Raw genomic sequence first — 503,386 nt, forward strand, 5'->3', positions numbered from 1 at the left:
GACGAAGACAGTGGTGTGGTAATTTTTGCCCTACCCCATCCCACAGCTGAGATAGAGGGACATGTTGTGCTGCGAAAAATGTATAACTGTGAATTTCATGATGGGATTCCTACTTCCAGTGAAGATAGGTAAAAACATGAGTAGAAGGGTGCGATCAGAAAAGTCTAGTCAGTCCAATATATCCTACACTGAATTTGTATTTTGCTTTATTGGACGTATAACAAGCTCATAAATTTAATTCCAATATATTCAACACCAATAAACCTACTGAGAGAAAATCTCAGTTACGTTAGTCCTCATATCTCAGCTTTGTGATAAGATAAGCTAAAAAATAACCACACCCCTGTGTAAGCCAGGACCTGCTTAATCAACATCGTGAGTTTGGAAGAAATCTGAGTCGGTCAAAAATTTTGTCTAAAAAAACACAAAAGGGGTACCCCTTTAGTGTTTTTTTGGGTGAAAAATGTGACAACCTCAGATCTTCTTCAAACCCATACCGTGTGTCAGGGAGGTCCTGACGAAGACAGTGCTGTGGTAATTTTTGCCCTACCTCATCCCATAGCTGAGATATAGGGACATGTTGTGCTGCATAAAATGTATAACTGTGAATTTCATGATGGGATTCCTACTTCCAGTGAAGCTAGGTAAACACATGAGTAGAAGGGTGCGATCAGAAAAGCCTAGTCAGTCCAATATATCCTACATTGCATCTGTACTTTGCTTTATTAGACGTATAACAAGCTCATAAATTTAATTCCAATATATTCAACACCAATAAACATACTGAGAGAAAATCCCAGTTACGTTAGTCCTCATATCTCAGCTTTGGGATGAGATAAGCTAAAAATAACCACACCCCTGTGTAAGTCAGGACCTGCTTAATCAACATCGTGAGTTTGGAAGAAATCTGAGACAGTCAAAAATTTAGTCTAAAAAAACCCAAAAGGGGTACCCCTTAGTGTTTTTTTGGGTGAAAAATGTGACCTCCTCAGATCTTCTTCAAACCCACACCGTGTGTCAGGGAGGTCCTAACGAAGACAGTGGTGTGGTAATTTTTGCCCTACCCCATCCCACAGCTGAGATAGAGGGACATGTTGTGCTGCGAAAAATGTATAACTGTGAATTTCATGATGGGATTCCTACTTCCAGTGAAGATAGGTAAAAACATGAGTAGAAGGGTGCCAACAGAAAAGCCTAGTCAGTCCAATATATCCTACATTGCATCTGTACTTTGCTTTATTGGACGTATAACAAGCTCATAAATTTAATTCCAATATATTCAACACCAATAAACCTATTGAGAAAAAATCCTAGTTACGTTAGTCCTCATAGCTCAGCTTTGGGATAAGATAAGCTAAAAATAACCACACCCCTGTGTAAGTCAGGACGTGGTTAATCAACATCGTGAGTTTGGAAGAAATCTGAGACGGTCAAAAATTTAGTCTAAAAAAACACAAAGGGGTTTTTTTGGGTGAAAAATGTGACCTCCTCAGATCTTCTTCAAACCCACACCGTGTGTCAGGGAGGTCCTGACGAAGACAGTGGTGTGGTAATTTTTGCCCTACCCCATCCCACAGCTGAGATATAGGGACATGTTGTGCTGCATAAAATGTATAACTGTGAATTTCATGATGGGATTCCTACTTCCAGTGAAGCTAGGTAAACACATGAGTAGAAGGGTGCGATCAGAAAAGCCTAGTCAGTCCAATATATCCTACACTGAATTTGTATTTTGCTTTATTGGACGTATAACAAGCTCATAAATTTAATTCCAATATATTCAACACCAATAAACCTACTGAGAGAAAATCTCAGTTACGTTAGTCCTCATATCTCAGCTTTGTGATAAGATAAGCTAAAAAATAACCACACCCCTGTGTAAGTCAGAACCTGCTTAATCAACATCGTGAGTTTGGAAGAAATCTGAGTCGGTCAAAAATTTTGTCTAAAAAAACACAAAAGGGGTACCCCTTTAGTGTTTTTTTGGGTGAAAAATGTGACAACCTCAGATCTTCTTCAAACCCATACCGTGTGTCAGGGAGGTCCTGACGAAGACAGTGCTGTGGTAATTTTTGCCCTACCTCATCCCATAGCTGAGATATAGGGACATGTTTTGCTGCATAAAATGTATAACTGTGAATTTCATGATGGGATTCCTACTTCCAGTGAAGCTAGGTAAACACATGAGTAGAAGGGTGCGATCAGAAAAGCCTAGTCAGTCCAATATATCCTACATTGCATCTGTACTTTGCTTTATTAGACGTATAACAAGCTCATAAATTTAATTCCAATATATTCAACACCGATAAACATACTGAGAGAAAATCCCAGTTACGTTAGTCCTCATATCTCAGCTTTGGGATGAGATAAGCTAAAAATAACCACACCCCTGTGTAAGTCAGGACCTGCTTAATCAACATCGTGAGTTTGGAAGAAATCTGAGACAGTCAAAAATTTAGTCTAAAAAAACCCAAAAGGGGTACCCCTTAGTGTTTTTTTGGGTGAAAAATGTGACCTCCTCAGATCTTCTTCAAACCCACACCGTGTGTCAGGGAGGTCCTGACGAAGACAGTGGTGTGGTCATTTTTGCCCTACCCCATCCCACAGCTGAGATATAGGGACATGTTGTGCTGCATAAAATGTATAACTGTGAATTTCATGATGGGATTCCTACTTCCAGTGAAGCTAGGTAAACACATGAGTAGAAGGGTGCGATCAGAAAAGTCTAGTCAGTCCAATATATCCTACACTGAATTTGTATTTTGCTTTATTAGACGTATAACAAGCTCATAAATTTAATTCCAATATATTCAACACCGATAAACATACTGAGAGAAAATCCCAGTTACGTTAGTCCTCATATCTCAGCTTTGTGATAAGATAAGCTAAAAAATAACCACACCCCTGTGTAAGTCAGGACCTGCTTAATCAACATCGTGAGTTTGGAAGAAATCTGAGTCGGTCAAAAATTTTGTCTAAAAAAACACAAAAGGGGTACCCCTTTAGTGTTTTTTTGGGTGAAAAATGTGACAACCTCAGATCTTCTTCAAACCCATACCGTGTGTCAGGGAGGTCCTGACGAAGACAGTGCTGTGGTAATTTTTGCCCTACCTCATCCCATAGCTGAGATATAGGGACATGTTGTGCTGCATAAAATGTATAACTGTGAATTTCATGATGGGATTCCTACTTCCAGTGAAGCTAGGTAAACACATGAGTAGAAGGGTGCGATCAGAAAAGCCTAGTCAGTCCAATATATCCTACATTGCATCTGTACTTTGCTTTATTAGACGTATAACAAGCTCATGAATTTAATTCCAATATATTCAACACCAATAAACATACTGAGAGAAAATCCCAGTTACGTTAGTCCTCATATCTCAGCTTTGGGATGAGATAAGCTAAAAATAACCACACCCCTGTGTAAGTCAGGACCTGCTTAATCAACATCGTGAGTTTGGAAGAAATCTGAGACAGTCAAAAATTTAGTCTAAAAAAACCCAAAAGGGGTACCCCTTAGTGTTTTTTTGGGTGAAAAATGTGACCTCCTCAGATCTTCTTCAAACCCACACCGTGTGTCAGGGAGGTCCTGACGAAGACAGTGGTGTGGTAATTTTTGCCCTACCCCATCCCACAGCTGAGATAGAGGGACATGTTGTGCTGCGAAAAATGTATAACTGTGAATTTCATGATGGGATTCCTACTTCCAGTGAAGATAGGTAAAAACATGAGTAGAAGGGTGCGATCAGAAAAGTCTAGTCAGTCCAATATATCCTACACTGAATTTGTATTTTGCTTTATTGGACGTATAACAAGCTCATAAATTTAATTCCAATATATTCAACACCAATAAACCTACTGAGAGAAAATCTCAGTTACGTTAGTCCTCATATCTCAGCTTTGTGATAAGATAAGCTAAAAAATAACCACACCCCTGTGTAAGCCAGGACCTGCTTAATCAACATCGTGAGTTTGGAAGAAATCTGAGTCGGTCAAAAATTTTGTCTAAAAAAACACAAAAGGGGTACCCCTTTAGTGTTTTTTTGGGTGAAAAATGTGACAACCTCAGATCTTCTTCAAACCCATACCGTGTGTCAGGGAGGTCCTGACGAAGACAGTGCTGTGGTAATTTTTGCCCTACCTCATCCCATAGCTGAGATATAGGGACATGTTGTGCTGCATAAAATGTATAACTGTGAATTTCATGATGGGATTCCTACTTCCAGTGAAGCTAGGTAAACACATGAGTAGAAGGGTGCGATCAGAAAAGCCTAGTCAGTCCAATATATCCTACATTGCATCTGTACTTTGCTTTATTAGACGTATAACAAGCTCATAAATTTAATTCCAATATATTCAACACCAATAAACATACTGAGAGAAAATCCCAGTTACGTTAGTCCTCATATCTCAGCTTTGGGATGAGATAAGCTAAAAATAACCACACCCCTGTGTAAGTCAGGACCTGCTTAATCAACATCGTGAGTTTGGAAGAAATCTGAGACAGTCAAAAATTTAGTCTAAAAAAACCCAAAAGGGGTACCCCTTAGTGTTTTTTTGGGTGAAAAATGTGACCTCCTCAGATCTTCTTCAAACCCACACCGTGTGTCAGGGAGGTCCTAACGAAGACAGTGGTGTGGTAATTTTTGCCCTACCCCATCCCACAGCTGAGATAGAGGGACATGTTGTGCTGCGAAAAATGTATAACTGTGAATTTCATGATGGGATTCCTACTTCCAGTGAAGATAGGTAAAAACATGAGTAGAAGGGTGCCAACAGAAAAGCCTAGTCAGTCCAATATATCCTACATTGCATCTGTACTTTGCTTTATTGGACGTATAACAAGCTCATAAATTTAATTCCAATATATTCAACACCAATAAACCTATTGAGAAAAAATCCTAGTTACGTTAGTCCTCATAGCTCAGCTTTGGGATAAGATAAGCTAAAAATAACCACACCCCTGTGTAAGTCAGGACGTGGTTAATCAACATCGTGAGTTTGGAAGAAATCTGAGACGGTCAAAAATTTAGTCTAAAAAAACACAAAGGGGTTTTTTTGGGTGAAAAATGTGACCTCCTCAGATCTTCTTCAAACCCACACCGTGTGTCAGGGAGGTCCTGACGAAGACAGTGGTGTGGTAATTTTTGCCCTACCCCATCCCACAGCTGAGATATAGGGACATGTTGTGCTGCATAAAATGTATAACTGTGAATTTCATGATGGGATTCCTACTTCCAGTGAAGCTAGGTAAACACATGAGTAGAAGGGTGCGATCAGAAAAGCCTAGTCAGTCCAATATATCCTACACTGAATTTGTATTTTGCTTTATTGGACGTATAACAAGCTCATAAATTTAATTCCAATATATTCAACACCAATAAACCTACTGAGAGAAAATCTCAGTTACGTTAGTCCTCATATCTCAGCTTTGTGATAAGATAAGCTAAAAAATAACCACACCCCTGTGTAAGTCAGAACCTGCTTAATCAACATCGTGAGTTTGGAAGAAATCTGAGTCGGTCAAAAATTTTGTCTAAAAAAACACAAAAGGGGTACCCCTTTAGTGTTTTTTTGGGTGAAAAATGTGACAACCTCAGATCTTCTTCAAACCCATACCGTGTGTCAGGGAGGTCCTGACGAAGACAGTGCTGTGGTAATTTTTGCCCTACCTCATCCCATAGCTGAGATATAGGGACATGTTGTGCTGCATAAAATGTATAACTGTGAATTTCATGATGGGATTCCTACTTCCAGTGAAGCTAGGTAAACACATGAGTAGAAGGGTGCGATCAGAAAAGCCTAGTCAGTCCAATATATCCTACATTGCATCTGTACTTTGCTTTATTAGACGTATAACAAGCTCATAAATTTAATTCCAATATATTCAACACCGATAAACATACTGAGAGAAAATCCCAGTTACGTTAGTCCTCATATCTCAGCTTTGGGATGAGATAAGCTAAAAATAACCACACCCCTGTGTAAGTCAGGACCTGCTTAATCAACATCGTGAGTTTGGAAGAAATCTGAGACAGTCAAAAATTTAGTCTAAAAAAACCCAAAAGGGGTACCCCTTAGTGTTTTTTTGGGTGAAAAATGTGACCTCCTCAGATCTTCTTCAAACCCACACCGTGTGTCAGGGAGGTCCTGACGAAGACAGTGGTGTGGTCATTTTTGCCCTACCCCATCCCACAGCTGAGATATAGGGACATGTTGTGCTGCATAAAATGTATAACTGTGAATTTCATGATGGGATTCCTACTTCCAGTGAAGCTAGGTAAACACATGAGTAGAAGGGTGCGATCAGAAAAGTCTAGTCAGTCCAATATATCCTACACTGAATTTGTATTTTGCTTTATTAGACGTATAACAAGCTCATAAATTTAATTCCAATATATTCAACACCGATAAACATACTGAGAGAAAATCCCAGTTACGTTAGTCCTCATATCTCAGCTTTGTGATAAGATAAGCTAAAAAATAACCACACCCCTGTGTAAGCCAGGACCTGCTTAATCAGCATCGTGAGTTTGGAAGAAATCTGAGACGGTCAAAAATTTAGTCTAAAAAAACCCAATAGGGGTACCCCTTAGTGTTTTTTTGGGTGAAAAATGTGACCTCCTCAGATCTTCTTCAAACCCACACCGTGTGTCAGGGAGGTCCTGACAAAGACAGTGGTGTGGTAATTTTTGCCCTACCCCATCCCACAGCTGAGATATAGGGACATGTTGTGCTGCATAAAATGTATAACTGTGAATTTCATGATGGGATTCCTACTTCCAGTGAAGCTAGGTAAACACATGAGTAGAAGGGTGCGATCAGAAAAGTCTAGTCAGTCCAATATATCCTACACTGAATTTGTATTTTGCTTTATTGGACGTATAACAAGCTCATAAATTTAATTCCAATAAATTCAACACCGACAAACCTACTGAGAGAAAATCCCAGTTACGTTAGTCCTCATAGCTCAGCTTTGGGATGAGATAAGCTAAAAATAACCACACCCCTGTGTAAGCCAGGACCTGCTTAATCAGCATCGTGAGTTTGGAAGAAATCTGAGACGGTCAAAAATTTCGTCTAAAAAAACACAAAGGGGTACCCCTTAGTGTTTTTTAGGGTGAAAAATTTGACCTCCTCAGATCTTCTTCAAACCCACACCGTGTGTCAGGGAGGTCCTGACGAAGACAGTGGTGTGGTCATTTTTGCCCTACCCCATCCCACAGCTGAGATATACGGACATGTTGTGCTGCATAAAATGTATAACTGTGAATTTCATGATGGGATTCCTACTTCCAGTGAAGCTAGGTAAACACATGAGTAGAAGGGTGCGATCAGAAAAGCCTAGTCAGTCCAATATATCCTACATTGCATCTCTACTTTGCTTTATTGGACGTATAACAAGCTCATAAATTTAATTCCAATATATTCAACACCAATAAACCTACTGAGAGAAAATCTCATTTACGTTAGTCTTCATATCTCAGCTTTGGGATGAGATAAGCTAAAAAATAACCACACCCCTGTGTAAGTCAGGACCTGCTTAATCAACATCGTGAGTTTGGAAGAAATCTGAGATGGTCAAAAATTTTGTCTAAAAAAACACAAAGGGTTTTTTTGGGTGAAAAATGTGACCTCCTCAGATCTTCTTCAAACCCACACCGTGTGTCAGGGAGGTCCTGACGAAGACAGTGGTGTGGTAATTTTTGCCCTACCCCATCCCACAGCTGAGATATAGGGACATGTTGTGCTGCGAAAAATGTATAACTGTGAATTTCATGATGGGATTCCTACTTCCAGTGAAGATAGGTAAAAACATGAGTAGAAGGGTGCCAACAGAAAAGCCTAGTCAGTCCAATATATCCTACATTGCATCTGTACTTTGCTTTATTGGACGTATAACAAGCTCATAAATTTAATTCCAATATATTCAACACCAATAAACCTATTGAGAAAAAATCCTAGTTACGTTAGTCCTCATAGCTCAGCTTTGGGATAAGATAAGCTAAAAATAACCACACCCCTGTGTAAGTCAGGACGTGGTTAATCAACATCGTGAGTTTGGAAGAAATCTGAGACGGTCAAAAATTTAGTCTAAAAAAACACAAAGGGGTTTTTTTGGGTGAAAAATGTGACCTCCTCAGATCTTCTTCAAACCCACACCGTGTGTCAGGGAGGTCCTGACGAAGACAGTGGTGTGGTAATTTTTGCCCTACCCCATCCCACAGCTGAGATATAGGGACATGTTGTGCTGCATAAAATGTATAACTGTGAATTTCATGATGGGATTCCTACTTCCAGTGAAGCTAGGTAAACACATGAGTAGAAGGGTGCGATCAGAAAAGCCTAGTCAGTCCAATATATCCTACACTGAATTTGTATTTTGCTTTATTGGACGTATAACAAGCTCATAAATTTAATTCCAATATATTCAACACCAATAAACCTACTGAGAGAAAATCTCAGTTACGTTAGTCCTCATATCTCAGCTTTGTGATAAGATAAGCTAAAAAATAACCACACCCCTGTGTAAGTGAGAACCTGCTTAATCAACATCGTGAGTTTGGAAGAAATCTGAGTCGGTCAAAAATTTTGTCTAAAAAAACACAAAAGGGGTACCCCTTTAGTGTTTTTTTGGGTGAAAAATGTGACAACCTCAGATCTTCTTCAAACCCATACCGTGTGTCAGGGAGGTCCTGACGAAGACAGTGCTGTGGTAATTTTTGCCCTACCTCATCCCATAGCTGAGATATAGGGACATGTTGTGCTGCATAAAATGTATAACTGTGAATTTCATGATGGGATTCCTACTTCCAGTGAAGCTAGGTAAACACATGAGTAGAAGGGTGCGATCAGAAAAGCCTAGTCAGTCCAATATATCCTACATTGCATCTGTACTTTGCTTTATTAGACGTATAACAAGCTCATAAATTTAATTCCAATATATTCAACACCGATAAACATACTGAGAGAAAATCCCAGTTACGTTAGTCCTCATATCTCAGCTTTGGGATGAGATAAGCTAAAAATAACCACACCCCTATGTAAGTCAGGACCTGCTTAATCAACATCGTGAGTTTGGAAGAAATCTGAGACAGTCAAAAATTTAGTCTAAAAAAACCCAAAAGGGGTACCCCTTAGTGTTTTTTTGGGTGAAAAATGTGACCTCCTCAGATCTTCTTCAAACCCACACCGTGTGTCAGGGAGGTCCTGACGAAGACAGTGGTGTGGTCATTTTTGCCCTACCCCATCCCACAGCTGAGATATAGGGACATGTTGTGCTGCATAAAATGTATAACTGTGAATTTCATGATGGGATTCCTACTTCCAGTGAAGCTAGGTAAACACATGAGTAGAAGGGTGCGATCAGAAAAGTCTAGTCAGTCCAATATATCCTACACTGAATTTGTATTTTGCTTTATTAGACGTATAACAAGCTCATAAATTTAATTCCAATATATTCAACACCGATAAACATACTGAGAGAAAATCCCAGTTACGTTAGTCCTCATATCTCAGCTTTGTGATAAGATAAGCTAAAAAATAACCACACCCCTGTGTAAGTCAGGACCTGCTTAATCAACATCGTGAGTTTGGAAGAAATCTGAGTCGGTCAAAAATTTTGTCTAAAAAAACACAAAAGGGGTACCCCTTTAGTGTTTTTTTGGGTGAAAAATGTGACAACCTCAGATCTTCTTCAAACCCATACCGTGTATCAGGGAGGTCCTGACGAAGACAGTGCTGTGGTAATTTTTGCCCTACCTCATCCCATAGCTGAGATATAGGGACATGTTGTGCTGCATAAAATGTATAACTGTGAATTTCATGATGGGATTCCTACTTCCAGTGAAGCTAGGTAAACACATGAGTAGAAGGGTGCGATCAGAAAAGCCTAGTCAGTCCAATATATCCTACATTGCATCTGTACTTTGCTTTATTAGACGTATAACAAGCTCATAAATTTAATTCCAATATATTCAACACCAATAAACATACTGAGAGAAAATCCCAGTTACGTTAGTCCTCATATCTCAGCTTTGGGATGAGATAAGCTAAAAATAACCACACCCCTGTGTAAGTCAGGACCTGCTTAATCAACATCGTGAGTTTGGAAGAAATCTGAGACAGTCAAAAATTTAGTCTAAAAAAACCCAAAAGGGGTACCCCTTAGTGTTTTTTTGGGTGAAAAATGTGACCTCCTCAGATCTTCTTCAAACCCACACCGTGTGTCAGGGAGGTCCTGACGAAGACAGTGGTGTGGTAATTTTTGCCCTACCCCATCCCACAGCTGAGATAGAGGGACATGTTGTGCTGCGAAAAATGTATAACTGTGAATTTCATGATGGGATTCCTACTTCCAGTGAAGATAGGTAAAAACATGAGTAGAAGGGTGCCAACAGAAAAGCCTAGTCAGTCCAATATATCCTACATTGCATCTGTACTTTGCTTTATTGGACGTATAACAAGCTCATAAATTTAATTCCAATATATTCAACACCAATAAACCTATTGAGAAAAAATCCTAGTTACGTTAGTCCTCATAGCTCAGCTTTGGGATAAGATAAGCTAAAAATAACCACACCCCTGTGTAAGTCAGGACGTGGTTAATCAACATCGTGAGTTTGGAAGAAATCTGAGACGGTCAAAAATTTAGTCTAAAAAAACACAAAGGGGTTTTTTTGGGTGAAAAATGTGACCTCCTCAGATCTTCTTCAAACCCACACCGTGTGTCAGGGAGGTCCTGACGAAGACAGTGGTGTGGTAATTTTTGCCCTACCCCATCCCACAGCTGAGATATAGGGACATGTTGTGCTGCATAAAATGTATAACTGTGAATTTCATGATGGGATTCCTACTTCCAGTGAAGCTAGGTAAACACATGAGTAGAAGGGTGCGATCAGAAAAGCCTAGTCAGTCCAATATATCCTACACTGAATTTGTATTTTGCTTTATTGGACGTATAACAAGCTCATAAATTTAATTCCAATATATTCAACACCAATAAACCTACTGAGAGAAAATCTCAGTTACATTAGTCCTCATATCTCAGCTTTGTGATAAGATAAGCTAAAAAATAACCACACCCCTGTGTAAGTGAGAACCTGCTTAATCAACATCGTGAGTTTGGAAGAAATCTGAGTCGGTCAAAAATTTAGTCTAAAAAAACCCAAAAGGGGTACCCCTTAGTGTTTTTTTGGGTGAAAAATGTGACCTCCTCAGATCTTCTTCAAACCCACACCGTGTGTCAGGGAGGTCCTGACGAAGACAGTGGTGTGGTCATTTTTGCCCTACCCCATCCCACAGCTGAGATATAGGGACATGTTGTGCTGCATAAAATGTATAACTGTGAATTTCATGATGGGATTCCTACTTCCAGTGAAGCTAGGTAAACACATGAGTAGAAGGGTGCGATCAGAAAAGTCTAGTCAGTCCAATATATCCTACACTGAATTTGTATTTTGCTTTATTAGACGTATAACAAGCTCATAAATTTAATTCCAATATATTCAACACCGATAAACATACTGAGAGAAAATCCCAGTTACGTTAGTCCTCATATCTCAGCTTTGTGATAAGATAAGCTAAAAAATAACCACACCCCTGTGTAAGTCAGGACCTGCTTAATCAACATCGTGAGTTTGGAAGAAATCTGAGTCGGTCAAAAATTTTGTCTAAAAAAACACAAAAGGGGTACCCCTTTAGTGTTTTTTTGGGTGAAAAATGTGACAACCTCAGATCTTCTTCAAACCCATACCGTGTATCAGGGAGGTCCTGACGAAGACAGTGCTGTGGTAATTTTTGCCCTACCTCATCCCATAGCTGAGATATAGGGACATGTTGTGCTGCATAAAATGTATAACTGTGAATTTCATGATGGGATTCCTACTTCCAGTGAAGCTAGGTAAACACATGAGTAGAAGGGTGCGATCAGAAAAGCCTAGTCAGTCCAATATATCCTACATTGCATCTGTACTTTGCTTTATTAGACGTATAACAAGCTCATAAATTTAATTCCAATATATTCAACACCAATAAACATACTGAGAGAAAATCCCAGTTACGTTAGTCCTCATATCTCAGCTTTGGGATGAGATAAGCTAAAAATAACCACACCCCTGTGTAAGTCAGGACCTGCTTAATCAACATCGTGAGTTTGGAAGAAATCTGAGACAGTCAAAAATTTAGTCTAAAAAAACCCAAAAGGGGTACCCCTTAGTGTTTTTTTGGGTGAAAAATGTGACCTCCTCAGATCTTCTTCAAACCCACACCGTGTGTCAGGGAGGTCCTGACGAAGACAGTGGTGTGGTAATTTTTGCCCTACCCCATCCCACAGCTGAGATAGAGGGACATGTTGTGCTGCGAAAAATGTATAACTGTGAATTTCATGATGGGATTCCTACTTCCAGTGAAGATAGGTAAAAACATGAGTAGAAGGGTGCCAACAGAAAAGCCTAGTCAGTCCAATATATCCTACATTGCATCTGTACTTTGCTTTATTGGACGTATAACAAGCTCATAAATTTAATTCCAATATATTCAACACCAATAAACCTATTGAGAAAAAATCCTAGTTACGTTAGTCCTCATAGCTCAGCTTTGGGATAAGATAAGCTAAAAATAACCACACCCCTGTGTAAGTCAGGACGTGGTTAATCAACATCGTGAGTTTGGAAGAAATCTGAGTCGGTCAAAAATTTTGTCTAAAAAAACACAAAAGGGGTACCCCTTTAGTGTTTTTTTGGGTGAAAAATGTGACAACCTCAGATCTTCTTCAAACCCATACCGTGTATCAGGGAGGTCCTGACGAAGACAGTGCTGTGGTAATTTTTGCCCTACCTCATCCCATAGCTGAGATATAGGGACATGTTGTGCTGCATAAAATGTATAACTGTGAATTTCATGATGGGATTCCTACTTCCAGTGAAGCTAGGTAAACACATGAGTAGAAGGGTGCGATCAGAAAAGCCTAGTCAGTCCAATATATCCTACATTGCATCTGTACTTTGCTTTATTAGACGTATAACAAGCTCATAAATTTAATTCCAATATATTCAACACCAATAAACATACTGAGAGAAAATCCCAGTTACGTTAGTCCTCATATCTCAGCTTTGGGATGAGATAAGCTAAAAATAACCACACCCCTGTGTAAGTCAGGACCTGCTTAATCAACATCGTGAGTTTGGAAGAAATCTGAGACAGTCAAAAATTTAGTCTAAAAAAACCCAAAAGGGGTACCCCTTAGTGTTTTTTTGGGTGAAAAATGTGACCTCCTCAGATCTTCTTCAAACCCACACCGTGTGTCAGGGAGGTCCTGACGAAGACAGTGGTGTGGTAATTTTTGCCCTACCCCATCCCACAGCTGAGATAGAGGGACATGTTGTGCTGCGAAAAATGTATAACTGTGAATTTCATGATGGGATTCCTACTTCCAGTGAAGATAGGTAAAAACATGAGTAGAAGGGTGCCAACAGAAAAGCCTAGTCAGTCCAATATATCCTACATTGCATCTGTACTTTGCTTTATTGGACGTATAACAAGCTCATAAATTTAATTCCAATATATTCAACACCAATAAACCTATTGAGAAAAAATCCTAGTTACGTTAGTCCTCATAGCTCAGCTTTGGGATAAGATAAGCTAAAAATAACCACACCCCTGTGTAAGTCAGGACGTGGTTAATCAACATCGTGAGTTTGGAAGAAATCTGAGACGGTCAAAAATTTAGTCTAAAAAAACACAAAGGGGTTTTTTTGGGTGAAAAATGTGACCTCCTCAGATCTTCTTCAAACCCACACCGTGTGTCAGGGAGGTCCTGACGAAGACAGTGGTGTGGTAATTTTTGCCCTACCCCATCCCACAGCTGAGATATAGGGACATGTTGTGCTGCATAAAATGTATAACTGTGAATTTCATGATGGGATTCCTACTTCCAGTGAAGCTAGGTAAACACATGAGTAGAAGGGTGCGATCAGAAAAGCCTAGTCAGTCCAATATATCCTACACTGAATTTGTATTTTGCTTTATTGGACGTATAACAAGCTCATAAATTTAATTCCAATATATTCAACACCAATAAACCTACTGAGAGAAAATCTCAGTTACGTTAGTCCTCATATCTCAGCTTTGTGATAAGATAAGCTAAAAAATAACCACACCCCTGTGTAAGTCAGAACCTGCTTAATCAACATCGTGAGTTTGGAAGAAATCTGAGTCGGTCAAAAATTTTGTCTAAAAAAACACAAAAGGGGTACCCCTTTAGTGTTTTTTTGGGTGAAAAATGTGACAACCTCAGATCTTCTTCAAACCCATACCGTGTGTCAGGGAGGTCCTGACGAAGACAGTGCTGTGGTAATTTTTGCCCTACCTCATCCCATAGCTGAGATATAGGGACATGTTGTGCTGCATAAAATGTATAACTGTGAATTTCATGATGGGATTCCTACTTCCAGTGAAGCTAGGTAAACACATGAGTAGAAGGGTGCGATCAGAAAAGCCTAGTCAGTCCAATATATCCTACATTGCATCTGTACTTTGCTTTATTAGACGTATAACAAGCTCATAAATTTAATTCCAATATATTCAACACCGATAAACATACTGAGAGAAAATCCCAGTTACGTTAGTCCTCATATCTCAGCTTTGGGATGAGATAAGCTAAAAATAACCACACCCCTGTGTAAGTCAGGACCTGCTTAATCAACATCGTGAGTTTGGAAGAAATCTGAGACAGTCAAAAATTTAGTCTAAAAAAACCCAAAAGGGGTACCCCTTAGTGTTTTTTTGGGTGAAAAATGTGACCTCCTCAGATCTTCTTCAAACCCACACCGTGTGTCAGGGAGGTCCTGACGAAGACAGTGGTGTGGTAATTTTTGCCCTACCCCATCCCACAGCTGAGATATAGGGACATGTTGTGCTGCATAAAATGTATAACTGTGAATTTCATGATGGGATTCCTACTTCCAGTGAAGCTAGGTAAACACATGAGTAGAAGGGTGCGATCAGAAAAGTCTAGTCAGTCCAATATATCCTACACTGAATTTGTATTTTGCTTTATTAGACGTATAACAAGCTCATAAATTTAATTCCAATATATTCAACACCGATAAACATACTGAGAGAAAATCCCAGTTACGTTAGTCCTCATATCTCAGCTTTGTGATAAGATAAGCTAAAAAATAACCACACCCCTGTGTAAGTCAGGACCTGCTTAATCAGCATCGTGAGTTTGGAAGAAATCTGAGTCGGTCAAAAATTTTGTCTAAAAAAACACAAAAGGGGTACCCCTTTAGTGTTTTTTTGGGTGAAAAATGTGACAACCTCAGATCTTCTTCAAACCCATACCGTGTATCAGGGAGGTCCTGACGAAGACAGTGCTGTGGTAATTTTTGCCCTACCTCATCCCATAGCTGAGATATAGGGACATGTTGTGCTGCATAAAATGTATAACTGTGAATTTCATGATGGGATTCCTACTTCCAGTGAAGCTAGGTAAACACATGAGTAGAAGGGTGCGATCAGAAAAGCCTAGTCAGTCCAATATATCCTACACTGAATTTGTATTTTGCTTTATTGGACGTATAACAAGCTCATAAATTTAATTCCAATATATTCAACACCAATAAACCTACTGAGAGAAAATCTCAGTTACGTTAGTCCTCATATCTCAGCTTTGTGATAAGATAAGCTAAAAAATAACCACACCCCTGTGTAAGTCAGAACCTGCTTAATCAACATCGTGAGTTTGGAAGAAATCTGAGTCGGTCAAAAATTTTGTCTAAAAAAACACAAAAGGGGTACCCCTTTAGTGTTTTTTTGGGTGAAAAATGTGACAACCTCAGATCTTCTTCAAACCCATACCGTGTGTCAGGGAGGTCCTGACGAAGACAGTGCTGTGGTAATTTTTGCCCTACCTCATCCCATAGCTGAGATATAGGGACATGTTGTGCTGCATAAAATGTATAACTGTGAATTTCATGATGGGATTCCTACTTCCAGTGAAGCTAGGTAAACACATGAGTAGAAGGGTGCGATCAGAAAAGCCTAGTCAGTCCAATATATCCTACATTGCATCTGTACTTTGCTTTATTAGACGTATAACAAGCTCATAAATTTAATTCCAATATATTCAACACCGATAAACATACTGAGAGAAAATCCCAGTTACGTTAGTCCTCATATCTCAGCTTTGGGATGAGATAAGCTAAAAATAACCACACCCCTGTGTAAGTCAGGACCTGCTTAATCAACATCGTGAGTTTGGAAGAAATCTGAGACAGTCAAAAATTTAGTCTAAAAAAACCCAAAAGGGGTACCCCTTAGTGTTTTTTTGGGTGAAAAATGTGACCTCCTCAGATCTTCTTCAAACCCACACCGTGTGTCAGGGAGGTCCTGACGAAGACAGTGGTGTGGTCATTTTTGCCCTACCCCATCCCACAGCTGAGATATAGGGACATGTTGTGCTGCATAAAATGTATAACTGTGAATTTCATGATGGGATTCCTACTTCCAGTGAAGCTAGGTAAACACATGAGTAGAAGGGTGCGATCAGAAAAGTCTAGTCAGTCCAATATATCCTACACTGAATTTGTATTTTGCTTTATTAGACGTATAACAAGCTCATAAATTTAATTCCAATATATTCAACACCGATAAACATACTGAGAGAAAATCCCAGTTACGTTAGTCCTCATATCTCAGCTTTGTGATAAGATAAGCTAAAAAATAACCACACCCCTGTGTAAGTCAGGACCTGCTTAATCAACATCGTGAGTTTGGAAGAAATCTGAGTCGGTCAAAAATTTTGTCTAAAAAAACACAAAAGGGGTACCCCTTTAGTGTTTTTTTGGGTGAAAAATGTGACAACCTCAGATCTTCTTCAAACCCATACCGTGTATCAGGGAGGTCCTGACGAAGACAGTGCTGTGGTAATTTTTGCCCTACCTCATCCCATAGCTGAGATATAGGGACATGTTGTGCTGCATAAAATGTATAACTGTGAATTTCATGATGGGATTCCTACTTCCAGTGAAACTAGGTAAACACATGAGTAGAAGGGTGCGATCAGAAAAGCCTAGTCAGTCCAATATATCCTACATTGCATCTGTACTTTGCTTTATTAGACGTATAACAAGCTCATAAATTTAATTCCAATATATTCAACACCAATAAACATACTGAGAGAAAATCCCAGTTACGTTAGTCCTCATATCTCAGCTTTGGGATGAGATAAGCTAAAAATAACCACACCCCTGTGTAAGTCAGGACCTGCTTAATCAACATCGTGAGTTTGGAAGAAATCTGAGACAGTCAAAAATTTAGTCTAAAAAAACCCAAAAGGGGTACCCCTTAGTGTTTTTTTGGGTGAAAAATGTGACCTCCTCAGATCTTCTTCAAACCCACACCGTGTGTCAGGGAGGTCCTGACGAAGACAGTGGTGTGGTAATTTTTGCCCTACCCCATCCCACAGCTGAGATAGAGGGACATGTTGTGCTGCGAAAAATGTATAACTGTGAATTTCATGATGGGATTCCTACTTCCAGTGAAGATAGGTAAAAACATGAGTAGAAGGGTGCCAACAGAAAAGCCTAGTCAGTCCAATATATCCTACATTGCATCTGTACTTTGCTTTATTGGACGTATAACAAGCTCATAAATTTAATTCCAATATATTCAACACCAATAAACCTATTGAGAAAAAATCCTAGTTACGTTAGTCCTCATAGCTCAGCTTTGGGATAAGATAAGCTAAAAATAACCACACCCCTGTGTAAGTCAGGACGTGGTTAATCAACATCGTGAGTTTGGAAGAAATCTGAAACGGTCAAAAATTTAGTCTAAAAAAACACAAAGGGGTTTTTTTGGGTGAAAAATGTGACCTCCTCAGATCTTCTTCAAACCCACACCGTGTGTCAGGGAGGTCCTGACGAAGACAGTGGTGTGGTAATTTTTGCCCTACCCCATCCCACAGCTGAGATATAGGGACATGTTGTGCTGCATAAAATGTATAACTGTGAATTTCATGATGGGATTCCTACTTCCAGTGAAGCTAGGTAAACACATGAGTAGAAGGGTGCGATCAGAAAATCCTAGTCAGTCCAATATATCCTACACTGAATTTGTATTTTGCTTTATTGGACGTATAACAAGCTCATAAATTTAATTCCAATATATTCAACACCAATAAACCTACTGAGAGAAAATCTCAGTTACGTTAGTCCTCATATCTCAGCTTTGTGATAAGATAAGCTAAAAAATAACCACACCCCTGTGTAAGTCAGGACCTGCTTAATCAACATCGTGAGTTTGGAAGAAATCTGAGTCGGTCAAAAATTTTGTCTAAAAAAACACAAAAGGGGTACCCCTTTAGTGTTTTTTTGGGTGAAAAATGTGACAACCTCAGATCTTCTTCAAACCCATACCGTGTGTCAGGGAGGTCCTGACGAAGACAGTGCTGTGGTAATTTTTGCCCTACCTCATCCCATAGCTGAGATATAGGGACATGTTGTGCTGCATAAAATGTATAACTGTGAATTTCATGATGGGATTCCTACTTCCAGTGAAGCTAGGTAAACACATGAGTAGAAGGGTGCAATCAGAAAAGCCTAGTCAGTCCAATATATCCTACATTGCATCTGTACTTTGCTTTATTAGACGTATAACAAGCTCATAAATTTAATTCCAATATATTCAACACCGATAAACATACTGAGAGAAAATCCCAGTTACGTTAGTCCTCATATCTCAGCTTTGGGATGAGATAAGCTAAAAATAACCACACCCCTGTGTAAGTCAGGACCTGCTTAATCAACATCGTGAGTTTGGAAGAAATCTGAGACAGTCAAAAATTTAGTCTAAAAAAACCCAATAGGGGTACCCCTTAGTGTTTTTTTGGGTGAAAAATGTGACCTCCTCAGATCTTCTTCAAACCCACACCGTGTGTCAGGGAGGTCCTGACGAAGACAGTGGTGTGGTCATTTTTGCCCTACCCCATCCCACAGCTGAGATATAGGGACATGTTGTGCTGCATAAAATGTATAACTGTGAATTTCATGATGGGATTCCTACTTCCAGTGAAGCTAGGTAAACACATGAGTAGAAGGGTGCGATCAGAAAAGTCTAGTCAGTCCAATATATCCTACACTGAATTTGTATTTTGCTTTATTGGACGTATAACAAGCTCATAAATTTAATTCCAATAAATTCAACACCGACAAACCTACTGAGAGAAAATCCCAGTTACGTTAGTCCTCATAGCTCAGCTTTGGGATAAGATAAGCTAAAAATAACCACACCCCTGTGTAAGTCAGGACGTGGTTAATCAACATCGTGAGTTTGGAAGAAATCTGAAACGGTCAAAAATTTAGTCTAAAAAAACACAAAGGGGTTTTTTTGGGTGAAAAATGTGACCTCCTCAGATCTTCTTCAAACCCACACCGTGTGTCAGGGAGGTCCTGACGAAGACAGTGGTGTGGTAATTTTTGCCCTACCCCATCCCACAGCTGAGATATAGGGACATGTTGTGCTGCATAAAATGTATAACTGTGAATTTCATGATGGGATTCCTACTTCCAGTGAAGCTAGGTAAACACATGAGTAGAAGGGTGCGATCAGAAAAGCCTAGTCAGTCCAATATATCCTACACTGAATTTGTATTTTGCTTTATTGGACGTATAACAAGCTCATAAATTTAATTCCAATATATTCAACACCAATAAACCTACTGAGAGAAAATCTCAGTTACGTTAGTCCTCATATCTCAGCTTTGTGATAAGATAAGCTAAAAAATAACCACACCCCTGTGTAAGTCAGAACCTGCTTAATCAACATCGTGAGTTTGGAAGAAATCTGAGTCGGTCAAAAATTTTGTCTAAAAAAACACAAAAGGGGTACCCCTTTAGTGTTTTTTTGGGTGAAAAATGTGACAACCTCAGATCTTCTTCAAACCCATACCGTGTGTCAGGGAGGTCCTGACGAAGACAGTGCTGTGGTAATTTTTGCCCTACCTCATCCCATAGCTGAGATATAGGGACATGTTGTGCTGCATAAAATGTATAACTGTGAATTTCATGATGGGATTCCTACTTCCAGTGAAGCTAGGTAAACACATGAGTAGAAGGGTGCGATCAGAAAAGTCTAGTCAGTCCAATATATCCTACACTGAATTTGTATTTTGCTTTATTGGACGTATAACAAGCTCATAAATTTAATTCCAATAAATTCAACACCGACAAACCTACTGAGAGAAAATCCCAGTTACGTTAGTCCTCATAGCTCAGCTTTGGGATAAGATAAGCTAAAAATAACCACACCCCTGTGTAAGTCAGGACGTGGTTAATCAACATCGTGAGTTTGGAAGAAATCTGAAACGGTCAAAAATTTAGTCTAAAAAAACACAAAGGGGTTTTTTTGGGTGAAAAATGTGACCTCCTCAGATCTTCTTCAAACCCACACCGTGTGTCAGGGAGGTCCTGACGAAGACAGTGGTGTGGTAATTTTTGCCCTACCCCATCCCACAGCTGAGATATAGGGACATGTTGTGCTGCATAAAATGTATAACTGTGAATTTCATGATGGGATTCCTACTTCCAGTGAAGCTAGGTAAACACATGAGTAGAAGGGTGCGATCAGAAAAGCCTAGTCAGTCCAATATATCCTACACTGAATTTGTATTTTGCTTTATTGGACGTATAACAAGCTCATAAATTTAATTCCAATATATTCAACACCAATAAACCTACTGAGAGAAAATCTCAGTTACGTTAGTCCTCATATCTCAGCTTTGTGATAAGATAAGCTAAAAAATAACCACACCCCTGTGTAAGTCAGGACCTGCTTAATCAACATCGTGAGTTTGAAAGAATTCTGAGTCGGTCAAAAATTTTGTCTAAAAAAACACAAAAGGGGTACCCCTTTAGTGTTTTTTTGGGTGAAAAATGTGACAACCTCAGATCTTCTTCAAACCCATACCGTGTGTCAGGGAGGTCCTGACGAAGACAGTGCTGTGGTAATGTTTGCCCTACCTCATCCCATAGCTGACATATAGGGACATGTTGTGCTGCATAAAATGTATAACTGTGAATTTCATGATGGGATTCCTACGTCCAGTGAAGCTAGGTAAACACATGAGTAGAAGGGTGCGATCAGAAAAGCCTAGTCAGTCCAATATATCCTACATTGCATCTGTACTTTGCTTTATTAGACGTATAACAAGCTCATAAATTTAATTCCAATATATTCAACACCGATAAACATACTGAGAGAAAATCCCAGTTACGTTAGTCCTCATATCTCAGCTTTGGGATGAGATAAGCTAAAAATAACCACACCCCTGTGTAAGTCAGGACCTGCTTAATCAACATCGTGAGTTTGGAAGAAATCTGAGACAGTCAAAAATTTAGTCTAAAAAAACCCAATAGGGGTACCCCTTAGTGTTTTTTTGGGTGAAAAATGTGACCTCCTCAGATCTTCTTCAAACCCACACCGTGTGTCAGGGAGGTCCTGACGAAGACAGTGGTGTGGTCATTTTTGCCCTACCCCATCCCACAGCTGAGATATAGGGACATGTTGTGCTGCATAAAATGTATAACTGTGAATTTCATGATGGGATTCCTACTTCCAGTGAAGCTAGGTAAACACATGAGTAGAAGGGTGCGATCAGAAAAGCCTAGTCAGTCCAATATATCCTACACTGAATTTGTATTTTGCTTTATTGGACGTATAACAAGCTCATAAATTTAATTCCAATATATTCAACACCAATAAACCTACTGAGAGAAAATCTCAGTTACGTTAGTCCTCATATCTCAGCTTTGTGATAAGATAAGCTAAAAAATAACCACACCCCTGTGTAAGTCAGAACCTGCTTAATCAACATCGTGAGTTTGGAAGAAATCTGAGTCGGTCAAAAATTTTGTCTAAAAAAACACAAAAGGGGTACCCCTTTAGTGTTTTTTTGGGTGAAAAATGTGACAACCTCAGATCTTCTTCAAACCCATACCGTGTGTCAGGGAGGTCCTGACGAAGACAGTGCTGTGGTAATTTTTGCCCTACCTCATCCCATAGCTGAGATATAGGGACATGTTGTGCTGCATAAAATGTATAACTGTGAATTTCATGATGGGATTCCTACTTCCAGTGAAGCTAGGTAAACACATGAGTAGAAGGGTGCGATCAGAAAAGTCTAGTCAGTCCAATATATCCTACACTGAATTTGTATTTTGCTTTATTGGACGTATAACAAGCTCATAAATTTAATTCCAATAAATTCAACACCGACAAACCTACTGAGAGAAAATCCCAGTTACGTTAGTCCTCATAGCTCAGCTTTGGGATAAGATAAGCTAAAAATAACCACACCCCTGTGTAAGTCAGGACGTGGTTAATCAACATCGTGAGTTTGGAAGAAATCTGAAACGGTCAAAAATTTAGTCTAAAAAAACACAAAGGGGTTTTTTTGGGTGAAAAATGTGACCTCCTCAGATCTTCTTCAAACCCACACCGTGTGTCAGGGAGGTCCTGACGAAGACAGTGGTGTGGTAATTTTTGCCCTACCCCATCCCACAGCTGAGATATAGGGACATGTTGTGCTGCATAAAATGTATAACTGTGAATTTCATGATGGGATTCCTACTTCCAGTGAAGCTAGGTAAACACATGAGTAGAAGGGTGCGATCAGAAAAGCCTAGTCAGTCCAATATATCCTACACTGAATTTGTATTTTGCTTTATTGGACGTATAACAAGCTCATAAATTTAATTCCAATATATTCAACACCAATAAACCTACTGAGAGAAAATCTCAGTTACGTTAGTCCTCATATCTCAGCTTTGTGATAAGATAAGCTAAAAAATAACCACACCCCTGTGTAAGTCAGGACCTGCTTAATCAACATCGTGAGTTTGAAAGAATTCTGAGTCGGTCAAAAATTTTGTCTAAAAAAACACAAAAGGGGTACCCCTTTAGTGTTTTTTTGGGTGAAAAATGTGACAACCTCAGATCTTCTTCAAACCCATACCGTGTGTCAGGGAGGTCCTGACGAAGACAGTGCTGTGGTAATGTTTGCCCTACCTCATCCCATAGCTGACATATAGGGACATGTTGTGCTGCATAAAATGTATAACTGTGAATTTCATGATGGGATTCCTACGTCCAGTGAAGCTAGGTAAACACATGAGTAGAAGGGTGCGATCAGAAAAGCCTAGTCAGTCCAATATATCCTACATTGCATCTGTACTTTGCTTTATTAGACGTATAACAAGCTCATAAATTTAATTCCAATATATTCAACACCGATAAACATACTGAGAGAAAATCCCAGTTACGTTAGTCCTCATATCTCAGCTTTGGGATGAGATAAGCTAAAAATAACCACACCCCTGTGTAAGTCAGGACCTGCTTAATCAACATCGTGAGTTTGGAAGAAATCTGAGACAGTCAAAAATTTAGTCTAAAAAAACCCAATAGGGGTACCCCTTAGTGTTTTTTTGGGTGAAAAATGTGACCTCCTCAGATCTTCTTCAAACCCACACCGTGTGTCAGGGAGGTCCTGACGAAGACAGTGGTGTGGTCATTTTTGCCCTACCCCATCCCACAGCTGAGATATAGGGACATGTTGTGCTGCATAAAATGTATAACTGTGAATTTCATGATGGGATTCCTACTTCCAGTGAAGCTAGGTAAACACATGAGTAGAAGGGTGCGATCAGAAAAGTCTAGTCAGTCCAATATATCCTACACTGAATTTGTATTTTGCTTTATTGGACGTATAACAAGCTCATAAATTTAATTCCAATAAATTCAACACCGACAAACCTACTGAGAGAAAATCCCAGTTACGTTAGTCCTCATAGCTCAGCTTTGGGATGAGATAAGCTAAAAATAACCACACCCCTGTGTAAGCCAGGACCTGCTTAATCAGCATCGTGAGTTTGGAAGAAATCTGAGACGGTCAAAAATTTCGTCTAAAAAAACACAAAGGGGTACCCCTTAGTGTTTTTTAGGGTGAAAAATTTGACCTCCTCAGATCTTCTTCAAACCCACACCGTGTGTCAGGGAGGTCCTGACGAAGACAGTGGTGTGGTCATTTTTGCCCTACCCCATCCCACAGCTGAGATATACGGACATGTTGTGCTGCATAAAATGTATAACTGTGAATTTCATGATGGGATTCCTACTTCCAGTGAAGCTAGGTAAACACATGAGTAGAAGGGTGCGATCAGAAAAGCCTAGTCAGTCCAATATATCCTACATTGCATCTCTACTTTGCTTTATTGGACGTATAACAAGCTCATAAATTTAATTCCAATATATTCAACACCAATAAACCTACTGAGAGAAAATCTCATTTACGTTAGTCTTCATATCTCAGCTTTGGGATGAGATAAGCTAAAAAATAACCACACCCCTGTGTAAGTCAGGACCTGCTTAATCAACATCGTGAGTTTGGAAGAAATCTGAGATGGTCAAAAATTTTGTCTAAAAAAACACAAAGGGTTTTTTTGGGTGAAAAATGTGACCTCCTCAGATCTTCTTCAAACCCACACCGTGTGTCAGGGAGGTCCTGACGAAGACAGTGGTGTGGTCATTTTTGCCCTACCCCATCCCACAGCTGAGATATAGGGACATGTTGTGCTGCATAAAATGTATAACTGTGAATTTCATGATGGGATTCCTACTTCCAGTGAAGCTAGGTAAACACATGAGTAGAAGGGTGCGATCAGAAAAGTCTAGTCAGTCCAATATATCCTACACTGAATTTGTATTTTGCTTTATTAGACGTATAACAAGCTCATAAATTTAATTCCAATATATTCAACACTGATAAACATACTGAGAGAAAATCCCAGTTACGTTAGTCCTCATATCTCAGCTTTGTGATAAGATAAGCTAAAAAATAACCACACCCCTGTGTAAGTCAGGACCTGCTTAATCAACATCGTGAGTTTGGAAGAAATCTGAGTCGGTCAAAAATTTTGTCTAAAAAAACACAAAAGGGCTACCCCTTTAGTGTTTTTTTGGGTGAAAAATGTGACAACCTCAGATCTTCTTCAAACCCATACCGTGTATCAGGGAGGTCCTGACGAAGACAGTGCTGTGGTAATTTTTGCCCTACCTCATCCCATAGCTGAGATATAGGGACATGTTGTGCTGCATAAAATGTATAACTGTGAATTTCATGATGGGATTCCTACTTCCAGTGAAGCTAGGTAAACACATGAGTAGAAGGGTGCGATCAGAAAAGCCTAGTCAGTCCAATATATCCTACACTGAATTTGTATTTTGCTTTATTGGACGTATAACAAGCTCATAAATTTAATTCCAATATATTCAACACCAATAAACCTACTGAGAGAAAATCTCAGTTACGTTAGTCCTCATATCTCAGCTTTGTGATAAGATAAGCTAAAAAATAACCACACCCCTGTGTAAGTCAGAACCTGCTTAATCAACATCGTGAGTTTGGAAGAAATCTGAGTCGGTCAAAAATTTTGTCTAAAAAAACACAAAAGGGGTACCCCTTTAGTGTTTTTTTGGGTGAAAAATGTGACAACCTCAGATCTTCTTCAAACCCATACCGTGTGTCAGGGAGGTCCTGACAAAGACAGTGCTGTGGTAATTTTTGCCCTACCTCATCCCATAGCTGAGATATAGGGACATGTTGTGCTGCATAAAATGTATAACTGTGAATTTCATGATGGGATTTCTACTTCCAGTGAAGCTAGGTAAACACATGAGTAGAAGGGTGCGATCAGAAAAGCCTAGTCAGTCCAATATATCCTACATTGCATCTGTACTTTGCTTTATTAGACGTATAACAAGCTCATAAATTTAATTCCAATATATTCAACACCGATAAACATACTGAGAGAAAATCCCAGTTACGTTAGTCCTCATATCTCAGCTTTGGGATGAGATAAGCTAAAAATAACCACACCCCTGTGTAAGTCAGGACCTGCTTAATCAACATCGTGAGTTTGGAAGAAATCTGAGACAGTCAAAAATTTAGTCTAAAAAAACCCAAAAGGGGTACCCCTTAGTGTTTTTTTGGGTGAAAAATGTGACCTCCTCAGATCTTCTTCAAACCCACACCGTGTGTCAGGGAGGTCCTGACGAAGACAGTGGTGTGGTCATTTTTGCCCTACCCCATCCCACAGCTGAGATATAGGGACATGTTGTGCTGCATAAAATGTATAACTGTGAATTTCATGATGGGATTCCTACTTCCAGTGAAGCTAGGTAAACACATGAGTAGAAGGGTGCGATCAGAAAAGTCTAGTCAGTCCAATATATCCTACACTGAATTTGTATTTTGCTTTATTAGACGTATAACAAGCTCATAAATTTAATTCCAATATATTCAACACCGATAAACATACTGAGAGAAAATCCCAGTTACGTTAGTCCTCATATCTCAGCTTTGTGATAAGATAAGCTAAAAAATAACCACACCCCTGTGTAAGTCAGGACCTGCTTAATCAACATCGTGAGTTTGGAAGAAATCTGAGTCGGTCAAAAATTTTGTCTAAAAAAACACAAAAGGGGTACCCCTTTAGTGTTTTTTTGGGTGAAAAATGTGACAACCTCAGATCTTCTTCAAACCCATACCGTGTATCAGGGAGGTCCTGACGAAGACAGTGCTGTGGTAATTTTTGCCCTACCTCATCCCATAGCTGAGATATAGGGACATGTTGTGCTGCATAAAATGTATAACTGTGAATTTCATGATGGGATTCCTACTTCCAGTGAAGCTAGGTAAACACATGAGTAGAAGGGTGCGATCAGAAAAGCCTAGTCAGTCCAATATATCCTACATTGCATCTGTACTTTGCTTTATTAGACGTATAACAAGCTCATAAATTTAATTCCAATATATTCAACACCAATAAACATACTGAGAGAAAATCCCAGTTACGTTAGTCCTCATATCTCAGCTTTGGGATGAGATAAGCTAAAAATAACCACACCCCTGTGTAAGTCAGGACCTGCTTAATCAACATCGTGAGTTTGGAAGAAATCTGAGACAGTCAAAAATTTAGTCTAAAAAAACCCAAAAGGGGTACCCCTTAGTGTTTTTTTGGGTGAAAAATGTGACCTCCTCAGATCTTCTTCAAACCCACACCGTGTGTCAGGGAGGTCCTGACGAAGACAGTGGTGTGGTAATTTTTGCCCTACCCCATCCCACAGCTGAGATAGAGGGACATGTTGTGCTGCGAAAAATGTATAACTGTGAATTTCATGATGGGATTCCTACTTCCAGTGAAGATAGGTAAAAACATGAGTAGAAGGGTGCCAACAGAAAAGCCTAGTCAGTCCAATATATCCTACATTGCATCTGTACTTTGCTTTATTGGACGTATAACAAGCTCATAAATTTAATTCCAATATATTCAACACCAATAAACCTATTGAGAAAAAATCCTAGTTACGTTAGTCCTCATAGCTCAGCTTTGGGATAAGATAAGCTAAAAATAACCACACCCCTGTGTAAGTCAGGACGTGGTTAATCAACATCGTGAGTTTGGAAGAAATCTGAAACGGTCAAAAATTTAGTCTAAAAAAACACAAAGGGGTTTTTTTGGGTGAAAAATGTGACCTCCTCAGATCTTCTTCAAACCCACACCGTGTGTCAGGGAGGTCCTGACGAAGACAGTGGTGTGGTAATTTTTGCCCTACCCCATCCCACAGCTGAGATATAGGGACATGTTGTGCTGCATAAAATGTATAACTGTGAATTTCATGATGGGATTCCTACTTCCAGTGAAGCTAGGTAAACACATGAGTAGAAGGGTGCGATCAGAAAATCCTAGTCAGTCCAATATATCCTACACTGAATTTGTATTTTGCTTTATTGGACGTATAACAAGCTCATAAATTTAATTCCAATATATTCAACACCAATAAACCTACTGAGAGAAAATCTCAGTTACGTTAGTCCTCATATCTCAGCTTTGTGATAAGATAAGCTAAAAAATAACCACACCCCTGTGTAAGTCAGGACCTGCTTAATCAACATCGTGAGTTTGGAAGAAATCTGAGTCGGTCAAAAATTTTGTCTAAAAAAACACAAAAGGGGTACCCCTTTAGTGTTTTTTTGGGTGAAAAATGTGACAACCTCAGATCTTCTTCAAACCCATACCGTGTGTCAGGGAGGTCCTGACGAAGACAGTGCTGTGGTAATTTTTGCCCTACCTCATCCCATAGCTGAGATATAGGGACATGTTGTGCTGCATAAAATGTATAACTGTGAATTTCATGATGGGATTCCTACTTCCAGTGAAGCTAGGTAAACACATGAGTAGAAGGGTGCAATCAGAAAAGTCTAGTCAGTCCAATATATCCTACACTGAATTTGTATTTTGCTTTATTGGACGTATAACAAGCTCATAAATTTAATTCCAATAAATTCAACACCGACAAACCTACTGAGAGAAAATCCCAGTTACGTTAGTCCTCATAGCTCAGCTTTGGGATAAGATAAGCTAAAAATAACCACACCCCTGTGTAAGTCAGGACGTGGTTAATCAACATCGTGAGTTTGGAAGAAATCTGAAACGGTCAAAAATTTAGTCTAAAAAAACACAAAGGGTTTTTTTTGGGTGAAAAATGTGACCTCCTCAGATCTTCTTCAAACCCACACCGTGTGTCAGGGAGGTCCTGACGAAGACAGTGGTGTGGTAATTTTTGCCCTACCCCATCCCACAGCTGAGATATAGGGACATGTTGTGCTGCATAAAATGTATAACTGTGAATTTCATGATGGGATTCCTACTTCCAGTGAAGCTAGGTAAACACATGAGTAGAAGGGTGCGATCAGAAAAGCCTAGTCAGTCCAATATATCCTACACTGAATTTGTATTTTGCTTTATTGGACGTATAACAAGCTCATAAATTTAATTCCAATATATTCAACACCAATAAACCTACTGAGAGAAAATCTCAGTTACGTTAGTCCTCATATCTCAGCTTTGTGATAAGATAAGCTAAAAAATAACCACACCCCTGTGTAAGTCAGGACCTGCTTAATCAACATCGTGAGTTTGGAAGAAATCTGAGTCGGTCAAAAATTTTGTCTAAAAAAACACAAAAGGGGTACCCCTTTAGTGTTTTTTTGGGTGAAAAATGTGACAACCTCAGATCTTCTTCAAACCCATACCGTGTGTCAGGGAGGTCCTGACGAAGACAGTGCTGTGGTAATTTTTGCCCTACCTCATCCCATAGCTGAGATATAGGGACATGTTGTGCTGCATAAAATGTATAACTGTGAATTTCATGATGGGATTCCTACTTCCAGTGAAGCTAGGTAAACACATGAGTAGAAGGGTGCAATCAGAAAAGTCTAGTCAGTCCAATATATCCTACACTGAATTTGTATTTTGCTTTATTGGACGTATAACAAGCTCATAAATTTAATTCCAATAAATTCAACACCGACAAACCTACTGAGAGAAAATCCCAGTTACGTTAGTCCTCATAGCTCAGCTTTGGGATAAGATAAGCTAAAAATAACCACACCCCTGTGTAAGTCAGGACGTGGTTAATCAACATCGTGAGTTTGGAAGAAATCTGAAACGGTCAAAAATTTAGTCTAAAAAAACACAAAGGGTTTTTTTTGGGTGAAAAATGTGACCTCCTCAGATCTTCTTCAAACCCACACCGTGTGTCAGGGAGGTCCTGACGAAGACAGTGGTGTGGTAATTTTTGCCCTACCCCATCCCACAGCTGAGATATAGGGACATGTTGTGCTGCATAAAATGTATAACTGTGAATTTCATGATGGGATTCCTACTTCCAGTGAAGCTAGGTAAACACATGAGTAGAAGGGTGCGATCAGAAAAGCCTAGTCAGTCCAATATATCCTACACTGAATTTGTATTTTGCTTTATTGGACGTATAACAAGCTCATAAATTTAATTCCAATATATTCAACACCAATAAACCTACTGAGAGAAAATCTCAGTTACGTTAGTCCTCATATCTCAGCTTTGTGATAAGATAAGCTAAAAAATAACCACACCCCTGTGTAAGTCAGGACCTGCTTAATCAACATCGTGAGTTTGAAAGAAATCTGAGTCGATAAAAAATTTTGTCTAAAAAAACACAAAAGGGGTACCCCTTTAGTGTTTTTTTGGGTGAAAAATGTGACAACCTCAGATCTTCTTCAAACCCATACCGTGTGTCAGGGAGGTCCTGACGAAGACAGTGCTGTGGTAATGTTTGCCCTACCTCATCCCATAGCTGACATATAGGGACATGTTGTGCTGCATAAAATGTATAACTGTGAATTTCATGATGGGATTCCTACGTCCAGTGAAGCTAGGTAAACACATGAGTAGAAGGGTGCGATCAGAAAAGCCTAGTCAGTCCAATATATCCTACATTGCATCTGTACTTTGCTTTATTAGACGTATAACAAGCTCATAAATTTAATTCCAATATATTCAACACCGATAAACATACTGAGAGAAAATCCCAGTTACGTTAGTCCTCATAGCTCAGCTTTGGGATGAGATAAGCTAAAAATAACCACACCCCTGTGTAAGCCAGGACCTGCTTAATCAGCATCGTGAGTTTGGAAGAAATCTGAGACGGTCAAAAATTTCGTCTAAAAAAACACAAAGGGGTACCCCTTAGTGTTTTTTAGGGTGAAAAATTTGACCTCCTCAGATCTTCTTCAAACCCACACCGTGTGTCAGGGAGGTCCTGACGAAGACAGTGGTGTGGTCATTTTTGCCCTACCCCATCCCACAGCTGAGATATACGGACATGTTGTGCTGCATAAAATGTATAACTGTGAATTTAATGATGGGATTCCTACTTCCAGTGAAGCTAGGTAAACACATGAGTAGAAGGGTGCGATCAGAAAAGCCTAGTCAGTCCAATATATCCTACATTGCATCTCTACTTTGCTTTATTGGACGTATAACAAGCTCATAAATTTAATTCCAATATATTCAACACCAATAAACCTACTGAGAGAAAATCTCATTTACGTTAGTCTTCATATCTCAGCTTTGGGATGAGATAAGCTAAAAAATAACCACACCCCTGTGTAAGTCAGGACCTGCTTAATCAACATCGTGAGTTTGGAAGAAATCTGAGATGGTCAAAAATTTTGTCTAAAAAAACACAAAGGGTTTTTTTGGGTGAAAAATGTGACCTCCTCAGATCTTCTTCAAACCCACACCGTGTGTCAGGGAGGTCCTGACGAAGACAGTGGTGTGGTAATTTTTGCCCTACCCCATCCCACAGCTGAGATATAGGGACATGTTGTGCTGCGAAAAATGTATAACTGTGAATTTCATGATGGGATTCCTACTTCCAGTGAAGATAGGTAAAAACATGAGTAGAAGGGTGCCAACAGAAAAGCCTAGTCAGTCCAATATATCCTACATTGCATCTGTACTTTGCTTTATTGGACGTATAACAAGCTCATAAATTTAATTCCAATATATTCAACACCAATAAACCTATTGAGAAAAAATCCTAGTTACGTTAGTCCTCATAGCTCAGCTTTGGGATAAGATAAGCTAAAAATAACCACACCCCTGTGTAAGTCAGGACGTGGTTAATCAACATCGTGAGTTTGGAAGAAATCTGAGACGGTCAAAAATTTAGTCTAAAAAAACACAAAGGGGTTTTTTTGGGTGAAAAATGTGACCTCCTCAGATCTTCTTCAAACCCACACCGTGTGTCAGGGAGGTCCTGACGAAGACAGTGGTGTGGTAATTTTTGCCCTACCCCATCCCACAGCTGAGATATAGGGACATGTTGTGCTGCATAAAATGTATAACTGTGAATTTCATGATGGGATTCCTACTTCCAGTGAAGCTAGGTAAACACATGAGTAGAAGGGTGCGATCAGAAAAGCCTAGTCAGTCCAATATATCCTACACTGAATTTGTATTTTGCTTTATTGGACGTATAACAAGCTCATAAATTTAATTCCAATATATTCAACACCAATAAACCTACTGAGAGAAAATCTCAGTTACGTTAGTCCTCATATCTCAGCTTTGTGATAAGATAAGCTAAAAAATAACCACACCCCTGTGTAAGTGAGAACCTGCTTAATCAACATCGTGAGTTTGGAAGAAATCTGAGTCGGTCAAAAATTTTGTCTAAAAAAACACAAAAGGGGTACCCCTTTAGTGTTTTTTTGGGTGAAAAATGTGACAACCTCAGATCTTCTTCAAACCCATACCGTGTGTCAGGGAGGTCCTGACGAAGACAGTGCTGTGGTAATTTTTGCCCTACCTCATCCCATAGCTGAGATATAGGGACATGTTGTGCTGCATAAAATGTATAACTGTGAATTTCATGATGGGATTCCTACTTCCAGTGAAGCTAGGTAAACACATGAGTAGAAGGGTGCAATCAGAAAAGCCTAGTCAGTCCAATATATCCTACATTGCATCTGTACTTTGCTTTATTAGACGTATAACAAGCTCATAAATTTAATTCCAATATATTCAACACCGATAAACATACTGAGAGAAAATCCCAGTTACGTTAGTCCTCATATCTCAGCTTTGGGATGAGATAAGCTAAAAATAACCACACCCCTGTGTAAGTCAGGACCTGCTTAATCAACATCGTGAGTTTGGAAGAAATCTGAGACAGTCAAAAATTTAGTCTAAAAAAACCCAATAGGGGTACCCCTTAGTGTTTTTTTGGGTGAAAAATGTGACCTCCTCAGATCTTCTTCAAACCCACACCGTGTGTCAGGGAGGTCCTGACGAAGACAGTGGTGTGGTCATTTTTGCCCTACCCCATCCCACAGCTGAGATATAGGGACATGTTGTGCTGCATAAAATGTATAACTGTGAATTTCATGATGGGATTCCTACTTCCAGTGAAGCTAGGTAAACACATGAGTAGAAGGGTGCGATCAGAAAAGTCTAGTCAGTCCAATATATCCTACACTGAATTTGTATTTTGCTTTATTGGACGTATAACAAGCTCATAAATTTAATTCCAATAAATTCAACACCGACAAACCTACTGAGAGAAAATCCCAGTTACGTTAGTCCTCATAGCTCAGCTTTGGGATGAGATAAGCTAAAAATAACCACACCCCTGTGTAAGCCAGGACCTGCTTAATCAGCATCGTGAGTTTGGAAGAAATCTGAGACGGTCAAAAATTTCGTCTAAAAAAACACAAAGGGGTACCCCTTAGTGTTTTTTAGGGTGAAAAATTTGACCTCCTCAGATCTTCTTCAAACCCACACCGTGTGTCAGGGAGGTCCTGACGAAGACAGTGGTGTGGTCATTTTTGCCCTACCCCATCCCACAGCTGAGATATACGGACATGTTGTGCTGCATAAAATGTATAACTGTGAATTTCATGATGGGATTCCTACTTCCAGTGAAGCTAGGTAAACACATGAGTAGAAGGGTGCGATCAGAAAAGCCTAGTCAGTCCAATATATCCTACATTGCATCTCTACTTTGCTTTATTGGACGTATAACAAGCTCATAAATTTAATTCCAATATATTCAACACCAATAAACCTATTGAGAGAAAATCTCATTTACGTTAGTCTTCATATCTCAGCTTTGGGATGAGATAAGCTAAAAAATAACCACACCCCTGTGTAAGTCAGGACCTGCTTAATCAACATCGTGAGTTTGGAAGAAATCTGAGATGGTCAAAAATTTTGTCTAAAAAAACACAAAGGGTTTTTTTGGGTGAAAAATGTGACCTCCTCAGATCTTCTTCAAACCCACACCGTGTGTCAGGGAGGTCCTGACGAAGACAGTGGTGTGGTAATTTTTGCCCTACCCCATCCCACAGCTGAGATATAGGGACATGTTGTGCTGCGAAAAATGTATAACTGTGAATTTCATGATGGGATTCCTACTTCCAGTGAAGATAGGTAAAAACATGAGTAGAAGGGTGCCAACAGAAAAGCCTAGTCAGTCCAATATATCCTACATTGCATCTGTACTTTGCTTTATTGGACGTATAACAAGCTCATAAATTTAATTCCAATATATTCAACACCAATAAACCTATTGAGAAAAAATCCTAGTTACGTTAGTCCTCATAGCTCAGCTTTGGGATAAGATAAGCTAAAAATAACCACACCCCTGTGTAAGTCAGGACGTGGTTAATCAACATCGTGAGTTTGGAAGAAATCTGAGACGGTCAAAAATTTAGTCTAAAAAAACACAAAGGGGTTTTTTTGGGTGAAAAATGTAACCTCCTCAGATCTTCTTCAAACCCACACCGTGTGTCAGGGAGGTCCTGACGAAGACAGTGGTGTGGTAATTTTTGCCCTACCCCATCCCACAGCTGAGATATAGGGACATGTTGTGCTGCATAAAATGTATAACTGTGAATTTCATGATGGGATTCCTACTTCCAGTGAAGCTAGGTAAACACATGAGTAGAAGGGTGCGATCAGAAAAGCCTAGTCAGTCCAATATATCCTACATTGCATCTCTACTTTGCTTTATTGGACGTATAACAAGCTCATAAATTTAATTCCAATATATTCAACACCAATAAACCTACTGAGAGAAAATCTCATTTACGTTAGTCTTCATATCTCAGCATTGGGATGAGATAAGCTAAAAAATAACCACACCCCTGTGTAAGTCAGGACCTGCTTAATCAACATCGTGAGTTTGGAAGAAATCTGAGATGGTCAAAAATTTTGTCTAAAAAAACACAAAGGGTTTTTTTGGGTGAAAAATGTGACCTCCTCAGATCTTCTTCAAACCCACACCGTGTGTCAGGGAGGTCCTGACGAAGACAGTGGTGTGGTCATTTTTGCCCTACCCCATCCCACAGCTGAGATATAGGGACATGTTGTGCTGCGAAAAATGTATAACTGTGAATTTCATGATGGGATTCCTACTTCCAGTGAAGATAGGTAAAAACATGAGTAGAAGGGTGCCAACAGAAAAGCCTAGTCAGTCCAATATATCCTACATTGCATCTGTACTTTGCTTTATTGGACGTATAACAAGCTCATAAATTTAATTCCAATATATTCAACACCAATAAACCTATTGAGAAAAAATCCTAGTTACGTTAGTCCTCATAGCTCAGCTTTGGGATAAGATAAGCTAAAAATAACCACACCCCTGTGTAAGTGAGAACCTGCTTAATCAACATCGTGAGTTTGGAAGAAATCTGAGTCGGTCAAAAATTTTGTCTAAAAAAACACAAAAGGGGTACCCCTTTAGTGTTTTTTTGGGTGAAAAATGTGACAACCTCAGATCTTCTTCAAACCCATACCGTGTGTCAGGGAGGTCCTGACGAAGACAGTGGTGTGGTAATTTTTGCCCTACCCCATCCCACAGCTGAGATATAGGGACATGTTGTGCTGCATAAAATGTATAACTGTGAATTTCATGATGGGATTCCTACTTCCAGTGAAGCTAGGTAAACACATGAGTAGAAGGGTGCAATCAGAAAAGCCTAGTCAGTCCAATATATCCTACATTGCATCTGTACTTTGCTTTATTAGACGTATAACAAGCTCATAAATTTAATTCCAATATATTCAACACCGATAAACATACTGAGAGAAAATCCCAGTTACGTTAGTCCTCATATCTCAGCTTTGGGATGAGATAAGCTAAAAATAACCACACCCCTGTGTAAGTCAGGACCTGCTTAATCAACATCGTGAGTTTGGAAGAAATCTGAGACAGTCAAAAATTTAGTCTAAAAAAACCCAATAGGGGTACCCCTTAGTGTTTTTTTGGGTGAAAAATGTGACCTCCTCAGATCTTCTTCAAACCCACACCGTGTGTCAGGGAGGTCCTGACGAAGACAGTGGTGTGGTCATTTTTGCCCTACCCCATCCCACAGCTGAGATATAGGGACATGTTGTGCTGCATAAAATGTATAACTGTGAATTTCATGATGGGATTCCTACTTCCAGTGAAGCTAGGTAAACACATGAGTAGAAGGGTGCGATCAGAAAAGTCTAGTCAGTCCAATATATCCTACACTGAATTTGTATTTTGCTTTATTGGACGTATAACAAGCTCATAAATTTAATTCCAATAAATTCAACACCGACAAACCTACTGAGAGAAAATCCCAGTTACGTTAGTCCTCATAGCTCAGCTTTGGGATGAGATAAGCTAAAAATAACCACACCCCTGTGTAAGCCAGGACCTGCTTAATCAGCATCGTGAGTTTGGAAGAAATCTGAGACGGTCAAAAATTTCGTCTAAAAAAACACAAAGGGGTACCCCTTAGTGTTTTTTAGGGTGAAAAATTTGACCTCCTCAGATCTTCTTCAAACCCACACCGTGTGTCAGGGAGGTCCTGACGAAGACAGTGGTGTGGTCATTTTTGCCCTACCCCATCCCACAGCTGAGATATACGGACATGTTGTGCTGCATAAAATGTATAACTGTGAATTTCATGATGGGATTCCTACTTCCAGTGAAGCTAGGTAAACACATGAGTAGAAGGGTGCGATCAGAAAAGCCTAGTCAGTCCAATATATCCTACATTGCATCTCTACTTTGCTTTATTGGACGTATAACAAGCTCATAAATTTAATTCCAATATATTCAACACCAATAAACCTACTGAGAGAAAATCTCATTTACGTTAGTCCTCATATCTCAGCTTTGGGATGAGATAAGCTAAAAAATAACCACACCCCTGTGTAAGTCAGGACCTGCTTAATCAACATCGTGAGTTTGGAAGAAATCTGAGATGGTCAAAAATTTTGTCTAAAAAAACACAAAGGGTTTTTTTGGGTGAAAAATGTGACCTCCTCAGATCTTCTTCAAACCCACACCGTGTGTCAGGGAGGTCCTGACGAAGACAGTGGTGTGGTAATTTTTGCCCTACCCCATCCCACAGCTGAGATATAGGGACATGTTGTGCTGCGAAAAATGTATAACTGTGAATTTCATGATGGGATTCCTACTTCCAGTGAAGATAGGTAAAAACATGAGTAGAAGGGTGCCAACAGAAAAGCCTAGTCAGTCCAATATATCCTACATTGCATCTGTACTTTGCTTTATTGGACGTATAACAAGCTCATAAATTTAATTCCAATATATTCAACACCAATAAACCTATTGAGAAAAAATCCTAGTTACGTTAGTCCTCATAGCTCAGCTTTGGGATAAGATAAGCTAAAAATAACCACACCCCTGTGTAAGTCAGGACGTGGTTAATCAACATCGTGAGTTTGGAAGAAATCTGAGACGGTCAAAAATTTAGTCTAAAAAAACACAAAGGGGTTTTTTTGGGTGAAAAATGTGACCTCCTCAGATCTTCTTCAAACCCACACCGTGTGTCAGGGAGGTCCTGACGAAGACAGTGGTGTGGTAATTTTTGCCCTACCCCATCCCACAGCTGAGATATAGGGACATGTTGTGCTGCATAAAATGTATAACTGTGAATTTCATGATGGGATTCCTACTTCCAGTGAAGCTAGGTAAACACATGAGTAGAAGGGTGCGATCAGAAAAGCCTAGTCAGTCCAATATATCCTACACTGAATTTGTATTTTGCTTTATTGGACGTATAACAAGCTCATAAATTTAATTCCAATATATTCAACACCAATAAACCTACTGAGAGAAAATCTCAGTTACGTTAGTCCTCATATCTCAGCTTTGTGATAAGATAAGCTAAAAAATAACCACACCCCTGTGTAAGTGAGAACCTGCTTAATCAACATCGTGAGTTTGGAAGAAATCTGAGTCGGTCAAAAATTTTGTCTAAAAAAACACAAAAGGGGTACCCCTTTAGTGTTTTTTTGGGTGAAAAATGTGACAACCTCAGATCTTCTTCAAACCCATACCGTGTGTCAGGGAGGTCCTGACGAAGACAGTGCTGTGGTAATTTTTGCCCTACCTCATCCCATAGCTGAGATATAGGGACATGTTGTGCTGCATAAAATGTATAACTGTGAATTTCATGATGGGATTCCTACTTCCAGTGAAGCTAGGTAAACACATGAGTAGAAGGGTGCAATCAGAAAAGCCTAGTCAGTCCAATATATCCTACATTGCATCTGTACTTTGCTTTATTAGACGAATAACAAGCTCATAAATTTAATTCCAATATATTCAACACCGATAAACATACTGAGAGAAAATCCCAGTTACGTTAGTCCTCATATCTCAGCTTTGGGATGAGATAAGCTAAAAATAACCACACCCCTGTGTAAGTCAGGACCTGCTTAATCAACATCGTGAGTTTGGAAGAAATCTGAGACAGTCAAAAATTTAGTCTAAAAAAACCCAATAGGGGTACCCCTTAGTGTTTTTTTGGGTGAAAAATGTGACCTCCTCAGATCTTCTTCAAACCCACACCGTGTGTCAGGGAGGTCCTGACGAAGACAGTGGTGTGGTAATTTTTGCCCTACCCCATCCCACAGCTGAGATATAGGGACATGTTGTGCTGCGAAAAATGTATAACTGTGAATTTCATGATGGGATTCCTACTTCCAGTGAAGATAGGTAAAAACATGATTAGAAGGGTGCCAACAGAAAAGCCTAGTCAGTCCAATATATCCTACATTGCATCTGTACTTTGCTTTATTGGACGTATAACAAGCTCATAAATTTAATTCCAATATATTCAACACCAATAAACCTATTGAGAAAAAATCCTAGTTACGTTAGTCCTCATAGCTCAGCTTTGGGATAAGATAAGCTAAAAATAACCACACCCCTGTGTAAGTCAGGACGTGGTTAATCAACATCGTGAGTTTGGAAGAAATCTGAGACGGTCAAAAATTTAGTCTAAAAAAACACAAAGGGGTTTTTTTGGGTGAAAAATGTGACCTCCTCAGATCTTCTTCAAACCCACACCGTGTGTCAGGGAGGTCCTGACGAAGACAGTGGTGTGGTAATTTTTGCCCTACCCCATCCCACAGCTGAGATATAGGGACATGTTGTGCTGCATAAAATGTATAACTGTGAATTTCATGATGGGATTCCTACTTCCAGTGAAGCTAGGTAAACACATGAGTAGAAGGGTGCGATCAGAAAAGCCTAGTCAGTCCAATATATCCTACACTGAATTTGTATTTTGCTTTATTGGACGTATAACAAGCTCATAAATTTAATTCCAATATATTCAACACCAATAAACCTACTGAGAGAAAATCTCAGTTACGTTAGTCCTCATATCTCAGCTTTGTGATAAGATAAGCTAAAAAATAACCACACCCCTGTGTAAGTGAGAACCTGCTTAATCAACATCGTGAGTTTGGAAGAAATCTGAGTCGGTCAAAAATTTTGTCTAAAAAAACACAAAAGGGGTACCCCTTTAGTGTTTTTTTGGGTGAAAAATGTGACAACCTCAGATCTTCTTCAAACCCATACCGTGTGTCAGGGAGGTCCTGACGAAGACAGTGCTGTGGTAATTTTTGCCCTACCTCATCCCATAGCTGAGATATAGGGACATGTTGTGCTGCATAAAATGTATAACTGTGAATTTCATGATGGGATTCCTACTTCCAGTGAAGCTAGGTAAACACATGAGTAGAAGGGTGCAATCAGAAAAGCCTAGTCAGTCCAATATATCCTACATTGCATCTGTACTTTGCTTTATTAGACGTATAACAAGCTCATAAATTTAATTCCAATATATTCAACACCGATAAACATACTGAGAGAAAATCCCAGTTACGTTAGTCCTCATATCTCGGCTTTGGGATGAGATAAGCTAAAAATAACCACACCCCTGTGTAAGTCAGGACCTGCTTAATCAACATCGTGAGTTTGGAAGAAATCTGAGACAGTCAAAAATTTAGTCTAAAAAAACCCAATAGGGGTACCCCTTAGTGTTTTTTTGGGTGAAAAATGTGACCTCCTCAGATCTTCTTCAAACCCACACCGTGTGTCAGGGAGGTCCTGACGAAGACAGTGGTGTGGTCATTTTTGCCCTACCCCATCCCACAGCTGAGATATAGGGACATGTTGTGCCGCATAAAATGTATAACTGTGAATTTCATGATGGGATTCCTACTTCCAGTGAAGCTAGGTAAACACATGAGTAGAAGGGTGCGATCAGAAAAGTCTAGTCAGTCCAATATATCCTACACTGAATTTGTATTTTGCTTTATTGGACGTATAACAAGCTCATAAATTTAATTCCAATAAATTCAACACCGACAAACCTACTGAGAGAAAATCCCAGTTACGTTAGTCCTCATAGCTCAGCTTTGGGATAAGATAAGCTAAAAATAACCACACCCCTGTGTAAGTCAGGACGTGGTTAATCAACATCGTGAGTTTGGAAGAAATCTGAAACGGTCAAAAATTTAGTATAAAAAAACACAAAGCGGTTTTTTTGGGTGAAAAATGTGACCTCCTCAGATCTTCTTCAAACCCACACCGTGTGTCAGGGAGGTCCTGACGAAGACAGTGGTGTGGTAATTTTTGCCCTACCCCATCCCACAGCTGAGATATAGGGACATGTTGTGCTGCATAAAATGTATAACTGTGAATTTCATGATGGGATTCCTACTTCCAGTGAAGCTAGGTAAACACATGAGTAGAAGGGTGCGATCAGAAAAGCCTAGTCAGTCCAATATATCCTACACTGAATTTGTATTTTGCTTTATTGGACGTATAACAAGCTCATAAATTTAATTCCAATATATTCAACACCAATAAACCTACTGAGAGAAAATCCCAGTTACGTTAGTCCTCATATCTCAGCTTTGGGATGAGATAAGCTAAAAATAACCACACCCCTGTGTAAGTCAGGACCTGCTTAATCAACATCGTGAGTTTGGAAGAAATCTGAGACAGTCAAAAATTTAGTCTAAAAAAACCCAATAGGGGTACCCCTTAGTGTTTTTTTGGGTGAAAAATGTGACCTCCTCAGATCTTCTTCAAACCCACACCGTGTGTCAGGGAGGTCCTGACGAAGACAGTGGTGTGGTCATTTTTGCCCTACCCCATCCCACAGCTGAGATATAGGGACATGTTGTGCTGCATAAAATGTATAACTGTGAATTTCATGATGGGATTCCTACTTCCAGTGAAGCTAGGTAAACACATGAGTAGAAGGGTGCGATCAGAAAAGTCTAGTCAGTCCAATATATCCTACACTGAATTTGTATTTTGCTTTATTGGACGTATAACAAGCTCATAAATTTAATTCCAATAAATTCAACACCGACAAACCTACTGAGAGAAAATCCCAGTTACGTTAGTCCTCATAGCTCAGCTTTGGGATAAGATAAGCTAAAAATAACCACACCCCTGTGTAAGTCAGGACGTGGTTAATCAACATCGTGAGTTTGGAAGAAATCTGAAACGGTCAAAAATTTAGTCTAAAAAAACACAAAGGGGTTTTTTTGGGTGAAAAATGTGACCTCCTCAGATCTTCTTCAAACCCACACCGTGTGTCAGGGAGGTCCTGACGAAGACAGTGGTGTGGTAATTTTTGCCCTACCCCATCCCACAGCTGAGATATAGGGACATGTTGTGCTGCATAAAATGTATAACTGTGAATTTCATGATGGGATTCCTACTTCCAGTGAAGCTAGGTAAACACATGAGTAGAAGGGTGCGATCAGAAAAGCCTAGTCAGTCCAATATATCCTACACTGAATTTGTATTTTGCTTTATTGGACGTATAACAAGCTCATAAATTTAATTCCAATATATTCAACACCAATAAACCTACTGAGAGAAAATCTCAGTTACGTTAGTCCTCATATCTCAGCTTTGTGATAAGATAAGCTAAAAAATAACCACACCCCTGTGTAAGTCAGGACCTGCTTAATCAACATCGTGAGTTTGAAAGAAATCTGAGTCGGTCAAAAATTTTGTCTAAAAAAACACAAAAGGGGTACCCCTTTAGTGTTTTTTTGGGTGAAAAATGTGACAACCTCAGATCTTCTTCAAACCCATACCGTGTGTCAGGGAGGTCCTGACGAAGACAGTGCTGTGGTAATGTTTGCCCTACCTCATCCCATAGCTGACATATAGGGACATGTTGTGCTGCATAAAATGTATAACTGTGAATTTCATGATGGGATTCCTATGTCCAGTGAAGCTAGGTAAACACATGAGTAGAAGGGTGCGATCAGAAAAGCCTAGTCAGTCCAATATATCCTACATTGCATCTGTACTTTGCTTTATTAGACGTATAACAAGCTCATAAATTTAATTCCAATATATTCAACACCGATAAACATACTGAGAGAAAATCCCAGTTACGTTAGTCCTCATATCTCAGCTTTGGGATGAGATAAGCTAAAAATAACCACACCCCTGTGTAAGTCAGGACCTGCTTAATCAACATCGTGAGTTTGGAAGAAATCTGAGACAGTCAAAAATTTAGTCTAAAAAAACCCAATAGGGGTACCCCTTAGTGTTTTTTTGGGTGAAAAATGTGACCTCCTCAGATCTTCTTCAAACCCACACCGTGTGTCAGGGAGGTCCTGACGAAGACAGTGGTGTGGTCATTTTTGCCCTACCCCATCCCACAGCTGAGATATAGGGACATGTTGTGCTGCATAAAATGTATAACTGTGAATTTCATGATGGGATTCCTACTTCCAGTGAAGCTAGGTAAACACATGAGTAGAAGGGTGCGATCAGAAAAGTCTAGTCAGTCCAATATATCCTACACTGAATTTGTATTTTGCTTTATTGGACGTATAACAAGCTCATAAATTTAATTCCAATAAATTCAACACCGACAAACCTACTGAGAGAAAATCCCAGTTACGTTAGTCCTCATAGCTCAGCTTTGGGATGAGATAAGCTAAAAATAACCACACCCCTGTGTAAGCCAGGACCTGCTTAATCAGCATCGTGAGTTTGGAAGAAATCTGAGACGGTCAAAAATTTCGTCTAAAAAAACACAAAGGGGTACCCCTTAGTGTTTTTTAGGGTGAAAAATTTGACCTCCTCAGATCTTCTTCAAACCCACACCGTGTGTCAGGGAGGTCCTGACGAAGACAGTGGTGTGGTCATTTTTGCCCTACCCCATCCCACAGCTGAGATATACGGACATGTTGTGCTGCATAAAATGTATAACTGTGAATTTCATGATGGGATTCCTACTTCCAGTGAAGCTAGGTAAACACATGAGTAGAAGGGTGCGATCAGAAAAGCCTAGTCAGTCCAATATATCCTACATTGCATCTCTACTTTGCTTTATTGGACGTATAACAAGCTCATAAATTTAATTCCAATATATTCAACACCAATAAACCTACTGAGAGAAAATCTCATTTACGTTAGTCTTCATATCTCAGCTTTGGGATGAGATAAGCTAAAAAATAACCACACCCCTGTGTAAGTCAGGACCTGCTTAATCAACATCGTGAGTTTGGAAGAAATCTGAGACGGTCAAAAATTTAGTCTAAAAAAACACAAAGGGGTTTTTTTGGGTGAAAAATGTGACCTCCTCAGATCTTCTTCAAACCCACACCGTGTGTCAGGGAGGTCCTGACGAAGACAGTGGTGTGGTAATTTTTGCCCTACCCCATCCCACAGCTGAGATATAGGGACATGTTGTGCTGCATAAAATGTATAACTGTGAATTTCATGATGGGATTCCTACTTCCAGTGAAGCTAGGTAAACACATGAGTAGAAGGGTGCGATCAGAAAAGCCTAGTCAGTCCAATATATCCTACACTGAATTTGTATTTTGCTTTATTGGACGTATAACAAGCTCATAAATTTAATTCCAATATATTCAACACCAATAAACCTACTGAGAGAAAATCTCAGTTACGTTAGTCCTCATATCTCAGCTTTGTGATAAGATAAGCTAAAAAATAACCACACCCCTGTGTAAGTGAGAACCTGCTTAATCAACATCGTGAGTTTGGAAGAAATCTGAGTCGGTCAAAAATTTTGTCTAAAAAAACACAAAAGGGGTACCCCTTTAGTGTTTTTTTGGGTGAAAAATGTGACAACCTCAGATCTTCTTCAAACCCATACCGTGTGTCAGGGAGGTCCTGACGAAGACAGTGCTGTGGTAATTTTTGCCCTACCTCATCCCATAGCTGAGATATAGGGACATGTTGTGCTGCATAAAATGTATAACTGTGAATTTCATGATGGGATTCCTACTTCCAGTGAAGCTAGGTAAACACATGAGTAGAAGGGTGCAATCAGAAAAGCCTAGTCAGTCCAATATATCCTACATTGCATCTGTACTTTGCTTTATTAGACGTATAACAAGCTCATAAATTTAATTCCAATATATTCAACACCGATAAACATACTGAGAGAAAATCCCAGTTACGTTAGTCCTCATATCTCGGCTTTGGGATGAGATAAGCTAAAAATAACCACACCCCTGTGTAAGTCAGGACCTGCTTAATCAACATCGTGAGTTTGGAAGAAATCTGAGACAGTCAAAAATTTAGTCTAAAAAAACCCAATAGGGGTACCCCTTAGTGTTTTTTTGGGTGAAAAATGTGACCTCCTCAGATCTTCTTCAAACCCACACCGTGTGTCAGGGAGGTCCTGACGAAGACAGTGGTGTGGTCATTTTTGCCCTACCCCATCCCACAGCTGAGATATAGGGACATGTTGTGCCGCATAAAATGTATAACTGTGAATTTCATGATGGGATTCCTACTTCCAGTGAAGCTAGGTAAACACATGAGTAGAAGGGTGCGATCAGAAAAGTCTAGTCAGTCCAATATATCCTACACTGAATTTGTATTTTGCTTTATTGGACGTATAACAAGCTCATAAATTTAATTCCAATAAATTCAACACCGACAAACCTACTGAGAGAAAATCCCAGTTACGTTAGTCCTCATAGCTCAGCTTTGGGATAAGATAAGCTAAAAATAACCACACCCCTGTGTAAGTCAGGACGTGGTTAATCAACATCGTGAGTTTGGAAGAAATCTGAAACGGTCAAAAATTTAGTATAAAAAAACACAAAGCGGTTTTTTTGGGTGAAAAATGTGACCTCCTCAGATCTTCTTCAAACCCACACCGTGTGTCAGGGAGGTCCTGACGAAGACAGTGGTGTGGTAATTTTTGCCCTACCCCATCCCACAGCTGAGATATAGGGACATGTTGTGCTGCATAAAATGTATAACTGTGAATTTCATGATGGGATTCCTACTTCCAGTGAAGCTAGGTAAACACATGAGTAGAAGGGTGCGATCAGAAAAGCCTAGTCAGTCCAATATATCCTACACTGAATTTGTATTTTGCTTTATTGGACGTATAACAAGCTCATAAATTTAATTCCAATATATTCAACACCAATAAACCTACTGAGAGAAAATCCCAGTTACGTTAGTCCTCATATCTCAGCTTTGGGATGAGATAAGCTAAAAATAACCACACCCCTGTGTAAGTCAGGACCTGCTTAATCAACATCGTGAGTTTGGAAGAAATCTGAGACAGTCAAAAATTTAGTCTAAAAAAACCCAATAGGGGTACCCCTTAGTGTTTTTTTGGGTGAAAAATGTGACCTCCTCAGATCTTCTTCAAACCCACACCGTGTGTCAGGGAGGTCCTGACGAAGACAGTGGTGTGGTCATTTTTGCCCTACCCCATCCCACAGCTGAGATATAGGGACATGTTGTGCTGCATAAAATGTATAACTGTGAATTTCATGATGGGATTCCTACTTCCAGTGAAGCTAGGTAAACACATGAGTAGAAGGGTGCGATCAGAAAAGTCTAGTCAGTCCAATATATCCTACACTGAATTTGTATTTTGCTTTATTGGACGTATAACAAGCTCATAAATTTAATTCCAATAAATTCAACACCGACAAACCTACTGAGAGAAAATCCCAGTTACGTTAGTCCTCATAGCTCAGCTTTGGGATAAGATAAGCTAAAAATAACCACACCCCTGTGTAAGTCAGGACGTGGTTAATCAACATCGTGAGTTTGGAAGAAATCTGAAACGGTCAAAAATTTAGTCTAAAAAAACACAAAGGGGTTTTTTTGGGTGAAAAATGTGACCTCCTCAGATCTTCTTCAAACCCACACCGTGTGTCAGGGAGGTCCTGACGAAGACAGTGGTGTGGTAATTTTTGCCCTACCCCATCCCACAGCTGAGATATAGGGACATGTTGTGCTGCATAAAATGTATAACTGTGAATTTCATGATGGGATTCCTACTTCCAGTGAAGCTAGGTAAACACATGAGTAGAAGGGTGCGATCAGAAAAGCCTAGTCAGTCCAATATATCCTACACTGAATTTGTATTTTGCTTTATTGGACGTATAACAAGCTCATAAATTTAATTCCAATATATTCAACACCAATAAACCTACTGAGAGAAAATCTCAGTTACGTTAGTCCTCATATCTCAGCTTTGTGATAAGATAAGCTAAAAAATAACCACACCCCTGTGTAAGTCAGGACCTGCTTAATCAACATCGTGAGTTTGAAAGAAATCTGAGTCGGTCAAAAATTTTGTCTAAAAAAACACAAAAGGGGTACCCCTTTAGTGTTTTTTTGGGTGAAAAATGTGACAACCTCAGATCTTCTTCAAACCCATACCGTGTGTCAGGGAGGTCCTGACGAAGACAGTGCTGTGGTAATGTTTGCCCTACCTCATCCCATAGCTGACATATAGGGACATGTTGTGCTGCATAAAATGTATAACTGTGAATTTCATGATGGGATTCCTATGTCCAGTGAAGCTAGGTAAACACATGAGTAGAAGGGTGCGATCAGAAAAGCCTAGTCAGTCCAATATATCCTACATTGCATCTGTACTTTGCTTTATTAGACGTATAACAAGCTCATAAATTTAATTCCAATATATTCAACACCGATAAACATACTGAGAGAAAATCCCAGTTACGTTAGTCCTCATATCTCAGCTTTGGGATGAGATAAGCTAAAAATAACCACACCCCTGTGTAAGTCAGGACCTGCTTAATCAACATCGTGAGTTTGGAAGAAATCTGAGACAGTCAAAAATTTAGTCTAAAAAAACCCAATAGGGGTACCCCTTAGTGTTTTTTTGGGTGAAAAATGTGACCTCCTCAGATCTTCTTCAAACCCACACCGTGTGTCAGGGAGGTCCTGACGAAGACAGTGGTGTGGTCATTTTTGCCCTACCCCATCCCACAGCTGAGATATAGGGACATGTTGTGCTGCATAAAATGTATAACTGTGAATTTCATGATGGGATTCCTACTTCCAGTGAAGCTAGGTAAACACATGAGTAGAAGGGTGCGATCAGAAAAGTCTAGTCAGTCCAATATATCCTACACTGAATTTGTATTTTGCTTTATTGGACGTATAACAAGCTCATAAATTTAATTCCAATAAATTCAACACCGACAAACCTACTGAGAGAAAATCCCAGTTACGTTAGTCCTCATAGCTCAGCTTTGGGATGAGATAAGCTAAAAATAACCACACCCCTGTGTAAGCCAGGACCTGCTTAATCAGCATCGTGAGTTTGGAAGAAATCTGAGACGGTCAAAAATTTCGTCTAAAAAAACACAAAGGGTTTTTTTGGGTGAAAAATGTGACCTCCTCAGATCTTCTTCAAACCCACACCGTGTGTCAGGGAGGTCCTGACGAAGACAGTGGTGTGGTAATTTTTGCCCTACCCCATCCCACAGCTGAGATATAGGGACATGTTGTGCTGCGAAAAATGTATAACTGTGAATTTCATGATGGGATTCCTACTTCCAGTGAAGATAGGTAAAAACATGATTAGAAGGGTGCCAACAGAAAAGCCTAGTCAGTCCAATATATCCTACATTGCATCTGTACTTTGCTTTATTGGACGTATAACAAGCTCATAAATTTAATTCCAATATATTCAACACCAATAAACCTATTGAGAAAAAATCCTAGTTACGTTAGTCCTCATAGCTCAGCTTTGGGATAAGATAAGCTAAAAATAACCACACCCCTGTGTAAGTCAGGACGTGGTTAATCAACATCGTGAGTTTGGAAGAAATCTGAGACGGTCAAAAATTTAGTCTAAAAAAACACAAAGGGGTTTTTTTGGGTGAAAAATGTGACCTCCTCAGATCTTCTTCAAACCCACACCGTGTGTCAGGGAGGTCCTGACGAAGACAGTGGTGTGGTAATTTTTGCCCTACCCCATCCCACAGCTGAGATATAGGGACATGTTGTGCTGCATAAAATGTATAACTGTGAATTTCATGATGGGATTCCTACTTCCAGTGAAGCTAGGTAAACACATGAGTAGAAGGGTGCGATCAGAAAAGCCTAGTCAGTCCAATATATCCTACACTGAATTTGTATTTTGCTTTATTGGACGTATAACAAGCTCATAAATTTAATTCCAATATATTCAACACCAATAAACCTACTGAGAGAAAATCTCAGTTACGTTAGTCCTCATATCTCAGCTTTGTGATAAGATAAGCTAAAAAATAACCACACCCCTGTGTAAGTGAGAACCTGCTTAATCAACATCGTGAGTTTGGAAGAAATCTGAGTCGGTCAAAAATTTAGTCTAAAAAAACCCAAAAGGGGTACCCCTTAGTGTTTTTTTGGGTGAAAAATGTGACAACCTCAGATCTTCTTCAAACCCATACCGTGTGTCAGGGAGGTCCTGACGAAGACAGTGCTGTGGTAATTTTTGCCCTACCTCATCCCATAGCTGAGATATAGGGACATGTTGTGCTGCATAAAATGTATAACTGTGAATTTCATGATGGGATTCCTACTTCCAGTGAAGCTAGGTAAACACATGAGTAGAAGGGTGCGATCAGAAAAGCCTAGTCAGTCCAATATATCCTACATTGCATCTGTACTTTGCTTTATTAGACGTATAACAAGCTCATAAATTTAATTCCAATATATTCAACACCGATAAACATACTGAGAGAAAATCCCAGTTACGTTAGTCCTCATATCTCAGCTTTGGGATGAGATAAGCTAAAAATAACCACACCCCTGTGTAAGTCAGGACCTGCTTAATAAACATCGTGAGTTTGGAAGAAATCTGAGACAGTCAAAAATTTCGTCTAAAAAAACCCAAAAGGGGTACCCCTTAGTGTTTTTTTGGGTGAAAAATGTGACCTCCTCAGATCTTCTTCAAACCCACACCGTGTGTCAGGGAGGTCCTGACGAAGACAGTGGTGTGGTCATTTTTGCCCTACCCCATCCCACAGCTGAGATATAGGGACATGTTGTGCCGCATAAAATGTATAACTGTGAATTTCATGATGGGATTCCTACTTCCAGTGAAGCTAGGTAAACACATGAGTAGAAGGGTGCGATCAGAAAAGTCTAGTCAGTCCAATATATCCTACACTGAATTTGTATTTTGCTTTATTGGACGTATAACAAGCTCATAAATTTAATTCCAATAAATTCAACACCGACAAACCTACTGAGAGAAAATCCCAGTTACGTTAGTCCTCATAGCTCAGCTTTGGGATAAGATAAGCTAAAAATAACCACACCCCTGTGTAAGTCAGGACGTGGTTAATCAACATCGTGAGTTTGGAAGAAATCTGAAACGGTCAAAAATTTAGTATAAAAAAACACAAAGCGGTTTTTTTGGGTGAAAAATGTGACCTCCTCAGATCTTCTTCAAACCCACACCGTGTGTCAGGGAGGTCCTGACGAAGACAGTGGTGTGGTAATTTTTGCCCTACCCCATCCCACAGCTGAGATATAGGGACATGTTGTGCTGCATAAAATGTATAACTGTGAATTTCATGATGGGATTCCTACTTCCAGTGAAGCTAGGTAAACACATGAGTAGAAGGGTGCGATCAGAAAAGCCTAGTCAGTCCAATATATCCTACACTGAATTTGTATTTTGCTTTATTGGACGTATAACAAGCTCATAAATTTAATTCCAATATATTCAACACCAATAAACCTACTGAGAGAAAATCCCAGTTACGTTAGTCCTCATATCTCAGCTTTGGGATGAGATAAGCTAAAAATAACCACACCCCTGTGTAAGTCAGGACCTGCTTAATCAACATCGTGAGTTTGGAAGAAATCTGAGACAGTCAAAAATTTAGTCTAAAAAAACCCAATAGGGGTACCCCTTAGTGTTTTTTTGGGTGAAAAATGTGACCTCCTCAGATCTTCTTCAAACCCACACCGTGTGTCAGGGAGGTCCTGACGAAGACAGTGGTGTGGTCATTTTTGCCCTACCCCATCCCACAGCTGAGATATAGGGACATGTTGTGCTGCATAAAATGTATAACTGTGAATTTCATGATGGGATTCCTACTTCCAGTGAAGCTAGGTAAACACATGAGTAGAAGGGTGCGATCAGAAAAGTCTAGTCAGTCCAATATATCCTACACTGAATTTGTATTTTGCTTTATTGGACGTATAACAAGCTCATAAATTTAATTCCAATAAATTCAACACCGACAAACCTACTGAGAGAAAATCCCAGTTACGTTAGTCCTCATAGCTCAGCTTTGGGATAAGATAAGCTAAAAATAACCACACCCCTGTGTAAGTCAGGACGTGGTTAATCAACATCGTGAGTTTGGAAGAAATCTGAAACGGTCAAAAATTTAGTCTAAAAAAACACAAAGGGGTTTTTTTGGGTGAAAAATGTGACCTCCTCAGATCTTCTTCAAACCCACACCGTGTGTCAGGGAGGTCCTGACGAAGACAGTGGTGTGGTAATTTTTGCCCTACCCCATCCCACAGCTGAGATATAGGGACATGTTGTGCTGCATAAAATGTATAACTGTGAATTTCATGATGGGATTCCTACTTCCAGTGAAGCTAGGTAAACACATGAGTAGAAGGGTGCGATCAGAAAAGCCTAGTCAGTCCAATATATCCTACACTGAATTTGTATTTTGCTTTATTGGACGTATAACAAGCTCATAAATTTAATTCCAATATATTCAACACCAATAAACCTACTGAGAGAAAATCTCAGTTACGTTAGTCCTCATATCTCAGCTTTGTGATAAGATAAGCTAAAAAATAACCACACCCCTGTGTAAGTCAGGACCTGCTTAATCAACATCGTGAGTTTGAAAGAAATCTGAGTCGGTCAAAAATTTTGTCTAAAAAAACACAAAAGGGGTACCCCTTTAGTGTTTTTTTGGGTGAAAAATGTGACAACCTCAGATCTTCTTCAAACCCATACCGTGTGTCAGGGAGGTCCTGACGAAGACAGTGCTGTGGTAATGTTTGCCCTACCTCATCCCATAGCTGACATATAGGGACATGTTGTGCTGCATAAAATGTATAACTGTGAATTTCATGATGGGATTCCTATGTCCAGTGAAGCTAGGTAAACACATGAGTAGAAGGGTGCGATCAGAAAAGCCTAGTCAGTCCAATATATCCTACATTGCATCTGTACTTTGCTTTATTAGACGTATAACAAGCTCATAAATTTAATTCCAATATATTCAACACCGATAAACATACTGAGAGAAAATCCCAGTTACGTTAGTCCTCATATCTCAGCTTTGGGATGAGATAAGCTAAAAATAACCACACCCCTGTGTAAGTCAGGACCTGCTTAATCAACATCGTGAGTTTGGAAGAAATCTGAGACAGTCAAAAATTTAGTCTAAAAAAACCCAATAGGGGTACCCCTTAGTGTTTTTTTGGGTGAAAAATGTGACCTCCTCAGATCTTCTTCAAACCCACACCGTGTGTCAGGGAGGTCCTGACGAAGACAGTGGTGTGGTCATTTTTGCCCTACCCCATCCCACAGCTGAGATATAGGGACATGTTGTGCTGCATAAAATGTATAACTGTGAATTTCATGATGGGATTCCTACTTCCAGTGAAGCTAGGTAAACACATGAGTAGAAGGGTGCGATCAGAAAAGTCTAGTCAGTCCAATATATCCTACACTGAATTTGTATTTTGCTTTATTGGACGTATAACAAGCTCATAAATTTAATTCCAATAAATTCAACACCGACAAACCTACTGAGAGAAAATCCCAGTTACGTTAGTCCTCATAGCTCAGCTTTGGGATGAGATAAGCTAAAAATAACCACACCCCTGTGTAAGCCAGGACCTGCTTAATCAGCATCGTGAGTTTGGAAGAAATCTGAGACGGTCAAAAATTTCGTCTAAAAAAACACAAAGGGGTACCCCTTAGTGTTTTTTAGGGTGAAAAATTTGACCTCCTCAGATCTTCTTCAAACCCACACCGTGTGTCAGGGAGGTCCTGACGAAGACAGTGGTGTGGTCATTTTTGCCCTACCCCATCCCACAGCTGAGATATACGGACATGTTGTGCTGCATAAAATGTATAACTGTGAATTTCATGATGGGATTCCTACTTCCAGTGAAGCTAGGTAAACACATGAGTAGAAGGGTGCGATCAGAAAAGCCTAGTCAGTCCAATATATCCTACATTGCATCTCTACTTTGCTTTATTGGACGTATAACAAGCTCATAAATTTAATTCCAATATATTCAACACCAATAAACCTACTGAGAGAAAATCTCATTTACGTTAGTCTTCATATCTCAGCTTTGGGATGAGATAAGCTAAAAAATAACCACACCCCTGTGTAAGTCAGGACCTGCTTAATCAACATCGTGAGTTTGGAAGAAATCTGAGATGGTCAAAAATTTTGTCTAAAAAAACACAAAGGGTTTTTTTGGGTGAAAAATGTGACCTCCTCAGATCTTCTTCAAACCCACACCGTGTGTCAGGGAGGTCCTGACGAAGACAGTGGTGTGGTAATTTTTGCCCTACCCCATCCCACAGCTGAGATATAGGGACATGTTGTGCTGCGAAAAATGTATAACTGTGATTTCATGATGGGATTCCTACTTCCAGTGAAGATAGGTAAAAACATGATTAGAAGGGTGCCAACAGAAAAGCCTAGTCAGTCCAATATATCCTACATTGCATCTGTACTTTGCTTTATTGGACGTATAACAAGCTCATAAATTTAATTCCAATATATTCAACACCAATAAACCTATTGAGAAAAAATCCTAGTTACGTTAGTCCTCATAGCTCAGCTTTGGGATAAGATAAGCTAAAAATAACCACACCCCTGTGTAAGTCAGGACGTGGTTAATCAACATCGTGAGTTTGGAAGAAATCTGAGACGGTCAAAAATTTAGTCTAAAAAAACACAAAGGGGTTTTTTTGGGTGAAAAATGTGACCTCCTCAGATCTTCTTCAAACCCACACCGTGTGTCAGGGAGGTCCTGACGAAGACAGTGGTGTGGTAATTTTTGCCCTACCCCATCCCACAGCTGAGATATAGGGACATGTTGTGCTGCATAAAATGTATAACTGTGAATTTCTTGATGGGATTCCTACTTCCAGTGAAGCTAGGTAAACACATGAGTAGAAGGGTGCGATCAGAAAAGCCTAGTCAGTCCAATATATCCTACACTGAATTTGTATTTGCTTTATTGGACGTATAACAAGCTCATAAATTTAATTCCAATATATTCAACACCAATAAACCTACTGAGAGAAAATCTCAGTTACGTTAGTCCTCATATCTCAGCTTTGTGATAAGATAAGCTAAAAAATAACCACACCCCTGTGTAAGTGAGAACCTGCTTAATCAACATCGTGAGTTTGGAAGAAATCTGAGTCGGTCAAAAATTTAGTCTAAAAAACCCAAAAGGGGTACCCCTTAGTGTTTTTTTGGGTGAAAAATGTGACAACCTCAGATCTTCTTCAAACCCATACCGTGTGTCAGGGAGGTCCTGACGAAGACAGTGCTGTGGTAATTTTTGCCCTACCTCATCCCATAGCTGAGATATAGGGACATGTTGTGCTGCATAAAATGTATAACTGTGAATTTCATGATGGGATTCCTACTTCCAGTGAAGCTAGGTAAACACATGAGTAGAAGGGTGCGATCAGAAAAGCCTAGTCAGTCCAATATATCCTACATTGCATCTGTACTTTGCTTTATTAGACGTATAACAAGCTCATAAATTTAATTCCAATATATTCAACACCGATAAACATACTGAGAGAAAATCCCAGTTACGTTAGTCCTCATATCTCAGCTTTGGGATGAGATAAGCTAAAAATAACCACACCCCTGTGTAAGTCAGGACCTGCTTAATAAACATCGTGAGTTTGGAAGAAATCTGAGACAGTCAAAAATTTCGTCTAAAAAAACCCAAAAGGGGTACCCCTTAGTGTTTTTTTGGGTGAAAAATGTGACCTCCTCAGATCTTCTTCAAACCCACACCGTGTGTCAGGGAGGTCCTGACGAAGACAGTGGTGTGGTCATTTTTGCCCTACCCCATCCCACAGCTGAGATATAGGGACATGTTGTGCTGCATAAAATGTATAACTGTGAATTTCATGATGGGATTCCTACTTCCAGTGAAGCTAGGTAAACACATGAGTAGAAGGGTGCGATCAGAAAAGTCTAGTCAGTCCAATATATCCTACACTGAATTTGTATTTTGCTTTATTAGACGTATAACAAGCTCATAAATTTAATTCCAATATATTCAACACCGATAAACATACTGAGAGAAAATCCCAGTTACGTTAGTCCTCATATCTCAGCTTTGTGATAAGATAAGCTAAAAAATAACCACACCCCTGTGTAAGTCAGGACCTGCTTAATCAACATCGTGAGTTTGGAAGAAATCTGAGACGGTCAAAAATTTCGTCTAAAAAAACACAAAGGGGTACCCCTTAGTGTTTTTTAGGGTGAAAATTTGACCTCCTCAGATCTTCTTCAAACCCACACCGTGTGTCAGGGAGGTCCTGACGAAGACAGTGGTGTGGTCATTTTTGCCCTACCCCATCCCACAGCTGAGATATACGGACATGTTGTGCTGCATAAAATGTATAACTGTGAATTTCATGATGGGATTCCTACTTCCAGTGAAGCTAGGTAAACACATGAGTAGAAGGGTGCGATCAGAAAAGCCTAGTCAGTCCAATATATCCTACATTGCATCTCTACTTTGCTTTATTGGACGTATAACAAGCTCATAAATTTAATTCCAATATATTCAACACCAATAAACCTACTGAGAGAAAATCTCATTTACGTTAGTCTTCATATCTCAGCTTTGGGATGAGATAAGCTAAAAAATAACCACACCCAATCTGATAGAGTGTGTTGCTTAATCAACATCGTGAGTTTGGAAGAAATCTGAGATGGTCAAAAATTTTGTCTAAAAAAACACAAAGGGTTTTTTTGGGTGAAAAATGTGACCTCCTCAGATCTTCTTCAAACCCACACCGTGTGTCAGGGAGGTCCTGACGAAGACAGTGGTGTGGTAATTTTTGCCCTACCCCATCCCACAGCTGAGATATAGGGACATGTTGTGCTGCGAAAAATGTATAACTGTGAATTTCATGATGGGATTCCTACTTCCAGTGAAGATAGGTAAAAACATGAGTAGAAGGGTGCCAACAGAAAAGCCTAGTCAGTCCAATATATCCTACATTGCATCTGTACTTTGCTTTATTGGACGTATAACAAGCTCATAAATTTAATTCCAATATATTCAACACCAATAAACCTATTGAGAAAAAATCCTAGTTACGTTAGTCCTCATAGCTCAGCTTTGGGATAAGATAAGCTAAAAATAACCACACCCCTGTGTAAGTCAGGACGTGGTTAATCAACATCGTGAGTTTGGAAGAAATCTGAGACGGTCAAAAATTTAGTCTAAAAAAACACAAAGGGGTTTTTTTGGGTGAAAAATGTGACCTCCTCAGATCTTCTTCAAACCCACACCGTGTGTCAGGGAGGTCCTGACGAAGACAGTGGTGTGGTAATTTTTGCCCTACCCCATCCCACAGCTGAGATATAGGGACATGTTGTGCTGCATAAAATGTATAACTGTGAATTTCATGATGGGATTCCTACTTCCAGTGAAGCTAGGTAAACACATGAGTAGAAGGGTGCGATCAGAAAAGCCTAGTCAGTCCAATATATCCTACACTGAATTTGTATTTTGCTTTATTGGACGTATAACAAGCTCATAAATTTAATTCCAATATATTCAACACCAATAAACCTACTGAGAGAAAATCTCAGTTACGTTAGTCCTCATATCTCAGCTTTGTGATAAGATAAGCTAAAAAATAACCACACCCCTGTGTAAGTGAGAACCTGCTTAATCAACATCGTGAGTTTGGAAGAAATCTGAGTCGGTCAAAAATTTTGTCTAAAAAAACACAAAAGGGGTACCCCTTTAGTGTTTTTTTGGGTGAAAAATGTGACAACCTCAGATCTTCTTCAAACCCATACCGTGTGTCAGGGAGGTCCTGACGAAGACAGTGCTGTGGTAATTTTTGCCCTACCTCATCCCATAGCTGAGATATAGGGACATGTTGTGCTGCATAAAATGTATAACTGTGAATTTCATGATGGGATTCCTACTTCCAGTGAAGCTAGGTAAACACATGAGTAGAAGGGTGCAATCAGAAAAGCCTAGTCAGTCCAATATATCCTACATTGCATCTGTACTTTGCTTTATTAGACGTATAACAAGCTCATAAATTTAATTCCAATATATTCAACACCGATAAACATACTGAGAGAAAATCCCAGTTACGTTAGTCCTCATATCTCAGCTTTGGGATGAGATAAGCTAAAAATAACCACACCCCTGTGTAAGTCAGGACCTGCTTAATCAACATCGTGAGTTTGGAAGAAATCTGAGACAGTCAAAAATTTAGTCTAAAAAAACCCAATAGGGGTACCCCTTAGTGTTTTTTTGGGTGAAAAATGTGACCTCCTCAGATCTTCTTCAAACCCACACCGTGTGTCAGGGAGGTCCTGACGAAGACAGTGGTGTGGTCATTTTTGCCCTACCCCATCCCACAGCTGAGATATAGGGACATGTTGTGCCGCATAAAATGTATAACTGTGAATTTCATGATGGGATTCCTACTTCCAGTGAAGCTAGGTAAACACATGAGTAGAAGGGTGCGATCAGAAAAGTCTAGTCAGTCCAATATATCCTACACTGAATTTGTATTTTGCTTTATTGGACGTATAACAAGCTCATAAATTTAATTCCAATAAATTCAACACCGACAAACCTACTGAGAGAAAATCCCAGTTACGTTAGTCCTCATAGCTCAGCTTTGGGATAAGATAAGCTAAAAATAACCACACCCCTGTGTAAGTCAGGACGTGGTTAATCAACATCGTGAGTTTGGAAGAAATCTGAAACGGTCAAAAATTTAGTATAAAAAAACACAAAGCGGTTTTTTTGGGTGAAAAATGTGACCTCCTCAGATCTTCTTCAAACCCACACCGTGTGTCAGGGAGGTCCTGACGAAGACAGTGGTGTGGTAATTTTTGCCCTACCCCATCCCACAGCTGAGATATAGGGACATGTTGTGCTGCATAAAATGTATAACTGTGAATTTCATGATGGGATTCCTACTTCCAGTGAAGCTAGGTAAACACATGAGTAGAAGGGTGCGATCAGAAAAGCCTAGTCAGTCCAATATATCCTACACTGAATTTGTATTTTGCTTTATTGGACGTATAACAAGCTCATAAATTTAATTCCAATATATTCAACACCAATAAACCTACTGAGAGAAAATCCCAGTTACGTTAGTCCTCATATCTCAGCTTTGGGATGAGATAAGCTAAAAATAACCACACCCCTGTGTAAGTCAGGACCTGCTTAATCAACATCGTGAGTTTGGAAGAAATCTGAGACAGTCAAAAATTTAGTCTAAAAAAACCCAATAGGGGTACCCCTTAGTGTTTTTTTGGGTGAAAAATGTGACCTCCTCAGATCTTCTTCAAACCCACACCGTGTGTCAGGGAGGTCCTGACGAAGACAGTGGTGTGGTCATTTTTGCCCTACCCCATCCCACAGCTGAGATATAGGGACATGTTGTGCTGCATAAAATGTATAACTGTGAATTTCATGATGGGATTCCTACTTCCAGTGAAGCTAGGTAAACACATGAGTAGAAGGGTGCGATCAGAAAAGTCTAGTCAGTCCAATATATCCTACACTGAATTTGTATTTTGCTTTATTGGACGTATAACAAGCTCATAAATTTAATTCCAATAAATTCAACACCGACAAACCTACTGAGAGAAAATCCCAGTTACGTTAGTCCTCATAGCTCAGCTTTGGGATAAGATAAGCTAAAAATAACCACACCCCTGTGTAAGTCAGGACGTGGTTAATCAACATCGTGAGTTTGGAAGAAATCTGAAACGGTCAAAAATTTAGTCTAAAAAAACACAAAGGGGTTTTTTTGGGTGAAAAATGTGACCTCCTCAGATCTTCTTCAAACCCACACCGTGTGTCAGGGAGGTCCTGACGAAGACAGTGGTGTGGTAATTTTTGCCCTACCCCATCCCACAGCTGAGATATAGGGACATGTTGTGCTGCATAAAATGTATAACTGTGAATTTCATGATGGGATTCCTACTTCCAGTGAAGCTAGGTAAACACATGAGTAGAAGGGTGCGATCAGAAAAGCCTAGTCAGTCCAATATATCCTACACTGAATTTGTATTTTGCTTTATTGGACGTATAACAAGCTCATAAATTTAATTCCAATATATTCAACACCAATAAACCTACTGAGAGAAAATCTCAGTTACGTTAGTCCTCATATCTCAGCTTTGTGATAAGATAAGCTAAAAAATAACCACACCCCTGTGTAAGTCAGGACCTGCTTAATCAACATCGTGAGTTTGAAAGAAATCTGAGTCGGTCAAAAATTTTGTCTAAAAAAACACAAAAGGGGTACCCCTTTAGTGTTTTTTTGGGTGAAAAATGTGACAACCTCAGATCTTCTTCAAACCCATACCGTGTGTCAGGGAGGTCCTGACGAAGACAGTGCTGTGGTAATGTTTGCCCTACCTCATCCCATAGCTGACATATAGGGACATGTTGTGCTGCATAAAATGTATAACTGTGAATTTCATGATGGGATTCCTATGTCCAGTGAAGCTAGGTAAACACATGAGTAGAAGGGTGCGATCAGAAAAGCCTAGTCAGTCCAATATATCCTACATTGCATCTGTACTTTGCTTTATTAGACGTATAACAAGCTCATAAATTTAATTCCAATATATTCAACACCGATAAACATACTGAGAGAAAATCCCAGTTACGTTAGTCCTCATATCTCAGCTTTGGGATGAGATAAGCTAAAAATAACCACACCCCTGTGTAAGTCAGGACCTGCTTAATCAACATCGTGAGTTTGGAAGAAATCTGAGACAGTCAAAAATTTAGTCTAAAAAAACCCAATAGGGGTACCCCTTAGTGTTTTTTTGGGTGAAAAATGTGACCTCCTCAGATCTTCTTCAAACCCACACCGTGTGTCAGGGAGGTCCTGACGAAGACAGTGGTGTGGTCATTTTTGCCCTACCCCATCCCACAGCTGAGATATAGGGACATGTTGTGCTGCATAAAATGTATAACTGTGAATTTCATGATGGGATTCCTACTTCCAGTGAAGCTAGGTAAACACATGAGTAGAAGGGTGCGATCAGAAAAGTCTAGTCAGTCCAATATATCCTACACTGAATTTGTATTTTGCTTTATTGGACGTATAACAAGCTCATAAATTTAATTCCAATAAATTCAACACCGACAAACCTACTGAGAGAAAATCCCAGTTACGTTAGTCCTCATAGCTCAGCTTTGGGATGAGATAAGCTAAAAATAACCACACCCCTGTGTAAGCCAGGACCTGCTTAATCAGCATCGTGAGTTTGGAAGAAATCTGAGACGGTCAAAAATTTCGTCTAAAAAAACACAAAGGGTTTTTTTGGGTGAAAAATGTGACCTCCTCAGATCTTCTTCAAACCCACACCGTGTGTCAGGGAGGTCCTGACGAAGACAGTGGTGTGGTAATTTTTGCCCTACCCCATCCCACAGCTGAGATATAGGGACATGTTGTGCTGCGAAAAATGTATAACTGTGAATTTCATGATGGGATTCCTACTTCCAGTGAAGATAGGTAAAAACATGATTAGAAGGGTGCCAACAGAAAAGCCTAGTCAGTCCAATATATCCTACATTGCATCTGTACTTTGCTTTATTGGACGTATAACAAGCTCATAAATTTAATTCCAATATATTCAACACCAATAAACCTATTGAGAAAAAATCCTAGTTACGTTAGTCCTCATAGCTCAGCTTTGGGATAAGATAAGCTAAAAATAACCACACCCCTGTGTAAGTCAGGACGTGGTTAATCAACATCGTGAGTTTGGAAGAAATCTGAGACGGTCAAAAATTTAGTCTAAAAAAACACAAAGGGGTTTTTTTGGGTGAAAAATGTGACCTCCTCAGATCTTCTTCAAACCCACACCGTGTGTCAGGGAGGTCCTGACGAAGACAGTGGTGTGGTAATTTTTGCCCTACCCCATCCCACAGCTGAGATATAGGGACATGTTGTGCTGCATAAAATGTATAACTGTGAATTTCATGATGGGATTCCTACTTCCAGTGAAGCTAGGTAAACACATGAGTAGAAGGGTGCGATCAGAAAAGCCTAGTCAGTCCAATATATCCTACACTGAATTTGTATTTTGCTTTATTGGACGTATAACAAGCTCATAAATTTAATTCCAATATATTCAACACCAATAAACCTACTGAGAGAAAATCTCAGTTACGTTAGTCCTCATATCTCAGCTTTGTGATAAGATAAGCTAAAAAATAACCACACCCCTGTGTAAGTGAGAACCTGCTTAATCAACATCGTGAGTTTGGAAGAAATCTGAGTCGGTCAAAAATTTAGTCTAAAAAAACCCAAAAGGGGTACCCCTTAGTGTTTTTTTGGGTGAAAAATGTGACAACCTCAGATCTTCTTCAAACCCATACCGTGTGTCAGGGAGGTCCTGACGAAGACAGTGCTGTGGTAATTTTTGCCCTACCTCATCCCATAGCTGAGATATAGGGACATGTTGTGCTGCATAAAATGTATAACTGTGAATTTCATGATGGGATTCCTACTTCCAGTGAAGCTAGGTAAACACATGAGTAGAAGGGTGCGATCAGAAAAGCCTAGTCAGTCCAATATATCCTACATTGCATCTGTACTTTGCTTTATTAGACGTATAACAAGCTCATAAATTTAATTCCAATATATTCAACACCGATAAACATACTGAGAGAAAATCCCAGTTACGTTAGTCCTCATATCTCAGCTTTGGGATGAGATAAGCTAAAAATAACCACACCCCTGTGTAAGTCAGGACCTGCTTAATAAACATCGTGAGTTTGGAAGAAATCTGAGACAGTCAAAAATTTCGTCTAAAAAAACCCAAAAGGGGTACCCCTTAGTGTTTTTTTGGGTGAAAAATGTGACCTCCTCAGATCTTCTTCAAACCCACACCGTGTGTCAGGGAGGTCCTGACGAAGACAGTGGTGTGGTCATTTTTGCCCTACCCCATCCCACAGCTGAGATATAGGGACATGTTGTGCCGCATAAAATGTATAACTGTGAATTTCATGATGGGATTCCTACTTCCAGTGAAGCTAGGTAAACACATGAGTAGAAGGGTGCGATCAGAAAAGTCTAGTCAGTCCAATATATCCTACACTGAATTTGTATTTTGCTTTATTGGACGTATAACAAGCTCATAAATTTAATTCCAATAAATTCAACACCGACAAACCTACTGAGAGAAAATCCCAGTTACGTTAGTCCTCATAGCTCAGCTTTGGGATAAGATAAGCTAAAAATAACCACACCCCTGTGTAAGTCAGGACGTGGTTAATCAACATCGTGAGTTTGGAAGAAATCTGAAACGGTCAAAAATTTAGTATAAAAAAACACAAAGCGGTTTTTTTGGGTGAAAAATGTGACCTCCTCAGATCTTCTTCAAACCCACACCGTGTGTCAGGGAGGTCCTGACGAAGACAGTGGTGTGGTAATTTTTGCCCTACCCCATCCCACAGCTGAGATATAGGGACATGTTGTGCTGCATAAAATGTATAACTGTGAATTTCATGATGGGATTCCTACTTCCAGTGAAGCTAGGTAAACACATGAGTAGAAGGGTGCGATCAGAAAAGCCTAGTCAGTCCAATATATCCTACACTGAATTTGTATTTTGCTTTATTGGACGTATAACAAGCTCATAAATTTAATTCCAATATATTCAACACCAATAAACCTACTGAGAGAAAATCCCAGTTACGTTAGTCCTCATATCTCAGCTTTGGGATGAGATAAGCTAAAAATAACCACACCCCTGTGTAAGTCAGGACCTGCTTAATCAACATCGTGAGTTTGGAAGAAATCTGAGACAGTCAAAAATTTAGTCTAAAAAAACCCAATAGGGGTACCCCTTAGTGTTTTTTTGGGTGAAAAATGTGACCTCCTCAGATCTTCTTCAAACCCACACCGTGTGTCAGGGAGGTCCTGACGAAGACAGTGGTGTGGTCATTTTTGCCCTACCCCATCCCACAGCTGAGATATAGGGACATGTTGTGCTGCATAAAATGTATAACTGTGAATTTCATGATGGGATTCCTACTTCCAGTGAAGCTAGGTAAACACATGAGTAGAAGGGTGCGATCAGAAAAGTCTAGTCAGTCCAATATATCCTACACTGAATTTGTATTTTGCTTTATTGGACGTATAACAAGCTCATAAATTTAATTCCAATAAATTCAACACCGACAAACCTACTGAGAGAAAATCCCAGTTACGTTAGTCCTCATAGCTCAGCTTTGGGATAAGATAAGCTAAAAATAACCACACCCCTGTGTAAGTCAGGACGTGGTTAATCAACATCGTGAGTTTGGAAGAAATCTGAAACGGTCAAAAATTTAGTCTAAAAAAACACAAAGGGGTTTTTTTGGGTGAAAAATGTGACCTCCTCAGATCTTCTTCAAACCCACACCGTGTGTCAGGGAGGTCCTGACGAAGACAGTGGTGTGGTAATTTTTGCCCTACCCCATCCCACAGCTGAGATATAGGGACATGTTGTGCTGCATAAAATGTATAACTGTGAATTTCATGATGGGATTCCTACTTCCAGTGAAGCTAGGTAAACACATGAGTAGAAGGGTGCGATCAGAAAAGCCTAGTCAGTCCAATATATCCTACACTGAATTTGTATTTTGCTTTATTGGACGTATAACAAGCTCATAAATTTAATTCCAATATATTCAACACCAATAAACCTACTGAGAGAAAATCTCAGTTACGTTAGTCCTCATATCTCAGCTTTGTGATAAGATAAGCTAAAAAATAACCACACCCCTGTGTAAGTCAGGACCTGCTTAATCAACATCGTGAGTTTGAAAGAAATCTGAGTCGGTCAAAAATTTTGTCTAAAAAAACACAAAAGGGGTACCCCTTTAGTGTTTTTTTGGGTGAAAAATGTGACAACCTCAGATCTTCTTCAAACCCATACCGTGTGTCAGGGAGGTCCTGACGAAGACAGTGCTGTGGTAATGTTTGCCCTACCTCATCCCATAGCTGACATATAGGGACATGTTGTGCTGCATAAAATGTATAACTGTGAATTTCATGATGGGATTCCTATGTCCAGTGAAGCTAGGTAAACACATGAGTAGAAGGGTGCGATCAGAAAAGCCTAGTCAGTCCAATATATCCTACATTGCATCTGTACTTTGCTTTATTAGACGTATAACAAGCTCATAAATTTAATTCCAATATATTCAACACCGATAAACATACTGAGAGAAAATCCCAGTTACGTTAGTCCTCATATCTCAGCTTTGGGATGAGATAAGCTAAAAATAACCACACCCCTGTGTAAGTCAGGACCTGCTTAATCAACATCGTGAGTTTGGAAGAAATCTGAGACAGTCAAAAATTTAGTCTAAAAAAACCCAATAGGGGTACCCCTTAGTGTTTTTTTGGGTGAAAAATGTGACCTCCTCAGATCTTCTTCAAACCCACACCGTGTGTCAGGGAGGTCCTGACGAAGACAGTGGTGTGGTCATTTTTGCCCTACCCCATCCCACAGCTGAGATATAGGGACATGTTGTGCTGCATAAAATGTATAACTGTGAATTTCATGATGGGATTCCTACTTCCAGTGAAGCTAGGTAAACACATGAGTAGAAGGGTGCGATCAGAAAAGTCTAGTCAGTCCAATATATCCTACACTGAATTTGTATTTTGCTTTATTGGACGTATAACAAGCTCATAAATTTAATTCCAATAAATTCAACACCGACAAACCTACTGAGAGAAAATCCCAGTTACGTTAGTCCTCATAGCTCAGCTTTGGGATGAGATAAGCTAAAAATAACCACACCCCTGTGTAAGCCAGGACCTGCTTAATCAGCATCGTGAGTTTGGAAGAAATCTGAGACGGTCAAAAATTTCGTCTAAAAAAACACAAAGGGGTACCCCTTAGTGTTTTTTAGGGTGAAAAATTTGACCTCCTCAGATCTTCTTCAAACCCACACCGTGTGTCAGGGAGGTCCTGACGAAGACAGTGGTGTGGTCATTTTTGCCCTACCCCATCCCACAGCTGAGATATACGGACATGTTGTGCTGCATAAAATGTATAACTGTGAATTTCATGATGGGATTCCTACTTCCAGTGAAGCTAGGTAAACACATGAGTAGAAGGGTGCGATCAGAAAAGCCTAGTCAGTCCAATATATCCTACATTGCATCTCTACTTTGCTTTATTGGACGTATAACAAGCTCATAAATTTAATTCCAATATATTCAACACCAATAAACCTACTGAGAGAAAATCTCATTTACGTTAGTCTTCATATCTCAGCTTTGGGATGAGATAAGCTAAAAAATAACCACACCCCTGTGTAAGTCAGGACCTGCTTAATCAACATCGTGAGTTTGGAAGAAATCTGAGATGGTCAAAAATTTTGTCTAAAAAAACACAAAGGGTTTTTTTGGGTGAAAAATGTGACCTCCTCAGATCTTCTTCAAACCCACACCGTGTGTCAGGGAGGTCCTGACGAAGACAGTGGTGTGGTAATTTTTGCCCTACCCCATCCCACAGCTGAGATATAGGGACATGTTGTGCTGCGAAAAATGTATAACTGTGAATTTCATGATGGGATTCCTACTTCCAGTGAAGATAGGTAAAAACATGATTAGAAGGGTGCCAACAGAAAAGCCTAGTCAGTCCAATATATCCTACATTGCATCTGTACTTTGCTTTATTGGACGTATAACAAGCTCATAAATTTAATTCCAATATATTCAACACCAATAAACCTATTGAGAAAAAATCCTAGTTACGTTAGTCCTCATAGCTCAGCTTTGGGATAAGATAAGCTAAAAATAACCACACCCCTGTGTAAGTCAGGACGTGGTTAATCAACATCGTGAGTTTGGAAGAAATCTGAGACGGTCAAAAATTTAGTCTAAAAAAACACAAAGGGGTTTTTTTGGGTGAAAAATGTGACCTCCTCAGATCTTCTTCAAACCCACACCGTGTGTCAGGGAGGTCCTGACGAAGACAGTGGTGTGGTAATTTTTGCCCTACCCCATCCCACAGCTGAGATATAGGGACATGTTGTGCTGCATAAAATGTATAACTGTGAATTTCATGATGGGATTCCTACTTCCAGTGAAGCTAGGTAAACACATGAGTAGAAGGGTGCGATCAGAAAAGCCTAGTCAGTCCAATATATCCTACACTGAATTTGTATTTTGCTTTATTGGACGTATAACAAGCTCATAAATTTAATTCCAATATATTCAACACCAATAAACCTACTGAGAGAAAATCTCAGTTACGTTAGTCCTCATATCTCAGCTTTGTGATAAGATAAGCTAAAAAATAACCACACCCCTGTGTAAGTGAGAACCTGCTTAATCAACATCGTGAGTTTGGAAGAAATCTGAGTCGGTCAAAAATTTAGTCTAAAAAAACCCAAAAGGGGTACCCCTTAGTGTTTTTTTGGGTGAAAAATGTGACAACCTCAGATCTTCTTCAAACCCATACCGTGTGTCAGGGAGGTCCTGACGAAGACAGTGCTGTGGTAATTTTTGCCCTACCTCATCCCATAGCTGAGATATAGGGACATGTTGTGCTGCATAAAATGTATAACTGTGAATTTCATGATGGGATTCCTACTTCCAGTGAAGCTAGGTAAACACATGAGTAGAAGGGTGCGATCAGAAAAGCCTAGTCAGTCCAATATATCCTACATTGCATCTGTACTTTGCTTTATTAGACGTATAACAAGCTCATAAATTTAATTCCAATATATTCAACACCGATAAACATACTGAGAGAAAATCCCAGTTACGTTAGTCCTCATATCTCAGCTTTGGGATGAGATAAGCTAAAAATAACCACACCCCTGTGTAAGTCAGGACCTGCTTAATAAACATCGTGAGTTTGGAAGAAATCTGAGACAGTCAAAAATTTCGTCTAAAAAAACCCAAAAGGGGTACCCCTTAGTGTTTTTTTGGGTGAAAAATGTGACCTCCTCAGATCTTCTTCAAACCCACACCGTGTGTCAGGGAGGTCCTGACGAAGACAGTGGTGTGGTCATTTTTGCCCTACCCCATCCCACAGCTGAGATATAGGGACATGTTGTGCTGCATAAAATGTATAACTGTGAATTTCATGATGGGATTCCTACTTCCAGTGAAGCTAGGTAAACACATGAGTAGAAGGGTGCGATCAGAAAAGTCTAGTCAGTCCAATATATCCTACACTGAATTTGTATTTTGCTTTATTAGACGTATAACAAGCTCATAAATTTAATTCCAATATATTCAACACCGATAAACATACTGAGAGAAAATCCCAGTTACGTTAGTCCTCATATCTCAGCTTTGTGATAAGATAAGCTAAAAAATAACCACACCCCTGTGTAAGTCAGGACCTGCTTAATCAACATCGTGAGTTTGGAAGAAATCTGAGACGGTCAAAAATTTCGTCTAAAAAAACACAAAGGGGTACCCCTTAGTGTTTTTTAGGGTGAAAAATTTGACCTCCTCAGATCTTCTTCAAACCCACACCGTGTGTCAGGGAGGTCCTGACGAAGACAGTGGTGTGGTCATTTTTGCCCTACCCCATCCCACAGCTGAGATATACGGACATGTTGTGCTGCATAAAATGTATAACTGTGAATTTCATGATGGGATTCCTACTTCCAGTGAAGCTAGGTAAACACATGAGTAGAAGGGTGCGATCAGAAAAGCCTAGTCAGTCCAATATATCCTACACTGAATTTGTATTTTGCTTTATTGGACGTATAACAAGCTCATAAATTTAATTCCAATATATTCAACATCAATAAACCTATTGAGAAAAAATCCTAGTTACGTTAGTCCTCATAGCTCAGCTTTGGGATAAGATAAGCTAAAAATAACCACACCCCTGTGTAAGTCAGGACCTGCTTAATCAACATCGTGAGTTTGGAAGAAATCTGAGTCGGTCAAAAATTTTGTCTAAAAAAACACAAAAGGGGTACCCCTTTAGTGTTTTTTTGGGTGAAAAATGTGACAACCTCAGATCTTCTTCAAACCCATACCGTGTGTCAGGGAGGTCCTGACGAAGACAGTGCTGTGGTAATTTTTGCCCTACCTCATCCCATAGCTGAGATATAGGGACATGTTGTGCTGCATAAAATGTATAACTGTGAATTTCATGATGGGATTCCTACTTCCAGTGAAGCTAGGTAAACACATGAGTAGAAGGGTGCGATCAGAAAAGCCTAGTCAGTCCAATATATCCTACATTGCATCTGTACTTTGCTTTATTAGACGTATAACAAGCTCATAAATTTAATTCCAATATATTCAACACCGATAAACATACTGAGAGAAAATCCCAGTTACGTTAGTCCTCATATCTCAGCTTTGGGATGAGATAAGCTAAAAATAACCACACCCCTGTGTAAGTCAGGACGTGGTTAATCAACATCGTGAGTTTGGAAGAAATCTGAGACGGTCAAAAATTTAGTCTAAAAAAACACAAAGGGGTTTTTTTGGGTGAAAAATGTGACCTCCTCAGATCTTCTTCAAACCCACACCGTGTGTCAGGGAGGTCCTGACGAAGACAGTGGTGTGGTCATTTTTGCCCTACCCCATCCCACAGCTGAGATATAGGGACATGTTGTGCTGCATAAAATGTATAACTGTGAATTTCATGATGGGATTCCTACTTCCAGTGAAGCTAGGTAAACACATGAGTAGAAGGGTGCGATCAGAAAAGCCTAGTCAGTCCAATATATCCTACACTGAATTTGTATTTTGCTTTATTGGACGTATAACAAGCTCATAAATTTAATTCCAATATATTCAACACCAATAAACCTATTGAGAAAAAATCCTAGTTACGTTAGTCCTCATAGCTCAGCTTTGGGATAAGATAAGCTAAAAATAACCACACCCCTGTGTAAGTCAGGACCTGCTTAATCAACATCGTGAGTTTGGAAGAAATCTGAGACGGTCAAAAATGTTATCTAAAAAAACCCAAAGGGGTACCCCTTAGTGTTTTTTTGGGTGAAAAATGTGACCTCCTCAGATCTTCTTCAAACCCACACCGTGTGTCAGGGAGGTCCTGACGAAGACAGTGGTGTGGTAATTTTTGCCCTACCCCATCCCACAGCTGAGATATAGGGACATGTTGTGCTGCGAAAAATGTATAACTGTGAATTTCATGATGGGATTCCTACTTCCAGTGAAGATAGGTAAAAACATGAGTAGAAGGGTGCCAACAGAAAAGCCTAGTCAGTCCAATATATCCTACATTGCATCTCTACTTTGCTTTATTGGACGTATAACAAGCTCATAAATTTAATTCCAATATATTCAACACCAATAAACCTACTGAGAGAAAATCTCATTTACGTTAGTCTTCATATCTCAGCTTTGGGATGAGATAAGCTAAAAAATAACCACACCCCTGTGTAAGTCAGGACCTGCTTAATCAACATCGTGAGTTTGGAAGAAATCTGAGATGGTCAAAAATTTTGTCTAAAAAAACACAAAGGGTTTTTTTGGGTGAAAAATGTGACCTCCTCAGATCTTCTTCAAACCCACACCGTGTGTCAGGGAGGTCCTGACGAAGACAGTGGTGTGGTAATTTTTGCCCTACCCCATCCCACAGCTGAGATATAGGGACATGTTGTGCTGCGAAAAATGTATAACTGTGAATTTCATGATGGGATTCCTACTTCCAGTGAAGATAGGTAAAAACATGATTAGAAGGGTGCCAACAGAAAAGCCTAGTCAGTCCAATATATCCTACATTGCATCTGTACTTTGCTTTATTGGACGTATAACAAGCTCATAAATTTAATTCCAATATATTCAACACCAATAAACCTATTGAGAAAAAATCCTAGTTACGTTAGTCCTCATAGCTCAGCTTTGGGATAAGATAAGCTAAAAATAACCACACCCCTGTGTAAGTCAGGACGTGGTTAATCAACATCGTGAGTTTGGAAGAAATCTGAGACGGTCAAAAATTTAGTCTAAAAAAACACAAAGGGGTTTTTTTGGGTGAAAAATGTGACCTCCTCAGATCTTCTTCAAACCCACACCGTGTGTCAGGGAGGTCCTGACGAAGACAGTGGTGTGGTAATTTTTGCCCTACCCCATCCCACAGCTGAGATATAGGGACATGTTGTGCTGCATAAAATGTATAACTGTGAATTTCATGATGGGATTCCTACTTCCAGTGAAGCTAGGTAAACACATGAGTAGAAGGGTGCGATCAGAAAAGCCTAGTCAGTCCAATATATCCTACATTGCATCTGTACTTTGCTTTATTAGACGTATAACAAGCTCATAAATTTAATTCCAATATATTCAACACCGATAAACATACTGAGAGAAAATCCCAGTTACGTTAGTCCTCATATCTCAGCTTTGTGATAAGATAAGCTAAAAAATAACCACACCCCTGTGTAAGTCAGGACCTGCTTAATAAACATCGTGAGTTTGGAAGAAATCTGAGACGGTCAAAAATTTCGTCTAAAAAAACACAAAGGGGTACCCCTTAGTGTTTTTTAGGGTGAAAAATTTGACCTCCTCAGATCTTCTTCAAACCCACACCGTGTGTCAGGGAGGTCCTGACGAAGACAGTGGTGTGGTCATTTTTGCCCTACCCCATCCCACAGCTGAGATATACGGACATGTTGTGCTGCATAAAATGTATAACTGTGAATTTCATGATGGGATTCCTACTTCCAGTGAAGCTAGGTAAACACATGAGTAGAAGGGTGCGATCAGAAAAGCCTAGTCAGTCCAATATATCCTACATTGCATCTCTACTTTGCTTTATTGGACGTATAACAAGCTCATAAATTTAATTCCAATATATTCAACACCAATAAACCTACTGAGAGAAAATCTCATTTACGTTAGTCTTCATATCTCAGCTTTGGGATGAGATAAGCTAAAAAATAACCACACCCCTGTGTAAGTCAGGACCTGCTTAATCAACATCGTGAGTTTGGAAGAAATCTGAGATGGTCAAAAATTTTGTCTAAAAAAACACAAAGGGTTTTTTTGGGTGAAAAATGTGACCTCCTCAGATCTTCTTCAAACCCACACCGTGTGTCAGGGAGGTCCTGATGAAGACAGTGGTGTGGTCATTTTTGCCCTACCCCATCCCACAGCTGAGATATAGGGACATGTTGTGCTGCATAAAATGTATAACTGTGAATTTCATGATGGGATTCCTACTTCCAGTGAAGCTAGGTAAACACATGAGTAGAAGGGTGCGATCAGAAAAGCCTAGTCAGTCCAATATATCCTACACTGAATTTGTATTTTGCTTTATTGGACGTATAACAAGCTCATAAATTTAATTCCAATATATTCAACATCAATAAACCTATTGAGAAAAAATCCTAGTTACGTTAGTCCTCATAGCTCAGCTTTGGGATAAGATAAGCTAAAAATAACCACACCCCTGTGTAAGTCAGGACCTGCTTAATCAACATCGTGAGTTTGGAAGAAATCTGAGTCGGTCAAAAATTTTGTCTAAAAAAACACAAAAGGGGTACCCCTTTAGTGTTTTTTTGGGTGAAAAATGTGACAACCTCAGATCTTCTTCAAACCCATACCGTGTGTCAGGGAGGTCCTGACGAAGACAGTGCTGTGGTAATTTTTGCCCTACCTCATCCCATAGCTGAGATATAGGGACATGTTGTGCTGCATAAAATGTATAACTGTGAATTTCATGATGGGATTCCTACTTCCAGTGAAGCTAGGTAAACACATGAGTAGAAGGGTGCGATCAGAAAAGCCTAGTCAGTCCAATATATCCTACATTGCATCTGTACTTTGCTTTATTAGACGTATAACAAGCTCATAAATTTAATTCCAATATATTCAACACCGATAAACATACTGAGAGAAAATCCCAGTTACGTTAGTCCTCATATCTCAGCTTTGGGATGAGATAAGCTAAAAATAACCACACCCCTGTGTAAGTCAGGACGTGGTTAATCAACATCGTGAGTTTGGAAGAAATCTGAGACGGTCAAAAATTTAGTCTAAAAAAACACAAAGGGGTTTTTTTGGGTGAAAAATGTGACCTCCTCAGATCTTCTTCAAACCCACACCGTGTGTCAGGGAGGTCCTGACGAAGACAGTGGTGTGGTCATTTTTGCCCTACCCCATCCCACAGCTGAGATATAGGGACATGTTGTGCTGCATAAAATGTATAACTGTGAATTTCATGATGGGATTCCTACTTCCAGTGAAGCTAGGTAAACACATGAGTAGAAGGGTGCGATCAGAAAAGCCTAGTCAGTCCAATATATCCTACACTGAAATTGTATTTTGCTTTATTGGACGTATAACAAGCTCATAAATTTAATTCCAATATATTCAACACCAATAAACCTATTGAGAAAAAATCCTAGTTACGTTAGTCCTCATAGCTCAGCTTTGGGATAAGATAAGCTAAAAATAACCACACCCCTGTGTAAGTCAGGACCTGCTTAATCAACATCGTGAGTTTGGAAGAAATCTGAGACGGTCAAAAATGTTATCTAAAAAAACACAAAGGGGTACCCCTTAGTGTTTTTTTGGGTGAAAAATGTGACCTCCTCAGATCTTCTTCAAACCCACACCGTGTGTCAGGGAGGTCCTGACGAAGACAGTGGTGTGGTAATTTTTGCCCTACCCCATCCCACAGCTGAGATATAGGGACATGTTGTGCTGCGAAAAATGTATAACTGTGAATTTCATGATGGGATTCCTACTTCCAGTGAAGATAGGTAAAAACATGAGTAGAAGGGTGCCAACAGAAAAGCCTAGTCAGTCCAATATATCCTACATTGCATCTGTACTTTGCTTTATTGGACGTATAACAAGCTCATAAATTTAATTCCAATAAATTCAACACCGACAAACCTACTGAGAGAAAATCCCAGTTACGTTAGTCTTCATATCTCAGCTTTGGGATGAGATAAGCTAAAAAATAACCACACCCCTGTGTAAGTCAGGACCTGCTTAATCAACATCGTGAGTTTGGAAGAAATCTGAGATGGTCAAAAATTTTGTCTAAAAAAACACAAAGGGTTTTTTTTGGGTGAAAAATGTGACCTCCTCAGATCTTCTTCAAACCCACACAGTGTGTCAGGGAGGTCCTGACGAAGACAGTGGTGTGGTAATTTTTGCCCTACCCCATCCAACAGCTGAGATATAGGGACATGTTGTGCTGCATAAAATGTATAACTGTGAATTTCATGATGGGATTCCTACTTCCAGTGAAGATAGGTAAAAACATGAGTAGAAGGGTGCGAACAGAAAAGCCTAGTCAGTCCAATATATCCTACATTGCATCTGTACTTTGCTTTATTGGACGTATAACAAGCTCATAAATTTAATTCCAATATATTCAACACCAATAAACCTATTGAGAAAAAATCCTAGTTACGTTAGTCCTCATAGCTCAGCTTTGGGATAAGATAAGCTAAAAATAACCACACCCCTGTGTAAGTCAGGACGTGGTTAATCAACATCGTGAGTTTGGAAGAAATCTGAGTCTGTCAAAAATTTTGTCTAAAAAAACACAAAGGGGTACCCCTTTAGTGTTTTTTTGGGTGAAAAATGTGACAACCTCAGATCTTCTTCAAACCCACACGGTGTGTCAGGGAGGTCCTGACGAAGACAGTGCTGTGGTAACTTTTGCCCTACCTCATCCCATAGCTGAGATATAGGGACATGTTGTGCTGCATAAAATGTATAACTGTGAATTTCATGATGGGATTCCTACTTCCAGTGAAGCTAGGTAAACACATGAGTAGAAGGGTGCGATCAGAAAAGCCTAGTCAGTCCAATATATCCTACACTGAATTTGTATTTTGCTTTATTGGACGTATAACAAGCTCATAAATTTAATTCCAATATATTCAACACCAATAAACCTACTGAGAGAAAATCTCATTCACGTTAGTCTTCATATCTCAGCTTTGGGATAAGATAAGCTAAAAAATAACCACACCCCTGTGTAAGTCAGGACCTGCTTAATCAACATTGTGAGTTTGGAAGAAATCTGAGATGGTCAAAAATTTTGTCTAAAAAAACACAGAGGGGTACCCCCTTAGTGTTTTTTTGGGTGAAAAATGTGACCTCCTCAGATCTTCTTCAAACCCACACCGTGTGTCAGGGAGGTCCTGACGAAGACAGTGGTGTGGTCATTTTTGCCCTACCCCATCCCACAGCTGAGATATAGGGACATGTTGTGCTGCATAAAATGTATAACTGTGAATTTCATGATGGGATTCCTACTTCCAGTGAAGCTAGGTAAACACATGAGTAGAAGGGTGCGATCAGAAAAGCCTAGTCAGTCCAATATATCCTACACTGAATTTGTATTTTGCTTTATTGGACGTATAACAAGCTCATAAATTTAATTCCAATATATTCAACACCAATAAACCTACTGAGAGAAAATCTCAGGTACGTTAGTCCTCATATCTCAGCTTTGGGATAAGATAAGCTAAAAATAACCACACCCCTGTGTAAGTCAGGACCTGCTTAATCAACATCATGAGTTTGGAAGAAATCTGAGACGGTCAAAAAGTTTGTCTAAAAAAACACAAAGGGTTTTTTTTGGGTGAAAAATGTGACCTCCTCAGATCTTCTTCAAACCCACACCGTGTGTCAGGGAGGTCCTGACGAAGACAGTGGTGTGGTAATTTTTGCCCTACCCCATCCCACAGCTGAGATATAGGGACATGTTGTGCTGCATAAAATGTATAACTGTGAATTTCATGATGGGATTCCTACTTCCAGTGAAGCTAGGTAAAAACATGAGTAGAAGGGTGCGATCAGAAAAGTCTAGTCAGTCCAATATATCCTACACTGAATTTGTATTTTGCTTTATTGGACGTATAACAAGCTCATAAATTTAATTCCAATAAATTCAACACCGACAAACCTACTGAGAGAAAATCCCAGTTACGTTAGTCTTCATATCTCAGCTTTGGGATGAGATAAGCTAAAAAATAACCACACCCCTGTGTAAGTCAGGACCTGCTTAATCAACATCGTGAGTTTGGAAGAAATCTGAGATGGTCAAAAATTTTGTCTAAAAAAACACAAAGGGTTTTTTTTGGGTGAAAAATGTGACCTCCTCAGATCTTCTTCAAACCCACACAGTGTGTCAGGGAGGTCCTGACGAAGACAGTGGTGTGGTAATTTTTGCCCTACCCCATCCAACAGCTGAGATATAGGGACATGTTGTGCTGCATAAAATGTATAACTGTGAATTTCATGATGGGATTCCTACTTCCAGTGAAGATAGGTAAAAACATGAGTAGAAGGGTGCGAACAGAAAAGCCTAGTCAGTCCAATATATCCTACATTGCATCTGTACTTTGCTTTATTGGACGTATAACAAGCTCATAAATTTAATTCCAATATATTCAACACCAATGAACCTATTGAGAAAAAATCCTAGTTACGTTAGTCCTCATAGCTCAGCTTTGGGATAAGATAAGCTAAAAATAACCACACCCCTGTGTAAGTCAGGACGTGGTTAATCAACATCGTGAGTTTGGAAGAAATCTGAGTCTGTCAAAAATTTTGTCTAAAAAAACACAAAGGGGTACCCCTTTAGTGTTTTTTTGGGTGAAAAATGTGACAACCTCAGATCTTCTTCAAACCCACACGGTGTGTCAGGGAGGTCCTGACGAAGACAGTGCTGTGGTAACTTTTGCCCTACCTCATCCCATAGCTGAGATATAGGGACATGTTGTGATGCATAAAATGTATAACTGTGAATTTCATGATGGGATTCCTACTTCCAGTGAAGCTAGGTAAACACATGAGTAGAAGGGTGCGATCAGAAAAGCCTAGTCAGTCCAATATATCCTACACTGAATTTGTATTTTGCTTTATTGGACGTATAACAAGCTCATAAATTTAATTCCAATATATTCAACACCAATAAACCTACTGAGAGAAAATCTCAGTTACGTTAGTCCTCATATCTCAGCTTTGGGATAAGATAATCTAAAAAATATCCACACCCCTGTGTAAGTCAGGACCTGCTTAATCAACATCGTGAGTTTGGAAGAAATCTGAGTCTGTCAAAAATTTTGTCTAAAAAAACACAAAGGGGTACCCCTTTAGTGTTTTTTTGGGTGAAAAATGTGACAACCTCAGATCTTCTTCAAACCCACACGGTGTGTCAGGGAGGTCCTGACGAAGACAGTGCTGTGGTAACTTTTGCCCTACCTCATCCCATAGCTGAGATATAGGGACATGTTGTGCTGCATAAAATGTATAACTGTGAACTTCATGATGGGATTCCTACTTCCAGTGAAGCTAGGTAAACACATGAGTAGAAGGGTGCGATCAGAAAAGCCTAGTCAGTCCAATATATCCTACACTGAATTTGTATTTTGCTTTATTGGACGTATAACAAGCTCATAAATTTAATTCCAATATATTCAACACCAATAAACCTACTGAGAGAAAATCTCATTCACGTTAGTCTTCATATCTCAGCTTTGGGATAAGATAAGCTAAAAAATAACCACACCCCTGTGTAAGTCAGGACCTGCTTAATCAACATTGTGAGTTTGGAAGAAATCTGAGATGGTCAAAAATTTTGTCTAAAAAAACACAGAGGGGTACCCCCTTAGTGTTTTTTTGGGTGAAAAATGTGACCTCCTCAGATCTTCTTCAAACCCACACCGTGTGTCAGGGAGGTCCTGACGAAGACAGTGGTGTGGTCATTTTTGCCCTACCCCATCCCACAGCTGAGATATAGGGACATGTTGTGCTGCATAAAATGTATAACTGTGAATTTCATGATGGGATTCCTACTTCCAGTGAAGCTAGGTAAACACATGAGTAGAAGGGTGCGATCAGAAAAGCCTAGTCAGTCCAATATATCCTACACTGAATTTGTATTTTGCTTTATTGGACGTATAACAAGCTCATAAATTTAATTCCAATATATTCAACACCAATAAACCTACTGAGAGAAAATCTCAGGTACGTTAGTCCTCATATCTCAGCTTTGGGATAAGATAAGCTAAAAATAACCACACCCCTGTGTAAGTCAGGACCTGCTTAATCAACATCGTGAGTTTGGAAGAAATCTGAGACGGTCAAAAAGTTTGTCTAAAAAAACACAAAGGGTTTTTTTTGGGTGAAAAATGTGACCTCCTCAGATCTTCTTCAAACCCACACCGTGTGTCAGGGAGGTCCTGACGAAGACAGTGGTGTGGTAATTTTTGCCCTACCCCATCCCACAGCTGAGATATAGGGACATGTTGTGCTGCATAAAATGTATAACTGTGAATTTCATGATGGGATTCCTACTTCCAGTGAAGCTAGGTAAACACATGAGTAGAAGGGTGCGATCAGAAAAGTCTAGTCAGTCCAATATATCCTACACTGAATTTGTATTTTGCTTTATTGGACGTATAACAAGCTCATAAATTTAATTCCAATAAATTCAACACCGACAAACCTACTGAGAGAAAATCCCAGTTACGTTAGTCTTCATATCTCAGCTTTGGGATGAGATAAGCTAAAAAATAACCACACCCCTGTGTAAGTCAGGACCTGCTTAATCAACATCGTGAGTTTGGAAGAAATCTGAGATGGTCAAAAATTTTGTCTAAAAAAACACAAAGGGTTTTTTTTGGGTGAAAAATGTGACCTCCTCAGATCTTCTTCAAACCCACACCGTGTGTCAGGGAGGTCCTGACGAAGACAGTGGTGTGGTAATTTTTGCCCTAACCCATCCCACAGCTGAGATATAGGGACATGTTGTGCTGCATAAAATGTATAACTGTGAATTTCATGATGGGATTCCTACTTCCAGTGAAGCTAGGTAAACACATGAGTAGAAGGGTGCGATCAGAAAAGCCTAGTCAGTCCAATATATCCTACACTGAATTTGTGTTTTGCTTTATTGGACGTATAACAAGCTCATAAATTTAATTCCAATATATTCAACACCAATAAACCTACTGAGAGAAAATCTCATTCACGTTAGTCTTCATATCTCAGCTTTGGGATAAGATAAGCTAAAAAATAACCACACCCCTGTGTAAGTCAGGACCTGCTTAATCAACATTGTGAGTTTGGAAGAAATCTGAGATGGTCAAAAATTTTGTCTAAAAAAACAACGAGGGGTACCCCCTTAGTGTTTTTTTGGGTGAAAAATGTGACCTCCTCAGATCTTCTTCAAACCCACACCGTGTGTCAGGGAGGTCCTGACGAAGACAGTGGTGTGGTCATTTTTGCCCTACCCCATCCCACAGCTGAGATATAGGGACATGTTGTGCTGCATAAAATGTATAACTGTGAATTTCATGATGGGATTCCTACTTCCAGTGAAGCTAGGTAAACACATGAGTAGAAGGGTGCGATCAGAAAAGCCTAGTCAGTCCAATATATCCTACACTGAATTTGTATTTTGCTTTATTGGACGTATAACAAGCTCATAAATTTAATTCCAATATATTCAACACCAATAAACCTATTGAGAAAAAATCCTAGTTACGTTAGTCCTCATAGCTCAGCTTTGGGATAAGATAAGCTAAAAATAACCACACCCCTGTGTAAGTCAGGACCTGCTTAATCAACATCGTGAGTTTGGAAGAAATCTGAGTCGGTCAAAAATTTTGTCTAAAAAAACACAAAAGGGGTACCCCTTTAGTGTTTTTTTGGGTGAAAAATGTGACAACCTCAGATCTTCTTCAAACCCATACCGTGTGTCAGGGAGGTCCTGACGAAGACAGTGCTGTGGTAATTTTTGCCCTACCTCATCCCATAGCTGAGATATAGGGACATGTTGTGCTGCATAAAATGTATAACTGTGAATTTCATGATGGGATTCCTACTTCCAGTGAAGCTAGGTAAACACATGAGTAGAAGGGTGCGATCAGAAAAGCCTAGTCAGTCCAATATATCCTACATTGCATCTGTACTTTGCTTTATTAGACATATAACAAGCTCATAAATTTAATTCCAATATATTCAACACCGATAAACATACTGAGAGAAAATCCCAGTTACGTTAGTCCTCATATCTCAGCTTTGGGATGAGATAAGCTAAAAATAACCACACCCCTGTGTAAGTCAGGACCTGCTTAATCAACATCGTGAGTTTGGAAGAAATCTGAGACAGTCAAAAATTTAGTCTAAAAAAACCCAAAAGGGGTACCCCTTAGTGTTTTTTTGGGTGAAAAATGTGACCTCCTCAGATCTTCTTCAAACCCACACCGTGTGTCAGGGAGGTCCTGACGAAGACAGTGGTGTGGCCATTTTTGCCCTACCCCATCCCACAGCTGAGATATAGGGACATGTTGTGCTGCATAAAATGTATAACTGTGAATTTCATGATGGGATTCCTACTTCCAGTGAAGCTAGGTAAACACATGAGTAGAAGGGTGCGATCAGAAAAGCCTAGTCAGTCCAATATATCCTACACTGAATTTGTATTTTGCTTTATTGGACGTATAACAAGCTCATAAATTTAATTCCAATATATTCAACACCAATAAACCTACTGAGAGAAAATCTCAGTTACGTTAGTCCTCATATCTCAGCTTTGGGATAAGATAATCTAAAAAATATCCACACCCCTGTGTAAGTCAGGACCTGCTTAATCAACATCGTGAGTTTGGAAGAAATCTGAGTCTGTCAAAAATTTTGTCTAAAAAAACACAAAGGGTTTTTTTTGGGTGAAAAATGTGACCTCCTCAGATCTTCTTCAAACCCACACCGTGTGTCAGGGAGGTCCTGACGAAGACAGTGGTGTGGTAATTTTTGCCCTACCCCATCCCACAGCTGAGATATAGGGACATGTTGTGCTGCATAAAATGTATAACTGTGAATTTCATGATGGGATTCCTACTTCCAGTGAAGCTAGGTAAACACATGAGTAGAAGGGTGCGATCAGAAAAGTCTAGTCAGTCCAATATATCCTACACTGAATTTGTATTTTGCTTTATTGGACGTATAACAAGCTCATAAATTTAATTCCAATAAATTCAACACCGACAAACCTACTGAGAGAAAATCCCAGTTACGTTAGTCTTCATATCTCAGCTTTGGGATGAGATAAGCTAAAAAATAACCACACCCCTGTGTAAGTCAGGACCTGCTTAATCAACATCGTGAGTTTGGAAGAAATCTGAGATGGTCAAAAATTTTGTCTAAAAAAACACAAAGGGTTTTTTTTGGGTGAAAAATGTGACCTCCTCAGATCTTCTTCAAACCCACACCGTGTGTCAGGGAGGTCCTGACGAAGACAGTGGTGTGGTAATTTTTGCCCTACCCCATCCCACAGCTGAGATATAGGGACATGTTGTGCTGCATAAAATGTATAACTGTGAATTTCATGATGGGATTCCTACTTCCAGTGAAGCTAGGTAAACACATGAGTAGAAGGGTGCGATCAGAAAAGCCTAGTCAGTCCAATATATCCTACACTGAATTTGTGTTTTGCTTTATTGGACGTATAACAAGCTCATAAATTTAATTCCAATATATTCAACACCAATAAACCTACTGAGAGAAAATCTCATTCACGTTAGTCTTCATATCTCAGCTTTGGGATAAGATAAGCTAAAAAATAACCACACCCCTGTGTAAGTCAGGACCTGCTTAATCAACATTGTGAGTTTGGAAGAAATCTGAGATGGTCAAAAATTTTGTCTAAAAAAACACAGAGGGGTACCCCCTTAGTGTTTTTTTGGGTGAAAAATGTGACCTCCTCAGATCTTCTTCAAACCCACACCGTGTGTCAGGGAGGTCCTGACGAAGACAGTGGTGTGGTCATTTTTGCCCTACCCCATCCCACAGCTGAGATATAGGGACATGTTGTGCTGCATAAAATGTATAACTGTGAATTTCATGATGGGATTCCTACTTCCAGTGAAGCTAGGTAAACACATGAGTAGAAGGGTGCGATCAGAAAAGCCTAGTCAGTCCAATATATCCTACACTGAATTTGTATTTTGCTTTATTGGACGTATAACAAGCTCATAAATTTAATTCCAATATATTCAACACCAATAAACCTATTGAGAAAAAATCCTAGTTACGTTAGTCCTCATAGCTCAGCTTTGGGATAAGATAAGCTAAAAATAACCACACCCCTGTGTAAGTCAGGACCTGCTTAATCAACATCGTGAGTTTGGAAGAAATCTGAGTCGGTCAAAAATTTTGTCTAAAAAACCCAAAGGGGTACCCCTTAGTGTTTTTTTGGGTGAAAAATTTGACCTCCTCAGATCTTCTTCAAACCCACACCGTGTGTCAGGGAGGTCCTGACGAAGACAGTGGTGTGGTCATTTTTGCCCTACCCCATCCCACAGCTGAGATATAGGGACATGTTGTGCTGCATAAAATGTATAACTGTGAATTTCATGATGGGATTCCTACTTCCAGTGAAGCTAGGTAAACACATGAGTAGAAGGGTGCGATCAGAAAAGCCTAGTCAGTCCAATATATCCTACATTGCATCTCTACTTTGCTTTATTGGACGTATAACAAGCTCATAAATTTAATTCCAATATATTCAACACCAATAAACCTACTGAGAGAAAATCTCATTTACGTTAGTCTTCATATCTCAGCTTTGGGATGAGATAAGCTAAAAAATAACCACACCCCTGTGTAAGTCAGGACCTGCTTAATCAACATCGTGAGTTTGGAAGAAATCTGAGATGGTCAAAAATTTTGTCTAAAAAAACACAAAGGGTTTTTTTGGGTGAAAAATGTGACCTCCTCAGATCTTCTTCAAACCCACACCGTGTGTCAGGGAGGTCCTGACGAAGACAGTGGTGTGGTAATTTTTGCCCTACCCCATCCCACAGCTGAGATATAGGGACATGTTGTGCTGCGAAAAATGTATAACTGTGAATTTCATGATGGGATTCCTACTTCCAGTGAAGATAGGTAAAAACATGAGTAGAAGGGTGCCAACAGAAAAGCCTAGTCCGTCCAATATATCCTACATTGCATCTGTACTTTGATTTATTGGACGTATAACAAGCTCATAAATTTAATTCCAATATATTCAACACCAATAAACCTATTGAGAAAAAATCCTAGTTACGTTAGTCCTCATAGCTCAGCTTTGGGATAAGATAAGCTAAAAATAACCACACCCCTGTGTAAGTCAGGACGTGGTTAATCAACATCGTGAGTTTGGAAGAAATCTGAGACGGTCAAAAATTTAGTCTAAAAAAACACAAAGGGGTTTTTTTGGGTGAAAAATGTGACCTCCTCAGATCTTCTTCAAACCCACACCGTGTGTCAGGGAGGTCCTGACGAAGACAGTGGTGTGGTCATTTTTGCCCTACCCCATCCCACAGCTGAGATATAGGGACATGTTGTGCTGCATAAAATGTATAACTGTGAATTTCATGATGGGATTCCTACTTCCAGTGAAGCTAGGTAAACACATGAGTAGAAGGGTGCGATCAGAAAAGCCTAGTCAGTCCAATATATCCTACACTGAATTTGTATTTTGCTTTATTGGACGTATAACAAGCTCATAAATTTAATTCCAATATATTCAACACCAATAAACCTATTGAGAAAAAATCCTAGTTACGTTAGTCCTCATAGCTCAGCTTTGGGATAAGATAAGCTAAAAATAACCACACCCCTGTGTAAGTCAGGACCTGCTTAATCAACATCGTGAGTTTGGAAGAAATCTGAGTCGGTCAAAAATTTTGTCTAAAAAACCCAAAGGGGTACCCCTTAGTGTTTTTTTGGGTGAAAAATTTGACCTCCTCAGATCTTCTTCAAACCCACACCGTGTGTCAGGGAGGTCCTGACGAAGACAGTGGTGTGGTCATTTTTGCCCTACCCCATCCCACAGCTGAGATATAGGGACATGTTGTGCTGCATAAAATGTATAACTGTGAATTTCATGATGGGATTCCTACTTCCAGTGAAGCTAGGTAAACACATGAGTAGAAGGGTGCGATCAGAAAAGCCTAGTCAGTCCAATATATCCTACATTGCATCTCTACTTTGCTTTATTGGACGTATAACAAGCTCATAAATTTAATTCCAATATATTCAACACCAATAAACCTACTGAGAGAAAATCTCATTTACGTTAGTCTTCATATCTCAGCTTTGGGATGAGATAAGCTAAAAAATAACCACACCCCTGTGTAAGTCAGGACCTGCTTAATCAACATCGTGAGTTTGGAAGAAATCTGAGATGGTCAAAAATTTTGTCTAAAAAAACACAAAGGGTTTTTTTGGGTGAAAAATGTGACCTCCTCAGATCTTCTTCAAACCCACACCGTGTGTCAGGGAGGTCCTGACGAAGACAGTGGTGTGGTAATTTTTGCCCTACCCCATCCCACAGCTGAGATATAGGGACATGTTGTGCTGCATGAAATGTATAACTGTGAATTTCATGATGGGATTCCTACTTCCAGTGAAGCTAGGTAAACACATGAGTAGAAGGGTGCGATCAGAAAAGCCTAGTCAGTCCAATATATCCTACACTGAAATTGTATTTTGCTTTATTGGACGTATAACAAGCTCATAAATTTAATTCCAATATATTCAACACCAATAAACCTATTGAGAAAAAATCCTAGTTACGTTAGTCCTCATAGCTCAGCTTTGGGATAAGATAAGCTAAAAATAACCACACCCCTGTGTAAGTCAGGACCTGCTTAATCAACATCGTGAGTTTGGAAGAAATCTGAGACGGTCAAAAATGTTATCTAAAAAAACACAAAGGGGTACCCCTTAGTGTTTTTTTGGGTGAAAAATGTGACCTCCTCAGATCTTCTTCAAACCCACACCGTGTGTCAGGGAGGTCCTGACGAAGACAGTGGTGTGGTAATTTTTGCCCTACCCCATCCCACAGCTGAGATATAGGGACATGTTGTGCTGCGAAAAATGTATAACTGTGAATTTCATGATGGGATTCCTACTTCCAGTGAAGATAGGTAAAAACATGAGTAGAAGGGTGCCAACAGAAAAGCCTAGTCAGTCCAATATATCCTACATTGCATCTGTACTTTGCTTTATTGGACGTATAACAAGCTCATAAATTTAATTCCAATAAATTCAACACCGACAAACCTACTGAGAGAAAATCCCAGTTACATTAGTCTTCATATCTCAGCTTTGGGATGAGATAAGCTAAAAAATATCCACACCCCTGTGTAAGTCAGGACCTGCTTAATCAACATCGTGAGTTTGGAAGAAATCTGAGATGGTCAAAAATTTTGTCTAAAAAAACACAAAGGGTTTTTTTTGGGTGAAAAATGTGACCTCCTCAGATCTTCTTCAAACCCACACCGTGTGTCAGGGAGGTCCTGACGAAGACAGTGGTGTGGTAATTTTTGCCCTACCCCATCCCACAGCTGAGATATAGGGACATGTTGTGCTGCATAAAATGTATAACTGTGAATTTCATGATGGGATTCCTACTTCCAGTGAAGATAGGTAAAAACATGAGTAGAAGGGTGCGAACAGAAAAGCCTAGTCAGTCCAATATATCCTACATTGCATCTGTACTTTGCTTTATTGGACGTATAACAAGCTCATAAATTTAATTCCAATATATTCAACACCAATAAACCTACTGAGAGAAAATCTCATTCACGTTAGTCTTCATATCTCAGCTTTGGGATAAGATAAGCTAAAAAATAACCACACCCCTGTGTAAGTCAGGACCTGCTTAATCAACATTGTGAGTTTGGAAGAAATCTGAGATGGTCAAAAATTTTGTCTAAAAAAACACAGAGGGGTACCCCCTTAGTGTTTTTTTGGGTGAAAAATGTGACCTCCTCAGATCTTCTTCAAACCCACACCGTGTGTCAGGGAGGTCCTGACGAAGACAGTGGTGTGGTCATTTTTTCCCTACCCCATCCCACAGCTGAGATATAGGGACATGTTGTGCTGCATAAAATGTATAACTGTGAATTTCATGATGGGATTCCTACTTCCAGTGAAGCTAGGTAAACACATGAGTAGAAGGGTGCGATCAGAAAAGCCTAGTCAGTCCAATATATCCTACACTGAATTTGTATTTTGTTTTATTGGACGTATAACAAGCTCATAAATTTAATTCCAATATATTCAACACCAATAAACCTACTGAGAGAAAATCTCATTCACGTTAGTCTTCATATCTCAGCTTTGGGATAAGATAAGCTAAAAAATAACCACACCCCTGTGTAAGTCAGGACCTGCTTAATCAACATTGTGAGTTTGGAAGAAATCTGAGATGGTCAAAAATTTTGTCTAAAAAAACACAGAGGGGTACCCCCTTAGTGTTTTTTTGGGTGAAAAATGTGACCTCCTCAGATCTTCTTCAAACCCACACCGTGTGTCAGGGAGGTCCTGACGAAGACAGTGGTGTGGTCATTTTTGCCCTACCCCATCCCACAGCTGAGATATAGGGACATGTTGTGCTGCATAAAATGTATAACTGTGAATTTCATGATGGGATTCCTACTTCCAGTGAAGCTAGGTAAACACATGAGTAGAAGGGTGCGATCAGAAAAGCCTAGTCAGTCCAATATATCCTACACTGAATTTGTATTTTGCTTTATTGGACGTATAACAAGCTCATAAATTTAATTCCAATATATTCAACACCAATAAACCTACTGAGAGAAAATCTCAGTTACGTTAGTCCTCATATCTCAGCTTTGGGATAAGATAAGCTAAAAATAACCACACCCCTGTGTAAGTCAGGACCTGCTTAATCAACATCGTGAGTTTGGAAGAAATCTGAGACGGTCAAAAATTTTGTCTAAAAAAACACAAAGGGTTTTTTTTGGGTGAAAAATGTGACCTCCTCAGATCTTCTTCAAACCCACACCGTGTGTCAGGGAGGTCCTGACGAAGACAGTGGTGTGGTAATTTTTGCCCTACCCCATCCCACAGCTGAGATATAGGGACATGTTGTGCTGCATAAAATGTATAACTGTGAATTTCATGATGGGATTCCTACTTCCAGTGAAGATAGGTAAACACATGAGTAGAAGGGTGCGAACAGAAAAGCCTAGTCAGTCCAATATATCCTACATTGCATCTGTACTTTGCTTTATTGGACGTATAACAAGCTCATAAATTTAATTCCAATATATTCAACACCAATAAACCTATTGAGAAAAAATCCTAGTTACGTTAGTCCTCATAGCTCAGCTTTGGGATAAGATAAGCTAAAAATAACCACACCCCTGTGTAAGTCAGGACGTGGTTAATCAACATCGTGAGTTTGGAAGAAATCTGAGTCTGTCAAAAATTTTGTCTAAAAAAACACAAAGGGGTACCCCTTTAGTGTTTTTTTGGGTGAAAAATGTGACAACCTCAGATCTTCTTCAAACCCACACGGTGTGTCAGGGAGGTCCTGACGAAGACAGTGCTGTGGTAACTTTTGCCCTACCTCATCCCATAGCTGAGATATAGGGACATGTTGTGATGCATAAAATGTATAACTGTGAATTTCATGATGGGATTCCTACTTCCAGTGAATCTAGGTAAACACATGAGTAGAAGGGTGCGATCAGAAAAGCCTAGTCAGTCCAATATATCCCACACTGAATTTGTATTTTGCTTTATTGGACGTATAACAAGCTCATAAATTTAATTCCAATATATTCAACACCAATAAACCTACTGAGAGAAAATCTCAGTTACGTTAGTCCTCATATCTCAGCTTTGGGATAAGATAATCTAAAAAATATCCACACCCCTGTGTAAGTCAGGACCTGCTTAATCAACATCGTGAGTTTGGAAGAAATCTGAGACGGTCAAAAATTTTGTCTAAAAAAACACAAAGGGGTACCCCTTAGTGTTTTTTAGGGTGAAAAATTTGACCTCCTCAGATCTTCTTCAAACCCACACCGTGTGTCAGGGAGGTTCTGACGAAGACAGTGGTGTGGTAATTTTTGCCCTACCCCATCCCACAGCTGAGATATAGGGACATGTTGTGCTGCATAAAATGTATAACTGTGAATTTCATGATGGGATTCCTACTTCCAGTGAAGCTAGGTAAACACATGAGTAGAAGGGTGCGATCAGAAAAGCCTAGTCAGTCCAATATATCCTACACTGAATTTGTATTTTGCTTTATTGGACGTATAACAAGCTCATAAATTTAATTCCAATATATTCAACACCAATAAACCTACTGAGAGAAAATCTCAGTTACGTTAGTCCTCATATCTCAGCTTTGGGATAAGATAAGCTAAAAATAACCACACCCCTGTGTAAGTCAGGACCTGCTTAATCAACATCGTGAGTTTGGAAGAAATCTGAGACGGTCAAAAATTTTGTCTAAAAAAACACAAAGGGTTTTTTTTGGGTGAAAAATGTGACCTCCTCAGATCTTCTTCAAACCCACACCGTGTGTCAGGGAGGTCCTGACGAAGACAGTGGTGTGGTAATTTTTGCCCTACCCCATCCCACAGCTGAGATATAGGGACATGTTGTGCTGCATAAAATGTATAACTGTGAATTTCATGATGGGATTCCTACTTCCAGTGAAGCTAGGTAAACACATGAGTAGAAGGGTGCGATCAGAAAAGTCTAGTCAGTCCAATATATCCTACACTGAATTTGTATTTTGCTTTATTGGACGTATAACAAGCTCATAAATTTAATTCCAATAAATTCAACACCGACAAACCTACTGAGAGAAAATCCCAGTTACGTTAGTCCTCATATTTCAGCTTTGGGATGAGATAAGCTAAAAAATAACCACACCCCTGTGTAAGTCAGGACCTGCTTAATCAACATCGTGAGTTTGGAAGAAATCTGAGATGGTCAAAAATTTTGTCTAAAAAAACACAAAGGGTTTTTTTTGGGTGAAAAGTGTGACCTCCTCAGATCTTCTTCAAACCCACACCGTGTGTCAGGGAGGTCCTGACGAAGACAGTGGTGTGGTAATTTTTGCCCTACCCCATCCAACAGCTGAGATATAGGGACATGTTGTGCTGCATAAAATGTATAACTGTGAATTTCATGATGGGAGTCCTACTTCCAGTGAAGATAGGTAAACACATGAGTAGAAGGGTGCGAACAGAAAAGCCTAGTCAGTCCAATATATCCTACATTGCATCTGTACTTTGCTTTATTGGACGTATAACAAGCTCATAAATTTAATTCCAATATATTCAACACCAATAAACCTATTGAGAAAAAATCCTAGTTACGTTAGTCCTCATAGCTCAGCTTTGGGATAAGATAAGCTAAAAATAACCACACCCCTGTGTAAGTCAGGACGTGGTTAATCAACATCGTGAGTTTGGAAGAAATCTGAGTCTGTCAAAAATTTTGTCTAAAAAAACACAAAGGGGTACCCCTTTAGTGTTTTTTTGGGTGAAAAATGTGACAACCTCAGATCTTCTTCAAACCCACACGGTGTGTCAGGGAGGTTCTGACGAAGACAGTGGTGTGGTAATTTTTGCCCTACCCCATCCCACAGCTGAGATATAGGGACATGTTGTGCTGCATAAAATGTATAACTGTGAATTTCATGATGGGATTCCTACTTCCAGTGAAGCTAGGTAAACACATGAGTAGAAGGGTGCGATCAGAAAAGCCTAGTCAGTCCAATATATCCTACACTGAATTTGTATTTTGCTTTATTGGACGTATAACAAGCTCATAAATTTAATTCCAATATATTCAACACCAATAAACCTACTGAGAGAAAATCTCATTCACGTTAGTCTTCATATCTCAGCTTTGGGATAAGATAAGCTAAAAAATAACCACACCCCTGTGTAAGTCAGGACCTGCTTAATCAACATTGTGAGTTTGGAAGAAATCTGAGATGGTCAAAAATTTTGTCTAAAAAAACACAGAGGGGTACCCCCTTAGTGTTTTTTTGGGTGAAAAATGTGACCTCCTCAGATCTTCTTCAAACCCACACCGTGTGTCAGGGAGGTCCTGACGAAGACAGTGGTGTGGTCATTTTTGCCCTACCCCATCCCACAGCTGAGATATAGGGACATGTTGTGCTGCGAAAAATGTATAACTGTGAATTTCATGATGGGATTCCTACTTCCAGTGAAGATAGGTAAAAACATGAGTAGAAGGGTGCCAACAGAAAAGCCTAGTCAGTCCAATATATCCTACACTGAATTTGTATTTTGCTTTATTGGACGTATAACAAGCTCATAAATTTAATTCCAATATATTCAACATCAATAAACCTATTGAGAAAAAATCCTAGTTACGTTAGTCCTCATAGCTCAGCTTTGGGATAAGATAAGCTAAAAATAACCACACCCCTGTGTAAGTCAGGACCTGCTTAATCAACATCGTGAGTTTGGAAGAAATCTGAGTCGGTCAAAAATTTTGTCTAAAAAAACACAAAAGGGGTACCCCTTTAGTGTTTTTTTGGGTGAAAAATGTGACAACCTCAGATCTTCTTCAAACCCATACCGTGTGTCAGGGAGGTCCTGACGAAGACAGTGCTGTGGTAATTTTTGCCCTACCTCATCCCATAGCTGAGATATAGGGACATGTTGTGCTGCATAAAATGTATAACTGTGAATTTCATGATGGGATTCCTACTTCCAGTGAAGCTAGGTAAACACATGAGTAGAAGGGTGCGATCAGAAAAGCCTAGTCAGTCCAATATATCCTACATTGCATCTGTACTTTGCTTTATTAGACGTATAACAAGCTCATAAATTTAATTCCAATATATTCAACACCGATAAACATACTGAGAGAAAATCCCAGTTACGTTAGTCCTCATATCTCAGCTTTGGGATGAGATAAGCTAAAAATAACCACACCCCTGTGTAAGTCAGGACCTGCTTAATCAACATCGTGAGTTTGGAAGAAATCTGAGACAGTCAAAAATTTAGTCGAAAAAAACCCAAAAGGGGTACCCCTTAGTGTTTTTTTGGGTGAAAAATGTGACCTCCTCAGATCTTCTTCAAACCCACACCGTGTGTCAGGGAGGTCCTGACGAAGACAGTGGTGTGGTCATTTTTGCCCTACCCCATCCCACAGCTGAGATATAGGGACATGTTGTGCTGCATAAAATGTATAACTGTGAATTTCATGATGGGATTCCTACTTCCAGTGAAGCTAGGTAAACACATGAGTAGAAGGGTGCGATCAGAAAAGTCTAGTCAGTCCAATATATCCTACACTGAATTTGTATTATGCTTTATTGGACGTATAACAAGCTCATAAATTTAATTCCAATAAATTCAACACCGACAAACCTACTGAGAGAAAATCCCTGTTACGTTAGTCCTCATAGCTCAGCTTTGGGATGAGATAAGCTAAAAATAACCACACCCCTGTGTAAGCCAGGACCTGCTTAATCAGCATCGTGAGTTTGGAAGAAATCTGAGACGGTCAAAAATTTTGTCTAAAAAAACACAAAGGGGTACCCCTTAGTGTTTTTTAGGGTGAAAAATTTGACCTCCTCAGATCTTCTTCAAACCCACACCGTGTGTCAGGGAGGTCCTGACGAAGACAGTGGTGTGGTCATTTTTGCCCTACCCCATCCCACAGCTGAGATATACGGACATGTTGTGCTGCATAAAATGTATAACTGTGAATTTCATGATGGGATTCCTACTTCCAGTGAAGCTAGGTAAACACATGAGTAGAAGGGTGCGATCAGAAAAGCCTAGTCAGTCCAATATATCCTACATTGCATCTCTACTTTGCTTTATTGGACGTATAACAAGCTCATAAATTTAATTCCAATATATTCAACACCAATAAACCTACTGAGAGAAAATCTCATTTACGTTAGTCTTCATATCTCAGCTTTGGGATGAGATAAGCTAAAAAATAACCACACCCCTGTGTAAGTCAGGACCTGCTTAATCAACATCGTGAGTTTGGAAGAAATCTGAGATGGTCAAAAATTTTGTCTAAAAAAACACAAAGGGTTTTTTTGGGTGAAAAATGTGACCTCCTCAGATCTTCTTCAAACCCACACCGTGTGTCAGGGAGGTCCTGACGAAGACAGTGGTGTGGTAATTTTTGCCCTACCCCATCCCACAGCTGAGATATAGGGACATGTTGTGCTGCGAAAAATGTATAACTGTGAATTTCATGATGGGATTCCTACTTCCAGTGAAGATAGGTAAAAACATGAGTAGAAGGGTGCCAACAGAAAAGCCTAGTGAGTCCAATATATTCTACATTGCATCTGTACTTTGCTTTATTGGACGTATAACAAGCTCATAAATTTAATTCCAATATATTCAACACCAATAAACCTATTGAGAAAAAATCCTAGTTACGTTAGTCCTCATAGCTCAGCTTTGGGATAAGATAAGCTAAAAATAACCACACCCCTGTGTAAGTCAGGACCTGCTTAATCAACATCATGAGTTTGGAAGAAATCTGAGATGGTCAAAAATGTTATCTAAAAAAACCCAAAGGGGTACCCCTTAGTGTTTTTTTGGGTGAAAAATGTGACCTCCTCAGATCTTCTTCAAACCCACACCGTGTGTCAGGGAGGTCCTGACGAAGACAGTGGTGTGGTAATTTTTGCCCTACCCCATCCCACAGCTGAGATATAGGGACATGTTGTGCTGCATAAAATGTATAACTGTGAATTTCATGATGGGATTCCTACTTCCAGTGAAGCTAGGTAAACACATGAGTAGAAGGGTGCGATCAGAAAAGCCTAGTCAGTCCAATATATCCTACACTGAAATTGTATTTTGCTTTATTGGACGTATAACAAGCTCATAAATTTAATTCCAATATATTCAACACCAATAAACCTATTGAGAAAAAATCCTAGTTACGTTAGTCCTCATAGCTCAGCTTTGGGATAAGATAAGCTAAAAATAACCACACCCCTGTGTAAGTCAGGACCTGCTTAATCAACATCGTGAGTTTGGAAGAAATCTGAGACGGTCAAAAATGTTATCTAAAAAAACACAAAGGGGTACCCCTTAGTGTTTTTTTGGGTGAAAAATGTGACCTCCTCAGATCTTCTTCAAACCCACACCGTGTGTCAGGGAGGTCCTGACGATGACAGTGGTGTGGTAATTTTTGCCCTACCCTATCCCACAGCTGAGATATAGGGACATGTTGTGCTGCGAAAAATGTATAACTGTGAATTTCATGATGGGATTCCTACTTCCAGTGAAGATAGGTAAAAACATGAGTAGAAGGGTGCCAACAGAAAAGCCTAGTCAGTCCAATATATCCTACATTGCATCTGTACTTTGCTTTATTGGACGTATAACAAGCTCATAAATTTAATTCCAATAAATTCAACACCGACAAACCTACTGAGAGAAAATCCCAGTTACGTTAGTCTTCATATCTCAGCTTTGGGATGAGATAAGCTAAAAAATAACCACACCCCTGTGTAAGTCAGGACCTGCTTAATCAACATCGTGAGTTTGGAAGAAATCTGAGATGGTCAAAAATTTTGTCTAAAAAAACACAAAGGGTTTTTTTTGGGTGAAAAATGTGACCTCCTCAGATCTTCTTCAAACCCACACAGTGTGTCAGGGAGGTCCTGACGAAGACAGTGGTGTGGTAATTTTTGCCCTACCCCATCCAACAGCTGAGATATAGGGACATGTTGTGCTGCATAAAATGTATAACTGTGAATTTCATGATGGGATTCCTACTTCCAGTGAAGATAGGTAAAAACATGAGTAGAAGGGTGCGAACAGAAAAGCCTAGTCAGTCCAATATATCCTACATTGCATCTGTACTTTGCTTTATTGGACGTATAACAAGCTCATAAATTTAATTCCAATATATTCAACACCAATAAACCTATTGAGAAAAAATCCTAGTTACGTTAGTCCTCATAGCTCAGCTTTGGGATAAGATAAGCTAAAAATAACCACACCCCTGTGTAAGTCAGGACGTGGTTAATCAACATTGTGAGTTTGGAAGAAATCTGAGTCTGTCAAAAATTTTGTCTAAAAAAACACAAAGGGGTACCCCTTTAGTGTTTTTTTGGGTGAAAAATGTGACAACCTCAGATCTTCTTCAAACCCACACGGTGTGTCAGGGAGGTCCTGACGAAGACAGTGCTGTGGTAACTTTTGCCCTACCTCATCCCATAGCTGAGATATAGGGACATGTTGTGATGCATAAAATGTATAACTGTGAATTTCATGATGGGATTCCTACTTCCAGTGAAGCTAGGTAAACACATGAGTAGAAGGGTGCGATCAGAAAAGCCTAGTCAGTCCAATATATCCTACACTGAATTTGTATTTTGCTTTATTGGATGTATAACAAGCTCATAAATTTAATTCCAATATATTCAACACCAATAAACCTACTGAGAGAAAATCTCAGTTACGTTAGTCCTCATATCTCAGCTTTGGGATAAGATAATCTAAAAAATATCCACACCCCTGTGTAAGTCAGGACCTGCTTAATCAACATCGTGAGTTTGGAAGAAATCTGAGACGGTCAAAAATTTTGTCTAAAAAAACACAAAGGGGTACCCCTTTAGTGTTTTTTTGGGTGAAAAATGTGACAACCTCAGATCTTCTTCAAACCCACACGGTGTGTCAGGGAGGTCCTGACGAAGACAGTGCTGTGGTAACTTTTGCCCTACCTCATCCCATAGCTGAGATATAGGGACATGTTGTGCTGCATAAAATGTATAACTGTGAATTTCATGATGGGATTCCTACTTCCAGTGAAGCTAGGTAAACACATGAGTAGAAGGGTGCGATCAGAAAAGCCTAGTCAGTCCAATATATCCTACACTGAATTTGTATTTTGCTTTATTGGACGTATAACAAGCTCATAAATTTAATTCCAATATATTCAACACCAATAAACCTACTGAGAGAAAATCTCATTCACGTTAGTCTTCATATCTCAGCTTTGGGATAAGATAAGCTAAAAAATAACCACACCCCTGTGTAAGTCAGGACCTGCTTAATCAACATTGTGAGTTTGGAAGAAATCTGAGATGGTCAAAAATTTTGTCTAAAAAAACACAGAGGGGTACCCCCTTAGTGTTTTTTTGGGTGAAAAATGTGACCTCCTCAGATCTTCTTCAAACCCACACCGTGTGTCAGGGAGGTCCTGACGAAGACAGTGGTGTGGTCATTTTTGCCCTACCCCATCCCACAGCTGAGATATAGGGACATGTTGTGCTGCATAAAATGTATAACTGTGAATTTCATGATGGGATTCCTACTTCCAGTGAAGCTAGGTAAACACATGAGTAGAAGGGTGCGATCAGAAAAGCCTAGTCAGTCCAATATATCCTACACTGAATTTGTATTTTGCTTTATTGGACGTATAACAAGCTCATAAATTTAATTCCAATATATTCAACACCAATAAACCTACTGAGAGAAAATCTCAGGTACGTTAGTCCTCATATCTCAGCTTTGGGATAAGATAAGCTAAAAATAACCACACCCCTGTGTAAGTCAGGACCTGCTTAATCAACATCGTGAGTTTGGAAGAAATCTGAGACGGTCAAAAAGTTTGTCTAAAAAAACACAAAGGGTTTTTTTTGGGTGAAAAATGTGACCTCCTCAGATCTTCTTCAAACCCACACCGTGTGTCAGGGAGGTCCTGACGAAGACAGTGGTGTGGTAATTTTTGCCCTACCCCATCCCACAGCTGAGATATAGGGACATGTTAAGCTGCATAAAATGTATAACTGTGAATTTCATGATGGGATTCCTACTTCCAGTGAAGCTAGGTAAACACATGAGTAGAAGGGTGCGATCAGAAAAGTCTAGTCAGTCCAATATATCCTACACTGAATTTGTATTTTGCTTTATTGGACGTATAACAAGCTCATAAATTTAATTCCAATAAATTCAACACCGACAAACCTACTGAGAGAAAATCCCAGTTACGTTAGTCTTCATATCTCAGCTTTGGGATGAGATAAGCTAAAAAATAACCACACCCCTGTGTAAGTCAGGACCTGCTTAATCAACATCGTGAGTTTGGAAGAAATCTGAGATGGTCAAAAATTTTGTCTAAAAAAACACAAAGGGTTTTTTTTGGGTGAAAAATGTGACCTCCTCAGATCTTCTTCAAACCCACACAGTGTGTCAGGGAGGTCCTGACGAAGACAGTGGTGTGGTAATTTTTGCCCTACCCCATCCAACAGCTGAGATATAGGGACATGTTGTGCTGCATAAAATGTATAACTGTGAATTTCATGATGGGATTCCTACTTCCAGTGAAGCTAGGTAAACACATGAGTAGAAGGGTGCGATCAGAAAAGCCTAGTCAGTCCAATATATCCTACACTGAATTTGTATTTTGCTTTATTGGATGTATAACAAGCTCATAAATTTAATTCCAATATATTCAACACCAATAAACCTACTGAGAGAAAATCTCAGTTACGTTAGTCCTCATATCTCAGCTTTGGGATAAGATAATCTAAAAAATATCCACACCCCTGTGTAAGTCAGGACCTGCTTAATCAACATCGTGAGTTTGGAAGAAATCTGAGACGGTCAAAAATTTTGTCTAAAAAAACACAAAGGGGTACCCCTTTAGTGTTTTTTTGGGTGAAAAATGTGACAACCTCAGATCTTCTTCAAACCCACACGGTGTGTCAGGGAGGTCCTGACGAAGACAGTGCTGTGGTAACTTTTGCCCTACCTCATCCCATAGCTGAGATATAGGGACATGTTGTGCTGCATAAAATGTATAACTGTGAATTTCATGATGGGATTCCTACTTCCAGTGAAGCTAGGTAAACACATGAGTAGAAGGGTGCGATCAGAAAAGCCTAGTCAGTCCAATATATCCTACACTGAATTTGTATTTTGCTTTATTGGACGTATAACAAGCTCATAAATTTAATTCCAATATATTCAACACCAATAAACCTACTGAGAGAAAATCTCATTCACGTTAGTCTTCATATCTCAGCTTTGGGATAAGATAAGCTAAAAAATAACCACACCCCTGTGTAAGTCAGGACCTGCTTAATCAACATTGTGAGTTTGGAAGAAATCTGAGATGGTCAAAAATTTTGTCTAAAAAAACACAGAGGGGTACCCCCTTAGTGTTTTTTTGGGTGAAAAATGTGACCTCCTCAGATCTTCTTCAAACCCACACCGTGTGTCAGGGAGGTCCTGACGAAGACAGTGGTGTGGTCATTTTTGCCCTACCCCATCCCACAGCTGAGATATAGGGACATGTTGTGCTGCATAAAATGTATAACTGTGAATTTCATGATGGGATTCCTACTTCCAGTGAAGCTAGGTAAACACATGAGTAGAAGGGTGCGATCAGAAAAGCCTAGTCAGTCCAATATATCCTACACTGAATTTGTATTTTGCTTTATTGGACGTATAACAAGCTCATAAATTTAATTCCAATATATTCAACACCAATAAACCTACTGAGAGAAAATCTCAGGTACGTTAGTCCTCATATCTCAGCTTTGGGATAAGATAAGCTAAAAATAACCACACCCCTGTGTAAGTCAGGACCTGCTTAATCAACATCGTGAGTTTGGAAGAAATCTGAGACGGTCAAAAAGTTTGTCTAAAAAAACACAAAGGGTTTTTTTTGGGTGAAAAATGTGACCTCCTCAGATCTTCTTCAAACCCACACCGTGTGTCAGGGAGGTCCTGACGAAGACAGTGGTGTGGTAATTTTTGCCCTACCCCATCCCACAGCTGAGATATAGGGACATGTTGTGCTGCATAAAATGTATAACTGTGAATTTCATGATGGGATTCCTACTTCCAGTGAAGCTAGGTAAACACATGAGTAGAAGGGTGCGATCAGAAAAGTCTAGTCAGTCCAATATATCCTACACTGAATTTGTATTTTGCTTTATTGGACGTATAACAAGCTCATAAATTTAATTCCAATAAATTCAACACCGACAAACCTACTGAGAGAAAATCCCAGTTACGTTAGTCTTCATATCTCAGCTTTGGGATGAGATAAGCTAAAAAATAACCACACCCCTGTGTAAGTCAGGACCTGCTTAATCAACATCGTGAGTTTGGAAGAAATCTGAGATGGTCAAAAATTTTGTCTAAAAAAACACAAAGGGTTTTTTTTGGGTGAAAAATGTGACCTCCTCAGATCTTCTTCAAACCCACACAGTGTGTCAGGGAGGTCCTGACGAAGACAGTGGTGTGGTAATTTTTGCCCTACCCCATCCAACAGCTGAGATATAGGGACATGTTGTGCTGCATAAAATGTATAACTGTGAATTTCATGATGGGATTCCTACTTCCAGTGAAGATAGGTAAAAACATGAGTAGAAGGGTGCGAACAGAAAAGCCTAGTCAGTCCAATATATCCTACATTGCATCTGTACTTTGCTTTATTGGACGTATAACAAGCTCATAAATTTAATTCCAATATATTCAACACCAATAAACCTATTGAGAAAAAATCCTAGTTACGTTAGTCCTCATAGCTCAGCTTTGGGATAAGATAAGCTAAAAATAACCACACCCCTGTGTAAGTCAGGACGTGGTTAATCAACATCGTGAGTTTGGAAGAAATCTGAGTCTGTCAAAAATTTTGTCTAAAAAAACACAAAGGGGTACCCCTTTAGTGTTTTTTTGGGTGAAAAATGTGACAACCTCAGATCTTCTTCAAACCCACACGGTGTGTCAGGGAGGTCCTGACGAAGACAGTGCTGTGGTAACTTTTGCCCTACCTCATCCCATAGCTGAGATATAGGGACATGTTGTGCTGCATAAAATGTATAACTGTGAATTTCATGATGGGATTCCTACTTCCAGTGAAGCTAGGTAAACACATGAGTAGAAGGGTGCGATCAGAAAAGCCTAGTCAGTCCAATATATCCTACACTGAATTTGTATTTTGCTTTATTGGACGTATAACAAGCTCATAAATTTAATTCCAATATATTCAACACCAATAAACCTACTGAGAGAAAATCTCATTCACGTTAGTCTTCATATCTCAGCTTTGGGATAAGATAAGCTAAAAAATATCCACACCCCTGTGTAAGTCAGGACCTGCTTAATCAACATCGTGAGTTTGGAAGAAATCTGAGACGGTCAAAAATTTTGTCTAAAAAAACACAAAGGGGTACCCCTTTAGTGTTTTTTTGGGTGAAAAATGTGACAACCTCAGATCTTCTTCAAACCCACACGGTGTGTCAGGGAGGTCCTGACGAAGACAGTGCTGTGGTAACTTTTGCCCTACCTCATCCCATAGCTGAGATATAGGGACATGTTGTGCTGCATAAAATGTATAACTGTGAATTTCATGATGGGATTCCTACTTCCAGTGAAGCTAGGTAAACACATGAGTAGAAGGGTGCGATCAGAAAAGCCTAGTCAGTCCAATATATCCTACACTGAATTTGTATTTTGCTTCATTGGACGTATAACAAGCTCATAAATTTAATTCCAATATATTCAACACCAATAAACCTACTGAGAGAAAATCTCATTCACGTTAGTCTTCATATCTCAGCTTTGGGATAAGATAAGCTAAAAAATAACCACACCCCTGTGTAAGTCAGGACCTGCTTAATCAACATTGTGAGTTTGGAAGAAATCTGAGATGGTCAAAAATTTTGTCTAAAAAAACACAGAGGGGTACCCCCTTAGTGTTTTTTTGGGTGAAAAATGTGACCTCCTCAGATCTTCTTCAAACCCACACCGTGTGTCAGGGAGGTCCTGACGAAGACAGTGGTGTGGTCATTTTTGCCCTACCCCATCCCACAGCTGAGATATAGGGACATGTTGTGCTGCATAAAATGTATAACTGTGAATTTCATGATGGGATTCCTACTTCCAGTGAAGCTAGGTAAACACATGAGTAGAAGGGTGCGATCAGAAAAGCCTAGTCAGTCCAATATATCCTACACTGAATTTGTATTTTGCTTTATTGGACGTATAACAAGCTCATAAATTTAATTCCAATATATTCAACACCAATAAACCTACTGAGAGAAAATCTCAGGTACGTTAGTCCTCATATCTCAGCTTTGGGATAAGATAAGCTAAAAATAACCACACCCCTGTGTAAGTCAGGACCTGCTTAATCAACATCGTGAGTTTGGAAGAAATCTGAGACGGTCAAAAAGTTTGTCTAAAAAAACACAAAGGGTTTTTTTTGGGTGAAAAATGTGACCTCCTCAGATCTTCTTCAAACCCACACCGTGTGTCAGGGAGGTCCTGACGAAGACAGTGGTGTGGTAATTTTTGCCCTACCCCATCCCACAGCTGAGATATAGGGACATGTTGTGCTGCATAAAATGTATAACTGTGAATTTCATGATGGGATTCCTACTTCCAGTGAAGCTAGGTAAACACATGAGTAGAAGGGTGCGATCAGAAAAGTCTAGTCAGTCCAATATATCCTACACTGAATTTGTATTTTGCTTTATTGGACGTATAACAAGCTCATAAATTTAATTCCAATAAATTCAACACCGACAAACCTACTGAGAGAAAATCCCAGTTACGTTAGTCTTCATATCTCAGCTTTGGGATGAGATAAGCTAAAAAATAACCACACCCCTGTGTAAGTCAGGACCTGCTTAATCAACATCGTGAGTTTGGAAGAAATCTGAGATGGTCAAAAATTTTGTCTAAAAAAACACAAAGGGTTTTTTTTGGGTGAAAAATGTGACCTCCTCAGATCTTCTTCAAACCCACACAGTGTGTCAGGGAGGTCCTGACGAAGACAGTGGTGTGGTAATTTTTGCCCTACCCCATCCAACAGCTGAGATATAGGGACATGTTGTGCTGCATAAAATGTATAACTGTGAATTTCATGATGGGATTCCTACTTCCAGTGAAGATAGGTAAAAACATGAGTAGAAGGGTGCGAACAGAAAAGCCTAGTCAGTCCAATATATCCTACATTGCATCTGTACTTTGCTTTATTGGACGTATAACAAGCTCATAAATTTAATTCCAATATATTCAACACCAATAAACCTATTGAGAAAAAATCCTAGTTACGTTAGTCCTCATAGCTCAGCTTTGGGATAAGATAAGCTAAAAATAACCACACCCCTGTGTAAGTCAGGACGTGGTTAATCAACATCGTGAGTTTGGAAGAAATCTGAGTCTGTCAAAAATTTTGTCTAAAAAAACACAAAGGGGTACCCCTTTAGTGTTTTTTTGGGTGAAAAATGTGACAACCTCAGATCTTCTTCAAACCCACACGGTGTGTCAGGGAGGTCCTGACGAAGACAGTGCTGTGGTAACTTTTGCCCTACCTCATCCCATAGCTGAGATATAGGGACATGTTGTGCTGCATAAAATGTATAACTGTGAATTTCATGATGGGATTCCTACTTCCAGTGAAGCTAGGTAAACACATGAGTAGAAGGGTGCGATCAGAAAAGCCTAGTCAGTCCAATATATCCTACACTGAATTTGTATTTTGCTTTATTGGACGTATAACAAGCTCATAAATTTAATTCCAATATATTCAACACCAATAAACCTACTGAGAGAAAATCTCATTCACGTTAGTCTTCATATCTCAGCTTTGGGATAAGATAAGCTAAAAAATATCCACACCCCTGTGTAAGTCAGGACCTGCTTAATCAACATCGTGAGTTTGGAAGAAATCTGAGACGGTCAAAAATTTTGTCTAAAAAAACACAAAGGGGTACCCCTTTAGTGTTTTTTTGGGTGAAAAATGTGACAACCTCAGATCTTCTTCAAACCCACACGGTGTGTCAGGGAGGTCCTGACGAAGACAGTGCTGTGGTAACTTTTGCCCTACCTCATCCCATAGCTGAGATATAGGGACATGTTGTGCTGCATAAAATGTATAACTGTGAATTTCATGATGGGATTCCTACTTCCAGTGAAGCTAGGTAAACACATGAGTAGAAGGGTGCGATCAGAAAAGCCTAGTCAGTCCAATATATCCTACACTGAATTTGTATTTTGCTTCATTGGACGTATAACAAGCTCATAAATTTAATTCCAATATATTCAACACCAATAAACCTACTGAGAGAAAATCTCATTCACGTTAGTCTTCATATCTCAGCTTTGGAATAAGATAAGCTAAAAAATAACCACACCCCTGTGTAAGTCAGGACCTGCTTAATCAACATTGTGAGTTTGGAAGAAATCTGAGATGGTCAAAAATTTTGTCTAAAAAAACACAGAGGGGTACCCCCTTAGTGTTTTTTTGGGTGAAAAATGTGACCTCCTCAGATCTTCTTCAAACCCACACCGTGTGTCAGGGAGGTCCTGACGAAGACAGTGGTGTGGTCATTTTTGCCCTACCCCATCCCACAGCTGAGATATAGGGACATGTTGTGCTGCATAAAATGTATAACTGTGAATTTCATGATGGGATTCCTACTTCCAGTGAAGCTAGGTAAACACATGAGTAGAAGGGTGCGATCAGAAAAGCCTAGTCAGTCCAATATATCCTACACTGAATTTGTATTTTGCTTTATTGGACGTATAACAAGCTCATAAATTTAATTCCAATATATTCAACACCAATAAACCTACTGAGAGAAAATCTCAGGTACGTTAGTCCTCATATCTCAGCTTTGGGATAAGATAAGCTAAAAATAACCACACCCCTGTGTAAGTCAGGACCTGCTTAATCAACATCGTGAGTTTGGAAGAAATCTGAGACGGTCAAAAAGTTTGTCTAAAAAAACACAAAGGGTTTTTTTTGGGTGAAAAATGTGACCTCCTCAGATCTTCTTCAAACCCACACCGTGTGTCAGGGAGGTCCTGACGAAGACAGTGGTGTGGTAATTTTTGCCCTACCCCATCCCACAGCTGAGATATAGGGACATGTTGTGCTGCATAAAATGTATAACTGTGAATTTCATGATGGGATTCCTACTTCCAGTGAAGCTAGGTAAACACATGAGTAGAAGGGTGCGATCAGAAAAGTCTAGTCAGTCCAATATATCCTACACTGAATTTGTATTTTGCTTTATTGGACGTATAACAAGCTCATAAATTTAATTCCAATAAATTCAACACCGACAAACCTACTGAGAGAAAATCCCAGTTACGTTAGTCTTCATATCTCAGCTTTGGGATGAGATAAGCTAAAAAATAACCACACCCCTGTGTAAGTCAGGACCTGCTTAATCAACATCGTGAGTTTGGAAGAAATCTGAGATGGTCAAAAATTTTGTCTAAAAAAACACAAAGGGTTTTTTTTGGGTGAAAAATGTGACCTCCTCAGATCTTCTTCAAACCCACACAGTGTGTCAGGGAGGTCCTGACGAAGACAGTGGTGTGGTAATTTTTGCCCTACCCCATCCAACAGCTGAGATATAGGGACATGTTGTGCTGCATAAAATGTATAACTGTGAATTTCATGATGGGATTCCTACTTCCAGTGAAGATAGGTAAAAACATGAGTAGAAGGGTGCGAACAGAAAAGCCTAGTCAGTCCAATATATCCTACATTGCATCTGTACTTTGCTTTATTGGACGTATAACAAGCTCATAAATTTAATTCCAATATATTCAACACCAATAAACCTATTGAGAAAAAATCCTAGTTACGTTAGTCCTCATAGCTCAGCTTTGGGATAAGATAAGCTAAAAATAACCACACCCCTGTGTAAGTCAGGACGTGGTTAATCAACATCGTGAGTTTGGAAGAAATCTGAGTCTGTCAAAAATTTTGTCTAAAAAAACACAAAGGGGTACCCCTTTAGTGTTTTTTTGGGTGAAAAATGTGACAACCTCAGATCTTCTTCAAACCCACACGGTGTGTCAGGGAGGTCCTGACGAAGACAGTGCTGTGGTAACTTTTGCCCTACCTCATCCCATAGCTGAGATATAGGGACATGTTGTGCTGCATAAAATGTATAACTGTGAATTTCATGATGGGATTCCTACTTCCAGTGAAGCTAGGTAAACACATGAGTAGAAGGGTGCGATCAGAAAAGCCTAGTCAGTCCAATATATCCTACACTGAATTTGTATTTTGCTTTATTGGACGTATAACAAGCTCATAAATTTAATTCCAATATATTCAACACCAATAAACCTACTGAGAGAAAATCTCATTCACGTTAGTCTTCATATCTCAGCTTTGGGATAAGATAAGCTAAAAAATAACCACACCCCTGTGTAAGTCAGGACCTGCTTAATCAACATTGTGAGTTTGGAAGAAATCTGAGATGGTCAAAAATTTTGTCTAAAAAAACACAGAGGGGTACCCCCTTAGTGTTTTTTTGGGTGAAAAATGTGACCTCCTCAGATCTTCTTCAAACCCACACCGTGTGTCAGGGAGGTCCTGACGAAGACAGTGGTGTGGTCATTTTTGCCCTACCCCATCCCACAGCTGAGATATAGGGACATGTTGTGCTGCATAAAATGTATAACTGTGAATTTCATGATGGGATTCCTACTTCCAGTGAAGCTAGGTAAACACATGAGTAGAAGGGTGCGATCAGAAAAGCCTAGTCAGTCCAATATATCCTACACTGAATTTGTATTTTGCTTTATTGGACGTATAACAAGCTCATAAATTTAATTCCAATATATTCAACACCAATAAACCTACTGAGAGAAAATCTCAGGTACGTTAGTCCTCATATCTCAGCTTTGGGATAAGATAAGCTAAAAATAACCACACCCCTGTGTAAGTCAGGACCTGCTTAATCAACATCGTGAGTTTGGAAGAAATCTGAGACGGTCAAAAAGTTTGTCTAAAAAAACACAAAGGGTTTTTTTTGGGTGAAAAATGTGACCTCCTCAGATCTTCTTCAAACCCACACCGTGTGTCAGGGAGGTCCTGACGAAGACAGTGGTGTGGTAATTTTTGCCCTACCCCATCCCACAGCTGAGATATAGGGACATGTTGTGCTGCATAAAATGTATAACTGTGAATTTCATGATGGGATTCCTACTTCCAGTGAAGCTAGGTAAACACATGAGTAGAAGGGTGCGATCAGAAAAGTCTAGTCAGTCCAATATATCCTACACTGAATTTGTATTTTGCTTTATTGGACGTATAACAAGCTCATAAATTTAATTCCAATAAATTCAACACCGACAAACCTACTGAGAGAAAATCCCAGTTACGTTAGTCTTCATATCTCAGCTTTGGGATGAGATAAGCTAAAAAATAACCACACCCCTGTGTAAGTCAGGACCTGCTTAATCAACATCGTGAGTTTGGAAGAAATCTGAGATGGTCAAAAATTTTGTCTAAAAAAACACAAAGGGTTTTTTTTGGGTGAAAAATGTGACCTCCTCAGATCTTCTTCAAACCCACACCGTGTGTCAGGGAGGTCCTGACGAAGACAGTGGTGTGGTAATTTTTGCCCTAACCCATCCCACAGCTGAGATATAGGGACATGTTGTGCTGCATAAAATGTATAACTGTGAATTTCATGATGGGATTCCTACTTCCAGTGAAGCTAGGTAAACACATGAGTAGAAGGGTGCGATCAGAAAAGCCTAGTCAGTCCAATATATCCTACACTGAATTTGTGTTTTGCTTTATTGGACGTATAACAAGCTCATAAATTTAATTCCAATATATTCAACACCAATAAACCTACTGAGAGAAAATCTCATTCACGTTAGTCTTCATATCTCAGCTTTGGGATAAGATAAGCTAAAAAATAACCACACCCCTGTGTAAGTCAGGACCTGCTTAATCAACATTGTGAGTTTGGAAGAAATCTGAGATGGTCAAAAATTTTGTCTAAAAAAACACAGAGGGGTACCCCCTTAGTGTTTTTTTGGGTGAAAAATGTGACCTCCTCAGATCTTCTTCAAACCCACACCGTGTGTCAGGGAGGTCCTGACGAAGACAGTGGTGTGGTCATTTTTGCCCTACCCCATCCCACAGCTGAGATATAGGGACATGTTGTGCTGCATAAAATGTATAACTGTGAATTTCATGATGGGATTCCTACTTCCAGTGAAGCTAGGTAAACACATGAGTAGAAGGGTGCGATCAGAAAAGCCTAGTCAGTCCAATATATCCTACACTGAATTTGTATTTTGCTTTATTGGACGTATAACAAGCTCATAAATTTAATTCCAATATATTCAACACCAATAAACCTATTGAGAAAAAATCCTAGTTACGTTAGTCCTCATAGCTCAGCTTTGGGATAAGATAAGCTAAAAATAACCACACCCCTGTGTAAGTCAGGACCTGCTTAATCAACATCGTGAGTTTGGAAGAAATCTGAGTCGGTCAAAAATTTTGTCTAAAAAAACACAAAAGGGGTACCCCTTTAGTGTTTTTTTGGGTGAAAAATGTGACAACCTCAGATCTTCTTCAAACCCATACCGTGTGTCAGGGAGGTCCTGACGAAGACAGTGCTGTGGTAATTTTTGCCCTACCTCATCCCATAGCTGAGATATAGGGACATGTTGTGCTGCATAAAATGTATAACTGTGAATTTCATGATGGGATTCCTACTTCCAGTGAAGCTAGGTAAACACATGAGTAGAAGGGTGCGATCAGAAAAGCCTAGTCAGTCCAATATATCCTACATTGCATCTGTACTTTGCTTTATTAGACGTATAACAAGCTCATAAATTTAATTCCAATATATTCAACACCGATAAACATACTGAGAGAAAATCCCAGTTACGTTAGTCCTCATATCTCAGCTTTGGGATGAGATAAGCTAAAAATAACCACACCCCTGTGTAAGTCAGGACCTGCTTAATCAACATCGTGAGTTTGGAAGAAATCTGAGACAGTCAAAAATTTAGTCGAAAAAAACCCAAAAGGGGTACCCCTTAGTGTTTTTTTGGGTGAAAAATGTGACCTCCTCAGATCTTCTTCAAACCCACACCGTGTGTCAGGGAGGTCCTGACGAAGACAGTGGTGTGGTCATTTTTGCCCTACCCCATCCCACAGCTGAGATATAGGGACATGTTGTGCTGCATAAAATGTATAACTGTGAATTTCATGATGGGATTCCTACTTCCAGTGAAGCTAGGTAAACACATGAGTAGAAGGGTGCGATCAGAAAAGTCTAGTCAGTCCAATATATCCTACACTGAATTTGTATTATGCTTTATTGGACGTATAACAAGCTCATAAATTTAATTCCAATAAATTCAACACCGACAAACCTACTGAGAGAAAATCCCTGTTACGTTAGTCCTCATAGCTCAGCTTTGGGATGAGATAAGCTAAAAATAACCACACCCCTGTGTAAGCCAGGACCTGCTTAATCAGCATCGTGAGTTTGGAAGAAATCTGAGACGGTCAAAAATTTTGTCTAAAAAAACACAAAGGGGTACCCCTTAGTGTTTTTTAGGGTGAAAAATTTGACCTCCTCAGATCTTCTTCAAACCCACACCGTGTGTCAGGGAGGTCCTGACGAAGACAGTGGTGTGGTCATTTTTGCCCTACCCCATCCCACAGCTGAGATATACGGACATGTTGTGCTGCATAAAATGTATAACTGTGAATTTCATGATGGGATTCCTACTTCCAGTGAAGCTAGGTAAACACATGAGTAGAAGGGTGCGATCAGAAAAGCCTAGTCAGTCCAATATATCCTACATTGCATCTCTACTTTGCTTTATTGGACGTATAACAAGCTCATAAATTTAATTCCAATATATTCAACACCAATAAACCTACTGAGAGAAAATCTCATTTACGTTAGTCTTCATATCTCAGCTTTGGGATGAGATAAGCTAAAAAATAACCACACCCCTGTGTAAGTCAGGACCTGCTTAATCAACATCGTGAGTTTGGAAGAAATCTGAGATGGTCAAAAATTTTGTCTAAAAAAACACAAAGGGTTTTTTTGGGTGAAAAATGTGACCTCCTCAGATCTTCTTCAAACCCACACCGTGTGTCAGGGAGGTCCTGACGAAGACAGTGGTGTGGTAATTTTTGCCCTACCCCATCCCACAGCTGAGATATAGGGACATGTTGTGCTGCGAAAAATGTATAACTGTGAATTTCATGATGGGATTCCTACTTCCAGTGAAGATAGGTAAAAACATGAGTAGAAGGGTGCCAACAGAAAAGCCTAGTGAGTCCAATATATTCTACATTGCATCTGTACTTTGCTTTATTGGACGTATAACAAGCTCATAAATTTAATTCCAATATATTCAACACCAATAAACCTATTGAGAAAAAATCCTAGTTACGTTAGTCCTCATAGCTCAGCTTTGGGATAAGATAAGCTAAAAATAACCACACCCCTGTGTAAGTCAGGACCTGCTTAATCAACATCATGAGTTTGGAAGAAATCTGAGACGGTCAAAAATGTTATCTAAAAAAACCCAAAGGGGTACCCCTTAGTGTTTTTTTGGGTGAAAAATGTGACCTCCTCAGATCTTCTTCAAACCCACACCGTGTGTCAGGGAGGTCCTGACGAAGACAGTGGTGTGGTAATTTTTGCCCTACCCCATCCCACAGCTGAGATATAGGGACATGTTGTGCTGCATAAAATGTATAACTGTGAATTTCATGATGGGATTCCTACTTCCAGTGAAGCTAGGTAAACACATGAGTAGAAGGGTGCGATCAGAAAAGCCTAGTCAGTCCAATATATCCTACACTGAAATTGTATTTTGCTTTATTGGACGTATAACAAGCTCATAAATTTAATTCCAATATATTCAACACCAATAAACCTATTGAGAAAAAATCCTAGTTACGTTAGTCCTCATAGCTCAGCTTTGGGATAAGATAAGCTAAAAATAACCACACCCCTGTGTAAGTCAGGACCTGCTTAATCAACATCATGAGTTTGGAAGAAATCTGAGACGGTCAAAAATGTTATCTAAAAAAACCCAAAGGGGTACCCCTTAGTGTTTTTTTGGGTGAAAAATGTGACCTCCTCAGATCTTCTTCAAACCCACACCGTGTGTCAGGGAGGTCCTGACGAAGACAGTGGTGTGGTAATTTTTGCCCTACCCCATCCCACAGCTGAGATATAGGGACATGTTGTGCTGCATAAAATGTATAACTGTGAATTTCATGATGGGATTCCTACTTCCAGTGAAGCTAGGTAAACACATGAGTAGAAGGGTGCGATCAGAAAAGCCTAGTCAGTCCAATATATCCTACACTGAAATTGTATTTTGCTTTATTGGACGTATAACAAGCTCATAAATTTAATTCCAATATATTCAACACCAATAAACCTATTGAGAAAAAATCCTAGTTACGTTAGTCCTCATAGCTCAGCTTTGGGATAAGATAAGCTAAAAATAACCACACCCCTGTGTAAGTCAGGACCTGCTTAATCAACATCGTGAGTTTGGAAGAAATCTGAGACGGTCAAAAATGTTATCTAAAAAAACACAAAGGGGTACCCCTTAGTGTTTTTTTGGGTGAAAAATGTGACCTCCTCAGATCTTCTTCAAACCCACACCGTGTGTCAGGGAGGTCCTGACGATGACAGTGGTGTGGTAATTTTTGCCCTACCCCATCCCACAGCTGAGATATAGGGACATGTTGTGCTGCGAAAAATGTATAACTGTGAATTTCATGATGGGATTCCTACTTCCAGTGAAGATAGGTAAAAACATGAGTAGAAGGGTGCCAACAGAAAAGCCTAGTCAGTCCAATATATCCTACATTGCATCTGTACTTTGCTTTATTGGACGTATAACAAGCTCATAAATTTAATTCCAATAAATTCAACACCGACAAACCTACTGAGAGAAAATCCCAGTTACGTTAGTCTTCATATCTCAGCTTTGGGATGAGATAAGCTAAAAAATAACCACACCCCTGTGTAAGTCAGGACCTGCTTAATCAACATCGTGAGTTTGGAAGAAATCTGAGATGGTCAAAAATTTTGTCTAAAAAAACACAAAGGGTTTTTTTTGGGTGAAAAATGTGACCTCCTCAGATCTTCTTCAAACCCACACAGTGTGTCAGGGAGGTCCTGACGAAGACAGTGGTGTGGTAATTTTTGCCCTACCCCATCCAACAGCTGAGATATAGGGACATGTTGTGCTGCATAAAATGTATAACTGTGAATTTCATGATGGGATTCCTACTTCCAGTGAAGATAGGTAAAAACATGAGTAGAAGGGTGCGAACAGAAAAGCCTAGTCAGTCCAATATATCCTACATTGCATCTGTACTTTGCTTTATTGGACGTATAACAAGCTCATAAATTTAATTCCAATATATTCAACACCAATAAACCTATTGAGAAAAAATCCTAGTTACGTTAGTCCTCATAGCTCAGCTTTGGGATAAGATAAGCTAAAAATAACCACACCCCTGTGTAAGTCAGGACGTGGTTAATCAACATTGTGAGTTTGGAAGAAATCTGAGTCTGTCAAAAATTTTGTCTAAAAAAACACAAAGGGGTACCCCTTTAGTGTTTTTTTGGGTGAAAAATGTGACAACCTCAGATCTTCTTCAAACCCACACGGTGTGTCAGGGAGGTCCTGACGAAGACAGTGCTGTGGTAACTTTTGCCCTACCTCATCCCATAGCTGAGATATAGGGACATGTTGTGATGCATAAAATGTATAACTGTGAATTTCATGATGGGATTCCTACTTCCAGTGAAGCTAGGTAAACACATGAGTAGAAGGGTGCGATCAGAAAAGCCTAGTCAGTCCAATATATCCTACACTGAATTTGTATTTTGCTTTATTGGATGTATAACAAGCTCATAAATTTAATTCCAATATATTCAACACCAATAAACCTACTGAGAGAAAATCTCAGTTACGTTAGTCCTCATATCTCAGCTTTGGGATAAGATAATCTAAAAAATATCCACACCCCTGTGTAAGTCAGGACCTGCTTAATCAACATCGTGAGTTTGGAAGAAATCTGAGACGGTCAAAAATTTTGTCTAAAAAAACACAAAGGGGTACCCCTTTAGTGTTTTTTTGGGTGAAAAATGTGACAACCTCAGATCTTCTTCAAACCCACACGGTGTGTCAGGGAGGTCCTGACGAAGACAGTGCTGTGGTAACTTTTGCCCTACCTCATCCCATAGCTGAGATATAGGGACATGTTGTGCTGCATAAAATGTATAACTGTGAATTTCATGATGGGATTCCTACTTCCAGTGAAGCTAGGTAAACACATGAGTAGAAGGGTGCGATCAGAAAAGCCTAGTCAGTCCAATATATCCTACACTGAATTTGTATTTTGCTTTATTGGACGTATAACAAGCTCATAAATTTAATTCCAATATATTCAACACCAATAAACCTACTGAGAGAAAATCTCATTCACGTTAGTCTTCATATCTCAGCTTTGGGATAAGATAAGCTAAAAAATAACCACACCCCTGTGTAAGTCAGGACCTGCTTAATCAACATTGTGAGTTTGGAAGAAATCTGAGATGGTCAAAAATTTTGTCTAAAAAAACACAGAGGGGTACCCCCTTAGTGTTTTTTTGGGTGAAAAATGTGACCTCCTCAGATCTTCTTCAAACCCACACCGTGTGTCAGGGAGGTCCTGACGAAGACAGTGGTGTGGTCATTTTTGCCCTACCCCATCCCACAGCTGAGATATAGGGACATGTTGTGCTGCATAAAATGTATAACTGTGAATTTCATGATGGGATTCCTACTTCCAGTGAAGCTAGGTAAACACATGAGTAGAAGGGTGCGATCAGAAAAGCCTAGTCAGTCCAATATATCCTACACTGAATTTGTATTTTGCTTTATTGGACGTATAACAAGCTCATAAATTTAATTCCAATATATTCAACACCAATAAACCTACTGAGAGAAAATCTCAGGTACGTTAGTCCTCATATCTCAGCTTTGGGATAAGATAAGCTAAAAATAACCACACCCCTGTGTAAGTCAGGACCTGCTTAATCAACATCGTGAGTTTGGAAGAAATCTGAGACGGTCAAAAAGTTTGTCTAAAAAAACACAAAGGGTTTTTTTTGGGTGAAAAATGTGACCTCCTCAGATCTTCTTCAAACCCACACCGTGTGTCAGGGAGGTCCTGACGAAGACAGTGGTGTGGTAATTTTTGCCCTACCCCATCCCACAGCTGAGATATAGGGACATGTTGTGCTGCATAAAATGTATAACTGTGAATTTCATGATGGGATTCCTACTTCCAGTGAAGCTAGGTAAACACATGAGTAGAAGGGTGCGATCAGAAAAGTCTAGTCAGTCCAATATATCCTACACTGAATTTGTATTTTGCTTTATTGGACGTATAACAAGCTCATAAATTTAATTCCAATAAATTCAACACCGACAAACCTACTGAGAGAAAATCCCAGTTACGTTAGTCTTCATATCTCAGCTTTGGGATGAGATAAGCTAAAAAATAACCACACCCCTGTGTAAGTCAGGACCTGCTTAATCAACATCGTGAGTTTGGAAGAAATCTGAGATGGTCAAAAATTTTGTCTAAAAAAACACAAAGGGTTTTTTTTGGGTGAAAAATGTGACCTCCTCAGATCTTCTTCAAACCCACACAGTGTGTCAGGGAGGTCCTGACGAAGACAGTGGTGTGGTAATTTTTGCCCTACCCCATCCAACAGCTGAGATATAGGGACATGTTGTGCTGCATAAAATGTATAACTGTGAATTTCATGATGGGATTCCTACTTCCAGTGAAGATAGGTAAAAACATGAGTAGAAGGGTGCGAACAGAAAAGCCTAGTCAGTCCAATATATCCTACATTGCATCTGTACTTTGCTTTATTGGACGTATAACAAGCTCATAAATTTAATTCCAATATATTCAACACCAATAAACCTATTGAGAAAAAATCCTAGTTACGTTAGTCCTCATAGCTCAGCTTTGGGATAAGATAAGCTAAAAATAACCACACCCCTGTGTAAGTCAGGACGTGGTTAATCAACATCGTGAGTTTGGAAGAAATCTGAGTCTGTCAAAAATTTTGTCTAAAAAAACACAAAGGGGTACCCCTTTAGTGTTTTTTTGGGTGAAAAATGTGACAACCTCAGATCTTCTTCAAACCCACACGGTGTGTCAGGGAGGTCCTGACGAAGACAGTGCTGTGGTAACTTTTGCCCTACCTCATCCCATAGCTGAGATATAGGGACATGTTGTGCTGCATAAAATGTATAACTGTGAATTTCATGATGGGATTCCTACTTCCAGTGAAGCTAGGTAAACACATGAGTAGAAGGGTGCGATCAGAAAAGCCTAGTCAGTCCAATATATCCTACACTGAATTTGTATTTTGCTTTATTGGACGTATAACAAGCTCATAAATTTAATTCCAATATATTCAACACCAATAAACCTACTGAGAGAAAATCTCATTCACGTTAGTCTTCATATCTCAGCTTTGGGATAAGATAAGCTAAAAAATATCCACACCCCTGTGTAAGTCAGGACCTGCTTAATCAACATCGTGAGTTTGGAAGAAATCTGAGACGGTCAAAAATTTTGTCTAAAAAAACACAAAGGGGTACCCCTTTAGTGTTTTTTTGGGTGAAAAATGTGACAACCTCAGATCTTCTTCAAACCCACACGGTGTGTCAGGGAGGTCCTGACGAAGACAGTGCTGTGGTAACTTTTGCCCTACCTCATCCCATAGCTGAGATATAGGGACATGTTGTGCTGCATAAAATGTATAACTGTGAATTTCATGATGGGATTCCTACTTCCAGTGAAGCTAGGTAAACACATGAGTAGAAGGGTGCGATCAGAAAAGCCTAGTCAGTCCAATATATCCTACACTGAATTTGTATTTTGCTTCATTGGACGTATAACAAGCTCATAAATTTAATTCCAATATATTCAACACCAATAAACCTACTGAGAGAAAATCTCATTCACGTTAGTCTTCATATCTCAGCTTTGGGATAAGATAAGCTAAAAAATAACCACACCCCTGTGTAAGTCAGGACCTGCTTAATCAACATTGTGAGTTTGGAAGAAATCTGAGATGGTCAAAAATTTTGTCTAAAAAAACACAGAGGGGTACCCCCTTAGTGTTTTTTTGGGTGAAAAATGTGACCTCCTCAGATCTTCTTCAAACCCACACCGTGTGTCAGGGAGGTCCTGACGAAGACAGTGGTGTGGTCATTTTTGCCCTACCCCATCCCACAGCTGAGATATAGGGACATGTTGTGCTGCATAAAATGTATAACTGTGAATTTCATGATGGGATTCCTACTTCCAGTGAAGCTAGGTAAACACATGAGTAGAAGGGTGCGATCAGAAAAGCCTAGTCAGTCCAATATATCCTACACTGAATTTGTATTTTGCTTTATTGGACGTATAACAAGCTCATAAATTTAATTCCAATATATTCAACACCAATAAACCTACTGAGAGAAAATCTCAGGTACGTTAGTCCTCATATCTCAGCTTTGGGATAAGATAAGCTAAAAATAACCACACCCCTGTGTAAGTCAGGACCTGCTTAATCAACATCGTGAGTTTGGAAGAAATCTGAGACGGTCAAAAAGTTTGTCTAAAAAAACACAAAGGGTTTTTTTTGGGTGAAAAATGTGACCTCCTCAGATCTTCTTCAAACCCACACCGTGTGTCAGGGAGGTCCTGACGAAGACAGTGGTGTGGTAATTTTTGCCCTACCCCATCCCACAGCTGAGATATAGGGACATGTTGTGCTGCATAAAATGTATAACTGTGAATTTCATGATGGGATTCCTACTTCCAGTAAAGCTAGGTAAACACATGAGTAGAAGGGTGCGATCAGAAAAGTCTAGTCAGTCCAATATATCCTACACTGAATTTGTATTTTGCTTTATTGGACGTATAACAAGCTCATAAATTTAATTCCAATAAATTCAACACCGACAAACCTACTGAGAGAAAATCCCAGTTACGTTAGTCTTCATATCTCAGCTTTGGGATGAGATAAGCTAAAAAATAACCACACCCCTGTGTAAGTCAGGACCTGCTTAATCAACATCGTGAGTTTGGAAGAAATCTGAGATGGTCAAAAATTTTGTCTAAAAAAACACAAAGGGTTTTTTTTGGGTGAAAAATGTGACCTCCTCAGATCTTCTTCAAACCCACACAGTGTGTCAGGGAGGTCCTGACGAAGACAGTGGTGTGGTAATTTTTGCCCTACCCCATCCAACAGCTGAGATATAGGGACATGTTGTGCTGCATAAAATGTATAACTGTGAATTTCATGATGGGATTCCTACTTCCAGTGAAGATAGGTAAAAATATGAGTAGAAGGGTGCGAACAGAAAAGCCTAGTCAGTCCAATATATCCTACATTGCATCTGTACTTTGCTTTATTGGACGTATAACAAGCTCATAAATTTAATTCCAATATATTCAACACCAATAAACCTATTGAGAAAAAATCCTAGTTACGTTAGTCCTCATAGCTCAGCTTTGGGATAAGATAAGCTAAAAATAACCACACCCCTGTGTAAGTCAGGACGTGGTTAATCAACATCGTGAGTTTGGAAGAAATCTGAGTCTGTCAAAAATTTTGTCTAAAAAAACACAAAGGGGTACCCCTTTAGTGTTTTTTTGGGTGAAAAATGTGACAACCTCAGATCTTCTTCAAACCCACACCGTGTGTCAGGGAGGTCCTGACGAAGACAGTGCTGTGGTAACTTTTGCCCTACCTCATCCCATAGCTGAGATATAGGGACATGTTGTGCTGCATAAAATGTATAACTGTGAATTTCATGATGGGATTCCTACTTCCAGTGAAGCTAGGTAAACACATGAGTAGAAGGGTGCGATCAGAAAAGCCTAGTCAGTCCAATATATCCTACACTGAATTTGTATTTTGCTTTATTGGACGTATAACAAGCTCATAAATTTAATTCCAATATATTCAACACCAATAAACCTACTGAGAGAAAATCTCATTCACGTTAGTCTTCATATCTCAGCTTTGGGATAAGATAAGCTAAAAAATAACCACACCCCTGTGTAAGTCAGGACCTGCTTAATCAACATTGTGAGTTTGGAAGAAATCTGAGATGGTCAAAAATTTTGTCTAAAAAAACACAGAGGGGTACCCCCTTAGTGTTTTTTTGGGTGAAAAATGTGACCTCCTCAGATCTTCTTCAAACCCACACCGTGTGTCAGGGAGGTCCTGACGAAGACAGTGGTGTGGTCATTTTTGCCCTACCCCATCCCACAGCTGAGATATAGGGACATGTTGTGCTGCATAAAATGTATAACTGTGAATTTCATGATGGGATTCCTACTTCCAGTGAAGCTAGGTAAACACATGAGTAGAAGGGTGCGATCAGAAAAGCCTAGTCAGTCCAATATATCCTACACTGAATTTGTATTTTGCTTTATTGGACGTATAACAAGCTCATAAATTTAATTCCAATATATTCAACACCAATAAACCTACTGAGAGAAAATCTCAGGTACGTTAGTCCTCATATCTCAGCTTTGGGATAAGATAAGCTAAAAATAACCACACCCCTGTGTAAGTCAGGACCTGCTTAATCAACATCGTGAGTTTGGAAGAAATCTGAGACGGTCAAAAAGTTTGTCTAAAAAAACACAAAGGGTTTTTTTTGGGTGAAAAATGTGACCTCCTCAGATCTTCTTCAAACCCACACCGTGTGTCAGGGAGGTCCTGACGAAGACAGTGGTGTGGTAATTTTTGCCCTACCCCATCCCACAGCTGAGATATAGGGACATGTTGTGCTGCATAAAATGTATAACTGTGAATTTCATGATGGGATTCCTACTTCCAGTGAAGCTAGGTAAACACATGAGTAGAAGGGTGCGATCAGAAAAGTCTAGTCAGTCCAATATATCCTACACTGAATTTGTATTTTGCTTTATTGGACGTATAACAAGCTCATAAATTTAATTCCAATAAATTCAACACCGACAAACCTACTGAGAGAAAATCCCAGTTACGTTAGTCTTCATATCTCAGCTTTGGGATGAGATAAGCTAAAAAATAACCACACCCCTGTGTAAGTCAGGACCTGCTTAATCAACATCGTGAGTTTGGAAGAAATCTGAGATGGTCAAAAATTTTGTCTAAAAAAACACAAAGGGTTTTTTTTGGGTGAAAAATGTGACCTCCTCAGATCTTCTTCAAACCCACACAGTGTGTCAGGGAGGTCCTGACGAAGACAGTGGTGTGGTAATTTTTGCCCTACCCCATCCAACAGCTGAGATATAGGGACATGTTGTGCTGCATAAAATGTATAACTGTGAATTTCATGATGGGATTCCTACTTCCAGTGAAGATAGGTAAAAATATGAGTAGAAGGGTGCGAACAGAAAAGCCTAGTCAGTCCAATATATCCTACATTGCATCTGTACTTTGCTTTATTGGACGTATAACAAGCTCATAAATTTAATTCCAATATATTCAACACCAATAAACCTATTGAGAAAAAATCCTAGTTACGTTAGTCCTCATAGCTCAGCTTTGGGATAAGATAAGCTAAAAATAACCACACCCCTGTGTAAGTCAGGACGTGGTTAATCAACATCGTGAGTTTGGAAGAAATCTGAGTCTGTCAAAAATTTTGTCTAAAAAAACACAAAGGGGTACCCCTTTAGTGTTTTTTTGGGTGAAAAATGTGACAACCTCAGATCTTCTTCAAACCCACACGGTGTGTCAGGGAGGTCCTGACGAAGACAGTGCTGTGGTAACTTTTGCCCTACCTCATCCCATAGCTGAGATATAGGGACATGTTGTGCTGCATAAAATGTATAACTGTGAATTTCATGATGGGATTCCTACTTCCAGTGAAGCTAGGTAAACACATGAGTAGAAGGGTGCGATCAGAAAAGCCTAGTCAGTCCAATATATCCTACACTGAATTTGTATTTTGCTTTATTGGACGTATAACAAGCTCATAAATTTAATTCCAATATATTCAACACCAATAAACCTACTGAGAGAAAATCTCATTCACGTTAGTCTTCATATCTCAGCTTTGGGATAAGATAAGCTAAAAAATAACCACACCCCTGTGTAAGTCAGGACCTGCTTAATCAACATTGTGAGTTTGGAAGAAATCTGAGATGGTCAAAAATTTTGTCTAAAAAAACACAGAGGGGTACCCCCTTAGTGTTTTTTTGGGTGAAAAATGTGACCTCCTCAGATCTTCTTCAAACCCACACCGTGTGTCAGGGAGGTCCTGACGAAGACAGTGGTGTGGTCATTTTTGCCCTACCCCATCCCACAGCTGAGATATAGGGACATGTTGTGCTGCATAAAATGTATAACTGTGAATTTCATGATGGGATTCCTACTTCCAGTGAAGCTAGGTAAACACATGAGTAGAAGGGTGCGATCAGAAAAGCCTAGTCAGTCCAATATATCCTACACTGAATTTGTATTTTGCTTTATTGGACGTATAACAAGCTCATAAATTTAATTCCAATATATTCAACACCAATAAACCTACTGAGAGAAAATCTCAGGTACGTTAGTCCTCATATCTCAGCTTTGGGATAAGATAAGCTAAAAATAACCACACCCCTGTGTAAGTCAGGACCTGCTTAATCAACATCGTGAGTTTGGAAGAAATCTGAGACGGTCAAAAAGTTTGTCTAAAAAAACACAAAGGGTTTTTTTTGGGTGAAAAATGTGACCTCCTCAGATCTTCTTCAAACCCACACCGTGTGTCAGGGAGGTCCTGACGAAGACAGTGGTGTGGTAATTTTTGCCCTACCCCATCCCACAGCTGAGATATAGGGACATGTTGTGCTGCATAAAATGTATAACTGTGAATTTCATGATGGGATTCCTACTTCCAGTGAAGCTAGGTAAACACATGAGTAGAAGGGTGCGATCAGAAAAGTCTAGTCAGTCCAATATATCCTACACTGAATTTGTATTTTGCTTTATTGGACGTATAACAAGCTCATAAATTTAATTCCAATAAATTCAACACCGACAAACCTACTGAGAGAAAATCCCAGTTACGTTAGTCTTCATATCTCAGCTTTGGGATGAGATAAGCTAAAAAATAACCACACCCCTGTGTAAGTCAGGACCTGCTTAATCAACATCGTGAGTTTGGAAGAAATCTGAGATGGTCAAAAATTTTGTCTAAAAAAACACAAAGGGTTTTTTTTGGGTGAAAAATGTGACCTCCTCAGATCTTCTTCAAACCCACACCGTGTGTCAGGGAGGTCCTGACGAAGACAGTGGTGTGGTAATTTTTGCCCTAACCCATCCCACAGCTGAGATATAGGGACATGTTGTGCTGCATAAAATGTATAACTGTGAATTTCATGATGGGATTCCTACTTCCAGTGAAGCTAGGTAAACACATGAGTAGAAGGGTGCGATCAGAAAAGCCTAGTCAGTCCAATATATCCTACACTGAATTTGTGTTTTGCTTTATTGGACGTATAACAAGCTCATAAATTTAATTCCAATATATTCAACACCAATAAACCTACTGAGAGAAAATCTCATTCACGTTAGTCTTCATATCTCAGCTTTGGGATAAGATAAGCTAAAAAATAACCACACCCCTGTGTAAGTCAGGACCTGCTTAATCAACATTGTGAGTTTGGAAGAAATCTGAGATGGTCAAAAATTTTGTCTAAAAAAACACAGAGGGGTACCCCCTTAGTGTTTTTTTGGGTGAAAAATGTGACCTCCTCAGATCTTCTTCAAACCCACACCGTGTGTCAGGGAGGTCCTGACGAAGACAGTGGTGTGGTCATTTTTGCCCTACCCCATCCCACAGCTGAGATATAGGGACATGTTGTGCTGCATAAAATGTATAACTGTGAATTTCATGATGGGATTCCTACTTCCAGTGAAGCTAGGTAAACACATGAGTAGAAGGGTGCGATCAGAAAAGCCTAGTCAGTCCAATATATCCTACACTGAATTTGTATTTTGCTTTATTGGACGTATAACAAGCTCATAAATTTAATTCCAATATATTCAACACCAATAAACCTATTGAGAAAAAATCCTAGTTACGTTAGTCCTCATAGCTCAGCTTTGGGATAAGATAAGCTAAAAATAACCACACCCCTGTGTAAGTCAGGACCTGCTTAATCAACATCGTGAGTTTGGAAGAAATCTGAGTCGGTCAAAAATTTTGTCTAAAAAAACACAAAAGGGGTACCCCTTTAGTGTTTTTTTGGGTGAAAAATGTGACAACCTCAGATCTTCTTCAAACCCATACCGTGTGTCAGGGAGGTCCTGACGAAGACAGTGCTGTGGTAATTTTTGCCCTACCTCATCCCATAGCTGAGATATAGGGACATGTTGTGCTGCATAAAATGTATAACTGTGAATTTCATGATGGGATTCCTACTTCCAGTGAAGCTAGGTAAACACATGAGTAGAAGGGTGCGATCAGAAAAGCCTAGTCAGTCCAATATATCCTACATTGCATCTGTACTTTGCTTTATTAGACATATAACAAGCTCATAAATTTAATTCCAATATATTCAACACCGATAAACATACTGAGAGAAAATCCCAGTTACGTTAGTCCTCATATCTCAGCTTTGGGATGAGATAAGCTAAAAATAACCACACCCCTGTGTAAGTCAGGACCTGCTTAATCAACATCGTGAGTTTGGAAGAAATCTGAGACAGTCAAAAATTTAGTCTAAAAAAACCCAAAAGGGGTACCCCTTAGTGTTTTTTTGGGTGAAAAATGTGACCTCCTCAGATCTTCTTCAAACCCACACCGTGTGTCAGGGAGGTCCTGACGAAGACAGTGGTGTGGTCATTTTTGCCCTACCCCATCCCACAGCTGAGATATAGGGACATGTTGTGCTGCATAAAATGTATAACTGTGAATTTCATGATGGGATTCCTACTTCCAGTGAAGCTAGGTAAACACATGAGTAGAAGGGTGCGATCAGAAAAGTCTAGTCAGTCCAATATATCCTACACTGAATTTGTATTTTGCTTTATTGGACGTATAACAAGCTCATAAATTTAATTCCAATAAATTCAACACCGACAAACCTACTGAGAGAAAATCCCAGTTACGTTAGTCCTCATAGCTCAGCTTTGGGATAAGATAATCTAAAAAATAACCACACCCCTGTGTAAGTCAGGACCTGCTTAATCAACATCGTGAGTTTGGAAGAAATCTGAGACGGTCAAAAATTTTGTCTAAAAAAACACAAAGGGGTACCCCTTAGTGTTTTTTAGGGTGAAAAATTTGACCTCCTCAGATCTTCTTCAAACCCACACCGTGTGTCAGGGAGGTTCTGACGAAGACAGTGGTGTGGTAATTTTTGCCCTACCCCATCCCACAGCTGAGATATAGGGACATGTTGTGCTGCATAAAATGTATAACTGTGAATTTCATGATGGGATTCCTACTTCCAGTGAAGCTAGGTAAACACATGAGTGGAAGGGTGCGATCAGAAAAGCCTAGTCAGTCCAATATATCCTACACTGAATTTGTATTTTGCTTTATTGGACGTATAACAAGCTCATAAATTTAATTCCAATATATTCAACACCAATAAACCTACTGAGAGAAAATCTCAGGTACGTTAGTCCTCATATCTCAGCTTTGGGATAAGATAAGCTAAAAATAACCACACCCCTGTGTAAGTCAGGACCTGCTTAATCAACATCGTGAGTTTGGAAGAAATCTGAGACGGTCAAAAAGTTTGTCTAAAAAAACACAAAGGGTTTTTTTTGGGTGAAAAATGTGACCTCCTCAGATCTTCTTCAAACCCACACCGTGTGTCAGGGAGGTCCTGACGAAGACAGTGGTGTGGTAATTTTTGCCCTACCCCATCCCACAGCTGAGATATAGGGACATGTTGTGCTGCATAAAATGTATAACTGTGAATTTCATGATGGGATTCCTACTTCCAGTGAAGCTAGGTAAACACATGAGTAGAAGGGTGCGATCAGAAAAGTCTAGTCAGTCCAATATATCCTACACTGAATTTGTATTTTGCTTTATTGGACGTATAACAAGCTCATAAATTTAATTCCAATAAATTCAACACCGACAAACCTACTGAGAGAAAATCCCAGTTACGTTAGTCTTCATATCTCAGCTTTGGGATGAGATAAGCTAAAAAATAACCACACCCCTGTGTAAGTCAGGACCTGCTTAATCAACATCGTGAGTTTGGAAGAAATCTGAGATGGTCAAAAATTTTGTCTAAAAAAACACAAAGGGTTTTTTTTGGGTGAAAAATGTGACCTCCTCAGATCTTCTTCAAACCCACACCGTGTGTCAGGGAGGTCCTGACGAAGACAGTGGTGTGGTAATTTTTGCCCTACCCCATCCCACAGCTGAGATATAGGGACATGTTGTGCTGCATAAAATGTATAACTGTGAATTTCATGATGGGATTCCTACTTCCAGTGAAGCTAGGTAAACACATGAGTAGAAGGGTGCGATCAGAAAAGCCTAGTCAGTCCAATATATCCTACACTGAATTTGTGTTTTGCTTTATTGGACGTATAACAAGCTCATAAATTTAATTCCAATATATTCAACACCAATAAACCTACTGAGAGAAAATCTCATTCACGTTAGTCTTCATATCTCAGCTTTGGGATAAGATAAGCTAAAAAATAACCACACCCCTGTGTAAGTCAGGACCTGCTTAATCAACATTGTGAGTTTGGAAGAAATCTGAGATGGTCAAAAATTTTGTCTAAAAAAACACAGAGGGGTACCCCCTTAGTGTTTTTTTGGGTGAAAAATGTGACCTCCTCAGATCTTCTTCAAACCCACACCGTGTGTCAGGGAGGTCCTGACGAAGACAGTGGTGTGGTCATGTTTGCCCTACCCCATCCCACAGCTGAGATATAGGGACATGTTGTGCTGCATAAAATGTATAACTGTGAATTTCATGATGGGATTCCTACTTCCAGTGAAGCTAGGTAAACACATGAGTAGAAGGGTGCGATCAGAAAAGCCTAGTCAGTCCAATATATCCTACACTGAATTTGTATTTTGCTTTATTGGACGTATAACAAGCTCATAAATTTAATTCCAATATATTCAACACCAATAAACCTATTGAGAAAAAATCCTAGTTACGTTAGTCCTCATAGCTCAGCTTTGGGATAAGATAAGCTAAAAATAACCACACCCCTGTGTAAGTCAGGACCTGCTTAATCAACATCGTGAGTTTGGAAGAAATCTGAGTCGGTCAAAAATTTTGTCTAAAAAAACCCAAAGGGGTACCCCTTAGTGTTTTTTTGGGTGAAAAATTTGACCTCCTCAGATCTTCTTCAAACCCACACCGTGTGTCAGGGAGGTCCTGACGAAGACAGTGGTGTGGTCATTTTTGCCCTACCCCATCCCACAGCTGAGATATAGGGACATGTTGTGCTGCATAAAATGTATAACTGTGAATTTCATGATGGGATTCCTACTTCCAGTGAAGCTAGGTAAACACATGAGTAGAAGGGTGCGATCAGAAAAGCCTAGTCAGTCCAATATATCCTACATTGCATCTCTACTTTGCTTTATTGGACGTATAACAAGCTCATAAATTTAATTCCAATATATTCAACACCAATAAACCTACTGAGAGAAAATCTCATTTACGTTAGTCTTCATATCTCAGCTTTGGGATGAGATAAGCTAAAAAATAACCACACCCCTGTGTAAGTCAGGACCTGCTTAATCAACATCGTGAGTTTGGAAGAAATCTGAGATGGTCAAAAATTTTGTCTAAAAAAACACAAAGGGTTTTTTTGGGTGAAAAATGTGACCTCCTCAGATCTTCTTCAAACCCACACCGTGTGTCAGGGAGGTCCTGACGAAGACAGTGGTGTGGTAATTTTTGCCCTACCCCATCCCACAGCTGAGATATAGGGACATGTTGTGCTGCGAAAAATGTATAACTGTGAATTTCATGATGGGATTCCTACTTCCAGTGAAGATAGGTAAAAACATGAGTAGAAGGGTGCCAACAGAAAAGCCTAGTCCGTCCAATATATCCTACATTGCATCTGTACTTTGATTTATTGGACGTATAACAAGCTCATAAATTTAATTCCAATATATTCAACACCAATAAACCTATTGAGAAAAAATCCTAGTTACGTTAGTCCTCATAGCTCAGCTTTGGGATAAGATAAGCTAAAAATAACCACACCCCTGTGTAAGTCAGGACCTGCTTAATCAACATTGTGAGTTTGGAAGAAATCTGAGATGGTCAAAAATTTTGTCTAAAAAAACACAGAGGGGTACCCCCTTAGTGTTTTTTTGGGTGAAAAATGTGACCTCCTCAGATCTTCTTCAAACCCACACCGTGTGTCAGGGAGGTCCTGACGAAGACAGTGGTGTGGTCATGTTTGCCCTACCCCATCCCACAGCTGAGATATAGGGACATGTTGTGCTGCATAAAATGTATAACTGTGAATTTCATGATGGGATTCCTACTTCCAGTGAAGCTAGGTAAACACATGAGTAGAAGGGTGCGATCAGAAAAGCCTAGTCAGTCCAATATATCCTACACTGAATTTGTATTTTGCTTTATTGGACGTATAACAAGCTCATAAATTTAATTCCAATATATTCAACACCAATAAACCTACTGAGAGAAAATCTCAGTTACGTTAGTCCTCATATCTCAGCTTTGGGATAAGATAAGCTAAAAATAACCACACCCCTGTGTAAGTCAGGACCTGCTTAATCAACATCGTGAGTTTGGAAGAAATCTGAGACGGTCAAAAATTTTGTCTAAAAAAACACAAAGGGTTTTTTTTGGGTGAAAAATGTGACCTCCTCAGATCTTCTTCAAACCCACACCGTGTGTCAGGGAGGTCCTGACGAAGACAGTGGTGTGGTAATTTTTGCCCTACCCCATCCCACAGCTGAGATATAGGGACATGTTGTGCTGCATAAAATGTATAACTGTGAATTTCATGATGGGATTCCTACTTCCAGTGAAGATAGGTAAACACATGAGTAGAAGGGTGCGAACAGAAAAGCCTAGTCAGTCCAATATATCCTACATTGCATCTGTACTTTGCTTTATTGGACGTATAACAAGCTCATAAATTTAATTCCAATATATTCAACACCAATAAACCTATTGAGAAAAAATCCTAGTTACGTTAGTCCTCATAGCTCAGCTTTGGGATAAGATAAGCTAAAAATAACCACACCCCTGTGTAAGTCAGGACGTGGTTAATCAACATCGTGAGTTTGGAAGAAATCTGAGTCTGTCAAAAATTTTGTCTAAAAAAACACAAAGGGGTACCCCTTTAGTGTTTTTTTGGGTGAAAAATGTGACAACCTCAGATCTTCTTCAAACCCACACGGTGTGTCAGGGAGGTCCTGACGAAGACAGTGCTGTGGTAACTTTTGCCCTACCTCATCCCATAGCTGAGATATAGGGACATGTTGTGATGCATAAAATGTATAACTGTGAATTTCATGATGGGATTCCTACTTCCAGTGAAGCTAGGTAAACACATGAGTAGAAGGGTGCGATCAGAAAAGCCTAGTCAGTCCAATATATCCTACACTGAATTTGTATTTTGCTTTATTGGACGTATAACAAGCTCATAAATTTAATTCCAATATATTCAACACCAATAAACCTACTGAGAGAAAATCTCAGTTACGTTAGTCCTCATATCTCAGCTTTGGGATAAGATAATCTAAAAAATATCCACACCCCTGTGTAAGTCAGGACCTGCTTAATCAACATCGTGAGTTTGGAAGAAATCTGAGACGGTCAAAAATTTTGTCTAAAAAAACACAAAGGGGTACCCCTTAGTGTTTTTTAGGGTGAAAAATTTGACCTCCTCAGATCTTCTTCAAACCCACACCGTGTGTCAGGGAGGTTCTGACGAAGACAGTGGTGTGGTAATTTTTGCCCTACCCCATCCCACAGCTGAGATATAGGGACATGTTGTGCTGCATAAAATGTATAACTGTGAATTTCATGATGGGATTCCTACTTCCAGTGAAGCTAGGTAAACACATGAGTAGAAGGGTGCGATCAGAAAAGCCTAGTCAGTCCAATATATCCTACACTGAATTTGTATTTTGCTTTATTGGACGTATAACAAGCTCATAAATTTAATTCCAATATATTCAACACCAATAAACCTACTGAGAGAAAATCTCAGTTACGTTAGTCCTCATATCTCAGCTTTGGGATAAGATAAGCTAAAAATAACCACACCCCTGTGTAAGTCAGGACCTGCTTAATCAACATCGTGAGTTTGGAAGAAATCTGAGACGGTCAAAAATTTTGTCTAAAAAAACACAAAGGGTTTTTTTTGGGTGAAAAATGTGACCTCCTCAGATCTTCTTCAAACCCACACCGTGTGTCAGGGAGGTCCTGACGAAGACAGTGGTGTGGTAATTTTTGCCCTACCCCATCCCACAGCTGAGATATAGGGACATGTTGTGCTGCATAAAATGTATAACTGTGAATTTCATGATGGGATTCCTACTTCCAGTGAAGCTAGGTAAACACATGAGTAGAAGGGTGCGATCAGAAAAGTCTAGTCAGTCCAATATATCCTACACTGAATTTGTATTTTGCTTTATTGGACGTATAACAAGCTCATAAATTTAATTCCAATAAATTCAACACCGACAAACCTACTGAGAGAAAATCCCAGTTACGTTAGTCCTCATATTTCAGCTTTGGGATGAGATAAGCTAAAAAATAACCACACCCCTGTGTAAGTCAGGACCTGCTTAATCAACATCGTGAGTTTGGAAGAAATCTGAGATGGTCAAAAATTTTGTCTAAAAAAACACAAAGGGTTTTTTTTGGGTGAAAAGTGTGACCTCCTCAGATCTTCTTCAAACCCACACCGTGTGTCAGGGAGGTCCTGACGAAGACAGTGGTGTGGTAATTTTTGCCCTACCCCATCCAACAGCTGAGATATAGGGACATGTTGTGCTGCATAAAATGTATAACTGTGAATTTCATGATGGGAGTCCTACTTCCAGTGAAGATAGGTAAACACATGAGTAGAAGGGTGCGAACAGAAAAGCCTAGTCAGTCCAATATATCCTACATTGCATCTGTACTTTGCTTTATTGGACGTATAACAAGCTCATAAATTTAATTCCAATATATTCAACACCAATAAACCTATTGAGAAAAAATCCTAGTTACGTTAGTCCTCATAGCTCAGCTTTGGGATAAGATAAGCTAAAAATAACCACACCCCTGTGTAAGTCAGGACGTGGTTAATCAACATCGTGAGTTTGGAAGAAATCTGAGTCTGTCAAAAATTTTGTCTAAAAAAACACAAAGGGTTTTTTTGGGTGAAAAATGTGACAACCTCAGATCTTCTTCAAACCCACACGGTGTGTCAGGGAGGTCCTGACGAAGACAGTGCTGTGGTAATTTTTGCCCTACCCCATCCCACAGCTGAGATATAGGGACATGTTGTGCTGCATAAAATGTATAACTGTGAATTTCATGATGGGATTCCTACTTCCAGTGAAGCTAGGTAAACACATGAGTAGAAGGGTGCGATCAGAAAAGCCTAGTCAGTCCAATATATCCTACACTGAAATTGTATTTTGCTTTATTGGACGTATAACAAGCTCATAAATTTAATTCCAATATATTCAACACCAATAAACCTATTGAGAAAAAATCCTAGTTACGTTAGTCCTCATAGCTCAGCTTTGGGATAAGATAAGCTAAAAATAACCACACCCCTGTGTAAGTCAGGACCTGCTTAATCAACATCGTGAGTTTGGAAGAAATCTGAGACGGTCAAAAATGTTATCTAAAAAAACACAAAGGGGTACCCCTTAGTGTTTTTTTGGGTGAAAAATGTGACCTCCTCAGATCTTCTTCAAACCCACACTGTGTGTCAGGGAGGTCCTGACGAAGACAGTGGTGTGGTAATTTTTGCCCTACCCCATCCCACAGCTGAGATATAGGGACATGTTGTGCTGCGAAAAATGTATAACTGTGAATTTCATGATGGGATTCCTACTTCCAGTGAAGATAGGTAAAAACATGAGTAGAAGGGTGCCAACAGAAAAGCCTAGTCAGTCCAATATATCCTACATTGCATCTGTACTTTGCTTTATTGGACGTATAACAAGCTCATAAATTTAATTCCAATATATTCAACACCAATAAACCTATTGAGAAAAAATCCTAGTTACGTTAGTCCTCATAGCTCAGCTTTGGGATAAGATAAGCTAAAAATAACCACACCCCTGTGTAAGTCAGGACGTGGTTAATCAACATCGTGAGTTTGGAAGAAATCTGAGTCGGTCAAAAATTTTGTCTAAAAAAACACAAAGGGTTTTTTTTGGGTGAAAAATGTGACCTCCTCAGATATTCTTCAAACCCACACCGTGTGTCAGGGAGGTCCTGACGAAGACAGTGGTGTGGTAATTTTTGCCCTACCCCATCCAACAGCTGAGATATAGGGACATGTTGTGCTGCATAAAATGTATAACTGTGAATTTCATGATGGGATTCCTACTTCCAGTGAAGATAGGTAAAAACATGAGTAGAAGGGTGTGAACAGAAAAGCCTAGTCAGTCCAATATATCCTACATTGCATCTGTACTTTGCTTTATTGGACGTATAACAAGCTCATAAATTTAATTCCAATATATTCAACACCAATAAACCTACTGAGAGAAAATCCCAGTTACGTTAGTCTTCATATCTCAGCTTTGGGATGAGATAAGCTAAAAAATAACCACACCCCTGTGTAAGCTATGGGATGAGGTAGGGCAAAAATTACCACAGCACTGTCTTCGTCAGGACCTCCCTGACACACGGTATGGGTTTGAAGAAGATCTGAGGTTGTCACATTTTTCACCCAAAAAAACACTAAAGGGGTACCCCTTTTGTGTTTTTTTAGACAAAATTTTTGACCGACTCAGATTTCTTCCAAACTCAAGATGTTGATTAAGCAGGTTCTCACTTACACAGGGGTGTGGTTATTTTTTAGCTTATCTTATCACAAAGCTGAGATATGAGGACTAACGTAACTGAGATTTTCTCTCAGTAGGTTTATTGGTGTTGAATATATTGGAATTAAATTTATGAGCTTGTTATACGTCCAATAAAGCAAAATACAAATTCAGTGTAGGATATATTGGACTGACTAGGCTTTTCTGATCGCACCCTTCTACTCATGTGTTTACCTAGCTTCACTGGAAGTAGGAATCCCATCATGAAATTCACAGTTATACATTTTATGCAGCACAACATGTCCCTATATCTCAGCTGTGGGATGGGGTAGGGCAAAAATTACCACACCACTGTCTTCGTCAGGACCTCCCTGACACACGGTGTGGGTTTGAAGAAGATCTGAGGAGGTCACATTTTTCACCCAAAAAAACCCCTTTGTGTTTTTTTAGACTAAATTTTTGACCGTCTCAGATTTCTTCCAAACTCACGATGTTGATTAACCACGTCCTGACTTACACAGGGGTGTGGTTATTTTTAGCTTATCTTATCCCAAAGCTGAGCTATGAGGACTAACGTAACTAGGATTTTTTCTCAATAGGTTTATTGGTGTTGAATATATTGGAATTAAATTTATGAGCTTGTTATACGTCCAATAAAGCAAAGTACAGATGCAATGTAGGATATATTGGACTGACTAGGCTTTTCTGTTGGCACCCTTCTACTCATGTTTTTACCTATCTTCACTGGAAGTAGGAATCCCATCATGAAATTCACAGTTATACATTTTTCGCAGCACAACATGTCCCTATATCTCAGCTGTGGGATGGGGTAGGGCAAAAATTACCACACCACTGTCTTCGTCAGGACCTCCCTGACACACGGTGTGGGTTTGAAGAAGATCTGAGGAGGTCACATTTTTCACCCAAAAAAACCCTTTGTGTTTTTTTAGACAAAATTTTTGACCATCTCAGATTTCTTCCAAACTCACGATGTTGATTAAGCAGGTCCTGACTTACACAGGGGTGTGGTTATTTTTTAGCTTATCTCATCCCAAAGCTGAGATATGAAGACTAACGTAAATGAGATTTTCTCTCAGTAGGTTTATTGGTGTTGAATATATTGGAATTAAATTTATGAGCTTGTTATACGTCCAATAAAGCAAAGTAGAGATGCAATGTAGGATATATTGGACTGACTAGGCTTTTCTGATCGCACCCTTCTACTCATGTGTTTACCTAGCTTCACTGGAAGTAGGAATCCCATCATGAAATTCACAGTTATACATTTTATGCAGCACAACATGTCCGTATATCTCAGCTGTGGGATGGGGTAGGGCAAAAATGACCACACCACTGTCTTCGTCAGGACCTCCCTGACACACGGTGTGGGTTTGAAGAAGATCTGAGGAGGTCAAATTTTTCACCCTAAAAAACACTAAGGGGTACCCCTTTGTGTTTTTTTAGACGAAATTTTTGACCGTCTCAGATTTCTTCCAAACTCACGATGCTGATTAAGCAGGTCCTGGCTTACACAGGGGTGTGGTTATTTTTAGCTTATCTCATCCCAAAGCTGAGCTATGAGGACTAACGTAACTGGGATTTTCTCTCAGTAGGTTTGTCGGTGTTGAATTTATTGGAATTAAATTTATGAGCTTGTTATACGTCCAATAAAGCAAAATACAAATTCAGTGTAGGATATATTGGACTGACTAGACTTTTCTGATCGCACCCTTCTACTCATGTGTTTACCTAGCTTCACTGGAAGTAGGAATCCCATCATGAAATTCACAGTTATACATTTTATGCAGCACAACATGTCCCTATATCTCAGCTGTGGGATGGGGTAGGGCAAAAATTACCACACCACTGTCTTCGTCAGGACCTCCCTGACACACGGTGTGGGTTTGAAGAAGATCTGAGGAGGTCACATTTTTCACCCAAAAAAACACTAAGGGGTACCCCTATTGGGTTTTTTTAGACTAAATTTTTGACCGTCTCAGATTTCTTCCAAACTCACGATGCTGATTAAGCAGGTCCTGGCTTACACAGGGGTGTGGTTATTTTTTAGCTTATCTTATCACAAAGCTGAGATATGAGGACTAACGTAACTGGGATTTTCTCTCAGTATGTTTATCGGTGTTGAATATATTGGAATTAAATTTATGAGCTTGTTATACGTCTAATAAAGCAAAATACAAATTCAGTGTAGGATATATTGGACTGACTAGACTTTTCTGATCGCACCCTTCTACTCATGTGTTTACCTAGCTTCACTGGAAGTAGGAATCCCATCATGAAATTCACAGTTATACATTTTATGCAGCACAACATGTCCCTATATCTCAGCTGTGGGATGGGGTAGGGCAAAAATGACCACACCACTGTCTTCGTCAGGACCTCCCTGACACACGGTGTGGGTTTGAAGAAGATCTGAGGAGGTCACATTTTTCACCCAAAAAAACACTAAGGGGTACCCCTTTTGGGTTTTTTTAGACTAAATTTTTGACTGTCTCAGATTTCTTCCAAACTCACGATGTTGATTAAGCAGGTCCTGACTTACACAGGGGTGTGGTTATTTTTAGCTTATCTCATCCCAAAGCTGAGATATGAGGACTAACGTAACTGGGATTTTCTCTCAGTATGTTTATCGGTGTTGAATATATTGGAATTAAATTTATGAGCTTGTTATACGTCTAATAAAGCAAAGTACAGATGCAATGTAGGATATATTGGACTGACTAGGCTTTTCTGATCGCACCCTTCTACTCATGTGTTTACCTAGCTTCACTGGAAGTAGGAATCCCATCATGAAATTCACAGTTATACATTTTATGCAGCACAACATGTCCCTATATCTCAGCTATGGGATGAGGTAGGGCAAAAATTACCACAGCACTGTCTTCGTCAGGACCTCCCTGACACACGGTATGGGTTTGAAGAAGATCTGAGGTTGTCACATTTTTCACCCAAAAAAACACTAAAGGGGTACCCCTTTTGTGTTTTTTTAGACAAAATTTTTGACCGACTCAGATTTCTTCCAAACTCACGATGTTGATTAAGCAGGTTCTGACTTACACAGGGGTGTGGTTATTTTTTAGCTTATCTTATCACAAAGCTGAGATATGAGGACTAACGTAACTGAGATTTTCTCTCAGTAGGTTTATTGGTGTTGAATATATTGGAATTAAATTTATGAGCTTGTTATACGTCCAATAAAGCAAAATACAAATTCAGTGTAGGATATATTGGACTGACTAGGCTTTTCTGATCGCACCCTTCTACTCATGTGTTTACCTAGCTTCACTGGAAGTAGGAATCCCATCATGAAATTCACAGTTATACATTTTATGCAGCACAACATGTCCCTATATCTCAGCTGTGGGATGGGGTAGGGCAAAAATTACCACACCACTGTCTTCGTCAGGACCTCCCTGACACACGGTGTGGGTTTGAAGAAGATCTGAGGAGGTCACATTTTTCACCCAAAAAAACCCCTTTGTGTTTTTTTAGACTAAATTTTTGACCGTCTCAGATTTCTTCCAAACTCACGATGTTGATTAACCACGTCCTGACTTACACAGGGGTGTGGTTATTTTTAGCTTATCTTATCCCAAAGCTGAGCTATGAGGACTAACGTAACTAGGATTTTTTCTCAATAGGTTTATTGGTGTTGAATATATTGGAATTAAATTTATGAGCTTGTTATACGTCCAATAAAGCAAAGTACAGATGCAATGTAGGATATATTGGACTGACTAGGCTTTTCTGTTGGCACCCTTCTACTCATGTTTTTACCTATCTTCACTGGAAGTAGGAATCCCATCATGAAATTCACAGTTATACATTTTTCGCAGCACAACATGTCCCTCTATCTCAGCTGTGGGATGGGGTAGGGCAAAAATTACCACACCACTGTCTTCGTCAGGACCTCCCTGACACACGGTGTGGGTTTGAAGAAGATCTGAGGAGGTCACATTTTTCACCCAAAAAAACACTAAGGGGTACCCCTTTTGGGTTTTTTTAGACTAAATTTTTGACTGTCTCAGATTTCTTCCAAACTCACGATGTTGATTAAGCAGGTCCTGACTTACACAGGGGTGTGGTTATTTTTAGCTTATCTCATCCCAAAGCTGAGATATGAGGACTAACGTAACTGGGATTTTCTCTCAGTATGTTTATTGGTGTTGAATATATTGGAATTAAATTTATGAGCTTGTTATACGTCTAATAAAGCAAAGTACAGATGCAATGTAGGATATATTGGACTGACTAGGCTTTTCTGATCGCACCCTTCTACTCATGTGTTTACCTAGCTTCACTGGAAGTAGGAATCCCATCATGAAATTCACAGTTATACATTTTATGCAGCACAACATGTCCCTATATCTCAGCTATGGGATGAGGTAGGGCAAAAATTACCACAGCACTGTCTTCGTCAGGACCTCCCTGACACACGGTATGGGTTTGAAGAAGATCTGAGGTTGTCACATTTTTCACCCAAAAAAACACTAAAGGGGTACCCCTTTTGTGTTTTTTTAGACAAAATTTTTGACCGACTCAGATTTCTTCCAAACTCACGATGTTGATTAAGCAGGTCCTGGCTTACACAGGGGTGTGGTTATTTTTTAGCTTATCTTATCACAAAGCTGAGATATGAGGACTAACGTAACTGAGATTTTCTCTCAGTAGGTTTATTGGTGTTGAATATATTGGAATTAAATTTATGAGCTTGTTATACGTCCAATAAAGCAAAATACAAATTCAGTGTAGGATATATTGGACTGACTAGACTTTTCTGATCGCACCCTTCTACTCATGTTTTTACCTATCTTCACTGGAAGTAGGAATCCCATCATGAAATTCACAGTTATACATTTTTCGCAGCACAACATGTCCCTCTATCTCAGCTGTGGGATGGGGTAGGGCAAAAATTACCACACCACTGTCTTCGTCAGGACCTCCCTGACACACGGTGTGGGTTTGAAGAAGATCTGAGGAGGTCACATTTTTCACCCAAAAAAACACTAAGGGGTACCCCTTTTGGGTTTTTTTAGACTAAATTTTTGACTGTCTCAGATTTCTTCCAAACTCACGATGTTGATTAAGCAGGTCCTGACTTACACAGGGGTGTGGTTATTTTTAGCTTATCTCATCCCAAAGCTGAGATATGAGGACTAACGTAACTGGGATTTTCTCTCAGTATGTTTATTGGTGTTGAATATATTGGAATTAAATTCATGAGCTTGTTATACGTCTAATAAAGCAAAGTACAGATGCAATGTAGGATATATTGGACTGACTAGGCTTTTCTGATCGCACCCTTCTACTCATGTGTTTACCTAGCTTCACTGGAAGTAGGAATCCCATCATGAAATTCACAGTTATACATTTTATGCAGCACAACATGTCCCTATATCTCAGCTATGGGATGAGGTAGGGCAAAAATTACCACAGCACTGTCTTCGTCAGGACCTCCCTGATACACGGTATGGGTTTGAAGAAGATCTGAGGTTGTCACATTTTTCACCCAAAAAAACACTAAAGGGGTACCCCTTTTGTGTTTTTTTAGACAAAATTTTTGACCGACTCAGATTTCTTCCAAACTCACGATGTTGATTAAGCAGGTCCTGACTTACACAGGGGTGTGGTTATTTTTTAGCTTATCTTATCACAAAGCTGAGATATGAGGACTAACGTAACTGGGATTTTCTCTCAGTATGTTTATCGGTGTTGAATATATTGGAATTAAATTTATGAGCTTGTTATACGTCTAATAAAGCAAAATACAAATTCAGTGTAGGATATATTGGACTGACTAGACTTTTCTGATCGCACCCTTCTACTCATGTGTTTACCTAGCTTCACTGGAAGTAGGAATCCCATCATGAAATTCACAGTTATACATTTTATGCAGCACAACATGTCCCTATATCTCAGCTGTGGGATGGGGTAGGGCAAAAATGACCACACCACTGTCTTCGTCAGGACCTCCCTGACACACGGTGTGGGTTTGAAGAAGATCTGAGGAGGTCACATTTTTCACCCAAAAAAACACTAAGGGGTACCCCTTTTGGGTTTTTTTAGACTAAATTTTTGACTGTCTCAGATTTCTTCCAAACTCACGATGTTGATTAAGCAGGTCCTGACTTACACAGGGGTGTGGTTATTTTTAGCTTATCTCATCCCAAAGCTGAGATATGAGGACTAACGTAACTGGGATTTTCTCTCAGTATGTTTATCGGTGTTGAATATATTGGAATTAAATTTATGAGCTTGTTATACGTCTAATAAAGCAAAGTACAGATGCAATGTAGGATATATTGGACTGACTAGGCTTTTCTGATCGCACCCTTCTACTCATGTGTTTACCTAGCTTCACTGGAAGTAGGAATCCCATCATGAAATTCACAGTTATACATTTTATGCAGCACAACATGTCCCTATATCTCAGCTATGGGATGAGGTAGGGCAAAAATTACCACAGCACTGTCTTCGTCAGGACCTCCCTGACACACGGTATGGGTTTGAAGAAGATCTGAGGTTGTCACATTTTTCACCCAAAAAAACACTAAAGGGGTACCCCTTTTGTGTTTTTTTAGACAAAATTTTTGACCGACTCAGATTTCTTCCAAACTCACGATGTTGATTAAGCAGGTCCTGACTTACACAGGGGTGTGGTTATTTTTTAGCTTATCTTATCACAAAGCTGAGATATGAGGACTAACGTAACTGGGATTTTCTCTCAGTATGTTTATCGGTGTTGAATATATTGGAATTAAATTTATGAGCTTGTTATACGTCTAATAAAGCAAAATACAAATTCAGTGTAGGATATATTGGACTGACTAGACTTTTCTGATCGCACCCTTCTACTCATGTGTTTACCTAGCTTCACTGGAAGTAGGAATCCCATCATGAAATTCACAGTTATACATTTTATGCAGCACAACATGTCCCTATATCTCAGCTGTGGGATGGGGTAGGGCAAAAATGACCACACCACTGTCTTCGTCAGGACCTCCCTGACACACGGTGTGGGTTTGAAGAAGATCTGAGGAGGTCACATTTTTCACCCAAAAAAACACTAAGGGGTACCCCTTTTGGGTTTTTTTAGACTAAATTTTTGACTGTCTCAGATTTCTTCCAAACTCACGATGTTGATTAAGCAGGTCCTGACTTACACAGGGGTGTGGTTATTTTTAGCTTATCTCATCCCAAAGCTGAGATATGAGGACTAACGTAACTGGGATTTTCTCTCAGTATGTTTATCGGTGTTGAATATATTGGAATTAAATTTATGAGCTTGTTATACGTCTAATAAAGCAAAGTACAGATGCAATGTAGGATATATTGGACTGACTAGGCTTTTCTGATCGCACCCTTCTACTCATGTGTTTACCTAGCTTCACTGGAAGTAGGAATCCCATCATGAAATTCACAGTTATACATTTTATGCAGCACAACATGTCCCTATATCTCAGCTATGGGATGAGGTAGGGCAAAAATTACCACAGCACTGTCTTCGTCAGGACCTCCCTGACACACGGTATGGGTTTGAAGAAGATCTGAGGTTGTCACATTTTTCACCCAAAAAAACACTAAAGGGGTACCCCTTTTGTGTTTTTTTAGACAAAATTTTTGACCGACTCAGATTTCTTCCAAACTCACGATGTTGATTAAGCAGGTTCTCACTTACACAGGGGTGTGGTTATTTTTTAGCTTATCTTATCACAAAGCTGAGATATGAGGACTAACGTAACTGAGATTTTCTCTCAGTAGGTTTATTGGTGTTGAATATATTGGAATTAAATTTATGAGCTTGTTATACGTCCAATAAAGCAAAATACAAATTCAGTGTAGGATATATTGGACTGACTAGGCTTTTCTGATCGCACCCTTCTACTCATGTGTTTACCTAGCTTCACTGGAAGTAGGAATCCCATCATGAAATTCACAGTTATACATTTTATGCAGCACAACATGTCCCTATATCTCAGCTGTGGGATGGGGTAGGGCAAAAATTACCACACCACTGTCTTCGTCAGGACCTCCCTGACACACGGTGTGGGTTTGAAGAAGATCTGAGGAGGTCACATTTTTCACCCAAAAAAACCCCTTTGTGTTTTTTTAGACTAAATTTTTGACCGTCTCAGATTTCTTCCAAACTCACGATGTTGATTAACCACGTCCTGACTTACACAGGGGTGTGGTTATTTTTAGCTTATCTTATCCCAAAGCTGAGCTATGAGGACTAACGTAACTAGGATTTTTTCTCAATAGGTTTATTGGTGTTGAATATATTGGAATTAAATTTATGAGCTTGTTATACGTCCAATAAAGCAAAGTACAGATGCAATGTAGGATATATTGGACTGACTAGGCTTTTCTGTTGGCACCCTTCTACTCATGTTTTTACCTATCTTCACTGGAAGTAGGAATCCCATCATGAAATTCACAGTTATACATTTTTCGCAGCACAACATGTCCCTATATCTCAGCTGTGGGATGGGGTAGGGCAAAAATTACCACACCACTGTCTTCGTCAGGACCTCCCTGACACACGGTGTGGGTTTGAAGAAGATCTGAGGAGGTCACATTTTTCACCCAAAAAAACCCTTTGTGTTTTTTTAGACAAAATTTTTGACCATCTCAGATTTCTTCCAAACTCACGATGTTGATTAAGCAGGTCCTGACTTACACAGGGGTGTGGTTATTTTTTAGCTTATCTCATCCCAAAGCTGAGATATGAAGACTAACGTAAATGAGATTTTCTCTCAGTAGGTTTATTGGTGTTGAATATATTGGAATTAAATTTATGAGCTTGTTATACGTCCAATAAAGCAAAGTAGAGATGCAATGTAGGATATATTGGACTGACTAGGCTTTTCTGATCGCACCCTTCTACTCATGTGTTTACCTAGCTTCACTGGAAGTAGGAATCCCATCATGAAATTCACAGTTATACATTTTATGCAGCACAACATGTCCCTATATCTCAGCTATGGGATGAGGTAGGGCAAAAATTACCACAGCACTGTCTTCGTCAGGACCTCCCTGACACACGGTGTGGGTTTGAAGAAGATCTGAGGAGGTCACATTTTTCACCCAAAAAAACCCCTTTGTGTTTTTTTAGACTAAATTTTTGACCGTCTCAGATTTCTTCCAAACTCACGATGTTGATTAACCACGTCCTGACTTACACAGGGGTGTGGTTATTTTTAGCTTATCTTATCCCAAAGCTGAGCTATGAGGACTAACGTAACTAGGATTTTTTCTCAATAGGTTTATTGGTGTTGAATATATTGGAATTAAATTTATGAGCTTGTTATACGTCCAATAAAGCAAAGTACAGATGCAATGTAGGATATATTGGACTGACTAGGCTTTTCTGTTGGCACCCTTCTACTCATGTTTTTACCTATCTTCACTGGAAGTAGGAATCCCATCATGAAATTCACAGTTATACATTTTTCGCAGCACAACATGTCCCTATATCTCAGCTGTGGGATGGGGTAGGGCAAAAATTACCACACCACTGTCTTCGTCAGGACCTCCCTGACACACGGTGTGGGTTTGAAGAAGATCTGAGGAGGTCACATTTTTCACCCAAAAAAACCCTTTGTGTTTTTTTAGACAAAATTTTTGACCATCTCAGATTTCTTCCAAACTCACGATGTTGATTAAGCAGGTCCTGACTTACACAGGGGTGTGGTTATTTTTTAGCTTATCTCATCCCAAAGCTGAGATATGAAGACTAACGTAAATGAGATTTTCTCTCAGTAGGTTTATTGGTGTTGAATATATTGGAATTAAATTTATGAGCTTGTTATACGTCCAATAAAGCAAAGTAGAGATGCAATGTAGGATATATTGGACTGACTAGGCTTTTCTGATCGCACCCTTCTACTCATGTGTTTACCTAGCTTCACTGGAAGTAGGAATCCCATCATGAAATTCACAGTTATACATTTTATGCAGCACAACATGTCCGTATATCTCAGCTGTGGGATGGGGTAGGGCAAAAATGACCACACCACTGTCTTCGTCAGGACCTCCCTGACACACGGTGTGGGTTTGAAGAAGATCTGAGGAGGTCAAATTTTTCACCCTAAAAAACACTAAGGGGTACCCCTTTGTGTTTTTTTAGACGAAATTTTTGACCGTCTCAGATTTCTTCCAAACTCACGATGCTGATTAAGCAGGTCCTGGCTTACACAGGGGTGTGGTTATTTTTAGCTTATCTCATCCCAAAGCTGAGCTATGAGGACTAACGTAACTGGGATTTTCTCTCAGTAGGTTTGTTGGTGTTGAATTTATTGGAATTAAATTTATGAGCTTGTTATACGTCCAATAAAGCAAAATACAAATTCAGTGTAGGATATATTGGACTGACTAGACTTTTCTGATCGCACCCTTCTACTCATGTGTTTACCTAGCTTCACTGGAAGTAGGAATCCCATCATGAAATTCACAGTTATACATTTTATGCAGCACAACATGTCCCTATATCTCAGCTGTGGGATGGGGTAGGGCAAAAATGACCTCACCACTGTCTTCGTCAGGACCTCCCTGACACACGGTGTGGGTTTGAAGAAGATCTGAGGAGGTCACATTTTTCACCCAAAAAAACACTAAGGGGTACCCCTTTTGGGTTTTTTTAGACTAAATTTTTGACTGTCTCAGATTTCTTCCAAACTCACGATGTTGATTAAGCAGGTCCTGACTTACACAGGGGTGTGGTTATTTTTAGCTTATCTCATCCCAAAGCTGAGATATGAGGACTAACGTAACTGGGATTTTCTCTCAGTATGTTTATCGGTGTTGAATATATTGGAATTAAATTTATGAGCTTGTTATACGTCTAATAAAGCAAAGTACAGATGCAATGTAGGATATATTGGACTGACTAGGCTTTTCTGATCGCACCCTTCTACTCATGTGTTTACCTAGCTTCACTGGAAGTAGGAATCCCATCATGAAATTCACAGTTATACATTTTATGCAGCACAACATGTCCCTATATCTCAGCTATGGGATGAGGTAGGGCAAAAATTACCACAGCACTGTCTTCGTCAGGACCTCCCTGACACACGGTATGGGTTTGAAGAAGATCTGAGGTTGTCACATTTTTCACCCAAAAAAACACTAAAGGGGTACCCCTTTTGTGTTTTTTTAGACAAAATTTTTGACCGACTCAGATTTCTTCCAAACTCACGATGTTGATTAAGCAGGTTCTCACTTACACAGGGGTGTGGTTATTTTTTAGCTTATCTTATCACAAAGCTGAGATATGAGGACTAACGTAACTGAGATTTTCTCTCAGTAGGTTTATTGGTGTTGAATATATTGGAATTAAATTTATGAGCTTGTTATACGTCCAATAAAGCAAAATACAAATTCAGTGTAGGATATATTGGACTGACTAGGCTTTTCTGATCGCACCCTTCTACTCATGTGTTTACCTAGCTTCACTGGAAGTAGGAATCCCATCATGAAATTCACAGTTATACATTTTATGCAGCACAACATGTCCCTATATCTCAGCTGTGGGATGGGGTAGGGCAAAAATTACCACACCACTGTCTTCGTCAGGACCTCCCTGACACACGGTGTGGGTTTGAAGAAGATCTGAGGAGGTCACATTTTTCACCCAAAAAAACCCCTTTGTGTTTTTTTAGACTAAATTTTTGACCGTCTCAGATTTCTTCCAAACTCACGATGTTGATTAACCACGTCCTGACTTACACAGGGGTGTGGTTATTTTTAGCTTATCTTATCCCAAAGCTGAGCTATGAGGACTAACGTAACTAGGATTTTTTCTCAATAGGTTTATTGGTGTTGAATATATTGGAATTAAATTTATGAGCTTGTTATACGTCCAATAAAGCAAAGTACAGATGCAATGTAGGATATATTGGACTGACTAGGCTTTTCTGTTGGCACCCTTCTACTCATGTTTTTACCTATCTTCACTGGAAGTAGGAATCCCATCATGAAATTCACAGTTATACATTTTTCGCAGCACAACATGTCCCTATATCTCAGCTGTGGGATGGGGTAGGGCAAAAATTACCACACCACTGTCTTCGTCAGGACCTCCCTGACACACGGTGTGGGTTTGAAGAAGATCTGAGGAGGTCACATTTTTCACCCAAAAAAACCCTTTGTGTTTTTTTAGACAAAATTTTTGACCATCTCAGATTTCTTCCAAACTCACGATGTTGATTAAGCAGGTCCTGACTTACACAGGGGTGTGGTTATTTTTTAGCTTATCTCATCCCAAAGCTGAGATATGAAGACTAACGTAAATGAGATTTTCTCTCAGTAGGTTTATTGGTGTTGAATATATTGGAATTAAATTTATGAGCTTGTTATACGTCCAATAAAGCAAAGTAGAGATGCAATGTAGGATATATTGGACTGACTAGGCTTTTCTGATCGCACCCTTCTACTCATGTGTTTACCTAGCTTCACTGGAAGTAGGAATCCCATCATGAAATTCACAGTTATACATTTTATGCAGCACAACATGTCCCTATATCTCAGCTGTGGGATGGGGTAGGGCAAAAATGACCACACCACTGTCTTCGTCAGGACCTCCCTGACACACGGTGTGGGTTTGAAGAAGATCTGAGGAGGTCACATTTTTCACCCAAAAAAACCCCTTTGTGTTTTTTTAGACTAAATTTTTGACCGTCTCAGATTTCTTCCAAACTCACGATGTTGATTAACCGCGTCCTGACTTACACAGGGGTGTGGTTATTTTTAGCTTATCTTATCCCAAAGCTGAGCTATGAGGACTAACGTAACTGGGATTTTCTCTCAGTATGTTTATTGGTGTTGAATATATTGGAATTAAATTTATGAGCTTGTTATACGTCTAATAAAGCAAAGTACAGATGCAATGTAGGATATATTGGACTGACTAGGCTTTTCTGATCGCACCCTTCTACTCATGTGTTTACCTAGCTTCACTGGAAGTAGGAATCCCATCATGAAATTCACAGTTATACATTTTATGCAGCACAACATGTCCCTATATCTCAGCTGTGGGATGGGGTAGGGCAAAAATGACCACACCACTGTCTTCGTCAGGACCTCCCTGACACACGGTGTGGGTTTGAAGAAGATCTGAGGAGGTCACATTTTTCACCCAAAAAAACCCCTTTGTGTTTTTTTAGACTAAATTTTTGACCGTCTCAGATTTCTTCCAAACTCACGATGTTGATTAACCGCGTCCTGACTTACACAGGGGTGTGGTTATTTTTAGCTTATCTTATCCCAAAGCTGAGCTATGAGGACTAACGTAACTGGGATTTTCTCTCAGTATGTTTATTGGTGTTGAATATATTGGAATTAAATTTATGAGCTTGTTATACGTCTAATAAAGCAAAGTACAGATGCAATGTAGGATATATTGGACTGACTAGGCTTTTCTGATCGCACCCTTCTACTCATGTGTTTACCTAGCTTCACTGGAAGTAGGAATCCCATCATGAAATTCACAGTTATACATTTTATGCAGCACAACATGTCCCTATATCTCAGCTGTGGGATGGGGTAGGGCAAAAATTACCACACCACTGTCTTCGTCAGGACCTCCCTGACACACGGTGTGGGTTTGAAGAAGATCTGAGGAGGTCACATTTTTCACCCAAAAAAAACCCTTTGTGTTTTTTTAGACAAAATTTTTGACCGTCTCAGATTTCTTCCAAACTCACGATGTTGATTAACCACGTCCTGACTTACACAGGGGTGTGGTTATTTTTAGCTTATCTTATCCCAAAGCTGAGCTATGAGAACTAACGTAACTAGGATTTTTTCTCAATAGGTTTATTGGTGTTGAATATATTGGAATTAAATTTATGAGCTTGTTATACGTCCAATAAAGCAAAGTACAGATGCAATGTAGGATATATTGGACTGACTAGGCTTTTCTGATCGCACCCTTCTACTCATGTGTTTACCTAGCTTCACTGGAAGTAGGAATCCCATCATGAAATTCACAGTTATACATTTTATGCAGCACAACATGTCCGTATATCTCAGCTGTGGGATGGGGTAGGGCAAAAATGACCTCACCACTGTCTTCGTCAGGACCTCCCTGACACACGGTGTGGGTTTGAAGAAGATCTGAGGAGGTCACATTTTTCACCCAAAAAAACACTAAGGGGTACCCCTTTTGGGTTTTTTTAGACTAAATTTTTGACCGTCTCAGATTTCTTCCAAACTCACGATGTTTATTAAGCAGGTCCTGACTTACACAGGGGTGTGGTTATTTTTAGCTTATCTCATCCCAAAGCTGAGATATGAGGACTAACGTAACTGGGATTTTCTCTCAGTATGTTTATCGGTGTTGAATATATTGGAATTAAATTTATGAGCTTGTTATACGTCTAATAAAGCAAAGTACAGATGCAATGTAGGATATATTGGACTGACTAGGCTTTTCTGATCGCACCCTTCTACTCATGTGTTTACCTAGCTTCACTGGAAGTAGGAATCCCATCATGAAATTCACAGTTATACATTTTATGCAGCACAACATGTCCCTATATCTCAGCTATGGGATGAGGTAGGGCAAAAATTACCACAGCACTGTCTTCGTCAGGACCTCCCTGACACACGGTATGGGTTTGAAGAAGATCTGAGGTTGTCACATTTTTCACCCAAAAAAACACTATAGGGGTACACCTTTTGTGTTTTTTTAGACAAAATTTTTGACCGACTCAGATTTCTTCCAAACTCACGATGTTGATTAAGCAGGTTCTGACTTACACAGGGGTGTGGTTATTTTTTAGCTTATCTTATCACAAAGCTGGGATATGAGGACTAACGTAACTGAGATTTTCTCTCAGTAGGTTTATTGGTGTTGAATATATTGGAATTAAATTTATGAGCTTGTTATACGTCCAATAAAGCAAAATACAAATTCAGTGTAGGATATATTGGACTGACTAGGCTTTTCTGATCGCACCCTTCTACTCATGTGTTTACCTAGCTTCACTGGAAGTAGGAATCCCATCATGAAATTCACAGTTATACATTTTATGCAGCACAACATGTCCCTATATCTCAGCTGTGGGATGGGGTAGGGCAAAAATTACCACACCACTGTCTTCGTCAGGACCTCCCTGACACACGGTGTGGGTTTGAAGAAGATCTGAGGAGGTCACATTTTTCACCCAAAAAAACCCCTTTGTGTTTTTTTAGACTAAATTTTTGACCGTCTCAGATTTCTTCCAAACTCACGATGTTGATTAACCACGTCGTGACTTACACAGGGGTGTGGTTATTTTTAGCTTATCTTATCCCAAAGCTGAGCTATGAGGACTAACGTAACTAGGATTTTTTCTCAATAGGTTTATTGGTGTTGAATATATTGGAATTAAATTTATGAGCTTGTTATACGTCCAATAAAGCAAAATACAAATTCAGTGTAGGATATATTGGACTGACTAGGCTTTTCTGATCGCACCCTTCTACTCATGTGTTTACCTAGCTTCACTGGAAGTAGGAATCCCATCATGAAATTCACAGTTATACATTTTATGCAGCACAACATGTCCCTATATCTCAGCTGTGGGATGGGGTAGGGCAAAAATTACCACACCACTGTCTTCGTCAGGACCTCCCTGACACACGGTGTGGGTTTGAAGAAGATCTGAGGAGGTCACATTTTTCACCCAAAAAAAACCCTTTGTGTTTTTTTAGACAAAATTTTTGACCGTCTCAGATTTCTTCCAAACTCACGATGTTGATTAACCACGTCCTGACTTACACAGGGGTGTGGTTATTTTTAGCTTATCTTATCCCAAAGCTGAGCTATGAGGACTAACGTAACTAGGATTTTTTCTCAATAGGTTTATTGGTGTTGAATATATTGGAATTAAATTTATGAGCTTGTTATACGTCCAATAAAGCAAAGTACAGATGCAATGTAGGATATATTGGACTGACTAGGCTTTTCTGATCGCACCCTTCTACTCATGTGTTTACCTAGCTTCACTGGAAGTAGGAATCCCATCATGAAATTCACAGTTATACATTTTATGCAGCACAACATGTCCGTATATCTCAGCTGTGGGATGGGGTAGGGCAAAAATGACCACACCACTGTCTTCGTCAGGACCTCCCTGACACACGGTGTGGGTTTGAAGAAGATCTGAGGAGGTCACATTTTTCACCCAAAAAAACACTAAGGGGTACCCCTTTTGGGTTTTTTTAGACTAAATTTTTGACCGTCTCAGATTTCTTCCAAACTCACGATGTTGATTAAGCAGGTCCTGACTTACACAGGGGTGTGGTTATTTTTAGCTTATCTCATCCCAAAGCTGAGATATGAGGACTAACGTAACTGGGATTTTCTCTCAGTATGTTTATCGGTGTTGAATATATTGGAATTAAATTTATGAGCTTGTTATACGTCTAATAAAGCAAAGTACAGATGCAATGTAGGATATATTGGACTGACTAGGCTTTTCTGATCGCACCCTTCTACTCATGTGTTTACCTAGCTTCACTGGAAGTAGGAATCCCATCATGAAATTCACAGTTATACATTTTATGCAGCACAACATGTCCCTATATCTCAGCTATGGGATGAGGTAGGGCAAAAATTACCACACCACTGTCTTCGTCAGGACCTCCCTGACACACGGTGTGGGTTTGAAGAAGATCTGAGGAGGTCACATTTTTCACCCAAAAAAACCCCTTTGTGTTTTTTTAGACTAAATTTTTGACCGTCTCAGATTTCTTCCAAACTCACGATGTTGATTAACCACGTCGTGACTTACACAGGGGTGTGGTTATTTTTAGCTTATCTTATCCCAAAGCTGAGCTATGAGGACTAACGTAACTAGGATTTTTTCTCAATAGGTTTTTTGGTGTTGAATATATTGGAATTAAATTTATGAGCTTGTTATACGTCCAATAAAGCAAAATACAAATTCAGTGTAGGATATATTGGACTGACTAGGCTTTTCTGATCGCACCCTTCTACTCATGTGTTTACCTAGCTTCACTGGAAGTAGGAATCCCATCATGAAATTCACAGTTATACATTTTATGCAGCACAACATGTCCCTATATCTCAGCTGTGGGATGGGGTAGGGCAAAAATTACCACACCACTGTCTTCGTCAGGACCTCCCTGACACACGGTGTGGGTTTGAAGAAGATCTGAGGAGGTCACATTTTTCACCCAAAAAAAACCCTTTGTGTTTTTTTAGACAAAATTTTTGACCGTCTCAGATTTCTTCCAAACTCACGATGTTGATTAAGCAGGTCCTGACTTACACAGGGGTGTGGTTATTTTTAGCTTATCTTATCCCAAAGCTGAGATATGAGGACTAACGTAACTGGGATTTTCTCTCAGTATGTTTATCGGTGTTGAATATATTGGAATTAAATTTATGAGCTTGTTATACGTCTAATAAAGCAAAGTACAGATGCAATGTAGGATATATTGGACTGACTAGGCTTTTCTGATCGCACCCTTCTACTCATGTGTTTACCTAGCTTCACTGGAAGTAGGAATCCCATCATGAAATTCACAGTTATACATTTTATGCAGCACAACATGTCCCTATATCTCAGCTATGGGATGAGGTAGGGCAAAAATTACCACAGCACTGTCTTCGTCAGGACCTCCCTGACACACGGTATGGGTTTGAAGAAGATCTGAGGTTGTCACATTTTTCACCCAAAAAAACACTAAAGGGGTACCCCTTTTGTGTTTTTTTAGACAAAATTTTTGACCGACTCAGATTTCTTCCAAACTCACGATGTTGATTAAGCAGGTCCTGACTTACACAGGGGTGTGGTTATTTTTTAGCTTATCTTATCACAAAGCTGAGATATGAGGACTAACGTAACTGAGATTTTCTCTCAGTAGGTTTATTGGTGTTGAATATATTGGAATTAAATTTATGAGCTTGTTATACGTCCAATAAAGCAAAATACAAATTCAGTGTAGGATATATTGGACTGACTAGGCTTTTCTGATCGCACCCTTCTACTCATGTGTTTACCTAGCTTCACTGGAAGTAGGAATCCCATCATGAAATTCACAGTTATACATTTTATGCAGCACAACATGTCCCTATATCTCAGCTGTGGGATGGGGTAGGGCAAAAATTACCACACCACTGTCTTCGTCAGGACCTCCCTGACACACGGTGTGGGTTTGAAGAAGATCTGAGGAGGTCACATTTTTCACCCAAAAAAACCCCTTTGTGTTTTTTTAGACTAAATTTTTGACCGTCTCAGATTTCTTCCAAACTCACGATGTTGATTAACCACGTCGTGACTTACACAGGGGTGTGGTTATTTTTAGCTTATCTTATCCCAAAGCTGAGCTATGAGGACTAATGTAACTAGGATTTTTTCTCAATAGGTTTATTGGTGTTGAATATATTGGAATTACATTTATGAGCTTGTTATACGTCCAATAAAGCAAGATACAAATTCAGTGTAGGATATATTGGACTGACTAGGCTTTTCTGATCGCACCCTTCTACTCATGTGTTTACCTAGCTTCACTGGAAGTAGGAATCCCATCATGAAATTCACAGTTATACATTTTATGCAGCACAACATGTCCCTATATCTCAGCTGTGGGATGGGGTAGGGCAAAAATTACCACACCACTGTCTTCGTCAGGACCTCCCTGACACACGGTGTGGGTTTGAAGAAGATCTGAGGAGGTCACATTTTTCACCCAAAAAAACCCCTTTGTGTTTTTTTAGACTAAATTTTTGACCGACTCAGATTTCTTCCAAACTCACGATGTTGATTAAGCAGGTTCTGACTTACACAGGGGTGTGGTTATTTTTTAGCTTATCTTATCACAAAGCTGGGATATGAGGACTAACGTAACTGAGATTTTCTCTCAGTAGGTTTATTGGTGTTGAATATATTGGAATTAAATTTATGAGCTTGTTATACGTCCAATAAAGCAAAATACAAATTCAGTGTAGGATATATTGGACTGACTAGGCTTTTCTGATCGCACCCTTCTACTCATGTGTTTACCTAGCTTCACTGGAAGTAGGAATCCCATCATGAAATTCACAGTTATACATTTTATGCAGCACAACATGTCCCTATATCTCAGCTGTGGGATGGGGTAGGGCAAAAATTACCACACCACTGTCTTCGTCAGGACCTCCCTGACACACGGTGTGGGTTTGAAGAAGATCTGAGGAGGTCACATTTTTCACCCAAAAAAACCCCTTTGTGTTTTTTTAGACTAAATTTTTGACCGTCTCAGATTTCTTCCAAACTCACGATGTTGATTAACCACGTCGTGACTTACACAGGGGTGTGGTTATTTTTAGCTTATCTTATCCCAAAGCTGAGCTATGAGGACTAACGTAACTAGGATTTTTTCTCAATAGGTTTATTGGTGTTGAATATATTGGAATTAAATTTATGAGCTTGTTATACGTCCAATAAAGCAAAATACAAATTCAGTGTAGGATATATTGGACTGACTAGGCTTTTCTGATCGCACCCTTCTACTCATGTGTTTACCTAGCTTCACTGGAAGTAGGAATCCCATCATGAAATTCACAGTTATACATTTTATGCAGCACAACATGTCCCTATATCTCAGCTGTGGGATGGGGTAGGGCAAAAATTACCACACCACTGTCTTCGTCAGGACCTCCCTGACACACGGTGTGGGTTTGAAGAAGATCTGAGGAGGTCACATTTTTCACCCAAAAAAAACCCTTTGTGTTTTTTTAGACAAAATTTTTGACCGTCTCAGATTTCTTCCAAACTCACGATGTTGATTAACCACGTCCTGACTTACACAGGGGTGTGGTTATTTTTAGCTTATCTTATCCCAAAGCTGAGCTATGAGGACTAACGTAACTAGGATTTTTTCTCAATAGGTTTATTGGTGTTGAATATATTGGAATTAAATTTATGAGCTTGTTATACGTCCAATAAAGCAAAGTACAGATGCAATGTAGGATATATTGGACTGACTAGGCTTTTCTGATCGCACCCTTCTACTCATGTGTTTACCTAGCTTCACTGGAAGTAGGAATCCCATCATGAAATTCACAGTTATACATTTTATGCAGCACAACATGTCCGTATATCTCAGCTGTGGGATGGGGTAGGGCAAAAATGACCACACCACTGTCTTCGTCAGGACCTCCCTGACACACGGTGTGGGTTTGAAGAAGATCTGAGGAGGTCACATTTTTCACCCAAAAAAACACTAAGGGGTACCCCTTTTGGGTTTTTTTAGACTAAATTTTTGACCGTCTCAGATTTCTTCCAAACTCACGATGTTGATTAAGCAGGTCCTGACTTACACAGGGGTGTGGTTATTTTTAGCTTATCTCATCCCAAAGCTGAGATATGAGGACTAACGTAACTGGGATTTTCTCTCAGTATGTTTATCGGTGTTGAATATATTGGAATTAAATTTATGAGCTTGTTATACGTCTAATAAAGCAAAGTACAGATGCAATGTAGGATATATTGGACTGACTAGGCTTTTCTGATCGCACCCTTCTACTCATGTGTTTACCTAGCTTCACTGGAAGTAGGAATCCCATCATGAAATTCACAGTTATACATTTTATGCAGCACAACATGTCCCTATATCTCAGCTATGGGATGAGGTAGGGCAAAAATTACCACACCACTGTCTTCGTCAGGACCTCCCTGACACACGGTGTGGGTTTGAAGAAGATCTGAGGAGGTCACATTTTTCACCCAAAAAAACCCCTTTGTGTTTTTTTAGACTAAATTTTTGACCGTCTCAGATTTCTTCCAAACTCACGATGTTGATTAACCACGTCGTGACTTACACAGGGGTGTGGTTATTTTTAGCTTATCTTATCCCAAAGCTGAGCTATGAGGACTAACGTAACTAGGATTTTTTCTCAATAGGTTTTTTGGTGTTGAATATATTGGAATTAAATTAATGAGCTTGTTATACGTCCAATAAAGCAAAATACAAATTCAGTGTAGGATATATTGGACTGACTAGGCTTTTCTGATCGCACCCTTCTACTCATGTGTTTACCTAGCTTCACTGGAAGTAGGAATCCCATCATGAAATTCACAGTTATACATTTTATGCAGCACAACATGTCCCTATATCTCAGCTGTGGGATGGGGTAGGGCAAAAATTACCACACCACTGTCTTCGTCAGGACCTCCCTGACACACGGTGTGGGTTTGAAGAAGATCTGAGGAGGTCACATTTTTCACCCAAAAAAAACCCTTTGTGTTTTTTTAGACAAAATTTTTGACCGTCTCAGATTTCTTCCAAACTCACGATGTTGATTAAGCAGGTCCTGACTTACACAGGGGTGTGGTTATTTTTAGCTTATCTTATCCCAAAGCTGAGATATGAGGACTAACGTAACTGGGATTTTCTCTCAGTATGTTTATCGGTGTTGAATATATTGGAATTAAATTTATGAGCTTGTTATACGTCTAATAAAGCAAAGTACAGATGCAATGTAGGATATATTGGACTGACTAGGCTTTTCTGATCGCACCCTTCTACTCATGTGTTTACCTAGCTTCACTGGAAGTAGGAATCCCATCATGAAATTCACAGTTATACATTTTATGCAGCACAACATGTCCCTATATCTCAGCTATGGGATGAGGTAGGGCAAAAATTACCACAGCACTGTCTTCGTCAGGACCTCCCTGACACACGGTATGGGTTTGAAGAAGATCTGAGGTTGTCACATTTTTCACCCAAAAAAACACTAAAGGGGTACCCCTTTTGTGTTTTTTTAGACAAAATTTTTGACCGACTCAGATTTCTTCCAAACTCACGATGTTGATTAAGCAGGTCCTGACTTACACAGGGGTGTGGTTATTTTTTAGCTTATCTTATCACAAAGCTGAGATATGAGGACTAACGTAACTGAGATTTTCTCTCAGTAGGTTTATTGGTGTTGAATATATTGGAATTAAATTTATGAGCTTGTTATACGTCCAATAAAGCAAAATACAAATTCAGTGTAGGATATATTGGACTGACTAGGCTTTTCTGATCGCACCCTTCTACTCATGTGTTTACCTAGCTTCACTGGAAGTAGGAATCCCATCATGAAATTCACAGTTATACATTTTATGCAGCACAACATGTCCCTATATCTCAGCTGTGGGATGGGGTAGGGCAAAAATTACCACACCACTGTCTTCGTCAGGACCTCCCTGACACACGGTGTGGGTTTGAAGAAGATCTGAGGAGGTCACATTTTTCACCCAAAAAAACCCCTTTGTGTTTTTTTAGACTAAATTTTTGACCGTCTCAGATTTCTTCCAAACTCACGATGTTGATTAACCACGTCGTGACTTACACAGGGGTGTGGTTATTTTTAGCTTATCTTATCCCAAAGCTGAGCTATGAGGACTAATGTAACTAGGATTTTTTCTCAATAGGTTTATTGGTGTTGAATATATTGGAATTACATTTATGAGCTTGTTATACGTCCAATAAAGCAAGATACAAATTCAGTGTAGGATATATTGGACTGACTAGGCTTTTCTGATCGCACCCTTCTACTCATGTGTTTACCTAGCTTCACTGGAAGTAGGAATCCCATCATGAAATTCACAGTTATACATTTTATGCAGCACAACATGTCCCTATATCTCAGCTGTGGGATGGGGTAGGGCAAAAATTACCACACCACTGTCTTCGTCAGGACCTCCCTGACACACGGTGTGGGTTTGAAGAAGATCTGAGGAGGTCACATTTTTCACCCAAAAAAACCCCTTTGTGTTTTTTTAGACTAAATTTTTGACCGTCTCAGATTTCTTCCAAACTCACGATGTTGATTAACCACGTCCTGACTTACACAGGGGTGTGGTTATTTTTAGCTTATCTTATCCCAAAGCTGAGCTATGAGGACTAACGTAACTAGGATTTTTTCTCAATAGGTTTATTGGTGTTGAATATATTGGAATTAAATTTATGAGCTTGTTATACGTCCAATAAAGCAAAGTACAGATGCAATGTAGGATATATTGGACTGACTAGGCTTTTCTGTTGGCACCCTTCTACTCATGTTTTTACCTATCTTCACTGGAAGTAGGAATCCCATCATGAAATTCACAGTTATACATTTTTCGCAGCACAACATGTCCCTCTATCTCAGCTGTGGGATGGGGTAGGGCAAAAATTACCACACCACTGTCTTCGTCAGGACCTCCCTGACACACGGTGTGGGTTTGAAGAAGATCTGAGGAGGTCACATTTTTCACCCAAAAAAACACTAAGGGGTACCCCTTTTGGGTTTTTTTAGACTAAATTTTTGACTGTCTCAGATTTCTTCCAAACTCACGATGTTGATTAAGCAGGTCCTGACTTACACAGGGGTGTGGTTATTTTTAGCTTATCTCATCCCAAAGCTGAGATATGAGGACTAACGTAACTGGGATTTTCTCTCAGTATGTTTATTGGTGTTGAATATATTGGAATTAAATTCATGAGCTTGTTATACGTCTAATAAAGCAAAGTACAGATGCAATGTAGGATATATTGGACTGACTAGGCTTTTCTGATCGCACCCTTCTACTCATGTGTTTACCTAGCTTCACTGGAAGTAGGAATCCCATCATGAAATTCACAGTTATACATTTTATGCAGCACAACATGTCCCTATATCTCAGCTATGGGATGAGGTAGGGCAAAAATTACCACAGCACTGTCTTCGTCAGGACCTCCCTGACACACGGTATGGGTTTGAAGAAGATCTGAGGTTGTCACATTTTTCACCCAAAAAAACACTAAAGGGGTACCCCTTTTGTGTTTTTTTAGACAAAATTTTTGACCGACTCAGATTTCTTCCAAACTCACGATGTTGATTAAGCAGGTCCTGACTTACACAGGGGTGTGGTTATTTTTTAGCTTATCTTATCACAAAGCTGAGATATGAGGACTAACGTAACTGAGATTTTCTCTCAGTAGGTTTATTGGTGTTGAATATATTGGAATTAAATTTATGAGCTTGTTATACGTCCAATAAAGCAAAATACAAATTCAGTGTAGGATATATTGGACTGACTAGGCTTTTCTGATCGCACCCTTCTACTTATGTGTTTACCTAGCTTCACTGGAAGTAGGAATCCCATCATGAAATTCACAGTTATACATTTTATGCAGCACAACATGTCCCTATATCTCAGCTGTGGGATGGGGTAGGGCAAAAATTACCACACCACTGTCTTCGTCAGGACCTCCCTGACACACGGTATGGGTTTGAAGAAGATCTGAGGTTGTCACATTTTTCACCCAAAAAAACACTAAAGGGGTACCCCTTTTGTGTTTTTTTAGACAAAATTTTTGACCGACTCAGATTTCTTCCAAACTCACGATGTTGATTAAGCAGGTCCTGACTTACACAGGGGTGTGGTTATTTTTTAGCTTATCTTATCACAAAGCTGAGATATGAGGACTAACGTAACTGGGATTTTCTCTCAGTATGTTTATCGGTGTTGAATATATTGGAATTAAATTTATGAGCTTGTTATACGTCTAATGAAGCAAAATACAAATTCAGTGTAGGATATATTGGACTGACTAGACTTTTCTGATCGCACCCTTCTACTCATGTGTTTACCTAGCTTCACTGGAAGTAGGAATCCCATCATGAAATTCACAGTTATACATTTTATGCAGCACAACATGTCCCTATATCTCAGCTGTGGGATGGGGTAGGGCAAAAATTACCACACCACTGTCTTCGTCAGGACCTCCCTGACACACGGTGTGGGTTTGAAGAAGATCTGAGGAGGTCACATTTTTCACCCAAAAAAACCCCTTTGTGTTTTTTTAGACTAAATTTTTGACCGTCTCAGATTTCTTCCAAACTCACGATGTTGATTAACCACGTCGTGACTTACACAGGGGTGTGGTTATTTTTAGCTTATCTTATCCCAAAGCTGAGCTATGAGGACTAACGTAACTAGGATTTTTTCTCAATAGGTTTATTGGTGTTGAATATATTGGAATTAAATTTATGAGCTTGTTATACGTCCAATAAAGCAAAATACAAATTCAGTGTAGGATATATTGGACTGACTAGGCTTTTCTGATCGCACCCTTCTACTCATGTGTTTACCTAGCTTCACTGGAAGTAGGAATCCCATCATGAAATTCACAGTTATACATTTTATGCAGCACAACATGTCCCTATATCTCAGCTGTGGGATGGGGTAGGGCAAAAATTACCACACCACTGTCTTCGTCAGGACCTCCCTGACACACGGTGTGGGTTTGAAGAAGATCTGAGGAGGTCACATTTTTCACCCAAAAAAAACCCTTTGTGTTTTTTTAGACAAAATTTTTGACCGTCTCAGATTTCTTCCAAACTCACGATGTTGATTAACCACGTCCTGACTTACACAGGGGTGTGGTTATTTTTAGCTTATCTTATCCCAAAGCTGAGCTATGAGGACTAACGTAACTAGGATTTTTTCTCAATAGGTTTATTGGTGTTGAATATATTGGAATTAAATTTATGAGCTTGTTATACGTCCAATAAAGCAAAGTACAGATGCAATGTAGGATATATTGGACTGACTAGGCTTTTCTGATCGCACCCTTCTACTCATGTGTTTACCTAGCTTCACTGGAAGTAGGAATCCCATCATGAAATTCACAGTTATACATTTTATGCAGCACAACATGTCCGTATATCTCAGCTGTGGGATGGGGTAGGGCAAAAATGACCACACCACTGTCTTCGTCAGGACCTCCCTGACACACGGTGTGGGTTTGAAGAAGATCTGAGGAGGTCACATTTTTCACCCAAAAAAACACTAAGGGGTACCCCTTTTGGGTTTTTTTAGACTAAATTTTTGACCGTCTCAGATTTCTTCCAAACTCACGATGTTTATTAAGCAGGTCCTGACTTACACAGGGGTGTGGTTATTTTTAGCTTATCTCATCCCAAAGCTGAGATATGAGGACTAACGTAACTGGGATTTTCTCTCAGTATGTTTATCGGTGTTGAATATATTGGAATTAAATTTATGAGCTTGTTATACGTCTAATAAAGCAAAGTACAGATGCAATGTAGGATATATTGGACTGACTAGGCTTTTCTGATCGCACCCTTCTACTCATGTGTTTACCTAGCTTCACTGGAAGTAGGAATCCCATCATGAAATTCACAGTTATACATTTTATGCAGCACAACATGTCCCTATATCTCAGCTATGGGATGAGGTAGGGCAAAAATTACCACAGCACTGTCTTCGTCAGGACCTCCCTGACACACGGTATGGGTTTGAAGAAGATCTGAGGTTGTCACATTTTTCACCCAAAAAAACACTATAGGGGTACCCCTTTTGTGTTTTTTTAGACAAAATTTTTGACCGACTCAGATTTCTTCCAAACTCACGATGTTGATTAAGCAGGTTCTGACTTACACAGGGGTGTGGTTATTTTTTAGCTTATCTTATCACAAAGCTGGGATATGAGGACTAACGTAACTGAGATTTTCTCTCAGTAGGTTTATTGGTGTTGAATATATTGGAATTAAATTTATGAGCTTGTTATACGTCCAATAAAGCAAAATACAAATTCAGTGTAGGATATATTGGACTGACTAGGCTTTTCTGATCGCACCCTTCTACTCATGTGTTTACCTAGCTTCACTGGAAGTAGGAATCCCATCATGAAATTCACAGTTATACATTTTATGCAGCACAACATGTCCCTATATCTCAGCTGTGGGATGGGGTAGGGCAAAAATTACCACACCACTGTCTTCGTCAGGACCTCCCTGACACACGGTGTGGGTTTGAAGAAGATCTGAGGAGGTCACATTTTTCACCCAAAAAAACCCCTTTGTGTTTTTTTAGACTAAATTTTTGACCGTCTCAGATTTCTTCCAAACTCACGATGTTGATTAACCACGTCGTGACTTACACAGGGGTGTGGTTATTTTTAGCTTATCTTATCCCAAAGCTGAGCTATGAGGACTAACGTAACTAGGATTTTTTCTCAATAGGTTTATTGGTGTTGAATATATTGGAATTAAATTTATGAGCTTGTTATACGTCCAATAAAGCAAAATACAAATTCAGTGTAGGATATATTGGACTGACTAGGCTTTTCTGATCGCACCCTTCTACTCATGTGTTTACCTAGCTTCACTGGAAGTAGGAATCCCATCATGAAATTCACAGTTATACATTTTATGCAGCACAACATGTCCCTATATCTCAGCTGTGGGATGGGGTAGGGCAAAAATTACCACACCACTGTCTTCGTCAGGACCTCCCTGACACACGGTGTGGGTTTGAAGAAGATCTGAGGAGGTCACATTTTTCACCCAAAAAAAACCCTTTGTGTTTTTTTAGACAAAATTTTTGACCGTCTCAGATTTCTTCCAAACTCACGATGTTGATTAACCACGTCCTGACTTACACAGGGGTGTGGTTATTTTTAGCTTATCTTATCCCAAAGCTGAGCTATGAGGACTAACGTAACTAGGATTTTTTCTCAATAGGTTTATTGGTGTTGAATATATTGGAATTAAATTTATGAGCTTGTTATACGTCCAATAAAGCAAAGTACAGATGCAATGTAGGATATATTGGACTGACTAGGCTTTTCTGATCGCACCCTTCTACTCATGTGTTTACCTAGCTTCACTGGAAGTAGGAATCCCATCATGAAATTCACAGTTATACATTTTATGCAGCACAACATGTCCGTATATCTCAGCTGTGGGATGGGGTAGGGCAAAAATGACCACACCACTGTCTTCGTCAGGACCTCCCTGACACACGGTGTGGGTTTGAAGAAGATCTGAGGAGGTCACATTTTTCACCCAAAAAAACACTAAGGGGTACCCCTTTTGGGTTTTTTTAGACTAAATTTTTGACCGTCTCAGATTTCTTCCAAACTCACGATGTTGATTAAGCAGGTCCTGACTTACACAGGGGTGTGGTTATTTTTAGCTTATCTCATCCCAAAGCTGAGATATGAGGACTAACGTAACTGGGATTTTCTCTCAGTATGTTTATCGGTGTTGAATATATTGGAATTAAATTTATGAGCTTGTTATACGTCTAATAAAGCAAAGTACAGATGCAATGTAGGATATATTGGACTGACTAGGCTTTTCTGATCGCACCCTTCTACTCATGTGTTTACCTAGCTTCACTGGAAGTAGGAATCCCATCATGAAATTCACAGTTATACATTTTATGCAGCACAACATGTCCCTATATCTCAGCTATGGGATGAGGTAGGGCAAAAATTACCACAGCACTGTCTTCGTCAGGACCTCCCTGACACACGGTATGGGTTTGAAGAAGATCTGAGGTTGTCACATTTTTCACCCAAAAAAACACTAAAGGGGTACCCCTTTTGTGTTTTTTTAGACAAAATTTTTGACCGACTCAGATTTCTTCCAAACTCACGATGTTGATTAAGCAGGTTCTCACTTACACAGGGGTGTGGTTATTTTTTAGCTTATCTTATCACAAAGCTGAGATATGAGGACTAACGTAACTGAGATTTTCTCTCAGTAGGTTTATTGGTGTTGAATATATTGGAATTAAATTTATGAGCTTGTTATACGTCCAATAAAGCAAAGTACAGATGCAATGTAGGATATATTGGACTGACTAGGCTTTTCTGATCGCACCCTTCTACTCATGTGTTTACCTAGCTTCACTGGAAGTAGGAATCCCATCATGAAATTCACAGTTATACATTTTATGCAGCACAACATGTCCCTATATCTCAGCTATGGGATGAGGTAGGGCAAAAATTACCACAGCACTGTCTTCGTCAGGACCTCCCTGACACACGGTATGGGTTTGAAGAAGATCTGAGGTTGTCACATTTTTCACCCAAAAAAACACTAAAGGGGTACCCCTTTTGTGTTTTTTTAGACAAAATTTTTGACCGACTCAGATTTCTTCCAAACTCACGATGTTGATTAAGCAGGTCCTGACTTACACAGGGGTGTGGTTATTTTTTAGCTTATCTTATCACAAAGCTGAGATATGAGGACTAACGTAACTGAGATTTTCTCTCAGTAGGTTTATTGGTGTTGAATATATTGGAATTAAATTTATGAGCTTGTTATACGTCCAATAAAGCAAAATACAAATTCAGTGTAGGATATATTGGACTGACTAGGCTTTTCTGATCGCACCCTTCTACTCATGTGTTTACCTAGCTTCACTGGAAGTAGGAATCCCATCATGAAATTCACAGTTATACATTTTATGCAGCACAACATGTCCCTATATCTCAGCTGTGGGATGGGGTAGGGCAAAAATTACCACACCACTGTCTTCGTCAGGACCTCCCTGACACACGGTATGGGTTTGAAGAAGATCTGAGGTTGTCACATTTTTCACCCAAAAAAACACTAAAGGGGTACCCCTTTTGTGTTTTTTTAGACAAAATTTTTGACCGACTCAGATTTCTTCCAAACTCACGATGTTGATTAAGCAGGTCCTGACTTACACAGGGGTGTGGTTATTTTTTAGCTTATCTTATCACAAAGCTGAGATATGAGGACTAACGTAACTGGGATTTTCTCTCAGTATGTTTATCGGTGTTGAATATATTGGAATTAAATTTATGAGCTTGTTATACGTCTAATGAAGCAAAATACAAATTCAGTGTAGGATATATTGGACTGACTAGACTTTTCTGATCGCACCCTTCTACTCATGTGTTTACCTAGCTTCACTGGAAGTAGGAATCCCATCATGAAATTCACAGTTATACATTTTATGCAGCACAACATGTCCCTATATCTCAGCTGTGGGATGGGGTAGGGCAAAAATGACCACACCACTGTCTTCGTCAGGACCTCCCTGACACACGGTGTGGGTTTGAAGAAGATCTGAGGAGGTCACATTTTTCACCCAAAAAAACACTAAGGGGTACCCCTTTTGGGTTTTTTTAGACTAAATTTTTGACTGTCTCAGATTTCTTCCAAACTCACGATGTTGATTAAGCAGGTCCTGACTTACACAGGGGTGTGGTTATTTTTAGCTTATCTCATCCCAAAGCTGAGATATGAGGACTAACGTAACTGGGATTTTCTCTCAGTATGTTTATCGGTGTTGAATATATTGGAATTAAATTTATGAGCTTGTTATACGTCTAATAAAGCAAAGTACAGATGCAATGTAGGATATATTGGACTGACTAGGCTTTTCTGATCGCACCCTTCTACTCATGTGTTTACCTAGCTTCACTGGAAGTAGGAATCCCATCATGAAATTCACAGTTATACATTTTATGCAGCACAACATGTCCCTATATCTCAGCTATGGGATGAGGTAGGGCAAAAATTACCACAGCACTGTCTTCGTCAGGACCTCCCTGACACACGGTATGGGTTTGAAGAAGATCTGAGGTTGTCACATTTTTCACCCAAAAAAACACTAAAGGGGTACCCCTTTTGTGTTTTTTTAGACAAAATTTTTGACCGACTCAGATTTCTTCCAAACTCACGATGTTGATTAAGCAGGTTCTGACTTACACAGGGGTGTGGTTATTTTTTAGCTTATCTTATCACAAAGCTGAGATATGAGGACTAACGTAACTGAGATTTTCTCTCAGTAGGTTTATTGGTGTTGAATATATTGGAATTAAATTTATGAGCTTGTTATACGTCCAATAAAGCAAAATACAAATTCAGTGTAGGATATATTGGACTGACTAGGCTTTTCTGATCGCACCCTTCTACTCATGTGTTTACCTAGCTTCACTGGAAGTAGGAATCCCATCATGAAATTCACAGTTATACATTTTATGCAGCACAACATGTCCCTATATCTCAGCTGTGGGATGGGGTAGGGCAAAAATTACCACACCACTGTCTTCGTCAGGACCTCCCTGACACACGGTGTGGGTTTGAAGAAGATCTGAGGAGGTCACATTTTTCACCCAAAAAAACCCCTTTGTGTTTTTTTAGACTAAATTTTTGACCGTCTCAGATTTCTTCCAAACTCACGATGTTGATTAACCACGTCGTGACTTACACAGGGGTGTGGTTATTTTTAGCTTATCTTATCCCAAAGCTGAGCTATGAGGACTAACGTAACTAGGATTTTTTCTCAATAGGTTTATTGGTGTTGAATATATTGGAATTAAATTTATGAGCTTGTTATACGTCCAATAAAGCAAAATACAAATTCAGTGTAGGATATATTGGACTGACTAGGCTTTTCTGATCGCACCCTTCTACTCATGTGTTTACCTAGCTTCACTGGAAGTAGGAATCCCATCATGAAATTCACAGTTATACATTTTATGCAGCACAACATGTCCCTATATCTCAGCTGTGGGATGGGGTAGGGCAAAAATTACCACACCACTGTCTTCGTCAGGACCTCCCTGACACACGGTGTGGGTTTGAAGAAGATCTGAGGAGGTCACATTTTTCACCCAAAAAAAACCCTTTGTGTTTTTTTAGACAAAATTTTTGACCGTCTCAGATTTCTTCCAAACTCACGATGTTGATTAACCACGTCCTGACTTACACAGGGGTGTGGTTATTTTTAGCTTATCTTATCCCAAAGCTGAGCTATGAGGACTAACGTAACTAGGATTTTTTCTCAATAGGTTTATTGGTGTTGAATATATTGGAATTAAATTTATGAGCTTGTTATACGTCCAATAAAGCAAAGTACAGATGCAATGTAGGATATATTGGACTGACTAGGCTTTTCTGATCGCACCCTTCTACTCATGTGTTTACCTAGCTTCACTGGAAGTAGGAATCCCATCATGAAATTCACAGTTATACATTTTATGCAGCACAACATGTCCGTATATCTCAGCTGTGGGATGGGGTAGGGCAAAAATGACCACACCACTGTCTTCGTCAGGACCTCCCTGACACACGGTGTGGGTTTGAAGAAGATCTGAGGAGGTCACATTTTTCACCCAAAAAAACACTAAGGGGTACCCCTTTTGGGTTTTTTTAGACTAAATTTTTGACCGTCTCAGATTTCTTCCAAACTCACGATGTTTATTAAGCAGGTCCTGACTTACACAGGGGTGTGGTTATTTTTAGCTTATCTCATCCCAAAGCTGAGATATGAGGACTAACGTAACTGGGATTTTCTCTCAGTATGTTTATCGGTGTTGAATATATTGGAATTAAATTTATGAGCTTGTTATACGTCTAATAAAGCAAAGTACAGATGCAATGTAGGATATATTGGACTGACTAGGCTTTTCTGATCGCACCCTTCTACTCATGTGTTTACCTAGCTTCACTGGAAGTAGGAATCCCATCATGAAATTCACAGTTATACATTTTATGCAGCACAACATGTCCCTATATCTCAGCTATGGGATGAGGTAGGGCAAAAATTACCACAGCACTGTCTTCGTCAGGACCTCCCTGACACACGGTATGGGTTTGAAGAAGATCTGAGGTTGTCACATTTTTCACCCAAAAAAACACTAAAGGGGTACCCCTTTTGTGTTTTTTTAGACAAAATTTTTGACCGACTCAGATTTCTTCCAAACTCACGATGTTGATTAAGCAGGTCCTGACTTACACAGGGGTGTGGTTATTTTTTAGCTTATCTTATCACAAAGCTGAGATATGAGGACTAACGTAACTGAGATTTTCTCTCAGTAGGTTTATTGGTGTTGAATATATTGGAATTAAATTTATGAGCTTGTTATACGTCCAATAAAGCAAAATACAAATTCAGTGTAGGATATATTGGACTGACTAGGCTTTTCTGATCGCACCCTTCTACTCATGTGTTTACCTAGCTTCACTGGAAGTAGGAATCCCATCATGAAATTCACAGTTATACATTTTATGCAGCACAACATGTCCCTATATCTCAGCTGTGGGATGGGGTAGGGCAAAAATTACCACACCACTGTCTTCGTCAGGACCTCCCTGACACACGGTGTGGGTTTGAAGAAGATCTGAGGAGGTCACATTTTTCACCCAAAAAAACCCCTTTGTGTTTTTTTAGACTAAATTTTTGACCGTCTCAGATTTCTTCCAAACTCACGATGTTGATTAACCACGTCGTGACTTACACAGGGGTGTGGTTATTTTTAGCTTATCTTATCCCAAAGCTGAGCTATGAGGACTAATGTAACTAGGATTTTTTCTCAATAGGTTTATTGGTGTTGAATATATTGGAATTACATTTATGAGCTTGTTATACGTCCAATAAAGCAAAATACAAATTCAGTGTAGGATATATTGGACTGACTAGGCTTTTCTGATCGCACCCTTCTACTCATGTGTTTACCTAGCTTCACTGGAAGTAGGAATCCCATCATGAAATTCACAGTTATACATTTTATGCAGCACAACATGTCCCTATATCTCAGCTGTGGGATGGGGTAGGGCAAAAATTACCACACCACTGTCTTCGTCAGGACCTCCCTGACACACGGTGTGGGTTTGAAGAAGATCTGAGGAGGTCACATTTTTCACCCAAAAAAACCCCTTTGTGGTTTTTTAGACTAAATTTTTGACCGTCTCAGATTTCTTCCAAACTCACGATGTTGATTAACCACGTCCTGACTTACACAGGGGTGTGGTTATTTTTAGCTTATCTTATCCCAAAGCTGAGCTATGAGGACTAACGTAACTAGGATTTTTTCTCAATAGGTTTATTGGTGTTGAATATATTGGAATTAAATTTATGAGCTTGTTATACGTCCAATAAAGCAAAGTACAGATGCAATGTAGGATATATTGGACTGACTAGGCTTTTCTGTTGGCACCCTTCTACTCATGTTTTTACCTATCTTCACTGGAAGTAGGAATCCCATCATGAAATTCACAGTTATACATTTTTCGCAGCACAACATGTCCCTCTATCTCAGCTGTGGGATGGGGTAGGGCAAAAATTACCACACCACTGTCTTCGTCAGGACCTCCCTGACACACGGTGTGGGTTTGAAGAAGATCTGAGGAGGTCACATTTTTCACCCAAAAAAACACTAAGGGGTACCCCTTTTGGGTTTTTTTAGACTAAATTTTTGACTGTCTCAGATTTCTTCCAAACTCACGATGTTGATTAAGCAGGTCCTGACTTACACAGGGGTGTGGTTATTTTTAGCTTATCTCATCCCAAAGCTGAGATATGAGGACTAACGTAACTGGGATTTTCTCTCAGTATGTTTATTGGTGTTGAATATATTGGAATTAAATTCATGAGCTTGTTATACGTCTAATAAAGCAAAGTACAGATGCAATGTAGGATATATTGGACTGACTAGGCTTTTCTGATCGCACCCTTCTACTCATGTGTTTACCTAGCTTCACTGGAAGTAGGAATCCCATCATGAAATTCACAGTTATACATTTTATGCAGCACAACATGTCCCTATATCTCAGCTATGGGATGAGGTAGGGCAAAAATTACCACAGCACTGTCTTCGTCAGGACCTCCCTGACACACGGTATGGGTTTGAAGAAGATCTGAGGTTGTCACATTTTTCACCCAAAAAAACACTAAAGGGGTACCCCTTTTGTGTTTTTTTAGACAAAATTTTTGACCGACTCAGATTTCTTCCAAACTCACGATGTTGATTAAGCAGGTCCTGACTTACACAGGGGTGTGGTTATTTTTTAGCTTATCTTATCACAAAGCTGAGATATGAGGACTAACGTAACTGAGATTTTCTCTCAGTAGGTTTATTGGTGTTGAATATATTGGAATTAAATTTATGAGCTTGTTATACGTCCAATAAAGCAAAATACAAATTCAGTGTAGGATATATTGGACTGACTAGGCTTTTCTGATCGCACCCTTCTACTCATGTGTTTACCTAGCTTCACTGGAAGTAGGAATCCCATCATGAAATTCACAGTTATACATTTTATGCAGCACAACATGTCCCTATATCTCAGCTGTGGGATGGGGTAGGGCAAAAATTACCACACCACTGTCTTCGTCAGGACCTCCCTGACACACGGTATGGGTTTGAAGAAGATCTGAGGTTGTCACATTTTTCACCCAAAAAAACACTAAAGGGGTACCCCTTTTGTGTTTTTTTAGACAAAATTTTTGACCGACTCAGATTTCTTCCAAACTCACGATGTTGATTAAGCAGGTCCTGACTTACACAGGGGTGTGGTTATTTTTTAGCTTATCTTATCACAAAGCTGAGATATGAGGACTAACGTAACTGGGATTTTCTCTCAGTATGTTTATCGGTGTTGAATATATTGGAATTAAATTTATGAGCTTGTTATACGTCTAATGAAGCAAAATACAAATTCAGTGTAGGATATATTGGACTGACTAGACTTTTCTGATCGCACCCTTCTACTCATGTGTTTACCTAGCTTCACTGGAAGTAGGAATCCCATCATGAAATTCACAGTTATACATTTTATGCAGCACAACATGTCCCTATATCTCAGCTGTGGGATGGGGTAGGGCAAAAATGACCACACCACTGTCTTCGTCAGGACCTCCCTGACACACGGTGTGGGTTTGAAGAAGATCTGAGGAGGTCACATTTTTCACCCAAAAAAACACTAAGGGGTACCCCTTTTGGGTTTTTTTAGACTAAATTTTTGACTGTCTCAGATTTCTTCCAAACTCACGATGTTGATTAAGCAGGTCCTGACTTACACAGGGGTGTGGTTATTTTTAGCTTATCTCATCCCAAAGCTGAGATATGAGGACTAACGTAACTGGGATTTTCTCTCAGTATGTTTATCGGTGTTGAATATATTGGAATTAAATTTATGAGCTTGTTATACGTCTAATAAAGCAAAGTACAGATGCAATGTAGGATATATTGGACTGACTAGGCTTTTCTGATCGCACCCTTCTACTCATGTGTTTACCTAGCTTCACTGGAAGTAGGAATCCCATCATGAAATTCACAGTTATACATTTTATGCAGCACAACATGTCCCTATATCTCAGCTATGGGATGAGGTAGGGCAAAAATTACCACAGCACTGTCTTCGTCAGGACCTCCCTGACACACGGTATGGGTTTGAAGAAGATCTGAGGTTGTCACATTTTTCACCCAAAAAAACACTAAAGGGGTACCCCTTTTGTGTTTTTTTAGACAAAATTTTTGACCGACTCAGATTTCTTCCAAACTCACGATGTTGATTAAGCAGGTTCTGACTTACACAGGGGTGTGGTTATTTTTTAGCTTATCTTATCACAAAGCTGAGATATGAGGACTAACGTAACTGAGATTTTCTCTCAGTAGGTTTATTGGTGTTGAATATATTGGAATTAAATTTATGAGCTTGTTATACGTCCAATAAAGCAAAATACAAATTCAGTGTAGGATATATTGGACTGACTAGGCTTTTCTGATCGCACCCTTCTACTCATGTGTTTACCTAGCTTCACTGGAAGTAGGAATCCCATCATGAAATTCACAGTTATACATTTTATGCAGCACAACATGTCCCTATATCTCAGCTGTGGGATGGGGTAGGGCAAAAATTACCACACCACTGTCTTCGTCAGGACCTCCCTGACACACGGTGTGGGTTTGAAGAAGATCTGAGGAGGTCACATTTTTCACCCAAAAAAACCCCTTTGTGTTTTTTTAGACTAAATTTTTGACCGTCTCAGATTTCTTCCAAACTCACGATGTTGATTAACCACGTCGTGACTTACACAGGGGTGTGGTTATTTTTAGCTTATCTTATCCCAAAGCTGAGCTATGAGGACTAACGTAACTAGGATTTTTTCTCAATAGGTTTATTGGTGTTGAATATATTGGAATTAAATTTATGAGCTTGTTATACGTCTAATAAAGCAAAATACAAATTCAGTGTAGGATATATTGGACTGACTAGGCTTTTCTGATCGCACCCTTCTACTCATGTGTTTACCTAGCTTCACTGGAAGTAGGAATCCCATCATGAAATTCACAGTTATACATTTTATGCAGCACAACATGTCCCTATATCTCAGCTGTGGGATGGGGTAGGGCAAAAATTACCACACCACTGTCTTCGTCAGGACCTCCCTGACACACGGTGTGGGTTTGAAGAAGATCTGAGGAGGTCACATTTTTCACCCAAAAAAAACCCTTTGTGTTTTTTTAGACAAAATTTTTGACCGTCTCAGATTTCTTCCAAACTCACGATGTTGATTAACCACGTCCTGACTTACACAGGGGTGTGGTTATTTTTAGCTTATCTTATCCCAAAGCTGAGCTATGAGGACTAACGTAACTAGGATTTTTTCTCAATAGGTTTATTGGTGTTGAATATATTGGAATTAAATTTATGAGCTTGTTATACGTCCAATAAAGCAAAGTACAGATGCAATGTAGGATATATTGGACTGACTAGGCTTTTCTGATCGCACCCTTCTACTCATGTGTTTACCTAGCTTCACTGGAAGTAGGAATCCCATCATGAAATTCACAGTTATACATTTTATGCAGCACAACATGTCCGTATATCTCAGCTGTGGGATGGGGTAGGGCAAAAATGACCACACCACTGTCTTCGTCAGGACCTCCCTGACACACGGTGTGGGTTTGAAGAAGATCTGAGGAGGTCACATTTTTCACCCAAAAAAACACTAAGGGGTACCCCTTTTGGGTTTTTTTAGACTAAATTTTTGACCGTCTCAGATTTCTTCCAAACTCACGATGTTTATTAAGCAGGTCCTGACTTACACAGGGGTGTGGTTATTTTTAGCTTATCTCATCCCAAAGCTGAGATATGAGGACTAACGTAACTGGGATTTTCTCTCAGTATGTTTATCGGTGTTGAATATATTGGAATTAAATTTATGAGCTTGTTATACGTCTAATAAAGCAAAGTACAGATGCAATGTAGGATATATTGGACTGACTAGGCTTTTCTGATCGCACCCTTCTACTCATGTGTTTACCTAGCTTCACTGGAAGTAGGAATCCCATCATGAAATTCACAGTTATACATTTTATGCAGCACAACATGTCCCTATATCTCAGCTATGGGATGAGGTAGGGCAAAAATTACCACAGCACTGTCTTCGTCAGGACCTCCCTGACACACGGTATGGGTTTGAAGAAGATCTGAGGTTGTCACATTTTTCACCCAAAAAAACACTAAAGGGGTACCCCTTTTGTGTTTTTTTAGACAAAATTTTTGACCGACTCAGATTTCTTCCAAACTCACGATGTTGATTAAGCAGGTCCTGACTTACACAGGGGTGTGGTTATTTTTTAGCTTATCTTATCACAAAGCTGAGATATGAGGACTAACGTAACTGAGATTTTCTCTCAGTAGGTTTATTGGTGTTGAATATATTGGAATTAAATTTATGAGCTTGTTATACGTCCAATAAAGCAAAATACAAATTCAGTGTAGGATATATTGGACTGACTAGGCTTTTCTGATCGCACCCTTCTACTCATGTGTTTACCTAGCTTCACTGGAAGTAGGAATCCCATCATGAAATTCACAGTTATACATTTTATGCAGCACAACATGTCCCTATATCTCAGCTGTGGGATGGGGTAGGGCAAAAATTACCACACCACTGTCTTTGTCAGGACCTCCCTGACACACGGTGTGGGTTTGAAGAAGATCTGAGGAGGTCACATTTTTCACCCAAAAAAACCCCTTTGTGTTTTTTTAGACTAAATTTTTGACCGTCTCAGATTTCTTCCAAACTCACGATGTTGATTAACCACGTCGTGACTTACACAGGGGTGTGGTTATTTTTAGCTTATCTTATCCCAAAGCTGAGCTATGAGGACTAATGTAACTAGGATTTTTTCTCAATAGGTTTATTGGTGTTGAATATATTGGAATTACATTTATGAGCTTGTTATACGTCCAATAAAGCAAAATACAAATTCAGTGTAGGATATATTGGACTGACTAGGCTTTTCTGATCGCACCCTTCTACTCATGTGTTTACCTAGCTTCACTGGAAGTAGGAATCCCATCATGAAATTCACAGTTATACATTTTATGCAGCACAACATGTCCCTATATCTCAGCTGTGGGATGGGGTAGGGCAAAAATTACCACACCACTGTCTTCGTCAGGACCTCCCTGACACACGGTGTGGGTTTGAAGAAGATCTGAGGAGGTCACATTTTTCACCCAAAAAAACCCCTTTGTGTTTTTTTAGACTAAATTTTTGACCGTCTCAGATTTCTTCCAAACTCACGATGTTGATTAACCACGTCCTGACTTACACAGGGGTGTGGTTATTTTTAGCTTATCTTATCCCAAAGCTGAGCTATGAGGACTAACGTAACTAGGATTTTTTCTCAATAGGTTTATTGGTGTTGAATATATTGGAATTAAATTTATGAGCTTGTTATACGTCCAATAAAGCAAAGTACAGATGCAATGTAGGATATATTGGACTGACTAGGCTTTTCTGTTGGCACCCTTCTACTCATGTTTTTACCTATCTTCACTGGAAGTAGGAATCCCATCATGAAATTCACAGTTATACATTTTTCGCAGCACAACATGTCCCTCTATCTCAGCTGTGGGATGGGGTAGGGCAAAAATTACCACACCACTGTCTTCGTCAGGACCTCCCTGACACACGGTGTGGGTTTGAAGAAGATCTGAGGAGGTCACATTTTTCACCCAAAAAAACACTAAGGGGTACCCCTTTTGGGTTTTTTTAGACTAAATTTTTGACTGTCTCAGATTTCTTCCAAACTCACGATGTTGATTAAGCAGGTCCTGACTTACACAGGGGTGTGGTTATTTTTAGCTTATCTCATCCCAAAGCTGAGATATGAGGACTAACGTAACTGGGATTTTCTCTCAGTATGTTTATTGGTGTTGAATATATTGGAATTAAATTCATGAGCTTGTTATACGTCTAATAAAGCAAAGTACAGATGCAATGTAGGATATATTGGACTGACTAGGCTTTTCTGATCGCACCCTTCTACTCATGTGTTTACCTAGCTTCACTGGAAGTAGGAATCCCATCATGAAATTCACAGTTATACATTTTATGCAGCACAACATGTCCCTATATCTCAGCTATGGGATGAGGTAGGGCAAAAATTACCACAGCACTGTCTTCGTCAGGACCTCCCTGACACACGGTGTGGGTTTGAAGAAGATCTGAGGAGGTCACATTTTTCACCCAAAAAAACCCCTTTGTGTTTTTTTAGACTAAATTTTTGACCGTCTCAGATTTCTTCCAAACTCACGATGTTGATTAACCACGTCGTGACTTACACAGGGGTGTGGTTATTTTTAGCTTATCTTATCCCAAAGCTGAGCTATGAGGACTAATGTAACTAGGATTTTTTCTCAATAGGTTTATTGGTGTTGAATATATTGGAATTACATTTATGAGCTTGTTATACGTCCAATAAAGCAAAATACAAATTCAGTGTAGGATATATTGGACTGACTAGGCTTTTCTGATCGCACCCTTCTACTCATGTGTTTACCTAGCTTCACTGGAAGTAGGAATCCCATCATGAAATTCACAGTTATACATTTTATGCAGCACAACATGTCCCTATATCTCAGCTGTGGGATGGGGTAGGGCAAAAATTACCACACCACTGTCTTCGTCAGGACCTCCCTGACACACGGTGTGGGTTTGAAGAAGATCTGAGGAGGTCACATTTTTCACCCAAAAAAACCCCTTTGTGTTTTTTTAGACTAAATTTTTGACCGTCTCAGATTTCTTCCAAACTCACGATGTTGATTAACCACGTCCTGACTTACACAGGGGTGTGGTTATTTTTAGCTTATCTTATCCCAAAGCTGAGCTATGAGGACTAACGTAACTAGGATTTTTTCTCAATAGGTTTATTGGTGTTGAATATATTGGAATTAAATTTATGAGCTTGTTATACGTCCAATAAAGCAAAGTACAGATGCAATGTAGGATATATTGGACTGACTAGGCTTTTCTGTTGGCACCCTTCTACTCATGTTTTTACCTATCTTCACTGGAAGTAGGAATCCCATCATGAAATTCACAGTTATACATTTTTCGCAGCACAACATGTCCCTCTATCTCAGCTGTGGGATGGGGTAGGGCAAAAATTACCACACCACTGTCTTCGTCAGGACCTCCCTGACACACGGTGTGGGTTTGAAGAAGATCTGAGGAGGTCACATTTTTCACCCAAAAAAACACTAAGGGGTACCCCTTTTGGGTTTTTTTAGACTAAATTTTTGACTGTCTCAGATTTCTTCCAAACTCACGATGTTGATTAAGCAGGTCCTGACTTACACAGGGGTGTGGTTATTTTTAGCTTATCTCATCCCAAAGCTGAGATATGAGGACTAACGTAACTGGGATTTTCTCTCAGTATGTTTATTGGTGTTGAATATATTGGAATTAAATTTATGAGCTTGTTATACGTCTAATAAAGCAAAGTACAGATGCAATGTAGGATATATTGGACTGACTAGGCTTTTCTGATCGCACCCTTCTACTCATGTGTTTACCTAGCTTCACTGGAAGTAGGAATCCCATCATGAAATTCACAGTTATACATTTTATGCAGCACAACATGTCCCTATATCTCAGCTATGGGATGAGGTAGGGCAAAAATTACCACAGCACTGTCTTCGTCAGGACCTCCCTGACACACGGTATGGGTTTGAAGAAGATCTGAGGTTGTCACATTTTTCACCCAAAAAAACACTAAAGAGGTACCCCTTTTGTGTTTTTTTAGACAAAATTTTTGACCGACTCAGATTTCTTCCAAACTCACGATGTTGATTAAGCAGGTCCTGACTTACACAGGGGTGTGGTTATTTTTTAGCTTATCTTATCACAAAGCTGAGATATGAGGACTAACGTAACTGGGATTTTCTCTCAGTATGTTTATCGGTGTTGAATATATTGGAATTAAATTTATGAGCTTGTTATACGTCTAATAAAGCAAAATACAGATGCAATGTAGGATATATTGGACTGACTAGGCTTTTCTGATCGCACCCTTCTACTCATGTGTTTACCTAGCTTCACTGGAAGTAGGAATCCCATCATGAAATTCACAGTTATACATTTTATGCAGCACAACATGTCCCTATATCTCAGCTGTGGGATGGGGTAGGGCAAAAATGACCACACCACTGTCTTCGTCAGGACCTCCCTGACACACGGTGTGGGTTTGAAGAAGATCTGAGGAGGTCACATTTTTCACCCAAAAAACACTAAGGGGTACCCCTTTTGGGTTTTTTAAGACTAAATTTTTGACTGTCTCAGATTTCTTCCAAACTCACGATGTTGATTAAGCAGGTCCTGACTTACACAGGGGTGTGGTTATTTTTAGCTTATCTCATCCCAAAGCTGAGATATGAGGACTAACGTAACTGGGATTTTCTCTCAGTATGTTTATCGGTGTTGAATATATTGGAATTAAATTTATGAGCTTGTTATACGTCTAATAAAGCAAAGTACAGATGCAATGTAGGATATATTGGACTGACTAGGCTTTTCTGATCGCACCCTTCTACTCATGTGTTTACCTAGCTTCACTGGAAGTAGGAATCCCATCATGAAATTCACAGTTATACATTTTATGCAGCACAACATGTCCCTATATCTCAGCTATGGGATGAGGTAGGGCAAAAATTACCACAGCACTGTCTTCGTCAGGACCTCCCTGACACACGGTATGGGTTTGAAGAAGATCTGAGGTTGTCACATTTTTCACCCAAAAAAACACTAAAGGGGTACCCCTTTTGTGTTTTTTTAGACAAAATTTTTGACCGACTCAGATTTCTTCCAAACTCACGATGTTGATTAAGCAGGTTCTGACTTACACAGGGGTGTGGTTATTTTTTAGCTTATCTTATCACAAAGCTGAGATATGAGGACTAACGTAACTGAGATTTTCTCTCAGTATGTTTATCGGTGTTGAATATATTGGAATTAAATTTATGAGCTTGTTATACGTCTAATAAAGCAAAGTACAGATGCAATGTAGGATATATTGGACTGACTAGGCTTTTCTGATCGCACCCTTCTACTCATGTGTTTACCTAGCTTCACTGGAAGTAGGAATCCCATCATGAAATTCACAGTTATACATTTTATGCAGCACAACATGTCCCTATATCTCAGCTGTGGGATGGGGTAGGGCAAAAATTACCACACCACTGTCTTCGTCAGGACCTCCCTGACACACGGTGTGGGTTTGAAGAAGATCTGAGGAGGTCACATTTTTCACCCAAAAAAACCCCTTTGTGTTTTTTTAGACTAAATTTTTGACCGTCTCAGATTTCTTCCAAACTCACGATGTTGATTAACCACGTCGTGACTTACACAGGGGTGTGGTTATTTTTAGCTTATCTTATCCCAAAGCTGAGCTATGAGGACTAACGTAACTAGGATTTTTTCTCAATAGGTTTATTGGTGTTGAATATATTGGAATTAAATTTATGAGCTTGTTATACGTCCAATAAAGCAAAATACAAATTCAGTGTAGGATATATTGGACTGACTAGGCTTTTCTGATCGCACCCTTCTACTCATGTGTTTACCTAGCTTCACTGGAAGTAGGAATCCCATCATGAAATTCACAGTTATACATTTTATGCAGCACAACATGTCCCTATATCTCAGCTGTGGGATGGGGTAGGGCAAAAATTACCACACCACTGTCTTCGTCAGGACCTCCCTGACACACGGTGTGGGTTTGAAGAAGATCTGAGGAGGTCACATTTTTCACCCAAAAAAACCCCTTTGTGTTTTTTTAGACTAAATTTTTGACCGTCTCAGATTTCTTCCAAACTCACGATGTTGATTAACCACGTCCTGACTTACACAGGGGTGTGGTTATTTTTAGCTTATCTTATCCCAAAGCTGAGCTATGAGGACTAACGTAACTAGGATTTTTTCTCAATAGGTTTATTGGTGTTGAATATATTGGAATTAAATTTATGAGCTTGTTATACGTCCAATAAAGCAAAGTACAGATGCAATGTAGGATATATTGGACTGACTAGGCTTTTCTGATCGCACCCTTCTACTCATGTGTTTACCTAGCTTCACTGGAAGTAGGAATCCCATCATGAAATTCACAGTTATACATTTTATGCAGCACAACATGTCCGTATATCTCAGCTGTGGGATGGGGTAGGGCAAAAATGACCACACCACTGTCTTCGTCAGGACCTCCCTGACACACGGTGTGGGTTTGAAGAAGATCTGAGGAGGTCATATTTTTCACCCAAAAAAACACTAAGGGGTACCCCTTTTGGGTTTTTTTAGACTAAATTTTTGACCGTCTCAGATTTCTTCCAAACTCACGATGTTTATTAAGCAGGTCCTGACTTACACAGGGGTGTGGTTATTTTTAGCTTATCTCATCCCAAAGCTGAGATATGAGGACTAACGTAACTGGGATTTTCTCTCAGTATGTTTATCGGTGTTGAATATATTGGAATTAAATTTATGAGCTTGTTATACGTCTAATAAAGCAAAGTACAGATGCAATGTAGGATATATTGGACTGACTAGGCTTTTCTGATCGCACCCTTCTACTCATGTGTTTACCTAGCTTCACTGGAAGTAGGAATCCCATCATGAAATTCACAGTTATACATTTTATGCAGCACAACATGTCCCTATATCTCAGCTATGGGATGAGGTAGGGCAAAAATTACCACAGCACTGTCTTCGTCAGGACCTCCCTGACACACGGTATGGGTTTGAAGAAGATCTGAGGAGGTCACATTTTTCACCCAAAAAAACACTAAAGGGGTACCCCTTTTGTGTTTTTTTAGACAAAATTTTTGACCGACTCAGATTTCTTCCAAACTCACGATGTTGATTAAGCAGGTTCTGACTTACACAGGGGTGTGGTTATTTTTTAGCTTATCTTATCACAAAGCTGAGATATGAGGACTAACGTAACTGAGATTTTCTCTCAGTAGGTTTATTGGTGTTGAATATATTGGAATTAAATTTATGAGCTTGTTATACGTCCAATAAAGCAAAATACAAATTCAGTGTAGGATATATTGGACTGACTAGGCTTTTCTGATCGCACCCTTCTACTCATGTGTTTACCTAGCTTCACTGGAAGTAGGAATCCCATCATGAAATTCACAGTTATACATTTTATGCAGCACAACATGTCCCTATATCTCAGCTGTGGGATGGGGTAGGGCAAAAATTACCACACCACTGTCTTCGTCAGGACCTCCCTGACACACGGTGTGGGTTTGAAGAAGATCTGAGGAGGTCACATTTTTCACCCAAAAAAACCCCTTTGTGTTTTTTTAGACTAAATTTTTGACCGTCTCAGATTTCTTCCAAACTCACGATGTTGATTAACCACGTCGTGACTTACACAGGGGTGTGGTTATTTTTAGCTTATCTTATCCCAAAGCTGAGCTATGAGGACTAACGTAACTAGGATTTTTTCTCAATAGGTTTATTGGTGTTGAATATATTGGAATTAAATTTATGAGCTTGTTATACGTCCAATAAAGCAAAATACAAATTCAGTGTAGGATATATTGGACTGACTAGGCTTTTCTGATCGCACCCTTCTACTCATGTGTTTACCTAGCTTCACTGGAAGTAGGAATCCCATCATGAAATTCACAGTTATACATTTTATGCAGCACAACATGTCCCTATATCTCAGCTGTGGGATGGGGTAGGGCAAAAATTACCACACCACTGTCTTCGTCAGGACCTCCCTGACACACGGTGTGGGTTTGAAGAAGATCTGAGGAGGTCACATTTTTCACCCAAAAAAACCCCTTTGTGTTTTTTTAGACTAAATTTTTGACCGTCTCAGATTTCTTCCAAACTCACGATGTTGATTAACCACGTCCTGACTTACACAGGGGTGTGGTTATTTTTAGCTTATCTTATCCCAAAGCTGAGCTATGAGGACTAACGTAACTAGGATTTTTTCTCAATAGGTTTATTGGTGTTGAATATATTGGAATTAAATTTATGAGCTTGTTATACGTCCAATAAAGCAAAGTACAGATGCAATGTAGGATATATTGGACTGACTAGGCTTTTCTGATCGCACCCTTCTACTCATGTGTTTACCTAGCTTCACTGGAAGTAGGAATCCCATCATGAAATTCACAGTTATACATTTTATGCAGCACAACATGTCCGTATATCTCAGCTGTGGGATGGGGTAGGGCAAAAATGACCACACCACTGTCTTCGTCAGGACCTCCCTGACACACGGTGTGGGTTTGAAGAAGATCTGAGGAGGTCATATTTTTCACCCAAAAAAACACTAAGGGGTACCCCTTTTGGGTTTTTTTAGACTAAATTTTTGACCGTCTCAGATTTCTTCCAAACTCACGATGTTTATTAAGCAGGTCCTGACTTACACAGGGGTGTGGTTATTTTTAGCTTATCTCATCCCAAAGCTGAGATATGAGGACTAACGTAACTGGGATTTTCTCTCAGTATGTTTATCGGTGTTGAATATATTGGAATTAAATTTATGAGCTTGTTATACGTCTAATAAAGCAAAGTACAGATGCAATGTAGGATATATTGGACTGACTAGGCTTTTCTGATCGCACCCTTCTACTCATGTGTTTACCTAGCTTCACTGGAAGTAGGAATCCCATCATGAAATTCACAGTTATACATTTTATGCAGCACAACATGTCCCTATATCTCAGCTATGGGATGAGGTAGGGCAAAAATTACCACAGCACTGTCTTCGTCAGGACCTCCCTGACACACGGTATGGGTTTGAAGAAGATCTGAGGTTGTCACATTTTTCACCCAAAAAAAAACTAAGGGGTACCCCTTTGTGTTTTTTTAGACAAAATTTTTGACCGACTCAGATTTCTTCCAAACTCACGATGTTGATTAAGCAGGTCCTGACTTACACAGGGGTGTGGTTATTTTTTAGCTTATCTTATCACAAAGCTGAGATATGAGGACTAACGTAACTGAGATTTTCTCTCAGTAGGTTTATTGGTGTTGAATATATTGGAATTAAATTTATGAGCTTGTTATACGTCCAATAAAGCAAAATACAAATTCAGTGTAGGATATATTGGACTGACTAGGCTTTTCTGATCGCACCCTTCTACTCATGTGTTTACCTAGCTTCACTGGAAGTAGGAATCCCATCATGAAATTCACAGTTATACATTTTATGCAGCACAACATGTCCCTATATCTCAGCTGTGGGATGGGGTAGGGCAAAAATTACCACACCACTGTCTTCGTCAGGACCTCCCTGACACACGGTGTGGGTTTGAAGAAGATCTGAGGAGGTCACATTTTTCACCCAAAAAAACCCCTTTGTGTTTTTTAGACTAAATTTTTGACCGTCTCAGATTTCTTCCAAACTCACGATGTTGATTAACCACGTCCTGACTTACACAGGGGTGTGGTTATTTTTAGCTTATCTTATCCCAAAGCTGAGCTATGAGGACTAACGTAACTAGGATTTTTTCTCAATAGGTTTATTGGTGTTGAATATATTGGAATTAAATTTATGAGCTTGTTATACGTCCAATAAAGCAAAGTACAGATGCAATGTAGGATATATTGGACTGACTAGGCTTTTCTGATCGCACCCTTCTACTCATGTGTTTACCTAGCTTCACTGGAAGTAGGAATCCCATCATGAAATTCACAGTTATACATTTTATGCAGCACAACATGTCCCTATATCTCAGCTGTGGGATGGGGTAGGGCAAAAATGACCACACCACTGTCTTCGTCAGGACCTCCCTGACACACGGTGTGGGTTTGAAGAAGATCTGAGGAGGTCAAATTTTTCACCCTAAAAAACACTAAGGGGTACCCCTTTGTGTTTTTTTAGACAAAATTTTTGACCGTCTCAGATTTCTTCCAAACTCACGATGCTGATTAAGCAGGTCCTGGCTTACACAGGGGTGTGGTTATTTTTAGCTTATCTCATCCCAAAGCTGAGCTATGAGGACTAACGTAACTGGGATTTTCTCTCAGTAGGTTTGTCGGTGTTGAATTTATTGGAATTAAATTTATGAGCTTGTTATACGTCCAATAAAGCAAAATACAAATTCAGTGTAGGATATATTGGACTGACTAGACTTTTCTGATCGCACCCTTCTACTCATGTGTTTACCTAGCTTCACTGGAAGTAGGAATCCCATCATGAAATTCACAGTTATACATTTTATGCAGCACAACATGTCCCTATATCTCAGCTATGGGATGAGGTAGGGCAAAAATTACCACAGCACTGTCTTCGTCAGGACCTCCCTGACACACGGTATGGGTTTGAAGAAGATCTGAGGTTGTCACATTTTTCACCCAAAAAAACACTAAAGGGGTACCCCTCTGTGTTTTTTTAGACAAAATTTTTGACCGACTCAGATTTCTTCCAAACTCACGATGTTGATTAAGCAGGTCCTGACTTACACAGGGGTGTGGTTATTTTTTAGCTTATCTTATCACAAAGCTGAGATATGAGGACTAACGTAACTGAGATTTTCTCTCAGTAGGTTTATTGGTGTTGAATATATTGGAATTAAATTTATGAGCTTGTTATACGTCCAATAAAGCAAAATACAAATTCAGTGTAGGATATATTGGACTGACTAGGCTTTTCTGATCGCACCCTTCTACTCATGTTTTTACCTATCTTCACTGGAAGTAGGAATCCCATCATGAAATTCACAGTTATACATTTTTCGCAGCACAACATGTCCCTATATCTCAGCTGTGGGATGGGGTAGGGCAAAAATTACCACACCACTGTCTTCGTCAGGACCTCCCTGACACACGGTGTGGGTTTGAAGAAGATCTGAGGAGGTCACATTTTTCACCCTAAAAAACCCCTTTGTGTTTTTTTAGACTAAATTTTTGACCGTCTCAGATTTCTTCCAAACTCACGATGTTGATTAACCACGTCCTGACTTACACAGGGGTGTGGTTATTTTTAGTTTATCTTATCCCAAAGCTGAGCTATGAGGACTAACGTAACTAGGATTTTTTCTCAATAGGTTTATTGGTGTTGAATATATTGGAATTAAATTTATGAGCTTGTTATACGTCCAATAAAGCAAAATACAAATTCAGTGTAGGATATATTGGACTGACTAGGCTTTTCTGATCGCACCCTTCTACTCATGTGTTTACCTAGCTTCACTGGAAGTAGGAATCCCATCATGAAATTCACAGTTATACATTTTATGCAGCACAACATGTCCCTATATCTCAGCTGTGGGATGGGGTAGGGCAAAAATTACCACACCACTGTCTTCGTCAGGACCTCCCTGACACACGGTGTGGGTTTGAAGAAGATCTGAGGAGGTCACATTTTTCACCCAAAAAAACACTAAGGGGTACCCCTTTGTGTTTTTTTAGACAAAATTTTTGACCATCTCAGATTTCTTCCAAACTCACGATGTTGATTAAGCAGGTCCTGACTTACACAGGGGTGTGGTTATTTTTTAGCTTATCTCATCCCAAAGCTGAGATATGAAGACTAACGTAAATGAGATTTTCTCTCAGTAGGTTTATTGGTGTTGAATATATTGGAATTAAATTTATGAGCTTGTTATACGTCCAATGAAGCAAAGTACAGATGCAATGTAGGATATATTGGACTGACTAGCCTTTTCTGATCGCACCCTTCTACTCATGTGTTTACCTAGCTTCACTGGAAGTAGGAATCCCATCATGAAATTCACAGTTATACATTTTATGCAGCACAACATGTCCGTATATCTCAGCTGTGGGATGGGGTAGGGCAAAAATGACCACACCACTGTCTTCGTCAGGACCTCCCTGACACACGGTGTGGGTTTGAAGAAGATCTGAGGTTGTCACATTTTTCACCCAAAAAAACACTAAAGGGGTACCCCTTTTGTGTTTTTTTAGACAAAATTTTTGACCGTCTCAGATTTCTTCCAAACTCACGATGTTGATTAAGCAGGTCCTGACTTACACAGGGGTGTGGTTATTTTTAGCTTATCTCATCCCAAAGCTGAGATATGAGGACTAACGAAACTGGGATTTTCTCTCAGTAGGTTTATCCGTGTTGAATATATTGGAATTAAATTTATGAGCTTGTTATACATCCAATAAAGCAAAGTACAAATTCAGTGTAGGATATATTGGACTGACTAGACTTTTCTGATCGCACCCTTCTACTCATGTGTTTACCTAGCTTCACTGGAAGTAGGAATCCCATCATGAAATTCACAGTTATACATTTTATGCAGCACAACATGTCAACAACAACTGTTTATATATTAACAGAAATGTATATTCAAGAGCGAATGCAGACCTAGGCTCTCAAGGTCAGCTCCCACAAACCCCTCACACTTTAAGCATACACCTATATGATCAAATACATTCCCAGTGGGATGGTGTATCTCCCGATTCCTGTGTTAAGTGTAGTATGACCGACTCAGATTTCTTCCAAACTCACGATGTTGATTAACCACGTCCTGACTTACACAGGGGTGTGGTTATTTTTAGCTTATCTTATCCCAAAGCTGAGCTATGAGGACTAACGTAACTAGGATTTTTTCTCAATAGGTTTATTGGTGTTGAATATATTGGAATTAAATTTATGAGCTTGTTATACGTCCAATAAAGCAAAGTACAGATGCAATGTAGGATATATTGGACTGACTAGGCTTTTCTGATCGCACCCTTCTACTCATGTGTTTACCTAGCTTTACTGGAAGTAGGAATCCCATCATGAAATTCAGTTATACATTTTATGCAGCACAACATGTCCCTATATCTCAGCTGTGGGATGGGGTAGGGCACAAATTACCTCACCACTGTCTTCGTCAGGACCTCCCTGACACACGGTGTGGGTTTTAAGAAGATCTGAAGAGGTCACATTTTCACCCAAAAAAAACACTAAGGCTACTTAAGACTAAATTTTTGACTGTCTCAGATTTCTTCCAAACTCATGTTGATTAAGCAGGTCCTGACTTACACAGGGGTGTGGTTATTTTCAGCCTATCTCATCCCAAAGCTGAGATATGAGGACTAATGTAACTGGGATTTTCTCTCAATTTATTTATTGGTGTTGAATATATTGCAATGGTAATGCTTCCTCTAACATCCTTCTGTCTCTCATATTATACCTTTTTTTAAGTTATTATAACTGAGACCTGGCCAAATACAGATGCATTGTAGGACATATTGGACTGATTAGGCTTTTCTGAGCACACCCCTCTACTCGTGTTTACCTAGCTTCACTGGAAATAGTAATCTCATCTATGGGATTGTTTCCTTCAAGAATTTTTACTTACGTTAAATATACTACACTTAACACAGGAATCGGGAGATACACCATCCCACTGGGAATGTATTTGATCATATAGGTGTATGCTTAAAGTGTGAGGGGTTTGTGGGAGCTGACCTTGAGAGCCTGGGTCTGCATTCGCTCTTGAATATACATTTCTGTTAATATATAAACAGTTTAGGAGAAAAAGAAAAATATTTCATAAGTCACAATAAATTACAGGTAGCCTTCACACCCAGGGCCAGAACTCCTTGGATTAGACAACAAATTATGACGCTGGGAAGGCTTTAAAATTGTTAAGATATTGTTTCAGAAATCCTCTTTGTTGCAATTTCATTTGAAACCACACAAATAAATATTCCAAAATTTAATAAAAGATTTTAATCAAATTTTGTTTCTGATGTGAACAGACGTTCAACACCTCGCTCTAGCTCAGAGTTCCTGCATTTGACCAATTTTTAAATGTGATAAAAAAATAAATCAAAGAAATAGATACAAAACATTTTAATGTACAACGTTTCCAAACAACGGATGGAATTAAAACAATAGGTACCACAAACATCTGGTTTTAAATGTGGACAAATTAAAAGTACTGTACACAGAACCAGTGTATCCCTGCAACTTCTTCAGCCTCAAAAGGTGTTGCAAAACCAGATCTAAAACCTCATAGGAAAAAAGTTAAAAGATATTGGACTCTTTGAAAGTTTACATTTTAATACACATACTTTCCAGCATATTTTAAAATATTACAATCCCTACAAGCATGTGTTTCCAACATTCAACAGTTTTTCCCTTACCTTCATTACATCAGATATAGTCAAACTCTTTTTTTTTTTAAGAAAATATGGAAAAACAATCCGAAACAGGATTCTGCCAAACTGCTGGTGAGCATAATAAAATGCTTTGAATCTTGTTAGCAGTGAGATACAAGTGCTGGTCCCGTGCTTAAAAAATATTTTCTGCTGTTTTAATGCTGTAAAACAAAAGATAAAATGTCCTGGAGCAATAACTGCTTGGAAATCACCCCTACAAAAAATATAAGGAGTACTGGAATTTTTCAAAACTGGATTTGAAAGAACTGGTGGTTTTCTCCAACGCCTCTTTAGAACAGAGCCATTAGAAACAGCATTTGTGGAAATTGTGAGGAACAAAAGAATGATATCTGCTGGATAGGATTAAAACAAGTGCGTTGTCCACTTGGATGTCACTTCGGTGGTCAGTGCTTGTTGTTGGCTTCCTCTTGCGAGGAGCTGGAAATGCCATTCTGACTCTGGTTGGAGCCAGACCCCAGGCCATAGAGTCGTCCACAATACTTCGCATCATCAATGTTGTCTTCGAAGAACAGCTGCGAAAAAAAAAATAATAAATAAAAATTACATGAGTATTACATGAGATGAAAGCCTAGCTGCTATAATAAAGCTACACTGGAGATAAGAATCTGGATGGTTTAAGATAGACTGAGATTTAAAAATAGTTTAAGCCCTTAAGATGTCTCTAAAAAAAAAAAAAAAAAAAAAAAAAAAAACAGAATTACTCCTGATTTACAAGATAAGAGCTGACCCAGTTTAGTGGTGCAGTGAGAGCAGGGCTATTTCCAAAACTGTTTCACTATTCACTACATAATGCATTACTTTCACGAGTCCGACATTTTGTGTCAGAGATAATCCACTTTCCCTTTAGCACCCAGGGTCCTATAGAAATTTAAACAACAGACATAAAATCAAGATCAGGTTGAGGTGATTCCACTTCAGAAATATCTGCGAGCTGGAGACATTAGTTGTTGGAACACTGCCTTGATGATGTTAGCATTCAGCTGAAGGAGCATTTCTGGAGGTCAGTTACTGATGTGAGAAAACGTACTGCATCAGACACACCTCAAATTCACCCCAATTTTATCAGACGTTGCTCCATTATTCCATATTTCCAGCCCACAGCCCAGTTCTGGCTTGTAATTAAAACATACTGACAGGACTATTTTGCAACATAAAACCTAAACCACTGTTCTCCAGCAAAGGTTTAAAAAGGTGTAAGATACTGAGCGAGAATATCCCACCAAGACACAGGAAACATAGTAAAGTCATAGTAAATCAAAACCAAGAACGTTATGAAAAGACTAAAGTAGGAGAAGTTATAGTTACTATAACAGCACGAACAGCTGATATCTCAAACGACAGCATTACCTCTTTCATCCTGAAGAAGGCCATTCCAGTCAGCAGTGAATCAGATCCAGCCTGATGCTGCCTCCCAATCCTTTTCAACTCCAGCTGGTCTGCAACCTCCTGAAGTCCTCCCTAAGACACACACAGATCATTTATTACAGTATAAGACGTCTGGAACATTGACTGCGATTCTGTAACAGCTCTTAATAGGGCACACGGAGCCTTGCATTGTCAATATGTATTTTGTTAGAGCGACACCAAACCGGGTTTTTTGACCAAGCAGCATTTGTTTCAGTTATTTCGTGCTCTATGGACTTCACACCAACTATCCGATGGATGCCAAAATGCTGTAAACGTGCAGCAATTAATCAAAGTTAAATGTATACGATGATGATATAAAGGAAGATAATAAAACGTTTAATTTATAGAGCACGTTTGCGTTTACAGGGGAGAAAAAAAAGGCAGTTTTGAGCGAGAGCAAATGAAAATATTGAAAATAAAGCAAGAAGAAGAAATTTAAAGAATAAGAATGAAGAGCAGAAATGATGATACTATGGCAATTAGTTTCAGGAAACTGAGTTATATTCACCCAGCACTGACCAGTCTGAATTTTGGGGAAAGGGAACAGATGAGCATCAAAGGGCAAATAGGGGAGCAGGGGGTCAGCTAAATATGGGGGTGCTAAACCATGTAAAGATTTGTATGATATGTATAAAATAATGAAGGTGCAACAAAGCAGGATTATTAGAATGGTACAACCATTTATATGGCATTTGTTATGGTACAGAATTAAACGTAGCTGCAGGATAAATTAGACTAATAGTGCCCGCTTTCACTGACTCATCTACATGCGTACCGTCGCTGTCCGATTAAAAACACATATATCCAATAACCTAAAGTTTCCAGGACCAGGAAAACACCATTCTCAGTTGGTAACAATAAACAAATAAGCCACAGATAACACCATTTATACCCAGTACAGCTGTGGAATGAATAATATATAATGAATAAAAATACTTTTATTGTGATGCATGTCCAAAAGTTTCATATGTAAAATGGACTTGTGTTGTAGACAGCAAACATTAACAATTAGTGAATTCCAATGCGCCACCTCCATCTCCGTGTGACCACAGCCCTGCAGCGTATTCTCCTACAACACTGCCGCTATGAATCCACAGCAAAATTTTAGCAAAAGCAGAGTGTATCATCACTAAACATGATCCAAATCAGCTTATTTAATCTTTATTGTGATTAATTATAGCCACGCTGCTCTAATAATTCACGTGAGATCGGTTGTTAACTTGGACGTGGACACTCAGACAGCGCTGGGAGAACGGGTGAGGGGGAGATGCATGGTTTTGACTGACAGGTCTAGCAGCCAACTAACAGCTTTTCATTGGTATTCATTTTGATCTCATAGATGGGTTCAAAAACAGCACAATTTTACCTTTAAGTTTTTGCAGCTCTTCATAAGGTATTTGACGTCATATATGGCAGGAAAAAAGAGGTTCAAGATCTGGAAGAACTCATGCTCTTCTTCTGGTAAGCGAGCATCTGTTAGGAGCTTCACCAGGTAGCCAAAATCATAACCACTACACACAAAAACGAAACAGAAAATATTATATTTATACAGGTTAGACATCCACTGCAACAGCCTCCACAAATGCTAAAAAAACATGGGTGCACAAAGAAAAACTTCTTATTGTTACCTATGAAAGGAGAGCCACTTGACATTTTCACACAGCACTAAGCCTGAGGTCATCAAGAGCTCAGCGAAGTATAGCGTATCAATTCCCTCTTCCTCATGCTTCTTAAACTGGAGACCAGAATTTTGCAGAAGATCTATCGAGTCCTGAGAGTACATGTCCTCTCTGTGGAAAAAAAATGTGATTGCTCAGTTCTCAAGTGAGCTTCCAAGTATCAATCAGTGAGAGGACACATTTTCATGTGAGGAAAAATAAAGGCAAATTATAACATGATAGAAATTTGTCTCATACTTCTCCTTAAATATAAAGTTTGGATGAGAACTGGAGAATCATCTCATAAAAAAGGAGACACTTACGTTAAATTGAATTTAAAGTTAAACTGCCAAGTTGTCGTTCCTGGGGGATAGGCGCCATCTTCGTTCATGAACGTTAAACCCAGCTGAATGATTTTCAGAAGATCCACATTGCACCGCAGGAGCTGATACTGGTAGTCCACAGTGCTGCGGAATTCTCCAATGGGTCGGACCACCACTCCGGGAAATTCTGTGTCCTAGATAACAAGACAAAACAAAAAGCAAATTTTACAAATGTGTTGTGTGCACCTTTAATCAAAGCAAGACCTGGCAAGAGCACATCCAGTTTAGGCAAGTGCAATCTTATCCCTGAATGGCTGGTGTGGCTGTAGGTTTTCACATGAAATAAAACAAACAGAAACACTCCATATTCTACTTGTTAAATCATTCTGTCTTGGCCTTGTCTTGGAAAGAACAAATCATGTGTGTCCAGCCACATCATCAGGACTTAACAGATGAAGTCTGGACACTCCTCAAACTTGAAGAGTCCATTTAAAACCAAAATATGAAGCAATTTAGGAGCTCCCTCATGTACACATGGCCTGTATGTACTGTTGCACAAAAGAAGTCAGAACCACAATTAGGACCAGATACACACCATGGCGATGTAGTTGTAATTTTGAATAATCTGTCGTATTTTCCTCATCTCCTCCTCCACGTTGCTGGCCCAGACCTCACAGATAATTTGGCTCGTATCTGCAAGTGCGGCTGGCATTTTTGCAGGCTGAGGAAATAACCACGCACCCAAACAAACCCAACACAGCCACGGGCAGGTAGCGGGAACCTGGATCTCTGAAATAAAGCGCACTGGAATTAAGAACTGACAGGAGATAAGCGTTATGCTGACATTTTTCTATCTTGATATCACAACATGATTCTTTAAGTGTGTTGTGGCCATAGTTAGTCATTGATTAAACCCTAAACTCCTCTCTCTGTATTAAAATGACATATTTACATGTTATTTCCCAGTAAAATAATCCCAAAAGACATTTGCTTTAATTCTGTACCATCCACCCCTCTGCAGCTCAGAAACCTGCCTCACAGATTGACAGTATTTGTTCCTTAGGTTTATGACATAAGAAACCCTAGCTCAATACACCGGTGGATTTGGGACACTGCACTCATAATACATTGTGTATATCGTATAAACACCACTACAAGGACATGTTAACCAATATAAACACTCAGTTTTCACTGGTTGGGGTCTTAAAGTACACTGACCAACTGCATGTTTCATTAGAGGGTATCATTACTCCTGTTTGTGTTGCTTTTACTAAAGAGAAATTGTGTATAAAAAAAGTCACGTTACGCAGATAACGCCTGTTATGGAGTCTATGTTTGAAAAAACCGTGATAGATGTCTTAAGGCATCGTACTTTTTTGGTCCTCTCTCACCTTTCAATATTATTTTACCGTTAGTTGTAAAACTGCAGTTCGCTTCCTCTCCGAAATATCCGTTCCACCTTAAACAGAGCTGGCGTCATAATGTTAACTGCTGCGCTATTTAAGGTGGAACGGAACATGGTGTAGAAATGAACTGAAACCGACATTCCTAAACGCCAGCTTAGGTGTTCGAACTTCCCTTTCCACCTTAAATAATGCAGGCGCCAGACGGCAACTGCCGCACCATTTAAGGTGGAACACAAATCGAATACGAAAATAGAAATTAACAACGCGAATTCAGTTTTTTCACATATGTGGAGTTAAATGTGTATAAAACAAGTCGTAGAAACGACCAAGAGATGTAAAAGTGAGAAGTCAGACATTACAAACACATCTCACATACATACCTAGCGAAACAGCGTTAGCCAACAAAAGGTTTGACGATGTTATAAAGCGCACAGATTTTGCTAAATAGTTATATATTGTCTTAAATTAACTAACAGCACCATCGTGTATCAAACTACGTCAAAATGTATGTATTTGAGTGATTGTATACCCTCGGTTTAACTAGTAGTAACTAACACTAGCGAGAGTAACGTTAGCTTTAGCACCGAAAACACAACACGGGGCTCTCCTCGAACTGAGCGCTAATATAAACAGTATATGAAAAGATATAAGGGCAGTAACGTTACCTCTGTTTCTCTGTGTGTGTTACCTCTGCGGATGTGTGTGAATATCTACGAGCTGGAGTCCAAAAACAGAGAGCAACACACACAGGTTACAGCTCCAACAACCAGAGACCGCGTACACAGCGACACCGAGGAGCCCTTATCACTCTCACACCGAGCAAGCGCTCACCTTCCGCAGCCTGCATTCTCTTTATAATTAGATTTGACCCCTTTTATGTGTTTTAAATGTATTATAAATGTTCACAGTTTCTTTGTGTATTTCTGTGGAGTAGCTTTGGGTAATGGCTTTATTTCCCCGCCATTTTAATCCAATACCTTCAAACATTTATTGTATTCATTTTATTTTTATACTCAGTACAATACCATTTTCAAAATTTTCTTGAGATTTTTTCCTTCTCTTTTTAAGAGAGCAACATGATGTCTACGTATTAAAATAACGACGGGTTTTCTGAAATAAATAAAACTTTTTTCCCTCATTGCCTGTACTTTTTCTTGACTTAATATCTCGAAATAATGATGGGAATTTTTGAAGTATTATTTAACATCTTGAAATAATTTGCTGTCTAGAAATATACTTTTTTTTTTACTTAAATGAATATCTCAAAGTAATGGTGTTGCCAAAATAATGCCTTTTTTAATTACTTTAGAATAAATTGAATTAGGATTTTTCAAGAGATTAGTGATTTCGGGAAGAAAATATTAAAATAGGTTTCACTGCGTTATATTCCTCTCTGTGCACCAGTTAAACCCTAAAACCAACTTCTGATCATTTGATTTCCACGAAAGAAAAGTCCTAATCTTAAAATTGGTTTAGAGGTAATTACACCTATAGTTTACTCAGTGCACAGATCCCCCCCACTCACCTGCAGCTCGAAAGCCTTGCCCCAGAGGTTGACAGGATTGGTTCCTTAGGTTTATGACATAAGAAACCTTGGCTGTTTTTAAACACCACTGTTTCAAAGAAGTATTGATTATTTGTTTTGCCCATGTTAGGTCTTCTAGGATTTAAACCACTCCATAGCCATCTTAACAAGTTTAAACACTTTTTTTTATTTTTGTCTCTCACTTTCATGAGTGTGTTCATTTTTAATTAAGTCATTAAACTGAGTGATTTTTACAACTTCAATCCAAATTCCAAAACTGCTTAACCATTTTACTTTTGTGTTGGTATGTGGCCATCATTCATTTTGACATTATCTTCAGGGGTGTGACCAAGAAATCTATTTCTTAGATTGTCTATTGTCAAAAAAGAATTCTGCCTTAAAATGAATTGCACAGCCCAAACCATAAGTTAAATGTTCTGTTCTGATACAATGTGAAGCTGCTTTGTGACGTCAGTTGTAAAAAGTGCTATATAAATAAATTATAAGGTGTAAAGACTTGATACAACAGGAAATACTTAGGCACAAAGAATCGGCCCAATCTGCCTCAAAGGGGTGCTAAAGGAAAACATTGCCTATTGGGCTTTTACCACGTCAGGCATGGAGATGGACTTTTCCCAATTGCTTTGGCTCCGACAAATAAAAACGGTTGATACAACCACTAAGCTCCGCCCAGTTCGCATAATACAAAACAATTTTATTCCTCGAACCCACCTTGCTCCTAGTGATTCTGGGTAGGTTGCAGACAATGAATAAATATTTTCTCAAACTAGCCCCTGGGTTTTGTTCCGACCCTCATGATCTTGGTGTCAAAACGTTTGCAGGTCAATAACGATCAAAAATATCTGAAAGTCTCCAAACAAGATGGCCACCATATGCAAATGAACCTGTACCTTTAATGGCATGTTTTACATTAACCCTTGCAACTACTGTGTAAATTACTCAAATAACACGAACTTTCAAACATTGCTTTAAGATATGATTCTGAGGTAGAGTGTATATGTTGGGTGTATGAAATATTATAGGGGACACTGTAATGGCTAGTTATCTCTTTTGGGTGATATATGTGCATCCACAATGCTGATTGAGCTGAAACTTTCATAATTAACGTCATTAGCCAACAAGATTTCAATTTTATATATATATATATATATATATATATATATATATGCGTGCAAATTTTTTTTCAAAGAAAAAAGACAATTCTGAAGATTAGATTAGAAGAAAAGAACTTTTTTATATTTGTTGTGAAACTACAAAACATATTCTTGTGCTGGTGACATATTTACAATTTTTGTTGACAGTACAGTGTTGATGATAAAATTCACAGCTTTCATAAGTCTCACAAGAAAAGAAAAACAGCACACCCAAATCACAAAAGTGCAATAAATACATGCTGTATTTCTCCAGTCGCCTCTGTGGAAAGACCCAGTTTTTCTTCCATCAGCACTGAAATATCAGATTTAAAAATATTCAAAATACAATGCTCTGAATACAAGAATCCTATTGTAAGTCTACACGAACAACAAATCATTTGACTACCAGCATCCGTTACTGATGGTGATGATTTTTTTTCCTCTCTCTTATGGTTATTGGAAGCGAGTCCTACATGATTTTCACATGATTATAATGACTGCACAGTCAACAGAAGATAGAGATACAGATTTAGATAAGAGACTTGGATGTAATTGTAAAAAGAGCACCTAGTCGATAATAATGCTCGTCTCGATCGCAGCCTTTATACAATGCAATGTTTTAACCGTGTGCTGCTCCTTCCAGTTTACTAGAAAGAAACTATAGTGTAGTGTTTCCATGTAACAATTCACATTCAGTGCATGTTGTTTAAAGGGAAACATCTCCTTTCTCACATTCGTTTTCCTGTTCAAACACACAGACATCCTACAATAACAGCAATTTTTAAAAAAAAAAAAAAAAACATGTCAGATTTCCAAAAGGCTCCAGTTTGATGTGTCATTTTCTACTACAGTTAACAGTGTGCAGCTTCATACACTGACCAAGGTATTGGAGTAGCCTATAAAAGGAGACTACTGCAGTCCACATTTGGCATTATAACTTGGTCTAACCTAAAAGTTTTAAAGAAAAATGACTGAACAAAATGCCAAACCAAGGTCTAAAAGAGCTCCGAGCCGCTTGGGCCTATTGCCTGAAACATTAACTTGAGCTTTGAGATGAAAATGCAGCACTGCAGCTTAGAAAGTTAGTGTTTGTTTAAGAAATATATAATCAACCGCACGCACGAGATTTTTGGTTAAATGTAAAGCTTTTGGACTGCATTTTCATTGGGTCTTAATGTACACGTGAGAGTGGAATGCACAGCCTGCTATTTGGAACGAAAGGTGCCGACTGTGACAAACATTGCTGGTTTATCTCAAGGTGCAAGGCAAATAGAATAACAGTAAAATGGGGGGAAATTGGTGATTTTATTTTGGTGTTCAAGGCACGTGTTTGGCTCCTTCAAAAGTCGGTGAGAGCTGAGAAGTCTGTACACACACACCACTGGGTGTCGTTAGCCGTCAACGGCCACATGCATGTGTGCACAGTTGCAGGGACAAACCGTAGGTCTTATGAGCTTAAACTAGTTGGCTGGTGCTGATTAACGCAGGAGTTCACTGCTTAATCAGGAACAGTTGTTTATATAATTCATTCAACAATGTGGCTGGGGTTGAGTGCTCAGGGACTTATTAGTGGACATTCCTAATGAACAAGTGTATTACAGACGAGGTGCTCACTTCTAGCAACAGCAAAAAAAAAAAAGGTTACCAGTGAGAAAAAGTAGTGTACATCATAGAGCTGAACCAGCAGGGGGAGCTAAAACCAATATAGTGTAGTCACATGTGCAGAACGTGCAGTGCTAAATGCTACTATACACTTAATTGTAGAGCAGCTTCAATTCAATTCATTTCCTGGGATTCTTAAACAGGATGATCTGATGTAGTAAGTACATGAGCAGGTGATAAAGGAAGAGACACTTAAAGAAGAACCTCACTGCAATATTTCTGCATATTTTAACTTCTTAAATTCTCTGCAGTTGCCAAATCTAAAGGCTTTAATTCCTCTAGAAGCTGTAATTTATAGTAATTACATAAAACAGGAGTATTTACTGTGTCTGACGCTAGAGATGAGAGAGCTGACCTTGTGAGGTGAGAAACTGGCTTAAATATAAATATAAATACAGCACAGTTATCCGTGTTAAACCACTCAGACCTGCTGACATTATTGAGGCCTACTGTTACAGATACATTTGTTACTATTAAAATAGCAATTGTTTTGCATATATCATTAGGGCTTTATTAAATTTAAAAAAGGCAATCTCAATCTCAGTATCTGGACACCTGAATTATGCAGAAATTTTCAAAAGTCAGTGAAATTCCCCTTTAAAACTAGTGGTTAGGGCCCAAGCTTCAGCCTCTGATCTATGCCTCACAGAACGTGCCTCATTCAGACATGAATCATCTTTTGGCCTGTGCTGTTAAAACCAAAGAGGATCTAAATGACGGTGAGCTTTTACTAACATCCACTGGTGACAATCTACTTTGATGCATAACAGGTGAGCGTGCCTGTGCGGCCACCGCCGAGCTGAATGAGCTCAACCTCCAGGCTGCAGCAGAGGGGCTCATGTCGGAATGAATAAACACAGCTATGAGTTACATAACAAGCTCGCTATGCATTATTAAGCCTTTGCAGGGGAAAGCGGGCGAGTGGCTCTGCGACAACAGGAGCTCAAGTTCGCTGCAGCCGCTTTGCCACGCTGAGTGATCCAGTTCCATATTTCATTAGCTGTGACATCATGGCCCGCCTCCACAGGACGTGTGCCATGTGCCAAGACTGCAGCTGCACTTCTGCCAGAAAGCTCTCTGAGGCATTTGAAAGTGTTGGATGAGGGCGCGTGGGCGGGGGTGGGGGATTACACAACTGATTAGCCTTGAACTGGACTGGCTACACAGGAACTTTCCCAGTTTTCAAAAGAAATATGGAATTAAATATTGTTTTCCTCGTACACAAACGTTTCTAGGGGACACAAAATCCCACAAATGGAGTTCACTTCCAGGGCAAGCAGAGATGCATCAGGCCTTCATGTCTTTGTGCTCACGTGTTACAATTTACAATGTGCCATGGCTGGGTTTGCCCACTCTCTGATTACTATTAAAGTGCATGAACTAGCCAAAATACTACCTGAGAGGCTGTGGGACTAAGTGCAGTTTCTATTTAATTGCTGAGACAGTGGCCACTTATGACGTGCCTTGTGGTCAATAGTGTGTATTCGTGCATTCAATAAAATGAACACTGGGAAGCAGCTGGTATTGATGCTGTAGCGTCAGCTAGCTACATGTAAATGTGTTCTGAGCTACTGTTATTCATACTTTCATCATTCGTCATGTCTGCTAACATTTTAAAACCAAAGAGCCCGTTCTTGTCTTGGGAAAAGTGTGTTACTATTGTGTACTTTGCTTGCATTCAGACATCACTGGGAGAACCGGTTTATATCCAATTCACACATGCCTCCAAATAGTGATTCCAAACCCTTTTGCTATGAATCAAAAGTACCGTAAGGATCTGTATTCACATCATCGAGTTACAGTAATCAGTCTTGCTCAATTATCAGAGCAACTGGCCCCCAACCCCAAGCTTCCCTCCCCCCTCCGTTTACTCAGATTGTTTAAAAACAATGCACTGGAGTTTTGGAATGATCATCTAACACAAAAATACCTAGTACGGATACCAATATATAATTATTAGTAACAGAAAAAACAGTGCTACTCATAGCAAAAAAAAAAACAAAAAAAAAACCTGTTGTTGATACTAGCTTTAAAAAAAAAAGAAACCAGAAAAAGAAAACAAAAATCTACAGATTTTCAATTGAGAGCTAAAACCCAGTGTTTTAAAATGACATTTTCCTACTGAACATGCACACTGCTCTGCATAATTCTTCATAATACCACCAGAGGTCAGCTTCTTCAATGAAACAGCAGTTAAGACTCAGCAATACTTTAGTTCCTCTATACATCATCAGCCGGTAGGTCAGGAACGTTTATCTTTGCTCGTGTGAAGAAGGCCATCTTCTCTCTATAACCACACAGAACAGTAAACTGGTTAAAACGTGAGTACAGTTTGCTTAAAGTTTTTTTTTTCTTTTTGACACCTGTCAAATTCAGAAAGCCAGATATTACCCATGTGTTCTAAATAAGATATCTCCATCTCCATGGTCGGGAATAGGGCTGTCGATATAATAGCGTATCATTCGCAATTATATCGACATAATTTGTAAAACGATAAAAAAAGACCATTATCGTGATATCAGTGCTATTCAGACTTGTTTACGTAATGACGTCATGCAGTTGCCCATAACACGGCCTACGTTCTTTACATGAGTCATTTAGACACAGGGAACTACGAAGGAAAGTGGCTCTGAGGCGGAGGAATTTGCTCTAAAAGAGTGGAGTGGCTTGGTTATAAAACATCAGATGTACAATAAAGCATGGTGTTATGTTAGAAATGAAAGAAGTCTTTAATATTATTAATATATATTAAATATATTTAATTAAATATATATTAATATAACATGTGTTTTATTGCAATATTCTGTTTTTGAAATGAATAATTTTTTTTTTTTTCAGTGTTTTGTTTGTATTGCCAAGAATATCGCTATCGCCAAAATACCCTTAAATATCGTGATATTATTTTAGGGCCATATCGCCCACCCCTAATTGGGAATTTCCAGTGGGTTTATGAATTATTTCCTCAATGAATGCAGAGTCATGTAGAGAAGAAATGCTGAGGGACTAAAACACACAAGACAATGACAAATTAAGCATTAAATGCATGCTAGAATGAACCTTAAAATTATTGGGAAATTTTGTTGCAACATATTTAATCTGAATTAAACAATATCTATCAGTATCTAGTCTTCACCTGAAGGACTGCACTTCGGGCCCCTCCTTACGGCTTTGCCCACGAATCTTGTGTACCTCCTTAGCTGCTGCCCGCATCATTTTCTCAACTCTTTGCTCCTGCAGCTGCTCCTCTTGAGTCTGGCAAGTGCAGGAAAAAACAGCAGCAGTGAAAAACATGTCCCCATATACGAAAAACATGAATCAAGGGGTTAATGAATATTCATTTTTTTTAAAAGTACCATCTTAAAACTATTGTAAATGCAAAATATCAACAGCAAATAGCTGTTGTGTCTTTTCATCAATCCTTAGTCTTAGCACAAATACATTTCATCAACAAAAGCCTTTAGGTAAACGGTATATAGTGGTATATATATAGTGGTAAACAAATGAATGTAAGTATACCCAAGTATCGTGATGCTTATTAATGTATGGTGAAATATGACTCATATACTTATTCAGAAACACTATTCAAAGCCTATCAAATGCTGTTAGGGCCTGCCCTGCTGTAGACACAACAAAAAAACAGGTAAAACCTCAACCACTGCAGCTTTAAATGGCAAGTAATGACGACACAGATGGTGCAATCTTTTAAAATGGCTCACTGATTACATTTGTAAGCTGCTTATAAACAATCTGTACTGGAATAAATTTGGAAAGCAGCCTTCCCGAACCTGGCAGGACTCGTTTCACAGCCAGTACAGTATAGTCCGAGTAGGGTTGGACAATATGGTAAAAATTTATATCACGATATGTTTCTTGTTTCAGTCGATACGATATAATTCCGATATCGATATGAACAATAAAAAAAGCCACAGCAAAGCTGCCAAGAAAAAGCAAATAAGCAACATCACCTTGACTTTGTCAATATTAATTTTAAAGTTAGTTTTAAAAAATGCTGAACTGATGGCAGAGCCCTGTAATGAACGTCAGTCAGTGACAGATGCTGTAAATAATGTTTACTGAAATATTGGAAATTTGTTTAAAAATCATATACTTATTGAAACATTTTATATCACAATATAAATTAATATTGAATTATCGTCCAGCCCTATGTCAGAGGTGCTTATTTTGAACAGAGATGTCACAATCATGATATTTAGCAGTACAGACAAGCCAGTGTGTTCACACGTAGCAAATAAAAACAGATTTAACTTGCTTCAGCACTAACAAATATGAGCTTTAAAAGTATTTTTGCCATGTTTATGGGACACCCCATACATTTTGAAGATAAATCAGCAACACATTTGATGAATATCGTTGTGGCAGTATTTGAAACCAAAAGCTCTCAAAACAACCAAGGACCACCCACTGATTACTTGGGAACGCTTTCGCTCAATCAGCTTTATTCACCTCTACTTAGTCGTTATGATGGAAATGCACTTGATGCACAAGGATATGAAATAAAATCATTGTGGAAAACAAGTACAACCAAGACAGGATTAGTTGTGTATGCTTGTGTTTGCAGCACGTCACCTGTTTCTCTGCCTGCGTGAGCAGCAGGCGGAAGCGCTCGTCCTCCTGTACCCAGACAGGAAGGCTGTGCTGGCCCTGCTGCCGAGCGCTCTCCAATTGCTCCTTCAGCTGACGCAACACACGAAGCTCTTCGTTCAGCCGGCTGTGACGAGTCCGAGACACCTGGAGCTCCAGTTCCAGGTCCAGAGGGGTCCGCAGAACACCGTCTAGCCCACGCACCTGCATCGGAGGCTGGGGAGAGTGCAGATTTTAGCTTAATATGCATTGACTTCAGTTAATTTGCTTGCCATAGCAGACCAGCTGCACAGAGCTCTGAACACCGATGCACAATTTGAGAAAATGTGATGATGGTTTACAATTGAATAAATGCTATATTTTATGTCCTCAGGTAATTGTGTAAATAATGAATGAGTATTTTAATGAAGCTGCCAAAAATGTTCAACATGATATCATTGTTTGTCTGTTAGAACGTTTTTCAGTAAAAGGTAACAACGGGCACTGTTACACTGCAGAAATTGTTCTTGTAAAAACTGTCATGTGATAAGAAGTGTTGGAGTTCACCAAAAATGCTTGTTAATACATAATAGAATTTGAACGGATGCATCAGCTTTTACGGTATATAGTTCATCGTAGCAATAACTGGATTAGAATATGAATCACTCTATTTGGCCAGTGCTTGCACACAGAGGAATTTGTTTTCCGCATTTAAACCAATCCGTGCAGTGAAACACACATTTACACACACACACTAGTGAACACAAGGGGGCTGTGAGCACACATGCCCAGAGCGGTGGTCAGCCCTAGCCACGGTGCCTGGGACCAATGGGGGGTTATGTGCCTTGCTCAAGGGCACTTCAGTGAACCCGCGACCTTCCGGTTACTAGCCGAGTTCCCTAACAGTCAGGCCACAGCTGCCCCATTACATCCTTATAATCTATATAATATGATCTTCTACAACGTTAAGCTTTTTATTTGGACAAAATTCACAAAAGGACGAGAAATTATCATAACTTAATTAGCTCATGATCCGATGAACTGAAATTCAAAATTGAATGTGCCCTGGCGCGAACTAAGCTTAAAGCACACTCCATATAACAGGACCTGGGTGTGATGTAACTAAAGACACTGCTGCTGCATCCCCAAAGGCAGCTATCTTTTGTATGACAAGTCCATAAATACAAAGTATAACTGTAAAATATGCAGACATGTCCAGGCTAGGAGCACCAAATTAGCGCTGCCATTTTCATCAAGTGTAAACGCTTTTTAAATCTTATGCCCTCAATACGCATGCACATAGGTCCCTTAATGAACTTCATCATTTAACATCTTAGTCAAGAATGAACTTGACCTTTGCAGTGTGCTTGGGAATTCACTCAGGGGGCAACACACCTACTTCCCCAGAGGCAGCTGGTGCTTCATTAACACTGACATTGGGTCAGTCAGGAAATGTCAGCATTAAATATTAAACTGCCGATCACATATTCACCTTCTCTTTTCAGGGAACAAAATTCCTTTGGTCTTTTAGGAAGGAAAAAGGTGTGGTGTTTCTCTGGAATAATAAAATGCCAGCTTTGACTGTGCAAATTTGTGCTTAATGTCCTCAGGTTTGTATTGCAGTGGGTTTTGAGGAAAAACAATATGTAAAGTCTGTGTGCGTTACCTTTTTAATGCGGACACTGCGTCTCTCTGAAGCATTCCGTACGAACGGAGACTTCTTGGACAAAGTGGAGCTGTCGCTGTCACTGCGGTTGATCTAGTGAAGGAAGTAAACAAGAAGGTTGAGTGCAGGCTCATACGTAAGCTCTGATGCATACAACATTTTGTGTTAAATTTTTCCCCTAATGATTACCATGTTACTTGGAGTTAAGAGCTTTAAATAAAAATATAAAACCTTATGTGGTGTCGATATTAACATAGAACATTTTAAATACCAGATTTCCAACGCTGCATAAAATCTCAACTATGCCTTAGTATCACTTAAAGTAAGGAACTCAAGCTTGATGCCAATTACCAATTTAGTACTAGTTTCTCACACATTTCCTCACAAGTCTGAAAGGTATTCCTCTATTAAACATTGTAAATAATTACTCAGATGTGTGTGTGTTTACATTGGATGTAGGGTTGGGCAATTAATCAAAAACGACATTCCGAACTTCTAATCGACATAATCTTGTCTACATCCATTATTTTTTACTTTTTTTTATATTCTATTATGTCCCCACTGTGTGTTCATGTACGTCACGTGATTCTGCTCCCTATCTGCTACATGGACACAACCAAACCAAGCTCGTACCAAAGAAAAACACCTCGTCTGTGGTTTGGACGTGCTGTGTTTTGTCTTTAATTAAGACAACACAGAACAAAAAGAAGTCGAATGTAAACGCTGCTCAGAAAATAAGAGAGGAAAAAGCTCCCTGTGACATTAGAAAAAATATCCCAGCTTTAACAATGGAGCATATTTAAAGCACAAGCCTCGCCACTGAACTACGAGGGTCAAAAATACAAAAACTAAATAATCGTTCATTACTCGTAATCGTGGTAAAATGTACAATTAATCGTGATATTGATTTGCGCTCATATCGTCCAGCACTAGTTGGAGGCATTCAAAACATGTTCATTAAGCATTGCAAAAAGAATTTCCAATGTTTCCTGGGAAATATTTTTTTTGTGCACATCCTTTATTGTCAAGAGGAAGTTGTTTTGCTGCCAAGGGTTAAAATAAACAATGGATGGTAGTAAATTCTAACTGACAGAACACTGTAACACATGTTGGAGTCATACAACAGCAAATCATAGCGTGGGGTGGAGGACGCCAATTCTCGGGTGTGAAATGTCACGTTAACGTCAGGCCTGAAGGCCAATGAGATTCGAGCTGGGCTTATTTCACCGCCATCCACCACGTTTGTTTACATCACGGCTGTGTCTGAAACGACCGGAGTGCTGTAACTGAGGCGCTCCGAGGGAGGAAGGTGCAGAGTTGTATCTGTATTTAAACCTTGTTTAAAATGTTGCCTGTTTTTTGGGCCAATATCTTCAAAGTTGTAATTATTCTGGCGAGGGGGCACCAGACGTGACACTTTAATTTCGAAATGAAGGGTATCTGCTGCTTTTTGTTTCGGACAGTGTGTGAGAAGCTCCCACCTGCTCTCGGTTTGTAGCATTTCAGGAAAAACTGTCTGTCGGTGTGTGATCGGAAAGTGTGCGGTGGTTCATTCAGGGCGGATCGTGGGGACTTTGATGACTATCAACGATCAAGCACAGACAAATCTTTTGTTTGTGGGGTGTCTCACGTTTTCAACATCAGTTAGGATTTTTTTTTAAATCCTGTAGTGTGAGCCAGGCTTAAGTTTAATTGCCAGTCTAATCACATCCAAACGATTCTCACACTTGGACGCTCTTAAAGACTTAATAAATAGAATCAGGAGGTATGGTAAATTAAAATTTTATAAATAATTTCCCCAGAAAATCTGATCCAGAATAATAACTAAATAATTGGGAAACAATTCAAATAAGATGGTGCTTGGTACGTTTGCATAATCGTACGATATTCTTGAAAATCACTGTAGTTCATCATTTACAGACTCACCCTGCAGATGTACTGGCTCTGAGGGCCTGGGGAGAACGTCTTGGAGCGGATTATAGTGTTGCCCCTCACAAACGGATTCTGCTGGTTGACCTCGGGCCGACGCTCCTTAGGCCGGACCACAGAGGCAGAGCTGGGGAGGTCTTCCATGCTCGTCTCCTTATTCACCTACCGTAACCAAAAAGAGGATCAAGACACCAAGTCGTCAAGAACAGCACTTGCTCAAACATCTATTTAAGGAAACACAACTGAGTCAGCAACAACACAAACAGTGCAGGGCACTAAATCTGACACATGGCTCTGTGTTGGTTAAGCTCATTAGGCAGTGTTTCCCAACTCCAGACTTGCAACCCTCTTTGCACTGCATACTGTTGTGTTTTTCTGGCTCTAACACACCTAATCCATATCATTAGCTAATACCCCTTCTTGAGCTGAATCAGGTGTTTAGGGCAGTGAAACATTATGCAGTACAATGGGGGATACAATAACAAGAACGACAACATCAGCAGTTTACAACGGTTTACATCTTGAATTTCTAGAATATGACACATCTCATATTTTTCAAATACAGCATGATGTGAACCTGATAACATTTATTTAATTTCTAATCACAACAGCATGTGAAAAAGAGGAGAAACTTTACACTGACAAAAAGACACACACATAACTAACACCTATATCTGCTTTTATGTTACTTAGTGTGTCCACTCTTCATCTATATTACAGTCTCCTTTTCATACAAAGTCCTCAGTTGCTTCTTTGCTGATATTATTCTCAAGCTAAAAGCGGCAGACTTGAGTAGGAGTTAAGCAAACGTAAGGGCTCTCCGTGACTCTCCACATATATAAAGAAATATGATTCTAAGGGAAACATTTTGTTAAAACAGGAAGGCACACCTTCTCTGGAATTGGGGCTGCTGGACTAGGCTTGGCCACCACCTCCACATCCTCTTCTTCCACCTCCCAGTGGCAACCGTCAGGGTAAAACTCCTCCCCTTCCATATCACTGCCCACTCCATCCACAAAGACATCACCCTCCAGAGGATCAGTGTGCCTGTCACACCACAGAACACCAGAAAACACATCAGTCGTAAACATTTCTCAGAGCGCTAAAACAAATCAGCCACAGCCAGCACAAAAGCTATATACCGTTAAATATCAATCTGCCTTCAATAAACCATAAAGATCTTGATTTACGATGAAACAAACAGTCTTGGATTGCATTCAGAAACTTAAGAGTGAAGGGCATGCATGAGCGGAACTGCTCCTTTTGTTGTAGAATGTGGCTGGGCCACATTCCTTATCTATTCGACTTCTGTTTAGAAAAGAGAGACCATTTTAGCTGCCCGGAAAGCTGGCTGTGGTTTTGAGTCATGTGGGGAATTACAGGAGTGAGGCCTGCATATTTTTCAAGTGCTGCTTCAGTGGTGTGGGATTCTGGCTTTAGCCAAGTACATGAAAGCAATGGGATGAAGTCTCACTTTTAGCAAACCCCTGGTGAACAAGCACAGGTTGATAAACACCCCCTTCACCTGTCTAATAGTTAATGCAGAGTAAGTCTCCAAAATCTTGCTCCACGTAACATGCTTATAATGTATATTTGCTCTGCAGACTAGCTATGATGTCCAAGGCAGAACAAAAGCAGAAGGCTCTGAGATGAACGCAGACATGAGTTTGCTTCTAGAAACGCAGATATCCCTTTACAATACTGTTGCTGTACCCTTTTGTTTGGGTGCTTTAACATGTCTGGGACTTCTGTGGGGCGCATATCTGAACCTGTCCCTTGAAGGTGGAAAAGCATTTGAGCAGCTTTTCATATGGGTCTCCATGCTATGGTAATATTCCCACGAGAGCTCAGGAAGCCAGGTATTCAACAGGGAGAACGCGGGGCGGTGCAGGGCGAAATTTAAACCAGGCTCTCTTTGTTTGTGTTTGGGGCTGCCAGGTGGGAGACAGGATGTGGCTGTAGCATGGCCTCTCCATTGACAGGCACTGACAGAGCGAGGGCTGTCTTGGCTGGGACAAATCCTTATTATATCCATGCAGACTTGGAAACAACGCCTCCACTTGCTCGGTGCATTAAGGTCTAGTGTTTGTTAACACTCTAGGACCAGGCTTTGTTAGACGAATCAAGGGGCAAGTCGAGTTCATTTCAAATTAAATTCAAAAGCCTTAAAAGAAACAGTAAAATACAGACATAGAGACACAATTGTGTCAATAAGTGTATGCTGTAGTGCAATGCTAAGCAAAAGCAAAGGTTTTGAAGATCACAACATTTCAGGCCAACTGACATCCTCAGGGAGTTAGCTCCGTGAGCAGGCAGCACAGTGACTGAACAATGCCTCACCCAGTGTGGTTGGAACTCTGGGCCCTACAAGTTGAAGGGTTCAGAGTGATCTGAGGGACCTACTGTAATAAAAACGTAACTCACCAGTCTTCCTCAGGTGCATTCTGTAGGTTAGCTGATGTGTTTTCTGTGGTGCTGGGTAATCTTGTCTAAAGATACAGGTTAAAAAAAATGGATGTCAAGGAAAAAATATTTTATTCCAAGTAATTTTGGAGCATTACTATTGGTCCATTCATAATGAAAATGAGACACATGTTTTTCATTGGACAGCAACCATATGTTCCTTCACACACGGTCTGTACTCTCAGATCCATGAACCATACTGCAGCACTTTGTACTTCTACAATTACAGACTGCTGACCATCTGTTGCTCTGCATATATGATTTACCCCTTTTCTTTGAGGACAAGGACCCCCGGAGGACCACCACAGAAAGGCTGTGTGTCCACTGACTGTCAACACCATTAGACATTTATACTGCGTTTGTCCACAGTAGCTCATCTGTCGCTGCACAGTGTGTTATGGTCGTCCTCTAGTCCTTCATCAGTGACAAAGGACGCTGTCGGCTGGATGTTTTTGGTCGGTGGACTGTTCTCAGTCCAGACTCTGAGGGGTTTAAAAACTCCAGGAAAACTGCTGTGTCTGATCCACTCTACACCAGCACAACACGCACTAACACACCACCACCACGTCAGTGTCACTGAGCCATTGAAAAACAGGGTGAAAGGAAGCTAACAACATATGCAGAACAACACATGGAATTTATGGTATAACAAACAGCTAAACATTGAATTATTTTACAAATTCAAACCATGCTTTGAAGAAACAGTTTTGATTAGCATTTCATTGGTCATTAAACCATGTCTGTGTATGAAGTGTCTGTGTTTATCACCTCCTCTGGCTGTGTGGAGGACCCTGGATTCTTGTGCTTGCCATCCATGTCTGCAATGTACATGTAGCTGAGAAGGTTGTACCACTTGGTGCACCACTCTTCTGAGCAGTCCGCATCGGCCAAACTTATCTGAGCTCCAGCCTTGAACAGACGAAAAAGTAAAAACACTTTAAGACGACATGGAACAAGATTCTCAGAGGGACTTCATCCATGATCCAAGTCTGTTTAACATAAGACCAAATAACCTTTACTCTGTCTAATCACACATCTATGAGCTAGATACGAACTCAATCTTATCCGTACATACCAGACACTCCTCTCGCCCAGACTTGCTGGTGCAGCAGACATCAAGGCGAAGGGTCTTCTGTCTGAGAGCAGTGGGGGACAGTTGGACACCAAAAACTTCGTTCAGATCCACCGTGTCGTGGGGGGGAAAGCCACAAGTGCGAAACAGACATCGCGTGGCTTCGGGGCAGGGCAGCACCACCACTCGTATATACCTGTGGAGCGAGAGAACGGATCTGAGCCACAGCACATCACAGCGACCCACAGAAATCATTTCCAAGAGGAATATCACCACAAATTTGAATAAAAATGCTCACGCTAGGTAAGGCCCTGTTATCTATAATAGCATTCATTACAAAATGAACAGGAAATATGATGGTTCCACTCAAACAATTGCATCTTTTCCACTGCACAGCCAAAGGCTATGCTTGCTTCAATATGAGGTGACAATCATGAGATTCTGCTGCTTATCCATTTTGCTGTGGTGCGAAATTAAGGACCAGTGGAAATTAAAGAGCAGTGATTCAGCAGCTCTTTACGCAAACAACAGAACAGTTACGAAACCTAAGACAGTGTGACTTTAATTAGCTTTAATTAGTTTAACATTGAGGCTAGCCACTGTTACAATGGTGGGCATTTATTTAATGAGGGATTAAAAATCTTGGACATTGTATAAGTTAATAATCTTTGGGTCTGCACTTGCTTTAGTTTTGGAATAACGCAAAGCAAGTTGGGACCAAACTGCTGTAAACACAGGATCAATTAGTGAAAGGCTACATAATAAAGTCATCCCTCCAAACAGTTGTGGCCCTGAACACAGACATCTAACCATCCAGACCGTGGTTAATAAACACAACACCAATGAATCAGTTACTCTAAGAGATCAGAGCTGTTTGGCCTTACAGTGGAAAAGAGGCAAATTAGACCTCAGTAAAACCCCAAGGCTGATAAATTGCGAGAGGTTTGACGTTTATGGTTTGCATTTAGGGAACTAAAACTACACAAATAGCTCTTTCTAACAAGACCTCTGTTCGCGAGACAAGGACTGCAAATCAATGCCCTTTCCCTTTGTGCGGCTGAAATATTCCATTAGACTGTATGTGAGGAGTAAGCTCCACTTTTCTCCCTTAAGAAGGAAGCCTTTTGCCTTTTAGAAAGGCAGATTTAATTGAATACAAATTTAACGCTCTAGTGCTCTACTTAAGGGGCCATTTTCACTTCATATCATACGTTTTCCATGACACTCCTCTCTAATTAACGTCAGCGCTCAGACAATATAAAATCTTATTGCTGCCCGAAGTTGTGCTCATTTCAAGCTAAATTGAGCTGGCTGGGGAAGACCGGAGGGACGTACATGTTCTGGCTGGCAGGCAGAGAGAGTGTGCTGCAGTTTGTCAGCTGCATGATGAACACAGCAAATCGCTTCTCTCTCACTTCATACTTCAAACCCAGTCTGATCTGAGCGCAGCTGATGGATCCACCCTCATCGTAGCCCAGCAGCTGCTCTGTAGGGACTCCAGGCCTGTGGACACATTCCTCACCTCAGTCTCACATTTGGTATTACTGTTATTGTCTCAGTACATTTAAGTGGAGTGCACTCTTAAGCCATTTAAAAGTGATCACAATGAGAGCTAACGTGTCAGTGCGTAGGTAAAGGGAATGTAATTTTACAGAGTGCTTAAAAGTTATTGATATGAGAATTAAAAATCAGTGCATAATTTTACTTTCTAAAGCTTGAGGTTTGTTACTTGAGTAACACCAGCCTGATGAGGCATCCTGTAGTAGCTGGAGTTCTAAACCTATCATCTAAGTACAGACACCTGAGCTGTAAGCAACTTGACCTGGTCACCTACCTTTTCTCAGAGGCCTCGTACACTCCACTGTCACCTGCCACGGATTCATCTGAAACGGCCGACGTCACGCCCACCTTCTTTGAGCCAGGCCCCAAAACCTTCGCTTGTGAAATAACATCTAAAAACACAACGTAGAAACACGACACTGTGTCAGCCTTCGTCTTCGTCAGAGTTCAGACAGTGGACAAAGTATTAGCGGTCTGAAACTCAATCTGTCTCCTGTAGCCAACCCAGAACGCTTTTCCGAATTGTCAGGTGAGATCCTAAAACGTTCCTCTGCCCACACAGGCTGGAAGAAACAAGTGGAAGGTCCAACTTTATAAATACGCTAAAAAATGTATGATCTTGATTTTGAATGTCACATAAATGATCATCTCTCACTTAGGGCTGGGAAATTAATAGAAAATTAATCAGAATCAACATTCAGAACTTCTAATCGACATAATCTCGTCTATATCGATTATTTTTATTGTGTTATGTCCCCACTGTGTGCTCGTGTATGGAGTAAGACAACACTGAACAAAAAGAAGTCAAATGTAAACGCTGAGAAAAAAAAACAATCAAAGCACAATCAGACACCAAATATAAACAATGCTCAGAAAACAACAGAGGAAAAAGCTCCCAGCGACATTAGAAAAAATAACCCAGCTTTAACACTGGAGCATATTTACAGCACAAGCCTCGCCACTGAACTACGAGGGTCACAAATACAAACACAACGTAATCAGTCATTAATCATAATCGTGGTAAAATGCACAATTAATCGTGATGTTGATTTGAGCTCATATCGCCCAGCACTACACCTCACTAAAAAAAACATACTCAAGAGTATCTTTCACCCTACACACAACCTACTTTTATTGTATTGCACTTTGTCAAGCTGTGTTTTACTGTGTAATTCAGGAATAGTCGACAGCAGTTTCCATACAAGGTTTGCACATTTAAAACACGCTTGTAAAATGACTGGAAAATAAGTGAAACTCCTTTAATTCTTGCTGACTTCATATTAAGGTTCACTTTATGGAGTGGCATACTGAAAGCGGTTTTCTTAGCCATCTGTAACCTTTATACGGCTGTAGCTCAAGTTTTAGGCAGACGCCAGACGAATAGTGGCCCATTTAACGAGGGCTGAAGTTGCTGTTCCACTTTCCCGGTACCTACTCAAACCCCATCTGGACGTAGTGCTGATGTTCATCTGTCGCTTCGCTTGTTATTATCAGATGGAGCAAAAACACAAAGCTTTTTAATCAACTATATATTTCATCCTCTTCACTTGCATTTCTTTGATTTTCAAATACATTTACATTTGATGGAAAAAGTCTATAGACTATTGTCTTGTGTTCGTTTTATTTAATGTTACCTCACTGTGTCTATACAGCATAAGGGTGGGCGATATGGCCCTAAAATAATATCACGATATTTCAGGGTATTTAGATGATAACGATATTCAAAACCCTTTAAAAAATTAATTATTAATTTAAAAAACAAACTATTACAACAAAATCAATGTTATATTAATATGAATATATTAAATTAAATATATCTAATATATATATTAGTGATTTTAAAGGCTTCTTTCATTTCTAACATAAGACCATGCTTTATTGTAGATCTGATTTTTTATAACCGAGCCACTCCACTTCTTTGGAACAAATTCCGCCACTTTGCACCATACTTCCCTGTGTCTAAATGACTCATGTAAAGGATGCAGGCCGTATTACGACGTCATTACATAAACAAGTCTGAATATCGCAATCCTGGTCACAACAGTTAGAGGTTCCATACCTTTAGTAGGCTCCCCAGAAGCTGTGCTGGTGTCCTGCTTAGCATCACGGTATGCCAGCTGTGCCAGCTGATGCTCCCCCTCTAGACGCAGCTCTGCAAGGCGGGCTGGAAGCTCTAGGTCGAGATGCGAGGCTGAGGCTGCGAAGGCCTCTCCGGCTAGAAAGGAGGCTTCGGGAACGAGGGGCGAGCAGGGTGGAGAGAGTGAGGAGAGAGAGGAACGAGGTGACAATGAGTTCATGGAGCGGGGTGTTTCAGAGAGGCGGGGGATGTGACCTCGCTGCCCTTGACTCAAGCTGCCACACGCAGGCCCCGAGGACACCTCATTCTCATGGATGGTAGTGATTGAGCTGGAGGGTCTATAGCTGGACGAGGAGCCCTCCTGCAGCAGTGAGTCCAGCTTCACCTGGAAATCAGGGTCGTTGAGCTCAGGCTGTTCCAAGTAAAAGTCTGTGAAGCTGAGCGAGGAGGTCGAACCTAGACTTGAGTTGGCCAGGGAGCCTCGGCTGGAGGTGAGAGAACCACGGCTGCTGCCTGAGGAACACGACAGGTTGCTGGCTGACAGGCTATGGGTGGGGGACAGAGAGAGAGATAGAGATAGATGGTGGGCAAAGAGGAAACCAAAACAGACCAAAGTAAAGACAGTATTAAGATGAGCAGTCTCTGACTCTCACTTGCATTCATATTTCGGTCTGGAAGTCTGATCCCTTTCGCCGTCTCTCCCTACAGCTACCCTAGTTCCTCTAAGCTTCCTGTTTTCCAGTGTATTCTGCTCTAAAGCAAACATGCTAATTAAAGCATGGCTGGCTTATTAGCGGGATGCGCCAGGGACTCGCACTCCACGCTTCCTCGCCTTTGATGTGCATCAGCCAGAACTAGAGAATGAATTAGACATGATTCTAAAACAAAAAGTGGCAACAAAGCCATTGTTAAAGTTAGTCAGCAATGTCTGCTGCATCGCTTTACATCTTCAAAAGGAGTCTCCGGCGAGTCCTGCAAAATGCCTTTAAGTGTTCCTCAGGACAAGTCTGTTCCGATTACACACCACTTACATCACCTCATGTAACGCTTATTTCTCATGACATGTAGAATTCAAAATTAATGAAGATCACAGCAAACAATTTAGAAACATCTGACCTAGTGCTGGGCGATATGAGCACAAATCAATATCACGATTAATTGTACATTTTATCACAATTACGAATAATGACTGATTATGTTGTTTTTGTGTTTTTGACCCTCGTAGTTCAGTGACGAGGCTTGTGCTGTAAATATGCTCCAGTGTTAAAGCTGGGATATTTTCTCTAATGTTGCTGGGAGCTCGTTCCTCTGTTGTTTATACTGTTTACATTTGGTGTGTAAATGTGCTTTGGTCATCAGTGTTTACATTCAATTTCTTTTTGTTCAGTTTCACCTTAATTAAAGTCAAAACACAGCACGTCCAAACCACAGACGCTGTGTTATTCTTTAGCACGAGCTGCTCGAGTTGCTCGGTCGACCTCTGTGTTTAGGTTCTCCTCCATAAGGCAGATAGGGGCAGAATCACATGACTAAAGAAGGTAGTGTGGTCTTAAAGTGACAGTACAATAACAGTAGATTGATATAATCGATATAGACAAGACTGTTACTATGTTGATTGTAAATTCTGAATGTCGATTTCTATTTATTTTCAATTAATTTCCCAGCCCTAATCTGAACAATCAACTGGATGATGAAAAATTTGCAATTAAAATTACAGCATTCAAAAAATGTATTCATCATTTGCACCCAGAAAATATATATAGTTTATAAGACTGAATAGTGCATTGTGTTACCTCTTCAGTTGGGTATGCAGTGAGGAAGCCTGCCTCACTACCTCCTCCAGCTCCTTTACCAGTTTGTTCCTCTTGCAATGCAACTTCAACCTGCAGAGGGAAAAATGTGAGAAAATGAGAAGTGTGTTTAACTCACAATTATTGTCAAAATATAAGTATTATGTTGTGTTTATATATATATATATATGTATATATATATATATATATATATATATATATATATATATATATATATATATATATATATATATATATATATACATATATATACACACACACACACACACACACACACACACACACACACACACACACACACACACACACACACACACACACACGGGTTAGACAATAAAACTGAAACACCTGTCATTGTAGTGTGGGAGGTTTCATGACTAAATTGGAGCAGCCTGGTGGCCAATCTTCATTAACTGCACATTGCACCAGTAAGACCATGTGAAGGCGGTGCCGTGTATCTGGACAACAATGCACCAACACACACAGCAAGACTGGTGAAAGATTGGTTTGATGAACATGAAAGTGAAGTTGAACATCTCCCATGGCCTGCACAGTCACCAGATCTAAATATTATTGAACCACTTTGGGGTGTTTTGGAGGAGCGAGTCAGGAAACGTTTTCCTCCACCAGCATCACGTAGAGACCTGGCCACTATCCTGCAAGAAGAATGGCTTCAAATCCCTCTGACCACTGTGCAGGACTTGTGTATGTCATTCCCAAGACGAACTGACGCTGTATTGGCCGCAAAAGGAGGCCCTACACCATACTGATAAATTATTGTGGTCTAAAACCGTGTTTTAATTGTGTCTAATTGTGGTGTTTCACTTTCATTGTCCAACCCCTGTGTGAATATATATATATATATATATATTATATATATATTACATACAAATAAGGGTGCAGGGCTCGAATACATTTTCATAATACCCATTATTAAAAAAATTCATTTAATGTTCCTGAATTTTGTGTACCACAAGAGAGGCAAGTCTTGTTTCACGTCAAAGCTGAGTCTCAACTCTATATTAACATTAGACAGTTTTAGTTTAATCAAGTTTTTTTTAGCTGCAGGCACTGCCTTATACAAAATAAACCCGTAAACAATCACAGAAAAAAAAACCTCAGTTTAATGGGCAAGAAAGCGCTGCAGTAAATGTAATGTTCACAAAAAAAAGGTAAAGCTGTTTGAAACACTTTGCTGACACCAGGCAGCTACAATCAAGAGTTAATCCAGCTACTACTTTAGGTATGTGATCTGTGATGTAATAAAATATGATCTGGATGAGCTGACAAAACGTGCACTAGCTAGAACAGGTGCTACCCAAGTGACACAAAATCCAACCTTTCCAGACACTTACAATTCATTGTGTTCATCAACCTGCAGGATTTTGTTCAATGACAGTAATGTTATTTAAAGCTGAACTGTATTTGACGCTGCTGTAATTTCCTTGAGATTGGTCCTGCTGTTACGACGGTGTACCGCTGCAGCAAAGCTGACAGGCAAAGGTTACAAACTTAAAGTTCAGTACAAAGCGCATGACATTTCAAGACGGCACCTCTAATTTAATCATTTAACAGATTTTCCTGTGCATAATTCTCAAGCTGAAAGTTCAAGAGTCTTATATTGCGAGCCACATCTGGGTGGAGTCATGAATCAGTCATCATGCAACTCAAGTCCACTCCTCTGCTGACAGCCAATCAGCTACTTGCTACTACAGTGTATGTCATGACTGCACACTGGCTGCTTTTGATGTACTGACAATGCCCAGGTTATTCTATATCATAGGACATACTGCACTGTGAAAGATCACAATAACATCCTTATTCTTCATCAGCGCATGTCAGAAGATATTCATCTCACCAATTTCTATTACACTTAAAACGCTCCACTGACGTCCCCTTCCCTTCATGTCTGAGTGAAGTTACGGCGGCATGTCGAGGAACACAAGGGCCAGAGAAGGCGCCCATTGTGCTCAACCTACGTCCCCCTGCTTCTGCAGCTCAGGTTACAGGAAGACTGCAGATGCCAAGCTCAGTGAGGATACAGTATCTACTGTGCAGAACAAGAGCCCTGTTCAAATAACGAAGGCTAGGGGGGAGGGGGGGGGAGTGAGGGCATTAAGAAAAGGAAAAAGAGAAAGAGTAGAAAAGGACTAGAAAGTGTGAGAGATAGAGACAGAAAAAAAACCAAGGACAAAGCAATAAAAGGAAACAACAAAGATGTCTAATTGGCGTTCTCACCTAGGGAACGCGAGCTGAAGATGCAGGTGTCCTTACTGTAAGGGAGCCTTGGGGAGTAAAGACTGAGTACTGGCGTCTGGCAAACGTCTAAGATTTTATTCCCCTTATTAAGAATGACTGCCCAGTTGTGACACTATTCATCCTGCAGTGCTAAGTGCTACTATGTAGCGGGGCTACACAATATGTATAGAGTACAGTGATCCCTCGTTTTTCGCAGGGGATGTGTTCCAAGACCACCCGCGAAAAACGTATTTCCGTGAGGGAGAGGAAAGATATTTTTTTATGTATTTAACGAGTATTTGGACGTTTAAACCCCTCCCTGTGCTGTTAACAACCCACCCTTTGCATTAAACAGTCATTCTATAATGTTTTTCAGCTGGAACTACATGTGATATCCTACCAGTTTCTTTAATAGAGTCATTCCTAAGCTGTGATTTAGCGTAAGTACATTTCACTCGGATGTGGACATGAACACTACACGTACTGTACGTAAGAAATACTTGTAAATGATATATTTTGTCACCTACAGGCCTAGTCTAATACATGTAAATAATAAAAAAAAAAAACCTTGGCTATTCATTCATGGTTTTCCTAGATTTTCCCTCAATATCCACGACATAGCGGCCATAAGCCGCCTTGAAATAACCCGCGAAGTAGCGAGGGATTACTGTAGTACTATTACACTCATAATACTATTGCAATTGTGTTAGCTAATCAACATAGAGTGTGCGTCAAAACTCGCAGGACACCCTCTGAATACCCTAGCAAGAAATGGGTGAGGGGCTTATCTTTTAGGATGTGTCTGGAACATGACCGCCATCTTGAAAGCCGCCATATTGGATCAAAGGCAAGTTTGTCCAAAGAAAAGGTGGTCATGTAGCATATCAAAGGAGACAAGAATTGTCCCAGAAATGGAATGCCGCATTCAGATTTGCAATCTTCCTTGAAAACTCAAAGGTTTTCAAAAAAAAAAATCAAAACATTTATTTTTTAATACAGGCTCAACCAGATCCTAAATGCTCAGCGCTACCTGACAATACTACAGGAAACACTGGTCCAATCCATTCTGACCGAAGATGGCACTCCAAGTAGACACTAATCATTGCATTATTTTATGTAAATTTAGATAATTCATTGGAATTGAAGTTTGAATATTGTAAGTAAAAAAAGTCTATGTATTATATACAGACCTCAGTTCCAAAGAAGTATCTAAACGCTCATAACACAATGCAATGATTAGTGTATATTCACAATACTTTCTGTTTTATTTGTAAGAACACCCTCATTCAAAATGTGATGCCTGAAACACATTACGAATAAGTTGGGACATTAACGGGTTTACGATTACATCTTTTCTTTTAAAAGCATTTAATAATTACTTGGGGTCTGAAAACGCCAAACACCATTCGTTGAATTCAGGAAACAAACTGATTCCCTAAAAGCTGAAGCACAACTAGGCTTTCCTACATCCTCCTTTTCACACTGAGGCATGATAAAATCAGCTGTTTAATACCTGAAAAGTGTATTATTTCATCTGCATTTGTTTGCTCCTCAAATCTTGTCCTAAAGTTTTGGGTTTAGGGGGTTTTCTTTCATTCATTAGTGACAGCTGTGATGTTTTACTGCGATAGCCTTCAAGCCACAATGCTTGGATATTTTATGCTCTGGTTCACTGTTTTACATCTTAAGCCTCCCAGCTGAGTTCAGCTTTCCACAAACAGCTGCTCCATTTTACTACCCTTGAGGACTGAGAACATATACGCTGGTTTCAAAGCAACTGACCTAACTTTGGTATAAGACTCATACGTGAACAAATAAATACAGATTTATCTGATTCATGCTTTTCTCCTAGCCATCTTTAGGCACTCTCCTCTATAGTTTCCTGATTCTTGTGTGTCCGTGGCTTGCTGTGATCAGTCTCCTCACCTCTCTGTTAGCGCTTTGCTCTGGTTGTCGCGTGCAGCCTGCAGGTCCTGCTCCAGCCGCTTCTTCTCCGTCTCAATTTTCTCAGCATCGCTGGGCGCACGCTTGTAGGGCTTGACGTACTGCAGCTCTTTTAACAACTCCTCTTTTTCATTGATGAGAATCAGCCTGTCCCGCTCAGGGTCCAATAAGCCCGGCCATGCCTCACTGTCCAGTTTGGCTATCTGGACTTTAATGTTAGCAATCCTGAAAAAGTAATGTACGTGACGATTAAAGATCATAGAGAAAAGATAATTACCAACAGTTTCAATGAGAAGAGCAATAGTCGTTAAAGAGACAGTACCTCCTTTTCGCCTCTTCATATTTCAAGCTCAGTCGTACCTTCTCAGCCAGCTTATTAGAGCTTGAAACAAACTGGAGCATTGGGAGGAGAGAGAAGAGATTTTTTTTTTGTTTTACAGTATCCTTACACAATAGCTTATTTTGTCTTTATCATTTTCAAAATACTATTTCAAATCATTTATTGATTTTACAGCATCATTGTGATACCCAGCTTTATTGAACACAGTGTATTAAGTCCAGTTGCCCTAATGCCAGTGGTGTCTGACAATAAACGTTCCTTATAATCTAAGCAAGTGCTTTATTAGCCTGTGGAAAATACCGGTCCAGTTTCCCAGGCATGGGTTAAGCCTTAAATTTGAACTTAACTTTAACATCAAAAATAAAACTCAACTGGCCTATCTGCACAACACAACTCGACTTGGCTCAGCTCTTTACCTTTTCCACTGGCGAAATCTGGTACCTGGTTCCTGGAACCAGATACTTTTTCAGTCCCTGCTCACACTGGGTTCCAACCATACAGAGTAGGTACTAAATATAATGTGTAAACCCTGCAGAGCACTGATTGGCCAAAAAGGCATGTCTATCATCAAGAAATACAGAGCTCATTCAAATCCAGCACAAACTCTCCACTTGTCTCTTAAATTTCCGTAGCATACTTCACTTTCACATTTATTTTTTTTAATCGGACTCACAGCGGCAGCTCGTAACTTTACCTCAAAATGTTTTGAAGAGATTTAAACGCTCCTTGGGCCAATGACTGACGGAAATCTCCAGCGAAAGCCAAACATGCAACAAGGAAAACTGATCTGTGGGAATTGGGTCGCGGAGCCGGGTTCAATCAAAAATGCCAAAAACAACACGCTAATACACAATGAGTAAACAGCGCCTAAATTAACCGCCGTCGTTGTTGTGGTTTTCAAAGCCTGCGATTCCTGTTAGAGACAAGGTTTTGTGATGTCACCGGCTGAAAAAGTGACAAGCTTAAAGCGAGCCGAGCCGAACTCATTCAGTGGAAATGCACCATAAGTCAGGTGGTTACCAATCTGGTCCTGGAGTACTTATGATTAAACCTGCCTTTCCAAGTTTAAGTGAGTGTGTCAGAGCAAAGATAACACTCAAGTGCCCCTTATCAAGGCTGCTCCGGGACTAGAATATTTTTTTAAAAAGGTTTTAAAACAGCAAGAAATCATAAAAGCTTAAGCAAAACTTGAAAGAAGAGGTTTACTCGGAATGCTTATGTAATCTAATGAATGACACACAGATCAGTCAAATTACTACAAGTTAAATTTTAACTCTCTTACTTCGGCAGGAATATCAGTCTGAGACTCAGCGTCCGAGTAGAGGCGAGGAAGGGACAGGTTCGAATTGGCCAGGGAGGGGTTACTGGCCCAGAGCTCAGACTGAGAGCCATATTCCAACTGGAAGCCGTCCTTCAGTATGGCAAGTTTCTGATGATGAAAAGTGAATATACAATCAGCCAAGAATCACTGGTGAATTCTAACTATATATAGATAGACTTTGTGCTCCTTAAAACCACTATGTCTATTTTAACAACAAAGACGTTATAATAAATAGAAGATATAATGATGTGGATATTTAAAAAGGGATAAAAACTGCATCTGGTTCCCACCCAGACATCACAATGTGATGCCCTGCACTGTTACAATCATGAACAAAATATTCTGCATTTTACACCAATTGCACAAGGAGACACAGGCTCACCTCCTTTAAGTTCACCTCCGCCACTACAAAGGCATTACAAAGAGACACGCTTACTGCAGCTAAGTAGGATACATCATAGTCATTAGCACTGATGACAATGCTTGGGCGTATTCCTGGCAACTGGTTGAAAATCCCATGTAATTCATCACTCGGGTAGAAATGTGAAGGCTCTAAATTGAATACAATCTACCTCATTATTCCCTTTTATAGGACAGGAATTGAGAAGTAACAATCACATTAAATGGTGAACAGAGATTGTATTGGAGTGGCAGGGAAACTGCAAAATCAAGCACTATATTTACGTATCCACCAGCTGCAGGAAAAAAACTTGGGCATTATATGTATTTTTTAAGCATAGCCCATTCTTCCATATGCTCTTATCAAGAGTAGGGAAAGTGTAGAATAAACATGAAATACAAGAGAAGTAGAAAATACCATAAAGCTTAAAGTATATCAAAAATAAAAAACTACATTTAATCTGTACCTACACTGCTATTACCTCTTCAAGAGTCTTGTAACCTGTCCTGTGGTTTTAAGGACATACTTTCATTATAATAACAAAACAAAGTATGACACCAACACTCTGTTATTCTATCAAAGGCCTACAATGACTTCACACTGACATGTACTTTCTGTTGCATTATTAGTCCCATAGTAGAGCTAGAGGTATGTGAGTGAGTGTTTCCTTTACTATTAGGCCTCACCCTGTTAAGGCAGGCATCTTCACATCTTCTCACAGTCAACAAATTACCTCACCCTCACATTCATAAACTACTTAAACATGCTACACATCTCAGGTACGCACTCACAAAAGCTGAAAAAAACCCCATAAAACCACAGTTATATGCCCAGTAACTGTTTGTTAAAATATGTAGAGGTGTGTTCTCTGTGAAAGTAAAAACGCAACAAAGCATCAACATTTGAATAGAGACTTCTGTGTGCCACTCTTCATGACGATTCAATGAAAAACGTATTATGAACTGATCTGGGCTCACGCTGGTTAACCCTGGTTTAACGTTTATATCTGATTTAGTCTCAGTCTGTTGGTAAGGGCAGAGAGTGACACTGGATACCTGCATAAGCTCCTGTTTCTCCTTCTCTCCAGAGCTGATGGCATCTTTAATGGTCCTGACCTCCTTGAGGATGGCCTGGGCTTCATGCTTCTTGTAGCCATACGACGTGTTGAACACTTTGTGGTCAATTCTGAGAAGTGAGAGAGAGAATGAAGACAGAAATATAAGTGCCAGTGAGGTGACGGTGGAGCAAGAAATATTTGCAGTATTGCAACATTTGGTACCAGGAAAATGGTCATGTTCGCCTGTGGAGAAAGGGCTGCGTTCCAGTTGTGTACTACACGCTAATACTATACAGTAACCTTAAAAGTAGGAGTTTCTCAGGTTAGTAGACTCAACATTAACTTACTACACTGTATGTGTAGTACAGTTTCAGCAAAGGGTGAAACTCAAATTTCCCTCCACACTGCGTAGTGCACAGTGTAGGTCATAAAATAACAGTTGCTGTTTCTAAAATAAAACCATGTATATCAGATATAAGCTTCATATCCCTCTAATCTTTAGTGCAAAGTCTTATAAACCGTGAAGTGCACTATGGAGGGAGTATAGAGGAAGTAACTTTCCAGATGTGAGAAGCTCCTCCCTTTCCGTTTCCTGTTGGATTGTGGGACAGTAGTGTCCATCATTACCATACTTAAAAATCAACCGGTTATAAATATCCACCATCGGATCTTTTAGTATACCCAACTTTAATACTTGTAACTATACTACACACTACATACTCAAACACTAGATGGAATTAGTATTGGGACGCAGCTTAGGTTTCTGTCATAGCTGGTTGGCTCTGTACAATATGTTCTTTGATTTTTAAGCCCCTTTGGAGACAGGTTACTAAGGGTTACATTAGTGCTGAAGGTAACATCCAAACAGCAACTTCTGTTTATTACAAGCCTCAACGCAATCATTCAAAAATATTTAATAAATAATAATAAAAATGTCAAGACAAACACAAAGGTAACATGGCAATTTTTGACCATTGTGCTACTGACAAACAGGTCCTTAGAGATACGGCAATTCCAAAACAGCTACAGTGTAGGTAGGGTGGACTCCACTTAGCAGCGGCAAGTGGCGGCAAACTAAGACATCGGCGCACCACCTGAGCAACAGGTCTGTCCACATTCTTCACCACATGGGAGAGGGAGGCAGGGGAGAAGAGCAAGTCAACAGGAACAAGACTAGCTTCTCAGAGAACTTAGCACACACTGAGAAAGTCCAGTGCTGTGAGTCACATCAACTGGAGATTCTTAACTGGCGTTAAACAGGATGGGTGTGGGCAAATGGTGGACAACGGAGCTGATCTGGGTCAGCTGAGAGTTTTCTTGATCCTGAGACTCAAAGGAGAAGTTATGAATGCTGTTGTGTATATTATATATATATATATATATATATAAATATATATATATATATATATATATATATATATATATATATATATATGTTCTGGCATCTAAACAGAGAAATACCCTTTTCACTATTGTACTGTCAATATGTAAAATTAGTATCTGTCAAAGTTAAATTCACCATAACTTGATATTCTTAAGGAGGATTTTAAAAATTTAAAATAAAAATACTGCAGTTTAGCCTCTTTCCTGCAAGCTGAACCATTTGTAATATTTATTGCAAATGCTCAGAAGCTGTACCATAACGTACCCCATTGCAGTTACATTTTAAAAGCTGATGTGACTCAACACAGACGTCTAAACTGCAGGGGCTTTACTTTTCTACGTAAAATTGCCCAAAAATATATATATAAATGTCACTTTTCCTTAGGAATGTGAAAGTTGTCTGACTGTACCCTGTACCCAGGATAGTATTAATTACAAAATCATTACCATTAGTTAGTGAACTATAAGACTTTAGACTAATAACAAGCTGTTTACCGGGTTAATGAAGGAACAGGCCCATGTGATAATAAGAGGTCCTTTTTGACTCTAAGGAGGTATTTGAAAAGGCAGGAATTCGCTAAACACTAGGGCAGTGAAGCGCTCGGTTTGGTGGCGATTGTGTAACAAGGTCAGGTTGCACTTACTCTTTCAGCGTTTCAAACCCCTGCTCCTTATAAAGCAGTTCCTGCCTCATACAGGCCAGATCTCTCTTCAGCTTATTCACCTGAATACAAGAGAGTGACAGAGCAGGAAAGGGGGAGACGGGACAAAAAGAGCGGGACAAGCAAAGAAAATGTACATTAACATGCATTCACACAACAGCTTGCTTCACTGCTACACACTGAATACGAAACATCTAACCTACATCAAGAGCAAATGATGAATATTCAGCGTGATCCTTGCATTCCTTACCCGACTTTTTGCAGTTACAATCTCTGCCTTGAGAATTTCAGGGTCATATTTACTGCTTGATGAGGATCTGGAATTTACTGCACAAAAGATAAGAGTTCAAAGGCAATTATCTTATCACTGCTGTATGGTCATAGTCATTTCATAGTCATGCATAATACCTGCAGACTCTGAGGAATAATTTACAACTTTTATGGCACTATGAAGGCACTACTTTCAGGTCGGGGACCATGCACATGTCAAAAAAGTAGTGACAGAATAAAGAAGGTGAGGCATAAATAGATACTTTAGACATTATGTATGTATCTTTACACTTATATAGCGCCTTTCTAGACACCTAAGGATGCTTTTACAATCCACACTGATCAGAACGCTCAGAACACTCAATCCACACACACACACTGGTGAGAGGCGGCAGCCAAACGCGCACAGTGTACTCTCGACCAGGAACGACCGTCCACCTGGAGGACTGCATCGGGCACTAGGGTTTAACCTAGGACAGAGCGCTGATCCATATCTGGGCACACACACATTCACTCACACATACAGACATTCATTCACATACACACTCAGTCACTCACACACCAGGACAGTTATTAGAGAAGCCAATTCACCTACCCTCCATGTTTTTGGACTGTGGGAGGAAACCGGAGCCCCGGAGGAAACCCACGCAGACACAGGGAGAACATGGAAACTCCACCCAGATGGGACTTGAACCCAAGATCCCAGCGCTGGGAGGCGAACGTGCTCACCACTAAGCCACCGTGCCGCCAATTAGTGCAAACACTATGTGTAACATGTCATGGATCAGTCAGAATGAGATCGTTTTGATCATTTATAACGGGCCACCACAGCTTTCAGCAATAGCAGCATCAGCGTTTGGTACTCTCACACTTTGATTAAATATTTACTGTTATTGTGATGAATTGTCTCACGTCACAGCATGTATTTCTGAATGTACAAGCAAGAACATGTAGCATAGTCAGTCCTGTTTCACTGGTATTAGAGCATTATATATGTACTGTGCAAAATAGGACTGCAACGATGTATCATGACAGGAAACATCGCACTGCAAAAACATGATAATGCGCACAGTGGAGATGTAACGCCATCTCAACACTTTTTAATGCTACTGCAGCACAGTTTGAACGTCGTAATGAAAAGCTCCAACATATTTAAGGTTTGGCAAACCTCTTACAAAAGACGACTTTAAATGTTGTGTGTTCTTTTGGTTTAAAATGTTACACGACAGCAATGAATTTGCACTATTTTATGTTGTTGAATATTGTTCAATATATTCATTCATTATCTGTAACCCTTATCCAGTTCAGGGTCGCGGTGGGTCCAGAGCCTACCTGGAATCATTGGGGGCAAGGCGGGAATACACCCTGGACACTTTTGAGTCACCAATCCACCTACCAACGTGTGTTTTTGGACTCTGGGAGGAAACCAGAGAGGTTCCATATAAATTTTGTTAATTAAGTGAAGCTGCACACTCAAATAATTTACTGTTTACAATTTAAACATCTATTTCTTTTAAATGTTGGGAGAATTTTATTCTAATAATAAAACTAGAAAATGCGTGTTCTTTCACATAATTTCACTTCAGGGATTTTACTGTGTATGTTTATATTCAAGTTCTTGTTTTAAATATCAGGAGAAAACCTAAATCGTGAACCTAGAGTCAAAAACGTCACCAAATCATAAGCACAGATTTTCATTATACGCCTCGTATCAAAACACTGAATAAAAGTCATTTGTATTTTTAGTATTTTCTTTCAACGTCACATTACTGGTTCCTTTAGGATGTTCCAATTGAACAGATATCCCAGTCCGTGCCATATATTTTTGCAACACTGTTCACCACAATATCAGTACGTCTTAAAATCCACAGCTGACCAAAGGCTCCAGAGCTCTTCAGAATAATAATTTGACAAAGTGGAAAAAAGTCTATTCAGTGCATGATTCAGAGCAAAGATTGGACCAGAACTGAACATCTCCTTTTAATAGACTTTAGGCAACCCCCTAAAATTTTAATTTTAATATAATCGACATATTATTAAGTAGCTTCCATAATTAATTTGTTGAAAATGTTAGTATTATGTAAACATTAAGTGTGAGGAAATAGAGCATGTGACCAGTTTAAGGATTTAAACCTGAAATAAACCGTTCATAGACAATGCTGCACAATGGGAACAGAGAAAAATTTAATGGTACATAAAAAAGATGCATTGCCCCATAATGCACACCACACACACACACATACACACACAGAGACAGACATAAAACTCAGGTCTTACAACTGGTCTGTGAGGAAGATTTGTCCCTCCAGGCATCGTTGAGCTGCCGATACTCTTGCTGGGCCAGGCGGAGGCGTTCCTCTTTCACCTGGTAGATCTCCTTCTGGGCACTTAGTGCATCCTTGGCCACACTGAGGTACTCGTGCAGCATACGCTCCTGTTCGTGCTGCCATTGCACCCGTGGGTCCTCCAGCTGAGTGCTCTCTGAGTAAAAAAAGACCACAGCAAGTGTTAAATTAAAGCACAAAGACTTGAACGGCAGTGTAAAACATTTTAACGTATAGACTTCTCAGACCGGCAGATATCAAACAGAGCGTCTGAAAACGTCTCTCCTCACAAGTAAACTCTCAAAACATTAAGCTAAACCATTTATATTAAATGTACAGAATGCACATAGTACCACTGGGTAGGCATCAGACTTGTTTTCATAAAACCTAAAGTAACACTTAACCAAGTGTGAGTGTGACAGGATTGTGGTTTAAAACGGCAGGTATCGAGACACTCCTTTCCTCGAAGTCCAGTGACATGGGGCTGAAACTGCTCTAAAATATCCCTCTTTATTTTCAGAGTCGGGTTCCAAAGCTGTCCTTCTGAGCAGCTTCGCTGTTAACAGTGAGAGCAGCGCCACAACGTCAAAGTAAACAGAGATAATGAAGATGAGTCGACTCCAAAAGATTCAGTTCTTTGAAACTCTTGGATTCGGTTCAGTCTCAGTTTGCGTTTGTCATAATACGTTGTGGAGGTGTGCATACATAATTGTGTAAATACACAGCTTGTAGCTTCTGGAAGCTCCTGAAAATACCCCCTGGGTTAAGACAAACCCGTTAGTTCAGAAACAGAAACTGTATTTACTTTGTCATGTGTTGCTCAAACTCTTTCTTTGGGTCTTTAATCTAGAGATCAAAGTCAAGTGACTGAAGGACTAGTCCAGGGCTAGTTCTGAGTCAGGCCGTGTCTTGTCAGAATATTTGAAAGCGAGTCAACATAAGCTGGCGCAAAGAGTAAGTGTGATTGGTTCTCACTCAGAAAAGCTTTTGAATGTGGGTCACATTGTATATTTTTAACTTACTTGTGTTATGGTCAACATAATAGGCTCCAACTTGGGGATCGTAGGCCTCCTCCCAGCCCACAGGCAACTCATCTCCAATACAGTCGGCGAAAGTCAGCGGCTTGGTCTGCCTGCAACACCACAAACACCACTCAACAGTTAGCAATCAGGGGTTTAGGGGCGTCCAGGGCTGCAATGTCATCACCCATGCCCGGGAATGTTCTGTATAGGGGCTGTCACTCAGGTCGCCACTGTGCAATGTGTGAGCACATTGTGTGTGTGTGTGTGTGTGTGTAAAAAGCAAGAGGGGGAGGGGTGGCGGAAGAATGTCTGCCTATTCACCTCTAGGGTGCTTGTCGAGCACAATAGCCGGAAACTGAGGCCTGGCATTCCACAAGTCCTGCTGACCCATCGCCTGGAGGTTTCTGAGGCAACACACTGTGGGCCTCCAAGCCCAGCACTCAGGACCATGGGGCAGCGATGGGGAGCAACACTCACACACTTTATTGGTTGTGCCTGCCAGCTATGCTAACAAAGCATGTTGGCAAACCTTCAAACATAAGCCAGCACCTTGCTTTTGGAAACAGCTAGCTGGGTTGTTTGATAACAACGAAATTACCAGCTCATTAAGGTTTCAAAGGTATGCAGATTCCCCTCTCTGTGGGTTTTTTCTGAAGATACAAATGGAACAGTGGTATATAGCCATATTATCAGTACTGCCATTATATTGCCGCATATGGTCATTCCAATTGGAGCTGGACAATAATTCAATATCAATATATATCACAATATAAAATGTTTCATAAAAAATCACTCCTAAAAACTCATTTTCAACATTTAAATACAGTATCTGTCACTGACTGATGGTCATTACGGGGCGCTGCCATCAGTTCAGCACTCAATTTTAAAGTTATTTTTAAAATATTGATATCGACAAAGCTGTAATAGTGATATCATGGTGCTTTCAGTTCTTGGCAGTTTTTCTGTGGCTTTTTTATTGTTCATTTCTATATCTGAATTATATCGTATCGACCAAAATTTTTTAAAATATATTGCGATATCATTTTTGGCCAAATCGTCCAGCCCTAACAGCAATTTAACTGACTAATAAGAACGCACATAAACTGGAAATTGGTTAGTTAAGATGCTCCAAGCGCAGTGACTGGATAGAGTCCTCATTTGCATTTCTGTGAAAGCCAACATCATATAAACGAAGAACAAATGATACACTGTGCAGCCTTTGGAATGCCACTAACCAGAGTGTAGCTTGGTAGTGTTTTTGGTGAGCATATTTATGTTCACATGACTCTAGCTGGAGGCAGCGATGCATTTTTACCCTTCCAGTTCTCCCCTGAGAAAGCTGCTGAACACAGTTTCCAATGTGAAATGGAGGACCTTGGTTAACTCCCTGTGCTCTGGGACCCAGACCACTCCTCTCGGCAGGGAATTCTCTCTAGTCCAAACTACAGTGGGGTCCTTTTAAAATCAGAAAGCACCAAAATAAAAACCTCTTCTCAACATACTATCACCTTGCTTGCAATACCAGTACGTCCTGTTATTATAACACATACAGCAAATTAATGATTGCCAACAAAGCAGGAGGTGCAAGACAGAATATTTTCCTAATCAAACTACTACCCAAGCATGTCAAAGCCTCCATTTCGCCGATTGTTCGCTGTATAATTCAGGGAGAGAAAAATGAATTTGGCTTCTGCCTAATTCTCGATTTCTTTTGCAGCAGCACGCCGGGAGATGTTGTCTTCCTCCTTGGCTCAGGACTTTTAGAGAGCGTGAAACTGAACCGGCTCCTTTTCCACTTAATAATGGAACGCCACGCAGAGACCCCCATGGCCTCTTCTATATTTAACTCAGGAGAGGAGGGAAAGCATCAGAGATGCTAACAAAGAAAGAGGCTGCCTAGCAGATCCTATTATTCCTTTTTTATCTCTCCACCACGCCGATGCAGGGCTGAGATCACAACTGGCTAAGCGGCTGGTGGGTGCTGATAGCTGGCTCCAGGTCTCATTAATCTCTGGGCTCTTTTAGATATGCCCTGGATGGCCAAGATTTTATATAAAGAAAGACCAAACACAGTAAATCGGCAAAGCCTCCAATAGGCCTTTCAATAGTATGCCATGACAGTTGAATAACTGTGTGAAAGCAATATCATGCTATAGGCTTTTCTCTATTCAATTATTGTCATTTTATGACTAACATTTTCCCTCCACAGAGTTGCTACAATGATTTTGAAGCTGTAATCTTAAGTTAAAAATACTATCTAGTGTCCCTTTTACCCATACGTTGCAGTGAACACACACACACACACTACGACACTAGGGGAAGGAAGGCTCTGAGTGGCATTCCCCACCCCCTGAAAGCAGTTGGGGCTTAGGTGCCTTGCTCAAGGACACACCAGCCAAGGATGTTGAGGGAGGAGACAGCACTGTTCCTTCACCATCCTGATTTCCTGTTGGCTGTGGAGAACGAACCAGTCCTAAGCCCACTTCTCTAACCATAAGGCTATGGCTGCGCCGTGATTATGATCACATTCACTATGTTTCCTTATTATTCAACTATTGGCAGATTAATACTCACCACTTAGCATATTACTAACTGCATCTCTAAACCAACATCCACTCCTAGAAAATAATTTACACTCGGATAGCCAACTTTAAATCTGTTTTTCCACTGCATCAGTCCAGCTCTACTCGACTTGGCACGGTTCGGCTCGATAAAAGCTTGTTGTTTTTCCACTAGCACAGTTCTCCCGCAAAATGGAGCCGGTGATGTCGATGAACCCCGTCTCTAACCGGAATCATGGGCTTTGAAAACCACAACAATGGCGGAGGTAAAGTCAGGCGCTGTTTACTCATCATGTATTGGGGCCCTGTTGTTTTTTTTTTTTTTGACTCAATATGACTCCACTGCCCAGTTTTCGTTTGCCATCGACCCAAGCAGCATATGAACCTCTTCAAAACACCTCGAGGTTAACGTACAAGCTGCTGCTCCGAGTCCGATAAAAATAAATATAAAAGCTGCTAAAGCTTAAGAGATGTTACAAGCGGCGGTTTGAATGAGCTCTGCATTTCGTAGTGATTGACAGGTCTCTCTGGCCAATCAGCGCTCTGCAGAATTGACACGTAAAGATTTAGTACCTACTTGGCACGGTTGGAACTCACCGTGAGCAGGGACTGAAAAAGCACCTGTTTCCAGGAACCAGGACCAGATTTGGCCAGTGGAAAAGCAAAAGAGCCAAGTCTAGTCGAGTCGTGTAGGCTCCCTGCAGCTCATTTTACATCTAATAATTATAATATCACAATGCAGAAGTATGAGAGTGTGCATTACAGGGATGGGACAACATGCATTGTTACATAAAGCACTACTACTAAGCCAGCGTCTGTTCATTTGAACACCAACATTTGCAAGTGATCATCACCAAGCAAACAGTTGTATTCAACTCCACTGTAGTGTTGATAGCAAGATATGTAATGTGATATAAGCCATAGGATTTTCAGAATACTGTGAGCATAAAGAATAGTGAAGCCAGTTTGTGAATTAAACCATGGCCTGTGTGTACCGCTATACCCACAGCAAACACTGTTAGGGCTTCATAAAGGCCATAAAGTAAAATGGAAGCCATTATGGTCATTCAGCCAGTGGTCGTGCAAGCAACGCAAAAAACTCTGAAGTTCAAGATCAAGATCGGTTTTCACTCTGTGGCTCAGGGGCTGTTGAGGAACATGGCTCTCCTCTCGTTTCCCCAAAAAGTTGCCGCAGAGGAGCACAGGGAACCCTGTGAAGTCAAAAGCTCAGGACCAGTGCCCTAATGCAAACTGACAAAGCGCGCGGCCGAGTGCAAACGCAGGGCATAGCTAAACGGTGAGTCAGACACTTTCATTCAGCGCACACTATAAATTCCCCCATGTCATTTATGAGGCTCCAACTAGCGTTGCGCCGCGCTCAAGGTCCAACAATAAAAGGCCGTTGCACCCCTGACGATGGCCAAGCTCCTATCAGAGCAAGAGATAACATTCCATTTACCTGAGCGAATGTTTTCAGTGCGTCACAGAGAGGGAAAATAAACAATACGGCCCTGTGTGGAATGCGAGTGCTACCCAGGGAAACGCTTTGTCTTAGGCAACTTGTCAAGCTGATAATTGTACGGCTTATGATCATTATTCATCTAGGAGCTGTTTCACTTGTTTGCAGGTTATTGCACTCGACTGTGGCATGGCTGCGTAATCTTATCTTTCTCCCTCCAAAATACAGCGGACAGAGCCAGGCACCAACTGGCACAAGAAAGGCTTATAAGAGGAGTGCAACCCAGGTGTGCCTTACACGAGGGAGTCACTAAGCAGCTTGGAATTTGCACTGCTCTCCATTCAGGAATCCATCTGTGGTCAAAATAAAGCCACCACAGTCTTCTTTACACATAGTCCATGTCTATGTCTTCTGTCAGAAATGCTGAACCCGTTCAAATCCCAAGGCTAATGTTTTCAACTGTGATGAGCCAAGACTGTGCTCTATACTCAGGAATGCACTACAGAGCATAACGCGAACTCTCGTAAACGTTTTCAAACTGGGAACAAAACAACTCATAATAAAGGTTCGGCACAGCAGGGGCCAATCTAAAGCAAACTTTACTTCAATGTTTAATCAAAAGTGACTAAGTCAACCTCTGCTTCCTCACCTCTTAAGTGCGTTAATCACCAGAGTGTTCACTACAAAGTATGTGCAGATACAAGTACTGTATTTGTTTGACTGTGTTTTTCCAACCGCAGGAAAGAACTATTGAATGGTGGTACGCTTTCGTGTGGGTTAATGATAATGACACCATTTCTTGGCATAATTCAATTGGTGTTGCATGGAAAAAATAATTCAGAGTGTTTTAATATGAAATGGTGTTCTGTAAAGAAACTCGCCAACCTCGAGATACACGACCCCAGACCAGAAAGCCTACAACTTTTAGATAATTGTTTTAGAGGCGATTTAATTTGACCAGCGCATGAGCTGGTTTTTCTTTGTCTGTTGCTTGTTTTTCACAACACTTCTTCATTTCATTTTATGCTTATTTTTTAAACATGTTGTAGGTTTTGGGATTTCTCTCTCACAAACATCGTTTTCAAACATGGTTCTTATATGATATCAGTCGCCTTTATGGCACTTTTCTGTAAGAAATCTGTGAATTTCTTAAAGTGGCTATTATAAGCTATTTTTACTATGGATGTCTAATTCCTAACACTCTGTCGAGACAAAAATAACTTGATACGTTTCTGTACAGTGCTTTATTTCATAGTAAACTACTCTCAACAGCAGTGTTTAAACCTTAACAATTTTATTCTGAAAATAAATAGAAATTCCCGTCTTATACTGTTTATTCGTCTGCTGTGGAAGATTATTTTGGTCGAAATATTCAGTTTCTTAACTCACACAGATATGTATTCTACAAAATTATAAATATTATGACTTCAAACTTGAACAAATCCAATATAAACACTTTTATATTACTTCTCAGTGCAATAATTGTACCAATTCAAACAGGCCAGCAGTTCAGCACAGCGCTGGAGGCAGATTTATGTTAAAAAGTGTTGCTCAGTTGCTTGTTAGCCACTGATTAACTGTCAGATAAATAACTGTACCACATGCAAACTTGTGGTCTCCCGCTATTCACATAGACTTCGTATGTCTGAGGCGTAAGCTGCCATGGAGAATTATTGTTGTATTGACAACTACACACTCAGATGTTTTTGTATTATTTGGCGAGGTAGGGATAAATGTGCATGGAAACAGAACGCGCCAACTGTTGCACAGCAGGGGAGCACCGAGAGCGTCAACATGGGATGTGCTGTAGAGGAGGGAGATAGGCAGACGCACTGACAGATTTGGGTCAGGATTTGAAACGTTGGTAATTTTTAATCAGCTCCTTTGATGCAAGACGGTGTGTGCAGAGACCCAACGTCAACGCAATCGCTGGAAAGCCCTTTATATCCTGATTTTTATGCGGATCCTTGCAGTCATTATATGACAGCCATGCACAGTTCAAACCAGCCCTGTTCATATTACTCAGACTCCACTGTGTTTGAGATAAAATACATAATTTTTTAATTAAAACAGATCAAACTGAATGTATCATATGTGCTTAACACACTACAACATATATGAGCTAACTGGATTTGAACTTAAAACAGAGCAAACTGATCTCCACTCTGAATGCCTGAGCTCCGACTCTAGCCCTGGGCCACTAGCTCTCAGATGGACAAGAAATTTAAAAAAAATGTGCATTTAGGCTGCTATTTACCCGTCTGCAGAGCTGTGTGGTGCACTTTGACCTTGCTGTGCACCTTGGCATGCAGTGAAAGGGATTTGGAAGAATCAGCCTTCGCTTTAGCACGCCTCTATGGGCCGCGCTCATGCAGTACTTTTAGGAATGTGTCCTAGGTACTTGTTTACAAATTTCTGCCATCTTGGTTTCCTGGCTACAGTCAAACCTGTTGCACCACACAAAAGGAGAAATATGTGGTCGGATCACTATCGTGTTCCAATTCTTTGAGCCGAGCGAGAGGGAGAGAAAGAAGCAAGGGGAGAAAAACACTAGCCATGCAAAGCACAAAGAGGAATAGCCAAGGTCCCCCCCTCCTCCTTTCTGCAAAGCTACTTTGAATCCGTGCTACAGGGTCTGAGTCAGTGAAGCTTGAAAACTCTCTAATAATCTTAGAGCATTCCTCCAAAGATTTTGTGCCAAAGTCCAATGGGAGTTAAGTTAATGGCGAAAACTACCACTCACTGAAATGCTGAACATTCGATACAAAAATACATCATTCGTGGTTGGTTTCTTTACAGTAGAAAAATGACTGGGAGCCAGAGAAAGAACCAGAGCTGAGGAAAAGTGTGGTGCGACCAAAATGTGAGTGAGCTGTATGGTGATCGGGTGCGGGAACCCGTTTACAATCAAACAATCCACACAAGGGGTTCACGAAAGGTTTAAAATGCTCATCACTTTGGGCATAAACACTTTGTATATTTAAACCTTTTCATTAATAAGCTGTAAGAATAGATAAATAAGTAAACACAATACTAACCTGTTGCTTGCCAAACTGTGCGTTTGTATTTGACCATACTTCGTTGTCTTTGTCACGTATTAAATTAATATAGATCAGCTTTAACAGGTCATTATGTGTTTGTTATTGCTTATTACTGAATTCCGTTTATGACCTACACATTTCTAAACCATTCATAAAAGTTGTTTTATTGTAAAGTAGTGCACACGTATGAACACAAAATAGCTTGTGGGTGCAGTCAGTGTTTTTCAGACACTGTAAACATTAAAGAGAACATTTAGCAGATGTTTGTGCATCGGGCAACGGTTTGAACACCACTGTAGAACGATTATTTGTGGTGAATTTAAGCACACGTCCTCAGCAGATCTGCATACTGTAATCCATGATGTGGCTGTGTATAAAATGAAGTTAGAGCCCTTTTTACACTGTATGCTGTGACGTTTTTTCAGTATGGGAATAAATGGAACATTGCAGAGACGGTATCTAGCAGGTCATACCTATCCCTGGGGTCAATCCAGCTGGTGGTGTGATTGATGTGGTCAATGTAGTACACCTTCCCGTCAAAATCTCGGGCTTCTTCCCAACCCTCTGGCAATGGTAACTCCTTCCTTGGCATGACCAACTAGTCTCCATGTAATATGCCCTCCAAGTCTATTAAATCGAGTTGAAGGCGAACCATGTGCTGTTGGGATCCAGTGCTGAAGAAGCGCCAAAATGCCATTAATTTCCGACAGTTTGAGGATAATCCATGGTTCGGTTTAGCGTTAATCCAGTCGTCGTGAGAGTATTAATCCCAGTTTGGGTTTCTACTGCAGTCTACTGTGGAGCATCATCCTCATCCAGGACCTGGACCATCAACAACAACAGCGACGTCGACGACGACTTTCCCGGACAACTTCTCCGTCTTCCCGCACACTTTGTACCGGAGCCGGGCATCATAAAACCAGCCAGAAAGTAGAGCTACATAATAACTCAACCCGAAAACATGCACTAAAACTCGGCTTTAACTTCTATCCGCTTCCAACCGACATCGACCGCCTCATAAACTTGGGTTTTATTTGAAAAGGAGGGTCCACGACAAGGACCTGCGGGCGAGAGCGAACGGAGACTGGACGAGAAGTTTAGTCCCAACTGACGTTACATTCCGTAGCCGATAAACACGGAAAGAAAAGCCCCAGAGAAAGAGAAAATGTAAAACATGCTGGAGTTTTCTCTCAAAGCCTGACCACCATGTTTAACGCTAGCTCTCGGTTAGCCTGTTAGCAGCGCGAGAGAGAGAGAGAGAGAGAGTCACTGAACGTTAACGTTAGCTCGCTGCTCCGTCTTCTCAGCGTCTTTATCCACAAACACGGAGCTTTTTTTTCCAGGACCTCTTTATTTAACCTCTCCGCGTTAGTATTCTGTCTGTGAGAGAGACTTAGTGTGTGTGCGGTCCTCTGCTCCTCTCTCTCTTTCTCTGTATGAAAAGTGTATGAGACTCTGCCAATTCACGACCCAAGCTCAGTCGCTAGTACTGCGGTTGGACACGGTGACGTCACACAGGTGACGACCGTAACCCTTCTAATAGCGGGAAACGAGACGCGTTCACTGTGCTTATTGACTATATATAGCACACATACACACAGTTTTAATACATTTTGGGCCAATTACATAGGCGTACATGCCTTTTCTGGAAACTTACCCTGACCATAAACATGACTCTCGTCTTGTCCTAAACACATAAGCATGTCTAGTACAAAACGAGTACAGGTCAGTGAAGAATCACAATGATTTTGAAGCTGTAATTTGAGGTAAAAATATTACCTAATGTTCATTTAGTAGTTTGCATTAGCTTGCATTTTGTAGTTCTACCATTACAGATGGTTTTCCGGAAAAAACGTACATTGATTTCTTAGGTCCAAAAACCATCACCTTGGGGCCAGCATGTGGCACTTACACAGACGTGACAGTCAAGGATTTTATGATATACTGGGATTTTAGAGAGACGTATGCTGTCATCAAGGCATCATGACGTTTACTGGGAAGTTCATGGTTATTTCAGCAAGACAACACAGGGCCTCATTCTGCGTGTGCTAGAGCAGCATGGCAGCGTAGACAGAGTCTGTGCTTGACTGCAGACCAGACCTGTCTCCAATGGTGCATCATGAAGAGGAGAAACAGGCAAAAGCAACAACAGACATTCGAGCAGATCAGGTCTTGCCCAGTAAACAAGGAACATCCCTGGAAGTTCAAAATAGGTCTAAAAGTAGTCTGTCCGTCAAGGACATATTTTAAACATCAATGTACGCCCAAAATTCATCTTAATAAGTTAGTTAAGTGGTGACCAATCGATAACGTCAGTGGACGTCCAAAACGCGTTTTGTACAAGTCATTTATTTCAGGACCAATTAATAACGCCAATGGACGTCCAAAATACGTCTAATAGTCGACTTTTCAATGTCTGTGTTTGGACGTCTTTTCAACTTTCATTTTCAACCTTAAGAGAACGTTGATTAGACGGCAGTCATTACGTTATTTCAACGTTGAATCAACGACTAATTGTTTACTGGGTGTGTACAACAAGAATGGGCAAAAAGTCCAGTTGCAAAAGTGCAACAAATATTATCCTCAGTTGTTAAATGATTATATAGTGTATTTATTTATTTTCAGGTTGTAATAAGTAACAAATTCAAAATGTGTTTCTGTTCACAAAGTAAAATCAAGTTGTTCAGTGAAAACATTGGAAATATTTTCTTTATACAGGGTCAAATCACAGATAACAAATCACAGAATCTTGTTTTTATTACGTTTTCAAACAAATCGCAACTTTTCTGGAAATTGTTTTTATATTCATTCATTCATTGTCTGTAACCCTTATCCAGTAGGCAGGAACACACCCTGGAGGGGGCGCCAGTCCTTTGCAGGGCGACACACACTCACACATTCACTCACACATATGTGATCCTTATAATAATAATAATAATAATATTAATAATAATAATAATAATAATCTATATAACCAGTGTGCAATATGAAAATATTGGTTGTTATAATGATCAGGGAACACAAAATACACCCTGAAGTTATATAATTTGAAAAAGTGTTTATAAACAAACTACTAACATTCAATTAATATTTAATAACATATTCTTTGCTGTACATATTTGGTCTCTTATTCTTATTCTTATTTGGTCTCATATTCTGGCCCTTCCTTTACTCTCCATAATCCATTTTTTAAATTGACCGCATATTGTTTACATACTATTAACTATAAAGCTCTGCTGTTTGAAGCAGTTGCACAGAAATCAAGTGTCCAGTTCCAGACTGAATTAAAAAAAAAGCACAACGCCCTCTATTGGAGCATGAGTGAACAACTAAAGTCCAAGGAGGCCACAGTCTTTCGCACATCTCAGGCCACTAAAAGAACAGTCTGTGTTAAAGGTAAATTCCCCAATTGTTCCTCAAATATCTGCATTATTAAATAGTTTATAGTGTTGATTAAATGATTCATACTTTGTGGTGTGGAATCCTCTGTTTTAGAGAAATGTACTAAGTCAGAATGGTTCCTAGTGCTGGTGATTGGAACCAGACGTCTGAATCGCACAGAATGCTATTACATGCAATGGCCTTGAATATGTTGTTTGATGCATGGGACTGTGGAGGACACAGTGGAGCAGCAGGGAGTGTCTCTGTCACAGCTCCAGGGTCCTGGAGGTTCGAGTCCCGTTCCGGGTGACTGTCTGTGAGGAGTGTGGAGTGTTCTCCCTGTGTCCGCGTGGGTTTCCTCCGGGTGACTGTCTGTGAGGAGTGTGGTGTGTTCTCCCTGTAACTGCGTGGGTTTCCTCCGGGTGACTGTCTGTGAGGAGTGTGGTGTGTTCTCTCTGTGTCTGCGTGGGTTTCCTCCGGGTGACTGCCTGTGAGGAGTGTGGTGTGTTTTCTCTGTGTCCGCATGGGTTTCCTCCGGGTGACTGTCTGTGAGGAGTGTGGTGTGTTCTCCCTGTGTCCGCATGGGTTTCCTCCGGGTGACTGTCTGTGAGGAGTGTGGTGTGTTCTCCCTGTGTCCGCATGGGTTTCCTCCGGGTGACTGTCTGTGAGGAGTGTGGAGTGTTCTCCCTGTGTCCGCGTGGGTTTCCTCCGGGTGACTGTCTGTGAGGAGTGTGGTGTGTTCTGCCTGTGTCCGCGTGGGTTTCCTCCGGGTGACTGTCTGTGAGGAGTGTGGTGTGTTCTCCCTGTAACTGCGTGGGTTTCCTCCGGGTGACTGTCTGTGAGGAGTGTGGTGTGTTCTCTCTGTGTCTGCGTGGGTTTCCTCCGGGTGACTGCCTGTGAGGAGTGTGGTGTGTTTTCTCTGTGTCCGCATGGGTTTCCTCCGGGTGACTGTCTGTGAGGAGTGTGGTGTGTTCTCCCTGTGTCCGCATGGGTTTCCTCCGGGTGACTGTCTGTGAGGAGTGTGGTGTGTTCTCCCTGTGTCTGCGTGGGTTTCCTCCCACGCTCCAAAAACACATTTTGGTAGGTGGATTGGAAACTCAAAATTGTCGGTGAGTGTGTGTGTTGCCCTGTGAAGGACTGGCGCTCAGAAGTCCCACATCCTGAACCCTGACTGATGCGCTGGTATTTCAGTCAAGGCGACTTCTATCTCCCAAGCAGAACCACAACCACAAAAACAAAAAACAGTGGTGTTTTTCAGAATGCACTTGTGTTGATGCCATTTCTTAAATAGCACATTTCCTTAACATCCTTCATATTTTACAGTTTATTGGTACTACTTGCAAAAAAGAAGTAAACTCACCTAGTGCACATTTAATACAAATACAAATCAGTCTAGTAAGAGCCATAAAAGCATGAGTCTCTTTATCAAATTCATCATTCTTGCAGGAAACCATTAGGCTGCTCTCCCCACTGAGATAACAACATTCTGACTTCATGCTTCACTCTTTTTAATGACGCACCTTAATAAGAATGTCTTACTCATCAATTATTGACATTTTAAAGATACTTTTCTTTTTTTAAATCAGCCAAACTGATTCATACATTCACAAGAAACTTTTTCCATCATCTATTTGTGTTTCAGGCTGAAAGCATACGTCCATGTGGAGGAGAATAACCATGAACTAATGATCTTCTTTGAGAGGCTTTGGAAAGATGTGACCCCACCAACACCCATTCCATCCCATGAAGCCTTGTCCCAAATACAGCTCTGGGCCCTGTGGTCCTCCTCCAAAGCCACGATAAGTGAAGGCTAGGTCCAAAAACACACGTTGGTAGGTGGATTGGCGACTCAAATGTGTCTGCATGTGTGAGTGTGTGAGTGAATGTTGCCCTGTGAAGGACTGGCGCCTCCTACAGGGTGTGTTCCCACCTTGTGCCCAGTGATAGCGGGTAGGCTCCGGACCCACCACAACCCTGAACTGGATAAGGGTTACAGACAATGAGTGAACTTTTTTAACATGTCTAATGTGTACAAAAGTGGGGGAAAAACAGCACGTTTGATCATTTTAAGGCATTCAGTCCATATTGCAGGCTCAAAACATATTAGACTCTGAATGAACGAATGAATAAATTATGTAGCTATATATTTCAGTACCATAAATAACTTAATTTTTTTTACTGGAAATATAACTTACATTTTACGCAAGGCTGATATATATTTCTTGTTACAAAATAATAAAATTCAGCTGTTTAATCAGGTCTGAGGGTGTTTATACTCTTTAAATAGAGCCGGTTCACTAAACTGAAATGAACATAAGATTGTGTAAACTGAATAAGAATCGGTTCGGATTTGACTGAATCGAACGCATCATTAGAAGTTAAAAGGAATCGGTTTGTAACTGAATCGAACGCCACACACTTTCTCTCAACGGTTGTCGATTCTGTCAGTAGCCGGACTTGCCCCGCCCCTCCTCAGGGCTCGACCAATCAGAGGAAAAGGAACAGACGGGTGCTTCTCAACACAAAACAAGCGCGGTCACGTGTGCTGGTAACCGGGCGCCTCTCTCTCTCTCTCTCTCTCTCTCTCTCTCTGTGTGTTTGTGTCGGCGCTCTCTCAGCGGCACAGCGCGGTTTCAGAAGCAGTGTCCACACAGTCTCGGATCAGCAGCGGACGGGGAATCCGCTGAGCCTTGCCCGGCCCGGCATGGTCCTGCTCCGGCACATCTCCGTCGCTCTCACCGCCGCGGTGACTGCCGTCGGAGCCGCTTTATTCGTGGCGGTGAACCTGTTATACAAGAGGCGCGTATGGACTCCGGAAGACTACTACATGTTCAAGGAGGTCGGTGGTGTGTTGTTGTTTTTTTATGTTGGTTTATCTGAAGTTGTATTCTCTGACACAGTGCTGTTGAGTTCGCACTGCAGGAGCTGAAGGAGAGGGGGAGATGAACTGAACATGGAATAGAATAAAACTTTCCCAGGTGTGTGGTGTTAAACCGTGCAGATGTTATGCAAATGTGCATGAAGTGAAGCTCTGGGCTGTTAGAGAACAGACTCCATTCAGCACAAACAGGAGAACAACAACACAGCAGACGGGTCGGTCTCTGAGGATGACTTGTTGCAATTGCATCATGTTATGAAAAGTTTATCTCAGTGACCCGTGCTTGTTTAATCATATATTTATACATATTTATATGAATCTCTGCATACTTTATTAGCCCCATTCCTGATTTTCTGGGTGGGTTGTATGTATTCAGCACTGCAGTGACACTGACGTGGTGGTGGTGTGTTAGTGTGTGTTGTGCTGGTGTAGAGTGGATCAGACACAGCAGTGCTGCTGGAGTTTTTAAACCCCTCGGTGTCTGGACTGAGAACAGTCCACCGACCAAAAACATCCAGCCGACAGCGTCCTGTGTCACTGATGAAGGACTAGAGGACGAGCGACACACACTGTGCAGCGACAGATGAGCTACTGTCTCTGACTTTACATCTACAAGGTGGACCAATGAGGGAGGAGTGTCTCACAGAGTGGACAGAGGTTTCCATACATCAGCCATTTTTAGTGGAACTGCCTGCATGTCCAGCCTTAGCTGTTTGTCAGTGTGGCCATATGTTTACAGTCAAATAAACATGAGAAATGGTTTAGCGACAGCTTTATGTGAAATAGAGGGCTTCAGACAATGGTGTGTCACCCTGTGAAGGACTGGCGCCTCCTCTAGGGTGTGTTCCCGCCTTGCGCCCAGTGATTCCGGGTAGGCTCCGGACCCACCGTGACCCTGAACTGGATAAGGGTTACAGACAGTGAGGGAATGAATGAATATAATTAAATTCACTCTTTAGAATGTCATTTGTATTTAAAGCTTAGTTATTTTAGACCTGCTTTAAGATTTTGCTGTCTTGGTAGCTACACGTCCTTTCAGACCCACATTGTTGGGTTGTCTTCTCACAGTGGAAGGATGGACACAAATAGCCACGGAAGTGTTCAGATCTGAAACAAGAACAGAGCTTGTTTTTCTCCCCTCCAGCAAAGAAGGCCATCATTTGGAAACACAAACCCCATTCCCAGGACGGTTGGGAAATTTTGTAAAATGCAATAAAAACCAGAATCTGTGACAATGATTCTCTTTCTTTTTTCAAATATTCCCAGTGTTTTCACAGAATAACTGAAATGTATTTTTTTTAACATAAATTAAGGGTTTTGGGGCGGCACCGTGGCACAGCAGGTAGCATCTGTCACAGCTCTATGGTCCTGGGGGTTGTGGGTTCGAGACCTGCTCCGGGTGACTGTCTGTGAGGAGTGTGGTGTGTTCTCCCTGTGTCTGTGTGGGTTTCCTCCGGGTGACTGTCAGTGACGAGTGTGGTGTGTTCTCTCTGTGTCTGTGTGGGTTTCCTCCAGGTGATTTCTGTGAGGAGTGTGGTGTGTTCTCCCTGTGTCTGTGTGGGTTTCCTTCGGGTGACTGTCTGTGAGGAGTGTGGTGTGTTCTCTCTGTGTCTGCGTGGGTTTCCTCCAGGTGACTCTCTGTGAGGAGTGTGGTGTGTTCTCTCTGTGTCTGTGTCGGTTTCCTTCGGGGGACTGTCTGTGAGGAGTGTGGTGTGTTCTCTCTGTGTCTGCGTGGGTTTCCTCCAGGTGATTTCTGTGAGGAGTGTGGTGTGTTCTCCCTGTGTCTGTGTGGGTTTCCTCTGGGTGACTGTCTGTGAGGAGTGTGGTGTGTTCTCTCTGTGTCTGCGTGGGTTTCCTCCAGGTGATTTCTGTGAGGAGTGTGGTGTGTTCTCCCTGTGTCTGTGTGGGTTTCCTCTGGGTGACTGTCTGTGAGGATTGTGGTGTGTTCTCTCTGTGTCTGCGTGGGTTTCCTCTGGGTGACTGTCTGTGAGGATTGTGGTGTGTTCTCCCTGTGTCTGTGTGGGTTTCCTCTGGGTGACTGTCTGTGAGGATTGTGGTGTGTTCTCTCTGTGTCTGCGTGGGTTTCCTCTGGGTGCTCCGGTTTCCTCCCACACTCCAAAAACACACGTTGGTAAGTGGATTGGAGACTCAAAAGTGTCCGTAGGTGTGAGTAAATGTGCGAGTGTGTGCCGCCCTGTTAAAGACTGGTGCTCCATCCAGAGTGTGTTTCCACCTTGTGCCCAATGATTCCAGGTAGGCTCTGGACCCACCACCGCCCTGAACTGGATAATAATTACAGGTAATGAATGAATGAACTATTTAATGACATTTAACTAGGATTTTTATAAAATGTTAGTCTCTGTACTGCATTACTCAACCAGATTAATCCAGAATTCCAAAGCTGGGCCAGATTCACATGGATTTAGGGACTGCGGAGCCTACTGTACTCAGAAAAGCTGCTCATGTGTTAAGGAAAGGTGCAAACCTGCTCCCACTTCAATGGCAGCCGTATTGCACCGTTCAGTCCAGCTCAAGTGTATTTGCATAGCACTTTGTGATAACATTATCACAAACCTGCCCTTCACGTGTCAAATCGAGACCAAGAGAGAGAAAGGCTGAGATAAACCAGAAAGAAAGCCCTATTCTTTTGGGTTGAATTATTATAGTTTGAAAGTAAGATGTGACAAAGCCACTCGGATCAATAACGGCCACACGGCTGAATCCTGTCGTTAAATTGTTCCGAACTACTGCTTACACTGTACTGTCAAGTGCCTCAGTATGCTCAGAGGAGAATGCTAATCACTCAGCCATGCAGCTGTCTGATTGGCTAGGATGTTGCTAAGTGACAGCAACAGAAACACTATGTTGATTCTCATTCATTAAGAAAAGACCACCAGCTAATTTCTTTAGTGGTTGTGATTTTGTTTATTGATTTGGATTTATAGTTTATATTTAATAACGTGCATGAGGAACCTGTTTTCCATTCTGTATTATATCTATTCTGTGCAAAACAAGTTTAAAATGTGTACACAGCCTTAACATTTCATCAAATTCGAAATGTAATCAGAGCTCGCATTGATTTTTAAATGCCTTAAACCTATCCAGGACAATGCTAACATTTTCTTATTTTGCAGGCGGGATGTCCAGGGTTTTTTCCGGATCTGTGAGAATCCGCTGGATAAAATATGTCCTCCTACTAGAACCATAAATCATAGTATTGATTGCAGCGTAAGAGTCTGTGAGAGAGTCGTGAATGTGAAGTTACTTCTATTGAACTGCAGTGTTTTTGTGTTAGCGCTCGCGATGAAGGTGGCTCTCTAAGGGTTACTCTCGCTCTTCTTTTGTCATGTGAACGTGTGATGACAGGAGGAAGAGGAGCTGAGGGAGAGGCAGGTGTTAGTCCTGGGTTTGGACGGCGCTGGAAAGAGCAGTGTTCTCCAGGGCCTGAGTGGAGAGGCCAGCAAGAGATGCTGCAAACCCACACGTGGCTTCAACTTCATTCGACTTCACACTCCCGTCTGCCAGCTGGACCTCCTAGAAAGTATGCATCAGATGCAGTTTTCACTTACACTCGCACACACACTGTCTTCATTAATAATTTTCCAGTCATATTAGTTATACCATAATCAATTTCGCTGCTTTACCCAAAGGCACATAGGCAACTGTTATGAAAGTCCACTTTCTATGGGTCTTTCTATGTCAAGCATAGAGCACTTGGTGTTTGTAAAGAAACAGCTCTTGTTCCTTTTTCTGGCTGCTAATTTCATACATGGGTGGGTATTGACTTAAAGGGACAGTTACTCAAACGCAGATAACAGTTAATGGAAAACCATTATGGAGGATGTACTTTAGCCCTACAGTGGGTTTAGTGTGTGTCATATAAACAAGGCCAGAATCTAAACGATTGAAATAGGGAAGGGAAACTGTCACGTGACTGTGTTTTTGTGCGTGTCAGTCGGAGGCGGTGAGGACTTGCGTGTGTACTGGGCAGAGTTCCTGAGGAGAACACACATCTTGGTGTATGTGGTGGACTCCTCAGACAGAAACAGACTCCAACTGGCTAAGGATGAGCTCCATCGATTGCTTAGGGCAGACACTCAACTCCCAGTGGTGATATTGGGAAATAAACAGGTAAGAACAATGGAAACGTGATATCCTTGTACAAAATAATAAATAAACAATATTTACTCATCAATAGTTTATGGGCGTGTCAGGAGAGCCAAAATGTATATTAATGGAGTGCTGCACAGTTCACAGCCCAATAGTGGAAGGAATATTGTAGTGGCTTGGTCACATGCTGTAAGTGTCACTGCTATAAGGCACAGAAACTTTGCTGAGGTTATTTAACACTGTCGACACAATCTGGCAACCTGGATCCTTGTAGGCTCAAAAGTCCAGATCTGAAAAGCTCTGGTGTAGAGTATCCTTAGTGTGCTGTTTGTCGGGAGTTTGGTGTGTTATCCCTGTGTCTGTGTAGGTTTCCTCCCATAACCCAAAAACACGTGGTAGGTGGATTGCCTGGGCGAAACTTATCCACAGGTGTGAGAGAAGCCCTGTGATGGACAGGGGCTCTGTCCTGGGTGTATCCCTGCTCTGCACCTGATGATTTTGGGTAGGCTTTTGGCCCCACCATGAACCTGATCATGATGAAGTGGCTACATATGGGCAGCACGGAGATGCAGCAGGTAGTGTCACTGTCACACACAGAGCGATTGTCCAACCGGAACCTGTTGGTGGACAGTCGGTGAACCCACCCATGTTTCTACAAGTTTGGAGGGAACCAAGTATACGTCATCAGCGGGGGGCCATGGCTATGGCTGAATACAGCGCCAGAGCCATAGATAAACTGTCAGAGTCATGCTACGGTCATTATTTATTATTTATTTACTATGGAGTCAGACTAGAGTGAGATAAAACACTGTGTAAATGAGTTCAGAGCCGTCCTGCTGAGCTTGTGAACAGCAGAGAAACGTAACCAAGGGTCTGACCAATGCGCATGATTTCATGCCAAACACAGCCCCAGAAACACACACAAACGTAGCATGTTCCTGTTTTATTTCCTACTATTTATTTATATGAAACGTTGAAAATGACACTGGACAGCTCGATAACGCTTACATAAGGATCAAGCTCCTTCCTGAGTTACCGAACCTCTACACGCCCATGGACTACGCCATGGTTCACGCTGAAAAAGCAACTCTCCTTTGGTTCCAGTTGGGAACAAATTTTTCTGGTTTGTGAGGAGTGTGGTGTGTTCTCCCTGTGTCTGTGTGGGTTTCCTCCAGGTGACTGTCTGTGAGGAGTGTGGTGTGTTCTCCCTGTGTCTGTGAGGAGTGTGGTGTGTTCTCTCTGTGTCTGCGTGGGTTTCCTCCGGGTGACTGTCTGTGAGGAGTGTGGTGTGTTCTCCCTGTGTCTGTGAGGAGTGTGGTGTGTTCTCTCTGTGTCTGCGTGGGTTTCCTCCGGGTGACTGTCTGTGAGGAGTGTGGTGTGTTCTCCCCGTGTCTGTGTGGGTTTCCTCCGGGTGACTGTCTGTGAGGAGTGTGGTGTGTTCTCCCTGTGTCTGCGTGGGTTTCCTCCAGGTGTCTGTCTGTGAGGAGTGTGGTGTGTTCTCCCTGTGTCTGCGTGGGTTTCCTCCAGGTGACTGTCTGTGAGGAGTGGGGTGTGTTCTCCCTGTGTCTGCGTGGGTTTCCTCCGGGTGACTGTCTGTGAGGAGTGTGGTGTGTTCTCCCTGTGTCTGCGTGGGTTTCCTCCGGGTGACTGTCTGTGAGGAGTGTGGTGTGTTCTCCCTGTGTCTGCGTGGGTTTCCTCCGGGTGACTGTCTGTGAGGAGTGTGGTGTGTTCTCCATGTGTCTGCGTGGGTTTCCTCCGGGTGACTGTCTGTGAGGAGTGTGGTGTGTTCTCCGTGTCTGCATGGGTTTCCTCCGACTCTCCAAAAATACACGTTGGTAGGTGGTTTGGAAACTCAAAAGTGTCCGTAGGTGTGAGTGTGTGTCGCCCTGTGAAGGACTGGCGCCCCCTCCAGGGTGTGTTCCCACCTTGCACCCAGTGATTCCAGGTAGACTCCGGACCCACCGCCACCCCGAACTGGATAAGAAGTTATATATGACAAATAAACGAATGAATATAGTATGTAATAATTAATAAAGTACAGAGTAATGTCTCCAGACAAGACAAAAATTTTAAATGTTTCCCAAACTCTGCTTTAACCTTATCCATCAGAGCAGTGCTAGTCTGTTTGCTTTCTGACAAAGGTTCTCCTCATGTTCCTTTACAGGACAAGCCAAACGCTGTTAGTGTGCCTGAACTGCGAGACGCTCTCTCATTGAGCTCGGTGGCGGATCATAGGAAGCTCTTCCTCCTGTCCCTTCAGCTGAGCTCGGTGGGAGCCACAGCAGCCTGCAGCCTCCAAAGTCTTCAGGACCTCTTGTTAAAGCTGGCCTAAGGTCACAGTACAAGAGTACAAGCTGAGAAAGGGGTCGTTATCTAAGATGATTTCTACGACAGCGATAACGACGAAGACTCACCCCCAGTGAACTTAGGAAGGACAGGAAGTACAACACGATCAAATGAACTGATGGTGTACAAACACTTGCTATGATTCTCAATTAACATTGTGGGGCAAACAAGGGTAGCATCCAAGACACAACTTACTCTGGCTTATGTTCCTTGGTCGTAAAATATTATCGTCCGTGTAAACCGAGGTACTGTACCTCCATTTTTCATAGGTTCTTGTGTTGCAAGGAGGTCTGTTACAACCTTTAATGTTTAATCTCATCTACTTCGACGATTGTTTGCAATCTGAATGTCATCGGTGCATGTTCGTACTTCCATTATTTTGGTCGTTTTTCATGTCTCTGGTTTACTATGAATCCTTACGTTTGCCTCCAGCATGCTGCACTGAGCAAAGCAGTTGATACCTCAGACAACTACAATAATCATTATCGGTTTCAGATGGGGGTCATTAGAAGACGTTGTACACTTAAGACCCCCTTTAATCAACTCATGACTGTTTACAACAGACAGTACTACTCACGATATACACTTTCTGATTACATTGATACCTTCGGTATTAGTTTATTCCAGTGGTTCCCAAAGTGTGTGTGTGGGGTGGCCTTCAAATAAACATAGCACAAAAAGTAGGGAAATTTGTGTTTGGTGGATAACTTCTCTATTGTAACAATGCTTCTTGGCAGTAAATCTTATACCGCTGGAAAGCCTGTTTATTTTCCTTTTCAATGGTGCCACATTCGTAAGGAACAGGCATTTGTGGGATGAGCAGTAGAGCTGAGTATGTGGGTTGCGCCCATGAAAAAACTGGTCAAATCCTCTCTGCCGAAGCCAAACAGCTTATTTTGCCATTGACTCGTTTGGTGACTGGATGTTTAAAGTTGAAGAAACAAGATGTATTTCCTTACTTTTTGTGCTGTTTATATAAAATATTCTACATCTATAAAAGATGCCACTGCAGAAATATTTGGGAACCACTGGCTTAAACGATCACCATCTATGACTTTGACTGGTTTAAGCTCATCCTTACACTGTATTAGATCTACCTGCTGCATTAGGATATGCAAGTTTACCTCATCCTAGATATCTAGGTAGAGTCTGTATTCTTAGTTGTGCTGTATTTAAATGATATTTAGACTCAGTAGTGGTCGCATTCAGTTTGGGTTGGAACGATGTTTTGGTGCCAAAATGGAGGTACAACCGAATTGATCTGTGAAACGTCTGGGAGGAACTCTCAACGTAACACAACTGGGAGCTCTGTGACAGAGAGATGACCAAATTCAGCCATAGGTGCAGTGTTTCCCAGGCTTGGCTCATAACCTATTACATTAATGCTTCTGTAAACACAAGATGATGTACGTTACCTTGTATTTGTAACCTGTTATTCTTCGTTTAAAAAAAAAGAAAAAAAAAGGGTAGACAGGTATGACAGGCAAGTAAAATCATTACACAGTGGCCTACAACTCGATTACTCTCAAGGAGTTGTTACAGGTTTGAGCTGCGAGTGACTTGAATTATAAACACATCCCTTTTGCCTTGAGGAAATGCCTCTGCAAAATGCATTTGTATCAAATGATATTCTGAAATACCGATTGTTCCCATTGTACTTTTATATATTTTAAAAAAAAGAAACAAAAAAAAGAACCGAGAACAGGGCTGAAAATACACGGAATAGAATCCTTTCCCATTTACGTAAGACAGGCCTAATCCATTTGGATCAGCGGTTGGCAGAACAATACACTCTTACAAGTCCTATGATCCAATATGAACCCACTGCACTGCAGTGTTACGCATTCTACGTTCTCGCTCTGTAAAATAGGTTTGGATAGTGACATCAAAATGAATAAACACAGAAGGCAAAGTCTATGTATATTACATCTGTGCACTTGTCTTGAGCTGTATGACAATACTATAGTATGTTTTCTTCAACAGACGTTGTTTGGAATAAAGTATTACTGTGATTTTGCTGAACATATCACATCTGCGTTCTTTTGTCTAAGACCATCTAACGGCAAAACACACTAGTAAACTTATATAACATGGGGTGCATGTGCACATAGCCTCTCATCGGGCCACAAAGGTGACCAGCTGTTAATGTAAAAGGGTAAATGTGGTATCAGTTGAGTCCGTCTGTGAATCAGTCCAGCGTCTCCCTGCAGAATTCAAGAAGTCTTCTCTGGTTGTAAGGATGCAATGAAAGCTTCATACTCTTTAGGATGACAGCGTTTGTACAACTCCACTTTCCGCCTGATTTGTTTTGGTGTTTCTTGGTAGTAATTCTTCTCATCTCTCGCCATGGCCTGCAAGCAAACCAAGCACTACTTAGAATAACGCCTCAGAGAACGGCAGTGCAGCACGTACAGAGCTACTGAAGACAACAGCATCACAAGACGACACTAGCTTACCTTGTAGTCCTCGCTGTGTTCCCTAATCATGTACTGGACGAATTCAGTGATATCGTTAGAGCACGTAGTTGTGTCCTTTTTTGGGAGACTGGCCTCTGCTTCCATTTCTGTAAAAGTGAATAAGCGGGTACATGTCGTTGATGGTTATACTGTTTACATTCATGATTCGCTACTAGCAATTTCATAATCTCAGGCTGTGAATGTGGCTAACTGGGGTTAGACCCAACCCCCCCTCTCTAAAATATGCAGACACCAAGGAGTGCCATTCAATATTATGCTGCCCACTTAAAAAAGGTATGCAAACCCTATGGACAGTCCAGTAATGTATTCTTCTGTATGCTTTTTCAATCCTACAAGCACTCACAATCCATTAAATCAAGATCCCAGACAAGCAACCCTTTGGACTGCCATTTACAGCGCCATCAGACTGAGAAACCTCAGCCATAGAACTGTTCAGTCCTGGTGCTTTTGTGAACTGTCCTCATCTATTTTTAGCTCTATTCAATAGTCATGAAATTCTCAAAGAAACAGTACACGTTGAAGAGCTTCCGTTCGGTCCCAACATTCAGTCTTAAGATTATTGGCAAGGCAATGGAGAAATGACAAGCGCAGGCGTCTCATTCCCCCATTCAGCCACAGTGAGTGGAATCTGAACACAATACCTCTGATGACGTAGGGTTTCACTAACACAGGCTGATTGACCGGTTCATTATTGCTCTGTAATGTAACAAAGACACAATAATTGTAAGGCAGCACAATAGAGTGGTAAGATCACACTTGTTATCCTGTGTTTGCAGAGTCACGTGGAGCACATTCTTGCCTTTTTGCTGATGGGGAGAACTCCTTTAGCATCAAATGAGAGTCCCATATCCTGCAGGTTTTGCTTGGCTGATTTCCTGTCATCCCATGCCTGTCTGATCTGAGCGCTGTGAAGGTACACAGACAGACACTTTAACTGCAGTTAGAAACTGGGTACATTCTCCACTGTGGATCTTTGAAGGTCACCACACAGCGCACTTGAGTTCTCTCTTCTCCAGCAAAGTTTCATTGTGTTCAGTTTTGATCCCAGAGACAGATGACTGGCCAAGTTAGAGCCTTTATTTTAGAGCTACGACAAACCCTGGAGGCCAATAGTCACCCTTGACTTTAACGTCAAAATGCATTCTCCAGAGGAGGAGTTTGGATGATCTGTACAAAAAACTTTCTCTCTCTCTTTCACACACACCGTCATACCTATTTATACACTAATTAAAGCATAAAACATATGTTTAAGCTAATAGATTCTTCTAAATCGTACATATTTACCAGTACTAAAAAAGCCAAAATAGGGGGGGCAAAATAACCTAAACTAAGGGATTCCGTGCTATTTTTTGTTGTATTCATTATGTTGAGTTTTACAGAATATAAAACAGAACACAGGCGGCACGGTGGCGCAGCAGGTAGTGTCGCAGTCACACAGCTCCAGGGGCCTGGAGGTTGTGGGTTCGATTCCCGCTCCGGGTGACTGTCTGTGAGGAGTTGGTGTGTTCTCCCCGTGTCCGCGTGGGTTTCCTCCGGGTGCTCCGGTTTCCTCCCACAGTCCAAAAACACACGTTGCAGGTGGATTGGCGACTCGAAAGTGTCCGTAGGTGTGAGTGTGTGAGTGAATGTGTGTGTGTCTGTGTTGCCCTGTGAAGGACTGGCGTCCCCTCCAGGGTGTATTCCCGCCTTGCGCCCAATGATTCCAGGTAGGCTCTGGACCCCCCGCGACCCTAAAAAAATTGGATAAGCGGTTACAGATAATGGATGGATGGAAAACAGAACACGTATTATAATGTACGCTCTGGAGTGTAACTGTGGCCTCTATTTATTTGTAGCTAAGCTAAAGAGTTGCGGGCGCAGTGCATTATGGGAATTGTAGTTTTTGTGGCCTCAGTTAAGAGCGGAATGCGGAGTGATCTCTGAACCCATGGAACTACAAATAAAACCTGGAAGTAGTGCAGCCCTCCGCTCCTGAACGGAACTCCTTTTCGCTAGGTTTAAGTTAAATAAGCAGCTCAGGACAAAATCTTTGCGTTACCTTAAACGTTTTAAAAACGTAATAAAACGCCTGTGACAGAAAGAAGCAGCTCCGTGGATTTATTTCTGTATTTTTCACGGTGTACATTTAACTTACCACTCGATCCTCGGTCTCGTCTTCATTATCATCTTCTTCTTCAGCTTCTTTCTGTTCGTGTTGTAATTGAACGTGTTGCGTTTACTGGCTTTCTTCCCCATCGCTGCGGGAGCACGACAACGAGCCGAAAGTGTATAAATATAAGAACTAGTAAACACACACGTGTTATGGCTGTGAAAGAGAGAGTGTGTGAAGAACTAGATCTCTTCTTCGTCTACAAAACAGAGAGGTTGTTCCTGAAGGTCGCCCTCTACCGGTAAAAACAGAGATGAACAGACAACAGCTCCAGTAAACTATTAAAAATAATTGGAGTAGGTCTTTTATTTTTGTGATATTTCGTGAACTACACTTTAAATCCTGAAAGCAATCAGCAAATCAAATGGTCTGACGACATAATTAATGGGCGTGGGGTTTGTCTGTCTGTGAGGAGTGTGGTGTGTTCTCCCTGTGTCTGTGTGGGTTTCCTCCGGGTGACTGTCTGTGAGGAGTGTGGTGTGATCTCCCTGTGTCTGCGTGGGTTTCCTCCGGGTGACTGTCTGTGAGGAGAGTGGTGTGATCTCCCTGTGTCTGCGTGGGTTTCCTCTGGGTGACTGTCTGTGAGGAGAGTGGTGTGATCTCCCTGTGTCTGCGTGGGTTTCCTCTGGGTGACTGTCTGTGAGGAGAGTGGTGTGTTCTCCCTGTGTCTGCGTGGGTTTCCTCCGGGTGACTGTCTGTGAGGAGTGTGGTGTGTTCTCCCTGTGTCTGTGTGGGTTTCCTCTGGGTGACTGTCTGTGAGGAGTGTGGTGTGATCTCCCTGTGTCTGCGTGGGTTTCCTCTGGGTGACTGTCTGTGAGGAGAGTGGTGTGTTCTCCCTGTGTCTGTGTGGGTTTCCTCCGGGTGACTGTCTGTGAGGAGTGTGGTGTGTTCTCCCTGTGTCTGCGTGGGTTTCCTCTGGGTGACTGTCTGTGAGGAGAGTGGTGTGTTCTCCCTGTGTCTGTGTGGGTTTCCTCCGGGTGACTGTCTGTGAGGAGTGTGGTGTGTTCTCCCTGTGTCTGCGTGGGTTTCCTCTGGGTGACTGTCTGTGAGGAGTGTGGTGTGTTCTCCCTGTGTCTGCGTTATAGATTATAGGTTATAGACAATGAATGAATGAATAATAAGGACATTTGTCCCTTTTTCTTGGGGACAAAATGTGCCATTATTTTATATATTTTTTATTTTTAAAATATATACATAGCCAAACAACTTTTATCCAGCAGGAGAGAATAAAGATTTTAGGCCCTTTTTTTTAGAAATGTGGATATTCAGATAAAATTTTAGAATAATTTTGACTAATATGATGATAATAATAATAATAATATTTTAATGATGATGTATTTGTTCAAATAAGCATTGTGGTCTGGGGTTTGTTTGTCATACAGTGGGGTGGACGTTTTAATGAAAACAACCTAGAAAAACTGTTGAAACGATTCCGCTTCTATAACTCCAGATGGCGCTGTTCATCAAGAAAAATTACACCAAAGAGTCTTCATTCGTTTGTGATTGAATCCTTTGTTGAAAACATTTGTCAGGTATCATTAGTCATTCACAGGACGCCTCTGTCACGCCCCCCGAAGGTCTACACTTACATTTTCAATTTAAAAATGTTCTCCTTATAACTTATGATCTATGAAATCACCAATCAGCCAAAACAGGAAAGCGACCTCCTTGTTTCTACACAGCGCTGCAGTGACACGCATGTGGTTGTGGTGTGTTAGCGTGTGTTTGCAGGTTTGCAAGTGGATCAGACACAGCAGTGCTGCTTGAGTTTTCAAACATATCCATGCTATACTTTCAGGTATCTTTCAGGTATAAAAGTAGGCACAATATGACTTTAAAGGAACACACTAGGTAGGATTTGGTGTTTTGCTCCTGGGCTCCCCCTACAGTTGCACAATCTAATTCACATTTACAGATCTGTCCTGAAATCAAGGGTGGGGGTTATTTCCTACCTTTATCCAATGCTACATAGTGCAGTTCCTGCAGTGCTGACAGTAACAACAACAACATTATCGCAACACAACAATGGTTTTTAAGTTGTAACTTTAATGTGAAAATACTATAGATGTTTCCTCACCATTTGCTGCTCTACAGTCTGTTTTTGTGCTGGAAACTAGTCTAATGTTTACGAATCGGTCCAGTGTTCTAGTCTTTCTCTCTCTCTACTCACAGAAGAGGCATCTGAAGTGTTTTTTAGATAATGGAGATAACTCCAAATACTGAAAAGCATGAACCAAATGAGGATATTGCTCTATTCCTGCCCCATAGGTGGGTCATTTTGACTTACTTTTGCTGTTCCGGGTCACTTAAGGTGGAAATGCATTAACGAAAGTGCTACAAAAAGCCACGTACAAACAACATTTGGGTTTCCTCCTTAAATACACTGTTCCACCTTAAAAGCACTTAGCCACGGAACGTAAACAAGCAGAGTACTGCGAATGCCCACAATCGTAGACGTTCCCTTTAATGGAGATTATTTAATTTTACACTTGTCGTTGTTCTCTTTTAACTCTAGATGGCGCTGTTCGTCCAAGAAACAGTGCGTCAATAAACATCCAGCAGTGTATTGCTTGCACTTTCCGCTTCTGTTGGAAAATTAATGAAACTGAAACAATTAAGATAGCACCCTTTTCGTTTTTCATACAGTGCGGTCTGGTGGGGGGGGGGCGTCATTGGAGCTTTAACGTCCCCACAACGTAAATAACCCAAGTTTAAGGGGAAGGGGAAGGATGGGGTAAAGTTAATGCAAGTTTATGGATAGGGTTCTGCTTCTATTAGATGTTGTCACGTTTAGGGTCCCTACAAAATGAATGGAAGGCTATTAAACGTCCCCAAAAATGCACGAAAACTAAGTCGTGTGTGTAGGGTTTCAGCGCTGTTTCTCTCTGTGTGTGTGTGCGTGTGTGTGTGTGTGAAAGGAAATGAGGAAATAAACGAATGCATCAGCGCGTTGTGTGACACGGCAGATGAGTGGATGACAGAAAAGAGAGAAAGAGGGAGGACGAGAGAGGAAAAGATAAGAAAACCGTTTGTTTGGTCGCGTTCACGTGTAGGTGTGGGGGCTCGGTGGTAAACAAGAGGACGAGTAGGGTTTTTCGGGGCGGAGGGAGAGAGAAAGGAAGAGTGAGAGTCATTCAGGGTTCGTTGGGGGAGTGGAGAGGAGGAGAAGGTGGTGGTGGTGGTGGAGGAAGAAGAGGAGGAGGAGGTGGTGGAGGACACTCGCAGTGGCAGAGCCCGGGCGACGAGGTTGGGCCTGAAGCCCAGGAAAACATGGAGCTCGAGAATATCGTGGCCAACACCGTTCTCCTGAAGGCGAGGGAAGGTAAGAGCAGTGCCCGGGATCGGCGCGCCTCTCCGCGGCTTCACGCCTCACCTCCACCCGCCACCGCGGAGCAGAGCACAGCTAGAGCTGGAGGAGGAGATAAGAGATTGAGGGACAGAGAGGGGATTCCCCGAGGAAAACACTTACAGCCTGAAACACACTGGAGCATTAATATACTGAACGCACTCGCCCTTTGAACGTCGAGGCGCTTTAATGAGGTTTTAGAGGCTTATTTGGGGCTTGTTTTCTTGTCGTTACCCCCCCGCGGAACAGCGGCAGAAGCAGCAACAGCAAGCCGCTGCTGGTTCCTAGTATTGAGCATGGCCAAGCTCGGCAGACATGGACCTGTCAGTCAGGAAACAACATAACGTTACCGCAGCGACCACCCATCAGCCGTCCCCCCCCGAAAAACGGACAGAGAACGAGGCGAAATACTCGCTAAAACACACGAATAACCACCGTCTGCAGTGACAGGAGCGTGATTTATTTGCGGGTGGTGGGCAGCGCTGTCGGCCGAGAGCAGATAGATTAGAGGAGCTCAGAGATAAGGTGGTGCTATTATGATATTAGCTACAAAGTCGGACGGAGAAAAGGCCAACAGCAGGCAACAGATGCGTCTACACAAGCGACTCGCTCACGTACACTGAAATTCCAGGTTGATTTTCAGCAGGTGGACATCTACAGACCTCACATTTCCACCGTTATTAACGTTGGGGGAGGTCAGATGTCCTTACAACGTCGGTGAAGTAGCCCATCCACGCAGCAGGCTGAGGGGCCGTGGCGGTGAAGGCTAGGGGCTGGTTGCTAGCCCTGAAGGGAATTTTTAAAAGGGCTCGCGTGTGCTGTTTTCTAACGGTTTTAACGGCTCTTTGAGGTGTAATTCGTCGTTATAACAGTTAATAGGTCTGTTCAAGACTGCAGGTTTCATTGTGGTCTGTGTTTTATGGTTTGTGCTGCGTTGTAGCTAGCTTTGCAAGCACAAGTTAATTATCATTTCCTGCATTTTCAGAAAATATTTTCTGTGTGTGAGAGAGTGTGTGCCAGCCAGGGAAATGTTTTGGGGACCATAACCTGTTTAAACACTCACATTGTGAGGACTTCACATTAGGAGAACTGGTCCCTATAATGTAAAACCATTTAATAATTACATTTTAAGGTTTTAACATGTGTTAAGATTCAGGGCTAGAGTGGGGCTAATTGTGCTTATGAATAAGGCAAGGACAAGTCTCTACAAAACGTATAGAAGTCTATTTAGTGGCCTCATAATACATGAAAACCAGCTTGTGTTACTCAGATATATAATATGGGGATTGTATTGTTTGTGGGGATCCCAAACCAGTCATAAATGTGTTACATTTTAAGGTGCAGACATGTTAAATTTAGGGTACAGTTAGAGTTAGGCTAGTATCAGGCCTAGTATGAGGTAAGGGTAAGTTTCCAAAAATGAATGGAAATATAAGTACAGGCCCCACACTGCATAAAAACAAATGTGTGTTTGCTCTCCCCCTTCATCTGCTTTCATCACATCCTCTTTCTTAACCCATTTTTATTGCGAGAACGTGTTTCAGAACTGCTGAGGTCTGAGCTTCACACTTCATGCAGGTTCGACAACTAACTTTATGGTAGACAGATAACCTTGATTTATGACTGAAGACTATTCGTGTCAACATTGGCAATAAGTTGAATTAGATTAATTAATGTTGAAGAAGGAGAAAACTGTAAAGTTTAAGTACAAAACTGAGCTGGTAGCCACATCTCCAGCCACATCACTTTCCTACTGCATTTAGTTTGGCAATCCAAGATGAGATTATAAAACGTTAATCAATGCTTTGCAGTTTGTTTAAAAATTTCTGTAGCCTACATTATGCTTTTCCTCTGTCATTTATAAGTAGTGTTTACTCTGCTTTTAGTCCTTTAATTTAATGTTTATATACAAATAGTGACCAGCAAACACACGTATTAAAGAGTGCCTCCAGTGTGAATAGACGTTTGTTTTTGCCAAACTAATGCTTTGAAATGGCAGTGTTCAACCATCAGTCTCAAGGTGTAGAGTCACATCTAATGCCACTTTTTCCACTGCTTGGTCCCTACATGCCTCTGCTCTACTCTGATTTTTCATTTTTTTCATTAAGGTAATTTGGTAGCTGCATCCAGGTTCTTTTTTAGTCCCTGCTCACTTGTGGTTCCAAACGACCCAAGTAAGGACTAACTACATTTTGCAGAGCACTGATTGGCCAGAGACTTGCCAATCACAGCAAAAGACATCCAGTACAAATTAGCCATCTGTAAATTCTCCTGCTTGTAGCTTGTAAAATTACGCCGTGGTCTTTTGAAGGGGTTCAATCTTTTCTTGGATCGGTGGCTGACGAAATAATCTAGCGAGAGCTGGATGCTGCAACAAGGAAGGAACAAACAAACTCTACTGATCTGTTTGAATCTGTCCCAAACAACCACAACAACAAGCTAATACAACACTGCTTAATGTTACTGGTACAGCTGTTGTGGTTTCCAAAGCCTGTCACCTGTGTCTTGCAATGTCTAGCTACATTTCAAGGGAAAATCTACTACGAACAAGGGTCCAACATGCTAGCAAAGCCGGGTAAAGTTGATTAGAGTAGGTACCATGCAGTGGAAAAGCACCATGATATATTTGTAAAGGTAGATGATTATTTTTCTTGGAAATATATTATTGACATGCCATTTTGGGAACAGACATGAGTTTTATTGTTAAACAGTGACTGGATGTGGCTTTATTGACATCATTAGTTTCTTTCCTTGTGGGATCTCAAAGCTGGGCTTTGCCCATGTATCCCACTTTAAAATGTCTTACTGTTTGCATTGTTTTATTTATTTTACAGGGGATATTTGGAGTTATATTCTTGTGTATTTAAATTCAGTATCTTTGCATTTTATATGAATATAACTGAGCCTCCTCTTTTATACCACTGTGTTACCAATTATACAGCTTTACTAGTGTGTGCTGACAACTACAGCCAGTGTCCTTTTCAATCCAGTGCCTTAACTGCATAAACAATGCAGCCCATATGCCATTTGCATTGTGCCCTCTTCCCACACTGATAAAAGCACAGGTCTGATACCATGCTGGTACCATTAGAGTATCTTTGCTGCCAGACTTTTTTTTTTTTTTTAAATTGCAAATACTGGAGTGTTAGCATTGGCTTCCTGCCGGCGTCCAACACAGAGTTGACTTTACCTAGCAGATGTTTGATTTTGAACTCTTCGTTATTTACCCAAACGTCTTTGGAGTGTTCCTCACACTTACACTGATGTAGATCAGGGATGTGACCTGGAATCTTGAGGGGGAAACCCGTTCAGAAGATTTTTTTTTCTGTCTCTTGGCATGTGGAGGGCTTCATGCTGTGCTCTCTCCAGCAGCTGAGGTGTACAGCCTTATCAGAGTCTCTCCCCATGCAGTCTTATGAATTGCCTGTAATCTGAATATCCTCTTTCAGTGACAGCTAATATTCTTCAAGTCCTTGCTTGTCTTATCCTCAAAACTGCACCTAACTGACTAAAAGCTCCTGGCTTTGACGAGAGCCCTCTGACGGGAACAGAAGAGGAAAAATATTTGACGGAGCTGAGGGCCATAGAGCAGTAGAGATCCATGACCTTTCTGCATATGTTGTGTTGACAAGCGGCTTCCCTAATAGCAAGGCCGTTCTGCCTCACACCTGGGTCTGTCATTCTAAACAGAGTCAGAGCTGCCCCGGTGACGTTAGCCCTGAGCTGGATGTCATGCCAAGAGGACACTCCCACGGTGGGGACACAGTTCTTTTCCTGACGTTACCCCCAGGAGGGCTACATTGACATTATAATCACACCTGGAGGGAATTTCACAAAGCATGATTTCCCAGTAAGGCAGATAGTTTAACTCTTCAGGCTGCAAGGGCCTGTAAGTGAGCCCACAGCACATTACTGGTGTATTAGGTTAATAGTAATTACACTGTAAATGATAGTACTCAGTAAGTCTTAAGATCTTAAAGGGCTTATAATAAGTCTGCAGGAGTTAAGCTAAGAGTCAAGTCTGAAAAGTTGTTTCTGTTGTGTCCCTAAAGGTTATTCAGCTTTATTGAGAAATACTACTTTGTTATATCCCCCTGGGTTTTGGTCACTGATGACTTTTAAGGCTGGGATAGAAACTGATCCCACATCAGTTTATTAACATGTAATGTATCATATTTCCGTTAAACAGTACGAAAGTAAACCACAATAAAATCCCAGATGGTTAGTATTTTATTCCCCAAGGACCCTCAAAGCCAAGGGAGGTGAAATCAGAATAGGGAGGTGAGATTGGGCACCACACCGGAGCTCCTGAAAACCGAAGGGTTATCAGACGGCCAGTAACTGATGCTGATTCTCTGGTTAACACATGCGTGGCAGTAGAAATGTGCTGGTTCATTTCGTTTCACAATTAAAAACAAAGACATCTCATGCAAAAAGTACATTCTTGCCACCTCCTTTTCTATTTTAAATGGTGTTGTGCTAGAAGACATTCTGAGATTTCTTCTAGAGCTTGGTAAAATTCTGCCAAGTTCCACCTTAAATGGTTTAATGATGTATTCAAACACATTCTCCTTTGTGCTCTCATTTGTGCCTCTTAAAAATGGATTTCAGTTTTGTCTATGCAGCAAGTATTTCCACAAAAACAACCAAATTGAGGTGTATGACTGTATAATTACTGATTACCTGTTAAACAATCTTAATCTCGCATAATGACTTTTACAGGATTAAATGAGGCGAACAGAAAAAAAAAACCCAATGTCTGCAGAGTTGTTGTTCATTTGGGTCTATATTTGTTTATATATTTTATTTAAATGAGTATATATTGCTGCTAAATTAGTGTTTTTCAAAACAAAACGGGAAGAAACGACTTCAGGAGTTTTCACGCAATTTTAAAATACAACGACAATACTGATAACCGTGATCATTTTAGCCACTCTGATGGTGGTATTACATTTTCATATCGTTCCGTGTCTAGTTCGTGAAAGATTTTGGTTGAGGCTAACAGTCAGCTGAAGATGGAGGCTCTGTTTTGTGGCTGGTTACCAGGGGCAGAGTTTATTTTGAAATTCAATACCTGTTTGTGAGTGGTAGCCAGTGTTAGCATTCCTTTAGCTTAAGCCTGACTAGCCAGAAGGAAAGCGGCGGCGAGGGCCGCCGCACTCGGAACAGCCTGCAGCCTGAGTCTATTTTGATAGGTCTGTGGTTCTCATGTGAAAACAAACACCAGATTTATCAAAGCATTCAGAGCATGAGGAGCGTATGTAATTTGCATTTAGTTTTAATAGTGCAGTCAGGGATTTCAGGGGGAACATTAATTTGATCAACCAAGAACATAAGAACACTCTGCCCTGTACTTTCCATCTGCGTAATTGTTCACATTCTTTGCGAAACCAGGCCCTAAGGGTCACTACACTATAGTTAAAACTCGTGACCTACACAGTAGTGTACAGTGTTACTGAATATAGCTTCAGGTTGTAGATGGATTGATACTCATCTCTAAAACATTGCTAATGTACACAGTGTACTGTTTTCAGGTTCCCACAAATAAGTCGATTTGTATGCATTCAGTGCAGACAACAGTTGAATCATTGAGGCAAGTCTCCCTTAGGGTGAAGCAAACTCCATGCAGTGTCTTCAGCTGAGAAACAGTTAGCTTACAGTAGCTCGCTAATCCTATATTTACCATATCCCTTCCTCTACAGACCCTGGCGCAGTATCCGGTAAAATCCACAATATCAAATTGAATTAGGCCTGCAAAATGATTTGATCACATTATTTATCAGTGGACATATGACCGAGGGTTTGGTCTTCCCCTCAGACGGATAACACATACAAGGTCATTCTCTACGTATGACCTTCAGGTTTCATGACGTAAACCAAAATCCTGCCTGAATCTGACCATTATGTAAGTTTAGAAAAGCCCCACATTTGATGCTGTTTGAGGACAGCACTGTAGTATATCCTTTCTCTGTTCAGTGATACACGGGTTCCCTATTTAACAACGCATGTATCACCACGCAGTAGGGTTTCAAACTGTGATAGCTTAAATACGTTAGCCCTTAGCATACAGTTACTGTTATCCTTCTGCTGTATATTTGTTTTATATTAAGCGATTATGTAAATGTAATTGCATAATTACATGGTTACTTACGTAACAAATCTTGTTGCCACTTGCTAAACAATGACAGAACAAGGCGAATATGTACAGGATGATATTCATACTTCCTGTTATAAATATGGTAACGAATTAAGGTTTATTCACCACCTTTTCACCAGAATTTCTCTGTTTGTTTGAGTAAGCTACGATGGGGGACCTAATCTAGATTTACAGCCTGCCATTGTTGTCGTTGCTGATAATTCTAACTTCTGAGGGCTAAGATAATATGATTAGTCACACTGCAGGGAAGCACGAATTCTCCACAACTTATTTATCTGAGCTTCGCCTCTGAAGCCCACCTGTAACTTCTCAGAAACATGGTCTAATTTCTGTTTCTAATCTAATAGCCTTTTACAGGTTATATTGTTCCTTTGGCTAATTTGATCTCTGCTCTTTTTCTGGACAGGAGGGGGTGGCAACCGTAAAGGCAAGAGCAAGAAGTGGAAACAGATGCTTCAATTCCCTCACATAAGCTTGTGTGAGGAGCTCCGCCAAACTATAGGTACACGCACCTTTTGTTTGTCATCTTCTATGTATGGTCTTCTTGACAGTGGGACACAACTTCCGGCAGGTGCAGTCACTTTTGAATTAAAGTGATTCATACAGACATAGCAGAGGCTGCTGTAAGTGATTCTGAGGTTTCAGTGGGTTCATATTTCCTGACAAATCAGAAAGGTGAGAGATTGGACTGTTCGCTGTGAAAGATGTGCAGTTATGTTCTAGGACAGTGGTCACTGCAGTGATGTCGACAAAAATTAATATTGAATGAATGCAAAAATGCCTAACAGTCAGTGGAGGTTACAGTGTTGTGCCGATTTGACAATTCAGTTGGGTTGCCATGACTTCAATTATTTTTAAAACATTTTATATTTTATTCATAATCATCTATTTTTTATTTAGCTGTGTCCATTTTCACCTCTCAAGAGACTCCACCAGTTGCACACGTTGCACCAGTCTCAGGAGGGCGTGGGCGAGAATGTGCTTCCTTAGAGAGTGAGGCCGACCCACCGCTTCTTTTTGCGCTGCTGCTAATGCAACACCACTTAACAGCTTAACATGCCAGAAGAGAGTGCAAACTGCCCAGATTAATCACATAATCTGACAGATGCATGTGCTAGCTAGCACCATTAGCAGAGGGATGAGGTGGGTGTAGCCATCCTACCCACCAAGAAAGTGAGGCCGTTTGTTCTCAGTAGAACTGACTCCTAGCCTGGGATGGTGGCGGAGGAAACACTGTGGATAGAACTCACGATTTCATGATAATATTGGCCAGTGTGCCACTCAGGAGCATGCCAAAATATTCTTAAAATATGTAACGAAAACATGACCTTCATATCAGTGGAAGAGGTGGTAGAAGTCATTAATTACATCGTAGGAAGAAGAAAATACATCCAAAGGAGTGAAGAATTAATAACCCTTACTTTAAGGTAATTTAGAAGTTGGGTAAAGTAAATGGTGGCCTATAATGTGCCAACAACTAGCAGCTATTCCTTTTCATACCCATGTTCCTTTAAATATGATCAAATCTGCAGCATGTTGTGAATTAATTTGTGAGCGGCTGCAGTGCTTGATGATGTCGGTGGGTTTGGGTAGGGGTTTTGTTGTGTTGGGACAAAGGGCTTTTCTTGTTCCGGCCTTGTTTTTGTGGTTAGGAATTAGCATCTGCTTAAAGTAAATTCATTCTGTGACACACAAGCACACACGTTTACACACACACACACACACACACACACAAGCACACACACACACACAATCTCTCTATCTCTCACTGTTTGGTTTTGCAACCTTGCAGCCTTATTGCATCCTTTGACCGCAGGAAGACAGCAACTCAGAAGTGTATTTCATAAACTCCAAAAATGAGTTTGTTCTATTTTATCACTCCCCAAACAGCTTATCTGTTTTTGCAGTTTGTTGCTAAATAAAAAAACAAAACCAAAAAAACAGCAAGATGCAAAGAAGCAGCATTCCTCAGAAATTAGAGAGAGTGCTCAGAGGTGGTTGGAGAAGCTTAAGAGCGATTCAGCAGAGTTGGCAGCTTGGGTCTCTTGCAGTTACGTGGAGGAAACTGTGGCCAGGCCAGAAAGAGGAAGTTGCCTCTCCTGTTTGGTAGTGTTCACCCCACCACTCGAAAGAAAGTGAGTGACGGCTCTGTCGTCACAGATTTCGCATGTGGAAATGAAAGTCGATTGATGCACTATGGACTGAGTCCTTCTGTGGAGCTTTATTAGCAAGCTTTAATGTGCACAATTAGCGCTTGATTCTTCTTGAGTACGTTTGCATGTGTGATGTAGCACGCTCGTTTTGTTTTGTTTTTTATTTGCAGAATCAGTTTCCTCAGTTTTAGTTCACAGATCACTTTCTCATAACACAAAGAGTGCTACGGATCTGTTGATACCGCACTCCTCCCCCAAAAAAACAGGAAAAAGATGATATACCACAGTGCACTATTCACATATTCACTAATACCCCGTGTCACATGCGAGGGCCACGTAGAGAGGCATGTTCTAATCTAGAATCAAGTCAAGAGCGCTTGATAAACCAAGATCACTGAGCAGAACAGAGCTACCCAAGGACACTTCTGGAAGAGGCCTGCTGTGTTTCACAATCACTCCCAGCTTCCTGAATGCTGGTGGCTCGGTCTGAAACCAGAATAAAAGAAATAAACTGCGAGATATGTGCCCTCTTCCATCGGCATCTGTCAAACGATTCCTGGAAAGTTCAGTCTCACATCACGCCTGCTAAAAGAGACACTGTAATAGTGATAATCAGAAACTGTAAGAAAATGATCAGTTCATGGGTTGCAGTCACACCCTCATTGGATCTAATGGAAAACTGTATCAAACGCATTTCTCTGCTCTTGTGAGTGAATCTGTGTTATTCATACACAGATCTTACACAAGCTTTAGTAATTGTCTTATTTCACTCGTGTTTTGATGTAGTGTTTAAGAGACTACAGACACAAGCCATGTATTCTTTTGTATCATTGTTTTCTGAGTCCCTACACCCTCCATAGTGCACAGTGTTGGTCATAATATAAGGGTCTCTGCACTTATGTAGTGCATAATATGTAGAAAATCATTTTTAATGAGCTGTTTTCTGGTTGAAATAGCGAAATGATTACTGCCTGGTGTAGTATTATTAGTTTTATTATCTATGATGGGCACTATGTAGGGAGTATGGCGCTATTTTGGGACGCGGCCCGAGCCCTACTACTTATATTTCTTTAATATAAAGTTTCAATAATGATATGATTTTTAAACACATTATCAATATTTCACTACACGTTATTTACAGTGTCTGTCACTCACTGACAGTCATTAGAGGGCGCTGTCATCAGTTCAGCACTCAATTTGAAAGTTAATTATTAATTATTAACATTGACAAAGCCGAGAGGTGGTTGTTTGATGTTGATGTCGATGTTGTGTTGTCTTCAGTTCTTGGCAGATTTTCTGTGGCTTTCCTTTTGTAGTTCATATCGATATCGGAATTATATCGTATCACCCAAAATTAAGAACTGTATTGTGATCTTTTTTGGCCGTATCGTCCAGCTCTAAGCTGTGTGTTTGAGTAACGAGTAGGTCCCCAATATGGCGGCTACTCTACACAGTGATGTCAGCTGGGACCCATGGATATAATGCTTTACATACATGACAATGACACGTCCTCAATAGCACTCCCTTGTGGAGCAGTTCCTAAATGAGAGCTAGTGGGTTACTTAGTTAGATACAAGCCTGTTCCACGAGGTGAGATATGTAAAAACACAAAGAGAGAGAGAGTAAAGGGAAGAAAAGGTTAAAGTGAACTGCGTCACTGGTCTTTTTATGCTTATTCTTTGTGTAAATAATTAAAAGAGCATTAGACAATCTTAAAACCTGATCTGGGACAGCATCTATTGGACATTCAGGGGCTATAGGGAGGTGCTAACACATTACAGTATTGAAAACTTTTAAAGGAATCTTAAAATCAATGGAAAACGAACAGTGAATCCGTTCAGTGAAGATACAACAGGTGTGATATGGTCTTCTTTTGGGACTTGTGAGTTCTGTGGCTGCTGCGTTCTGTCTGTAGCCGTTTAAGGGCATTTAACCTGAAAAATGCATTGCAGTGATACAGCCGTGAAAGAACTAGAGCAAGCATCTGCTTCCTTCCTCACACATGGATGTCCTTAATGCAAACTCTTTGTCATAGCTGCTTTTTTTTTGTGCGTTTCCTTATTTTCAATTTCATCAGTTTATTCCTTTTATAACTGTGCAACAACCGAGTTCTCTATTCAGTTCTGTTCTCTTGTTGCAGCGTATGAAATAATCTAATTCGTGATATACTTCTTAAAGGTTTGGACCTGAGGCAGATTTTCTCTAACCCTTCTGGCACAACACACACTTTGAGTGTTTACCCATGTCCCCCGTTGTTTAAAAGAAGGGACAACTTCACGGGATTCAAGTTTTTGTCGCTGGAGTTTAGGTACAGCTCGTCAAAATAGAGTTATACCTCTACATCTAGTCTGTAACTTGTTTGACTAATGTCAAAAACACTGTTTTAACGAGTGAAAAAAAAAGAAACCACAAAGTGAGCTGGACATTGTGGCGTTGTGAAATGCCAGAGAAAAAAAACATTTTCATTTTCAATGAAAGCAGTACAGAGTCACTATTCAGCAACTTTCAACCTCTTAAATTACTCTGAACCCTCTTGGCTACACTGTGCCGTGACCCTCCTGTAAGAAAGAGGTTATGATGAGAGAGTGGGGCCTAAAAAGTCCCTATTAAGTTTAAATTCAATCATATGATTTCTTTTTGGAGTTGGAGCCTAATTTGTCTCAGGGTCGATATCATCAGTAGACGGGGTGGAGATGTGTATCAGTTCACCCCAAGCCATCCGGATATCTGCCCTGCGCAAACATTGGTTCTTCATTCACTGTGTGTGTGTGGGGGGGTGGGGTGGGGTGGTGGTGTTCATCCCATTAGCTTGAGATTTGACATAACTTAGGTTTATCGGTGCAGCACAGGATCAAAAGTGCATCTGTGCTGAAGGAGCAGCAGGGAGTTTTTTTGGGTAAGAAAAGCTTTGCAAAGTTGCTCAGACTCGCTTTGCATCTCAGCTACGATCTTCTTTCGAGCTACACCCATGGAGCTGCCTGTTCCCCAAGAAAGGCAAATCAGCTTGTCAGAAGCAGGAAGTGAAAACCCAGTATCACTCTGTAGCTCACATGTTCGAGACAGAAGATAACAAAGCGAACGTCTCTGTTTGGTTTGTTCACCTGGTATCTCAGGCTTCATCGTATGGCTTATGACCAAAGCAGCTGGCAACGTCTACAGAGGCCCACGTTCTACTTTAGAAGTTACACCCTAAGCCCTTTGATATACTATGTAAATGACTGAATTTCCTGTCAGTGTATCCACTAAGTAAAAGGCCTTCTTGTTTTCAAGAGACACTTCCGAAGAGATTAACACAAAGATAATCCGCATGCATTAGAAGATGAAAGTCAAAGGAAAATAAGTGGGAAAAAAAAAACAAACCAAAACAGGAATTTCCAGAATTTCCCAAACTGGTTCTTTTCACCACAAAGTTAGGCCTGGAACCAAAAATGTCACCGTGAACAGTGCTGAAAGATTTAATCACTGGTAGTTTCACTCTTGTCTCAGATCTGAAAAGAATCGACAGGTTTTTGTTTACATGTTTCCACTATGAGTCGAACTGTTACTATGGAGCTACTACGGAGTAAAGGGAGAACTTATCAGATCAGACTTACCCCAGAATCCAGCCCTGAATTTCACTCACACAGAGTCCACTTCTGAAACTATTACAACAGAAGGTTTAACAAAAGCAATTATGAAAAATGGCATTAGATATTGTTCATTATTATTTATTATTGTTTATTTATTATTTAGATGTTGTAGGTTGTGTTTGATGATGTGTTAAATGTCATCTATGTCCAAAGAAATAGTAACATAGCTCTGTTTTTGTGTATTATTAGTTTATTACATCAGCTCTTCCACGTTGTGTGGAAATTTCATGAGGAACGGACCAATAGGAGTGCTCTAAAATTGACTTTTTTGAAAGATAAGAAGGGGGTTTTTTGCTACGTACAAAATTACTTGGAATTTGTTTTTCTCTTTTTCACTCTGACAATGTTTTCCATCACTTAATGACCATTTAATAGAAATGGAATCATTTTGTAGAAATGTAAGTAATTATTTAACGTGTGTGGAACAAGGGAACAGTAACAGATGTTTTCTTCGTGCAAAAACAAGACAGGACACACATCCCTTACCTTCAAGTCACATCTGAGATCTGAATTTAATCTGAAATCATAGCATGCTTCTGTTGCTTTCAATAGCTGGACGTTTCGTGGGGGGGCAATGTTCACTGAAGTTTGTTACCCACCACCAGTCCTTTCAGAGCTTCATTCAACAAGAATTCTTTACTCCCTTTTGCTTTGACACGGTCACAGAAGGCTGCATGGTGCTGTTGCTAATGTCATCACTCAGACTAGGGACTTAATTTGCAGTCAGCTGAACCGCAAGCCCCATCTGCCAGCTTTATTGTGTCTCAGTTAGTGAAAGGCAGCAGTTGTCCTGTTTGGCAAATGCCCTCGCAGAAGAAAAAATATAACACTTGAACTGTTAGCAAAAATTAGGAGGTTTTAATGAACGTTTGAACATTAATCTTTAAGAAGATGACAGTAAGTGGGTAGATGAGCTGTTTTGTTACCAGGAAAGTCTTGAGGATCTTATATATATCATCACTGTCCAATTAAAAACGTTCATTCATTTTCTGCAAGTGATTATCCAGTTCAGGGCAGCGGTGGGTCCGGAGCCTACCCGGAGTCGCTGGGCACAAGGTGGTATCATGTCCTTCGCAGGGCGACATTCACTCACACATTAACACTTTTGGACACTTTTGAGTCTCCAATTCACCTACCAACGTGTGTTTTTGGAGCGTGGGGGGAAACCGGAGCACCCGGAGGAAACCCACGCAGACACAGGGAGAACACACCACACTCCCCACAGACAGTCACCCGGAGGAAACCCACGCAGACACAGAGAGAACACACCACACTCCTCACAGACAGTCACCCGGAGGAAACCCACGCAGACACAGGGAGAACACACCACACTCCTCACAGACAGTCACCCGGAGGAAACCCACGCAGACACAGAGAGAACACACCACACTCCTCACAGACAGTCACCTGGAGGAAACCCACGCAGACACAGGGTGAACGCACCACACTCCTCACAGACAGTCACCCGGAGGAAACCCACGCAGACACAGGGAGAACACACCACACTCCTCACAGACAGTCACCCGGAGGAAACCCACGCAGACACAGGGAGAACACACCACACTCCTCACAGACAGTCACCCGGAGGAAACCCACCCAGACACAGAGAGAACACACCACACTCCTCACAGACAGTCACCCGGAGGAAACCCACGCAGACACAGGGAGAACACACCACACTCCTCACAGACAGTCACCCGGAGGAAACCCACGCAGACACAGAGAGAACACACCACACTCCTCACAGACAGTCACCCGGAGGAAACCCACGCAGACACAGAGAGAACACACCACACTCCTCACAGACAGTCACTCGGAGGAAACCCACGCAGACACAGGGAGAACACACCACACTCCTCACAGACAGTCACCCGGAGGAAACCCACCCAGACACAGAGAGAACACACCACACTCCTCACAGACAGTCACCCGGAGCAGGACTCAAACCCAACCTCCAGGACCCTGGAGCTGTGACATACCATGTACCTCCATGTATCTCCCAAAATGCAAACTTTACAGGAGAAGGAAAAAACCTTCTTAACTTTCAATGGAAGCCAATGTAAAAAGATCTTATTCCAAGTCATTTTGGAGCATTTCTATACACAATGTGAAGGTCCTTCCTCCTTGTTCATGTGTACAATACTGTCTTAAAGCATTCGCAATAATGTTCCTCTTCATTATTTTCCGGCCGTAAATACGTCATAGGAATTCCATTGTTCTCTATTTTGGCAAGGCCTCTATACCAGACCATTGGTTTTTTGAAAACAGTGGCCTTATTTAATTGAATAACAACATGTAGTTAGTGATTCAGGTGGCTTACACTGTGCCTCAAATAAGGCAAATATGTTGTGGGAGGCGTTTGCCACTGCTAGTGGCAAAACAAGCTACAAATGAAGTTCCCTAATCCAGTGTTGACACCATGTTAAATCGCTCATATGATCAGACTCCTTTCTCTTAATGGAGTCTTTTGAAGGGCTATAAGTAGACAAGGCATTATCAACTCATATTTAAGGTGAATGCAGGATTCTTTTAAATCATTATGATCTCAAATCCTTGTCTGAAGCTAGTGGTTGTATTAGAGCTGGACGATATTGTCAAAATTTATATCACGATATATTTCTTATCGGATATCGACACGAACCGTATGAAATCCAGTGCCCTGTAATGACCTTCAATCAGTGACAGACGCTGTAAATAAAGTACATTAAAATATTAATGTGTTTAAAATCATATCATTGTTTTTGAAACATTTTACATTGCGATAAATATTGATATCGATCTATTGACGAGCCCTAGGTGGTATCGTGTACTGCTCTTTCTGAAGATTTGTCAGCGAACCAGTTTTCTGTGATCAGCAGATAATAGGTGAATCAAGTCAGCAAAACTGCACACTTACAAACTGTCCCCAAAAATGTTAGCAACCCTGTTTCCTCTTCCTTTTTTTATCCTTTTGCACAATAACGGTTGAACAAGATTATTCTGTAGGCAGGGAATCCCTGCTGTCAATATACTTTAGTACAAGTTAGCAGCTCAGTGTTGCTGTAATATATGAGTGTTTTGCCAATTTGCTCTGCCATTGAGGAAAGAACAGAGCCTCCATCTTAGCTGGCAATGCAGGAAACTCCCAGCTTCCGTGTTTAATGGCAAGGAACAATGAAAAAAAAAAGTGCTGCTTTCAGCAACATACTCCCAGTCCACTCTACACGTCGTTCTACAACCCTGGTTTGTTATAGGTCAGTCAAATGTCTGTGTGTATCAACGACTGGCTTTCCATTATTCCAAATGTTCCAAAACTACTTTAAACACACAATGTAACGTTTAGCTCCAAATAGATCTTTTTAACTGTGTTGCCGTTTCTTTAAAGGGAATGCGAGTTGCCGTTTCAGCCGTTTGTGTGCCCTCATCTTATCTAGGTATCTTCTATGTACCACGTTCCCAGGCGTATTCAACAGATAAACTCAAGATGAATTTGGATTAGCCTTGCGGTGCCTATCGTGGGATTAGCATTATGGGAAATTTGTTCGTAGAAATGATGAATTGCAAACATGTTATCACAGTAGCCTGATAAGAGTCCTAGTGGTGGTCTAGTGGCTAGGATGTGTGCTCACCGCCCCCTAGTGTTCATTAGTGCGTGTGTAAATGTGTGTTTCACTGCACGGATTGGCCAAAAAAGTGATTCTAATAAGGCTTGTGCTCTTCTGAAATACCGTAAATATACTATTAAATATCATTCAAATCTAATGCTAGTAATTCTTTATCTGCTGATGGTGATATGATTCCAGTGTCAACATGTCTGTCTAATTTGCATATTTGTATATTCAAATAAACAAGCTCAGTCCTGTGAAACATAAAGATGGATGTTGTTCTGTTTCTTGTTGTGAAAATGTCGTAGAGCGGACACTTAGCACGAGGCCCACTGCTCTGCTAACTGAGCCATAATGAGGCCCGCCGCTTCGCCTCTCGGGCCCCGGTGGCATGCATCAATGTGGCTTTGTGTGCTGCTTGCTGCAACTCTTACTGAGCCACCAATTTGGCTTCATGACATAGGCTGCGTTCCCCTCGCCGCACGTTTGACTTCATCAGCGCATTACCTCGACCAGCAGGGCTATGACAAGTTTAATATTGCTCAGCAGGCCTCTCGCTCCGGGAGCCTTTAGCGTGACATCAGCCTCGTCTCAAGCCCGGAGCAGACGGCCAGTCCCGTGCAGTCGGACCTGTTTGATGTAGATGTGAAAGCGAGAAGTTAAGTTAATGTTGCAGAATTCATCCAGTGAACATAATCTGTGGCTGGAATTCTTTTCATTTTAAAGACTGGCCTGATCTTGCTCTCTCTCTCTCTCTCTCTCTCTCTCTCTCGTTTCTCATTCTCTCCCTCCCTTTGCCCTTCCTTATTGATGTACATCTCGTTTTGATGTGCGACTCAGTGTAGTGAGAGCTCTGTGTCATGAGATGTAGTCAAAGACAGTGGTGGTGTGTTAGTGTGTGTTGTGCTGGTGTAGAGTGGATCAGACACAGCAGTGCTGCTGGAGTTTTTAAACCCTGTGTCCACTCTCTGTCCACTCTGTGAGACACGCCTCCCTCGTTGGTCCACCTTGTAGATGTAAAGTCAGAGACAGTAGCTCATCTGTCGCTGCACAGTGGGTGTCGCTCGTCCTCTAGTCCTTCATCAGTGACACAGGACGCTGTCGGCTGGATTTTGGTCGGTGGACTGTTCTCAGTGCAGACACTGAGGGGTTTAAAAACTCCAGCAGCACTGCTGTGTCTGATCCACTCTACACCAGCACAACACACACTAACACACCACCACCACGTCAGTGTCACTGCAGTGCTGAGAATGATCCACTACCACATCATACCTGCTCTCTGTGGGGGTCCTGAGCGCTAAGGAACGGGGAAAGCCCTAAACAAAGTATGCAGAGCAGCTGAGGAGTACAGTCTGTAACTGTAGAGCTATAAAGTGCTCCTGTATGGTCAGCGGAGATGACTAAATGGACAGTGAATGTAGAGGCTGAGTTGTGTAAAGGTATAGCAGTGCTGAGACGTGGCCATTTTGCTTAATGTAAGATAAAACATCAGCTGCTTGTGTCCTGACATTCCCCGTGGCTTTACATTGAAACAAGACAGTAGATATGTAGACAGCATCTCTGCTCTGATCCTCCACACTATACCTGCCTTTTTCAGATAGATGATTATGGAAATGAAGGCAAACATGGGTCTGGATTATTCGTGTATTCAAATAAGCAAGCTCACCCCTACTACGATTTGCATTCCATTCCCCCCCACCCCTGAAATTAAGGCTATTAAATGGACGTTTGTTCCCTCTTTGCTGAGTGTTTTGGCATGGCTTTACACCAGATGTTGCTGTGAGGATTTAGCCTCCAGTGCATTAGTGAGGTGTGAGGCTCATCCTAGAGATATTCCAGCAAATGCTGAGGAGCTTTATAATCTTCTAAGAGATGCTTGGCAGCTAATCCAGTGCAGTTTTCCCCTCGTGATATTAAGACAAATGAAGTTCATCTGTGTCTTGTCTTACAGCCACATGACGACTCAACACGCTTGGAGGAGAGCACTAACTTAGCCTCTTGTTACATCAGCAACTAATGTTTGTGTTGTCCAGCATTGTTCTGAGTAACAGCGGAGATGTAGGACTGTCTGAATCACAGAGAGAGAGAGAGAGCAAGGCTATGGACTCAGTTTCTAACGATAGGGCAAAGGCGTTCACATGGTTGTGCCACTTGGGAGCTCATGCAGGTTATATAAGCTGTGAGTATGCATTTGAACACCTGTATCAGCAGGTATTAGAATAATTTAGATCGGTCTATTTACTATCGGAAATACACACCGAGCGATCACTTTGTATCTACACTCATTGTCCATTTTATCCATGTTCTCCAGCGCTCATGACCCCCACAGAGCAGGTGTGACGTGGTGGTGGTGTGTTAGTGTGTGTTGTGCTGGTGTAGAGTGGATCAGACACAGCAGTGCTGCTGGAGTTTTTAAACCCCTCAGAGTCTGGACTGAGAACAGTCCACCGACCAAAAACATCCAGCCGACAGCGTCCTGTGTCACTGATGAAGGACTAGAGGACGAGCGACACACTCTGTGCAGCGACAGATGAGCTACTGTCTCTGACTCTACATCTACAAGGTGGACCAACGAGGGAGGAGTGTCTCACAGAGTGGACGATGAATGCTTTAAAACCTCAGGCAGCACTGCTGTGTCTGATCCACCTGCAATGAATGTGATTGTAGATCTATACAGAGCTCCTGTGTGGTCAGTGGAGCTGATAAAATGGACAGTGAGTGTAGATAAAAGGTAATAGATAGATAAACAGCTAGAGTCCCGTTATCGTCCATTCCAAACAGCTGAAAAGGCTCTGGCACTGCCTTCAGATGCCGTCTTGTGCACTGTTTACTAACTAAAGCCACATTTAATATGTCACCGTTTTGAAGTTAATGTGTCATAAAGTTAAAGGCAAACCCTCCCCACAGTCGTAATTATTTCTCCAAGGAGCTCAGTCATGCGTCTGAGTGATGTGAGATGGTTGTTTGAAAAGGCTTTACTGGACCTTGCAGTGCTGTTGTTTTGAATGGGGAGCAGGTCTAATATTCAAGAGATGTTAAAACGTCTAAAACATCGACCCCCTCCCAGCCAAACGAAAACGTCTTGAGAAAAGACATCAAAGGCACTTGGCATATGGGTTTTGTGTTTGCTATGCAAATGAAACGAGCAGCTTCTGACGCCTGACATTATCCACATCCTCTCTGGTGTAAGATGAAGAGCTGATGGAGCTGATCTCCCGCAGAGCGCTGCCGAATGGAGCACCTGCGGCTGCTCTGACTGAGCGGGAAGAAGAGCCTCGCCAGCTTTCGTTGTATTTACGCGGCGCTGCTATCAATACCGGCCTCCCACACGTGGCCGCTCTAACCAGACCCACGCACTCCTGTTTGCCCCTGGATCCTCAGCCCACTCTGCTTCTTCAGCCTCGCCGCAGACTGCCAGCCGAGCTGCCGGCTCTCCGAGGCACTGCGTCAGACGCGGTTCTCCAGGTGCAGTGGTGATGAGGATACACTCCGACACCGACTGGAACTGGTCGGTCACCCACGACTCGGGTCAAACAAGCAATGGAAGGATATACCCCCAAAGTGGTTCAGACATACCTGAAGGCCACATCGTTTTTCACTGTATGATGGATGCTCCTCTCTTCTTCCACAGCACTGGCCAAAATCTTAGGCACCTACAATTATTGTTTTTATTTTAAATACTTGATCTTCTTTAAAAGTGTGGTACTTTTGTAAATTGATATGTAAATACAATAAATACAAAAAAGTAAATACAGTAAAACACGAGTATTATTTTTTTTTTATTATTTTTTTTTAAAGTAGTAGCAGTGTTGTGAGCGAATGTGAAGAACAAAGCATGTTTCCAGATGTTGTCCTGGATCGTATGGATTTGTTAAATCAACAGCACACTCGATTTAACGTAATGTATTTAAGAGTATTTATTAAATTTGGTAAAACTAGGTATTGGATGATAGCTTCAAATAATACTGGACTGCCATGAGGAGAGATTGGAAAGGGTTAAACCGACGATGTTCCCACAGAATATCACTACTTACCGTAATAATGTTATTTATTCTAATGTTTTCATTCTAAAACGACAGATTTTTTTGAGCAAATAAACACTTACTGTTCAGATAAATAGCTTTTTTTACATTGTGTTTTCGCAGGTCCCAGTAAACAATTAGCCGTCGATTCAACGTTGAAATAACGTAATGACTGCCGTCTAATCAACGTTCTCTTAAGGTTGAAAATGAAAGTTGAAAAGACCAAACACAGACATTGAAAAGGCGACTATTAGACGTATTTTGGACGTCCATTGACGTTATTAATTGGTCCCGAAATAAATTACTTGTATAAAACGCGTTTTGGACGTCCACTGACGTTATCGATTGGTCACCACTTAACTAACTTATTAAGATGGATTTTGGACGTCCATTGACGTTTAAATTATGTCCTTAACGAACAGACTACTTTTAGACCTTTTTTGAACGTCCAGGGATGTTCCTTGTTTACTGGGGTGTCTAAAACCTTCGCATATTACTGTAGATATGGTTAGATACTTTAGAGATAACAGCCTGTTTGAGATTGTATAACTCTGTAACATGGATGTACGCCCTGGGTTTTGCTCGTTACATCACGTATTTGTCCCTGTGCTGTCCCCCAGCCACACCATGCACCTGCGAGGCCTCATAGCGCTTCTCCACCAACGTGGAACGGAGTCTGTTCCGGTTTGAACCGTTCAGGTACCGGAATCCGAAAAGTTTGGTTGCAGCGGCAACCAAAGAATAGTAGGTTTTTCAGCACGAACCACGAGGACGTCTGTGATCAAGGAGCGATGGCGTCACCCAGGAGGAGCGCACTGTGTAGTCTTCTACGTCTTATCATTGTTGAACCATGTTTGCTTTTTGGAGAAGAACAAACGTCGGTAACAACAGCTCAAACGCTCAAAGGTCGTCTACACGCTCCGCTATCTTCTCGTTTCTGTTTACTGCCGCTGTGCAGCGCCCCCTGTTGATTATGTGTTCTGTGACATATCCACGGTTTCCAATAAAACTGTCCAATAAAAGCAGCTGGTTCTCTGAAAAGCACCAAGGTTCTTATAAACCGTGAGGAACCAGTTCAAGAACCAGGTCAGTGACAGGCTTCACAGACGTTCCTAATTTTGTCCTTTATAAGCTCCCTTTGTTTTTTGATTTTTTGGATTGTCGTTCATTGTTGATTGTTGGTGTGTTTCTGTGTAATGTCCACTTCTGCGTAATACCTCAGTTCTTCACGTCTCCACAATTACGCATTACAACCCATACATTTGTGCTTTGTTGGCTTGCATCGTTTGCCAAAACTCAATTTAATAAATACTAGAAAACACTGAGAACATTGTTATTAACGGAGAAGAGCAGCAGAAACATTGCTGTGTATTTAAGAGATTTAAGGGTTGACTTTAACATCATTGCTAGCTGCAGGTTTAACTTTCTCTGTGTCTCAAGGAAAGCGGAAATTCACTGATGGAGCCTGGGTTGCAAGTACTAGCCGTAGACGTGACGTAAACGAGTGGTTTGGTGAAGCAGTGAGTGTGCCTTTAATGCTTGGAGATGGCCTGTGGTAGGATGTTGATGATGCTGCTCGTATCCGTTTCTTCAGCAGCCAAGTAATGGTCATGTCCCTGAGGTTCCCTTTACAGCGAGAGAGGGAGAGGAAGAGAGGAGAGTGCTATTGATTTTTATTGTATTCATCGACTGGCTCCAGTGATATTTACTCATTTGCTTTGTCCGCTCATATGTGTGTGTGTGTGTGTGTGTGTGTGTGTGTGAGTGTGTGTGTGTTCAACTCCCCCTGTTAAAGTGCTTAGTCATTGAGTCCCATCTTGTGCCATTTCTACAGAGAAGGACTACAACAGCCTTTGTGAGAAGCAGCCAATCGGGCGCATGCTCTTTCGGCAGTTCTGTGACACCAGGCCGGAGCTGAGGCGCTGTGTCAGATTTCTGGATGCTGTGGTAAGAGGCCAATTACTTTTCTTTATTCATGCATTCATTCATTCATTCATTCATTCCTTTATTTATATAAGGGTTGTTCAGATGCTAGACAAACCCTTTCATTCACAACTTCAAGGATCCAGAGGCTAGTGCGGGAGATTCTGATGTTGTTGGTGGCTGTAGTTTTATAAAAAAAATAAATTCAAACTCTTTTCTAATTTTCTAAACTTTTCTAATTGAATGTAGGTGCGTTCTGTAGTAACAACACTTAAATTTGCAGGACAGAGGTCAGTACAGGCCCAGATTCATGACCATTTGATCATTATCACCAACCCTGCTCCAGAAGATGTACGCCGAGTCTGTTTCCCACCACAATCTGCAACACATACTGCTTCTTCTTGACTGGCTGGATCAGAGGCATTAGTGTAAAGTGAGGAGGGTGGGGCTTGCTAAATGCAGACTGGAGATCTCCTAGAAAAGTAGTTTTTCATAAAATCCCCTGCCTACAGTCTATATAATACCATCAGTCGTTACTATTGTTAATAACTCAGACATATTTCCCTATGTTTAGAAAAGAACAGGTTATACTTTCACTTGAAACATATTTATATTAAATGTGTAGGGCCCTTGGTGCATTACGCAAACCGATGGCTCTCAACTCATGTCTACAGGCCTCCACAGGACCCCAAATCTGTGTGTTGTTTAAGAGCTACATTCATTCATTCATTGTCTGTAACCCTTGTCCAGTTCAGGGTCGTGGTGGGTCCGGAGCCTACCCGGCATCACTGGGCGCAAGGTGGGAACACACCCTGGAGTGGGCGCCAGTCCCCACACACTCACACCTACAGACACTTTTGAGTCGCCAATCCACCTACCAACCTGTGTTTTTGGAGCATGGGAGGAAACCCACACAGACACAGGGAGAACACGCCACACTCCTCACAGACAGTCACCCTGAGGAAACCCACGCAGACACAGGGAGAACACACCACACTCCTCACAGACAGTCACCCCGAGGAAACCCACGCAGACACAGGGAGAACACACCACACTTCTCACAGACAGTCACCCGGAGGAAACCCACGCAGACACAGAGAGAACACACCACACTCCTCACAGACAGTCACCCGGTGGAAACCCACGCAGACACAGGGAGAACACACCACACTCCTCACAGACAGTCACCCGGTGGAAACCCATGCAGACACAGGGAGAACACACCACACTCCTCACAGACAGTCACCCGGAGGAAACCCACACAGACACAGGGAGAACACACCACACTCCTCACAGACAGTCACCCTGAGGAAACCCACGCAGACACAGGGAGAACACACCACACTCCTCACAGACAGTCACCCGGAGGAAACCCACGCAGACACAGGGAGAACACACCACACTCCTCACAGACAGTCACCCGGAGGAAACCCACGCAGACACAGGGAGAACACACCACACTCCTCACAGACAGTCACCCTGAGGAAACCCACGCAGACACAGGGAGAACACACCACACTCCTCACAGACAGTCACCACACTCCACACTCCTCACAGACAGTCACCCGGAGGAAACCCACGCAGACACAGGGAGAACACACCACACTCCTCACAGACAGTCACCCGGAGGAAACCCACGCAGACACAGGGAGAACACACCACACTCCTCACAGACAGTCACCCGGAGGAAACCCACGCAGACACAGGGAGAACACACCACACTCCTCACAGACAGTCACCCGGAGGAAACCCACGCAGACACAGAGAGAACACACCACACTCCTCACAGACAGTCACCCGGAGGAAACCCACGCAGACACAGGGAGAACACACCACACTCCTCACAGACAGTCACCCGGAGGAAACCCACGCAGACACAGGGAGAACACACCACACTCCTCACAGACAGTCACCCGGAGGAAACCCACGCAGACACAGAGAGAACACACCACACTCCTCACAGACAGTCACCCGGAGGAAACCCACGCAGACACAGGGAGAACACACCACACTCCTCACAGACAGTCACCCAGAGGAAACCCACACCTGGGGCTGAGACAGAGACACTACCTTCTGCGCCAGTGAGTTATTTAAAACCCTTAGTAATGACCTGTCAGCCGGACTACACTTATGTTTTTGAATACATTTTTAGTTGTTTGTTATTTACTATTTAATTTATCAGTACAGAAAGCCTGTAACTGTAAAGGCTACCACTGACAAACTGTCTTTGCATCGTACTGTATGTAGCGCTCAAGTTGAGGCTGAAAGGCCCTCTGGTTATTTAACATTTAGAACATGTTTTACATGCTTTACCCTCCAGTCAAAGACAGTCTCTTTTGACACGACGTGCCAAATTCAAGTAAGCTCATGAGAGCTGTTACATTCTCTGCCCTTACAAGCCACAACAACAAGACCTCAGTGTAAAAAAAAATCGCCGTTCGCTCACACACCTCCACCCACGCATGAACCATCCTTGCTGTTTGCTCCTCTCCAAAGGCCAAGTAGCTGCATGTTTAGCCAAAGTGTGATAGCTGTGGCGCTGACTGCATTAATAAACATTTTATGAACAGAGAGCAGTGTCTTGGCCTCAAATCAGGGGGCTTTCCTCACCCGCATTCAAACAAATTACCCATTGACAAAAGCCAGGCACGTATTAGTACAACGAGGCTCTTCAACATAATCATCTGTCTTAGACTGCTGTAGGGAGGACTCGGTTATTCCGTTGCTTGACTTCACTCTTGGGACTTAACATGGTCTAAAACATGCGGCACGGTGTGCTGGTGTCGGTACGAGTGGATCAGACACAGCAGTGACTGCTGGAGTTTTTAAACCCCTCGGTGTCTGGACTGAGAACAGTCCACCGACCAAAAACATCCAGCCGACAGCGTCCTGTGTCACTGATGAAGGACTAGAGGACGAGCGACACACACTGTGCAGCGACAGATGAGCTACTGTCTCTGACTCTACATCTACAAGGTGGACCAATGAGGAAGGAGTGTCTCACAGAGTGGACAGAGAGTGGACACAGGGTTTAAAAACTCCAGCAGCACTGCTGTGTCTGATCCACCCGCAATGAAAGTATGCAGAGAAATAGGTCGATCACAGTCCGTAATTGTAGAACTATATAGAGCTCCTGTGTGGTCAGTGGAGCTGATAAAAAGGTGAGTGTAGGTAGAAGGTAATCGATAGATAAACAGCTAGAATGAGCGGATCTATTGGTTCTGGCACTGCCTTCAGCACGTTCGCCTCCCAGCGCTGGGATCCTATCTGGGTGGAGTTTCCACATTCTCCCCGTGTCTGCGTGGGTTTTGGCGAATTGGCTTCTGTAATAACTGTCCTGGTGTGAGCGAATGTGTGTGTGTTCCAGGTATGTGTTGGCGCTGTGTCCTGGGTGAAACCCTAGTGCCCGATGAGGTCCTCCAGGTGGACGGTCGTTCCTGGTCGAGAGTACACTGTGCACGTTTGTCTGCTGCTGCTCGCCAGTGTGTGTGTGGATTGAGTGTTGAATGGGATGGCGTTCTGATTGTATAGTGTCCTTGAGTGTCTAGAAAGGCGCTATGTAAGTGTAGTGATAAATACAAACAAATTCAAAAATGTATTCTGCAGTATTCTCAGCAATCCCCCACCTGGCCACCTGAGGTCCCACTCCTCCGAGTACTGGTCCTGTCAGCTGCAGTTCATCGCCTTCACTAGTCTATCCCCCTTCATATACTCCCCACTAATGCACAACACCAGGGCAAATTGCTGTCACTCTGGGTCTTTTTGATTTGCGTTTATAATTTTTTAAATTTTTTGCTCTACACTGACTACATTTTCGATTGCCCTTTATTCATTTTTCTTCATAAAAATTACATCTTTATATGCATTGTGATGCTTCTCTGACCTCTGTCATTGCTCCTCTGGGCTCAGCACTGCAGAAACTGCACTATGTAACTTCTGGAAGAGCGTAGGAAAACAGATAAAACGTGCAGCTCTTTATATTTTTCAGAAAATCACGGGTGTCCTGAGCGTCCGATTATTGGAACACAAATACATTAAATTTGAAGGGGTTTTATGAATTGAAACCTCATTTTCATTTTACATAATGAATGTGTGTTTGTGTGTGTTTGGTGGGGGTTGACAATTGTAGGCGGAGTATGAAGTAACTCCGGATGAGAAGAGGAAGGAATGTGGGCAGGAAGTCCTCGACAAATATCTTAATCCAAAGGTAATTAGATTTTGTATAAATACCACTTGCTTCAGGTTTAATGAACTCTGGAACTGTTATTATTTCGAGCAAGACTCTAAAAAGGCACTTGGCTTGTGTGTGTGTGTCTCTGTCTGTCTGTCTGTCTGCAGTCAGAAGACCATGTCCCTGAGGTGGCGGAGGAGATGGTGTCTAAATGTGCAGACCGCTTGGAACAGGAGGCCTGTAAAGAACTCTTCATGGAGTGTACCAAGTGTGTCCCAGTTTTAAACTTTACAAATACACTCTGTGTTCGTATGACACTAGTTCTACTTGAGTGACTCCAACTCTTTTAAGCCTTTAACAAGCCGAGGACCCGTGGAGATATATATACAAGTGCAGAATTACATGTGTGTATAATACAATATAAGAATAATCACTGTTTAAATAGAACCGATGTGTATGAGAAATGGACTGAAATCCAATCTTAATCTTCATCACTCACAGGAGCTTAAGTTCACCACACTCCATTCCCCAGCTCCCCAGCATTGAACTGTGGAGCAGTGAGACTGCATTCTCAGAGAAGATGAAGCACTGGATCCGGGATGAGCTCAGTGCTGTCCCAGATCTCACCTCTATTCATGTACATCGGTGTTATCAGAGAGCCTCACACCATCAAGTGCAAAACATATCCAAAAGAGTAAAAACAACTGGAAGGTTTTACAGTGTTAGCAGATGCTACTTGAATAATTATATCATGTCGATTCAACAACTAAAACACTCTGTTTCTCTGTGATCTTCCTTCCTTGCCTTTCTTACAAAGATCAGATTCTTGATTACATCACCATGCCCCGGCAGACCGGGAAAACTAAAATAAACCAATAATACACTATCGTGTTTCCCCCTCGCCACCACCACCACTTCCTCTACCTATCTGCCACTTAGTAAAAAGGCTTCGCAAGCTCAGAGACTCATGGTATAGTGGGGATATAACATGCTTCATGATTTCTTCGAGTTCAATGATTTAGAAATATTTTTATATTTGTGCTATTTCCTGTAACACTCACTGAGGCTTTTCGTTTCAAAAGCAAGTACCTGCTCCGGTGCTGTTTTATAATTCATGGGGAATTATATTAATACATTCCAGACACTCGCTCAGATGTGTAAATTTATGCTAAATTGATCATTTCCAGAAAATATTTTTGACAATGATAAATTGAACAGTTTTGTCTTGAGAGGAATTGTCATTGATATTTGACAGTCCTCATTCAGATACAGATTTATAAACCTTTATGAAATCTAGGACGATACTAGATTTAATTTCTATAGGGTTTCAAATGCAGTAAGATGCATACAATACAATCAAGCAACAGAATCACCTTAACGTTCTGCATCCAGACCCCTGACCTGAGAGAAAAAATGAGGAGTGAAGGAACAGCGTTTTCCCCTCCTTCAACATTCACAGCTGAAAATGATTAGATTAAAATGATTTTAATTAAAAAAAAAACACTTTTTATGAATTTCTGAGGATGTTTCCTCACCATTTACTGCTCTGGTTTGTTTGTGTGTTCAAAGTCTAATATGTTTATAAAGCCCCAGTGTCTGTAAATGGGTAAAAAAAAACAAAGTGTCTCAGTTCGGTATGCTAGGCTTTCTCTCTCTCAGTTCACAGCAGAGAAAAGGCATCTGGAGTTTTTTAGAAAACTGAGAGAAGTCAGATCATGAACCGAGATAAGGATGTTGCTGTATTCTTGCTCCATAGTGGGTTAATATTGGCTTATTTTTGCTTTTTCGGATCACTTAAGGTGGAACATCTCCAGATTTGGGATATGGCTAACTGCATTAGAGACAGTGCTACACAATTAATCAACTCCAGTTACAAACGAGTTTCTGTGGTGATTTAAACAGTGAATAAAAACGTACAGACAAGTTACACATCAGCCGCTTACTAGTTTCGTGTTGCCAGATCATTTTTTGAGGAGAGTCTGGTGCTTTTTGCAACATAACGTGGCAAAAACTGCCTACTACTGCAGGAAAAGATTGAATCACACTCAAAGGACCAATCACAAGTCTGCTGTTTTGGCCTGACATGTAGAAGGAGGTGATTGACGTTGGACCAATACCAGAGCCAGTACAAAACGATACGTGGAAGTGCATATGCGCAGATGTATCAAGAGCCAATCAGAATGCAACTGGCAGAATCCTGACATCGAGACCAGATTAGTGTACTCAAGTATCAGACTCTATGTCCACTTGTGGGCGGAGCGTCTGTGGCTAAGGCTAGTCAGGTACATGTTTTTTTTTCCCTCAAAGATGCCATTCTACCTTAAAAGGCGCAGAGCTTCTGAACGTAAACGAACCAGAGAGAACAGTGTTTCTCCACAATGGTAGCTTTCCTCCTCTGGAAGTGCCCTTGAACAAGTCACATAACCACAGTTTAACAGGTGCCGGGATGGCTGCCCACGTCTCCAGATGTGCGTGTGCTCACAGCCTCTAGTGCACTAGGGATGGGTTAAATACTGAAGAACAGTTTTGTTTTACTTTTATACATTGAAAACAAAACCACAAAATCAGTTCTACTGATGCCAATGTGATTCCCACAAAGTCCTCTCCTTACAAATGATGGCATTTCCAACTTGCTGACCATTACTAAGATGTCACAGCTCGCAAATATACAAACATTTACACATCCAAACATTCAGACAACTAGCAAAGCATGCAAAATCAATACAAACAATAATCGGAGCAGCGAAAAACACAGGCCAAAATTCCATATTAGGCTGAGGAATCCAAGCAAGAACTTTAAACAAACCAAACCTGTCTTTTTCTAGTAGACTCTTGGTGGTGTGATGCCTGTAGAGCAGAGTGGAAGCAAGTAAACGGAGTCAGAATACAAAACTCCCAGTAGAACTAATGTGGTCAAACCTATGAAGGCCATTCATCTTCATGGGTTTTTCATTAATAACCGATGCTCGTTTTAAATGGATGTGATATAAGACCTTGCATCAGAAAAGATGGGTAAGAGTGTGTTCCAAAGTGTTCTTATTCTGTCAATCTGTCCTTTTCTAGACTGATCCATGACTACCTGAGTGTGGCCCCCTTCGCAGACTACCTCGACAGCATGTACTTCAACCGCTTCCTGCAGTGGAAATGGCTCGAGAGGTACCACGTTAGCCTTTCTTTTAAAGCCTTGAGGACCCATATGTGCTCCCACTTGTTTCTCAGTACCCTTCACTTCACTTCACAGTGGCACAATCCATCAGAGCCGCAGAGGAACCCATGACTTCTTGAGTCACAGCCAAGATATCTGACTGCTCATCTACTAAACTGTTTCTGCTGTTTAAACTTGTTCCTTGTCAGTGGTCGTGGGTTGTTATATTCAGTATTAAAACAAAAGTATAATTTTGTCTCAGGAGCATTTCCTACTGTGGAAGTGATACCACGAGGAAGTTCTTCAGCGTCCATGAGAATTTCTGATTATTCCTTTGGGTGCCAAGATTTATTTACGAAGCCTAGCTTATGCAAACCAGATGTGAACTTTGCCCCCTCGCTGTTTATTTGCATTTGTTCCTAAAAATGTCTTCAACCTGAAAGTGGAAAAGCGAGTCTGGACATATCCCAGTCCAAATAATTTAGACAGAGCGAAAAAACCCATTCCTTTCACCATCCTGGTCCTGTGAGGCCCACTGGATCACTTCGGTCCAGACTACAGCGGTGCCAAGACAGCATAGTGAGCTTTGTATTTTAACGTGGTATTCCAGAAACTTGTGTGTGGCCCGAGCTCCTGTGTAAATATTAATACAACAGATATGAAGTGCCTGTAATCTGTTGGGAAAATATGCATGAAACCTGTTATGATAAATATAGCTAAATATGTTTTCCTTTTCAACAGACAACCAGTTACAAAAAACACATTCCGTCAGTACAGGGTATTGGGGAAGGGCGGGTTTGGTGAGGTGAGTTTCAACCATGTTTCATTTACACTAATGTTTTAAAGCTGGAAACCATGAGATACCACAATGTGATGCAAGTTATTATCCATGCGAACTTAACGTTGACATGACAGTGTGTGTACAATATATAGCTAACTGTAAGTCCTTGTAAGTGCTTGTTTCTCCATTAAGTACTTTTTCAGAGCTTTAAAACTGTACGATATAACACTGGAATTACATTAATTCGTTAGGAGGATGTTGGGAGGATATTGTATTATTAGTTATTTACATTCACAAAAAAAGCACTTGTAGAGAGGAGTTCCTGAGGTGTTGAGTTGTTATCCACTTCCCTCTCTGCTGCCCAAGGTCTGTGCATGCCAGGTGCGCGCCACAGGGAAGATGTACGCCTGCAAGAAGCTGGAGAAGAAAAGAATCAAAAAGAGGAAAGGCGAGTCCATGGCTCTGAATGAGAAGCAAATTCTAGAAAAGGTCAACAGCCGGTTTGTAGTAAGTATTTAAGGCTCTTTCGCCCGACCCTAAATGCACCGTTTGTCCTCACAATCCCTCCATTTAAAGAGGTTGGTTATCTTTTGCATCTCAGTGGCAACATCATAACTTCTTGGGCTGTAAAAAAAATAAAGCACAGACAAGCTCCTTATGTCTCTGAGCCACTGAGGAAGGGGCAGAAATGTCCTTGTTTCCTTTATGTGGTCACCAGATCTCAAGAGATATTAGATTATAATGCCGTGTTAGTGTTTAAGACATTTAGAGCTGGTTTTCTGGACATGAGTTAAGCCTAGTCTCCGCTGTGGATCTCCACTTGAAGAAACGAGACGTTTGCTTTAAAAGGTTCCAACCTCTCGTTTTTTTGGCTTTAAAATGGCTGTGGACAATTGTGATTTAAATATCGGTCTGTAATCAGTGGATATGAAATACCTTGGTTGTGAAGGGAACTTGCCAAAATGACGGTATAGTCTGTAGCCTGGGTGTATGTGCACTTTTGGTCTTCTCTGTACATGTAGCTGCCCTGTCACCCCTCCCCCTAGTGGACAACCTTGTACAGTATTTAGTCTCCTTAAACTATTTATTGTGAGTGTGTTGGGCTAAGCGTATGTAGGCATGGGCGGAGCCAGGGGGAACGAATCTTCTTTTTTGAGGAACCATTTCTGTAAGGACGCAATTTAACAGCGCACCTCAAGCCTAGTAGTTCTCCGAAGGAACAGATGGTGGCACTGTACTCAATGCCTGTGTCTGTAAATGAGTGAGTGATCAAGAGCCCCTGTGTGAGTAATGGTCTCAGTCTGGCCACTGTTTATAGGCTGAAAGGGCAAATGTATATTAATGTAACAAAAAATAAATACAATGGTATGTAGTAAAAGAAATTCAGATTTATCAGAAGCATTTATCAGTGTTTACATGCTACAACTAATTAATTTAAGATGTGACGCAGCAGGTAGAGAATGTGTGAGTGTGTGTCGCTCTGAAGGACTGGCGCCCCCTCCAGGCTGGGTTCCCTCCTTGCACCCAGTGATTCCGGGTAGGCTCCGGATCCACCGCCGCCCTGAACTGGATAAGGGTTACAGACGATGAATGTTTATGGATATGGGCCTTATACATTAAGAGCGCTGACTTAAACACAGAGTGTTATGGACCTTCTGTGATATAGCAATATGTTTATTATAGTTTTGAACTGGATGGATTCCCAGACGGGGGTTAAGCCTAGACCTGGACTACACAGCATTTTGAACTGTGATTTTGCCATTGAAACGTCGATATGGTCGTTAATCCCTGTCTAAGAAGCTGTCCTATAAAATGTAAAGTAGTAAGGCTAAGAGCATCAGGTTGTAAATGTTCTTATAGAAAAGTAGGGCCAGTCGTGCAAGCATGGACTTTAGTGGGTTGCGTATACGGTTGCAGGCTGACCCTATGCAGGCTATTTTGGGGTTGTTTTGTTTGGCGGTCGGTCAGTTTTCTCAGGCTCTTTAAGACTCTAGATACACTTTCCCACACATCCACCACATATATGTGAAACTGTACGGCATCACTGTCGGGACGAAATGACAGCCGTTTTTGTCATGTTCCGAGGTGAGTCTGGCGTACGCCTACGAGACGAAAGACGCCTTGTGTCTGGTGCTCACGCTGATGAACGGGGGAGACCTGAAGTTCCACATCTACCACATGGGGGACGCCGGCTTTGAGGAAAAGAGAGCAGTTTTCTACGCCGCTGAGATCTGCTGTGGCTTGGAGGATCTCCACAGAGAGAGGATAGTCTATAGGTCAGTGTGTTTCCGCTACTTGGCTTACACAAATAAAGCTGTAATGGCTTGTTCGATGAGGAGCTGTGGTGTGACCCGACGCCTCTTGCTTTCTGTCTCACCAGGGATTTGAAGCCGGAAAATATATTGTTGGACGACCATGGTGAGTAGACGCAGGGATAGGCCCTGCCTAGGACGTCTACAAGAGCCCATTTTAATGTCAATATACTCAAACAGCCAAGACTCTGTCTGACATCTTTAGTTCTGCACTGGAAACTCACACTTACAAGTAGCACAGCACAAACCGCAGTCTATCTGAGACAACTTAACAACTAGATCCCAGTGCTACACCAGCTGTAGTGCAAAACTCAGATGCAAACAGCGTTCATTCATGTAACATCAATGCAAATAATAAAATACAGTATTAAAAGGCAAGTTAAAATGCATGAAAACATGAAAAATCTCTTTTCGACCTGTTAATTATTAATTTCAGTAGATGACCCAGGCATTTGTGCACATGTGGGACAGCAGTGTGTACAGAGACACAGTCCATGACCGTCAAATTGTTAAAAAGACAGTAGCTGCAGTTTTAAATCTGTCCTAAAACAGCACCGTGGCGTGAGAATGATCTTCATTGTAAACTAAGAGAAGTAGTGGAAAGTTCTGTAAATCCATTTTGGTGCAGAACAAGGTCTTGTTTTTTCTTGCTCCGAAAGCGGCAGCAACCCCTGGCTTTGATCAAGTCACAGTTCCTGAAGAAAGGGTTTGTGTACTTCACTTTCAACCTGCCATGCCGCCCTCATCCACTAGAGGGAGTAGAGTACACTATGTTTTTCAAAACTCTTGATAATGCCAAGCTCTAGAACAGGCATATGCCAGTGGGTTCAGGCCTCTCCTTGGCCATCCTTGTGTCAGTGAGGCCCTCTCTTAGACATCAGTGGAGTCATTTAGCTTCAGGGACGTGCTGCTGAAACAAGACCATAATGACCTCTCTTGAGGAGACTGGTGAACGATGCCCATGAATATGGTTCCCCTGATCATACAGCAATTATGGCATGAGTTTATAAACAGGTTTATTAATAAATAACCATCACACTTACCCTGGGGCTGGGGCAGCCCTGGCGCTGTGAGGGGAAGTCTGCTATTAGATGGTACAGTGAAACAAGTAGTGCCCTGCCTTTATGTATTTATCATTTAAAAACTTCATCATACGTCATCTGTGGTTCCACAAGTAACAGTGCAGTTGTAGAATATGTTTTTCATTAAAAAACAGTGGCCTAATTCTCTCATTACACACGTGTCAAAGGTAAATATTTATGACCGTGTTCACAGATGGCTGTTAACTTGATTTTAAAAAGAATGATTCAGGAAAGAAAGGCAAGAAGGAAGGTTGAGTCCTGTGCAACGATGTACAGAATATCAAGTAAGAAATTAGCTCACAGTGTTTGTTTTTCTTCAGGTCATATCCGCATATCAGACTTGGGCCTGGCCGTGCATGTACCAGAGGGACAAACAATCAAAGGGCGAGTGGGCACCGTGGGCTATATGGGTAAGAAACACCTTTTAAATGACGTTCAGTAGCGGTCTTAATATTAGGTGGTTTCATTTCAAAGGTTTTCTGTAGCTACAAATGAGCTACTTATGTCAACCCCGGTATTTTACTCTCAATCTAAGCCACTGGGTCCTGAGGTTCATTCCGAATTAAAACCTCAGCAGTAGAGGAAACCACATTAAAAAATGTGTTATGTGTAAATGTGTACGTATTAAAATGAATAATAATATCTTATTTGGAATGTGTGCTCCATCCAGCCCCTGAGGTGGTGAAGAATGAGCGGTACACCTTCAGCCCAGACTGGTGGGCCCTGGGCTGCCTGCTGTACGAGATGATCGAGGGCCAGTCTCCCTTCCAGCAGCGCAAGAAAAAAATCAAGCGTGAGGAGGTGGAGCGGCTGGTGAAAGAGGTGGAGGAAGAGTATTCCAGCAAGTTCTCTGAAGATGCCAAGTCCCTCTGTAAAATGGTCAGCGTCTGTTTTTTTAACGCATATCACTCGCCTGTTATTTACGTAAACACAGCCACAAAAAAAGAAAGAAAGTGGTGTAAGAACCCCGTTTGCATCCCTGATCACGCAGTTCCTCGTTTTAGGAAAGAAATCATGACGCCTAGCCTGTTTAGTGTGTGATTGCCAGGCCCTCATGCTGGCACGCTGCTGATTATTGTGACCTCAAAATATCCGAGCTAACCGCTAATCAGCTAGCTAGTGGTATTTGTATTCGAGTCATGCCTGAGAGAGACTGTCGTTTCTCGAAATTCATCTCAAGCTGAGAGAGGGGTCCGTGACGCGCAGAAATATCTTTGCTAATGAGTATTTTGATTTGTAGTGGGCTTAATCAGAGGGAACCATGTTTTATTTATCCTGTGAGGAAAGTGTGTTCATTAAGAAGATTCCCTGCTGATTTCTTTTAACCCCACAGCTGCTGGCCAAAGACCCCAACGAGAGACTTGGCTGTCAAGGAGGAGCCTCCGAGGTAAAGGCTCACGCCCTCTTTCGCTCCATCAACTTCAGGCGGCTGGAGGCAGGCATGCTGGAAGCGCCGTTCATTCCCGACGTGAGCGCGTTTTAGCTTGTTGTTGAAATCTATCAAGCCGATCAGCTAGGCTTTGATTGAAGCATTATTGTGTTCATCTGGGACTCACAGTCGGTGTGACTTGTCCATGTCTGTCTTCAGCCTCAGGCAATTTACTGCAAGGATGTTCTGGACATCGAGCAGTTCTCCACTGTAAAGGGGGTGGAGCTGGAGCCCAAAGATGACTCCTTTTACAGCAAAGTATCCACAGGCAGCGTGTCCATCCCCTGGCAAAACGAGGTCAGTACAGAAAGCTACACTTTAGTCGATTTAGACCAAACGCAAACAGTACAGGCCTCAGTCAAGACCGAGGGTGTGACTTATCGTTTATAGGAAATCTGACCTTCGTGAACTTTAAATGTAATGTTGTGACATTATTTTTATTTTGTAAGAGTACAGATTTAGATTTAAATGATAAAAGTAACATTACACCCAGTAGATGTTATTTTTCTTGTTTTTAAAAGATTAATGCCGAGTCATCCATGTGTTTGCTTTCTTCTTTATTTATATTTCACCTTAAAATATGGGTTTAAACTTCCCTCTGTTTAATACTGAGGTGGACTTGTTCCCTTAAAGCGCCGAGACAGGTCTTTGTCTATTTCCCGAACTCCCAAGTATTTAGTTTTTGAAGTTTTAAAACCACAAATGTTTTTTACCCAACGTTGTGTAAAATACAAAGGGCATTTTCTTTAGTGCTCGACTTGAGTAAACCCCACTCACTCATTACATAGTACTTTCATTCGCCGGGAGTCGTAGGACAGATGCTGGGACAAGCTATAAAGATAACAACAGGTTATAAAATACAAGTAAAAGGCCATTATCATCAGCTTTGACAAACAGCTAACAGAGATAAGTCTTTAACTTAGCAATAACAGGTTTACTTCATGTTTCAGAAAAGTACATCCAATATGATTCGCCTTTGGTAATTTCAGATAAAACATCTGTAGCCTTGTAATTACGATCTTCCATTGTTTGATATCCGTGGTCCTATATCCGTAGTCGTCCTCGTGATGGATCATAATAAACGTAGCGTCCTGTGTTTGGCTTCCTTCAGATGATTGAGTCAGAGTGTTTTAAAGAACTCAACGTGCTGAACCTGGATGGTACTCTTCCCCCGGACCTGGACTGGAGAGGCCAGCCTTCGCCCCCTCCCAAACAGGGCCTGCTGCAGAGACTCTTTGGGAGACAGGTGCGTACTGTACATAGCTTTTAGAACACGGTAATCACGTCATAAGTGTGACCTCATAAGCTCATTAAAGCAATAAGCCACGAGAGGCTGTGTGTTACTGCAGTTTTATTGAGGGGAACCTTACCCTTGCACGGTCTCAAATGGCTTATCGCTTTTATAACATGGTGGTCAATGTAAAATACAATGAAATACACAAATTTTCCTAAACAAAGATAGCACTGCAGGACAGATACAGTATAACAGACGCAGTACAACAACAATAAAATATAAACCGTTCAAATATGCGAGGTTAGAGGTTAGAGAAGCAAGGTTGAGGCCGGAGGGTCGCGGGTTCAATTCCTCGGATCAGCAAAAGAAAATTCATTCATAGTCTTTGTTCAATGCCCTTAACCCCTAAACTGCTCCCCGGGCGCTGAGGTGGTTCGCATCCCCCTGCTCCGGCTGTGTGTGTGTTCACTGCCCCTAGTGTGTGTGCGGAGAACTACTCACTAGTGTGTGTTTGTGTGTTTACTACCACAGATTTTTGCTAATCCTGCAAGTTATAAATTTAAACACACGTTATAAAATGCACCAGAAGATAAACAACGTTCATCCTACATTTTGTTTCATTTAAAGGAACACTTAGTAATATTTTTATCTTAGAATTACAGCTTTAAAATCATTGTGAGGCTCCACTGAACTGTAACAGCGAGAATAGAGTCTCTGTTGTTGCTTCTCTGGGCTCAGCACTGCAGAAACTGCACTGTGTCACTTTTGAAGGAGGGTAGGAAAACAACTCTTTCCCATTGATTTCTGTAGAGTGGTGTAAAAATGGATTACACTAGAGGGAGCCTCAGGAGTAAAAATGCAAAACTTACCTGGTGTTCCTTTAAGAGAATAAATAATGAGGCGTTAAAGGTAAAGTAAGATGTGAATAAAGGTTTATATGCGTGTGTTTATGGCAGTATTTATATATTTTTTAGGCTCTTTTTAGTTGATTTGCTTGAAAGTGTGATTTGTTAATGTGGGAAAAGCACAGCATCATGTTGGATGACGAATGAGTTTGAAATCACAAGGCAGTTTATTCATAAGTTAGTAAAGACATAGTAAGGTCTAAGGCTATGATCACATTATTATTATTTTTTTAACATCCTTACTGAGCATGCGTACTTCCTGTCGTCACCCTCCAGGGTCAGGTTCAGGGCATAAATCTCACTGTGGTCACTGGGTTAGCTGTGTTCTGTTTTACTGCGGGGCCGAGTTTGTTTTGTGGTTTTAAAGTTGTAAATAAGTAGTACATTTATTCATGAATAAAGTGGTCATTTGCAGAACAAATTCCCAAGAGAAATGTCCGTTTGGGTTTAAATCTGTAAAGAAACTCATGCCACGAACATGAGGAGAAACACAAATCGGTGACCCATCGGAACATGATGTCCTCCACAAGACACAGTGTGCCATTTAATGAATATAAAAGGGATTTGTTAAAAATAGTATTAACACCAGGATCTTTAATGCCATTAAAATAAAGCTGTAATAAACCTGGAATCACTGGGCGCAAGATGGGAACACACTCTGAAGGGGGCACCAGTCCTTCACAAGGCGACACACACTCACACATTCACTCACACACTCACACCTACGGACACTTTTGAGTCTCTAATCCACCTACCAACGTGTGTTTTTGAAGCGTGGGAAGAAACTGGAGCACCCGGGGGAAACCCACGCAGACACAGAGAGAACACAGCACACTCCTCACAGACAGTCACCCGGAGGAAACCCACATAGACACAGAGAGAACACAGCACACTCCTCACAGACAATCACCCGGAGGAAACCCACGCAGACACAGGGAGAACACACCACACTCCTCACAGACAGTCACCCGGAGGAAACCCACACAGACACAGAGAGAACACACCACTCTCCTCACAGACAGTCACCTGTGCTTGTTCCACCTTAAAATGTACAGGTGCACATTTATTTGGCATCATTAAATGTACAAAGAATACCGTTGTCCACGTCTGGGGAGCAGTGATGCCAGGGATGACTTGAGGGAGGAGACAGTGCTGTTTCTTCACTCCCTCCACCCCAGTTTTTCCAATCTGTCATAGGAATCGAACCAGCAACTTTCTGGTCCCAAGACCCTTTTTCTCACAGCCAGTCAACTAACACTGATTATTTAAATTGCAAGGGAAAACAGAGAGAACACACCAATCTCCTCAAACATGAGTGAGACGAGGATTGAACCCAGGACCCCAGGAGTCTACCTGCAGAGGCCTGGTCTCTGTGGCTCTCAGGGAACCGTTCATCAATGGGGGGATAGTACAGTTGAGAGACCTGGACCTTGCCCACCAGTAGTTAACGTTTGAGGCTTTACGCCGACGTGAATGTTTAGCAACAGTGCACATCGACCATATCATGTGGTTCTCCTGTGTTTAGATATTTGCTGTAGATAGGTCTTTTTCCCCCTCACCTTGTTTACAGCGTCTCTTCCCTGCTCCACAGGACTGCTGTGGGAACTGCAGCGACAGTGACGAGGAGCCCACCCGGCTGTGAGGAGGAGGAGAAGGGGGGGGGGTATGGCCAGACCATCCAACTGAGGATCCCATTTGTTTACAATTTTTGCACATTTGTATTTTTAAGATAGCTCTATATAAACATTGGAATGTATATTTTCACTATATAGCCATGCAGTCTATGTTATTTAAAGTCGACGAAACTTAAAGACATCATTATGGGTCACGATTACCGTTCATCATTTGCAGAGTACTGCAATGACAGGTAAGTCAACACTGTTCAAGACTCAAAGCCTGACTGACCCCAGAACAGCGCTCTTCTCCATGTTATCAGCCTGTGTCATAGCCTCCCCACGCCGCCGCCTTTTTTTTTTTTGTTTGTGTTTTATTTTGCCTTTTATTTCTTTTCTTATCTTCTCTTTAACTGATTACTGATCTCATACCTGTACAGTGTGTGTTCGGATATTGTTTTAAACAAAGGCGAAAGAAGGATTAAGTATGTTCACAGATATTTTTATATTTATATTTTTGATTTTATTTTTTCTTAATGGTAATCTTGACAATCAAATGACTCCATTTGTACAAAACCTTGAGCAACTCCCTTGTGTGTGTGTGTGTGTGTGTGTGTGTGTGTGGGTGTGTGTGGACATGGGGGAGGGTGTTACAAAAACACAGACACAAAGTGACAGAAGAACACGGATGGGTTTTCTTGCTTCTAGATGTGTACAAACTGAAACATTTTACGCCTGAAGTCTCAAGTGTATAGCGTTATTTTAGCTAAAGACACCTAGTAAAACCAAATAGGCGTGATTTTTAAATTTTGTTATTTTTTAAAAACATTTCAAGTGCGTATTGTATGTGTCAACAAACTGCAGCCGGATCGTGTCATTGTTGTAAATAATGCGACACTCATCTGTAAAGCCTTGTTTGTGTCTTCCTGCTAATTTCTCTATGGAAAAAGAAAAAGAACACACGATTAGCGTTCGGTTCGGCCCATCTGTGCATGGTGAGTCTATGCATAAACCATTTTTGCATTTATAATGCATACATCACTCATGTAGCTGTGTGATTATATAATTGAATAATATGTATTTTTTTTAATCGGGCTACATGAGGCCGATGAGTCACCGTCGTTAGTGGGCACACGTACGGAAACCGGCTCCTCAACACATGCATTATAGATGTCATTTTGTGGCTGTGTAGATTTATCATGCATTGAAAGGTTTCTTGCTGCTTTTCCACACTTGGGACAAAGAAATAAAAACCACAATACATTTCTTTCGCCAAAAAAAGAAAATAAAAATGAAGACGACACATAGCTTTTTACATGCATTGCCGGCAGTCGGGGGCAACTCCGATGGCCTCTTGATGCACTTAAGACCAAACCACTTTAGATTTGTCCTCCATCTCCATGGAAGGTGCCTTAGACATTTTAAGGTACTCTTGTAAATCTAACGATTTTTTATAAGAAAAATCATGAGCGACGTGGTGTCGCTGTTTGAGTTGGCCACGCTCTCTTTGCACATACGCACTCTTCCTTCGCTGTTGTTTTACCTCATCTTTGTCTCCTGTGGATGTCCATGTTCTTGATTCAAGATTTTGGCACGAGCTTCTTGTCTTTTCTTTTTGAAACATTTGGGCACGTTATTTTGTCTCCTGAGAGCGAGAGAGATAGAGATGGCTTTGGAAGCCCGACTTCAACTCTTGGCTATTGTTCAACTGCTGAACTGCTACCTATCAAACCCATCAGACTCTGAGAGCGCTTCAAAAAAAGGCCCTGAAGGAACAGGCCTTTACCTCAGCGGAGGTGCCTACGTCCTAATGCTCAGCCCCATCTCTCCACATCACGCAGCTTTCCTGTCCAGCTCTTCTCCAATACACTCAAGTACATTCCAGTCTCTACCGTACTGTACAGTTGTAAAATTGATTCAGACTTTTGTTTCCTGTTTTATTTAGCAATAATGGGATTTTCTTTTTTTCTTTTTTTTATCTAACTACCGCCAACGTATGTAAAAGGAAAAAGCAAACAGAGCAAGACTGAACTTCATTTGACTCTGATCTGTCCCTGAGCCAGGCTTTAACACTGTGAAGGAGGTGATTTGCAAGTTTCTGTCACAGCTGTATATTATAACTCTGTTTTTGTTTGTTTTTCCCCCCTCTTACGCAATGCACTGATGTATTTTTGTTGTGTCCATATTACATGATCTAAGTAAGTGTGTGTGAGAGTGTGTGTGAATGTATGCGCTTAACGTTTGCACGGCACGTGCCCTTATTGTTCATCACAACCACTAGCTGATGCCATTATGTTACGCCCTGTAAAAGTGAAATTGTTACCATGCTACTGCTGCGGGACCTTTGGGTCGGATTCTTTTTGTTTATTTGGTTTATTTTTTAAAGCTTTTGGACAAGTTGGACTTGTGGTAGTACACATCATTTCACATATCTTCTACACATTTCAGTTTTACCTCATTAGGAGCGGACGGAGATGAGTGCAACGAATCGGAAAGTGCTGAATATAAAGACTCCTCCTTAAAACAGTGCTTAAATGGCATGCTAGTGCTCTTCGGAGCAGTCCTGAATACAATATACTGCCTTTGATGATGTGTCATGACCCTTCTTCAGCACAGCTTCAGGCTGAACAGTGTTAATTTTATGGACTGGAGACTTAAAGCCACAATAAAAACGTGATATAAATGATATAAAACCTGTTGCCAATTTAATGTCTTCTCAAAGATGAGGAGGAAAGAGCTGTTTGGGGATCGCCCACCTCTGCTACATGGTGCATGCATAAGTGACCTGGATTAGAGGTCGTCATGTTCCACCTCAACTCGAACTCCCAATGAAGTGGTCGTCTGATTTCTGCTGTTGAGGTACTAACAGTGTCGGAACGATGAAAAAAGAAAACAAAAAAAGTGGTGGGAATGAGTACTATACGAATGTCTTATCTTTTTCCAGGACTTGAGCCTTTTCCGGGATGCAAGTAACCAGTGTTTCAGGATGTTAGACCAATGTCCCAATGACTTTGAAACATCCCAAGGTCAGTGATAAAGATCCTCACGCAGTACAGATGTTGTGTGACGGTTGGCATAGCTACTGCGATCCTTAAAGCAAAACGAACTGCTAGAACTTGCATCCTGGAAATGCCAGAAACCAACATTAAGCTGTTCCAATGACGACGGGAAAAACACCAGTGACCTGCCAATGTTTCCGGATGCGAAGTGCCAGATCATCATTCTGAGAAAGACATAAGCCGACGACATACTGAATTAACCGCCCACCGTTTTAATTGTAAAAAAAAAATAAACGTCCTCCACCACCATGTTTTTTAACTCAAAGGATATAAGGCCTTTAATCAGTGACATAAATATCATGTGATAAAATGGAAAACCTCTTGTATCATGGTGTTGATTTCTTGCAGATTTAAATGTATGTCTCAGATTCAGTGAAATGCCATCAGCTGCGTGGATTATGATTAACGTAAATGTGTAACTGTATTCTGTATTCTGACGTACGCTGAAATGTGTTGCCCTTTCTGACCCATCGATACTCAGCATAAAGTTCCAGCCTTTTTTCTTCTTTTCTTGTGTAATACAGATGTCAAGTGTCATCAACCTACAATCAACCAGTTGCTGCGTTATTCATCTGTGTTCAAACTAGATACAGGCTCTTGATTGTTGTGTTGTTATGAAGTGCGACACGGTTTAATGAAACCCCATTCAATGGGCAACAGAGGAACTGAAATAGTGAATATACTAATATATTGAAAATAATTTTCAATACATTCTGGTTTGCTTCTCCAGCTCACTGCCCTTGTTGGGAATACTACTTGAAAGAATTTGCAAGTACAGCATTTGCCAAATATTTCTCAGATTGTGGCGTGATCGCTTTTTTTGTTCTCGATATCGCCTTATTTGGACATCATGTGTACTTGCTGATGGACTGTAAGCGTTCCTTTATTTTGGGAGGCTAACTGTGAAGCTTTGAAATGATCTCTGCTGTTTGGTTGGATTTTCCTGTGTAAGCCTGTGCTCTCTGGATTGCAGGAATGGTTGCAGAGACATGCTTGACGCTGTACGTTCAGAGAAATGTAAGAAAAAGCAGCAACAGTGAGTCAGTCCTAGGGGTGAGTCAGTCAGTGTGTTGACACTTTTTTTTTTTAAGCCAAATTTTTTAACATCATATTATGACAGCTCTAAATATAAAACACTTTCTCATAATCACACATTTTTAGCACATTTCAGTTAAAGCAATAGTTGGGGAAATAAAAATGTAATTGGACTCTTATATATGTAGCTAATATAAGATTTCCAAAGCTCTGGACTTGAAGCACTAGGTTCAACTGAAGCAGGTAATAAGATGCAAACTCAGGTTTAACAACTTACGCACTTGAGAATCTAGAAATTTCAGTTTGTTTTACTCGTCTTCATTTTTTGGTCACATTCGCAAACCAGTTCTTGATATATACAAATGTATGTTCTTCTATACTATAATAGATGAAATAAAAATGAATAATAGTAATAATAATAATAATAAACACAATATAAGCAGTAATAATATTAAAAATAAAGTTATCTGTAGCAGTTGTAGGGCTGTACAATTAAAGAAATGATTAGAAGGCATTCCTGCTCTTCTTTGAAATCTACAGAGGTACTAGCATACACTCACGTCTCCACACACACTGCTAAAAGCTAGCAAGCTAGATGGCGCAAGAATGGCAAAGAATATTCCACTAATACGTGTGAACCGTTTTCAGTGCTAAAACAAGGAAAAATTTAAAAACAAGTTTGTCTCTTCAACACACCCTCTCTGGAACTCCTCTAGCTGTAGCCAGGCAGTGTGTGTTTGGGGTTGTTGCTAAGGAACGAGTGCTGAAGGTACGGATGAGACTTAAACGGCAACTTAACCGGCAGTTGGATATTGATCAGAAGAATCTTTCTACATTAATTAATTAAGGGATTTATTTATTCATTCATTGTCTGTAACCCTTATCCAGTTCAGGGCGCCGGAGCCTACCCGGAATCACTGGGCGCAAGGTGGGAACACTCCCTGGAGGGGGCGCCAGTCCTTCACAGGGTGATAATAAAGGGATAGAAGTGTTTTATTCAAGTTAGCATTGGGTCAAATCTGCTTGTTTCATGGGCTTTTATGAGAAGTACTACGTACTAAAAAGAGTACATAAACTTAGGTCCATTAGCCTTGTTGCTCCGGTACTGAACTCTGAACATACCTTGGCTGAGTGGCTGTGTGCGCGCTAAGGGGAAGTTTTAGTACATTGAATTTTGACCAAACTGCCGCTTTAATCCTGAAAGTGGCTAGAACACATCAGTGTACTGTACGTAACCTAATGCCAGAGGGCCATTTGGGCTGACTTCCACAGCCATCCCGGTTATGAGTTGTGTTTTCTTGACGCCAGCGAGACTGCGTCCATCAGCCACAGACCGTCCCTGCTGTCTCACTCTCTCACACCTCACTCTCCACGCCAGTCCTCCCCTCTGTTGCCCAGCAACGCTCTTTAAGTGGGTTTAAAAATAAATAAATAATGCCGCAAATAGACTCTTCTTGGGTTTTTTAACATGGAGAGGGGAACGACGTTGCATCTGTCTGGGGGCTCGCCACAGCCCTGGGAGAACAAGCACTGTTCGTCTGTGGGATTTTGAGATGCCAATGAAAGAGTAAAGTATTTAACTCCCTAGTGATTTTGAGGCTGTAGCTTGCATTTTATTGATCACAAGGTATCTCTCATCGCTGAAGTTATATGGCTTGTAATTATAATGATAGTAGTAATAATAATAACTAATATTTATTTGTATACTAATTTGTTATATAAATGCAACAAAGTGCTTTACAGATTTTTTTTTAACAAAAACGAATATGAAAAAGTAAACTTTAATACTTTTTTTTTTAAAGGAAAACAAAGATCAAACCATTCATTCATTCATTGTCTGTAACCTTTATCCAGATCAGCCTAGTTGGAATCACTGGGCGCAAGGCGGGAACACACCCTGGAGGGGGCGCCTGTCCTTAACAGGGCGATGCACATTCACATATTCACTCACACCTACGGACACTTTTGATTCTCCAATCCACCTACCACACTCTTCACAGACAGCCACCCGGAGGAAACCCACGCAGACACAGAGAGAACACACCACACTCCTCACAGACAGTCACCCGGAGGAAACCCACGCAGACACAGAGAGAACACACCACACTCCTCACAGTCACCCGGAGGAAACCCACGCCGACACAGAGAGAACACACCACCCTCCTCACAGACAGTCACCCGGAGGAAACCCACGCCGACACAGAGAGAACACACCACACTCCTCACAGACAGTCACCCGGAGGAAACCCACGCAGACACAGGGAGAACACACCACACTCCTCACAGACAGTCACCCGGAGGAAACCCACGCAGACACAGAGAGAACACACCACACTCCTCACAGACAGTCACCCGGAGGAAACCCACGCAGACACAGAGAGAACACACCACACTCCTCACAGACAGTCACTCGGAGGAAACCCACGCAGACACAGAGAGAACACACCACACTCCTCACAGACAGTCACCCGGAGGAAACCCATGCAGACACAGAGAGAACACACCACACTCCTCACAGACAGTCACCCGGAGAAAACCCACGCAGACACAGGGAGAACACACCACACTCCTCACAGACAGTCACCCGGAGAAAACCCACGCAGACACAGGGAGAACACACCACAATGGTGCAGCAGGTCAAGTCTCTGTATCCACGTGGGTTTCCTCTGGGTGCTCTGGTTTCCTCCCACGCTCCAAAAACACAGTGGTAGGTGGATTGGTGACCCAAAACTGTGTGTGTCGCCCTGCAAAGGATTAGCGCCCCCTCCAGGGTGTGACCCCACCTTGCACCCAGTGATTCCAGGATTCTTGTTAGGTTCCGAACCCACCGCGACCCTGAACTGATAATCGCATACAGACAATGAATGAAAAACCAATTTTCTTTCTGAAAACGTACTGTTTTGCAGTAATTAATTTTGCCACGTATTAGTTGCTATATTAGTTCCTAAGGAATTGTAAAAGGCCACAATTAGAAACATTCATTCCTTTATTCTGTTTGTGTAGGAGCTTCATCCTGTTCAGGGTTCTACACAGAAACACAAAGCAGAAACGCAACCTGGACATGAAGTAAAATCACAGGCACTAGTTATGACCCACAGACTGCCTGTGTACATCTCTCCTTTCTTTTATTACATTCCTTTGTTTGTAGCATGATGTGGGTGGCAGCGAAGCAAGCAAACAGTACGTACAGTACAGAGCTGAGCTCAACACCACACGAGCGCCCTAATGTGTGTATTTACTCTGTGATTAAAGACAGTTCTGTTTATAGCAGCAACAGATTATTAATCCGTGCTGCAGAACTTCTGAGGAAGAGGTAGATGTATAACATATTTTACAAACTGTAAATTACCTGTCAGTGATGAACAGATTTCAGCGAACGGCAGCTCAATTACAGGCTTCAGTCTCTTGAGTCACAGGGAAGGTTTTGTTGAAATGTAGACAAGGTCGAATTGGCATGTCCAAACATTTACTTATCTGAAAATAGAGCACGTCAGGGACGACTGAGGACAGCCTGCACACTGCCCGTGACGCATTTTGCACTTAGCAAGAACTCAAGAGTGATACAAAGTTCTCGTATTTATCGCGCACACTCATGCAGCCCTCTGGGGTGGATATGAGTCTGGCATTTACTCGCCAACAAACAACAGCTCTTATTGTCTGAAGTGGATGACGCTGGGGCACCGATTGTATCTGCGTTACAAGGTTGTGGAACTTGTGTAATAGGCTAAATGTCCTGGCATGGGATCCGTCAGCTGACACCATCTTCAAAACCACACAAAGTAACTTCAAGAGCTGTGGTAAAATGGATGCAACCCGTGTAGTTACCATAGTCATTAATGTGTAGTGTGAGTGGAGTTCAACGTTAGCTTTGACCCCGCGGTCAGTAGCACATTCGCTATGAGCGGGGGGTTGGCGGAGGGGATATGGTTACACTGCTCTAAGGCTCTGGAAGCCTGCCACTCACAGGGAGAGTGGCCTTTTGCCTTCCCTTGAATCACTGTGTCACATTTATTTGAGTCACTGTCTTTACTCAGACTGGGTCACCGTCTCTTAATCTTCAGGGACAATGCAGGAAATGCCTCATACATTCCTCAGAGTGTTTGTTTGTGTTGGACCAAAACACGGGTTCCTCACTCTCGTGATCTACACATTAGCTTCACACACAAGGAGCCAGTGGTTATTCCATGAATTCTGAATAAGAAATGTTTAGATTTATAGCTCTGTGATGTAAGGTTCATGTACTCTTCAATCCGTGCAGTGTTTTAACAATGATTTAAGAGCTGAATCCAATGTTTCAACAGTTAAAGTGAACTATAGGTATCTTTAACATTTCATGATTTTGTGGCTTTCACTCGTGGCCCTCCCACTCACTCCTGCCTTTGGGAAAGTGGCAGTAATTGGCAGATAATACGCTATAAGCTTATTACAAAAACTAGTTTGTGTGAGGCTTTTGAATTTACAGCTTACAGCTGGTGCAACCAGCCCTTGGACATCATCGTAGATTTTTTTTTCCCCTTCAATTTTACCACAGTAAGTGGTCTCTGATATATATATAATTGGAAGCAATTGGGAATACATTTAATGTTGGAGGCTTTTATATGAATTCTGCTAAAGCACTCTTAACCTTGAGTTCAGTACCAAAGCATTTGGTTTTACTTCAGACAGGTGATTAAAGGGACGCTAAGTGAGATTAGATATTTTCACTCCTCGGCTCACCCTACAGCTGCAGAGCGTGATTCACTTTTACAACACTGTCCTGAAATCAAGGGGAGGTAGGGGGTGGGTTCCTACCCTCTTCCAGAAGTTCCATAATGCACTGATGCACTGAGGCTGGAATCACGACAGCAAAGGCTCTGTTCTCACTAGTAGAGGTCAGTGGAACAATGAGAATTGTTTTGAAGCTGTATTATTAATGAATAAATACTACCTAGTGTTCCTTTAAGTGACCCAACAACATCAAGCTACTGTACATACATCTAACATTGGCTTATTAGAGAGGGACGTGTCAGAGGATAATGAATGGGATAAGGACGGATGTAGGGGTTTTTTTTTTGGAGGTGGAAACAAAGGTTAGAGTGGAACGAAATGTTCTATATTCTCCACTCCAAACATAAAAGATCTGTTCTGACAATAACAGAAGGTCGATGGCACTGAACCACCGCTTAAAGAACCTGTAAGTGTTTGTGGTAGAGAGAGAGAGGGAGAGAGCTTTGAAAAAGGCTTTGAGAGGACACAAAATGAGCCTGTGAAACTGGATAAATATTCTTAGACTATGCGTGAAGAGACTGTTCTCGGAATCTGCTGGGACATAATGTAAAAACCCTTCCTTCTGAGAGCGTATATTCATCCCCAGGATCAGCATCAAGAAAAGCTCTCTTCAGCTTCAAAACAAAGGCTGCTTCACGATGATTTTGCCCAGGGCTCCCTCAAACGAGCACTACACCAGTCCCTCAGCTCGGTGGGGGATGAACTGTTCGAACTGAAGCTTCCTTGAGTATGTATCAAAGTAAACCCAGATTCTGCTCTGAGGTAACTGGAGTAAGTGGGTGATTGTTTATCACAGTTGCAGATGATCTGACCCCATCATCTGGAACATTCTTTGTAATCCGTCACTGTTACCGTGACCCTGGGTCGGCCTGAGGTTAGACGTTTTCTTTGTAGAGGCTCATGATTAATCAAATCAAACTAGGAGCTGTAATCAGAACCATGGCCAATGTTGTAATCATGCAGCCGCTCGGTAACTACTGTGACAAGCAGAAGTGAGGGCAGCAGGCAGCTTCTACGCCCTCCTACATCCCTTACTACTCTTCTATATAAACTGCTCTGTCCCATACAAACAGAGCATTTAAAGATATTTACACTAGTTTGTGGTTGATCTGAAGAGTCCTGGATATTTATTATTAGCTAATAACTAATGTAGCAGATTGTTCTCTCTGTGTCTCCGTGGGTTTCTTCCTGGTGACTGTCTGAGGAGTGTGGTGTGTTCTCCCCATGTCTGCGAGGGTTTCCTCCGGGTGACTGTCTGTGAGGAGTGTGGTGTGTTCTCCCTGTGTCTGCGTGGGTTTCCTCCGGGTGACTGTCTGAGGAGTGTGGTGTGTTCTCCCCATGTCTGCGTAGGTTTCCTCCGGGTGACTGTCTGTGAGGAGTGTGGTGTGTTCTCCCTGTGTCTGCGTGGGTTTCCTCCGGGTGACTGTCTGTGAGGAGTGTGGTGTGTTCTCCCTGTGTCTGAGTGGGTTTCCTCCGGGTGACTGTCTGTGAGGACTGTGGTGTGTTCTCCTTGTGTCTGCGTGGGTTTCCTCCGGGTGACTGTCTGTGAGGAGTGTGGTGTGTTCTCTCTGTGTCTGCGTAGGTTTCCTCCGGGTGACTGTCTGTGAGGAGTGTGGTGTGTTCTCCCTGTGTCTGCATGGGTTTCCTCCGGGTGCTCCGGTTTCCTCCCACGCTCCAAAAACACACGTTGGTAGGTGGATTGGAGACTCAAAAGTGTCCGTAGGTGTGAGTGTGTGTCACCCTCTGAAGGACTGACGCCCCCTCCAGGGTTTGTTCCCGTCTTGCACCCAGTGACTCCGGACCCACCGCCGCCCTGAACTGGATAAGGGTCACAGACAATGTGTAAATGAATGATTAAATAATGCAGCAGGTAAACCCTTAATTCCAGGACTCTTCCAGTGATTTGGAAAAGCCTTACAGGCCTCCTCATGCCTTCCCTCATTTGTATCACAATTGCTAATGCAATATATATCACATTCGGGAAGTGTCCTTATAAATCCCAGTGTTGTCTTAAATCGAAAGCCCCTGCTTATTGTCCCTAATTAGCATACGTTTGTGCCTGCTAATCTCCATAAAAGGACATGGAACTACAGGAACGTGTGCACACAGGGAAAAGCACAAACTACAAACCCCTGATTTCATTAGACATCATTGTTTCAGGGGACCTATAGCCCCCTTAATAAACCTTCCCATAGAATAGGAAATCGTCCCCTATTCGGACACTAAAAGACATGTTCCGTACTGAACTGATGCTGTACGTGATTTCTGAGGATGATTTGTTAAAGACGGACACAGACACCACAGTTCTTTCTGAGCCAGATGTGTTGCTCTCTGTCTCAAAATGTCCCCCAAAGTGTTTGTGAAAGCTGCGCAAATGGGCTTTAAGAAGAAATATCTACTTAAGGACAGTTGATAAATGAGGCCCATTGTTTTTCTTACCCACCACTGCCAGATGTTAAGCACCACTTCACAAAACTAATGCCGATAAATGACTATATCAAGATTGCTTTTAACCCCACAAGCATCTGGAAGCTCAGAGGAGAACACCACAGCTGGCTTCCTTAAGCACCTGAACACTGACAATCCGTAAGACAGCTGGGGTCCGTATATTAGTGGTAGGAGTAATGGCTGTATTTATTTGATCACACAGCTGCTCCCTTACTAGCTTCAGGAAAATGAGCCCAATTTCAGTAATGAGAGTTGAGTCATGAAGTATAGGCCATTCATTTGAAATATTTGCTCCTTCAGTTTTCCCTTTTCAAAAGAATTAGCATTTTCGAGAGAGAAGAAAAAAAAAGCCCAGGTCCCAATTTCACACACATGCTGCATTCAGGCTTTAAAACCTCTATTTAGCAGCGGACCCACTACATAATCTGACGATTTTAGGAGACAGATATTCTTATAAATATGTTGAAAGTGATTGCAACTGCAGCTCCAGGGTCCTGGAGGTTGTGGGTTCGAGTCCTGCTCCAGATGACTGTCTGTGAGGAGTGTTCTCCCTGTGTCTGCGTGGGTTTCCTCCGGGTGACTGTCTGTGAGGAGTGTGGTGTGTTCTCCCTGTGTCTGCGTGGGTTTCCTCCGGGTGACTGTGAGGAGTGTGGTGTGTTCTCCTGTGTCTGCGTGGGTTTCCTCCGGGTGACTGTCTGTGAGGAGTGTGGTGTGTTCTCCCTGTGTCTGCGTGGGTTTCCTCCGGGTGACTGTCTGTGAGGAGTGTGGTGTGTTCTCTCTGTGTCTGCGTGGGTTTCCTCCGGGTGACTGTCTGTGAGGAGTGTGGTGTGTTCTCTCTGTGTCTGCGTGGGTTTCCTCCGGGTGACTGTCTGTGAGGAGTGTGGTGTGTTCTCTCTGTGTCTGCGTGGGTTTCCTCCGGGTGACTGTCTGTGAGGAGTGTGGTGTGTTCTCCCTGTGTCTGCGTGGGTTTCCTCCGGGTGTCTGTCTGTGAGGAGTGTGGTGTGTTCTCCCTCTGTCTGCGTGGGTTTCCTCCGGGTGACTGTCTGTGAGGAGTGTGGTGTGTTCTCCCTTTGTCTGCGTGGGTTTCCTCCGGGTGACTGTCTGTGAGGAGTGTGGTGTGTTCTCCCTGTGTCTGAGTGGGTTTCCTCCGGGTGACTGTCTGTGAGGACTGTGGTGTGTTCTCCTTGTGTCTGCGTGGGTTTCCTCCGGGTGACTGTCTGTGAGGAGTGTGGTGTGTTCTCTCTGTGTCTGCGTAGGTTTCCTCCGGGTGACTGTCTGTGAGGAGTGTGGTGTGTTCTCCCTGTGTCTGCATGGGTTTCCTCCGGGTGCTCCGGTTTCCTCCCACGCTCCAAAAACACACGTTGGTAGGTGGATTGGAGACTCAAAAGTGTCCGTAGGTGTGAGTGTGTGTCACCCTCTGAAGGACTGACGCCCCCTCCAGGGTTTGTTCCCGTCTTGCACCCAGTGACTCCGGACCCACCGCCGCCCTGAACTGGATAAGGGTCACAGACAATGTGTAAATGAATGATTAAATAATGCAGCAGGTAAACCCTTAATTCCAGGACTCTTCCAGTGATTTGGAAAAGCCTTACAGGCCTCCTCATGCCTTCCCTCATTTGTATCACAATTGCTAATGCAATATATATCACATTCGGGAAGTGTCCTTATAAATCCCAGTGTTGTCTTAAATCGAAAGCCCCTGCTTATTGTCCCTAATTAGCATACGTTTGTGCCTGCTAATCTCCATAAAAGGACATGGAACTACAGGAACGTGTGCACACAGGGAAAAGCACAAACTACAAACCCCTGATTTCATTAGACATCATTGTTTCAGGGGACCTATAGCCCCCTTAATAAACCTTCCCATAGAATAGGAAATCGTCCCCTATTCGGACACTAAAAGACATGTTCCGTACTGAACTGATGCTGTACGTGATTTCTGAGGATGATTTGTTAAAGACGGACACAGACACCACAGTTCTTTCTGAGCCAGATGTGTTGCTCTCTGTCTCAAAATGTCCCCCAAAGTGTTTGTGAAAGCTGCGCAAATGGGCTTTAAGAAGAAATATCTACTTAAGGACAGTTGATAAATGAGGCCCATTGTTTTTCTTACCCACCACTGCCAGATGTTAAGCACCACTTCACAAAACTAATGCCGATAAATGACTATATCAAGATTGCTTTTAACCCCACAAGCATCTGGAAGCTCAGAGGAGAACACCACAGCTGGCTTCCTTAAGCACCTGAACACTGACAATCCGTAAGACAGCTGGGGTCCGTATATTAGTGGTAGGAGTAATGGCTGTATTTATTTGATCACACAGCTGCTCCCTTACTAGCTTCAGGAAAATGAGCCCAATTTCAGTAATGAGAGTTGAGTCATGAAGTATAGGCCATTCATTTGAAATATTTGCTCCTTCAGTTTTCCCTTTTCAAAAGAATTAGCATTTTCGAGAGAGAAGAAAAAAAAAGCCCAGGTCCCAATTTCACACACATGCTGCATTCAGGCTTTAAAACCTCTATTTAGCAGCGGACCCACTACATAATCTGACGATTTTAGGAGACAGATATTCTTATAAATATGTTGAAAGTGATTGCAACTGCAGCTCCAGGGTCCTGGAGGTTGTGGGTTCGAGTCCTGCTCCAGATGACTGTCTGTGAGGAGTGTTCTCCCTGTGTCTGCGTGGGTTTCCTCCGGGTGACTGTCTGTGAGGAGTGTGGTGTGTTCTCCCTGTGTCTGCGTGGGTTTCCTCCGGGTGACTGTGAGGAGTGTGGTGTGTTCTCCTGTGTCTGCGTGGGTTTCCTCCGGGTGACTGTCTGTGAGGAGTGTGGTGTGTTCTCCCTGTGTCTGCGTGGGTTTCCTCCGGGTGACTGTCTGTGAGGAGTGTGGTGTGTTCTCTCTGTGTCTGCGTGGGTTTCCTCCGGGTGACTGTCTGTGAGGAGTGTGGTGTGTTCTCTCTGTGTCTGCGTGGGTTTCCTCCGGGTGACTGTCTGTGAGGAGTGTGGTGTGTTCTCTCTGTGTCTGCGTGGGTTTCCTCCGGGTGACTGTCTGTGAGGAGTGTGGTGTGTTCTCCCTGTGTCTGCGTGGGTTTCCTCCGGGTGACTGTCTGTGAGGAGTGTGGTGTGTTCTCCCTTTGTCTGCGTGGGTTTCCTCTGGGTGACTGTCTGTGAGGAGTGTGGTGTGTTCTCTCTGTGTCTGCGTGGGTTTCCTCCAGGTGACTGTCTGTGAGGAGTGTGGTGTGTTCTCCCTCTGTCTGCGTGGGTTTCCTCCGGGTGACTGTCTGTGAGGAGTGTGGTGTGTTCTCCCTTTGTCTGCGTGGGTTTCCTCTGGGTGACTGTCTGTGAGGAGTGTGGTGTGTTCTCTCTGTGTCTGCGTGGGTTTCCTCCAGGTGACTGTCTGTGAGGAGTGTGGTGTGTTCTCTCTGTGTCTGCGTGGGTTTCCTCCGGGTGACTGTCTGTGAGGAGTGTGGTGTGTTCTCTCTGTGTCTGCGTGGGTTTCCTCCGGGTGACTGTCTGTGAGGAGTGTGGTGTGTTCTCCCTGTGTCTGCGTGGGTTTCCTCCGGGTGACTGTCTGTGAGGAGTGTGGTGTGTTCTCTCTGTGTCTGCGTGGGTTTCCTCCGGGTGACTGTCTGTGAGGAGTGTGGTGTGTTCTCTCTGTGTCTGCGTGGGTTTCCTCCGGGTGACTGTCTGTGAGGAGTGTGGTGTGTTCTCCCTCTGTCTGCGTGGGTTTCCTCCGGATGCTCCGGTTTCCTCCCACGCTCCAAAAACATGTTGGTAGGTGGATTGGAGACTCAAAAGTGTCCGTAGGTGTGAGTGTGTGTTCTCGAGTTGTGCTCTGTGATTCTGGGTAGGCTCCGGACCCACCGTGACCCTGAAGTGGATAAGCGCTCACAGAATAGGAATGAAATAGTACTTTAAAGGCAGTTTTGCGCAGACCGTAATATGTGAGGTCAGTGGACTGGATTGTGATTTATCAACAAAAGGTGAAGGTTTTTTACTAACGTTAACTTTATGTAAATTTATGACAGGTGTCTTGCTGTTCTCATAAATTTGACCAGGACAATGATACCATACACACAGCTCCATTTACACCCGAGCACTACACTGTACAGTACAGAGTTTACATCCTACGTACCTCACGGATGCCATTTTAATTAAGGGACATCCACACATTTAATTTTCTGGTTCCTGATTCCAGCTCAGCTTTGCTGTAGTAACATACCTCAGAAAATGAATAGTCAAGGTTGATGGCTGTGTTACAGCAGGGAAATAACCAAACAAGCACTGTACTGAAATCAATGCATAGGGGTGGTGGTCTCCTACCCTCCTCCAAAAGTTACACAGAGCAGTTTCTGCAGTGCTGAGCCCAGGGTGGCAATGTCAGCGGCCCCGTTTGCCCTATTACAGGTTAGTGAAACATCACAATGATTTTGAAGCTGTGATTTTAAGGTGAAGATATTACATATTGTTACTTTAAACCTGTGTGATTTGTGTTGATTTTTCTGAGATGAGTTTTTAGGGTTTACTCAAAGACCTGAGGGTGATTTTAATATTAATATACGAGTCATGAGGCTAAACTTTGAGTTCAAAACCGCTCAGATGTGAACAGAGCCAGGGACCCAGGCTTCAGAGGCAAAACGAAGGGGAAAGTCGTGAAGGAAGGGGTCACGACTAAGGTGTGCGCCATGTAAACAGTGCGCTTGGGCTCGCGGCGGCAGTGGAAGCGGTTAAAAAAAGGAGGAGCGTGTATTTTGAAGAGGGAAATGGGAGGGGGGGGGGGTGTTGAGGTGGTCGTCGTCTTGTTGTGTGTGAGAGAGAAAGAGAGAAGGGAAACGAGCACGACACAACGGCTGCGCTCGTGACGGCGGCAGCACCGAGCACGAGGAGGGCGTGTTTTGGTGAAGGGCGCTCCTCAGGCGGAGGTAACGGAGCGCAGGGACCAGGGGCACCACGGCGTCTTCTGCTCCGTCTCCCCGCGTTTGGACACGAGTGTGAACAGGCTGGGATTGAGCTGACCGCCCTTTCGGTGTGAGGTATGACACGCCGTCTCTGCTCTTATCTGCGTTACCTTATCGGCAGTGTGAACTCTCCGGGCAGTGAGGACACCACGGTCGCCGTGTATAGGCTCCGTGACTGGGTTCCTGAGGTAACGACACCGCTGCCGTTCCCATTTGAAGCGTTTTACATAGAAACAACGTCAAAACCGAGCTGCCTCGCCTTAACCCCAACTTCCCGCGCACCTCAGGCACTCATCCTCACCTGAGGAAGGAGGGAGGGGGGTGACACTCCACAGCTGTGCTCATTAACACCAGCCTTTCCACAGAATACAGTAATACAGTACTCCTTAAAACAGTAGTTCATATGTTGCTCTGCATACTTTTTTGCCCCTTTCCCCCTGTTCTTCAATGGTCAGGACCCCCACAGAGCAGGTGTGATGTGGTGGTGGATCATTCTCACTGCTGCAGTGACACTGACGTGGTGGTGGTGTGTTAGTGTGTGTTGTGCTGGTGTAGAGTGGATCAGACACAGCAGTGCTGCTGGAGTTTTTAAACCCTGTGTCCACTCTCTGTCCACTCTGTGAGACACTCCTCCCTCGTTGGTCCACCTTGTAGATGTAGAGTCAGAGACAGTAGCTCATCTGTCGCTGCACAGTGTGTGTCGCTCGTCCTCTAGTCCTTCATCAGTGACACAGGACGCTGTCGGCTGGATGTTTTTGGTCGGTGGACTGTTCTCAGTCCAGACACTGAGGGGTTTAAAAACTCCAGCAGCACTGCTGTGTCTGATCCACTCTACACCAGCACAGCACCACATCAGTGTCACTGCGGCGCTGATCCCCCACCCAAATCAGACCTGCTCTGTGAGGATGTGGGATGGATGGACAGATTAGGCAGTGCATGTCAAATATAAAGTTGAAAAAGGGTTACCTCAGTTAACTGAACTGCCGACTGATTAACAACGTGCAATGTATCATAGTCAACACAGCGCTGTTTAGAAGCAAAGTAAAGTGAAGTGTGATGACGGCTTCCCTTACATCCAAGCACCTAAGGTTGGCTGGACACTCCCCCACATCCTGAAAACGTCAACCAGAGAGTGACACTCGGAGCCAGAAAGCACTCCAAAGAACTGGCATTACATGTCCATCAAGCTGTTAAGAATGATAGAGAAGCGGCGGTGAGTCAGAGATGCCGACGAGAAACCCGATAAACAACGCCAGGCACTGATGTAATCTGTCTCCTCAAGGTCAGCGAGAGGGGACTCTGAAATAGTCCGAGACGGAATTATTATGAGGTGCGGGCAACACAAGCCCTGACTTGATTAGAGAAGGTAAACGTGCACTAAACAGAGGTGGTTGCATAACTGGCTTTAATGGGAGGCGGTAATGGCATAGGGTTTGCAGGAGGGAAGCTGGTGTGTGTAGAGGTATCATTAACAGTCACCATCACGTCTGAGCGGTCGAGTCATAAGTGACATTACTGAAAGAGAACCCATGCTGTTGACACCGTTTTCCAATGCTACTATACGAAAGGCCTCGGCTTGTTTACTTATTTATTTATCTATCTTTCTTTTAAAAGAAGAGCCGTGTGTGCTTTTCACTCTCCGATGTGTGAAATTGATACTCACCCCCTGAAGTCATTGTGAGAGCTGTGCTTGAACAGCTGAGATCAATTATGAAAGGGGCCATTGTGTTTCAGATATTGCAGCCGGTGTTTTGAAAATATGACAAGTTCGTATGTGATGATGATGGTCCCCCCCCCCCCCTTCCATGTCCTTTCCGTTTGTTGAGCAGCGTGTGGGCTGGAGTCCTCTGGAGATCTGAAGAGCCCTGATCCGCTGCACAGAGGGATCGTCTGGCAGGAAGAGACCCCGGCTCTGCAAGAATTGGCATTCCCTACGTCGGACCAGCTGGCGAGGGCGGCGCACCTGTGGAAATCCAACTTTCTTTTTTCGGAGAGGACCCGAGGAGGTGCTCGGGCACCGTCCGTGTTCGCGACCCGCTCCCGCGCCTCGCGGTTTGAGGAAATGCGAGTGATTGGACGGGCCTTTCCACAAGAAGGCCCTCCTCATCTTGAAGAACATGTTTTCAGCTGACTGTCAAAACAGCTTTATACAATTCTGAGAGATGTGATATTAAGGCATGCGCTTCTGAGACTTAATGACTGAACTCTGCAAGATTGCAACAATCGGAACCGACGTATTTGCAGCTTTCCGTCTTCTCTGTTCGACTGTGGAGGGCCAGAGCTTTATCAAGGACATAGTCATGGTAATGTCCCAGGGCACCTACACATTCCTGGCATGCTTCGCCGGGTTCTGGCTGGTCTGGGCTCTTATTGTAATGGTGTGCTGCTTCTGTAGCTTCGTGCAGCGCAAGCTGAAGCGGCGGCGTGAGGAGAGGCTGCGGGAGCAGTGTTTGCGGGCCCTGGAGATGGAGCCTTTGGACTGTACGGCAGCAGCGTACCCGGCCAGAGAGACCCCTCAGTTCTGCCCGCCTCCTCAGATGTTGACTCCACAAGTGCCCATCTCCCACACCATTCCCCAAGGGAACTGGACTGCACCTCACGGTAAGGTTCATTCCTGGCCTTCATATTCATACATAAAGAGTAAAAGCAAGGCTTTGGCATAATCTCTATGCGCAAGGTCAGCTAGGCCTTCGTGCGTAGGCAGTAGAAGCCGTGGACTGATTAGAGAGAACAGAGAAAACACTCAACCCACCACACACAAAGCCAGACGAAGTAATGGATTGCTTAAAGGGGAGGTCCATATTTTTTCACACCTGAGCCTAAACATGATTATGGTCAGAGCTTCAGAAGCTGGAATCACTGGGTGCAAGGCACCAGTTCATCTCAGGGCATCAATCACACACTCATCCAGGCGCTAACACACACACACACACACCTGTGGACTCTTTTGAATATCCATTTATAGACTGTGGGAAGAAACCCACACGGGCACAGGGAAAACACCATAAACACCCCCCAGACAGTGACCAAAGGAAGGGTTTGAAAAAACATATAATGATAATATGTTGGTATCTCAAAATGAGGGCAGTACTTATGACTGTTCTGTGTCTTTAAGCACAAGGCTATAAAGTTCATTATTGTGCATTTAAGAGAGTTACAGGCAGAGGGTGCCGTGGGAGAACACCTCGAGAATAACACAAGCTCAGTAGTGAGAATGAACAGACAGAAGACCCTTCACTTGACTTTTTGCTCACAGGTGTAAGGCTTAATCTCTAAATGTGTGTGATTTGAGCCTCCATTCGCTGGAAAATAATCTGCTGTGGTGCGCTAAACCACAAGCGCATGTTAGCTGGCCAGCTGTGCTTCTAAACAGTGTAGAACCATCGTATTTCACATATTTTAGACCTTTTTATCGTCAAAACATGGCGGTGTGCACAGTCAGGCTGTGCTGAACTGAACTGCACAGTGCCGAAAACCCCTCATTCAACCCAAGCTCATGGATATGAGTGCACACGCCACTCCACGGTGATCCCGTATACTGTGTTAATATTTTGAGACTGTATGAAAAATGTGGATAAAGCCCTTCCCTAATAAACAGCGCCACTGTGCTACGTTACAAACTACAAAGAAGAGAATAGACTGAACGTTTGGGCATTATATTTGTCGAATATTTTATGAGGGAAACAATTAAATTAGTGTCTTTTTTTAATTTATAATTTTTCCTGCTAAACACTTATTTGCGGAAATGGTATTTAAATGAACCTATGTGTTTAAATGTTTAAAAAAGTGTACTGCCCCTTTAAGAATCAGCCTTGCACTTGCATAACTCCTAATGTATAGCTTCTTAAATTAACTATAAGCGACTATTTCTGTTGAAACAGTACAGTGCCTTAATAAGAAGATTACGCCCCGGTGACCCTTCAGCAAACCTCAACATGGAACATCTTGTCTGCTCACGCGGGGCATGCAGGAGAAAGCGTCCGCACCTCACACAGTGCTGGCAGCCTGAGCTGAATTCTTTCATATATGACATGGTAACAGAGAGCGGTGTGTGTGGGCGGTGAGTGGGCAGAGGAGTACAGCAGTGAGCTAGCAGCACCGAGAGAGCTGGGCTAATCATGCGCTCCTGCAGCCAGGCAGACTGCCAGATACAGAGGATCTCGGCCTGGGGCAAAGAATGTCCCTTTAAAGCAGGGCCAGACACACAGGACTGATGACCACACATTAAGACAAGGGCTGAATAAGAAGCCAGCTCTTTAAAGACTTTGAATCAGGACGAATACAATGGTGAAACGAAGCGTCCGCAGTACCTCGACAGATCAGAGTCGTGAAGTCGTGCTGTGATTTCTGCAGGAGCTCAGCGTGTGAATAGCGTCCAGTGAGAAAGTTATACGCGAGCTAATGAAAGAGTCTTTTTAGCACCTACCAGCCTTAGCGTACATCGTGAACCATCTCAGCTGAAAAGAACACAGTTGAGTGCTGTAGAGAATCATTTTTACGTAACTGATAATCATAAACTCTGAAAATAGATCACCCAGAAGGAAGTGTCAGATTGTGGTAAAAATCGAAAGGAAGATGACATTTACAAAGAACAATAAATGATTGCAGATTTAGAGCGATATGGGCAGTATTTATTGAGCTATTCATACAGAATTAGCGCCTCTCTGTATGACGTCAGGCCACAATGTTTGCTAATGCAACATGCCAGACGTCTCTGCATGAAGTTAGAGGTTTTCATGAAAGTCCATCCCATGCAGCTTGAATATTCTCAGGTAGATTTTGCAGGGAGCGTGGAGTGTGGATAGTTCGTCCAACGGCATCCCACACATTTTCACTCTGGGACAGGTCTGGTCATGACATCGTATCTGTGTCTTTGGGGCAAGCTTTTGAGATGTCGTCCTGGTACTAACTGGAAGACACAGTCGTGGCTGCTGGGTCGGACAATCCGTCGGTTCCCCATCTCCGTGGTTCATGTGGGTTTCCCAGATCCTTCATGTTGCTGGTGCGTTCTTCCATTTCACGGCCTCCTACAGTTCACCATCCTCAATGCTAAGCTTGGGATAGAGTGTGAAATCAATGGACTTCCTTCAAGGGATGAAGCCCATTTAAACCTTTAACTTCAGGAGAAGTGTGGGATGAGTCAAAGGGGTCACTAGGGGTGGGCAAGATGGCCCTAAAATAATATCACAGAAGCAAACAAGAAAAGCCAATCAGATGAAGCGCTGATTAAATTTCAGCTCCGGTGAAAAAGCCGAGTGCAGCCTTGAGCTTGATACATGATAAAAATGTGATTCAGATTTCACCTCTTATCTTTCGGGTTATGTTTCCATGACAACTTCTAGAGCTTCAGGAGATGGTACATTCTTTTTCTGTCTCCTCCTCATTCAAGACTTCATTTCTGAGGGTTATTAAGGCCAGGTGGTGTATAATCAGTGGCTCTGTAAGTAGGTACTCTCTGATCTGATCTGGTTTGATCACATGTGATTGAACCTGCTCCGTGTGGAAGGGTGGATTCTGTCCTGTGAGTGTGAGGAACATTTTCAAAGCCTGCAAAAAAGGATTTAAAAAAAAAAAATGCAAGCCACCAAAACCCTTCTAATTCCAACATGAGACAGAGTGTGCTGGTGATAATGGTGAGGGCCGGTAGACAAAGTGGTAGCGTCAGAATCACAGGGTACATTTGGATCAGCTTGCAGTAGGACAGTTCACAGACAAAAACATTGCACATGCAGACCAGCTCAAACCCGATTCTGCCAAGCAAACATCGGCCCACATCCTTATCTCTGGCCTCAATACGGTTGTTTATCACTTCCCTCACAGGCGCAAACCTTAAACAGCTTTTATCTGGTGGGGCGAAGGGTGACCTTGCATGGGCACTAAAAAATAAAAGCCTGTCACATCTGGCGGTAATAAAAATAAAATGGGCAGCCTGGGTATCATATTGTTCAGCAGTTTCGCCTCAACATGTTCTTCAAGAAGGGGGCGGCACTGTGGTGCAGCAGGGAGTGTCTCTGTCACAGCTCCAGGGTCCTGGAGGTTGTGGGTTCGAGTCCCGCTCCGGGTGACTGTCTGTGAGGAGTGTGGTGTGTTCTCCCTGTGTCTGCGTGGGTTTCCTCCGGGTGACTGTCTGTGAGGAGTGTGGTGTGTTCTCTCTGTGTCTGCGTGGGTTTCCTCCGGGTGATTGTCTGTGAGGAGTGTGGTGTGTTCTCCCTGTGTCTGTGTGGGTTTCCTCCGGGTGACTGTCTGTGAGGCGTGTGGTGTGTTCTCCCTGTGTCTGTGTGGGTTTCCTCCGGGTGACTGTCTGTAAGGAGTGTGGTGTGTTCTCCCTGTGTCTGTGTGGGTTTCCTCCGGGTGACTGTCTGTAAGGAGTGTGGTGTGTTCTCCCTCTGTCTGTGTGGGTTTCCTCCGGGTGACTGTCTGTGAGGCGTGTGGTGTGTTCTCCCTGTGTCTGTGTGGGTTTCCTCCGGGTGACTGTCTGTGAGGAGTGTGGTGTGTTCTCTCTCTGTCTGTGTGGGTTTCCTCCGGGTGACTGTCTGTGAGGAGTGTGGTGTGTTCTCCCTCTGTCTGTGTGGGTTTCCTCCGGGTGACTGTCTGTGAGGAGTGTGGTGTGTTCTCCCTCTGTCTGTGTGGGTTTCCTCCGGGTGCTCCCGTTTCCTCCCACGCTCCAAAAACTCATGTTGGTAGGTGGATTGGCGACTCAAAAGTGTCTGTAGGTGTGAGTGAAAGTGTAAGAGTGTGTCGCCCCCGCCAGGGTGTGTTCCCACTTTGCGCCCAGTGATTCCGCGTACGCTGAACTGGATAACAGTTACAGACAATGAATCGAAGAACATTCATTCATTATGTGCAGGTATGACCTGGTTATTGAGTTGGATAACTACTTTACACTTTCTAATCCAAATGCATAGATTGAGCTCTCACTGTGAAGTCGCCAGCCTGAGACCTTTTCCTGTATCCTTTAGTTTGGTCGAACGACATTATTGAACGTCTGATGTTAGTAATTGGCTTTTGTCCTCCACCGTTCAACAGATTTAATCTGCCTCTGTAGCAAGGGCAAGGTCACACTGTAGAAAGGACGGAAACCACTGTTCAGTTTACAGAGGCTTATTTCTGTCAGTGAGTTCAGCAGGAGACGTTCTCTTGATCCTACAGCCTGGTGTAAGTGCTGATGGAACAAGGGTCCGATGATAGTTGGAGCGGCCCAAACCGCATTTTACAGAACACTCAGTGCTTTGTCACATCTCCGCTGTTGAAAACAATAATTTTCACATTCAGTTTTGTTGAGCTAGTGCCGCGTTGCTTCTCATCATTGGTTTCTATGTCTCAGTATCCGCTATGTGACAGCTACACCTTCTTTCTTCTCACAGTGGAAGAATGGACACAAACATGTATTTGATGTGAAGTGAGAATGGATGAAAGCTGTAAGTGCTGTGGTTTTGTATTTTTACCAGGACTCTTAGGAAGTCCGAGCCCAAGGCATTCATTTATGTTTATCTTGGAAATCTGCTTTTGAAAAGTCTTGTTTTTCAGTCATTTTTCTTTGTCTTTCCTTGTGACAATGAATGAATCTTTTCTGAAATGTTGCACGAGTAAGAAGTCTGTAAGGCAGCTGAGGCATTTGAGTAGTTGTCAGTGGCTTCTATGGAAACATTTATTGTAAGATGCAGCTATTTCTCGTGGGTTTTAAGACTGAAAGATTGGAAGGAGAACACACCACACTCCTCACAGACAGTCACCCGGAGGAAACCCACGCAGACACAGGGAGAACACACCACACTCCTCACAGACAGTCACCCGGAGGAAACCCACACAGACACAGGGAGAACACACCACACTCCTCACAGACAGTCACCCGGAGGAAACCCACGCAGACACAGGGAGAACACACCACACTCCTCACAGACAGTCACCCGGAGGAAACCCACACAGACACAGGGAGAACACACCACACTCCTCACAGACAGTCACCTGGAGGAAACCCACGCAGACACAGAGGGAACACACCACACTCCTCACAGACAGTCACCCGGAGGAAACCCACGTTTTCTGCCCTTTTTCATTAGTGCACATGTGAGATGAGTTGTTGGATTAACAGATCTATTTATAAATATTGTGGTGGACTGCCGGAGTCAGTGTGTGTCTTTCTCACAGCAGCCATCACTGCTTCACCAACATCTGGAAGACAACGAGGACCTCCATCAAGGCTCTGACATTGCTTTCTTTATGTAGCTGTAAAGGGGAGTTAAACATACTTAAGTTTAAATTGCATTCAGCTAAGGAAACTTAGATAGTGTCGTAGTTTATTATTAAATACAAATAAAAGACTTTTTATTATGTGATTTAACACAAATGCTGTCAAAATGTACAAGGGATCAGTGATTAAGTGTATTGTCTTATAATGAAGGAACTTCCAAATACTAGATATCAAAATAATATATTCCAATTAGACTGGGTTTTTTCTTATTGATTCCTAGTGTTTAACTCTCGACTTCACAAAGTTAAACCTTGTGTTTTCTGTCTCCCTGTAATCCCGATGATCCCAGTTCCTGCTGTTCCGGTTGACAGCGACCACTGCGGGAAACCCCCTTGCTACGAGGAAGCGGTTCTGATGGAGGATCCTCCACCTCCTTACAGTGAAGTTCTTGCTGATCCCAGAGGAGGAACATACACTAAACCAACCCCCTGTTCTTCCAGAGAGCACCAGGAGTCGGAAACCAGGAAGACGGCTCCGCCGGTGACGGTGTTCCCCGAGCGTGGCTACTCCTCTCTCATCCGTCTGCCCTCCGTACGCCGCTGGGACTCGCTGGGACACCTGCTGTCCACCATGGACCTCAACCACAACAACTTGCCGGCCGAGCCCCAGGCTTCGGCCATCGCCACCATGCCCCGGGAAGGCCGGACTCACACGGACCTGGGCCTGCGGAACCTCAGGGGTCTGGATCACAACTACGGACTGCCCACCGCCTTCCCCCTTCTCGGGCGAAGTACAGCCGTGTGAAGCCCTCGACGTTCGGACCATTGGGGAGCACTTTTTGAGGCGGGCGCTGGTAATGGTGAGTCATTCCTGCTGTCCAGGAGACTCCGGCTATTAACCTGATGACGTTGTTTTTTTCTTTTTTCGGGAGTCGGGAGGTGGGAAGAGCTTATCTGGAGACTCAAAGGACCATGCCACTTTCCCCCCCCTCAACCTTGTATCAATATGAGAAAATTATACAACACACGTCTCTCTCTCTCTCTCTCGCGCTCTGTGGCATCTTTGCCTGATGCAGAGCAGCAGCTATTATGTGAGTGTTGTTGCTATGGCTCCCGGGAGCCGTCTGCAGCCCACCAACGCCTAGCCCCTTGCGGCCTCCTCTCTTCCTCTTTATTTTTCTCCGCAGCTTCAGACTGATATAATACGAATGACATTTGTAATTCTGTCTTTGTAAACTAGGTCTAGCACAGGGCCACAACAAAGCAAAATATTCATGGTCTGTACTGTAGCCATATCAAAGCCTGGGTGCCAGATTTTGCCAGTATGGGGCTTTCTACCTTCTGCTTTAAAGTCTGAAATGTCCACTTTCCAACTCTACAACACGTTTTCCTCACTGCAACGTAAAGAAACACAGTGAACGTTAGATCTCTCTGTCATTTCAGCACTGTGATTGCTCCACTCACTGATTCAGAGTCAAGCTGAGGTCCTCCAGGCGTTAGTACTTGGGCTTCATGGTTTAGAACGGCCCTGCCGTGTGAACAGAATTGCACGTGACAAGGCTCACAACAAACGTTTTTATAAAATTGCTTCTTAAAACAAGGCCCTTAAAGAGATTAAACACATTGATCAGATTCTGTTGGTTTATTAATAACCGAAAAACCATTTTATAGAATATACGTAATTGAACAGACATTCACAAGTGGTTGTAGGAGAAGAACGCAGCCTTTCTGCAAAGACGTCTTCATATTTTTATATACTATATTTGTAAATCTACATATACACCATTTTTAACATTTTACTTGATGGTGTAAGTAGCCGTCGCCAATCTAGTTTCCTACATGTAGTTTAGAGCTTCTTATTGCAGGTCCAGAGTAAACAACATGACTCATTTTGCTATGACGATTAGCTTTTTAGCATGCTAGACAAGAGCAGTAGCTGCTATGTAATAGCTGTAAACGCTAGCTAAATTAAGAAGACATGAAAAACAAACACAGGCCTCAGCCCACCTGAATCCGCCTCTAACGGGCTTGATAATAATTACCAGTCGAGCCTGTATCAGGTGTTGTGGCAGGGAACATTTGAAACTGGTCCACAGCCGCAGAGCACAACAAACGCAGCGTACACAGACAGTGCTAATCAGCTAATGAGTTAAATCTGCCGGGTTAAATGAGGCGAAGCGCTAGAGTGTAGCGCTGTGGGCCTCCAGGACTGGTACCTGACACTCCTGTGGTAATTCGGTCTGGGACACTCCCAGTTTAATAGTCTTTATCACTGTTTTCTGACTGTAAAGCAGCAGGTACGTGTACTGGCACAGTTTGTTTCCTAGCCTCGCTACATCATGCTGCTCAGTTGTACAAAATGTACTTTATAAACTGTGAAACGTCGCCTTGCTGCTTTCTCAAGGTAAACATCATGAAATACAGAATACTGCACAAGATGTTTTTTTTTTCTTTTCTTCCCTCAGAAGGATCTGGAACTGTTTTTTTTATTTTTTTTTTATTTTTTTTTTGAAGTAAAGCTTTCTCCAGAGAAATTGCCTGCTCCACAGGAAGATGTTCTGAATCTGCCTGGTAATTACAATTTGATAACCGTCTGGTGTCTTCATTCGCTTGGAATGTCTCCCACAGCTTTTAATTCATTACTCAATGCGGGTACAAGGGGAGACATTTTTTCAGTCTTTTTTCTCTCTGAGCGAATGCTAGTATCTTCTTCTGAAGACTTTTCTAACGGTGCACTTTTTCATGTCCCTTAATGTCCCCCCTCAGACTGATAAGTCCATTAGTGAGCCTCTCTTAAATAATGTGAATTCAAATTCATGGGCATTTCTTTTTTAGCATGCTTTTATGAAAAGTGACTGTTGGCAGAAGCCGCTCGGAGACTGAACTCAAACCAAACCTCGTTTTATTTCACCATTCCCAACTTCACTTTACGTGGAAAGTGTGAAACGTTGAGCGCTGGGAAAACAACAACGACGACAGCCATGAAATCAATACACTGTTTTTTTACATGTATGAGCATTTTTCTTTGATCATCATTGCTTTAAACAGCAGGTGTTTGTGAGTACAACATGGTGCTGTGCTGCTACACTCAGAAACAGGCATAAGAAGCAATATATGACTGGGAGAACTGGATTACTGTCTTTTTTTAAGTGGGTTTGCTCAATTTCCTGTTACGAGCACATTGTCGTTGACTGTAGGCCGTGTATTTCACCCTGTTCTAAAACGCTCAGAGCAGGTGTGATGTGGTGGTGGATCGTTCTCAGCGCCTGCAGTGACACTGACTGTGAGTGGATCAGACACAGCAGCACTACTGGAGTTCTTAAATCCCCTCGGTGTCACTGCTGGACTGAGAATAGTCCTACGCTGCATTAAAATACACCACTACCCTGATCGCCTCAGTCCTAAAATCTTTTATTAAGATGCGCTATGGCCTTTTACATAAGGTTAGGACAGCCACACAATGCTTTATTAAGGAAGGGCTCCCCCTGTTGGTCAGCACAGCGGTGGCTGGAGTTCAGGGGGCTGTTCTGCCTCCTTTTGTCATGGGAGCAAAATGTGATTTGGTAAAAGCAGCCCACATTTCTTTAGTGTCGTGATTGCTGCATTGTGGAAAAGCCTTGATTTCATTTTGTCAGCACCGTCTTTTTATTGCCATCATTTCCCATTATGTGTCCCTGGCCTCGAGTGACTCTCTCTACCTCACTCATCGTAATGGCTGCCTTTGTTAGCATCTCGGCGTTTGAATGTGGCTTTCATGCGTCCAGCAGGCACTTTCAAATGACATTTGATTAGAATGAGCTCCGTTTTGGCGGCTGGATCTAAATAACAAACGGCAATTAGCGGGGGTAATTAGGCAGAGCACATTTGAAGTAATGCATTCACAAACAGGAGTGAACTCCGAAAGCTGCAACGAGACACAAAACCCCTTTCCCTGGCTTTGTGAGTTCTCTCTGGCCGCATGTGTTTGTGAAGAGGATGAGTTGGAAGGTCTCCCTCCTTGTCGCAGCTCGCACAGACTCTTATGTAATTTAAAAGCAGTGAAGTTACATAATTGTATTTTATTTATTTATTTATTATTATTTGGATTTCAAAAGGACGTCAAGGTGTTTTGTCTGTTTTTGGCTTTTCCGGTGTCAACGTTGGTCCCATATCTGTCCTTGAAGCAATGTGAACTGTTACATGGAAGAACATGGGAGTGCAGGAACATGCGGCTGTTATTACGACGTTACGACAAGCAGAGCTCTGAAAGGTGTCAGTTTTTGAATCAGTGTCAGTGGAGTGACTGAGGGTTAGTTGGGAATTACAGCAGAATTCCTGCCCCATGCTGCTTTCCCTTTTGAATGTAGTCTGTTCTCTCTGCTTCTATTTTTTGCCTGTTTTTGGAAGTTTGTTCTGTTTTTCTTGTGTTTTCATTTCTTCTCAGTTCCACAGAGAGAGAGAGAGAGAGAGAGAGGCAAAAGGCAGAGGTGTAAAGTGTCGTTCCTCTGCCAGCGTGTTGCTAAGCAACCGACACAGACCGCACCGTGTCTGTTTACATAGAATAATAAAAGTGAACAGCATCGTCCCATCCATCCATCCACCCTTGTTCATACAGAGACTATGGACCACATCTAAATGTCCCTTAGGCACCGCTCACCTGTTTTCACCTTGAATTTCCGTGGTTTATTTTTGTCTCCATTAGTTGAGGAAGCTTTTTACTGCACACGATGCTGAAGCCTCGAGGACTGGAAGTGTAACTGAAAGTTGCTGTGGTAACTTTCTCCTCGCGGCCTCCAAACGAAGAGAGGAGACCAGTGGAGGTTCAGGAGAAGCTCTTAAAAAGGTCTGAGACTTGAGTCTGGATTGAGGACTGAGAGACACCCTTAAATACCCCTTTTTACAACCTTCCATTGACACAAGACAGGAAATACGTTCACCCGTTGTATAAGACGTAAGACACGCTCAATTTAGGGAGTGATCCTTCAGACTGTGAGATGTCAAGAGGAGGAGGAGTGGTTTAATCCAAATGATAATTTAAGTTCAGTTTAAAAATAAACTTCAATAACAATGGAGTGAATTCACTTTTCCATGGGAGGATAATGACTATCACGTGACCAAGAAGAACACCATAATGCACTGGTAGAATGGTGTTCTTGATGTTTTTAAATTGCCCTCAGAGTAAAAAGTGCAGCTGATGATGTCATAATTAAAATAAATAAACAAACAAACAACCTCACGCAGTTGTCCTTTAACTCAAACGCACTTAGCCACTGTTAGTGCTGCGTTAACGTGAGGCACACGTGACTTGTGTTGCCACATTTTTTATTTTTATAACTGCACGGAAGCTCAAGCAAATACGGGACTGACATTTCATTACTTCCTAGATGATAGAATGTATATAATATCAATTCAGAACACAGCCAAGCTGTTCCTTTAAACAGCCGTCTTTCACATGAACTGTGACGTTTCCACAGCTTCGTTTGTGTTGATTACCGTGCCCATGATGTTGGGAGCCATTTTCTAGAACCCATTATCGGCTCATTCATCCGCATCGATAATAAAACGGAAGATAAACCAAGAGAAAGAGTTAAAATAAGGAATGATTTGGACCCGTTAACGTACTGGAGGGGTTTTTGAAATCTTTTATTAACATACAGAAGCACAGCATGTCACAAAAGATCTTGTGCTTGTTTCAAAAGAAAAAAAAAAACAGCAAGTGAGAAGCGGACGGAAAAAAGGGAAGAGATAGAAAAAAAAACAATAATAAAAAAAAAGAGAAAGACTTCAGGAGTTGCTTAGCCTTGCTTCAGGGACAAAGGGGGGAAACTGTAGTAGTATAGAACTAGTAATAGTAGCAATAGTAGTGGTAGTAGTAGTCTCCTAGTAGTGTGAGAGGGAGAAAGAGCATAAGAATCACCACTAAGGAGGTCAGAGGGTGAAGATTACATTGAAAATCATGTCAAAAAAATAAAAAGGGCCTCGGTTACTGTTAAAGATGCAGGTCAGCTCCCTTCGATAGTCTGGTGTAAAACATCCTGCTGAGGAAATATTTTAAACCCCATCCAGTTCTATGCCAGTGTTAGAGTTACAGGTCGCAGTCACAAACAGGTTAATCATCGTGGTGCTGCACTGACGGCACCGACATTGAAATTAGAGCTATTTACAAAACAATACTACACTGGTTTAGTATTATTGCTTGCTTATTTCTATCAGAACATTCGCAAAAACGTTTCTAAATCAGAAAAACGAGGCCTAGGATCTCTGCACTGACACCGAGCTGGAAATATGACATTACGGAAGACGTAGAAAACAAGCAGTCCCAATCAGAGTGGAGATATGATGTGTATATATCAGTAAAAAAAAGGTTTTATGGGTAATTCCAGGATTGTCCACACTAATCTGCCATCGTCCAGACCATGATTCTGACACTTTTCTCCTCAGTGCACTGCCCTCTGGAAACCGTGTCACTAAAAATGACAAATCATACGGATGTACACCTTTATGTACAAAATAAACCTTGAAATTCAAGGTCGTAAAAGCGTCAGAATGAAGGTCTGGGGTCAACAACCCCACCTTACGATCCACGTCTGGGGATTAGGAGGAAATACACGTCAACTGAATTAGCACGTTAGCATAAACACACAGTAAAGATAAAGGAACTCAGAGTGGATTCAACGGAAACAGCAGCGGTGACTGGAACCAGACGTCTAAAGCATGTCTAAATACATGAATAAATACGAAAGCAGATTCGCCGTCTACCGTTTCAGCTGATAGAGTTATGATCGAAACGTCTGGGGTGGCGGGGTTTACGCAGATGTTACGTCCCTTGGCTTTTCCCACCACCGCCGCGGTGAAGAATGAGAGTGGATACGTCGCTCGCATCAAGCCCCTGTCTACATCTCAACCGTTGATTTACTTTTAGATTCTTATCCTTTTTCCAGTTATTGGTGTGTTTTATAGAAAAGAAATGAATAGTCAAATGGTGTTCGACGCAATGCCTTTGCGGTTTCAGCCCTGTACTACTTCCTGAAGGGTTTAAAATCGAGTTGGGAATGTCTTCTCTTTGGATGAGGGAGTTAAAATCAAAAGTAAACACTAAAATCAACTACCCACAGTAAAATGGACTCTCCTATAAAACCACAAGCTGGAAACACACACACACTAGGCTTATAGACGCATGTGCATTAAACAAATTCCCCAGTTGTATCTTCTAAAATAGTTATTGCCTAAGTTCACTGACGAATCGATGCTAATGCTATTGCAACCGTTTAAAAAAAACCATACCGTGCTGTTTACATTTTTTAATGTAGTCAAAATATACATATGCCACCTGCTTCTAATTTCTAAAAAGGTCTTTATCACTAACACAACAGTGCGAAACATCGAGAGTGAAAACGATTTGCACGACACACAAAAATAGCTTCAAATGACCCTTTTACGTTCAGTTCTCTAAAAAATAAAGGACTCCAACCAAAGTCTGTTTGATCCTGACACACGTCCGATTCTAGGGTGAGGCCTGCGCAGGATTAGAACGAGCAACGGGATTGTGAACAGTCCGAGACCAAATACGACGTCAGCGCCGGAAACTCTGTACATCTTCCGTGATAGAAATGTTCATTGCTAGCCTGAGCATCTATTATTAGGGGGAGTACTGCACTACTTGGCCGCAGGCGGGACAGGCTAGAGCTACGAACCTCCAAGGCTTTTAGACCTGCGCTGGTTCTGACACACGACTGAAAACAGGACGCTCTATCTGCTACTGGTCACACCTGATAGGCACAGGGAGTCGATACAACACAGGTGAGCACTAAATACACACTGTGCTATAGTCTGCATAGCAAAAAAGAGAAAAGAAATAAATAAGAACACGCATACGCCCACGCACCCTCCTTTACTAACCAAGAGCGCTTAAACCGGTCGGCATCTTTAACAATAACCCATATCCTTTATAGAGTGGCTAAGATTGGTTGTTTGTTGTTTGTTTCCCTAAAACAGACAGATTTTTTCCGATGCAAGACTTGAAATAACCTTTGTAAAAGTGTGTTTCTCCCCCCCCCTGAAAGACGTAGGGTGTGCCGCTCCACTGCTCTTAATCGTCCTCGTCCATCACAGGGTCAGTGTCCCAGCATGTGATGTCAATTTCTGGGAGAAGAAAAGAAAACAGACTTCAGGGCATTTCACTGGCAACAAAATGTTCAAGCAGTTAAGTCTTGACCACATCCTCAGCATCCATTCCCTCTCCTCTTCTGACCACACAGGGGCACTTCGTAGTTCTACGGTTACAGAGTGGAGCAGGGACAGGAAGCTACTTTGTGTTCGGTGGACTATTCTCCCACCAGGGTTTAAAAACTCTAGCAGCACTGCTGTGTCTGATCCACTCACACCATGTCAGTGTAGCACTGAGAATGATCCACCACCTGCAGTACCTTTAGTGACCTGTGGGGTCAGTGGAGCTGAGAGAATGGACAGTGAGTGCAGGAACAAGGAGGAAGTCCATGTTATGGTCAAACGAACCCAGTAGATCTGGGTAGATCTTGGTTAATTGTAATCTATTCGCCTGGGGCTCACCTGGTGGCTTGTTATAAAATACTGGCGTGGGATTCACTTTTGCAGAGCACTCGTCAGACTGAGCGAAATCCTCCTCCTGCGACTGGCTGAAGTAGCCTTCACTCGCCTGTCCCAAAGATAAACACATGGGCACTAAGCCACCATCCACATCAACACACTTCAGATGCACAGCACCTCCTCTCACCAGTGAAATTACTGCCCAAATGGAAGATACAAATATTACAAATAAGTTATTTCTATATTTACCCATTTATTTAAAAAAATAGTATATATATGTTCAATTATCTATTGTTTTTTTATTATTCAGTTGCTTTATTGATTTATTTCTAATGCCATATGATTGTTTTTTTTCCCTCCCCTGGGGGCTGTTCGGGTTCAAAAGCCCACATTATATTTTTCACGTCTGTGTCACTGCAGAAACATCGTCTGTTGCCATCTAGTGGCAAAAGCAAATAAATGTCCTAATTACTTCCATTAAAATTCATTAAGGTCCAGAACATAAAGTACAACCTGCATATGATCAGTGCCACGTCCTGCACGTTGAAGTAGCCTCGTAGTTATAGCAACATTTTATGTCGTTAACAAAAGAGTTTCAAGTCAAATTACACTTTCAATATACAACAAGATTTATAAATATTATAAACAACATTCTTTTCTCATTTCAAAGTACTTGTAGTAATATTTTAAATAATTATTATATAATACTTTACAGAACCAGTCATTTGATTGGCTCTTTATGCTAGAGGGCGGGACTTGATCAATAAACCAGATCCATGGTCAGCGTTATGAGAATTTCAAACCTTATTTTAACTCAAAAGAGCTTTTATCACGTCCCTGTGTGTCACTCAGTGGAGTCACAGCGCTCATCATAATACACAGATCTGATTGGCTGAGGAGCCTCACGTGTGACATGCAGAAACACGTGTGGTTGGTCTGAGTTTCCTGGAGCGCTAAACCTGCACCATGACGACTAGAAGAGTCACAACAGGTACTTTTTAAACTATTGAGCTGTTTATATTTTATCAGTTACAGGTTCAGTTCTGGATCGGACAGCGTCTGGGTCTGGACTCGCCTATTCCTGACCCCTGATGTATAATATGAAATGAGAAATGGGGTTAGGGTTAAGCCTGAAAGCGATTTTACTGATTGACCATTCGAGCTGAGAACTGACCTGGGTCCCTTCTTTGAGCAGCGTGTCTCCGTTGGTCATCAGCAGCTGGCTGTCGTCCAGCTCCTGGCTGTCCGACCCGGAGGCGTGCTGCAGGGCCTGCTGGTAGCTCAGCGTCATCTGGTGGGGCCCGGCAACATCCACCAAGCTGGAGGGGTCATCCTCGGGCCTAGGGCAGAAGCTGGGGTCGGGCGTCTCGTCGAAGCTGAGCAGGGGCTGAGGCAGACTAGGGGAGGAGGCGGCCTGCAGGGGCTCCGGGGCGTCCCCCATCAGGTCCATGATGTGAGCAGCCTGAGACGGGGCAGCCGCTGGAGGGGGACCGCTCTCCCACAGGTCCAGCAGACTGTCCTCTGAGGGCTCTGGGGAGCGGGTCTGAGGGGCCACACTCTGGACTGGTTTGGTCGGGCTGGACTCCTGCACCGGGGCTCGCTGCGGGGACTCGGGGGCTACAACAGAACACAGCACGGTCATGGGTGTATGGTTTGGGGGCATTAATAAAAAGCTTTTAAACTAAGTTTCGAGCCACACCTTCATATTAGTGTCATACCATTATTTATTCGTAGAAGTTATTTAATAGAGTACCTTCAGGAATAATGAGTAACTACACAGTGGTTCTACATTAGTTTCTAAGAGAGTCATTTCCTGGAGACCTCCCCTTGTGCTGATGTATGTTTAACGTGAGTGAAACATCTTAAAAACTTCTACTTCAATAGCTGGAGGACTGCAGGAACCCAGGAAGCCAGATGTTTACAGTGGAGTGAATGGAGTACGCAGGTGACAGAAGAGACTCTTCAGAAGATGAAGACAACAAGCTAAAGACTAATTTTAGCACATCACATAAAAATCAATGATGCCAAGAGCTACACAACAGAACAGTGTTCTACAGAACGTTGCACTATTTTCAGGCTGATGTATCAGTTACGAGATTAAATTAATGCTGCTGTTCCACTTCTGACATTGTGTGGAGGTTTTAGAAGTGTTTCAGCCCCTCATTTGAGCATCTGCACTGCTACTGTGTTCACAAAAGACAGTTGAGAAGCTGAGACTGATGTTCTGAAAACTGTCACAGATGTTGTCACTGTGTTAACTCGTGGAATAAGGAGTAGAATATATTCCTTTCAAGAAATGTCTATCCTAAAGGTGTCTAAGAGAGTGGTGTGGGCGGGTTTATTATTACCCAAGACTGCTGTGCTGTTGTTCATTCATTCATTGTCTGTAACCCTTATCTGATTCAGGGTGGCGGTGGGTCCGGAGCCTACCCGGAATCATTGGGGACAAGGCAGGAACACACCCAGTCCTTCACAGGGCAACACACACGGACACTTGAGTCTCCAATCCACCTACCAACGTGTATTTTTGGAGCGTGGGAGGAAACCCACGCAGACACAGGAAGAACACACCACACTCCTCACAGACAGTCACCCGGAGGAAACCCAAGCAGACACAGGGAGAACACACCACTCTCCTCACAGACAGTCACCCGGAGGAAACCCACGCAGACACAGGGAGAACACACCACACTCCTCACAGACAGTCACCCGGAGGAAACCCACGCGGACACAGGGAGAACACACCACACTCCTCACAGACAGTCACCCGGAGCGGCACTCGAATCTACAACCTCCAGAATCCTGGAGCAGTGACAGAGACACCACCTGCTGCTCCACTGTTGTCAAATCAGTTTTACAGTTTTAGCAAAAGTAATATGACAAGATCAAATGTGCTATTTGCACAAGCCTAGTGCTTAAGCTCATCTGCATTAAAACACTCTAAACCTGCCAATGTTTACAATGTGTAGTGTGTGCAGTTGATGCATGGAGCCCTACACTATCACATTTTCCAACCTTTTGTCGAACATCTGTGGAATATTAAGGATATCTCCCAAAACAACACTGACTCTGTAGCCCTCGGTTCATCCTGAGGGAGTTATGTGTGATAATTGTTGGCATGCGCCCATCCTGCTCTGTTAATGAACAGTAATTTAAGTCCCAGCAGAGCACTTTCCCACAGGGCACCAAACTGTGCAGCCAGGCCACACAAACGAGCGCCGAGAAAGCCAGTGAGCTGTGAACGTAAACGAAGCCTCTACAAACAAATGAATCCCAGGGTGTGTCATTTAAGGCCTGTTTGCTATAGAGAGATGGTCAGGGCTGAGGGGAACAATAACATCCCGCCAGCTACGGAGCTTATTAAGCAGGATGGGGCTGCTTCTTTCATCCTGTAGAGTCTCCATCAGATAATCACCTGAGCCACAAAAGCCTCCATCAGATTCTTAAATAATTGCTTAAGCGGTTAATAGAATTTTAATACAAACAAATGTCTTCACTGAGACGACAAAACAAATATATGAGAGCACCAGATGAGCTACTGTCTCTGACTCTACATCTACAAGGTGGACCAACGAGGGAGGAGTGTCTCAGAGTGGACAGAGAGTGGACACAGGGTTTAAAAACTCCAGCAGCACTGCTGTGTCTGATCCACTCTACACCAGCACAACACACACTAACACACCACCACCACGTCAGTGTCACTGCAGCGCTGAGAATGATCCACCACCACATCACACCTGCTCTGTGGGGGTCCTGAGCGCTGAAGAAAGTGGCTAACAACTTGAGCAGCGCAACAGAAATCACCCGTTTCTTGAAGGTGTTCCTATGTGCCACCTCAGTGCAACCTGCTTTAGTTTTTGGTGTTTTGACATTTGTTTGAAAACCTCTACAAAAGCAGAAGGACAATGAGAATGTAATAGTATTTTGTGGATACAGATGTTTCCCCACAGTTGAGGTTAAAATGAGAGTAATGTAACACTGGATTTGCACAGAAGGCTCAAGTTAAAAAGTTGTTTATTGATGTTAAAGTGGGAATAAATTATTTGAACTATGCACCATCTCAAGACCCCGAGCCTTTATTTTAAAATACAGACACTGATCTGAGGGAATGGTTCCCTAGCTACGAGGGCTGTGCCATATGTTGTGGGCAATAATATTACAATTTTTTTTTCCCCAAACATTCATTCATCTGTAGCTTATCCAATTCAGGGTCGCAGTGGGTCCAGAGCCTACCTGGAATCATTGGGCACAAGGTGGGAATACACCCTGGAGGGGGCGCCAGTCCTTCACAGGGCAACACAGACACACACACACACACACACCCCTACGGACACTTTTGAGTCGCCAATCCACCTACCAACGTATGTTTTTGGACTGTGGGAGGAAACCGGAGCACCCGGAGGAAACCCACGCAGACACAGGGAGAACACACCACACTCCTCATAAACAGTCACCCGGAGCAGGAATCGAACCCACAACCTCCAGGCCCCTGGAGCCGTGTGACTGCGACACAAACCTGCTGCACCACCTTTTTCCAAACAATAAATAAATATTGTGATAATGACATTTTCTTGTTTATGATGTCATGCAGTTACACGTACTACGGCATTCATTTGTTGTTCATTTAGACACAGTAAAGTACGGTGGAAATTTGCTCAAAGAATTGAGTGACTTCAGTCGTGTGGAGGTGGTTTGAAAAATCTAATAATATTCGTTATATATTTAATACAATGTCAGACCCTTGATAAGTTCCAGGTGTTTACACATTTATTTGTTCCTTCTGAATGTTTGAGATCGTTAGATTTGTACTAAATAAATATTAGTATTAATTATATTCATTTAAAAAGACAACATTTATTTTGAGAAATCGTTGTCAAAAATATCGTTCCTGAAATATCGTGATAATATTTTAGGGCCATAATCGCCCACCCCTAGTAGCTAACTAATATTGCAATATACAATTCATACCACAAAGTTACGTCCAATTCTCAGTGTGGTATCTCCAATATTTCAGCCCTGATACTGTAAGAGTTAGAACTGAAACTCTTAGTCTTCACACCTCAGACCTGCTTATGTGCATTTGGCACTGATAGGGAATCAGGTTTAAAAACAGGTAACAAACAATCAAGCCACCATCTTATAGCTTCAATTTTAATGCAGGGAGAATACAGCTTCCCTTGCTGATACTCTGGGCTCGGCACTGCAGAAACAGCACTATGTAATCTTCAGAAAAAAAAGGGATTGTGGGTAATGTGAAAATTTAGACATCAGCTGAACGGCTGGTCGGTGTAAGGTCTTACCCCACTCCTTTAGGCTATTGTCCTCCTTTTCTTCCTGAATGGCGATTTTGGGGATGGGCGTGGGGGACACAGCTGCCATGTTGTACTCTGAGATGTCGTCAGTGGCGTCGTCTGAGGGAGTGATCAAAAAGGAAAATTCAACTTTCACAGTGAGGACTCCAGACAAAAACACACCACCTCACACACACACACACCACAATATCACCACAGCACTCAGGAGCATGGTTATACAAACACATCTGCACCGCACGCCGAGTATCCACAACAGCAGCAAGCCAAAGGGTTCTGTCTCAGCATCTCCAGTCCCTTTCAGGGAGAGGTCGAGACAGCACATCTTGGACATGCCGGAAACGAGAAGAAGAAGAATGTAGAAGGCATGCAAATAAACAAACGCTCCCAAAGAAGCAAAAAAGGTAGCAGCCATAAAAAAGTGGAGAACATACTGAGATTTACAGTGCACTCACAAAGATCAACATTCCATTCATGCAACTGCTGCCTCCAAAAGAAACAGCACCAAAAATCAGTGCCCAAAGCACATCCCACAGTGTTGCAATGGACCAATGAAAAACAAATCAAATGCGTGTGTTGCATTAATACGTAGCATTCCATAAACAGTGACAGAGGGTGTGTAATTACAGTACTACACTTCGTTTGGCCGAATCGTTTTTTTTTTTTTATCAAATACAACCCCAAAAAAAGTAAATGTAACCATCTTTAAATTCCTACAGAGTTCTGGAAGTCAGTCAGTCATTGAGAGTCTAAGAAACTCAAAGCTTTGATGAGAAATAATGACAAATTATCCCCAAACCCCCATGCTAACAGGCTAATCTGTGATGCCTCCGCGGCGCATGGAGAAAACCCCACGGTTAATCACAAGAAAAACATTCATTAGAACTCGAATTACACTGAAAACAGTGTTCTGTTCTAGCAATCATCCAATTTCAGTGGCCAAGCCCAAGAACAACTCTGTGGAAAAATGTATTACTGTGAGAACCTCGCACAAACAGATGGACATACACTGACCACGAGGACAAAACCGCGGCAGAGCTACGTAGGGCTGAGCGATTAATCCCAATATAATTTGCGTAGGAGTGTATACGTGTTTTCAGTATTTACATCTAATTATATTTAACGTCATTTTCTCTCAGATTCACTAAACGTTATATTTCCAAAGTCTCGCTAAATAATCATGGTCTTAGCACTGATCAAAAATAATCGTGATTATGATTCTTGCTGTAATCGAGCAGCCCTAAGAACACCAGTGTGACGAGTAACGCTCTCAGTACGATACAAGCCCAGCTTCTACTGCTACATCCGTTCTCTACTGTTCAGAAGTTTAAAATCATCTGCATTAGCCATTTTAGCTCATATCCGTGCATTCAAGTGTGAGGTATATTTAGAGTACTACCATATTAGACTTATTCGTACGTGAATTTGTCCCAATAGCGTGTTACATTAGTGAAAACAGATTCAAAAGTTTTGAACAGTAGTGTGGAGCCTGTGGAAATAAAATAAGTAGTAGTTCTTAAAATCTGAGACGAGGTGCATCTCAACACCACAGAGAACACAACACTACCCAGAGAGAGATCACAGAGGGCACACACACACACACACACAGAAGCACAGGCCCGTAACATCAGTCACAGGAAACGTGACAGGAGGAGGGGAAGCAAGGGACCACAGTGAGATTCAACAGGAAACTACTCTCCCTGCGCCACAAGACCAACGTCTGACCCCCAGAATAGGTCTCTGTACCTGGGACGGGCAGCAACTGAACGCTACACAGATGTACACCAACTTTCCTCCGACGTTCAAGAATCTGAGACCAGGGATTAAACTAAAACTCTGAAAATGTACGAAAAATTAATAGAAGATGGAAGTATTGAAGCCAGAAGAGTTGAAGTGATCATATAGATGTTGTAATGATAACAAACGCAAACGGTCAAACAAAGGGGACACCTCCAAGTTTCTTTGGAGTCTTATGTCTCTCTTTTTTCAGAATTTCTTTGAAGCTCTGTTATTTCTCTTTTTTATTGTTTCTTTGAAGCTCTGTTATTTCTCTCTTTTTTCAGAGCTCTGTTAATTCTCTCATTTTTTCTTTGAAGCTCTGACATTTCTTTTTTTAATTGTTTCTTGGAAGCTCTCATTTCCCTTTGTCTTTTCTTTGACGCTCTTATTTCTCTTTATATTTTTCAGAGCTGTTATTTCTCTTTTTTTATTGTTTCTTTGAAGCTCATTTCTCCTCATCTTTTTTCAGAGTTGTTATTTCTCTTATATTTTTTCTTTGAAGCTCTGATATTTCTCTTTTTCTCAGAGCTCTGTTATTTCTCTTTTTTCTTTTCTTTAAAGCTCTGTTATTTCTCTTTTTATCTTTTTTTCAGAGCTGTTATTTTTCTCTTTTTAATTGTCTCTTTCAAGCTCTTATTTCTCTTTTTTATCTTTTCTTTAAAGTTCTGTTATTACTCTTCACTTTTTTCTCTTTTCTGAGCTTTCTCTTGTTGTTTTTCTGTTTCTTTTCTCTTCTAAATTACCACACCAGCCACCCCTCAAACAAAGGTGTGACGCTGAACCTCTATTTGGATAGTCTTTTATACAGGGATCAAGCAGGTGCTCCTAATCTGGGCTGATTGCACTGATTAGTGCTGGGGAGTCTGGGAAATGGAGTTCTGAGATCTCTGCTCTCCTTGTGCCTCACCTAGGCCCCCTGCTGTTGACCCATGGTGCATTAGAAGATGTGTAGGAAAACAACAGCATATTCCTCGTCTAACTGTATAACGACTGGCCTTGTGTTACTTTCCGTCCAAACAAACGTCGTGATATATTTCGGTTTCGACTTGAAATAAGAGCCCATGCTTTTGCCCATCCCTTTGCAGACTTGCACCGCAATGAAAACAAAAGTTTCCTAAAGAAAACTCAAAAGACAAACTCCTCTGCAGAGTACAGCTCAAAGACAACGGCTACAGCGCACATACACCGACTGGGAACCCCAAACAAAAAGGCAGCATGGATCAAATGGAGTCGTGGTGGTGAGATGAAAGGCTCAGAGCACTGTGAAAGACTATATCTAGGGTTGGTTAGTGCAGAAGAAGATTTATGCTACAAGATATAAAAGCCCTCTGACTCAGGGTCCCTCTGAAAAGCTGCCTGGCCATTGTCGCTTTCTGATATAACAAAGAAAAGGGCTTTCATCTGCAAGAACCTCGCTGCAAAGAAAGACGCACTAACAAGGGCCCAAATTTTCAAGGGAATGTTGTACCTCTCTGGCTAGACTAGGCTTTTAATACCAGCTGCTAGGAGTGCCCGAGTAACTTAGCACACTACACTAAGCACACTTTGCTGTGGAGAGATCTAATCTGGGACGAAAGGTATCCTAAAAATACAAGCTGTCAGATCCACTTCGGTGCGCCGAAGCTATGGTGAACTCTATAGAACAGTGGTCACCAAACTACTTCACGAGAGCTACCTCTCCTACAACATCTGTTCACCAAATCCGATCCAGCTCATTACAGCCTTCAGAAACACCTGATTAGCTGGATCTGGTAAATGAGATCTGGGTTGGGGACAGGGCTGCAACACTGTAATGTCATCGTTTTGTGTCACTGGCGCCCCCTCCAGGGTGTGCTACCAATTTACCAATGATTTAATTATTATGTAGCTCACCTCGCTCTTAGCCCAATTCAAAATGAAGCGATTTCATTAGTTGGTACCACATTTGGGTTCGTCATTAGCAGAACGTAAGTGACATCACACGATTTTGGAGTGTTACAGTTTCCAAATGTCGTCTGTGTCTGTGTCATTCAAACAGCAACTACTCTGATATCTTCTAGACACAGCTGGACAATAATTCAATATCGATACATATCACAATACATCAATGATATTATCTTTAAACACATTTTAAATATTTCACCATTCGTTATTTACAGCATCTGTCACTGACTGAGGGTCATTACAGGGCGCTTCTGTCAGTTAATTGCACTCGATTATTAATTTGATTTAAAAATATTAATATTATTAAAAGGTAAAAGGTGTATGTTTAATCGTCATGTTTCTTTCAGTTCTTGGTAGTTTTCTGTGGCTTTTATATTGTTAATATTGAGTTCAGAATTATATCGTATCGACCCAAAAAAACAAATGTATATCGTGATACAAATTTCGCCTATATCGTCCAGCCCTATTTGTAGACATTGTAAGAAATGAACGACTAATCAAATCATGGTCCTTCGGTGCTGCTGGTGGTAAGACACTAGAACACTGTGAAGCTGCAGCTCTAGATGGAGGTGAGAGCTAACCAAGAGGACAGTTGCTGACCACTGCTTTAGGTTGTGATGCTGTGGTGGTGGAAATCCAAGGGGGGGAGGGGGGCCTGTGGGGGATTTGGGGAGAAGGAGTCTATTGGCGAATGCCGGTGCTCCTGTGGCTGGTGAAGCTGTTCTCAGCGAGGTCCAGTACCTACCAGGCCCTGGCTGCTGCCGCCGCACACGGGGCGGGGTGCGAGTGGGGGGCGGACTGGGCTCACTCGGACTGTGCTGCTGCCTCAAGAACGGACTGTCCAAGCGGCCTGGTGGACAGAAGACAGGACTCCCCAGACAGGACACACCACAGCCACACGAACACATGTACAGAGCGACGAACACAGAGGGAGGGCCGGCAGAGGACAGACAAAAGGACAAGGAGAACGACAGAAGGTAGTGGAGCGATGGAGGGGTGGAGAGAGAGTTAGAATGAGTGAGGGTGAGTAACCGTGGACGTGATTGTTCATGGGAGATGACAGAGGGACAGAAGGGATAGCACCAGTTGGTTAGTTGTCAGTGGGTTAGGGGTTAAAAGGCCAGTCGGGGGTCATCAGGAAGAAATGGAATGTGGTAAAGGAAACACAAAGCAAAGGAATGTGTTCAGAACCGAAGAAGAGGTGGAATGAATGGTGGAATAGGGAAAAATCGGGAAGAAAAAAAAGAGAAAAAGGAGAAAAAGGTTAGCGGGAGTTCTTCACACCCTGCAGAAATAGCAGATTTGTCAGAGAGTCACGCGTGCACTGCTGAGAACTCCCCCCAGAGCGAGGCACATGTGGAGAGGTTTTCTCTCCTTACAACTTAAAAAAAAAAGACTGTCACTTTAACCAAAGTTGGACAGCAGTGCGTTCAGGCCTGTGTTTGATAATTGACTGCACAGAGGGATGTCATGGTTTCATGTACTGGTTTCACTTCTTTTACCCCAAATGTAGCAGATCAGCCAAGAGATGTTTGGTGTCCAAAGCCTCAGATGAACCCTGGAGCTACAAGCCAAAAGGACTGGTCCGTAATGGAGGCTTCATGACCTTCACTGCACTGAATTGCTCATAGTCCTGCATCAAGAGAGCCTTGTGGCAAAGTTAAGCCTGGCTTGGTATTCACAGAGCACCACCTAGTGACATGGAGTATCTCCTCAGTGCTGCTTAGTGCCAGGGAGGGCACCAGGCACCACAGTGCCATAAATGGCAGTGCAATCTCCCTGGCCACGGCTATCCATGACGTCCATGGCAGCACTGTGTCTCTCTCACTCCCTCTTCCAGCTCAAGTGCCTTTAATACACAACAGTCACGTTAGTGGCATTTCTTTTGAAACCATTCTCAAATTTAAAACAGATAAAGGAATGTGTGAATGTATTGTGCTGTTTAAAAACTCACGCTTGACAGTACAGCATGGTAAGGCAAGAGTGTCCCTATGCTAAACCTTATATGCGACACACAGGGCGACACACATTAACACATTTACACCTAGGAGACTTTTGAGTCTCCAATCCACCTACCAACGTGTGTTTTTGGAGCATGGGAGTAAACCGGAGCACCCGGAGGAAACCCATGCAGACACAGGGAGAACACACCACACTCCTCACAGACAGTCACCCGGAGGAAACCCACGCAGACACAGGGAGAACACACCACACTCCTCACAGACAGTCACCTGGAGGAAACCCATGCAGACACAGGGAGAACACACCAACTCTTCACAGTCACCCGGAGGAAACCCACGCAGACACAGAGAGAACACACCACACTCCTCACAGACAGTCACCCGGAGGAAACCCACGCAGACACAGGGAGAACACACCAACTCTTCACAGACAGTCACCCGGAGGAAACCCACGCAGACACAGGGAGAACACACCACACTCCTCACAGACAGTCACCCGGAGGAAACCCACGCAGACACAGGGAGAACACACCACACTCCTCACAGTCACCCGGAGGAAACCCACGCAGACACAGAGAGAACACACCACACTCCTCACAGACAGTCACCCGGAGGAAACCCACGCAGACACAGAGAGAATACACCACACTCCTCACAGACAGTCACCCGGAGGAAACCCACGCAGACACAGGGAGAACACACCAACTCCTCACAGACAGTCACCCGGAGGAAACCCACGCAGACACAGGGAGAACACACCACACTCCTCACAGACAGTCACCCGCAGGAAACCCACGCAGACACAGGGAGAACACACCACACTCCTCACAGACAGTCACCCGGAGGAAACCCACGCAGACACAGGGAGAACACACCACACTCCTCACAGACAGTCACCCGGAGGAAACCCACGCAGACACAGGGAGAACACACCACACTCCTCACAGACAGTCACCCGGAGAAAACCCACGCAGACACAGGGAGAACACACCACACTCCTCACAGACAGTCACCCGGAGGAAACCCACACAGACACAGGGAGAACACACCACACTCCTCACAGACAGTCACCCGCAGGAAACCCACACAGACACAGGGAGAACACACCACACTCCTCACAGACAGTCACCCGGAGGAAACCCACGCAGACACAGGGAGAACACACCACACTCCTCACAGACAGTCACCCGAAGGAAACCCACGCAGACACAGGGAGAACACACCACACTCCTCACAGACAGTCACCCGGAGAAAACCCACGCAGACACAGGGAGAACACACCACACTCCTCACGGACAGTCACCCGGATGCATCAACTGGAGACCTGGAAAGCAACAGCTGATTTCCTTTTCACTAAAGAGAATGGAAAGCCAGTGTGCTTGATTTGTGGTGTAGCCCTCGTCATGCTAAAGTTTTATTTTTTTTTAAAGCAGTAATGGAAGACGTCACACCACCAAACGGCTAATTACGCCACTCCACAGGAGAGTGTACAAGCAGAGAAAATTAAGGTGATCATTTAACTGCACAGTGAGCTTCTTTTCAGTGACCTAAAAAGGGCTGAACAGTGAGATCAAGGCTAGACTGTTCGCAGAAAGATTGACGCCATAACCCAAAGGCAAGTGTGTGTAGGAGTATTATTTCTTTGTGACAGTCTTTGGCCTCTGTCCAGACGTACAAAAATATTAATTTTGCCCCCAGTGGGAAAGAGGTTCCCTACCTATGCTTTATGGTTTGGGAAAGCAGCCCAATCACAGGAAACAGCTATGAGAAGGAACAAATAAAGAGTGGAGCGGAAGCCGAGTGAACCTTTTTCCCCAATGGGGGCCAAATTAATATTTCCATTTCTGGTCCCAGGCCACAGACTGCAACAAAGTCACATACAGCCGACTACTGTGGACATAACATTCCTTCACAAACCCAGTCTCAGTCGTCTGATATCTGTTCACTCACCACACGCTTGCCCTTGTGGTGGGGATAGTATCCCACACTCCTTTCTTCACTTTGCATCTTTGTAAACTAGACCTAGTTGATGCCAGAGACGCAGCTTTTAAATTAAACAACGATCACGGTGCTCAGAGCCGACTGGATCATTGAAAAGGGCATAAACACAAACGTACGGCCGTCACCCGTTGAGCAAAAGGCTTTACGTGGCCTGGGGTTCCCCACCTCTGCAATAAAGCATCAGAAAAGAGGACCTGAAAAGCTTGGGAATTCTGGAAGAACAAGAACAATGTCCTAGTTGAGAAGTTTAAGAGCAGCGTATTTATATTTGTGCTTGACTATAAAAGCCACTTATTCTGCTCCAAACCCTGCCTCCAGTGGGTAGAGGCACATGGCGTCTTACAATTGGTTCATGGTTTTTCTGACACTGAATGACACAGTGTTATCTGTAAAATGGCCATAATTAAAACAACAGGAGCAGTTACTTTGAGGAGTGCATTTTGGCCATTTTTATTTTTCATGTGACTGCTGCACTTCAGGATCCCGACCAAAATATCCAGCGGAGACAGGAAACACAAACGACCAGTGTTGTAGCGCAGTAAATCGCTCGTTACATTACATCGAAATGTGCGCTAACTTCTTTGTTAGTATTTCAAATCCCGAGCTCGTTTTATGGAACATGGATAGTTTGTGGCTGCAACTAAATTAAGAAAAAAAGAAAGCACATGGCCTCAGAGGACACATACAGCACCTTATTTTTTGTCGAAATCCCTGTAAGAAGTTGCAAGCTGAACATTAGTAGGAGTTGTACATGGAGTCACATTGGAGTACTGCTTTTAGTTGAACTACCTGAATATATTAATGAGAACAGGAACCTCTTACTGTCTCAGTTACGTTTTATTCATTCATATTTACTTCATATTCTTAGTTAGCTACTATCTCCATATTCAGGGACTGAACAGATATCGACCACCTGAAGGGGGCAGCTGTGGCCTAAAGGTAAGTGGAGCAGGCTTGGGGCCGGACGTACACCAGTTTGATTTCTCTGGGCTGGCAGGGGGAGTGAAAGAACAGCACTGTCTCCTCCCTCAACATTAAACTGAACACCAACTATGTATTCAGGCTGGCCATGATCCTCGCATGAAGACCTCTCATTTTTGTTACATTATGCAACAAAGAAGGTCAACTAAGGCCATTGGAAACTGGAAGAAATGTTCATTATTAATTCATTATTAATGTCCAGCTTGTTTTAAACCTGTGCAGGTCACGCTGCGTTTATTTTACAGCCTTTTACACTTCAGTTAATGAAACCTTGTTGTGTATTTTTTTGTCCTTTAAAGTCACAAGGCACAACTGCAAAGGGTTAGGGAGCTAGGGATGCACCGATCCGATATTAGGATCGAATATCAGTCCTGATATTAACAAAACTGGCTGGATCGGGTATCGGATAGGACCAGTACGTCCATTTTTGTTTATTTATAAAGTTATTAAAGCTACTTATTTTTTCTCATTTTCAGTTGCTGACTTTTATTTTGAATTGCGCTAAATGTTTACATGGTTACAGTGTTTGTTACTGATTGTATCTGACCGAGTTATTGGTTTATTCTCAGGTTCAAGCTAGATTTTATTGTGGATTTCTGTTTTCAATAAATATTTATAAAAAATAAAGTCTGTTTACTGTTTGTGTGTTTGACCAATTGAAGCTAATTATTTTCATTTTTGATGTATTTTAAGAAGTTTGACTCCTTTTTTTTTACTATTTTGAGTTCGAATGCGGTGCCAAGGTCAGGGGTCGGCAACCTTTACCACTCAAAGAGCCATTGGGACCCGTTTCACACAGTAAAGAAAACACTGGGAGCCACAAAATCGTTTTGAAATTTTACATGAAAAAACACTGCGCATAACAGGGGTTTTTTTGCCTTTGTGCTACGTATAAACAAACTACACTGTGTTACATTTATGAAATCAATGAACGACTGCAGAGAAAATGAAATAACATTTCTGCATGCAACAAAACATTTTAACTCTGAAAAAAAGACGTTGTGTTGACGGTTAAGTAAAATACTCAATGTCTATTTGAGTCCTTGTAGTAATGGAAAAAAACGCTGAACTTAAATTATCCACTGGCAGCAAACAAACGCTGTCCTCTCTCTGCGTGCCGTCATTATTTTACTGGCGCCGTGCAGTCAGACGTCAAAAAGTTCAAGAAACCGCACACTGGCGGGTGTCGCACGTTGGAAGTTGTGACGTGTTTTAAGAGCGTCAAAAATATTTTAAATATTAAAATATTTTAGATGTTACAAGACCGCCACAATCTTCATAGAATTACATTTTGAAAATAAACGAACCAAAATAAAATACATTTTAATTAAATGCTCATTAATTATTTTCAAAAGAGCCGCATCAGAGGGATCAAAGAGCCGCATGCAGCTCTGGAGCTGCGGGTTGCCGACCCCTGACCTAGGTCCTGCACAACAGTTCATTTTAGTGACCAACACACAGCATTTCAGTTCATTTAGATCTGTGTGTTAACTTGTTATATTTTGTTCATATTTTTATTAGTAACGTTTAAGTCAATCCTTATTCCTTAAGTATCTCCAGAAAGCTGAGGCATATGGTTTATTAATTCAGTAATGGAATCAGATCGGTATGGGGTATCGACCGATACGCAAAGATTAAGTATCGTATCGGTATCGGAACTGAAAGATATCGGTGCATCCCTATTAGCCAAAAAAGGGTACTGGTCTCATCCTTGAAAACTGTTCAAATGTGGACTGCATTACATAGCTGTTTTTGAAGGATTCTTCTGAATTAAACAGCCGTTGATGATGTAGCCGTATAGACAAGACGCCTAGCTTATTTACTGCTGATCAGAATAAAAATGGATTATCTCTGCAGTCTTGCCTGTGTTATGCCTCCTACTTTGTTTATTTGCAAATGTATTCTGACGTTTTCTTCTCGGGACATACATCAGTGAAGTCAAAGCTGTATTTACCTGTTAGCCACAACGTCAGACACCAAACACCACCCAGATCTGATTTATGGCCAAATCATCTTTTAAAGTTAGGTGCATTAGATATTACACCAAGCGTCTCACTAGAACGTAAACAGTGCTGTTAGATCGCTAGCTCTCGTTTCTTCATTTGACCTTTTCCAATACATGCCTCCATGCAGTCTTCTAGTACACAAAGTCTGCTCTGAACGACCAGAGTGAGCTTTCCTTCTACACACAGGCTACAGGCAGATGATCTGTCCATTAGTGGTTTAACTCACAGTAAATGGTAGATTGAGACAGGGATGAGTAGCAGGAAAAACAAAGACTCTAAGCACCTGTTTAGCATCTCCTCCCCTCCCTCATCCTTTCGCTGCCTGTGGACTTACCGGCCCTGTGAGTGGCCACGGGCGAGGTATCCACACTGTTGGCCATGGCCTTCTCTCTCTGCTTGAAGAACTCCCGCGGGTTGCTCGTCCTCTGGGCGATGATGGCAGCTGCCTCCTATAAACAGATTAACAGCATATTTAGGTGGGTGTTTTATAGTGTATACAGCATTATGTGTCAAAAATGACTATGTTTACATCCTTTAGAGACAATTTTGAATGGTTAAATTTGCACTTTACAATCATCAAAACGTTACATTTATTCGGTCACAGTTTTTTAAACTGAACAACCGATCTGAACTTAGACGTACAGGGTGGACCGTTTATATGGATACACCTTAATAAAATGGGAATGGTTGGTGATATTAACTTCCTATTTGTGGCACATTAGTAAATGGGAGGAGGGAAACTTTTCAAGATGGGTGGTGACCATGGTGGCCATTTTGAAGTCGACCATTTTGGATCCAACTTTTGTTTTTTCAATGGGAAGAGGGTCATGTGACACATCAAACCTATTGGGAATTTCACAAGAAAAATAAAGGTGTGCTTGATTTTAACGTAACTTTATTCTTTCATGAGGTATTTACACATTTCTGACCACTTATAAAAGTTTATTTTTGGGGTCATCTGAAGGCAATTGTCTATGCTGTGAAGATACGAGATGTGCAGCACCTGAAACTATGGATACTGGAAGCCTTTGCTAGCATTTCTCCAGCGGTGTTGCTATCAGTGTGTGAAGAGTGGGAGAAGAGGGTTGCACTGACAATCCAACACAATGGGCAGCACTTTGAACACATTTTATAAGTGGTCAGAAACTAGTAAAAAAACTCATGAAAGAGTAAATGTACGTTAATACCAAGCACACCATTGTTTTTCTTGTGAAATTCCCAATAGGTTTGATGTCCCATTGAAAAAACAAAGTTGGATCCAAAATGTCCGACTTCAAAATGGCCGCCATGGTCACTCATTTGCTCATTCATTTATTCATTATCTGTAACCGCTTATTCAATTCAGGGTCGCAGTGGGTCCAGAGCCTACCTGGAATCATTGGGTGCAAGGCGGGAATACACCCTGGAGGGGGCGCCAGTCCTTCACAGGGCAACACAGACACACACACATTCATTCACACACTCACACCTATGGACACTTTTTTGAGTCACCAATCGACCTACCAACGTGTGTTTTTGGACTGTGGTAGGAACACCGGGAGCACCCAGAGGAAACACACACAGACACAGGGAGAACACACCAACTCCTCACAGACAGTCACCCGGAGCGGGAATCAAACCCACAACCTCTAGGCCCCTGGAGCTGTGTGACTGCGACACTACCTGCTGCACCACCGTGCTGCCCTGAAAAGTTTCCCCCCTCCCATATACTAATGTGCCACAAACAGGAAGTTAATATCACCAACCATTCCCATTTTATTAAGGTGTATCCACATAAATGGCCCATCCTGTAGTGACCACCCTAGTATTTATACTCAGCAGCACTCAAAATCTATGCAGTCCTATCAGCTGAGTATAGTTTTCTGTCCAAATAATCTATAGCAAAAACACCCTGTGTGTTGAAATACCAAACCTATTACAGTTAGTAAGTGCCACTTTTGTGCAGGGCCATACTCCAGAAACAGAAGGAGGAATCCCACTGACCCACATGCAAAGCCCAGAAGAATTCCTTCCACCACAGTATGTGAAGTGTGACCTACATCTAAACTAGAATTAAGTCTTGCCACTAGCCTTCAACAGGGGCTTGCCCAGGACGTCACTTTAGGTAAATTTGCCATTTTCAAGGTTTGTTACAACTCAAACAGCTCTGGAAGTCTCACATCAACCCACCTCAACTTCTGTCTCCTTTTTTTCTTGAGAGGGGTCCTCAAGGCTGGGTTCTGTCTATGGAGAACAGATTAAAGTACTACTATAAATTTCCAGCAGGGGGCAGCAGAAAACAGCTTTCCTTTCGTGTGTGAGTTGTACATCCACCGTCAACATGCTAGAGGCTAGAAGCTAAATCACCATATTCTCCTTTTAAATCGCTACAAACACTTAAAAGCAGGCCTTTTGAAAGTGTTTAAAAAGGTTTGCATGTAAAATATTCTCTGAAAAACAATATTTATCTTCAGTTACAACAGAAGTCAAACCTAGTATGCAAAGCATACACACTCTTACAATCAAGGGCTGACTCCTTGACTTCTCTTTGGCCTCCTCTTCTTCTTGCATTTTCTTCCTATAATGTACACACACACACACACACACACACCAAATAAGTTCTATAATGAAAGCAAATGCACAGAGGTAGATCTGTGTTCACACTGTGGTGCTGTTTTTACCTGGTTTCCTCAATCTGCTTTTCTCTCTCACGGTATCTCTTCTCTCGCTCCTCCTGCTCCTTCTTCTCCAGCTCCATCCGCTCCTCTTCAAAGCGCTGTCGCTCCTCTGCCACCTTCTTTCTTTCCTCCTCCTTTCTCATCTCTTCTTCTCGCTGTTAGAAGGAGGGAAAACATCACGCTAAGTATTTATAAGACTTTCAGTTTAGCTAACGTTAACGAGGAATCTTTGAATAAATCTGTATGTATCTAACATAGTCACAGGGCTATGACACATTATTTTGCTAATATTCTAATCCTTCAGCTAGCAGGTAGCCACACTGCCATGTTTTAACTAGCATGTATCTGCTAACTGTGCTAATGTTCTGTTTAGCTATCATGTAGCCACTCTGCTATAAGAGTATCTATAATATTTGCTTTTATAAACCCACAAAGCCACAATATTAATAATATTTTGTGAAGAAAACACCACAACACTATGATAATATCTGTGTTAACAACATTTCTATGATTGTGTTTTTTAGCAAAGAGATTTAATGCTAAGTTAGCATCTACAATATTTAGCTAACATGGCCATAATGTGATTATATTATCTATTTGATTTCACTATCATGTAGCCACAATGCTAAAATTATATCTATACCATTGTATAATTTATTTATTGAACACAGACAAAGGTCATCAGCTCATTCAATATTTAGGCCCATTGGGAACTTGCTGTTCCAGAGCCTCAAATTTTATTTCAGAGCACATCTTAATGATAAAATACAGTACTGTGCAAAAGTTTTAGGCACCAGGGATTATGAGATTTAAACAAACAAACAAATAACGGCCAACATTAGAATAAACCCAATCACATTCCTCCAGTGTGATCCTCTGTGTGTGAATGTGTTTAACTTTGTCCAAGTCTCTCCTCGTGGAGTCTGTATTATTTGAGGTGATCATCCAGTGCCTAGTTTTAGTGGTGAATCAATAATGATTTTAAATAATGTGTGCTGTGGATTTAACAAATTCATGTGAATCAAGGAGAATCTGAACAAAACACTGTTCTTCAAACTCACTCTCACCCACTGCTTTATAGAGAAACATTATCTTATATTTCTGATGTGTTTTATATTATTATTAGTCTGTGTTTACTGTGATTATATATAACTTTATACCAGCCCCACACTCACTGAGAAGGTATTAAGTTTAAATATATATCATTATCTTAGGGGCCTAAGACTTCTGCACAGTGCTGTAGATGTCCACAAACTTTTGAACATATGCGCTATGGTGTAGCCACGATACTAATGCTGCTTTACTTTTACCAAGAAGCTATTATACTTTCCTAACATGCTTCAAATTAATCATATTTTGCTTAGAATTAAGCCTTTAATATAAAACTTTTACTAGATTTACCATTTTGATAGGACTCCAGAGCCATAACTAGGGCTGGACGATACGACAAAAAATTTATATCACGATATATTTCTTAATTTTGATCGATGCGATATAATTCTATAAATCGATATGAACAACATAAAATCCACTGAAAAACACCCAAGAACAAACAACAAACATGACATCACCCTCAAATATAACATTACAGGCTTTGTGAATATTATTGTTTTTAAACTGAATTTTAAATTGAGTGCTGAACCGACGACAGCGCCCAATAATCACAGTGAGACTCTGACAGATGCTGTAAATAATGTAAACTGAAATTAGAAACTGTGTTTAAAAGTCGTATCACTGTTACTGAAACACTCAGTATTGCGATATATATAAATCGATATTGAGTTATTGTCCAGCCCTAGCCATAACTATATCCAGAGGGGCCCAACATCTCACAATCCAGTACCAACCAAGGAGCAGATTCTTCATTGCCCTCGGATGCAAACCGCACTCCCTTCTTTAAATATCTTATAATCAGTGCAAATCGCAAATATAGGTCACCAGCATAGGAATCTTCTCCTAGTCGCATCTGCGGGGTGAAGTCACATCTCCTGACACTATTATTGGTAATTATTTTATGAGGCCAAAACGGGGCTCTTCAGAACGTTCTGGAAATCTACCGCAGACACTTTGAAACATGATGAATGGCCTCCCTCTGAAATAAACACTTCCTCATTAGAGTTAGAGCCAGAACAAAGAGATCAATCAGCGGGTCGGACGCGGTGGGCTAATGCCGTCTGGTTTAAAAGAATCCCATCTCTCTACCTTGGCTTGCTCCCAGAACTCCTCACGATTGATCTTCTTCATCTCTATCTCTGCGTTCGTCTTCTGGTAGGTGGTGCCCTGTGGGGAAGGGGTGGAGGGGGGGAGAGTGTGAGCATCAACTAATAGGAATCTCAGTGGCACGTTGCTCCGAGCGAGACACTGAGGGGACAGTTTGTCTGTTCTGTCTAATGTGAAAACAGCCAGAGAACACATTTCAAACATTGAAGTAAACAGCTGTCCAGTAATTACACGATACAATTTCACCAGAATACATTCTTGGGTTCCTAACTTCTGAGTCAATGCTGTTACGCAATGCTATTTTATGAGCTGAAGGAGGGAGCTGACACATTTGGGCCCTAAATAAAAGGCATGCATTGAAAATTTTTGATACATTATTTAGCATATGAATATGTTTACCAGTTGACAATTAAATCGCTGATGTATTATTCATTCAATCATTGTCTGTAACCCTTATCCAGTTCAGGGTGGCGGTGGGTCCCAGCCTACCTGGAATCACTGGGCATACCCTGGAGGGGGAGCCAGTCCTTCACAGGGTGACACACACTCACACATTCACTCACACACTCACACCTACGGACACTTTTGAGTCACCAATCCACCTACCAATATGTGTTTTTGGACTGTGGGAGGAAACCGGAGCACCCGGAGGAAACGCACGCAGACACAGGGAGAACACACCACACTCCTCACAGACAGTCACCCGGAGGAAACCCACGCAGACACAGGGAGAACACACCACACTCCTCACAGACAATCACCCGGAGGAAACCCACACAGACACAGGGAGAACACACCACACTCCTCACAGACAGTCACCCGGAGGAAACCCATGCGGACACAGGGAGAACACACTGATGTTTTATAAAAGTGAAAACGACATACACATTATTTAGGATCAAGGAAACCCAATGCACTTTATCTTTATCTCAGTCGATCTTGTACTGATGTGCGCTGTCTGTTTATTCAGCAGCTGAAGGACAAGGCTGTCCCCTGGATGGAGGTCACACTGATATGTCGGACAAACAGGCGGAAGAAGCTGGAAAGCTTTAGAAGTGAATGAGTCACCCCTGTTTTTCTGAGCACAGAAAGGAGCATTGTTTCAGTTCCCCCTGCTCAAACAATACAGCTCCGAGTGGGGGGCCAGGTCCAGCACTTCCCTTTAAAACAGCAACAAGCCTGAGCCCTTGTGTCACACTTCACACTCATAGAGGTCCTTTCACAGACAACTCGGTTTGACCACTGTCCAACCAGAGGCTTCATTCACACACACACACACACACACACACACACACACACACACACAAACTCCCAAAAACCTAATTTTGGAAACGACAACAAATTCTGCCCCACCTCCCAACAAACACACACTTCTTTCCCTCCCCACTCACGCACCACATTCTCCGCGTTCTCATCGTCTCTCGTTCTCAGGCGGCTGAGGACGGGGCTGGCCACCGGGACTGTCCCGTTGGTGAGTCTCTGTCCGATGGCTGAGGGATCAATGTCATCCATGCTGCTGGCGTTGATGATGACGTCAACCCCCTGAAAAGAGAGTGAAAAAGAAGAAAAAAGAAGAAGAAGAAGAAGAAAAAAAAGCATCACTGCTGAAGCTGCCAAAGCACGTAACCCTGGGCAACCCTCCAGTGAAAAGGGAGGACTCTGTAAGTGTGTGTATGGCACCGTGGGATTGTGGGAGAGCATGTTAATGCCAAAGCAACAGGCTCCAGAGAGGACTTCAAAGTATCAGGCGAAGGATAAAAGGAGAAGCAGGTGAATTCGGGGGACTCTCCGGCACTCATGAATAAAAATGAATATGGATGTCCAGTCGGCTGCAACAAGAACCAATCACCACATTTGCACAGCAAAGCAGCCCAGGTTAACCACCATTATGGATGGTTTTGCAGACGTTGACAGACTATTAATGCGTTTTTACATTGTAACCTTCAGAATGGTACTGGGTAAGGGCCAACCTTCCTATACCTTGATTAACCTGCCGGTTTTTGTTCCTCGTATGGAAATGACCTCTCTTCTGATTGGCCGTTGTGCAGAGGGCCTTGTTAAATGTAGATCTACAATCTACAATAAGGGCGTTTTAAAATATAACACTTCAGCCACTACTTTCAAATGTCTTAATCCCATGGAAATAAGCATTGATGCTATAGCTTCTTCCTGACACCTGGGAACAGCACAGCGTTTAATTGTTTTCCTCATATCTGCTGCTCCAATAACTCTGCTACACACTGTCTGCTGTAATTGAAGTCCTAACCTCTTTAATGTGAAAGAGCAGGTTTAACCCGCCACAGGCTGAATATGTCACCAGTTCATGGTGAAACGTGTTTACTGGTGGGTAACCGGTGTAGACTGTTTTACCCCTTCTCTACACTTGCCCACCACATTAACTCATTAAAGCTTCTCCAGTTCTTTTAGCCCTTTCTTCTTTCTCCATAATCTCTGGAGTTACCTTCCTCTGCTCATCCACTCCCTCTCCATCTGTCTTTCTCTTTCCCACCTACTCATGCCCGACTGAAGAGAGCGAACACATAAAAGGTAGCGCAGGCCGTCGCTCAGATACCTCTGCCACAATTGCCCTGAAGAGAGGCGCGTTAGTCATCCACAAGAGTCCTCCGCCACGTACTACGGCTGTAAGAAACTGTACTCTCTGCCCTTATAAACACACACACACTCTCTCTCTCTCTCTCTCTCTCTCTCTCTCTCTCTCTCTCTCTCTCTCTCTTTGAGGTCCACCCACAGGTCCTAGGAATTTACTCAGCTGCAAAAGCACAACTCGGAGATTTAAAAGACGATGGAATCATGTTGGAAAATGTGGCCGAGTGAAAAGGGCTACATTGTCAAAAAAACTAATATACAACTTTATGTTTTTTTTAATTAACAAGGAGTAGCTGTGATATCTATTTCATGATGTGAAGAACATGGGCAGACAAATGTTAGATGGTATTAATAGATTCATTAAAGGGACACAATAAGCTGCGATAACGAGTGACTAGTGTCTGAAGCTACTTCTGCAGAAGAAACAAAACATCAAAGCACTAAGTTAAGACTGGAATATATAGGACATTATATGGATGACCGTGACGCGTGCTAATGACATAGTTTGGTGATATTGCATGTATAAAATATACATATATATGTGTGGCATACAGCAAGGAATGCTAAAACTGGCAGGCATCTTAAAGGAACACTATGTAATATTTTTTGCCTTAGAATTACAGCTTCAGTATCATTGGGATGGCTCACTGAGCTGTAATAGGGAGAACAGAGCCTCTGCTGTTGCAACTCTGCGCTTAGCACTGCTGAAATTGCACTTTGTAACTTGTGCAGTAAAAGTGACTTACAGTAGGGGGAGCTAAAAACCCAAATCTTGCCTAGTGTTCCTTTTAAAGCCTGTATTTTTGTCTGTGCTTACAATAAAACTAAAACTCAACAATAGCTTTTATGCTAATCTAGCTATAAATGGAATTAAACAGAGGTAACTAGCATGCCTATCTACAAATGCCATCAATGTAATAAATAAAAAATGTAATAGCTGACTTGTTATTAACACTGGGAGAATTTCTAGGGAGATAAAAGTTGGAGGGATCAGCTAATTTCAACAATAGCTTCCATGCTAATCTAGCTAATGACATTTAACAAAAAAAATGCTACCGGCTCACTAGGCATGAAGACACACTGAATTTCTTGACTATTTTGAGCAATTAGCTCCTTTCACGATTGTAGTAATTAAAAAATGTATATACTGACAGATAGAACTGGCTCATTTCAACAGCTTGTATGCTAATTATTGAGGCAGCTAGCATATGCTAATCTACATGTTAATGCTAATAAATAATGTTAACAGCTCACTAGGTGTTGGTGCATTTCTTGACTGATCAGCTACAATTATAGGAAGCGGTAGATGTGTTTCATGGATTTTAGATCAAACTGTAACAGACAATGACTGTGTAAACAATGGAACAGAAAAACAAACACCACAGACACGGCTTCTTATCTGTTCCAGAGAGTTCCTTTACCTTGGTAAGGCTCACCTGGAAAAACTCAGCGATGGTGGCTACATGGCTGGCACAGGCACACTTCCTCGCATCAGGTACATCCTCACCAACCTGAACACAACACAAGGACAAATATGTCAGTCAAAAAAAAAACAACAAAAAATGATTTTTTATATGAAAACCACACAAGGCATCCACAAAAACCTCAGATTATAACAAGTTCTCAGTTTACCTTTTTCCACTGAGTTTGGAAAGTGCTGTAGGTAAAGTTTCTGAGCTTCAAAGGTTTGGCTTTCTTAAGAAAGTTCATGTCCTCAAGTGTTTTTTTTTTATTATTATAATTGTGTGGGTGCATTACGCTATAAGGCCGGGTGTGTGTGGATACATACTGGTCCAGTCTCTTGAAATGAAAGGCCTTATTGGAGAGTTTGATCCTCCTTAGTTCAGAAACAGACTCTAAATTGATGAGATATTGCAGTACACGTTGAAACGTTTTGGTGAGGATTTGTTGGCATTTTGGTCTAAGAGCGTTCCGGATGTCAGGCACTGTTTTGCACAGAACATCTTTATTTTAATGTCATGTGCACATCACAAAACATGGTTTATTTTCCTCTGTAGCCCACGATTAGCATTGGAACATTTCACAGCATCATCAGAGCACCATGTGGGGCAGTGGGATTTGAACCAAAAAATTACAGATTGCTGGAAAACCTAGGGTTACGCTAACGCAGGGATTCCATAAACTCCTCATTAGAATATTCCAGCATAGTGGAAATTAACTCTTTAGACAGCTGACATTTCCCTCTCTTTCTAAATGGACTAAGTCGGGTTTGAGCGAAATTGAAGACTGTATGTGGGGCCATGAGGACTGAGACCCACTGTTCCTGCTGTGTCTCTGTTATTACCACTGGTAATTTGGCTTCAACCTGATATCATGGCTGAAACGTGCCTATGCTACTAAAACACCACACCAGCTTAAACGTTTAACTACGTTAAACTTCATATGCGCCGCCTAGCCTCTAAGACGGCTTAGAAAAATGTATGCTGAACCAAAGCATTAAAGTAGAAGGTTATTTTACTTTTTTTTGTAAGTGGAAATACACCATGTGTATATAAACACAAATAAATGCAGTATACTATATATATATATATATATATAACGTAATCTGAGCCGCTAACATATGATAACTTCACTATGAACTATGAACTACAACTAGCTACGACAAAACATACAAGCACGTCTAAAAACACATGACTTACGGCTCAGAGTAGTGACACACGAGGTATTAGTTGAGCTAAAGCTAAAGCTAAAGCTAGATGTTGAATGAACTCAAGGAAATGAAACTATTAGCTAGTACAAGGTGCAAAACTATTACTTGTTTTACCAATGAATTTAGAAACCCACAAGTCAGCATCACAAAGTCAGCCTTTTACCTTTGAACCTTCATCAACAAATAATTAGCTCCATGGCAACACCGGTGCCATGTCCGTCTGGTGTTTTGGTTGAAATACCGCATGTTGTCAATATTTCCCGGGGGCGCACGGCAACAACTACGTACAAATGAATACGTTATAGTAGGTATGGTCTTTTAGTACACTGTTTCTGACGTGATGTGGGGTTGCTTATTTCCCTGTACAGAGGTTACACATTGGTAGGGATCCTTTTGTTTTCTATTGAGTTTCAGTTTAAACGGAAATGACTGCCTGTGGTTATCAACCTCAACCGTGGTACAGATGTGGCAAGCCGAATTTTGTTTAATAGACCCTTCGTGTCCTCTAATGTCTTTTTTTACAGCCAGCATGTGAATAAATTAGAGTGCAGAGAAGTTCTCTATTGAGAGAGTAATCGTGGGGATTAGGTTTAGGTTTGTTGGTGTGGACTATACCCATACAATAGCTCATTAAACCATGAATTTAAGGCAGTTCCGTGGTCTACTGTTAGCCTTTGTTTTGCAAGGTTGTTCCACCTTCAGCAAAAGGAAATAGCACTTCATATTTAAAGTAGCTGAGACAGAGTAGTTTTACACGAGTGGCCTTCACTAAATGTGAAGTGCATCAAGACTTTTTGTCTTTAACAATACACAGTGCCGATTGATATGATCAGCAGCCATTCAAAATAACACCACGGACACAATGCAACATGAGAATGTAATGAATATAATAAAGGAAGTGAAATACACTAAATATCTGAGAACATGTAATACGCTCAGGTTCTAAACGGAAAAAACATTTTATGTCTCTTTTCATAAACACCTGCTGTACTAAGTAAAATAATTTTAATTTGTTTTATTACATTTAAATTCTGTTCATCTTATTTTTACAAAATTACACTTAAATATACTTTGCTACAATCATAGTCTTTCTGAAAACAATACTGAAGATTAGATGATTGTAGCAAAGCCCCTTTCACACGTTCCCAGGAACAGAAATTTTCTGAATTTTTTGGAATTTTTTAATTTTTTTGGGATTTGGGATTTGTGTGAACAGAACCTTTGTAACATTTTTCCTGGACTTTACGCAGACTTTACCCTGCTAGTGCCCTAGAACAAAGTCCAGGTAATGTCAGAGTGAGCACACGTGTGAACAGAGCCGCTAATGTTCCAGAGGATCGTGCTGCACAGGTGCTGCCCCATGCCTAAAGCATGCGGAGGCTGGCCAGAAATCTCCAGCTGTTCCTTACACGTGTGAAAGGACCACTCCTTTCATATGTGAAAATATATCATACAAAATGCTAATAAAAGAAAGCTGTAAATTCTATTTGACATACGCTCATTACATTCCTGAGGTCAACTTTTCCATTCAACAAAACTGAAGTCAATTAATCTGACTGACCGTGACAGACACTGGCTTTGAGCTTGGGAAAATTTGCGCATTTTGGGAGAATTTGACAAATTATTCCCGAGCCCATGTGGTAATATCCATTATGAAATGATGCTGGTTTTTAATGCAGAGCTGTCTGAAGGTTAGAAGGTCATCCAGGACATTTGGTTGTGATTAGTAGTTTAGTCATTTACAGAGATAGGTTTCTACACTATAGGGACATTCTGAGTTTGTTGGCATTTCTCAAAAAAATATATAAATAAATAGAAAACAAGAGACAGTAATAAAATACAACATTTTGGGCTTATGTTGTATAAATATATAAAGAGGTTTGTACTTTTAATTACTGAAGACCTGACATGTAGGACATTTAAATGGGTCAAAATGGGCGACTAATGGATTATGTCAACCACATTGCACTGATCTACATAGTAGCTTTGTCTGCAAACACGACAGCAAAATATTTCAGGGACCATTCCCAAAATAGACCCATGATTTCTCTGAAATGCTTAAAAGTGTGTATCTGCACCCTCTGTCTAGTTTAAGAACAACTACCATGTTTGAAGAGTGTGCAGTGGGCTGAAACTGAGCGTACGCTCGTTAGTTCCTTCTGCCACTTCAGCTCTGCTCTGCTCTTCTGCCTTCGCCTCTACACGGCTGCAAACCCTACATTGGTTAGAACAGACGCTAAGCTGTAGGCAGCAGAAAGCAGGCACACACACACACACACACTCGTACAGCAGCAAAAGGGCAGTGTGAGCAGCCCCACTTACCCAGTTGATGAGGATGTAGCGAGGCAGGGTGGCAGTTGGCTCCTTCAGGCTGCAGAAGCCATACATGATGCGGCTGTTGTCGAAGGTGACCGTGATTTCAGCCAGGCCTCCACCTGTCAATCAAGAGCAGAGACAGAAAAAACACTCACTCAACAACAGACAACTCCCATCCCATTGGTTTTAAGCCTGAGTGCATTTACAGTGTTTGAAAACGGTGTGTATTTTGATACAGTACTGTGACACAGTCTGAGCTCTACCTACTGTCAGGTGCTAAATTTCCCAGGGGTAACAGGAATGAGGTTATTTTATGGAGTGTGTATCGGTTTCATTCAAAACCTGCAGGCAGACATTTAGTAATACCTTGTCTCTGGAAATAGATTAGGTTTAGTTCTAAAATAAAACCGGATTTCAGAAAGAATCCCCACTGACCGTGCATTATACACCAAACGATCACTGGATTAGGAACACCTACCTTGTATCTACACTCAGTTCTAACATTACAGACTGTACATCTGTTCCTCTGCGTATATTCTAATCCCCATTTCATGCTGTCCTTCAATGGTCCAAGACCACCAGGCAGCGCTGCAGTGACACTGACGTGGTGGTGCTCTGTCAGTGTGTGTTGCGCTGGTGCGAGTGGATCAGACACAGCAGTGCTGCTGGAGCTTTCAAAGCCCTCAGTGTGACTGCAGGACTGAGGTGGACCAACGAGTTAGGAGTGTCGAAGAGCAGCACTGCTGTGTCTGTGATTACATATGCTCTGTGTCACGGTGCCCATCCAGCTCCACACACTCATAATCCCAACTGTAGCCCACCTTTCAGGCAGCTTCAAGTTCATGTTCTCTGTGTAGCCTTAGCATTTCTGCACTGACGTAGAACTGAAGAGTAAGGCCTGTAGGGCTGTCGCGGTGTAAGGATTTCCTGTGCTGTGTTTTATCGCGGCTCATCACTGCGATATGCGATATTACCATCCCAGATTACTTCATTCATCCTGATTCGAGTGCTACACTCCTCACTGTCACCTAGAACTGGCCTGAACTGTGCCTTTTGAGGCTGCTCCATTACTCAGGGCTGGTGGAAGCAGTTGGGCTTTGATAGCTGGATTATAGGAAGCTAGATGAGACTCAGATTCGCATTTCTTTGTTTCCCAATGACTCTTCTGCCACAGATTTTGCACATTGCCTCGTCTAAATTGCCTGGCTCTTCCTTTTCATTTGGTTGAAAGGTGAAATGCTCACAAACTGTCGAAGTTGCATTTGATTTCGTGACTAGGTTTATCTGCCTTTGTGTCCATTTTGTAAAATGGAGGCTGACACTACATTCATTCCACACCCCCCAAACCCCCCCCCCCCCCCCCCCCCAATGTGTAAAACTAGAAAGACAATGTAAAAAAAAAGGCAAAAACATGGTTCTTGCCATTCCTTGCGGTTGGCTGGTCAATAACGCTGTGTTATCGAATTGCAGATATTGCGACAGCCCTAAAGGCCTGTGGTGTTATCCACTTCCACATCCATTTTCCTGAGCTTCGGAAAGTGTTAGATATGCTCAAGTAAAGTCTCTGTACCCGTGTCAATGTGGGACAAGCACAAAAATGGAACACGTTCTCGGTGATGTCAACAATAATAAATAGCTGCCATTCCCAGTTCCCTATTCATACTCGAGACTAGACTTAGGCCAAACTGGCCTCTTAAACATCGAGAACCATCTGAGGCGGAAGGATCCACTGAGCTAATTATTACGGCATAGATCTGGGCTCCTGATTTCCTTTCAATTGCATTGGAAGCTTAAAAGCTCAATCAGTGGCAGACAGACAGACACGGGCCTGTGGCGGAAAACGGGGAGACAAGCCCACTCGTCTGTTTTAACCAGTCTAGCACACAGCCCTTCCTCCTCCAGCCTCAGACAAAAGAACACATTACAGCAGGAAGCAGCCCCATTCCCTAGGCTCTCACTAATAATTAAATCTGATTTAAATATGAAGCAGGTAGCGAGATTTAATTACGCACCAGTGAAACAAATAAGCATTGCGCTATTGGCTCACACTCATGAAATAATGAACGGATCTCAACCGCCGTGCAATCTCACTCAAAACGTCTTCCACGCTGACAATAATACGCCTGATTTCGAACAGTAGCACTTGGATCTCACCGGCTTTGCCCTGTTCCTCTCCAGGCTGTGAGCCATTAAAGTCATTATTGCTAAATTACAGGTTTGCTCTTCTTGAACCGAAGGGGGAGAGATGAGGCTCCACACAGTTCGATCTGATAAACCACAGGGCAGATAATGAGGTGGCATTTGCAAAGAAAATGGCAGCTGGATTGAATATGCTTCGAAGGGTACACTTTAATTGCTTCGGTTATTGACGACAGATTGTGTCGACCGAAAGCAGACGTGTCAGATGTGTTGCGGCTCTCCTGTATCACTATGCACAATGGGTTCCTAACGACAGCCGCAATTATGAAGGCTATGACGTGGAGGATTAGCGCTATCCATCACAAAGGCAGAGTTATTGAGTTTGGTTCACCGCAAAATCTACTTGAAGAACCACTTACCTCCTGAAGACGCCAGTGTCAGATCATTGCTGTCGTCTTCATATGTGTACAAGGCCCTGGAGAGAAGAAAGACAAACTCGTTAGTCAAGTTGACATGTTTGGAATAACAAATTAAAGAAATATAAAGAATATTTTCAGATATATACAGTTTATCGATGAGCTAACACATGTGTTTATGGGGTTGTTTGGTTTAGCACTGATGCTACATGGCTAAACTCAAACTAAAACAAACTGGTCTATCAGCTGGACGTTTAGCTTGTCAACTACCTTGACCATCAAAGACCAACTTATAGCAGCTGCTAGCTAAAGTTGGTCTTAGAAAAAGCTCTATTTTTGTAGCAGGGATTGCTATAACTGTTTGACTGTTGTCTTGTATTAAATGCTATATTAAAGACTTACAACCCTTCGGGCAGTGGCTGATCTAAACATTTTCAAGTCATTTCCAAGCATAAAGTGACCAGGGACCGTGGCCTTCTCTGCTTTGCTAAAAAGGCTCAGAGTTTTGCAGCTGCAGAGAAGCACACACTGGAATGCACACTCCACCGAGGGCAAAAGCGGTACACTTTAGGTCAAGGGTGCTGTTGGCTCAGAGGAGAAAATGGCATTGTTGTGTGTCATTGCTGAGCGCTGTGTGGGAGGGCACCACGCAACACGCTAGCACTCGTTAGCTTTCTACAATCACTGTGTGTAGGGCCCACATGGACACTCAGCCGAAAGAGTCACTCCAATCACAATCCCGCAGTGCCACATAAATCTAAAGAGATCTTTAACAAAGCGGGACTGCTTGGATGAGATGTAGCCTAGCACAGCTTTGATGTTTCACGCTGCCTTTCATGGAGGTAAATATGAGGATATCGGAGTGTCAGCTAATCTCGTTCTCCCATCGCGCTGGCAAAATGAGTGGGAGTGTGGTGCTACGCTACTGAGCACAACAAATGCAAGAACAGAAGGTCTAATGCCATAAGCGTCGGTATGAAGCAGCACAGAATGCAAACCGCTAGCCACATTTCGCTAGTTTTCCTTATAGAATAGCATTAGGCTTACTTTAATATTTTGGATGCATCACTGCAGCATGTGCATGTGGTCCAACAGAATACATTATGTATAAGCAGAAGTACATCTGCTATGATACAATCTTCAGTGCTTTAAAATGGAGTGGTTTTGCACTCATAAAGACAAGGCTGATCTTAGAGTTCAGTGTTCACAAGCAGCTAACGAATCAAATGCTATCGAATTAGCAGCTAGCGTTGTCTTTCAACGTGTTGTGCTTGTTGTTGTGTTACTAGAAAATAAGCCTCCACCCTCACAGTAGGGGAGCATTATTTGGTAACAAACTACGGCTGATAGTTGGCTAAATTTGTGAGAAAAATACCTAAATATTTTGAGAGAAAGAAAAAGTGTATAAACAACATTTGTGCACTACAAAGTGCTCATATTTGGCCAAAAATGTTTAATTAAAATGCACTTGTGTATAAAAACGAACTGTTAAAAGTGTAATATATTTGTTGTAACACCACATACTGATATTAATTATTTTAACAAACCAAAATACACAACGTATGACAATGCACAGCAAAATCTGAGCTTATTTTTCTTATAGAATCACAATCAAACTGAATCTTTTTTGAGGTCAGAGGTCTGCGTCACTGCAGTATTTAAATGTATTCAGTGTGTATGAAATAGTGTTTCTATGCTGGGACAGTGAGAAGGCTGACATTGGTTAAATGTGTTTCTGCCGGCTCACCCTGCTCTCTCAGCTCTGAGAGGCCACAGGGAGGATACAGGCGATGCCAGCAGGGGATTTGGCTGCTGACAAACGACAAGTTCTAACATGGAAGTGCGGCGAACTGCCACCATCCTCCAGCCTGTCACCATTCCACTGAGAGGCTTAAAAATGGCAACATGGAAAGGTCCAGCTCATCATGTGAGTGGGGGGGTGGGGTGAGGGGGTGCTATTGCGCTTCTGTGGAGCACCACGTCACAATAAAGAAGCCCAGGAAAAGACAGAGGAGACATGGGCTCTTGCAGGTGCTGTCCTATACCTGGCAGTGGCCAAGGGCACAAGGACAGCCAAGCAGCTGGGTGGTGCTGTCATATCCAACCGGTTAACAGCCCAGGCAGATGGTGGTATGGAAAGAAAATGGAGGCTGGGAGGAGGCCATCAGGTGAAGGATTATATCTGGACAGACACTTCAGAAGGATATGAGGTCTAGTACCTTTAGTTGAATACAATTATATGAGGAAACCCAGAGGAAACCCACGCAGACACAGGGAGAACACACCACACTCCTCACAGACAGTCACCCGGAGGAAACCCACGCAGACACAGGGAGAACACACCACACTCCTCACAGACAGTCACCCGGAGGAAACCCACGCAGACACAGAGAGAACACACCACACTCCTCACAGACAGTCACTTGGAGGAAATGAATTTTTCAGTATCTAATATGAATTGCATATGTAAGATATTGCAGTGACACAAGTGTAGAAATCAAGCGTGGAGCCCAGATACTGTTAGCACGCTAATCACCAGCTGTATGACTTGGAAAATATTTGAAAAATACATCAAGCCACCAAAGCATGCAAAAATACAGTGCTTAGATTGACCTCCTCAACCACAAAAACAACCTTTTTCCTGCCCAAACAATCCCAGCCCAAACAGTCCCTTGTGGCGCTGAATTAATCTGTTCCTCTTGCTTCACCTTGTCCTGGCTCTTTCCTCGCTACCTTGTTAATCATCTGCAGCTTTGGCCCTGAGGCGGGAGACTCTCACACCAACCAAATCTGACCCTTTCCCATCAGGCCCCTGGCCTGAGTCAACCATTAGCTCATTTTCAGCCTCTCCTGTGGTCATGCTGGCCTGTGCTCAGCAAGTTGACTGGCCGAGAAAGCCACGAGGAAGACTGAGAACACGAGAATACGTTAGGGAACGAGACGGTACGGTAAATGAAAGCCAAAAGATAAGAAGGGGGATTTTTTAAAAAGCTAACCACTACAATACTTAGCGATTAGCATAGCGATTGAGAGACAGACACAGAGAAGGATGAGCAGAATTTTCTGCTGTAGCGCTATAAATAATTTCTCTTTAAAGCAGACTCTTTTTATTATTCATAAACACTCCCGTGACCTAGAAATGCAGCTGAGAGCGGTGGTGGGCTCAGAGAGCATGGCTGAAGAGCCGCTATGTGCAGGCTAGCGAGTGGGGGCCTTTCTCCATTGTGTCATAGGGTGGGAATGATGCTAACAAGCTCTCAATAGCCACGCTAATTAGTCTGTTCCCTCAGCTTTAGAGATTCCCCTCTACAAAGCCACAGCAACACTCCAGACCCGTCGCTGAAAAGATATGTGTGAGCGGACCCTGTGAGAAAATACACAGCCTCTCAAAAGTTCAGGATCACCTCACCGTTTGGCGGTTGTTTCTTTCTCACTGTAACTGTAAGGCAAATGTGTTTTGCTAGGTCTGTATTTCACAACATATGGTTTCATTTTCACCAAGAAGGTTTAGCCCAAATTACTCCAGTTTTCCAGAAACTTCTGAGAGGTTTTAGGCCTTGAATGTCCATCCCACACCGTTCCTTTTTTTCTGGAGAATTGAGGTTCTGTTCTGACACCAATAATGTGAATACATATTAACCAGTTTAAATATTTATGTTTCAGAAATCAGTATCTCTCTAAACATGTGCTAGACGGCGTTTACATTCCCCCTCTTCGCTAACTACCCCTCAGACGCAGAGGTGTGGACAAACCGGACTCGCGGGGAGAGAAAGGAACAGTCAAACTGGCAGCTGGAATATTAGTTCCATTCGGTGCCTCCCAACTCATTTTCGAGCATGTCATCTACAATTACTCCGCCGTTTGCCCGTGCACCATCCGCTAATCCGATTGTCTCTCAGAGGGTCGCCATGTCCAATCTGCCCCATATCCGTGACAGAGCGCTGCTTTTTTTTCCCAGGAAGCCAAAGCAATCAAACATTTCCCAAGTATTGCCTACAGTCTTGCGAAGTCAAACCACATGCGAAATACATCTTGTATTAATGAAAAACCAGCCATTTCTAGTTGGAGTGCTTGCATGTGTCCCCTTTGACAGAGAGGGGAGAGTCAGCACTCGTTCAGCATTTTTAAGGGATAAAACGGGGTGTATTCACGTGTTCACGGAAGAGGGGGCACTTTGTTCAATTACAGCTGTTGTCACTGATGTGGTCTTTAAAGCGAACAGCATAACACTGTGAAAATCGTGGGGAAAAACAATGACATACCCAGCCCTCCACCTTACGATGTCCTACAAAACCTGAATCTTTCTTTTCCACACTATGTAACGCAGCTTAGAAGACTGGGAGTGTTTTATATGGATCTACATGGAAACCAGGGCACGTTCCTTTTCAATCTGGTGCACAGTGAACCAAGAATGACAACACATATGCGCCCTGAAAGGCCCAACAATGATCTTAGTGTACGTTCGTGCACCCTAAATGAAGTCTTTCCCAGGGGAAACAGGGCATATTTGGCATTTCACACAGAGTCCTTATTCTCTGAGAGTGAAAATAGTGAGAAAAGCTGTTAGCCGAAGCCATTCATTAAGAGTGTGCCCCCAAGGTCAACGGCACGAGCATCCGTCCTGTTGCTGTAAGAATCAAATGCTAAAACAAAGCTATTTATTATTTTGTGTGCATTAGCCTCCCCTCGTCGTCACAGAACTAGCATTGGTTCTTATTGCTGTGTGTAACTTGAAGAAAGAGCTATCACTGCCAAAGACAGGAGCAGAGATAAAAACGTTAGCTAGAAAGCTAACGGAAACAAGCTTTTACTGACAAATATAAAACACTAGATCTGTAAAATACATTGTTTAAAGCTGGCTATGAACTCCAGGCTTCATCAGATCAGTCACAAATGAGCATTAAACTTTAAACATTACACACACACACAAACCCACCTCTACCATCATACAGTAACCCACTTGGCGCTACATAAACATGCGGTGGTCAGCAGAACTAAAGGTCTAATTAAATCTCTGTGGAGTGATCGTATTAAAGCAAAGGGACACAAACAGAACGAGTAAAGTTTCTCTCTTAAACAGAAGCCTATATTTAGGCATGAATTCAGTTTGTTGTATTATTTTTTTAATGCAGTTGATTTGAAAAGGGGATAAGACACTGTTTTGACACTTCCTGTCAAATCTACAGTAATAGTATTGTCTATACAGACACTACCTTAGTTTACAAGGTTTTACATTTGTCAAGAACCTTTTTAGATGTTTTAGATCATTTATCCAATGTTTCTTTGAACAATGAATGACAAATCAAACTATAATTGTTGATTTTTGTTCACAGATTCACTCTCCACTTTATGATTTCTAGATATTTCTTTAACTATAACTTAGTTATCCACCAAGTTTTCCACCATTTTTTTTTTATCTAGGTATGAGTTTGGTTTAGTTTTTTTAATAACAGTTAACTTGAATTGTTACATGGAGATTTCTGCAGTATTTAAAATCCATTCATTTATTGTCTGTAAGCGCTTATCCAGTTCAGGGCGGCGGTGGGTCCGGAGCCTACCCTGAATCACTGGGCACAAGGCGGGAATACACCCTGGAGGGGGAGCCAGTCCTTCACAGGGCGACACACACTCACACCTACGGACACTTTTGGGTCTCCAATCCACCTACCAACGTGTGTTTTTGGACTGTGGGAGGAAACCGGAGCACCCGGAGGAAACCCACGCAGACACAGGGAGAACACACCACACTCCTCACAGTCACCCGGAGGAAACCCACACAGACACAGAGAGAACACACCACACTTCTCACAGACAGTCACCTGGAGGAAACCCACGCAGACACAGGAAGAACACACCACACTCCTCACAGACAGTCACCCGAAGGAAACCCACACAGACACAGGGAGAACACACCACACTCCTCACAGACAGTCACCCGGAGAAAACCCACGCAGACACAGGGAGAACACACCACACTCCTCACAGACAGTCACCCGGAGGAAACCCACACAGACACAGGGAGAACACACCACACTCCTCACAGACAGTCACCCGGAGGAAACCCACACAGACACAGGGAGAACACACCACACTCCTCACAGACAGTCACCCGGAAGAAACCTACACAGACACAGAGAGAACACACCACACTCCTCACAGACAGTCACCCGGAGGAAACCCACACAGACACAGGGAGAACACACCACACTCCTCACAGACAGTCACCCGGAGGAAACCCACACAGACAGAGAGAGAATACACCACACTCCTCACAGACAGTCACCCGGAGGAAACCCACGCAGACAGAGAGAGAACACACCACACTCCTCACAGACAGTCACCCGGAGGAAACCCGCACAGAAACAGGGAGAACACACCACACTCCTCACAGACAGTCACCCGGAGGAAACCCACACAGACACAGAAAGAACACACCACACTCCTCACAGACAGTCACCCGGAGGAAACCCACACAGACAGAGAGAGAATACACCACACTCCTCACAGACAGTCACCCGGAGGAAACCCACGCAGACAGAGAGAGAACACACCACACCCCTCACAGACAGTCACCCGGAGGGACTGCGAACCCACAACCTCCAGGACCCTGAAGTTGTGACAGAGACACTACCTGCTGCTCCACAGTGCCACCATATTTAAAATCTCTACGTGAAAACGTAAGCATGTGAAATGTAAGTAGTACATAAAAAGTAAAGGCACAAATGGAAGTAATAATTAAGTACTGGACTGGACTACAATTCCTCAAGCCTTTTCCACAACTGCCACATTTTAATATATTTTCCTGGAAATTATGGAACGGCTGATGTCCAAAAAATAAGAATTCATCCAAAGCCTAATAACTCAATCTGACGTGGTTAGAATAACAGAGAAGAACTGAGAACAGTCAGGCTCTAACTGTCATGACTATCAGTTCCTTCCTGTGTTGAATAAAATAGGCCATAAAGAGGAATAATAAATAATAAATATCCTGAAAGCCACTTTCAGTTTCACATACTTTATGCTTAAACTTTAAGCAGTGAACAAGTCTGTGGCAGACACTGGCCTTTGTTAGGAATCTACAGTACCGTAATGTTGGCCTTTATTTGTTGTTTTGTTTTTTTAGTAAATTAACACTAGCTGCTCAGATAAATAGCTTTTTAAATCTCAGTCTCTGGGGCCTAACACTTTTGCACAGTGCTGTATTTTAAAAACACATTTGTGTAAAAGCAGTAATAACATACTGTGTGTTCAGAAAGGACCTGTAACCTCCAGATTGTGTGTGTTTGTGCCGTTCTGAATCACGAACCCTTGGTGCCCTTGTAAGTACACATTCCTTTACTGAAGTGGTCTTTTAGTGACTTCTCTGCTGCTTGTGGCAGCAATCATAGCTTTTTAGCTTCTACTTTTAGAAATGGCACATTACTCAATCACTGCTCGTCACATGCTGATCATGTGGCTTTTGTTGACAATGAGACGGTGCGTGACCTCTAACCTTGACCTGAGTAGTGCAGAAAAACAAGGCATTACTAATCTCCACATTTCATATCCACTAAAGATGGTTACGATGGAGAAACAGAGCTAGAATGAGCCATAATCTTCCCAGTAATCATTTAGCCGTTGATTCAACGTTGAAATAACGTAATGACTGCCGTCTAATCAACGTCTTCTTAAGGTTGAAAATGAAAGTTAAAAAAACGTCCAAACACAGACATTGAAAAGACGACTATCAGATGTATTTTGGACGTCCGTTGACGTTATTAATTTGTCATCACTTAACTGACTTATTAAGATGTATTTTGGACGTCAGTTGACGTTATTTTTTTGTCATTACTTAACTGACTTATTAAGATGGATTTTGGACGTCCGTTGGCGTTATTAATTTCTCATCACTTAACTGACTTATTAAGATGGATTTTGGACGTCCGTTGACGTTATTAATTTCTCATCACTTAACTGACTTATTAAGATGGATTTTGGACGTCCGTTGACGTTATTAATTTGTCATTACTTAACTGACTTATTAAGATGGATTTTGGACGTCCGTTGACGTTATTAATTTCTCATCACTTAACTGACTTATTAAGATGGATTTTGGACGTCCGTTGACGTTATTAATTTGTCATTACTTAACTGACTTATTAAGATGGATTTTGGACGTCCGTTGACGTTATTAATTTGTCATTACTTAACTGACTTATTAAGATGGATTCTGGACGTCCGTTGACGTTTAAAACATGTTGTTGACGGACTGACTGTTTTTAGACCTGTTTTGAACGTCCAGGGACGTTCCTTGTTCACTGGGTTAGTCTTAATCTAAGGTTTGTTTTGTATTAAATATGATGCCGTGACTGCAGTGTTGTTGTATAATGCAGGTCTATTATTTTTACACCTGTTTCCATCCACAATAAAACAAACCTAGTTCTAAAATATCAGCCACATACTGTTTCAGCGAGAGACAGAGAAAAACAAAGTGAGGGTGTGATGGAGGGTGGCAGGGATTGAGTCACCTGCTTTCACTCTGAGCAAAAAAAAAAAAAAAAAACCTGGCAGTGACAGTCTCCGGAACACCCAGAGATGGGCACGAAGCATAATTAGCACATTGCACACGTGCTGCTTTTGATGTGCTGAGCTGAAGAAGCATGTTTTAATTGCAGTAGAAAGTGGGAAAAAGAGACGAGTGGGGGCTCGTTAAAGGAATAGGTTCAAGCTTTTTAGAAAAGGACAGACTGAGAGTAGAAAAGGAGTGAATGTGTACTATGCTCGAAGTGTGGATCGTTCCGGCAGTCCGTTAACCGCCAGCAAGCGATACTCTGACGATGAAAGGGAGCTGGTGCGATGAAAATTTTCCTCCTGTCCTTTGCCCTGATGAGAGTTCGGCATCAGCTCTAAGGCCAGATGTTCGCACAAGTACTTTTACACGTCCCTGCACCATGCACAGACTCGCAGATCAGAGTGTGAGGAAACGGTGCGATGATGAGGGCTGGGATGGAGGGAAGAGAGCAAGCAGAGACAGAGTGAGAGAGAGAAAGAGAGAGGGGGGGGGGGGGGAGGCAAGTGCTGACATTTCAAAATGGAGCCCAGATGCACTCAGGAGAGTCTTTACACAGTGTAGTCTGGAGCAGCTGCAGCACCACTACACGCCAAATCACCAGCAGCCAGCAACATTTGCGTTTCACTGCCAAGTAGCCTCTCGTTGGCCCCTATGGCCTGCCATACTCCTCCAAGCCTGTGAATGGAATGCACATCGCCATCAACCAAGACTGTGGGCGTGTGATTTTTAATTACAGTGTGTTATTTACTGTCAGAACCCGAGCTCCAGCAAAAATTAAATAAAGACATCGTGAATGCAAATGGACCGGAGGTGGTGAGTGGGAGGGGTAAGTACTGCTTGTGCCTGAGGAGTGTCCACAAAGGGTTATCACGATACTCGAAGTTTGACTTTGATCGATACCAAGTGTAATTTTATAATCAATAACAAAACGATACTACGACAAATAAAAGTGAAGAACATTTGGCATATAGCCCACTGCTAAATCAGACACGTTCTTATGGTGCAGCCGTGGACGTGAAATTAAATATAATTGTATTACACACAGACAAAGGAGACATTGTTATAAATCTCCTGCTGCTCAAATGTGTCTCCTGAGATAAAGAGCTCAGGACGCTCACACGGGTCTCCTCTTGAGTTTTAGTGGAGATCTCCTCCGTTATCTCCTTTATCTCCTTCCTGTCTCATTCTGTCTCTCCTAAGGAATTTTTAGGAGAATCCCCATTATGTCTCCTGAGCCATTACAGAGCAATCTACGAGGAGTAAAACTTTCCTCTGGGTAAAATAGACAGTACAAAGCCATAAATCTGTTACATTAACACGTTGGCAGGTGAGTGGAGCAAGCTTCTCCTGATCCTGCAGCTGGAACTGCAGCTGGAACTTAGGAATGGCTTTAGAATCATCATTTGGATGTAGGGCTGGACGATACGGCCAAAATTTATATCACGATATATTTCTTAATTTTGGTCGATACGATATAATTCCGATATCGATATGGACAGTATAAATTCCACTGAAAAACCTCCCACAACAAACAGGAAACATGACATCACCCATGGATGAGGATAAGGGACACTACGCTGCACTAAAGAACATATCTGTTAACACAGTAATTAAGCTGCTAAACTGGTAGCATCTGGTGGTGCTGTCCAGCAGGGTCTGGAGGATGGGGTGGATGAGGAAAAAGCTGAAAAGGCTCTGAGCCCCCCCACGTGACTTGAGCACGGACAGCTGTCAGGGGAGCAGAGCATGACAAAGGGATTTCCAGCAGAGAAGTCAGTAAGTCAGCCAGACACACTGCGGAGAGCCGACCCAGCGCACATGCTCATTAACCCCTTGACCTCCAGCCTTATTTATCATATGGCCTACTATCCAGTAACCCTTATAAGAAGAGTTCTCACTACCTCACTGAAACCACCCTGGAGTGCAGTCCTCCACCACACTCCTCACAGACAATGACTGAGCCCAGGACCCAGAGGCTCTGGAGCTGTGTGTGCAATAGAAATAAATAAAAAACAGAATGCTATGATGTGTAAATCATTTAAACCCTATATTTGGTCATTTTGAATTTGACAACACTTTCCAAAAAAGTTGGGACGGAGATAAAAATAACGGTAGTGTAAAGCTACAACAAAAAAATTAATGAGTTTAATTGGCAAAAGGTCAGTGACACGGTTGGGTTTTAAAGGAGAGTCTCAGGGAGGCCAAGTCTTTCAGAAGTAGGGGGTTCACAATTTAAACTGTGAAATAATTCATAGATAATATTACTTGCTTTAAAACAGTAAAGAACTGGATTTCTTGCCCATTTTTGGACCATCTATGAAGGCACTGTTAATGCTGAAGGATATATACAGTTTTGGAGCAAGAGGTTGCCATCTAGACAACATCTTTTTCTGGGAAACCGTATTTATTTCAGTAAGACAAAGCCAGTCCACATTCTGCATGAATTACAAAAGCATGGCTCCTTAGTAAAAGAGCCCAAGAGTGACCCCAAGCTGCTGAGCAGGTGAAATCTTATCAAACGCGGAAAACGGTTCATTTCAGAACTAAAGCGACCGGTCTCCTCAGTTCCCAAACACTTACAGCGTGTTGTTAAAAAAGGAAGTGATGTTACTCTGTTTTAAACATGCCCCTGTCCCAAACTTTTTGGAATGTGTTGCTGGCATTTCAAATGTGGCTTTTGTCCCATTTTAAGTTTAATTTAGAGTCGCATTTTGTTTTTATTTACATTATTAAATGTCACAATTTTTTTGGAAATGAGATTGTGATGAGAATGTGCTTCTAATTCATAATCAAACTGTTTTAATTGCAATTATTTACATAATTAAATGAATGCTTTATAAATAAAACATAGAAAAACTAGTAATGAAACCCTAAACCTTCAAACAAACAGAAACTTCAAACATGAGGTGGATATCCAACATTGAATCCACTGCTCAATGATGCGTCTCTCTGGTGTATACGTGCTTCTCTGGGTAGTGTTTATCTCCTGACGACTGGAATCCTTCCTCCTGGAGATCCCAACCTCCTTAAATCAAGTTATTAATAATTCAAGGCGACTCCTTTATGGTGAGACTGTTACGTCCTGCCATCCGAAGCTATTGACATATTCATGAAAGGAAGGCCCCTCCCCTCGGTGGAAAAAGCACAAGAAAAGGAGGGGAGAGAGAGAAGAAAGGAGGAAAACAAAACGGAAATCAATGCGAGTACTTGAAAGCGAGATGGGATACAACAGACATCTGCCGCTGTGTGCTGAAGTGTGGCGTAAGCCTGCTGTGAGGGTGTCTATGCCAAAATCACAGGAGGATACTGCACACACACACACACACACACACACACACACACACACACACACACACAGAAATACATTTGTTTCCCTACCCTGCTGGTACCTGGGGTCATACATATGTCCCATATGTACCTGTATTACAATGAACCAAGGTGTGACGTGCATCAGAGTCATTGGTGAAATATGGTCAGGATAACACACTGTAAACCATGAAGTGCTGGGCGATATGAGCGCAAATCAATATCACGATTAATTGTACATTTTACTGATTTTTACGATTAATAAACCATTATGTTGTTTTTGTGTTTGTGACCCTCGTAGTTCAGTGGCGAGGCTTGTGCTGTAAATAAGCTCCAGTGTTCCTCTGTTGTTTTTCTGAGCACTGTTTATATTTGGTGTCTGATTGTGCTTCGGTTGCCGAAAGTGTTTACATTTGATGTTTGTTCAGTATTGTCTTAATTACAGTCAAAACACAGCACGTCCAAACCACAGACGAGGTGTTTTTCTTTGGTACGAGCTGTTGGAGATGCTCGGCCGGCCTCGAAACACGTGGCTACAGCTTGGTAGCGTGGTTTTTAAATTAAAGTATGTGAACACACAGTGGGGACATAAATACAATAAAAAAAATTTAAATTTTTTTTTAAAAAAATTTAAAAGTTAAAAAATTTAAAAAATTTTTTTTTTAAATTTAAAAAAGTTAAAAAAAATTTTAATCACTAGGCGCAAAGTAGGAACACACCCTGGAGGGGGCACGAGTCCTTCACTCACACATTAACTCACACAGTCACATCTACAGACACTTTTGAGTCTCTAATCCACCAGTCACCCGGAGGAAACCCACGCAGACACAGAGAGAACACAGCACACTCCTCACAGACAGTTATCCGGAGGAAACCCACGCAGACACAGAGAGAACACATCACACTCCTCACAGACAGTCACCCGGAGGAAACCCATGCAGACACGGGGAGAACACACCACACTCCTCACAGACAGTTATCCGGAGGAAACCCACGCAGACACAGAGAGAACACACCACACTCCTCACAGACAGTCACCCGGAGGAAACCCACACAGACACAGGGAGAACACACCACACTCCTCACAGACAGTTATCCGGAGGAAACCCACGCAGACACAGAGAGAACACACCACACTCCTCACAGACAGTCACCCGGAGGAAACCCACTCAGACACAGGGAGAACACACCACACTCCTCACAGACAGTCACCCGGAGGAAACCCACACAGACACAGGGAGAACACACCACACTCCTCACAGACAGTCACCCGGAGGAAACCCACGCAGACACAGGGAGAACACACCACACTCCTCACAGACAGTCACCCTGAAGCTGTGTGAATCACTGTAGACAGACTTCAGCTTGTGGCTTTGAAATCCAGCGTCTCGGACATCAGAGGACAAACTCCAGAATTTCTAAATTATTTATGACTTCACACTTTGACGCTGTCATTCGTGACTTCTGTGGGTACAGATGGTATCTAGAGCTTGGAGGGACTTTGTGCTTCTGTTGTTTTGCTGTATTCTATCTATTGAGCAGCATGTCTTGGTTTGAATTCGTGCAACAAAACTGTGCTTAACCATCTTGATGCTCCACATGAACGGTGAGTGCAAGGCCCTTGTGTAATATCCTCCACAGAAACCGTGAAGAAGGTAAGTCTAAGTGGCTAATACTTCTGGGGGCTTCCCAAGTCTTGACCTTGCAGGTTTCCCTGCTTAAATCATATTAGGGCCATTGTTATTTAATGCAAATTCAAAATATAAAACAGCAAATAAACCCAAGAGACTGAAACGCAAAAACACTTACACATGACTAATGCAAATGCATTCACTGTTTTACTGTATGAACACATGCACACAACACAGCTTCAGCATTTAATTCAACATAGTCACGGTCGAGCACACACACACACACACACACACACACACAGAGAGAAAAACACCCTGGAGCTCCCCTCTTCTGCTCATCAGTCACATCACATGTCAGAACAAGCCCTGTCTTCTACTCCCCATGATACATCACTAGGACAACCAACAGCATCCCTGCCGTTACCATGGCAATGGTAGTGCACACACACACACACACACATATTCACACACACACGGCAGGGTGCTCTGTGTTTGCCAGATAAGAGAGTCAGTGCATCTCCGACGCATGGACACACACCGCTTCAAAGGTCGGCTTACAAAAACATCTGTCTCAATTTTTTCCCCTGCTTTCTGTTCGGAAAGAGGTCAGCTGCGAAACCTTCTACCCACTGATCTACATGAGGCAGAATCTGCATCGTCTGAGCTCAGTCTGTTAGGGGATAGTACAGGAGATCGTCTGTGCCGAAGGAGCTCATGTGTAAAATAAATATCAATAAAAAAAAAACACTTACAATAACACGTAAAAATAACCATCCCCCCCAGAAAACACCGTGACCAGGCCCAGTGCTGCCTCCGGAGGACAGTGGAGCGTCCTCGGCAGTTTGGCCTATTTACAGAATGAACCACTGCCCTCGTTGCCTGCACTATCAGGTCGGCTTCGGCTGTGAGAGTCTTGTGTGTGTGATGAGAGTCACATTAGATTAAACTTGGGTGATAGTGAGGGCTCCCGTTTCAGGAAAGATTCCTGAACTTTATCTACTGTAAAACGAGCAGTAAAAATACGCCCAGGTTATGTTCATCCCGTCCGAACTAAAATGTGGGGGGAAATCTCGTCATATTCCGGGGAAAATTTGTTTTTTTATGGGTTTTCTCAACAACGGAGGAGCTGAAGAAGGCCATTACCCAGTAAACATTTAGCCGTTGATTCAACGTTGAAATAACGTAATGACTGCCGTCTAATCAACGTTCTCTTAAGGTTGAAAATGAAAGTTGAAAAGACGTCCAAACACAGACATTGAAAAGACGACTATTAGACGTATTTTGGACGTCCATTGACGTTATTAATTGGTCCCGAAATAAATTACTTGTATAAAACGTGTTTTGGACGTCCACTGACGTTATCGGTTGGTCACCACTTAACTAACTTATTAAGATGGATTTTGGACGTCCATTGACGTTTAAATTATGTCCTTGACGGACAGACTACTTTTAGACCTATTTTGAACGTCGAGGGACGTTCCTTGTTTACTGGGTAGTGATGAAATATACGGTTTAAGTAAAAGCTCAAATCCACAAAACGATCTGTAGCTATGTTTTGTCGCCTTTAAACCTGTTATGAACGTGTGTCGCTACCATTAAACGGTTTATAATATCGGTTTTAATAACAGTGTGAAGGATTAGGAGAGTATTTTACCACCTTCTCGCCTGTTATCTGTTGTGAAGGACTAGAAGATAAAGTCATTGAGGGCTGTATGCTGTTGGTAGGAGGGCTGTTCTTAGAACAGTTGTGACAGTCTAAAAACTCCAGTAGCTCTGCTGTGTCTGATCCACAGTGCGTGACTCGAGTAGCCCCTCCCATCTCTGTTATTCAGTGCTTATCCACCATAAACATTACTGACGCCTTGTGGAAAAATGACATTACCCCTGCTCCCCACGTAAAACTAATCCCGTCTGAATAGGGCTAAAGAAGCCAAAATGAGTCCCCCACACCCCAACAGCATCCAGTTAAAACACATGACAGTGAAAGCATTCTCTCAGACTATGTTTTACTTCACTTTCACGGACCACATGGATGCGAGATGGATCACATGCAGCTGTTTACTCTGGGAATAACACGGGGAGGCATGACGGAGAGCTACCTCGGTGTTGTCATAGTAACTGAGAATCCCCACCTTATACACTGTATCTAAAATGGCTGAAATGCTAACAACACACACAAGTAACGTAGTAAACTTCTACACTCTGTATGAGTCGTTTCAGTTAATGATTATTCAGGACGCCGTTTGCCGTTCTTTCACATTTGCCACTGCGAATCTGCTTGACCGCAGCTGAATTGTACTTGCCATGCATATGGCAGAACAACACACACACACACACACACACACATAACCACCACCTCCTACTGGGGTGAGTCCTAATCCTTCCTATGATAGATAATCCTTAAGGGAAGATCATCACAAAACCCAACTTCATTCGCTTTACATAACAAGGCAGGCCTCCCTGTAGAGGAGGGAGGGACTGGGGATGGAGGAATGTGCTAAAGGCTGCGGAGTCGGTGGTGTTTTGGACGTGCTGTTTGGAAGGATTCGCTCAATACAAGCCCTTTTAGCTTCTGTGTGAATTACTGTCACATCTCCAAGCTTCCCATAAAAAATGAATGCAGTCAAAGTGATCAACTAAATATTTGTTAGTGATTGCCAACCGTCCCAATATAAAGTAACACATACTGCAGGGCACAGATGTATCTAACGTTCTGTGGTATTGTGATGATATTTTGGTGGTTCTCACAATTTCTAATGCTTTGGTTTGGATGTGAAAAACAAAGAAAATTGAATGATTTAGTTTTGGTCACTGGGGTCAGGGCTAGGGTTAGGTGCATTGTTAATTAGCTACAGTAATCATTACTGATACGATGGAAGGTCCTCACATGTATAGCAAAACCAATGGATGTGTGTGTGTGTGTGTGTACAATTATTTTTTTGTTTTTTCTTGTCCAAATGAAATTCTTCTCTCTGACAGACTTTGGAAAACAGATCTTACTTAATGTGGAAGCTGCGCCCCAAATGACCACCGATAACCACCAGGTTTTCACTGCACCGTAAACAACTTCTGCTTCCGGGGCGACAGGGGAAACGCCCCATACGTGTCAGATTCGAGGACGCTGATTGGCTAAAATGATCTCATGTATGTGCATTTTCTCTCAGAATAAGTTTTAGATTGGCTATGCTCCCGTAAATATGGGCACTTCAAATTCCGCCCCCTATAGCCTACACACCTACGGACACTTTTGAGTCGCCAATCCACCTACCAACGTGTGTTTTTGGACTGTGGGAGGAAACCGGAGCACCCAGAGGAAACCCACACAGACACAGGGAGAACACACCACACTCCTCACACACAGTCACCCGGAGGAAACCCACACAGACACAGGGAGAACACACCACACTCCTCACAGACAGTCACCTGGAGGAAACCTACGCAGACACAGGGAGAACACACCACACTCCTCACGGACAGTCACCCGGAGCGGGAATCGAACCCACAACCTCCAGGCCCCTGGATCTGTGTGAATGCGACACTACCTGCTGCACCACCGTGCCGCCCCGCCCACACCATGTCTGACGAAATTTCTCGCTATGAATTTGCTGCTGTGTGCGGTTTCTATTGTGGAGAAGAGAAGTACATGTTTCTAAACTTCTTTGGTTCAACATAATCAATGTCTGTCCAATTACAGACTGCGGTTTGCGTCGTCACAACGTGCCGTTACATTCCTGGAGAGGTGCGCGTCATAGGGACGGCGCAGAAATGTAAACTGCGCTGAAGTCCCCAAGTCACAGAGTCGAAAAACACAAAGAACCCTCTGCTAATTCAGCCCTAGCTCGAGACGTTCGTTCTTGGACACGACTGGTCACAAAACTCCAGAAGCTTTTACCAGCTCCTTTCCTGAAACAGCTGTGTGGAAGCATACGCTCCCACTGTAATTTACAAGCTTGCTCATATGACAAGCTGAGACTCCTCAGGTTCAGGATACAAGCTGCGTCTCCTGTCTGAAAGTCAAATGGAGACAGACACCTGTGTTACTTTTTCCAACGCGGTGCAGACAAGGACAGTAACTTGGACAATTTTCACGCTCGTCTCTTCTATTCAGTGCTTTGTGCCAGTGAAATAAGCCAAGTCAAAGTCTGTAACACACACAGGGGCTTGGAAATGAAGTAGCATCTTGAGTTCTCAAATCTAGGTTAAGCATTTGCACAGAATTTATAGTTAGCCTTCTCCTCCAAAAGCAATGAGTTGTTTTTGGCAGTTTCTAAAGAAGCAGTGACGGGTCTCGAATGCTTCAGAAACAGTATGCTCCGTCCTTCATGCTCCCAGCTTTAACGGTAGGGAGGTATTATGAAAACAAAAATGTATTTTAGTGTGCAGTAACCCATTAATTTGGGGACCTGGAGCCCACCAACCCACACGCTGTGAAACAGGACCTCACAGTCAGTTTTCTGTGGGCTGCCTAAATCAGTAATCATGGGATAAAACAAGATTACATAGAATGCAGGGACTTGGGGATTGTCCCGCCCCCTCATGTGGGTCTCTCCAATCACAGCACTGAACTCATGTTTATAAGACAAGGCTAAATGGAGCAAAACAAACACGAAAACAAAACATAAGAGAAAGAGGAACAAGTGAAAACAGCTAAAAACCAGAGCCTCTGCACCTCACTCCAGGGTGAAGAGTGGCTCATTATCATTTAAAGGGACAGGCGCTAAAATGCAGCTGTGGTGTTTGGTACTTGTGGTATTTTGACCAAAGCAGGACTCAGAACTGTTTTGACTTGTGGAAAAGCAGTGTCTATTTTAATATCAGTGTCAGCTACAATATGCTTTAATTTGTTACTTTTATTACCCCAGATTTTCTATATTGGTGCATCCCTTAAGCAAAACCATGCTGTCTGTGTGGAAACAGTGGAGGAGGAATACTAGGCCTCATCTGCACCGTAGCAACAAATTACTCCAAATATCTGCCCAAGGCTAAACAATGCCTTTCACAGTCTTACTAGGGACGGCGGTTCATGAATGCAGTCAGCAAAAGCCTTTGTCACGGGGTGGAGATGAGACAGGGGAGGGTGTTGGTGGTGGTCAGATTACGTCACCCTCAGGCCTTTCAAATGAGAGCTGCCCCCGGCCACGCTCTGCAAGAACACAATGAGATCACTTCCCTCTGCTTGTTCAGCGAGCATCTGCTGTACGGTTTTGGGGAGCAGAGGGGTGGGGAGCGCCAAGAAGAATTTCTCCAGTCTGGGAATGTGTTATGAGTAAGAGGGTTCGGGCCGCTAGGCAGGAGCTGGGAGAATCTCCATATATGGCCCTAGTTACAGCAAAGTCCTTGTAGGATCTGAAAAGAGAATAACTAACGATGACCACGCCGATGCTTTTGGTGTCAACACACACACACACACACACACACCACATGCTAAGATTCCCTCTGCCCTTACCTTCTAAGCATGATGGGGCCAGGTTGAGGAGCAATTACATCTAATTGCAGTGATTATGCCGCACAGGTCGCACATGTTCTGGCCTGAGAGCGCGAGAGTGGTAGAGTGACAGGCGAGGGGACCCAGATGGGCTGTTGGGGGCGGCATGAAGATTTTCTGCAACAGCAAGTTGCACAGCTGAAAGCGAATCTCAAACACCCTAGGGGTCTCCAGAGACTCAGGGGCAGCGAGCAGTAAGGACATCTGTGGCTCTAAGGAATGCTAATCACACACGCACACATATATATATATATACCCACATCTAGCTCATGCAAGCATACAAAACTTCCCACACAAACAAGCATACCATGACACATTGCTAAGGAAAAAGAGGTCACACGCTGCCTCTTGGGGACCAGGTTACACTGCATCCAGATTCACCATCATCATTTGGGCTCATAGTTCATTCAGCCATGAATGCCCTCTCCGGTACACGTGCTTACTCGAGCTAGAGTACAGTACGGCTGCATTCATTAGTCGACAAAGCAGATGACGTCAGGTACCGAAACAGTTGACGCTTTCGCTTTTTTTAGCCAAAGACAGAAAGAATCGTATGCAATGTGACGAGGCGGTTTGTGTCATAAAAAGAAGTAACTGTTAGATGGAATGGTTTGAGATACACTTTGCACAAACCTTTATTATGTTAACCATACGCTCTAACAGTGGTCCCCAAAGTGGGGGTAGTGCGGAGCTTGGAATATATTCGGAAAAGACTAAAGCATAACAAAACTGCTCGTAACACGCAATTTACACTGACCGTTTAATCGTTAGCTTCTTTATCATTGTTAGCAAACATCTGGAGTGAATGCATGTAAATTTGAGAATAACAGTTTAACAATCTGCACAAATTAGGGCATGCTTCATTTAAATATGCAAATGAGGCACATGCAGGTGGCACTTGAATTCAGTTACTGAAGCTGATTCATCAACAGCACTCAAATCTCCGTTTGTTTCCATGAACCAGACGATGAAGAGCGGGAATGTCATTCAGTATGTTTTTAAACTATAGCTTCGTAAAGATCTTGCTTAAGACGGAATTAACACAGCTATCCTGACCAGCTTAAACCAAACCAAGAGCCCTAGAAGCACACCACAACCCTAGCAAAACTCCCATGAATCACTTCTGGCATCGGAAATCTTTCTGGATGGTGAAATAGCCTGAAAAGCCATTTGGATCAAGACCGGCATTACTTGCGGTAGAGTGGAGAGACCTCTACAAATGTAAACGGCATGCATACAAAATGGTGACAGGCTTTTGACAGCCAAGCTTGCTAATGTGAACGCACAGACATGTGTCTCATTCAGCTGCGGAGCGAGCTTAAAAATAAACTCCCCCTTCGAGGGTTTCTATAATTAGAGACCCAAGCCCCACGTCTCCTTGAGGGGTTCGCGTTTGGCACCCGCAAGAAAATCAAATCGATTTGCAAAAGAAGGGGAAAAATACGTATCAGCTTGAAGGCCCTTATACTGAGTCGTTTGGATAGAGATGAACATCTTACTCCATTCCTAAGCCACTTTAGATCCCTGCAGCTGTGGGCATAAAAAGTCAGACAAAATTAGCAGTGTATTAAAAGGACCATCCATGATCATTCAGAGGTAGGATCGTCTAGTTCGGTCTGCCAAGTCTGTACACTATACCACAGCTCTGTTCATTAATGCTGACAAACTTGCCGTGTCATTCAAATACGGTGGCATTCTGGCTCAGTAGAACAGCACTGTAAACCAACTGAATTAAAAGGTGGAACTGGAACCCATTATGAATGTGGTTCCATGTGTGGTTACAGTTCCCTACTTGTCTTGCAGTGTTAATTACATTAACTAAAACTATGATGAAAAATACGTGTTGATGAAATATTTTTAACAATGAAAACTAGAGGAGAAACTATGACAAAATATTTGGCACTTCAACCAATAAAAACTAAACAAAAATGTGATTTTAAAACAGAAAAACGCAAGGAAATAAAAACAGAAACATGCTCTGTCCGTTTGCCGTCGCCAGGGCAACAAGAGCAGCCAGGCGGAACAGTGAAGAGGAGTCGACTCCTTAAGAATCAATCCTTTGAGCATCTGGGAGTCACTCGTATGAACTGTTGGCCAATGATTCATAGAGCTGAAACTCTGGAGTCGATTGGGAATTCAAATTTCGTCCATAATTTTGCATGTTAATATGCTATTGTTTTATGAAAGTTTGTAATAAATGCCTCATAAAACTGAAACATTTAAGAGGACATGGCTAATATTAGGCAAATCCTTAGTGGATTAAAAGTAGACACAAATATTTATAGTTTTTTGAAAAACTAAAGTTGATAGGTGCTCTTCTATTAGCTGAAGTGGTTTTAAATAAAGTTATGTGTGAGAGGATGTGGTCGCTGCCGTAGCTAAATTGTAGCTAAGAATAAAATCTCCAAATTGTGATTCGAGAACGAAAGAAGAATGAATTTCACCGCACAAAGATCTGTTTCTATTTCCAGGTCCTGCTTATTCAGAGCCCTACTGTCACATCACTACAGAAATCAGTCAGCCGAGCTATTTCAGTCCCCGTGGTCTTGTTCTGAAAGCCGTGTGTGTTTGAGATCTCTGTGCGCCACATTGTACACGGTTCTTCCTTTTTCTAATTGAAGAAACAGATGGAGAAATGAATCTGCTCTCTAAAGCATGAACTGCTAAGATTTTCCATCAGTTATAGCCACATAAATCACTGACGAGGAATTCGGGATCTTTATTTCCCATAAGCTTTTCTAATAAACGAATCCATGTCTTTGTAATAAAACTGGAACCTTGCCTATGATCATTAAACGGTGTCCAAATAATGGCCGCTATAAAGTACACGTTCAGATTCACGCTGCTTTGTGATATCTTCTTGCTGAGGAGGATATGAGGGTACTACACCGGAGGAATTAAATCAGCCTCTAGTGCTGATTGCAAAGAGCGTATTGCATTAGCAGTAGTACAAAAAATGAAGGCGCTGCCAAAAGAGAGCTCTTCCCAGACGAGGATGCTTCAGGATTCTTGTCTGCCAGAACTGCACTGTCACCATCAGCAGAAACACTCAACATCCTCTTCCCAAAACTCTTCAGTGCAGCGCTGCGGAGGTCCAGTCTCCTCTCCAGAGGACAGACTAATATTATACTCTTCTGTTGCATTCATTAGTTTATGTTTTGTTGTTGTGGAGCCAGTGCAGCTCATGGAACTCATTTGTAACTCAACCGTTTGCCTCTTCTTTACTCCAACAGAATGGGGGGCATCAGCGGTGGCATCAGTTCCACAGTTAAGGAGTGACCGCCTGTTTATCAGTGGCTCTGGTTCTGGATGTATAAACCCCATTCATTTTCAGCATAGGCATTTTTTTAAATCCTTATATAAATATAAATGTATACAAACTCTCAGCTGATAAATCACGACTCATACAAATGAATTCAGAGCCAAAAATGTGTTGAAAATTAACAAAAATACAAAAGGTACAAGACTGTATTTGATGTGTTTAAAGTCAGATTGGACTACATATCCCACAAAGCACTGCAACAGGTTTCCACCAATCATGTACGACTTTTTCCAATCGTTTTTGTGTATGTGGGTGTTTTGTTTATATATACACGGCAGTTTTTTAAAGCTAGACCATGGTGTTTAAATCTCCATGGTAACACCATTGTCTCTGATTGGTGGAACTCCCTTTAAGCACTATGGGTAATGTATTTCTTTACCAGAAATTGGGGAATATAACATATCAAATATAATGAGTAAAATCCCTGTTCAGATTATGAACAGCTTTTTACAATTCAAGTGCTTTACATGCATTTGTTTTTCATTCATTCATCCATTCATTCATCTCCTCTAACTGCTTCATCCTGCTCAGGGTTCGCCGTGGGGCTAGAGCCTGACCCAAATCGCAGAATCACAGGAACGCACCCTGTGCAGGGCATCAAACGTTCACCCAATCAGACACGCCACTCCACCTACCAACATGTGTGTTTGGACTGTGGGAGGAAACCCACACTGACACAGAGAGAACACGACAACCTCTTGGTGTGGTGTGGCGGTGACGATGTGGGGACCCTGTTTGACCACTCCCGTACTTTCTCCATCTAATGGATGATGTGTGGTGAGTGTGCTGGTGCAGGACGCTGGTGGAGACCTCCACCGAATACAGAGGTATAGCTACGACACGTTCACTCATTATATCCGAATGTCAATAAGACTGTGTGTGCCCTTGTTTGGTCTTTAAATCCTGACTCTAATTCACTTCTCTTTTTCAGATTCCCTCCAATGTCAACGATCAAAACCTATACAAATTAAGATGATGCCTTTCATGGATGCACGCAGAGAGCTCCACGCACCAATTTCTCATCTCCACTGAGCTGGGTTCACTGCCCTAACAGCAGTAAATCCCTTATTTCACTTCATTTGAAGTGTCAGAGTGGGCTGTTAATCCTGCAAATCCCCAGGTGTTTATTTCACTGCGGTACACTGTAGACTGCAATAGGTGTTTATACCGACGACTTCCTGTGGCTCTGGAGACAGCAGGGCTGTGCTTTTTTCTTTTTTTCGTATTTTTTTTTTTCAGTCTCAATGACCTCACTAGAACTGACCGCCCAAAACGTACACAATATGGTGCAGCCGGGCCAGTAGCAGATGGTCAGCTGTAAACAAAGCCTGTGGATGAGATCGGCAAACAAAACGGATTCGAAAAGCTCGTCTCGGCACCCGTTGCCAAGAGCCTGTTACACAACTAAACAGTGACCTCTCATTCGCCTTGGTGAGGGCCAGCTCCCCACACACTCCCCGAGGAAGGTTTCATATGAAATGAATGTCGTCGTTCAGTGAGGATAATCGGGTTTCGGGACAGTAAAGCGCCCAGCCCTCTGCGCGACGTGGTTCAACACAGTGTCCTGGTTCTGAGAACACATTCAGGTTCGGCCGAATTACTCAGGATGGCACTGCACGTGATATAAAGGCTTGATCACGTTCGCTAGCTTTTATTTCTGTGCTCTTCGGGCCTGACTGTGTGTCCCTTGTGGAAAAAAAGTGTACTTAAACTATATTATTTGAAACCAATTCCTTGTACTAAATAACTACTAATATGTCATTTCAATTGTATTAATTTATACTTAAAGTATAGTAAAGTAGTCTATAGTAATTTGGCCATTCTTCTAAACCAATTCAAGTATAGGCACATTTTTTGAGTTGTCTGACAGAACACTAAAAACATAAAAAAATATTATATTAAATGTTAATCTCCGGGTGACTGTGAGGAGTGTGGTGTGTTCTCTCTGTGTCTGCGTGGGTTTCCACCGGGTGACTGTCTGTGAGGAGTGTGGTGTGTTCTCTCTGTGTCTGCGTGGGTTTCCTCCGGGTGACTGTCTGTGAGGAGTGTGGTGTGTTCTCCCTGTGTCTGCGTGGGTTTCCTCCGGGTGACTGTCTGTGAGGAGTGTGGTGTGTTCTCTCTGTGTCTGCGTGGGTTTCCTCCGGGTGACTGTCTGTGAAGAGTGTGGTGTGTTCTCCCTGTGTCTGCGTGGGTTTCCTCCGGGTGAATGTCTGTGAGGAGCGTGGTGTGTTCTCCCTGTGTCTGCGTGGGTTTCCTCCGGGTAACTGTCTGTGAGGAGTGTGGTGTGTTCTCTCTGTGTCTGCGTGGTTTTCCTCCGGCTGACTGTCTGTGAGGAGTGTGGTGTGTTCTCCCTGTGTCTGCGTGGGTGTCCTCCGGGTGACTGTCTGTGAGGAGTGTGGTGTGTTCCCCCTGTGTCTGCGCCCACTGGCGCCCCCTGCAGGGTGTGTTCCTGCCTTGCGCCCAGTGATTTTGGGTAGGCTCTGGACCCACCGCAACCCTGCACTGGATAAGGGTTACAGACAATGAATGAATGAATAAATATAATATAATCACTAACACAAACTTACAGACCATTTCAAAATAGTCACTAAATAAAGTGAAGCAGTAACACAAAATATTAACAAAATATTTACGTTATATTTAAAGAGTGGTGAACAGTGATTTAGTGCCAATAAAATATTCTGAAATAAACAATTTAAGTACACTCATTTAAAAGAAAAAAAAAGTGTTAGCTTTGTCTATAACGCGTTATTGACACCTCGTGAAGGGGCCAGCCTTGGACTAATGGTTAGAGACTGGGCTTGGTACCGAAAGGTCGCCAGTTCCATCCCCAGGACCGGCAGGAACACCACTGCTGAACCCCCTAGTGGTGTGTGTTCACAGCCCCTAGTGCACTAGTGTGTGTTTGTGTGTTCACTGCCACAGCTGGGTTAAATACGGAAGATACATTTCGTTGTAACTGCACATTTGATACACAGAAAACCCAAATCAGTTTAATCAAATCCATGTGTTATCACTTTTAATGGATAACATGCTTCAATAACTCAGAAGATGTATCTAGAACCCCAAGCAAATCTCAGTCATCTGAACAGGCATCCTGCCAAGAAACCAGACCAACATTAAACCCATCTACAAAAGGACGCCGACAAATGTAGCGGTATGAAAAAATCCTACTGTAATTCTAATGAAGCCCTCTCACACTCAGCCCACATTCATCATAACGACTCCCAAGGTAAATGACAACAGTACATGTCTTGCTTCTTCTTCCATCCCTCATTCATCCTGCCCTTTTGAGATGTGCCAGAGATGGTCTATAATGTGGTGATGATGTCATTGCCTAAGCACCCTGCTCAGTACACACAGCGCCTTTTGTGGTTGCTGAGGTCGTAGCTACATTAAGTGTCATCCAGTCTGCGCTTAGTGATAAAGTGATGCAATACAAGGCGAATGCACAGAACACATCTGCCTTCTTTGTGCAGAACTGGAACCTACTGAATCAGTGCACGTCTGCCTGGACTCATTTTTAAACGTTTTAACAAGTGGTTCCTACTTTATCTCAGTATCTCAGTTATTCACCGCAGGCAAATCATGACAAACACTCGGGCCAAAGTCAACAGCTGAAGATCCCACAATGTAATCCCAACATGTTTGGCAGCCATTTTGATACTAACGAAGGCATGTATTATTCAGCTTCCACACTTTTCATTTTCTAAAGATCTTAAAGACGTAGACAGGTTTGTTCATTTTACTAAAGCAATGGTTAGAGCTGTTATATGAATGACAGTATAACAGTTAATTCCTTTAGGTCTCGTTTCAGAAGCAGAATGTAGGACCTCCTACGAACGTAAAACCGCATTTGACTTGGCACAGGTTCCACGCCGGACACCCTTCCTGACACAACCTTCTAATCCACTAGGGTTTGGAACTGGCACTACAAGCGTGTGCGCCCCTAGTGGCTGAGGCACTCACTGGCGGGCCTTTTTCGTATCACCAAACAACCCTGCCAACAGAGCTGAACGGTGTGGTTCGGGAGTAAAAATGATCAGCAGGTAGCGAGGTGATTATTTTTGCTTTAGTTGAAGCCAGGATCAGTCTGATGTCAAATTGGTTTTCAACAAAGTGAGTTCCACCAATCTGAGATTTTAGCCGCATGGTGAGGCAGCTTAGCAACATGCTACATACACAAAAAACAAATGTAAAATAATTCAGAAGGTGTTTCCTCACCATTTGCTGCTCTTCAATCTGTTTGCGCTAGAAACCAGTCTGAGCGGTTTCTGAAGAACCAGTGTGTAAATGAGCGAAAAGAAAGACTGGCTCGGTTAAGTATGCTAAGCTAGCTAGCTCTCTCTCTCTCTCTCTCTCTGCTCATGGCAGAGGCATCTGGAGTATGTTTTGACAATGAAAAGAAAGGCAAATGTTGAAAAGCGTGAACTGAAATGAGAATATTGCTCTATTCCTACTCCATCGATGTGTAATTGTGACATACTTTTGCTGTTTCTGATGACTTAAGGTGGAAATGTCTCAGAAGAAGGTTAACTGCATTAGCAGCAGTGCTACAACAGTAAACAGCTCGAGCTGCAAATGAGTTTCTGTGGTGATTCAAACAGTGAATAAAAACTTAGAGACAAGTTACACTTCAGCCATATACATTGTTTTTTTTCCTTCAAACTCACTGTTCCACCTTAAAAGATGCGTAGCTTTGAAATGTAAACAACCAGAAAGAACTGTGGTTGCCCACAATTGTAGATGTTCTCTTTAAGTACACAGTTCAAAAACGATTTAAAAAGTTAAAACTCTTTGGGAAATGGAGTGAAAATGATTAGCTGGAATGATTTGCAGTGCTTTGTGGGATATGTAGTTCATGCCTACATTAAACACATAAATTAAATGCAGGGAAGCAATTTCCTTAAGGTGATCAATAAAGGTGTTTCTTCTTCTTCTTTTTCTAGAGGAAACTCATGATCAAACTCATCACAGACAGTGATCCGAGGTAAGGACTGAACCCAGTTAGCCCAGGAACTTTGAGCCGTGTGGCAGTGACCCTACCTGTAGTACCACTGTGACATCCAACAAGACCTGAGGTATTACATGACATGGATAATTCAGTCAGATATTAACTACCAATATTACTAGTCGTGAAAAGGCAACTCTGGGTGCTGCAACTGGTGCTCAAAACTAGCTGCTAATGCTAAAGTTTAGCCTCATTCACTAGGCCTAGCAGCTGGCAATGAACAGCACACACTAACGCTAAAGTGGACTGGCAGGTGAACTAATGCAGCACAACATCGGCCCTTGGGCTACAGCAACCGCCAAGGTGGGAGTCACTGACAGGAAACGTAGGGCATGGTAATGTCCTTGGACAGATCCTGTGCCATCGCTACTTCCTCCTCTGTGAACCCGGACTGAGAAAGTCTGACACCCACATGGGCACCAGGGCTTCCACAGCAGTCCTCCACTCCTTGTCACTGACAGTATATAATTACTAGGTAAAGTCTGGCTACCATGACAGTCTCCTTATTGAAGGGCAAGGCAATGCCACCTGCTCCCCTGCACATGCATTTAGCATTCAGCAAGAGTGGGGGGGGTCAAACCAGGAGTGGACTCGGACCTGCTTTGGGCCGAACTGTCTGACAGCCTGTCTCAGGAACACCTCCACTCTCCAGTAGCCATACGTCCACTCCTAGATCAAAGGACCTGTGAGCTTCCCTCAGGGTAGGGGGGTGTAGGAATGAAGGATTAGTCAATTTTATACTGAAATCTTTATACAAAATTTAAGAGGGCAATTATAACATGGGGCGGCACGGTGGCACAGCAGGTAGAGTCACAGTCTTGTAGGTTGTGGGTTCTAGTCCTGCTCCGGGTGACTGTCTGTGAGGAGTCTTGTGTGTTCTCCCTGTGTCTGTGTGGGTTTCCTCCGGGTGACTGTCTGTGAGGGGTGTGGTGTGTTCTCTCTGTGTCTGCGTGGGTTTCCTCCGGGTGACTGTCTGTGAGGAGTGTGGTGTTCTCTCTGTGTCTGCGTGGGTTTCCTCCGGGTGACTGTCTGTGAGGAGTGTGGTGTGTTCTCCCTGTGTCTGCTTGGGTTTCCTCCGGGTGACTGTCTGTGAGGAGTGTGGTGCGTTCTCCCTGTGTCTGCGTGGGTTTCCTCCGGGTGCTCCGGTTTCCTCCCACAGTCCAAAAACCCACGTTGGTAGGAGGATTGGCGACTCAAAAGTGTCCGTAGGTGTAAGTGTGTGAGTGAATGTGTGAGTATGTGTCACCCTGTGAAGGACTGGCGCCCCCTCCAGGGTGTATTCCCGCCTTGTGCCCAGTGATTCCAGGTACGCTCTGGACCCACTGCGACCATGAACTGGATAAGGATCACAGACAATTAATTAATTAATTATAACATTGCAAGAAATGTCATTTAAACATTAGCGCATATTATAAGTTTTAATAATAAAGTGCTTGTGAACTGTAAATGAGTTAAATGCAACTAGAGGTGGGGACATGCTACATTCAAATCTGAACCCCAAGGCCAGACAACATATGGATATTTTACATTTCTGGTCCAATCAACAGGCCTGGATCTAAATTCATTAATAAAATAACTGCAAACCCAATTTACATCGTATTTACAACAGTGCTCCGAAAAATCACTTAGTTTTCTCAAATATTTGAGACTGAAAAATGTATTAAATCTCTTTCTCTCTCTCTCTCTCTCTCTCAGACACACACTCACACAGGTTCGTCTTCCTCGTTCAACCCCTACGCTTGAGCCCTGAGCTGCGACATAGTCTTCATTTTCTCCATTAAATCTTCCGATGCTAATGCTCTCCCTGAAATGCACTCAGCAAGTTATGAGATTCTAATTCATGAATCATTAAAACTACACCGAGATATTATAATTAAGTAAAAAAATTAATGGTTTCCTCTCGCCGGTTTGTCGTGCATATCATACGAACACATTTATCTCCCTCCAAAAGATACAAGGAAGTATTAGCATTCTAACTTTATTGATGTGATTGCCCTTTTTCTTCAACAGACTCTACTCATTTAAATATAATCCCACTATTTTTACTTGGTTTTGATTGTTTTGTTTTACATTTAAATATCCCTTATTAAAAGCTTCAGTCTTAAGGAGGGACAATGTGATTAATCACGATTAATCGCAGCAAATTGGGTCAATATTTTTTACATAAATTTTTTTTAATTGAATTGATCAACCCTGTGAAGGACTGGCGCCCCCTCCAGGGTGTATTCCTTGTAATTCCCTATTCCATTCGCCCGATGATTCCAGGTAGGCTCTGGACTCACCACGACCCTGAACTGGATAAGGGTTACAGATAATGGATGAATGAATGAATGAATTGATCAACAGACCTATTTATAAGTAAATGATAACTCTGTGGTTTAAGACACAGTTTACTGAGTGGATCTGATCACCACAGTATCATTACAGTCCGGTTAGTATTGATTAACGTATTGATTATAGGGACTGGGGGTTACATCACTGTGTCAGCAGTGGCTTTTCAGCAGACAGCCCTGTTCACTGAAGTATGTATCTGTGACCGGAAACGTGCAAGGAAGGAAGGAACAGCTAAAGGTGTTTGTTTTGTTTACATTTCTGCCTTTACTGGAGTCATTGTGCTCCCCACTTCCTCTTCTGGAGTGCAGGCATGTGAGGGAAGTAGCAGCTAGCAGGGACTTTGTGTTCTCCCCCTTTTCTGGAGACTGTAGAAAGCTCCAGGAAGGAGGTGAGAAAGCTTTCAGGCCGAGCCCTGCTCCATATGGCTAGCAAAGCCTCCAAGATGAACTCTTGCAGCGTGACATTTCGCCGAGAAGCGAGAGCACGACCAGTGCACTTCTGTTCCTGATTCAAAATGGCAATGTGTCCGTTCAGTTTAAGAAAGCCTCAGAGGAATACAACAGAGGAACACGGGGAGATATCGAGTGCAAAGCTGCTACCGTCACTGTGTAGAGACGATGCTGTGCAATACACAGCAGCAAATAGTCAAGGCGCACGTAGGGTCCTGTGAAACGTGTGATTTGAGAAACTGGAACTGCAATATTGAGACGTAAACAGCTTTAACACACTGGGGTCAAAGGTATTTTCTCCATTTTTGTATATTTTCTTAAATCTTACTAAAAGTGCATTTGTGTATAATATGACCCCCACATTTTGGAACAAACCCCTCAGACTCAGCTCTGTTCTGTTCCTCACAACCACACACCACTTCACATGTTTCTTAGCTGCGGAATGGAGAATGAAGGCCTTGGTGATTTCCTAGTGTCACACAAAATACAGTTGGATGAATCCACATTAAAAGGCAGATGATGTGTATCTCAATCCCTTTTCGTGGTCTCATAACTCATGTACAATATCAGGGTAAGGGGGATTCAAAAGGGCAGACTCTACAGATTCTTGGATAGGACCGGACGATACGGCCAAAATTTATATCACGATATATTTCTTAAATGTGGTCGATACAGTATAATTCCAATATCAAAATAAACAATATAAAATCCAATGAAAAACTTCCAAGAGCAAACAACAAACATGACATCACCATCAAACATAAACCTCTTGTCATTATTTATATAATTTTTTAAAAACTTTAAAATTAAAATTGAGTGCTGCACTAACGACAGCGCCCTCTAATGACCGTCAGTCAGTGACAGATGCTGTAAATAATGAATGTTAAAATATTGAAAATGTGTTCATCATTATTCAATCATATCATTGTTATTGAAACACTTTATCTTGCGATAAATATTGATATTGAATTATTATCCAGCCCTATTTCAAAACCACATTTTATGTTTTCACAATGATGCTAATAAAAAACAAAAACATTGCAAATGTTGTGCAGCCGCATTTGTTGACACCAGGGGGTTAAGATATGTGCGTATGAGTGTGTGGGTTTTGAAAATCTGAGGTATTCATTCATAGTCTGTAAGCACTTATCCAGTTCAGGGAGGCGGTGGGTCCGGAGCCTACCCAGAATCACTGGGCACAAGGCAGGAACACACCCTGGAGGGGGCGCCAGTCCTTCAGAGTGTGACACACACTCACAGGTTCACTCACACACTTACACCGACGACCTACCAACTTTTTGAGGCATGGGAGGAAACCTGGAGGAAACCCACACAGACACAGGGAGAACACACCACACTTCTCACAGACAGTCACCCGGAGGAAACCCACGCAGACACAGGGAGAACACACCACACTTCTCACAGACAGTCACCCGGAGGAACCCCACGCAGACACAGGGAGAACACACCACACTCCTCACAGACAGTCACCCAGAGGAAACCCACGCAGACACAGGGAGAACACACCACACTCCTCACAGACAGTCACCCAGTGGAAACCCACGCAGATACAGGGAGAACACACCACACTCCTCACAGACAGTCACCCGGAGGAAACCCACGCAGACACAGGGAGAACACACCACACTCCTCACAGACAGTCACCCAGAGCAGAACCCTGGAGCTCTGTGACCGTGACACTACCCGCTGCGCCACCGTGCCGCCCAGTCTGTCTGAGATATATATTTACAAAATTCCTGAATATTGTAAATGTTTTGTCTAAAGTGTTGTTGAACTACCTGGATCATGTGTATTATTTTCAGACATGAAATCCATGTTATGTTTCTTTATACAGTGTTCAGCCCTGCTAAATGTGAGTGAGTGAGTGAGTGAGTGAGTTATACTTCATTCACATGTATAACATGGACTTATTTATGAATTGGACACATTTACACTCTGATTATACCACTGCTAGCTTTGTTTATGATGCAACCATAATCTGTTGAGTGATTAGCATGAATAAAATATTGAATAATTTTCTAACCAAAAAGCTCAACAGTAACTGTGATCAGTCAAGAGATGTCAGTAATATAAAGGCCATGATCATACAAACAAATGATTGATTGCGCAGTGTTAAATGCAGTATAGAAAAACTTGCACAAACAATTTTTCTAGAAAACAAAGACAAACCCAGCACCTCCACTTTTGTACAACGTTGACTGCATTATCTGTATCTACCGCTCAATTAACTGTCAGATCTAACAATAGTATTCTGTTCTGAAGACAAAAGAGACGGATAAACAAGGATGTTTGAACAATTGCTGTTGTCAATGACCACAGAGCGACTGAATAGCGCATTCAGGAAGTGATCATATCCTCGTAGTTATTTATTCCTGTTGAAGAGGAACTTCTTCAGAAACACGAGTGCTGATCTCAGCTAAAGCAGCCGCCTGGGCCACAGCAAAGCTCTGCTGTCCAAACACGTCCTCTGCTAGAATCAAATCGCAGAATATGCAGGAGAAGCAGTTTTGTACGTTACAAAACAGCACTTGAAAACTTTCTGCATCCTCCGCTTCTAGTGAGAATGAGTCGGACACATCAGATCAGATCAGATCAGAGAGTTTTAACAACAGCCTCCATTTCACGGTAATCACTTCATCTCTCGCTCAGGCCAAATTGTCGAGTTGCTGTTGAGTTGCCGAATTTGAAGCACAACAGCTTTAACAAATGCAATCACACAGTGACTGCGCCTTGGCCACCTGAAAAAGCAAAATTTTGTCATTTGGGGAGAAGCAGAGTCTTCATTACACTCCACCCTCGGCTTAATGAGCCACTCTTTTATATTCAGCGAACCTCCACTAAACACGGGCAGATCTACTTCCAGCACTGCGTCACCCTGAGTTAATTCCATATTGATATGCGTGTCTGAAGTATTGCTCTGTTCTGGCTTGTGTTTAGAGTGTATTCAGCAAGTCAGCAAGCGATGTCACTGTTTTTCCACCATTATTTCTCTCAATAGGAAACACAGCCTGGCTTTGGCAGAGGCTGCATTTCCCTCATGGCATCAACTCTGTGCAGTGTGCTCGGAAACGGCCAGGAAATAAATACAATACGCCAATGTCCTGTTGAGACGAACTGACAAATAAAAACAGAGGATCCAATGTTCGGTGACTCTGCATACACTCCGCAGCTTGTTCTATGTCTCATTATTATCAGGTCTAAAGGTTTCAGTTTTCCACAGGGTGTACATGAGCGTACACAATCAAACACCACCCTTCATTCCATTCCTTTCAGCTGCCTCAGTGTTTCAGCTTCAGAATTTGCTCCACTGACATGCAATAGGGTGTAAATCAGTGGGGTTTACATAGTGCTGTTTCTGCAGTGCTGAGCTCAGAATGGCAACAACAGACGCATTGGAGCATCACAATGAATTTGAAGCTGTAATGTAATGCATTGTTCCTTTAAGGTTGGCAGAGTAAGTACAGTAAGCCAAGATGTACCGGTAGATGTACTGATGATATGCACCATTCCAGCATCTCAGCTACATCTTTGTGGAGCTGTGTGTGAAGTAAAATGCGGATTGGCTGTCCAGCACGCATAGTCAAACAATACTGGACCTGAACAAGTGCAAAAACATGGAACAGTTTGAGGATCATCTGTCAGAAGTGGTTAGTGCTTGTACACAGCCCTGGATTTGGAAATGGGGAACAGTCTGGAGGTGTTTGGAAGGTGGAAAGACTCCAAACGTTGAAAAGCATGAAAAGAGATGAGGATGTTGCTCTATTCCTGCTCCATATGTGGGTAATATTTACTTATTTTGCTGTAAGTTACATTATTTAAGAAGGAACCGACTCCAAATTTGGGAGACTGTTTACAACATGAATGAATAAAAACATAGGTTGGGTGTTATAACGATAACGTGGTGTTTAAAAAGGTGGGCGGTATTCCATAATGAAGGTGGCATTTCACAATTACAACACGTGTGCTGCGACACATTTCTGTTCTGTGTCTTTAATTTCAAATCCAGAGTTAACTCATGTGCATTTAAGAGAGCCTCAGGGAGGGGGCGCTGACTGGCGATGTCACTCTCTGAAAGTGGGTGGGGGAAAAACAAGCCCAGTAGTCCACCGTAACTCATAGCATTTGTGAATTTAGCGCTGAGTTTGGGTTGAAAGAGAGGAATGAAGTTGAAAACAGGCAAATGTTCAGACATTTTTGCTTGACTTTGTGCTCACAGCTATGAGGCTTTATCTCTTTATCTGTGTGTGATTTGAGCCTCAGTTCAATGGAAAATCATCTGCTGTGGTGTGCCAAACCACAAGTTAGCTAGCAAGCTACAGCGCCCAAACAGCGCAGTGCAGGGGCAGGGGTTGTTTTACTGTGAGAACAGTAGATCTTCAGAATCGTCTAGTCTACGTTGCCTTTAATAGCTGTTTCAAATAAACGAATGTCTATGGCGTCCAAATAGCTTCTAAATTTCTGAGAACCAATAAATGTCATTTTATAATTAAGAAAATTGTCATTAATATTGAGAGTTATAAAAACAGGTTTGTAACGAGACTATTTCTGTAAGTAATCGTCTTTTCTCAGTTGCTTTCGCCTCCAGACGTTACTCGTTTGTGACTTTTGACGGGGGTCGAGATCTAGATAGTCATTGGCTGCTTAAGTTAAGCCCCGCCTACCCCGCTGATTCTGCACACCCCACTACGACAGCGAGAGTGTGCCAATCTGACCCTGATAGGAAAAAGACAGAACGACAAAGTCATATCAATATTTTTTAACGATTATGTCTTTTAGTAATGCACAGTTCCTCACAGAAACTTAAGAGTCATTTTCCAATCAGGGTTAGGGTGGCGGGACTTAACTTCAGCAGCCAATGGCTGTCTAGATCCCGACACCATCAAAAGTCAAAAGCGAGAAACTTCTGGAGGCGAGAAGTGCAACTGAAAAAAGGCGGAATGAAAGCGAAAACGGATTCTTCAAGAATATTAAACTCAAAATAGACAATTACATACAGAAATATTCCCGTTACAAGCCTGTTTTTATAACTCTCAACATTAACGACACTTTCCTTAACTACAAAATGTCATTTATTGGTGATGGATTCTGTTTTTTTTGGTTCTCAGAATGCCATAAATGTCTGTTTCTGATTGTAGGCACTATGCAGAAATAAACAGTGCACCTCCAAAGAAGTGATTTGTTGATCAACATGTGAAACAGGCCCATAATGCAGTTTCAGTCTGCCACATTCATTGACAACCACCAGTCAATCTCTTCGGTAAATACTTAGCACATCAATAATAGCTTTGCCGCTACGCGAGACAAAGACTTGCTGAATTCTGTGTTCTGATGCCACACGACACATTCTCTCCTGTTCTACACAATGTCATGTCGGCACAAAAGCAGAACGTCCACAGACATGTGAAATGACAGAATCAGCTGCACTCCTCCCCCGTCGCCTAAGAAAACTGATTCTTTATAGCTGCGCAAATGGAACTGGAGGAAGGCCTTAGCTCCCTAAATCCAAAGGATGCAATGCTTGCACAGGGCTTGGGCCAAAATGTCTGACAGGAAGACGGCAGGCTTCTTTCCCGAGCGCAATCTACCAAGTGTCTCTGCAGAATGGCATAGACAGCATCTTTTATCTGCCAGGCATCGGCCATGAGAAAGGGCCAGAAGGAAACTGAGCTCTGCCGAGGTCCTTTTTATCGGTGCAATAACAATTTAAATCACACCCTCATGAACTGTGCTCAACATCAAAGTCTGGCTGGATTTCTTCAGCAAAGATGATAAGCAAGATGTTGGGTCAGAACAAATGTCGGGAAGCAGAACGCCTGGCAGCTGCGACTCTTGTGAAAGGTCTACGCAGCACTCGCTTGCTCCATGGTTCTCACCAATGCTACCCACTAATGTATCTGCAAACAGCAACACTTGAGGTAAGTGCGAAGAGGCAATCACTGAGTGGCACGTCCCTTCAATGATTTCATCCCACACATTATAAAACTGGCTTGTTTTAGAAGAGATTCATGGTGTCCTCAGCTACCAGCCAGTTCTGGGGTCCAAATTTCAAAAATAGTCATCAAATGGTCATAACAACCAGCCTTTAGCCTCCTCCACACAAATCATCCAAGACGAACACATCCATGATGAGTCCGGCGTAGGGCTTGACGATACGGCCAAAATTCATATCGCAATACATTTTTTAAAATTGCGTTTGTGATATTAATATGAACGTCCTTTGTTATTTAAATATATGCTGATTATATATTGATATAGAATTATCGTCCAGTCCTAGTCCTGTATGTTGTTCTCAGTTAAAAGCCCTCTCTTAAGTCTCTTGGACAAAGACGTGAGCTCATGAAATTTTGAAGCCTTTTAAATGTCATGAATCAGACTTTCCAGCGAAATCACATTTTCACTGACTAACCCTCACTACCGAGGAAGAGCCTCCTGGCCATAAAACACAGCGCCTTTTCAGCGGAGGGGGCTATGAAGGGAACATCTGTGCGGTGGTCAATGGAGTTGAGTGTATCCAGATGTCCACTGGTGAGTGGGAAGGCTGAGGTCAAGGAGGTCGCCAACACCTTATCAATTCAGATTCAATAGTGAACAATGAGGTAGGCTTCGCAGATGAACGAGGCGAAGAGGGTGGAGGGAGGGGGTGAACTCCGGCTTCTCAGCAGGCTGATCAGCTCAAAGGCCCCTCTGCCAGGACTGTCGAAATGAGAGGCCATAAATCAGGCATGCGGTGCATCTGCCGGCTCACTGTGTTAACTGTTTACAAGGCCCTGCTGCAACGAGGAAACAACCCTAGAAAAGGGGTTTAATTAAGTGAAACACCATAAAACACCTAGACTAGACTGCTAATTCACTGTGGAGCCACCCATTCCAGCCTTCCTCTGAAATCTCTGTAAACATTTAATGATGGTAGAATGGCCAAATATGCTCAAGCGCATGTACAGAGCTCAGCAAAGAAGACACTGGGGTCACTTTTTAGCTTTGGCAAGGACCACAGTTGGAGCCTCAAGTATGAAAAGATCATGCCCTGGTGTTGTCTAAACCTTCAAAACAGGCAGAAAATCATGGGTCAATGGATTAACAGAGCTGGAATTCATCAGTGTAATCAAAAAAGCTTTTGAGAGAGTAGAGGCCAGACAGTACAAATCAAATTATACACAGCATTTCCACTAAATGAGTAACACTCAGATGACTTAAGGATTAAAACAGAGCGATACAACAGGCCTCTGCATCTTACAAGAGGATGTCATTGTACATTGTACAGGATGTCATTGAACATTTCAGTTCAGTGCATTTACACATTAACGTGTGTGTCCCGAGTCCACCAACCCACAAACAGTGACATAAAGAGAACCAAGACTGTTTACTGTGGGCTGCCCCACAGTCTGAAAACCAGGGATAAACCAGTTGCACTACTCTGAGACTCTCCAATCACAGCACTGGATCAGCACTTATGCGAGAGCATAAAAATGAGGTTGAACGCAGCCAAACGGACACAACAAGCGCTGAGTAAAAACGGAGAAGAACCGAGCGAAATCCAAAGCTCCCGCTCCTTGCTCGGAGAGAACAGCGAATGGCTCATTATCATTTAAAGGAACAGGAGCTGAAACTGGCTGGCAGTGCTGTGGCGTTTTGACCAAAGTGTGTCACTGGTATTTCATTAAGACCCCAGGACTGTGTTCCATTGTGGAAAATGGTATACAATGTCCCCTTTAAACTAGATACAGCTACACACCGAGTTTCAAATGTGGTACCAACAGAGCCTCAAACATACGTAGGCTGTACATTTACTTGAACATTACCCTCGTCTCTATAGTCACCTTATGGTGTAACAGGTTGGGTATATTCGCGATTGAACCTCCATGCCAAAGGCTCCCTATGAATTTCCCCAGTGTCAGCGATTGAACGGCACCGCACCAATGACAAACAAACAATTTGGGCCACTGTTTCACACTGAATACTGACTAGCCATCTGTCTGAGGCAGAAAACAACATGCTGAAGCCACAGACGTCTTGGCTTGTGGTGGAAACCTATGTGTATTAGCTGGCTAATGGGAAATACAGGCTGTTATGCATATGAAAGACCGCTGCAGAGTTAGAAACAACAGCCTCCCCTCCTCTGAAGACATGAAGGAGGAACCACAGACAAGAGCAGAAAGCCCTGTTTCTGAGCGAGAGACTCCCTGGCCTTCTCCTACTGGGTCCTGGTGCAGCATTTCTCGGTCAGCAGCACAGTAGAAGAATCTCTTCTAAAAATGGCCTCCATACCATGTCCAGGTAGTTGTTTAAGATATGCCCCAGTTGCACAGCACACGGGGTATGTCTTAGTAAATTAAATCAGGTAGAGGTGGTCAGTGAGCGTACAGGCAAATGAACAAAGTTATTTAACCCGTGAACCACCTACCGGTCTGGGGTGGGTAGGGGTGTGGTGTGGGGGGATGGGGTGGAGATGCCGATAGACAATGAAAAATGCAGAGGAGCCCTTGGTTCCAGAGTTGCTGTGGTTGAATCCAGTGGCAGTGATAAACAGATGGAATCAGGACAGTGTCGTGGTTAATTCTTTTAAAGTATTTTGGAGTAAGGTCCTGCTGGGATTGTGAACGGCAGAGTAAAGTAGCCAACGCGCCTCGTGTCGCAATAACCACAGCCCCAGCAAACACACAGACACAGGATTTTCCCTGGTTTTATTTCCCATTTCAGAACACAACAGTCCACAGACAAGTCTGGATCGCAGTTCACTCGCCACACCCTCGAGGACAATAACATGTCGTAAATGACCACGTCCAGCTCCACTGCTCCGTAACTCTTTCTTTGAGGCTCTGTGCTCTTTCTGGAGCTTCTTTAGCTCCACTGCTTTAGAGAACAAGACTTTTAGAAATTGGTTTTGGAACTGACTGATGCTGACAATCTTTGCATGCCTGATTTGCTTTGATTTAATCTAAAAGACATTTGTATATTTACCTACCTGTTATACCTATTACAGTTAGATTAGGTCTATGAACATTTGATTGTAAGATTTGGATGAAGAAGATACTGTATCCTTTACGGACTTCAGAAGTCATCTCATTATTCAGTAGTGGTCATGCCCATGTCACTTTCATGTAGTTTTTCTTTTACAACCCAGTTCAATATCTCTGCAGTGCAGTAGGCAAATAACCTTTCTGCTATCAGCTGATCTACAGCAGTGGCAGAAAAACTGAGCTGCATGTGGCGTAGCACACTAGCTGCATCCATCAGGCAAGTAAACTCTACTACTGAAGTTGTGGAAATGCCACTCTCCACAGGAGAACACCATGTCTGTCGGGTTTTCATTGCCTCCGTGATATGTGTGTGTGTGTGTGTTGGGGGGCAGCTAGCTCTCAGTGCTCTGGTTGCTTGCAGTACATCAAGCGTTCTGTGTTTCGGTGGCATAACAATCTCCCATAAATGTTTGCAGTTCGTCAGTGATGCGGAGAGTCAATTCACACACAATATCCTCCGACACACTGCAGCAGTCACAGTACAGCACTGACACCATAGTTGCGAACCAGCCTCCACCATCAGGGGTAAATCTCATTATCCATGCAAGACGCCCACCCTCCACAGTCTGAAAATCACTCGCAAGGATCGGCTGTTGGGGCACGCAACATTTGTAGCTCCTCTCTCGATATAAATCAATGAATTGAATGCTGTGGTATAAGGCACCTGTAATTAGAGGTGGGGCATTTGACCATTTAGATGCAAACTATTAACATGTCTGTCTGAGATGGTTTAAACGCCCCAAAAAGTGTCGTAGGGCGACACGGTGGCGCAGCAGGTAGTGTCACGGTCACAGCTCCAGGGTTCTGGAGGTTGTGGGTTCGAGACCCGCTCCGGGTGACTGTCTGTGAGGAGTGTGGTGTGTTCTCTCTGTGTCTGCGTGGGTTTCCTCCGGGTGACTGTCTGTGAGGAGTGTGGTGTGTTCTCCCTGTGTCTGCGTGGGTTTCCTCCGGGTGACTGTCTGTGAGGAGTGTGGTGTGTTCTCCCTGTGTCTGCGTCGGTTTCCTCCGGGTGACTGTCTGTGAGGAGTGTGGTGTGTTCTCCCTGTGTCTGCGTGGGTTTCCTCCGGGTGACTGTCTGTGAGGAGTGTGGTGTGTTCTCCCTGTGTCTGCGTGTGCTCAGGGCGGAGGTGGGTCCGGAGCCAACCAGGAATCACCATGTACAAGGCAGGAACACACCCTGGAGGGGGCGCTTGTCTTTCGCAAGGCCAAAAATGTCTTATCCACAATGTTGCTGTATGTAATACAATGACACTAAAAGCACATTTACATTTGTAAATTTAATTTCGTGCAAAATGTTCTACTAAAGCTGCTGTCAAACGCAAACATCTCGAGTCTTTTAGGTTCAGAAAGAGAAAGGAGGCAATAGATCTGCATTTTTGTAAGCAGCGTCATTTGGTGGAGATTAAAGTAAAATAACAGACCGAAACAAGGGTTGTAATTCAAAATGCGAGAAGGATATATTTAGCTCCTCAAAACACAGGCGTCCAAACACAGGTAAGCACTCTTGATTTAATTATATACTTTTACCTTGACGAGAGGTCAGAGAATGGCTCCAGAGTGGGTGACATCCCTTTCCATTACTTGCATTACCTTTTCCGTTTTCTATTACTGACTCTGTCCTCAAGTGACTAAATTTAGCCCTGGCTGTTATCTACACTCTCTGTACAGCATCAATCATGGGGTCTTAATTCACACAAAGAAGCCAGTTTCTCCATTGTACCTTTTCTGTCCGAGCCACAGAGTGATTTTCAATTTAGCTGGGGCCCTGTCCTTTTCAAGTTGCACAAAAATAACGCTGTGACTTTGAGCGGTGCTTTCATTTGGTGAACAAGGCACTACACGGACTGATTTAAACCTGACAGCAAAGTAAACTCCTGGCATCCAGTATGTGCTGGTATTTCCCTGCTCCAGCTCGAATGTTCCTTCTCACTGCAGAATAATAATAATAATAATAATCCCTCACACGCACATCTAGAAAGAGACGGGAGCAGAGCACACAGGAAACACAGGAGGATTGAATCCCGGCCCGTTCAATCTGATTGATGTCTGCAGGGTATTAAAATTCCACTGCAGTGGTCCGGCCACCCCCTCCAGAGCACAGAAAAAGGAGTCCTTGCCAAGAATGACGGGGCCCGGTCGCCGTTTGTGTTTGCCCCCCTGCATCCCCTTTTTCTAAAAAGCCATTCAGTAAGACTATCAGAGAGCGGGACAAAGCAGGACCCGTCAACGTTGTTATGCCCCACTTGGGGTTTAGGCTGTACACCCCATACAAGAGACTGTAAAAACAACTGCGATTCAAAAGAGGAGGGGGGGTGGGTCACAGAGTATTTTATTAAAACGTCCAGGCACGTCATCTTTGCATCCAATGAGGTTGGATCAGAAAAGTGACTACCCACAATGCCATGACAGCCTGGTTTAAGAGCTTAACTGACGATCCCCAAATGCACCAGCCAAAAGCGCCCTCCTCCATGGGCCTCCGCGTCTACAGCATGCTTACCTCAGCAAACTGCAGCTTGGCCTAACAACACCTCACCCTCCCTTCCAGTACTGCCTCTCTCTCTCTCTGCCTCCCTCTAGACTCTCTGTTTCTATGCTGTATTTATCATTATTATTATTCCAAATAGAGCTGGACAATATGGCCAATTTTATATCACAATATAACTCTTAATTTCAGTCGAAACAATATAATTCCAATATCAAATATAAAAAGCCTTGCAATGATTCCAAAGCTATTGGTGTAAGATTATAAACTACTGGGAACAATCTTTAAAAAACCATATTTTAATATTGTAAAAGTGAATGCCTTAATTTCACATTCAAATGATCAGGACTTTATTGGCACGCCACTGAAAACAAGAACACAAAGTGTCACAGAGGCAAAGCACAATAGCATCCCTTTGTGGAACAGTTTCTAAATGTGAGTGAGTATGTTGGTGAGTGAGTTACACGTCTGTTTGCACTCCATCTGCCGTATCAGTATTTTAAATGTACCTGTAAATAAAAGATGAACAACCAATGACTATATTGGATAGCCCTAGTTTCCAACCTTTCTTACGTACAGTCGCCATAAAGTGCATTTAGTGCTTAGGCCAGAAATAGAGACACGTCCAGAATCGATCAGCTACTGCAGATACCCCCCGAGCCGTTCTCTTCCTTTAAAAGAACCTGTAATCAGACTCGTTAACCGTATTTTTGCTACAGCAACTGACACAGCTTACTACACATTCAGTTTTATAACATTCTCTGTCTGACCCTAAACGTCCAAAATAATTGTTCATTGCATATTTGGTGCCTAACGATTCCCAGTCTCACTGTTGTAAAGACAGCTATGAGTAATGTTTCTGTGTGACATCTGGCATTGTGAAAGCCAGTGCTCCAAGTAGGTCTAAGGAATGAAAATGTAAGTCAAATACAAATTAAAAGTCTGTTTCCTCTTAAATGGTAGCTGCTGTTTATTAAAATAAACATAAACATATTCTAATTCCAGTGTGGGAAGAAGCTAGTTGTGAAGACGCTAGCTTAAACGGCTAAAATCCCATGTTTTTTTTTTTTTTATTAGAGTAGTCATTACGCTTATGGTTTGTTTTACAAGAAAAGCATACATTTATTTGTGTCCCTAGAAACAGTTTCAATGTAGTTAGCTCCTAAGTAACGTTATACAGGTTGTAGCTTAAAATGCTACTGTTTAAATGCTAATGTTTCAAACTAGCTTCCTCAACACTCTCCATAACTATTATGTTTTTCATGCCCTCTGTAGCAGCATGATATCACTCAGCAGGCTAGGTTTTAGGATTTGCTGGGTTTGTTTTCCTTAACATTGGATAAAACTGACAGCTTTAAAATAAGCATTATTACTTAGATCTAGGTTCTGGAATATTAGGTTTGGCTACGTTTGTGAACTCAAAACAGCAACATTAAAAATACTGGTCTGATCAGAGCTGACCGATGTGAGTTTTAATTATTTTCTGAGCCCTGTGCGTTTAAATCATGTACGTACCAGTTAGTCTTACATTAGCGTGGATTCTGTAAGACGTAGCCTACACTTGTTTATACAAAGAGACAACTCATTCATACATTGTCTGTAAGCGTTTGTCTGCCCTGGAGGGGGCGCCAGTCCTTCACAGGGTGACACACACTCACACCTACAGACAATTTTTTAATCAACCCCAGAACCCTGGAGCTGTGTGTGAGTGCCGTTCTCGTTATTTACAAACCTCCGTCATGTCTTCTGGATTCTCAGCTAAATGGGAAATGATGCCTGGACCTAATCTGCATGAACAAAATAGCTACAGCTGCAACATGGCCGTCTTACATCATACAGCGCCGACCAGATATACAGACCAGAGATTACAGCCATCAGAGATCACTCTTTTTAACATGGCCTAAAGAGCCTTAGTGAAGGGGACATTTTACTGACAGCACAGATTTAAACGTAAGAATTATGTTAATGATAAAGAGTAGGAGAGTGTAATCCATTTTACACCCTCTGCCCTGGGATTTCATGAGTGGCCATTTTCTGTCAGCGAAACGCTCCCAGCTTAACCCATCTCCTAACTGACGCATTTGAATATTCATGAATATTCATGTATTTGGGGTATGTTTCCAGTGAATTGATATTCACCTGGGTGTGTTTAGTTTGCTGCGGCCCTCCTCCACAGTTCCTGGGATCAATGGCCTCGGCTGAGCTCATTTGAAATGCAGCTGGACATCAAACGGTTTTCCTCGTGCGTACGCTCGGTTCACCCCAGGGCTGTGGGCAAGTCGATCTCCCTCCCACTCTCAAACTAGCCTCTGAGCGAGGACGAGGAACACAGGCCAGAGGCAACAACCAAAGCCTGAAAAACAGTTTCTTTCATCCCTATCTTTGTGCCCAAAAGAAATATTGTAGTTGTGTGATTTTCTCCTCCTTCTGAGACTGAGATTACATTCGTACGCACTGTACTTACAGATGATCTTCGTTTGGCGTCCTGTTATTGGTGGCTAATGGAGTTCTAGCCCCATGCTGTAGAAGGGTTTTATAATGTGAATAAATGAAGGCTAATATTTAATATTTATAATTAAAGGGGAAATAATTAGGTCCCAATGGACTTCATTTATCTTACATTTAAAAGGGCAGTGATTTTATAACTAGGGGTTTCAGTTAGGGATGCACTCTTATCTGCAGATGTTTTAACCCTCGTTCTACACCGATAAAAAAGCAGTAAAAACATCAAAATAATTGGCTGCTGTAGTGTAACTCATCGCCTAAATATTGAGCATTTTGTAAGTAAAAATACACCAAAAAATCTAGGTTTCAAACATAGCATCTGCTTAGATTTGGGCAAAAATTTTAAGATGAATTGGTATTTTCTCTATTCAAACATCTCCTTATACTATTATTATTATTAATACTATTATTCCTCTGATATCACTGTGCATTCCTAAGGCATCAAAGTGAACTAATTCCCAATGGCCGTACTCCTAGGTGCTGATACCCTGAAATTCAGATTGCAGTGGGAACTGAACTTATTTGATCACGAAGCATACGATGAATCACAGAGATATAAATGTACTATTGAACTAAGTGTAATTCCACAGCCTCTGAACTGATTCCTTCAGGGGAATGAGCTTGGCCTTTTATTCATTTCAGCAGATCCATGATAAATCATGTTCTGGGGCAAAATGTGCCATCAGACGGAACTAAAAGACCACGATTCTGTTTCACTGCATTAAATTACAAAGAACGAAAGCGCGATCTAAGATGGAGATTTGAAAAACACTGATGAATCTAAGCTATTTGTAGAGTTCTTTAGAAAGTAGTGGGCATTAAACCATGATCCAGTCAAATCTGTTTGCCTTTAATCTTTATGTATGTCCACGAAAAAGGAATAATAGTCAGTTTAGGAGGCTGATGTGCTTGTCATGAGCATGTTTTCCCAGCTGTATTTCGACATCGTCGTAGTCCTTCTTCTGGCTGCTCCCGCTTGGGGTCGCCACAGCAGACCACTACAGTCCGCACAGGTTTTACACCGGGCGCCCTTCTTGATGCAACCCTCCTACTCATCCAGGCTTGGGACCAGCAGTGTGAGAGTGCCATGCAATGCTGGCAATGCACGCACTCGCACTAGTGGGCAATTACACACAGCCAGGCCCCTACCGATGTACGTTTGTCCTCACAGAGAGTAGGAACCGTACCCAGGACCCCAGGACTCTGGTGCGGTGAGGAAGCGACACTACGTTCATAGTCAGAGGCTACACTTTCATTTTGTTTCATTTGTTTTGGACTTAAACAGCTGACTACGGAGTCAGCGTCTGCTTAGTCAGTTCACTAGGTTTGGGACAAACCTAATATCTATGACTTTAAATCAGTGTTTTTGACATTATGAACCCCTCCAAACATTAAAAACACACCTCAGCTGCCTTTGATATTTCATTATTATCGTTACACTTATATAGCGCCTTTCTAGACACCCAAGGACGCTTTACAATCTACACTGCTCAGAACGCTCAATTCACACACACTGGCGAGAAGCGGCAGCCAAACGCGCACAGCGTACTCTCAACCAGAAACGACCGTCCACCTGGAGGACTGCATCGGGCACTAGGGTTTAACCCAGGACAGAGCGCCAATCCATATCTGGGCTCACACATACAGACATTCATTCACACACCAGGACAGTTATTAGAGAAGCCAATTCACCTACCCTCCATGTTTTTTGGACTGTGGGAGGAAACCGGAGCCCCCGGAGGAAACCCACGCAGACACGGGGAGAACATGGAAACTCCACCCAGATGGGACTTGAACCCAAGATCCCAGCGCTGGGAGGCGAACGTGCTAACCACCAAGCCACCGTGCCGCCATTTCATGTCATATTCGAATTAGAATTAGAATCACGTCATTGGCCACTGTGCTTGCACACAGAGGAACTGGCTCTCTGCATTTAACCCAGTTTGTGCAGTGAAACACACATTTACACACAGTAGTGGACACTAGAGGGCAGTGACCACACTCTACCTACGGCGCCCGGGGGAGCAGTTCAAAGGCTGCCCCCGTGAAACATTAGCAAAAGGTTTGATGATATATGGCCCAACGTGGCTTGCGTGGTGATCTATGTCAAAACCTAAGATGACATCATGGTACACCTGGTAAACTCTCTGGAAGTGTATTCATTTATATTTACTGTATTAAATAGTAAACTACACATTCATTTGATAAAAAAACAAACTAGAGCAAATGTAAGTGACTATTTGAGGAGTCGCAGTGAGTACAGTTCACCAAGTGAATGCTGCCATCTCCAAATCCCCCTGCGTTGGCCGACAGCAAACTCTTTCAGTCCTCGGGTTGAGAATTAATCAGAGAGAATGGTGTTATTCCGGACGAGAACGATGCTGAGCAGGCAGCCAGATGGACTTCATAGGAGTGCAGAGGCCTCGCTGCTACGCTACCATCCACCCACAGAGACGTGCCGCAGATAACCTCGTGCATTGACTGCAGCTTGCAGTAAAACACTAACTGACGCTGACAAGAGAGGCTTTTAGTGGTGACCTGAGACAATGGAGTCATCCAGAAGGGAAAGCTATCAGGACACTGTAAGAAATAACCATACTAACACAGTTAAACTGCAAAATGAGCACACACACACACACACACACACACTGGTCTTATATATCGCAAAATACTGTGTGAAAGGTAATGAAGTCCCAATACTTGGAAGTAAAATAAAAAAGCTCCTTCCCGCTCTCATTTAATCTTCAAACCATGAATATGTCGTCCAAGACGAATGGCTTTTTATGATGACTTTTGGATTCTCAGTTCACATCCCCTCCCCTTTTACTGAAAGCTGTGCGCTTTCAACCAACACCCACACTAAGCAAATCATTTCCCATAAATCCCTGAGCCTTATCCTTGGATAGGAGGCTGGTTCCTGCCGCTCGTATCTGGAGGATATAAATACTAATTTTCAAAAGAGATTAGGACACATTTTTTCCACACAAATTTTATTTACTGGCGGCTTCCAGGCTAAAATATGATCTTCTGGAAAAGAGATGCACTCCGTATTGATTTCCAAATACGGAACTAAGAACTGTAAACCACTTTTTAAATCACATGTGCATTTTGATATAAAATGAACAAAAGTGGGCTGAACAGACAACCATTGTTTCTTTGCTAATGGTTGACTTTTTTAAAGGCACCACCTTTATTCTCTGCAATGTCTTTACCACGCAGACCACCAAATAACAGGCAGAGTAACATTTCCAGCAAATAAACACTGCAGTAATTGCTGCAATCAGTCTGGGCAGTGTCCCAAACAGCTTCGAGGGGTTACAATGAAAGCAACCAACAGGATCCCATCAGCACCCGCCATGCTGCAGTCACCCGGTCGACCATGTGAGGTAAAAAAAAAACATATTACAGCATTTGACTCACCTGAATTACCTGCGTTTAAGAGAATAAACTTCTTAAACCGTGCCTTTCCTTAGACCTGCCTGCCATTTTGTAAGTGGAAACGCAGCAGGGGATGAAGGCTGTGAAATTACGATCATAATCATTACGTTTGTTTTTATTGTTCTGTAACTTCTTAATGACACCGTGGTGCCATATGTCAAACTGGGAGCATGTCATGTAAAAAAACAAAAAACAATGGAAAATAATGACATTTAGTGAGTTTAACAATAGTTATGGCTAACCAACATGAATGGGCCAATCATTAAATAGACAGGGAGGCTGGGAAATAGGATGAGCCAATCAGATATCACTACAGTGATGACTCTTATCTGATTCAGGCGAAGGTTTGCTAAGCTCAGAAACACAAACATTTTAATTGTTTTCCTCTGTTCGGTGAAAGCTGCTCACTTTTCTTTGTTTATAACTTTTTAAAAATGGTTGTGTTGATCTTAAACCTGAACCTAGGGACGATGAAGGCAACATTCCACAAACTTGCTGTGTGGTCCAGTGAAATCCACCATGCCGTGTTTCTCTGTTCACATTGTAACTGGTTAAAGTACAAAAGAAGTGGATTGAAGTAAAATGGAACACAAATTTGTTGATATGCTTTTTACAAAGGAAACCCTGCTCTTACACTAGAGACTAGGGGTGTACCAGTACGTTTAACTGCATGTGTACATGGGTCAAAATGCTAATTTCACAAACACGAGTGCTGCCACGAAGCTGTAAGCTGTTGGATTTGCATGGTATTGTAGGAACTGTAGTAGTTTAAGAATGTTGCTATGGTAACTAATGGTTCAAACTTTTGGATTTGCATGGTATTGTAGGAACTGTAGTAGTTTAAGAATGTTGCTATGGTAACTAATGGTTCAAACTATTGGATTTGCATGGTATTGTAGGAACTGTAGTAGTTTAAGAATGTTGCTATGGTAACTAATGGTTCAAACTATTGGATTTGCATGGTATTGTAGGAACTGTAGTAGTTTAAGAATGTTGCTATGGTAACTAATGGTTCAAACTTTTGGATTTGCATGGTATTGTAGGAACTGTAGTAGTTTAAGAATGTTGCTATGGTAACTAATGGTTCAAACTATTGGATTTGCATGGTATTGTAGGAACTGTAGTAGTTTAAGAATGTTGCTATGGTAACTAATGGTTCAAACTTTTGGATTTGCATGGTATTGTAGGAACTGTAGTAGTTTAAGAATGTTGCTATGGTAACTAATGGTTCAAACTTTTGGATTTACATGGTATTGTAGGAACTGTAGTAGTTTAAGAATGTTGCTATGGTAACTAATGGTTCACACTTGGATTTGCATGGTATTTTGGGAAATGTAGTGGTTTAATAATGTTGCTATGGTAACTAATGTTTCAGTCTTTTGGATTTGCATGGTATTGTGGGAACTGTAGTAGTTAAGGAATGTTGCTATGGTAACTAATGATTCTCACTTTTGGATTTGAAATGAATGACAGTAAACAATATTTTACAGATATTCTGGCTTTTAACGTCTTGTGATTCATCAAATTGCGGTAGATTGGACGAGAACAGTGTGTGTGTGTGTGTGTGTGTGTGTGGAAACACATTAACATGTTATATACACACTTCACTGCTTAATTAACACTCTACTGGCTGTATTAACTACCTCGGGGGGACTATACAGCACGAAATGGAACAAACTGTAAATTGCACAACTGTCTGTTCACATTAAATGCTTGGTTAGTCTCGTGTTAGTTGTATTATTGTTTTTATTTTTTTCATTGTATCATACCTCTAGCGAACTGTGAAGTCCAAACCATGGTGTAATCCAAACTGTGACTTTTGTGTATATTTATACATCTACTGTCCAGCCCTAATCTGGACCCTGTGTGAAACAAGAGGAAAGCAGGCTGTTCAACATAGTCAAGGTTTTCTTTTTTTTTTTTTTTTTTTTTCTGACTGCAGCATGTAATCTGGAATTAAAAAAAAGTAGTTTTTGGAGCAACAGGTATTACAGCTATACAGCTATTGTATGACAAGGGTGTCTGACATGGTAGAGTATGAATAGACAGGCCTAATGAAAAGAGACACAGAGCTGTCTGAAGAGGAGGATGTCAAGCGCTGGCACCTGAGGGAAACTAGTAAATTTATTTTAGCAAGAGTGTTTCCTGAAGGGAAGCTACAGTGGGACAGAACACAGTTAGAACCAACAAAACACGCAAAAAAAAACCTGGCTGACTCCAGTGAATCTAACACTGGTCAAACACACTGTCCTACATTCTCAGGCATTTTTTAAATTAGCAAAAAATGCACTCTTTTAGAAGGTTTTTGGTGGCTAACACTGGGTCTGCAAACATGTAACGGTACGTGATAAAGCTGGGCAGATTATAAAGTCCCTTTAAATCAAGACAAATCACAGCAGGTTTGAAGATACTGTTTATCGCCATCAAAACAGCTCTGAAACAATCAGGGGACCTTTTCACCTGCACCAAAAAAAAAGCAGATTTACATTTTCTGAAACCCACAAAGGCCGTTTAGTAGAGTCATTACCAACCCAACAGCGTAGCATGGCCACAAGGTGCCCTATCACTCCTTCCAGATGTTAGTGTAGTGCCTAATCACCATCAGAGACTGGTGTCGGAGAGTGGCAGTGGAGGAGGGCACTGCCAGATGTTCTAACCCATCCAGGCATGGGAAGCCTGCTAGGAATCCCACTTGAGAGGAATAACTCAGCTTGGCTTCTCTGGCTTCTCATAAACATTCCCTTAAAAAGACTTGTAGATTTGGTAAGACATTCCAGAAAAAGAAAGGGCTGTGCCTACTTGTCTCATTCCCCAACACGACCAAATGGATCCAAATCCTGGTCCCTCAGCTCGACCTACTGTAATACACACAGCGGGAGGGCAGAGAAATTCCAGGACAACTAAACATCACAGTTCCAGTATGTGTTTTTTAAAAGAAGTATTTAGTTACACTAAATCCCTATTAATGAGCACAATTGTTAATCACAATTTAAACTGCTACTATTTCCTTGTTGTTCCCTTTTGTTTTTTTAAATAATACATCAGGGTAATTTTTAGGGCTGGGCAATTAATCGAAAATTAATCGAAATTGACAGAACCGATATTATCTTGTCTATATCGATTATATTGGTTATTTTTATTCTGTTATGTCCCCACTGAGTTCATGTACTGTCCCTTTAAAACCACGCTACCACGCTGTAGTCACGTGACTCTGCCCCCTATCTGCCACATGGAGGAGAACCTAAACACCGAGGTCGACCGAGCGACTCGAGCAGAGACTCGTACCAGAGCGTCTGTGGTTTGGACGTGCTGGGTTTTGACTGTAATTAAGACGACACTGAACGAAAAGAAGTCAAATGTAAACACTGAGGAAAAAAACTGTTTCAGCCGAAGCACAATCACACACCAAATATAAACAGTGCTCAGAAAACACTAGAGGAACAAGCTCCCAGTGACATTAGAAAAAATATCCCAGCTTTAACACTGGAGCTTATTTACAGCACAAGCCTCGCCACTGAACTATGAGGGTCACAAATATAAAAACAACATAATGGTTCAATAATCATAAAATGTACAATTAATCGCTCATATCGCCCAGCACTAGTAGTTTTGATGATATTTAAATTCAAATCTCTTAATTTGCTGAGAAAACAAAAATTCAGGGAGTTCAGCTCAGATACAAAAGGCTACAGCCTCACAGCTAACGGCTCAAACACTTCCTCATTGTAGCTTTATTCATTCATTCATTCATTATCTGTAACCCTTATCCAGTTCAGGGTCGCGGTGGGTCCAGAGCCTACCTGGAATCATTGGGCGCAAGGCGGGAATACACCGTGGAGGGGGCGCCAGTCCTTCACAGGGCAACACAGACACACACACACACACACACCTCCGGACACTTTGGAGTCACCAATCCACCTACCAACGTGTGTTTTTGGACAGTGGGAGGAAACCGGAGCACCCGGAGGAAACCTACGTGGACACGGGGAGAACACACCAACTCCTCACAGACAGTCACCCGGAGGAAACCCATGCAGACACAGGGAGAACACACCAACTCCTCACAGACAGTCACCTGGAGCGGGAATCGAACCCACAACCTCCAGGTCCCTGGAGCTGTGTGATTGTGACACTACCTGCTGCACCACCGTGCCGCCCATTGTAGCTTTAACAAAGATTAATTCTATTTAACAAAGAAATAAATGAGTGGATGAAGTGAGGGAAGAGAAAAAGAGTGAGAGGTAGAACAAGAAGAGGGTGGCTTAAGGGAGTAAGGGTTAATTATAAGGTGTAAATCATATTTAAACAAAAAATATATAATGAAATCTACCTTCTGAATGTAGCAGTAGTGAAGTTGTATTTAAATTGTTTGATAAATGTTGGAATTATGGAAGGAAATGTGGCAACATTTGGTAAAATTATTGATCTGCATTAAAAAACTCCTGTATAACTCTGGCTACCTGCATAACTCTGGGGACGTGCCGTTTCTATGTACACCAGCAAACTCCCTGAAGAACACACCGTTCTCTCAACTTCTTCTTTACCTTCATCAGTGATTTTATTTATCTTTAAAAAAAAAATTAAGATTTTTGAGCCTGAGCCAGAACGGAAATGAAAACCTTGCGGCGCAAAGGCCATTAATTTTGGAAAAGCTTGTCTGGGCTGCAATCTGATATATGCAACATTACTTTTACGAAAAAAAAAGAGCATGTGTTTGAGGAAAACAAATGGTGCCTTTATTGATTACTAGCAGCTGCAGCACAGAAAAGTGGGTACATATGCTGCTCGGTCCTATTCACAAAGCCTTTGTGGTCAGATCTTATCGAAACTGGGAGATAGACGTGTTTACACTCCACTAACGCCAAGGTTCAAGAGCCATTCAGCAATCCTCTTCAATCACGTCTACATGCTACAGCCCTCAGGTCAAATGAAGAAGCAAACAGCCATCCTCTGAATCAACTACCTTTCACAGACGGCCTTGAGGCCATGAGACGAGAGAGCAAAAGAACGTTTACCCACACAATGCGCGAAGACGCATGTCTTAAAAAGGATAACACTGCACGTACTTTCATCAGTTACACTACCTCGTATCTGCACGTATTTCCTTGCTCTCTGTTCTCAGAATGCGCTCGCCGGTTACTGATGGCTCTTTTTTTTTCTGAGCCCTTTCCAAAAGAGTTGATGTGAATTTCAGTTGTGCGCTGAAACCTTAGCGTGCACTTTCCGAAGGCAAAGAAACAGCTTTTATAACCTCCCTCTCAGTGATAAAGCAGCAGTCGGTCATGACAAATGGCTAAGGACTGAACATGATTAAGTCAGTGACCTGATCCAAGAGGAATGCAGGCATCAGACCCCTGGACTGTGCTGGTAAAACTCCCCCAGGTGATTTCACAGTCTGGCCCCAACACAGAAACCTCTGCAAAATGGTAACGCTTAAGAGACTGGCACGGCACGTGACCCCACATACCCAGCCTTTTTTTCGCTGGTTTCTCGGATGTTTCTTGGCAGCTCAATGCAAACACGAGAGGTGTCTCCAGGGCCTCTCTGCTACGACTGAAAGTTCTCAAGCTCTGTTTATGCTGCCACTCGGAAAAACCGAGACAAAACGTACAACAGGATTCAACTCTTCTGCTTTCTAGCTTGACTCTGAAGAACGAAATGATCCCTTCTCTCAGTGAATGTAGAAGGCAGTTACTGCTGAGCAGCCAGAGGAAAGGGAGTGCTCTTTTCAGTTCCAGAAAAGATGCTTCTCGTCCAAATAACCCATATTTACTGCATTAATGTGTGTGAAGAAGAAAGCACAAAGAAACAAAACTCTAACACAATGCCAGCTTAGTTTGAAGATCTCTGAGAACTCACGGGTCGCCGCAGGTTTGTGGAGCTTGTGTTTATGCTTTCAGAATGTATTTGGCCTGATTAGCAAACTGTTTAATTGTGATGAGTGTGTCATGTTCCTGCCTTTTCCCAGAGTGGTTGTGTTGGTCCATTTGGCATTATCAAGCTGTGCATGTGTTGTCAGCTTAAAGTTCAGCTCCTCAGTGAATTACTCGAAGCCACTTCATTCATCTCAGCCCGTGTAGCACTCCTAAGTTTGGGGATATCTGGATGTCTAATAGACATTTGAAGAGTTTATGGATCACAGTACGAAATATACTGTGAAAATATCACTGGTCAATAACTGGCAATGATTTTAATCCAATACAATTGGAGGCATCTGGAGATGTCTGGATGGTGGAGAGAGTTCTGAACATTTGAAAAAGCATGAAAAGAAATGAGGATGTTGCCGTATTTCTGTTCCATCGGTGGGTAAAACTGAATTAATTTGGCTGTTATTAACATTACTTAAGCAGGAACTGACTCCATATTCAGGAAACTGCTATGAGAACAGTCTACATGTAGATCAGAATGTTCTACACTGCCTTTGAGCATCCAGGGTGATTCTCAAGTGTTGGGGGTGGTGACAATTAGGAGACAGTAATAGACAGAGCTCAAGTACCCATTGCTTTTAAATATGGATATACATTAAGCCGTTTTATAGCAGTTAAGCAGGATCACAGCCAATATTATTGTATCACAACTGCCATATTAGTTTATTGCAAACAAGTCAGCGTGTGGCTAAAGCGTTAGAGGAATCATAGACCTTGCGATGTTGAATATTCTACTAACCTGAAAACGGAACCCTTAACATAGTACTGTAAATATGATACACATTCTTCCACTTTTTTTTTCATATGAAACAATGAACTGAAAAGAGTGACCACATCTAATTGCTCCAATCCATGCCTCGTTAAAAGCCTACTTTTAATTCCTCCGGTTCCTGACTACATTGAACAATGCCGTTTTGAACTGCAGAGCTTGTCAACTTCGTCTCTGACCATTTGATATTCAGTAACTCTGATGTGCTGCGTCACGTCTCTTTAATAACTTCAGAATCCACCTTACCTAAGGTACGCTTTCAAGATCTATCATATTTCCTTTAAAGAATACAGACGGTCCTGTGCTGCAACAATCCTGAGAGATCATACATCGTCCCTCATCGTGAGCTCCTCCTCCTCACACCGATTAGAGAAAATAATTAAGGCACAGCCGTTTTTTTTGTCTGCTTACCTTTGAAGAACAGCTTCAGGTTGTGGGTATTGTTCGGCGGTTATCCCTGGGTGTTTGACTGCAGCTTGCAGCACAGAGCTTGCTTTGTATTCAGGTTTCATGACCGTGGGGGCTTATTGACAAGCGTGAGGGGTGCTTGGTGGGCATATTGTAGCCCTGAATATCACTAACACGAGGCAGAAGAAAAGAGAAACTAGGGGTCATCTCTGACATGGACTATCAGCCACACTTGTGGAGAAGGTCAGATAATGTGGACATAAAAGCACATGCTGAGGCCCACTTACAAGTCGAAATGAAGCCAGCATGGTGGTGCTGCCGAGACAGTCGTGCTGTGCTGCTCCGAGACAAACTGTGTGGGTTTGATATAGGGCAGACACATTCTTTGCGCCGGAGTTCATGGGTGATTTAGACGGGGAGGGCATTTGTTTACAGGGTCACTCATGGCTGAAACGCTTCGTCTTTGTTCGTCTCAGTTCAAGAGTGAGTAATGGGGGCAAGCCTGGGGCACTTTGCAATATCAGTCGCACCGGAGTCGTAATCAGACAAACAAGTAAACATGGGGGTGAAGAAATCTGAACCTTTTATTATGACTGCCTGGAAGTGGGGGAAGATGCTCCAGTACAGTACAGAGTGTATGAGTGTAGTCACTAGGGATGGTCCGTGATGAGTTCCTGCTCTGCCACTCAGTAGATTATCCAATCTTTGTATGGGCGTGCAAGACAATGCTGTGTGCCAGGTGAGATTACTGAGGCTATTGAGGTTATCTGAGTGGGAAAACATATTGCCTTGATTAACAAAACATATTACAAAGTGACTGCAGTGTGTTTTGGAGCCTATTGTGTGAATAGATTGAGTGTCACCCTTGGTACTTCACAATGGTTTTATATAGTAGAATACAGTAGTTATATATAGTAGAATGACGATGCAAAAAAAAAGGCCCCACACTGAGCCCTCATCTTGTTTTGCGTGACAAAATTCTTATTCTCCATAACGCAAAGCCTGTTATACAAAAGGCCTTGAAAGAACATTTTTAAAATGGTTTTTCTATGGTGTGAACAAATGAATCGTTCTGGTTGCAAGGCGTAAAAACATTTTTTGTTATTACACGATTAAAATAATGTACTACAATGCCTTCATATGTTCAAGAAGGACCCATTAAGTTAATGATTTTTAAAGGAATAGCTCTGGAAATGTAATGCCTGAATTTGAAGAGTATTAGCCTACAACATTTGCAAAAACAACAATAACTTATATATTTATAGCCCTTCAGGAAACCAAAAGTGCAACCTTTCTGCAAGGAGTGAGAATGAACACTACACTAAGACTTTTCTAGGTATTAAATGTTAGCTTGGCTCTTATAGGTATTAAATGTTAGCTTGGCTCTTATAGGTATTAAATATTAGCTTGGCTCTTATAGGTATTAAATGTTAGCTTGGCTCTTATAGGTATTAAATGTTAGCTTGGCTCTTATAGGTATTAAATATTACCTTGGCTCTTATAGGTATTAAATGTTAGCTTGGCTCTTATAGGTATTAAATATTAGCTTGGCTCTTATAGGTATTAAATATTAGCTTGGCTCTTATAGGTATTAAATGTTAGCTTGGCTCTTATAGGTATTAAATATTAGCTTGGCTCTTATAGGTATTAAATATTAGCTTGGCTCTTATAGGTATTAAATGTTAGCTTGACTCTTATAGTTATTAAATATTAGCTTGGCACTTATAGGTATGTAAATATTACCTTGGCTCTTATAGGTATTAAATGTTAGCTTGGCTCTTATAGGTATTAAATGTTAGCTTGGCTCTTATAGGTATTAAATATTAGCTTGGCTCTTATAGGTATTAAATATTAGCTTGGCTCTTATAGGTATTAAATATTAGCTTGGCTCTTATAGGTATTAAATGTTAGCTTGACTCTTATAGTTATTAAATATTAGCTTGGCACTTATAGGTATGTAAATATTACCTTGGCTCTTATAGGTATTAAATATTAGCTTGGCTCTTATAGGTATTAAATATTAGCTTGGCTCTTACAGGTATTAAATGTTAACTTGGCTCTTATAGGTATTAAATATTAGCTTGGCTTCTATAGGTATTAAATATTAGCTTGGCTTCTATAGGTATTAAATATTAGCTTGGCTCTTATAGGTATTAAATATTAGCTTGGCTCTTATAGGTATTAAATATTAGCTTGGCTCTTATAGGTATTAAATGTTAGCTTGGCTTCTATAGGTATTAAATATTAGCTTGGCTCTTATAGGTATTAAATATTAGCTTGACTCTTATAGTTATTAAATATTAGCTTGGCACTTATAGGTATTAAATATTACCTTGGCTCTTATAGGTATTAAATGTTAGCTTGGCTCTTATAGGTATTAAATATTAGCTTGGCTCTTATAGGTATTAAATATTAGCTTGGCTCTTATAGTTATTAAATATTAGCTTGGCTCTTATAGGTATTAAATGTTAGCTTGGCTCTTATAGGTATTAAATATTAGCTTGGCTCTTATAGGTATTAAATATTAGCTTGGCTCTTATAGGTATTAAATATTAGCTTGGCTCTTATAGTTATTAAATGTTAGCTTGGCTCTTATAGGTATTAAATATTAGCTTGGCTCTTATAGGTATTAAATATTAGCTTGGCTCTTGACTCAGTTTATTCTGCTTTAACAAATAAAGGCAATTCCAAAGACAAAGATACACCACTCTGGACCATATCGACCATGTGCTATTGTGGTAATGCCGCTGCACCAAACCCCACAGGCCGAGCAGAGGCTACTTTACCTCAGCACAAAGAGAAACGAAAGCCACTAGCATCAGTTCACAACAGATACACAGTGGAAAGGGCGAGAAATGAACCAAAAACTGCTTGTATGTCAAAAACAGACGCTGTGAAACCGGTGAAAGGTGGGGAGTGACGGTTGAGCTCTGTGAGGAAAGTAGAAGCTGACAATAAAGAGATGTCAGTCAGTCTGGCACTTGTGGCCTCGCCCATCTTCTGCTCCTTCCACGCGCCGGGACACTACGCCTCATCAGCCGGAGAGTAACCGACTCCATTAACGGGTTTTAACGGTTTCTAGTCAGAGCAGGGGCTTTCCGTTTCTGTTCGCCTGAGATTTCTCTTCAACAAACCGACCTCTCGTCCACTATTCAGTGAGGGGCTGACTGTTGAGTGGAGCACTGCAGTGGAAATCCCACACTAGACACTACACTCAATTCTCGGAATCACGTTTAGTCCGAAACTAATCCCAAAAATCCCCCTCCGTCCGGAAGAGTTTCGGTATCATTTTCTCACTGGAAGGTGGCCTGTCCTGGCTTTAACTCCCTGTTAAAACCCTCTACCACCAACAAAAATTAAAAAGCCTAGGTGACAGCCGTTACTACACTTTTCCCTTCAAATCAAAGCACCGCTGGGCTGTGTCCCAAATCCACACTGCAATCTCTAGCGCGCGCAGTATGTCAATTAACGCGCTTCTGGATCTGATGCACGGTTTTTGACACTGCGAAGGGGGCTTGGGTACAGTTCTGGACACCGCCGTAGACTCACTCCCTCTCCCTCTCTCTCTCTCTGTCCGTGGGGATGCTGTATGGAATAAGCATCCATCAGCACGTCCCCTATGCAGACCTCACCGCGGAGAAAGCGGACGCGCCTCGGGTCAGAGACGGCAGGGAAGGACAGTGAAAAGTGGGCTTACCAGTCAGTGGGCGACGTCTCGTCGATAACATCCTGATAAGCCGTGAGCAGGGCCAGTCTGTTCTTGCTGAGATTCACAGCCATGTCGCTGCTCCTACACTCATCCAGGCCAGTGTAGCACCGTGGTGAGGAAAGAGTGGAGAGAGAGAGGGGCTGCTGCTGCTGCTGGAGGTGGAGAGGGGGGAGATACTGAGGCTGGAACAAAGAAACGGTGCTAACGGTGGTGCTGCTGCTCTCTCTCTCTCTCTCTCTCTCTCTCTCTCTCTCTCCCTGGTCCTAGTGCCAATTTTTCAATGGCCGCTGGCTGGAAAATCAGTGCAGCAACGTCAGCACAAAAAAAGCACTTTTTTTTTTTTTTTGCCATAGTCACAGGCGGAGTGTCTCTCAGATTAAACGCTTATGAGCTTAATGTTTCCTCTGTGATTTTATATTAACATCATTCCTCAGTGAAGATTTAACCTTTGTGATTTGATAAGGCCTCTATATTATTATACATTGATTTTATATTAAATATTTACCCCCCCACTGATAAGAATCGATTAATTTACAAATTGTATTTATATAGCACTTTTTATTCATAACCGAAGTTGTCGCAAAGCAACAAACCCCGTAATTGGTATCGACTATTTATGACGTCAGCGCGAGTGGGCGTGTCTAACCTGCTGTAGCCAGAATATAGGGTTTTGTGGAGTTCCCGTGAAGACGCAAGGGTTCCCAGTAAACAATTAGCCGTTGATTCAACGTTGAAGTAACGTAATGACTGCCGTCTAATCAACGTTCTTTTAAGGTTGAAAATGAAAGTTGAAAAGACGACTATTAGACGTATTTTGGACGTCCATTGACGTTATTATTTGGTCCCGAAATAAATTACTTGTATAAAACGCATTTTGGACGTCCACTGACGTTATCGATTGGTCACCACTTAACTAACTTATTAAGGTTGATTTTGGACGTCCGTTGATGTTTAAAATATGTCATTGACGGACAGACTACTTTTAGCCCTATTTTGAACGTCCAGGGACGTTCCTTGTTTACTGGGTTGCTTTGACATCTTTGACATACCACATCAAGCTCTTGTTTTAGAGAAAGCAGCATTGGCCATGGTATAGGCCTCTAAACCCACTCATTTTTTTTTTAGCCTTTTAGCCAGTCCACAGGCTTCGTAATTTAAAATGCATGTTATGATCGTCAACATTTTTGGCTATGCTTTCGTCCAGACTCCCCAGAGGCATTTGTTAGCCGTCTGGGTGGAAGGAAAAGGCTTCTGGCCTGGAGTCATGGAAGCTCCAGGCGTGTGTCTCGCTAGAAATAAAATAACTAGCAGGAGCTTATAAGCTCTAGCCATTGGAGAGTTCACGCAGGAGCCAGACCTGGGAGCTGTTTGGAGAGAGGAAATGACAGAAAAATGGGAGCCCATTAGAAAGGGCCCTGTGCCAGAAACAGATGGGTGATGTAGTGTTAGCAAACGATGGCTCTCCCGTGAGTCGAATAAACACCTCAAAGAATGCATGGTACTTCAAGAAGCAGTACTAACAATGAGCTACGGCGAACAAGGGGAGGTGATGCTCTCACCCGAAGTCATATCCCAGTCAAACAAACCTGAAAACCCTCGGCTAAAGGTTTCCAATCTGATTAATGGTGCCAGGACCCAGGATGTTTTCATCCAAATCCTCAGTCATGGCTTAAAAGGACATTCCGGTGTAAACCAAGCATTTAATATGCTTTTTGTTGTGTGAGGCAGTGTCCCATAGTGCGGGCACTGTTTACTGTTTACATCCGTCCATATTTTATGGAATATTTCCCACCCACAAGTACGCTTCCTGACTTCCACCATCAGGTTACATCACCACGTCTGAGTTTGGACCGGGAAACCTTGCTTTAGATCCGACTGTGGCACCACTGGAAGAGACGAGTAGGCGTGTTTACAACAGCTGTAGCAGTCCCTACTTTTTTATTTTCAACCGGATATATGTCAGTCATCGTGTGGGATAAGGATCTAATGATTATCGTTTGATCAGACAGTGAGGCTATGGTTGATTTACATCACACACACTTCAGTGTTCCTCATAAACAATAGCCTGGAAACCACACACACAACACCATGGTGCTTAGCGCATCCCCCTGTGGAAATGTAGCCCCGCCTTCATAGCAGTGACCCACTATCCTACCTCCCCCCCTCACACACACACACACACACACACACACACAAAACCCTCATTTGCTGTCTCATCCAGTACGAATCTCCCTTTGCCCCTGAGCCACCCCGCCCCCTACCTTCCACTGCCCTTTAAATAGGTTAGCATCAATTAATTTCTCTCACCCGCCTGCTTCCTACCGCCAGCAAAAAGCTAGCAATTATTTTTAAATTTTTTTTTGTTCTGATTAGGATTGTGCTCAATTAAAAAATATAAAAATAAAGACATCTGTCCGACAGAGACCAGGCAGACGTCCAAAGGGAAGTGTGTGAGCCTCAGTGTCTATTCACACCGTGTCCAAATAGGACTAGCCGCTGAGCGCTAACACAAATACAGCTTTTAAGATTTTATGAATGCATAAAAGACACAGGCCCAAATACATAACAGTGTCAACTGACACTTTTTTTGTGCACAGTCTCTCAGAAATGTGTCTATTGTTAAAACACATAAGGCGGCAGCATGGTGGCGCTACAAGTATCGTCACTGTCAAACGGCTCCACGGGTAAGGGGCCGTTGGATCAAACCGCGCCTCGGATGGGTGTCTGTGAGGATTGTGGTGTGTCCAAACACACATGCCGGGCTGTGCGAAACTGTCCACAGGTGTGAATGTGAGTGTAAACCCTGGTAGGCTCTGGACTCAGGTACTGTATTCATTGAATACAGCAGATTCTGGAAGGTCTGGGTCAAGCTTCATGTTAAAGCAGTTCAGAAGATGGTTCAATAAAGTCTGAAATAAAGTCCAGAGTAATGTACAACAGTGCTACCCCCCTCCATCAGTTACACAGTGCAGTTTCTGCAGTGCTGAGCACAGAGTAGCAACATCAGAGGCTGTATTCTCCCTAATAAAGGTCAGTTGAACCTCACTGTGCTTTTGAAGCTGTAGTTTTAAGGTTGAAATATTATCTACTGTTTCTTTAAGTGGGTTTTGTTTGTTTGTTTTTTTCAGACGATCTTTAGATTTTCTATTACTTCGTTTACATTTTTAATTGTGCTGGTAATTTTTGAGTTATGGAATATGGAGGAAGAGTCAAAAATCGCAGGAAACACCCTTTTATTTCTGTTATACCCTACATGACCACTTTCCCATTGGAAAACCAATATGGCGGCTTTCAAGATGGCGGCCATGTTCTGAACATAGCCGAAAAGATAGGGCCCCTTCGATTTCTTGTTATATTCAGATAAAAGCGTGTCCTACCACTCTTGATTCGCCCTGTATATGTGTGTCTCAACTCAGAATTTGAATAAAAACTGAGGTTTTAAAGGCGATAAATATCCAATATTTCTTTCACCGTGAACAGTCTTATCCCGGCAGGTTTATAAACAAACAGACATTTCAAACCAATCTGAATGACTCTGTAGCTAAAACAACACATTCAAAATGTCTAAGAACATTCGGGAGGTTCCCTTTAAAACTTAAAAGACCGTAAAATAACTGTTATGGAGGTTTGTGACAGAGTTGATCTGGAGAGTCCTTGACCCAGCGGCCCTCTCTCTGTTCTGTAATGAAACTTACATTAGGAACACAAACACTAGGCTAATGATTAATATCGAGGCACATGCTCTTACTGTTACCGAGAGTCAAGTGAAAGCAGTCAATGGCTTTATAATATCACTAGCCTGGAAAAAACCTTCCCCTCTCTGCCTAAAACACACGTTTCTCTCGTTAATGTAAAAAATAAACTTACCGTAGTGTTCTCGGAGAATTTGACCCAGAGGTCAAGCCCACACACATGAATACCTGCCCTTTTCTACCACCAAGATGGCCGAACAAAACAGGAATTAAGTGTTGTAAATATGAAGCATAATAAAACACGATTATTGTCAATGTTATTTCAAAAACTCCATTATTCGGCTTATGTTTTGACAGCATTTGAACACACAACAGGCCTGTGTCTATTGAACAATTTATAAAAACCCACCAGTATAAACACTGTATTACAATAAATCAAAATAAAACCTTGTAACATGAGCGTGTTGCTGTTCTTGGAAAACCTTCAGAACGTGAGACAGACTTCAGCATTACACTTCCTGTTTTTTTTTACATGTCCTTGTTCAAGTTTTGCAAATTAAACATTGTTTACTGGTGTTCACGAGGTTTTGTTACGACAATATCGTTATGCATCTGTTAACAGCAACAGAGCTGACTGCCTTTTAAATTAGGCCTAAATGTAGAGGATAAAAACAGAAGTGTTAAGATAAAGAGGTGAAACATGAACGCATCTACCTTGGGCCTCTCTCTCAGCCTTCTCCTGATATACGTGTCGTCGGTTGTATCAACACTAACATCATATATCAGTGGTTAGCAGCCTACCGACAGCTTCAAAGAGCTAGGAGAACATAGAGCTGCGGGGTTTACACACCCTCAACACACCAGACACGTTATGGATGGAGAGTTTTTAATGATGAATCAATCTGGCCAGCAGAGAAGTCACAACTTTTTCAAATTCAAAACCATCTTCGCTTTTCTGCATCATCTAAACATATCAGCTGCATCTAATAGTGTGTGAAAAATGACAGTTCATGGACAAAGTAAATGTCTTTACGTTAAATTGTACACAATTTTATATACATTTAATTGATTAGATTCAATATATTTCAATAGACTAAGATTTTCGCCTTTTTTCTTTAAAGTTGTACATTGGTATTTTGGAAATAAATATAATATTCTATGAATATACCTTTTCTGAAGCACTTTTAAAGACAGGTCCTAACGTGGGTCTGTGTGTTGGTTTTTAGAGGAGAGGAATGTGTTAATTTCCAGCCTCCTTTCTTTCTTTGGACTTGGCGGTCACTTCCGACTGGTAACTGCCAAGGAGCCAATGTCACACAGAGAAAAGGACAGTGTATAAGACCTGACAGCTCTGGAAAACTGAACAGGACACAACTTGTTGAAGGAGCAAATCGTAGAAAATAGTGGCCGGTGTGATCCCAAATGTGCACTACATTCCCATTTGCATGGATTAGTGATTAGTATTTTACCTGAGGGAATTCTTTATTTAAAAGCACTTGTTGAAGGTAGATGTGCCATTATTTTGAAATCTTTTCATCTTTTTTTAGTTTCAGCACAAAATGCCTCTGGTCACGTTTAGTTTATTAATTTCGCTGTTTGGAAACCTACAGAAATAATGCTAATAATGTAAATCCAGTGTGATTTTTGTTCTTATGTCGAATTTTGTTTTAAGTAAATTAAAATCTCCTGTCAAAAAAAAATCATAATGTAAAAATATTAAAAACATAATCATTTAGAAACTGGGAACATTGACCCTTTCTTTGTTTCCCCTCCCTTTCTAATTACTGAACCCATAAATCAGCTCAGAACTGTCCTAGCAGTCTCATTTTATTCAATTATCCACACTAGAGTTGGCTTTACATTATTAAAAAATATAGATTCCACATTTTTGACTCGGGCAGCCTTCCAACAACAATAAGATATCTGTAACGTGGAGGGTGTAAACACGAAGGCATTCTTTTCAAAATGGGGGACTGCGTGTTGTAGCGCGGGATGGCCTTCCCCCTTTGAGACAGGACACAAACACTTGAGAGAACATCGCCGCCCTCTGGCCAGGCGTGAGCAGTGCACGTTGAAGAACGACTTGTTTTCAAAAGGACGATACCACAAGATCAGGGTAAGTTTTAATATAAATATTCAGTGTTGTAATGACATAATGTCAGAGACCGGTTTCTTTAAAACAGATTTGCTGAAACAGAAGAGAAGGAAAATGCAGACTTAAAAAAAAGGGAGTGGTCCTTTCACACAACGCAACAGGAAATTCAAAGGAATTCAAATAACTTCAACCAAGTATTTTACTGACCCACAGTCATTTTTATCCGTTTTGTTGTTGATTAAAGCAGCTTTCTCCAGAGCAAGCCCTACGACAGTGTTGTTAAATCACTATGAACTATACTTTAATACGACTTGGGCAGTAACTCCTAGGTCTGTTTGGATCTGGCAGATATTCAAGTATGGAAAAAGATGGATTAATGCTAGATTCATTAACAGTGCTGCTGAGTTGAATCACAACAAAAAAAAAAGTGATGCATTTGCCTGAAAAAGAAAAGCATGAGAAAACCTACGTATGGTCCTTTCACATTCAACTCCAGATCTGTTTTGCTGTAAACATGTTCTTGAATTTTATACTGATGTGTAAATGGCTACGACCGACGCCTCGCAGGCTAAAACAAGTCCTTATTCATAAACATTAAAAGAGTTGAACAAAAAACACAATGCCCCTAAAAGAAAAAGAACAAAAGCTCGCAGTGACTAGGATCCTTGAAGTCTAATTGCACAAAGAACAAAAGTTTAACACATCAATAGCCACCGAGATCAACCCCAAAAACACCACAAGGATTTTTACTGCGAGGGTTTACGTTACTTAAATTATAAAAGAAAAAAAATAAAGCGACGTAAGATTTGTAGAAGATCCGTGCCTCGGCTGATGGCACTGGAAACAAAGTTGAGAAGGAGAATTAAAAAAAATAAAATACATACAGTGGGCTTACATCGTGTAAAGCATTAATAATTCAGCATAAAATAGAATAACTTTACTATTAAAAAAATATGACACAAAAATACAGTAGCCTTCCAGTTCCAGTGGAGCTGGGCTATATATTAGCGGCTGGAGAAAAAGAGGACAATAAAATAAAATAAATGATGATGTGGGTTGTTACGTGACCCTTGAATGATCGTAAAATACACGCGAAAAAAGACGTGGACAAAACAGCACGACGTACTCAGACATCGAAACCAAAGTGATCCCCAAATGACTTTAAATAACCTTTACTGACTGACCAATCAGGCCTCTGATACATGTTCTGAATATAAAATATATAAAGTACTCCAACTGCACAAGTCTCTTTGTCCTTAGGTAAACCACAGGGATAAGCTCAGTATAAGAAGAGTACAGTAGTAGTGTTTTATAGATACTCTTGATTATTAATGCACTGTAAAAATATGATTGTCTATTTGAACATACCCCATATTTGCTGGCAGCATGAGGGGGGAGGAGCAGAAAGGAGTGATGAAGTAGATGAGTGTTAGCACTGAGACGTATTTATTTTTAGGCAGGCATGCTCTCATGTCTGCTTTTCAACAGCTTTGTGAGGGTTTGGATAAGTTTGAACTGGAGAGCTCTTTTAGAGAGGGGACGTCGTAACCCTGCGCTGGGGAGTCATCGTAAGGCACACAGTTTGGGACGTGGTCAGGTTCTGGATTCGGATAAATTGGTATCTCGGGTTCTTTTTTCCAGACAGAGGCCTTCCCCAGTTTGAGATCCACTGGGATCATTTCAGCGTCCTGTTTTAGAGCAAGGACAGCAGGAGAGAAACCACTGTCGGAGGAGACATCACAGCTGGGAGCCCCCGGTTGCGTCAAGGCTAAGTTAGTCCTGCTTGGCAGTAAAGCCCTCGCCCTCCGTGGAGAGCTCAAGTCTGCCGGCTCGTCCTGGACCAGCTGAACTCCTGAGACTCCTTCATTCTGCTTCAGAGCCTGGTGGACATCTTCAGGCTCCATCTTCAACCTTTTCGCCTGCGATTCTCCATAGTTTTGGCACTGCGATTCCCTGGCATCCATCTCATCAGACGACCTCTTGTTGGTGGCTTTCTTGCTCAGGTTGAGTGGCATGGCCTGGTCCTGAGGAACAGGAAGGGCGTGGCCGTTGGTTGGGTATGTCTTGCTGAGGTCCTGAGCCAGAGCTTCCGAGAGGCGCTTGGTGAACGAATTCATGTGTGCCGAGCCTAGACGCGTTCGCATAAGCTGGCGCAACTGCAAGCTACAATCGATGTCTAGCGGAAGAATCTTGAGAGGAGGAAGGGGAGGCCTCGTCGTCCGGCCTTCTCTGGAGCCTCCGGTCCAGGAGGGATTCTCCGTTCCGCACCCTGAACACTGATGCTGGAAACTTTCAGGCGTCTCTGGGCTCCTGGCCTTGTTCTGGCTGAGGGGTATTGAGGGGTCTTGAGGAGTTCTGTCTGGATCTCCCATTCCACTGAGGCCCAAGCGAGCCCTGAACAGGTCCAAAGGACACATGCCTTTGGTGGGGCTGAAGCCTTCCAAAGAGCCACCAATCTGGAGCTTAGATTGGCAAGATATGGAGGAAGGGGCTGAGGTTTCAGGCTTCCCCTTCACTTCACAAAGGACTGTGGCCTGAAGAGGCAGATGAGCGATGGACACTGGTGCTTGAGAAACCCTTAACTGCTGGAAGACGGGCATCGAATTGGCGGGTTTAATCACGACCGGCTCTGTGACAGGTTTAACAATTAAAGGCGGTCTCCCAACTCTGCCCTTAGCCAGAACTTTAATATTCCTTTTGCCGGGAGGTCTTCCTCTTTTTCGCACCAGCCCACCATCTGGTGATCCTGCCTGGTAAATTAAAAAAAGAGAAATCAGTTAAATTCCACTGGTTTTCATTCCTACGTTTTACACAATCATCCTGGTAAATGTGAAGTACAAACTCCAATGTGTTTGGTAATTATTTTTAAGATAAATGCTGGTGAAATATCTCATAATGAAAGAATTATTTGGAGCTACAAGGCAGAAAGTACAAAGGAATCGAGGCAAAGGCTGGTACAAAATGTAATAATGGTGTTGTTTATAAAGGTTAGTAAAATTGTAATGGGAAACGATGCTTTTTAACCTGAATTCTATCCTCTGCCTGGACAATCACATCACACAACACCAGTAAAAGACTTGAGTGACTCTTAGGACACACTCAGGCCTAGGGTTACAAAGGGGTGGAAAATTTTATATAAATTTCTAGTAAATTACAGGTAACTTTTCATGGGAACTCAGCTCGGGGACTTTGGAAATATTCCAATATGTCAACTTTTCATGGAAACTTTGGGAATTTATTGGAATAAATAGGAAATATTGGATCATTTAAAGAAACTCTCTTACACTAGCGTCAATGTACCGTTTTTTGTCAACAGCAGACAAGAAGGAATAACAATACAAATAATAACCATGACACAGTTGCAAAGAGAACTGTATAAATATAAGGTATTCTTCCACAGGCTTCTCAAGCCCGGCATTTAATATTTTCAGGCTTCTTCCTGAACCTCGGTACTCTCCATGTTCAAATAAATAACTAATAAGCATTAATTATTGGTTACAGAAACCCACTGAGGCAAAAAATTTGGGGAAGCTAGCCTATGCTAGCCTTGGAAAGCTATTAATAATAATACATCAGTTTTGTATAGCACTTTTCATACAACTCAAAGACGCTTTACAGGAATTAAAACATACAACAAAACAAACAATAACAGAAAGGAGGGATGTTATTGGAGGCTGAAAGCTTGCTTAATGTTTGTAGTGAGTATGACGCTAACATCTTGCTAGCTTTGCCTGCTAGCTTTGCTGAACTAACCTCTTAAATGTAATTGCTCATTAAGCTTTTCTGAATTAGCAGATAGCGAGAAACTTTGAGATTACACCTTGATTTAACGGTTTCTTAATTTTTCAATGCTATAACTGTCAATAAAAATATAAACGTAAATGTGTGCTTTCAGTAGGTGAGTGTCAGGTTTCTAGAAATCATCTGGACATGTGCAGTACATGAAATGGAGGAATGAACAGTGCATGTTTCTGAACAACTCTATGTACATTTCTCACCCTTATTTTTTCATATATTCCTTTTTAATTCCTGTTATTTCCCATAATTACCCATTAATTCCCATGGCAAACTTCCCAACTTTGAAAATTCCTGGAATTTTGCAAGCCTACTCAGGCCTCTCTGGATAAGTCTGTAAAGTAAATATAATTTTAAATGGAAACAAAATGGAATCTGTGTCCGTTGAATGACAGAGTTTGTTTTAATTGGCCACCTTCTTATGGCAAATTATTTTTTTTACATCTATGAGACTTACTACGTCCTAATACCTAGAACAGTTTGCTGTATTTTTTTTATTTAAATATAATATATATGAAATATATAATCTCATACAACATAATCACATAGGACTATGTCATCTCTATTTCACAATTATCTGATTACTACATAAAATGAAGGGAGCTAATGATACTGTTAATATTATGTCTCTCACTAAGAAAAAATTCATATTTAGTGATTGTTATTATTGCAGCCAAAAACAACACACCTTTTCCTCATTTTGCATTAAATTAAGTGCAACTTCTAGAGTTGTTGTCCACCGTCTACGTCACAGGCAAGACACCTATTAGAGTTTCCGAACACCGTTGGGGGGGGGGGGGTCTTTTAAACCTTATTCCTTGAATTAGTAAGAAATAACATGTTTTCTGACTATCAATAAACACACGTTAGGAACTCAAATTCCACTGTATTTATTTGTTTGACACTTTCATAGAGCTGGTGCTTAGACTTTAATTCAATTCCAAACGTGTTGTTTTATTTTGCTTTCTCCTAAATATTAGATTCCATTTCATCTCCATTGAGTTTAAAACCCATAAAAAAGTATAATAACTCTTTACACATTACAAACCACTTTTACCTTATTGAAAACATGTGTTCCTGACTTTTCAAACGGCACTGTACGTGTTGCGCTGCACACTCCAGAGCAGTATTCTTCACTGTAAAGAACACCACTCTAAGAAGAATGACTTGCCTGGTTAGTGACCCCATTCTTCCTGGTGGCACCCTGTGTTCCTCTCCCACGCCCAGGCTTTTTAATGGAAGTGGGTGAAGTTGCTGTAGTTGAAGGTTTGCTCAGCTCTAGATTTCCTCCCTTTATGTGCTGCTCATAAGGGAGCATCAACCTATAATTTATTGAATAAAATAAAACAGTCCATTGACTAAAAGTGCAGCGGTGGCCTTGACTCCATGTTATAATTGGAGGCTCTTACTCACTTCTCATAATGCCTTCTGGTGCAGGTGGCGGCACTGGTGCTGCCCGGGCTTCCACCCAACTCGTTGTAAACGGTCTTCCACAATCGCTGTGATGTCACCTTTAGGCAAGACGAGTCAAATGAGTCCAGAATAACTGCATCCCCCCCCCCCCCCCCTTTTCACTTTTGTAAAAACACAGTGAGACGTTTAAAGGCTTACCAACTCATAGCCTCCCAGCTTTTTGACCACCGAATAGAGGAGGAAGAGATCGACTGTAGACGAACGGAAAAAGAGAATTAAACGCTTACAGACGGAATGAACAGAAAACCGAGTCATAACTGAAGTGATATCAGTCTATTTCACAATAAACAGAGGCAACACAGCAACACTTACTCTTCTTAAAGCCCAGATTGGGGACCTTGCTGATGGGTGACCCTCTACGCTCCATGAACTGAAACAGCCGGTCCAGGAAGAGCTGCTCCTCAGGGTGAGGGAGCCAGCTGCCCTCCCATGCCATGTCCATATCGCTCATCACGGTTTCCTGAACCCAAAAAAAATAACATTAACAATAACACATTTCTCCATTTTTAAATTAAGTCCTTCAAGACATGTTTGATGCCAAAAACCTTTAAACTACTGCTACCACCGTCTTTAATAGGAGATGCACTGATGCTATTATGTCTTTTTCTGATATGGATTCCTGACCCTAAAGTAATTGATAAAGTATAGAAAATAATCCTATTGACTCCAGCCTCACTATAATAGATGCTTATAAACGGGTATTTATTCCATTCCACTCTTTAAATATTTGATGTTGGTAAACGCAGTGTTAAAACAAAATATACTAAGCTTGAAAAAGCGGCATTTACTTGTTGTTGAACTACACACTTGAGAGATTTCAGAGCTTAGAAAGTTTAAATGGCCTTTGGCAAATATTTCCACACTGAAAACATGTTGCTTGCGTCTCTGAAGCGCCATCTACTGGTGTGAATTAAGGCTGCAGTCATTGTATCAGTACTACATTGATACTAACACATTAATAACCAATAAATATTTGTTATCAATGCACTGCTATTTTTTTTACTGTTCCGTGTGCTTTGGAAAAATTAATACACAAGTGTAGAGTACACAAACATTTAGGGAAAATAGTTTGATACTGAGAGCAGGGTATATTCTGATATAATTTGTTAGCTACAGCTTTGTAGCTCCAGTGAAATACAAATAATTGCTGTGATTATTGCTTTAATTTCTTAAACTCAGTGGCATTCCTAATACATGGATGTACACTGTCTTTTCCCTCAGCTCCACAATTAAAGTGTAGTTCATTTGTCGCTCTGCATACTTTGTTTTCCTCCTTTCTCCCTGTTCTACATCGCTCAGGACCCTCACACATATGATTTGGGTGGGGGATCATTCTCAGCGCTGCAGTGACACTGACGTGGTGTTGTGCTGGTGTAGAGTGGATCAGACACAGCAGTGACCACTGGAGGTTTTAAACCCCTCAGAGTCTGGACTGAGAACAGTCCACCGACCAAAAACATCGAGCTGACAGCGTCCTGTGTCACTGATGAAGGACTAGAGGACGACCGACACACACTGTGCAGCTACTGTTTCTGACTTTACATCTACAAGGTGGACCAACGAGGGAGGAGTGTCTCACAGAGTGGACAGAGAGTGGACACAGGGTTTAAAACCTCCAGCAGCACTGCTGTGTCTGATCCACTCTACACCAGCACAACACACACTAACACACCACCACCACGTCAGTGTCACTGCAGCGCTGAGAATGATCCACCACCACATCACACCTGCTTTGTGGGGGTCCTGAGCGCTGAGGATAAGAAAGTATGTAGAGCAACAAGTGGACTACAGTCTGTAATTGTAGATGTACAAAGTGCTCCTGTGGACAGTGGCGCTGAAACAAGGAAGTGGTCTTAATGTTGTAGTGGATTGGTGTATGTTCAAGCGGAACAGGACACAGCGATTAATTGTTAGCCTTTCTGCTGATGATGGAAACATACCTTCAGCTTTTCCGCCGACGTCTCAGACAGGCTGAAGTTCTGTTGTTCGCTTACACTGCCTTCTCTGCCCCTTCTTTTCCGTGGTCTTCCCTTCAGGCTCAGAGATGAGCATCCTGGTAAAACGAAAGAAAGAAAAAGTCAAAGTACCTACAGCTACTGAGACGCCTTGCTGTGGCTCCTGAGACCACACATTCTACACACTTTATGCACTAGTAATTACAGTGCACATATCCGCATCCACTACATCACTGTGGCATTCTGTTTCATTTACGATGCTTGGTGCTTTTGGTTACTTTAATTTTGTAATATATATTTCTGTATCACCATCTAAAATCATAAAAGCAGAACTTACCAAACTGAGACATTAAACTCGGGCTGGTCCCAAGGCTCGGGTGGTTGAAAATGTCCCTGCAGTACAATATACGTGTGTTGTGCAGGGCTGTTTTTAGCCCCCCCAAAGCCAGCAAGTGAGGGTCCTGTAGACCCTCTGGACAGCCAGACTGGTCCTGAATGCGTTTCTGCAGGGAGCGGAAGCGGCAGTACTGCGGATAACTTAGCACCTTCACCCTCTCTGGTGTTGATACGGAACCATCTGGGTAAAAAATGTAAAGAAATTATAACTTTCGAACTAGGGTTGGGCGGTATAACAATAATGCTGTGTATATTTATAAACATGGACGGTATCTCATGTGTGCAATAATATATACATTTTACATTTATGATAGTGTGTGAGTGTGTGGCGCCCTGCGAAGGACTGGCGCCCCCTCCAGGGTGTGTTCCTGCCTTGCATGCAGTGATTGCGCAGAGGCTCCGGACTCACCGCGACCCTCAATTACGCACTTACAGACAATGAATGAATGAATGAATAGTCAACCAATCATTGTGATTTCACCTAACTAGAAGCTGCCTTTCAGCTGATGTATTTATTTACGTCCAGTTACTGAGAAAGTCTCATAACAGACTCGACCGTGTTATTTATTACACTAAACATTCTAGACTTCTCAACGTCATGAATAATATTTATACTTCTATGTAACGTTAATCCGGTTGGATTTATTGCTAGTCTCTACATTAAAATACAGCCTACTGACAGGGATCTTTGCACTACTGTAGCCGTTATCCTTACCCTCATCCTTCACTTCTTTAGGTTCACTTGGGGAGCTGTCAGTTACGTGAAACCCATTGCTCTTTGGGCTGCTACGTTTCCACTGGGGAGGTTCCACGCAAGTCCAGTTCACCAGGTCTTCCACTCTGACCACAATCTTCTTCGCCAAACCGAGAACTTCATCCTAACAAACGCACAAAAATCAGTCTGAGGTCATAACCAACAAACGCTACACATTTTCATGGTAGGCCCAGGAGAGCTGAGCAAATATAAACTTTGCATGAGCTTAAAAAATAAAGCAGATCAGGTTTTGCTGGTTGATGTCTTAAAATCTCCTGACACCTGAACGACAAAGGGGTTGCCTCCTACTCCCGGCTGCAACTGGTAACAATAGTCCACCAACCCCCGAAGCGAAGATGATCTATCCAAACTGCGGAAACCCAGTGGAAAAGCACAACTGACAAAGAGATCAACCTTTTTAAAAGATGCATGACACAAAACTGTGACAAACGAGGCACCTCTGAGCAGCAGCCTGGAGTTAGTTTTAGAGCTCGGTCAAGTCAAACTAATTTGCTTTGCTTTAAAAACATTATGTTTAAATAAAACATGGGCAAGAAATCTGACTCTGGATTCCAAATCCTATGACTGGTTTTGCCATGACTCAGACTTACACATGCACGCATCGAGCTGCTGCTCAGACATCAGTGTTTTTCCAGTCAAATAAATATCTGGGGGTTTTAAAGCCATTTCATCTCACTGAATTATTGGGCTCTAAAACACACTACAAAAGCTCAAGTGCAGCTAAACGTAACCTCATTAACTTTGACCATTTCAGCAGTGAGCAGTACATCGTAAGCCTCGCTCAAGACGTGAAACAAGACAACACTCTTAATCTCTGGAACCTTTCAGGTTTCTTCAGGCACCTTTTCGCCAACAAAGACCCAAGTGAGTGTAAACTAAAAGTAAAGGCATCACAAGGAATAATCTGAAAACGACTACTAATCTGACAGATATCTCTTTCCAGGCTGAACTCCAAGGTGAAACAGCAGGGGATTTATTTCCACCGTGACAGTAATTGTAACTGTATATTACTATCTGAAATGGCACGACTGTCATTAACACTGCTGTGTCATTAATAGCAGAACACATCATTCACACTAGTCTCATCCATAATTTATTTTCACTGTTTGACTGCTGCATAAACTCCTCTAATAATTCTGCTTCATTTACCTCCCCGTGTTCCCCAGTCCTGCCCTTGGGGGTGTCCTCTGGTAGAAAGTACAGTCTGGAGCTGGCCAGCAGGTGGCCCTGTTTCTGATCCTCCCACAGCAGAGTGACCTCTGCAATGCACACAGGCTCCTGAGGGCCACAGCGTACATAGTAGAACTCGCCCAGCGTCCAGACCTTAACGGGTGCCTCTGTGTCCGGCCGGTAGCTCACTGACTTGTAGAAGGCAAAGGTGCCTCGTCGGACGCAGGGAGGGCCTAACCACTGAGGAGGACAACAGCAAACAATTATTATTATTACAGACTTTGTATAAAGTGGCCAAGAAATGATGCCCTGTGAAGAGTCGGTTCCAGTATCTCAGTGAATGAAGTACAAGTTCTACAGTCAATATGAGAGTTGCTATAAATGCAAATTGACCACAAGTGTAGTCAGTCAGCCATGTCACTTTCAGGGTCAGGGATAGGCTTATTAATTATTTGCTGGAGCTAAAATGCGCAAGGAAGTACCCATTTGCCTCAAACAGCATCAAGTTCAAAGGTATTACTTTATATGGTTTCAGCAAAGGGCTGGACGATACGGCCAAAATCTATATCACAATATATTTCCTAATATCGGTCGATGCGATATAATTCTGATATCAATACGAACAATAAAAAAGCCACAGGTAAAACTGCCAACAACTAGCTACATGCCATCATCAAATATCAACCTCTTTGGCTTTGTCAATATTAATAATTACAACGTAACGCAGTAAAGAATGTATATTGAAATATTGAAAATCCGATCATTTTTATTGAACCATTTTATATTGTGATATACATAGATATCTAATTATTGTCCAGCCCTATTTCAGTCACCGTTTCCCATACAGTGAAAGAATGTACCACAAAACATCAGCTGTCTTCTTAAAGCCTGGCTTTGTGCTTTTGCCCATATTTAGGCGACTTATAGTATCAGAGTTTCCCACAGGTCTGAAATTAACCTCGGGTGTGGGTTGAGTAGTGTGGTATTATAATATATATGGATTTCAAAGCTCCTCTCGTTATTATTTGTTATTTAACTGGGAGTTCAAATAAGCCGTGTTTGGAATAAACAAGCCAATACATGGCTACTGTCCACAGAAAAACACGCATATCTATGTAGTTTATTACATCATTAGAACACAGTGTAAAGGACGGTTGCTGTGTGAATGAATTGATGATGAATGAACCAGTAGAAATGCTTGAAAATGACTTGGAATAAAACCGTTTTACACTGACTTTCACTGAAGGTTTTTCCTTCTCTTGTTTTGGTAATGCATGTTTGCGATGATATAAAAAATACATAGTTAAATTGGGAAATTGTTCTTGGCTGCCTGCAAGGATATCTAAGGGAGGTTGCTCATTTATTCCAAGAGTGGGCAAAACAGTGGTTGAGCCATCGATTTAAGATTCCTTTTTATTATGATTTTAGAGGCAACGTATGTGGCTTTCATAACGGATTCCTGTGCTATTTGGTGGTCACATCAAAGAAAATACTCAGGGAAAACAAAGTAATTTTACAGTGCATTTGTGATCTGAAGCTTTTCTCTACGTACACGGGACTGACAAACACATACTGCCACTCCTTCACATGATCCAAATTATCCATTTCTGCAATTCTCATTGCACATTTCTCAAAAGCAGTGCAACGTCACTCACAAAAGCCTTCATTCTTCTGCTCCAATTCGCTAAGGCTCATGCAAGTAGTTCTCCCTCTACCCATTGGATGAAAACTGCTTTCAAAGAGGCAAGTCCAAGTTCTGAAAGAGGCCAAACTACAGTGGATTTCAGTCAACTTTAAAACTACTAAGAATTCCTTGGTCGTCATTGTTAATGTTTCCATGGCTGAAAACATTCCAGTGTATTAAGCTACTTAGAAACAGCTCTGATAATGATGGAAAAATGCACACACAATTATATTCTCCCTCTCTCTTTCACTGTGGTACAATGTGATATTTCAGAAAAGAAAAAAAAAATCCATATATGTGGTGCCAGCTTGGATTTGTGGTTATCGAATACAAGCTGAACCCTCCTCACACAACACACTGTGTAGCAGAACTCACATGAAGTTTTAGTTTAGCGTTTACAAGGTTCAATTGGAAAATAACCCAAATAACAAAGGGTGGAACATGACTATCAAATAAAAAGGGGAATTGCTGACATTTCTGTTTCTTTCTAAATAATATTTTCCATGAACGTTACTCGGTTTTACCACTGGGAGGGGTATTCCAACAAGCAGGATTTATTCAGGAAAGCTGAAAAACATACTAAAAAATATAGTTGTCCAGTGGAAAGGTCCATTACCTGTCCTCCTACTGGACGGGGCTGGGTTTGGGCTCATGTTTTTCAGCTTTAGTGAAGTTTAGAAATATCCCTCAGAAGAGTCAGGAAGTAAGCAATTCTCATTCACCCCCACCCCCAACTAATACATAGGCCTACGAGCAAACACATACATATACATACTCTCTTTAGCCTGGTCCTATAAGAGCTGAGCCACATGCCTAGCCCCTAGTGGTGGACGCCGGTACTGCTCACTGGTCTTACGCTAGGCTACTTTACCACCACATAAAAATGTAAATGTACGACTGCCAATGTATTTGAGCTAGAAACACCCAGGTATTGTAGGCGATTTGGGGGATACACTAGTGTGTGGCCAACAGAAATGAAAATATCTTTAAAAAAAAGAAGAAAAAGAAGCCCCAGAAACGAATTTAAAGTTATAAGAACATTTTGCAGAGGCTAATATTGTTTAGGCAACAGTTACTGCTGGGGAATATCGCTGCTCTCGGGTCTGGAAAATTAACGAACACTTTGAGGCGAAAACTAGTCATCATAAAGGGGGAAAAAAAAGAAAAACACACCCAACAACGACCTCAGAATCGCAGTGTGTTATTTTCTCGACAGATTCATTCAACGAGACTCGTTTCTTTCCTCCTGTGTTCAAATGAAAGCGTTATATTCGAGTATTTTCGGTCGCCTCACTTCACAAAACGTAATTCGACGGTTATCAGGAGCCTATACAATGCGGTTTGTTCTTCTGTCGCCCTCACCCTCACTCTGCTCGAATATGTAAACTCAATCTCTCCGTACACCACGTAGACTAATCACTAGTCATATTCGTTCACGCTAAATATGGCTCTCCATTTTTTTTTAATCCACGTAAAATTACGGTGGCGAAGAGGCTATCTCGCCGATTTAAAACGACATTAAATCCTCTCCAATTCGGTCACATCTCACTTCAATATTTTCTTCCGAGAGCCTTTTTCAATAGCGATATCACCACGTCATTTTCAAACTAAAGTTCCTGTTTATTTCTAGTATTTGTGGCTCGATTTACAGCCCCGAAAATGCATTTATGAAATGAGGAAACGTCCCGAGAAGCTTAATATTAATCTCGAAGCCCGGGCAAGAAAAATAAAACAAATTTCTCTTAAACAACTGTGAAATATGGGGGTGGGGGTTGAAAGAGAGTGAGAGAAAGAGGGAGAGAGAGACATAGGTAGTCGACACGACACACAAAGAAATTAATCATTAACAAAAATAAATATCGATATAATGACATTGAAATAAAGAAACGGCGAATATCGGCGAATTAAAGCTGCTCGGGTGGAAATCGGAGAGCCGAGGTCCGCCGAGGATCGTCTATATTTTGGTGCAAGTTTACCGCAATCTCAAAAAGTTTGGTCTCGTTCAGCAGAGAGGAGAAATTTTTCCGAGTCGTTCGCTTTGATAGGATGAGAATCAATTCAGCTTTTTCATGGATTTAAAAACGTGGCGATGTTGCAGGAAGGGATATAAAAATATACACAACACGGATATTGGGATTAAAAATGTTTTGCATCTATTTTACAGCCACAGAGAGCGAGCAGAGGCTTTAAATAAATATAAAGTTGGAAGTTGTATTACCTGTATGGTATTCTGCTCCATTGCAGTTCAGCATTCCCTTATCCCCCCCCTCCCTCTCCCACTCTCTCTCTCTCTCTCTCTCTCCCACTCTCCCACTCTCTCTCTCTCTCTCTCTCTCCCACTCTCTCTCTCTCTCTCTCTCTCCCACTCTCTCTCTCTCTCTCTCTCTCTCTCTCTGCCCCCTATCAAGTTACACAGTCGAGTATTCACCGGCACACACTCAGAGAAATGCTACAGAGGAAAAAGCTTGGTGTTTTTTTTTTTTGTGAAAATGGGGCAGGACCTAGGTGTGGCCAAATTTGATTTCATCCAAAAACTTATATTAAAAGTTTTTATTTATTTATTTATTTTTTTATTATTAATGCGCCTGTTGTTGCCCCGAGGGCAGAAACACTGTGTGTGGTCTGAGAAAAAAATTATTAATATATTATAATAATTAAAAATAAAAAAATTATAAAAAAAATATATATAAATAATTTTATATAATAAAAGTTGAGACTGATTACGAAATCCGAGCTTCTAATTTTTAATAAAATGCTATTTTATATGTGGTTAGGAGTGTATATAAAGGAGGTGGAGGGTGTGTAATTTTAGGTTTTTCCTCAGAAAACTGTAAAATGCAGCCTGGTGTGAGTCACGTGACCCCCCCCCCCTCACATTAAGGGCGGCATTGTGTCTAACGTCGTGAGGAATTCAATATGTAGAAGACAAGAGAGGAAACTACCACCTCCCACACACAAACCCTGACTCTCAAAACTCAACAGATACGAGGCTGTCAGCGTTTGACTCCCCAAACCTCGTATCTCCTTTAATAATACAGGACATGTTTCTGTTCTAAAACTTGTTCCTATCCAGCAGGGGGAGTGTTGTGTGTTTATTTCAAGATTTGACACCAAGCTATGATTTTTAGAGCTGCACAATGGCAGTCTGAGGGGATATTAGCAAGTAGCCTGTAGTCTGCTGAGACTGAATATGAGGGTGTTTGAATGGAGTAACCGTCAAACATCAAAACAGTTGATTCTCAAATATATTTGCGGTGAGAATAGGTTGTTTGGTGGAATAATAAACATAATAATAATAATAAACCTTCACCTTAGTTTGTGTAAATGTAGTTTACAAAAAGTAAACACAGATTTGTACAATATGGCTACTGTGTTTTAAAGTGAAGGTGTTGGTGCAGTAAATTAATTCACCCCTTTATTTTCTACCACATATGTTCATTAATATGATTTGTTTATTATTATTTCCTCTCTGAGTTTGTCTGCTATACTCTGCCTTCTATGATATTCTCCTTTGCTACCCTCTGGTCATGGAAAAGCAATGTTCACTCTGGTTCCATTTGACCAACCTTCATGAATGTGAGGTGCACAGTCTGAATGAGCCAGGCTCTTTAGAATATCGCCACAGAATAACAATAAACACGCAAACGGATACGGTTTTTATTCTTATAAATCTCGAGTAACAGGCCTCCACAGCTTTAACAAATGCTATTGTTGAGGGATCATCTATTTTAAACAGAAGAGCACATATTTGCCTTTGCCTCAAAATATTGGCTTGTGCGAAAGCAGATGGAAAATCAGAGTTGTCCTACATAGTGCTCTATTTCAGACATGAATCTGGTCTGGAAGCCATCCCAATACACAAAAATCTTCAGAGGTCCTTCCCCCGAAACAGCGCCTCGTCCTGGGATAGTTGAATGAGGATCAGTCGTTGCTAATTTCCCGAGAAACTGGTTGTAATCTAAAATGATGAAAAGCCTGTTTGCCAGTGAAACTTACTGAATATTCATTTTTGCCCGAGGTATGTGACTACAGATACAGAGCACAGATCTTATTTATAAACAACTATTAATAGTTCTATATTAATAGTTGTTTACAAAGAGCTAAATGGTCCTTCTGGAATGTGAAGCTTTTTATAAACATGAGCATACATTATGTACTTATTTTGCTAACATATAAGACAACATTTAATCTTCACTCAGGCCTGATTAATGCTAGAAAAAATAAAGTTATTTTGTACCATTACCTAAGATTAAACTTCAATATCCTGTTCAGTTTAAAACAAAACATTCAAGCAGTTCTCCCTGTAGATAGTAACGGAATAGATTGGAGACTGCATCCAAGAAATATTTGGTGTCTGAAGTTTGCTTTGTTAGTTTAGCGCTGGAGCTACGAGGATAATGTAGGAAAAAGTAAGGGAGGTTTACAACGTTCGAATTCTCAAATGCTTGCTTCAAACATACATCATTTATTAAGTGTTTTTTTGTGGAAGTAACTGCTTAGGTGGTAGCTGGCACTGTATAAAATTAGACTGTAATGTGCTATATATCTAAAAACCAAAATAGGAGCCAACCAGTTACTGCACACTGAATTTGCAGCACACCCTTCACAGCTTAGAAACTCAGAAACATTAACTGTTCTTCAGAGTCCTTCCTGTTTTGCATAAATGCTAAAACAGGTTGTCTCAACTGCATGTTTTTAGATACTGTAACCACATCAGCCAGTTCTGTGGCTCATCATCATCCACCAGTATTCACCATGGCAACTCTGCTGATATTTAGGTCATTTGAGAGGGCAAGGAAAGACGCAGGTCTTAAAAATAATCATCTCATAAGGAACATTATATGTGAAAGTACACAGTGACGTACACAAGCCTAAATCCACAAAGAACATCAGGGAATTTCTTAACTTGCACCTGGAGATATATTTTTTTAAATGTTTATAAATATGTAATATATAAAATAAATAAAGGATTATAAAATTAAGAATGATATCTAGGTTTCACAGTGAATTTTTGAAGGTAAGTAAAGGTAAGACACTGCTCATGTTAAGGCCAAATTTTTGTTTTCAGATGACTCTCAGTTTGATTTTATCTTGAAAAATTTGCATATATTTGTTTATTTAAACAAAAGGCGATAAAAAAAAACACTGAATATTTGTCAAAAATATGTTGAAAGTGTAAAGATTTTAATATATTGTATAATGATTGTATTTTTATAAAATTTCACCCTTTTGCACAACAGTTTTTACAAAATGTTTATTTTTTAAGCTTTTTTTTTTTTAACTACAAATAATAACTAAATACTGGATTTGTTCCATGCTAGTTTTTGAAATGTTTCTGAAAACATGTTTATAATGTTCTGGTTATTTATGTATTAGGATTTTTTATAATGGAAACAAGACTAAACTTAGGACTCGGTGAAAGTTAATTGAGACAGCTCTCCTGATTGTAATGCCTTGTCAGATTTGGCTACATGCTCTTTTTGAATGTAATGGTGGCATTTGCAGTTACTGCTGTTAGCAATTTTAAAATTAGCATTAAAGGCTCTTTTGTTTCCTGTAGACGGCTGTTGTTCTTCCCCTTTGCCTATAGGATACATTTATTCTGAAATTGACCTGTAGGGGGTGCTAAAAACCATGTTGTAGTTTTTATTATTATTATATTATTACTGTGTTATTATTTATTTATTTATTTATTGGCCACAGTTTGATGTATAAAATGGTGTGTTGTCCCTTCATACATGTCGATGTGATCAAAGGGCAAAGAGAAGACATTGATTAATCATCTTCAATTCCAAAAACTCCAGTAGGGGTAACTTAACCAGTGCAGGCTTTGATCTAGAAAATGTGAAAGTTTTGGTTCACTTTTTGGAGGCCATAGAACTAGAGCAGAGATCTTCAAACTGTGAGGCTATGGAATTGCAGGGGCACAGGTGAGAAGAGAAATAGCAAAATGCAAAAACATATAAACGACTCTGATGTTTAAGTTTAACTGTAGGCCTGTATCTGTATTCACGGGTGTTTATTGTGATTTCTTGCTCTTTCTTTTTAGTTTGGCCTTCACCCCACCACTGAAAATCTGCAAAGGCCATATATTGAACTCGTAAGAGAGAGCAACAAGGACTGAAATGGAGTTTAGACTACTTATGGACTGTATTGGGAGTGAAATAGATGTGTTTGTCTGTGCTAAATAGAGGAGAATATATGTGCTGCTTTTATTTAATTTATTATTGTTATTTATAAAAGTTCTGGACAAATGGAATGACTTGTTATTTTTATATATACACTGTAGTAGTCTGCATATTGAGACACATGTTTTAGTTGAGGTGTGTGTGGGGGGGGGGGGGGGGTGGGAAGTTCTCAAGAAAAATTTGAATACCTCTGTACTAGAGGATTGCTGCTGTTTTCATATTCATTAGTCTCCTGCTGAAAGGAAGCACTGTGAAGAGGCGATTAGCATGGTGTCAAGGATCTGTATTGGAGATTCAGTTCTATTCTTGACCCCTCTGTTGATGCACTAAAGCAGTAGTGAAGCTAATGTGAAAAGTGGTGGACTACTGTTGCACACTGATGTAAAAAATCAGTACCCTTGCAATAACTAGAAAACTGTATAAATGTAGCTAGCATTACCTCCCTGGGCACCCCAAACATCCTCAACTGTCTCAGGAAATAAAAATCTTTGATGACATTTGAAGATAATAATCATAGTGTTGTCCTCCACTATTTGAGGTGGAGTTTTTTAGTTTTATGATACTGAGACATGTTTTTGTAGTGGAACCTCAACACAGAAAGCTATAGTTTATTATAGTTTTGGTACACGTTTAAAATTTGTACCAAATGTACAGATTGAAGGTTGTTCAATCTGTCCTTGAAACTTGCAGCTAAAGATTGTCACAAAGCAAATAAATATGTGCACTGTAATGCCACAATATGTTGATGTGCTAATTATTTTAATTATATTATTGTAATAATAAAACATTATTTAAAAAAATATTTTAAATTGTAAACAGTTGCTATGCTAACAAACTACAGGAAGCTAATGTTGTTAGCATTTTAGCTGCCTCCTCAGAAGGTTACACTCAGCAAAATAAAATATAAACTTATCTTAATTCTCAGAGGATTCTGTATAATATTACACACTTGTATATGTCTGTAAGCACAGAAAGTCTACTTTTTATTTCAGCTAGGGTGACCATATTTTGGTTGTCAAAAAACAAGACCTGTGGCAGGATGTTAGCATATGGCAGATGGAAGGTGGAAGGTTTGGTCACGGTGGGGTTGTGAAAATTGTTGACAACACCCATAACCATACAACTATGTTGTTGAACAGACCTTTAACAAGAAAATAAACAAATGGCCAGATCTTATTCCTTTCCATACAACCCTTGGCCTTAAACAATTATAATAAATAAACTATAACAAATAATAAAAAAAAAGCTATACAAATACATCAGCTTGTTGAACATGAAAAACCTGTTATTGTTCAAACAACTTGTTTACATCCGAAATCTCATGATCATGACAGGAACTGATAAGATTACATTTTAATGAAGATGTTTTTACTGTTTTGAAAAATAAGCACCTTTAGCCAGCACCTGGGAACCCCACATTTAACCTCTCGCTCTCTGGTGTTCTGGTTTTAATAAGTCTTTAATACATTTTACCTCTTTTTTTTTGTTAAACAAAAACCAGTAACAGTCAGATGTGGTGTGTATTTGTTTGTTATTCGGACATATGTTCTGACTTTAAGTTTTGCAAAATTTAAAGCAGAAAATTAAATGAAATAGGGGTGTAAGATGAAGTGTGCCCCAATTCTGCTCTCAAAACTCTTTTGCTCACCCTTCACCAATGTCCACAAATGTCATCAAACTGCACACTTTAAGGAAGGCCCTAGGGATTAGTGCAAGAATTCATAGATCCCGGTCTGACCCATATATTAGGTCCCAAAATAAGAGGACGTGTCCGGGAAAAAGAGGACACATGGTCACCCTAATGTCAGCACAAGCTAGTTTATTAATCAAATCAGGCTTTTAGGTGTGGAACAGAAGGATGAAAAAGCTGTTTTAAACAGGTGGAAAACGAACCTGAAGTATTATTCTAGTTCCTGTTTTTGAAAGTCCAGAGGAAGAAAATGTCATTAGTATGTCACATTCTGTTTCAAGATTAAGCAACAGCAAAAACTTTAAACAAGAGCTCTGTTCACGTGTGTCCTGGGTGTTTTGTTCTTAAATGGATGGTGTATGACATGGGCGTGAATGGGTTCCAGTGGCATCTTGGAGATATATTGTGACTCAGTCACTCTAACAATACGAAGGTGTCCACATTCACCACATTGCAACTGAATATTCAGTGTGAATCACAAAGCACCTCAGTTCATCATCAGACACAACTCAGAACCACAGAATCAATGTCAGTAATGAAATACTACACCGAGGAGGATCTATTATGATCACTCAAGGCTAGGTATGGTCAAGGCCAGAGAACATAGAGCAGTAAACCACACATAACCACTCAGAACTAATGCAATGGTTTTCTGAAATCTCTAGCTATTTCTTTAACAATGTGTACGTTCCCTCGTAATATTAACCAAAAATCTGGAAAGTGTTCTTTGCCTATACATTCAGGCTGACTTCCATGAGTCCATGGGTTCTACTGCAATGTTTTCAAACAGCAACCAGTACCTAGCCATCTGCAGAAGTGAGAGGATAAGTCAGGAAGCAAACAGGAACCTGCAAGTGTTTTGGTGGAACACAGACTGGGACTGTGTGCCTAGTCCGTAATTAGTATTGTGTTTTACAGAGTTCCACTATAGAATGAAACAATAGGTGATAAACCTGTTAGCATTTTTGTTCTGAATCTTCTAGTGCTGCTGCTTTTCTATAACAACCTTTCACAATACACTGAAACATTGATGTTTGTCAAAAAACATCAATTTGACTGACGTGCAGTGAACTGTTTGTAGGTTATTTTTTATGTGATGTGTAAAGGCAGAGAGTGCTACAATAAAAACAGTTCCACAATAGTTTGGAGCTCATTGGTCATTGTTAGCGAGTGCTACAATCCTTGTTAAGGGACATGTAACGTGTGAGAGGCGTTCAATTGTTTCTTATATTAAGTATGAAGTAAAACAAATATTGTCACTGTCCAATCAAAAACACGTATCTCCAAAATGGCAGCTTTACAGGAGAAGGAAAAAGCCTTCTTAAATTTCAGTTGAAGTCTGTGCAAAACTATTTTATTCCAATTAGTTCGGTACATTTCTATTGGTCCAGCCATCAAAATCTGTGTTCAAATGAGTGTTTAAATGTGTAAACTAAAAATGGATAAAAATGCAAATACATGCTATTGGACAGTGACGATATGAAATGTACTATATTTTAGTTTTTCTGTGTAATCACACTTAGTTTCTATACACTTGTTAGATCTAGTAATCCTTGACATAAAAATAGATTTCGTCTTTACTCAAAAAAAATCCCTCTGGGCTGAGTCCAGGCTGAAGGGTTTAGGAAAATCTTGGAATACAGTCACACACAATGCGATGCTCAAGTTTCCTCAACACACTCATGTTACTCAGAATGGTTTAGTTTTAACAGCAATTGCAACAAAGCTAACAATCGAAATGCGCTGATTTCTTTAGAAACCCTCAGAGATTGTCACTTCCTAGAGCCATTATAAAATTACCTGCAGGAATACTAGATTACATCCATATTTAGAACTTACTGAACACGTCTGTGCTGTTCACTGTGGAACAAACTCCCTGTGTAGGACTGGCGCCCCCTCCAGGGTGTATTCCTGCCTTGCGCCCAGTGATTCCAGGTAGGCTCCGGACCCACCGTGACCCTGAACTGGATAAGGGTTACAGACAATGAATGAATGAACGTGGAACAAACTGTGGAACAAAACACAGAAGCAGACAGATCCAATCTGTAGGGCCTATTCTACATCGAGATGACTAATGGGAATATTTTAGTTTTTGGATTTTCATGGGCAATGTACGTTGCATTCAAGTTGGGTGGAAATTAAATTATTTATTAAACTCTTTGGCATTTTTTTGTGATTAAAAAAATAATAATAATAAAGCACGGGACATTTTGTTATTGTCTGTAAGCCCTTATCCAGTTCAGGGTCACAAAGCGTACCTGGAATCACTGGTAGTGTGACACACACTCACACCTACGGACACTTCTGAGTCACTAATCCACCTACCAATGTGTTTTTGAAGCGTGGGAGGAAACAGGAGCACCCACTCAGACACAAGGAGAACACACCACACTCCTCACAGACAGTCACCCGGAGGAAACCCACGCAGACACAGGGAGAACACACCACACTCCTCACAGACAGTCACCAGGAGGAAACCCACGCAGACACAGGGAGAACACACCACATTCCTCACAGACAGTCACCCGGAGGAAACCCACGCAGACACAGGGAGAACACACCACACTCCTCACAGACAGTCACCCGGAGGAAACCCACGCAGACACAGGGAGAACACACCACACTCCTCACAGACAGTCACCTGGAGGAAACCCACTCAGACACAAGGAGAACACACCACACTCCTCACAGACAGTCACCCGGAGGAAACCCATGCGGACACAGGGAGAAACACACCAACTCCTCACAGACAGTCACTCGGAGGAAACCCACAGACACAGGGAGAACACACCACACTCCTCACAGAAATTCACCCGGAGGAAACCCACGCAGACACAGGGAGAACACACCACACTCCTCACAGTCACCCAGAGGAAACCCACGCAGACACAGGGAGAACACACCACACTCCTCACAGACAGTCACTCAGAGGAAACCCACGCAGACACAGGGAGAACACACCACACTCCTCACAGACAGTCACTCAGAGGAAACCCACGCAGACACAGGGAGAACACACCACACTCCTCACAGACAGTCACCCGGAGGAAACCCACGCAGACACAGGGAGAACACACCACCCTCCACACAGACAGTCACCCAGAGGAAACCCACAGACACAGGGAGAACACACCACACTCCTCACAGACAGTCACCCAGAGGAAACCCACAGACACAGGGAGAACACACCACACTCCTCACAGACAGTCACCCGGAGGAAACCCACGCAGACACAGGGAGAACACACCACACTCCTCACAGTCACCCAGAGGAAACCCACGCAGACACAGGGAGAACACACCTTACTCCTCACAGACAGTCACCCGGAGGAAACCCACGCAGACACAGGGAGAACACACCACACTCCTCACAGTCACCCAGAGGAAACCCACACAGACACAGGGAGAACACACCACACTCCTCAGACAGTCACCCGGAGGAAACCCACGCAGACACAGGGAGAACACACCACACTCCTCACTGTCACCCAGAGGAAACCCACGCAGACACAGGGAGAACACACCTTACTCCTCACAGACAGTCACCCGGAGGAAACCCACGCAGACACAGGGAGAACACACCACACTCCTCACAGTCACCCAGAGGAAACCCACAAAGACACAGGGAGAACACACCACACTCCTCACAGACAGTCACTCAGAGGAAACCCACGCAGACACAGGGAGAACACACCACACTCCTCACAGACAGTCACACGGAGGAAACCCACGCAGACACAGGGAGAACACACCACCCTCCACACAGACAGTCACCCAGAGGAAACCCACAGACACAGGGAGAACACACCACACTCCTCACAGACTGTCAACTATTTAGCTATTAAACTGATATGTCAAATTTTATATATTTTTTTCCTTTGCGTTTAAGACTTTAACCTGGGTGAACAGGTTACTTTTCAGAACTTAAGATTTATGTTGATTAAGACCACTGTAATCTCCACGTTTATCCTAAAGTGTACTGCTCTTACCACCATTAGGTTAATGAGATAAGTGTTTATTTTGTGGTGCTTGAATACTGATGGCTCCCAATATCATTCAAAATGTACACATTTTCACTTTTAATTAAAACATTACAATTTATTTTAATTTCATCCTTTAACACATTTCTGACAAGGTTTTTTTTTGTTTGGTTATGAAAATCAAACCAAAACAACAAATGACCACGTTGGGGGGTGGGGGGGGCTAGGGGGAGACTGGTAAAGTCTCAAAAAACAAAAAACAAAAAAAACAAATTAATATTAATCCAACAGCACTAGTAATAAATAACTTTAAAACAATGCACTTTCCTCTTTAAGAAATTAAACCAGGTTCTGGCGCCACAGCCGAGGAAAAGAAAACACATTTCATTTTTATTTTTCAATTTAAATAATATTAAATTTCAGGAATTTCTCTTTCCATTGTGGCTTTATAGGTTATTTACCAAAATAAGCAAATACAAATCACTTTATAGCAAAGCACCTTATGTAACATTACTAAAAACATGTAATTGCATTTATACAGAGTATTTATAAAAAGAAATGCCAAAAGGGTCTTGGCATTTGTTTTTAAAAGCAGACACCGGAGTTACGAAGCATATTCTCATGCTATCTCTTAAACTTCCTCTTCCTCCCCAGTCTCTGGCTGGACTTGGCTGAGTACTGCTGCTGAAAGTCTATGAGGCAGTCCGAAGCTTCAGATATTGGAGTGAAGGATTTGATAGGAGATGAGCTGAAATATAAGCTTGATGTTGGACTGCTTGCGTTTCCTGCCGAAGAGTCTCGAAGGCCACTGGAGAATCATCCACAAGTTAAAAAAAGAGGCGTCAGTGTCAAAATCTAATTTGCTGGAAGAATATAGTTATACACAAACCGTTTAAAACCTACCCTTGGTTTTTGTTCTTAATGTCAGATGGTCCTGCTCCATCAGTGTCAACATCTGAGAGAGAAAGACCAAGTAGCTTTCATTCATTCATTCTATCTCCTCCATCCTATTCATGATCATTAAGTGAGTGGAGTCTACCCTGTGTCATCGGAATCCACCTACCAACGTGTTTTTGGGCTGTGGGAGAAAACCCATGCAGACACGGCGAGAACACACCACACTCCTCACAGACAGTCACCCGGAAGAAACCCACACAGACACAGGGAGAACACACCACACTCCTCACAGACATTCACCCGGAGGAAACCCATGCGGACACAGGGAGAACACACCACACTCCTCACAGACAGTCACCCGGAGGAAACCCATGCGGACACAGGGAGAACACACCACACTCCTCACAGTCAGTCACCCGGAGGAAACCCATGCAGTCACAGGGAGAACACACCACACTCCTCACAGACAGTCACCCGGAGGAAACCCACGCAGACACAGGGAGAACATACCACACTCCTCACAGACAGTCAGCCGAGGCAGGGCTCGAACCCACAACCCCGGGACCATGATACGAGATGAAGAAACGAAGCAGAAAACATACCTAGATGCACTTGTTCGGCCTGATGTAAGGCAGAGAGCAATCCATTTCCCTGAGGCATAAAAGATAGGGGAGAGGGGGGAAAAAAACACAAGCAGCAACATGTTTTACAACATGTTTTAAAAAAGTCTTACGTTTTCCCCTGACTAACAGGGTCTAGAATGAACAGTGGCATGTGTGAACCAAGGTTGGTAGCACCCATGAACATCTCAACGTGTTCCAGTACTTCATATAAGAAGACGTTCCATAAAATGTAAGACTCACCTGATGGCTTCTGGGTCCCGTCAGCTGTAGGCACTTCTCGACGTGATGGCTGAAATCCTTAGATGTGAAATACCTCTGACACTTGTAGCATTTCTCTCGCTGCTCTGATGTGCTACACAAGCATTAACATAAATATGCGCTTACTATCATTTATCAAGGCATTCCAGATTCCAATTTCCTCTCATAATGAATAACGATACCTACTTACTTCTCCGATCTTTGCAGGTTATCCTCTACTGGTATTCTTCTGGTCCTCTTGCGCAGTGCAACCACTAAATGCAAAGACCCGTGAGCAAAAGCAGAGACTGCCACCACAAACACACTGCTGTTTACTGTGACTGAGCTTTTAATAATGAAATTCGATGTCGCTGCCGAATTCTAACCTTGTGAAAGATCACTCTGTTGCTCTTGGTCTTCTGTGGTTCCATCACAGTAGGCAGCATGCACTTCAATCTTGCTGACGGGAAAGTGGCAGGAGCACAAGGGGCATTCCACTGTCTGGATCTGGGGAGGAACCGACTCCTTCAGCTGCTGTTGCCACTCCTCGGCCTGCTCCTGCTCCTGCTCCATTCTCTCTTCGTCTTCGGCAACTACTTCTTTATCCACCTCCATCACCTCACTCTCTCCCCGTGACGGGGGCTGGTTTAGAGATTAGGAATGGCGTTTAAACACCAGGATACTTGTACTATATCTTACATATCATATATAACACTCTGAAATCAGTCACATCACTGAGCCGTAGTGTTTGAGCTTTTATAAAAGTTGACATCGTTATTCTACGCTCATTGTGAAGAGTATTGACAGATGTACCTGTGCAGGACTGGTCACCATCAGCTCTGGTGTGTTATCATCACTCGCCTGAGATTCTGTGTTAAAAAAAAACACAGAAGATCTCACCTCGCTCGCATATGCGGAGAAAGCAGCAAAGAACTATATGACGCTTTAAAAGTACTCAAGGGACTCTGATCAACCAAGGACTAGACTAATATTGAAAGGGCTTACACAGGTCAGTTTAAAGGCTAAGCACCACTTAATGGACCTCCATGAATATTTCACATTATTGTAGTTACTGACAGATATAAGTATGAATTAAAATGAAAATAGCAGCTTAATTTGCTTTAAAACTGACAATTTTATTAAACTGACGGAAAAACCCGAGCTCTCTACGGAAATTCTTGAACGCAACCGTGACGTCACTGGTGGACAACAGCTGAACAACGCCGCGGTAAAACACCGTTATGACTGACTGTTATGACAGTATCTAGCTAAATAACCAACATTATTCATGACAATAGCCTAGCAATAAGCTAAACTCAAATTTAGAGGTACCGTTATTCTTGTAAATGTGATCGAAGTCGAACTCGAATTCATCCGACACTATAAACCTCCGTAATGCAGCTACGTAGCCGAGTATAATCTGAGCACCGAGTTTAGCGAGTCAAGCTAACGTTAACTAACACCAACTAAAACAGGCGAAGTGAGTGTCCTTACCCTGTTTACCTCCATGTTACAGAGGCTCTTGAACACCTTTCGTTGGTGTCCTTACATGCCCATATTGTTGGAAAAGCGCCAGTGAAATGAGCTACAGATAACGGAGTGAGCGGATGGTCCTTTCCAAAGTGCCCGTTTAAAGTTGACAAATTTAGTCCATTTTCTGGATATTTTGGGATCTTTGGGCCATTTGTTCACAGATGTCCCACTGTACATTGAATGATTGCAGCCAAAAACAACACACCTTTTCATCATTTTACATTAAATTAAGTGCAGCTTCTAGAGTTGTTGTCCACCATCTACGTCACAGGCAAGACGCCTATTAGAGTTTCCCAACACTGTTGGGGGGGGGACCAACGGTCTTTTAAACCTTATTCCTTCAATTAGTAAGAAATAACATGTTTTCTGACTATCAATAAACACAAGTTAGGAACTCAAATTCCACTGTATTTATTTGTTTGACACTTTCATAGAGCTGCTGCTTAGCTTTTAAGAGGCACTCCCCAGAGTCAGACCCCACCATACCTTGAGACACAGTGCCTCCCACATCGTAATTCTCATTTTGACCTTCTTTGCACTCGTTGAGCTGTTGATTCTGGTCTTCGGAAATGTTCTGAGGTCTAGTTTTCCTACAGCTGTAGAAGAAAGTTGGAACTTTGTTATGATCTGGCAGCACATCAAATCTTAAAATAAGTACTAACCAAAAAGTGTACTGTATCACCGTGTTTACTTTTACCTGGAAGGTCCGACAGCATCCAAAGACCCATGTTGCATTAAGCAACGGGGATTACGCAAAGGGGATTTTTGCTGTAGGAAAGAAGACAGACAAAACCCATGTTTTTGCCACAAATAATAACTTAAACAGTGTGGAGGAAAAAGAAAGAAAAAAAAGCAAGATGAGAGAGCAACAAATAATCATGGCACTTTGAGTGAAGAAATCAAAGATCTGTTTAAAATAACGTCTATTAATCTTAAGGAAAAACAGAAGAGAGATATGTTTGCCAAATATATACGCATCATTACCCCGCCATAAAATGAACGCGAAGTGTTACCGCAGTGAATAATACACACCACAAGCTCCTCCTGCGTCTCAGGAGAGGACACCACAACGTATGTTTCATTCTGTCCATTCTCTGCTCCTTCTTCCGAACCTGCCGGGGATGCTGCTCTCTCCTCTCCCACTGCTTCTTTCTTTTTCTCTTCTGCCTTCTTTTCCAGCTCTTCATCCTCATCCTCCTTCTCGTCCCTCAGCTGAAGGGCTCTGTGGCGCTTCATTCTCCTTCCAAACGGCCTCTCAGCTGGACACGGTAACAGCTGCAACATAACACCACCAAAATGGCTTTGAGAACTTAAAAATTACATGGGCAATCATTAAACTATTTCAAAACCATTGCAGTGCTCATTTGTTTGTGAAATAGATTATAAAACAGGCACCTGGCGACATTCCCGAAGGGATAAACATCTCTCGCTAGGGCCACACGAGAACTGACTGATCACATAAGGATATAATTTGGAAGATTTTTTGGAATTTAAATGAAAGATTTCCAACACCTAATAAAAGTATTAACAAATACACACGACTTACCGGCAGACTCCACTCTGCTTTGTGCAGGAGGTGGTGCTGGGCTTCTTTCAGACTCTTTTCATATACCTCCAACTGACTGAGGATGACTCTGGTGTAATCATCTGGACTTTGCCCCCTGGGACAAAAGGGAACTCCCCAGTAGTATGACACAAGTCCCTCGGTTTTGCTCTCTCTAAAATCAGAGGTAGGCTTCTCCTGGATGCTGCATTCGGGCTGCTGATCAGATTTGGCCGGGCAAGTGGGTTTAGTGGTGCTTTCCCTCGGAAGGCACGCATGCTGGGAACCGGAGTCTTTTGTGGAGCAGCCGAGTGCGTTGGAGCAGCCTTTTGTAGTGATAGCATTAGCTGGGGAACAGCAGGGCTGGGTTGGAGAGAGCCTCGAACGGCCTGAATGTAGAACAATCTCCTTTCTGAAGACGGGGCTTGGTTGAACACCCTGGAATACGTAGTATATATTTAGTACACATGTAGATGTGCCTAAGTACCAATTCATAAAACTGAAGTTAAAGAGGAACGTTAAGCGAGGAAATGGAACTGGAGACGGTAAAACAGACACAAACAATACCCTCTCTTCTTCTTCATCATCATCATCAACATCATCTTCAGACAAATGCAGGAACATGTGACTGGTAAACGCCTCCAAAGGTTCACTGTCTACAGACAAAGACAAAGACATAAAAGACATAAGAATGCTGTTGCTACTTGTTCAAGTCCTTGACACTCATTTTTGACCCAGAAATGAAAGGCTAAATAAAACAAAGCATTGAAAACAAGACACAGGTTTGGAGGTTGTTGTAAAAGGCAAAATAATTAGTAATATACCATCAAAAACATTTTTTTTATGTATGGAACCATCGCACAGGGAGCCCAATGACTTGGCAGGCCCTGTCGGCAGGAACCAGGGTCACTCTGTGTGGCATCACGGACTGCAGAACACTACTCTGTTTTGCAGCCACAACGGAAACACCACACATACACACTAATAATCATACAGCTTAAGAAGGCAAACAAGAAGAGTCCTACCAAGTGAAGCGTTTAAGTGGCTTCCCTTACTGGAGTCATCTTTCAAATGTTTTGTCTGCACAGCTTCCTGTCAAATGAGCAAACGCAGTACTAATTACAGTTAATTAGCAGTTATAAATAAACAGGATTACTCTGTGTGGCTACTTCTTTGCAAACCTGTTTTTGAACATCATCTCCATCATCACCCGGCACTGAATTGTGCAGCAGCTGAGGTTTTCCGTGGAGCGAAAGGCGTTGTCGAGGGTTCCTGCTTTTTCGAAGTTGTTTATGGCTTGAAGATTCTTTAAGATTTTCGGTGTCATCTTCTTCTTTAGGAGTGCACCTCTCGTCTGTAAAATTATCCTTAGAGGCACAACAGCTAATCGCATCCTTAGAAAATGCAGTACTTCCTTTAGGGTCTGTCTTTGCAAATACAGGACTTTGAGCGGACGAGCTCTGCTCTTGTGTGAGCTGTGACCTACTAGGACACGTTAAGCTGAGGGAACTGTCCTGCGTACACAGGAGGTTCCTTGAGGCTCTGCTGGTGCTCTTTGTGTCCAGTCTTATACTGCACTTTTTGAGAAAAGCAGGTGAACGCTGGCCCTGAGAACTGCTCTGAGAAGGCTCATCCTCTGGACTGCCAGCATTAACATCCTGGTTCTTCCACTGAATGAAGTGGCATTCCTGTAAAAAAATAGACAATGTTAGATCAATAAAAAGCTGCGTTGCCGCAAAAACAAAAGTTAAGTTTGATTAAATTGTGAATAAACTAGCGCTCAGACTAAAGGACTTCTCCTTCCATACCTACATCCTGTCATCATCACCTACATGGGCCCTCTCCCCCCATATTGACATTCATTGTTTGGGGCGTGCCTCTGATGTCGGTGTGTGGTCAACTCAGGTTGTAGCCAGAAAAAATTAATGAAAATATTAATTGCTGTTATTTAGTTCTACGGCGTATTTGTGGCTCATATCAAGCTGATATCACATGTAAGACAAACGCACATATCACCTATTTACCAGCTCATCATTCACATTTTCAGTTCCACTGTAAGTGGTTGAAGGGCGGCACGGTGGTGCAGCAGGTAGTGTCGCAGTCACATAGCTCCAGGGACCTGGAAGTTGTGGGTTCGATTCCCGCTCCGGGTGACTGTCTGTGAGGAGTGTGGTGTGTTCTCTCTGTGTCCGCGTGGGTTTCCTCCGGGTTCCTCCCAGTCCAAAAACACACGTTGGTAGGTGGATTGGCGACTCAAAAGTGTCCTTAGGTGTGAGTGTGTGAGTGAATGTGTGTGTCTGTGTTGCCCTGTGAAGGACTGGCGCCCCCTCCAGGGTGTATTCCCGCCTTGCGCCCAATGATTACAGGTAGGCTCTGGACCCACCGCGACCCTGAACTGGATAAGCGCTTACAGATAATGATGATGATGATGTAAGTGGTTGAACTCATTGCCTTTGCTGATTAACGCTGCATTGCAAACCACACCCACTGTCGACTTACCATACAGACTACTGAGTGACTTTCTAATAATGAATCTAAATTTTTATAGCCTATATATCGTGCTAGTGTGCAGATTGGGATAAAGCAGTGGGAACCGCAGTTGTTTAAATTTTGGTTTTTAATTTACATTTATTACCACAAAAACTAAGAAATTCAAAGTGCGTGAGACTGGAGGGTTGTATTATATTTTGTTTTCCCTCAGGAGTACAACTCTGAAACTACCGGCTAACTAGTGAAAATGTTTATATCAAATGATGTTCACTGATGATGCACTGTTTTCACTTAAGGAAGCATGGTATGTTTATGGTACTATGTTTACAGTTAAATTAACGTTTTTTTTTTTACGTTTGTATAACGTTATATATAAATATATATATAATATAAATAAATTATATAAATTTTGGCCCGAAAAAGTCAAAAGTCAATGTCCCTAACTTGAAAAAGGACTGTAAAATAAATGTGATTTTTCTGCAAATTTGTTTAAAAAAAAACTTACAAATTTTTGGTTAAAAATTACAACACAGCTTTTCACAACCCCAGCTGTGAATTTCATAGAGAAAAAAAAAACACTCTCAATCTTATCAATACAAACATCATATATTACTCTGACACAAGGGCTATGGAAATTCAGTGCCCGTCTCCATAAGGTAATAAGTATGCAAATAGAGGCATGTTTCAGTCCTATGCAAAGTGACTCACTTGAGAAGCTGTAGTAGGCACTGAAGGCAGGCCTGGGCTTGGTGGCGAGGGCTGTGACAAGGTCCTCTGTGAGAGATCAGGCATTGGTGACAGTGCGCTAATATACTGCATGCTGTCCTTGCCACTCTCAGCTGCAGCAGCATCCTCGTTGTCAACGGTCCTGGACTTCTCACACTTAGTAGGGTAGGAGAGCTTGCGTCTCCAGTGTGTTTTCACAGTGGTGGGGTCTTGACGTTGATGGGTTTCTGCTGCAGAGCTCGTTGACTCAGGTTTCACTTCCAAAGCTTGGCTTTGACTGACCTGAATGGAAACAGCTTTTAATGACAGATGACTGAAATTTAAAAAAAAAGCAAGATCACCTAGAATAAAAGGGGGAAAAAAAAGCTTTGTAGAGAACGTAAAACCAGAAAGGGTTTACGTTACACAGATGCTTAATCTTACATGAAGACTTTGTGCGATAGCTTTTCTCATATTATCATCTTCCAGCTGTTGTCTTTGGGCAGCATTATTTGCCTCTTGTTTACTCAGCCTCATAGCCAGATCCAGCATCTCTTCCTCTGTCATGTCTGTCGGCACAAATATGTAATGAAATAAAACATACTTCACTCCCTTCAGTTATGAGTGGGCAACATAGTCATTTTTAGTGTATAGTGGGTATGCACCGATTTCACTTTCCTGCCAGTACACTACCCGCTGTCGGACTGAACGGCAAAAAATGGCTGCAGTAAATTGATGCTTTTTAAGGGTTCTTCAGTAAAAACAATGAATCTCTGTAGAACCGTGAATATTCAAAAAAACCTTTCTTTCTGCATTGCGAAATGGCTCCTCAGACTGATAAGAAATGTATAGGTACATGGCCTTACATAGCACATTTGGAAAAACATTTTTGGTACTGTGAAGATCTTGTAACACCGGAACCACCATTTTTGCTGCCATTTAGAACCATTTAAAAAAAAAAAAAAAAAAAAAGATTTCACTTAGAACAATTTACAATACAGGGGGTCCTCGACTTACGACGTGGATCCGTTCCTACGTTGCGTCGTAGACCGATTTTCGGTGTAAGTCGTAACATACGTACATAAATAACATACTGTAAGCACTTATCCTATCCTAACACCTATCCTCCTCAGTCCTGAGACGCGTAACCGTGTATTCTTCCGCCGCGCCGCACACACCAAACACGAAGTTCACGTTACGACGTTTACGACACAAAACCACTTCAGTCGAAACAAGGCTTTATACAGTAAATGGGAGATGTGTCGTAACCACGAAACATCGTAACTCGGGACTGACGTAACCCGAGGACCTCCTGTATATTGTTATCAATCTGAAAAACTCTTGGAGAACCATCGTTTCTTGTTTTGTTTTATGAGAAACAGTGAAACAAGTCTAAAAGGCAGTTACACTCGACAGTGATCTACCACACTACCTTTCAATAAGGACAGATATATGTGCAGGTAAAACACAGAAGGAAAGAATGAGACCCAATTAAAAAACAATCAATCAACCAAACAGACCTTCTCCATTTTTTAGGTGTTTATGCTGCATTAATTATAAATGCTGATGCTGCCACTGAATTTTTCCGCCACTCTGGGCATAACCACAGTGACTCCAACAGGCCGTGATATCATGTGCATTCCCTCTATTATGAGATGTTATTTTTCCTCATAGTTCTCTGGACACTACCAACATTTCAAGACATATAAGGACACAGAGTGTGCATGTTCCATTAAACAGAGAACACAATTGATCCTGACTGGTCCCAAGTTTAGTAAAGCATGGCAAACACTTTATATTACACTTATTATACTCAAATTGTGTAATTTTTTAATTTAATTTTGCCACTACTGGTGCAATCTGTCTGTTAAGGAATGTGAAATTTTATTGTACATACATTTGAGGCCAAAATCTAAACCTAGTTGTGTATATTCTTTTGACTTAAATGGTATTGTCCTCAACATTTTTTGGTATTTATGCACTGTTTTGTAAACTGTTTATTCACATAATTTAAATTTAAATATGGCTTCCATGTTAAATTCTTTCTCTTTCTTGGCACATATCAGTAGTGCTACCTTTACTGATTTTTAAAAGATCTGTGTTATATGCCATTTTAAGTTCTATGAAGCTGATTCTAACCAATACTTAAGACGCGTACCTTGCATCTGAGACCTGTTTTCCCTCCCTCGCCACCGAGATTCCCTCTGTGACATGTTACTGACAGAACTCTCTTCCTGGAGGAGAAAGACAACCACATTGTTAAAACAAAACAATATTTTAATGATAAACAAGAAGTAATTCCATGTATAAACGTCCAAACTATACACACACACGTCTTGACCCCAAACAAATGTACAAGCGCCCAGGGATTAGAACTTATACCTCCTCATTTTCTGAGTCAGAAATGACCAATGTATCTTCATCCTTATTGTCATCATTCTCCTCTTCTGTGCGGCAAACCTTCCTCTGTCCTTCGTTTTGAGGTATGGTTCGTTTCTTCCGTGGCATACTGTGGACACAGAGATTGTTGTAATATTAACTAACATTAGCCTGCACAGAGGAATATCCCTATGTATTGCAGTACCCAAGTCATGAATTACTCAATCTAGAGCTTATTATATATTTCTAAACCAACATCATTTATATATATTCATATGTGGGAATCTGAAATCTAGCGATATCTGCACGTATACACTGCACTTTTATGACTGCACTATATATGGAATGAGTAGTTATTTGAATTTCAGTGTTTTTAAAAATCAACTAGGAGAGAATTTTCGAAAACCTCCACTTGTAGTGAGCTAAAATGCTGCGGCAGACCAAATCGCACAAAAATCTTCTTTTATAAAAATATATCCTGATCCATGTGAACAAGGCCTTAGACATTATTTCCAAGAAAAAATGATACCCCTCCCCTAATTGTGTAAATGTGCTTGTATATTACAACACTGTTTTCATTCACAGCCTTGCCCGTCAAGTATATCCCCTCACGCTGACTGGATTCAGGTTCTTAAGATTTATGATGTAAGAAACTCTGCAAACCTGCATTCTTCAGGACAAGTTTCAGAATGAAAATGCTTAGCCATGGTATTGCTGTGATACATAACATACATCATATATCATTACAACAAGACCACAAAGACATTTTAATAGGATTACACACTTGTTAACTTGTTAAGTTACCTGACTTCACCCTACAGAGGAACATAGAAAGCTATGATATGCCTAAAACTATATTACAGTATAAGGCTTAATAAATATATATATTTGAAGTTACCAGACAGTATAAAGCGGAGAGCTTGGTGTGTGTGGTTTGTTTTCAGGTGTCAACTGAAAGTTTCCTCGCACCTAAAACCAATTTTTAGAGTCACGTGACCTGTGAGGGCCTCGAGACCGAGTTTAAGAACAAACCCGCGAAAACGAAATCTCCTCAGAAAAACGGTTATTATAATTAACTCCGGGCAAATTCTACGACCGAAGAGGATCAGTGACAGACTGAGGCGACGACAGCATTTTCTCTCAGCACTTACAGCCAAGATTAAACCCTGACATCTTCACCCTGTAACACACACACACCCAAAAAACTGTTTAACTTTAATATTAAAGTGTTGGCTGGTCCCTCGCGAAAAGGAGGTAAGTTAAGAGGCCCAGTCAACCAAGCTGGTAAACGAAAAAACCTGAGAATAACACAAAGATAAGGTCTGAAACAACGACCAGCTAATGGCTAAGTTAGCTTGTCAACTTATTAGCGACTCACAGCGGAAAACCGGAGGTAAAACCCAGTATTTACCCGTTTTGTGTTGTTTCCTCTGCGCGACGCTATGTGCTACATGGTGTGAAGTATATCTCATCGCAGAGCTTTAACTCTGCGGAGTGTGGCTTCTGAAAAACAAAGGGCCGAGTACATATTGTTTGGTCAGTGTGTTGGCCACGGGAACACATGAAAGGAAGACACGCTCTGAGGTTTGGTTGAGGGGGGGGATATTTCGTGTTTCTGCACCTCCTCTACTGCACCGCCTCCTGGAAAAACATGGCGAACGAAGGAGCGAATGGAGATCTCCCGTTTTTACCTTCAGGAGCTGCGGAAGGTAAGGCACACTCCACCAAACCCTACTTCTCCCCACACAGCAGTGAAACGCAGATTTAGCAATTTAGCTGAGCAAAAAACAGGGTGAAACCTGCAGGTGTAGATTAGCAAACAAAAGAAAGCCCAGCTAACATCCATGCACGCATGCTAACAGCAGTGCTTCTTTAGTTGCTAGCCAGTTAGCTTCTCAGCGACCTAGCTCTGTTTTAGAAAGACTATCCCAAGGTCGTGTTAAGACTAAGAATAGGTCACCCAAAGAGAACAAGCTGGTTATTCAGTACTCACTTAGCATTATAGTCAAGCTTGATCAGTGCGTGCTGCGTTAAACAGCAAAGTCCGAATCCTGTAGTATCTATATACGTTTCATGACTGCCTGTTTCTCATTCAATCTCATTAGCGACGTGGCTAACTCATTTTTTTTTTCAACTTTTCTGTTGCAGTGAACCGCATGATTCAAGAAAACAGTGACTTGTTTTCTGACTCGCAGTGTAAAGTGTGCAGTGCTGTCCTTATTTCTGAATCTCAAAAACTTGCTCATTACCAGGTAAGGTACAGGACTGGTTATTGATGATGGTAGCTAACAAGGTTTTAGACCCATGGCATTGGAATGGCTGATACAAACAAGTATTTGCCCGTCATGTTGCTCTGTGGCTTCTCACCCTGCAGAGCAAGAAGCATGCAAGTAAAGTGCGGCGGTACATGACCATTCACAAAGATGATGAGCCCTTTGCCAAAAGGTTTAAGTCTTCAACATATGAAACAGTAAGTCTGCCGCTCAACAGAGATTTAACCAGTGCAGCAAAGAGGAAAATGTCATTTACATATCAGTTAATTTTCAGCATTTGTATTCTTTAAAGCAGACTGAGGATGTTACTCAAGGGGACAAATTCAAAGCTTGCCATGTCTGCAACATGACCTTTTCCTCTGCAGTGGTGGCAGAATCTCACTATCAAGGCAAGGTGCACGCCAAAAATCTTAGGTTAAAAACCTTTGGTCCACAGACTCCAGGTATGAACGTAATTTCTAGACCTGTGTACTTTGAAATCGAATTTAAATAAAATGGTTAAGGCCTGTGTTTCTTACTTTGTATTGGTCTGTCAGCCGTACCTCAGCCTAAGGCTAAGGTGAACAAGGGAGATGTGCAGACTACAGGGGAACATGGCCCTGGTGGGGATGACCCCAACCGTTTCTGCTCCATCTGCCAGGCTTCTTTCAACAACCCGCTCATGGCTCAACAACACTACGCTGGCAAAAAGCATAAAAAACAGCTGACAAAGCAGAAACTGATGGAGACCTATGGTCCCTCCACTACACCAGGTAAATCCAGCATGAATACAGAGGTGAAAAAAATGTTGTGTAATGTTTTCGTTTGCCTGACTCCAGAAATTTTCACTTACGTTTTCACCATCAGCCTCTACAGTGAAGGGCTATCCATGCACTGTGTGCAATATTGAGCTCAATTCTGTGGAACAGTACCAAGCCCATATCAGCGGCTCCAAACACAAAAACCAGTACGTATCCTGTCAGCGCTAAGCCACACTGAGGCGTTGTTATCGTTATATTTTTGTGTATGTTTCTTGGAACTTTGCATCACAACTTGGCCTCTCATGTCAACATTCGTTCCATTTACTCTATTAGGCTTAAAAAAGGAAGCAACTCATTTGTTAGCCCTTCAGAGACCCACCAGCCAGCATACCAGTATGGCTCTAACCAGGAAGAGCCAGCCCAGGAGGACTGGGGCAGCTTCAACCAGGACTATGAATGAGGAGTTGCATTGAGCCATCACTGCCCTTGCCGTGTTTGTGACAAGCTGCTGCTACTGTTGAGGCACAGGCAACATCTTTGTACTGTGTATCTCCTAATGCCAGCTTTTGCTCATCAAAGCTCTTTGTATTTGGTGTGTTTATCTCAGTTGTAGATGAATGAGGACATCTATCTTCCATACTGTATTCATTCTCTCTGAAAGTGAAGTATAGCAGAAGCAGATTTTAAAAAATGAAAGACTGCAGCCTCCCCTCACTAGGGCATTTAAGGAGATCTTGCATTTCAGTTTACGACTATTTAAGTAACTTATGAGTCTCTTTTTGTCAGAAATGTTACGTAAGTAGTTACAAAAACGATAGTTTCTGGACATTTCTTATGTATTGTGTTATTAATATAATTTTATTGTAAAATATTTTTTTTCATTTGTTAAATTTTGTTTTCAAGTATTGACTTTTATAAACTGTCACTCTATTGGTGATATTTTATCATAAGAAATATTTAAATGCAAGGGTGCAATTGTTTGTCAAAAATGAGAGAGGTGTCTGTTGGTATAAGCTTATCTTAAAGCTTAAATACTGTTATTTTTTATGTCCATGTTCAAGCTGTCATTTACTATGAAGTTGTTATAGGTTCCTTATATGACCGATGGAGGGCAGTAGATACTTTTTTTTAATATGTTGCTTTCCTTTAACCTATTTCACCTGGCTAAAAATCCAGGATGTTTTGGCAAGCTGTTAAACCATAGTCTGGAAGTGCAGTTTGCTCTGATTGTATGTCCTTTTTTTCCCCTTCTTGTTTTGTGTCATTTTGAACTAAAACTCTTTTAAGCAGCATGTTATTTTGGTGCCCTTGTCCTCACTCTTTGCAAATAAGCAAACTGTAAACCCAGCATTAAATTCTGTCATGTTTCAGTTGCATAATTAGAAATAATTTTAAATTAGTCAGGATGAAGACTACTGTGCCCGCTTAAAACATTCTCAGATTTTACGATAAAGAAGTGTGAAGCTTCCTCCTCACCCAATTTTAAAATGAGCAGAATTTATATGAATGTTGTATTAGGAATATGGTCAAATCAATGCATTGTTTTGTTTATATTAATGTCTAAATTACTGAAAAACAATAATGTCAAATATTAGATGTATTTAACAGTATCTGTAAAATTTGTCAAGTTGCTCAGAAATATGCAGATGATGATTGAATGGACATACAAGAAGCAAATTTTGTTTAGTTATTATATTTAAAACAGTTATATATGCCACATTGTATTCCACAATCCCCTTTAATTACAGCAGTCAAAAGGTTTGAACTAACATGGTTTAGTCTTTTATATGACCTGAGAGACACATTTCTTAATTTGAAGTGGCATGAATTTTTGTCTAAATTGGACATATTAGCATGAAATCCAAATTTGTTCAATCAGATGTTACGGTATTTAATGTGGCCATTGGAAATTGATATGAACACAGAATATTTTAATAAAGAGTTACTTATTATTGTAGAAGTGTGTCCATACAGGTGAATACCTCTCAGCTAATCAATGTTTAAAGGGGAGTTTTCGTTATTAAATCAGAAAGCAACATATAATGCTACAGCAACATAGAAAACCTGCAAAAAGCTTGAATAATACAGTTGGGCCTACTTGAGTTTCATGATGAATCAGTCACTGGCAAAATGTAAAGGAAACTGGAGAAAGTAAGAATAAGGGAAATGAGTGCTGTTACTGAGTATGTGAGTGCCTTTGGGGGTTTGTCAAAACTTTCTTGACTGATACTTTTAGTGAGGTAAGTTGTTTGGCTTGGGAAGTGCTCAAATATTGTGTTGCCATAAAATGTAGCAATTTTTTTTTTATCCCCTCAGATCACAAGTAAATGTATAGAATATTTGTGAAATGTAAAGGTAAGGGTGTCAAAATCTATAATTTATTTTTAGTTAAATGATTTTAATTACGTTTGAACTATAACTGGATTCTCAAATTGCATATAGTTTAATACATATATAACAGACATATTATTTGTAGAAGGACCTAAAAAAATTATCAGGACTATGTATAATTAGGAAATGTGATATGACACTGCAAAATATTAAATGCAACATGCTGTTCATATCATCAGTGATAATAGCATACTATTTTAGAATTGTGTACAGCAAGTTAAATACTTATTGAGTATAAACTGTTGTTTAATGCTTGAGGTTGGGTTGTTCTGTCCTCAAATGTAAAAAGTTAGTGTAAATGCAAAAAAAAAGTGGTGTGACCTACTAACCTGGTAGAATATGAGCTTTGTGTCGTAAATGGTCTGACTACTTTGTAAGCTACAAGCTACAGTTTTCGGAAAACCTTTTATTTATTTTGTTGCTATTATTTTTACATTTTTAATGCAATAAAAAAACATGAATCTCTGATTTGTCCATTCTCATTAAAATTTATTTATAGGAATATTATGTACGTTTTGGCATTTTTGTTTCTGTCCTCCCGCCTACAGCTAAAGAGGGTAATTTATTTTAACATTACTGTTGTGAACTTACATTTACGTTTCGGCATAGCTGCTCGAGATGAGGGTGGGTACATGAGCTTTGCCTGACGTAAACAAGGACTACTGACGTGCAGAATGACCAATTAAATGTTTACAGAGAAGGTTATCGACCAATAACGGTAGCTCTACAGTCAGACCGTCCAATCCGAAGATTTTAGGCTACTTCACCACGCCCCCTTCTCGCTCAAGTGAACCAATCAGAGTAGGGGAGGGCGGGACTAGTTTGTGAACGAAACTTCTCGAAGTTCTATGTAAGCTCTAGAAAAAAAAATCCCGGACGTTTGTGAAATTCCGGCCGGACATTTTTTTAAGTCTAAAAAAGAGGACATGTCCGGGTAAAAGAGGACATCTGGTCACCCTAACAATAGACAAACATTGTACGACCCATTTCCCTATTTTGAACGATATAAATATCATTAATTTAAGGAAAACAAACCATTTTCTACACCACAATGAAACTAAATACAAAAAGGAGAATACGAAAAATGAATATGAACAAGTTTTTATTTTTCATTCCTGCTTGTGGCTGATTATGGATTGGGCTGCAGATTTAAGTCAGAACCGGAAGTGTTTAAATGGAGAAATGGAGGAACTTATTCTGCAGCTAGATTGAAGATGAAAATACTTGACCCATTTCACGATTTAATTAGAAATTTGGTCAAGGACGGGGCGAGATATGCTGAGATTTCTGTGCACATTGAGGACATGGGTGTCCAGAGAGAGTGTGTTCTAAGGCAAATATATGATATTTTGCGAAAACGCAGCAGAACGGTGACGTTTATATGAAACCAAATATAAATGTATAGTGAACTACAATATATCAGATTCTAATATTCCCTGGATTTGTGTTGCGGTTGAAGAAAAAAACAACTAATAAAATCTACATTCACTGGTACTGTTGATAATATACAAAATAAGGACATGGTCGTTTTCCGTTTTTCTATTTCAGGATTAGAAATGGAAAACCAACGAAACCCTGCTTTAATCTGTATACTCATTTCCCAAATGTTTAAAAAGTGCAATTGAAAGTAAAGTAAAGGTTATGCCGTGGTAAAAATGCCTCTGTTCCAACCTTTTTGGTATGTGTTGCAGATTATAATAAATTTATTTTACATATCTCCTACATGTCTCAGCTGCTTTTTTAATGAATTTTGCTAATTAGTCTTTCCTTGTTTACATAAAAGTAGATTCCATTATTAAAATGTACCAAAGAAAGCATATTTCTCTGTCTGCAATTTCTGAAAAATTCAGCGTTAATAGTTTACGTATATCATTACGAATGAGAGTTTCCCATTCTACCCTCTAGATGGAGCCCTTGGTATATTCAATATACGGCCCAAATGAGAACTGAAACTGGAAGGGATTGCACATTAGAAGGAAATCCAACACGGAGTGTGACTAAAGGTGCTGCTTGTTCACAGTCAGCTGAGTCCACAATTTTGTGCAAGTATAAACAAAATGAGAAATGTTATGAAATAAAATTACTAAAGTAAATGTCAGTGTGAAAACAGTATGCCTTGTAAAATGAAAATGCATTCAAAACATGAAAAAAATTGGGTGAAAACGTGTGACCATGTGAACTATAAGAAATCTACTGAATGAAATGGGATTTGCAGAAACAAATGAAAATCACCGCTAACACATAAGTGAAAAGAGCAAGGTTAGAATGGTCAAAAGAGAAGCAGTGATAAATATGGATGATTTGTTGAGTGAAATTCAGTGAGCCCTGTTCTGAATGACTATCTGTGAGATGTTTGGTGTATTTTCCCTGTGTCCACGTGGGGTTTCCTCCCATGGTCCGAAATCACACGTTGCTAGATGCTACTCAAAACTCTCCATAGACTGAGAGATTGACTGTGTTACCCTGCGATGGACTGGCGCCCCCTCGAGGCTGTGTTCCAATGCGGCCAATGATCCAGGGTGACTCTGAACTGGATAAGGGTTACAGACAAAGAATAAATGAATATTTTTGAATAAGTTTAGGAAGGGGCAGTAGACACATGGAAATAATAAATGTTTATATTTTGTGGGCAGCTTTGGCCTAATGGTTTGAGACTGGGCTTAGTACCGGAAGGTTGTCGGTTCAATCCCCAGGATCGGCAGGAACAGCTATGGGAGAAGTGCAAGTGTTCCCTGGGGATGGCTGCCTGCCGCTCTGGGTGTGTGTTCACAGCCACTAGTGCACTAGTGTGTGTGTGTTCATTGCCACAGATGGGTTAAATGCAGAAAATTCATTTAATTGTAAGTTGTACAATGACAAATTGCACATTATAGTTATTATCAGTACATGGCATTTGACTTTGGAATGTAAATACAAAATTAACTGATAAATTCTTCTGTAATGTAGCAACTATGCAGTTTTGACCTGGTTTCATTGTTTCTATCTAGACCCCATTGGTACATCATTCCTTAAACATACTGTAGGTGAATGCCTGGTTTTGCCATAGGTGTGACTTCCATTCATAAATATACGAGGGGAGAAGAAGGAGGGTTCACTGTTTTCATTGATAAGATCTATTTACTTTGAAAGGGGAGGTGTCTGGGGCTCCTCCATTCACAGTGTGTGAGGCACTCTGCCCCCTCTACTGAGGCGCCACAGCATATAAACAGATCAGCTCCATGTACAGCCAGCACACAGACACATAGACTCCCACTGTGTGCCTTGAACAAGCCAAACACACTGTCATTAGATTTTTCCATAATGCATGTTCACTAAGATATTAGCCTAGCAGTGTAGCTCTCCAAAGTGATCGGACACATATACTACACATCTGACTAAAGAGGTCATGAAATATTCCAAATGTATGCATTTAATATTCCATGGAAATCAATGTTTCCAGTAACATCTTGGAAATATGACTCAGTAAACAAATGATACCAATCAGAGCTTGGAGGCTGAGCGCTAAATTTTCCAGAATGAAAAAAGTCTTGAGTTGCTGCCTGGACATATTTTGTAATCCGAGTGTCAGTGCAATTAATAATTCTGGATTTATCAGCTGTCTGAACATTAGTTATTGTTCTCTTGTGGAATTGAGAGAATGGTATTTTGCCCTCAACTCTAAATGACCACATGGTTAATAGGTTACTATACGTTCTGTTTTTTTGGGCATGTTTGGCTTATACAAATACAACTGTTTAGTCTCATTGTGGGTGTCCTGTCTGTGGTAAATTAACTTTTGGTAAAAGGTGGTAATAACTTTTTTATTCTAACACCATTCTGAATATCGTAACTGATTTTGTTTTTACATATAAATATCTTATGTAATTAATTAATGCCCATCATGTCTAGGGTGACCAGACGTCCTCTTTTACCCGGACATGTCCTCTTTTTTAGACTTAAAAAAATGTCCGGGCGGAATTTCACAAACGTCCGGGATTTTGTTTTTCTAGAGCTTACATAGAACTTCGAGAAGTTTCGTTCACAAACTAGTCCCGCCCTCCCCTACTCCGATTGGTTCGCTTGAGTGAGAAGGGGGCGTGGTGCAGTAGCCTAAAATCTTCTGATTGGACGGTCTGACTGTAGAGCTACCGTTATTGGTCGATAACCTTCTCTGTAAACAGTTAATTGGTCAGTCTGCACGTCAGTAGTCCTTGTTTACGTCAGGCAAAGCTCATGTACCCACCCTCATCTCGAGCAGCTATGCTGAAACGTAAATAAGTTCTCGGATGAATTAAAAAAGAAATTCCCATGTTTTGTGTAGCAAATAAAGGTGTGAAGGACCTAAAAACACACACAGCTTCAGCTAAACATACAACGGCAGCGAGGACCGAGAGCTCCACCTAGTCCTCTTTTTCACCATGTCAGATCTGGTCACCCTAATCATGTGTAGCACCAAAGTCATAATGTCAACAGTGTTTTGAAACACAAGGAGGTTCCACACAATACTACCATGATCTCTTCTAACGGACAGACCCTGCTGTGGAAAGCATAGGGGTCCCGTGTGCTAGCACTTCCCTGGTACTCGCTGAGGGGAAGATGTAGGTATGGGTTTGGTGTTAGGTGGGGGAAGGTATATATATATATACTGCTTTCCTCAGGACCCTCTTGGAAAGAGACGTCCAGAGGTCAATGCCTCAAAGCCTGTGTGAACAAGGAACAAAACAGGCTTGTGTGAGCACCGACCAAATGGGAATCACAGGTGGCAGGAATGGGCTACGTATATGGAAACGAACCAACAGTGTCCATTGTCTATTACAGCTGTACTAGTTGAATTCTTCTCTCACTGCTGAGTGCTTTCTGACGGTGCGAGTGAAATTACAGATTGTGTGAGTAAACACAAAGGCATCTGGATGTATTTAACTACAGCAGCCATTAGCTAACTCCTGAGGACATCATTATATGTTGATCTTAATCCAAGTATGCGCGCAGAAACATTACAATGGATGTACATTGTAGTTGCCTTCAGTGGTTTGATTAAAAAAAACCTCCATCTGTTTCAGTCACCTTAGTGACTAGTAATCTGTTTTTTTTTCTTAGTTTCACTAGATATGCAAAGGTAACAAAAGAATAACAGCTGTTTGCCCATGTTTTCCTCTGTAAAAGCAAATATCAGACTCCAAATAGTACAAAACCTTCTCCTGTGGTTTTACAACATTTCAATCAATAATATCCTCATGAAACAAGTATGTTATGACCTCCATGTTCAATTCCAGCTTAAACATATTCTAAGCGTAGGCATTGCCCAATGTTCTGGGCCAATTGCAGCAATGCTCTTTCATAACCCAAATCGGATGTTGAGTGACCTAATCCAACAAACATGGAGAGAAATTTAGAACTGGAGATAAGGGAAGGTCAGACACTTGTTTGTCTGGCGGCTGAGGTCCACTCCGCTCCGCTGTCAGTGAAGAGTGTGAGAACAGCCTGGGGCAGGTTGGGGGAGTGGTGGACAGGGACAAACACCAGAACACATATGAATGATTTTAGCTTTAGCACAGTTTGAAAACCAGTGTGTTTCAACGGATTGTAGAGGGTAATGTGCCTGTGATACATCACAGGGACGTGTCATGTGGCTAAATATTAACACAGACATATTTACCGCTTGTGAATTATGTTCCCAAATCAAATCAAACATTGGTTACATTGATTCTTGCTTTTGTTCGATGTTTATTTAAGGATATATTTCCATGTACCCATTCTCTGCTTTCTGGTATAAGTCTAAATGTGATTCTCAAGTGGGGATTAACCCTCTCTGTGAGCTGCAAGAAGCTCCCATGCACTCCATTTCCTCAGCTCTGAGATCAGTGCAGGTGGCTATGGGGGTCGGATTACTTCCCATTCCCCACTAGACCAAAACCCCCTGCAATCTAAAAATTACTGCAGATTACTTTTTATTCTTCTGACATATGGACACATTTAATCTGCTGCAGTCGGTATGTGCTAGGAGCACCACCTGTGTAAATGGGCAGTTTGGACAGCCACCTGTCAAGCTCTCATTCACATGATAAGAACAGCATGGCACAACCAGACTATTGCATTTAAACATCAGAATTTTCTATTATTATTATTATGTGGCTTGCTAATTTTAGTCCTGGTAGAGTATTGATTTGATCCACAAAATAACACATATATATTAAAAATTATTTTTCTGTTAGCAATTTATTGTAAAATATTCCAGTATGTTAATAATCCGGCAGGTTTAATACAGTCATATTGGAGCTGCGTGGGTTCGATTCCCATGTGTTCTCTCTGTGTCTGCGTGGGTTTCCTCCGGGTGACTGTCTGTGAGGAGTGCGGTGTGTTCTCCCTGTGTCTGCGTGGGTTTCCTCCGGGTGACTGTCTGTGAGGAGTGTGGTGTGTGGATAAGCGCTTACAGATAATGAACGAATGAATGACTATTGGAGCTGCTGTCAGCTATGGACAAGATCATCTCTATCTATTTTACATTTCAGTTCAGATTTGATGTAATTTATTTAGATCACAGTAAACACACCATGTTCTCTCTTCTTTGTTTTCATTTTTATGTATTTATATCTCATCTGAAAAATGGTAGTTATTTGCCTTTGCCCCTGCCACGTATAGGAAGCATCTTCTCTCCTCTGCCATGGTAAACAGATGGATATCATTTTCAGCATTTAAGTGTCTGAGGAAGTGGAGATGGAGTGCTTCTCTGAGTGGCTACCCAAACCAGACAACAGGTGAACGGTTACGGTCCGCCTGCAAATCTCACTGATATTCTAACCTATTGCACTTTCCCAGAGAAGGACTCCCCCGTGGACACACATTATTGCATTACAGAGCCCTTTCCCTGTGCTTTGATCCACTGAATGCGAAGCAGATCTGTGGCAGTGGCCTAAAAAGGCGATCTAATGAAAGCAGGCTGACTAGGAGGAGTGTGGAGAGAGCTGGACTCGCAGCAGCCCAGGACAATAACCTTCTTTCAGGGCATTGGCAGGATCTATTAGTTGCTTGTACTACAGCTACATGAGTGCTTCCCCAGGTTGAGCACATACAGTTGACAGAGCATAGCATAGTGTTTGGTGACCCCAGAAAACGCTTGTTAGATCTTAAGGTTGAGTTAAGGGTCTCTGTAATGGTGTTGTGGAGCAGCCATGGCCTGAAGGTTAGTGAACTGGACAGTCCCCGTAATCACCAGTGTGTGTGTGTGTAAGTTCTAGAGTCTTTACACCCTATGCTCACTTGATCACTCAATTCTGTTCTCCCTTACCTCAAGTTTTACAAGTTAACCTTCGGTTATTAATATTCTCATTATTCATTTAATGATATAACATTCTTAGTTGAGCTGTGAGCATTATTCAATCTTCAAATGATTTAAATCTGAACACTGTGTTATGTGATCAAACACATGTATGAGTTTAATGGCAGTGTCTACGATTGTGGGGAACTGCAACTCTGGTTTGTTTATGTTCAGAAGCTCTGGGTTGTTTTTTTTTTTAAGTGGAATGGAATGTTTGAAGAGTAAAACGACTTTTTTGTACATGGCTGGAATTTAACTTTATTGATTGAATTACCACAGAAACTTGTTTGTAACTTGAGTATTTTTGTAACCTAATTAGCATCCATGTTTTTTTGGCTGTTGATAGCATGATCAATAAGGGAAATTATATTTTGCAAAAGCGAACAGTTATGATGTATCGGGTTGTGACTTGTGTATTTGCTTGTGATTTTTTTATTCTGCTTTGATCCCCACTGATTCAAAAGGTGGTGTTTTCCAGCTTGTTTTTGCATCAGTCGCAACTTGAAACAGCTCTGCATGAAATTCCCAGGGCAGCAGCTGTTTAAAGATACCAGAAGTGACACATTCAGGGTCACGTAAGATACTCATTTGCTCATTCAGATGCTACATTTAACAGAAACCCTGATTTGCCAGATTAGCAAACATTTTCTTTGCCACAAACATTAGTCCTGGCAGTGTCTGAACACTAACCATTTTTGTGTGTCGCTCTGGATAAGAACATCTGCTAAATGCTGTAAAATGTAAATGTAGTCCACACGTTGTAGCTGTGCTGAACTCATGCTTCTGTTTCTGGAGTAAAGCGAAATAATAGAGACAAATTTGGCTTCTTAGCCATGCTTGGGATTTAAGGAGGAAGGGATCTTTCACTTTGGTGCTTGTAATCAGTGGCTTCTCCTGTTCCACACAAACAATGGCCACTCTGTTGGGCCCTTTTTGAAGGAGTTGAGCTTGCATGGTCCGACAACCTTCGCTAGCATTGGCTTAGCCACCCAAACACTAGGCACAAGGCAAACAGAGCTACCTTCCATTGCCTCCTTTCAGCTCGCAGCACTGCCTTTAAGAGGCTTATGTCCTGTACCACTGCTGGTAGGAAGCACAGGATGAATTGGGTGACACTGGGAGGATCAGGAAGTGTGAGAGCAACAGCTCAACCATCCGTCCAATTCAGGAGTTGGATGAAAAGCTCCACGCAAACACATGAAAAGGGAAGATGGAGAAAGACTATCATTGAACATATGAAGTGTGATTTAGCATGGCAAACTGGCGCTAAATCAGTTAAGGTCCCACAGCTTCTTTACAAATCTAATATCACATAGAGTCATGTGGTCAACAAGCTTTCAAGGACTGTGTAAATGAACTCCCTCTGCGATATCCATCACTAGCTACATGACTGAGGACACTTTTATAGATTTAGTTGACTTACAATTAAACAGCCAATAACCCATGGGGAAGACTAGGATTGAAAAATACTGCGCTAGTTTCCAAGAGCACAAGCGTTTTATTCTTCATTGTGCAACAATTGGGCATAGTTTTTTTGTGCCATAAGCCAGGAAATCCTGGGTTGGCGTGCTGGCTTGGCTAACAGTCCATTGTCTAGACATGGCTTCAGTAACTCCATTGAAGTTCTCCATCCAGCTGTATAATTGGGTAGAGACGAGACCCCCACTGAAAAACAGATACCGCCCCACTCGATCGGGTCAGACCCAGCTGAAGGTGCAGACTCAGGGAGGGTGGAGGGGGGGGGGGGGCATTGAAGGTGGCAATGACATGCCGTGTTTGCTGTGGTCGCTTCCTGACTCTTCCTCTGCTGAATCCCGGCTTCCTGCCCAGAGCTATTTTGTTTCATGGTGCATTTCCCCACTCGAGCTTTCAGACCACCGATATTCTGCAACAAGGCCAGATTAGCATAACAGTCGCTCCTGGAATGCTGACAGCGGTGAAGACGTTTCCTCAGGAAGTGATTAGCCACATAATCTTTACCTCCCACAACCCTAGAGAGGGTTAAGAAAAAAAGCTGACCACTTCTATAAAACAATCTAAGAAAGTTTACAAGCCAGAAAAGAAATACTGAGGTTTGGAATGCCTCTCTCTGTTCAAGAAAGTATGCAAAGAATCCAGGGTCCTCAGCCAGATGGTTTCTCTAGTATGCACTGTTTTAAATGATTCAAAATGTGACGGATATAAGGCCTATTGGTTTTCTACGTATTTTAATTCAGTTATCAAACAATGCACAATCAATTGTTTATATTAGTCCCATGCAAATGGCACTGTTTCTCACTAAGAGCTGAAAAGTGATTGGGGAAATTCAAGCAAGATGATGGTTTGCAGTCAAGAATTTGCAAATTATTATTATTATTTTTTCCCCAAACCGATGGCATGTGTTTTATTATTGTTACAGATTTCATTACACTGCAGTGAAATTGCAGGGGAACATACTCAGCCCTGATGAATCTGGCGGATGTGGTGGTATTCTGATCTCTTTCCTTTCGCGCTGCAGGCGCCACCTAAAATTGACAACGCTGCCACTTTGCCTCTATAACGCAGAGGCTTTCCATTTCCAATTGCTGCCATTGGCTTTCACATTACGGCGTTCCCAGCCTCCCCTCTCGGGGTTTCTGGCCCAAAAGGTGCACCTTACTGTCCGCTTAGAATGAGACAAAGGCTGCATTGAGTCTCTGGTGCTTGTCTCTGGGTCTTGACCTGCAGCCCTGAGCCTTGAAAACAACAGCTGTGTTGGAGGAGGGGTGAGCCTTGGGCCTACGGCCATGGTCATGCATGGGAGGCCTGCTGTTCCTCAGGCAGGCTGGCCGCAGCACTCCACCAACAACAGGAGGCGGCAGGCCACTATAGTGTTTGTGAATTAGCTAGATGACTGGGGCAGGGTCTGTTTGGCATTGTTTAGCTTTAGCCTTTTTGATTTTACAATAAATGATTAGGAAAGGACAGTGGTTGATGTGTTGGAGAACAATGTCCCGTTCTTGCATTTCTCTCTCTTTCTCTAATACACACACTTCTTACAACAGCACAAGCTTAAAGATGTTTTCAGCTGTCAGTGCTGGCTGTATAAGTGGGCCTTTGTTCCTGGAGTACTCTGAAAGGACTGGTTGGAGCCCCCACTGGCCTCCCCCCCTCCAACCCAAACCCTACAGTTCTGTGACGTGAGGTCACCACTATCCCTTACCTGAATTGAGGGCCTTTGTTAGGCAACGCTGCTTCAACACAGAGGGAGGCCTGCAACTAGATCTCAAAGTTCCTCTGGCATGTATTTCATCAAGCTGTTTTCTCTGTCAACACAGCACTTGAGAGAGCGAAGGGGCAAAGTACTTCTGTTCTTAGGGTGATATGGATGTGCTAGGACAATTTAATCCTCTGTAGTTCCTTGCGCGGGGGCCATTTATGGATGGGTTCGTACTTGAGTATGCAGAAAGGCCTCCAGAATGGCAGTTTGTCTGTGTTCCTCGTAGCATGTCCTTACGCAGATGTCTTTCTATATTCCATTTTCCTCCACGACTTAATTTGACTTAACCTTTTAACTATTGTGTGTGTGACAACCTTTCCACACATCTGAGGGACATTAGGAGGCATAGATGTTAGATGAAGAACCGGTGCTAAAACGGATATTTATTGTAAGAATAATGTTGACCACTCAGGAGTAGTTGTCATGGCAACGTTTGCCTAAATTCTGTAATAGACACTGAAGGATCACTGGATTAGGAACGCCTACCTTGTGTCTACAGTCGTTATCCATTTCATCAGCTCCACTGACCACACAGGAGCACTTTGGCGTTCTACAGTTACAGACAGTAGTCTGTCTGTTGCTCTGCATACTTTCCCCCACTGTTCCTCAGTGCTCAGGACCCCCACAGAGCAGGTGTGATGTGGTGGTGGAGCATTCTCAGCGCTGCAGTGACACTGACGTGGTGGTGGTGTGTTAGTGTGTGTTGTGCTGGTGTAGAGTGGATCAGACACAGCAGTGCTGCTGGATTGCATCTTTAAGGGGTTCACACGTTAAGCCAGTGTCGAGCGAACACCAGCAGGATTTTAAAAAGCCTGACAGGTCTGACAGTCCAAGACCATCTCACAAAGTCAGATCTCCACAGATGTGTGTCATTGCTAGGCTTACGCTACAGGATTTTGAAAATCATGAACAATATAAAAATCGCAGCATATTTCACAATTAACCTATCGACATGGGAACTGTTCACCTGGCTGCCCTCGGTGGTGCTTTTAGATGGTTAGGATAGAGCCAAATATGGTATTTAAATAATAGAAACAAGTGGAATAATGTGATTAGTACTGGCTGGGAATCACAGATATTTTTAGTATGTATTTGCACTGTGCTGAGGTATATAACATATTCAGGTGAACGTTAGTTACTTCAATAACGTCAGCACATATAAAGCTTGTTGGTTGAGCTTTAATGTTAAACAAAACAGTTGGTATTCGCCTCCAAATCTATGAAGCACTTCCACTCACGCATCGTGTCACAGCTAAAGTACTCACTAAAGGTTAGAGAAAATATCGGAGAGCCACAGTCAGCTCAGAAGCTGAATCGGAACATTTAGGATTGACTTGTTGCTGCTCTCCCAGATTATCCATGTGACAATCGCATCTCATCCACCTCCTGACCAGGAAGTTTGATTTGAAGGGCAAAATCGGGGTTAAAATTGGGCACACTAAATTGTGTGAATCAGGCTTTAATTAATTAACATTTTAATTCTTATTTAGCCTCTGACAAAGGAGGAAACCCACGCAAACACAGGGAGAACACACCACACTCCTCACAGACAGTCACCTGGAGGAAACCCACACAGACACAGGGAGAACACACCACACTCCTCACAGACAGTCACCTGGAGGAAACCCACACAGACACAGGGAGAACACACCACACTCCTCACAGACAGTCACCCGGAGGAAACCCACACAGACACAGGGAGAACACACCACACTCCTCACAAAAAGTCACCCGGAGGAAACCCACGCAGACACAGAGAGAACACACCACACTCCTCACAGACAGTCACCCGGAGGAAACCCACACAGACTCAGGGAGAACACACCACACTCCTCACAGACAGTCACCCGGAAGAAACCCACACAGACACGGGGAGAACACACCACACTCCTCACAGACAGTCACCCGGAGGAAACCCACACAGACTCAGGGAGAACACACCACACTCCTCACAGACAGTCACCCGGAAGAAACCCACACAGACACAGGGAGAACACACCACACTCCTCACAGACAGTCACCTGGAGCGGGACTCGAATTCACAACCTTCAGGACTGCGACTCTACCTGCTGCGCCACTGTGACGCCCTTCTTTATACTAATATAGAATATCATAATATTTCAAGCAATTTATCAAATGACAGTTTTTATGTTTTTTTTTTTTCATTGTTAGAAAATGTCTCAATATTTCTAATAACAGGGTTTGCATATTTGACGAAATACAGCTTTGAAAACATCGTCTTTCTTGTAAAACAGTGTTTAAAATATAGTTGTAAAGGATGCAGTAAAACATTAGGGTAATTCAGCCGAATTTTGTATGTAGCCTGATGTTTGGAGATTTAGCTGATTCAGCTGGTGTCAGGTGTGTTACACGAGGTGATAAAGCTGTGCTGTTGCTCGTCAGGTTTGACTCTGACATATCATCTGTTAAATAGGAACTTCAAAAAATGTATTGATGAATGTCACGTGAAGATCACTTTTAAAACCATCAAAATAAAAAAGTATTTGGCAAATGTAACAGCAGCCAACACTGAACAAATGTTTTTTTTTTAATGTTAGAGGAGAAAAATCATATTTTTAACCCTCATTTCTTAATGAAATGTGAACATTCTCTACATAAGAAATACATTAATAAACAGGGTTTGGAAGTGATTTGACAAATAACAGCAACCCCTGCTTTCTCATTAGTTGAGAAACTGTTTCTGGATGAGACTGTGTGAGCGAGAGAGAGAGAGAGAGAGAGAGAGAGAGAGAGAGAGAGAGAGAGAGAGAGAGAGAGAGAAAGCTAGCATATGGGGGCCTAGGGACACAGCTCTGGTAATGGCTTTTGACGCGCAACTCTTCTGTTGGCGATTAATGGGTGACAGATGCGAGTAATGCTTCTGTGCGTAGAGTCAGCCAGGGGAGGATGGAGCGGGAGTGTTCTGGGGATGAGATAATGCCTGTGAGAGGAAGGGAAGCCAGGCTGCCCCCCCACCACTGCCGTTGCCCCTGTGCAATTTCTAACAGATGTTCAACACCCCCCCAGCCCCAGTTACAAAGTCATTCACCAGCAAGATCAATATCTTCAGAAAGCTGTGCTCTTGTCAGTCATCAGGCCTGTGTCAGAGTCACTGCATGACAAGTGTGTGCTGCGTTTGCAGGACATCCGGCAGGAACGGGCAACATCTATATAGCAACTAAAACAAAAATTGTAATAAGGATTTCTGGGTATTTAGACACTCCCCTGGTTTATATTCACTGAGGGAAACACATGTAAAAAGTGTAGATATCACACTAAAGTAAGTGTTGGTTTCTTAACAGTGAGGTTGACTCTGTAAACACTGCTGGTCTCATGCCTGACGTGGATGACTCTTTGCAGAATCATGTGCTTTTGTGCAAAGCAGGGGCGTTCAAAACGTCGAGCTCAGGTCATAAATCAGTCTGTAATTGTAAGAAAAAACAAGGCGTAGATTCACAGTGATGCTTTTTCTTTAAAATACTCTAACTATATGAAAACTACTTTACATGTTTGTGTGTGTGTGTGTGTGTGTATAGTGTGTGTGTGTTGTGCTGGCAGGCGTGTGTATAGTGTGCTGAATGCTGAGTAGATTTCCTGCAGTGAGTTGCAGGGCTCCGGATCTGAGCACAGCGCCCCTCACTAATCCCCCCCTTCCTGTTTTGTGTAAATGCAGCACTGCAGAGGAAGATCGGGATTTATTTGATAATTAGGCAGATAATACCTTACAGGCAATTACCTGTGATGGTGAAAGGATGGGGTGTGTGTGTGTTGGGGGGAGGGGGTTAGTTGTTCACATATTCATGTCTAGTTGTGGATTTGTGCACATGAGTCTGTATGTATTGAGTCGAAAGGATGTGGGTTTGTGGGCGAATCCCCATTTGTTGATGGATTTGCCCTAAGTCGGGTCTAGCTGGTACAATCTCAGAGGACCGAGCTCTGAGAAGGAAACGGAATCTTATGACCGACGCAGTCGGCCTAGAACTGCCATTGTGTCTGGAAGCTAATTAGGCGTCTGCTAGAATGCTGTCAACAAGCAGAACTCTGGAGTCTGGAAGAGCTTGTGGCTTTGCAGTCCAGCACAGAGCCCCCACCACAGCGCCCCCACAATTACACCCTTCACTCACCTTCACTGGATGCACATATGGACAAGGAGCTGCATCTATCCACTAAATGATGTCATTGTGGAGCTTCGACTGTCATGTGGGTTCCGTGACCACAAAGAGGCAAGAGACGTTTTTCGACTGAGTGAGGACCACACTGAAACGTTGGCTAGGCGAGTCTCGGAGGCCTGTAATTGAATCAAACGTCATTCAACTTCAACTAGAGCTTTGTAAGAATGCAAGGACAGATTTAGAGGTTTTAAATAATGGTATAAAAGCAGGAAGAGTAAACAATCTCTTTCTTCCACAATCGTTAGGAAAAATTCAAACGGCGCTTTTCCACTCTGTGGTAACTACTCTACACGACTCTACTCACTTTAGTACCTGGTTTTCCGCTATATATAAACACACAACCCCACCCCGAAACCCTCCTCGAAGTGTAGCCATGGCGTCACAACACTTTGGCCCTGGTAACGTTAAGCATTGTTTACACATTGCGTATACACAAGTTGTTGTTGTTGTTGTTTGAGACGGACCACAATTTTACAATTTGTAATCTCCGCTGTAGCTTGGAGATTTCCCAGACGGCTAGTTGATGCTGGATGTCTGCATTTCGTCGTGTAGACACATCTCTCTGGCCAATCAGAGCTCACTTGGAACCATGAGAGTAGAGTAGGGATCGTGCAGTAGAAAACGTGCCCAAATGAACCTCGCATGCTTAATTTTAAGCCAAAGATGTGCAAATCAGGAAGTTGTATGTATATGTTCAGCTGTTTTAAGAGGAACTCCTGGCAGCTTGACATTTGCTGTTTGTTTGTCTTGACACCTCTGCTAAATGGTGTTTGGTAAAAAGGCATAGAGTGGGAATGACGTCCCTCCCCCTCACAGACCCAGAGTGATGGTCTCTGAGCCTGGAGGCGGTGCCTGATTTTCTGTTTGAAATCTAGGGACACGTTTAAGACTATGGCAGTGATATTGAGGGTTTGCCGGTTTGCACGGGATGATTCCTTCTAACGCTGTGTTGCCTCATTGTCTTTTGCCCGTTACTCACCGCTGTATACACCACATTCCACACCTCTGTTGTCTGTGTGTGTGTAAACACATGCCAAGGAACCCTCGATCACACCAAGGATCAATTCATTTCACAGCGTTGCTGTATGTTATAGTGACATTTTCCTACTTTACAAAAACGTTCACCCATAACTTACACCTCACTCCACTTCAAGTCATGGCCCACTGTTAGAAAGCTGCTCTCTCCACTGTCTGAAGACAGCCGTGTTCCTGAATTTGGGTCAGATCTGTTATTTAACTAATTTACTTATTATTTTGTCACACGTGGCCCTTGTGGAAGATCGTCACACTGCGGTTAGGACCGTTGACGTTCACCCCGCCACCCGATCTGATTGCCTCACTGGAGAAGTCTGTTATTTAAGGGGAAAGAAATATGTGCCGCTTGCACTTTCGGGTTGTTTGGGGGCGACTGGTGCGGAGGAGGCGCCGGGGCACTCTCAGTGCTGTGAGAATGCTGATAAAGCGAGTCTGCCGGGAGATTACGGCAAGCCGTGAGGTGAAGCGAGCCGGCTCGGGGGCCCTGATTCCACGCTCTGATTGCGCAGGCCTTTTCCCGCTCCTCCCAATGCCTGAAATCCGAGCCAAATCAATTACGCTCCCCTGGCACCTCCGAAATTACAGAGCAATAAATAACCTCCTAGAGAACTGTGAAGGAGTTACGAGGATCCGCTGACGACGCAACGGCTCACGTCTCCTCCGTCCTACCAACTTTTTTTTGGTTTTAAGCAACGTTCTCCTTTCCCCATTGCAGTGTAGTTGAGGCCTGTGTGATTCTCTGCTCTCTGGTTTCAGCATGTTCTGTTGTCTGTGACCTTGGGCCTAGCCTTAGGAAATGTGATCCAATGTGTAGCCGACTGCTTGTTATTCATCTCCTCTTTCTCTATCATTGCTTCTGTCTAAATGCAAGAGTGTGAACATGTATAATGTACAGAAAAGGCCACCATTTTGTCAATTTTTAAAAAAAATATGCTCCCACTGGAGTTGTCAAGAAAATAATTAATTATTAAGTAATGATGGGATTAAAAAAACTACTTAATAATTACCATCCTTTAGGATTTTAACCGTAAATTAAGGCTAGCCCTTATTTTTATGATTACTGTATGATTAATTATGACTTAATCATTTGGTAAGTGCCGTTAATTAAGGTCCTCTCATCGTAAAGTGTTACCTTTATTGTTCTGTGTAGCAGTGGTGTTTCCCACCTTATCTGTAACCTTCTGTAACCTCTCTGTCTTGAGTCCGGAGCTTCCCCCTGAACCATTGGACGCAGGGCAGAACCCCACCCCGGCTTAAGTCTAATTAATAAAGTGACATAGAAATTAATAAAAAATATATTGCTTCTACTTTGAGAGACAGATTGATGACTTTGGACGCCTGCCACTTTGGAGGCTCTGAAATCAACTTCTCAATGAATGTGGGACAGGTCTCGTCACACCTGCGTGTGGGAACGAGTCCAAATAAAATGGGTTCCGTTTAAACGGGAGTGTTTACCATTCGCACTTCCTGTGCCCACACGCTCCAGTCATTATCTGCAGAGGCTCTGTGTATAGACAAGTGTTCAAATACTTCCCGCGATCAGCAGATAGAGAGAAAGAGAAAACATACACAGATAAGCCATTGTGCTCTCGTCCGGAGCGGAGGTCCGAAGGCTAAACAGTTGAACATTAACTGTGATAAACTGCTGAGCATTTGGCGTGACTCAACACTCTCGAGTTCTGGCAGATGGGGAAATGAGTATCTGTTGTGTATGTGTCTGAATGTGAATGTGCAGAGTTTAAATGCATGGGAATGATCAGCAGAGTTGGGCTAAATATTCTCAGTATAGTTTCTTTCTCTCTCGTGTTTAAGTACTTGGTCAAACCGAATTTTTAAATCCTTCAATCACTGCTGCATCTACAATACACCGCAGGTCTAACATTTAGTCACAATGTGTTTCAGTTCCATTCGTTTAAAAGATGTGTAAAAATAAACAGCGCTGATTACAAAAGTATAAAACAACATTATACATTGAGATAAACGAAGTCAGCTCAACGTAGAATTATAAGTCTGTTTATTACACAGATTATGTTCTCCCTGTGTGTGTTGTTGCTCCCGTTTCCTCTCACTGTCCACCACACCTATGGTGAATGTGTGAGTGACTGGGTGAATGTGTGATACCTGATTGCATTCAATGACTGTGGGTAAGCTAACGATACAAGAAGATCATCAACCAAGCTGTCTGTAACCGCTTATCCAGTTCTGGGGAACACACTCAGACACAGAGAGAACACACCACACTCCTCACAGACAGTCACCTGAAGGAAACCCATGCAGACACAGGGAGAACACACCACACTCCTCACAGTCACCCGGAAGAAACCCACGCAGACACAGGGAGAACACACCACACTCCTCACAGACAGTCACCCGGAGGAAACCCACGCAGACACAGAGAGAACACATCACACTCCTCACAGACAGTCATCTGGAGGAAACCCACGCAGACACAGGGAGAACACACCACACTCCTCACAGTCACCCGGAAGAAACCCACGCAGACACAGGGAGAACACACCACACTCCTCACAGACAGTCACCCGGAGGAAACCCACGCAGACACAGAGAGAACACACCGTACTCCTTACAGACAGTCACCCGGAGGAAACCCACGCAGACACAGGGATAATACACCACACTCCTCACAGATAGTCACCCGGAGGAAACCCACGCAGACACAGAGAGAACACACCACACTCCTCACAGACAGTCACCCAGAGGAAACCCACGCAGACACAGGGAGAACACACCACACTCCTCACAGACAGTCACCCGGAAGAAACCCACGCAGACACAGGGAGAACACACCACACTCCTCACAGACAGTCACCCGGAGGAAACCCACGCAGACACAGAGAGAACACACCGTACTCCTCACAGACAGTCACCCGGAGGAAACCCACGCAGACACAGGGATAATACACCACACTCCTCACAGATAGTCACCCGGAGGAAACCCACGCAGACACAGGGAGAACACACCACACTCCTCACAGACAGTCACCCGGAGGAAACCCACGCAGACACAGGGAGAACACACCACACTCCTCACAGACAGTCACCCGGAGGAAACCCATGCAGACACAGGGAGAACACACCACACTCCTCACAGACAGTCACCCGGAGGAAACCCACACAGACACAGAGAGAACACACCACACTCCTCACAGACAGTCACCCGGAGGAAACCCACACCGACACAGAGAGAACACACCACACTCCTCACAGACAGTCACCTGGAGCAGGACTCGAACCCACAACCTCCAGGACCCTGGATGCTCTGGTTTCCTCCCACGGTCCAAAAACACACGTTGGTAGGTGGATTGGTGACTCAAAAGTGTCCATATATGTGAGTGTGTGAGTGAATGTGTGAGTGTGTGTCACCTTGTGAAGGACTGGTGCCCCCTCCAGGGTGTGTTCCTGTCTTGCGCCCAATGATTCCAGGTAGGCTCCGGACCCTGAAATGGATAAGCACTTACAGAAAATGAATGAAAATAAAATAGGATAGATGTCAGGAGGTACCCATGTAATTTCCTACAACAACAGTGTTTGCTGTTATATGTATTTAGAAATAGTTTTGTGTTTATTGCCTCGTGAAAACCACTAAATAAATTGTTTCTTTTTTGTGCTGCGTGGTCAACACACACAAAATCCAAATTTGTGATTGTTGCTATGTCTTTGGGGTTGCTAAAATTCTTTATAATATTTTAGCATAAGCCAGATATAGCGTCTTAATACTTGGCAAACTCCTATGTAACCTTAGCTGAATGTCATCAGTAGGACACACTAAATCAGTCTGCTGCAGTTCTTCCTGCTTTAAGTGCTGCTGATGTGGAGCTGGATTATTGTTGGTGAAGCAAGGCTATAATCTTAATTAGATTGGAAATGGGAAAGCAAACGATGCCGAGTCATTTATCACAGTCTCCTTCAGATAACCGCAATGCTAATGCAGCGTCCATGCTAACGTGGTATACATAATCCAGCTGCTGGTTGGGAGACTTTGCTCTTAGAAATTTGATTTTGCTTAGTATTAGCATGAGGCTAAATTCTCTGGGCTAAATGTGGTGTAATTATTTATTTTTGAGATCACAGTGTATGTATATAATGTACAGAACTGTTTATATGTGGATACAGCAGAAAGCAGTGGGGTTGAATATAAGAGAATATTCATCTCAGCACAAATTCTTTGAGCTAATAGTTTCCTGTTTTGAGTTTTACGCTTGGCTACGAGTGCTAATAGCTCTCTTGATTGCACATATTTTTAGAGTTACCTTGTTTAAGTTGTTCTTAAAGTGCCACAAAATGGCACACTTTTCTCTAAATAAAGTAGGTGACTACTCAGTGCCTTTCATGTTACAATTTAAAAACTGCAGCCAGAGATAAGATCAGGTCTCAGCATTATCATTTAAAAAAAAACAGGGTGGGAGGGATCTAGCCAGGGGCATGCAGAGAGCCATTTGGCCCTTTCACCTCAGCCAAACATGCAGGGCATTTACAGATGAGAAGAAGCCAGTCACGGAGGCCCTGCCCTTATCTCTTTTTGTCCAGCTGGCTGTAAGATCTTCTGCTGAGACAGACACTTATCAAGGCCCAGTGATGGTTGGCCTGCTGCTCTCTAGACTGTGATTTGTTACACATGAGAGATAAGCCACGGTGCTCTTGGACAGCAATCAGATTTAGAAAGTGACATTTAAGTGGGACCAGAGTGGCAAGGCTAAGCTAGGCCTGATAGCCGTTAGCACAGATCCAGAATCGCTTTGATATTTGGGGCCTCGGTTAAGTGTGAACGCCCAAATGGACTGGTTCCGTAGTTTGAAGCTTCAGAAATAGGCGGACGGATTGCGTAAGTCCTTTTTTTTTTGGGGGGACGAAACCACTGTTTGAGTCAAGACACTCCAATAAGACTTAGCACAACATGGAAGTTTAAATTATCCTTTATTTAATATAAAACAGCACAATAAACAAATAAATTAGATATTTCTAAAATATTTCTCTCAAGGGAAAATGCATAAGAACATTGTTGATTGTTACATCTTGAACCGAGCGCACATAAATGGAATGTCACGCACTTTCCACATTCTTCATCTCAGATAAAGAAGTGTAGACTTCGTAGAGCCCGATGAAGGTATACCCAGCTTCTTAGCACTGCTGTAGCTGCCATATTAGCCCAAAAATCAACCTGGATGGCCGTTTAATTTGAATGCGCATGTTAGGCTTAAATATGCCCAGAGGGAATCTCAGGAGCATCCTTGAATGGGAATGCAAAGCACTGATTAAATTAACTTGAGAAAAAGCCCCCTTGCGTTCTTATCAGCTTGTGGGTGAGGCCTTGCATTCCCTGAAGAACACTGCAGAGTTTGCTCAGAAAGGCCAGCATTAGCATTTGTATATTAAAAAAAGATGGTGTAGGAGATGTAAAGGTGGGCAGCTGGAACTATTTCCATATTAAGAGGGTACCTCATTTGCACACAGCCCCCTAAGTCACACCCATTACAACTGCATGGGGCTATTGTCTACTTTAGCCTGAGCCTGGACTCTGCAAACACACTGCGCTAGGTAAGAGGCTACGGCTAAACAAAAGGGGGATTCTCCCATTTAAAATCAATCCATCTCAGGGGTGGTTTTCACATTCAACTTAGTCTTTTCGTCACTGCACAGTACAGACAGCGGAGGCTTCGCTGGTCCCTGCAATTGTGTTGTTGTGAATGGAGCAGTCACACCACGCTTGCAAATTGTCCACGTTTGAACCGAATCCTGACTGGGTTAGACATGGCAGCGTGCAACGGGTTGAGAAGTATACAAAGGTTATTGCCATTGGGTTGCTGCTATTAAAACTTGAAAAATTCTTTCATTCGTGGGTACAACGCCGTCACTTCATATCTTCTAGAATAATTTATAAAATGTAATTGTCTTATTTAATGATATGTACAGAAAATATTTTAGGATATTCACAGGAAATCAAAATCCAGGCACTTTGCTGCCACCACAGCAATTTTACCAAGCGAGATCCTGAGATTTAAGACAGCTCTTTAAATAGAAACAAATGTAGAATAATCTTATATAGAGAGAATTTTATATTTAACAATGCTATCAGCTTTTTTATATCAAAATAAATGTTCTCTTTAAAAAAAAACTGGTTTCAGAACACGCCGCTGTCTATGCTGCTCCAATACTAGGAATTTTATACATAAGCAGCATCCATCCTCCGCAACAGAAAGTGAGACTAAATAGCTTCATGCCCTGGCAGTCAGTCCAGTTACTGTGTTGGAAACATGATTATCTGAGGCAGCCGTTTGTCGTCACCGGGTTTTGTAGTGCCAAGCATTCTTATAATGTTCTTGGGCAGAGCATCAAAGCCAGAGTTCCTCGTACCACTTCTTCTCATGTGAGTGTTTTCAAAGCTAACTTTGTTGTCCACGAGCTGAAGTCCTCTGCTTTTATCGTAGCGTTGTCTTCAGGTCTATCCGTGAGATCACATCGTGATAGCCGAGCAGACACGGGTCGGTGGACAAAGCATCGTGGGTAAATACTGAATCATTGTCTGAAGAGCAAGAGCTGGAAGTGTCCTCGCAAGACGGTGAATACTGTTCGAAGGGGGTAGACAGGTCCAGGTACTGCGAAGTGAAGTCAACGAGAATGTGTGTTAGCTCACGTTTCACCAACTTTTTTAACTGGTCAACATACGAATCTAAAACAAATAAAGATTTACCTCATCGGAAATCGACAGCAGCACTCGGTCAAGCTCCTCCACCAACTGTTTAAATGTTGGTCTCTGTGTGGGAACTGCATGCCAGCATTCTCTCATCTTCATGTAGCTGAAAAATGAGATGGACATTAACATAAAGAACCACGAGATATGCGCAACGAGAGTCTCCTAACAGATCACGCAATGCTTCTATTGTTGGAGCAGAATGATGCTTACAGTTCGTGAGTGCAGTTGGAGGGTTTGTCCATGCGATGCCCTTCTTTTAGCAGCTTAAAGAGCTCCTCCACTGGGATCCCGGGGTATGGTGAGCCTCCCAGTGTGAATATCTCCCACATCAAGACTCCAAATGACCAACTGTGGAGGCAAGAAACCAAAAAAATAAATCAGCACATCAATCAAAAGGGATAAGGGATTGCCACAGGTCTGCGGTGGTGCTAATGTAGTTCTCTTAGAGAACACATTTGCATTCCTTAGTGCTTATTTCAGTCATTAGACAAGTCCTCAGACAACTCAGGATTAAACTGTGCTGACACTTCCTTGAGCCTAAACGGTATTCTGATTAATTTGAACAAGCCAGCATTCCAGCCCTGGGGATCCCTGGTCAGCTGATTCTTTGGCATAGCAGCAATGATTAGCCAGACTTACACGTCGCTCTGGTGTGTGTAGACTCTGTCAAACAAGGCCTCTGGTGCCATCCATTTCACTGGCAGACGTCCCTGAAATCGGACACAACAGAGCAGTGAGTGGGACAGTCGGTTGCGACACAAGGACAGCAATCATCCTTTAGATCTCACAAAAACATGGCTGCCCGTTCCTTCCCTAAACCCCCCCCCCTCCACCCAAACTCTCCAATTATCTCCAATTAAGCCGACTGCCAATCAGCAAGGACACATCAAACATCTGTCTATAAAAGCATAAAGGCTGCAAACAGGCCCAGGCACCGGACATGGTCTGGTCACACACATTCGCAAAAAACCCTGGTTTTACATCCTGGTCGCTTACATTGGTGGTTTTCTTGTAGTAATCAATCTGATGCACTCCTCTTGCCAAGCCGAAATCCGCGATTTTCATGACGTTGTCTTCTGTGACGAGAACATTCCTTGCTGCTAGATCTCTGTGAATGCACTGTTGAGAAAGAAAGCGAGAGGGCAGGTCTTTTAGCGATTAGCAATAGCAGAATACGACATATCAGCGACGGTGTTGACACGGGTTATCACAGTAACCTATTTTAGACTCGGGAACCAGAGCAGACCCAGACAAAAAAAAGATTATTTGTGTGCGTCTGTATGAACAGATGTATTCTAAATCCACATGCACTTTCAGCATATTCTCACAAACAAGCTTCACTTTAAATAGATGTGGGCTTCATAGAAAAATACCACCAAACTGTTTGCTGAACTGAACGCATGTTATTAAGTTTATTTTGGTTTTCATTTTAAATAGAAGTGGTATTTGGGGATTGAAAAAAGGGGACGAAAAAGCCCCTGGTTTGCCGCCCTTAATGGAAGGGTTTCAGACAGCTGCATTCTTAGCAGGCCACAAAGACCTAGTAATATGATCCTGTGCACAGGCGGGTCTATGCGCCTGCTTGCTAACAGATTTATGGCAGTGCTAAAAAGGACAAAGCCCGCAGAGACGGGACGGACACAGCGGTAAACACAATGCACCACCACTCCACTAAGGAATGCCTGGCATCGTGTGTCACACAAAGAGACATGTTGATAAGAGAGAAGGGCCTGGCTTTTTAGCATTTATGTATACAAACGAGGTGTGCTGCTGCTGCTGCTGCTCCAACGCCCGAACTCACCCTCTTAGAGGCCAGGTACTCCATGCCTCGTGCCACCTGGTAGGCGCAAGAAAGCAGGTCCTTGAACGTGAGCTGCTCCTCGGGAACCTTGGTCACATCAAAGGTGTAATCCATGCCAGGAGGGCGGCGTGCTCGCAAATACTCCCGTAAGCTTCCTTTAGAAGCGTACTCCACCAGCACGTAGAGAGGACCTGAAAACCAGTGCAGAGTCCTGTTAATAATCAAGCTAACTTCCATTCTATTCTTCAACGACCTTGACCTGAGAAGCCTTGACATGAGTTTGGGATGAACTCACCGTCCTGAGTGCAAACACCAAGAAGGTTTATGATGTTCTTGTGCTTGTCCATGCCCTTCATAAGCTCCATCTCGGAGATAAGGTCCGCCAAGTCTTTGTCAGTCGCGTCGTCTGAAAGAGACCACCCATGTTTAATCGACTCAGATTATGTCAATTCCCTCAAATACTTATTTTTATCGTCTAAAAGACCATTTCTGGAAATATCTACCTTTCAGCATTTTGACTGCAACGGTGGTTGCTTGGTCTGGATTATCCTTGTTTATCCCATAAGCCTCTGCTCTCACCACCTGACCGAAACAGCCCTCACCAAGAGGTTTCCCCAAGGTTAAACTGGAATAGAGGTAAAAAAAAACATTATCATTCCATTGTCAGAAAATAATCCCAACATGAACTGTGTGACTTGGCTTGCAAATGGTACACACTTTTCTCTCGGGAACTCCCAGGCAGGATCATAGGGCAGTTCAATCTCCAAGACTCCAGCCAGCATTGGAGAGCAGCTGGAGGAAAGACGAGCCACCCTCATTAGCGAGGCACTGGACTTCCCAGAGGAGTTGGACTCCACGGAGTACTGTGAAAGTTTCCAAGATACACAGCGTTAGTATCCATGTATTCAAATAAACGTGTGTTTTAGAGACATCGCCATGAGACTTGCTCTTAACCGCAGTTACCCTCTCACCTGTCTGCGCAGAGGAAATTTGGACAGTTTCTGCACAGGAAGTGCATCAAAGGGCTCTCGGGTGGGATGGACCTGCATTCGGCACAAGACCACGATCACGATAGCCATCACCAATGCGAGGAAGCCTGAGGCATAGATTATGATGTCTGTGTACTTGGTCTCCATGAGGTCCGTGTCTTTGGCCAAATCTTCCTCTGTGAACGCACAAGATTAAACAGCGTATGATTAATATCTCCATAAAATGAAGCATTTTAACCAAATTACAAACTTTGTATGGCTTTTGCAGTACATACTTTTGTATGGCATAACTGTACAGACAACACACCTGTTAGGACAGTGAGCCACGCAGATTGGTGAGAAAAACCAATAGAGTTTCCAGCTAAACAAGTGTACTCCCCGGCATCCTCCAGCGAGACATTTGTAAGGTAAAGGACCTGGATATCTGACATGTTCAAGCTGCCTGTCTGCAAAGATAAAAGATACAAACAGGCATTTTATACCTCGCACTGTCTACGATGTATTTACATGGAAATAACGCCATGTTTTGTGTGAACGTTGCTGTCAGTTAGGTTGGAATACCTTCACCACTTTGACGTGGGGTATGCCGTCAGGTCCATAACGACTGCCGTTTATCACAGTGTGCTTGAGCCACTGGATGTGTGGTTGGGCATCACTGTAGACCTTACAGTGGAACTGGGCATCCCCACCCACGACTGCTGTGGTGTTGGATGGTAGACCAGCTTGGAGAATGGGCCTGTGAGGAGATCGCTCTGTAAAAGATAAAACAAAACAAAAATATCTAGTCAACTCTTCTCTTAGAATGGTCCAACTTTCCTTATAGCACCTTCCCAAGCCTCCATTAATATTTACATAAACGTTTATCCAATTGATGGAAGTTTTACACAAACTACAAGAAGCTCGTTTGATAAATGCCACTTACACTTAATCCATACACTGTATTTTTACAAAACTATGTCACATTTCTACATAATTGTTTCCAAAGCCCCAATAGAAAACATGGTAATTACAAGTGTTACTCTGATAAGATGGTCCAAAGCAGAGAAAGAGATAAGCAGGACTCCCAAAAGCCGGCCAAACACGCACTAATTGGTTCCATTAGGGGATTTCAGAGCCAGACCCGTGTGCTGGGATGCTTTGAAGTCGCTGAGCCCCCTCTCCCTGCTTGGAGACAGAAGTTGACCCCACGCTGGACTCTTAACAAACAGGTCTGTCACAGGTCAGGTAGAAAACTGGTCTGGACGCTCAGTCCACTGCACTTCCAGGCACGTACCATACAAGCTGACGCCAGGCCCCCCCCACCCCAGCTCCGTCTCCCCTTTTGTGAGTATGTTTATGGCTTTTTTGTGTGCGCTCTTAGACATATTTGTAGATCCCTGACGCCTTAACCCAACCATGGCGCCTGTGGGGGGTTCCACGTGCTCTATGCACGTTGATCTGCATTTATGCCAACAGTGAGACACCACTGAGCTGCCAGCACTGGGTCTCCTTGGTTTGATGCTTATTGCCCCTGACTTGCGCTGAGCAGAGATGGCCTTCAGCGGCTCCACATGGAGCCAGGCCACTGTCTACAGCGAGAGAGAGCCTACTTACCCAGTACATCCAGCAGGTAGCTATGAGTAATCGAGCCGTATTTATTCTCCACCACACACGTGTAGTTCCCGCGATCTGAAGGCACCACACTCTCCATGACCAGACTCCAATGCTGATGTCGCAGCTGTTAAGTATGAAGAATTAACATCATGTTAATACAATATATATATTTTTCAAATCAAATTAGTGTTTTTCTTCATATACATGGATTAGTTCTGTAGTAGTAACATCTCACCTTGATCCCTCCAATCCTATGCTCTCCTCGAAATTCTCTGCCATTCCTCAGCCAGCGGATTATGGGCAAAGGGTTTCCCGTAGCAGGGCAGCGAAATTTAACTGTGTTTCCAGCCGGAACGGCATAAAGCTTTTTCTCCATCCGCTGCACATGGGTCCAGTAAGGTCCTGAAGAAGAAGAAGCAGAACCATGAAGCTAGTTGCAATTTCCAAGTCGCCACATTTTGCTGACTGACTTTGGATCCTATATTTATTTCCAGTTTCAATGTAGACAGCACAAACCTCTTGAGAGGTAGACCTGTTCATTTTCTGTCTCCGTAGAAGTGTCATCTAGGCCATTGTCCTCATCATCATCTCCTGAACCCAAAGCATCTGAAAGGTTAACATCAGACAAATGTAACTACCAGCTGTACAGAATAAACTAGCCATAACTAAAAATACTGCAAGACGCTAACCACGTTCTTGTCATGATATGACAGAACATACCTGCTACGGTGATCGTGAAGTTACGTAGAGCCTCTCTGCTTCCACGGAGCACACACACATACACCCCCGAGTCCTCGTATGTTACATCGGTGATCTCCATGACTCCTGTTCTCATCTGGATGCGAGCGCTGTGTTGCAACCGCACATCTCCTTTGAACCAGTGGACGGCTCCGGGATGATTTGTGTCGCAGCGAAGTTTCAGCACGTCGCCAGGTTCTAGGAGGAGGTGTTCTGATGTCTCTTCATTCTGCTCTTCTGAAATTTCTAGGGAGAGGATATAGCTTTCGTTTGGTGGGCGCAATATCACAAGTTGAATAAGAGAAGATCTCCAGACTGGTTCTTGCATTAGAGCATCTATAGCATTTGTACTGACAAAGCAGTGACTAGAATACTTCAGAGACTGTGTTGGTCATACCTGTTGGCTTCTCTGATGTAGTCAGTTGATCTGTAGCTTGAGAGTGCCCAGATTCTGCAAGGAATGTGTACAGTTAATTAGTAATCTACCACCAACCACCAATCTTAATATTGTGGATGTCCAAAGAAAAACATGTATCGCAAATTTAGTAACTTTTCAGTGGAAGATGTAAGTGTAAAAAGACTTTATTACAAGTAATTGGAGCATTTCTATTGGTCCATTCATCATTAAATTTTCAGAAAATATGCTGCTAAAAATCAGCAAAAATGCAGATACCGGTTTTTCTTTTGGAGAGTGACGATACTGCAATGAAACGTTGGATGTAATTGCTCACCCGATAAGACCTCCACCCAAGCTGAACGTGAAGCCCGTCCAGCAGAGTTCTCCGCCACACATATATACTCTCCTGCATCGTCCCAGGAGACATTCGTTAGAGGAAGAATGTTGACTTTGGAGATGGTCTTTTGAAGAGGCTGCAGGGGAAAACAAATCTAGTATTACTCCCACTCTCCCGAAGAAAAAAAAAATGTTTCTTAAGTGTTCTTTATATCACTTACAGTGAGAACCTTAAGAAGCTGCGATCCATCAGGCCTGAGGCCATCGCTCTCCTTCTTGAACCACTGGAGACGTGTCATGGCTGGCCTGTGGACTTTGCACACCAGCATTGCTTGTCCTCCGACCATTATGGAGGTGTTTTCAGGGAAGCCTGGCTGAAAAATTGGCTGAGACACTCTAGGATCTGGGCAAATATAAGGGGAAAAAAAATAAAAATACGTCTTGAGCTCAGTGGTGTTTACCTCAACATCTATTCCTGACCATGCGGTTGCATTTCCACACAACAAGTATACTGTGATGGGTCAAAACAGAACAGCTTGTGTTTGCTGCGCAAGTGCAGTTTTAAGCAATCAGTCCCTGACTGCAAACAAGAGCCCCTTCTCTCAGAGGTCAGGGCTTGTTTTTGGGGTGAATCGCAGGCGAAGGGGCAACCAACAAAAGAGAGCGCAGACCTCTGGTTCTCACTGGATGATGACCTGGGTTTGACTTCACAGCAGTGTTCCTGGTGCCACGGCGATGAGTGTGATAAGCATTTGCGCAAAGAACCCTAACCCAGCAATGTCACCTCCAGCATTGAGGCGCAGCATTCTCCCACCAACACACTAATGAACTTCACTGAATAAAACCGGGGCCTGGCCTGCATCTGACCCCAAGAGAGGGTGTGAATGGTCAGAAGAAAAATAAAAGGCAAACTAAACAAAACACACACACACACTAAATAGGCTGGGTGGCTGAATGGCTGTGGTTATGATGAGGGAAAATGCTGAGACATTATATCTGCCCTCCTGATATTTTCAGAGGACACAGTAATTAGTATAAACTTAGAAACCCGGATGCCTGTTTTAATGAAGCAGATCTGGGTCGTATAAAGGTTACGTTCCATAGTGATACGGTAAACATAGTAAAAATCCTAAAATCCGGGAACTGTAAATAAATATAAAATCAGTCTGTAATACTTCAGCTGAAATGATTTACTGTATACTTCCAAAACCATGTTAGATTCAATCTCAATGTTGTGTGGTTCTATGCTCCAAAATAAATAATAAATCAGTTTTTCCCACCGTACTTTATCCCTTCCAATTAAATATATGCCATTCTTCTTCTTTCCTGTTGGGCTGTCTTTATTTGACTGTGAATAAACATTTGATAACAGCTCACCCTCTAAAGTTGTTGTTTTTGTGACATCACAAAGCAATAGATTCGGAAAACGGTTGTTTTACAGCTTTTTTTCTTTCTATTATAGTCCAAAAAAGACAAACTTGTTTTTCTTCCACTCCCTCTCTGTAAGGCGAATTTTTATAGGTAAGTGGAGCTTGCCTGGATGGCGCTGCCCATTATAGTATTACAGTTGTCAAATGACTTTAATTTCCTTTGGCAGGAACTTAGCGGGGCATTGTTGGTCCGCTCCACAGGTCTCTCAAACTTCACCACTTCCCCCGCAATGCACTTAGCTCATGATGAATTCAGAATAGGACGCTTTTAACAAAAACTTGCCCCAGTCCCTGCCCTTATATCAACAAATCTTACATGAACACAAGGACCTCAGTGAAGTGTATTAGCTGTGTTAATTGTAAGCGCAGCAAACCATTAACCATCTAGGATGATGTCTGCCATGTGAAATATTTCCACATCTCACATCTCTGCAATCTGAAGTTGCCATATTCCGACTGCTCAGTTGACCCGAGACAGCAAGCACTTGGTGAACATCATAATAGCACTTGAAGATAATCAAATGCCTTTCTGGCAGGTACAAAACTAAGACAGCCTTGCATTTGTAAGGATCAATAGAAGCCCCCCAGGGCCTCCCCGCAATCCCCTGTCACTGGCACCGGGCCAGACAGATTTACACTTCCGAGCCTCTGGGCTTTGGCAGGATCAGATAGCACTGTTTATGGCTAAAAAAAAAACACTTAGGTTCTTTTACCTTCTAAACCACAGCACTCTCCAAAACGTCCTCTGCTCTTAATGTTTCAAGACTGTGGTTCCTTACTTGACAAGTGCTTCTTTAATGAATACTTCAACATTAAAATCAAATTACAAAATCGAACCTTGAGGTAAACCATCTGAAACAGAACCAGAAAGCTGTGCTAACCCTAGCCCACAAAAAAAAGCATGGAAAAGACATACGTTAAAAGCACGGTGCATCAAGTTTAAAAGTTCCCAAAGTAATGCCTTGACCATTTAACACTCAAAGCTACAGGACTGAGAGCTACCTCCACAGTTCTGCATTTGGTTCTAGGCTACCTTTGAAACGGGCTTCCGGGGCAGCGCTTCTCGACAGCGCCATTTCTGCCAGGCACAGGGTGAGGAAGATCTTGTGGATGCTCAACATTTTGCCGAGGTGATCTGGGTCTTGCATGAGGACGAGAACGACCGCTTCAAATGCTGACTCCAGGCATCGGCCCGCTCTGTGTTTTCCTCCGCAGGCACAGACCTGGAAAATAAGACAAGACTGCATTTAGAAGAAATATCCCGGTGTGTCCAGTTCCTGTAAGAAAAAAACAGAACTCCTAAAACCACATTTGTTAATCAATGACACTCGCTTCCACTTGCATTCGACCACAGACACTTAGTCTACCTAACCATTGTTGGACACTACTGTGCTCCACTTTCCATAACATGAATAACTGGAGCTACGAATGCAAGGCAGTTAGGGGCTGTTGTTTGTAAATGGAGGGCGCACCATGCGCATAATGGCTCATTTGTATGTGCACGGAAGGCCCATGATCTTGCAGCTGCTAATTGCACCTAAACGATACGGAGCTGAACAATTAGGGAACCCTTGTGCTCCAGCCTCCTCACGTTTATCCAAACGCCTTTCAGCGTTCCCCGTTCCCTCGTGCCTTATCTTCCCATTCAGTTCAGCTGGGACGAGACTAGGCAGAACTCCCCGGACACAGTGGGGGTACAGGATGCTCTCGAAATCCTCACAGAAAGTGGTCCCCTGTCCTAAAGCAAGAAAGCCAAGGGGGGGTTTGCTTTTGCTCCACAACAGGCGAGACTTTCGCACCCGAGTGCCAGTTAGTTTAAGATAAATACAGCCAAACATAAAGCCATTTACAAGTGTCAAACCGCTTGGTAAACTAAATCCAACTTGGCTGTGAGAGGAGGTGTGTGTTTAAAGCCAGTAAATTGAGCTGGTTGAGCAGTGTGGAGGCTGTGAAAATACTGGTAGCGTACATTTTACGGCGGTTGACGTTGGGTCTGAATTTTAATCCGTACCTGAGGTAATTTACACGGTAAAACACTCCCTGAATTAATTACTTTTACGTTTTCACACGCGGATATAACATTTGAGAATGGTCGCTAGCACACGTTACTCAAAGTGTATCTCTTGTTTTAATTAATTTAATTAAATAATTTAAATAAAGTAACGACATTCAATTCGTGCCCCCCCCCTCCTCAATTTAATTTTGATTGGAAAAAAGTGTTACTTTTATACAGTTAAATTAATTAAAACAACATTATTCTATCAAATATCAGGTGAATTTTTCAGAAAACACCCTATTTTCGTTCACCTTATTTTCCCTCTGCCCTTTGCCCGGTTCTTCTGGAAACTTCAGTAAAGCAACGGTCGTGTCTAGTTCCGTTTGGTTGAGTCTGTTGAGGTTCGCATTTGTATTGAGAAGTTCTCCCACTTACAACAGGAAAAAAACAAACAAAACGAGCCACAGAAATCCGTATTTCAAAATATAAAAGCAGTCACAGTGCGCGGTGGTGGTTCCCGGGCCACCTGAGCAGCCTACGGGGCGCTCCTCTATCGACACAGCGCCCAAAGTCCAGCTGTCCTCCTCCCTTCTCTGGTCTCTCAGTCTCTCGGTCCCTGTCTGTGTCTCAGGGCTTTGCTGGAGGCTGAAAGAAAAAAAACCCCGCTAAATCCACACAGCGGTGAGACAGGCTCCAGGAGGACCTCAGGTTTTAAAAAAGACCAGCATCCAGGGACTCATTGTAAGCGTCCGTCTCCTTTCCTCGCTCGTTTCCTCTGTCAGGAGTTCACTTTCTGTCACAGAGCGGGTTCCAGCCCCGAGTTTAACGGCAGCCTCAGAGGCGTGTGACTCTCAAGTGACTCTGGGAGCTCCAGTGAAGGAGCAGCGTATCTTCACCAGCCAGGGACCCTGCTCTGACTGAAAGCACCCCAACAATGGGCTAAAACGAGGAGAGAGGGGCGGAGGAGGGGTGTGTGTGTGTGTGTGGGAATATATCACCTAATGGGGACCAAAACCTGTGTACACATTCACTCTGTGGAGAATTATTTTCCTTCGGGCGCCCAAAGCCTGTCCCCACAACGCAAACCAATAAATGTGAAGTAAAGCCTTGTTTTAGAGTTAGGGTTAGGGTACTAGCACTCATGGATAACAGAAGGGTAAGCTATGTAAAGGCCCCACTATGCATGAAAACAAACTCTGTGTGTGTGTGTGTGTGTGTGAGAGAGAGAGAGAGAGAGAGAGTGTGATTCTCCAGTGCTGCACCAACCCCCTTCAAAAAAAAATAAAATAAATAAATCCCCTGAGGCAGACCCCCAGCAACCAATATATTTCAAGACTCTTCTTACTTAGCTTCACTCACTTTTAAAGTCCTCCAAGCTGTTGCTGAGTGCTCTCTTGAACATACCCCTAAGTATTTGTCACCATCTTAGCAGAGCCTTAAGCTCATGTATGTATTCGAAGCTATAGTCCACAGTTGGCTAAGCTAATTTAGGCTAATTATCAAAAGACGTGCCTGGGCGGGCCTATAAAAGTTATAATCCACCGATTAGCCCAATAAACCGTCATGATTTCTTAAACCTGAGTTTAAATTGCATTGTTCCAACACACAGTAATTAGACGAGCTTAAATACACAATTTACTCAGTAGGCCCATTAGCATCTCCTGTAATAGGACATGCTCAGAATGTGTTGCAGGGTAAACTGGGGTGGTGGGGGCAATAAATAAAGCATAAAGTTCCTTTGAAACACACTCTTGTAGGGCACTTGTGTACTGTATTCAATAGCTGTGAATGGCTCCTTCCCGTAATTACATCACAGCCGCAGTGCATAGTTGCATTAATCCTTTTAGGCTGTGAGGGGGTCATCTCAGCTCCTAATGGATTTATTAGTGGAGGCTGTCCTCACACAACAGGGAGAAGTCCAGAGAAAATATGGGAACAGCCTCCAAATATTGAGAGATTTGGGATTTACGCAAATAAAAAAGGAATATATATATATAATGTATGCATTTTAACACATTAATTACACATAAAAATGCTTCTCTTGCACTAGTTGAGTTCATAGACTTGTGAATCTGCTTTGCCTGTGTGTGGTGAGTGGTAACTAATGGTGGTATTGGGTTATGATTATGGCCAGCGTAATTTTACATAGATGATGTTGTGTGGGACCTTTTTAACGTGACATAACTAGCCAGAGAAATCTGACGGTGGCCCGTGAGGTTTATAAAGATTTCCGTGAAGGTCTCATTGAAAGTGAAATGAAATATTCCTCTTTTGTACGTATTTAAATACATATTCAGTGAGTACAAACAGTTGTAAGACGCTGTCCTAGTGTCGCCTTTGTGTGGCGATGTCAGCCCTATGTCTGTGACTGGGGGGAATAGGGTGAACGGAGGTTGTACCTCTGATGAGCTGAGGCCTGAGGAGGAGAAGCCTTAAGTGCTTGTGAAGCAGAGCTCAGTGGGGCATTGACTTTGAAATGAACGCTGGTTCTCTCATTCATGACATGGCTATGGCGCTGGGCTCCCCATGATCCAGTTGAGCCTTTCTGAGTAGTCCCCCGCACTCCTGCCAAAGAGATTCTGCTGGAGGGAGGGCAGCTTTCATGTGGTATGAGAAAGCCCTTAGCCCACACATGTATGGCCCTTAAATTGAGCTGAAAATGTATAATATAAATATGTATATTTGAAGGATATGGAAGGGTGTAATAATATATACTAGAACAGCATATTGTCCTAAATCTAAAGCCAAAATCTGCCCATTACTGACCTCTGTGGAGAGATGCCAGTGCCAAAAGCCCTGCCAGCCAAGAACAAGCGTCTGGCCCTGCCAGGCTCCCTCCGGCTTTTATGTATGTGTTTACAGTGGCAGTGTGGGTTGGCGCTCTCTCTCTGTCTCCCTCTGTGGCTGCATCTTGACATTGCTCTGTCGGATGAGAGAGGGGAGAGGCCTATTGAGGCAAAGTGAAGCACCCTCGCCCCTTCTGCTCCTGTCCACTTCCCTCTAACTCTATATATCTCTGTATATCTCTCTATATTTGTACGGTCATTCTCCCCCCTCCCATCTCCTCCTCTTCCTCCTCTCTCTAACTCCCTCTGGTCCTCTTTGGCCTCATTGAAAACCGCTGACATTCCGCTCGACAATGGCAGATTTTCCCCCCGCAGTCGTCCTCAGCTTCGCTCTCTTCGGCCTGGCATTAAAGCACGCTGGAGCAACAATCGGCCCTCCCAAATCCCACCGCCCGGCCTTTGTTGCAGCCTGCTGAATGCGAATGCCCCATTAAAGCCTATTATCTGAAGCTCCTCTGTTGCCCTGCAGATCCCCTCCTAACCGCCCCTCTCTAAAGAACTCTCTCCCCAAAGCTTTGCTCGGGCCTGGCTAATCAGGTACACGTATTATTTTGGCATTCTTTCCCCCCTTTTTTTTTGTGCTAGGCAAACTTATAGCATCAACAGAAAATGGAAGGGTTGTGCTAGAAAGGGTGGAAGAGAGAGACGTTAGGTGCTTTACAGCTTTACACAGACTGGGATGACTTTAGTCACGTCAGCTCAGGGCTTTCGCACCACGTCTGTGATTTAGTGAGGTGACACCGTGTTATACACCATGTCTTAACCTTGTTTTTTTCCCCCTGCTGCTTCCCGAAAGGAGGGGTTTATTACAGTCCGGGTCAGATTTTACAGCGTCCTTAGCTAAAGTCAAAGTACACAAATAAACGAGCAGAAAATGGAAGTTGTAAAAGAAGATAAGGCCCTGATAGATGGGAACACACTTATAGCTGAGAACAACACACCGGGATAAACACAAATGCCTTTGGCTATTAATAATTTGATATCACCCTCAAATATGTGAAGAATTTACTGCTTGAGAAAACAATATTGACTTTCCCTGCCGTCCAATCAAACTCCACCACGCCCTCTGATGTGCAGAGGTGGTATTGTTTACATTTAGTGCAATATTAATACGATATTAATAGAGGGAGTGTTGATGGTGATGTAATGCTATTCTGGCTTCTTTGGATATTCAAATGCTTCTTTTAGAATAACAACCACTTAAAGTGTTGCAGGTCAAAGGCAGAGCCCACACACACGTGTTGAATGAGACGCTAGCATTGTGTTATAGCACTGTAGCTAGAAGTGCTAATGTTTACAGCAGGTTCAGTATGTAATCAATACAACAGCACATGCTTTAGCTTTCTCCATAGCATGTCATTTCAAGCATTGTTTGATTGGTTTGTTAGTCTGTTATTTATTTATTTTGTTGAATTCTCTTAAAACCACATATATCTTAGAAGTTTTAAACTACTAGAATCACCCATATTTGAATGAATTGACATTATCTTAGAAGCAGGAATAGAGTGGCGTGTAAATTAACATAAAGTTCATACAACTTTTTAAATATATGAGTTAATATTCACTCTTATTTTATATAGTTTTATCTCCTGTTTTTAAAATTTAAAAGTATGTTTAATCAGCTGATTTATACAGCGCTAGTAGTACTTTGACCTGCCATTATTTTGATTAACACGGCCCTCTTTACTAAACCAAATAAACCCTTAAAAATGTCTGTATAGCTACTTAATCACACTTTTCCGAAGACTTTTTTTTACTGTTTTAAAAAGATTGAAAATTAACAATGAAAGTTTACAACAAGCAATTTTTAAATTTTAGTTTGTAAACATAGCTTAGTTGCTATCATTAGCACAGTAACAATTAGCCCCCTGCTAACTGCTAAACTGCTAACTGCTAAAGTGGAAGAGGATCAGGGGAAAATATTAATAATAGCACAGTGTAGTGGAGTGTAATGTCCCTTTTTCAGTTTGTGAATTAGCATTTGCTCGTCCTCTTTAGTTTAAAGTTTACACACGTTATTCATGGTCAGAGCTAAGGACCTGGCTCTGTTTACCACTGAATCGAACCCCGAGCTGTTCTCAGTTGGTTAGAGCAGAACTAGCATTAGCAAGAAGTGAGAATTTAAAGAATTTAAAAATGCTCTAAGGGCTTTCTGGACGATTGCAGTGACTTTCGGGGCATTTGCGTTGTAAAGAAAGTCACAGTTGTTGACTTGCAAAACTTGAGTGTAACCAGAGTCAAACGGATCCACTTCTTTTGCAATCTGCAGAGCCCACATTCTTGTGACAAAAGTAAGACTGTGGACTTCTCCACACTGGCGACAAATCAACAGCAACATTCTCCCTGTCCTCCCCACCTCCCTCTTATCTGATTACATTAGTGATACCCTGGATGGCTCCTTGCACTTCGGCTGGCTGGAGGGCTTTTGAAAGTATTGATACGTGCATGCTTATGCTAATGGCCCAGCTTGCCTGATGCCTGTGATAGGGAGGACAGTGGTGTGAATAATTAGCCGGGCTGAGCGGTCAGTGAGTGGCCTGGCTACAGAGCGTGTGAATGCGAGGTGGAGCTGGTCACTCATTAACTGCAACACTTGTTGGTCTTGGGCTATTGTCTCTTGTTTGTGTTAATTATTACCTGGCCCAGGCCCGACAATGCTAGTGATGGAAAGGCCTACTTTGTAATGCAAGCTGGCCTTCACCGTTAAAGCAGGGTCCCACACCCAACTGTTTTTACAGAGATGGATATCGCGGCAGCCACTGTTTTCCCTGGGTTCTTCTCCCTTTCGTCTTTGCTTTTCTTTTCTCTTTCCTCCACTGCACAACTGAGAGGGGAGCCCTCCACTCCACGTGAACCTTCGCTGAACTCACCGCTTTTGATTAATCCGACAGAGTTCATGAATGATCTCTTAAAAGTGGGACCATCTGTGCGAATGGGTGAATGTGGGATTATCTTTGATTTTAAAGGGACAAAATGAATGGAACGGTCATCTAGCACTCGCTGCCTTTTCGGGAACTCATCCGCTTTCATAAATGCGCTGATGGGTGCAGCTACAAGTAGTCATTCTTGTTTTAATTTGGACAGAATTATAGACAACACTTATCCCAGGCGACATTATTCAAAAGCGGGGAATTATGTGAAGAATATCACCTTCCCGTCTTAATCTAGAAGACCTGAGTTTTGAGATGTCTTCTGTGTGTGTGTGTGTGTGTGTGTGTGTGTGCTGGGGGATGGTGACCCCTGGTTAATGATTTTTTGAAGCTCTTGCTCTGTGAGAGTGAATTAGATGAATGTGACGTCTCATTAAGACAACACCCCATTGTCCCAGACCTTTGGCTATATTCATTAAGCTGTGTGTACCCTCACTCCTGTTAAATACATAGAGAGGGCATTCACTGGTGCATTGTAGAAACTTACGAACTTAGAATTACACTCTACACTGAAGGTGATAGGAGCCAGGGCTACGACAGAAATACAACTATTTTATTTACCATGTGAATCGAGCTTTATATCATTGCTTTTTCAAATAAAATACCCCTGTATTTCCACAATAATAGCGTTATAGCAAGGTAAGCCCTTCTTGACTTTCGATTGAAGTCATTTTGGAGCATTTCTATTGGTCCGTTCTTCACGAAACGGACCAATACGAAGCTGCTGTATTCAAATGATATCCACAAAAACGGAGATACATGTTTTACTTTGGACAGCTATGATGTTTATGATTAATCGTGGTAAATCTGTATGAATAAGCATTTATTAAACCATTAACCCTTCAGACGCTGGGTTATCTTCCCCAACCACTGTGAAAATTAACCACCAATTGTACTCTGTTACAGTGTTAAAACAGAATATATCACATTGCAGCTGGCAAAGGATGTGTTCGAAAGCGGTTTCCGTGGATGAGCCACATAACAGAGTCATCAAGGCTGTGTGTGACTGAATGTAAGGTTGAAGGTAACTGGAGAGTTTTATTAAAGCAAGGGTATGTCAATACACTCACACTTTATGGAGTATGAAAGGCCCCCTAAAGAAGCCCCAAGAGGGTGCAGACACATCTGTGTTAGGACAATAGCTGGCTTGGCTTTTCCAGCCTGATGTTTTTCGAGTAATAGCACAAACCCGTTCTGATCTCCACTGGGAACTCTACAGTTAATACACACATATACAAAGACAGTCACGCCGAGAGACAGCGGAGACCGTTCCATCCACATGAGGTTGAACCGAGAAGGTCTTATATATGTTTAGATTTCTCTCGAATCAATCCTTCTGAGGATTAAGTCGAATTCCGGAGATGATATCTGCATGGAACCGAGTCATTTCTTGTGGTTTATTGATTAACTTGAATGTTCCAGAAACCTAGAAGCAGGCAGTAACCCAAGAGTCAGTGTTTTTTGTTCTTAAAGCTGGCTCTGAAGGGATCAAGACACGAGGAGGAAAAACAAAGAGAGAGTTATTTGTAACTAGATCTTCACTCTGACAGAAAACTGCCCTTTGGAGGCTAGTTACGGTGGAACTCTAAAATGAAGGCCCTTCTACTGAGGGTGGGATTTGTTTCTTTAGACTCAGGGGTAACGTCACAGTTGAACCCTGTGAAGTGTGGGTCCGACACAAAGCATCGACCGGACATTTTAATTAAGTAATCAACCTTGTAAGACGGTGAATATTAGTTCCTTGATTTGCCCTGTCGCTTCTCACGGCTTCCTAATCTTCTCCCGTCACCTTCTCCTTCTCCAGAAGGTGTCTTATGAAGACATTAAGCCTCTGTTTGACAATGTCACGCCAGCCTTTGTTGCGTCCACCACCCCCTCAGAGGCCTGGCGTCCAGGGGTTCAAAGGGTCGATGTCCCTGGTTCAAATTAAAGAGTCTTCAGGGTTCTTCTTCAGGGTTCCCTGCTGAGGAGTATCTCTAGAAGTAATCCAGAGGGATCAGCACAAAGCCCCCCCCCAACCCCCAGCTTATTAGATCAGGCCGCAGAAGAAAGAGGGAGTTGGAGGCTGCATTGTTTGGCCTGATTAAGAGCTTCTCATACTTTCTGAGGCTAAAGGGGAGAGCTGAGCCTGGCTCCCAGCTCTCAGCCCTCCCTCCTCTTAGCTCATGTGATACACTGTTGCAGGACATAGTGGAGGCTCTCCTTCTAAAGGTGCCTCTCATTGAAACAATAGGATGTCGTGAGATTAGGGCACCCTCCTTTAAGCTTTAAAACTAAATATTTCGGTTTACCTTTATGTTGTAGTTTTAGGTGCAAAAATACGAGAGCATCTTTTGTCACACTTTTGGGATTTTTATGCAACCAGCTCCTAAGACTGAACTTTGGTGGTGTGGGAGAAATAAAGCATGATTGACAATAAGAACAGAAGCTCTAATGATGCCAGATTTATTATAATGAAGACTTAATGAGAATTAAAAGTCAGAATCAGGTGAAAAGGTGATTGTACAGGTACATTCTTACTCTCCAAGGCAGAAAAGTGTAAATGTACCCTGAACGTGCAAGAATGGTCACTTATATATTTTTATAAACAGTATATTTAAAGAGAACATTGTATGTTTTTGGAGCGTGGGAGGAAACCGGAGCACCTGGAGGAAACCTACGCAGACACAGGGAGAACACACCACACTCCTCACAGACAGTCACCCGGAGGAAACCCACGCAGACACAGAGAGAACACACCACACTCCTCATAGACAGTCACCCGGAGGAAACCCATGCAGACACAGAGAGAACACACCACACTCCTCACAGACAGTCACCCGGAGGAAACCCACGCAGACACAGGGAGAACACACCACACTCCTCACAGACAGTCACCCGGAGGGAACCCATGCAGACACAGAGAGAACACACCACACTCCTCACAGACAGTCACCCGGAGGAAACCCACGCAGACACAGAGAGAACACACCACACTCCTCACAGACAGTCACCCGGAGGAAACCCACACAGACACAGGGAGAACACACCACACTCCTCACAGACAGTCACCCAGAAGAAACCCACGCAGACACAGAGAGAACACACCACACTCCTCACAGAGTCACCCAGAAGAAACCCACGCAGACACATTTAAATAAAAAAGTAAATAATAGAACTGTTGTATTATGCACCATTTAATCGTCTGTACCTTCATTCCACTCATAAGATCGATACATAGCAATCTCTATCTAGCATTTCAGCCAGCTCTGTTGTTGTTGTTGTTGTTGTTGTGGCCAGCAGGTGAGAGGTGTGGCTGCAGTGTGTACACCTTCATATCAGAGCAACACAATTCCCTCCTAATGAAATCCGTCCCTGAGGTGGGTGGGGTCCACCGTCCAGGACACCTTCTCCCAAAGGAGCTCAGTCTCACGCGCGGGTACCGTGTCGTGGAAGACACCTCTGGAATAGACAGAGAGACAAAGAAGAGGACAGCTCTGGGGTAGAGGGGTTTTTCCTCAGTATGTTCAGTTTTGGGATTTCAGTCACGGTTTGAGAGACAAAAGGGGGCAAAGGCGCCAAAAAGCAATGTGAGGGAGGAGAGGGGACCAGGTGCCACCTGGTGTGTGAGGTCAGTGTCTCAGCAATGCCAGGCCAGTGTCAGATTCAGCACGCACCACTATAATGAGCCTCCGCCATTAACACTCTGTGGGCTGGGAGAAGATTTCCGTATGGCATCGTGGCCCTTTCATTTTCATATATTTCTTAAATACTGATGATGATGATGAAGGTCCAGGGAAACCCTGATTGGTTCCAGTGCTGTGTTTGGTATTTTCACATACTCTAGTTGACCTTAATGAAGTAAAGGTGAAAAAAAAAAAAAAGTGGTGGAGATCCGGCCAGTGTTTCTTTAATAAGCGCTGGCTGTTGGTTTGCTCTCCCTGGTGATTTGCTGGAGTTTGGGGTGTCCACATCTGTGCCTTATTAGCACAACAATAGGAGCACAGCGCCTCCTGCATTAATGAGCGCTCCTCAGCACCAGGGCCAAAGACCTCAGCACAATGCAGCCCACAAATTACCACCGGCCTCTGGAGAAAGCCCTTTCACTCCTGTGGCAGCTCCTGTCCTCCGTTTACCAAACTGAATAACATCAAATTACATCCCAGCTCTTCGAGAAATCCTACTTCATCCCCCCAAAAAACTTTCGAATATTCCCCTCCAAATCACTATATCACATTCCCTGTGTTTTCCTTTGCTGTTTTTGAGGTGAGACATTTGAGATTTGGGATGGAATGACTGGAGACATTGTGTTGAGTATAGACTCAGCTGTGCACAAGCAGAGCAAACATGGTTGACATTTGAGCTGAACAAACAGAATGCATAGATTCTTCCAGATGGGCAAAGCATTTCAAACCTGACAGGCATTGAGTAAACAACATGATTGATCTGCTTATAATGTGACATGTAGACGTCGGGGTTTGTGGCATGCAGAGAGGAACATAAATATGTGTATTTAACAATTACTATGTCTATAATATACGAAGGAGTTTAAAAAAAATCAGAGAATAAAATCAGAATAATTCTGAGGGTAAAGTCAGAATATTTAGAGAAATATTGTTTGGATTATTATACATTATCTGTATACATATTATTTATTATAAAATATAGACAGACAGAATCACAGTCTGTGATCCATAGAGTGAGTCGTGAAAGAAGCAGTCAGAGAAGAGAACAGAATTATTTATTAAACGCTTCCATCCACACGACGTGACAACTAACCCCCATCAGTTCAGCCACTATGTAATGCGATGGAGGCTTGTGGGATTTGAGGGCTCTGTCATTTTTGTGATCATTAATTGTATCCTGTGACCATTGCCTCTTCTGAATAAACGGTTTCAGGGTTTAAATACTAATCACAATCTGGTCCTGATGTGGCAAAGAACCGAGTATTTATTCGTGAAATCTATACCGTAGTATGACTTCAGCAACACGCTGCATTCCTCACTTACACTGAGGCTGTGTCTGCCCCATTATACGTGCAGCGAAATATTCTGACTTTATTCTCAGAACTTTTCCGACTTTAATCTCAGAATTCTGACTTTATTCTCTGAATCTAATTAATTAATTAATTAATTTATTTATTTATTTATTTTCAATGCCCTGGCCCTAAAACCCTGTTGTTATATTACTTAAATTTTTTATATTATTTTAACATCAATTTAAAGACAAAAACATTTTTCTGGTCATTTATTTTGAGATGTTATTTAAAGTTTGGGAAAAGATGTTAAAAAGCTAATGCTAGCAGCTTAGCTTAGATACCTTTCTTTGACTGAAAGGGTAAAAATATAAAAAGTGTCCATTTTGCTCTGAATCAGGATGGAATCACTCTTTACGTGTCAGTTTTGTTTAGTTACTGAGTTAAATGACATAATCCCCCTAACCTGGTTGTAAATGTTTTAGCCTACAGTTGTGTGGCTAGGCTAGCACTCAGGATTGGTTGAGCACTGCAGGAATTCCCGGGTTCTGAACTCCCGCGCTAGTGTCCTCCTGCTCTGTAGAGTTTCAGCTCTTCAGTGCCTCAACACTCTATTTTTCAAGCCTTTCTTGAGCTAGATCAGACGTGTTAGAGCAGGACGTAGCAGAAACTGTAAAGAGAGAATGAAAATGCCAAATTACATTGAACATTGTGCCTGGAGTGTTCCTTAAAATCAGAGTAATTCCTTTTGAAAGGACTAAGAGCGATATGTAAACACATGACATGGGCTTAATAAGTAACAACATCCAGAGAAGGTGCTGAGTGTCGAACGGCCATTAGAAACGTGGCCTAACATCAGAACAAGGTGCTAATGTTCTCCTGCAACAAAACGATGATTCACGACTCCTCCACGTGAATGGTCAATTAATGCGCTTGGCAGCCAGTGTTTATTACCCCTTCCCTAAATGTACTGGGGCCTCCCCCCACCGGGGTCTCCCTCTCCCCCTCCAGCAGTAAAATGAAAACCAGCGAAGCCTTGCAGTTTGCTGATCCACAGAAGGCGTTCTGTGTGGTCTGGAGCTGGGTGGGGGCAGAAAGAGAGAGAGAAACATCAGGCTTTACAGGCCTCAGTAATCGCCAGGCGTTAAACTGAACAATTAGGCCCTGGCTATATTGTCGCCAGTTTACGGCGCTACTTCGGCTGCCTCTAACTCGCACAGTATGGCCTCATTCGGGTCCTCCTCTTCCCCGTTCTCTGTTCCCTCCGGCGCTGCCGAGGATTCCCCACATGTGTAGAGCGTGCAGAGAGGAGAGGAAATTGCAGGTATATACTCTAAGAAGCTTAAGTGCCCGAGGACCGGCTAAGCATTCTTAATGAGACATATCAGTGCGCTCGAGGGCGTGAATGGAACATGCCATTAGCTGATGTTGTCGGGTCTTTCTGGGCTGGACACAGAGAGGCTCAAGTGACAGGCCTCAGGCAGCGTGACACTGGATTCGGTCAGGGTGAACCTGGAAGGGTTCGGTTGGAGACACATATCACCTGAGTCCTAGGTACTGATCACCCTGGACTTATAATAACATTAGCACGTTTTTCTAGAGAGCAATGCTGGAGGAGTCAGCCCCACACTTTTTAAGGTCCTTTCAACACATTTTCATAGTGTCTTATTGAACAAAACAAGATAGAAACCACACTGGAGTGCCTCCAGAATATGTGTCAGAAAAGTATTATTGTGAAGTGTGAAGTGGTTATTAATATTTTCAAGAATTACCTTGTTCTGTGAGTGTTCTATGTTCATTAATGATATTATTGGCATCACACACTCACTCAAAGGCCGTTCACTCACACATTCACAACTATGGATAATTCCTGAATAGCCAAGTCCTGAACTTTACACAGACTTGATCCTCCTAGCGCCTCAGTAATAGCTCTGGTAAACCCCAAATTAGCGAATGTGTGAAGACAGCTGCTAATGTCCCAGTGAAGAAGTAGTGCCGGCACATGCCTAATGCACGCAGAGCAATTCCCAGTGCAAGAAATGTATGACACAGAAAATCTCCCGACATGCCCTGCAGGTGTGAAAGGACTACTCCGGGACATCTCCGGACCTGATACTCTTGAGTTCCTCTATAATTGTTTTGCCAAATATAATTTGCCACTTAAAAGTGCACTGGTGCCTGGTAAAGATAATGATTAACTGTAGTTGCACCATGGTGCTGGAGGAACTGTATTTCATTTTACTGGGTTTTTGTTTATAGCTGAAGTGACAATAAACCTTCCCTTGACTTGAGACTTCAAGTTTAATCTATGCACAGGGAAGACTTGGGCGGTCATTATTTTGAATTAAAGGCAAGAAATACAATCGGCTTTTGCGAAAAAAACAACAACAACTGATATTTGCTGATTGATTCTGATGTATATCTCATGTCTCAGACGCTGTGGAACCGAGACTAAACATATCTGTAGATGTTGACCCGGGTCTGGCCCTGCAGACAGACAGAATGTAAATACAGCAGGTCTGTATTTGAATACATTTGAGCGTGTACTGCAGAGCAAGAGAATGACTCTCTCTCTCTCTCTCTCTCTCTCTCTCTCTCTCTCTCTCTCTCTCTCTAACACACACACACACACAAGAAACATGAGGCAGGTGGTCAGGCTCGTCCAGGTGAGTGCTCTCTGGAGCCCTGTAAAGGTCAAAAGTCACGAGTGTGTAGGGAATACTTTGACATTCCTCTCCCCCTAAATGAGGGCCTCCACGGGCCAGTGGCATGCGCACCGCTCAGCCCCCCTGACAGACGGAAGGTGAGAGTGTGTGTGATGTGCTGTGGATGGATCTAAGGGGGCTGCAGCTGCAGGCAGACCTCCAGGGGCTTCTGGGAAGGCGTTTAGATCCGGATGCGGATGCTCTCCTTCACGTTGAAAAGGATGGGCCCCCCTCGTCGGGGTGGGGAAACACGCCTGCTGTGTTTTGAGCATGGGTCAGACTTGTAGAGTGAAGAAACATACTATCTGTCTGTATTACCGCGTATCACTGTATACAATATAGGACCAAATATGTGTAGACATCAACCTGTATTTCAGAGCATCCCGCTCTAACAGCAGTGCTTTCTATGGGCATTATACAAACTGTGTACACGATTGTGCCTGCCTATGTCACCTTAAAAACGATGTTTAATCTAAAACATGTTTTATAAAATTCAGAGAATGTTCCCTTCCCAGTCTGCACCGGAAAAATGTCTGGTATTTAAACATAGCCCTGTCTCAGTGAATGGGAAAAGCATGAAAAAGGCTGAGGATGTTGTTCTATTTCTATTTCATAGGTGAGTAATACTGACTTAACAATGTGGAACTGACTCCAATCGCTAACTTTCCATGAAAGTAAACGCAGACCCAAAATGCTACAAAACTAAACAGCTTGAGTTACAGTCAACACTCTGGTAATTAACACAGTGAATAAAAAACTCCAATCACAAACAAGGCACAGTCTGTTCCCCGCTCAGCTTCAACGTGCCACTTTAAAAGAGGAGGAGCTTTTGAATGAACGCAAAAGGGGGTGGAGTTTGTTTGTTTTACTGTGAGAACTGTTGACTTTAAAACCTGTGAATGCACTTAGGAGAAAATCTAAAAACATTAGCTGAACCTTATGTTCTGTTTTGAGACTCTGTCCAAGACACAAAACACGTTGAACATGTTGCTAACATTCCGACAGATTTATTGCGACTTCTTTGCTTTCATTTTTACAGCGCTCAAGGTCATGTGTGATCATGAATATCATGCTGATCTTTGGAAACCGCTCCTTCTCTGTTTTATTGCCTAAGAATTGATTGTTTTTCTCGCACTTTACGTTTTTTTGAGCTTTTCCAAAGATATTTAAAATTGAAACCATGCTTCGGAAAGGCGCCTGCACAGAAAGTGAGTTGCTCCGGCTCGACTTTGGGGTCATTAAAGAAGCAGAACTGCTGAGGTACTGTAGACGGCGTTAGGAAATGTTGCTTTCGTCTTTGTTTTCCTTTGCTTTCTGTATTTGTTATCGGTCCAAATCTCTGTGTCCTGCTGATGGCCCAGCTGATTGCAGTGCAAACGGTCTGGTTCTCAGTCGGGCGCTTGTTTCTGCGCGCCACGTGTCGTCTCCTGTGTCGTTCTGCGTGCGCTTGGTCCTGTAAGTGCTTCCAGCCGTTTGTGACGTAGATTTGGGTCAATCGCTGCATTCTCTGCCTGCCTGAGTGAAAGCATGCTAGAGCAGAAAAACACCGCCGTCCCTCCTCCCCTCCACAATTATATTAACTATCCATAATTATGTCTATTAATTATCTGTGAAATAGCTCTGAACGCCGGTTCGGAGGCTCGCTGAGACGGATTGTGTCGGGTTGGTGCTGTGTTTTGATTGGAAGGTTCCGGAACGGGCGAGTTTCCGGGGCAAACGCTCCATGAGGGGAAGCTGTGGGTCTTGTGGCCTAAGTGATGGCAGCTGTTATGTTTTACATGGCAAATCTACAGCCTCCTGTTGACTGGCTGGATGATCTGTTGATATTCTCCTGGGATGACTGCACACAAACAAATGAGGTGGGTAATGGAAAGAGAAAGAGAAAGAGAGAGGATGAGGTTTCTCTCCTGTCAGATGGTGTAGTCTTTGGGACTTTAACATGGAGTTTGCCCTGTCATTTCTGTGTGGTGCACAGTGAGGCGCGTATTCTTAGCTTTCTCAGAAGCTCCCTCTTGTTTAGTAACTCAGCAGAACTTGCTCAGAATGCAGCCATGTTTTTAACGTTAGCTCCCAGTAGATAAGTCCCTTTCTCCTGTAAAGCCTATTTTTGAGACATGAGGTCTGTGTCCAAGTGCTTTTATTCGAGTGTGAATTTGCCCACCTCCGTGAAGTTGTGATCGTGAAGTGAGCAAGTAAATGCGGGAGAGAGAAAGAGAGAGAGAGAGAAAGAGAGAGAGAGGCTCGTCCGGTAGTGATAGAGGTCCAGGTGGGGGCTCTTTCAGCTCAAACTGACCTTGAAGGCGGCTGATTGAATTCCTGCTTCCTCTCCACAGTTCTTTCTCCTCAGTCGAGGCGGCAGGAGTTTATCCTGCTATTCGGACGCACTCCCTGCAGTCAATGTGCTTTTTGTTCCTCCTCACACACACACACACACACAGTCCAGCAGGCACGCGCTCACTGAGACAGAAGGGGAAGAAGCAATCATGTATGTTCAAATCTGGCTATTAGGCCGGCCACTATGCAGCAGCTCACTGGCCACTGTGCAAGTTCAAATATGCTGTGTAAATTTCACAAAGCGTGAAAGAAAAACTGCTGAAGAGATCTAAGACTCTCTTTGCAGTGAGTCCAGTCACCGTGCTAATTTGCTCCACCTTTCCTGGGCCCATATTAAGCCTCCGAGCTCCATCAGTAAACCCTCTTCTTTCACTGTGGGCAAATATTTTTTACTCGAACCTCAGTGGACCGAGTGGAGGAATCCCATGAAAAGAGTTTGTAAACAGAAGTGTATTTGTGATGGTGTATGTATATATTGAAGAATTGTTTGTTCTAAAGAGCTTGCTGAATTAACATGCATTACTTTAATAAGATGACACAGTTGCACCAAGTAGGTTTGCGTGTCTTTCCTCCAAGATATTTCACAAAGAACTGTGAGTGATATTAAAAGCTTCTAGGAACCACAGCAACTCAGCCACAATGTGGCAGACGAGGTACAGAGGTACACAATGTGGAGGTGCAGAGTGCCAAATGCATAAAATTAGCCAAAACTATTCTGACTCAGTAACTGCAGAGTTTCAAATTAACATCAGCACAAAAAAGGTTCACCGGGAGCTTCATGACATTCAGTCTGAATGGGTTTCAATTCAATCTGAATGTCATGTGAATGTTGTGCGTGACGGTGGACACTAAGACATTAGTTCTTCACCCCACAGCTCAGACTCAGCCCTGGGGGATTTTTATTCGTGTTCCCAGATTTTGAGAAATCTATTGAGAGTGATTTTCTCATGATGATCATTTTTTGAGGAAAGACAAAATTATTATTTTTTTTTTCAGGGAATTGAAAAGTTAATTGCTAGATCTTACAAATGTATAAAAGTTGATTACTTTGAAAATATAAAAATATAATACATTTGACAGGCTTTGGAATTCATACCTATACCAAGAAATAATTCGTCCTTTGATGGTGAAAATAAGGAAAAACAGGAAGCACGTACTTTAATGAAGGTACTGGAAATTGCACGGAAAAGCAATTAATAGCAGCTTGTCAGAAAATGTTTCACTGGCTTCCTGCCCTGCACACTGACCTCTCATATCTCATATATCGTAAGGTCCATTTTTGCCACCAAACGGTGAAGGAACAAGGTCCGGACGCCTCCATCCCCTCAGTACAGACTGAAAGGCACCATTGTGTCTACTTAAATTTATTGGCCTCATTTAAAACCACGAGCTCCATGTGGAGCTGCCTGTCTGACTGAGGCCCGGCCAGTGAAAGTCCTGTCTCGGGTCTGAGCGGACGCTGGGCGTCAGTTAGAGGTAGCAGTCGGGCCCCAATCAGACGAGCTGATCCCTGACAATGGAAACCAGTCTCCAGGCCTTCCACCACATTAGTCGGGGGTGGGGGGCTTACTGTGCAGGCCTGGGCTTAGCGCTGACCGTCCAGCAGAGTGGCCCCCAGGGTCTTAACCGGGGCCTAAAGGGGCTGACAGACAGACCAACTGGCTACGAGGCTGGAGCTCCTTCCACTCGGAGGAAATGGCCCCCTGCTAAGTGTTCCCTGACAGCCCTGAGAGTCCGGGTGATAAAATGACGTACACACCAATCACAGCTCTGACCATTTCACTGCTCGGTCAGGCCTGGTCAGCGATGATAAGCTAAAAGGAGGCAGCGTACCTGCTGTCTTTAAGTGCTGACGGCGGCCAGGGGATTTAGACTGAAGTGGTGGGATTTAAGCAGATTTAGGGCGGCTGAATTTTGTGACAACAGGAAATAGGGAAAAATGGGAAGTATTTGGTAGCACTTTACTTGAGCGCTGGGTGATTAAGACCACGGAGAGCTGCCATAAATAACTAACCTGATCCCTTCATAACGACCGAGCAACAACAGCAACACCCCCAACACGCACACTGCAAATCAACTGTTGCGAAACTTGTGGCAGTTCTCATGACATGGCTGTGGTGTTTTGGAAGATCTTTGCAACTTACACAAAATATTTTTTCACCTTTAAAATTGAGAGAGATCCTGGATATTTTCATATACCACTCAGATGTAATCACCAATGTAAATAGTACACATATGCAGCTAAACCCAACATTATTCATGTCCCTGCCATTCATTTCTATAACGTCATTTGTGTTCTTCTGCTGGAAATGACAGACAAGTCACAAACAATATTCATTCATTCATTGTCTGTACCCCTTACCCAGTTCAGGGCGGCGGTGGGAACCCATTGAAAACCCACCCTCCGTGTGACTGTCTGTGAGGAGTGTGGTGTGTTCTCTCTGTGTTTGCGTGGGTTTCCTCCGGGTGACTGTCTGTGAGGAGTGTGGTGTGTTCTCTCTGTGTTTGCGTGGGTTTCCTCCGGGTGACTGTCTGTGAGGAGTGTGGTGTGTTCTCTCTGTGTCTGCGTGGGTTTGCTCCAGGTGACTGTCTGTGAGGAGTGTGGTGTGTTCTCTCTGTGTCTGCGTGGGTTTCCTCCGGGTGACTGTCTGTGAGGAGTGTGGTGTGTTCTCTCTGTCACAGACAATGAATGAATGACTTGGAAGACTTTTTTTTCAAAAGACTTAATTTTCATCTATTCTGACCGCAAAATATATCGCCAAAATTGTTCTTCTTTGTACATGTGAGCTTTTGAATCCTCCTTTATTGATACTCATAGAGAGCATCACCTATGCAGTGTGTGCTGAAAGTGTCTGCTTTGAGATGCTGGTACCAGAAATGCTCAGATTCATCAGGACAGCCTTGGCAGTGATCCTCGTATTCGTCGTGACCTCACACTATCATTACTGCCAGCCCAAGGGTCACTTTTGGTTTCCTACCACACACTTTGACATTTTTCAGTGCGGCATTTCCCCGTACTTTTTAATTATGCTTTGCATCGTGGCCCCTGGCACATGAAAACCCTCGAATTTGGCTTTATAGCGTTTCCTGTTCCTGTGAGCAGCCACAGTGTGCATCCAGAGGTTCGCTCTTTGCTGTGTGCTTTTAGACATGACTTGAAACTGACTCAAAACTAATAGAATTGTATATAGATATATTTAATTTCAATGTGGTATGATATGAGAATTTAAAAGAAGATGAGAAATGGGAACATTAGTATCTTTCAGATAGTGGATTAACAAGTGACCACAGGAATGATAAGTCTACTGCAAGAAAGCTGGCCTTGGTTTGCTTATTTTGATTTGTATCTTAAGAAACCTTGTCAAATAAAGGAAAATTACAAGACGAGCATTCTCAAACATGGTAGAAATAGCCAGGATCCAGGATCCGTTGGAACAGGGAGAGTCAAGAGTGGCAGGACACCTTTTTATCTGAATACCCCAGCGAGTAATAGGTGAGGGGCCTATCTTTAAGCCTGTGTCTACAACATGGCCGCCAACTCAAAAGCCGCCATATTGGATCAGGGACAAGATTTTGCAATGGGAGGGTGGTCGTCTAGGGCGGCACGGTGGCGCAGCAGGTAGTGTCGCAGTCACACAGTCCCAGGGGCCTGGAGGTTGTGGGTTCGATTCCCGCTCCGGGTGACTGTCTGTGAGGAGTGTGGTGTGTTCTCTCTGTGTCTGCGTGGGTTTCCTCCGGGTGACTGTCTGTGAGGAGTGTGGTGTGTTCTCTCTGTGTCTGTGTGGGTTTCCTCCGGGTGACTGTCTGTGAGGAGTGTGGTGTGTTCTCTCTGTGTCTGCGTGGGTTTCCTCCGGGTGACTGTCTGTGAGGAGTGTGGTGTGTTCTCCCTGTGTCTGTGTGGGTTTCCTCCGGGTGACTGTCTGTGAGGAGTGTGGTGTGTTCTCCCTGTGTCTGCGTGGGTTTCCTCCGGGTGCTCCGGTTTCCTCCCACAGTCCAAAAACACACGTTAGGTGAATTGGCGACTCAAAAGTGTCCGTGAGTGAATGTGCGTGTGTCTGTGTTGCCCTGTGAAGGACTGACGCCCCCTCCAGGGTGTATTTCTGCCTTGTGCCCAATAGGCACAGGTAGGCTCTGAACCCACCGCGACCCGGAACTGGATAAGGGTTACAGATAATGAATGAATGAATGAAGGGTGGTCGTATAGCATATCAAAAGGTAAAAGTGTGTCCTGCCAGAAACACTTGAATTTGTCTTTATAGCATTTCCTGTTCCTGTGCATCCAGAGGTTCGCACTCTGCTGTTTTTCTTCTAGCCACAGCTTGAAATTTTCAATGGGTTTCAATAACTTTGCGCATGGCGTATTTAATAAAATCTTTAGAGAGACTGGCGCCCCTTCCAGGGTGTGTTCCTGCCTTGGGCCCATTGATTCCGGGTCGGCTCTGGACCCACCGCCGCCCTGAACTGGATAAGCGCTTACAGACACTGAATGAATGAATGAATAGTTAAAAATGTATCATAAACATTTTTAGGACCTAGCTTTTGCCTCTTGTTTACTAGCCACCTCCAGGAAACATATTTATAGCAAAAAATCTAATCATTTCAATGAGTACGAATAATTAGAGTATTTTCTGTGCATATAAATACATGTATTATAGCAAAACAAAAACACGTTGGACATTTATAACTAAATCCAATAGATTTTACAGCGGTGGCATCACTTTTTCATCAAGATCCCTCTCTATTCTGAG

The 503,386-nt window shown here is 41.7% G+C and overlaps 11 protein-coding genes and 1 non-coding gene across 26 annotated transcripts; 4 read left to right on the forward strand and 8 right to left on the reverse strand.

The window, feature by feature from the left end:
• Positions 1 to 178,527: 178,527 nt before the first annotated feature.
• On the reverse strand, positions 178,528 to 184,586 carry cnot8 (CCR4-NOT transcription complex, subunit 8). Its single transcript, XM_066645951.1, has 7 exons — positions 184,400 to 184,586; positions 182,924 to 183,117; positions 182,329 to 182,522; positions 181,976 to 182,137; positions 181,714 to 181,858; positions 180,288 to 180,398; positions 178,528 to 179,452 (listed from the first exon to the last, which is right to left on the reverse strand). Exons 2-7 carry the CDS (start codon positions 183,038 to 183,040, stop codon positions 179,324 to 179,326), a joined length of 858 nt encoding a protein of 285 aa, XP_066502048.1. The 5' UTR covers positions 183,041 to 183,117; positions 184,400 to 184,586; the 3' UTR covers positions 178,528 to 179,323.
• A 1,908-nt stretch (positions 184,587 to 186,494) lies between these two features.
• On the reverse strand, positions 186,495 to 227,430 carry wwc1 (WW and C2 domain containing 1). The gene is made up of 22 exons (XM_066645551.1): positions 225,730 to 227,430; positions 218,196 to 218,305; positions 217,127 to 217,330; positions 214,830 to 214,906; positions 214,562 to 214,641; positions 212,533 to 212,662; positions 211,039 to 211,185; positions 209,739 to 209,809; positions 209,399 to 209,641; positions 205,217 to 205,306; positions 203,406 to 203,968; positions 201,621 to 201,738; positions 201,122 to 201,289; positions 199,790 to 199,982; positions 199,483 to 199,623; positions 198,676 to 198,740; positions 197,142 to 197,298; positions 196,249 to 196,413; positions 194,323 to 194,415; positions 192,663 to 192,893; positions 191,209 to 191,327; positions 186,495 to 190,362 (listed from the first exon to the last, which is right to left on the reverse strand). The coding sequence occupies exons 1-22, from the start codon at positions 225,846 to 225,848 to the stop codon at positions 190,296 to 190,298; spliced, it is 3,351 nt and encodes a 1,116-aa protein (XP_066501648.1). The 5' UTR covers positions 225,849 to 227,430; the 3' UTR covers positions 186,495 to 190,295.
• A 989-nt stretch (positions 227,431 to 228,419) lies between these two features.
• arl10 (ADP-ribosylation factor-like 10) lies at positions 228,420 to 238,805 on the forward strand. 2 transcript variants are annotated; one of them, XM_066645756.1, is made up of 5 exons: positions 228,420 to 228,652; positions 230,280 to 231,476; positions 234,882 to 235,056; positions 235,471 to 235,646; positions 237,790 to 238,805. In XM_066645756.1, the coding sequence occupies exons 2-5, from the start codon at positions 231,342 to 231,344 to the stop codon at positions 237,955 to 237,957; spliced, it is 654 nt and encodes a 217-aa protein (XP_066501853.1). In that variant the 5' UTR covers positions 228,420 to 228,652; positions 230,280 to 231,341; the 3' UTR covers positions 237,958 to 238,805. The 2 variants fall into 2 exon arrangements, with proteins under 2 accessions (XP_066501853.1, XP_066501852.1); XM_066645755.1 differs by lacking the exon at positions 228,420 to 228,652 and having other exon boundaries at positions 229,557 to 231,476.
• An 837-nt stretch (positions 238,806 to 239,642) lies between these two features.
• nop16 (NOP16 nucleolar protein homolog (yeast)) lies at positions 239,643 to 242,848 on the reverse strand. The gene is made up of 5 exons (XM_066645757.1): positions 242,583 to 242,848; positions 241,248 to 241,353; positions 241,090 to 241,144; positions 240,428 to 240,534; positions 239,643 to 240,322 (listed from the first exon to the last, which is right to left on the reverse strand). The coding sequence occupies exons 1-5, from the start codon at positions 242,681 to 242,683 to the stop codon at positions 240,185 to 240,187; spliced, it is 507 nt and encodes a 168-aa protein (XP_066501854.1). The 5' UTR covers positions 242,684 to 242,848; the 3' UTR covers positions 239,643 to 240,184.
• A 2,960-nt stretch (positions 242,849 to 245,808) lies between these two features.
• Positions 245,809 to 287,645, forward strand: grk6 (G protein-coupled receptor kinase 6). 4 transcript variants are annotated; one of them, XR_010795461.1, is made up of 17 exons: positions 245,809 to 245,919; positions 252,507 to 252,602; positions 267,323 to 267,435; positions 271,541 to 271,618; positions 271,750 to 271,850; positions 274,646 to 274,738; positions 275,469 to 275,532; positions 275,875 to 276,015; positions 277,594 to 277,784; positions 277,889 to 277,926; positions 279,223 to 279,312; positions 279,573 to 279,781; positions 280,236 to 280,370; positions 280,491 to 280,628; positions 281,443 to 281,577; positions 284,062 to 286,942; positions 287,028 to 287,644. XR_010795461.1 is itself a non-coding variant. In XM_066645202.1 (16 exons), the coding sequence occupies exons 1-16, from the start codon at positions 245,868 to 245,870 to the stop codon at positions 284,110 to 284,112; spliced, it is 1,725 nt and encodes a 574-aa protein (XP_066501299.1). In that variant the 5' UTR covers positions 245,809 to 245,867; the 3' UTR covers positions 284,113 to 287,645. The 4 variants fall into 4 exon arrangements, 3 of the variants coding, with proteins under 3 accessions (XP_066501299.1, XP_066501301.1, XP_066501300.1); XM_066645202.1 differs by having other exon boundaries at positions 284,062 to 287,645; XM_066645204.1 differs by lacking the exon at positions 245,809 to 245,919 and adding an exon at positions 246,406 to 246,468 and having other exon boundaries at positions 284,062 to 287,644.
• A 12,593-nt stretch (positions 287,646 to 300,238) lies between these two features.
• On the forward strand, positions 300,239 to 311,667 carry LOC136668954 (proline-rich protein 7). Its single transcript, XM_066646725.1, has 3 exons — positions 300,239 to 300,425; positions 302,180 to 302,951; positions 308,891 to 311,667. Exons 2-3 carry the CDS (start codon positions 302,546 to 302,548, stop codon positions 309,343 to 309,345), a joined length of 861 nt encoding a protein of 286 aa, XP_066502822.1. The 5' UTR covers positions 300,239 to 300,425; positions 302,180 to 302,545; the 3' UTR covers positions 309,346 to 311,667.
• A 2,480-nt stretch (positions 311,668 to 314,147) lies between these two features.
• Positions 314,148 to 406,693, reverse strand: dbn1 (drebrin 1). Of its 5 annotated transcripts, none has more exons than XM_066645415.1 (15): positions 406,424 to 406,693; positions 348,074 to 348,129; positions 345,522 to 345,634; positions 341,965 to 342,039; positions 339,317 to 339,463; positions 337,904 to 337,981; positions 335,705 to 335,856; positions 335,544 to 335,601; positions 335,214 to 335,267; positions 333,379 to 333,493; positions 326,841 to 326,945; positions 322,385 to 322,495; positions 318,259 to 318,701; positions 317,088 to 317,193; positions 314,148 to 316,661 (listed from the first exon to the last, which is right to left on the reverse strand). In XM_066645415.1, exons 1-15 carry the CDS (start codon positions 406,504 to 406,506, stop codon positions 316,609 to 316,611), a joined length of 1,749 nt encoding a protein of 582 aa, XP_066501512.1. In that variant the 5' UTR covers positions 406,507 to 406,693; the 3' UTR covers positions 314,148 to 316,608. The 5 variants fall into 5 exon arrangements, with proteins under 5 accessions (XP_066501512.1, XP_066501511.1, XP_066501513.1 ...); XM_066645414.1 differs by having other exon boundaries at positions 341,950 to 342,039; XM_066645416.1 differs by lacking the exon at positions 335,214 to 335,267 and having other exon boundaries at positions 341,950 to 342,039.
• A 5,279-nt stretch (positions 406,694 to 411,972) lies between these two features.
• zgc:77151 (uncharacterized protein LOC337153 homolog) lies at positions 411,973 to 425,730 on the reverse strand. Its single transcript, XM_066646109.1, has 10 exons — positions 425,689 to 425,730; positions 421,766 to 422,026; positions 420,557 to 420,719; positions 419,783 to 420,022; positions 419,431 to 419,543; positions 417,803 to 417,950; positions 417,629 to 417,681; positions 417,431 to 417,528; positions 417,185 to 417,339; positions 411,973 to 414,968 (listed from the first exon to the last, which is right to left on the reverse strand). The coding sequence occupies exons 1-10, from the start codon at positions 425,707 to 425,709 to the stop codon at positions 413,704 to 413,706; spliced, it is 2,517 nt and encodes an 838-aa protein (XP_066502206.1). The 5' UTR covers positions 425,710 to 425,730; the 3' UTR covers positions 411,973 to 413,703.
• A 9,733-nt stretch (positions 425,731 to 435,463) lies between these two features.
• uimc1 (ubiquitin interaction motif containing 1) lies at positions 435,464 to 447,848 on the reverse strand. Of its 4 annotated transcripts, none has more exons than XM_066645456.1 (19): positions 447,728 to 447,848; positions 445,738 to 445,864; positions 445,514 to 445,589; positions 443,800 to 443,924; positions 443,359 to 443,658; positions 441,342 to 441,848; positions 441,186 to 441,252; positions 440,728 to 440,816; positions 440,164 to 440,598; positions 439,650 to 439,892; positions 439,315 to 439,385; positions 439,104 to 439,213; positions 437,898 to 437,953; positions 437,471 to 437,726; positions 437,296 to 437,359; positions 437,088 to 437,199; positions 436,827 to 436,875; positions 436,231 to 436,282; positions 435,464 to 436,135 (listed from the first exon to the last, which is right to left on the reverse strand). In XM_066645456.1, the coding sequence occupies exons 2-19, from the start codon at positions 445,861 to 445,863 to the stop codon at positions 435,952 to 435,954; spliced, it is 2,922 nt and encodes a 973-aa protein (XP_066501553.1). In that variant the 5' UTR covers position 445,864; positions 447,728 to 447,848; the 3' UTR covers positions 435,464 to 435,951. The 4 variants fall into 4 exon arrangements, with proteins under 4 accessions (XP_066501553.1, XP_066501552.1, XP_066501554.1 ...); XM_066645455.1 differs by lacking the exon at positions 447,728 to 447,848 and adding an exon at positions 447,146 to 447,285; XM_066645457.1 differs by lacking the exon at positions 447,728 to 447,848 and adding an exon at positions 446,633 to 446,726.
• Positions 441,003 to 441,132, reverse strand: LOC136669018 (small Cajal body-specific RNA 14). The gene has a single exon (XR_010795591.1). It is a non-coding gene; the product is annotated as a small Cajal body-specific RNA 14 (non-coding RNA).
• Positions 447,295 to 451,576, forward strand: znf346 (zinc finger protein 346). Of its 3 annotated transcripts, none has more exons than XM_066645460.1 (7): positions 447,295 to 447,443; positions 447,883 to 447,986; positions 448,109 to 448,204; positions 448,282 to 448,450; positions 448,544 to 448,759; positions 448,854 to 448,953; positions 449,081 to 451,576. In XM_066645460.1, exons 1-7 carry the CDS (start codon positions 447,386 to 447,388, stop codon positions 449,205 to 449,207), a joined length of 870 nt encoding a protein of 289 aa, XP_066501557.1. In that variant the 5' UTR covers positions 447,295 to 447,385; the 3' UTR covers positions 449,208 to 451,576. The 3 variants fall into 3 exon arrangements, with proteins under 3 accessions (XP_066501557.1, XP_066501559.1, XP_066501558.1); XM_066645462.1 differs by having other exon boundaries at positions 448,303 to 448,450; XM_066645461.1 differs by having other exon boundaries at positions 448,300 to 448,450; positions 449,081 to 451,574.
• Positions 451,577 to 471,814: 20,238 nt separating this feature from the next.
• Positions 471,815 to 483,763, reverse strand: fgfr4 (fibroblast growth factor receptor 4). Of its 2 annotated transcripts, none has more exons than XM_066645208.1 (21): positions 483,181 to 483,763; positions 481,907 to 482,096; positions 479,665 to 479,846; positions 479,442 to 479,580; positions 479,108 to 479,161; positions 478,693 to 478,956; positions 478,489 to 478,563; positions 478,208 to 478,374; positions 477,973 to 478,096; positions 476,941 to 477,131; positions 476,687 to 476,825; positions 476,362 to 476,555; positions 476,108 to 476,253; positions 475,894 to 476,015; positions 475,686 to 475,796; positions 475,391 to 475,581; positions 474,586 to 474,708; positions 474,229 to 474,299; positions 473,800 to 473,937; positions 473,587 to 473,692; positions 471,815 to 473,491 (listed from the first exon to the last, which is right to left on the reverse strand). In XM_066645208.1, the coding sequence occupies exons 2-21, from the start codon at positions 482,019 to 482,021 to the stop codon at positions 473,315 to 473,317; spliced, it is 2,829 nt and encodes a 942-aa protein (XP_066501305.1). In that variant the 5' UTR covers positions 482,022 to 482,096; positions 483,181 to 483,763; the 3' UTR covers positions 471,815 to 473,314. The 2 variants fall into 2 exon arrangements, with proteins under 2 accessions (XP_066501305.1, XP_066501304.1); XM_066645207.1 differs by having other exon boundaries at positions 478,489 to 478,578.
• Between the last annotated feature and the right edge of the window lie 19,623 nt (positions 483,764 to 503,386).

Source organism: Hoplias malabaricus, chromosome 15, assembly GCF_029633855.1.
Source record: "Hoplias malabaricus isolate fHopMal1 chromosome 15, fHopMal1.hap1, whole genome shotgun sequence".
NCBI lineage: Eukaryota > Metazoa > Chordata > Actinopteri > Characiformes > Erythrinidae > Hoplias > Hoplias malabaricus.

Excerpts from the sequence above, each read along its gene's own strand:
- fgfr4 (XM_066645207.1), bottom strand. The coding sequence starts at position 482,021 with ATGCAAGACCCAGATCACCTCGGCAAAATGTTGAGCATCCACAAGATC. Across the intron at positions 478,375-478,488 it reads ACAGGTCTACCTCTCAAGAG|GACCTTACTGGACCCATGTG; the intron begins GTTTGTGCTGTC and ends CTTCTTCTTCAG. Across the intron at positions 474,709-475,390 it reads AGTACCTGGCCTCTAAGAGG|TGCATTCACAGAGATCTAGC; the intron begins GTGAGTTCGGGC and ends CTTTCTCAACAG.
- dbn1 (XM_066645414.1), bottom strand. The coding sequence starts at position 406,506 with ATGGCTGTGAATCTCAGCAAGAACAGACTGGCCCTGCTCACGGCTTAT. Across the intron at positions 342,040-345,521 it reads GCTACATCCTCATCAACTGG|GTTGGTGAGGATGTACCTGA; the intron begins GTAAGTGGGGCT and ends TGTTGTGTTCAG. Across the intron at positions 339,464-341,949 it reads TCCAGGTGAGCCTTACCAAG|GGGGTTGACGTCATCATCAA; the intron begins GTAAAGGAACTC and ends CTCTCTTTTCAG.
- cnot8 (XM_066645951.1), bottom strand. The coding sequence starts at position 183,040 with ATGCCAGCCGCACTTGCAGATACGAGCCAAATTATCTGTGAGGTCTGG. Across the intron at positions 182,138-182,328 it reads AACTTTAAATTCAATTTAAC|AGAGGACATGTACTCTCAGG; the intron begins GTAAGTGTCTCC and ends TTTTTTCCACAG. Across the intron at positions 179,453-180,287 it reads CCTTCTTCAGGATGAAAGAG|CTGTTCTTCGAAGACAACAT; the intron begins GTAATGCTGTCG and ends TTTTTTTCGCAG.
- znf346 (XM_066645460.1), top strand. The coding sequence starts at position 447,386 with ATGGCGAACGAAGGAGCGAATGGAGATCTCCCGTTTTTACCTTCAGGA. Across the intron at positions 448,760-448,853 it reads TGGTCCCTCCACTACACCAG|CCTCTACAGTGAAGGGCTAT; the intron begins GTAAATCCAGCA and ends TTTCACCATCAG. Across the intron at positions 448,954-449,080 it reads GGCTCCAAACACAAAAACCA|GCTTAAAAAAGGAAGCAACT; the intron begins GTACGTATCCTG and ends TTACTCTATTAG.
- uimc1 (XM_066645456.1), bottom strand. The coding sequence starts at position 445,863 with ATGCCACGGAAGAAACGAACCATACCTCAAAACGAAGGACAGAGGAAG. Across the intron at positions 437,200-437,295 it reads AACCTGCAAAGATCGGAGAA|CACATCAGAGCAGCGAGAGA; the intron begins GTAAGTAGGTAT and ends ATGCTTGTGTAG. Across the intron at positions 436,283-436,826 it reads GGCCGAACAAGTGCATCTAG|ATGTTGACACTGATGGAGCA; the intron begins GTATGTTTTCTG and ends TTTCTCTCTCAG.
- zgc:77151 (XM_066646109.1), bottom strand. The coding sequence starts at position 425,709 with ATGGAGCAGAATACCATACAG. Across the intron at positions 419,544-419,782 it reads GAGTTTAATGTCTCAGTTTG|GATGCTCATCTCTGAGCCTG; the intron begins GTAAGTTCTGCT and ends TCGTTTTACCAG. Across the intron at positions 417,340-417,430 it reads ACCAGAAGGCATTATGAGAA|GTTGATGCTCCCTTATGAGC; the intron begins GTGAGTAAGAGC and ends AATAAATTATAG.
- wwc1 (XM_066645551.1), bottom strand. The coding sequence starts at position 225,848 with ATGCCAAGGAAGGAGTTACCATTGCCAGAGGGTTGGGAAGAAGCCCGA. Across the intron at positions 194,416-196,248 it reads AGAGCCAGTACATCTGCAGG|ATCAACCGCAGTGACAGCGA; the intron begins GTGAGTCTGTAA and ends TTCCTTCACTAG. Across the intron at positions 191,328-192,662 it reads TCACGCAGGCAGAGAAACAG|ACTCAAGAGGAGCAGCTGCA; the intron begins GTGACGTGCTGC and ends TGCACTTGCCAG.
- nop16 (XM_066645757.1), bottom strand. The coding sequence starts at position 242,683 with ATGGGGAAGAAAGCCAGTAAACGCAACACGTTCAATTACAACACGAAC. Across the intron at positions 241,354-242,582 it reads ACGAGACCGAGGATCGAGTG|CGCTCAGATCAGACAGGCAT; the intron begins GTAAGTTAAATG and ends GTACCTTCACAG. Across the intron at positions 241,145-241,247 it reads TTCTCCCCATCAGCAAAAAG|AGCAATAATGAACCGGTCAA; the intron begins GCAAGAATGTGC and ends GTTACATTACAG.
- grk6 (XM_066645202.1), top strand. The coding sequence starts at position 245,868 with ATGGAGCTCGAGAATATCGTGGCCAACACCGTTCTCCTGAAGGCGAGG. Across the intron at positions 274,739-275,468 it reads CAGTGGAAATGGCTCGAGAG|ACAACCAGTTACAAAAAACA; the intron begins GTACCACGTTAG and ends CCTTTTCAACAG. Across the intron at positions 276,016-277,593 it reads AGGTCAACAGCCGGTTTGTA|GTGAGTCTGGCGTACGCCTA; the intron begins GTAAGTATTTAA and ends TCATGTTCCGAG.
- arl10 (XM_066645756.1), top strand. The coding sequence starts at position 231,342 with ATGGTCCTGCTCCGGCACATCTCCGTCGCTCTCACCGCCGCGGTGACT. Across the intron at positions 231,477-234,881 it reads ACTACTACATGTTCAAGGAG|GAGGAAGAGGAGCTGAGGGA; the intron begins GTCGGTGGTGTG and ends GTGTGATGACAG. Across the intron at positions 235,057-235,470 it reads CCAGCTGGACCTCCTAGAAA|TCGGAGGCGGTGAGGACTTG; the intron begins GTATGCATCAGA and ends TGTGCGTGTCAG.
- LOC136668954 (XM_066646725.1), top strand. The coding sequence starts at position 302,546 with ATGACTGAACTCTGCAAGATTGCAACAATCGGAACCGACGTATTTGCA. Across the intron at positions 302,952-308,890 it reads GAACTGGACTGCACCTCACG|TTCCTGCTGTTCCGGTTGAC; the intron begins GTAAGGTTCATT and ends CGATGATCCCAG.